Source organism: Ictalurus furcatus, chromosome 23 (assembly GCF_023375685.1).
Source record: "Ictalurus furcatus strain D&B chromosome 23, Billie_1.0, whole genome shotgun sequence".
NCBI classification, from domain to species: Eukaryota; Metazoa; Chordata; class Actinopteri; order Siluriformes; family Ictaluridae; genus Ictalurus; species Ictalurus furcatus.
Genome location: NC_071277.1, coordinates 16,742,324 through 17,262,323, shown reverse-complemented (window position 1 = coordinate 17,262,323; position 520,000 = coordinate 16,742,324). Strand labels below are relative to the sequence as shown.

Below are 520,000 nucleotides of genomic sequence, written 5' to 3'. Positions count from 1 at the left end.
TCCTCTACAAACGTAGGGGGCTCGTTATCGTTGCCGTAGCTCTCATATGATTGCTTACGTGAACTTTATTTGCTGTTCCATATACGATTTGCTGGAGTCGAACATCTTTTAAGTTTTTAACGATTATTATAAAAAAAAAAATTTAAAAAAAATCCACGTCAGAAAGATATCGGTCCTGCCTGTTGTTGATTAATGCCAGTGGTGATGTTTTACAACGCAACTACGTAGTCATGTCGCCAGAAATCGATTCATCAGCGTCCCAACGTGTAGCGAGCGAGGGTCTTTACCAATGTCCGAACTTGTACACTATATACTAATTCACGCCCTAGGGAGCGGATTGAGACGCACCCGAAGAATAAATTTTAATAAGTACTTTTTAAATACAATTTCCTGACGCATTTTAAACAGAAAATTTGGTTAATTCTTCAGAATATTGTCCCGACACACTCAAGTTTTAAAACACACTTGCTTCGACTTTGTTATGACAACCTTAATGATGATATTATTTTAAAATCCCAATGAAATAAATAAGAAGTTTTGGGGGGGTTTTTTAATCTGGTTTTGTTTTGACATACAGACCTATGTAATATAACTAATTAGCATATTCATATTCATTGAGAGCTGCAGTCAAATCACTTTCTCTAAATTGAGTCATTTCAACCTCATGCCCTAAACAAGTCCAACGTCCCCAAGCTACTACTCAAGTCTTGAATTGGGGTGGGGGACAAACAAGGATGATCTACATGGGGTTTTCCATCTAGTCCTTTTACACTAATTCTGAAAAAGCTCACTAAAATAAGGCACACCTTCTGACCAATCAGATTCCAGCATTCCACCACGCTGTGGTACAAGACAACATTATTATACCCCGAATTTATTTATATAAAATAATCATTGTGGTATAGGTGAATATAGATACAGTCGTGTGAAAAAATAAGTACACCCTACAGAAATGGTTGGGTTGTTTTTTTTGGATAAAGCAAACATGTGATTCTATTTGAAACAGTGCCTATTAATAATGGTGATACACAATCAAATGGAACAACTGACATAATACATGTACTTATTTTTTCACATGACTGTATATACGTGAGGCTTTACATGGAATAATAATGGCCACGTTAATCGACTTGCAGGATCGCACTACTTTTAAGAAGGTATGTAGGCGACGTAAACCGTACCAACATAAATCGGAACATATTTCCAAAGCACACGTCGCTCCATGGTTACTAGAAGTGTCGAGTTAAAAATGGCTCGCTGATCACACGAGGGGTTTTGTGCTTTTACCCGTCATTATTCCTGATCTCAGCTTAATTCCAAATCCAGAGCTGGAGCGGGTCGTCTCCTGCAGACACGGGTCACGCTGCAGATCCCGTCTGTCTTACCACAGAAAGAGTCTGAGTTTCCAGACCAATTGTGATGGAAATGATCAGAATGCTTCAAGCAGGCCACACACACACACACACACACACACACACACACACACACACACACACACTATTCAGAGGCAGACACAGAATGGAATGCTCACTAACGAAAGATTTGCTGAGATAACCTTTTTCCAATATTGTAATAGTTGTCTAACTATTTCGCGAAACAAGAGTTGGTGTAATAGATTGATATATCCATAGATCAACTGATTATCAAAACGATCGTTATTTCAGCAGGCGTGCGCGAAGACGTAAAACCGAGCAAAATAAAGTGCAGCGAAAGCCTTCGTGTAACACCACTGCTTACTAAAACAAGTCGAGAAGATATAAAGATTCGAGCCAGACTTGAAGACTACCTTTGTTGCGAGGACAGAACAGATCCAAAACATTGGCCAATGACTTGATTTTTTTGTTGCTGTTGTTGTTGAAAGCCCAAACACGATGTCTACACTAGAAACTTTGTTAGAAGAGGGTGACAATCATAAATCCAAATTAGATAAAGAATAGCACGCTCCAGACAGTGCGGTTATATGAGAATAACCCACTCCAATCACAAGCCAGTGCATTAATTTCATATAACTGCATGGTCTGGAGTGCGTCATTCCTCTTATACCACAGCTCTCTCTCACTCTCTCTCTCTCTCACTCAATCTCTTTCTCGCTCATTTTACTGAGAAATCGTAAAGCTAGGGCTGCGTAATTAATTGAATATTGATCTCGATTATGATTTTGACTGCCCACGATTACATGAACACAAATCAACTGCGATACTGGCGTTTAAAGTTCGTCCTTCCCTCATAGGAAACTCCGCTGCATATTAAATCAAGCGCTTCCTAAACTTACAGCCGATCACCAGAGCGGCATGGGGATGACGTCATTTTGTACACCAAAACCCGGAAACGAGTTAGGATTTTCTCCCTTCAGTTCCATCGTCCCAAATCAATGGGTTTTTTATTTATTTATTTATTTTTTTATTCGGATTTTGGTTAAAAGCCTGAAATAACGTCTGTGGTGAACACAAGCTCAAAATATTTTTCACGCTTTATTCTACTACATAAAAGACAGCAGTAAAACCCCACTCAATTTTTAAAAAAAAGAAGCAGCAGCTTTTACATGTATTGAAAAAGGCGGTTGCTAACTGGCGCGTAATGAGGGTTTAGGACGGATGCAGGTGCAGATAAGAGCTTTATTGAAGAGAGGCAGACAAATCCAAAACGTGAGACAATAGCGTGGTCAAAAACAGGCCAAAGGTCAGGCGATCGGCAAACGGGCATAAACAAGACTAAACAAGGATCAAACGACGAGGCCGAGAATAAGATCAAAACTATGAGACGTGAAACTATGAACAAATGCTTGGGACACGGAATACTTACGCAATACTTCACGTCGGAACGATGAGACACGAGTGGTTTAAGTGACAAACGTAATTAAGGGTGGTGACAAAACAGCTGAGACTAATGATGACACATAAGGGAACAACCAATGACGATACGGGGGCAGAGACCGGTCAGAAATCATAACAAATGCACATGTAGAAAGTCCCTAAAAAAACTCGGAAGTGCGTTGCGAAATCAGACTACAGATGTTGTCGTGGACATTAAACGTCCTCACTCCGAACATGATAAGTCTTTTCAGATAAACTGGTTCAGGTGTTCTGTGCACAAGTCCCCAAAAAAAAATAAACGTAAGAGTAAATCTGTATAATGGAAAACGTTTTAAATCAAGTTTGGGAAAGTTATCAGAAGCTCCATGATGGTGACGCTGCAGTCGAGCGACCGTGGTGTATTTCGTTTATAACATATTGTTAGCGGTTTGTTTCTGAGGATTGTATTTAGGCTTCAAACTTCATAAAAGTTCATTTGTGAAAGTTATCTTGATGGACAAAACGTGTTAGTGTTGTAAACTTTTGTTGATCACGGAGCTTATTTTTTTTGCAATAATCCAAAAGCCTATGTGAAAATCCTGTTGGGTTTTTGTTGAGGGAACCGGCGTGATGCTAACTTCCGGGTTCTGGTATGACATCATCCCTGTGTCACCGCTCTATTGGGTGATTTGTCTGCGTCTCTCCTCCTGTAAACACGGTTATTGCCTTTTCTGCATATGCATGAATTGTTTTCATTTGGTGAATGGAATTTTTTATTTTTAGTTATCCTATATTTTGGGTACAATTTTATTTATATTTTGCTTCTACGAGATGACGCGCTTTAAGGACTTTTAAGGAGATTATATATATTTAAAAAAAAAAAAAAAACCAAAAAAAAAAAATCAACGATTTTTACCACATTGAAGATGACGGTTTACTTTGCTAAACAAAATGTGTTTCTAAAAAAAAAAAAAAAAAAATTTTAGCTCATGCGGCACGTCCACTCTGAAAGTCCCTGTGTATGAGCGGTTACTATAGAAACAATAACCTATTAGAACGAGTGCACGAATACGAACCTATCGTTCATGTCATCATGAAGTCATGCTGTTGTATGAGAATTCATATCTTCTGACCATTCGAGAATTCAGCCTCACCCCTGGTATAACCTGTATTAAAATGCACTTTATTAACAGACTCTCGTTAATGTATTATTCGATTAAACAGAACCGGGGAGCACTTTAGAGCTTCCACTCGCAGGGTAATACTGGCTAGTTAATGAATTCATGATCTGTCCTGATCATAACGGAGGATAAAATACTATATTAGTAATACATTGCTCCTCGGACATCTCTGTCCGCTCTAGTCTGTAAACAAAAGTGACTTTTTTTTTTCCCCACTCATATATTAAATATAAACAGCGTGATGTTTCGACACCGTGACGCGAAACGAACGAGGGGGAAAGGTGGCGGAGGTTGCCATGGTCCTTTTTATCTTCCATTCGCCCGACCACGTAAACTCAGTGCTCCGCTCATGAGTCATCAGATAAACTCTCAGAAACACACTCACTCACACACACACACACACACACACACACACACACACACACACACACACACACTGGTATACACACCACTCCACTGCCTTTAATCCTGAGGTGAAGCTTGTTCTCCCACGCTCACCTACTCACTACCACCTCATTCTCATTTTCATTCACGCACGCGCACACACACAAAAGAGTTGCCGGAGAATGGCGTCATCAGATCTTCCACGAAAAAGCAGCCTCGAGAATCAGGGCCACAAAAGAGGAGGAGAAAAAGATCTCTAGAAAAAAATACAAGAGCGCGTCAATCACCGTGCCTCTGTGGAGCTCAGAGTCCCACGCGTTTCTACAAAAAAAAAAAAAAAAATGCCTAATTTCAACTTCCTGTTGCCCACAACACCCACAAAACAATGTTTTACAAACACAACGCTGAATCTTTAACGACTTTCAGAGAACGAAACGAAGCCGAGACTTCTCTTTTCTTCTCCTCCACACTAGAGGCCCATATGAGCTCCACAATATAACACACAATGCAACAGACCGAACAACATGATTAGAGTCGTAACACAATAATCCAGCTTTCATTCACACTCTCAGAGACGAGCGGCCGATGCTCCAGGTCCGTTCTGGAAAAGCAGACGTTACCACTGTTGTATACATGATGGATGGATATAATATATATTACATCAAATCAATGGCATCCATTCGATAAAACTTAACTTGTAATTTATGATTAAAAACACTTCAAAAATACATCATCATAACCATGATATCTCAGAAAAGTATCGCATGATCGTTTATCGCAATACCGATATTATAATCGATATATCGGCCAACTCTTGTGGTTAATTAGCGTCATCTTAATCGCACTATTAAAGAGTATGAGAGTTCATAGTGAAAATAAATGTGTTTTTTTTTGTTTTCCTCCAGAAAGAAGAGCGCTCTTCGTGTTTTCTAATCGCGTCATGCATTCAGAGTTCGCAGGGTTCGAATTTTTGCAAAATAAATTTTTTTTTGATTATTTGCATTCAGTCTGACTGGCACGATGAACGTGAGGTGAGGGTTCGGCGCAACGACGTTTGGCACGTCAGACGGCGCTGAGAAAAAGTGGTGCGTGTCCCTGCGCTTGACCATATGAATGAGCTCCATTCTGGGCCAGGGACGGTGAATGAGCCTCTCTGTTATAGACATATCACGATACTACAGCTGAGAGAGAGAGAGAGAGAGAAAGAGAGAGAGAGAGAGAAAATATATAAAATGTGCACTACTACTGGTCATGGAAGGGAATCAGAAAGGCATGAAGATGAAATGAGGAGTAAGAAGGGAGGGGGAAAAAAAAAAACAAAAACCTTGATCACCTAAAATCAACAAACTTGTGCTAATGTCAGCCTTCAGGCTCTTTTCCTCTTAGTGTCGGTCTCCTGAGCACAAAGCGCCTCTCTAAACTGTCCATTGACTCCATGTTGCCTCTGTAGAGAGGCCCCTCTCTCACTCTCTCCAGACACACACACACACACACACACACACACACACACACACACACGGTAAGATCTGTTTGCCACTGAGCCTGAAACATTTCCCAGGCCAACAGTCGACTCCAGAGGGTCCTGAGCTCCGAGACTGAGCGAGATCACCACGTCCAGTGTTATACTGAGGACGGACATGAAGTTCAACATGGAGATGACGCCGTCAAAGAAAGCGCAACTGCGTACACACTCCCTAGAAACCATCAGCTCTATACTGCCTGCTTATGGAATGCAAGGGGGGGTGAGAGAGAGGGGGAGCATGAGAGAGAGAGAGAGAGAGATAGAATGAGACGTGAAATCCACTTAAAATTTTTCTTCACACCACTTCAACATAAACATCAAATGTCTCTCTCTCTCTCTCTCTCACACACACACACACACACACACGAGAAGTGGGCAGGCAGGAAGAGACAAAAAGAGCTGCACAGGACTGAGTGTGTGTGAGCGTGGAGATGCAGGAGATCCGTTGCACACACACACACACACACACTACACCAGTTAAACTGTCCTTATGAAGTAACACAGCTGGAACGTCCCTCTCTCTCCTGCACTACACACTCAGTGACGGGAAACACCTGGCACCTTACGCACCGTTAACCACCACTCCCAACGTACACTGAGCAACCGGATTCACTAACCATACTCTGTGTGCGTGTGTGTGTGTGTGTGTGTGTGTGTGTGTGTGTGTGTGTGTAGTCTTTCAGTCAGCTATGATATCAGCATTGTGACAATGTACATCATCATGCGTATTTGCAGGTCCACAGTTCCACGTCCTTCTTCTACAGGTGAAAGATTTTATCCGATGTTTTCCCCCCAAGCCTACTTCACGGATATTAAAAGCACCTAACGTTCAGCTGCGCACCAGCACTAAACAATGATGCACCGCGCGCTCGAAACGAATAACTGCAATTATTCACAGCCTTTAAGATTCATTCAGTATTTAAGTTGACTCCGCCCCCCTTTAATATCGAAATCAGATCGCACCATTTTAAAATGTTTCCTACGTTACCCACAATGCTGTTGGACTAGCAGCTGACCGTGGTGCAGCGGGATTTAGCCCTCGCTTCGTCTCTACGTAACGAGAGCGACGCAGTGGCGCTTCAGTCCGTCAGTCCGTCCAGCTCTCTCTTCTATCTCTCGGCTCCTCGTCTCTACACTCCGCTCAAAAAGATCACCTTCCAGAGCTTCAACTTTCGTTTTAAAGTTCTCGCCACCTTATAGATCGCTATCTAGCCGAGTCATCGGCGTGAAATCGGTAAGCGCTCTGCACAGCCGGATAAATCTCCAGCGAGCAAAAAAAAAAACCAAAAAAACCCCATCCTGCTCATGGAAAAGTGGAAAAATAAATAAATAAATAAATAAATAAAATCCTATCCTAATCTTGATCACTTTTGCCCAATGCACCTTTAATTTTTTTTCTCTCCAATTAAATCTCACTGTAACCGAGACAAGCAACGTGACCTCGCTGAGGAATAACGCAAATCCAGCCACATGTCGTAAATCGACACGTCAGCCCCATGATCAATAAACACATCGGAAACATTTCAACATAAACACGTTTAGGTTTCAGGGTGGACTTCGTTGTTAATAGAACATTCAGACGTCTTTAATATATTAGTCTGTGAATAATAAAAAAACAAAATGACTTCAAAGCGTGCAAAAGCTGTTTCCTTTATAAATCATCACGTAGCCCACAGACAGCCTGCTAATCGTACTGAGGAATCAGCGATGCGTGGGCCGGTCGCACTTTTCTTTAATCCGTGGGCGCGACGCGACGGTGATGTCAAACTTAATAGGTTAGGGGTTGGATGCGGGATCGCTCACTGAAGGTTAACGAAGATAAGAGAAGAGTCAGCGTTGACTAAGGTGAAATTCGGCCCTGGTTCTGCTACGACTGAGCAACAGAGGTGTTTCATCTACACAGCGAGGACGGCGTTGGTTAAGGCGATTCGACAGGAATCCCCCTGCTTTCATTTCTGATGAATATTAGTCATGTTCGCTCTCCAGTGGGGTTTCCCAACAACTGCCAGGGCAGACCCACCTGTCCACCGTGAGCATTACAAGACAGGGTATATGATCTCCACGGTCACGCTGATCATCCTCAGAGCAACCGCATCCTTAAAAAAAAACAAAAAACCTTAATCTTCCTATTAACAAACTCATCATGATGCTCGAGAGCACGGCGTTATAGAAAAATAATCGATTACAGAGGAGTGTAGCGTGATCCGACACGAAGCAGAGTTACCATCACCGCTACAAAAATTATTAATTTCAATTTGACCATGAGTAAAAAAAAAAACGTTTATCAACTAAAGAACAACATGTAATACTTTTGAACCATCAGGGTTTATTCCCACCTCGCACCCATAAGCAAGATGAAGCAATTACAGAAGAGGAATCAATGACCTTCATAACTCATCATGATGCTGATGGGAGCAGGAAAACGTAATTAGATGAAAATGTGCTCCATAGCAGAACATTTTAATCCGGTTCTGAGATCCATAACGATCCTTAACGACACGGACTAGCAAGGGATCAACGAGGACCGGAGAACCGGTACATTAACCCGCTTCCTTGGACTTACACACTGTTTAAAGCTCAGGAAGGACTTGCTACGGAGCTGATGAGAAGACGACTACAAGAAAAGAAAAGAAAAAAAAAAAACCACACTCTCCTTTACCTGTCGCTCGAGTGGTTCAATCTTCACTCCCTTTAGTATTTAGTCTAGTAAAGCTACATCGGTATGCTGACGAACTTCCTTTTAAAATAGGAAGTCGGTGACGGTGTGGTTAAGTGGTTCACAGGTTTGCTAAAACAGCTAACATACACTACACCTCCCTTTCGTGAAGTCTAAACTTGACTATAGTTAAGTGATCTAGCTTAAACGTGGAGAGAACAGAGAAGAGATTAACGAGAGCGTTGTGCTGTCTCCGACGGCAGAAGATTTCACACCACCACCTTCGCGACATCGTAAACGGCGAGATGAGACGCCGTGGCGTCTTTTCGGAGTTTACACCGACTGTGAACCAAGACGAATCTTGGTATAAAATAATACTCTCTCTTACAGATGGAGAAGCCCTGACAAGTGTATAGACAAAAATCCAGCAGCTTGAAGTTGGGAAAACACCACTGACAGAAAAAAAAAAAAGTCATACAACCCCCAACTTGCAAATTCTTTCAAATGAATCAATTGAACGAGCGACCGTTAGAAAAGGGAATAGCTGGAAAAGCACCAGGTAGTACGTCCGTGGGCGGGGCTTATACTGAGAACACTTTTAATTGGACAAACACAAAACTAGTACAGGATGAGTAATCAGAAAATGTGTATCATTTTCACAGTACTGATATATCATTTATTTAGAACTATAAAAACTATAAGCATAAGAAGAAAATGAAAATATGTCCAAATGTAATTTTTTTAAAATAGATATACTATGGTATCACTGTCCATAATACTCTGAAAGGTTTTTATTTTATTTTATCTCATGTTAGGAGTCATTTTAAAGTCCAACTATGCACCTTAAAATATTTTTAAAAGGTATACTAGTTATGGTAGCATGGTTGCGAGAAGAAAAAGACTTTATTTCAGAGTGTATAAGTTAAAGACAGCCTCAGATATTTATATTTACCTGAAGTTCCGATTTCCATTCATGAGGCTCTCTGTCCGGTTCCTTCCCCGGCTCACAGAAGAAGAAAACTCCGGTTTCCCGAGAGAAAAATCCAAGGAAAATCCCAGGTACAACCCAAATGTGCTATCTGTAAAGGTTCTCGTCCAGAAATGCGGTTAGAAATGGCGTTACTCGCGGGGCGAGAGGGGCCGCCCCGGGCGTCAGGGGCTCTTCCGTCTCCCCGCGACTCGACCACGGACGCTCGGTCACTCTTCACCGCTTGCCCTGACAGAACGACGGAGCTAGCTAACTGTACACGGTAGCTTGTCGGAGGATAGTCTAACGTCCAGAAAATTTGGCTCAACTACCCAGAACAACAAAGAGAGGGAAACATTTTTTATTTATTCCAAAAAAAAAATAAAATAAATTTGTTCGTGACAAGAATGACTCGCGTCTGCGCTCGCGAAGTAGCTAAAAGTTTAGCTAGCTTGGTGCCATGCTAACTTAGCTAGCCAGCGAGCCAGCTCGCTTAGCCGAAATTCCCATCCGAAACACGGCTGTTCTCAACAAACCAAATAGCTGTTAAAATGTCTCAGGTTGTTGTTTTTTCCCGACACTTTATCTCGTCGTTAAGCGGTGTCAAGATGTCAAGTCCAGAAACCGTTTTTGTTGCTTTTCCAGGCCGGTTTTCAAGCACCGACTCGCTCGCCTCCTCGGGGGCTCTGACTGGCTAAATATGGTGAGAGCGTTAATCTATGACGACCGACGCAGCAACGTTTGACAGCTGGACGCTGATTGGTCGACAGTCTAACGTCCACGCGCGAGAGCCTCTAAAACCCGCGAGCTTATTGGTCAGTAATCTAGTGACGACATAGGAACCCCTGAGAGGTGAGCGTTCATTGGTCGACAGCAGACGAGCGGTTATGGGGGGGAGAGGGGGAGGGTGTAGCAAAATGAAGAGAAACATACGTCAGAGGAAATAAACTTTTTTCCCCTCTTCAGTTGTTCAGGGTTTTTTTCCCCCCCAAGTAATTTAAGTAAATGTACGTCTTTTTGTCATAGACAGTTATATTATGAGAAATATTATCATTTATAGTGTGTTTATTAGTGCTTCAAGAAAGACCTGACTACAATCTTGCTCACTACAATCTTCCAGAATGGTGAAATCATATCCATCAAACCATTGGCATGATCAGCAAACCAAAACACTACCATCCATCCATCCATCCGTCTACTGCTTACCCATTACTATGCAGGATCTCAGGGACCTTGGAGCCTATCCCAGGGGATTCCTGTGAGATTTCCAAGCCAATTGTTATATATAATCTCCCCAACCGGTCCTGGGTCTTCCCTGGGGTCTCTGAGGACTCTGAGGCCCAGACAGTCTAGCTGAGGTGGTCAGCCAAGGCTTCCATGTCCCCTGCCACAGATTTCAGCTACTAGAGTGGAATCGCCAGACGATCCCAAACCGACTGAGTACACTATAAGGCCAAAAGTATGTGGACACCTGACCCATATGTGCTTTTGGAACATCCCCATTCCAGATTTAATGCCCTCTTTGCTGTTATAGTAATATACAATATAGTGTATAACCTTTCCAGCAGGGTCTTCCCCGGGATCTCCCTCCAGTGGGCATCCTCGTAACTATTTACATTTAGCTCATTTGGCTTTACAATTGAGACGCCACGATTCACATCCTTCTGACCAGTAGCCCGATGCCTTTATCACTGAGCTACCCCTGCCCTGAACCACCTCACCTGTCTCCTTTCCCTTCAGAAGACCAGCAGCCCTACTCCAAGTTTTTCCCAGATTGTTAAATTGAGAAAAACAGCCCAGCTACAGATTTCAGCTCCTCCTGAGGGATCCCCAGATGTTCCCATGCCAACTGTTGAAATATAATCTCTCCAGCAGGTCCTGGGTCCTTGCTGATACAGTTCTACTGGGAGTTGAATAGAGGACACACAGATTGGTCTTATATTTCGCATAAATTACCAACAGAAGCTTGATGAGATCCTGCTTCATTACTGACATCCTTTGTGATGTCAAACACACCTCTGGAGACAATTCTAAACTCAGTTATTGGCTGATATTTACAAGACACATTGTAATTTCATAAAAAACAACTTTTATTTCCTTTTAAAAAATAACCCTCCCCAACACTATTACATACAGAGCCAAAATAACTTTGTTCACGTGTACTTCCAAATCAGCCTATTGGGAAGTGCTCAGATAAGGGCTGTTTCTTTTGCAGTGGCTTTGTATTGCTTTTACAGTGAGGCTGAGTCAAGTTAGATCTCCAGTTCCTTCTCTTTGGGTCTAAGGGGCTTTTCCCCCTACTTGAGGCTCCTTTGACTTGTGAGTTAAGTACTGCATCATGATATAAAACTGCTGGATCGGATCGGATCGGATCAGAGCTCTCACAATTCCATAGGCCCAACCATCAGAGGCCATTTCAAGTTATAAATACATTTCGAGTTGATGTTGGCTGAAACATAATACTCATTTAAAAAAGTAAACCTATTCAACCGTTACATACCAAGATCCCTTTGAAATTTCAATGGACCATGTGTGTGTGATGTTACATTTTGTTTTGAGGTGCTTTTGAGGCTAAAACAAGTGAAAGTGAATTCACCCCCCACTCCCCCCCCCCCCTTACAGTGACCCCTTGGTGGCAACCAAGGGGCAACAAGTGCAGTTACAATTAATAAGAACAATTTACGGCATAGAAATGAAGGGAGCATGGTTACTGAGGATTCGGTCACAATTTAAACATGCAATACATAAAACCACAATGACATGGATGGGTAAAAAAAAAAACAAAAAAAAAACCTTCCGTAACATCAATTCCTGTGTACATGGTACACATCAGGTAGAAATCCAGGCAGATATGTAAGTATATGTGTGTGTGTGTGTGTGTGTGTGTGTCATGGCTGCTACGTGGGAGGATGCGACTTGGGCTTTGTAATCATAAGGCTGTGTGTGTGTGTGTGTGTGTGTGTGTGGGATGTCGGAGAAGACGGGTGGGTTGTGCATGACCTGACCTGATGGCAGAGCTTTCGCATTTCTACGTAGGAGAAGGTGGTGGGTAGCTACATGGTTGATACAAAAAAAAACATGTTCCTGTGTCCTTTGAGTTAGTGTGAGAACGAGAGAAGGCGGGAGGGGAAGTGTGTCACGTCCTTCTCGCAGTGTGGAATGTGCAGCGTGAGCAGAGAGCGCTCACCACGGCTGTGTGTATTGCTTTGTGTACAGACCAGTTTAGAGATGCTGGAAGGCTCTTGTGGAATAGGAAGGAAAGATTTGTGTGTGATCTTGCGTCTCTGTTATTTATCTGCAGTGTCGGAATGCTGCACGGTCGGTTTCCTCACATACAGACGCAGTCTGTCTGAAACAGATGCACGTTTCCAAAAGATAAGTGCCCCTTTGAATGGATGGCATCACATTTGGCTGGTTCAGAATGCTGGTTTCTGTGTTGCGCACATAGAAGTAACTTATCTTAAATGTATGGAAGTCCATAGAGGCCATGTGGGTTTTTTTTTTTTTCTCTGATTTGTAATACCAAGATGTCGAACGGGATGCTACACCGGTCTATCACAGACCAAGGGGCAATTAAAAGTATCCAAATCAACTGGAGAACCAGAAGGAAATCCACATGGACACGGGGAAAACATTTGAACGTGTAACCCAGCACGTCCAAAAATAAAAACGTACCCAATTTCCCCTTTAGCCCAAATATATTCAAATCGGCCAAGACACGTTTAGAAGCTTGCTTCTTCAGTTTTGTGCTGGACCTATAAGGGTATCAATTCTACCCCCACCTTTAAACTTTAAACCACGCCTCCTTATTGTTTTGTTTCGAATCTGTGATGTCCTTTTGTCCATTTGGGATCTAGACATTCAGTTTACACAATGCTAAACCGGAGGCTATTAGCTTTCCTTATTTGTTTTAGCTACATTAGCCTCAGAGCATCAGTGCGAAACTAAAAAAAGCAAGCGAACCTCAGACATCAAATATGTTTCGGCCAATCGACTACATTTGGGCTCTGGAGGAAATTGCGAACTACTCCTTTAACTCTATATCTACCACTTTAGCCTTATACCTAGCCTTATCTATGCGGCATACAGTGGAGCTTAAGCTGCCTAGATGATCGAGTGAAAAAAAACATCTAAGGAAGAACAAGAGACAGAGGAAAAAAACAAAATAAAACAAACCAAAAAAAAAAAAAACAATGTATGACCCCTTTGGACTTCCATATAAACGCACTCTAACTATTGTTACGCTAGTGCTGCCCCTGACTACGGAGGCATGTCTAAATAAGATCGGCTACACTCGAGAGCGCTGGGCACAACGATGCGTCTCCAGCATCCACGGCGTGCTACGGTCCGGAGTACAGAGACAAAGACGTAACCGCCTAGCTCACGGTGTCTAAAAGCTAACTCTAAGTGCTAAAATCTTTCATTCAAGGCTGTTCGAAAATAAAAACACAATAATAAAAAATAAAAAAAAAGTGTCTGTAGAACAAGAATTAAAACCACACGAAAAGGTGTCGACGCTTGTTTTCCCCGCTGAACACTGATGCGAGACGAAGCGTCCTAATGGAAGTCAGATCTTCGGATGGGTTGTGCCATTGCTTCTCCTCCATATTGCATACGAACATACATACATACATACATACATACATACATACACGGTGTGAAGGTAGTAAACAACAATACACTTTAAAAAAAACAAAAAAACAACAACAAATAAACAAGGTAAACGAGGCTCAGGCCTGCCAGATGAGGCCACGATGCTGTGTTAGTTCTGTTGAGGTGCGTGGGATCTGTAGTGTGTACTGGCTCGAGCGCAGGGAGGTGACGAGGCTCTTCATCATCACGCCTGAGGCTCTCAGGCGAAGTACATGGTCCTCAGGGTGTCGTGGTGAATCTGCACGGCTTTAGCCAGAGCCTGGGGGTCCCGGCCGTTACTCTGACCCGAGACGTGGCTTCCCTCGCCGCTACAGACAAAGAGACGGAAGAAACGCCATTGTGAGAGGGTGCACTATAGCATCCAACCTGTACCAAAAAGTAACACTCCAAATAACAAATAACAATAGAGACGTCCAAAATGAATCAAAAACACTTCGAATAACACGACAAAATTTGCCAGCGATCGTTTTTATTTCTCCTCTAGAGGCCGCTCTCGCACCGTATACCGACAGCGGACGCAACTGGTGCGGATGTTTGCCGATAAACCGACAGTTCCAGCAATCAGTGCCGATTAATCGGTCGACGTCGAAAATTGAAAGGATGTGCATTATGACATTCTGATAAAAGTGCTGTATATAAGAGTCCTGGGATGAGCAAAAGACATTCTTCATGATTACAGCAGGAGGTCCAATTGCATCATCATCCGATCGCTGACGAACAATAAACGTCTCTGTAGGTTGCACCAGAGGCTTGAGGACTCACCTGTCGTGCTCTTTGTCCACCAGGTGGTAGCGTGCGCGGAAGGCCACGAGCCGGGCGTAGTAGGCAGGTGCGGGGATGGAGACGGAGCGCGTGCAGCGCACGTACGTATGGCACAGCTGGTAGGTGAGAATCTGGAGCTCGTCAGCAGTGAAGCGATTGTCGTCCCACAGCACGTAGTAATGTGACGGCCGGCTGGTGCCCTGAAGCACAGACAACAAATTGTTTAGAAAACTTAGAACGTTGTTTTTTTTTTTTAAACGTTTCTACTGAAATGCTTTCCCGTTTTTGGTGCCATGCGTGGTTTTATTCACCTGAATTCCTGCATGACTGCACAGGTAGAAATCAAACTCGAAGGGGTGTGTGATGCTGGTGTCGACTGTGGTTCCTGCTGGAATGTTGCCACTTTTCCCAATCTGGCAGGAAAAAAAAAAAAAGAACAACATATTTTTCAAATCATTTTAAGGTTTAAGCTGAAAACTGTGTTCTCTGCTGTTGACTCGGCTGTTTCCCAAAACCAAACGAAGCATGTACGTGTTTTTTTTTCTTCTTCTCCCCACCGAGTGTGACTTTGTTTTTGTTTGAGGTCTCGGCCCATTGCTCTCGGCGCCGATTCGATTCGGGAACTCACCCTCTCGGACTTGTCGGCGCAGAACAGCCGGGTGTGGTGGCGCTTCTGCACCACGATGTAGGTGATGCCGGGCTGGTAATCCTTCTCCAGCTTGATGCAGGCGTCCCGGATGGCCAGTAGCTCGTAGTGCAGAATCTGTAGGACATAGAACGGCCGTGACTCATGCTGCCTCATCATCTCCATGATCTCACTCGCTCGTCATTCCTAAAACACTGTTCCCGAAACGACCGGCTCTGCTCATCTCCAATCCCGTCAAAGCAAAACATTACTCAAACACACCCCCCACCCCCGACCCCACCCCAATCCAGTTTTTATCTTCTTACACAATAAAGCAATGAATATGGTGTAAGTTAATACGTCCATTTTTTAGTGTTGTTACGGTAGACATTTGCTAATCCATTATTTACAGGAAGAGGGCTTTGGCCGAACCCGTGTCGTGATGACGTCACATGACGCGTCTTGGCCCAAATCTGTGGAAAACCTGCAGTAATTTTGGAAAAATTGCAATCTCCTCCGAATATTTCTACGATCGTGATATCACGAAATCCTGGAGGGACTGATACAGAAAATGAAAACTTTTAGTATGTTAAAACAACAAAGCGATCAGACGGAGAGAAAGCTGTTGGGTGCATCTCGTCTACAAACGCTGTGATTGCATTATAATAATTCTGTTACGACTGTAATTGCACTGAACTTCAACAAGAGCCTGTTGACACTCAGCAGAAAGCGGATAAAAGTCAGATGGATGTACACAAGCGCACCTCGAATGTCTTACACACCTAAGCATTGTGAGAATCCGTAGTGCTGTAAGTGAACCGGACAATGCAGTGTAACCTAATGCGGTGTAACCTAATGTGGTGTGACGTAATACGGTGTGACGTAATGCAGTGTGACGTAATGCGGTGTGACCTAATGCGGTGTGACCTAATACGGTGTGACGTAATGCGGTGTAACCTAATATGGTGTAACCTAATGTGGTGTGACGTAATACGGTGTGACGTAATGCGGTGTAACCTAATATGGTGTAACCTAATACGGTGTGACGTAATGCGGTGTAACCTAATATGGTGTAACCTAATGCGGTGTGACGTAATACGGTGTGACCTAATACGGTGTGACCTAATGCGGTGTAACCTAATACGGTGTGACGTAATGCGGTGTAACCTAATATGGTGTAACCTAATGCGGTGTGACCTAATACGGTGTGACCTAATACGGTGTGACCTAATACGGTGTGACGTAATGCGGTGTAACCTAATGTGGTGTGACCTAATGCGGTGTGACCTAATGCGGTGTGACGTAATACGGTGTGATGTAATACGGTGTGACCTAATGCGGTGTGACCTAATGCGGTGTGACCTAATGCGTGAGTATTCTTGGAGAATACTTGGAATACTCTTAATACAGTTAATACTGGTAGTGGAAATGTGTTAGATAATACCAGACCTGGAATGCTGTCAAACCCTAAATCAGATATACAGTCATTTTCAGAACAAGCGGTTTGAGGGAATAGACGTTTCTGCGTATCGTCACAAGATTGTAAAATCACTGAACCAGAATGGCGGCCTGCGACAACAGCTGGGTGCTGCTGGTGCTATTTTTACCCAGACCCTTGCTGTAATAATATACAATCATCAAGTGTAGTGTAAATAAAACTGCAATCCTTTTGGAAACACTTTATACTAGGTCGCCCTTTAGATCATATCATTTACCGCATTCGCTCACGGTTTCGCACGGATTAATATGCCAGAATTGATGTATTTCTACTGAATGCCTACATTAATCAATATTTAATCATAACAACCAATATGAGCTAATGTCTTCATTAATATTTGTGGTGGTTAATAGAGTTTAAATGCTGGGTGCCGATATTTATTAATGGAGCATTTTATCTCGTCATGGATGGAGAACGTTTTCACAAATGCAAGTGTATTTATTGAAGAAAAAAAAAAAAAACAACACAACAACAACCAATTACTACATGTTTACTCACTACGTTATTATTATTTTATGACTTATTAGTGCAATAAATAATATTAGTTAAGGGAAACTTACTGTAAAGCATTGCCTTCTCTTCTCTTATTTTTTTTTTTGCTTCTTCTATCTGTTCTTTCTACTACAGACAACAAAGCCTGATGAACTGTGAAGGACGCACGATATGTCCGTGTTGATCTCAGAGCTGACCTGTGGTAGCTGCCCTTCAGGAACGCCGTCCCTGTAGAAGATGATCCGGGTGGGCTTGAAGCGGGTGGACTTGTAGAACTGGATGAGGAGCTCGCGCACCATGTAGGAGAGATCTTCGATGATCTCCTGCCGTGGCCTCTGCACCCGAACCGTGGCACAGTATCGACTGGGATGTGCGTCCATACTGCCCACTACCTACACAGAGAGAGAGAGAGAGAGAGAGAGAGAGAGAGAGAGAAAGACATATGAGGAGGAGTTCTCAAGGGAGGTTGGCAAAAGCGAGACTGAAAGACTGTCTCACAACAGCTAGGCTCTTGAGCAAAACCTACAACTGCTTGAGGCTGAAGACTCAGTCCTTGGCTGGACTACTTTCGAGTTTGACTGATTGATTGATTTACACCTGTACACTGTAACACCACTATAGCATCCGCTGTCCCACAGAAGGTTCCCTTTTAAGCATGGTTCCTCTCAAGGTCACCTCAGGAAGGCTTTTCTTGCCAGTGTCAACTAAGGCATGCTTGTTAGGGATTTCTGTAAAGCTGCTTAGTGATTGTTAATTTCCTGTTGTGTTAAAAGCGCTATACAAACACAATTGACTATTATAGGATTACCAGGAGGACCGAAATCCCATCTTGTATCAACAAGTAAGAACCGTAAAGGGTGGGAATACAAATGCATCCTGAGGGAGTGTGTAAGCTGTCGGAGTTGCTCTTTGAAGACAACTAACCTCTTCTGTAACGTATATTTATATAGGTAAGGTACATATGTAATGTGTAGATACGGATAGAGAACGGTTTTTCTTTATACATTGCTGTACAAATGCTGCCATCTGCTGGTTAAAGGAAAATAGCGAGTCCTTATTTCACCTCGCTGCTTGGGGAAATGCGGTCAGTGCTGCTCACCACCACACCCTCCACACACACACACACACACACACACACACACACACACCTCTCCTCTTTCACTCTTGCTCTTCCTGTGACTCAGGCATTTGTCACCATCGCATTTCATCGAATGAAAGCGCTCCAGAGCTGACAGGGTGTGTGGTGACGTAGCCGCCTGATCCTGTGTGATTCATCGACCAGCCGTACGCTCTCCCTCTCTCTGCTAACCGCTCCTAATTCCTTCCTCCTCCACCTCTGTTCCGTCCCTCGCCCACTGAAGTGCTCTTTAAAAAGGCACGAGGGCTGAACAGCAGAGCGGCGCTCGGAAACAAAGCCAGAACACCGATGTACCGCCGCTGCTCTCAGCCTCTGACGACACAACGTTTTACTATTCCCTACGGACATGTAGAGAAGAAAGGAGTCTGCTTGGGTGATGAGTGTAGTTCTATCTGCTTCAAAACAAGGAAACGGACACACGCTGGATTACGCGTTTCGACCAAAAGCATGGGAGCAAAACAGGACGTCCAGCACATGGACTGAAAAATAAGGGCATAAAGAAAAGATTAAAAAAACGATAAGCGGATGTGATCAAGGATTAAAAGAATATAAGAAAAAACAAGTAAAGATAGATAGATAGATAGGATATATTCATAGATAGATAGATAGATAGATAGATAGATAGATAGGATATATTCATAGATAGATAGATAGATAGATAGATAGATAGATAGATAGGATATATTCATAGATAGATAGATAGATAGATAGATAGATAGGATATATTCATAGATAGATAGATAGATAGATAGATAGATAGATAGGATATATTCATAGATAGATAGATAGATAGATAGATAGATAGGATATATTCATAGATAGATAGATAGATAGATAGGATATATTCATAGATAGATAGATAGATAGATAGGATATATTCATAGATAGATAGATAGATAGATAGGATATATTCATAGATAGATAGATAGATAGATAGGATATATTCATAGATAGATAGATAGATAGATAGGATATATTCATAGATAGATAGATAGATAGATAGGATATATTCATAGATAGATAGATAGATAGATAGGATATATTCATAGATAGATAGATAGATAGATAGATAGATAGGATATATTCATAGATAGATAGATAGATAGATAGATAGATAGATAAATAGATAGGATATATTCATAGATAGATAGATAGATAGATAGATGGGATATATTCATAGATAGATTGATAGATAGATAGATAGATAGATAGATAAATAGATAGGATATATTCATAGATAGATAGATAGATAAATAGATAGGATATATTCATAGATAGATAGATAGATAGATAGATAGATAGGATATATTCATAGATAGATAGATAGATAGATAGGATATATTCATAGATAGATAGATAGATAGATAGGATATATTCATAGATAGATAGATAGATAGATAGGATATATTCATAGATAGATAGATAGATAGATAGGATATATTCATAGATAGATAGATAGATAGGATATATTCATAGATAGATAGATAGATAGATAGGATATATTCATAGATAGATAGATAGATAGATAGGATATATTCATAGATAGATAGATAGATAGATAGATAGGATATATTCATAGATAGATAGATAGATAGATAGATAGATAGGATATATTCATAGATAGATAGATAGATAGATAGATAGATAGATAAATAGATAGGATATATTCATAGATAGATAGATAGATAGATAGATGGGATATATTCATAGATAGATTGATAGATAGATAGATAGATAGATAGATAAATAGATAGGATATATTCATAGATAGATAGATAGATAAATAGATAGGATATATTCATAGATAGATAGATAGATAGATAGGATATATTCATAGACAGATAGATAGATAGATAGATAAAGCAAAGCAATCAAAAGAAAAAAGCCAACAAAGAAAAAAATAGATTAAAAAGAAGAGAGAACAATTTCAAAAGGGACAAAAAGGAAAGAGGAAAGGAAAAAACACAATATAACATTAAATATATGGACAAAAAAATAAACGGAAAATTGTAAAGAGAAAAAAAGTATAGGAAGAAAAGGAAAGAAAGGAAACAAAGAAACAATGATATGAAAAAATTAAAATATATATGTTATAAGAATAAATAAAAGGGTAAAATTAAAAAAAGGGAACAAAGATACTAAAAGACAAAAAGACATTCAATGTATCAAGTGAAAAAGAAGAAAAGCAATGAAAGGGATCAATTATTTAAAAAAAGATAAACAGGAAAGAAAAGGAAACAAAGAATCAGAAAGCAATAACAATTATACAAATAATGAAAAGATAAAGAAAAGAAACAAGAAAAGGGTAATGAAAAGGTTCGAGATTAAAAAGAAAAAGAAAAAAAGAAAGGAAGGGAAAGAAAAGGGAAGAAACCAAACAATGTGATAAAAAAATACAAGAAAAGAAAAGTAGAAAAAAGAAAAAAGAAAGAAAGACAAGCTTGTGAGTTACATCGTGGAGTATTTTGAAACTGATAAGAATTGTTTATCATCAGTCTTCAGGCTGGAAACGGAGAATATACAGAGTTTCGAACCTTCTCCTTAATCTTTCTGCGGTCTGAGCCAAAAGAGCCATTAAAAGTGACGTTCGCAGGAAATGAAAGTTGGGAACGTAGAGAAACAGGGACATCATGTGACTGTCTTCAGTAAAATCCTCACATCAGTCATTTAGATTGATCGATTTACAGCGTTAGAACTCGTTCACACAGAAAAGCTCGGGTTGATTTTTCTCCAGTCACTGTGCAGTCACTTCTGTTACTAGTGTGATGTAGGGTTATAGTTTTCTTCAAGAGAAACCTTTCCACAGTGTGTGAGAGGCAACTAATGAGCACCATCGTCACCACCATCATCATCTTCACCACCATCATCATCATCACCACCATCACCGTCACCACCACCAGCATCATCGTTATCATCACAGTCACCATCGTCATCATCACAGTCACCATCGTCACCACCATCATCATCACCGTCACCACCATCGTCATCATCATCACCATCATCACCGTCACCACCACCAGCATCATCGTTATCATCACAGTCACCACCGTCATCATCACAGTCACCATCGTCACCACCATCATCATCATCATCACCGTCACCACCATCGTCATCATCATCACCATCATCACCGTCACCACCACCAGCATCATCGTTATCATCACAGTCACCATCGTCATCATCACAGTCACCATCGTCACCACCATCATCATCATCATCATCATCATCACCGTCACCACCATCGTCATCATCATCATCACCATCATCACCGTCACCACCACCAGCATCATCATTATCATCACAGTCACCATCGTCATCATCACAGTCACCATCGTCACCACCATCATCATCATCATCACCGTCACCATCATCGTCATCATCATCACCATCATCACCGTCACCACCACCAGCATCATCGTTATCATCACAGTCACCATCGTCATCATCACAGTCACCATCGTCACCACCATCATCATCATCACCGTCACCACCATCGTCATCATCATCATCACCATCATCATCGTTATCATCACAGTCACCATCGTCACCACCATCATCATCACTGTCACCACCATCGTCATCATCATCATCCCCACCATCATCATCATAATTGCCACCATCGTCACCGTAATCACCATCAACACTATCACCATCGTCATCATCACCGCCACCATCATCATCACCACCATCACCATCGTCATCAGCACCACCACTACCACCACCACCACCATCACCATCATCGTCATCATCATCACCATCATCGTCATCATCATCACCATCATCATCAGCACCACCACCACCACCATCACCATCGTCGTCATCACCATCGTCATTTTTAATTGAGTGTGTGTGTGTGTGTGTGTGTGTGTGTATGTTGCACATGTAAGAAGCGCAGTGTACTGAGACGTGCTTACTGCAGTAATGGAGGGCTTTTTCCCATCTCCGGCTGGCGGGTGTGTGACGTCTGCACCCAGGAAGATGACGGGCTGCTGGAACACTGCGGACCTGCCAACGTATCACACACAACCTGCTCATACCTGATAACATGTGTACATACACCTTTTAACACACACACACACACACACACACACACACACACACACACACTCTGCCTCTCTTCCTCTCTCTGTGTCCATCACTCTGTCTCTTACCCTGTCTGTCTGTCTCTCTCTATACGTCTCGCTCTCTCCCTCATTTACAGTGGTGCTTGAAAGTTTGTGAACCCTTTAGAATTTTCTATATTTCTGCATAAATATGACGTAAAACATCATCAGATTTTCACACGAGTCCTGAAAGTAGATAAAGTGAACCCAATTAAACAAAAAAAGATACAAAACATTATACTTGGTCATTTATTTACTGAGGAAAATGAACCAATGTTACATATTTGTGAGCGGCAAAAGTACGCGAATCTTTGTTTTCAGTATCTGGTGTGACTCCTTGAGCAGCAATAACTGCAACTAAACGTTTGGGGTAACTGTTGATCGGTCCTGCACATCGGTTTGGAGGAGTTTTAGCCCGTTCCTCAGTACAGAACAGCTTCAACTCTGAGATGATGGTGGGTTTCCTCACATGAACTGCTTGCTTCAGGTCCTTCCACAACATTTCTACTGGATTAAGATCAGAATTTTGACGTGGCCATTCCAGAACATTCACTTCATTCTTCTTTAAGCATTCTTAGGTAGAACGACTTGTGAGCTTAGGGGCGTTGTCTTGCTGCATGACCCACTTTCTCTTCATAAACAGATGTCCTGACATTGTCTTTTAGAATTCGCTGGTATAATTCAGAATTCATTGTTCCATCAATGATGGAAAGTCATCCTGGCCCAGATGCAACAAAACAGGCCCAAACCATGTCACTACAACCACCATGTTTCACGGATGAGATTAGGTTCTTACGCTGGAATGCAGTATTTTCCTTTCTCCAAACATAACACTTTTCATTTAAACCAAAAAGTTCTAATTTGGTCTCATCCATCCACAAAACATTTTTCCAATAATCTTCTGGCTGGTCCACGTGATCTTTAGCGAACTGCAGACGGGCAGCAATGTTCTTTTTGGAGAGCAGTGGGTTTTCTCCGTGCAACCCTGCCACGCACACTACTGTAGTTCAGTGTTCTCCTGATGGTGGACTCGTGAACATTAACATTATCCAATGTGAGAGAGGCCTTTAGTTGCTTAGAAGTTACACAGGGTTCCTGGGTCTGTGACCTCATGGACTATTACACGTCTTGCTCTTGGAGTGATCTCTGTTGGTCGAGCAATCATGGGGAGGGTAACAATGGTCTTGATTTTCCTCCATTTGTACACAATCTGTCTGACTGTGTATTGGTGGAGTCCAAATTCTTTACAGACGGTTTTGTAACCTTTTCCAGCCTGATGAACATCAACAACTCTTTTTCTGAGGTCCTCAAAAATCTCCTTTCTTCGTGCCATGATACACTTCCACAAACACGTGTCGTGAAGATCAGACTCTGATAGATCCCTGTTCTTTAAATAAAACAGTACACTCATTCACACCTGATCGTCACCCCATTGATTGAAAACACCGGACTCTAATTTCACCTTCAAATTCACTGCTAATCCTAGAGGTTCACATACTTTTGCCACTCACAGTTGCGTAATATTGGATCATTTTCCTGAATAAATAAATGAACAAGTATAATATTATCCACTTGTTTGTTTAATTGGGTTCTCTTTATCTACTTTTAGGACTCGTGTGAAAATGTGGTGATGTTTTAGGTCATATTTACGCTATGCAAACCTTCAAGCACCACTGCATGTCTTTCTCTGTATCACTCCATCATGTAGCTCTCGCTCCTTCTGTCTCTCTTTCTTTCCATGTGTCTCTTCCTCTGTCTCTCCATGTCTCTTTGTTGTCTCCTCTTTCTGCTCATCTCCCCCTCTCTCTACCTGTCTTAGTCTCCATAACTCTTCCTCTCTCTCTCTCTGCCTCCATATCTCTCCCTCTCTCTATGCCTCCAGGTCTTTCTCTCTCTCTCTCCCTGCCTCCATATCTCTCCCTCTATGTCTCTCAGCTTTCTCTACGTCTCTCTCTCCTTGTCTGTTCTCTAATATCTCTCCTTCTGTCTCTCCATGTCTTTCTCTACATCACTCTCTTTCTGTACATGTTTCTCGCCCTCTCTCTCTCTCTCTCTCTCACGTTCGCTCTGTCTCTCTCTCACCGTTGATGTGGTACCAGGATGTTGTTGATGCCGCCGAGTTTGACGTTGATCTTGAGGCAGAGGTTGGAGAGCGTCTGCGGTGACGTCTTCACCACGTTCTTCACCTGCACGCACTGAGTGGCCATTCCTAGGAGAGTGTCTCCTACACGCTTCACCTCCGCTACACACACACGTCACTTTAGAATGACTTTCATTTGTTTTAACAGAAATAAAAATACATTCCTATCAAAGGAACCAGAGACAATTTTAATTTTAGAAAGGTTTTTCTAGTTTCTGATATAAAGAAGAGCTACAGCTGGCCGTACTGAACGCCGCTGACTGTCTGACGTAAACTTCAGAGAACAACCGACAATCTCACTCTCTCACTAGCAAGAGAATCCTAAAGCTGGGTTTATAAAAGGCACGTTTCCACCAGAGGAACATTTGCAGTAATCTATGGACTTCAGGGATGTTTCCACCAACCAGGGATGAGTTCAGTGCCGGGGCTGTGGGTTGTGAGTTTGTGTTTCACTTCCTGTTATAGAGTCTGTACTACTGGGGTAAAGTGTGTTCTGCTTACCATTCTTGATCAAAGCAGTTCAAACGTATAGGAGGTTTTTCAAAATATTATAAACTGCCATTTAAAGATACGGCATGACACCACGCCTACTTATTCAAACCGCTGTTGGACAGACAGTTATCAGAAAGTCATCACAGATGTGCGTTGCGCTGCTGCGTACCATAGACAGGTGTTTTCCCGGGCAGGATCACGATGATGAGCTGCAGGCCGGAGTAGGTGTTCTTAAGGTGTCTGAACATGGGCTCCACGCTGTCGGCTCCCTGCGCGTACTTACAGAAACACGGTTGGCCCTGGATGGGCATCCCGGCGTCCTTCGAGATCTTGCGCAGCTGATCTGTGAAGTTCCTGCAGAGGAGAGAGAGAGAGAGAGAGAGTGAGTGAGAGAGGGGGGACGAGAAGAACGTCAGACTTTCTGTTAAACTGAAAGACGGAACACGCCTTTCACTAGCAGAGAAATAAGAGTGGATGATTTGTGACTACGCTTACTTGAGCACCTCCTCACGACACTGTTTCTGTGGGGCGAAGCAAGCGATGGCCCACACTTTGATCTCGATGCCGTTGTAGAACTGTTTCCCCCGCATGTCCCACACTCCCTGGTTGGGGGTAGCGATAGCTCGGTTCTGCACACAGAAAGAGTGATAAGACTTTACACTACACCGTGTAAACATTTTTTATTTTATTTTTTTTACAAATGTTTTTGGGTGATGCAGAACCACAGAGAGTGTCCGTTATTTCTTGCTACATTACGTTTGTAATAAAATAAAAATTGTGTATCCGTATAGAATAATAATTTAATATGGTTGCTAATGAACAAGAAACTACTAAACACTACTAAACACAATTCCCCTCATGAAATACCGGGATCTATACACATGTATAAGGAATATGAAATCTTGGAAACACCCAACTCCTACATCTCTTACAAGTTGATGCTAACAGGATTTCATATCTGTCTCATTTTATATTTTCATATATTCAGTCACGTATTTCACAGTGATCAAAATGTAAAAAAAAAAGATTTTTTTTTTCTTTTTTAAAAAACGAAACTGAGTAATATCTCATCCTTGAATCAGTTTTTGAACATAATTACAGAGAAAGCAGGATTTGATAAGTATGACCAATAGAAAAATGTGACTTTTGCTTAAATATGACATATTTATGTCAATAAAAACGGAATGCAAAGGTTTACAAATCATTTCATTTCAAAAAATAATACAAATAACAACATATCAAATGCTGAAACTGAGACGTTTATGCGCTCATTTTGAATTCGACTCCAGCAACACGCAGCAAAAAAGTTGGGACGAGGGGCAACGAAAGAGTGGGAAAAGTTGTGTAATGATTTATTATAAAAAAATAAATAATAATAATAATAATAATAAAACCCACCCACCAGGTGGAAGTTTTCACAGCTAATTAGGTTAATAGGTCAGTAACATGACTGGGTATAAAAAGAACTTCCCAGAGATGCTCTTAAAATTTCTCAGTTTCAACATTTGATATGTTGTCTTTGTATTATTTTCAATGAAGTATGGGGTTTAAATGATTTGCAAATCATTGCATTATGTATTCATTTACATTTTACACAATGTCCCAACTTTTTTTGGAAATGGGGTTGTGTAACCAGAGTTTATCATTTACTGTAAATTTACTGTAAAACAACAACAAAAAAAAACATATGTGAGTAGCTCATAGGTGAGAATGTGATTGCTCTCTCTCTCTCTCTCTCCGTGTGTGTGTGTGTGTCTTACCCTGCCTCCGTACTGCAGGATGGGAGCTGGGAGGACCCGGCCCGTCACCTCCGCCATGTCGTCCCGCACCTGGATCCCAAACTCTTGGATGTAGGGGTCCAGATTAAAATTAGCGTTCTTCATCTGCACAGAGACGCACAAGAACGAGAAATTATGAGGGGGGGGGGGAAATGTTTGAAATTCTATCAGTTAATAAACAATAAGCAATTCCACCTGTTACCACCTTGAAGTGGATTATTTTCCAATCCCTGCATGTCCTGAAGTATTTTATTCCTCTTATACCACAGCAATCTGCCATCAATTACATTTCTTACTAATTACAGAACAAAACTTTTTATCCATTCATAGCTACACTGAATGTTGTGGAATATCTGTGGAACATCCAAAGATGTCAAAACCTCACATGATGTGTATGGTTGCAGAAAAACGTCTGCCTGACGTAAAGATAAAATAAACCTGTGTGTTATATTTCTACCCCTGAACACTAGAGGGCGGTGCTCACCAGTCTGCTGATCTCCTCCTGTCGGTCCGGTGCCGAGCGCGCTGTGGCTTTGATCATAGTGGACGTCTGATTATCGGTCAGTTTCTTGATGCATCGCTGACCTGCTACGATGTTACACACCTGAGAAGACAAAAAAAAAAAAAAAACACACATCAGAAAACTGTTTCTTGCGATTGAGAACGTGTTCTGCTGGGAGTAAGAGAAGCATTCCGTCAACATCTCACCTCCAGGGGCAGGTAGGTGTGTTTCTGCTCCTGGCCCACCTGCAGACACGGCAAGTGAGGGTACTTCAGCTGCAGGTTATACTTCTGCTTAAAATACTGCGCCACTGTACACTCCACCGTCTGCCCGCTCTCCAGCTGCAGCGGGAACCTGTGGAAACATCCACAGAGTCGCTGCCTTCATTCCTCAATAATGAACATCTATGATATCATCAGTCTCACTGCTCACTATTTACATATAAATGTGGTTTAAAACGTTACGCCATCCTTCGCCGAGCCAGAAAATAACCCAAATACAGAATTCCCACTTTTTCTTGTTAGGAATATTTAAAAATACTAAAAAATTCTCACCCCACAACAGGACAAATTTTCAGCTGCTATTAATCAAGCGGTATTTTTAAAAAGGTACAGCCTGATTTTAATGAAAGAAAAACAGCCCTATAAAATGTTTCCTGTTAATCCACGCCCCCCAGAAAAACCTAGGCTTTCCTAGGCTTGGATACGTGAATTTTTGTTGAAGTTGGGAGCTTTCTGAATCGACAGACCTCAGAATCACTGACTATCCCTTTAACGGTTGGACTCGTACGGGATAATCCACGGCTAGGTTTGCGGTACGTGATTTGAATGCACGACGCGGAGGAAAAGAACTCCGGTTGCCTCAGCGGAGTGCATTCAAATGGTGTAACGCACACCTAGGTGTGGATTATCCTGCTTATTCCATGGTCACTTGCCAGCGTTGACAAGTTAAAGCTGTCAGTGATGTTTGCGGTGGAAAATTTGACTGAAAGGATAAAAATAACGATTAACTTTCAATAGTTATTCAATACACATTGTGTATATATATTTATATATATATAGGGGTTTTATACGTTAGCTCTACAATTCCACCCGCTCATACAGAGCGTGGAACCCCGGAACAGGAACAAAGCATACAAATACAGTATATGCACGTGGTAATATAACCGTAATATATATATTACGGTTATATATATTACGGCTCTTTTGCACGGCGTTATAACTCGTCTCAGGAAAGACTAATCCCAGAGACAGATTTTAAAACGTTGCGCCGTGAAAGTGCTACAGATTCACACTTGGGATCCACACACTCACGTCTGGTGACTGGCGGGACGGCGCGTCACGTTACAGACTCGATACTTTCTCTTCATCTGACCGCAGTGCGTCACCTCCACCTTCAGGCCTGACAAACCCACACACACACACACACACACACACACACATTTAAAATGACTTACATTTGTTTTAACAGAAATAAAAATGCATTCCTAAGGAACCAGAGACAATTTTAATTTTAGAAACTTTTTTCTAGGTCAGAAATAACCATTGTTTTATCCCATAGAGTAAAATATAGCGTGGTAAAGCTATATTTCTCTCCACTGGGAGTGCAACTGGTGTCGTAAATCCGTTTAACCATGCCCATCAATAATCCACAAAATTTAAACAATAGCATGAAAATAAGGATGAGAACCTTTCTCGAGGGTAACGGGGAAAAAAAAAAAAAAAAAAACATTCTGTCTAGAACATTTCAATTTGATTTCATATATACCTACTCGCTTTAGGGCGTTACATTTAATTGAACGTTTTATTGATTTGTGATGCTTGGGATTCACTCGGTTCAGAATCAAATCGATTCTCAACCATATACCATGGAGTTGAAAGGGTCAGAACGACTGATCCGGTACTAACTCTCAACGCCCGTCTGGTCAAGGTGAAGCGAGTGAATCGTTACTCGTTGCGCGGTACGTGCGTGGGCTGTAACTCACCTTTGATTTCCTTGGTGAAGCGAACCCTTTGGGAATCGGTTAAGGTCTTGGGCTGCTCGTCAATGTTGCGGATGTCTAAGACCTCACACATGAACTCGATGACGGGCTGGGCTTTGTAGAAAGCGGTGGCTGACACTGGAGATGAACAGATTTCAAAAGACGTTATTTAAAAGAAAGAATAAAGATAAACGGATGTCCGTATCACGACTGAGTAATATTATATTCTTGTTTCTGATTATATCAACGACAAACATTTCCGTCATGGAAAAATAACAACCAGTCATTGATTATCTGCCAATAAGCGCTTCTTTTTTTTTTTCCATTTACGCTGATATAATTATATTATTATATAGTTCTCTCACCAGCTTCACTTTTTTTCCCCCTCACAAAGTTTGTCCTGAAGACGTTCTCATAATGGAAAACGTACTAGGTGTCACGTATCAAGAAACTCTGGACTCCATTTCCCCATCAGCCACTGCACTGCACTAGCTGTCACATGACCACCTACACCTGATTCACGTTTTGGTTAACGAGCACTCCTGTGTATATATAGTCCGTGTCTGCACGGTTTGTTTGTCTTTCGTTGTCTTAGACCCCTGTGTTCCATGTTTCCTGATCTTGTTAGTCTATGTTTAGTTTTGCCACAGTATTCTACCAAGTAGTGTTTAAGACTCATGTTGTTTATGTCTTGGTGTTTGTTTCTTGCCACAGTGTGTTCAGTCAAGTTGTCTTAGTGTCTTTGTTTCTCGGTACGTTGCTTCAAATAAATGTCATTATCTGCACCTGCTTCTGGCTCAACCTCGAATTGTGACACTAGGCTTTGTGTAGAATACTGTAGTGCAAAGCATCGAGGGAATTCCTTCGTGCCTGTTCGTGCGTCCGAGTGGGTTCTTATTTTAAAATCCACTCCTTGTTGTCCCGTCCTCTCGTTCGTGATGGCTTGTGTTTACGTAGATGATACGCACTTTCCAGAACAAGTCGACAACAGTGCTGAAATATACCGATATAAACTTTGACTTTTTGGGGAAAGTGTGTGAAAAGGACCGGAAACATCGCCAAGACCAGAAACTGTACTCAAGAATAGCCCCGCCCACTTTCACTGAAGTAAGTCCACGCAGCTGTTGGATAAGTGACCAATTTAGACTTCCTATTCTGTCTACATGACCAACATTAACCAGAGAAGAATAAGGTTCCCAGAGCTTTTAGAGGAGGAGTTCGCATGTCACATGATGCGTTCTAAGTAAGCCTGGAGCGATATGACAAAAATATCATACATCACGATGCTTGAGGACATTTCTATGATACACGATATATAATTTAGTTAACAAAACAGTAGTTTGACGGTACTTTTCTTTAATGCCTACAAAGACAAAGAAGATAAGGGTGTATCGCATAATCATTTATCACGGTATCGATATTATATCGATATATAGTCCTGCCCTAGCTCTAAGACCAACGTTCACGACTCACGGCCATTCACAATATGCTTTTGTGTCCTGAAACGGTAAAATCCAGCCAAAAATAGCACAGTGGTTTAAGTCTTGGAATTTAAAAAGCAAACACCAGAAATGATGTCAAGCCTATTACCGTCAATGTTGAGCATCATTTTCCACATAGCCGGCCGTACGGACTGATGGAAGCCAAACCAGACCTCTCGTCCTCCTCCCAGTGGATGGTAGTACCCTTCAGGGGGAGAGAAGAAGGAGCGGCCCACCGGAGTGTACCTGTGGTGGGGTCACAGAGAATATAATTGAGTAGTGCATTCATTAGTGTTGCATTTAAAAAGAAATTTAATGTCTATAATAACAACAACAACAACAACAACTTTTAACGTCATTAAAAGATATCACGATATCTGAGAAAAGTGTATCGTGTGCATCATTTATCAAGGTATCAATATGATACCGTCATATCGTCCAGCCCTTGTGAAACCCAAACACAAGCACGTGCATCGTTCTTCTCTCATGTACCTCATGGATGCCAGGTGTCTCATGGCCACATCCAGAGCCTGCACCGAATCCAGCGGGACTTGGAGCCGCCCGCTCACTAGTGTCTCCTGGAGCAGCCGCCATGACACCTTCGCCAGCCAGCGGATGGACACCTTAAAAATCCGGTCCTTCCCCTCACCTGGTATGGTCACCTCAAAGTCCACCTGAGATACAACGGATAACAGGGTCAGAATATATTTGAGGCACAACGGTGTAGGCGGGAAGACCTCGCCGACCGTGACTGACCTTCTCGCTGCCTATAGGAAGAGCCAGGACTGTGTAGATGTTCTTCTTGCCGTCGTATACGGGCTTGCGGTCTCCGAAGAGCTGTGGTTTGAAATGCTGTACCATGTACTCCACGACTTCCCTGTGCAGGGGTTAAACACAAGCAGAAGGGAGATGTATTAGTGTGTAACACTGTCAGCTATCACCCTCTGAGGGTTAATATGGTACAGTCACTCGCTGATAGGATTCGAATAAAGAACGCCGCATTTAACGGCGCTGCTGAGGGATTGGGGGTGGTACCTGTTGACTCGACGAGGACACTTATCGGGTTTGATGTCCACCTCATAGTGGTAGACATCCATTTTGGGGATCTCCACTTCAAAGTAGTTGGCCAACAGCTTGATGGGCTTCCCAACGGTGCCCATCCCCGGCCTCCGGGGAGCCTGGAAGACCTGCTGCAGGGGCGGGGGGTACGGCCCCATGGGCACTAAACGACAAAGAGTTGTAAAAAGAGTGAAAGTTTATTACATCAATCTCAACTAGTAGGCGTGAGACAGAATTTCGTTTTCTCCGAAGCAACCATCTCGTTTTATCTGGGTTTGGGACCAGCACTGGGAGTGCAACTGGTCTGTGCAACCCCCAGTGGCTGAGTTGGCTCCACCGTTGGACCACCATGGGACTGCGTTTCTCTGAGATGTATTTACGTTTAATATTCATTATGCGCACCAGAGGAAGTAGCACTCAGAGTATGAAGTCTGCCAGCGCGAATCTAACTGCCTCGAAGCATGCGTACTCCAAAAGGTTAAGCTAATCAGAAGGAAGCGTTATGGCATGCATGTCAAGCACAAAGCCTGCACGAGGCTTGCTTCGTTTGGCCCGCGTGACACTATAGGACAATATAATACCGACACTTAAATAGATTTAAATATCATGTTAATAATAATGATCTGCTTTTCTTACAGTGCAATGTATTGATGTTGCAGTGGTTCGATTTGTTATCATTACAAAAGAAATGTATTAACATTGAATATTTATTTGTGTTAATGTCGTCTTGTGAATCCTGTAGTGAGATACGTCTCATATCATGGCTTTCGTGGAAAGTCTCGTGCCTAATCACAACACATCAGAAGATGTCATCATCACTGAGAGACTGATCAGGAGCGAGAGAAGTCAGTTGAGAAGTCAGAATGAGATCACACACATTACTGCACAACAGGGGGAGAGAGAGAGAGAGAGAGAGAGAATGATGGACATTTGGTGTTAGAGTATCGGTAAGGATGAGATCATCATTACAGCACACAGAAGAGAGTAACGAGAACGAGAGGCAGATTAAGAGCAAGGAGAGAGAGAGAGAGAGAGAGAGAGAGAGGGGACGATGAGGAGTAAGAAGAGATCAGGAGAGACCGGATTAAACGTGCAACATAGACGAAGAGTGTGTGGACGTGGGGACAAAAGACGGAACGGGGAACAAAGACACGAGGGACAGATGGGGGGTAGGAAAGGGTCAGAGAAGCAAGACCAAGAGTTTAGAGAGGAAGGAATAGCAAAAGTTGATTACATTTGAAATGATCCAGCTTTGGAAATCCCTGAGGAGAAAAAGAAAAAAGTTTCGGCGTTTCGATTTTTTGAGACCTGGCCACCGAGTCAAGCCGATCAGTTGTGGATGAACGAACGGACAAGATGGTCCGATCACCATTACGCAATGACCTCACGTCCAAAAGCATGCGCAAACTTAACCCCTGTGTGTCCGAAAGCGTTAGAAAGTTAAGATCATCTTTAACTGGGTGAGAGAGTGTTTAGAGTGATGCTCGCGCAACCGTTTCTAAATGTTCAGTCCAACAGCCAGTGCTGAATTCAGTGTTGGGCTGCGGTGTTTGGCTTTAACGTTACCAACTTCTGCTCCCAGTTTCCTCTTGCTTGCACATATGTTGATCTGACAAGTTTAAGAACCTCCCAAAAATTGCTGCAGTGATTAGACAATACGCATCGTGTGTTGCTGGGTTCGGTGTTGGGCTGCGTTCGGTGTGTTGGGCTGCACCGGTTGTTGGACTGAGCGATATCGAGCGGCATTCGGTTCTTGCTACGTTGGGCTTCGGCGTTTGGATTTTTACTTTAACGTCTGCTCCCAGTTCTGGCACGTCTACGAACCTCCCACAAACACAGCTCATCTAGAATACACATTACATGTTGGGCTGCATCGTGTGTTTGGTTTTAATCCAGTGTTTGGCTGAGTTCGGTGTTTGGTATCATGCAGTGTTGGGCTTTAACTTTACCAATTTCTGCTCCCAGTTTCCTCTTACTTGGACACATGTTCTGACAAGTTTAAGAATTTATTTGTAACTTTAAGAAGTTTATTATGTGTGGGGTTGCCTTCGGTGTTGGGCTGCGTTCGGTGTTTGTTATATTCCGTGTAGGGCTGTATTCTGTATTCGGCATTTGGCTTCAACCTTCACTTTTTCTGCTCGCAGTTACCTCTTGCTTGCACGGAGAAGTTTAAGAACGTCCTAAAATTGCCGCAGTTCATTTACAATACACATTACTTTCAAATAAGCACCACTTTCCATCTGCTGACATAAAAAATGTACTTTTTGAGATCATGAGGTAAAAAATAAAAAAATAAATAAATCTAATTACATTTTAATGAAAACACATGGCCCATCTGGACCATGTTGGGTTTTTTTTTTTTTCTGTTTTATTTAAAAGAAATTCTGCTTTTTCTCTAGCTGAACCTGTCAGATATCTGTTTGTGCGGTCTGTGAAGGGGTGTGAAACACAAGACTAGCACTGATTTCTGCTTTATTGAGCATGTTTTGGGGGTAGGGAGAACGCGAGGGAGTCAGGGAGAGAGAGAAAAGGAGTTGGAGAAAGTACGAGAGCGAGACTGACGCCCCCACGCCACCGACACGCAACGTCCCCCCTACACGCACACCACATTCCCAGCCTCACCATGGCGACACCACAGCAACACACATTGTCATGGAGATGAGGCGACCCGCGGGTGTGTGGGGGGTTTGGAGCGCTCGTTTCTGCGCGATCATATTGGGACGAGGCCATCGATCTTTCCCCCGCACGCCCACTCTATGGGACGGGAGTGAAATCCGATTTCAAGGAATCCGATACGACCGCTGCTCCGCCACGCCAACTGCAAACAGGTAGCTTAAGGCTGTGCGAGATGAAAATGTGTGTTTACACACGTACAAACGCTGTGGCCGAAAGCAGATGGTTGGAGCGAGAGCCAGAACCACAAGAGTGAGGACAATAGTCCGTCTCTCGTACCCCACCCCACCCCTCCTTAAAGAGCTGAAACGGGGTAGAAGTGGAGGGCAGCGGCAGAAACCCAAGCTCTCATTGGTCCGGGGTTTTGAGTCCAGATGTCTTGCTGATGGGCGATGCCCCTCGACTCGCATTCAAACTTCACTTTAGACAGCAAAGAACAAACGCGGCGAGGTCAGACAGGTGGTCCGTGCACGCACAGCACACATTTCAGCAGGTTACACGCTCACACTCCGACAGCAAGACGTCACCAATACGCCAGCTGTCTTCGGGAAATACGTTAATACGAACGAAACATTACTTCGACGTGTTTAAACCCGTGTTTATCGGACTTCTATAAACTTCTCAGAGTATACTTAACATTTTGGCAGAAGCTCTTACCCAAAGTAACTTTCCCATGAGGACACTCCAGTCCAAGCGCCGAGCTGAGCGGCGGACGTTTAACGGCTTCATTGCTGCTGCTTATGATAGCGATGATAACGTTTATAATCACATTATTTCGCTAGGGTTTGCTCACTTTTTGCACATCATGGCTGCTAGCTCATCGTAACGTCACTGCTGTTGTCCTGGGTTGTCCATTTATGCTGCGCGGTTTGGGATTTGAGCTACCTACATGTCTGTAAGTGTATACGTGATACATAATTCTTATTATGCCATCGATGACACCTCGTGATATAACGCGGTGCTCAACACTGATATTTTCATCGTTGAGCGTTATTGACAGAGATTAGCTTCACGACCAGCCGTGTCAACGGTGTTCACGTCATTCCTCGTACTCAAAAGCATGTACCCCTGACATGACTATAAAAATTGATCGACCACAATAATCAGTTCTGAACTGAAGTTTGTCATGTGACGCTTGCCAGCGGTTATTTACACGCTCTGCTCTTTCTCTACAGCACGCTTTATGAAAAGTTTTACATGTCAAGTTTGGAATGTTTGTAGCTGCGACTCTAGAACACTTTTTTTGTTTTGGCCCCGCCCCATCAGCTCTCCGGAGGCACGTGCTTGGCCCCGCACTTCAAAACACCGCAATAGTGCGATGTTCCCGTTGAAAAGTCGTAATCGTGTGCTTTTGGAGCGCATGAACACTGATGAGTAAATGCAGCAGAAAAGCTCTGTAATTTATATTCAAGAAATATAAATAAATCAAACTACGGATGGCGTTCCTCGGATTTGAGCGCGACCGGAGAATCCGTACTGCTGATCTGGAAACAGTTTACGCTTTTAATACAGCTATGTAACCTGATCTCAGATTAGCGTTCTTACTCAGAGGTGTTCATTGGCTTTAGTGTCAAAAACTGGGAGGCGGGGGAAGGGGGGGGGGTGTTGGATGTGGGGGAGCATGGTTTAAAACGATCCCAAATATAGTCACCTATACAATTCCATTGTGTTTAATATTAGCATTCTGAACCAGGAATTTTAAAAGAACAGTCTGGGACATTGTTAATTTTACACCATTTCCCCCCCCCCCCCCAAACCTCGCCAATTATCCAAACCCTTTGAAGACATGTTTGCTGTTTCAAAAAAAAAACAACAAACAAACGTTTGAAGCCAGGTTTGCTGCTTTTTTCACTGAGACTACTAAGGTAATCTTCTGAACAGATAAGAGACGCTTCAAAATTTAGGCCACGCCTCCCAATGAAAGTCTGATGCAAGATTCAAAATGGCCGCTATGACCGCTTTAGACTCTGTGATGTTGTTTAGTCTGTTCATATAGCTAACATGTTGTTGTACCATGAGGTCTCTTAAAAAGAGGCATAAAAAGAGGGATGTGGGGCAACACACACGTATTGAACACTCACACCCACTTAAAAACAGATCGGCAGCTGCATTCTTGATTCCTAAGTGTTTCAACTCCGGAAAGTTCTACTGCCTTCGTGGCATGTTCCCTCCGAATACCAAAGATGGTAAACGGAAAAGTTCTACGTCCTTTTAATGAGTAATTTGTACTTTTACTTTCTTGTCCGAAGGCATTTTAGGGAGACAGAGTAAATAATAACCCGCCTCGTTCATGTTACATCCGCGACTGTATTTCACAATCGTTGCTCATGTCATGTTATTGATTGGCGAGGGCGTGTCTCTCTGCGTAATCACCTGAAACGACTGTCACTAGCTATGCTTCCATCCAAGTTGCGAATTCAACTTATGCGGAAAAACTGGAATATGGCATAAAACGTTCGTGAATAAAGCACCGTTTCCATCTCATGCGTTCAAGAGAACAAAATCGGGGGGAACTTCCGGGGGGAAACTGGCGCAAAGTATTGATACAGATAGACGTTTTTGCAACCGGGGAAGCCACTGTAGGGTCCCCCCCCCAATACTCTCTTCAGAGAGCGCAGACGAAACGGTATACCAAACCGCGTGTTATCTTGTGATTGGAGGCGGATTCCTGATATTTGGGAACGGAATGGTGAGACAGTTTTGGGAGGTAACTATACCAAATCGTTTCGATGACAGACTTTGGCTCAGGCATTTCAGGACGACAAAAACATTTGCAACGAGACTGGTCTGCCGGTTAGTCCGACCCACGGCACCCCAGTTCTGACAGAATAATGCATTTCTGCACAAACTATCCAACGCACAATTTGTTGAGGCAAAGTCACATGACTTGCGCATCGAGAAATTTTTCCAATAAATGTTTTTCCATCGTAGTTTATGCACATGTTTTCTAATGGAGATTTTTTCCGCATCCGAAAATTCGCATACAAATATGTGGATAGAAACATAGCTACTGATAGGCTGCATGAAAATACAGTCTGGGCTAGAAAGAAATCAGCCCAAGGCTCACTTCTCACGTCGTCATATCGTTTTGTGCGTTTTCCCCTACAACTGCTGCTGGTGGTGTTGTTGTTGTGCTCGGTCCTGAACGCACCGACGTGTTTAACGTCTTTCAGACTCGGATTATTTTCAGCGGTGGTCATAAGCAGCGTTTGAAGGTGATTGACCTTATATTGATGTGAGCAGGCTTACAAATCACATCGGCACCCATTTCACCAGGATCAATTATCTCCCGTGCTGGGAGGTGCAAGATGAGGGTGTGTGCGCACAAGAGGCGTGGTTTAACAGAAAGAAAGGGGGTGGCGGGGTGAGGGGCTGGGGCTCTCAGAGCTTCACCTCGCCCAGGATTCCCACGACCCCCATCGCCAACACCACCTCGTAACGCTTTCTTTTTCGCAAGTTCTGATTTCCCTGATGGAGGTCACTGGATGTCGCTTTTATGCTTTGGGGCAAAGCAGCATGACTTCCAGTTGCTGTGATGTGATTGGCTGCATCTCAGCCAAACAAACAAACAAAAACAAAGTCTTTAATGCCATTCTGCACTGTGCAATGCACATGTTTAGTGGATGCATGCCTGCTATTATTCATGTGAAATTTAGAAATATTCCAGACAACACCCTTTGAGGTGTGTGTGTGTGTGTGTGTGTTACATGCATGCACTTGGACTATACTACTTTGTTCATGTAGTATGTACTGTATATATATATATATATATATATATATATATATATATATATATATATATATAAAATGTGTGTGTGTGTTAGTTATGCATGCATGTTGCAAATCCTAGGAACATGTTCTTTTGGGAAAATAACGCCTGTGTGTGTGTGTGTGTGTGTGTGTGTTGACCTACCAGCTCCAGATGGTCCCGGCTCCATCCCATTCACTCAGGCTCCCCCGCGGCTTTAACGTTATTCTTCTGAATAGTTAAATCGCCACGGCGGCGAGCCTGGAAGAGTATCCGACTCTCAGGCTGCTTCCTTCGGCGTCCTAGTGGCTCCTTCTCCCGCCCCCCTCCCGGGTGAACCCCCCAGTCGGAGCCCTCCACGGACCCCGAACACAATAGCTCCTCTTCGGTTGCTTTCTCCTTCTCCAGACTGCGGACGAACCTCGGTCTTATTTCCGTTGTCTGGGGGATTTTTTTTTTCCGTCCGTTTTCTTCCTGGCGGTGTGTTTATGTTCCTGCTCACCGTTCAAACACGACTCTCCAGAGGAACAACAAAAAAAAAAAACAACGGTCGAACAGTCAGTCAGTCAGTCAGTCAGTTTCCCCCGAAACCTCCTCCTCCTCCTCCTCCTCCAACTGCCTCTTCTCCTCCTCATTCTCCTCCTTCGAGCGCTCAAATGTGTTCTCCATCATCAGGCTCATTCTTGGTGCTGCCCTCTAGTGGTCGGAAGTGACAGCTTTACGTTTAAGTGGCTGGAATCATTCATTAATTCAGTCTTTCATTCATTTGTTTATCTTCTGCATCCATCCAGAGCCACCAAAGATAATGCTAAATTAGCTTCCCTGTTGAAAAAACAAACAAACAATAGAAACCTTCACAGAAATTCTAACGTTTTCCACTATACATACCATTAAAAACCATTAGCTGACAATTATAACCATTACCTTTACCCTTATTGGTCCTTAATGGTATCCACTAGACAGAACACGCTACCAATAGAAGGCAACAAATTGCCAGTAGAGACCCTTGGGGGCCATTACAATTTCCATTAAAACCAGTACAGTTCTTAATATAACCATTAAAACCATTACCATTACCGTTATTGGTCCTTAATGGTGTCCACTAGACATAGCATGCTACCAATAGAAGGCAACAAATTACCAGTAGAGACCCACAGTGACCATGACAATTTCCATTAAAACCAGTACAGTTCTTATTGTAACCATTAAAGCCATTACCGTTATTGGTCCTTAATGGTCTCCACTAGACATAGTATGCTACCAATAGAAGGCAACAAAATGCCAGTAGAGACCCTTGGGAGCCATTACAATTTCCATTAAAACCAGTACAGTTCTTATTATAACTATTAAAACCATTACCCTTATTGGTCCTTAATGGTATCCACTAGACATAGTATGCTACCAATAGAAGGCAAAAAATTACCAGAAGAGACCCAGGGTGACCATTACAATTTCCATTAAAACCAATACAATTCCCATTATAAGCATTAAAACCTTTACCATTACCATTATTAGTCTTTAATGGTATCCGCTAGACAGAACATGCTACCAATAGAAGGCAACAAATTGCCAGTAGAGACCCATGGGGACCATTACAATTTCCATTAAAACCAATACAATTCTCATTATAACCATTAAAAGCATTACAAATTCTATGAGGGTTTCTATTGTTCTTTTCAGCAGGGTTGTTAATTACTAAATCATTACTTTGTCATTGTCTTGTTTTTCTTTTGTTTGTTTTTTTAACATACTATACTAACCTCCCCAACAGAGTTTTAAAACTGATAGTACTCTTATGCTGGGTCTCAATTTGCCTACTTATCCTATGTACTAAAAGTATATACTCTTTTTGTGAAGAAAAGGTACATACTTTTGAGTGTGTAAGTACAGGGACATACTGACACGTCATGTAACGGAAGAGAAAGTTGTTGCCGAGTTATACACACAATCAGTGTAAACAAACTCTTCATTGCATTTCAGTTTTCCTTTGATTTATTTTTCCACATTTCATTTACACCCCTCTAAAATGCGTCGAAAAGCAAACTGTCACAAAACTCCTCCTTCCTCACGCAGGAGTTCTGGGGTAACATCAGCCGAAAAAGTGTCCACGGATCCACACTTTGAAAATCTACCAGAAATAGTAGACCATCCGGGTACCTCTGGGATACTCGTTTCAACATGCTACGATTTGGGACACACTAATTCTAACCTCGGATACTAGGCAAATTAAGACGCAGTATTAGTACCTGTCCTACTGGACTTAGAAGGATGTATTTAAGCAATATTTGAGCGCACGTCCATGTTAGAGGGGCACGGGGATTAGTGGTTTGCATGTATTCCTCGCACCTCCGGGGTTGGGAGTTCAAATCCCGTCTCCGCCTTCTGTGCGCCAAGCTTGCATGTTCTCCCCGTGCATCTGGGGTTTCCTCCGGGTAGTCCGGTTTCCTCCCCCAGTCCAAAGACAAGCGTTGTAGGCTGATTGGCATCTCTAAACTGTCTGTACTGTGTGTAATGTGTAATTCTTGTACTCCGTTAACTGTTAAAAACTGTTCAACTGTTTCTGTGACTCTGTTACTTGTGTACACCACTTACTTAACGTCTAGCACGTGTTATATGTTTACACCTGAGGCTTGCTAAATTACATTTTGCTATATTGTACACTGCTGTGTATGTATTAAGACAATAAATTGAATTGAATTGAAGTTGTTGATAGAGACTTCAAAGCACTTCTGCAAATCGCTCTGGATGATGTAATGTACATGTAGTAGATACATGTAAATGTACGATGTACCAGACCATCATGGGGCTCTTTTCCCCACCTGAGGCTTTGCTCAATATGGGGCTTCACCTGTCCATGCACACACATCCACACATTCACCCAAGTGTGAGGAAGCTCACGTATACATGAGGAGAACACGTGAAACTCCACACAGACAGCAACCTGAGCTCAGGATCGGACCTGGAGCTCTGAAGCTGTAAGGTGTCGGTGCTACCAACTGACTACATTCATTCATCATAAAAAAATTAAATTAAATTTAAAAAAAACAAAACAGCAACATGGAAAAAAGGCCCCGCAGCCAAAACCTTTAGTTATGTCTCTGCAAGTGAAACTTCATATTGGGTAAGGAGCCCCAGGATGGGCAGAAGTGTTTGAAATATAATTTATATGATTTATTCCATCCCTATTATCGAATAACAAAAGGAACAATTAAAATGGCAAGGAATACTATCAAAACCATATCTACAAACAAAAATTCAGGTTAGAAAGATTTACATTGAACATTATTATTATTATTATTATTATTATTATTATTATTATTATTAAGTCAAGTAAAAAAAAAATTATAAAGCACATTTACAGACAACAGCAGTTGATCCAAAGTGCTGTACAAACATTCAAATTCATCAAATTAAATAACATTATAACACAAAGAATAAAAATAAGTTTTAAGAGAAGTTTTAAAACTAGCTAAAGATGAAGAAAAGGGAGACTGTTCCAAAGTTTGGGACCAACCACAGAAAAGGCTCGACCACCCCGTGTCTTAGTAAGACAACCAGATAGAAGAACTTGATTACATGATCTCAATGCTCTAGTAGGAGAGTAAAGGTGAAGAAGGTCAATGTAAAATCAATTGTAAACTTGACAGGAGTATTATTAATAATAACAACAACAACAACAACAACAACAATAATAATAATAGTAATAATAAAAAATTATAATAATAAGTGGGATGGATTAATTCATTATTATTGAATAAATAAATTATCAATCGTTCCTTATTTTATTTATTTATTTATTTATTTATTTTAGCATTTATAACCGTTCTATTGAGCATATCTTTCGTCACAGGAAAAAAACCCTACATAAAACTACTATATATAAAAAAAAATCAATATATTTATTTCTACCTCTGCGTCAACATAAAGCAAATAAAACCAAATGTGAATATTGTAGGATATTTATTAAATTTCCTGAAATATGATATTAATTCATATTAATGAAATTTTAAGAAATCATAAATAATCACGGGGGGGGGGGCGGCGACAAAAAAATAAAATAAGTACAAACAAATCAATACATTTATTTCTACTTCCTCGTGAACATAAAGCAAATTAAAACCAAAACGTGCGTATTTCAGAATATTTAATCTTAAATATTTATTCACATTTATTATAGTTATTACGATATATTATATTTTACTTCTGTTTTTGATGTCGTTCCGATTTGAAAGCACTCGTGTTTCCGGGAACGTCACTTCCGTTCAGCGCAGAAACTGACGTCACCCAACAGACAGGTTAGTGTGTGAGTGTGTGTGAGTTGGAGCTTTTGATATTTGGTTTAAAATGGCTGGGAAATGTGAAGAGTGAGTCGTGAAGCGATTCGAGTTTGTTTGAATGAAAGTCTGTGTTTTTATTTCGCCACCTTGTTGTTTGTTATGAAAATGTTTCCTGGTGTCCGGTGTCACACAAACCTTTCTGGCCTCTTCAGACATTCAGCTACACTGGAACATGTCTGCTAATGAGCCACTGATCAGCACTTAAATTATGCTTTAGTCTACTAAAGCCTGACTTGTCAGGTTTTTAAGGTATTATTGATAAGGCTGTGTCTCAATTGTGAGTGAGTGAGAGAGCGTGTGTATGTATGTATGTAAGTAAGTAAGTAAGTAAGTAAGTAAGTAAGTATGCATTCCAGTACTGAGTGTGTGTATGTATGTATGTGTGTATGTATGTATGTATGTATGTATGTGTAAGTATGCATTCCAGTGCAGTGTGTGTGTGTAAGTAAGTAAGTAAGTAAGTAAGTATGCATTCCAGTGCAGTGTGTGTGTAAGTAAGTAAGTAAGTATGCATTCCAGTGCAGTATGTGCTGGTTAGTACTATAGGATGTGATACAGGAAGTAGCCTATTCACAAGTGTCTGACACAACTGATCAGCTGTCCCTGACAACCATTACTGGTTACCAGAATGCATTGGGAATGTTTTGTTTCTGCTTCCCGAAATGTTCCGAGAGCAGGCCTTTTTTTTAGTTCCTGTTTGCTTTTCCAGGAACATTTTCTTCATGGAAATATAGTGTAAATATATGTTATGGTAAATGTTCCCATAAGATTTAAATAACTGATCCTGGATGGTTTGGAGAGTGTTCTTCTAATGTTCTGGTAAAATTAGTTAACCATCTTGCTGGGAACCTTGAATTAACCAGAGATGGTCCTGAGAACGTTCCCCTAAAATTCTGGCAACCTTTAACTGATTATAACCTGTCAGGAACATTGAACAAACCAGAGATGGTCCGGAGAACGTTCCCTTAACATTCTGGCAACCTTTAACTGATTATAACCTGTCAGGAACATTGAATAAACCAGAGATGGTCCGGAGAACGTTCCCTTAACATTCTGGCAACCTTTAACTGATTCTAATCTCTAGGGAACCTTGAACAAACCAGAGATGGTTTGGAGAACATTACCATAATGTTCTGGCACCCTTTAAATAGCATGAATCTTTTAGGAACATTAGGGGAACATCCCCTAGACCAGCATGTATGTGATACAGAATATTTATTGGTCTGGATTCGCTTTTCATTGTCTATATACAAGTTATTTTAACGTTCCTTGAATAATGCTGTCTTTATGAAATGGTCCCTAAAAAAATAACCAAGGGGAAACCACACGCTAATGTTTGGGGAAATCTTGTGTGTTTGTTGGGGTTGTATCAATCATGTTAAAATGCTTTTTGTTCCATATTAATGCTCTTATTTAAACCGCTTTCTCGCACTCAGATGTCGTGGATCCGTGAAGGAGAACTAAGTTTTCTTGAAAGGCTTTCTGCCAATATCCTAAAGGTGACTCTTTTTTTTTTCTTTTTCTTTTCTTGTATTATCCTTCAGCTTCTGGTCGTGTAATGGGAATTATCCCTCTTATTAGTCAGTCAGTGCACTCAACTCACCTCGCCTGTAAGAGTCTACTCTTCTGGCTCTTAAACGATGCCTTGACATGGTTTGGTTTGTTTAGTTTAAATATACTGCTTCAATTTAGCTGTTAGTGTTTTATTGCAACATTCCAAAAAAAAAAAAAAGCATACAAACATTATAATTCAAACATTCAGCCCTTAAATGTGGGAGCAACATGTCACATTATCTGTCTAATTCTCTTCTTCTTTTTTTAATTTTTTTTTAAACATCCATTCATAACATTTCATTTCTTCTCGTGTGTTTGCATTGCCCGTGTTGAGCATTTATTTGTCCGCAGGCAGGACCGATGCCCAGACATGTGGCCTTCATCATGGACGGGAACCGACGTTATGCACGTAAGAGACACGTGGAAAGAAAGGAGGGCCATACTCAGGGCTTCGACAAGCTGGCTGAAGTGAGTTCATTTCCAACGATTCGTGCCGTAGATGAAGGTTTTATAGGAATCTCTACTAGATGTAACTATAAACAGATTAAAAAGTACAGGTCGTCATCGATTTAATAAATAAAACCACGTTAACGTTGACAAATTGCTGCCGTATACGATGAATAAAACACTTCAGGATGTGCTAGCATTGGAAAATAATCCCCTTTAGGGTAGGGTTGTCACGATACCATTAGCATATCTTACGATACTATACCAACTGAAGTATCACGATACCACTCAATATTGTGTTCATTCATAATTCAAAACCTACTAAATGAACCAAATTTACAGAAATGCATAGATTTCATAGAAAAGTTTAGACACACTCATTCTTTCTTTATTCATTTTATAATACTAAAGTCATCAAAACTCTGGAGTAACACAAATGGAACTATGGGAATCATGTTGTGAGGATAAATCCAAAATAACTCAAAATAATTTAGTATTTTAGCATCTTCAAAGTAGACACTGTTTTTGCAAAGAATTTCCAGAAATGTATTCTTGGCGTTTTCTGAACCGATTTCTTGAGGAATTTCCCTGAGATGATTTTTAAAACAGTATTAAAGGAGTTCCCACCTACGCCGGACACTTATCGGCTGCTTTTCGGAATGTTTCGCTCCGAGTCGTTCGTGTAATCAAATGTTGTTTTTTTGTAAATAAAATGTTAGTTTTCTTATAAAAGAAATTAATACGTTGGCACAATTATATTTTTGTCTACGACACCGATTTCAAACATTTAATCACACACCTTCAGATCAAAAGGTTTTTTTTACGATCATGAGAAACATTTCAGTGTTGTGTCCACAAACTTTTGACCGGCAGTGTAAATGAAAAACAGACCAACCGGATTTTCCTCTGAATGAGAATGAATAACCGCCTATTAGAAAAACTCAAGAACAATCATACAGTTGGCAGGCAAGTCATTCGATGTGCCACGTTAGATGAACAATCGATGAAATCTCTATTGTTCCCTCAAGCAATGAAATCATACAAATGGAAATTGTCCTCAGAGTACTGAGAATGAACGCAACATTTGGAATAAAGAACTTTTGGAGTTCACTTCTAAAATGATAAAATCGGGAACGTTAGCTCGCTTACTAGCAAACACGGCTAATTTCAGGGTTCGTTCAGATGCTTCGTAACGAAATTCCAGGACTTTGAAGGAATTTTAAAGCATTCTCGTTTGTTCGTTTTGTGTTCAAGCACTGTTTTCAAGTCTTATTTTATGTGATTTTTAAAGATTTTTAAAGATTGTTAAAGATTGTTAAAGATTTTAAAGAAGTTATTTAGCGATTTCATATTTGTTGACGTTTCTTTTTTTTTTTTTTTTGTAATTCTAGCACTTTTTAAGCACCACTCGATAGAAAGTGGCTATTTTCAGGGTTTTCCAGTACCTACATTTCAAAAAAGCCAAATTCAAGCACCTTGTACGAACCCTGATTTTAGTGTTCACACACAACGCTTAGAAAACGTTAGCTCTCTCGGTAGCAAACAGGAAATCTTTAAAGATTAAGGTAAAGCGTTTAGGTTAAATGAAGGGTCACTGACCGTTGCGTATTTTGCAAAAGCAGTGAGACGGGTCGTTTTAGCGAGGACAGTATTAACTGCCGCACATACATTACTTACGGTACTACCGTACTGCAGATATTACCGTAGTACCGAAAGGTAACCCGGCTTTAGGGTAACATTAACTCTGCTTCACATTGGGCAGTATCATACCACCCCATTGGCGATTAGTTTCTTATAACAGCACACCCCATGTGCGTTATTCCTTGTGGTATAACTTTAAGATGGAGTGGTTTGGGCGCTAGTATCTGTTACCAAACATGATGTCAGTTTCCTTGGTTACGGTTACGGATTCATGTCAATAATCGGTAGAGTGCGTTTGCATTGTTGTTGTGCCTGGTTGTTTTAAAAAAAAAAAAAAAAAAAAAAGACTAACCCTCTTCTCTGGGTAGTTTTCACAAAATAAAAGAACGTGGGTGTGGCCACATTTTTGAGACGTTTGTCACCCTTCAGCTTGGGTGTGAGAATTTTGAAAAGCAGTGTTTCCCGCCAAAATACCAGTTTGAGCAGTAGACAAGCGCAGATGTACGGCTGCAGAATGTTGGTTAAAATCATAATCACAATTATTTTTGCTCCATGTTGAAATCGCAGTTCTTGCAGCGCTATGAAGAATCGTTTTTTTTTTTAAATGCACTCTCTCTCTCTCTCTCTCTCTCTCTCTATATATATATATATATATTTTTTTTTTCCATCGTTTTAAATCAAGTAAAAATGAAAGATTTAACTTGAATTTGTACAAATATAATCAAACTGCTCCTCTGATCACCTTGAGTGCAAATCTTTTACCGATTCTTGTAAATACATTTATACTTAAAGTAAATACCCTGATCAGACATAACATTAAAATGTCTGCCTAATATCGTGTAGGTCCTCCTTGTGCCACCAAAACAGCTCTGACCCATTGAGGCATGGACTCCATACCTAACCCTAACCCAAGATCTCTGAAGGTGTACCGTGGTATCTGGCACTTTCCTTTAAGTCCTGTAAGTTGTGAGGTGGGGCCTCCATGGATCAGACTTGTTTGTCCAGCACGTCCCACAGACGCTCGATCGGATTGAGATCTGGGGAATTTGGAGGCCGAGTCAACACCTCGAACTCTTTGTCACATTCCTCAAACCGTTCCTGAACTATTTGTGCAGAGTTGCAGGGCGCATTATCCTGCTGAAAGAGGACACTGACATTAGGGGGAATACAGTTGCCATGAAGATGTGTACTTGATCTGCAACAATGTTTAGGTAGGTAGTAAGTGTCAAAGTAACATCCACATGAACACCCCACAAGACCTGCCGTGTTGGAGATGCTCAGACCCAGTCGTCTAGCCATCACAATTTGACCCTTGTCAAAGTCGCTTCCGATTCTTACTCTTGCTCATTTTTCCTGCGTCCAACACATCAACTTCGAGAACTGACTGTTCACTTGCTGCCTCATATATCCCACCCCTTCACATGTGCCACTGTAACGAGATAATCGATGTTAGTCCCGTCACCTGTCCGTGGTTTTAATGTTATGGCTGATCGAGAAGTAAACTTTCCGATTGATTATGTTCAGTATAGGGCAAATAATATTTATAGTTGCTACTACATACAGTATATAATGCTGTTTGTATATTCTTTGTTCCTTTTCCTCAGACGCTTCGCTGGTGTCTAAACCTGGGCATCCACGAGGTAACGGTGTATGCCTTCAGCATAGAGAACTTCAAACGCTCTAAAGAGGAAGTGGACGGCCTGATGGAGCTGGCTAAAGAGAAGTTCCTCCGGCTGTTAGAAGAGCAGTGAGTCTGGCGAAATGGACATAGTGTGTAGTAAATACTGGTCATAATACATGTGAACATATCAAGACTCCATGTGTGTGTTTTTTTTTTTAAACTTCTAGAGAGAAACTTGAGAAGCACGGCGTGTGTATTCGGGTGTTGGGAGACCTCACGTTACTGCCTGAAGATCTCCAGCGCCTCATTGCCAAATCCGTGGTTTCGACTAGAACACACAACAAGTAAGAATATAGGTGTGAATAAGAGACAGCGAGCTGAGATCATCATCAGTGCGTGCTGTTTTTATCCAGTGATAGTTGAGTAAAAAGAATGCGTTTTGGGACAATGCGAAGAAGAGCTGCTTATTATTAATAAGATCTTTTGCCTCCATGTTTTCTTACCATTGCTCGGCACATCTGAAAAACAGAAGAAGAAAACAATTAACCATCTCGTCGACCAATTATATGCTTGTATTTTATTTATTTTTTTTCTGCTTATGTATGCCTGCTAGGATTTTCTTGTTAGCAGTGGTATTGAGGCAGCCATTTTGGACAACTCACATATACATACCTGGACAAAAAGGTCACTGTTTGATTGATTGGATTTATTATTGCAGTAATTATTATGTTTCAGCCTGCAACAATTATTTTAACCCTATGTGATGCAGTGTGTAGCTTCCCGTTTCTTAAACTACCATGTAGGAAAACGTATCCCGTGGCCATGGAAAAGATGTTCTTGTGTTTCAGTTGGGGAAAATTATTGGCCTGCATCGAGCAAAGAAAACGACTAAGGAGATTGCTGAAGTCACTGGAATCGGGTTAAGAACTGTCCAGCGCGTTATTAAAACCTGGAAGGAGAGCGGTGGACCGTCAACTTCGTGGAAGAAATGTGGTCGGGGAAAATAAATCTTGAACGATTGTGATCAGAGATCTTTCAAACACTTGGTTAAGTCCCGTCGTAAAAAAAAAAAAAAAAAAAAACGACGGTAGAGCGATGTTTAATAGTGAAAGTAAGAGCATTTCTATATGCACAATGCGACGAGAACGTACAAGAAATCGACTTGTTAGTGAGGCTAATCAGATAAAAATGACTTCAATTTGCTAGGGAGCATAAAGATTAGACTGTGGAGCAATGGAAAAAGGTCACGTGGTCTAGATGAGTCCCGAGCGACCCTATTCCAAAGAGATGGGCGTGTCAGGGTAAGAAGGGAAGCACCTGTCATCCTACTGTACAAGCCTGTGGAGGTAGTGTTATGATCTGGGGTTGCTTCAATTGGTCAGGTCATGACTCAGCAACATTATGCAGCAATAAAATGAAGTCAGCTGAGTACCTGAATGTACTGAATGACCAGGTTATCCCATCAATGGATTTTTTTTCTTCTCCGACGGCACAGGCGTATTCCAGAACGACAATGCCAAGATTCATTGAGCTCAAATTGTGAAAGACTGGGTCAGAGCCAACACAGAGTCCTGACCTTGACCCCACTGAAAGTCTTTGGGACGTGCTGGAGAAGACTTTACGAAGTGGTTTGACTCTCCCTTCCTCAATACAAGATCTCGGCCAAATATTAATGCAACTCTGGAGGGAAAGAAATGTCATTACGTTGCATAAGGTTGTCGAAACAACGCCACAAAGAACGCGTGCTGCAATCAAAGCTAAAGGCGGCGCGACGAAATATTAGTGTGTGACCTTTATTTATTTATTTATTTATTTATTTATTTATTTAAAAAAATTGGCCTCCCAAAATATTGCAACGTAGACAAAAAGTTAGCCATATTTTTAAAACATTCTTAAAACTCAAATTTAACACGTAATTTCTTAAAACTCCTAGCTGATATATTTACGTAAAAGAGATTGGTTGAGATAGATAGATGGTCTATTCATCATGCCTTCATTATGCGGGAGGCATGTGTAATGGAAGACGATGCAAATTACATTCTCGTCATAACCATCCCTTTTTTTTTTCTTCTTCTTCTTTTTTTTTTTTTTAAATCTTGAAGTGAAATTCTGAAGTGTTTCAATTCACACCTTAATTGTGCTTCATTTTTTTTTATCCATCTCTCCTGATAGGTGTTTTTTGAATGTTTGCTTTGCGTATACCTCAAGATATGAAATCACAAACGCAGTCAGAGAGATGGCTTGGGGAGCCGAGCAGGGCTTCATAAAGTCCAGGTAATCTCTTCAAACCCCCTCCCCGCCCTCCCCCAAAGATCCTTACTGCGGTCCTGTATGAATAAAGATGTACTGAATTCTACAGTATATCACAGATGTTTTAATATATCATCACTTTCCCTGTGTCAGATAAACATCCCATCTCTTTCGGATGGAAGCTTAAGGACAACAGTCTTCCTTATTTCCGATAAATCCCATGTGCGTTTTGAATAACAGTAATCCCAGTGTCATTTTATACTACAGATTACTGTGGCACATGAGTATGAGAAGGTGATGTCACTGCACAGTAAGAGGCTATGCTTCCTGGTTTATGAACCGTTATAAGGCATCAACACAAGATAGCTAGCCATAGTTATCTGAATTACTTGCTCCTAGCAATCCAACCGCTTAAACTTTTTTCAAAGTCAGGGATCAAAACTAGACGGTGGAGTATAATTTTAGTTTTAGAAGTGACCGACACCAAAAGTCTTGAGTTTCAGCAGTAACACATTTCTCGCTCTCTCTCTCTCGCTCACACACATACACACTCACACATTCTCTCCCTTCTCTTGCGCTCTCTCTCTCTCTTCCTCTCCTCTCTTTCCCTGGAGGTCTCTGCCCCCCAACCCCCCCCCCCTGAACACACACACACACACACTCTTTTTCTCTCTGTCTCTCTTCTCACTGTCTCTCTTGATTTCATTCTCTCACTCTCTGTCTTGCATCCTTCTCTTTCTCTTGCTCTCTTACTGTCTCTGTTTCACTGTAGCATTCTGCCTGTCTCTCTGTCTTGCACTCTCTCCTTCCTGGTAGCTCTCTGCCTCTCATTCTCTCTTCTGTAGTTATTTATATTTCCATAGACATGCTGAAAACTTTAACAGAGAAGCTACAGTTACTGCATTAATCATATTTCTGCCTGAGGAAACCTGTAATAGCTCTCAAGCTAATTCTACTAATTACTTTTGCACTATAGGTCCAGAATCCATCTTTATTTTTAGTTATTGTTGTATACAACTCAAAAGAATAAGCACTCAAGCCAGGTATAAAATATAAGACTGGAAAAACAATACGGGAAAAGCAGGTAACATAATAAGGCGCTTATAATTAGATGAGACGGCATGTTTAAGGACACTGATTATTTTTGATTTTTTTTTGAGTTATGAGTTCCCTCTGAGCGTCGAAGGAACTTTTAAACACAATTTGAAATATCCGTTTATGTAAAGAAGTTTTTACAACGGAAATGGAGAATCGAGCGACGCCAAAATCCCTATATTGTGCTAAAATAGGTATCAAGATGTAAATGTAATATCTGTGTATGCATACTCTAAAATTGCTTTCAGTTCATTTTGCGGTCGTGTGTGTGTGTGTGTGTGTGTGTGGTTTATTTATTTATTTATTTATTTATTTATTTATTTATTTTTGTGCCAGTGATGTATCAGAAGCGCTGTTGAGTCAGTGCCTGTACACCAGCAGCTCTCCCAACCCTGATCTCCTGATTCGCACTTCTGGAGAGGTGCGCCTCAGTGACTTCCTGCTCTGGCAGGTACGGAAGCCCACAGCACCCAAACTGATTTTCCCAGATCATCTTTAAAGCTTTTCAGGAAATTCTAACAATCCTACATGGAATGCTGCAGGATGTAACTTACACTCGCTTTACCCAAGATTAGCCCCACCCACTTCACATCCAATTTCTGTACTTCTGGAGAGGCTCCTGAGGTTCGCTTCAGGCTCTGCATTGGTTGTTTTGCCTATAAGACCAACGAGAACCTAATTGAGCGCAATCGCAGATTTTACATCCCGTGCGGCTCACCGATTAAGCACTCGAATCCAAATTTTCGATTTGTAGGTGAAGGTAATTCACACAGGTAATAACATGACCCTACGAAGCAGCCAATAGTTCTTCTTGTCAGTGAGAGCTGCTGACATAGAGCAACCGTTGGTGAAGTGAACTGGGTGGCCGAGGAGACACACTAAAGTTGTACTGAATTAAATTTTATGCAAATGAGAAGCAAAGCGATGTGGTGAATGCCGATGTGCGTTAGGATGGTAGGACTTCATTTCCGTCTTCATTGTCTTCTTTCAGACATCCAGCTGTCATGTGGTCCAGTGATTGTTAGATGCTCAGTAAGGAATAAAACACTTGGGGGCGTTTTTTAATAGGAAAATAATGAACGACCGGTTGGTGTGACGCAAGCTGACGTGAAACGGGGTTTCTGTCATCACCCCGAAGTTGATTCTTTTCCAGTAACCAATTGCACATACCCAAGTGTTTTTATTCCTCTTATATCACAGCAGTTTAATAATGTTAAGAATTATTTGTTAAAAAAACAAAAAAAACAAAACAACGGCACGTACGTTTGGTCGAAAGTTTGCGGACACCTGACCATCACAATCCGATCCTATTCCAGACTTAACCCCCTATTGCTGTTGTTATAACCTCTACTCTTCAGGGAAGGCTTTCCACGAGATTGTGGAGCGTAGCTGTGGGGATTTACACTCATTCAGCTACAAGAGCATTAGTGAGGTCAGGCACAGGTGCTGTCGGTGTTCCAGTTCATCCCAAACGTGTTCAGTGGGGTTCAGTGCAGACCACTCGAGTTCTTCCACTCCAGCTTTGGCAAGCCATGTCTTCATGCTTTGCTCACTTTTTGCACAGGGGTACGGTCACGTACCTGTCTCTTGGTTCCAGTTAAGGGAAATCTTAATGCTAGAGTACACAGACTTCCTATATAATTGTATGTTTATAACTATGTGGGAACAGTTTGAGGAAGGACCACATATGGAAGTGATAAATAGGTGTCCACATACTTTTGGCCATGTCGTGTATGAACGGTCGTTCCTTGTTGATCAGTTCTGAGACACTTCAATCATGCTGATGTAGTTGACATGCATCTGTGTATCTACTATATATTGTTAAAATGGCTGACACTAATCGTGTCGAGGGATGACGTTACACACTCGTGTCCCCTTTTTTCTTCCCACACAGACGTCCCACTCTTGCATAGTGTTCCAGTCTGTTCTCTGGCCAGAATACTCTTTTTGGAATCTCTGTGAGGCGGTTTTACAGTACCAACTGAATTATCGCTCTATCCAGGTAAGACGTCTGCCTGTAACGTTCGGCAAGAAACTCGGGAGTGGTTGAAAAATGCAGCGTATTATTGTAAACGCACCCAGAAGGCAAGCGTTTGTTTACTTCTGAGAAACGTAAAAGACTGATGGCAGAATATGAGACAGAAATAATTTTTAAAAAAAATTTTATTACAAAGAATAATCATATTTAAATAGGGACCGATCTATTGGTTGGCCAGTGTTACTAAAGAAGGGCCAACATCTACAGTTTAGCTGTAGTAATTACGATTCTTGACCCCTTGCTTTGGCGATACAGGGAACACCTGAAAAATACAGCAGAAGCAGCGGTGAGATAAAGCACTACAGCAAAGCCAATTCTTTACAACTGAAAGGGCACGGGAAGTGAAAGGCCAGAAATGAATATTTCTCGTAGTAGTTACTTTCACACAAGCAGCTATTTATGGTTTATGCTGTTCACACGGAGGCATCTCACCCAACAACGTTCTTTTAGCGGTGAAATTCTGTTTGTTTGTTTGTTTGTTTGTCTTTCTTTACTTGCTAGGGTTTTCGTGTTAGCAATGTCGGCACATCTGTTAATGTTTCACTTGATGTCATGGGCATTGACCGATAAATAAAATAGGTCATCTTGTTTATAGATTACATCTTGACTTTCTGTAATTTTTCAAAGATAAACCAAATCTCATAGTGTATATGAACTCTAACATTATAAGGGCAGCCATATTGGACCACAATGGACCATTGTGCTTTCTTTGATATTTTGGCACAATTTGGTATCATTTCATCTCCTAGGCTCCTCCTCCTCCTCCCAAAATGTGAGGGCGGAGCTTTACCTAACAGTTGGAAATTATGCAGATGATAATGTGGTTCCATTTGGAAGTTACAGTGACGCTTGAAAGTTTAGCGTTTTCTATATTCCCGCATAAATATGACTTAAAACATCATCAGACGTTCACATAAGGACTTGAATTTCCTCCATTTGTACTCAATCTGTCTGACTGTGGATTGGTGGAGTGAGTCCAAACTCCTTTAGAGATGGTTTTTCCAGCCTGATGAGTATCAACAACTCTCTTTCTGAGGTCCTCAGAACTCTCCTTTTGTTCGTGCCATGATACACTTCCACAAACACATGTTGTGAAGATCAGACCCTGATGGATCCCTGTTCTTTAAATAAAACAGGGCGCTCACTCAAACCTGATTGTCATCCCATTGATTGAAAACACCCGAGAGGTTCACATACTTTTGCCGCTCACAGATAAATGATCCAATATTACATGTCTCAATAAGTAAATGACCTTATTGAGTATAATAAGTATAATATTTTTTTTTGTTTAATTGGGTTCTCTTTGTCTACTCTTAGTATTTGTGTGAAAATCTGATAATGTTTTAGGTCATATTTTTACAGAAATATAGAAACTTCACAGGGGTTCACAAACTTTCAAGCACCACGGTAGGTTTCTAAATATGGACTGTCTTAGCTGTTTGGAAATGACATTTTTTTGGCGAAGGATGTCGTGAAGTGAATATATAAAAAAAATAAAAATAAAAAATTGAGTGAGCTCTTTCACTCAAGACATCGTGGCCACTAAATGTACGTATGGTATTATGTTATGTTATAGAAAGCGCGGGAGCTACACAGAGAGGCTGAAGCGGCGCAGCAGCTGGAGTGTGATCGCTCGTGTGTAGCCGAACTTCTTCAGCAGGGTGGAAATGGCAAACCCGTGGACGCCCGCTCCCGTCATGCAGCACTTCTGAGCTACACGGCCAGCCGAGAGGAGAGAGTGCGCCGCTTCCTCGGCGCCCTTCAGCAGAAAAGAGACACTTTCTTTGAGCATTTGAGCAGCCCGACTGCTGTCGCTTAAGCGTCGGTTGTTAGAAATGATCCAGTCTTAGAGCGCTTTAACTGCTTCCAACACGTTTGATTCGGTTTGCCGGCTAATTCCGAACCCCTTGAGTTTAATCGGTTGTCAGATCAAGGAAGCACTGTGTAGGGCTGTGGTGCTGGATACAACATGGCTGCCTGAGGATGTGGTCCTAAAGCCATGAGAATGAAAAGATTTTTATATTTACTAATTTGTATATAGCTTCAATGATAATGATGGTGTACCCCGTTTTATGGGGAAGTGAGCTATTTATAGTTGTCTCAAAAATGATTGTAGCCACGTGAAACTATTTCAACGTCTGTTTCCACGTCTTTGAGGTGTGCGAGTTACCAAATGTGTAGCTCTAAAAGGTCATGCGTGAGCTGTGTCTCAAATCACATACTAGAGCATACGAATATGAACAAAATGTAATACGGGTTTTTTTAAAAATGGATAACGTTGTGTATTTGTAGTGCGCAACAGTTTTCTTTTGCACTAAGCTATCCCATTGTGTACCACAGAAGCACAAGGACTTGTAGCAGACAACAACATGGCCACCAATCACGGCTGTTTGTCTATGGTCCAGCTTTTGCCTCTATCTCAAAACTGCTAGAGGGACATTCTGTCATTTCTGGGGGGGGGAACCCTTCACAAGCCTTTTCTTTGCCCCTCCTCCCAACTCACTTCATCCTCGTGCTGAGATTACATATAACTCTTGTTGAGTTGCTTTCCAATAAACAGGGGCATAGTCGGGAGTCCAAAAGAGCTTAATTGGCCATGGCATACTATCTCTCAGCTGTCAATCAGCAACGCTAGCAAATCGTGGGCGTCTGTGCGCTCGTGTATACGGAAAAGGGCAGATAACGCTTTCCTCCGAGTGTGTTCCCCTGCCCTGTGATGCAGCAGGAGCAGCAGTTTGAAAAGATGCAGCAGTTTCACTTACGTCAGAAGAAGTATGTATTATCTTTTGTCGTCTCTGGTTGATAGATGCCATGTGACTGAGGAGAGCTAGCTAGTTGGTGGGAACTGGCCGAATGAACGAAATGGGAAAAGATGGCGTAAACCAAAGAAAAAGAAAAATGGACAAAAGTTTGGAGGGGGGGTGCAGATTTTCCAGGACAAAACATTCAAGCACAAGCCTTAAAGAAATAAGCTAGTCCGATCCACTGCATGTCAATGTTGCAAATCACAGTTTGTCTAGTATAGTACAGTTGAGCTGACACGATTAAGACAGATCTAGAAACACTTTTAAATATTAAAATGAAAAACAATGTTGGTTAAGTTACCTAGTTAACTTGAATCTTTGACCTTTAAATTAATACACCGTTCATGAGCCCACTTAAAAAGTATGATCTACAAGCTAATCTTTTAGATTACTACAAAGTATATACTGTATACTATTTGTGATTTGAGACACAACTATTGACCAAGTTCACTGGACACCACGGTTACACCATTAGTGGAACTTTTGCTTAGTGATTTACTAAGCAAACCAGTGCTGCCACGTCCTCAAAGGGCTGAAGACTCTGAACTGCTCGAGAGTACTGTGACCACATGTGTATTTAAAGCGGATGTCTTACTAAATAAAAGATTTTAAAAGATGAATTTTTGACGACTTTGCAATTTACTTCACTAGGTTCTTAAAAATCTGGAAAAGTATAGAATTTAAAAAGGCACTGAAAGAATTATAGATATTCAAAGAAATTCTGTCTAACATGCTTACAAGAAAACTAGCAATAAAATTTAGAACGTTTATGAAAACAATTGGAGAAACCTTTACATAGTCTGAGTTTTTCCACAAGGAATGTAAATTGAGCCGTGACAGGAAAGGAAGGTTTTGTAGTCCTAGTGAACACAGATGTCTTCACATTTGCATCGGGGTTGCGCTCAATTCAGGATTGGACTACTTGGACTTACACTTTCACATACACAGATAAGTGACAAAGGTTTAAGGCAATCACGAGCCTCCACAACAGCTAGCGATGTGTACTGGCAACGATTGTCTGGAACTGTACTGGAGAGATGAAAACCGTTCTATCAAAATACATTTTCCCCAGTTGGTGTTTTGATGATGGTGATATAGAACGCTGTCTAATACATCGCTCTAAAATCTCCCATAGGTGTTCCATTGGTTTGAGATTTGGTGACCGTGAAGGTCATAGCATATGATTTGTGTCATTTTCATCCTTATCAAACCATCCTCATGTCCTGGAGATTGGGGTGGAGTCATCTTGGAAGAAAACACTCCCATCAGGATAAAAATGTTTCATCATAAGATAAAGGTGATATTTGACCTCGACTTTGGATCAAGATGGCAACAGGAAAATATCTAAGTGATTTACTGGGGTTGGACAGAAGGAGCTTCAGTCATGAAGACTGCTCAACTGGCTCATGTTTCAAAAAGAATAGTGACTAAAGTAAGCCTATTTAGAGCGTACAAGGAATAAAACACTTTGGAGCATGCTGATAGGAAAATACCAGAGGTATTTTAAATTATACAAGTGAACGGTGTACGGTGGCTTAGTGGTTAGTACGTTCGCCTCACGCCTCCAGGGTCGGGGGTTCGATTCACCGTGTATAGGATGCGAGGGGGTTTCCTCCAGGTACTCCGGTTTCCTCCCCAAGTCCAAAGACATGCCTGATAGGCTAATTGGCATGTCCAAAGTGTCTGTAGTGTGTGAATGTGTATGTGATGGAATGGTACCCCATCCAGGGTGTACCCCACCTTGTGCCCTATGTTCCCTGTGATAGGCTCCAGGTTCCCCCTGACGCTGTAGGATAAACGGTATAGAAAATGGATGGATGGAACTAACAAGCATAGTTCAGCATGATGATGCCCTTGTAAGTCATGGTGTTCCAAGGTCAGAGTGGAAGAACTCTGAACATCTTTGAGATGAACCTGGAACATAAGACCACCCAACATCAGTACCTGATCTCACTAATGCCCTTGTAGGCCCTTGTAGCTCCTAAATCTAGTAGAAAGCTTATTATAACAGCAAAGAGGGGTTAAATCTGGATTAGGATGTTCCACAAAAAAAAAGCACTTATGGGCGTAATGGTAAGGTGTCCACAAACTTTTGGCCATACAAAGCGCCCCTCCCTTTTAAACCATCCTTCCTGCTTTATTTTTCTTCGCGCATGTCTCTTTAAAACCTAAGTACTACCCAGAGCACGTGACCACGGCGGCAGCCAATGGCTGGGCTCGAAATGTAAAATCTGGTTTAAACCGGTTTCCTATCTTAATATTTCAATATAAAAAAACTAAATAAACATACACAGCCGTTATTGTATTTAGCGCATTGGAAGGAGAGCACGACGGTGTCCCGCGTCTGAACCCCCACCTCCACAAAAAACCCCTGATTTTTTCCTGATTTTTTCCGTGCCGTTTTAAAAGCCAGGATGCCTAAAAGAAAGGTAAGACCTCATCCACGACATTCTCAGCCTATTTACATGAAAATAACGTATAATATTTTAAGGTTTGTTCGCTCTGAGGTCCATTTAGCTGTTAGCTCTGTAACAATCCTTTACAGACAAAGCTGTCAGCGCTGGGCGCCTTACACGCTTCAAGCTTGTGTATGTGTATGTGTGTGTGTGAGGAGGGAAAAAACGAAAACAGCTTTATTTGGTCGTTTTTTGTGTGCTAAGAATCATTTTAAAACGTGCCCTAGCACCAGAAATGATTATAAACGAAACTATTGTGTTGTGGTGGGAATAAAGAATGTTTAAAAGTGTGAATAATATTTGTTATGGCGCTTGAAGAAATGCTTTGTGGTATTTAGCTTCTCTGCAAGAAAGGAGGCAACGACAACTGTCAGTTTATTTAGCCGACACTGAATGTATTAGATAAGTAAAGTGAAATAAAAAATAACTAGTATACAGTTAAGAGAATAATTAGTAATAAATAAAGAAGTGAATAACCGTGGTTAGATTAATCTGTGCTTAGCATTTAAAGTTATAAGGTGCTGGACTTGTTTGGTTTCCTAGTTGGATTTAAAAAAAAAGAAAAAAAAAGCTAACTAATGTTAAGAGTGATTAATACGAGGTGCTTTGTGTAACTTTGTTTATTTTTTTTATTTAAAAAATCGTTAAATAATTAATAATTGTCGTTGAAATGTGAAAGATGCCATACTGAACACCTTGTCAGGAGGGAAAAAACAAACAAGCTAATCCCTGATTTGTTTATTTTATTTTTTTTTATGCTAAAATTAATAAGACATAGTAAGCTGATATACGAAACTAACTTTCTGCATACTGAGGAAAATATTCCCGCCAAATTACGACCGTTATAAATGTATAGATTTAAATTTTAAACGTCACGCGGAAGACTTTTTTTGTGTGTGTGCTAAGTTTTATTAGGCGCGCGCACTCGGGGCTCGTTTGAAAGGAAGCGTCGCGCGCCCTCCCTCAGATTTGAATTTGAATAAGCGCGGGAAAGCAGAGTTCTCAAACATGAAAAGGGGGGAAAGAAACAAAATGGAGGAATAGCTCAGACAAAAAAAAATGAAGAAGAAGAAGCCGTTTCGGTTTGTGTATCGTGTTGTATAAAATTGAAAATAATTTTAAAGGTCTAAAAAGTTTTTGTTTGTTTGTTTGTTTGTGTTTTTGTGTGTGTTTATGGTTTGAAGTGTGTACAGGCGAGCTCTAATTGTTCTTTTCTTCTGGTTGATTTTGTAGGCTGACGGAGACAAGGCTGCCAAAGCCAAGGAAGAGGTCTGTGATTTGTAAAATGTTTCATACATTTTATCGAAAAATCAGGATTTGTTTCATTTTAAACCATTTTCTGTGTTTATTTTAATCGCTGTTTTGTCACGTTCTTGTACATTTCTGAATCCTAAGATGCGTGTTGTAACCAATAACTACGTGCAGAATTTTTGGGGGGAAAATTGGAAAAGTATGGATATTCTGTTTAAAAAAGGGGGGGGGGGGGTAATTCTGCCTTTTTATGCATTTTTTTAAAAACATTTTTATCTCAAGAAAACAGAATACATCTCTGGAAAGTTTTAAAAAGCAATTATTACTAAGTAATTAACGACCGAAATATATCTTATTTTTCTTTCTTTCTTCTTTTTCAGCCAACCCGGCGCTCTGCAAGACTCTCTGCTGTATGTGTTTGATTTTTTTATAGAAAAGTTTTTTTGGCCAAATATAATTATTTAGATTTTTTTTTTTGCTCTGTCTGCTATTTGTGTTTGTTCATTTGTTGCTCCTCGTTATTTGTAGAAACCGGCTCCTCCCAAACCAGCCCCCAAGCCTAAGAAAGCTGCCCCCAAGGTATGATCTTGTAATAACGAACCTCGTTTGTGTAGCGCTTTTACAAAGAAGAGCTGAAGGACAATTATTGTTATTTTTTTAAAATTGGCAACAAACAATACTAATAATAGATAATAATAATAATAATAATATGTGTGAACTGATATAGCAGAAAGCAGCCAAAGGAAAGAAGGGTGCAAATCCTGCTGAGAACGGAGACGCCAAGGCAGAGCAGGTGAGTTAAACACACTTTACCTAATTAACATGGCTTTATTGTGCAAATTATGTTTATGTTCTACAGACAAAGGGTGCCTTTATTTTAAATCGCCCCTCCGGGATGCCAAAAATGGTAAGGTCGCTAGTAATCATTTGACATGCAAATGAAGCTTTACTAACTGAGCAGGGTGACACGTAAACAATGTCCAGCTGGATACTGAAGAGTTCTCTGTGCACTTAAGCCTGTGTGAACATTCGCAGTTGTACCTGTGTTGATTGCTTTCCCTTTCTCTTTCTTGCAGGCGCAAAAGGCCGATGCCGCAGCAGACGCCAAATGAAAAGCCAAGCAATTGTTTAATGCTTCTGTGTACTTGGTGACTGTACAGTTTGAAATAACTATTTTTTACCAAGTTTTATATTAAGAATATCGTTTATAGTTTGTTGTTTGCCTTCATGTCCATTTTTAATGAAGCCGCCCACGCCCTTGCTAAAATATTTTGCCCTCGCTTAATTGGTTATAATCTCCCGGACAGTTTTCTGGGTCTTTTGATTATATTTTAGACACCAAACATTCTCATAAGGCAGCTATAGTGTGTTTTCAACTGTTTTCGTGTGCTTACAGAAATACTGTGTTTTAATTCTTGCATTATTTTCTTATTAACGCATTTAAGGCAAAGCGATCACTAAATTTTGAACAGAAAGTCAACCATGGATAAATTCATAGTATGAAGTCTCCAAGCTGTTAAAAAAAATGTTGTTTTTATTCTAAGTTATATGCACCAATATTGGAAAGATGATTTGTGACTCCTAAAAATCACTTGTTCTTAATGGTTTTGAATAAAATAAAGATTTCAGAAAAATGTGCACACGTTGCATTTTCTTCTCACATGATATCAATATTGTTATACGCATTATAGTTTTTATAATGTCATAATTTCACAACCTTTTCTTAATGTACTATATTTCAATACACTGATTTTTGAGGTTATTAGGACCACTTGCAGTATAGAGGACTGTGCGCTCATGGTTAGTGAGTATAGCCCACCTGTTAACACTATTAGTGGAAAAGGACCGCTACTGCTGAACCATTCACAACCGAGCAGTGATATGGTTATGCGTGTGTGACTATGGTGGTCCTAAATATGTTGAAGACATTGTGTAGAGCACCAGATGGTGTTAAATCACAGTAAACCTGTTAAACTTGCAAGTCAGTTTATTACAATGACATAATAAAAAAATATATTACAGTATGTTATAACTACCTGGAATCCCAGGTCACGTTTTTCACAATAGTATAAAACTCATTTTGGAGAACAGAATTCTTAGAACTTCTCTAAAAAGGATGTGAAATTCTGCCTTCAAATCACAACAATGGTGCCTAAGACTACAACTATTTAGCAGTCTAGAAGATGAAAAGCACCATGGTTGATGGTGGAATTAACATGAACTTCGAAGCTTTGGAAGCGGATCTGTTTGAGCAGAGTGTAAAGATGAGGAGGTAAGAGAGCTGGATAGATTAAAGGACTAAAGCGCTGCTGCATCGGTCTCACTGGCACCACTATTAATATTATACTACAGTATTACTAATAGTAAATCTTCTCTTTAGGCAGCGTTGTGGGTAATGTAGGAAGCCATTAACCAAAAGCGAAAAATGTCTAGTTCGTCAGTTCAGAGTTAGATCCTACAATAACGCTTTTCCACAATTGAAGATCACATATTGTTTTTAAATATTGATATACAAGTCTTTCATGATGCAAGTTTTTTTCCCCTTTGTATCAATGCACTCATGTCTGGAAAGCAGAACAGGAAGTCTATTTTAACCATTGCTGCTTCCATTATTAATATAATGCACATGATGTGTTTCATCAGCTCATTCTTAAAGCTTTTACAAGTTCAGTCTGATGTGTTACAGAAAGGAAAAGACAAGCAAAAAAAAAAAAAAGGCCTACAGGTCCTAAGGTCCCTCAATGCATTCTGAAATTGCACCACTAGAGGACAGGATAACATTAAATATTATACAATTTGCAAAAAAAAAAAAAAAGAAAAAGAAAGAAAAAGTCCTCAATAGAAGCAAAGCATCCAAGAATGTGTTATAGAAGGCTCAGTTCATGGGGTTTAGGAAAGCAAGTGCCAGCAAGACAATCCAGGCTAAACTCTTTGCATGCCTTCATGTATTGTATATATGTATGCAATCACTTATTTGCAGTAATTAACTTGCCTAAAATTGAAGTACAATCCAAGCCAGTTGAGGGTGAAGGAGTCTAGCTCAGTGGTTCAAAAGTGGCTCTATGGCCAGTCCCAACTCACAATCATGACTCTAGCACCGAAGCTAAACCTATGAGCTACAACCTAGCCCAAATTTTAATCCTACAAGAGGTTTAGTTTTTGGACAAATCATTAAAATACACACTTATGGGAAGGCATCTACAGGTGCATCTAAAAAAAAATGTAATATCATGGAAAAATTCATCAAAAATCCAGTATCTTAAAATATTAGTATAAAGAATTTATAATAGAAAAATGTCGAGATTCTGAAAAGTATGTTGATTTATGCACTCAATACTCGGTCGGGGCTTTAATCCTTTTGAACGAATCACTGCATCAATGTGGTGTTGCATGGAGGAAACCAGACTGTGGCACTGCTGAGGTGTTCTGGAAGCCCAGGTTGTTTTGATAGCGACCTTCGGCTCGTCTGTATCGTTGGGTCTGGTGTCTCTCATAGATTCTCTATGGGGTTCGGGTCAGACGAGTCGGCTGGACAATCAAGCACAGTAATACCATGGTCAGTAAACCAGTTACTAGTAGTTTTGGCACTGTGGGCCGGTTCAAGTCCTGCAGGAAAAGGAAATCAGCATCTCCATAAAGCTCGTCAGCAGATGGGAGCATGAAGTGCTCTAAAATCTCCTGGTGGATGCTGCATTGATTCTCGACTCGAGAAAACACAGTGGACCAACACCAGCAGATGACATGGCTCCCCAAATCATCACTGACTGTGGAAACTTCGCACTGGACTCCAATGTTGTTTAACTTGCAATTAGATCCAGTATGAGAATTCATTTTCTAAATCCTAACCAATTACAAGTACCAAAGCTAAATGAAAATTATAAGGCTTTAAAACAAATAATTGACTTTTAGCTAGTCAAAAGTAAAAAAATAAAATATTTACATTTTTATTAAAATCCAGCAAAGACCTTCCTTTTGTATTGAAGGGCTCAATTTTTGTATTGTCCGCTTTCAGATCCTAATCAGATTCTATGGGATGATTTTTTAATCTGTAAACCTGTTAATCCTTTAGATAAGAGACTCCTAGATGGCACTATACTCAATTACATAACTGTTTGGCTCTTGGCACGATGACACCACACACCCCAATATCAAAGGGAACACCAGACACTAGATATGAGAGGGGTATAAATAAGACAGTTTCCACCTGCACTCCCTAAACAGGGTCTAATCACTGACACTCAATCTTGAACACCTGATTCTAATTTTATGGATTTGAAGGTGATAAATGTAAGGGTGTACTTACTTTTTCCACGCAACTGATCTGTTTTTTGTTCAATTAAATTGTGAAAATTACTACAAAATGTCAATTTGCTGTCATTTGAAAGATTGTTCCAACTTTATTAATAGGCACTGTTTCAAAGAGGATCAAATGTTTGCTTGTCCAAATATGTAAAAAAAAAAAAAAAGCCAACAATTTCCATGGGGTGTATTTATTTTTTTCACATAAGTGTATATATTCAAGCTCAAGACCTGGGCCTCTTCACTTTCAATAAAAAAAAAATTATTTCACAAACATTTTCACAAACTGAAAATTTGTTAGGCTCTTGAACCGACCGCTCGACTGCTTGAATTGGATTCTTTCTCATAAAGAATGTCATACACTTGGATCAAGGTGAAATATACTGTATCATTGGATATCTCTGACTGAGAATCAGTGTTTAGGAAACACCAGTGCTGGACTTTAACATGGCCGCTGCTCTGTTTACACTCAGTAGGTCTCTGCATGCGGCACAGGGTGGAGTGTATATTAGGACTCTCTGAGAACTTGTAAAGAATCTGTCACGGTAGTTAAAAAAAAATAGCAACAGTCTCTATTAAATGCTCTGCCTGTGCTGGTTGTGTATGTATTTATAAAATGAAAAGCCATTAGAGAATGGTGGGTGGAGGGTGTATGCATGTGTGTGTGTGTGTGTGTGTGTGTGTGTGTCCGTGCGCATGTGTGTGTGCGGGTTTCACTCTTCAAGACGAAGAGTGAAAAATGAATTAAACTCAGGTACAGATCACATGATGTGAATAGCTTGAGAAGGGGACACTGTTTCAATGTCCATTTTCTCTTCACTCATTTAGTAGCTGCTCCTATTCAAAAATGATGAGCTGTTACGAGCCAACAAAGAACAAGGAAGGAGCTAACCTCAACAAAAAAAAGAAACGTCCTCTCACATTCAATGTGCTTTTATTTCCAAATTTCCATCCATCCATCCATTTTCTATACCGATTATCCTATAGGGTCGTGGGGAACCTGGAGTCTATCCCAGGGAGCATGGGGTACAAGGCGGGGTACACCCTGGACGGGGTGCCATCACAGGGCGCAATCACGTACACATTCACACACCCATTCATACACTACGGACACTTTGGACGTGCCAGTGCTTAATTGTTTGTTTGTTTGTTTTCTTTCTTCCTTTCTAATATGCAAAACATTACAGTAAAGGATAGTATTTTTGTTTGTTTGTTTGTTTGTTTCTTGCTTGCTTTCTTTCTTTCTTGGCAGTATGCAAAATATTACAATAAAGCATAGTATTTCTGTTTGTTTGTTTCTTTGTTTGTTTGTTTCTTTCTTTCTTTCCAGTATGCAAAACACTACAGTAAAGGATAGTGTTTTTGTGTGTTTGTTTCTTTCTTTCTTTCTTTCCAGTATGCAAAACAACACAGTAAAGGATAGTATTTTTTCTTTGTTTGTTTGATTACTTTTTGTTTGTTTGTTTGTTTTCTTTCTTTCTTTCTCTCCAATATGCAAAACATTACAGTAAAGGATAGTATTTTTGTTTGTTTCTTTCTTTCTTGCTTGCTTGCTTTCTTTCTTTCTTGGCAGTATGCAAAATATTACAATAAAGCATAGTATTTTTGTTTGTTTGTTTCTTTCTTTCTTTCTTTCTTTCTTTCCAGAATGCAAAACAACACAGTAAAGGATAGTATTTTTTCTTTGTTTGTTTGATTACTTTTTGTTTGTTTGTTTGTTTTCTTTCTTTCCTTCCAATATGCAAAACATTACAGTAAAGGATAGTATTTTTTGTTTGCTTGTTTTCTTTCTTTCTTTCTTTTTTTCTTTCTTTCTTTCTTTCCAGTATACAAAACAACACAGTAAAAGATAGTATTTTTCTTTGTTTGTTTGCTTGCATACTTGCTTGTTTGTTTTTCTTTCTTTCTTCCTATAAGGATACAAAGGCCAAACTTTGTTTACAAAGTAAACAAAAGAAAACCAAATATTTCGTGAGAACACTTTTTATTTCTCCTTTTCCTTATCCCATAAACATATTATTATTATTATTATTATGAAGGTCATTAGAAGGATTACTAAGTTGAAGATGAAACAGATGATTGGGCAGATGTTGGGCTTCTGGTAACCTTCTCTCTGTTTTCATCCTGCTCATTAAGTATGCGCGTGCTCCGTAGCCCCGCCCCCTTATTTATAGTCTGTAATGGTGCTTTCCTATATAACCAGCCAGCTGAAGCCCGTCTCCTTTCAGAGTTTACACGTACACGCACGTGCACGTCTACACTCTCCTGCCGCGTACACTCTGTGAGGTAAGACACAAACTCTCCTTTTTTTTTTTTTTGTTTTTGCAGGCGCTGGGGTCTGACCAAAGGTAATAAATATAAAAAACACGCAGCTTTACTTTTTCATTCGTTCCTTCATGCATGCGTTACTTTGACGAACCAAAAAAAAAAATAAATAAACTTCTCAAGGGTCGCGATTTATTTATTTATTTTTATCTCTAGTCCACTAAATCACTAGAACCTTTGACGCATGCAAGTAATGTTTATAGAAAGCTCCAAAAATGTAACTGGACTGTGTGCACTTCTTGGCAAAACATCATAAAAAGTTCAACTGAACAATTTCCCAGAGAACGCACGCTATTTCTGTTGAAGAACATGGCAAAAAGAAAAGAGATCAGTGTGTGGATTCTTGTTTAATTGATTCATTTGGGACTTCAGGGGGAGGGGCTCAGAAAGTACTCGGTGTTCCTGTTCTTGCGCGTGCGCGCGCGCGTGCACACAATTGTTCAGTATTGTACTTTTTTTTTTTTTTTTTTTTTTTTTTTTTTTTTAATAAAGTTCACTTGTACAAGAAAATGAAGCACTTAACACACCAGTACTTAAATGTAGATTCAACAGCTCGAAGCTCACATCATTTTGGATACGGAATGAATTTTATATCCATTGTACTGCGTTTAATAGGCTACACTAAACTTTATTTGAGAATATATGCCTTATAAACACAACCCATTTCAGATGAACAGATTTAAAATGAGAAATGTATTCAACAACAACAAAAATGGCATGTGCAATATGACTTTGTACAATTTTTTTTTTTTTTTGGTGTGTTGTAATTTATTAAAACATTGGTGAAGACTGTTTAGTGTAAATTTCTCTTCAACAATTCAATTTGATTACAGTTCTATGAAATCTAAAATCGTACTGAGGTTTGGTTTGATTCAGTTTTTCTGGTGTGATTTCAGGATCATGTTTAAAAAATGAATGGAATGAATGAATGAATGAATGAATAAATAAATAAATAAATAAAAAAAAATCCAGAAACTGTTTACCCTGTGGATTCCCCCTCCATCCCTCCCCAGATCTACATTATATGATTCACCATCTCAGATTGCTGCATGGGATTTTGTGAAAACGATGTGCTTTTATTTATTTCAGTGAGTCACTTCAGCCGTTGTATGGCACCACCTAGGCGTCTGGACGGCCAGAATATATTGTCGTAAAGCGATTTCTCCTGGACCAGAATGGCTTTAATCTGATTAATCTAATCAGATTTGCTTTCAATGACTATGTTTACATGGACAGCGGTAATCTAATTATTGACTTTATTCTGAATAAGTCAGTGTTGTGATTAAGGTGTTTACATGAGTTGCTTTTAGAAGATTCCTTTCATGTTCCTGTTTTACATGTTATAGAACATAGATGGATTAACAGTACACGTCATTACGTCACCGCGCCACGCCGTCCGACGTCCCTCCAGAATTTCACGTTTTAACATACAGTTCGTCTTCGTTATGGGACCGTATACAGTTTTGGGTGTTTTGATTTTTGATTTTTACGAACGCTTCAATTGCGGTTAATTATTTGTCATGCTGTACGTGCTAATAGGCGACTGCTTGAAGCCGTGGGCTGTGTCTGAAACCGCGTATTTACCTACCACGCAGTTTTGGACGCAGCCGCGCTCTCTTGTTTGCTGTCAAACGGTTGAGCACTGCCGTGTGTGATCGTGTCCCGTCACAAAATGCGGTGAAAACTCCTACACGACGTTAATAGTGTGATTAAGGTGTGTACATGTCTGTAATATACGTTGATAATGCGACTAAAACAGGAATACTCCACACATCTTCATTCCATTTGTGTTTACTTTGAGTATGACTTTAATCAGATTAAGGTAATTAAAACATGGCTGTTTTACATGCTAGTTTCTTAATCAGACTATTGTCTTAATCAGGTTAATATTGGATTATTGTTGTCCATGTAAATGTACTAAACATACTGACTGTGTTTAACAAACTTCTATGTTGAACTATCATTAGGATGCAGTGTTCAAGATAATTTTAGCATTTTAATACCAAGTGATGGTGTATGATCTCGTTATGGGCACTTTATCACCTTTTAGCTTGTTTGACCGGAGTTATATTGATTTTAGTTGGTTTCCTAACATTTCCACGGTGCAAATTTGATCACTTCCTGTATTTGGGCCAAAAAAACAGCATTCACTGGGACAACATTACCACCTTTCTTTCTCAAGGGGGTTAAGACATGATGCCTTAATTCAAGCTTGTGGTCCAGATGAACTAGCTTTCTGTTGCATGTTGAAATGCATCTTGGTCAGTTATTTTTAAAGATGGCTTATAAATAATTGATATCTTGGTTCTCTATAGATGCCTTTTGAACGTCCAGCAATCCTTGTGGTGGTTACCCTCAATGCTGGTCACATTCTGGAGCTTTCAAAGTGTTTGGCTATGGGGAGTATGCTGAGTCTCGGACACGTATGGCAGCCATGTTGAGTGAAGACTGTACATTGTTTAAACACAGTGAAACATGGCAACTTCAGCATGCATGCCTCCGACACTTGAGGTTGGGATGTGAGGCGGGAGTGAGGGCGGTACAAACCGGTAGGAGGAAGAAGAATGGGAGGTTCTTGGTATTCAGTGTATTCTGTGGAGACCGGAAGCGGGCTTGCCTTGGTATTCCACGGAGATATTACATTTAGAAAATACGTCCTGGTTAGCATTTTGATGAAGAACTTCACTGTAAGAGGAGTAAGCCTCAAATGCCAGACAAAAACCACTTCTGCTGTAGCCAGAGCCGAAAAGACACCGTTCAGTCAGAGATGAGAGAAACTGAGAGCCCATAGATCAGATCAGGCCTGGGGGATGCCGTTTTAGCGACTACTGACTGGACAGTATCACTATTTATAGTTCTGTAAATAGCCCTCATGTGATTGGTCTGGAAAGAGCACAGGCAAATGGACAAAAAGACAAAGAACCGGTTACTATTATTATTATTATTATTATTATTATTATTATTATTATTATTATTATTAGGTGCTTTCTTTGAAAGTGGAGCTTCAGCGTGTTGACTGCTAGAGATGTGAGCCCTCATGCATGAAAGAAAATGATTTTTAAAAAAAACAAAAAAACAACCAGGACACTTCACTAATTCTCTTTGCTTCCTAACCTGAAGCTCTTGTCACCACTTGGAGGGTTTTATAAAACAAAACATTCAACTGAAGGTTATGGAATGAACACTGAAGATGGGGAAAAGTTAAAAATAAAATAAAATAAAATGAATAAAAAAAAGTCTGTAAAAATAGTTAAGTTTACAATTTTTAAACCAGTACAAAATTCAAACCAGCATCAAATCCAGAATTTGTTATTATTTAATTACATTTTTTAAAGGCTATAAAAAAGATGTATTGTGACCTATATAATTAATCGCAGTGTCAGCCGGCCCTAATTATAAATTGAGTAACAAATGAGGGGAAATAACATGAGTTTTTTTTTTTTTTTTTTTTTTTTTTTTTTTTTTTTTTTTTAAGTTGCTCTTTTAAAAGAGCATCATGCTGATCATAAGTAGAATCATTTACTTTCCTTATAAATCACTCATTTTTTAAAATAAAATTCTTTCTAAACTTCTACATAGTATAAAAATAAAAATACAGGCATGTTGGTACGTGTGTGGCTATGTCCTAAATATTGTGTTAATGGAAAAACTGCATAAGCACCTGTTGGCATAAATGGCTAAACTATGTTTTAACATGTAATTTTATACCTTATGTTTTGCCAGTAATTTGGGGAGTGTAAAATGAAATAAGGCAATCATAGCCTGTATACAATTTAAATGCTCAATGTGGATGATGTGCTTGGCTGTGATTTGGTAAGCGTTAGCATAGCATTCATAACAGACAATCTGTTAAAGGAATGGGTTGACACAAATTTTATTTACAGTTTACACAGTTGATTGGTTAACAGCTTTGCAGTGGTGCCATGTAGTTAATGGAGCTGACAAGGAAATAATTCTGTCTTACCCAAAAAATATTTTTACCATAAATATGTGCCCCAAAAAACATTTTGACTTTGTAATCAAATTGTCATTAAGTCAAATGGCAAGGAGATTGTATTTACAAGTGGATTTATTGGCTTCATTATTTAACTTCCACAATTCTTGTACCTTGAAACTTGAGATTTTTGGAAAACGGGCTTTAGAGGCATGTTCTACAGTGTTTCTAACTGTAACACGACTGCTAAATAGGCTCTTGAATGGGGGGGAGCGAGTTAATTGTGCTAAGAAAAAAAGCTAATCTAGTTGTCCAAGATGGCCGCTTCATAGCATGCGTTCTTCAGCTCCACAGTAAAGTTTTGTTTATAGTTTACCGTAAAGTCATATTGTAACATTACTGAAGCACTAGATATGGTTTGAGGCACCAACTTGTGTCGAAAGCTGCTTTGAATGACAGACTTGCTTAATTAGTTAGCAACATTAGCGTTGTTCGAGTAGCTACATTTGGGCTACAGGGAATCTAGTGTAAATTTGAGATTTTTACCCCAAAATCATTCTTTTTGATTCCTTTATCCCATTTCAGACATTGCACTGCCACTTCTCAATAAATCACAACTTGCAGATAGTTATTTTTCTGTGTAATCTTAGAATTTACAGAAGTAATATAAAATAGACTCCTCTCCATCGCACTTTTTGCTAAATCATCAATTAATTTTATTAGACAATCAGGTCATTGAAAGTATTGTCGTGGAAATTAGACAACACTCACAGACTCGTTCTCTGAAGGTAAAAAAGGTTTACTACAGAAAGATGGTTAATACAGGATAGAATAAAGCAGGATAGAATAATGAGAGCGCTCTGAAGTGCTTGTGCTGAACCACTACTCTATATGAAACGCAGTGCATGACACACTTCTGCGTACTGATAAGAAGCAGGTTGAGGAAGTTCAAACAGGCTTTGTTTCAGTGTTTTGGAAGATGTGCAGACTAGGGATGTCAGGAGAACCGATACGTCAGTACCAGCATTCAAACGTGATGGTACTTGTTTTTCTGCATTAGTGTTAGTACTGTTTGTAACGAAAGTACCGAGGTTGCGATTCTTCCAGACCTGATGGGGGCAGCAAATACGCGCAAGTGTTTGTCGGTCCACAAGTGGTGAAGAAGAGGAACGCCTACAAGCACATGACAAAAACTACAGAAGCTTAGCTTAACAAGTTTAGCTCCGCCCTGACTCGTTGAGGGGAAATCTCTCTCTCATTCATATATATAAATTTTATATTATCTATATATCCATATATACCTGTCGGTATATGTCTTAGTTTTGAAGCTGTGATCTAAAACACCAATATCTCTGCCATTGCAGAGGCAAAGTTCCTGGAACTTCTTATAAGAAATTGCTCCATGTGATACTTCTCTCAATGTAATATGCACATTTCTTATCATTGACTCCCTTCCATACAGACAGCAATACACAATGACTTCATAAAATTCTAATTCTAAATCATTGACTCCCTTCCATACAGACAGCAATACACAATGACTTCATAAAATTCTAATTCTAAATCATTGACTCCCTTCCATACAGACAGCAATACACAATGACTTCATAAAATTCTAATTCTAAATCATTGACTCCCTTCCATACAGACAGGCAATACACAGTGACTTCATAAAATTCTAATTCTAAATCATTGACTCCCTTCCATACAGACACCAATACACAATGACTTCATAAAATTCTAATTCTAAATCATTGACTCCCTTCCATACAGACAGCAATACACAGTGACTTCATAAAATTCTAATTCTAAAATCTTGAAGATTCCTACCGGTCAGTGGAAAGGCTGCATCAGCCTTTCACTGTGCACAACAAAGGGAAAACCGCCTGCATGGCAACACTGACTTTCAGTTCAAATTGTTGCGGAAATTAGACAACACTCGCTGACTCGTCCTCTGAAGGTAAAAAGGTTTATTACAGAAAGATGGTTAATACAGGATAGAATAAAGCAGGATAGAATGAGTGCTCTGAAGTGCTTGTGTTGAACCACTACTATATATATGAAACACAGAGCATGACATAATTCTGTGTACCGATAAGAAGCAGTTTGAGGCAGTTCAAACAGGCTTTGTTTCAGGGTCTTGGAAGATGTGCAGATGAACCTTGAACAGATGAACATGTTTGTGTCTCTGTAAGCAGATAAACTTTCTGTACTGATCTCAGTGACATGACATGGGCTTCTTAGGCGTTCTCCTCAGATGAACAGAAAAAGAACAAAACTATTACAAAATAAAAATAAGTAATTTCCCTCACAGTATGCAGCATTTCTCCCCTTAATCTGAAGTACTTCATGAGTTCTGCCATTTTGTTTGCTCCAATTCTCCAATTCTGTCTTGCTAACCTCCCTTTATTGAAATGGTCCTAATGGATTGGATTATATTCCAGGAACCAGTTATTACTTTTGCAGGCTATAAGCTCCTTCCTCTTAATGATCACTTTCTAAATAACATGATGGAATTTGAATATCTAGGCAGTGCTACTTTTAACAGCAACTGTTGCCATGTTATGTGGCTTACTAGCCGAGTTGTTAGCTGTAACAGTCACAAAGTGGAGTGGAGGAGGGTTATGTAATAGTAAATCGGATCAAAATGGCCATCTGGTTCACCATGGTGGACGGCGTATGTGATTTAGATTCCAGCATGCTATTTGTTAGCATCGGCTAGCTGTTTATTGAACCAGAAACCCATTAGTGTTTTTGAGCATATGAACAAACCATATGTGAGGAACTTTAGAGGGTTTCCCTTTCCTTGTGTAGTGTTGTGGTGGCTGCCATAGAAAGCCTGATGCGTTCTGACAGCTGGCAGTGTATTCAACTGTGTGTGTGTGTGTGTGTGTGTGTGTGAGAAGGTGTGTCTGATGGAGTGAAAGAGCGACAGTCCGCTTTGTGATTGGCTGTGCTGGGTTTTATAAAGGGTTGGAGCTTTAGAGTTTCCACAGTTCCTCGTGCTGTAGTTTTGAGTCGAGTGTATTACTAGCTGTTTTAACCACAAAGGTTTTTTTTTTTCTGGTGGTTTTCAGTTACATCCGTTAGTGTTTTTGGATGTTTTTTTTTCTAACCCTGGAGGAACTTTTCAAACTACATATCCTTTCATTCTTTACATCCTGTTTTGGCGAGAGTGGTAGTTGAAATCAGGTTGGTCAGATCCTGGATATGTAGATGAGTACCCCCCCCCCTTCACCTCCTGTACACTCTTTTCCTATATCCAGAGATTTTAAAAGGATTTGAGACTCCGTAACACCTTTTGCAGATTGAAGCAGGACTTATTCTTTTCTTTTTCTTTTCCTCTTGTCCACCAACTCCCCAAAACCTCTAAACCTGCAAACTTTCTTGGATCCTTGAACTTCTGGCTCGCTTTCCTGTTAAATCCGTGGAACACTGTAAAATGGTGCATGTAGTTAAGATGTAGCCATGCCTCGGTATGTGTGTTTCTCTGCAGTGCTTCAAGCACTGCTCAGATCATGTGCAAATATGCTTATGTAAGAAGCATTGCACCCCTTATATTTAGTGCTGTGGATGTGGGCCAGTTAGTTTGTGCCCAAACTAAGACCACATGGAAGTCAGACATGCAGGCACGTGGATCTGCTTCTCTGCAGGAGTCCAGGATCAGCTTTAGTCTAATTTGACAATTTTGCTCAAGGCTAGAGGTGTCCGTTTTCTCGATCCGTGACTTGTATAACCCGACCAGTGCCGAGAGTTTGAGAGTTCAGATCTTTTAGAGACACACTCCGTGGCTGGTAAACTGCTGTTCTTGTTTGTGCTCATGGCTAAAATGATCTCACTCTCTCTTGAATGAAATGATTATTTGCTGGTTGGTTTCAAAGCTTTATGGACATCTTCTGTTTTTCTTTTCTTTTCTTTCTTTCTGCAGTTCCAGCTCCATTCTGTCCAAAACCAACAGACATGATTATCAGACTGGGACGCCTGACTCCTGGATACTTCCGTCTCCTGCAGGTATGTATCTTGAGTGTGTTTTACAATCTTCAAATTTGTACTAATTATCTGGCAGTCGAATGGTGTTATTTCTAAAGTGACCAGTGTTGAACGACTCACAACCCGCTTCAGCAATTTGATTCTTTCAAATCAGTCACCTTGTACTACATGCTGACCGAGGACGCCTCCTGCCAAAATATTAGATATTTCCAAAGTGAACATATTAATAACATTGTGCATGTAGAATAACATGGTATAATTTGATTTCTAGCACATGCCTATATATGGCATCTCTGAGCCAGGAATCTTATTTTACATAGTGGTGGTGTTTTTGTCTTAATGGTCGTCATGTTCAGTAACATTGAGTAACTGGTATTGCAGTTCCTGTGTGAATGCATGTTGGGTTCCAGTTCACTTTGAAAGGTGACATGTTAATCCTACACTGGCTTACCACTGGGTTCAGGACAATGGAGCTGCGATGTCAAACTAGGGCTGTGTTAACTTTGGAAATATCAGCTAGAGTGCATCTGGCCTGATACTCCTTTTTTTTTTTTTATTCTCATGGTTTGGAATGTATGATGGTGTGAAGACGGCACAGCTTTGTGTGCCTTGTCTTGCATTTTAATCTTAATCTTGTATTTAACGTTTTACAATGAAACTTCTCAATTCAGTGCTGTCGGATGTCTGGGGTAAAGAAGAGTGCTGAGTTGATCGTAATCTGTTTAGCTGCCTCCCTTGTCGTGGTCCTGTCTTAATCTGTTCGTTTCAATCTGCTTGATTTAATGGTTCGTGCTCAGAGTCTCATTAGTGAAGCTAACTTGTCGTAAACTATTAAGCTCGGATGTCTGCTTAATTTGATGCCTTTACCTTTTGTGAAAGTGCATTTGAGTGGCATGCTCTGGACCTGTGATTTTTCTAAAGGGTTCAAGGAGTTGCTTATGGTTATGTATAATATGCATGACAAATACTGGATATAGTATTTCTCAATTTGTGAGCCTTTTCAGGTTTTTACCAATGCTGCCTTTCCAGGGCAGTGGATGATTTATTTATAAATTTTAAAAAAAACATTATTGAATGACTTGGTTCATTTTTTTTTCTTTCCTTTTGAATAAATCAACTTGTACCACGTGTATTTTTTATTTTTGTTTGAATCCTCAATCATAGCAGCACCCAGAAATAATTTGCATGCTAATAATGGTCAACTATATAGCTTGAGGAGATTTTTCATGTTTAGTTATATATTATATAAAATGGGGGGGCATGGTGGCTTAGCGGTTAGCATGTTTGCCTCGCACCTCTGGGCTTAGGGGTTTGATTCCCACCACTGCCCTTTGTGTGTGGAGTTTGCATGTTCTGCCCAGGCTTCGGGGGTTTCCTTCAGGTACTCCAGTTTCCTCCCCCAGTCCAAGATATGCGTTGTAGGTTGATTGGCATCTCTAAATTGTCCGTAGTGTGTGCGATTGTGTCCTGCAGTGGTTTGGCACCCTGTCTAAGGTGTGCCATAATCCCCTGTGATAGGCTCCAGGCTCCTCGCAACCCTGTGTAGGATAAGCGGTATAGAAAATGGATGGATTATATAAAAATTTGTTGTTTGCATTTGTAACAAGCTGATTCACTTAAATGAGTCATCACAACTGGTGGATTTTAAAAAAAAAAAAAAAAAAAAAAAAAAAATTTGTACATAAAACCCCTTCCTGCCTTTTTCAAAAGCACCCCAAGCTATTATTTCGAGTTTAAGTTTTTTGTAAAAGTTTCTAAATTCTTTATGAAATAAAAAAACAAAACTAATTCTCAAGTATTAAAAAAAAAAACTAACTGTGAAACCCATTTGTTCTATTCCTACTTTCTTCATGTGTGTTCTCAGAGGCAGGTAGCTGGTGAGGTTCAGACCCAGCCTCAGGATGGCTCCCTTAACCAAATTGCCATGATGCTTGCCATTATGGGTCTTGGCCTGTCCTACTACAGCGCCAAACAGATGACCGAGAAGGTGCAACATAGCCCGGTGCCCTGAACACAACCATGACCTCTGATCCATTTGACTCCCTGCGGTGGAACAAAAGCCAAATCGGAGATGGAGGTTTGGAAGAAGACCTTATCCAGGACTTCATGTACACTACTTCACCAGAAGCCTGGATGTTCTGAGTTTAGTCGGCATGAGACGAGTACAGGGTTTTTAGCAAGCACTGTCAACAAAAAAATAGCGTTCAGATGTGACCTGTGTCTTGATAGTTGCACTGGTACATTCATCAGGGTCCTTTAATACCTCTGAGGCCAAAATTTTGGCTTATCTTCAGTGATTCCTATTTAAAGGGAATGAGCCAGTCACTGGTACTTTGGTGTAGAATATATGCCCTTTTAAAGGGAAACCCTCTGCCTTCTGTATCAAGCAACTGTTAAATGCAGGTCACTAAAAAAACTAGGGATTATTTTATTTTTTATTTTTTTGGGGTGAAAAGCTGCTTAAATGGAGACTAGGCATCGCAGGAATCCTGCAAACTCGCACTGGAAGAGCAGTACCAAACTACACTATGATATGAAATTAAAGGCCCATTCGGTGTTACACACAGATTTATTGTACTGTTCTAAGTAGCCATGTTTTTGTGACGTTTTTGAGCAAAGACCTTAAATGTTAAAGGGATATTAACAAGTGCACGTGTGTCGAGATTTTAAAGAATCCAATATGTGATCTTGTCAAATGATTTTTATATGAATGTATGTTGATTATTTAAAATTTGATTAAATAAAGCTGTGAACATTTTTGAACAAGTCGTGGACTGTGACGTATTGACTGAAAAGTTAGAATTTCTAGTATGATATTTTCTCCCTCATGTCCATTCCAATCTTCCCTATTGCGTGATCTTGACCGCATATCTGCAAATCCAAGCACGTGATGGGAGATTCCTGGGATATATACTAACCTATGTTACATAAATATATTAAATCTGTTGCTACACTTGAAAATCCCCAGACTGGCCCGTTTGACAGGAAGTGGATTAAAAGGCTTTGTGGATAGAATTTTGTTTCTGCTGGTCAGATGCAAGTTTATTAAATTCAGTTTCTGTGCTTTAGGTAAAATGAGTCAGCTGATAGTTCTGTTTCTCATAAGATCTGGCTCAGCAAAATCATTTCCTGTATCCCCACTGAAGCATGCCATCTGCTAAACAGGAAGTGGTCATGCGTGCAGATGGGAACTTCCTCTGTATGCTGGCCTAGTAGTAATATAGCAACTGCATGGTGTGCAGGATCTGTGATCGGAAACTCTGGCCCAAGTTGATTGATTAAATCAGGTATGTTGGCCTAGGAGGAAAAAGTGCAGTGTTGTGGTCTGCTGTATGTGTTTGTGCCTTGGACGTGCCCTGATTTCACACTCGCAAATGCCACGGTGCTGAAGTTGTGCCAAGTTTGTCTTATGCAACCTTTGCATTTTGCTTATGGGACCAGTTTGGCTAGTTTTTTTTGTTGTTTTTAAGTTCTGACGATCAGTAATCGCCAAAATGCAGATTATACTATTTGTATTTTCCATAAATCATATTTCTTTTAGTCAGAAAATGGTGATTCTGCAGTTTGTTTCTATTCCTTTTTTTAATGCAGCAAACACTGCTGTATGGAAACTTAAGGGAGGTCTGAGTTGGAAATCCTGCACCAGAGGATTGGTACAAACTTTGCTGGGGTGTTCAATCTTATTCAGAAAGGGCTGGTGTGGGTACAGGTTTTCGATCCGAGCCACACCGGAGTCTACGGAAAGCCAAGCTCGACTGGTGGAATCAGGTGTGCGCTTGATTGGAATATGAACCTGTACGCACAACGGCCCTTTGTGGATATGATTGGACACCCTGGTCCAAGGACTTAACTACCACTTTACCAAAAATTGACCGATAATATCCACCAAAGGCCAACAATGTGCCTACAGGTTTTCATTCTAACACCAGATAGTTGAATGAAGACTAGGCTCACCTGATTACACAGGTGGAATCAGGAGTGGTTTGTCCTGTTTGTTTTGAATGAAAACCTGCAGTCACGCTGGCATTTTGCAGAACCTGGGCTTTGTGTCAAGCACTTAAATAAGAACTGAGTGGTTCCTTATTTCCTGGTGTGAGCTCGGCGTTACGTTTGATTAGTTCGCAGAGCAACCCTTGCTGGAAAAGTATCTGTAGTGCGTAAAGACTTGTGTCCCCAGTATATTATGTATAATAATAGAAAGATTGTCTAAGGTTTATTTTGAAATCTGAAGTGATTTGGTTGGTCAGTGAGCTCCTTTAGCTTGAAAAAGACAGACTTTCACAGAGCTATGGGAGTGTGAGGATCCTTGCAGATCTGCTAGCCTAAAAATACTGAAAGGAAACAATGGTTGGTTGGCGTTAAAGAGGCATCATACACAAAACCCTTTAAAGCCTTTTTAATTTCCTCTCAGTCTGTATGGCTGGATCATACTAGTGCATTTAGATTATTCATGCATAGTGAAGATGTCGTGCATGATGCTCCCTCCACACATGGCGGATGCTGCTGGGTATTTTGCTCCCTCCCAAGCTGTGCTGATTCACTTGTGGAAGATGTGATGCGCCCTGACAGGGCAGAACAATGTCTGCTTAAATGTGAACCTCTCCCACCAGTATGCATCACTGGGCAATTCGACCAAAAAAAGATTCAGGCTGCAAAGGCAAGTTCAGGACACGAGAGCCGTGCTCTCATTGGCTGGTGTGATCACGTGTCAGGAAGTCATCACAATTCTGAGCCATAGAGACAAAGCGAAGGGATCACGCCAGAGATATGGAAGGGATAGAGACAGTACAACATGTCTGTTTTTAACACAAAAGCATGGATGGATGAAAAAGGATCTAGGCTTACTATGTACTCAGCCATTTATCTTCTCAGTTTAGATAACTGGATCAGTAATGTGCTTGAAGTATCTGTTTTTTTTTGGGTTTTTTAAACTGTGCAAGTTGCGTATCACAATATACACACAATCTAATCCTTTAACATTCAACAGTGGTAATGTCCCGATGTTTCAACACCGTGTGTCAGAGCACTGTTTCGAGTTACGGAATGTATTCATTAATCGATTTCCTTTCTTAGATTTTATATGAAGAAGGTTTATATTCATTTTAATATTAATTTAGAAGCTTTCTATTCATTTTGTGAAAGACATTATTGAAAACAATTTCCTCTTTCATTAGTTTGTTGTTACATTGAGATGCCTAAACAGAGTGCAATTACAATATCCATGTACCTTTTTATAATCTTTCATATTGCTGCTACAACTGTGAGATAAAATGTTAGTGAATAGAGGTGGCTTAGCGGTTAGCACGTTCGCCTCACATCTCCAGGGTTGGGGGTTTGATTCCTGCCGCTGCCCTGTATGTGCGGAGTTTGCATGTTCTCCCTGTGGTGCACGGGTTTCCTCCCCCAGTCCAAAGACATGCATGGTAGGCTGATTGGCATGTCCAAGGTGTCCAAAGTGTATGAATGGGTGTGTGATTGTGCCCTGTGATAGATTGGCACCCCACCTTGTGCCCGATGATCCCTAGTATAGGTTCCAGGTTCCCCATGACCCTGTAGGATAAGCGGTATTGAAAATGGATGGAGTGACAGATGAATAGAGATGTGACTTTTGTCATATTTTGTAAATACTCAATCACAGTACATACATGATGTATCTCTCTTTTTATCTTTATGTATCAGCTTACTGTCACACACTCCTCTCACTGATTACTCTAACACACCTAAGTCCAACTACACCACCCATCTCCACTGAACTTTAATGCAGTATCGCAAAGCTGTTGAATTCTCAATTCTGATTGGTCAAAAGGTGTTAACACAGCCATGCAAATTAAAGTTTTATATTAATGCATTCATTCTAATATGTTTTTCTTTCTATAGTAACAACTCATTCACATGGACTTGTATAGCTGACATGCCAGATAATCTAAGACTAATCGTAAATAGATTAAAAATGCTTTGTTATTTAATAAATTAAAATGTATAATCGGGGATATGAAGGAGTTTTCAGTGTTAACGCTTTGAAAAAAATCTGAGGTAAAGTTCTGATTATCATTAACATTCTACATTTTTCGGTGTTATTCACTTTAAGAGAATGTGAACCTATTGTTCCACACTATTAAAAGCAACGGATTAAAAAAAAAAAGTCTGATGTGGTGTTCTTTAATAAATAAAACAATGTGATCTTTTTACTGTATAGAACAATGGAGGAATATATAGGAATACAACACATTGTGGTTTGCTGATGTTGGAAAATAATCAACTTCAGAATGTTAATGTTGATTATTTTTCTATAACAGCAATCCCTGTCAGGTTTTCTTCTTTACATAAAGTCTGGACCATCTTAAACACCACTATATATCTCCTATCATGATTGTTAATCATATATTATAATAATTCCACCTCCATTCTTTCCTCCAATGGGACAGTAGACTATAATCATCAACTGTTCTGACTGTTAAAGGCCATATCAGAAAGTCAAGCATGTCAGTGGGGTCATAGTGATTGGAACTATAGCTGCCAGTGGAGGTCAAATATTGACCAGCTCGGGATCTTTCTCATTTTCCTCTGCAGTGGTGTTGTAAAATGTATGTGTAGCATGAGATAATCTTTGATGGACTTGCATCCCATCCAGGGTGTATTCCTCGCTCATGCCTAGTGTTCCCAGGATAGGGTTAGGACCCTGCATGACCCTGACCAAGATAAAGCACTTATTGAAGATGAATGAATGAATGAATGAATGAAGGAAGGGAATCATATTTGTTCTGCATCGCTCCAAGACTTCTGCTGGCTTGTGCAGTACGTGGTCATATTGCCATGTTCTTGAGACAACATTTGGGGCATTGCAGAGGGGACATTTCTCTTTTCTATCACTGGCAGTAATCAATGGATACATGCACCAGCCATCTTGCATATGCTTACACATAGCTAGAAGCAAGTATAATCTAGGCTTTACTACTATGCTGTTTTTCGCCCAGTGAACATAAAGTTCCCTCAGGACTCTGCAGAGAGTATGACCTAGAAATTAAAGAAATGTTCAGGGTTAAGTCTATTAACAAAACACCAAGACAGCACTTTAGTATGTGATAGCTTCTATTCATTTCTTAGCATTTTGTGTATACTCAAAATTTTTATTTACCATCATTACTAAGATAGTACATTGTGTCACACTGTTTCTATATTTCATTCATTGTTGGTATGCATGTCCAGAAAACAGTGAAGTCCAATCAAACTGACAAGACAGATTTTTCATCTAATCTGAAATGGTACCACAGGGAACAGTTCTTAAAGAATGCGGTTTACCAGAGCTTATTATATCGTGGTCTAAAATAGCACACCACAAAGAGAAAACCATGGCTTTGCCCTATGATTATGGCTTAGTGGTATTTGCATCACATTGTATTTGCCTGTTTAATTCAATTGCAGTGCCTTACATTCACAACTCCCCTGCAAAGAAATGATGATCTGGTACATTAAAACTCAGATGTGGAAATATGGCTTAGGTAACCCTGTTTAATTTCCTTTCTACCACCCCCTCTTCTTTCCTTTTCCATTTGTTCAATTGTTGGTACATGAAAAGGCTTATTTTTGTCTCTGAAGCCGTTTGTAGACTTCAGAGAGCTACTGTCTGTCTATAAAACGTCGGAGTGCACAAAGCTTGACTATGAAAGACCCTGTTCTTCTCAGAGCCAAGAATACTAGTTGTTTTCCCCTGAGTTGTACTTCATAACACCCTGGAGCGTAGTATTACGGGAGGGGTAAAAACTGGTTCTGCCCAGGTTTTCACATGTCTTCAGTTCACCTCTCCATTATCTTTCAAAATAAATTAATGTCATGGTGTTCAACGACATGGAAACAAACACTTTTATAGTTTTCCCTTGCAATAGTCTTAAAGGCCTTTTCAATGAAACTGGGCAGAAGATTGGAAGATTGGAAGAAAAACTACTGGTATTTTTTGCCAACCTGATGTGGTCTTCTGCTGTTGTAGCTCATCCACATAAAGGTTCAACAAGTTGTTTGTTTTGAGATGTTTTTCTGCTCATCATGGGTGTAACAAGTGGTTACTTGAGTTACTAGAGACACTTTTGTGTGAAAATCACAGGAGGTTAGCAGTTTCTGAAATACTCAAACCAGCCTGTCTGACACCAAGAACCATGCTACCAAGGTCACTGAGATCACATTTTCTTTTTCCAATTCTGATGTTTGATGTGAACATTAACTGAAGCTCTTGACCTGTATCTACATGGTGTTATGTATTGCACTGCTGCAACATGATTGGCTCATTGGATAATTGCATGAATGTGCAGGTGTAAAGGTGTTTCTAATCAAGTGGCTGGTGAGTATATGGTTCAAATATGGTTGCGATTAGACACATAAGGGAATGCAATGGCAAGTCTGTTTCGGCCAAGTTGTAAGTAGTCACGTTTAAGTTTTTAAGGTGCCAAAAATGATCCAAAAGCAATAAATGATTGTGTGGCATTTCAGTTTTTGTCCCAGCTGTAAGCAAAGGGTCTCATCAAATTAGATTTGTGGTTGGGTTTGGGCAGATGTGGCTAATTGAATTGCTGTAGTGGCTAGATGATGTAAAAGGTGTTGTTGGCTAACACCTGGTCATTCAGGGTCAGAGAGACCTACAGAGAGAGACAAATTTGGCTAGAAATGAGTGAAAGATCATGGAAACAGTTAGTATGATGTGGTGTTGCATAAGTGTACTATTATTTGCAACATTAACATTTGTAGTAACATTGTTTAGAATACGTAACCGTAGTGAGATTTCTCTGGCAAATTTTTAAACTTCATTTAAGATTTGAAAATGAAATAAAAAATCAGTTGTCGAAAGCAACAGCTGATATCAGACCCTTCAATCACGGGTCCCAAATCACAGGCCTGTTAGTTGGGCGACGTGAAACGACATTACCTTTTCCCCTCTGTGCCCTAGTGATTGATGTGTGACCACTGAATAATTTAAAACATCACATATAGACTAAACAGCTGCTGTGCCTTGGGTCCAAACATATACCGGTAGTTATTTGGACAAAGAGCCAGCGTGTGTAAGAGTAGATAGAGACAAATGCGAAAACTGACACCCAACTATTGAGAGTTCTACAGGGTACAGGCCAAATGATTTACAACAAGACTCTAGGATGTAATCGGATCACTACAGGACCTTTTTTCCGTGTGCATCCTCAGAAGCGTGACGTATCGGCATTACATGTAAGTTCATGCATGTAAACACCTATTTACCTCAGCATTTTGAAATGGTTAGGAAATGACTTGCAAAAACTGCTATAATGTAAGTGATAAGGTATTTCCTCGATGTTACGCAACATTACATCTAACAATAAATGGATAAAAGTATGATGTGTAATTCTTTCATGAATAAAAAAAGGTTCTAACATTCCATTAATATTTCATTTATAATTAAATAATCCAATAACTGATGAAATCAGATCATTTCATTCGTGTGCAATCAGCAAAGCTATACAGACATTATATTTAACTGTTCGTTTTTGAAGAACCGTAGCAGTCCATTATATAGATTTTCAGATTGTGGAGTGGCAATAGTTTTAGCCATCTATTTTAAGAGTTCTAGTAGTCATACATGGACTACATTCTATACTGTATTTGACTACAAGGACACCTGTTTCAGAATGAACTACATTATATAAGTCTACCACATACTGTATGCTGATACTCTATATCTAGGATCGTGCTTTAGTATGACACACATTGTACTAAACTGGTGTGTGTTAAGGAGTGATTGAACATGTGTGGATGTGTGTAAAGAGAATGGAATGCAGGGACTCCAGGCATACTTGTCTAAACCAAGTGACAAGGCTAATGGAACAAAAATAAATAAGGTTTTAGACCCTGGTAAAGACAAAGATACAGCAATGTTTATTTTGGTCTATTTATCAATCAGTTCAATCTTCTCTGGGGTTTTTAGAGCACATATGTCAGGTGAAAGAAAGGAAGCATAGAAATGTGATACTGTAGGAGTGGTAGGGGGGCTCGCTTGCTGCATACCACACCACATGGCCATGACAGCACACTGGGATTGTGACCTCCCACATTGAGAGTCACATATCCACACCTCCTATTGAGGTAAAAGTCAACTGTTTACAGACTTTATTTGCTGTTTGCTCAGAAGATTCAAATAATTGCCTGATGAATTTACTCTCTGAAGAAGATTAGTTGGTTGAAATCTGCGAATTAGATTAGATAGATAAAAACAGTCTCCTCCCAAACTATTGAAATGGCAAGGCTAATTCATTTGTTTTTCATGTGTTCCGAAATATAGAGGCCATACCAGAAGATGCAAACAACTTATCAGCAGTAAGAACTGGAAAGTCAGATTGGAATTCACAAAGAAACACAGAGACGAGCCACAAAAGTTCTGGAACCAAGATTAACTTCTACACATTAAGTGATGGAAAGGTGTGGAGAAAGAAAGGATCTACTCATGATCCAAAACATACAAGCTCATCTGTGAAACATGGGGGAGGTAGTGTCATGGCTTGGGCTTGTAGGGCTGCTTCTGGAGCAGGCTCACTAATCGTAATTGTTTGATGTAACTGTCCGTCATGTAACTCATGACGGTAGGAGCAGAATGAATTCAGAAGTTAACAGGAACATTTTGTCTACAGGTAAATGCATCAAAATTAATTGGATTAATAGGACCTTTTTAATGCAGCAAGACAATGATCCAAAACACACTGCCAGCTCAACAAAAAGGGGGAAAAGTGGAAGATTTTAGACTGGCCAAGTCAATCACCAGACCTTAACCCAACTGAGCAGCATTTCACTTCCTGAAACAAGAACCCCCCCCCCCCCAAAACAAACAACAACTAAAAGAGGCTCCTGTAGAAGGCTGGAAAAGCACCACAAAAGAAGACACCAATAATTTGGTGGTGTTAGTGAGTCGCAGACTTGATGCAGTTATTGCAAGCAAGGGATAATCAAACAAATATTAACTTCTATTTACTTTAATTTACTTCAAGACTTGTCTGTTTCTATACTTTTACTTGCCTAACAATTGGGTGGTCTGATAAAAAAGGTTCTGTTTTGTGTTGTTCAACACATCCCAATTCCAAAAAGGTGGAGATTTCACAGAGATTTCTCCAGATTCTCTGAATCTTTTGACGATATTACGTACTGTTGATGATGAGATATTCGTAGTCTTCGCAATTTTACATTGAGGAACATTATTCTGAAATTGTTCCACAAATTGTAGATGCAGTTTTTCGCAGATTGGTGAACCTCTGCCCATCTTTACTTCTGAAAGACTCCGCCTCTAGAAGATACTCTTTTTATACCCAGTCATGTTACTGACCTGTTCCCAATTAACCTCCAGCTGTTTCTTTTTTTTACTAACACTTACTTTTCCAGCCTTTTGTTGCCCCCGTCCCAACTTTTTTGAGAGATGTATACGGCCATCAAATTCAAACTACCTTATTTATTTCTTAAAATGGTACATTTACTCAGTTTAAACATTTGATATGTTTTCATATGTTCTATTGTAAATAACATATGGGTTTATGAGATTTGCAAATCTTTGCATTCTGTTTTTATTTACATTTATGTCCATTTTACACAGTGTCCCAACTTTTTTGGAACTGGGGTTGTAAATACCAGGAAATAAAAGCTGAAATTCTAAACTCTCTTCTCATATTCATCTTTTGATCTCAAGGCCAGATGTGTTCAGTCTACAAAAACAAAAACAAATGAACTGGCCTTGCCGTTCCAGCAGTTTGACAGAAGACTGTATGCTAATTTTTAGAGTCACTATGAATCATTTAATGGATTTCAAAAGATCTCTGGTCTATTACACAAGTTAAATTTTTATTGTTGTCAGGTCATCATGACTTCAGATCATGTGACTGCTTCATGGTTCATTTTTAAGCTTCATGGTTTGTTGGAGCTTGTGTTGTTGTGCAAGCTAGGTGCAATGATAGCCATGCAGTGAGGTTAACAAACCTGGCTGTATTCCTTTAGATCAAAAGTTAGCACCACTAACTCTATTCAGCATTGTGATTTATGATGTATTACTGCAGTAAACAATATTTGAATGATGTGGATTTACTGAGCACAAATATTATTGTTGGTCAGTTATGTCTATATCTCATATGCATTATCTGTCCAACAAATACCAAACAGTTGGTAGAAGATTAAAGAACAACTGTTTGTGAGCATGTGTACACAGTTTTAATGAAGTGATATTGTATTACTAGGTCACATTGTCAGGCCTGTGGAAGGGCCTCAGATGCTCATGATGTTTGATGTTTGCTAAGGCAAACGTGGCAAAAGGAAACATTTTCTTGAAAACAGAGTGTGGAAATTGTGTGTCGAGTTGTAGTGGAATTTTATATTCACATGAACACGCATTTATAGTACACAGTAATGGCACACTTTTGTGCATATATGTTCCTATGTGAGCTTGAGGAAGCAAAGTGAAGAGAAAATATGAACTCCCCCCATCCCTGGCCAACTACCTGTTAGCTTGGTGTTGGTGTTTAGCCATTAATTTCTTGATAATAACAACATATTGACTGTTTGTTTTATGAGTCATCAAGAATGATTTGTAAATTAAGTAATTTCACATCTTGTGGTTTTCAGAAGTTTAAAATGCCAGTGTATTAAGCTAGAGGTGTATTTTTGCTACGAAATCTCACTAAGAAATTCATGTTTATATGTTAGCTTGTTTAGTATAATGCTAGCCCATGGTTTAGCCAGTTTACTAAAATGCTAGTTCATGATTTAATGGTTTGTTGTAATGTTAGGTCATTGATTACTCGTTCATATTTGAACTGTTTACTAAATGCTAGTCCATAGATTTTGCCTGTTTATTGTAATGCTAGGTTATGGTTTAGCCTGTTTGCTATAATAGTAGTTCATGGTTTAGTTTGTTATTTGTAATGCTAATTCATGGTTAAGTTTGTTATTTGTAATGCTAATTCATGGTTTAGTTTGTTTACTGTAATGCTAGTTCATATTTTAACCTGTTTTCTGTAATGCTAGTTCATATTTTAACCTGTTTTCTGTAATGCTAGTTCATATTTTAACCTGTTTTCTGTAATCCTAGTTCATATTTTAACCTGTTTTCTTTAATGCTAGTTCATATTTTAACCTGTTTTCTGTAATGCTAGTTCATGGTTTAGCCTGTTTTCTGTAATGCTAGTTCATATTTTAACCTGTTTTCTGTAATGCTAGTTCATATTTTAACCTGTTTTCTGTAATGCTAGTTAATGGTTTAGCCTGTTTTCTGTAAAGCTAGTTCATATTTTAACATAGATTCAACATATGCCATTTAATGTTAATGTTATAAAAGCTCGTTTGTCAGATACATTCTAACAACATTCTTTGTAGCTAATATCATAAATTCTAAAGTTGCATAACCTGTGTATAAAGATCTCATGTGAAAATTAGCTTTCAACTTGATGCAAAATGGTCCTTTGTTGTTTTGCATCTGTTGGTTTGGGTGTGATCCTTGTGTTGCATGAGCAGGCAGTTCAAATATAAGGGCTGTATTTGCTTACAGGTTTAAAATCAAATACAGGTGTATAATACTGAACTATTATCAGAATGAAGTTTAGAGAATTTCACTGATAAAAAAAACAAAAACAAAAAAAAAAACACAATCAAAAAGTTTGAACTATACCACCGTAATGAAAATCTCTTTAGAAGGGTTGCATAGAAGAACCCCTTAATAAGAGCAACACCACAATTTTGGCATGTTTTGCATCAAGTGGTCCAGGGGTTATTAAGAAGATTTATGGCATCACTTTGGGCATTATTTAGCCCAGCATTTTTGTTTCAATATGTTAATGGACCCAAACCTACATACAAAGGTTGTCTTAACACTAAATCAGTGTTTGGAGGTGCTAGTAATGTTGGTGTTAACTGTGGTGCAAATAATGTTTCCAGTTTCTAACTGCATTAGAAGTAAACTGGGATGACCTGAATTTGGAAAACGTTAACTGGTCCGATTTTGAATTCTGCAGGGGTCAGTGTGTTTGATGTGGAAGCCATTTTTGGACGGAACATTCTGTGCTGTCATTGAACTGCCATGAATGTACTGTATATTTATATGTATGTATATAGAAGTATGCATATCAGGCTGGCTGTAAGCACATAAACAGCTGCAGAGCCTTGTGTGACACACAGCCCTTCACACAGAATGACAAGCGATATTAGTGTCAGTCAGGCAGGACTGAGTTATGTAAGGAAAGACTGTCGAAAAACAGATGGAGAGAGAGGGATGGTGATATAACCAAACAAATAGGAATAACTCATAAATAAGTGCAATATGGAGTCTTTAGCCCAGCTGTGCAAGGTAGCTACAGTGCCCTCCACTAATATTGGACACCTTGGTAAATATGAGCGAAGAAGGCTGTGAAAAATTGTCTTTTGTTGTTTAACCTTTTGATCTTTTGTTCAAATCTTTTGTTCTGGCAGAAAAACAGCCCCAAAGCATTAAAGAGCCACCACCATATTTAACCGTGGGCATGAGGTACTTTTCCTATGGCTACCTCTCTGTGTGCGCCAAAACCACCTCTGGTGTTTATTACCAAAAAGCTCTATTTTGGTTTCATCTGACCATAGAACCTGATCCCATTTGAAGTTCCAGTAGTGTCTGGCGAACTGAAGACGCTCGAGTTTGTTTTTGGATGAGAGTAGAGGCTTTTTTTCTTGAAACCCTTCCAAACAACCGCGCATCACAGCTACATTCCTTGGTCTAACACATTGTTATTAATGACTAAGGGAATTTGGCCTATGTGTTACCTCATATTTATACCCCTGTGAAACAGGAATTAATGGTTGAACAATTTCCTCTTCCTAATCGCCCAGGTGTATTAAATTTTTTTAAAAAATCAATAGGAATATACTTCAAATATATATTTCTCATATGAATTCATAGGGGTGCCAATAATTATGGAACACATATATTTAAAAAAGATTTGTTTTTTGTGATAAACCTGTGTTCTGTTTGCAGTTGTGTGATATCCACGAGAGCAGAGTAAATTTTTTTAACAAAATATCAAAAGGTTAAACAATAAAGACAATTTTTCACAGCCTTCTTTGTACATATTTACCGAGTGGAAGGCACGGTAAGTCAGGTTTGCTTTTACAGTTATTTACTCTAGGGTTATTTAAGCAAACATAATTTTAAGATAAAGAACCTGGCGTGTATTGGGATCTAACTGGCTGGAGGGTCCCATTTTGAAAATTTCGTCAATGGCCCACAAACTCAAGAACCAGAGCAGAATTCGCACTAATCAGTTTCAAGTATTAAAGTTTAAACCTCAACTTTGCTGAGACCTCAAGAATGATCCTTAACCCTCACCTGCTCTGCTGGGTTTGACGTGTGCTCCATTGTAGGTATGAGTTCCTAACACAAACTGCTACTGGTCATAAAAACAAATGTCCAAACCCAAGTGAAAGAGGACATCTTTAAGACTGGAATAAAAGAGAATATGTTGTAAGGTTTTGAAGCAACACATTAGTAAATGGTTTCTGGATTTGAATGCACATAAAGATGTCTGTAAACATCCCAGAAGGTGGATTGGTGATGTAAATGCCCTTACGTGAGAATGCGTTTGCACGGTGCAATGCAATGGACTGGTGTCCCATCCAGAGTGTATTCCCTCACAGAGCCCAGTGTTCCCAGGATAGGCTCCATAACCCACCACACTCCTTACCAGTATATAGAGTTTACCGAAGATGAACATAGGTATCATAGCTGTTTGGTTTTTCTTTTGAAAGATAATCCACAGACCTGGGCTGATAATAAATGGACTACTGTAATAAATTACAATTTAGATTTTAATGATAGTTCTAATATTGGTCTTTAATCTCGCATGATTATTCTCATTAATTTATTATGAAATTGCTAATATGTCGTAAATTATTTTCCTTCGAATGAGCAATAATGAGTTTATTTACATTGGTCTGTGTGTGCATCTGGTGTCTGGATGCTGCCCAACTGCACCACCTCAATTCCAAGGAGAGTCAACACAATGAAGGACGCTGACACTCCCACGTGTATGTACAGATGTATGTGCACATGGCCTACACGTGAGCTTTCTCCAGTGGGAGGGGGATTGGGAGGAGAGGCAGAAGAACACAGAACAGGAACATCATGTTCCATTTTGTTCTATGTTTCATGTATGATTATTCATGGACCTGATTTCTACCGCCATCTAGAGGTGACATCCCCACTTACCTATAAAAATAAATCAAAGGAAAGGAAAAATACATGAAAAAGTAGAGGAAATGTTTTAATTAAAAAAGACAGAAAAAGGTGAGAAAAGGAAATATTTACATATGCATGTGCTCCTCAACAAGTTAAATACAATTTGAAAGCAAAATCAGAAAGAATACATGGCAGAAAAAGAAATGTACAGTATATTAAAATTAGTGTATCTGTTACTTGCTTGGTTTGTGTAATAAAATCATAAACAGTGTGTATGCAACATTTTTGACTATTTCTCAGATTACTTGGGTGCCATTTGTGTCCCACTAATATTACATTTGTGTGTGCACTATAATGGTGTGTGACAATTTACAGGTGCATCTCAAAACATGTGAATATCGTGGAAAAGTTCATTTATTTCCCGCAATTTAATTCAAAAAGTGGAACTTTCATATATTTTAGATTCATTACACATAAAATGAAATATTTCAAGCTTTTTTTTTGTTTGTTTGTTTGTTTTAATCTTGATGATTAGCGCATGGAAATCAAAAAGCCAGTATCTAGCGCCACCTAGTGGTGGTTTATTGGTGGTTTCTCCTCCAGCATATATCCCCCATTTATGGATATTTCCTGCTTAGCAAAGTTTTGACTTATTGATCCAGGCCAAGTGTAACTCTTATAAATAAAAACAAGAAGAAGAAGAAGAAGAAGAAGCAAAGTCAGTAGGTGCTGTGTTTGAAAAGACGATCTAATTTAATCCACATTAACCTAATGAACAGAAGTTACATTACAAGTTGATTTTTTTTACGTTGCCCACATAAACATTACCTCAATATTGTCAATCCACTGATATACACTAATTAACATATTTTCCATTATATATATCCCACATTTTCACATGAATGATGTCTTTCATGTAGTGGATTATAGTAGTTAATTAAGTAATAATGTTCTAGGAAAGTATACATCTTTGGGGTAGTAACAGTTCACTTTTGCAGCCACCCTGAAGTTAATGATTATGTTTTTTTAATTTTTTTTTTTATTTTTTATACATAACAGCACATCCTGAAGTGTTTTATTCATATTCATATGCCACAGCAATTTAAAGAACGTCATACTTTTTATCGGTTTATAGCTACATTTGAAACAAGTTGTTACTTACATTCTAGTAGCTATAAGCAGTTGTTCCCTCACAATTTCTCGGTCCTAAAGACTTCCTTATTGGGGAAAACATACTGACTGTTACAACACTCAGACACTGTGTTATCACTAACACAGCCTTATCGAAATGTAACCATATCGATGATTAGATGTTTTTCTTTGTTAAATAACAACATTTTTAATCAGTTCACATTAAGCTTTGATGATGTGGAGCATCCATCATACAAGTCCCTGTGCAAGTTGTCACTAAAGGACCGATAACATATTAGAAAGTGCATGTTAATACAAACGTGCCAGAACTACTGTCTGAGCTGCTGTTATAGAAAATGAACACCTTCTGACCAATCAAATTCGAGCATTCGACAGTGCATTGATTTGCGTTTAGATATTCTGCATTCTGTACCCGAATAAATTACAAAACTGTAGTGCAGAATGTTTTCGGAAATTCTCCATTATGCATTTGGACATCACTCCAAAATGGCCGAGTTTCAAAACAGTGCGCTATATCATGAATCAGGTGTAAATTGTGGTGTAAATTGTGGTGGGTTTTCTGTTTTGCAGATTTCACGCCAAGCCATAAATGACACATGTTTGTTGCATAGTATAGCAATATCATGGGTTCTGATTGGTGGATATTCTCAGTATGGATTTCTGCAATTACTATAAAGTCTAGGATTGCCAGTTTTGATTGGTGTATCTCACATGTAACAGTAATGGGGTCACATTTCCAGAATTGAATAGGTCCTCTGAATAATGCAGCCAGCACAGTGAAACTTAACCCTCCACATCACGCACATTATTGGAGGGAGAGAGAGAGACAGATATGCATGACTGCACACAGACACACACCCCATCCTTCCGAATTTGGTGACACTAACATCTGTATACCATGTTCACAAACCTGCAAGGTTAAAAAGGGTCTCTTTTAAGTAATGTTCTTGAAGAAATGAAACTAAATCAGATAAATGTTCATCAATGCTATATTTGCGGTAGCAGGTTATAATCTGTTGGTACATACACAGTACTGTACAACATAGTGTTTATATGTATATAGAACCTGATTAAAAGAATAACTAGCAGAGGTAAACAAAACCTTCAGGGTTCTGCATTTTTTATGAAGCCTGTTCCCATCTACGGTGATCTTTCATTCCAGATCAAGTGGCTCAGAAAGAAACGCCAGGAAGACGATGAGATGGGTGATATTTCACAAGCATCGCTGCCTAACTGGGGACAGGTTTTGATTGACCGAATACACGGCCTACAATGGTGACCATGATGGATGGCTAACATGTTTAGATCACCCAAGCTGATGTGAAGTTCATCTGCGTATGTACAATTACCACGCTATCGCTCTTAAATGAATACCTTAGAGGTATTCCATTTTTTTAAGGTGAGAGGTTTGATCAGAGGTTTTATTTTAAACCAGCTTTCATGGATCTCATATTTGGTTTTAAACAGAATAATGGGAAAACCATCACCAAGAAGGATACCTGTTCCAATTCCAGGCCTTGGAAGTTGGTCAAATAAGGCATCTTAAAAGAATATAGTGTCTTACGACTAAGATAGGTGTTATCTCTGGGCATTTCCTGAAACCCTTGTAGATACTATTTTACTGGAATTTGTCATAATGAACCTTTCTGATTGGTCAAATGCAATCTTCACATTATAACAAACCATCTTACCCATGATTTTTATTCAAGCTTGCCATGCAACATTAATGACAAAACAGACCTTCCACAGTTTTTACACATGTGGTATGTCAAAAACTTTGTGCGGTATGTCAAAAACTTTCTTTTCCTTGTGCGGACAGGACAATGATTCACAATAGTTGAATCATTTCTGTTTCTTTATATAGATCCTTTAGCTCCTCAAAATATTTTGGAGCATCAATTCTTTAGGTCATTCGTCAAAATTTATAGGTCACTAGGCCTCTTGGTTGACTAATGCCCTCCTCACTGACGTTTGGTGGACGGCCTCCTCCGGGCAGAGTCACAGTTATGTCATATACTTTCCATTAAAAAAAACAAAACAAAACTATGGGTTGGTCCAGGAACGTGTGTATTTATATTGAGATCGTGTGACACTTAATTGTGTGACATCTGATGACAGATGGTTGTACTAAAACTAATATAGGTGTCACAGCAATAGTGGGTAAACACTTATTCAAAATAGTTACTCTTTTTCTGTGTAAAAAAAATATTTGTAAACTATATGGATTTCCCCCAAGATAGGATAAAATTAGTGTCAATTCAAGGCATATAATCTCAGTTAAGTCCATTTCAGTTCCATGTTGTAACATGCATAGCATTCTACTTATGCACAGCTTCACTCTAGTGTTGGGTTTCAGTAATCATATTGTTGGGGTAATGCTTTTTTATGCTATTACTGTTCAATTGAACCACTGAGGACTGTTAATACTTATGCTTTTTCTCTGTAATTAAATGTTTTTCTGAACACAATTTGCTGTTTATTTGACTTGTCTTACTGTAATGTTTGTAATGTTTTATTGTCAATTCTGTATTACAGTGCCCTCCACTAACATTGGCACCCTTGGTAAATATAGGCAAAGAAAACTGTGAAAAATTGTCTTCATTGATTAACCTTTTGATCTTTTGTTAAAAATAATTTACAAAAATACTCTGCTGTCATGGATATCGAACAATTGCAAACACAACGCAGGTGTATACAACAAAATCTTTGTTAAATATAGGTGTTCAATAATTATTGGCACCCCTATGAATTCATATGAGAAAAATATATTTGAAGTATATTCCCATTGATATTTTACTTTTTTATTTAGTCCACCTGGGTGACTAGGAACAGGAAATTGTTCAACCGTGACTGGGGTATAAATATGAGGTAACACATAGGCCAAATTCCCCTAGTCATTCATAACAATGTGTTAGACCAAGGAATGTAGCTGTGATGCGCGGCAAAAGGTTGTTGAGCTTCACAAAATGGGAAGTGGCTATAAGAAAATAGCACATGCATTGAAAATGCCCATTTCCACCATCAGGGCAATAATTAAGAAGTTCCAGTCAACTGAAAATGTTATGAATCAACCTGGACATGTGTCTATATCGTCTCAACGCACTGTAAAGAGGAAGGTTCGAGTGGCAAAAAAATCTCCAAGGATCACAGCTGGAGAATTGCAGATGTTATTTGTGTCTTGGGGTCAGAAAGTCTCCAAAACTACAATCCGAAGTCACCGACATCACCAGAAGTTGTTTGGAAGGGTTTCAAGAAAAAAAGCCTCTACTCTCATCCAAAAACAAACTCAAGCATTTTCAGTTTGCCAGACACTACTGGAACTTCAAATGGGATCGGGTTCAACGGTCAGATGAAACCAAAATAGAGCTTTTTGGGAATAAACACCAGAGGTGGTTTTGGCGCACACAGAGAGGTAGCCATATGGAAAAGTACCTCATGCCCACAGTTAAATATGGTGGTGGCTCTTTAATGCTTTGGGGCTGTTTTTCTGCCAGAGGACCTGGACATTTTGTTAGGATACATGGCATCATGGATTCTATCAAATATCAACAGATATTAAATGAAATCCTGACTGCCTCTGCCAGAAAGATTAAAATGGGCCGTGGTTGGATCTTCCAGCAGGACAATGATCCAAAACATTCATCAAAATCAACACAAAAATGGTTTACTGTCCACAAAATCAAGGTCCTGCCATGGCTGTCCAAGTCTTGATTTGAAACCCATAGAAAACCTGTGGGGTGAACTGAAGAGGAGAGTCCACTAGTGTGGACCTCGGAATGTGAAGGATCTGGAGAGATTCTGTATGGAGGAACGGTCTCAGATCCCTCACCATGTATTCTCCAACTTCATCAGGCATTATAGGAAAAGACTCAGAGCTGTTATCTTGGCAAAGGGAGGTAGCACAAAATATTGACTAAAAGGGTGCCAATAATTGTTGCACACATATATTTAACAAAGTTATTTTTTTTCATAAACCTTTGTTATGTTTGCAAAACAAAAGATCAAAAGGTTAAATAATAAAGACAATTTTTCGCAGCCTTCTTTGCTCATATTTACTAAGGGTGCCAATATTAGTGGAGGGAACTGTACATATTGGAACCAGTTGCACAAGACAAATCTTTGCAACTCACTGACAATAAACTATTTTTCTAATCACATGAAACATTTTGTTAACACAGAAGGTCAGATCCGAATCTACAAATGTTCGTTCCAGCTGTACAGTATTTATGTATAATCTTCCTAAAACCTAGAGAGCGAGGGGTTTGAGTTGCACAATCCACATCCAGCCAACAATGGCAGCTCCTCTCTCAAAAGGAGCAGCTTAAATATTCATAAGGTAACCCACACCTGTTTCCAGGTAACCGATGCTGGACTCCTGAACCGTGGCAGTGTGTCTATGTGAGGGAGTGATCAGTGCTGCAACTGTTTCTCTCATTCTCCACTTCAATCAGTAACCAGGGCTTCTGCAAGCAAACCTGAAAGAATACAAGATCATGAAGGATCTCTGACCTGGATTTTGGACTCATACTACCACTACCACCACCACAACCATCTCTGTCCGTCTCTAGGCCTATTGTTTGAAAGGTTTTTTTTTTTTTTGTGCAGATGGACCATAGACAGCGTTGAGAGCGTCTAAATTCAGCAGAAAGTCTGGAATTCAGTCGATGGTGGTTTGACTGGACATTTGAGGGACTTCTCGTTCTCAGTTTTCACTTCACCAGGGGTTTTGGAAGAAATGAGCATGAATCCACTGTGGAAAGTGTACAAGAGCAAGGTGATGAAGACCCTCAACCCTGACACTGAGGAAGAGCCTGCTGAAGAGGTAATGTTAGAGCTGATAGTTAACTCTAAATGGAAAAATATATTGATATAAATGTTATACAGTAAACCAAAAATCATCAAGACAAGCATCAGAGTGAGGAATCACACCACTAGACCTCTACTCTGGGTTCAGTTTGTTTATGGAAATATCTAGCTAGGTAGTTTTGTTAAGCTACACTGCTTCTTATTGGGGAAAAAAGTAGGTAATTAGTGGAAAAAGGACATTATTTTGAAAATAGCCACTCGTGCGGTTTCTACACCTAAACAATGCTAAATATATACGTGATAAAGAACAGGACATATTACACATCGTGGGCTGTTGATAAGGTGGTCCAGCATGAATACAACACTCTCCTGTCCAAATAGGAGCAGATAAACATTGCCTTATGCTACAGCTGTACCTCAGAGAAAAGGGCTTTATTATGCACAGTCATTCTCTTAAGCATGGTCAGATGGAGACAAACGAAGTGGAACAAGTCCTCTGGGAAGTGGACGTCGGTGAATTTACACAGAACTGATTCTCTGAATCTTAATAAAGTGCAAGGAGAGCCTCCTACTCCTTAATTTAGTATCTAAATCTGTCTACGTTGGAAAGAGATTGAGAGAAGGAATGCAACAGGTGGGTCAGATGGCTGCAGGTGAAATGGAGCAGACGGTGGGATGTGACCCAGTTCTTTAAGGCCTGCCGTAATTCGATCTTTAACAAGAGCATGGCTTCAGATACCAGTTTACTGATTTAGCAGGGATGAGGTTTGAGCAGGCGCTCCAACTCAAGACCTCTGAACTTGAGAGAGCTGAAAGATATAGAGAGCACCTGATGTAGTTTTGATGCCGGGTTAGAAACTAGAGTATATGCATTCGGGCTATCAAAACTCCCTTAAATTGTATTTATTTCCACTGTTTAGAGTTTGAAGGTGTTACAATATGAATGAGCCCATCATTTTATTCAGTCGCTATATAAAATTAGCAGTCGGTGTCCTTCTCAAGCAAAGAAAATCATAGGAAATATCATAATTTCATCCAAAACATCAGTTTATTGTTCATTTATAACTATTTACCCAGAGTCATTTATATTTTACTCAATTTACCATGTAGAAATCCATGTAGGAAACTAACAATGCACGGTGTAATAATTCAAATAAAGCAGCAGCAACAACAAATAAGGTACAGTGATACATTTTCAGGTTGTTAAACAGCTTTAAGATGTTTTGTTTTGCTAATATTAAAACCCATCATTTAAGGCGATTTAGCAGCAGCCATACTAGGAATCTGGGGGAAAAAATTGCGATTAGCCCTGATCCCAATTTTCCGAAACCCCTTTTCCTACGTCAAATAAAAACGTCTTTCAGTTGACTTACACTAAATGCAGAACTTGTGATCTTATATGGATGGATGTGCATGGATTTTTTTGTTGTTGTTGCCCTTTTTAATATGTAGAGTACTGAAAACAGTTCCAATTATTGTGATAGCATTAGATAGGATCGTTATGAGAAAATATTCTTTGCAGATCCATCAGTTCTTAATACATGCCCAGATATAATGCATTCTTACTGTGCTCTCAGAGTTTTCGTAGAGTTCTGAAGGAGGATAAGCCAAATTCACGATTTCTGACTGAAATCTATGTGATGTCAAACGCCCCGTTATTACAGAGTTGGTAGAAAAATACTGCATATATTACTCACATAAATCTGTGATGGCCCTCTCATGAATATCTCCTTAGGCAGAGTTAGGAATAACTATGAGTATATTTCTATAGTGTAATTGCATATTATTATGTGTCTTATTCACAGTGTTTTTTTTTTTATTTGTTATGGTATAGACTGCAGTGATCACAACCCACCCCCCCTCCCCCCAAACTGTGAATCCGTCCTTTCTGCCCAGTGTTTTGTCTGGTTAAGTTTCTTATTTTGTCTCTAGTTCAGTGCCACAAGATCAGATCAGTTCAAGTGTACTGTGGATAAAAACTCAAATGAAAAAAAGAGATAATTGATCTAATATTACAATGAAATGGGTTTACATTATGTTGCTTAATTCTGCTCCTTATGTGGCAAACTGTATAAGTGAGGAATAAAACCCTTGGGATATGCTTTTATAGAAAAATAATCAAGAACAGGGTGATGTGATGTGATGCAGTCTGACATGAAGCGGAGTTACTGTTACTACCTGAGAGTTGATTCATTTTATACCATAGGATTTTGCTAACAATTACAATTTCTAATTAATTAAAAACATCTGTTCCTTTAAAAAAATTCAATTTACAGTTACATTTAAGGTTGTGGAACGTCTATGAAACAAATTAGCTCCTGTTATCACTTATATTATAGCAGCTATAAAACATCGTTCCCTCACCAGTTCGCCTCTCCATTGTTCGCCCCTCTTTTTTCTGTCTCTTTGGAAGTTAATGAGAATAAAGGAAATGCATTTTGTCACATTACCAGGAAACCACAAAGTACTAACTCTTCTGTAACGAAGACTTTCCGAAAGCTTAACGTTACTGCTTTTCCTCTGACTGTTACAAAGCGCTCACACTGGAACTTCTTTCCAAGCTGTTATTATAGAAAATCCATCAACACTTTCTGACCAATCAGATTTGAGAATTGACAACACGGTTCATAAGAAGGTTCATGTTCACCAGGAACATCCAAAAAGATCTGATTTAGCACCTTGTATGGATAATAGGGAAATAATCATAATAATAATAATATAATATAAATAATATAATAATAGTATGTCAGACATTTATCAGGCATTTTTTGTGGGATTATTAACTTATTTGAAAATTTGGGGAACACTGTTTTTTAAATTTTTTTATTATTTTTTTATTTTTAATGGGAAAACACTGCTCTAGATTAGTTTGTGTATTGCAGGACCATATGGAACCACTAGATGGAGATATTTCTATTCGAACCAATCTTCATTCTACTAGAACTCATTTCTAGCTCACACCCAAATCCAAAAGATCTAATCCAAATAACACTAACAGGAGATATTGGCACTAAAATGCAGATCTCCACTAGGACAGTTTGTGGTGTTTTGTGGCACTTTGATTAAAATCTTGATCAAGATAACTTTATTAGTCATGTGGAATTCATAACTTTCCAGTCGAGACATAACAGGTCTGCCAGATGTAGCCTACACTTGCATCACTGAGGCATAGTAGGAAGATATGACAGTGTGATTTTGATATTGCAATACATTATGTTATAATACAATTTTCGGAGCGTATTAGAGGTATCGTCTGTACTTTTAGAACATGAGCATAGCATACTGAGAGTAGAGTTTTTTTTTTATTTTTTTTTTTATCTAATGTTAAACATAGAAAAACAATCTTCAAACATTTTTGTAATAGTTTGTAGCTTGACTGTTGAGGATGCTTTACAATATAATAGCTTTGCTCTTAAACACAGTAAGTTGCGATGGCAAATTTCACACATCTAGCCTACCCAGTTGTGAACCATTGTGAGCACAAACTGCTTTCCAGTCCATATGGTGTGACAAGTGGATTAATGTTGCATTACCATTGCAGAGCTGTAACTGGAGTTGAGTCATGTTGGAAATCTCATGTGTGCTGCATTGAACTTGGCAGCACCCTACTGACAACTCCCTACCCTCTTTCTAGCTCTGCCAGTGATGTTGTGTCTTACCTTATCTCACTGATTTACCTTTGCATGTAGGTGTGTGAGACAGCAGAAGAAATGACTCCAGTCCAGCACGATGAAGGACCAAGCGCTGTGTCTCAGCTGGCGAAAAGAGTAAGGCCACATTCACAGCCTACAAGCAATTCAATATTAAACAGATCTACAGTCTAATCACTTAAGTGTCAGTCTAGTGCAGTGAAAATGAATGTGCTAGGGCTGGAATGACATCATAAACGCACAATCCTATATCACAGTTTTCGCTGGTGGTGCATGCTTAACTTCTCATTTTCAAAGCGAACAGTATTAAATGTCATACAGTACTGTATGGGCTCAATTAGGAACATTTCTAGAACAAACTTGTAGACTTAAGTAAATGTCTGATTTCCTATCTTTAAAGGAGCAATTTGTCATTTTTGGCACCCTCTGCTGCCTACAAGGTGAATTGCAATTGCAACGAAAACATTAACGAGCCTTCCCCTTTGACCCAACTGAACACTTACTCATTTTTTCAATTACACTGGCTTGTTGAATTGTTCCAGAGTGGAGTATCTTTGTCTAGCCTAGGGGGCGGAGCTTATTTCTGGGCCTTTAAAAAAGAAGAAGAAGCAAACAATAGCCATAAATGAAGAAAATAGCCTTATCTATTGCATGTTAATATTGTAAATCACATAAAAATATATATCCTATAAAAATGACATGATTATTTAAAGTCTATTTTAGATTTATACTTATCAGTGTATACAGTTATACTGATTTAGCATTAATAGGCTACAAAAGCATAGTGTTGTGATGAGCTTGTATATTTTCAACGTTTGTGTAATTTGAAGGAAAAGAATACCTGTAGCCACACTATTGTACACTACAGGTGTTAACTCACTGTGTGACATCACTATGTGTTTTTTTTTGCCAGTCTAAGTGATATACCCCTGCACGTTTTCCCTCAGGTACAGGGCGTGGGGACGAAGGGCTGGAAAAGTATGACTGCTCTATTTAATAAAGACGATGAGCATCAGCTCCTGGAGTCTGAGACTGAGAGTCAGCCGGTACCGGACCAGTGAGTGACTTCCCAGTCTTCACGTCCATGATGTGTTTGTAGCCAGTTCAACATCTGCTGTTGTAAAACGCACAGTTTAGGATTTCTCCAGACTCAGCTAAAGATTTAATCAGTCAGTGAGCAGGAGAATCACTAACCTGGGTTGAGTCAGCTATGCTGAACGGTTTTTATCTGGTCAATTATCAAACAGTCTAAAACGTGTTACTCAAGAATTTATGATTTAAAATCAAGGCAAATTTAAAAAAAAAAAAAACATAAAAAAATAACTCTCTGGATCTAGCCATCATACTGGCTACTACATCTATTAGTGAACAAACGTCTTCGAGAAACTGTTCACTATACTATAACAGCCCCCCCCCCCAAACCTCTAAAACTTAAAGCATATGGGAAGTAGGATGCCTTGACACAGGGTATGATTTGACAAAATTGTGTTCTTTTTCATGACTGATTAAATCAAAATAGCTCATTGTAGTGTAAGATAAGATAAGATAAGTGATAAGATGAGCCATTTTTTCATTCTGGTGGGAAATTTCTTGATAACAGGTGCTCTATAGTTTCAGAAAGAGAAGAAAATAGAAAGTTGCTAAAAACAGAAACAACTCTGAAAAAGAAAACGAGGGGAAAAAACAGTAAAGTAAAATAAAAAATCAAAAAACAAAAAAGAATAAAACACTATATATGAAATATAGTGTTATTATTATTATATCCTAGTTCCAGATTTATAAAGCTATGAGACCAGAGTGAAGTGTCTGAGCCCAAAAGTGATGAGTGAACCTCATTTCTAGTATACCTGTTGCAGCTTTAGTTTTTGTAGTGACTATGCTGAAAAGTGCAAGGCAGTGCAAAAATTCTGAAGTGTCTGTAGTACAGCCAAAACACGCCATTGCAAAGACTCAATACTCCATCTCACTTCCTCAGCTCACTTATTTTCAGTAGAGCCCTACTGTAATGTTTCTTTTGACTTGACTCCTCATCTCTTTTCAGCCCACTGGCGGTGAAACCAGAAGAGCCGACGCGACCCAACAAACGCAACACAGGATTCTGGGACACCTTTGCCACCAAGTGGAACCAGGCAGAGGCTATGAAACAGGCTGAAGCAGCGGAGGTGGCCGGTGAGGGCGGATCCGATGGGAGGAGTCAAGAGGAAGCGGATCAGGCAGGAGTGGAGAACACAGCAGGAGAAGATGGAGGTGGCCAGGGCAACAGCTTCTCCAAATATGCCTCTCTGGGCGGGGCCAATGATGATACACCTGCCTTTAAATGGAACTTTGTGACCAGCAAGCTGGCCGAGCTGAAGAGCAAAAGCACAAACAAGAGCAACTAGCCAACAACATAAGAGGACGCCAGAGACAGAAAAAGAAAAAAAACGGATGGAATTTAGTCTGTATCTGCTCTCTCTGAATCTATATGGCTTCCGCCTTTACTTGATGTACTGCTGCATGACACACACTCTTCAGGGAATTATGCACAACAGGCACTATTCAAGCTACAATCACATAAATAACATGGTGTGCAATCACAATATGTTCCTGAAGGCAGTTTTGCTCTTTAGTATACGGTCATTCTATCTCAAGTGGTCCAATGCAGGTTGCTCGACTGTTTTTAATTAATTTTTTTTTTTTTTTGAGTGATTACCTCTATGTATTGCCATTGCAAAACCACCATTTTTTTTTGTTTGTTTGTTTTCATTTTACTTGGTTTAACTACGATGGTCATCTTTGTGTCCTGGCACACAAATTTTGGTTTACGGAAAGCTCAATATCACGGCTCAGGATGGGCTAGCTCCTCGGAACAAAAACTGATCTCTAGAGCACAGTACATGTACATATATAAACATTTTGCACACTCATGTTCCTTTGACTTAGAACTTAAGTCCAAATTTAGCGCTCAAGATTGCTCACAGTTCCACATTTACGGTAAATTTTTAACGGCAAGGGTTCGAGTCTCCATCTTAATTTTTTTTTAGGGGATACTTAGGTAGGTATAGCGTGCATGCATCAGGTTTGAGACTTCTCTTATTTATGGGGGTGTGAATTTGCAGGTTTTTTTTTTTTTTTTAAAATTCCCACCACTTTCCGGTTGAATATCTCTGGTGGGGGACCAGATACGAACGTGAAATTTTCACAAAAACAAGTCCTCTATAATACCATTCTGCTGTAAGAATTGTGAGTTTGAGGTTGGAGGTAAACTTTGCAGGACAGTAGACCTCGTGGGCCAGATTTGAAGAACCAGCCTGATCTGTCATGTTGGTACAGGTGTACAGTTGTTATGTGTGAGTAGATTGTAACCAAATATGGAATCACAGTGATCAGTTGGGCGTTTTACAAATGAACAGTGTCATAAACTGAGCTGTGGTGTTGTTTCTCCCGTGATAAAAGCAGTAAGTGACTGTAGTAAAAGTGTCTGTAGTAAAAATGAAAAAACAGTCAAGCAACCAACTTTGCAATTATTGGACCACTTGAGATGGAATAACCCTATAAGAAACATCCCTGTTATTTTGCACTATAAGTATAGTCTAGTTTAGTTTTAATCCTGCTAGTATTTCTGTGGATTCTTTTCCTTCGAACCATCTCCCAGACCTGAATAACATAATTGTAACCCCATCATCTTGAACAAGTCATCATATAAGTAGTCATAACATGCTTTATACCTTTGTTAATCCATTGAATAAGTAGCTACAGCCTTAACACTGCTGTTACAATAATGCTAATTTCTGCTAGTGCAGCTATAGGATTTACAATATCATGTGTTGCTGCATTTGTATGATTATTGTACTCAAACATAAGAAAAACATGATCACTGACTTAGAAATAAACAATTGAATGGCTCCTCGTGGACGTTCTGATGACATAAGCACACTTGAATTCACAGACAAAATGGCGACATACACAGTGAACGCTAAGCCTTAGCCTTTTAGGAAACATGTTTCTGGTTTTCAACATAATACAGGTGATTTGTATTTAACAACACTACACGAAATTTAGTATGTTGTGCTAGCAATGAGGTTTTTTTTTTTTTTTCTAGTATCACATGATACCCTAGATGGACACCTAAATGGTTTAAAGTAGAAAATGTAAAATATTGTAGTAATTAATGTAGTCCTGGTCAAATTTCACAGGTTTCCATGAATTATCTATGTTTTGGCATGCATGTATGAGCACAACAGAACGTAGCATTATCATCAAGCTAATATGTAGTGGTCTTTATTTACCACATCAACAAGCTAACTGGAGTCATTTCTGAATTAGCATGCCTATAGTAAACACATTGACAAATAGACAGTATTAAAATCGACAAAAGCAAACACTGTATAAGTCAAAATGGCTGCTAGATGGCGAAAAATACATGGTAATGTAACAATATAAATGAGGTTACGAATGGTAGCGTGGGCACAAAGAATGCACTTTTGTCCAGGAGGAAAATGGGATCATGTGAGTTCTGCTTATTTTCTGCTTGTCTTATTTCCTGTCCTGGCTTCTCCTAAATTCAGTTTGGTCTAATATATGAAACCAGAGTCAGAGTTTCTGTGTGTGTGAGAGAAAGAGAGCGCGAGAGAGAGAGACATTTGTTATGTGCGAACATTTGCGGAACGTTGTCATAATGGTGCCTGCTGTAAGCTGTTTGCTCTCTTCTCTTCTGCTTCATTCTTTCACCTTACAAAAAAATTACTGCAAATAAAGACCATCGGATGAAATCCTTGTTTGTTTTTATCATTTCAGACTCATTTCACGTGTCATTGTTGTTAAGTTGTTATTGCAATTTTGGCTCCAGATGAACAGATAAATCATAGCTTCCACATGAACAACGATAGAAATCATTTTAGAGTCTAACATTTAGACTAAATAACACGTCTTTAAATATAAACATAAAGCCAGAGCGAGCACGTTTTTTCTTTCTTTCCATTACATTCGGATTCACTGCAGGCTGCTCTTACAGCTAGTCTGGGTCCCAGTTTAAATGCTGTATTTAATATTTCAAAAATATTTATATTTAATATTCAAATATCAAAGTATAATAACTTTTTTTTTATTTTTATTTCACTGCAAAAACTATTTACACCTTAGCAAGAGATAATATCTTCAATATAGACATATAAAATAGTATTTCCTATTATAATAGTACAATAAACCAAATATATGATTATTAAACCTATGTCTAAACGTTTTTGACTAATGTCTAGCTTGAAATACTCTTGTTGATAATTTTCAACATGATAATAGAAATAATTTAAAGCATTTATTTCTAGAAAGAAGCGAAATGATCTGAAAATCCTGTCGAACAAGAAACTTTAAAGTTTGAAGTGAAATGTAAAAGCATCTAAAAACAGGCTGAATAATCTTATTTAGGTTTATAATAAACTTATTATCAGAACTATTAGATACATTTTCCCATATTCAAGATATTTTGACTTGACGTCATTTGCAGTTTTGTTTATGAATTAATTCATTAATTTATTTATTGGTGATGGTTTTTTATATATATCATAAGGTAGGTATCTTTTTTTAAAAAAAAACAAATTTATTTATAGCATTTCAATGGGCTGATTTTTTTTTTTTTTTTTTTACATTCCTGATTTTTGATTAATCATATTGTTTATTAAAGAAATAATAAAAATGGCTTAGGAATAAGTAATTAAAAATAATAAAATGAATTTCTTCTTGATCCATAAATACGTTTAGCGAATCTGTTTCCACTGCACATATTAAAGGTGAATAATCCACCAGGAGAAACATGAATGACATCACACCTATGTCAAAAACCCTCAAGTCAATAAACACTGAAATGGTTCGGACCAGGACGTCCTGCAATCTAACATTTTTACGGTATTCCTTCAGTACAATGTATAAGTAGACACGGTTTCATCCAGAGGGTGCAGGGAAGTGTGTGTACAGCAGCAGGTTCATTAAACACACAGCTGGAGCCTTTATCGCATATGGTGTATAGAACTACTAGGCTCTGATTCAGCCCATTTAACATGGATAAAATGGTGTACTTGATGTTCATGTAATATAGAATGTTTAGCTAACTTGAGATCGAATTTACGACAGAGATGAGGAATTCTTGTTTCTGACTATCAGGGCAGTGGATAACTGGATGAACTGAAATGAGTTTGATACGAGTCAGTGTTGTGTAAAGTGTCTTACTAACAATGCTGCTGGGATTTCTTCTGATCTTTCCATTCAGTAGCACAGAACTTTAATGACTGAGTCATTCTGATAATGGATTCCCAGAGCAACGGAATATTTAGGTCATCAGTCTCGCTTCTGATTGACCAGAAGGTGTTGAGTCATTTTCTCTAACAGCAGCTCTGACAGTAGTTCCAGCTGTAATTGTTTCTATAGGTGCATCTCAAAAAATTAGAACATTGTGGAAAAGTTGATCCCCCCCCCCCCCCCCCCGGTGATTCAATTCAAAAAGTGGAACTTTCATATATTCTCGATTCATTACACATAAAGTGAAATATTTCAAGTCTTTTTTGTTTTAATCTTGATGATTACGACTTACAGCTCACGGAAATCAAAAATCCAGTATCTCAAAATATTAGAATAAAGAATTAATAATACAGAAATGTCGACCTGGGAAGAGGTCTAATCAATTGATTAACTCAAAACACCTGCAAAGGTTTCCTGAGTCTTTAATCTCTCAGTCTGGATCAGTACACACAATCACAATCATGGGGAAGATGAAAATACATTTTGCATTTCATTTGGAAATCAAGGTCCCAGAGTCTGGAGGAAGAGTGGAGAGGAACGGAATCCAACTTGCTTGAAGTGTCCACAGTCAGTGATGATTTGGGGCACCATGTCATCTGCCGGTGTTGACAACATTAAATGTAGCTATAAATATATCAAAAGTACAATCGACCAAAATGCAGAGGTATAAGAGGAATAAAACTTCAGCATGTACTGTAATTGGAAAATAATAAACATTGTGACGGGAACAGTAACTTTTCATGTTAGGCCGCATTGTTGATTATTTTCCTATGATGCCCCCTAGTGTTTTTTCCTAGGGTTAGGGTTAATATACAGTTTGCTGTGTGCTACAACTAATTTGAGTGATCTAGAGCTGTCTTTTTCTCCTGTAAAATAAAAACTCACAAACATTTCTCGGTTCATCAACTGATTTTTACTTAAGAATCTATCTCTTATTTAAATTTTCTAATTTTAAGCTATATAACTTATACACGTTCGCCTCACACCTCCAGGGTCGGGGGTTCAATTCCCACCATTGCCCTGTGTGTGCGGAGTTTGCATGTTCTCCCCGTGCTGCGGGGGTTTACTCCAGGTTTCCTCCCCCAGTCCAAAGACATGCATGGTAGGCTGATTGGCATGTCCAAAGTGTCCATAGTGTATGAATGGGTGTGTGAATGTGTATGTGATTGTGCCCTGCGATGGATTGGCACCCTGTCCAGGTGTACCCCGCCTTGTGCCCGATGCTCCCTGGGATAGGCTCCAGGTTCCCCCGTGACCCTGAAGAGGATAAGCGGTATAGAAGATGGATGGATGGAACCTATATACATTTCTTGTATTTTAACCAATTATTTTTAAGCGAGTGTCCAAAAAATTCTGACTGGCAGTGACGGACCATTAATGATGTACATAAAGTATATGGTCCTATGCTGGTCTTACATACTGTAAATATTTCTATAATAGTAGGAAAAGGTTCTTTGATGTTCAATTGGTAAGGTATTTACTAAACACTATAAAATAGCATCCTTATATTTCTTAATTCTTAGTTGGACTTGTGGTTTTGTCTCATTTCTTAAACTTAGCATGGATTAAAAAAAAAAAAAAACCCAGTCTACAATCTATTAGCTACAACTGCCCATTATACTAAAGCTGCACTTTTTTTTTTTTTACATTGTAATGTAGTATAGAAGTGTGTATAGTTTATGAACGATATTTTAATTGGATTATACCATGAAATGGTGAGCGAGAATCCAGGAGTTTAACCTCAAGATGTATGTCTTGTGGAAAACGCACGTCCCATCCATCTGTCTCGTTCTTTCTTCTCGCATGATCATATTTCATCCCTCTCTTGTTCTTTTCTCTGGCGTGTTTATGTCTTGTCTGTTCTGTCACTCCGTCTCGTCTCATAAAGAAATCACCCACTGCACCGCTTCACATTTACCTGCAACTATGAGTCAACCATAATAAAAACAAAGTCAGCCCTGGTTATAGACACACACACACACACACACACACACACGCACCCGCACACACAGACGTGCCCCGCAGCACCTGTGTGTGACAGAGCGGCGTTTGAGAAGGGCCTCTGAGTCATCCATGAGAGCAGCAGGTCCATCTGGAGTAAAGCTGTGGGACTACACACACACACACACACACACACACACACACACACACCACTTACATTTTCTTCTAAGAACAACAGACCAAGTGTTGCCCCCACAATGCCACACACACACACACACACACACACACACACACACACACACATGGTGACCCTTGACCTCACCTTGTTGTGAGTCCTCTTTGACATCATGTTCCTGAAAAACAAATAGTAGAACACCTGAATTAAATAAAAACAACAACAACAACAACAACAACATGGAAAGGCAGCTACTGTATATTTGGGACTGTACAGTACCTCACTCTAAATTCCATCTGCTTACAGGAGAAATAAATATCTACATCAAGTTACATCTAGGAAAAAGGATCTTATAGTAAGGGATCTCTGTAGCTGGTGATCAGCTTTGTCATTTTATTTAAATACATTGTTTATAAATAATCGTAGTTATCATTGATTCATATTTTATTAATTAGAGTTTGTTTCATTACTAATGAAATGTGTTATATACATAGGAATATAAATGTGTATTCTTCTTCTTCTTCTCTTTGTTCTTCTCTCTCTCTCTTTCTTCTCCTTCTTTTTCCCATCCTTCCTCTTAATGCTTCTTTGTTTCCTTCACTTTCTTCTCCACCTCATTCTCCTTCTTCTGCTTCTCCTCCTCCTCCTCCTCCTGTTATTCCTCTGTACAGTCGAGTTCGGCTGTCAAGACATGTCCATCTTCAGTACTCCTGCAGGTTTCATGTTATAAGTGGTGTTTGCTGTCTTTTGTGTGTGTGTGTGTGTGTGTGTGTGTGTGTGTGTGTGTGTGTGTAAGTTAGCTATACAATTGTGAGTGTATATTGAGTTGAAGGTGTGTTAGTGATGACAGAACTCTCAAGCCCCCCCATCCCACACACACACACACACACACACACACACACACACACCAGTATCAGATTACTGTTTCTACAGCTGTTCGGGATGTTGACCTTTTCTCATCTCCTCTACTTATCTCTAATAATAATAATAATAATAATAATAATAATAATAATAATAATAATATGGTGAAGTTTTCTGTGCAGAGATGTTTATTTAGCATTTTTGGAAGGAGCCTCCAGTGTCAGCACTTGTCTTTAAGTAAAACGTTAAGTTTTCCTTCATGGGAAAGTCATCAGAATGGTAACATGGTAATGGTTTTTATCAACGTTCAGAAAAAGGAAAAAGAAGGGCTGGTGGAGGAACAACCATATATCACTGATAACAGCAACAAACCTTTCTGCAGATGTCACGTGCATAAAACTGGCAGTAACATATTGAAATGCGTGAAACAGTATAGTGTTGCACTAGGCACTGCTGGGATTCGAACCCAGGATCTCCTGTTTACTAGACAGGCGCTTTAACCAACTAAGCCACAGCGCCACAAAGATTGGTGAGATTAAATGCAACTATAAATGGATAGAAACTACAGCATGTAGCTCTTTAATAGCGCAGCAAACTCCTGTGGTTTAAGTGTGGTATAAGCTTCAATTTTTCATAATTCTTTTTATGATAGTTTCATTCAATTATCTAGATCTTATTTAATTTCCCAGTGTGAACATCCATGCATCCATCTATCCATCCATCTGTATTATTTATCTTACAGGGTCGTGGAGAGACTGGAGCCTGGAGCCTATCCCAGGTGGGGGACACCGTGGACGTGGTGCCGACCCATCGCAGGACAAAATCACACACACTCACGCTCTACAGACAATTTAGAGATGCCAATCAGCCTACAGCGCATGTCTTTGGACTGGAGAGGAAACCTGGAGGAAACCCCTAAAGCACGGGTAGGACATGCAAACTGCACACACACAAGGTGGAGGTGGGAATCAAACCCCTTACCATGGAGAAGAAAAAGGACTTTACTTGGCACACCTTATGATAGTTAAACATTGTTGTCGGATTCTGTGTTGAATCTTTAAGGGCTCCCCAGAGGGACGAGTGAAGAAGCCATAAGAGTTCTGCATTTACAGTTACAGGATACAAGGAACATTTAGGGATTTTATTTAAGCTGAAAGGGAAGGCTCGTAATTTGTGCTGTGTATTTAATAACGTTTACTAATGCTAGCGTTTTCCAACTTTACTCTGCTTTAAACATTTTTGTAAAAAAGTGTTAATGTGACTTTTGTTTTCACGCGTCCTGCCTGACTCATGGTCCTCATACGTCCTGTCAGCACAATTCCATTAAAATCCGGCCCTCGGATTCTCCGAGCGGTTTCAGAGCTCCTACATGAAATTCCTTTTGCTGAAGGCTCAGATGGCTGTATTTCAGGCTGGACATAGTGGAGTGTGTATCAGAGCTACACTGTAGGTCTCTCTGAAATAGAGAAATCAGTGGCTGATAATCGTATTATCTTAGTTTCTATGGGTCTGTGTTTATGTTTTGTTTAACACATGAATTAGTTAAGCAATAGGCATACTGTATATAAACTAGCATTCGGGGGTTTTCTGTTAAGAACAATGGCAATGTTTTATACGAAGTTTTCCTTAAGAACAATTACAAACTCTATGTGAAACAATGTATACTCAGCTGAGAGTTTTCATGAGAGCTTTCTGGTCCATTACTGGGTCTGTCGGACGTCTTTATTATTGTTGTCTGTCATTCCTACCAAACATGGGTTAGACTGCTTTCTTTAGATCTTATCCATGAGACCCTCCATCAGAGTGTAATCAGGAAATAGGAAATTAGCTGTGCCACTAATGAAAGTGTACGGCGAGCCGTGAGGGCGGTGTAATGACAGGGATGGATTGCGGTGATATGTGGGGATGGATTTCTTTTTTCCATTAGGACACAGCTGGGATCCACCTTACAGGAGACCACCATCTGTTCTGAGCTCTGTCTTTGCTCTATAACGACCCGTAAAATGGCATTTATGGAATAAAACATGACAGAGTTATTGTTACCACCCTTATGACGACACATCCTGAAGTGCTTTATTCCTTTTATACCGCAGCGGTTTCCCGCTGCTGACATTGTTTCATTAATTAAAGATTGACGGATCATACTTTCTATCCATTTAATGTTGTGGAACATCTGTAAAACTATGGAATTCAATTTGTGCCAAAAGGATCGAACGTAACTTGTCAAGAAACGAACAAAAATCTACAATGAGAAAGAAGACAAACACTCTGAAACTGAAAACAGTGAGCTCGGGGGCAAAAATTTCACACGGTCTACAAATAAGCAAGGTTCTTTGTTAACAGTTTTCTAAGCTCCCTTTTCATGGTTTATGAACGGTTGCCAATAGTTTACTTAGTGATAGCTAGTTTGCTAGAAAACTTGGCTATATGTCATGTCAGATAGACACTGCTGCAGAGGTAACATTATTGTTAGCAAGCTAATATTGCTAAAATGTTTTCTTAGCGGTCAGCTAATGTTGCAAATGTTATCAAAACCTATATTTTATGCTACACCGAGCCAGAAAGGTGACTGCTAGCACTGATTTACTATCTGAGCCTTTGACTCCACATGTGACCATGAGCCCAGACTTCCCATGACACTTTAAAAACATTTTTAAAAAATCTTTAACTGTTATTGTGTATTTTTTTAGGACAGGCACCATGTTAGGGGGCTAAAAAAGGAAGTACAAACCCCACAACAACAGGTCCCTACACCCTACAGTCAGATTTGATGCACTCTAGAGTCAAGTGGATAGACATTTTAGGCAAGGACACACACACACACACTCAAGAACAACAGAAGGTCCATTCCCATGGTTAGCAGATGGAGTTGAACATGTCTATAGCCTCGAGCTGAATCCTGAGCCTCACCTGATTGTGAAGAAAATGCCGAATTGTCCCAAACCCCTCCGGCCTGAGCGTTCTGAACTGTGGGAACCTCACCGTAGACGCAGAGATGAACAGTCACCAATTACAGAGACAGAGAAACTGCGGTAAATTAGCTGGAAATCCATCTGTCTGTCCCCACAGTGTGCTTTGTAATTAATGTAGTTAATAGCAGTTAACTTTGCCTTATTAGGTACCTTTTTGGTTCAATGGCTAAAGACTGAAATGTGATACGGTGCTCCTGTTTTTAAGCATAAAACATTAGCGCCCAACCATATGTATCTGTCATTTAACAAATGACAATCTTCATAAAGTCCTCAATCATAACTCAATACTTATTGAATTTAAAAAAATGCTATGTGACAGATAAAAGTTAATGTTCTATCTGATTACTTGCCTTTCTAGGTAAACATGCTCACTGTCCCATTTAACTCTGTAGTGTTATTATTGCACCAAAAATGGGAACTGCAGCAACATCTAATATAGGCCCATTGGGGCAGGACTCACGCTGCCCCGTGCTCAATCTATGAAGATTTTCATTCGAGGAGGAGCAGCAGACAGGATAGTTAATGACAGGGTTGCCAGAGCCGTTTTCAAAAATCCTCCCTGGCCCCCTAGATCTTGTTTTATAGCAAATAATTTGAATGAAATGTAATAAATTTTCACAAACAAAAGGCAAAGGTAAAAGCTAAGTGCAGTCAGTATGTCTATGATATACAGAACCATTTCTATTGTAAGATTTATAGCAGAGATTGGGACAGGTAAAGGGACTTTATGGAGTGAATAATGTCCGCACAATAGAAATGACTGTACACCCCGGTGACCTTGTTTTCCAAGGCTGAAAATATGAAGAACAATGAGTCTCCCTTTTTTAATGCCTGAATAAGGGTTTGCGTGGATTTTGAGATTTTGATAAAAACGGACGACCCTGGTTTATAATAATAGCTGTTCTGTGTGTGCATCGCGGGTGACAGGAAACACCTGCTGTATCAAACACAGTTAAAAAACACAAGAAACTATTGCTAAAAACACTCAAAATGAGCTGCCGGACAATATGCTGGATGGCGGCATGGTGTCGACTCTCAACTGGGTTAAAAATTCACTAGATAGTAGCCTATACTATAAGTCAATTGTGATAATTTCTCGACTAAAGTTTGTTTACAGCTATATCATTATTAATGTCGTCCCGCCCCACCAAAATCTATGGTCATGAGCCGTTGCTGGATTCACCTCCACCACACCGACGACCTACCTTCTTCTCCGTGGAACATTTTATTTCCAAAGCACCTGCACAACCCTACTATTTATAACCGGCTCATTTCCATCATGCTCAGCTCATGTGGTGACTGTGTGTCTGGATGAACACGGACTAAACATGCCACAGCTGTCGGTCTGATCCAGTTTAACATACAGTATGTAATCAGATCACCTCTGGTCATTTGACCCTTGGACCCTACATAAAGCAACAATATACAGGTATGATGTTCTTTCACAGAAAACTGATGCGCTTTAATGTCCCTATTGTCATTTTTTTATTAGAACCACCAAAATCCACCCATTGAATTTTGCACCATATATATATAAAATCCCAGATGAAGAAATATCAGTGTCATTTGTGACTCAGATCTCTAATTCGATTAAGCTAAGTAAATCAATTCTGCCGTCAATCCAGTTGATAAAATTCCCTAAGACAAATACATATTGATATTTATTCAGTAAATCCAAATTGTACATGGCTTATTCACGATGCAATAATTAAGACTTATCTTAGGGCATAATTAGATATCTGAAAATGACAAATAATTGAATTATTAGTTGTGATAACGTGCAACAATATGCCCACTTAATTAACAAATTATTGCTCAAATAATCATCTAATCATCATGACCTGCGGACCCTGGATCCCTTAGCCACGTCCATACCGTGCTGTCTATTAAGTTCAATCTTAAAATAATACAAAGAAAATGTACATTAACAGAATTCTATGTCTATGTTTGCTTCAACTTTGAGAGGAGGGGCTCAGGGGACATATGAGGGGCCTCAAGGTGTCACAGTGAGTTTTTATTCATGAATTATAATTATGTCAACTATATCAGCAAAAGGCCACTGATAAACTGGATGTAATTTGAGGCAGAATTTTAAGGAAAAGATGTTGGGAGGGGCAAACTTCCATTATTTGTTAGCTACATTAACCTTGTAGATCCTCAAACTAAAGTAAACATTGGACACCAAACATGTCTGATGTTTGTAATTTGTCCTTAATGACACATCATTGTCTTTATTGGTTTCATCCTTCTACACTGACAGCTTAGCAAACATTCAGATCAGCTCGACACTGCTGAACGTCCAGGTATCACGTTGCGCTTTAAGTTACATCCCCCCGACTTCAAAACAGCGGGAGTGTCTTTAAGTCCTGATCTCGGACCCAAAACAGACTAAACGGTGGGATTTACCAACATGCTTTGCACCCTTTGCCTCGTCTCAATTGTTCAGCATCTGTTAATGACATTAACGCATTGAACCGGTGTTGTGAGTGCCTAAAGGCCATTAAGAGGCTGTTAATCCCTGGTCTTTGGGTTTGTCTTAACATGTTGAGGAATTAACATATCACTGGATACAGTTTAGTCACTGAATAGTACAAATATTAGAATTTAATCAGTTTTGGTTTCCCAGTTTAGGGTTAACTAACCTTTGACACACACCCGCATGGTGTGGCTTTCATGTGTCTTTGAACACACCCTGACCTTTTCTCTCTACCCGAAGTCAAAGTATCGTAGAGAAGTTCTCAGAGCTCAGTCCCTCCCTTCCCCCGCCAACGACCTTTGACCAGGAGCTCATGCATGAGAGAGTGAGAGGACAGAAAAGGACCACACTCAGATTTATGGCCTTTTGGTGCCATCTGATCCCCGAGAGAGAGCGAGCTGAGGTGATTAGATCCTTTTGCGTTCTCAGGTAGAGTTGTGACGCTCTGAAGCAGACCTTTCATTCATCCCCATTTCCAAAGTTAGTTGGTGAGCTACTAGGCTTTGATTAATTAGATTCACCACTCTGAGCCTGATCTAGAAATACCAATCCATGTTCATGATGTCAAACAATTATTCTTCCTTTGACAACATTTTATGGTTAATTAAAACCTAGCGCTTTAAACCCGTGTCAAAAAAAATTAAAGCTTTACCTCAGACTACTACAAAAAGCTGACACTGGAGACTCCTTCCATAAATATTAAACAAACATCGCACCGAAATCGAGACTTGAGAATTCAGCATGGCTCTGGTACAAATTTGTCTTGGTAACTTCAAGAAACGAAAGGGGACAACTTTTTATAGCTGCTATAATATACACGGTAACAGTAATGAACTTTATTTATCAGACATTCCACGACATTAAACGTAACTATAAATTGATTAAAAAAAAGTACAACGTGCTGCTCTTTACTGTATAAAAAATGCCAGACATTGGGAAATTGATGTGATTTAAGAGGAATAAAAGAGTTTTGAGACACGCTGTTATAAGAAAAGAATCAATTTCGCGGTGGTAACAGTAACTCCGCTTCGAGTCTGGCCGCATCATACCACCTCGTCTTTGAATATTTTTTTCTATAACATCACAGCTTCCAATGTTTGTATTCCGTACACGGAACAAATGGATAATTGTGCAAATTTGGTGTGCAGATTATGTTTGTAATGTTTGTATCCATGCCGTGTATACATAAGAATGCATATGAAATAAAAGTTAAATGTGAGTTCCTCGGGCTGTTTCTGCTCACATGAATGAAGCTATTCTCAGACCATCTCAAAACAAAGATCTCTCACAGGTGTGCATCTGTGCTGGACGGTGTTGCTTCCTGCTTCTAATTCTACGCTTGTGTGGCATCACCCTCCACCCCTGACACAAACACACAATCCCAGTACTGTCCTCTACTCCACCGCAGACTAAATTAAGACATGTCTCAGACAGGCATTCTGAGTCTAGCCCACAGCACATTCTCTTTGTCTTTCTCTTTCTGAAGAAGGTTGTCTCTCTCGCTCTCTCTGAGCATATTTCTCTCTCCCTGTCTTTGTCTGAGTGATGCACATCTCTCTGTCAGGCCTGGATGACGTTGGCATGTTAGATCTGCTGACACAGAAGAATTAGGCCAGATTTGCCACACTCCACAAACCCGGGCTGTGCCCGCGGTGCCCTCTCTCTGCCCACAGTCTCTCCGAGTCGCCAGGCCGCAGTTTAGTCTACTCTGTCCCATTGGCATATAATGCGGCTGAAAATAGCAGTGTCTTGTTCGAACCCGGGGCGTTTTCCGAAGTCGCTGAAAATCTGAGCTTGCATTATTCCCTTTGATTAACACGCTGTTTCTCTTACTGTGCCAGAAATAGATGCCCGTTGCTGCTGGCTGCCTTTGGAAACTAAAGATAGTAACAGGATTCAGTGGTAGTGAGTTTTCATACAATTAGCTTTTAATGTGGCCTGAGTATTGGACTGAATGCTAAGAATATTAAAAGGCATCCTTTTCATGCTCCTTTCAGGGGAACTAATATGCGGGTGCAAAGTAGCACTGCACTGTAGCAGTTTTACAACAGCTGTTCTCTATAACAGCAGGTCTGACAGTAGTGCTGGCTGTTACGTTATTGTTTCTATAGTAACCGCTCGTTCACAGGGAAATGTATGGTGGACGCTCCACATCATCTATGGCTAATAATAAAACCATATTTAGCAAAGAGAAACATACAGTCATCGAAATGGTGACGTTTTCTCTGAGGAGATGTTTATTTAACATTTATGGATGGAGACTATCAGTATCAGTGCCTTGAAGTGATACTTCCACAACAGGAAAGTCTTCAGGATGGAGGACATTGCACTTTGAGTTATTTCAGTAGTAGTATTAAGTTCAAGAGAAACTGAGGGAACATCTGTTTATAGCTGATATAGCGTAAATGTTAACGGGAATTAATTAGTGTAAAGGACGTTCCACAATATTAAGGATAACTATAAAGTCCTTCTTTAATAAATAAATCCATTGCAATCGTTGTGGTTCAAGAGGAACAGAACAACTTCGGGGTGGTAACAGGAACTCCTATAACATTCCTATGACAATCCTGTTCCAATATACAAATGGAGATGATGCATCATCACCAATCTATCAGAGACAGGTAGGAAGTGAGGTGAGAACATTTTTCTGGCTTTCAAAGCATTTGGATTTTGGATGACTGAAAAGACATGGTGGGTCAAGAGGGAAACGCTATGATGCTGCTTAAAATGCCTTGTAGTTGTATGGAGGAACCATTTTTCACTGCGTATTCATTTATAAATAAGAGAATGAAAATCTCAATTCCTTTTTTTCCTGCCTACAAAAATCGTCTTGTTGAAAACGGTCATTTCTGATGGTTTGGTATTACATTTGAAAGTTTCATGCCCGAGACTTGCTTTGGAATTTGGGCGTGACGATATATAGATATGATTGGTATAAAGCTTACATGGTTATAGCATTAACTGCTGAAGCCTAAGAGCTGTTCAGCCGAAAATGAACTCATTCATTTACCCCAAATGTCGTCGATGAGCCAAGACATGTTGTCCGAAGTTTGCTTCTTTGTTTTTGTAATGGAGCTATGAGGTAAGTGTAGCTAATTAGTAATCTTACTTATGTGGTTTCGGACATTGTATGATGTTGTTATTTATTAAAATGGAGGAGTTGTGACAGCCATCTTGAAGCCAAAAAAGGTTTCTGGCTGGATACCACATTTTATGGCCATATATTTCCTCTAACCAACAGGGGCTTGATCTGCCCAAGCACTGGCTTCAAACACCAAGCTTCAAGGCTTCGCAAGACTTATCAAGTCTGGTTTCTGTTGACGCGTTGCACAAGGCATTCTCAATAAACCAGGTTCATAAGGAAGCCACCTGGGTTACTAATTCACCAGTCTTGAATAAGTCTCGACATTTACGAAGCACTTGTTTGCTGTTTCTAAGTTCTATATGAAAAACTCCTTGTTTAGGAAATAAATTCGTGCGTAGCCATAAACATTTCGAAAAGTCTTTCAGGTGTGTGTTAACTTTTGCCTGGTACTCTATGTATGAGGCAGTGCATTATTCAATCCACACCTGGATGTGCGCACTGTCTTGTCTTGATGGATCACCAGAATAACACTAACTGTCAAAAGGCACTGTGCCTTCACGGAATCATTGGCTGATGCAAGAAAGAAAGAAAGAAAGAAAAAAAACCAAGGAAAAAGAAACTTGTGGGAAAAAATCACCCAAAACAGGATGCTGCACAGCAGTGTTTGATAGGAGGGCTGTTATATCCACACACAGCAGATGGAAGGATGGAAATAAAATAGAAAGGAAAGAAAGAGGGGTGTAACTTGACCACCAAGACAAAACAGAGACCTTTTGGCTCCTCTTTGGTGCTTTTAAATGGACCCTGGTGTGTCTGACTCAAGTGCACTACATGCTATGATTTCCTAAACAATAACAGGCACTTGAGACTCGGGGAAAAACGAGAAGCATGTTGGGAAGAGACAAGGCACACTTTAATCCAACCGTGACTCTTCTTTCAACAATAAAAAGCCAGCCAGCGGACATAAGTTACTTTTTTTTTTTTTTGCAGATTTAGGATTCTGCATAGTTGCCGGATTTACAGTTGAAATGTAATGGATCGGAACTTCTTGGTGCAATGTCTGCCTTGTATTACTGATGTCGTTTGGAAATAAAGACGCTAAAGACAAATAAAAATAAAATAAAAAATACAACTTTATTTTCATTGCCTGCATGAATTATAAACCTTTGTAAATATAGTCTAAATCTCTTCTGGATAGGAAAAAAAAAATCAACTTGGTCTGTAAACATGCAAGAGAGAGAGAGATCAGGAAACAGCTTGTGCACTTGGATTTATTTGGGCGTCATGCTGCAGGTGAAATGTCTGAATTAGTGTAGCTCCGCCTAGCCACCACTCTTTAAATGAACCCTGTAACCCTGAAATTCCACAGAAGACCTCAGATTCATTTTTCACCAACATTTCTAAAAATGACCCCAGTCCTCTGGCTGACAGGCCGAACAGCTTCATTGTGATGAATCTGCCTCATTGGCCATGAGAAATCTGGTTCAGTATTGGGCGTGTGGTCATAAGGTCAGTTCTGTTACTGATGCTAATTTGTCAATTTCGCTAAAGCAAGTGTCTGTGTACTACTTGTGGTTGGAAATAACAGCTTCATTTGCTTTTAGTAATACAACAAATGGGATTGTCATGGCAATTTCGAAATAACTGGGATTAAAATGGACTCATAAGTGTGTGCCAAATATGACTTTTTTTGTGAAACAAAACTACTTAATCGATGCTTAGTTTATATTTGGGGACCAAAGTTGTTTGCACAAGCTAAAATAAGTTTTACCCCACCTACACCCAATTCAGTGCATTAGTGCATTAACACGGGTCTGTTGTGTGTTTGTTCCAACGCCTGTGTTTAATGGGGAAAAAAAAGCAAAACAAACTAGAGGTATGCACGGTTCACTTCACACTCACACATTAGATCCCCAGTACAGGGAGAGCTTAGTGGTTTTCCATTTTTAATTATTCATCTATTGAGATGTACTTGAGCACACAGTGCTGTTGTTCTCCAACAACAAAATGAACAGGACATACAAGTATTACTTATTTACAGAGAGACTGGGACCACTGTGAGGATGGGGAAACTCACCAAATCACCAAATTACAGACAGGAAATTGAAAAACAGTCTTATTGTTCCAGCTTCTTCTCGAACAAATGTAAGAAAATGATGTGCCTTGTATCATGCTGTTCTCTCATACGCATATATTCCCATTGAAATAAATATAGTAGCTCTTCAAATGTGTAACAGCCAACGTGGTACTTAGTCCAAGAGTCTTGAGGTTTGTCTTGATTTGTGGCTATACAGTTGACTCTTTGGGACCTTTGGGTTCTTCAGTTGCTGCATTCTTACAGCCATAAAGCCACTTTATAACTCGGGCATTCCTCTCGATGATGGACACGGCAGAAGGTACCTGCTCAGCCACTTCCTCCTGGAAGAGGCCCTCTCCTGAGTGGCGAGAAAACTCGCTGGGCTCAGAGCCACCTTCCAGTCCCCCGACACTCCTCAGAACCAGTGAGAGAGTGTCAATCGAGCTGGCACCTGATGGGAAGTTCTCAGGCCCAAGCCGATCCACCAAGTCCCAGTCAAGACCACAGAAGTCAAAGAACCGCTCCTGTTCAGACAACGCTAGTGATGAACAAAGTCGAAGGTCTGATTTAGATCGCTGGAGTGGCCTCACTGGTTTCCAAGGGTCCATATAATTCTCATTCCCTTTACCCATGCTATTTCTCAGGGAACTTGTCATTCCAAAGGAAATACAAGGCTCCTGGAAGCTGCTATTGCCATTGTTTGATTCAGTCCTACTGGATCGGCTTGTCCCATTCCCACCATCTACAGTGTCCCGGTCAATAGACCACGACATACGTGAGTCTCCATCCCGTGATGAACACTTCTCTTCACTGATTGTCAACTTATCTTCATTCCTGCTATTCTTCTCTCGCATAGAACCTTGGAAGAGCCGGCGTACAAAGCTATAGCCCTTCATCTCGGTGCTTGTGTTTCCGTCGCCATTTCCTATCGGACTCTTACACTCTTTCTTCTGCCTATAGATGACCAAGGAATCAGGCCGGAGCATGCGCTTCCCAATGCTACGTCTCATCATGGGGGCACTGTGCGGCGCCACCAACGGGGTGCCATTTGGGCTCCTTGGAAATGGCAGAGGTGACCTACTGGAGTTATTTTGGTTTTGCTTCTCTACATCAAGATACAGAGCTCTGAGGTTCTCCTTCCTGGAATCATCCTCATTGTTGTTGTGGGGTGAGAGAGGGCATGGACTGAGTGGTGGGCGTCGAGGCAGAACAGGTGTCGAGGGTGTTGGTGCGGTGAAGTTACGGCGTAACGGGGGTGGAGGTGTCGCACAAGGAACTAGCACAGGTTCTTGCTTGGTATTGATGACCTGCTGACTCTTGACATATTTGGCCTTGTCTGCCTCTAACCGCTCCACAGCACTAACAGAGTTGCCCCTATTTCCACTGTCTATCTGCCTACGTAGGTAATCCGGGCCCTTGTTAAGAAGGCGCAGGGGCGAGGGTGAGCCAACTGGTGTTAAGGGCTTCATCATTTACCTCCCTACTGGGGAAAAAACATCCGAACAGAAGCCTCCAGTGCCAGTGTCCCCTATGAGATGGTCACTTTTTTCACAGCAGGATAGTCCTGAGCAAGAATTTCTGTCCAGGTTCCAACTTGCCACCAGAATGTCTAAGTGTAAATATCAAGAATATCCATGTGACACAGGTTTCAGCAGCTTTTGCTATACTTAGTCTCTAGATTGAACTCTTTTGGAACAAGAACAAATTGATCTATATGCAGTATTTATACAGCCACTCAATGGGAAGGCCAAGAGCAAATCTCTTTTCCTCTTTCCAACTGCAATCCCAAATGAGACGTTCCCCTTACCACAGAGAAGCAGAAATAGAAGTCCCAATATGCCTTTAACTCCAAATATGCCTTTGCTTTCTTCTCCCCTCCACCAGCCCTCTCTTTCAGAGTCCTCCAACCTTCAGAGAGTTTACTTTTGAGAAGGTCATCAAGAGGAAGAAACACAATGCACGTGGTTGTTTGCTTTTTGATAGCTGTCTTGGCGTCCTTGGGTTGAGACTTTTGTCCTCCAGAGTCAGTGCTGTGACTGGCACTGCGACACTTGGATGGATGGATGGATGGATGGATGGACGTGTTGCCTCTTTTCCTTTTAAACTAAGCAGGAACCCTGTGAAAACAAAAGGTAGAGAATGAGAGACTGGTCAGAAGGTGAAACGTCTTTCGAGCAAGTCTGGCATGAAATGCGCATCGGCAGACAGAGAGACATATCCGGACCATGCATTGAACGCAGAGCTTCACATCTTCTCTGAATAAACCACGCTCACAATTTAAACAACTCTTGAGTGCTTTACTCGTATATTATGCATGAATCGGTGAGGATTTCACAGAGACTACAACTCATAAATCTAATACACAACCACTGTGAGTGTAATGATTGTTGAGTTTAACATAATTACATATTTCTCTGCAAGCATTCATCCTGAACACCAGGCACAGAATTTATACAATGTACATCTTGTTACATTTAGATCCCAGACACAACAGGATAAATCTCAGCTCTATTAAAGTAAAAAACAAACAAACCAAAAAAAGAAAATACAGGTGACTGGCACGTGTCTAGTCTCTTATCTACTCTCATATCTCAACCTTTCTCGAGTGGAATTACTCCAGACCCGTCGGCTGTTTGAGGACGTGCCAACGTCAAACAGCATCATTCAAAACATGACACATCAAAGTGCTATTTTAGTGTATCCTCTTCTGTCATATGGTGAGCTGTTGCAACAACAACAAAAAACAATATATAGCCTGCAGGCCCGGAAAGAGCTGACTGACCCAGTTAAAAGTAACAAGTGCGGAAATGATCTGACTTCCCAGCTCTGTTGTTTGAAGCGCTCGCACTAAAACAATATGTATACTGCACAGTCAGCTTTGTACTGACACTAAAATTCAGACCTGCCTTTGTTGGAAAATCCACTTATTAAGTATGGCAGGAGAATCTCCAGTCTGTCATTAAAAACTGCGCCCTCATGCATTTGAATCATGACCCGCCTATTTTTCATATTGTACACCTTGCTCCAAAGAGTAAGTACACCAGGCCCTCATTCCCAAAGCCTCCTCCACAGCCTCCTGCCATAAATCAGCCCAAAGCGAGGACTGTGTCATTCCCAGATGTCAGGGAGGTTGGGAAAGCAGCTATTGTTTGGGAAAGAATTCAGAACAGGTGTGGAACAAAAACAGGAGCCTGGATCAAGACAGGCGGAGATACTGAGAAGTATCCATGATAGTTGAGCAGGATTCCAATTTATCACACACTCCTCCGTTAATTTTTTTCCATTTTTTAACCGTATGAAAGAGTTTACAAGTCTTTTTAATTCTGTTCCATGTTTACTATCTCACCGCAACTACTTCTCAAACACATTTAACTTTTAAAGCTAGCAGGGAAAAGCGTTCATTAAAGAAAACATCTTTAATGCTAATATATTCATTACCCTGATGTCACTGATTTTTCCAAATTTGCATAGCTATTATTTAGGCACTAGGACACATAAACTCTTAATAGTGAAGCAATGAGTCGAATTAAAACACAACTTCTGCGTTTACTAGATCTGCAAGATAACTGCTTGAAGATGTGACACTACTGGGTTTAAAACTTGTGTTACTACTACTATTCAGGAAGCAAATCATGCCACATAAAAGGAGGTAGGCCAGTTTGTAAATAATAGGCACTGCTAGTTTAGCCATACAAGATCTTTTCAAACTGAAACAAATGGACAAATCAGTTGCTAAAATATGGTTCTGGGGTAAAATGGCTAAGAAATTCAGGCTAGTAGAAACGAGCTAGTATGATCACATTTCTAGCGAGCGCCTGCTAACCTTTAATCATTATTAACACTTGAACTCCCTAAGGATAAGTATTCTTTAAACACTAATGAAGCAAATTATGGCCGTTCCCCTTTCCTTGTGATCTTGCCTTTGAGACAAAGACCGTCTGGGAAATACCAGCAGGCCCTTTCCTTTACTCAGCCAGGTACTGGTTCTCTCTCAGGAGCTTGTAATTAACCCCCACTGTTCCAGTTCCTTCTCATCTCTCCTGGCTTTCATGCCTGTGTTTCCATCCTTCCAACCGGAACCCGAGTAGAAGCCTGGACATCTGCAGGGAAGTCTGGACAAGGCACTACACATGCTTAAAAGAAAACCAGATGTGCAGTGTCATGCTGTACCAGGCTTGCAGACCAATCTGGGGACCATCTTGCACATGGGAAACAAAATATTGACCAAGAAATGAGAGGTACAACAAGGTCCTTTACAAATCCTGAGCAGTTTAACAAATTACCAAACAAGCTACCTGACCACTAACTGTAAAAAAAAAAAAAAAAAAGGAAAAGAAATGAAAAATCAAACCAAGTGCTGCTAATCAATGCAACCTAAATCTGAAGCAAGGCAAGAGTATGGTATATACCTTCTTGATCAGGTTTATCTGACCAAATGAAGTCGTAGAACTGGTGTACGATGGTGTCTTCTCTGCTCTCTCGGAAACATCTGCCTCGTCCCACCCTTCGGCTCGGATTTTTATTCAGACACTCCATGACATTGACCCATTACCATGATTAGATTAGTGACTAATCAACTTCCCCATGGTTTCAATTCCATACTAGCGATATAGTAATGATCAGGTGATGCAATCAATTAAATCCTCTATGAATATTCTAAAATGAATGTTTGCTTTGTTTAGGCGTTAATGGGCCATGCGAGCCCTGCCAGTCCTGAACTGGAACAGGATCCAGAGCAAAGCAAAGAAAACAACCCTTGAAACCCAGACAGTCCTGCATTATTGATAGGTCTATACAATAGACTCCTCTGGCCCTCAAGATAAGGGAGAAACCAGGGTGCAGTGCCTCATTAGGACAAAGTAAAAGAGCCAAACATGATAATAAATGTCAGGCCAGGGAAACGTTCCTCTCAAGACAAAACCACTGGTGGCGTACATCCTCCACACCATTGTGTACCATTAAGCCATTGATATATTGAAGTTTGGATCACGGGAAGGTCACAAGGAGCGCTTTAAATCCCTCTCAACCCCCCACCGCTCAAACGGAGTCCACTTAACTGACTGAATGCACCTTTGCTTTTGTTATTCAGCAATGACTAATGCTCAGCAGAGCTATAGGAGGGCGGCTAAAGCAGACACGAGGCAGATGGGGCAGTTCGGGGTCCAGAACCGGGCATTGAGCAGCTTTTTAACCTGCATTGTTCCAAGTGTGGAGTGCCCTAACCTATTTCTCGGACAAAAGGCCACCTCTGAGTCATCGGCTCGCTCGTGCAATTTTGCGTGGCCGATGAACGCCAAACACAACCTCTTATGAATGAATAAATCATGTGACTAGGACCTATAATCTTATCAAACTCTTGCACCCAAGATAAAAAACGACTGCGATAAGGAATCATCTCAGATAAGTGTATTGCAACTACCAGATACAGTCCACTTTATCTACAAAATGACGTTTTGTTTTGACACTGCCTGAGTGCTTTGGCCCATTACTTCACACTTATTGCTAACGCACAATGTGTCACGTAGATGCAGTACTTCATAAGTACTCACAGAGGCTCAGCAGGAAACTCAGCCAAAGCATAATCTAACAGTGCTTTTAAGAAACGCTAATGTTCTCTTCTCTCTTCATTCTATTAACCACACCATAATCCACGCTGAGCTTCAGACTTGCCTGAAGAAGGTTCTAGCATTTTTACCAGTACATAAATCTCAGAGGTGCCCTTAATCCAGATCCATGGGAATTAAGCTACACCTGTGAGTTTATACTGGAATGTTAAGCCCTCGACCTACTGCCTTATGAGTGATGAATGAAATACCAAGGGCTCGGGGAAAAAAAATATGCAGGAAAAGGTATGACACTGGAATCTTTCGCGTGAACAGAGAAGGTCTGGTCTACAGGTTCTTGTTCTAATGGGCAATGTGTGAACATTGTTCATTGAGCTCACGATGGACTTGTTAATTAGCTGTTGATGGTAAAATCAAATGTGTTAGCACAAGGAAAACACTTAAGAGTAGTTTATAACACCCTCTGACTCAATCATGGAAATTTGTTGTTGCTAATTTGGTCAGAACTCTCCTTCAAAAAATAACGATGTGAAGAACCTGCATTTGAAAAATGGGTCAAAAAGTCCAGTAACTATGTTTTGTCTACCTCTTCCAACTTTCTAATATTAAAACAACTGCACTTCAAATTCGGAAGTATTAAAAAAAATTGCTTAAAAAAAAAGAAAAGAAAAAAAGATGGACACATCCCTTTTGGTGTATGTCACTTTAATGGGCGATGGGTTTCAAATGGTCTCAGGTCAGGATTAAGTAGCCAGATTACAGGATCAGTGCTAGAGCTCCAACTATCTAAGGTCAAGTGTCAATTATTAAGATGAGGTACTAATGTGTTCCAGCCAAGTGAGGACTGGATTTGTTAGAAATCTTGTTTAAGTAATGTTAAGCAAATACAGCTCCATTATCTGCCAAAATCTGATTAATGTGTAATTGAGATGCATGTGAATTTATAGGGGTGTCAATAATTGTTGCACACCTATATTTAACAAAGATATATATATATTTTTGATAAACTTGTGTTGTGTTTGCAATTGTTTTTGAGAGCCATGAGAGCAGAGTATTTTTGTGAATTTTTTTTTTTCAACAAAAGATTAAACAATAAAGACATTTTTTCTCTTTGCTCATATTTACCAAGGGTGCCAATATTAGTGGAGGGCACTGTATAGTGTTTTAAAAGATTTAAAAGTTAACTGTTTTATAGCTCCTACAATGACATGCTGGTGATTGAGAACACACTGACTTGAAGTCATGGTTTGATTTCATGGACGTTTTCATGAAGAAGTTATCTGATCTACATCAACCTGAAAGTCCTCCGTATTATGTCGGCATAGTGGGCTAAAATGGCATCAGCATTTACAGCATTTGGTGTGTCCATTGGTGGAAATCCACAAAAACAAACAGCAGTTGCTTTCCGCATATCTCTTGGAGATAGGCGTGTTCCTTAAACACTCCAAGGCAAACCACATCTCACTTTCCCCGCCTCTCTTTTTCTCCACTGATAGCACATCACATACGTTTCTCAGAAGGCAGCCAGAAGCCATGAGGAGCTTTCACTGCATTCACTAACTGTTAATATGTTGTGTCAACTATGCGTTAAGGTCACAGCAGTGCAACCCAAGTGTTATATTAACAGCAAGGGAGCAAACAAGTGCTACAGGGATGGCTGTATTAGTTGTAACCTTTATTCCATTTGAAAGCAAACACCAACACACAAAGTCACGAAATTGTTCCTTGCCGATCACTTATCCTTTTACTTCCTACTTTGTGCTGCTCAGCCTGTTTTCCAGAGAAGCAGTTTTGCAACAACAACCATTATTAGCCACATTAGCTATCTCATCTGCATGCACTGGAAACTGGAGCATGTTTTAACGTGTTTGTTTCCAGCCCCTCTGCCCTACTTAGTGATTTTCTCTTTAAGGCAAATGCAATATGGTGCAATCTGTCTATACGCATTACATTCGGGCTGTCGACTGCAGATATTTCAGGGTAGCAGATTCGGGTGTGCCGCATGCCGTAGCTTAGCTACTCAGTGTAGACGTTGTGGCAACATAGCAGCCTCAATTACTCAGCTCTCAAAAGACTCAAAGGACCTTTTCACACCTGGTAATAAATAAGAGCTAGCACCCACCGATTAGCATGGTTCCATTACTATAATGCAAATTTCGCAGCTTTTGCGTTACATTAGGCTGTGTTTGCATTTCTGGTTGGACTCTTTTTTGGGTTACGGGTTTTATCTACTCTGAGGTTATAGTTGACACAAAGCTGTGAATTTGGACCCCCAGCTGACGGTGGCTGCCATTATGCCCTTGAGCAATGCACTTATGCCCAACTTGCTTTAGGCTGTCTCTGTGGACTGGTTAATGTATGTTACTTTGGGGCCATGCACATGCGATTACGATGAGCTTAATTCCCACTAGAAACGTCCGGCCATATTAAAGAGCCACTCTTATGCATGCTTGCCCAAGATCTGTCTCTCCTTCGTCTTGTGTTTTTGCTGCAGATCCTCAGATGAACCTGCTGCCTGTCCGATTTCATCAGCCGCTAGGCAAGACATGAGTCATAAACATAAACCTCAAGTGCTACTGAAGTAGGGCTCATCTTCCCTTTCTACCCCCTCCCATCCAAGATAAGGAAACGACTGTCAATTTCCAGGTCTGACAGAGACAAAGATTTGTCACGCGGGACATTCAGATCGTCTTGACTCTGATCGGAACTGGCAGGTCTGTGGCATTAAGTGGTGCACACGGGGACAATTAGGAGAAAGGGACAATACGCACGAGCCGCCTTCAGAGCTGCGACTAAACCACTAGGGATTGTAGTGGATTGATTATTTATAATAAGGATAGTTAATAAATTATGAGCTTTGTATTGTAAGGATGTTGGGATGGAGAAGATATTCAATTATATATATATATATATATATATATACACACACACACACCATAACCTCCTCCCCCACTGAGGACAATGACCCTTTGCCTTCTTTTCCAAATTTCTACTTTCGCTCTTTGTTTCATGTATAATGGATCAGGTATACCCACCTTGCAAACCCCCACCCCAGCACTACCACCACCACTACCACAACAAAACACCCCTACCCCCCGCCACCACCAATCCTGAAAAAGGGACCCACACACACGTTGTTCTCTTCCCAACTCAGCTATAGCTACCCAACAAACAACAAACATGAAGACAGACAAATAAACATACACAGCCAGACAAAGCAACCAGCAAACATAAATAGACGTCTATCTATATATAAAATAAGATGGATTACACCACAGTGAGGTTGAATACTTAATTCTGAAGATGTCAGAAGATGTTGATTAATTTTCTACCGCAGCAGCTACAAATCACAGGTTTATATTACTGCGTTCGTTTTAATGTGTTATCGTTTCCATAGTAACAGCTTACACACTGACTTGTATGGTGGATGCTCCATAGAACCAGATTTAAAAATTGTTGAGATATATATATATGTATATATATATATGTATAATATATATGTATATATATATATATATATATATATATATATATATATATATATATATATATATATATATAAAATTATTGGACTTATGAAGTATTCTGTGAGGAGATATTCACAATATGTTACAATATGTTTATGGAAGGAGTCTCCATTGTCAGTGCTTTGTAACAGGCAGAGGTAAAACTGATGCTCATCACAGGACTCTTATTCACAATATACTCATACTGATTTCAACACGTTTAGTACCGTTTTGACGTTGCTCTTCTATACCTGTATACTGTAATGATTTATAATCCTCACAACTTGGGTCGAATCGAGGTATTTTCACATCATCCTCCTTTACAGTTGTGTGCAAACAGCTGTCTAGTGTGCGACGACCTACACCACGACTCTCACAGACCCCTGTAACTTTTACCTACAGAACTGATGTCATTAGGAAAAGCCCGGACCCCTTACCCTCTAATTAGAAACAGGTGTAAGTGGGGGGCTTTATGACGGGCCCATGGTTACAGACGTTGCGCGTACAAATACAGAGCAGACCTGTTGCGGGAAATGACTGTTTACAAGATCGAGCTTGTCGAGAAAAAGGAAGGCAACGCGTCCGTTTATAAAGTTCATGAGAAAAAAAAGAAAGATAAACAAGAACAGCTGGTGCTTTGTGTGCCATAAAAAATGTCTGTGGGCTCTGAGTTTTCCTTGTAGTCCAGAATGATGTGGTCAGTGGTCAGGTCTAGCGGGAGAGATACGGCGAGAGTAAAAGACAGGTGGCGAGTGCTTTGCAAGAGCTACGGGGACGAGGGGAATGAGCGGACACGTGGCTTAGCATTCGAATGTTAGGTCACCTCAGGCCTTGTGACAGTCTATAGGGAGTCAAGCAGTCATGCAGGCTGTGCTAGAAGTGATCGAACTTCCTGAGAAAAATGCTAATGTGGCTCATGAAGAATGCGAAAGTATTGTATTACAGAAGGTCAGCTCAGGCCTCGTGACAGTTTGGGAGCATGTAGCGACTTATATTCCCACAATTCTTCTCCACCAGGCATACTGCCATCACCCAAAAAAAAAATAAAATAAAAAATGCTAATATTCTTACAAGCACCAAAAAAAAAAAGCTAAAGTTCAAGTGATATAGTGATAAGAAAGGAGAGGAAACTACAGAAGCCCTAGCCACCGCTAATCACATCTGTATTTGGGTTAACAAGACAAGCCCGAGACAGCCCGCCTGTGTTGCAGCTCTTGCTGTCTCGATGATGTCACGCTTGCTGTCAACACTTCAGATGGAGGAAGTGACTTGGCAGGACTCCGCTCGAGCCGCTGGGCTTCTCCTCCTCTTACTACAGAGTTAAAAAAAGGTGTTCACATCTGCTTAATTGGGCTCGTCTGAAGAGGTTTACGCGCATCGTAAAGAGCGTGCTTAACTCGTTTGAGGTTATAATTTGGATGAAACGCACGTCACTAGGCAAAAACACGTTTACTGCTCAGCCTTTAAACACTGACTTTGAGTTATTGTTCAGATCAGTAGTGTACTCTCCACCTGGGAAATCTGGCTTGCAGAACGGTTTATATACAGAGACTTCAAACAACAGACGCTGGGATGAATAAAATAAAATATCAAATCTAAAAAATATAGTAGAATATTATGCAAACATACAGAAGATACGCTTTAAATTAAAATTTCGTTAGCAGACATTATTCAACACATTAGATAGCGTTACGGTACCACGACAACACCATAAGTAACTGTAACAAACTAACACTTTTATTCATTTGAATTTGCGTCGTGATGACGTCACGTGACACGGCCGGCCCAAATCTGCGGGAAATCTGCGGTAATTAAAAAAAAAAAAAAATCGCAAGATCTTTTGAATATTGTGGAGTTTGCTTGATTTTTCGTTCATTTCTACGACCGCAAAATCCTGGAACGACTGGTTTATTATGTGGCTTGTTTATTTGTTTTCAAAGAAATGCATTATTTGTTTTCATTTGGTGTTAATTTTTGATCTGTATTCGCATATTGCGTATTTGTGTCGTTAATGTGTGCTTATCCATTTATTTATTTATCGATCTATCTATTTATTTAGAAAGAAGTCAAATCATAGACACCAGCATGAACCCATACTCGTACCATCAAATGGCCTTAATGAGAGTTTTAATATTGAGCAAGTTTTAATATTTACACAAAGAGACACACGCTCAAGAATTTATCAACATTTACTTACGTAACGTTGTAATGACATTTTTGCTCATTTATTTCACGGTTTGAATAAACAGTAGTCATTGCAGGTCTATTTAATTAAATATCTAAGCAAACGTCAAAGAAGACATGTTAACTTACTTTGTTACTCTGATTACATTACAAACGTGTATCGCGTGCTAATGTTAAATAACACAGTAAGTAACCTTAAGGTAAAGCGTTCCCATTAAAATGACCCAGTCTGCAAATGGTCCACAGCTCTGTAAACGAGTGTTTGATAAAAGATTTACAGCATGTCAGTTCTGCAGTTTAAGATGATCTGGATGAAAATAACACACAGATAACACAGGGTTAACGTTTATCCTGGTTGAGTGAGAGAGGATAATACACCCGCACGGGCAGGAACTCTTCAGTGGTTTGAGGACAGGTAAAATTCTTCAGTTTGGTCTAAGTATCAGATTGTTTAGACTGCACGTGACTAAAATACTCCTTCGACCCTGTGAGAGTCGAGAGTCTTACTCGGTTTAACGTTTGTATAAGGATGTGCTGTTATCGGAAAATAATCAACGACAGGGTCGTGTGATACCGCCCGACACGACGCGGAGTTACTTGCACCACCCTGATGTTGTTGTTTTTCTAAACATAGAATGTTCTGAAGTGTTTTATCACTTATACCGCAACAATTTACAAATGTAAATGTATTAATGAATGACAAGTCATACTTTTAATCCCTTCATAATTAAATTCAATGTTGCGTCCACAAAACAAAATAGTTCCTATTGACACTTATGTTATAGTATTTCCATCTATCCATCCATCCATCCATTTTTCTATACCACTTATCCTATAGGGTTACGGGGAACCTGGAGCCTATCCCAGGGAGCATGGGACACAAGGTGGGGTACACCCTGGACAGGGTGCCAATCCAATCCATCGCAGGGCACACAATCTCATACACATTCACACACCCATTCATACACTACGGACACTTTGGACACGCCAATCAGCCTACCGTGCATGTCTTTGGACTGGGGGAGGAAACCGGAGTACCCGGAAGAAACCCCCAGAGCATGGGGAGTACATGCAAACTCCGCACACACGGGGACGTGGTGGGAATCGAACCCCCGACCCTGAACGTGTGAGGCAAACGTACTAACCAATAGCAGTTATAAACTGTTTTTTTTTTTTTTTCTCTCATGAAGTTAATAAGAGAAAAGTCTTGAAGATTTTCCTGTAGTGGAAAACGTACTGATCATTAGTGCTGACACTGGAGACAGTAAATAAACATCCTTCTTATTTTGGACAAATTTTGAAGGAACACTGAATGTGTCCTTTTCGGAGACTTCCATTACATAATACTGCTCAGCAGAGATCCCTCAGACGGTAGCAGAAGTTATATCACTAATATCCCTTCTGAACTCTGGAACAATATTCCATAGAGTATTATAAACACAAACACTATAGTTTAACACGGCCTATTTTTGAGTCATATATCTTGTTAAAAATACTTGTAATAATTCTCATAAATGTGATGAATTGCTGATTATTTCATCCATGTGCTGTATCACAGACATTTTTTCAATCCAGGAATTTGGGTTTACAAAAGCCCATGCAAATTATTGTCATATGAAAAATGTAATATCCGCGTATGATGCTTTGAAGAAGAGCTATTTCCTTCTGTCCAGGATATGATCTGCTGGCTGGCTGCTAAAGAAAAGATGTTTCAGTCTGCTGGCATTCGTTCCATTATCAACTCTAGAGCACTTGAGGTTAATGGACCCTGAAGTCCGGCTATCTCCATAAATCAACTCGGTGTTTAAACACAGAGGCTTGATTATTAAAAACTAAACTGTAAATTTTGTGCGGAGATGTAATCCGTGGCATCTGCAGTCATATTTTATAGTGTCTTAAATTGTTTATGTATAAAAACCAGCAAAGAAATGAAGTGGTGGGATGCCGGATAGTACTTTAGTAGGAGTGGAATGTTCATGGTGAAAAATTCAGGAAGATACAGTGCATTATGGGTAGCCAGATGATGTGTTAGAACGACGGGAAAATGAAGTGTGTAAGTAAAACGTTGGATACTGGTTGGATGAAGTGGAATGGGCGGAGCCATTCGAAATTTCGTTGAGGTTTGAATTTTGCTAAATGATTGACGCTCCATTAGATATTAGAAGCAAACCCTGGATATTTTGTATACATTATAAAATGTTCTATTACACTGATGTGAGATCTTCAGTTCAATTCAGTTTTATTTCTATAGTGCGTTTACCAATAGCCAGCCTGTACAGGATTTTGATGCGGCTTTGTTCAAAATAAGAGATTTTTTTGTGCTTTTTTTTTTTTGAACGGAAAACTACTTCTTGAATCGGCGAAATTGCAATCGCACAAAATTGGTCACAGAGCAGCGTTTACAGAAATCTGTATGTAGATTTAGATCCCTAACGAGCAATCCAAAGGCGACAGTCGTGCTGGATTTCAAATCTATCCTCTTGAACTGTAAACTATAAAGTCAAAATTTACGAAGAGTATTGAAAAAAGTGTTCGGTATGAGCGGTCTTGATGGTTACAGCAGCAGTTTTGATGAGGAGTGTAAATCTTAAGAGTAAATACACGCGAGTCTCTGCAGAATGAATCTATGTCAGCGTAACACATCACTCAATTCGCTCCATCATTCAATCAGGAACTAAGTTTAATTGATCACTTAATCAACATCTTCAAATTAGGGAAGAATGGTGTCAACATTGATGACCGTCAAAGACAATATTCCATGGCATGCATGTCAAACTGAAGATCACATCCAGCTCTAGACAAATCCTTAACAAACAGCACTGTTGTGAGGGTTTCAATATCATCATCTCCAAATCTAGAAACCAGAATGTTCAAAACGTTCACTTAAAAATTCCTCTCTTCTTCAATAATCTCGCTCCTTCTTATCTCTCTGATCTTCCGTACCAGTTTGAACAAACCCTCAGATCCTCCACTTGTTTACTATTCATCCTAAACTCTCTAGCTTTAGGCATTAGGCTTTCTCTAGAGAGGATCCTTGAAGTTGGAACACTTTTCTCCATAGAGTTAGGCAACTTCTAACATGCTCCATCCTTAAAAATAATTCCGCAAGAAGATTTCCCTTCAGGCCTCATCAACCTACCACTCATCTTATTGTATTTATTTTTCATGTTGTTTCTGTTTAGTCCTATATAATTAACCTATAAAACTACCGAGGTATTTGCTAATTGAATGCTTTCGTGTTAACACTATGCTCTGTCAGCTACAGTTCAACCAGTCAATCAGTCTCAGATGACCAATAAGTGGACAGGTGTATACGCTATAAACAACCCAAATGAAATATTCCACAGCAAACTGTAATCATCGAGGTCTGCCACTCTTATCGTGATCGTCTATTCTTAGTACACAGCAAACATTTCCTTTTTATAAAATGGAAATCTCATCCGGTGAATAGAATGATGAGTTCTCGACACTTCATGTCCAAAAATAAGAAGACATTTATTGTTGTGCTTCCTTCTGAAAGGGATAGACTTCATCCCGAGTGCACAGACAATGAAGTTTCTCTGTGCTGGCGTTATTATGCACTATATATACACACACACACACACACACACACACAGAGGGTGTCCCAAAGGTTTCCATACGTAGGAGAAAGTAATAAATTTTAGCAAAATGTCTTCCAAAATTTTTCATACTAAATTTATATATATATATATATATATATATATATATATATATATATATATATATATATATATATACACACACACACACACACACACACACATTTCTGCACACATTTATGCACTGGATGCAAGATTTATAAATATAAAATAGGACAATGAACCAAACATGCATCAGTGAACATATATACACACCCTAAATAATAAAATAATGATTATTCATTTATTAATAAAAAATTTTAAAAAAAACCTTTATATGACAAATAAATAAGCAGTAAATAAATACAATTCTAATTAATATACGCTAGTTACAAATAAATAATATTTTTTTCACTGACAAATTGTACACACACACACACACACACACACACACACACACCCCTCAACCTACAAGTTTCCACAAAGCCACATGTCCCATCCACATCCTTTACAACCTGAAATATTTTTTATGCTTCACAAACATGAAGGATTTTATTTATTTATTTATTTAATTACTTGCAATTTCATAAAGGACTGAAATCTAATCTAGTGAAGAGAGCAATTTTAACTGATTATGTTTGTTGTAAATAACTCAGTCATTTAATGGACTGAATGAGAGCAGTTTATTACCATTTATCTCTCATAAATGTTATCCGTATTAAAGCATGACAGTCAGATCAGAAATCAAACCCTCACCTTATTTCCTTTCCGTACTCCTTTATATATGTTGTCCGTTTTCCAAAACAAAAACAAAAACAAAAACAAAACCCCAGCATAAACAGCAGTGATCTTTCAGTCCCTCCGCAGCGCGAGCTGACAAACTTCACACTGTGCTGCGGCTCTGTGCGCGCGCCCGACTGTAGCTGTCGGCGCGCATGCGCAGTAGAGCGCTTATCGCTGCGGGGCCGGACCGTCCCACCGCCGCGAGGAGGAGGAGGAGGAGGAGGCAGGTAGAAAGTGAGCAGGATTACATTGAGCGGGCTTTATTTAAAATCACAATTCACTCAAGCTACACTTGGGCTAAAGATGTTATCGTATTTGTGAGATTAAAAAAAAAAAAAAAAAAGTTACCACACACTGAGGCTTATGTGAGTACATGATCTATATTCAAAACATTGGCTTTGTACAAAACAATAAATAAATAAATAAATCGAAGAGGGCTTTGGCTGGATGATGATGTCACATGACACGTCTTGGCCCAAATCTGTGGAAAGTTGCGAGCTCCTCCGAATATTGCGGAGTTTGCTTGATATTGCGTTCATTTCTGCGATCGCAAAATCGCAAAGTCCTGGAACGGACTGATTATAGGCTATAGAGTTCTGAAAACTATATACTATATCCATTGTCTGTTCCTCTTTTGCGTTTATTTCAACATGAAGTAAAGTTCTAGCTTTTTAAAGTCTCCAAAATTGAGTCTCTGATTCATCACCTGAGGAAAAAAGGTCATTCATGGTGTTGAAACAAGTTCCTCGTCATCTTCTCTTCACTTCACGCATTTTTGGCCGCGACAATAATAATAAAAAAAAAACCCACGAAATCCTGTACGCACAGGCTAGCGAGGTTTATACAGCTTGTTGTTGTTTTTTGCTAGTGATAAAACGTTAGGACCCTATTTGAATCCAGATCATAAATGAAATCTTGGATTGTTCCTCTCAATCAGAGAGGTCTGATTGATTTCAATCTAAACACGTAGCAGTGCCATGGCGGTCAAATTGGGCCGAGAATCATGGCAGACAGCGAGAAAGAGAGGGAACGCACCTCCTTCCTCCCCCTCTTTACTCCCACTGTAAAGATAGATCAGCATGTCAACCTGCAAATGGAGAGGGGGTCAGTTTGTTTCCCCCACCTGTTTCTCATTCTCTGTCTTGTCATTTTGACAGGCGTGCACACACACCGAGTTTATGGCGTTATTACATGTAACGATAGCTAAATACACCTCATTTCTTCCAGAGTCTTAGATGCTATGAACACCACAAACCATAACAGTTCTTTTTCCAAACCTGCTTTACATATGAAATCAATAATGTACATGTCGATTTGTCTCGTCTATTTTTTTGCATTCTAGTAGCACTGATCTCTACGACACATCTGTAAGCAGAAACCTGGTATCCTTTGACCCTGATCCTACTGACCCTTACACAGAACCCTGGGGACTCAAAAGCCCAGACTTCCTGTAGGCCACCGTGTAAACTGTAACGAGGAGGCTGTGAGCTTGACGCCACGTACGTCTGGGATTCCCCTGGGAGACCTGACATCCTGTAAACCGTCGGTTCTACCTCCAGAACCCCTCGAGCAGCAGGTGAGGAAATCCACACATGGTGCCAGGGAGCCATGGTGCTACGATCACAATCGCGAGGAAAACGGCAACAGAAGTGCCAGACAGCTTTACGAAATAAAGCAGACCACCTGGTTAGATGAAAAATGCAAGGCTGCAGTGAGATCGAGCAACAAACAGTGTTGATAAGACTTCCTGTGAATGATTAATGGACTGTAATAAATCAAATACATTTCAAAGTGTAACTATACTATCATCCACTTATACCATAGTGCTTTTGAATTCTTTGAATCTGATTGCTCAAAAGGAGTTGAACATCAGCGCCAGAGATTTACGTTAATGCGATCGTTCTGATACATTATCGCTTCTGTAGTAGCAAATAATTCACAGAGACTTGTATGATGCTGTACATAACCTACACAGAAAGTTCAATCAATTAAAAAATGTTATTTAACAAAGAAGAATGTATAATCGTCGATATGGTGACGTTTTCTCTGTAGCAATCTCTAGTGTCAGTGCTTCGTAAGACTGTCTAGTTTCAGTTTCTTATTAACTTCGCAAGACAGAAAAAAGAGACACGATTGTCTCTAACATAAGTCTTAACAGTATCTAACTTCTGTAACGAACATTATACAACAGTTAGTTCTGGTCCACTAATTTGATTGGTTGATCAGCATTCCAAGAGTACTTATATATAGATAAAATTCCACTTCCTAGTTCGAAACAGTTACTACAGTAGTTTGAGTGACATCATTTGCGGCCATGGTAAATGATACATCAATACAAATCGATACAAATCAATGTGAGCTAGCTAGCCAGCTATCCGACATGCTATAAAGTGAGTGTAGCTTCTTCTCCGCTAGCAGAGCGAAAATAAACAAAACATTTGGCCGGGTCGTGTCCGAAATTAAGTTCCTCAAGATTAATGACTTGTTAAAAAAGCAATTATACCATGCGGTTAAACTGAATATCGGCACTCAGCCTGTGGCCTACGGTGAATCACAGCCATGACGATATCCAGTATAACTGCACTCCTGCTCGTGTGACATTGCTTAATTCTGCAACATGAAATGTAACTATAAATGGATAAAACCTACGATGAATCATTCATTAATGTGACATTACTGAAGAATTGGATATGAATATATTCCCAGTACATCTGAGGAAGTAAAACTGCCTATTTATTGAACATTAATATTTCCTTCTCTTCGGCTGTACTATGGTGTAGTTCGATATTCAGCCACGTTCCAAAGCCATTCAGACCTCAGCAGTGATTTGCTGAGATCCCACACTAACACATGGACACATTTACTCCCTCTCTGATACACACACACACACACACACACACACACAGAGAGTCTAATTGAAGATTGACGACACCTTCAGGGTAGGAAGTAGCCAGAATTTCCTGGCCTGAAAGCAAGCACCATTTGGTTCTGACCCTCGTTCTTTGAGGAGCCTCTTGTAAACCTTACGGCAGCTTTTAATAGACCTTCATCAAGCAGCTCATTGATGTCCAGACAACGTTTGCTCCTTTGGTATGGACTCTTAACCAGAGGGCAATGCCATAGTTCATGAGCGTCTGTATCCGGGGTCATGGGGTCATGGGGTCATGGTGTTTTACTTCTCCATTAAAACCATTATAAGTATTGAGCATCTATCTGTTTTTATGGATTTATCCATTCCGCTGTAACCGTATGGCTTAAGGAATGGAATACATTTACAAATAAGTAAGTAATACAGGTTATAGCTAGCCAGTCCTTCGAAAGGTAATGCTAGCTGTTTAATCTGAAACATAATTAAACTATATTAAGTATAAATGGTCACATTGAGCTAGTACTGACCCAATATTTATTGAAAAGAAGTACAGTAGTTCACAAAAATAGACAAACGTGTGAACAGACGATAGAGAAAAGTGGAGTTTTGCATGCATGTTGGTTATCTCCGGCTTCATCGGTTTCTTCCAGGTTCTTTGGTTTCCTCCAACTTCCCAAAAACATGCTGGTGGGTAGATTGGCTATGTTAAAATTGTGTGAATGATGCGCTGTGGTGAAATGGTACGTATTTGTGTATTTCTGCCTTGTGTTCCCAGGATAGGTTGAGATCCACCGTGACCCTTTGACCTGGATAAAGCGGTTACCGAAGATGAATGAATGAATTCAAATAAGCACATATGCTTGGAATATGGTCATTGCTATGAAATATAATGGATATGACATATATGTGGCTTTTTTTTCTTGTGTCTTTTCATGCATCTGGCTCTTGTATACAACCAGTTGTGCTACTGCATGTTTGGACCTGTTCCCATTTTAAGGGTGAACTGTTCCTAACACACTTAGGTCAGCAGGTCTTTCTGTGGTAGGTCTTCTGCTGGATGTTCTCAGCTCTCTTCACGTTTTTTTTTTTTTTTTTTACCTCACCCTGACCTTCGGCCTCGCCCCTCCTCTTCTCACCCTCTTTTGTTTGCAGTGTGCATCTGGTGTAGAGTTTTTGTTTACCACTCATAATCTCACTGGTGAGGGTGAAGAAGTAAACGTGGCCCCGTCCGCTCCGGTTTGTTGACTTCGGCGGTTCGGGTTGTTTTGTCTCAAATGGTCTGTGTCGTATGTGAGCCGTTATGTTGTTTAGACTCCGGTGTGGAGGAGCGTTCTAAACATGCAGTCAAGAAGAAAACATATTCTCTTCAATGTGTCCGATACCGCCAATCTTTTTCAATAACAATTTTGCTGGTCTGATGGAAAACCAAATTATAGGATGGGGGAAAATATATGTACAACATGTAATCATAATCCTAGTCATAAACTCATGAAGGTCTACGTAATCTTTAAAAAAAAATTCTTTTAAGGTTTATTATAAATAATTATGCAATATTTTAAATGAGTAGTCCCTCCAAAATAGCTCACTTCAGTTAGTATTTTTTGTATGATAAACGCTCTGGAGATTTGCTCAAGGGCCCAAGTTTATGTCTCCATCTAACAGAGAACATTATTAGAACATTCAATATTCAATAGGTTCAAAATAACATTCCTGCAATGTTCTAACAACGTTGTTCTCAAAAGCACAATACAAATACACAATTTTTCAAAAAGGTTCCCGCAAGGGACGCTCTAATGATTTCCTCAGAGGAACAAAGTAGAGAACTAGACTTATGGCACTAAATTGAACTGTTGTTTAAAATAAAATATATGTATGCATTGATGAAGTTTTGGGACAGGTTCCTCGAATACTTTGGATGGTTCTAGTTTTTTAAATGGGTTCTACTTGGAAACTTTTGTGTAAATCTGTTGCTATGTGGAATTTCAGTGCTAAGAAATTCCAGATATTTATATGTACATACTGTATATTTTTCATCCAAATGCTACAATGTATTTCTAGCTTCTTGCTAGAAAATTAGCCATTTAAAGAAAAATCTGAAATGCTAGAATGGAAGATTAATAAATCTAATGTGACAGTCATGATTTTCAAGTCTTCATATAGTGTAGTCTTGTACTATAGTGTAGTATCGGCCAGTGAAGGACTGTGTGTATTAGCCACATGTTTTCACGGTAAGAAATGGTAGATATTTGGTTTGAACTCTAACACTCCAAAAATACATTCCTGCAATTTTCTAAAAAAAAAACATCTGCTGTAATAATAGTTTAATATATTAATATGGGGAGCACAGTGGCTTAGAGGTTAGCACATTTTGCCTCACACCTCCAAGGTTGGGGGTTCGATTCCTGCCACTGCCCCGTGTGTGCGGAGTTTGCATGTTCTCCCCATGCTTCGGGGGTTTCCTCCGGGTACTCCGGTTTCCTCCTCCAGTCCATAGACATGTGTTGTAGGCTGACTGACATTTCCAAATTGTCCATAGTGTGTGAATGGGTGTATGATTGTGTCCTGCAATGGGTTGGCACCCCATCCAGGGTGTTCCCCGCCTTGTGTTCTGGGTCCCCTGGGACGGGCTCCAGGCTCCCCGCGACCCTGTGTAGGATGAGCGGTACAGAAAATGGATGGATGGAATATATTGATATGAAGGTTTCTCGAATGTTCTGCTAACTTAAAATTGTTAGCTAGGAAGTATTTAAAAAATGTTGACTGCTTTGTCCAATGATCAGCCATTATTCCCTTCATTTTTTGGGGGGGTGGGGGTGGGGGTGGTAAAAAGAAGTTGCTTCATCATTGTTATCTTTTTTAGATTATTCTCTTTATTTGTAGTTTAGTGTAGTTTCAACACGGCAGCTTTATGTCTGGTTGTCAGTTTCCTATGTTCACAATACGATTATCTAGTACTAGATTGAGAAAACTGTTTTCGCCCGATGGAGAAAACAGTAAACAGCTTTCACTTTGTAACTGATATTGCATGTCAAGGTTTATAGAGGTGGGTTTATCTAGTGGGAACAACCAAACAGATAACAGGGAGAACAAAACAAAATGACAATAATAACCAAGCAAATACATAAGCTAAAACGGTAAAGCATTCAACAAAAGCAGTCACCATTTTTTGGCACTAAAGGAACCTTCTGACAATATTGGAATATGCATTCTCAACCGTTATCCATAAGCCAGAAACCGTACCAAATCTTGAACTGACATCATAAGGCAAAGTGTGAAACCGACCCCAGGTCAATGTAAAAGTCCGCCATCACCCTGAGACGAGAGCGTGTGACGCTAGCGCCGACAGCAACTAAACTAGCAGGCTCGGAAACACAAACCAGCTCTGGGAAAGCAGGCAGAAGGCTCTACTAAGATTAGAGAACACATATAGGTTAGTATGAGCAAACTGATAGCAGCAAATCTGGTTTTTGTCCAAGATTTTGTCCAAGAACTAGCCTGAAATAAAGCATTAATCTGGCAAACTGTCTACTTAAGAGGGTCTGATAACAGAACGTGAAATAAAACAGAATCTAGGACATACGAAAAAGTCGGAATCTTGAAAACATGATTCATGGAATATGCAAGAATTTTTAACATAGGTTAAAAGTGAATGCTACATATCTATATGTGTTATTCTGGTGCACTGCTTTGGGACTGTTCTCTCTTCAAGCAGCACTGCAGAAATGCCTGTCTGCTCCTGATATGCCAGACCAGGTGATATATATTAAGCTGTGCAGATGTGGGAGGCATTCCAGGTCCCAAAAGTGTCCGGTTTTGATCAAAATGGGATTCTGGGATTCTTTAGACTTTCTAAGGCTGAGCTATGCCCAGATAAGCAGAGAGCCTTGCTTATCTAAGCATGCCGGTGAGGCTGCTTCTGTATCTGAGTATACTAACTTTACGCAGTCTGTCACACTGAAGTGTTAGGAACAGACAGGTTTTGTGATCCCAGGCACGTACTGCTAATCTGTGAGTGGATAACTGGATAATGATCATTTATCAAGTGCAAGAAACTTATAAGGGGGCATTAAATCCTCATTAGTGTCGATTAGGACCACAGTGGCCTCAGATGGTGTGTTTCTTGTCTGCAGTTAAATACAGCACTGCGCTTAAGAGCTGAGCACGACTCTGTAGTGTTATATAAGAAGATGCCAGGCAGAGACACTACTAGATTCTGTATGTAAATATGATATGGAAACGAAAAATCATGTTGGATGTCCGGAGGCATCAGATCCAGAAGCTGTTGTGCATATGTTACTATGCTGAGTCAAAAGAATTATCATTCATTCTCGTCCTCAGAAACCACTTTATTCTGGTCAGGATTAGGGTGGATCTGGATGTTTATTCCAAGAACACTGCACCACCGTACCTTCCTAAAATAACCATCACAGACACAAATATATTTACATATCCCAGACTTTCCTCATTTACTGAACCCATAACTTGACTCTCCTTTATATTCCTTTGTTCTTCTTGTCAAATACCTGAATATACCAAAAAAAAGTTATCCTTTTCTCATTTAAATTAATGTTCCTAATGTTTTCCAAAGGGGTTGTATCTATGGGATCTTTTCTACAAGCGGAAATCCTCTATTATAGGTATGTACATAGAAGTGCAAGATTTTTCCCAAAGGAACGAATCGGAGAATCCCTTATGGTGCAGTATAACATGGCACATAATGTTTTTCCATCCATCCATCCATCCAACCATTTTCCATACTGCTTATCCTACACAGGGAGGATAGCCCGGAGCCTATCCCAGGGAACTCGGGGCACAAGGTGGAGGACACCCTGGACGGGGTGTCGACCCATTGCAGGGCACAATCGCACACACATTCACACACCACGGACAATTTTATATGCAAATTCGCCAACATCGCACGTTTACCCGGAGGAAACCCCCAAAGCACAGGGAGAATATGGCAGACGTGGGATTCGAACCCCCAAATGTAAAATGTAAATGTAAAATTAAATAAAGCAGAGAGATACTGTATAGGTAGCTTGAGACTGATAGCTAGACAGATATTTAGAATTTATGGCACCTTATCGTTTTAACTGAGTGTGTGTGGAGTTTGATCTCACTAGCCGCTAATTAGCTAGCAGGCTGTTTGCTAGCTTCTAGATGCAACAGCACTCTTTTTGTCACACAGTATACCGTATATGTACACTTTACCAAACCACATGTATCTTTAAAGTTTTTACATGGATCATTATTTAGTATATTGTTTTATTATTATTTGTTTAGAAGACTAGCGTAGACTTAGCAAAGGGTGTTAGCATATACTTTTATCATGCTCATGCGGTCTCTCTGCTCCTCCAGTCTACTCAGATGGCCTGTACAGACAGCAAGCCCTCTTCTGTGTCCTGAAGGGATGTTAGTATTTAAAAATGTCCCTCTCTAAATTGTCCTATTGTCACAGCCTTTGGGTTCCCTTTCCGTTTCCTTTCTACCTGCTCCAGCAAGCCAGGCGGTCGATTCAGATATCGGATTGCACGGATGCGGCCGCACAGGAAGGCTGTTGACACCTGTCCTGTCCCTAAACACAGCTCTAAGTGGACTTGGCTTGTAAAGACAAGATGAGAGTGTGTTTCTGTGTTTCTGTGTTTTCAGATCCTGTTTGCCAGCCCCCCCCCCCCGCCCCAGTCTCTGTTGCGTGACAAGCATTTGGAATCAGTCAGCAATTTAAACAGTCCTTCAGTTCCTTCCGATTTACTCAGAATTTTCAAAACATACAGAACTACTTTGATTTAAGGCTTTAATGGACCTGATAGGATCTTATTTGGTACAAAAGCCTTTGAAGGAATGATTAGTGAAAAATCTCATTTAGACACTTACCTCGTGCTGCTGCTGCAAAAAAAGAAAGAAATCTTATCAAGTGAAAAAAAATCTTGAATATAAGCAAAATGTACCTTAATATTTCTTACTAGGAGATCAAGTTAAAATTAATATCACATTATTAAGCCAATTTGTAGACATTTTACTAATTGATTGATTACCTCTATGTATTGGTATTGCAAAACCACCATGTTTTTTTTATTTATTATTATTATTATTTACCTCGGTTTAACTACGACAGCCATCTTTAAACATGGATATGTATATAATATTTTGCACATTCTTGTTTCTTAGACTTAAAACTTAAATTCATATGTAATGCTCAGGACTGCTCACAGTTCCACTTTTAGAGTCAATGGAAATTATAATGGAAATGTTTGAGTCTTCATTTTTTTAGGGGGTACCTAGGCAAGTGTAGTGTGCGTGCAGAACATTTCAGGTTTGAGATCTCTCTCTCTCTCTCTCTCTCTCTCTCTCTTTATGGGGGTGACTGTAATTTACACACATATGAATAAAACTTCACTGTGTCACTGCATATTATGACAGCGGCCATCTTGGAAAACCTATTTTGCCTTCCATACAGTGGAATAGAAAGCTGGAAGTTAAGATAATATTACAGTTACAAATTGTCTCAAATTGAGTGTAAAAAAAAAGTTATCAAGTTTAACAGTTTCATTTGAATCATGTGTATGAAAATATCAATATTTTAGAGTGAGATAGCCATCCAATGTTTGTTATTCATATTAGCCTTGTAGCTCCAACACAAAACTAAATAATCAAACACCGAATATCAAATATCGCTGCTGAAAAAAACCCCAATAGAAACCTTCATAAAATGTGTAATGGTTTTAATGGTTATAATGAAGGAATTTTAATGGAAACTGTAATAGTCCCTGTGGGTCCTACTGGTAATTTGTTGCCTTCTATTGGTGGTGTTATATCTAGTGGATACCATTAAGGACCAATAATGGAAATGGTAATGGTTTTATTGGATAGCTGATGGTTTGTAATTGTATTTGTACTGGAAACCATTAGAATTTCTGTGATGGTTTCTATTGGTTTGTTGCTGTTTTTTCAGCAGGGATGTCATGGCGTATTGACTACACTTTTGTAGCGAAGGGAAAATTGTATACACTGATTTGTTTTGCCAAACTATTTGTCAAACTATACATCACTATCTGAAGCAAAACATGCTTGAGGAAAATCAGCTGCTGTGTTGTGGTGATAATTGCTCCCCATATGTGGAAAGTGTGTGTCAGCCAAGATGGAAACCATGAGTGCCATCGGGTCGTGCTAAGGCAGCTTCCCAAAACACTGCAGTCTGTGAAGAGGACGAGACAGCACAGGAACATGGCAAGTATTTTTTACATGACTCGTAAAAGCAAAAGAGTGGGCGACCTGTGAGTTGTTTATAATTCTTCGTGAGCTTCAACCATCCAAAAACATGTGGCAGTTCGTTCTTCAGAGCAGAAAATATTGTGTTATAAATCGAATTGCAGGAGTATCGCTAATGAGTTTTAGGCCGAGGGAAAAGCAATTTGCAGACGCTTGTAAGAGCTGTTCCCACCCTGCCAAATGTTTCCTGTGTGCTTATTCAGCCTGAGAGAGACCACAGGAAAGCGAGCGAGAGAGAGAGAGAGAGAGAACAACAATAAAGATAGAAAGGGCAGATTCGTAGGCTATAAAGCTTTCCGTGTTCTGTTACTTCAGCAAATGGTACTTGATGATGTATCTGAAGAGACGCGTATGTTCATGATGCCATGTAAACCCCATCTGTTCAGACTTGTATGTGTATGATTTGACCTTAATTAGTGTGTGTAAATAATTTGTATAAACTCTTTGGACCGGACTCATCCAGGAGAACCAATGGGAAATGAGGAACCAAAATATTGAAGGAGAACTCAAATGTTGCCAGTACATTAACTCGTTTTGTTTACGCTCTCAAAGTTTACGTTCGCCATTCTGGCGCAACTCTCACATGTGGGCGGGGCTTAATAGCGATTCACTCTCTTTGCTTAGTGAGATTTGGATCGACAGCTCGAGTGTCCAGCTGAGGATGATGACGATGACGACAGTGACGATGACGACAGTGACGACAACAACGACGCCCAGTGCCGGTCCCGAGAGCTCATCTCGAAAAAATAGTCGTATGAGACTCCCCAAACCTCAAATATTAATTACGAACTAATATACTGTCTAAGTAAGTAAGTCATTTCCACTACATCGTACAAACGCTATAACTTTCCAGAGAACCACATCCAGAAAACTCTGCAAAATTCGTGCCACGGAAGTCTGTACTTACAGGCCAAGGAGCTGTCGATCCAAATCTTACTAGCAAATGAGAGTAAATCACCATTAAGCCCCGCCCACACGTGAGATTTTTGCCAGAATGCGAACGTAAGCTTGCGTCCACGTAAACTTTGACGGCGCATTCATAAACCATGATTAGCGAAAACTGTTAGCAAAGGATGCTGTTTATTTTTTTCACTTTTTTTTTTCTTCTTTCCCCTTGTATATTTTTGTTCATTTCTTGAAAAGTAACGTTCAATACTTTTTGGCACAAATTGAATTCCATGTTAAACGGGAGGCGGGACCTCATTGCACAAAGAAAGAAAGTGATTCTAGTTGTCCAAAATGCCTGCCAGTGAAACATGGTGAGGTTTTGTTCATGTTTTTCCGGTCTCACTACGCCTTAAAACACATTGTTAAGTGTTTTAAGAAATGGATGCGGTTTGAGGCAGATATTTCTGGACTTGTATCTTCAGCGCAAAAATGTGAATGCAAATTTAACAGACTCGTCTTGTCTCAGCTGATAACTATATTTCAGATCAATGGAAAACTTTGATTCGCCACTATGGACTATTCCTTATTGATGTCATTAGCTTCATATGACCTGCTGGTTTATTAGTCTGCCCTGGGTTAGACTTCAGAAGGAATCATGGTGCGTTAAGGATTTAATGAGGACGATCACTTGTGTCTTTAAGTTCACGCAAAACTGTCCTCTGTTCTTGATTATGATGGAAGATCCTGCTGTGTTTAATCCTCTTAATTACCTGGGGACGCAGTGAGATCTGGAGGGCATGTGTATGTGTGTGTGTATGTGTGTGTCTGAAGTGTGTATGCACAGCCACTCTGGCACCAGTCTTACATAACCTGAGGGCTCTTGTCCTACGCCTGTTTTCCATGGACTTTATGGTTACTCTGAGCAGGAGAGGTCACGTTTGACACTGCCAGACTTCATGCAGCCGTCGCAGTGCCTGTTGGTTGCTGTCTGTGCTGGAACGCTGACACAATAAGGCCTTTTTATGACCCTCAAGGGTGTGTATTATCCTCACACGTCTCTGGGATTGACCACAGCCTGGGGTTAAAGAGCATGTCATCATCGCAGCCAGAGATGAACTTTTCTCAGCCTAGAGAAGGAGTGAATTGCATTTAAAAATATACATATATTTAGAAAGGCAGGTCTCATTAAAAAGTCACCAGACACAGACAAAGTGTACAAATTGCTCCTTCTGTGTGAAATTTGATGGGATTTTTTAGTAGTGGTTTTTAGGTTAAACTTCCGTGGAATTTCGGCCAAAAGTTGGAGAACTTTTTATCCAGAGACAGCTTTGGTCTAGAGAATTTTCTTTTCTTGTGGGAAAGGTATGCAACAGAGGAAATGAGGTATGATAGGATTAACCAAAATCCTTAACATAACCTACACGGTGCATATAAATGGGTGGGATTTCCTCTGTCTGCCTGTGATGCATGGGATCCAAATAATAAGAGGAAAAATGAGTTTCACTGAGAATTTTAACATCACAGAGATGGCCATAAAAAAAAAAGGGCACTGGTCTGTTATTTCCAGTGATGGTTGGATGTGACAGTACTTCACTGATCCCATCACTTCATATGTATCTACATTTATATAATTAAAACTTATGCAGTAGATATGTTCGGCATATTTTTTGCAGCGAAATCCCTGATAAAAAAAGTGGACCTGTTTAAACAGATTTAACAGTACAATAGAAATTGTATTTCTATAATAGGATAGTTTTTTTTTTTTTTGGTTACCTCCAGATCTGTAGCCCCTTTCACACCTGATATGGCTAACACTAGCTTTAACATGAGCTAACACAGAATAATGTCTCGCATCTTAACCTGAAATGACACTTCCTGGGAGTGTTCACCTGGGGTTCTCTTTATAATGGTGATCCACTTACCATAACCATAAAATAAAATGTTAATCCTTCTCGATCTTTACGGTTATTGCAACTAATAGCACAGCAAATCGAAGGCATCTTGTTAGCACAGTCATTTCCCTTTCCAGTCCACAAAATGGCAGCCATTATACAATGTGGCTTCACATGAAATGCTAGGATTAAATAGTATGTTAAAGTAATATTGATACTGATGCACCATTGGCTTGGTATACACTATTTAGTACAGTACTACGCTGTTTGATACTAGTATTAACCTTATTCTTTTACAAATACAAATGACTGCCCCCTGCTGGTATGGAGAGTCGTTTCTACGTATGGATATCCCTGTTTGCTTGTTTTGCGCTCTGAATTAGTTGCTGTTAGCTTTGAGATCAACTTTGTGTATCACACTGGAGTCACCAGCTCTCTGTTAAGCATTGATAAAGCTGTAGTCTTTTTTACAACCCTGAGACAATGATTCAGACAAGCCCCGACCTCCGACCTTTCAGCACATGAGTTCTGTTAAGACAATGTTTATGGTGACCCTCGTGCCATGGGCGCCCTGTGTAGATAGCACATCGCTGTTTCCTGTTTACACTCCAGAGACTCCAAATGTGTTTTGATGCCAACAAAGCAAATCTTTATCCACTGACGAAGCCACTAACATGTTCTGCTTCTGTTATCCTTGAATTTGGTTTACACCATAACGGGAGCGTCCTCCCAGGCTTAACATAACCATTTTAACTTATCAGCGATTTACCCTGACCCTCAAACAGGACAAACACTGAATCAATCTGCACTCAGGTCCAGAGTAAAGTCGACTCATGAGCATTTTAAAGGACTCTTGGTAAAGACTGGAGCTCAAAAATGAACCTTTTTTTTCTTTTTTAAACTAGAGATACGATAAGAAATACACACGCTGTCGTTTTCAGGGACGTCCAGGCAAGTGGGGGGTCGACCTGCGTGCTGTCTTGGCGTTTAAGCGTCTTCGCATATCCATCCACACTTCCTTGCTAGGGGTCTTTCCCGAGAAAGCGTTAAAAGCCCGCACTCTTCAGAGACAGGAAGTAAGGAGATTGTCATGACAGGATGTCAAAGGCGCATCTGAAATTTGTAGTAATCATAATTAGTATGTGCGGGAACATATTGCATGTAGAGAATACATTTTATTACGGATAATTGTCTGTATTTCTTGACTCAATGCGTTAAATGTAACTATAAACTGATAAAAAAAAAAGTATGACGTGTCATTTTTTAAATTAAAAAGAATATACTTTTACAAAATACCGTGGTATAAGAGGAAGAAAAGACGTCAGGATGTGCCGTTATTGGAAAATAATCAACTGGTCGCACGACAACATCTCATTGTTGATTATTTTCCTATAACAGCACATCCTGAAGTCTTTTATTCCTTAATGTCTACATTACATTTCTTGTCATTCAAAGCACGGACAGCGATGCCCCATGTGCTTTACTCCTCTTATACCAAACTAGCGCTTATACCACAATGCTAACAAATTTTACTTATTAAAGAACATAACATCATACTTTTTTATCCATTTATAGTTACATTTAACATTGTGGAACATCCGCATTCCTGTTATCACGTATGTCTTTCACTCACTTTTTTCTCTCTCTCTCTTGATTGAAGTTAATAAGACAAAAACCAAAAATAAAAAATAAAAAAAATAGAGCTTGTCATGTTTGTCTTGTACCCATAATACTGGACAAACAGAGCACATCCGGTGCCAGAACATGAAAATAATGGCACTCTTCCTGTCTTTTCTATCTGACGTCCTGTTTGGTGTTTCAGCAGAACAGCAGTTACCATGAACACTTTTTAATTTCCTTTGTTCTCGTATGGAGTGATGATAGTGATTCATTGGGATATTGTTAGCATGTTGGAGTCCATTTGGAATCTTGGCTTCCTAGAGGAAACATGATGAAACGAGTACTTTCGGTAATATGGGCATTAAGTTAGTCACTGATTCCGAAAACAAATAACACCACAGAGGTGGACCGTTAGCATCCGGCTTCACTCACACAGACACACACACACACACACACACACACACACACACCAGCATGATGTTACAGATGGAGATTGTTAGTGTCGTCTTTGACTTAAGGCTGTGTTAAGCATAGTGTGAATAATGAGGAGGATAAAAAGGATAGCACTGTGAGAGATTGATAAGAGGCAGAGGAGGAAGACTTGGAGAGAGTGATGAGAGGAAGAGAAGGAGGGAGAGAGGAAATGCAAGGATCTGGGACAGAACATGTTTGTGTAGCTCGGGCTCTTCCTGCAGGAGCTACTCCCTCGGGTCTTTTCTAAAGTGAGCATGCGGTGTAAGTGTGTGTGTGTGTGTGTGTGTGTGTGTGTGTGTGTGTGTGTCTGCGTGTGTGAGTGATGTCGCCAGGAAGAACCTCTTCGGTTCTGAGAGGATGCTGAGAAATGGCTCTTGTTTTGTGTTTCAATAGTCTCATGAGCTCACAGGCAGTTTAAAGCAACAGTCATTTTCACTTTGGTGCACTTTGGTGCACTGAAGCTTCAAAGCTGATGAAGCTAACATTTTACATTTACATCGTATGGCATTTGGCAGACGTTCTTATCCAGAGCGACTTACATTTAGCTCACGTATATAACTGAGCGATTGCAGGTTAAAGGCCTTGCTCAAGGGCCCAACAGTGGTAGCTTGGCAGTGCTGGGGCTTGAACGCCTGATCACTAACCCAGAGCCTTTAACCACAGAACCACCACTGCCCAGTAATGGGAATGAATGGAAATGAATAGCCTCCAGTTTAGCATCAAATGTGCCTGAAGTCCTTTTGTTCGGAATCTCAGCATCGAATACGTGATTTCACAGGGCTCTGAAAACCATTAAAAGTCATTTAGCAAAAATTAAGGCCTTAAATGGTATTAAAAAGCAATACATTTTATTCCTGCACGATTTTTTTTTCGATAGTTTTGAAGAAAAAAACAATATTACCAATTTATTTTGAATGTAAATTATAATTAATAACTTTGATTTGTTGTCGCAAAATATGTACATAACGTGTGATAACACGCGGAACCAGTTTGGTAATTGCCTCTCGACGTGCAAAATCGCCATAACGCCAGATGTTTGGACAGCGGCGGGCCCTGGCGGGACCTGGAGGAGTAAAACTGGAGAAGGATTTTGCAGTGTTTGTAAAGACGTATTTAAGCAAGGTACAATGGGCATCGATCTCCAAAATAGCCTCCAAAAGTCTGATATATCCATCCATCCATTCATGTTCTATACCGCTTATCCTTCTCAGGGTCACAGGAAACCTGGAGCCTATCCCAGGGAGCATCGGGGACACCCTGGACAGGGTGCCAATCCATCACAGGGCACAATCACATACACACTCACACACCCATTCATACACTACGGACACTTTGGAAACGCCAATCCACCTACCATGCATGTCTTTGGACTGGGGGAGGAAACCGGAGTACCCGGAGGAAACCCCCACAGCACGGGGAGAACATGCAAACTCCGCACACACAGGACCACAGTGGGAATCGAACCCCCGACCCTGGAGGCGTGAGGCGAACATGCTAACCATAACTCATACTCTTAACTTCCTAGGTCTAGCTTGCTAGTTCCTTCTTTATTTTTCAGTTATTTCTTTAAAGTCCTGGTCTTTTGTTGCCTCACTGATTTGTATTAGGCGTACCGATTTGCAAAGATGACCATCTCTGCATAAGAATCACCAACATAACCCCAATAAACAGACTCCGTGATTCATCTACTCGCTTCTAGCACCCACGTGTTATACAGATAAAGTCTGTGGCTTACATTTATTCATTATAGCAATTCCATTTCAACCATAGATACTAATATGTCCTTTTTTGTGTTTATTAACCATGATGATGTCTACAGAGTCTACCGAGTTCGCTTCAGGCAGGCATTAATACCGAATCCTCCACAGTGACTCCTAATGAACCATGACCCAGAAAAAGATGCTAGAGAAGACAGAACATAAAGCGTTTGAATGCAAATTCATATCCGATCACAGGCACAGGGCGCTTTCATAACACGCTTCCGTAATCATGTGTCCCAGATCTAAGCTTCTGACTTTCATTAGTCAAGTAAAACAAAAATCTTTCTCAATATTGCAAAGCAACACAATGCAAAGCACAGGTTTATGTTACTGTGCTCGTTCTATGTTAATATGTTAGCGTTTCTATAGTAACGACTCATACACAGGTATTTGTATATATGTATTGATGTTTTACATAATCTAACGTTTAATGAAAAAAACGTACAGTTTTCGACATGGTGACGTCTCTGTAAGAATAATGTTTTTGGAAGGAGTCTCCAGTGTCAGCACTTTGTAACAGCCAGTAGTTTTCCACCATGGGAGGAGTTTGATCTGCCTCTGCTTTTTCTTTTTTTTTTTGGTCTTATTAATTTCAAGAGAGAGAGAGAAATAATTACAGCTTCTGGACCGTAATTGGTAACAGGAACGAACCTGTTTCACTGACACTGAGCAGCATGAAATGTAACCACAAATGGTTAAAAAGTAAACACATTATTGAATTCATTTTTAAAAAAATGATAATAGAAGCAACTTTTTCTGTGGTAAGAGTAACTTTGCTTTTTCCTTTAACAGCACGCCTGCAGGTGTTTTCTTCCTTTCTATTCTAATGTGCGTTTACACTTCAACCACATTCAACGTGTTTAATTGTATTAAACTGATGAGCACACAGATACACAATATCACACGGAGCTTTGTCTTACGGCGCTCTTCTTCGCCCTTGCGACATCTGACGTCAATTAACTCCACGATGTGCCACGTTCTCTTCCCTTTTCACGACAGCAGCTGCGCAAAACAAAAGTGGATCTGTCCCTGCTCCTTCCCTGCTGCTGGTGAGCAACAGCCAAGCCCAAGCATAATGAATACAGAGGAGTGTGTGTGTGTGTGTGTGTGTGAAGAGAAGAGCGACCTGGAGCCGTCACTGCAGTGTCACTGCAACACCACTGCCGCTGTAACGCTGTCCCACAGAGGAGCTTAACGGGAACTCCTGTTGAAGTAACTCTCAGGTTCCAGAAAGCATAACCCAGATGCACTGTTATCATTTGGATGATCACAAAACTCAGCGATCTACATGTGACGCAACGGCGGCTTTTCGTTTCAACAACCGTCTGTTACGTTCTTTGGAGGGCTGAACGGTTAGCATATAGCATTTATGTTATAATTCATGGAGGCTTAGTAGTTAGCACGTTTGCCTCGCACCTCCGGGGTTGGGGGTTCAAATCCCGCCTCTGCCCGCTGTGCACGGAATTCGCATGTTCTCCCCGTGCTTTGGGGGTTTCTTCCGGGTACTCCGGTTTCCTCCCCCAGTCCAAAGACATGCGTTGTAGGCTGATTGACATGTCCAAAAGTGTCCGTAGTGTGTGAGGGTGTGTGCGATTGTGCGCTGTGATGGGTTGGCACCCCATCCAGGGTGGACCCTGCCTTGTGCTACGAGTTCCCTGAGGTAGACTCCAGGCTCCTTGCGACCCCGTGTAGGATAAGCGGTGCAGAAAATGGATGGATGGATGTTATAACTCATACTAAATGAAACCTCTATACGTTTCCTGTTAAGAGTTTTTTTTAAAAAAAAAAAAGACAGGAACAGGTTCACACTGTGATTCTAGAAAGACTGAGGGTGCTAATGTGTGGAAATGAATAAATACATTTAGAGAGAGAGAGCGAGAGAGAGAGAGAGAGAGAGAGAGAGAGAGAGAGAGAGAGAAATGACAATAAATAAGTAATAGAATATAAAGTACAACAAACAAACAAACAAACAAAGCTCCAGTGGATGAACAGATTGTAAATATTGGATGATTGTACTGCAATCATTAATGGAAAACATTTGAATTATTAATAATAATAAAAAAGTTTGTGGAAAAAAAAAGTGTTTCACAAGGAAACAAGGACAACTGTGGTGCTTGTAACTCGTACGCTTGCAAAGCAGTGGATTATAATGTACAGAAGCAATAATAATAATGATAATAATAATAATAATAATAATAATAATAATAATAATAATAATAATAATAATAATAACACAATTTATATAGCACCTTTAGTACAGTGTAAATAGCAAAATAGAAATGGAAAATAGAAAAAAAGTGTTGTCAGAAATAAAACTGTAAAATAGGCGAATAAGAATAAGCATAAAATAAATAATACTTAAAAATGTAACAGAAATATAAAATACAATGTTGGGAGTGAATGTTGAGTTGCCAGTGGCACATGTCTACTCTTGGATTTATTACTGATTGCTTCACACACACACACTTATACAGAGTGAGAGTGAGGTAGACCCATACTCGTCACCAAACAAGCTACTGTGTGTGTGTGTGTGTGTGTGTGTGTGTTTGACAAAGCCTGCATGCTTGTGGTTGTGAAAGCTGATTATACTCCACTGCTTCATGACTCAGGCCAATCTGTGTGTTCTGTTAAAAAAAGCAGTTCAGTGACATTGGCAGCACACACATACACACACACACACACACACGCACGCACGCACACACACACACACACACACACTCGCTGTCTGCCACTCATGGGATTCAAACCCACAACCTACATGGGATTGTGTTCCACTTCACCCGTGCTCCTGTATTACAGCGAAGCTTTTAGGTTTAACTTTAAATCTCTCTCTCTCTCTCTCTGTGTGTGTGTGTGTGTGTGTGTGTGTGTGTGTGTGTGTGTGTGTGTGTGTGTGTGTGTGTGTGTTTTCTTGCCCGCGTCCTGTGGCCAGTCCTCCTCCACCCCTGGCACAGTCGGCGGTTAACCACAAAGCGACCCATTAACACAACACTGTTTAAAGGAACAGCTCAGCCAAATTGGCTAAAATGGCTTTTAGCTAACATCCCAATAACTGGTCTTTACTAGCTCGTTAGCATTTCTAGAACTAGAAGATCTTCTCATAACGCTCCAGAATTTAACAATGTACCATTGTATACAAAATGTTCCACTGTATCATTTAGCCATTGTTTTAAAGGAACCGTCTACTCAAATCAGGCTAGCAACATTAGCATAACTTTCCTCATTAGCATTGACTAGAAAAGACATCATGCTAACTAGCAGTGATCGGCATTTTTAGTGGACTACTTGAAGATATAGAATACATTTGAAAATCATAATTATAAAGTTTATTTATTTACGTTACAAGTCTTTACCAAGGGGTCAGGATTCCAGAATGACAGCAATATTTTGCGATACAGTGACTGCAAAAGATAGTTACTGGTCCCAGTATCTATAGCAACATGAATTCCTCCTGTTAAACAAAATAGCAACATACTGTATCCCCTATGCATATTTCAGCTCTGCCGGTGGTCTCGAAATCTCAACGCCATGGAGAAACCCCATATTTGTACGTTTAAGGTAAATAAACCCCAACAGTAACATTTATACATCTATAAATGTTGCCTTGACCCTGTAACATACATTTTGCGCCTCTACAAATAGCCGTCTCTATTTTTATCTTTAGCTCCTGGCCGTGTTTAGGCTGCGGTCGTTGCAGGGTGAAGGGAGCTCCGTTTATAGGCCGTAAGCCCACAGCGCCACTCTCATGTGGTACGACGTGGGGTGACACATTGCATTCTGGGAGATCTGACGCTACATTATCATACGCAGTACCTTACCTTTTAATGAAAGAGGCTCGTCAAATATAGCCGTTGTGAACACACCGCCGTACTTTGTGACCTTTTGCGCTAATTTGCTTGCGTTTTTGTGGAATCCGTAGCGTAGTCGTGTTCCCTGCACGTAGAAATCGACATACACAGTGTATTCTTTTCTTATCTGTGTGGCAGCTTTCACTCCCTTTTAGCTCTGTTGACCTAAATGACAGGTTATTGTGCTTAATAATATATGACTGAGGCATTTTTACTGTGGTGAGTCACTTCACTGACATGTAAGAGCATACGCTGGAACATCTACTCATCCAGCACAAGCCTGAGAGAGGGATATCGGCTCGGGGCTGTGAGCTTAAGTGACTCAGACGCACAAGAAGCTTGTATAAATAGGAAGTTGAACACAATCGCTACGTAGACGTATACATATAGATTCAAATGATACTAAAGCTCACAGATCCTGCAAACCAGCGATTTGTTTACATATTAATCTTTACAAATAACATGTGATCTTCAATAGTGTCTTTTATATCTTTATTAATTAATAACTATTAATAATAACTAACCGCACTACCATTAACAGTGACACCCCCCCCCCCACCCCCCACCCCCCCAGTGCCGTCGGTTTGACACACGACCTCTAACTTCTCACGGGAACAATGCTAAACCCACTAAACCCATCTCAAATATTTCAATATAAACATACTTAATGTGTTTCAATGTGAACCTTCTATTTAAGTTGGGGTAGGATTATTTCCATCCATGAACCTAGATGGATTAATTCTCAAACAGAACATGTTGAGAATATCATAATCATAATTAATATTTGTTAACATGAAAAGCGATACACACTTCAGCACATGCAGTAGCATATTCAAAGGAGCATTCATTATTCATTCATAGTTAATAAATAATTCATAAATGGTTTAATAAATGAAAAAGTAGATATTACGAATTATGACTATATGTATTCATAATTATTATATTAATATATGTTTATCTTAATAAATATATTCTAATTGCTGTGGTATAAATAGAAATAATTAAATAAATAAAAAACAGTAATTCTGTAAAGGTGTAGAGGTGTGTAGATGTACTATAAATCTGTTTACTAGTTTAGATTATTTGAATAGTGCAACCGTCGCATTAATCAAGTTAAGGCTGTTTTTACAACGCCAAGTCCAAAAAAGTTGGGACAAAAGTTGTGTAACATGTCAATAAAAACAGAATGCACTGATTTGCAAATCTCATAAACCCGTATGTTATTCACAAAAGAACATAGAAAACATATCAGATGTTTAAACTGAGGAAATGTACCGTTTTAAGAAGAAAAAAAAACAAGGTGATTTTGAATTTGATGGCCGTAACACGTCTCAAAAAAGTTGGGACGGGGGCAACAAAAGGCTGGAAAAGTAAGTGTTAGTAAAAAGAAACAGCTGGAGGAAGATTTTGCAATTAATTAGGTTAACTGGCAACAGGTCAGTAATATGATTGCGTATTTAAAAAAAAAAAAAAAAAAGAGTATCTTGGAGAGTCTATCAGAAGTAAAGATGGGATGGAATCTGGATGGAAGCATATGTTGCTCTAAAGCCTGTGTATACTGTACCTTTCAGCATTGATGGTGCCTTTCCAGATGTGCAAGCTGCCCATTCCATTGGCACTAATGCCATTAGAGATGCAGGCTTTTGTACTGATTACTGAGTACTTTAAGTGTTTGAAGGAGGTCTGTAATGTTATCATTGTCTCTGTTTACCTGCTCAGTGACTGCAGATGGACATGAGGTAGGAGCTAACTCTGGTTCAAAACGCTCTCTTAAGACAAATAAACTTAATTAGCATGCGGTGAAACAAAAATATCAGCACTTTCATGCTGTGGCAATGCATAAGAAAAGCTGGAGAAGTCCAGATTGAAAAGGGAGCTCTGTGTGGATATTTATATCTACACATAAGGCCAAGGTCCTGCTTCTGTGTTTGGCCTTGAGCGTAAGGTCTGCTAGAAGTAGACGCTCCTGGAAAGAATGCACACGAGCCATCTAGTGGATGTTTGTGAAATTCTGATTAACAGTGAGTGACCATCCGAGGAGACAGTATCTTGTAGATCATCCATGTCCAGAAGGAGGACATATACAGATATTTACCTCTTTAGTGGAGGTGTATCATGAGGAATGGGCTGCAATAGCTCACGGTTATTTCTTAACCTCCCTGTTTGAACTTCAAAGAAGTTCTTCCCCCTCTCCACTCCTCTCTTCTCCACTCCTCTCCTCCAGCACCAGATGTGTTCCGGGCTACAATGCTGAGAAAGCACACCTTTCATCATTACAAGGCAAGAGTTATGGCTCACCCTGGAGGTCTGCCTACAACACACACACACACACACACACACATACACACACACACGCACACACACACACACACACTTACTTGACAGAAAACAACCACAGCCTTATTATTACTCCAGAAGCTGACTATAGACTACATTGTGATACATTGTGTGTGTGTGTGTGTGTGTGTGTGTTAGTATTTGTGTCTTGTGAGGAGACTATTTAACAGCGGGTAATGGACTAAAGTTCATGAGTTGCTTTTTTTTTAAAGATATACTGTCTGGCTAATAAAATGGTTAAAAAAAAAACACAGGCAAAATAATAATAATAAAAGCATAGGGCTTTCTATCTTTCTGAGTAATGGAAACCTGGTACACAGCGCCACCTCCTGGTGAAAACAGAAATATATGCAAAATGTGCATTTTCTTGTAAAATAAATGCAAACATTTTTAATGCATTCTTATTACATGTATATAAAAGGAATAAGATGAAATATAAAAGAAATAACATACAAAATAATATAATATACAATTTCAAGTGATAGTGACGTACAGTTTCATTGGAGCCTAAAAAGTCAACTTTGTGTCAAATCTAAAGAACAGACAAAGTCCGACATTCGCTAAAAACTTACGTTTTTAGGTTCATTTTCTTTCTGAGAGGCAGAATATTTTTCTATAGAGCCACAGATATAACACATCTATCAGTATTCTGTCACGGCCATTATTTCATAATAATTCCATTTTAGTCCTAATAGCGTGCAAGGTTTCGTATCATTAATATAATTAGATGCCTCCAGTATGCGATATCAAAAGCCTTCTAACATGGACGTTAAAGAAACATTTCAGCCTGAAGTGAAAAGTACGCAATTTTCCTATCCGCCCATATGACATGTTTGATATCTGAAGTTTGACATTCTGTAATCCGGCCAACATCTAAAAATTTTTTTACGTCGAGTCATCACTTTAAAGTAATACCATTCACATGTGAGTTGAACTGGAAATGCGCAAGATATAACATGTATATCATCTATATGAGCAATACTTAAACATGCACAAGCTCTGAAATCGTAGCAAGTCAAATACAATTATGTAAAGTGGTGCTTAAATAGAACCTCCAATTTCTATTCTCCATCCCTGAACTTCTGTATATAATAAACACTACCTGTGGTTTAACTGGCGATTAAAAAGGAGTCTGCTTTGGGAGGCCTGTAATGCATCCATCCTGTCGTCCATCATCGGTGGAGTCCAAAAATAACTTGGATGAGTCCATGTTGAAGACAGATCTCTTTCTTTGAAGTCCGAATTAGGGTGTATGGGGTGTATGGGGGATTAAAGGAACGGTTTGGTGAAAAGGTCAAACCCACACATCCACAAGTTTGTTGTCCAGTGCTTTTTTTGGAAACACATGCCCAAATGTTTATGTACTTTATTCAGGTGATATCACTAAACTGCATAATTTCCTTTTTGTTTGAAATAAAACAGCAGAAGAGTCTGAATTTACACATTTAAATTCAAAGTGGAACTATATTTCCGTATCATCTTCCAATAGCAGTGGCGCACGATCGTAATAAAAGATTTTGGTTGGGCAGGATGACGTTAATAACGGTATAGCTTCAAACAAATTTAGGTCACACTTATGAGATCACACGTATGCTATAGATCACTTATAGGAGGTCATTAGTATTTCAGCAGAACTTAAAATGATTGGAGTTGTGAGTGGGGACTTTATTGAGGATGATAATTTGCTGCACATACAGCAAATTATCTGTAATTGGGGTTCCGCCTAAGATGCCGTTAAAGACAAACTGTCCTCCGTATAACGAATAAAATGAGGACGGGTTCCCTTCTGAGTCTGCTTCCTCTCAAGGTTTCTTCCTCATATCATCTTAGGAAGTTTTTTCCTCGCCACCGTCGCCACCGCCTCGCTCAATAGGGATAAATTCACACACTTAAAATCTCTATCCTGTGTTTATATGTTTCTGTAGAGCTGCTTTGAGACAATGTCCATTGTTAAAAGCGCTATACAGATAAAATTGAATTGAATTGAATTAAAATGATTCTGCTTGTCCAACATGGCTGCCCATATAACATTGTAGCATTGAGCTACACAATGAAGTTTTGTTTATGTTTATAGGTTAAAGTAAGTCACACTGTGTCCCAAGTCACTTCTAGATGTAGTTTGTGGAAGATTTGTGGAAGATTTTGGGCAAGATAGACATTCATTACTTAATAGCTCCATTCACTTTGTTAGACACTAAACACGTCATGGCGAATCAACTGGGTTTTACATTTGCACTGAAAAAAAAAAAAAAAAGAAAAGACCTCAATTGAAAATGTCTTAAATGAAGTCAAATGTATTTAAAATGTCTTGTTCTAATGCCAGGTAATTTTGCTTATTTCTAGAAACAAATATTTCACAAATACAAAATCTAATCTTAGAGTGAGAAATATGACATATATTTGCTCTGAGGCATATACTTACAGAAAACATTTAAAGGTACACTATGTAGGTTTTTTTTTGTTCAAAATAAAGTGAATTTAAATAATGAGTAAATACACCATAAATCCATCTTTCAAACCGTGTTTTTGTCTTACTCTGATTCACGAAGGTAAGCCAATTATAAGTATTTATATTTTAGACCTGTCGGGACGAAATTCGAGGGAAATTACACACGTACGTCATTCGCCCGTGCGTGTCTCGTCGTATACATAAACAAAGAAAAGTCGCGTGTAAGGTGTGGGAGTAGCGTAGGTTAGTTGATACAATGAGCGAGACCATGGAACATGCAAAACGCTGAACGGAGCAGAGTCTACAGAATTCGTAATAAAACCAGAATCGACACTGGCTTGGCTTTTCAAAGATGGCGACACCGGTGCCACAAACCATAGCTCCAGTGAACTGCTAAAGTCAGAAACTTCAGACCCAAATCACGACTACACTGTGAGAAAATTAAACAATATTTTTGGATTTTTTTTACTCGAATCATTCTTTTAAGTGAATCTTCTATGGAAATATAAACAAGATCCTTCTGGAAGCAATGCACCAAATTGTAGCATAGTGATTTTTGCTTTATATACCATTGGTGACATAGAGTGGTAAATTGGGATATTTGATTTGATTGGGACATTTGATTTTAAAATGATTATATGGTACTGTTCATGAGTTTACAAGTTTTTAATAGCATTGGGACGTTTGCTACTGTAGCTAGTGGTTAAGACCAAGACATACTAATCGCTAAGCATTATCTGACTGAAAATACATCATGTCTGCGTGGTTTTGATTAACTGCTTGTGTCTGCTGAAAGGGCGTACCGCATTCTTGTTTGAAGGTTTAATTTAGTCTTCTCAAATGGGAAACATCATTGTAAAGATAAACCCAAACGTGGTAGTCATGGGTACTGAACATGGCATGAGACTAATAATTAGAATGAGCTTAGAATCCATACATATCCAACCCGCCATCATGTTGTGCTTACATCATGTCTTCAAAATACAATGGGTGTAATTCCAGCCTTCGAAATGTTGAGACACTTGCTCACTGGTGATAATACAACACAATATCAGTGGTTAGACATTGAGGTTCCTGGTAACTGGAAGACTGTGAGTTCAAATCCCAGAATACTGTTGGGTTGGGGTATTGAGCAGGACCTCCAACCCTAAACCGCTCCAGGGCTGTAGATCCATAACTGAACCTATGGTCAATAATGGAAGTTTGTCCATCCATTCATTTTCCATACCAGTTATCCTACACAGGGTCAAGGGGGAGCCTGGAGCCTATCCCAGGGAACTCGGGGCACAAGACAGGGGACACCCTGGACAGGGTGCCAACCCATCGCATGGCACAATCGCACACACTACAGACAATTTGGAAATGGCAATCATTGTAAACTCTATAGACTATTGCACGTGAAAATCCCAGGTGATCAGCTTTCTAAAATGCCATGGTCAAAGTCACTGAGCTCACATTTTCCCCCAATTCTGATGTTTGATGTGAACAGCAGTTGAAGCTCTTGGTGTGTATCTGCAAGAATTTTTGCATAGCGCTCCTGCCACATGATTGGCTGATTGGATAATTGCATCAATAAGCAAGTGTTACAGGTGTTCTTATTAAAGTGGCCTGTGAGTGTATATCCAGTGACAGTAACAATAATTTGGCAATTCTCTATCTTGGTATGGTTTATTACTATACATAGCAATCTAAGCTAATTAGTTAGCTGATACCAGCTAAGACCTGAGCTCATAACGTGAGCTGCTTTTTAAAAATTATATATATCCCTTGTTTTATATATACATTTCCCTTGTTCTGCCTAGTATGAAAGCAGCTATATAAATCACATTAAACTGATATCATATCAAATGTCATAGCCAATCAGTTACATGGAGAAAGCCTTGACCTAGTTCTGTATTTTCCAATGTCTATATATAGTTAACAAATAACAGTCCTTAACATAGCAGTGTAGGACAGACAAATGACAGATTTGTTTGTCTCTTGCTTGGAACCGTCTGTGGTCCGAGGTTACATCATTAATATAATTCCTTGTTGAGGTCACAGCTGTGTGTGCTGTTATACCAAGACATGTATAATCAACTAAAACAGCTACATAAACTTTGGCAGAAGAACTCCATATCTTAGTTTGACACCAAAACAGTGGGTTTGTGCTTGTCTGGAAGAGTATATCTGTCTAACGCAACTGTTTTGTTCGACGAATAAAGAGAGAAACCAATCATTTCCAAGACAGCAAGGCAAAAATAAGAGCCATTTGAACTCCACGTGTTTGAAATGGAGTGTGTGGAATATTTGAATGGCCATGTGAGGCCAATAAATAACCAAGCATCTATGTAATACAAAGACAAAACCATTTTTTCCTTTTGAATCAATATATTTTTTCATATCTATGTAGCACCTCACCACACACATCTCTCAACGGATGATTCTTTCTGAAGTCACACTCATATAACTCATCTCAATGCTTGTGTGAAAGAGATGTTTCAAAATGTATTGGTTTCAGGATACCCAGTTGCTTAAAATAGCAGTTAAGCTTATTATAAAGTAAAACAAAAAAAATGCTGAGTCATGGCTGAGGTCCAAGCTGCATTGCAGGTTTCGAGGTCTCTTTAGTGGCCTTGGGGAAGGGGTGAAGGATTAAAATGGGAACGCAGTTATTCTGTCACTGACAAAGTTTATGGGGAGAGTGGAGAAAGATAACAGGATGTATTATCCAGTCATTCATCCTACCTCTATAGTTCCCCTGAATTTTTACATTTATTTCTGCCAGCCTGATTCAGCTCCTCAGCCCTTCAATAGTTTAAAGGAATAGTTCAAAATAACATCAAACTTATACAATTTTCCACTTACACCAAATGTATTTGATTTTTGCTTCTCCAGTGTGCAAGATGGCTTCATACATAACATCACACATTGTCCAGGACATACCCACATTTTGCAGGTGGTGAGCCCTCAAGATGGCTCCATGTTGCCATTTTAGAGTGAGCTTGACTGGGTTACATGGATGACCCGTTTACCAGACATTCAACTATCGACGCTACCCCCAGGCTTGGCTAGAGGGGTGGGTGCTAGTAACCCCTAATCCAGGCAGGATACGAGGATGCCCCCTGGTCAGCTCCCAGTAGAGCTGTATCATGGACATCCCACTGGATGGTGACCCTGGGGCAGACCCAGGACCTTAGAGAGATCCTATCTCACTGTTGGCTTGGGAATGTCTGGGGATCCCCAGGAGGAACAGGAATCTGTGGCTGGGAATAGAGAAGTCTGGGATAAATTTCTCAACTCAACAATCTGGGAAAGCCTTGGAGTTTCTGCTCCTACGAATTAAGAGGTGGCAGGTGAGGTAGTTCAGGCAGTGGTAACTCTGTAGTTAAGAGATTGGTTGACTGGCCAGAAGGTTGTGAGTTCAAATCCCAACACCCCCAAGCTGTGTCAGTTGTAAGTCACTTTGGATAAAAGTGTTAGCCAAATTAGATAAATGTAAACAGTTTGGGCACCTTACACTGATGCCCCCTGGTCGGCTCCTGGTAGACTTGTTTTAGCCACGTCCCACTAGATGGGGACCCTGGAGAAGACCCAGGACCCACTGGACAGATGATATCTCAGAGTTGGCTTAGGAATGTCTGGGGATCTCCTACGAGAATCTGGAATCTGTGGCTTGGGATAGAAAAATATAGAGAAACCTTCTCAGACTGCTTCCACTGTGAAAAATGGAAGGAAAATGAATGAACAAACCATATCAGTACATCTACATGGCATCACTTAAGAGCTGTGAACTTAAGAGCTGTGATTCACTACCAGAAATGATTCTGGGTAACAACTACATTAGCTTTGTTTTAGAGCAAAACAAAAGAAGCAAACGCCAAACGTGAGGTCAAGTGAAAATGGTATGATATAGATTCCTGCTGATATTTTTCTTCTTTTCAATGGGGGACTAAATGACATCACTGACAATTGCTCTCGATTAGTGAGGTGATGTTTGTTAATGGCTTTTTGAGTCAGCTCTTTTAGCTGAGTCCCATAAATAAGCCTTTTTTTTTCTTTTTCTTCACAAAATGGGAAGTGGCTATAACACAAGCAGTGAAAATGCCCATTTCCATCATCAGGGCAATAATTAAGAAGTTCCAGTCAACTGGAAATGTTATGAATCAACCTGGAATTGGACGTGTGTCTATATCGTCTCAATGCACTGTAAAGAGGACGGTTCGAGAGTCCAAAAAATCTCCAAGGATCACAGCTGGAGAATTGCAGAAGTTAGTTGCGTCTTGGGGTCAGAAAGTCTCCAAAACTACAATCTGAAGTCACCTACATCACCACAAGGTGTTTGGAAGTGTTTCAAGAAAAGCCTCTACTCTCATCCAAAAACCTACTCAAGCGTCTTCAGTTTGCCAGACACTACTGGAACTTCAAATGGGATCGGGTTCTATGGGCAGATGAAACCAAAATAGAGCTTTTTGGGAATAAACACCAGAGGTGGTTTTGGTACACAGAGAGGTAGCCATATGGAAAAGTACCTCATGCTCACGGTTAAATATGGTGGTGGCTCTTTAATGCTTTGGGGCTGTTTTTCTGCCAGAGGACCTGGACATTTTGTTTGCATCATCGACTCAAATATCAACAGATATTAATTGAAAACCGGACTGCCTCTGCCAGAAAGCTTAAAATGGACCGTGGTTGGATCTTCCAGCAGCACAATGATCCAAAACATACATCAAAATCAACACAAAAATGGTTTACTGACCACAAAATCAAGGTCCTGCCATGTCCATCCCAGTCCCCTGACTTGTAACCCATAGAAAACCTGTGGGGTGAACTGAAGTGGCGAGTCCACCAGCGTGGACCTCGAACAATGAAAGATCTGGAGAGATTCTGTACGGCGGAACGGTCTCAGATCCCTTGCCATGTATTCTCCAACTTCATCAGGCATTATAGGAGAAGACTCAGAGCTGTTATCTTGGCAAGGAGAGGTAGCACAAAGTATTAACTATAAAGGTGCCAGTAATTGTTGCACACATATATTTAAACAAAGATATATATATATTTTGGTTAAACCTGCGTTGCGTTTGCAATTGTTTGATATCCATGACAGCAGAGTTATTTTGTGAATATTTTTTAAACAAAAGGTTAAACAATAAAGACAATTTTTCACAGCCTCCTTTGCTCATATTTACCAAGGGTGCCAATATTAGTGGAGGGCACTGTACATAATTTCAAACATCATTATTTCATTTCTCTATAATCATATGGGGCGAAGTTGAAGCTTTGTAAGCTGATCTGTTTGAGTGGAGTGCACAGATGAAGAGGTGAGACAGGTGAACAGACTTAAGGACTCACTCGGGTCAAATACGATCGTCACTGATGAATTTTCATGTCTGGGCTAGAAAGAAATCCGCCCCAGCCTCACTTCGTCATACCTTTCTGTTGGGTTTTTGTGTGTGTGTGTGTGTGTGTGTGTGTGTGTGTGTGTGTGTGTGTTTTTAACGACTTAACGACCATTGGTGGTACTATTGATTACATCCAAGCCGATCCACTTTAAGATATTTGTTAACAGTAACAGTAAATTGGTAACATCTGATATTGATGCCAAGAATGAAAGCCAGTGAGACTTGTTAGCATAAAGCTTTGTACCAGACATCCCTGTGCAGAAATCTTGATTTAGACATATAGCATGTAGCTTTCTTGCATCCAAATTCTGCATGACTAAGCAGAATTTTTGACCTTGCACACACACACACACACACACACACACACACACACACACACACACTCTCTCTCTCTCTCTCTCTCTCTCTCTCTCTCTCTCTCTCTCTCTGTTAAGATGGTGGTATAACGCATTAAAGACAGTTCATGAGGCTATGGGACTATTTAGTGCACTGCTATGCGGTTTGGTTTGGGACACAGCCATCAATTTATTAGTACCGCATCACGGCAAGGTCACCGCCTCGACTCCCTCCGCGTCACTAGATGTCGCTGTGGTCCCAAAATTACAGCGTCACTCCATTTCCATACACGCAAAAGTATCACCAATGGGCGTGTTTTTTTTTTTTGGGAGAGGCGGAGCTGCTATTTAATCCGCAGGATCAATTCCTAACTCTGTAAGCGCGATGCGTTTGTTAACATTCACGCACCGGCACGTGAGACGGGAAAGCGGAACAGGTTTATCCCTCGTCTTCCACCACCAGGACCATTTCATTCCTTAAGGAAGAGAGAGTGCGTGAAGAACAGAGTGGAAGTCGTAGAAAAGTCTTCAGTTCGTTTGTTGTTTAGCCTTTTTTTTAAAAGAAAGAAAGAAAAAAAATAGAGTGATTAGTTCGCGCGCACGGCTGTCTCGCGGAGAAGAGTCACGCGCTAAATTCAAACCCGGCTCACGCGCTGCGAGCGTCGGATGCTGACATTGTGAGCGTCCTTTCTTTCTTCCTTTTTCGTGAGAGAGAGAGAGATGGAGAGAGAATAACCTCGTACCCGTCTCTCCAGGTACCCAGCTGTCATTTTGAGTCTCCCGTTAACGAATGAGAGGTTAGCGTCAGCAACCCTCCCCCTCCACTCAACCCCTTTCAGAATGTTAGCCGCTGCTAAGTGACAAAGCTAAACTTCAATCACTTGTCGGTTTACATACCTGAAAAGGGCGTCTTAACATAGCTTAGCATAGCATTATAGCTAGCTGGCTGTCGTGTTCAGTGTTAGGAAACTAGGAAGTAGCCTTGATTAGCCAGCCGGAGGTTACGGGTTCTAGAGATGTTGCTGAGTATATTTTCCTGAAGCAGTTGTCCGGTTGTAAACACACTCCGCCATGGCGTCAGCAATGGACCGGACTTTAAGGATGAACGTGGTGGTGGTGGTGGTGGTGGTGATGATGATGATTATCTCAGTGCTCGGCAGTTCCCCGCAGAAATCCCACGAGAAACCGAGCAGCAATGAGAAGACGCCAGGACACGGAAGAGATCAGGGAAATTTCACCCAGAAGGCTTTCCCTGTGTTGGATTTCGATTATGAACACGTCCACTATCCTTTCGTGGTGTTCCTCTGGATCCTGCTGGCTTCCCTGATGAAACTAGGTAAGTATTATTATTTATTTTAATGAGTGTAGATTGACAGTTGTTAGTCTGATGTTGAGAATTCAAACACAATTCCAGATGTTAGGTAGGAATAATGACCTAGCTCATAAGTGAGACATTATGGCATTGAAGCAGGAATACACCCTCCATCATGTTCTCACACACACCCACACACACATACATGCGCGCGCGTTCATACTAGGGATGGGTGATATCTTATCGTTTGCGATATACCGGTAGAAATTCTCCCCACAATAAGAATGAGTCTTCCCGCGATAATAACGATAAAGCCTCGTCGATGATGTGTTTGTGTGTGCGACACTACACACTTCTAAGTCTGGGGCGCTGTAGAGTTTTGAAAGTGGGAGGAAACCGGAGAGCAGGTGAAACTCTACATGAACGTTAACCCGAGCTCGGGTTCGAATCACGGGACGCTGTATGACGGGAACACTAAGGCCGTATTTACACTACACGGTCTACAAGTGACCCCTGTAATTACAATTGTAATGTATGAAACATGGCACATTTGAAAGATTTATAGTTATAGGTTTAATGTTGTGGAATATCCGAGAGACAAGTTAGTTCCTATTCTTGCTTACGTTAAAGCCACGATAAACAATCGTTCTTTCACCAGCCTTCTCTCTCTCTCTCTCCCTCTCTCTCTCCCTCTCTCCCTCCCTCTCCCTCTCTCAAAACGTAGCTTGTCATTTTACCAGAAAACAGCCTCTCTTTTGAAGACTTTCCTCTGCTAATAAACTTCGCAAAAGCACCATGACTGTTACAAAGTGCTTACAATTGACACTCCTTCCATAAATGTTAAATTACCGTCTTCTAAACAATGCCACCAAATCAACAATGATAGGTTTTACTTTGTTAAACGACTCGCTTATTATTATTATTATTATTATTCTTGGATTATGTGGTGCATCTGTTTTACAAATCCGTGTGTACGAGCTGTTAGGATGTTTTATCATTCAAAATGATCTTCCTTTTATCTTTCACACTTCACATACGTTTTACAACGCGGGCGGTTATTCTTCACGACCCCTTTTACGCTTTCGGACGTGACTTTGTCTGCTGATACGTCTTCTCCGCTGATGGAAACGCTTTGTTGAATTCTCTATTCTGATCGGTCAGAAGTTGTGGATTAATTTTCGGTAACATCAGCTCTGACGGTCGTTTCAGCTGCAAGGCAAAAAAAAAAAAAAAAAATCCAGGTTTATATTAACGCGCTTGTTTGAATACGTTATTTCTATAGGAATGACTCGTTTACAGGGACTCGTATGGCGGGCGAGTCACGAATAACAAAAAGCATGTATTTGACGACATGAAACATGGTGAAGTTTTCTATAAGTAGATGTTTGTTTATTTTTGTGGAAGGAGTTTCCAGTGTCAGCACTCTTTAACGTTTTGACGATGACTCTCTCTGCAGTGACGGACAAATCCTGAATATATCACGCAACCTAATATATGTATATTACGCATGTGTTGGTACACATCCTTGTGCCCGATTCATCTGAACAGAAATATTTAGCTGGAACGTGTGGTCTTGTATCGTGCCAGCTCTCGTTAGTATGAACGAGTGTGTAATCAGGATCGGGTTAGAAAATGACCTTTTCAGTTCAAAGGAAGTAACTGAAACGGACACGTTTCATTCAGACTTCCTAAGATCACTACAAAGCAAATTAGGACGTCTGCGGTTTGGGCAAACGCATGACTTGTTGCTTTCGGGTAACTAAAATGAGGATCTTTCCACTAACTCCACAGGCTGTTTTGTTTGTTGTCAGGATGTTGTGCGTTGGCGTGTGGTATGTAGCAGACTGTCCAGCTGTTAAAAATATTTGTATCCGGCTGTATTTTAGCAAGAGTTAGTGAATAAACAAATCCAACATTGTAGCTGACCAGTTACGTATATCTGACCACTACTGTTTTTTTTTTTTTTTCTTTTTCCTTCCACCCCTCAGAGCCACCGCTGATGGTGTGCAATACGTCATCGTCTCCCTATCCATCTCTCAAGCATACCCGGCACCTGTTAAAGCCTGGAACAGCTCGAACCTAGAAATCAGTCTGAAGTAGAAAACCTTTCCTTTCCTCCCCATCGCAGTCCTCTCTCACCTTCCAGTGCACTTTGGCGGTTTGTCTCTCATCCACTGCGTTCTCGAGCACTTCGGCTGTCTCCTGCCCCAAAAGCTGTATATCCGTTTCAGTTCTGTAAAACTGGAGGCACAGAAATCATGTGGCATGCAGCAGAAATTAACGTTTAGTAGTAATAAATGTAGTCATTATGTGCAAAGGTGAAACAAATGAAATGGGAATGTGTCAGACGTTTGGTGAGGTAAGAAAGATGGATGGGCTGGTGGCAATCCAAGAAACTGGTGATTAAATACGTGTAAAACTCCCAATTTCAGTGAACAGATATGGTATTGTCGTGTCTTAGAAGTAGTCAGTTTTCATTTATGTAACAGGTACTCCTTGCTTCAGAACCACAAGTCCAGGGGGTGGAGTCAGAGCTGATCCAGTTCTTCTTAGCAGGGTGGAATGAGACCAAAAGTCCAGGGGATGGAGACAACTCTGTATTTCAGGCTCTGGATAAGTGTGTTATGGGTTTGGGTTATGGGACGAGTCCAATCAGGTCCGGCTCCACCCCCTGGAATCTTTGGTTCTGTAGCAAAGTCTAACTCTTTCGTAGTAGTATCTGAAAACATAGTGGAGATTTTCTAGAGCGCGATAAACCCCACGATGCACTTTGTTCGGTTCGTGTGTACCTTCAGGGAAGACCACGATGAGCAAACGATGCGTTCGACTAAAGGTCGCAACTCGTAATTTCTGACCACTGACTGAAAGACCAGAGAAATTGCAGTTCCCTTCAACTCGAAATTCCTACTTGTGAACTCGAGACATTGTCCTCAAGTGACATCAAATCAACATGTTCACAGCATCAACAATAAACCAAGCAGCGTTTCTTATCTTTAAATATCTTGTCTTATCTTTTTATACTGTCCATGCTGCAAGTATTCGCTTTACGTTAATCAACGTACCGATGCATTCGCTTTTGAAGTCCATGATACTGACCGTACAGTTCGCAGTTTCAAGGAGGGAAATATACATCCCGCGAACGACTCGACTCCGAGCTCCGACTTCCTGTTTCCGAGGGAAGTCAAACGCAGCAAAATGTCCATATAAATTTCTCAGATACGAGTGGAGCAGGTATCTCTGAATTGTTTGGCTTGCTGTCAGCTAGGTAGTATAGTTAACGAGTAATTTTGTACACGTTTGCGATACCTGTGTAACGTAGCGTAAAAGATCATCTATTTGAAAGTGTTTCATGTAGTTCTCCTGACTTTCTTAAATGGGGAATAGAGAGAAGGCTGCTATTGTAAACACGGCAATCGAACGGATTCGGGATGATGTCAGGATTATTGTTATTTTTTGCCGCCCTCTTCTCTTCTCTTGCCATCTCTGGGCCAAATGCCAGAAATAGTTACTACCCCGGCTAAAGCTTTGAAACTGGCGTTTTATTTTTTTTCACCTTCTGGCCTTACACGAAAACAGACAAACCGCAACCAACCTCCAGAGCAAATTACATTTGTAATAAAAGCTCGTGTTAGGGCTGGCGAATAACCCGATATTTCCCCCGACGCTGATCATTTCTGATAACGTTTCCCGGCTAAGATTTGCTAATCAGAGCAAGTGTTTTTACGAAGCGTACTTTATCTAGTCAGTTTGATTGCGTGTAGATAGCATGCAGGGTGCGACGAGAACAGTGCACCTCGAATCAAACCTACACGCCAGGAACATTCAACACCCTGATGGCGCGGTAGCAGGCCGGTCATTTACAGCCAGACTTTTGCAAATGACCAAATAAATTCAGATTACGATCTTAATGGCACTTTCTGGCCGGCTCTCTAAAGAGAGGGAAGCTTGTAAATGACACGAGCGCTAATGAGCGCTTCTGTGGAAATCGGGTGTGTTTATGGAAGCTTCGCTTTGTTCGATCTTCTACAGTTCTGCCGTTAGTTCTTCAACACGAGAAACCTTGAATGAATATGCAGTCATACAGTCCCATGTCTCTTTTGTGCACTGCTCTTGGTGTAATTTATTGCTTGGCTGTTTTGCGTACACACACACACACACACACACACACACACACACACACACACACACACAGCTTTACTGAAACCAGATTCCACCCGCGTGGGTGCACGGCAATAAAGAATCGGGAATGTTATTTACAGTGCTGTGTTTACTGCGGGGCAGAGGTAGCTCAGGGGTTAACTTTTCATGCTGGTAAGTACAGGGCTGTCTGAGAGCCACGGTTTGACACTTCGGCCCTATTCGGATGTGATTAAGTGTACACGGGGTCCTAGGAGAATCCTGTTTTACAGGTGCACCTCTGTGAATTTCTTATTTCCGTCCAGACTGGCCTGCTTTAAAAGGAAGTCTCGCTGTCCTTCAATCGGTCCCTCAAATCGGTCGATTTTTATTGGGTTATTTATGTATTTATGTATTTGTGCTTTGTTTTTGCGGAAAACTCCTTGACTTGGCGAAATCGCAGTTCCATGAAACAGTTTTGCACGGTCTTTCAGAGCGATGTTTGTTGGTAAATGTGACATCTTAGCTGTACTCCCTGGGCTTTGGCTGAATACACGTCGACTCTAACGTCACACGGCGTGTCTTGGACCATACCAGCGGAAATTTTAGAAAAATTGCAAGCTCCTACGAATATTGCAGGATTTGCTTGATTTTTGCGTTATTTTCTGCAATCGAAACCTCACGGAATCCTGGAGGGATTGATTTGGGTATGGGAAGCTTGTGAAGTGTCGTTTGGGACAGCCCTAGTACTGTACACGCTGAACTCAAACTATGATGTACGATGTATTATTTTATTTTTTTTTTTAAACATTTTTTAAACATAACAATATTGAGTACATTTTTAAAGCTGTGAAATCGTTGAAATCTACCTTATGAATCGAGTAAATGTAGGTAAAAACATTTTCTGTAACAGAAAATGACTGTTATTTAACAAAAACAAATGTGCTACATGTACTAAATGTTTTTAAATCATACTGGACTTTTAATGATCAAAATCAATGTTGCATTTACTACTATTTTTTTTTTTAATCTATATTTACCCTTTACTCCAGGAGGACTTTACTTGAGGTCATAAAGCAACTGTATAAACAGTAACATTTTACTGAAACATTTACATGTTCAAATATGACCAGTATAACATGAGATCAAGTCTAAATTCAACCTGGCTTACCTTTGTAACGATGTCCATGCGCTAAAAACAGTGAGCTGAACGGAACGAACCCGTATGACTGGTTCCAAACCTGTACGACGTTTATCTTCAGTGGGACACGAGAGGAGACGTAAGGTAAAACGACACGTGAGACCGATACCCTCAGTCACCATTCACCATCACCTTATCTTTACTGAATACACGGTCTCCTTTTGTCTTCCATAAAAGAAAGACATACAGGTGTCTTAAAACTATACCTCACTCAGTAGGCACTTCATGAAGGCAGTTCATTAATACATGCGTCCATAAGTGCACAGGCAACATATTTTGTCTCATATTTGTCACACTTGTTTTGAGGGTGTTATTCTGCACCATGTAAGTTTCATCCATGCGTTTACAAATCCCGTCTGGATAGATATGAAAGCTTAGAGAGGTGGAATATTTTAATCAGTGTTCCACATGTTAAAGCCTTTAATGTGCTGTGATGTGGCGTTCTTTCGTACAAGTAAAAACATCCATCACGCAGTGAAGGTGTATTTCAGAAGACTAACAATAATGAGGTTTGAGATGAAAAACAGACTAAAAGTTACGACAATGTAAAATATGGTCATCTACGCTCTCTGCACACTTCATGAGGAACACCTGTGCACCTGCACGCTCGTGCGGTTATCGAATCGGCCAGTCGTGAGGCAGCAGCGTAATGCAGAACAGTAATAATGCAGGACAATCATGCTAGGGTTCTGGTTAATGTTCACATCAGATTGAGGAAATGGTCTGAGAGCGGTGACTTTAACCGTGACATGGATGTTTGTACCAGAATGGTGTGGAAAACAAAAACGACAAAAAAAAAAAAAGAAGAAAAACATCCTGTGAGTGGAGGGTCTGCAGGCTGAAACACCTTGTTGATGAGAGATTAGAGGAGAATGACCAGACTGGTCTGAGCTGACAGGAAGTCTATACTAACTCAAATAACTACAACAGCAGAAGGTCACATCAGCTTCCTCTCCTGTCAACCAAGAACAAGACTCTGAGGCGATCATGGAATCTTCAGCTGTCCAGGTTCGATGAGTCTCTGCCTATGATCGCCTGTTCTTGGCTGACAGGACTGGAACCCAGTGTGAACGTCTATTGTTGTAACCCGTCCCCCTCAAGGTTCGATGTTTTGTGCATGCTGAGATGCTTTCCTGCTCACCGTGGTTGTAAAGAGTGATTATATGACTTACTATATCCTTCCTCCCAGCTCAAACCGATCCGGCCATTTTCTTCTGACCTCCACCAACAAGGCGTTTCCACCCTCAGAACTTTCACAAACCCAGTGTTATTGGTTTTTTACACAATTCTGTGTAAGCCCTAGAGACTGTTATGTGTGAAAAATCCAGGACATCAGCGGTTTCTGAAATTCGCAGCATTTTTACAGATCCAGAGGCACCAATTCGATAACAAGAACCATTTTTATTTATTTATTTTTTCCCCATGTAACTGATTTTGTATTGTGCACCAGTTTGTTCTGCGAACGCTCCTCATCTTTAGCTGACCTGAAAAGTATACGAGTCCCTTAGTCATTGTTTGCCACGTTCGCACATCGCACAATAGGTTTCCAGGCAGCTTGATAACAAGCCTCTGGTGTTTATCACGCTCTTTATATTTGCATCGCATATAGCGCCGTTCTGTACACCTGAGCTGGCTGTGAACGGTTCCCCAAGCCTTTAAAATGCATTTTAAATAAAAGCACACCTAGTTTGACGGGCTCATTAATATCCCAGAGCGGTGGGGTTGGATCTGTCGTGACTCAGCAGCTCCTTGTTTGTCGTCGTGAATAACCTGCATTGTGAGCGACCTGAAGTCAAGTCCACTCCTTGACGCTGCCCTGCTGATAAGACTGATTAATTACGCAGTGGTTTATGACTCCGTGTAGTCACCTTTTCCACTGTGCTCTAGTGTATACTCGTGAGAAACCCGCCGATTGCTCTCCAGGATGCACCCTCAAGCACTTTTCACAAACAAAATATATATCACTCTGTTTTATTACTGTAGGCAGAAATAAGGTGCGGCGATCGTTTTTCCTCCAGGTGTGTCTTCAGGTTTTTTCTTATCCCTACTTCCTGTCTCAAAATTAAATCAAGCCATGGTAAGAGTTGCATAAATAATTCAGTGTTTGTTCATTATTAATAAGTGCTTGTTATCTGGAGCACCCAGCTTGCGTCGTCTTCTTAAAGGAACCTTTTGAGCTTCAACCCATTGTTGAGTTTTCAGCAATGAACTTGAAGGACTTGAAGCTCGAAGACCGATTGATCGGTTTTGGCAATTAATCGGCACTGATTGCTGGAACTGTCGGTAAATCGACAAAGATCCACACCGATAGTTTTGCCCGATTTCGTCCGCCGCGGATGCGGCTGAGAAGCGTCCGCGGTAATGATACTGTATGAGAGCGGCCACTAGTGGAGAAATAAAAATGATCACTGACACATTTTGTTGTGTTATTTGAAGTGTTTTTGATTCATTTTGGACGTTATGTTATTTGGAATGGTACTTTTTGCTTCAGGTTGGCTGTATATCTTTTGTTTACTTTAATGTTTATTAATAGTTAATATATATATTAATATTTATATGTTTATTTCATTTAAAAAGTATGGTACTTTTTTTTTCATGGTGCAATCAGAGTACTGTTTATTTTTGTAATAAACTTCAGCAATATTTTACTTTGAGTGTTATTGAAATGTTTTCAATTTCGTAATGGCACGAATTTCTTTTTCGTTTTTTTTTTTTTTTTTTTCCACAATGTCACAGATAGAATTTTTCCCATATTAAATCGAGAATTTTCACCTTTTCACTTTAAGGAAGCAGTTTGAGTTCCCTTCGGCATGTCCGATTTGCCAGCATCACCACTCTTGTGCTATGGGGCTATTATTGAGCAAAATAAGGAGTACTTGACCACAAGTACTGCGATGCCGTGAGAGTTGATCTGATGACCAAGACGGCTACTGAGTGATTAACGGACCGGAGTGGACGAGATTTCGTCACAATACTCAGAACAGGGTACAATTTAAATTTATGAATGTTTACTGTATTTGTCATTTTCTATGACCTTTATTTTTTTAAACGCAATTAAATTTAATTAAAAAATTTTTTTTTTGACCGTGGTCAATCGCAGTTAAGTGACACCGAGGTAACAAACAGTGGATACGGGGGTTTTACTGTGTGTCTTTCTCTCCTCAGCCTCTCCTCTCCTCGGTTTGTATTGCATTCGTTTCATATACTGATTTAACACTCAGGGCCTGGGGACATGTCATTCTTCCTGGCTCGATTGCTAATTTATTGAGCGTATTTGAGAATTGTGTTGCTTCTGGGACTTGAGTGAGAATCAAACACCAAACCTGTGACAGGATGCGATTACAAATACGGACGATAATGCCTTTGAGAACTATTCCAAATGTGCTTGAATGAGATTTTTTTTGGAAAAAATGAAAAGTTAGCATGAGCTATGGCTGATGATTTATAGTTGAGCAATTATTGCAGATATTATAGTAAGTAATCCACTGCCTTCAGCCATCTTCGTGACATCCAAAGACAATGTTCGTGTCACAGCTATAAGTAAAGTCGATGGCTCTCCAATGATGCAGATCGGAGTGTTCTTTAGACACGTGCGTAAACACTTTAAAAAGCAATGTTTTATCATTTTGGTCACATTTTAAAGGGAACATGTCGTCATTTCACTCCCATTATTCTAGTGTTCCAAGATCATTTTTTAATACTGAGATATTGTAATAAAGGTATGTACTTGGTTCTGTCTTATGCTGAATGTCACGAGTGTGAGGAGGTTCTTGTGCACTCCTTGAAATAATACAAACGTATGGTGGAAAGGAAGTGGAGTATTGCACATACAAGCAGAGGATATTGCACACGTTTACACCACAGAGCTGATGAATGTTCTATTCTGATTTGTCAGATGAGGTTGGTTGTTTTTTTTTGTTTTTGTTTTTTAAACAGCAGCTGTGACGCAGCAAGACAAATCAGAGATTTATGTTAATGCTCTCGTTACGCTAATACATTGTCGTGTTTTTTTTTTTTTTAACGAGTGTGTAATCATTGATGTGGTGAAGTTATATGCGAGTTGGTCTGGAGCGGGTGGACGTCTGCGCAGGTGGGTGTCTGCGCAGGTGTTCTGGAGCGGGTGTTTTGTCGAGGTTCGGTACTAAATGTGAGCCACGCGTTGAGGGAGTAGGGAGTTCTCCTTAACCAGTGGTTCTGTATTATACCTGAATAAACTTGTCATTTAATGCATACTTTGGGAATGGTAATGTTCTATTAATTGGAAGTTATGTATCATTTGTCGTTACAGATAAAACTTCCAAACGGCCGTTTATCGACGTCACTCCTGTCGCGGCTGACTCTAACTTGGTCATGTCGAGCACTGCGTAGGTTCTGGACTGCTGTTATTTTACATCTTTAATAGGGACCATGAACGGGAAAGGCGTTTGGAATACGGCGTGACCGTGTATTTCTACAGGGCTTCGATAATACAGCGTCATTCCAGCGTGAAGCCGAGTGAAAGATGGCACCCGCGTTGAAGCGGCACTGAAGTGCGGTGGAAAAGCAAGCTCAGAAAATAAAAGCGAGTCGAGTCGTACCGTGCGGTGGAAAAGTGGCTTTCAAACATTCCGCCAGTCCACTGCTGACAGGATTGCACTCGTAAATGTATGTTTCAGGAGATCTTGATTCTCATTCGCATACTGTTTCCTGTGCAGAGTTTTAAAATCCTGTTCCACTGCAGGAGCACTACCGAGTTTACTCTCCTCCATCAGAGCTGTTTACCAGAGGCCTGCGGGTCACTAATGGTACTGATAAGGAGGCGCTGCTGTACCGGAGAGCTGGTTCTACTCGCTCTGCAAACATTATTAAGAGCTGTGCCCTCCCCAGGTTGTTTTGTACTTTCTGGCTTTTAAAAGTGGTAAGTTTTCTGAGCAACATGGGTTTGCACCTCATCCTTCCTCAGGAAAACGAATAGCCCGTTGCAAATCCGGTGTAAGCCTTTTACGTAACAATTGGCTCACTCTGAGATCTCCTTTTGATTTCAAATGATTCACGTAGCAATGCATGAGGAAGTGGTGCATGAGCAATGCACCGTCTCGTCATTCTGGCCTACAAAGAGTTTTTTAAAAAAAGTTAACAGACTGCTGAGTCACTCCGACCGAGCAATATGTGTTTTTGTTAAGCTTAAATACAATGTCCTGAACCGTGAAAAGGTTAGATCGGTTACCCCGATACGAAAACGTAATACTTATACGTGGCTGTAAGGTCACTTTTCCAAGCACAACACCTCTTGGACCGCGTTACACGATGAAGGAGATCTGCTGATTGAAAAGAGCTTAGTAGCTTATCTCTGTGTGGGGGGGGAAACTGCTGCCTTTTGTGCTAGTCATGTATTATTGAATAGGTGAATTTGTCTTTAAACATGGTGCTTTGTCTAACGGGACGCAACGGTAATCAAGGTAGTGCTGTGCTGAGCAGCTAGATGTAATTATATATATATATTAAAAAAATAACATCCACTGAAATGTATTTTCATCTTTCATTCACTAGTTGAGAGTGAAGCGTGAAATGAAGACAAGCATCAAGGACAAAGGTCTTCAACAAGAGTACGAGGTTGTAACAGTGTACAATATCACTGACCGTATTTACATGGACAGCGATAATCTAATTATTGACCTTATTCTGATTAAGGTGTTTACATGAGTCGCTTTTAGAATACTCCTTTCATGTTCCCGTTTTACACGTTATAGAACATGGATCGATTAACGACACACGTCATTACGTCCCCGCGCCACGCCGTCCGACGTTCCCTCCAGAATTTCACGTATCGACATACAGTTGGTCTTCATTATGGGACCGTATACAGTTTTGGGTGTTGTTATTTTAAATTTTCCGAACACTTCAAGTGCAGTTAATTATTTGTCATGCTGTACGTGCAAATAGACGAATGCTTGAAGTCGTGGGCTGTGTCCCAAACCGCATACTTGCCTACTATATAGTATATAGAGATACATGTGTTTCACCTACTATATAGCAGGTAAGTACGCGGTTTGGGACGCAGCCGTGCTCTCTTGTTTGCCATCAAACGGTTGAGCACTGCCGTGTGTGATCGTGTCCTGTCGCACAATGCAGTGAAAACTCCCACACGACGTTATAGTGTGATTAAGGTGTGTAGATGTCTGTAACGCACGTCGATAATGTGACTAAAACAGGAATACTCCACACGTCTTCATTCCATTAGTGTTTACTTCGAGTACGACTTTAGTCGGATTAAGGTCATCAATAATCGTTGTTTACATGCTAGTTTCAGAGTATCAGAGTATCGTCTTAATCGGGTTCATATCGGATTATTTTTGTCCATGTAAACGTACTGACTATTACCTATGTTTATTTCCTGGTTTAAGCGTAAATCATCATGGGCATCATTTTGTTCAGGTTTTTTGGCTTTGTCCTCAAGCGTTGCCTGTAAAGTGAGGGGAAATAAGTATACGGACATGTTTTTTGGTTTCATTATTTACTATGCTTCCAGTGCATGTATCCACTTAAAATTTGCACGCATAATGTCTTTTGACTTGGTATTTAAATATGAAAGAATGGAAGTATTACCCTTAAAATGCCAACCCCACATTATCCTTTAAAAAAAACAACCCCCCCCCAAAAAAAAAACAACAAACCACCTACTCTGTGCACTTTGCTTTTCTACAACTGTTACCAATCTAGTATAGTAGCACTACTTGCATTGTTCTCTGCTTGACATCTCGCTTTGCTTGTATTTCCTCATTTGTAAGTCGCTTTGGATAAAAGCGTCCGCTAAACGAATAAACATAAATGTATTCGTAAGCACAAAACAACATAACGTACATTAGTTCTTTGTTTCAAAGCTGTTTGCAGTTACATCCTTGAGAGGTCTACGTTCAGTTTTAGCACGTTCCTCTCGGCAAATTCTCTTCAGTTCCCCAAGGGTCCATCTGATGGACTTACAGTTTCCAAATCCTCCATAAATGTTCTGTGGAGATCGAAGCCTTCTCAGATTCTTCTGGCTGTATGTTTGGTGTCAAGGTCTTGTTGAAATCTTCTCCCCAAATTCAGTTTCTTTGCAGACGAGATTAAATTCTCCTCCGATTATGTCCCAGTACATCACACTATTCATAGTTCCTTCGATGTACCGTTTGCAGAGAGGCAGCCAAATATCATGATGCTCCCACCACCGTGCTTCACTGTGGGTATGATGTTCTTGGGATCATACACACTACTCTCCTTTCTCCAGTCATGACGAGCTGAATTAAGAGTTTAAGAGTTGTATTTTTTCAAAATGAGTTGTAGAGACCCGCCTGGGATGTAGGAACGGAGACGATTGCATTGCAGGTCAATGAAACCCAAAACCAAGGACTGTTCTGTAAATGCGCTTCTATGACTGCAGAATTGCGCCTATACAGAGTGTAGACGGGGCCAGGGGACAGAGCCGAGTAATGACTCGCCTGTGAAGCTTCTCGGGCTGCGAGATTAGCTGCCGTTCTTTTGTCCAAGCTCGGTTCAAATGCTGTCCCAGTTCACGTTAATCCACTGAATATAACTTTGACAACTTGAATGTACCAGCCCAAGGCTACTGCTTTTCATCTGCGGATTCTTCAAAATAACCCGACCGTGTGGGATCCCGTGTAATATAACGAACGAATATGTTGTTTTTTTTGTCTGACAGGAAATGGAGCCATATTTAATAAATACTTGTATTGCATATATGAGGTGCCTTTTTGTTTTATTTGTTACTCCTTCTGAAAGATAAATTTTACTAAGTTTATCTAGGCTCAGTGTTGATGTTAACCCTCAGTGTATTACTATTATTAGAATATATATAATAACGAGGTTTCAAAAAAACCCTGGTGCATGCACAGTGTTGTCCGTCATCTGCCAAGCGTGTAGCCTGTAACCGTGTGCCATTTCCAGCTGTAATACATTTTTAATCGGTTGTTTAGCTGGACATCAGGGACGGCCTAAGATTTCTAAGGCTGCATGAAGGAACAGGTAATTGCGTGTGGGAGAAACGCCAGAGCCCGAGTGGAGATGGAAAACAGACAGCTTTGATTTTCCCCAGCGCAGGCTCGTCTCTAATATTACTCCCAGAAATCTGCCACTTAATTTAATATAGACCTCGCTTTTGTTTATCTTCTCTCTCTCTTTCTCTCTCTCTCTCTCTCTCTCTCTCTCTCTCTCTCTCTCTCTCTTTCTCTCTGCGCTATAGTCTGATTCACTGCCAGCTCTGCAGTTATACCTGAATCTGTCTATTTTTTATTTTTATTTTTTTTGTCTCACACTCTGTTTCTCTTTTATCTCACCCTCGCTCTCTCTGTCTCTGTGTCTGTCTGTCTCTGTATCTGTCTCTTTTTTCTGTCTCTCTACCTCTCACTCTGTCTCTGTCTCTCACTGTCTCTCTCTCATTCTCTGCCTCTGTCTTACCTCTCTCTCTCACACTCTCTGTCTCAGGTCCTCTCAGTATCTCTCTGTCTAGCTCTCTATCTCTGTATTTGTCTCACTCTCTGCCTCTCTCTCTCTTTCTCTCCCCCCCAGGCTTCTCTTCTCTCATGGTTCATAGTCCCTCACTGAGCTGAGGATGACAAATGACTGAATCCATCAGGCTGTGCTCAGTTTTAGCCCTGCGTTCAGCTGCTGTCAGCTTTATTTACAGCTCGGCTTTCAGGCCACAGTGTCATATGTTCATATTAAGCCTCCACCCAACTTTTGGTGAAGAAGGAGCAAATACGTTTCCAACCCATCTGTTAATTTTCACCTTAAGAGTGATTGATCGCCGTGAATCACTCCACCATATGGGATGGGTGCACACTGAGCAGTTCCTTTCATACTGGTTCCTCCTGATTGTAGCAGACCCTTTCCTAACCCAGACACCACTGTGCACCCCATTGTGGGTGGAATCGAGGCTGCCTCGGTCGGCTCTTCCTGTGCGAATTCTCTGATTTCTTTGAATGCTTTGGGAAGTATTTTGAGGTTTCTGCTCTCGAGAAATCTACATTATCCAGCCACACCTGTGCGCACACAGTCCCCTTTGTATTGGCTTGCATTTAGCCCAAGGCAAGAGTACATAGAGAATAGCCAGGTAGTGTTTTGACTGAGAGGTTGAGTAGGTGAATGGAGTCCTCCAGAGACTCTTTTTTTCTTTTTTTTTTTTTTTCCCCCCCGCTGAGCTTTAGCCAGGCTCTCTTTGTGTTTGCTGGGGTTCTGTAGCCTACTCCGTCAATGCAAGTACTGTGAGCACCTTATCAAGGCCTCAACACAGACCAGTAGAGGTGATGAGCCTGCCTGTTTTTCCCCCAAGCACTGCTGAATAGTGTTCTCGATGAGTCACTACTTCCTATTTATTTATTTATTTATTTGTTTGTTTGTTTTTTTACCTTTTTTCCTTTTGTCGCCCAATTGAGCACTTCTTTCTCAGGCAGAAGTCATGATTAGGGCACAGTCATGCATTGCATTGTGCTGTCTCTCCAATTTTCTTCCCAGCAGCCGCATCCATAAATTACAGCAGCATTTTTATATTTATAAACGTTTTTTTTTTTCCGGAGGCAAATTGCGTATTTACACTTTGCAGAAATTGCAGAATTGATACTTATTTTGCAAACGCTCACAGCGCTCATTGAAGTGTGAAAGGCTCGTACGAGGGCGCGATAGCAGATGAAGACTCATGAAAACAGCTAACCATGGGAGGGAGCCCAGTCAAAACCTTCTCCATTCTCTCTTCTGTCCTTACTTTAACCTGCTGAGTTTTACACATTTGGTTTACACTCTATTACGATGAGCGTGAAGGGAACCAGGCCAGCTGCTTGTTTGTTTTTTGTTTTTTGAGCTGAACTGCAGCATACTCGTGGTAATGTTTTACGTACATAAGCGAGGCTGTTGAAATGTGCACGAATCTGTGCAGAAATCTTAAACCATTCATTGAGGTCAATATGACGATAGGAATACCCATGGACCTGCTCATAGATGCAATTGTCCAATCAACCAATCCTGTGGCCGCATCTCGGTGCATGAAGTCCTGCAGATGCAGGTGAAGAGCTTCAGGTAATGTTCACACCAGCATCAGAATGGGGGGAGGGGGTGAATGTGATTTCACTGACCTTGACCGTTGCATGGTTATTGGTGCAGCACGGTCTAGTTTGAGTATTTCAGAAACTGCTGATCTCCTGGGATTTTCCACACATAAGTCTCTGGAGTTTATGCAGAATTGTGTGAAAAACAGAAAAACCTCCAGTGAGATGTGGTTCTGTGGGTGGAAACACCTTGTTACATCTGTGGCATTTGACACGTTCGCTTATCCAGAGCGAATGACATTTTGTCTCTTTTTATACACCTGAGGAGTTGCTCAAGGTCTTCGCAGTAGTCCAACATGTTAACCACTGAGCTACCATTGTTGATGAGAGAGGTCAGTGGAGAATGCCCAGACTGCGTCAAGCTGACAGGAAGCCTACGGTAACTTAAATAAGCACTGTTTGCAACAACAGCAAGCAGAAAAGCATTTCCGAACGCACAATGTTTCAGTGAGCTTTCGGGATGAACTCTCCAGAAATCAGTGCCTGACCTCACTCGTGTTCTAGTGGCTGAATGGGTACAAATCCCCCAATAGCCACAGCTGTGGAAAGTGGAAAGTGTTCCCAGAAGAGTGAAGGCTATTATAACGGCAAAGAGGGACTAAATCTGGAATGGGATGTTCAACAAGCACACATGGGTCACAAACTTTTAGCCATATACTGGATGTGTAGTTGTGAAGATGCCAAGCTATTATGGGCTGCTGTATTTCTAACTAGTGGGCCACTGCCAAATGTATTGCAGCAGAAATTTCTAAAGAACCGTTAACTCATAATAGCGTTGTTAAAATATCACGGGTTATGAAGTACGTTTTAATGTAAAAAAAAATTAAAAATTTTCTTGGTTGGTTATGAAGTAAATGTAAAAAGTTTGAGTCCACCACAGCTGGAACCCCTGTCTAGCTCTCTGTTGTCATGAAGGACTTCTTTTCCGTCGTCCGGCTGAAACTCTGAAAAGCCGGCGTGACTGACCCAGGTTTTGGCGTTTAAAAACCTTTTACTTCACTTCAGAGGGTGTGTCCATGCTGTGCGTTTTCATTGTCTTGGGCTTTGCCTCAGACTTCCTTTCAATTGGTGCGTTGCAAAAGTTCCACAGTGTCCGTGTAATGTTGATGGAAAAGACTCTTGAGCTTCAAGTGATCACGACTGAATGACCGAGGTTTTTGGTCACCAGACACCTCTAATAGACCTTCACTGCTATCCAGTTTTCATATCATGGTAACTGCCTGTGTTTACACACTGTAAAATAACGATTTCATAATCGAGAACGATTGCAAAACTGACGGACAGAAATGACCTAAAAATCATCAAGGAACCTTTTGTTCGGTTTGTCTATAGGCTACAGAGCGTTTTTGTTCTATTCTCCGTGTTCTTCGACTGAATGGACAGGATTTCGGGTTTGGTGAGCCTACAGGGAGGCGTGAGAACATTATCCACTGGTCTGAAAAGTCTCTCACACATTTGCGCAGTTGTTCTTGCGGTCTGCAGTGTTGGAAAACTTTTGTAACTGAGTGTTACAAAAGCACTACCAAGAGAAAGTCTTCAGGGTGTAAAACTTTAAGCTTTCTGGTTTCACCGTAGCATGACAAGCTGCAATCTCTTTTGTCTTGCTTAAGGCCAACCCCCGCATCTTTTTGAACTTCTCTATCACGGGGCAAGACACTTTGAGGAAAGTGGTATCTGCGTATTTATTTATATAATTATTTAAATGAGGGAATCCCTCATAAAATCTCCCAAGTAGTTAATCGAGACAGTCTTGAGCCAGCAGCTGCGATTGTTCTGTTTATAGTCTCCGAACGCTCTGTGTACACACATCAGCGCCCTTGGAGACAAGCCAAGAACACACTTGGTGCAGAAGTGACCGTAGCCAAGACCTGTGGGGAATATTATTAATGTCCAATAGTGTCGTGCCCTTTCTCATGCACTTTCCACCAAGCGCTGAATCTCACACATGCTTCGCTTTTGGTGAAGATTTGGCTCTTCAGCCCACTGCACCGAGGTTCTGTCCTGCGGGGCCTGATTTATCTGTTCCATTAACTACACTTGGAACAGACTCAAGAGAGAGCTTCGTGATGAGCGAGTAGGGCAAAACACTCATCTTGATCTACATTGGAGTGTTGGGACTATCTCTTGCGCTCTCTCTCTCTCTCTCTCCATCCATCCATCCATCCATCCATAAATAATATGGCTAACGGTTTGTGGACAACTGAACATCCCATTCCAGATTTAGTCCCCTCTTTGCTGTTATAAAATATCTTCCATTCTTCTGGGAAGGCCTTCCTCTTGATCTGCTCATTCAACTGTAAGAGCATTAGTGAGGTCGAGCACTGATGTCGGGCGAGGAGGTCTGGGGTGCAGTCAGTGTTGCAGTTCATCCCAAAGGGGTTCATCCCAGTGGTGTTGAGGTCAGGGTTCTGTGCTGGCCACTTTTCTTCCACTCCAACCTTTTTGTACCCCATGTCTTCTTTGTGCGCGGTGGTATTGTCCTGCTGGAATAGGTTTGGGCCTCTTAGTTCCAGTGAAGGGAAATCTTAATGCTTACAGCATACAAAGACCAATTTATTTGGCCACAGTTTGGGGAAAGAACCAAATATGGGTGTGATGATCAGGTGTCTACATACTTTTGGGTATATAGTGTAACTTTGACCTAACAGAGGAGCGTTTTCACAGAAAAGTGCCAAGTCTGTTAATTTAAGGCTGGGGGGAGGAAAAAAAAGTGCCTTGGAAAAGATTCTTGCCAGTAATAATAGTCCTCAGTGAGGAAAAAATTATAGATGTGAACATTTACATTGAACGTGGTCTTGCCCTGGGTGCACTCGAATTCTCTTTTCCCGTTTCATCATTTCAGCTTTGCTATGTAAGATAAGCTGCTACCCGGGAGAGGTTTAATTTATCTGGGATGGCGCTTCAGACCTGATTCACTGCTCGGTTAAGATGACCATTAGTCCTGCATATGAAAGTGCTGTGTAGTTTATTACTGGCAGTTATAAGTGTTGCAGCACACTGCTGTCGAATTCTCGATTCTGATCGGTCAGAAGGTGTTTCAGTTTTCTCGAACAGTGCAATCAGTCGTTCCGGCTATAACGCGAACACGTTATTGTGTCTGTGGTAATAACTTGCACAGGGACAGTGTATGGTGGACCCTCGACACACACAGGTTTCAAAAATGTGTGTAATAGTCTGAAGGGAAAGAAAACTGCCTGGGAAACTCGCTTAAAATGGAGGAGTTCAGGGTTCCTTGCTAACATGACAAGTTGCATTGTTTTGTTTTTCTTTTTTTTAACTTGAAGAAAGAGGAAAAAAAAGTGGTTGTACAGGAATACAGGAAGTGATAACAAGAACTAGCTTGTTTTGTGGATGTTCCACAACATTAAATGGTCTTATAAATGGATATAAAGCCAGTTATTGTTTATATTAGCTGCGTAATACACCATTTGTATGCTGTGAAAAGATGCGATGGCGATCAACTTGTAACTACATTTCTCTTCACTTTACCTCCAGTTCTCTTTGCAGAACAGACAATCCTTGCTGCCAGCATCTCCCGAACCATTGTTTCCTCCACAGTTTCGTTCATTTTTCTTTGTAACGGTTTCCATGGAAACTAGTGACGATGATCACATGATGGCCGACTCTCATGTTTATTATTTGGTTGTTTTTTCCCCTATAACAATATGCGGGATAGTTTTATTCCTTGAATACCTGATTGGTGGGCTTGTGCGAACACTAACACACGTTGTGCTTCTTAGTCCTGATTAAAAACTTGGCTGAATCTCTAGACTTAATTTTCCTGAAAGTATTACAGAAATGGTCTTGTGATGCATCACCTACTCCTAGTTTTTAAGGATGGGCTTTATCAGATCCCCTAAGTTCCATTAGTCTAATGCGCGCACGTTGCATCGAGTCGAAGAAGCTGGTGTGAAACGTAAACGAGCTCTCAGTACGACAGCCAAGAAACCCTTCATTAGAAACGTAGCTTTTTTTTTTTTTTTTTTCCCCCTACTTCTTTTTTTTTTTTTTTTCTTTTCTCCTCTCCACTGGCATTTACGACCTGCTAATGACCTGGTGTTAATCAAGCATACTCGGTGTGTGTTAGTGTTGCCAAGGGGATAACACGTTGGACGAGTCTCTTCTCCTCGTCTCCGGAATGTCCGTGCCCTGTGCATCGCCCCAAAACACAGCTTATTGAGTCACTATTTACGTCGTCACTATTTTCTTCATACAAAAGCTGTCTTTTTGCACAGTAGTTCAGACTGTCTTCACCACCAGGGGGCCTGAGTGATCAGGCTGCGTAAAGAGCGTGCGTGCGATTTTATTCTCCACATAATCGAAGCTTATTAACAGATCATTGATTTGCCGAGATGTTTAACGTTTATGGAAGCAGTCTCCAGTGTCTGAGATTTGCGACAGTCAGATGTAAAGTTTTCTTTTCTAAATTGACTTTTTTTTTTTCCCAGGGCGAGTCAATGCATGACACGTTCATTAAGAGCCAAAGATCACTACAAAGCAAACGAAGATGTCGCTGGTTGCTAGCGTGCATCTTCTTTCTCAGGAGTTAAAATGGCTGCTGTTGTACATTTCTGTTCTCAGGGCATGGTGGCGTATTTGTGAGTGTTTTGCGTGCGTGTCGAGCTTTGTGCTTCGCCGCATAGGCCCATGAATTGTACCAGTGACGCTCAGAAATCTGTGTCAAGGCCCACGTTCAGGCTGATGGCGCAGGTTTCCTCTCACATGGCAGTAATTAGGATTCGACAGATGTGTAATTACTGCCCACGCGCTTCCATTAGCTCATTTCTCTGTTAGAGAAGGGGAAAAAAGGCGCAAAAGAACCAAGAAAGTTTTTCGAGGAACATGAACGCAGCCCAGAGATCCTGCCTGCGTTCTTAATTTTTTTTTTTCTTCAACTTGTATTCTTTTTCAGGGTTTCACTTGATCCCGCAGTTGTCTTCGATTGTTCCAGAGAGCTGTCTGCTGATCGCGGTGGGCCTTCTAGTGGGCGGCCTCATCAAGCTTGTGGGCGAACACCCCCCTTCACTCAATTCCGAGCTCTTCTTCCTGTGTCTTCTCCCGCCAATCATCTTGGATGCCGGCTACTTCTTACCCATGAGGCCCTTCACGGAGAACCTGGGCACCATCCTTATGTTCGCTGTGGTGGGCACTCTGTGGAACTCCTTCTTCATAGGCAGCCTGCTGTATGGCGTGTGTCAGATTGAGGGCACTAACCTGGGCACAGTGACTCTGCTGCCCTGCTTGCTGTTCGGCACCATCATCTCGGCCGTGGATCCCGTGGCCGTCCTGGCCGTGTTTGAGGAGATTCACATCAACGAGCTTCTGCACATCCTCGTGTTCGGCGAGTCGCTGCTTAACGATGCAGTCACAGTGGTGAGTACCTCAAGGTTCACCTGTGGGACCCCTGCTGTTTCATGCAATCTGTCTGTTCCAGTTTCAAACCATGATATGCACTTTTTTAATTTTTTTTTTTTCTTCAGTATGCTTTTGGAAAGAAGCCTGAGCTTTAGGAAGTTTCTTTTTAAGATAAACAAATTAATAAATAAACATTCATTATTATTTAGAGATAACGCATGAGCTCTGAAGAAAATTCACAAAATGTAGCGTCAAGTGAAATAAAATATTTTCAGTGTCCACATACAGTAACTTAGCCTTCAAAAATAACTAAATCAATTAACATTCTTTTCAATATATCGTTTTTTAATAATTCTGTTTGTTTTTATAAACAGAACAATATTGTTATAATTATTTTAAGATCTCGCCAAGCTCTGCAATTGCAAGGCTGCTTAAAGCCGAGTACCGCTGACCCGCTCAACTCTACACGACTTTCAGTTGCTTTCGGTTTTGAGGTTGTAGCGGTGTGCAAACTATACAATAGTGCACAGGCAAGGCGCAAAAACATTATACCTTATCTTTCACCCGAATAGAGATCCCTGCTGAAGTGTTCCTGGTCTCCGACTCCAGCTTTCTCATGAAAATAAACATGAGAGCTTTCAATCATGTGACAGTTTAATCATTTTCTACAGAAACTATTCAAAAGTGACCTAAAATAAATATTGGTTGGGTAGAGGTGGGCATCGAGGCTCGTCTGTTCTGAAAAGAGAACTGGAGGTATAGTTTGCTGCCAGGAATCATATGGGGTGTTTTTATCTATCTATCTGTCTATCTATCTATCTATCTATCTATTTATTTATTTATTTATTTATTCATTCATTCATTCATTCATTCATTTTTTTTGTTGTTCCTAATAAACCTTGGGTATGACCTAACAGATAATGTTATACAAGGATTTGTTACTGTGCTTACATTTTGCCCTACATTTTGGTTGTTTATGATCGCTGTACTTGGAACTAGTTCCAGAGGAGTTTCGTATTATCCGATTCATCACCACGAAACGCCACCATGCTGGGTAATATCGTCTAATGTCTGGGCTACAATCATGTAGCGTATACGAGACTTAAGCAACACCAGATTTGTTCATTTGATTGAAGCTGTTGAACTAAATCAGGGGACGTTCTGATTCTCTAAACTGATCGAAAGTAAATGGTCAAGAGTGTACCATAAAGTAAATTCTACAATTATTAATCTACAATTAGAGCTCAGTCTGTAAACATTTCAACACGGACGTGATGGAGTTTTGTGACCAAGCATCAAGCTTGCTTGTATTTGAATAGACGGCCTGCGCTGTCTGTTTCCTGAGCTAAAGACACACGTTTGGATTATGAGCTATAATTTATTTAAAGTGTTTTACGTCGTGGAATGCTTGGTTTGCTATTTTGAAGTGACACTCGTAGGGCAGGCGCGTGTTTCCCGTTCCTCAATTTAGATGATGCGAGATTTATTTATTTTTTTAAATCTTGGTTCCACGTTTCAAACAGATTTACGTTTACATTTAAGGCATTTGGCAGACGCCCTTATCCAGAGCAACTGTACATACTGCTCATACAACTGAGCGGTTGAGGGTTAAGGGCCTTGCTCAAGGGCCCAACGCTGGCAACTTGTCAGTGCTGTGATTTGAACTCCTTCAATCCTAAAGTCAAAAAGTAAACAATAGCTACATTGTTTAGTGAGCTCGGTTTTTTTTTTTTTTTTTTTGCTGCTGTTTTGTCCACGTTGTTCCCTGAAACGTGCACGAATACAGCAGTGAATCCAGTTTGCTGTCAGTTCAGTAAGCAGATTTATTTTGTGTTTGATTTTCAGGTCTTTTTGAGGTGGTGGAGAGGCGCAGACTCGTTAACGTTATTCAGAATCGCCAAATGCATGTGTGGCGGCTCCTTGCATATTTATTGCGTCACCTTATTCCTCAAATGAAGAAAAGTTTCTTTTTCTAAAAACCAATGTGCTTTGGTTTTACGGCCGCCCCACATGTATGAAAACGATTGCGATACCGATATTTGCACACTTGCCTACCTGCATATAAGAACCCTGACATCCTTGCCTGCTTGTGTGCTTGCGCAATAGTATTGCCTTTTTGCATCCTTGCATATTACCATGATTGCATGTTTGTGTTCTAGTCTACTTGCATTAATATGCCCACTTGGATACTAGTCTAGCACACTTGCCCTTGCCTACTAGCATCCTTGCCTGCTTGCATACATTCCTACTGTCCTAATAGTCTACTTTTAATTTTACATTAATGCCCATTTGCCTACTTGTTTACTGGCATACTCTGCATCCTTGTGGAGCAAGTATGCAAGGTATTATGAAATCACTTCAAGATGTTTTGTCTCGAACAGTAACTAAGAGCATTATTTATTTTTTAGTTTGAGAATTTCTACTCTGCTCTTTAAAAAAAAAAACAACAAAAAAAAAAACCCACATTTTTTAACAGACTTCCAGCTGTTTGCAGTGAACAAATCAAACGAAAGCGATTGGAATAGTTCAACACGACGAATGCTTCAAGTGGTTTCCCCAAATTCAACTGAAAATGCAATTTCTAATGACTTCTCCAGTTTCGAAATGATTCAACCCCCTGAATAGAATCCCTCACAACAGCACAAATATGCAAAACAGTAGTTGTCTCAAGCACACCTGATGCAACTAATCACGGGCTTCATTAGTTACACCAGGTGTGCTTGAGCTGGAACAGTTTAAAAAAAAAAAAAAATTATCCAGTGAGAAGCAGTTCTGTGGACGGAAACGCTTGAGGAATTCGAGGAATCTGAGGATAAATAGCTACTCTTTACATCTGTGGTGAGCAGAAAAGCATCTCCGAACAACGCACTGTGCGCACTGTAGTTTCAGATTCCTGCTGTAGGCTGAATGGAGTGGAACCGTTCGTAGCTCATCCACGGTACGGCTCCGTGTGCCGTGCATCCGGAGAGGTTTTTCTGATCATCACGGTATGATCAAGGCATTTCTGATCTGATCTGATCTATTCAGACTAAGGACTGATGCATTTCAGAGGTTTCTTAATCCGAAGCCAAATTTAATACATCTTATAATTTAATCATTTTATATCTGATTCTGTTCTACTGCCTGAATACTGGAGGGAACAACCCAAACCCCCTCCCCCCTTCAGTCTACTAGCTAATGTACTGTGATTATATTGGGAGTGTGTGTGTTCTGACTGAGTCTCCTGTATGTCCCCTCTAATGTTCTCCAGGTTCTGTATCACCTGTTCGAGGAGTACTCGAGAGTGGACACTGTGACTATAGGAGACATCTTCTTGGGTGTCTTGGCTTTTATGGTGGTGGCTCTAGGTGGCATACTGGTAGGCGCCATCTACGGCATCCTGTCAGCCTTTACCTCACGCTTCACGTCACACACGCGCGTTATCGAGCCACTTTTCGTCTTCGTCTACAGCTACCTGGCATACCTGTCGGCTGAGGTGTTCCACCTGTCTGGCATCATGGCGTGAGTACCTCAACACACCCTGATGCTGGGAAGGATGATCCTTTTTTATTGTTTAAAAAAAAAAAAAAAAAACAAACAAGATGGTCTGGGGAAAGTGCGCATGGAGGGTGATCATAACGGATAATGAGAATAAGTACATGTAGCTAAACATTACCTCCATACAGTACGTAGCTAGCTAGACATAACTTGGTTGTGGTCATTAAGAGGGTAGTGTCACAGCTTACTGAACATACATACAAGTAAAAACGTAGGCATTTATTTGTTTTTAAATATAACGTCACGAACTAGGTCCAGGAGATGATGACGTTTGTTATTCGTAGTTTATTTGATGTTGACTGATTAAATCTGGCATGATTGACAGTCGTGTAGTTGTGTGTTCAGCTCCCGGATATTAAATGACCCCCTGAAAGCCCCGCCCCCCACATCCTACATTATTAATCTCTCGTCTCGATTTTCCCACTCGACATATACAACGATGCATCGCTCTTGCTTTCTGTAAAGGTAAATGGAGAATGTTTTGAGTTTATCTAATCAGAAAATAAAATCCATCAACGTATGCTTGACATTTATAGTTAATATCAGCTAGCCATACTGTTAGAGTAAAGCATGGTGTTATAGTGAGTTGATTTTTTTTTTTTGGCGTGCAGAAACTTGACCTCGGTTCCTGTTTGTCGTGTTTTACTGTGGGAATACTTCAGCATAGCAAACGGCTCCGTCTCTTTCGGAGTATAGAAGGCAGGATGGCAGACAAACCTCAGGTCGCTGGTTCGGTTATGAAATCGATAAACCCTCTCAGGAAGAGCAGAGTAGAAATATGGAGGCGAGAATCAGTTATCTAGCAGCACATGCTGACAGCTCGTTCACTCGACTACATGATGTGTCTCATGGAAGTGCCTGTGGATTTCTTGGCCCTCTGCACCATCATCCAATATGCTGTCGGATTAGGAGAGGACAGCCTGTATGCTTTTGTCTCGGAGGAAGCAGTTTATTTCGCCTCATGTCTCAGATCTTTATACGCCGGCCGTTAGTGGGCATAGTGTTGGTTGCTGTGTTCCTGGTAGTGTGTAGACGGTGCAAAGTCCATCTAGTAATATTTAGGTCAAAGCATATTTGCAGGTAAATGAAAAAGCACTGTAACTACTCAAACAACATGCGCACTGGCGTGACTAGGTTGCTCTTCTGTACAATCTGTCACAGGTAGGCCCATCAATAATGATAACGTTATCGACTTATCGTACGATACAAGGACATGATTTTGTTTCTGCATCTTCTTGTCAACTAAAATGCCGCTGACTACAGTGAAGAAATGACATGGTTGTCCCTTATTGTAACTCAGCCCACTGTTCTCACTCCCTTTAGTCACGTTGTTTCGCTTCTCATTTGCATAAAGCGAGAACCTGCCCAGCTTTAACACAATGCCAGCCTGGTAGTGTTTTTGCATCTTAATTTATTTTAGTACCTGCATTAAAGCCACATGAAGTATGGGTGTGAAATATCACCCACGGTTCATAGCAGGACATTTTTGGACGTTTTGGACGCTAACTGTGTGCGTGTGCGGTGTTCTGGGGGAAACCAGCCAGATACCTCTGAAGCTAAATTTCGGAAAACGTCCCAAACTGATCAGGTTTTGACTATAACTGAGGTTTTAAAAATAAATAAATTTATTATTATTATTATTATTTTATTATTTTTTTACTAGACTTTGTGAACGGTTTTCCCGAGGCCGTGACTCACACACATCACATATTACCAGACTTTCGTATCGCTAAACGGGGGGGGGGGGGTCACGTGATGTGCTAGCGTTCTCAACATCTTGAATAACAGTACACCTTTTGTTTGACGGTGAAATACGAGCGCGTTCGCCAGTTTTCAATGAATCTCTTCAGTTAGGGTATTTAGTTCCATTTCTCAGTATAGACAGTGTCTGTTCAACTAATTGTTATTTCTTCTAAAACCTTTTTCAAACGGACAGATTAATCAGGGTAATTATACGATGTTTATTCTTTAGTCTGCGTTTTCTGTAACTCCAAATGGATGGATTAACCTCAACACACCTGTGCTCAGACGCTTTCTCGGCAGAACACCACCTTTTAAGCAGATAATAACGAACATGTTATATCTAACCTATAGCTAAGCAGGGTTTCCCAGAGCAGTTCGATCGTCGTGACCAATCCACATTTGACCCTGCTCTTTGTCCAGACTGATCGCGTGTGGCGCCGTCATGCGGCCCTACGTGGAGGCCAACATATCCCACAAGTCCCACACTACCATCAAGTACTTCCTAAAGATGTGGAGCAGCGTGAGCGAGACGCTCATCTTCATCTTTCTCGGGGTGTCCACCGTGGCCGGGAATCACAGGTGGAACTGGACGTTCGTCACGGTGACCTTAATCCTGTGCATGGTGGCTCGTGTTCTCGGTGAGTAATAAAACCACACAGAAGCCAGTGCCGTCTAGACCAGCTGGTTCAGTCTGAAGTATGCGTTTAATAGGGGAAATGATCCAGTGGCTATTCTTCTGCCGTGGTATTTGTAGCCATGACTCATCCCGATGACGGCGTGTCTTCTAGTCGATATCTAGACGGACATGACCGTATACCTCCGAAGTGCATACGCACGTGGTAGTCGTGTAGTACATAGTCGATGTACCTAATAAATTGGCAACTTTTTTCATGTTCATCAAACAGAAGCAGAAGTTCTTACCAGCTCTGTCGTCATTCTTTTTCTCAGGGGTGATCGGTTTGACCTTCGTGATCAACAAATTCCGCATAGTAAAGCTCACTACCAAGGACCAGTTCATCATCGCGTATGGTGGCCTGCGTGGAGCAATCGCTTTCTCACTGGTCTATCTGCTCGATGAAAACCAATTCCCTATGAAGAACATGTTTCTCACCGCGATCATCACAGTCATCTTCTTCACGGTCTTCGTGCAGGTGAGCGTCTATAATAACATTTCATGGCCTTAAAGATGCAGCTCGACAGTAGAGCCAATGGTACCAGACTATTGCGGTGGTGATGACCACGGAGGTGTGGACATTAGATTTCTAAAAGGATCATATCTAAGCTGGTTTTTCTGTTATGTTTCTTTACGGGTTACCACACGTTACTGTCAAATCACCGGGAAAAAGATTTGAGGTTGCGGTTTTGCCACTGCCAGCAAGCATTTCCTGACCGCTTCCCGTTACACTCTCCTTACAACGGAAATGGTGGAAATGCTTGTTTTCCTGTCTTTTTAGACGTGTGTGTGTGTGTACTATGTGCTTGCTTGCTTGCTTGCTTGCTTGCTTGCTTGTTTGTTTGTTTGTTTGTTTATTTATTTATTTATTTATTGATTGATTGATTGAATGGTTAATTGGGAAGAAATCAATATCGCATAAGCTTAATGTGTAGATGTAAAACCCGTAGTGGCAGTTCAGAAGTTACCCAGTTCTGTGGGGAAAACCACAACACATCCTTTAGTGCTTTTTAATGTCTAGAAGCTTTCTAGGTTTTTACCATACTTTCTGTACTCGGAGTACCCAGACCCACACACACTGAGTACAGCAAGTATGCATGACTGTTTGGTTTTTGGGGGGGTTTTTCCCCCTCAGTCTTTTTCTTGTGCCAGCAAAAGGTACACAGCTAAAAAAAAGCATAGAAATGAAAAGCACTTCAAGATGCTGTCTTCTTACAGGTGCAGTAAAAAGGTTTCGTAGTTTGTAGCGTTCATGTATTCGATATGAGGTTCTGGCGTGCTATTGCAACACTGAACAGAAAGGTCTTGGTTAATGCTATCTCGTAGTAATTGTTTGTCAAACAGATTTTTTTTTTTTTAGCACTTTGTGGCGACATGTTGATGTTGTAATTCGTAGTTCCCCTTGCAGGCAGCAAGCTGTACTTCAGGATTTCAGCTCAGCTGGTAACATTCACAAGGGGGGAAATATGACCAGGATTAGCTCGATGACCGAGGATCACTGTACGTCCAATTAGTACCATGCCACCCATCCATCATTTTGTTCAGTATTCACGTTTTACATAAATATATACATTTGCATGTGTTTGTCTGGCAAATACTTTGGTCCAAACCCACTTTGAGGTGAGGTGAGGCGAGGCGAGGCAGAGTCTAATCCAGGATTAAGATTGGTCTATGTGACGCGCTTACAGGTGGGACAAGGAGAAGGAAGACCGAGGCAGGCTTGACACTACTGTGCTTTTATTATTTTTTTTTTTTCCTTTCAGTCTCAAGTTTATTCTGTTTGTTGTACACACACACACACACACACACACACACACACACACACACACGTGTGCTCAGCTCATGTTTGGCATTGTTCTCTCTCTCTCCCTCTCTATCGGCACGTGTCTCTCTCTCTCTCTCCCTCCCTCTCTCGGCGTGTCTCTCTCTCTCTCTGTCGGCGCGTCTCTCTCTCTCTTATCTGTGCCTCATCTCACTGAAACAGAGAACATTCATTAGCCAAAATTCCCCACAGGTGTGCCCTCCTTACCACTCACCTTCTCCGGCTCCGCCCTCCATTCACAAACCGTCGCTCGTCCACGCCCCCGCCTCCACAGTCTTGTTTAAAGAGCCTAATTATCAAATTCACATTCGGAGGTATTGAATATGCCTCCTGCCGTTTAATATACGAAGCGCTTTCATATAGTATTCACAGCACAGCGCATGCCCATTGAAATACCCCTGTGGTTTTTTTTTTTTTTTTTTTTTTTTTAAATGAGTCATGCAGGCCTTTTAGAGGCTCCAGCTGCATCAGTACTGCTGATGTACAGTAGAGTCAGGTTTCATGAGTCTGAAAGGAATATCCAGTGAAGAGTTTTTTTTCAGTGAGGGTGTAGCTTTGTCCGAGGCCGGTGTTATTACTTATCCATCTCCAAGGCTAAGGAGAAGACCCTGCTCATTATATATTTCTGTTATCCTGTGGTTAAGATGTTGTGCTACTGATTGGAAGGTTGCGAGTTCAAACCCCAGCACCGCCCGAGCGCTGCCACTGTTGGGCCCTTGAGCAAGGCCCTTAACCCTCAACTGCTCAGATGTATAAATGAAATAAATGTAAGTCGTTCTGGATAAGAGTGTCTGCTAGTTCTAAAGAAGACATTTCATATTTATGGTATTTGGCAATGTCCTGTCATTCTTAGTGAATATTGCTAAACTCTTGAGCTTTTATGGAATACGAAGCCAGGACACCAAAATGCACTCCAATGAAGGTTCATGAAACCAAGCACAAGTAGGGAATAATTTGGATCGAGTACTTTTTTCTCACCATTTTGATTGGTCACTTCACCACATCACGGCTAAGACAGATTGAGATGGTCAAAACTGTAAGGCTTGTAATAGAACGAAGGATCTAGGAGTACCGCTTTGAGCACCGACGTATTCGGTTGTGACGTCCAATCTGATAACATTGTAGACTGTTTTGATGTTTGATACGGCAACTTTGCCGAAGTTGTTACAGTGCGTGTTGATGATGTACACTTAAGGGTGTTTGTAGTAAGTGCAGGCATGACCGAGCGGATAAGGATCAGCGCGCGCAATCATCCATTAAGTTTATTAGCACTAACCGGGCGTGTAGGTGCGAGTTAATGAGCGTGACGGGGGGGGAATAAATCAGGAAAAGCAGTGTTGCTCATATTGCTTTCGCATGTTGATATGATTTATTTATTTTATTTTTAAACAATTTATTAGTTTAGCTGTTAAGACAAAAGAGGGAAACGACAACACTTGGTTTGGAAGTGCAATTGTGGTACAGTGCAGAAAATACATGCACAAGGAAGAGCTGTGAAAGTCAAAAGGAAACCTGAAGATAACCGCATACCGACTAGCTTCGTCTTTTCTTTTCTTTTTTTTTTCTTTTTCTTTTATCTTTCTTTCCTTTTTTTTTTTTTTTTTCTTCCCCAAGTCATAGTTGTTTTCAATTCCATGGGTTTTGTTCCAACGTGCACCTCTGTAATGTTCAGACTCGATCAGACTTTGAACTTTGATTAAACTCCGACCCACTTTAAGGCAGATCTGCAGGAGCTGGCTTGTGGAACAACACTGTAACTGGTTAAAGCAATAGAGACAAAAATAAGATCGTGCCTTGAGTAAGTGTTCACCCAAACCCCTTTCCTGGACCTGCAGCTAATCACGTAACACCAAAAATAATGTAAGAGTTTCACAAGGAGCGGGGGTGAATACTTATGCATGTAAAAGAAATTTTACTTGTGTTCTTGTTTGTTTGCTTGCCCCCAACCCCCCCACGTACTTCAATGTTAGGGGCTATTTTGTGTACGTCCATGGTGTATATTAATCCACTTTAAGCTCATTTCATCTCCAGGTTAGAAGACTCCAAAATGTAGGAAGGTTCAAGGGGGCGAATACTTAAAATATATATTGTAGCACGTTTATAAAGAATTGAGCAGGTAAACTGTTCTGTAAGCTCAGGGTTGTTTTTGGGGTTAGATTTAGTCTCAAGCTGATGATGTGGTGTGTTGCAAACGAGCACACAATTGTGGCAATACACATGTGCGTGAAAGAGGAAGTGTGTGTACGTTGCAGAGATGCAGAGTTTGATGAAAGCGGTTGTATGTTGGTTGAACTGGATTAGTTTACTGGAAGCGTAGATGCTGCTCGCACGGGGAGGAAGTGATGGGTGATGTGAGTTTGAACCGTTGAAGTAAGTGTGTGTGTGTGTGTGTGAGTGTACACAATGTGCACTCAGGCATTAGTCTGCAGTGCAGTTAAATGTGCTCTTCTAATGACCTTCAGAGTGTACACTGCCATCTGCTACAAAACAGAAAGCCACTCTTGTCTGGCCACAAAGGATGGTCCACACAGACATTCCTGTATGGCATATATATATATATATATATATATATATATATATATATATATATATATATATATATATATATATATATACACACACACACAGTCTCCTAAAGTCGTGCATGAAGTAATTCTTCTCGATCAAGTTCAAAATAAAAGAAATGTCCTCTGGAGGACGGGCTCATTCTGTGTCAGTGGTGTTAAAAGCAAGTAGCGGCTACAGCGCTGTAATAACAGAGAAAAAATAGCAATAGTCTGCTGTTTGTTCACTCGCCCACCAGCCTGGTAAGTATTTATTTATTTATTTATTTATTTATTTATTTATTTTAAAGCCACACTTTAGGGAAATGTTGAAACTGCATGCATGATGCGCAGAGAGGAACAAACGCCCATGATGGTGCTCTCCGCATCAAAATATTCCCAGACAAGACTTCTATTGTGTTTAGTTTAAATTTTTTAAAAATATATTTATATTTAATCGTTTCTTTCTGAATTCCTGTAGGCGTGGGGCACGATGAACACTTGATTTCAGTATTCAGACCCTGGCACTTCAAATGGTTAATGGCGTGTTTGGATGGATGTTATAATAAAACATGGAAGGAAAAACATCCAACGTACAATTCGGGGCGCATCCGAAAAGCGACGTTAGGAGATCGAGAGGTTGAATCCCAGCGATGCAGCAGCCATCTTTAGATGGAAGTTGAGAGCAAAATCGGCCGTACTGTCCGGGTGGGAGGGACGGCATACTCGCCGAGAAACTAGTCAGTCACGGGCGTCTGTGAGCTCGGGTATGCGGAATGTGGTATGTGCTTTCTGTAGAGTGTGGTACGCACGAGCGGCAGTTTGAAGAGATGTGTTTGGCTGGCTTCATGCATCTCGCACAGTAAAATCCCTAGTGTTGAATTAACACCCAGAGTGTTTATTTGACTCCGATGGACTTATATAAACACTGTAGGGTGTAAATTCAACACTGTGGGTGTCAAATCAGCACTGGCGATTTTGCTGTGCAGAGGAAGTACGGGTTATCGGTATTATCATTCGAATCACTTCTAGACATACAATTCCACCTTGGTACCAAACCTTCTACAGGGGTCCAGAAGATTTCACGGAGTGAAACCAAGCTTTGAATAGAAACATTGTTTCAAGGTGTCGGGAAAACTCATAAGCAGATCTGGTTTGAGATACCGACCGCCTTCTTGAGCTGCCAGGATGCAACATGCAAGGATACAAACCCAGGCAGCCTTCACTCCAAACGCAACACGGCTGTAGTGAAGTGTCTGTAATGACAGTATGGAGTATAATATATTGTATACTGTAACCTTGTGACCCCCGCCTCCATGACTCGTCTCGTCTGATTAGTCAGCAAGGTCTGAAGAGAAGATGCTTCTGGCAGTTGAGGATGTGCCGTGATTTATAATCAAGCTTTCAAGGACAGGATGGGAGGGGGCAGGGGGACGGCGCTGATGTACATCACAGCCACAGGATTCCTCTCTGGTGTTACCCATAATTCCCACAGCATTGGTGAGAATGAACGTGCCAAGCTTCAGTCAGATTGTATTACATACACACACGTAGAGCTGTTACTTCTCAGCTCCTTAAATCACAAATCTCAATTGTGAGTAAAAAATATCATTGAGAAAGTGACTTCCATATCATCTATAACTAAAAAAAAAAAAACAAGATAAAGGTGAGAAATCAGCTGAAGATTGGGATTGGCTTCTTTTTTTTTTTTAGTCTGTTTACTATCTGTTGTGGGATTATAAAATGAAACCATTCAACAAGCAACAAGCTGAAAAATCAGATAAATAAATAAATTTACATCATGATGAGCCGTCCAATTAACTCCTGGCAGTTTTACTTCTGCCCTAATGCCACTGGTTATTAACAGGATTGCTGTAGATGGTCTAAATCTTGATTGTTTTATCTTTATCTTAATCCTGAAGAGAGTAATATAACTCTGTTGGCCACATTTGCTGGCGTTCACACAAACACACACACGGGACAGTGTTGTGCTCTGGATTTGTCAAATGGAGTGTGTTATCTGTCCAAGACAAGTCCACAGTCGAGTCTCCGTTACAGCTCGTTAACTGGTTCATGAGTGGAATTAAGTAAGTTATAGGACTATACACGCCAGAGTTCGAACAAAATGTTCACCAGTACTAACATTTCGTTTGTTTGATTGGGATTAGATCTGAAAAGTTGATATCGTCGAGTTTTATTACAGCTGCCTTGACTTAAACTGCACACTCTCTGCACTATATTCTAAACACCTGTATATTTAACAACCTGCTTTAATTAGGCGAATGATTTTTAATTCGTGGAAAACCGAAATCGTAGGCACATATTCGGTACAGTGTCGGATCAGATTTGAAATCTGCCTGTCTTGGCTGTCTGATAGCTGTGGTTTGTGGGGTAGTAATGGTCCCTTTGAAACACGGGTGTTTTTTACTAAGTGAAAGTGACTGATCGCAGTGTGGTGAGTAACGTCATTGACCCAAGCCAGAACTGTTTCCACAGGACCAACCGCTGATTTTAAATTCAAAATTTTGACCCCCTAATTTGTATTTCTTGTAGCAGTGTTCTTGCTCCGTGCGTCATCTCCTTTGGGGAAAATTCAAACAGCAACAGTCTTTAGTCAACAGTCTTTAGTCAAAAGCAGCAGTCTTCTCCGAGTCTTCTACTCTGCAAAGCAGGCTTCAGAAATGCAAAATAACGTAATTTGAGACGGAGTGTACGCCTTTTTTTTTATTTTTTGGAGCGTCGAGTGCAATTAGACTTGATTTTGATTGGATGTTTGACTTAAGCAAATCCCCCATCCCCCCCTCTAATATCAAGAGTTGATGGAGCTGCTCTTTGATGCTTCTATGCATCTTATGAAATCTTCTGTGTGTGTGTGTGCGCATGAATGCAGCAACAGTTGAGTAACGGTGTTTTCTTTATCTGTAATCAAGTCTTTGTTGTCGTTGTTTCTCCTCGTCTGTGTTGCGTGGCGGTGTAGGGGATGACCATCCGTCCTCTGGTGGACCTGCTGGCCGTTAAGAAGAAGCAGGAAACCAAGCGATCCATCAACGAGGAGATCCACACCCAGGTAATGGCGCATCACGTGCGCATCCTCTTCATCTGTAAACATCTGTCAGCTGCTCTGTGACCTGAGGAACAAACACTATCACATGCATGTGTATAAGAGGTACGGGTAAGGCTATTTAGGATTACCATGTAACTATCACGTCATGGATTAATGAAACGATGTGCATGCGATTCGAGAGACTAAATCCTCGAAACAATCGTACCCGTGTTCGCGTATTAGACTTGCACCTGACCCGCCCATGAAAAGATTCTTTTGTGTTGGATCAGGGTTAAAGAGGACAGTGCCTCTGGCTAATCTGTAGTATTATGTAGTATTGACGTAAGGATCATTTTCCAGTCATATATGCTCTCCTTTTCTTATTGTGTGGTGTTGAGCACCATCTGCTGGCTACCTCTAAATCAGATCAAGCGTTTTACATAATAATGGGTTATACGGAATTTCCGTCCTGTATTTGTCCTTCACCACAAGTCCATAATGGCAGACATTTAGTTAGATTGTAGTAGATATTATTAAGATTACATCTAATGTTATTGTTTATGTATGTGACAGTATTTTATTTAGTTGTAGAAGTCACATCTACAAAATGCCAGGATTTTTATATATATATAATATAATATAATATAATATAATATAATATATATAAAATATATATATATATATATATATATATATATATAATGAGAGAGAGATGGATAGGCACACCAAAAGGCTATACTGATGCTACTAATATAATATATAATTTTAATAGTATATGTATTCAGTTTTTCAGCTCCATATGGCTACAAATTGTATTTAATGTCATACAGTGTTACAACCGTAATGACAAAATGCCTCACGGACAACAGACAAGTCACAGCTCATGCTCAATGGCAAATATAGCACATGAGATCATAGGAGCTTTGTAGTCACAGTCTCTGCCGACCTGTCATGACCATGCCTCCTCTGGGCTAACGACTTTTTACAAATCATCATTTGCAAGTTAAATCGCAAACCTGCTTCCCCAGACACACCCATGTCATCCTCCATGTCCTCACCCCGCTGGCTTCCCACACTCCATTTCATCATCTCCAGGCTCCCTAGGGAAATCTAGACGCCAGGGGATCGGCTAATTACACAAACACACTCAAAAACAGCAGTAAGCAGCTATATGGAGCTTATGAGTCACCGAGGCTTTCAGCATGGGAGAGATGTTCTTGCCGATATCTTCCCCCGGGTTAAACGAGCGACCGAGCAAAACATGCCGACATGATCACAACCGTTTTTTTTGTTTTGTTTTGTTTTTTAAAGGCTTTGCGTATAACGTGCCATAGGTTTAGCCTGCATAATGTCAGCTTAAGACAGCTGTTGCCACAGACATGTCTGACTTCTGGAAGTGCAGATCATCTAAACATGGACCGGTTCCATCGAGTTCTCAGAATTAACTTGTCCAGACAACATGCAAAATATTTATTGTCGAAACATTTCCTTGAAATCTGCTCATCTTTTATTAAGCTGTAGTGTTGCTATGTTTACTCCTTGTTTACTAAGCTTTTAAGTGTACGCCTGGCGCGAGACTTTCCGTCACAGACCGCTTTTAAAAACCGATTGCTTCTTTGTCTCCTTAGTTTTTGGACCACCTGCTGACCGGTATCGAGGACGTCTGTGGACACTACGGACATCATCACTGGAAGGACAAGTGTGTAGAAAATGTTCATATATACATACAAATATTTTTCAGATGGTCCTGCTGCATAAAATTCTTTCTCACATAGGTCTGGATAAGCGACTAACATGACTGAATGTTTTCACCAATCAGTACGTTTACACGGACAACAATAATCCAATATTAAGGCGATACTCTGATTAAGAAACTAGCATGTAAACAGCGATTATTGATGAACTTAATCCGATTAAAGTCGTACTCGAAGTAAACACAAATGGAATGAAGACGTGTGGAGTATTCCTGTTTTAGTCGCCTTATCGACGTATATTACAGACATGTACACACCTTAATCACACTATTAACGTCGTGTGGGAGTTTTCACCGCATTTTACGACAGGACACGATCACACACGGCAGCGCTCAACCGTTTTACGGCAAACAAGAGAGCACGGCTGCGTCCCAAACCGCGTACTTACCTGCTGTATAGTAGGAAGTGAAATACATGTATTTCCATAAACTCTATAGTAGGTAAGTACACGGTTTGGGACGCAGCCCACGGCTTCAAGCAGTCGTCTATTTGCACGTACAGCACGACAAGTAATTAACTGCACTTGAAGCGTTCGTAAAATTAAAACTGAAACACTCAAAACTGTATACGATACCATAACGAAGACCAACTGTATGTCGATACGTGAAATTCTGGAGGGGACGGCGTGGCGTGGGGACGTAATGACGTGCACTGTTAATCCATCTATGTTGTATAACATAAAACGGGAACATGAAAGGAATATTCTAAAAGCGACTCATGTAAACACCTTAATCCGAATACTGTTTTATTCAGAATAAGGTCAATTAGATTACTGCTGTCCATGTAAACGCAGTCATTGACTTTTTAGCCATTAATGATTAGTTTATGGCTATAAATAAGACTTTTCGTAATGGTGCTGCACGTTACCACTTTTGAATAGCGCATACGGATTCTGGACAGATGTGACGCACGGAGAATAAAACGCATGCTGCTTTGTCCATTCGTCTTTAAACATTTTCATCTTCAGTTTTTTTTTTTTTTTTTTTTAAACTTCAAAGTGAAAACTAGCATATGGCTACTAATATATATATTTTTTAATATGTTGATGATACTCTGGTCCTCTGTCAGCAAAAATACTTTATTGTTAGTGCTATGATATTGTTATAACTTGTACAGTTTATAAAAAAAAAAAAAAAAAAGAAATATTTGCACAGTTTTAAGCTGAGAATGCTCGTTACTTTTAGTAGAAGGTTGTGACGAGGTTTAATTCACAGGCCCCGTTTCCTCCTTGCGTTCAAATTCATGAAACCAGGTGTAAATGCGCACAGAACACGTTTTTGAGAGTAATTTCGATCTGCCAAAGCTCTTCTGGAAGTCTGTTAGGCAAGCGCAAAACTAGTTCCTATTTGTTAAAGGGAAGAAAGCAACGTACCTTGGCCAACATCCCATTTCTCCCAAAAAAAAAAAAAAAAAAAGGTTTTGAGATCTGAACAAAGTTTACAACATTTATATGACCGGAATGCATAGATGTATGAAGTCTAAATGCAAAGCAAAGATCAGACCATCCATGTTGCAAATATTGATCTCTAGCTACAGAGCACATGCTAATGCAAATGGAGACTTTGATTAATTAAATAACTGTTGATCGGATTTTTCTACAATTTCTTCCTCAAAGTACTTGAAGTTCCTTTTTGAGTCAGCCAGTTAAGTAGCAGAATTCATTTGAGGCCTGACCCCCCAACCCCAATCTTCCTGAAAGATGATGCTTAATTGCGGCGCCTGAATGACTTCAAAGAGCCATTCAGCTGTTGAACGAAAAACGCTAAAATAGCCCTCTTCACAGCAGAAAGAGATTGCGTGCGTCAAAAGATCAGGCCGTCTCATTTTCTCTCGCGTGTTTACTTTCCCTTCCTGTCTCCCGTTAACAGGCTGAACCGCTTCAACAAGAAGTACGTGAAGAAATGCCTGATCGCAGGCGAGCGCTCTAAAGAGCCGCAGCTCATCGCCTTCTACCACAAGATGGAAATGAAGCAGGCCATCGAGCTGGTGGAGAGTGGAGGAGGAGTTAAACTGCCATCTGCTATGCCATCCACTGTGTCCATGCAGTAAGAACTTTCTCCACACATCCTTCACTTCACCTCACCTCACTCTTTAGCTGTAGTCCATCATAATCCACCGTTCATCCTGTAGGTAGTCTTTTAAAAATAAAATGTATGGATATGGCAGACGGTCAGGTGGTTCTTTTTAATGTGTGTAGAATCTTCCTGATCTGGTATGTAAGTAAACTAATCAACAGTAGAACGGTGTGATGCAGCCCGAGTACCATGTAGTGTTACTGTTACCACACTGACGTTTCCAATAATAGCATAATATAAAAGAATTAAATCAACATCATACTTCCTATCTGTTTATAGTTACATTTACATGTCCCCACAAAACACATTAGACTGACCTCGAAGTTCCTATACTAGACTGAGCGAGTAGTTTCTACATACCTAACCTAATAAACAGATAGAAAGTATGATATTGATGTCCTTCTTTAAAATGCAAAACATTATAACTGTTGGAAAATTCTTTATTTGGCTAATAATGAATAATGAAAAGATTCATTTTAGGTCGCTCTCTAATCCATATCTAGGTAATCTAGCCTAAAATAGTGACCTAGAGCTATGTAATCAAAATTGATTTGCAAAAAAAATAACGTGCAACAAGCTAGTTAGCTACGATTGTTTCTCTTTTTCCTTAGAAATATCCAGCCCAAGAAACCTCCAGAGAGAATGATGCCTCAGCTATCGAAGGTCCAGGAAGAAGAGATCCAGAAGATTCTACGCCAGAACCTGCAGAAGACACGGCAGAGAGTGAGTCCATATTGGGAAGTCGTGCTCTCTCTCTCTCTCTCACTCACACACACTCTCTCTCTCTCTCGCTGTCTTATACGCCCTTGAAGAAATTAGCTACATCCCCAAATCAGTATAACATTCATGTGAATTATGCTGAATTAGGCTGGAGTTATCAGCAGTAACCTCATCACAAAGCAATCCTGGCTTATTAGATTTGTGATAAAGATATCAGTATTGGGATCATTTATGACTTGAGGATCATCTGTATCATTTCATCAGTATTAGCAACTCCAGTGATGATCACAGTAATTAACCAGTGCTAAAATGTATGTGTGTATTTATTTATTTATTTATTTATTTTGAGCAGTTGCTGTCCTATAACCGACACACGCTGGTGGCTGACCCGTTCGAGGACGGCTTTAAGGAGCTTATGCTGAAGAAGCAGAGGATGAAGGATTTGGAGAAGAAGGTGAGGCTGCAGGAGCGGTGCAAGGAATCTCAACCCTGATGTTTTATTGTGCTTTTCAGCCTGTATGTTCATCCTGAAATGTGTTTACTGAATACTTGCCTCTTGTGTTCTTTATGATGTGCGCTGTACTAGTGAACCTTTTGCCAGGTTAGCTTCCAGCTGTCATTTTCTTTCAAATATCAGCGTAGTTATGTGTCTGTACTTGCAGATTTCAAAGATGAATAATTACCTCACCGTTCCGGCTGCACCTCCCGATTCTCCCACCATGGCCAGAGCAAGACTGGCTTCTGGTGAGTCAAACCTTTCTCTACTCCGCCACCTACTGTTATACTGTTATACCAGCATTCACCTACACTCTGGTGTTTACCATAAAGGCCTACAGCTATTTGCTTTTTTTTTTTTTTTTTTTTTTTTTTTTTTTAAATACCTGGATGTAACAGTCTCTGTTTAATAGGAATAATTTCAAGTAGATATGTGGGTTTATATCTGTCAGGCGACTGTATAAAAATCCAAGACATTTGCAATTTTATTAATCAAGATACACCTAGACACACCAAAATGGGCTCTATGGCAGTGATCTTTTCAACATACAGCAAGAAATTAGATGTACTTAGTACTGTATTAGATTAACGCTCCCTACATTTTGATTGGGATTGGTGCTTCATTTCAGAACAGAATGACTCCAGATGTTTCAGGGAAGTCTGATTACTACACGCTTAGCTCGTTGTATCGCAAATGATTTAGAAACGATATCAAATGAGTCTCCTTCAGCATCGCACGTTACTCGCCTCCACTCTCTGTACCTGTTAGTTGCACCAAAATAAACCGGGTAAGAATCTGTCTGGTTTATGACCGGCTTTGTACGCTCAAGCAAACCAAGCACAAATGAATTCTTGTTCCAAACTTCTGCCTCTGTCATTGATAGACCCTCAAGCCTGGAGCAAGCCTACTGTGGCAGGTAAAGACATCCCAGCTATTAAAGTGGACCTGGCTTCACCTCAAAGCCCAGACTCAATCACCACGTTGGACGAGTTTGGCAAGCCAACGAAGCAAGACCCAGACGAGGAAGAGGAGGGGCTTGTGATGCGGCGAAAGGGAGAGGACAGGACTGGAGAGCAAGGTGAGCAAGATGACTCAAAAGATCAACGACTCCTGCGCTGCCTGAGTGACCCTGGCCCTGCTGTCAACGAGGACGAAGAGGACGATCCCTTCCTCCGCTGATGGAAAGAGATGTGTGTGACATGACTGGCTATCTGCCTGTTTTCTCAAGGGTGGCTGAGGGGGTTGGGAATTTATTTTAACACGGCACTGTCTTACGAACAGAATCTTGTCTTTTTTTTTGTTGTTGTTGTTGGATGGGTTGGTGGATTACTGAACTTTAAGCCAAAATCATAGCTCATTCAAAAAAATAATAATAATAAAAAAAGTCAATGAACCAAAAAAGAAACCACCCAAAAAAAACCCCACAATGAAAGGGAGGGGTAAAAAAAAAAAAAGAAAAATAGCCATTATTTTCTAGCTTTGTCTTTCTTGTCAAAGGAGAGTGCGGGGTTTGTGGAGTGGCCGAGGGGCAGTTGAACTATGCATTACCAAAGGTTCACACTGTTCTTCTTTTTTTTCTTTTCTTTTCTTTGCCTTATTATTATTCGTATGATGATGATGATGATGATGATGATTATTTTTTATCATTGATGAATTTATTGCTTTTGTGACATGAGATGGTCTATAGTCTAGTGTGTTGAATCATCATAAACTGAGTCCCTTTGTTTTTCAGGAGCAATATCAAACTAAGGGCACATGATGGCCTTTCTCATCTAAATCAGTCACCTGGTCCAATCCCAGCTCTGATTGTAGAGAGTGTATTTTCTCATTCATCACTTCGTAACTGTTTAATCCTGCAGCAGGTAGTATTTGGTGCTGCATCAGATAATTGAACGCTCGGATAATAACCCGCTGCATGACACCGAGCGAAAGGTAAATGGAAAAAAAATCAGTAAAAATACAGGTTGTTTTTAAAGGAAATGCACTGTAACCACAGAGATTGCAATCTTCACATTCATCATTTATTGCAGCCAGGTTCTTCACGTCATTCCAGGGTGTATGACTTGTACAGTTATGTGGTTTATGTATCTTTTAACATTGTGCTATTACTTTACGGTTTTCTTGACTGTTTTTTTTTTTTTTTTTGTTCGTTTGTTTATTTTCTCACAAACCCCATACCCTTTAAATGCACTTTCAGCGCTTTTAATGAACATGTCAATATACATGAAATTTGTCCACTTAGTAGATAAGTTTTGTTGCACGATTCAATGTTTCTCATATTTTCAGTCCCAAATTGCTGCTAGTCTGAAAAGACAGTGGTGGACTGTGTTTTGAGAATCATGCATTTACCTCCCTTATACATCCCTGAATGCTCTACAAGGTTGGGATTTCTTTTAAACTATGCAGAAGGGCAGTACGTGCAGATGGATGTTACTCGTGTCCGTTCAGGTGTTCCCTTTAAAAACGTCAGTACCACTGTGTATCACAACGAGTCCTTGACCTGAACAAGACAGTTTGAGGCACCAATTACGTCTGATTGATGGATGTGTGACATTTTCAAACAAGACTAAAGATCTCAAGAGCTATTCTGCATGCAGGGTAGACTCGATTTATTTTAACATGAGCTGTATAAATAAATAATAAAAATTATATTTTACATAAAACATCTAAATATATGCTAATCTATATGCCTGCTGTGTATCACGAAGGTATAACTTGTAGTTCGGACACATTATGTCAGTTTGGTCATTTGTCTTTGTACTTGCTGGACTGGATTGGGGGATTTTTGTTTGTTTTTGTTTTTTTGTTTATTTACTTTGGTTTTAAAAGTCCATGCTGGTTCAAGTACCAAAAAGTCCCCTCTTTAGAGCTATGTGAATTTGGTTGTACATGTTCTAGATTTGCGCACCGGTTGAATTAGTGCAGTGACCCAGATCACTGTTGGTCACGCCTGGTAAAAGGAGTTGTCACTTAGTTTAGTGTATATAAAGATAGATGTAGTAAAAAAAAAAAAAAGGACGTGTCACGTGTTTTAGTTTTGGCTACCGTGTTCTAAGACTGGAGTCCAAGAAAGATCATGTCCAAAAAAGCTGCTTGAGGTTCTCGGTTGTCCCCTCGTGTATATAGATATGTGGAATCCACCTACCCGATTTGGCTCTTATTAGATGTTTAGGACTTATGTTTACTCACCACTCAAATCATACACAGGGAGAACCTTACTGCCGTCACAGTAGTTTCACAGTAGTGTGATTTTCGTTATTGCTAACACGGGGTCCTTTTGGTACAAATGCACAGTAGTATTCACAAATTTTGTCCTGTGTTTATTCTAATTCTTTACCAGTGAGCTGATCCTGTAGTATCCTCGCCCACCAAGGTGAGGAAGTATTGGCGTCTGTCAAAAATGCAGCTCTTGCTGTTGTTTTCGATGCGAATGATGTACTGGGGATGTGATTACACTCCACTGTGCATTTAAAAGGATGAGCGGTGAACTTGTAACAGAACGTACTTGTTCAAACAGAGGCAATCCCCGATTGGCTGACTCTAACAGTGACGTGGGGAGGAAAAAATGTAGAACTCATCCTCCACGTAAACCCACAACAATATCAGCAATGCATATGAATGGGTCCTTATGAACACGACTTTTTTTTGTTTTTCTTTTTTTTCTCCATGATTTGTATTTTCTAAAAAAAAAAAAAAACCACGAGGCCTTCGGTTTTGTTTTTTTTTGTTTTTTGGTTTTTTTTTTGGTAATAATTCTATTTTTGAGTTGTCATTTACGCTGTTGCTGGAGTTTGCCAGTCATATCTCGCTTACGCAAATTCAAATCAATTTAACTATGTACATCAGTTATGCATCGCGTACAGTATATTTGAACCGCTGTGTCTGATAATTCTTCCTCTTGATCAGAAATGGTCTAGATGCAAGGTGAAGGACCATAAGAGAACATGGCAGCTCACTGCATGCGTGTACCTGTCGCTTAGATGGATAATCTGGCGTGGTCATTGTGGCGTTCTGCCCTGCTGATCGAATCCTTCTTGGACTTGAGGTTACGTAGGTAATATTTCGCTACTGCACGAACGTCAGCTTTTATTTAACAATTTATCTTTACCAAACTAGCAATTTACACTTACTCATCCTTGTTTATAACACTGGAGGAACGCAAGACAACTAGTTATACATAGAAGCCATATTACACTGGTGTCCAATCTTATCCGGAAAATGCCGGTGTGGGTGCAGGTTTTCATTCCAACCACACGGAAGCCACACTTCTTGGACACCCCTGCCATAGTAAGTGGCTAGATGGCATTTTCCAGTGATAACGCTAGCTATTTAATCACAAACTATCTTGAACATCTTCCTCCATTTCTGTTTAAGATTAAACAATCTCAAATTTGCTTTTATTTGGAATCAGGTGCATAAGAGTGTTTGAGCTTTGTTCAAGCCATACGGACGGTTTGAGCGAACAGATCTCTGATCTCATGGCAGGAAGGCACAGCTAACAGCTACAGTCTCCACACCATAAGCGACATTGATATTTTGTTGAATTCTTGCCTTCCTTTGATTTGCTATTAGCCAAAAATCATCTCGTTTTGTCGTCTTTCTCACGAACAGGAACTGATTCAGGGATTTAGAGAAGGACTGAACTGTACTGTAGCTACTGAAACATTGATCCTGTATCAGTTTTTATTGCGCTCTGTTGCGTATAGGAAGCCGATTTTGTGAACTCCGGCTGGTGCAAATCACGTGCATTAGTTTAGACTGAAATTGCAGATTCAGGTGTGCTTGACATTTTTCTCAGTCTCTTCACCGGAAACTCAAACATGTATCAAGACCATACCTTTAAGAACATTCTTGTTCAGCACTGCAATAACTGGGGTGGGTTGAAGGGTTTTGCTTGCGAGTCATTGTTTTGTTTTTCTTTTTTTTAAAAAAAAAATCTAAAAAATCAAAACAGGATGTGATTTTTCGGTCATTTTCATCAGGACAGAAAAATGATTTCTCTTTGCTTCTTGCTGTGTAATTTTTTTTTAAATAGGAATGCGTTGATGAATTTCTTATCACTGTAAAATGATTTCATCAGTCTACAAAACTATCATGACGTATTATCTGGCAGCCATTTTGTTTTTCAGATCAATGTACTAAATTCCAGGATGTCTGTGACACTGCCTTTAAATGAAGGACGTTTAGAAGACCGCTATCTTGAAGCTGCCTTCTGAACGGGACGGACTTTATGCTCGGAGCACTCGGGCCTAAAAACATTTCAAAACGAATGCATGAACATCGTGGTGTAATGTACAATTAATTATCAGCACATATCTAGTTCAAATCTCACCGCAGTGTTTTTTTTAAACATTTTTTTATTCTTAACATTTTGCATGTCTTTGTGTCTTCAGTGTGCAGAACTAATAATAAGGGAAACGTGGTTGGAAAGGAGCGTGTTGGTTATATTTTTGGTGACCTTTACGGGCGTCTGGGGTTTGAAATGGGGATGTTCATTCGAGATGTCTTTGTTTGTTTGTTTGTTCGTTCATCATTTGGTGTTGAGCACGCTCGCACATTCCTGTCATCTGTTTTATGGTGTATTTTATTGTCACAGATCATTGCCTTTGTTTCTTTAATTTCATAACTAATGTTATTTTATGATGACTACGACGATGGTCGATGCAATAAAAATTTTTATATACGAGTTAACATGTACATATAATGACGATATTATTAAAATGCTATATCCGAGTTTATTTAAAACAAAAACACTATAAACACATGTCCTGTGTATTGCGGAGTAACATCGCTTTCAGCCTCCTTTTACCTTTCTGAATGAGTGTCGGAACAGCTGTGATCCAATGCAAACGATGAAACAATAAAGTTTTCATGGAATAAATAGCAATTGCATTCAGGTTTGTAAGTTTTACGAATGTTTGTGTGTATTACCAAGAAGTTTGAGTGTACTGCAATATCGAGTGTGAACAGCAGGGGGTGTAGTGATACCAGCATAAAACCATTGTAAAAGGACACTAGTGAGGACATGATCGTGTCCAGTACTCCAGTGATGTTCACGTGCATGATCAGTTGATTTTTCAGAATGTTATACATCTTCATTGCTGTTTTCTTCACTGCAAAATCTATCCCTGGAAACTTCTAGAGCATTTCTGATAGGCCTTAAGTTCTGTATGTTCCTTTTATTTTTTCAGGTTATCGTAGTTATCGCTGATGTTGTGATCTTCAGATTCATGGATTTTCCCCATGTACATCCAAGTTGTGATTTTTAGTAAAGCTTTTGTGGATGCAGATACAGGTCAAGAGCTTCAGGTAGTGTTCACATCAAACGTCAGAACAGGAGAAAAAAAATCTCTGTGACTTGGGCCATGATGTGGTTTTTGGTGCCAAGACCGGCTTGTTTGAGTATTTCAGAAAGCTGCTGATCTCCTGGGGGTTTTTACACGACAGTCTCTAGAGCAGGGGTATCCAATGTTATCCGGAAAGGTCCAGTGTGGGTGCAGGTTTTCATTCCTACTAAGCAGGAGCCAAACCTGAGTCTATTGAAAGCCACGCTTAACTGATTATACACATGGAGTCAGGTGTGGCTCCTGCTTGATTTGGATTGAAAACCTGCACCCACACCGGCCCTTTCCGGGTCACCTTGGACACCCTTGGTCTAGAGTTTGCACAGAATGGTGCGGAGGGATCGGGGCAGGGGGGGTTCAATGTGAAGCAGTTCTGCAGATGGAAATGATTTGTTGATGAGAAAGGCCAGTCTGGTTTGAGCTGGCAGGCTGACTGTAACTCAACCACTCTTTACAACAATGATGAGCAGGAAAGCATCGCGGAGGCAATGCAACCTTGAGGCAGATGGATTACAATAGCAGAAGACCACATCGGGTTCTACTCCTGTCAGCGAATTCTGCGGCTACAGATGTCAGCGAAACTGGACAGATGAATATATGTTGCTTGGTCTGATAAACCGCATATGCGGTTCATCGGTATGCAGATGTGTAAGGTCAGAATTTGGCATCAACAGCATGAATCCTTTAACCCAACCTGCCTTCTGTCAACAGTTCAGACTGGTGGTGGTGGTATGTTGTTGTGGGGAATGTTTTCCTGGCACACACTGGCCCCTTGATGATGATAAAAACAGTGCTCCATTTTATTATTATTATTATTATTATTATTATTATTATTATTATTATTAAAGTAGCCAGTGAGTGGAGTGGTGTGGTGTGGGGATGCAATATATGATGGCTTGTTTTTTACAGATTTTTTGTTCAGAGCCATAATGGCTAGAATAGAATGGAATGTATATATATATTTTTTTTTATAGTTAACAGAGATCAGTGCCTCACCCTAGATATAGACTAGCATCAAGCAAATATTGCTATGAGTTAAATGGCTTTAGTTTAGTGTTTTCTTCTTTGTAATTAGGTTGCCCATACATCTCATTTATTTATTTATTTTTTAAAGTACTTATACTTGTGGTCTGACTCGTACAACTTGCAGAGCTAATATTCAACGTGGTGAGTCCTCCTCCACCGTGGCACCATTTTGAAGCCATTAGCGAGAAATCGTGTGCGGAGTATAAATAAGATAACCGGTTTTGCTGTTCCTGTTGTGTCTAAAGAGAAAACGAATGCAGAATGGAGGTCAGGTCGTATCGGAACATCAGACGCATTATTATTCATACTTAATGTGTTTATAATTGCGCTTTGTGGGTGAGGCCTGGTTTCAGGTACACGCTTCTTGTTTCTGATCAATTGTTCGCATAAAGGCTTCTGCTCAACGAGGAAACTTGCACAACTTTCCAAATGGACTATTAGCATAAACTCTGCAAGGTTAGCTATCTGCCTTCTGTGTGTTTGCCATTAGCACTGCATTGGAATAGCGTTCAGGGTGTCCGTTGGGGAATTTCTTTCTTAATGACCACTGTCTTGGAGTGGCTCTAGTGATTGGATAAGGGGAAGGGGAATTGGGTAAAGGTGCATTTTCTGCTTCCGTGCTGCATTATACAGGTCTTCCTGCTGACCTTCAGCTAACTTTCTTTGTGCTGTGTTTGGCTCTCGGGCTAATGACCGCTGCCAGCTAAACCCAAACCATTAATCTCATTTTGTCCGTGGCCGATGTGGCATTGCATCCCGCACTCGGTTCATGGGCGCTGGGATTGAAATTCAATAGGAGTGAACTGATTGCTACATCAGCACCGTGTGTGCGAGACGGTTTTGGAAAACAGTTTTGTATGTTTTCTTTTGAGAGTATAGTGGGATAAATATGCTTTTATGTTGTGTTTTTTTTATTTTCTTTTTCCTCTCTCTTTTTCTAGGATCATTTTGCACCCAAACTAACGACATACATGCAGTCTAGGGTTGCGAATATCATTCGTTATTCATCACATTATTAGACCCGGGAATAGTGTCCTAATTTTGGCAGCTGACAAATCGTTCACTGGGTAAGCCGGACCTCTGCTGAAAAGCCAACCATAAACTTCATCAGACGATGTTTTCACAATATATTGCACAACCTATCAGTCAGTAGTAACCCTAGCTACTGATTTTTAATTACAAATAAATTTGTACGGGGGCGCACGGTGGCCTCACGCTTCCAGGGTCGGGGGTTCGATTCCCACCGTGGCCCTGTGTGTGCGGAGTTTGCATGTTCTCCCCGTGCTGCGGGGGTTTCCTCCAGGTACTCCGGTTTCCTCCTCCAGTCCAAAGACATGCATGGTAGGCTGATTGGCATGTCCAAAGTGTCCGTAGTGTATGAATGGGTGTGTGAGTGTGTATGTGATTGTGCCCTGTGATGGATTGGCACCCTGTCCAGGGTGTACCCCGCCTCGTGCCCGATGCTGCCTGGGATAGGCTCCAGCGACCCTGAAAAGGATAAGCGGTATAGAGGATGGGTGGATGGATAAAATTATACAGCTGGGGAGCATGGTGGCTTACTGGTTAGCACGATTGCCTCGCACCTCCAAGGTTGGGGGTTCGAATCCCATCTCTACTCTGTTTCTCCCCATGCTTCTGGGGTTTCCCCTGCGTACTCCGGTTTCCTTCCCCAGTCCAAAGACATGCATTGTAAGCTGACTGTGAATGCGTGTGCGGTCCTGCCCTGCGCTGAGCTGACACTCGGTCCAGGGTGTCCCCTGCCTTGTACCCGGAGTTCCCTGGGAAAGGCTCCAGGCTTCCTGCGACTCTGTATCGGATAACGGTATGGAAAATGGATTGTACAGCTAAAATAAGATTAAACTTGCTAGTGAACTTATCTAGCCAATATAGTGCTGGAGACGTAACGTTAAATAACATTAAGACTTAAGTGCTAGTTTAGTTAATATTTCTAAACATTATACTGTGTAATGAAATCCAGTATGGTCAGCTTAAGGAATGAGTCAAATTGGACAGTTTTCTGTTTGGACCCCTTTTAGACTGCTTTAGCACTTCCTGTTGAGCATTAGAAAGTTGTTAGGCAAATCTCCGAGTTTTGCATGCGTCATTTCTTCCTAAATACCCTGTCTTCACTCTCCTTCCCTCATCACCATAGAAGCCACCTGGTATCTTCCTGTAAATCTTTTACTTGGTCACAATTCAGCTAGAGTCCATGGTCGACGTGGGGTATTTCACCGTTTGCTATTCGAAAGAATCCCATGATTTCCTACGGTCTTGAGGTCAGGTGACTTTGCAGGCTATCGCCGTGGTCCATCGTGCTCGTTTAACAAGTCACACACCGTTTGAAAACCCTATGCACCTTACAGTCATCATCCTGGAATGTTGCTATTCCCAGTTTGTCAGTCTCCTTCCATGGAAAAGCACCACCAGGAGCACTTCTGGGGAGATGTTACTTGGGTGATGGATCATGTTCAGTGCAGTAGTGACACTGATCTGAGCGTGCTACGGTAGTTGTTGCTGCGCTTGTATGAGTGTATCAGGTGCAGCAGCACAATTCGTCATTCTGCTTCATTAATAGACTCCGTTTTGCCGTTCTGTTCATCACCTAAATGCTTTCTAAACCATGATTTAGTGGCTCGTTAATGTGCCGATTTCATGTCTTCGGTTATGGTACGAAAACAAAATAATGCCATATCATCAAACAGGCTTTGATGATGCTTGAAAGTCTCCATAAAGCTAATGATCGTGATAAATATGACATTATAAAGTGATAACTGCCAGAGTTAGTTCGTTAGATCCTCGTTACACTAGTGGAACTGGGATGTTTTATTACCTGGAGCTATCCGACGTTCGCCTGCGCGTTTAGTCGTATATGTGAGCAGTTTCGACTTTCTATCTGCAGTCACGTGATTCTCTTTGGAGCGCTGAACATAACCTCGTATTGTCAGAAGGTTTAGTTTTGTACTTATTATCGACGCATTATCGTTTTATACCTAAACAGCGCCCTGTGACTCTGCACAAATTGTTCAGGAACGGTTTGAGGAACATGATAAAGAGTTCAAGGTGTTGAGTCGGCCTCCGAGTTCCCCAGATCTCAGTCTGATCGAGCGTCTGTGCAGCTAGTGCGGTCGTACTTGAAGGTAGTGTGCAGTTTGCAATATTTGGATTTGGTTAAACGTCATGTACTACATTGTATGAATGTTTTCACTGATGCTCTGGTGCAAAGGTGTTTTTGTACGTTTATTAACATTACTTGAACACACAGGGTCAAAGACGGTCACTGTTCCTAGGAGAAAAGGCTTTGAATAAAACAGTTAAAGCGGATATCAAATGTACCCAATGTTCAACCTGAGCAATGTAGTTATGCCTGTTGTATTCATAGCAGAGTTCACACTTTCACACTCACACACTCACACACACACACACTATGATACTATTTCTAAACATGAACCAGCACGGTCTCGGATGCAGATCCTCTGCTGTGGCAGATCATTTGTGTAAACTATTTCCCTGAAGGCAGCTCACTGGACCATAGATTAGATACAGGATTTGAGACATCAGGTCACAAAGGGAACATTTTTTTTTCGTAGACTTTTATAGATTTGATTTTACGTACCCTTTATAATCTGGTTCTGTGATTTAAAAACATCTGTCCTTCGGTGTTAATTTTTATGTAACTAGAACAAATTCCAGTGTACTGGCATTTCCTTGCACATACAGTATGGGAACCCTATAGGGCACTAGATCACATTTTCACCTCTGGAAAGCCACCCTGGAGGGCATTTTGTCATATATGTCTTGCATGTATTTTCACCCAAGTGGTCATTTCATCACGTTTTATGCATTCGAGCGGCAGCCGTTAGGACACTTTAAGATCGTGTATCCTTACAGATAGGGGAACCCTACAGGGCACTCGATCATGTTTTCACCACTGTAAGGGCACCCATTAGGGAACTTCATGTTTCTTTGCACATAGGGAAACCCTATGCTACTGGAAGGGCACTCTAGAGGGCATGTTTTCTTACAAATATTGGCACGCCAGAGGGCATTTCATTATGTTTTATCCATCTGAGGGGCAGCTGTTAGGACTCTTCATCTTGCTTTGTTCACTGAGGGCACTTTATCACGTTTTATTCACTTTTCATGGAGTGTTTTTTTTTTTTTTAAGACCTTAGGGCATAGGGGTACGGGGGCAGGGGGTGGGGTTGAAGTGGTGTGTTTTGGGGAATGGTAACTTAAACACGGGTTTGACTTCTAACACTATTTTTACAACCAGATTTTCGTTCTCTGTATGCGCCGGCTATAATTCCCAGAGTCGCCACACGATGGACGCATTGGCACGCGCTTCCTCTCCGCCGTAACGTGACGCCGCTGCTCTTTCGTTTCACCGCTCCAGTCCGCCTTCAGCACCGGCGGCGGCGGATCAAACGCGCTTCGCGGCGGACCGGGCGGTCGCAGCCTCGCGCCTTCCATCCCTCTGGATATATTTACTGGATTTCCACTGTCCGTTTACGCGTCGTTTCCGGGTCAGGCTTTACATCAGGATGCACATTGCTCTCCGTTATCCCATTTTTCCATCCGGACCGGAAGAAAGAAAGACGCGGCATCATCGGATTACATTACCGTAACCGCACAACGATCCGACTCTCTGTTCTCTGAGCGAAACATTCCGGGTCACCTCTGTGCACACATCGCAGTCTGTCTGTCTTTTCCTTTTTTCTTTGGAGGGGGTGGGGGACGAGAGGGCTTCCGAACATTTACGCCCACGTTTAGTTTATAAACAAAGCACGAGGAAAGCTGATAGACCACTCGGAGTAGGAATAGATCCACTTTGTGCATCACGCCATGCGTTTAAAATCCGATCCTGAACCAGATCCTGACCCGGTTTTCACTCATTAATGCACGGATTAATACCGTGGATAAAAGCGGAAAACGTCACGAAACGTCACATTGCCATTTTATTTATTTATTTATTTATTTATTTAAATCCAACTCTCACTATATTTGATGATCGGATGCTCGCGCTGCTGGAGACGGACTTAATGGTCTTGCTGTGATCACACGCGTTTAGCGGATTGAAAGCGCCGCGCACGAGCGCGCTTCGACTACTCGAACCGTTGTTTACTCGTGTCAGGCGGTGTGTTCGCGCGCTGAACGATACTCAGCTGTAGTTATTCCTATCTGCGCTCGTCTGTTCTTGGAGAAAGTTAGCGGAACCGAAATCCATCCGGAGCGCGATGACGCGCGTGCAGAGACACAGAGAGGGAGGGAGAGCGCGCGATGAGGCTCGCGCACTCTGATAAAGCCACTACCCAAACTTTGTCATTCATTTACGCAGCCGTTTGGCAGAGAGCACACTCACTGGGTCAGCGGTCTAAATGGCGTTCCGGAAGTTGCCCGGTGTGCCCGTGTCAGCCATGGGCCTCCGCTTGTCACAGAAATTCGCCTTTCTGCTTTTTCTCTCCGGTTTGGTCACGTTGTGCCTCGGTGCTCTGTTTTTCCTTCCCGACTCCGTTCGCCTCAAGCGATTCTTCCTTCCCAAGACCACCGACAGCGCGAGCACGAACACGAACACGAACGAGGCGGCGACCCAGAGCGGCGCGATCGTCGAGCTCGCGGAAAAGGCGCGCGCGGACCGGGAGCGCCAGGAGCGCGAGCGGAGCGCCCCGTTTAAACCCGAGCCGAACGTCAAGCTCAAAGTCAGCCGGAAGCCATCCGTGACGCGCGGCGACGCCACCAGCGGTACCGCGGAGAGAGCCACGGGAGCGCGCGAGGAGCGCAGGGCGAGAACGCCGCGCGGGGACGCGACCGAAGGAAGCACAGTGGCGCGCGCGAAAGGCTACACTTATGACACTTTCCGAAAGTGTTTGCTCAAACCAGCGCTCGGGAATAACCGGGGGAAACCGTCAGATCCTCAAACTGTAGAGAGGAGGGATAAAGTCAGAGAGGTAAGTAAGAGGTGCATGGATTGCTCCAAACCAGCTGTTGCGCTTCTTCAGGAAGCTTCTTGTGACGTCTCTGGTCATCATGGTTGTTAAAAAACAAACAAACAAACAAACAAACAAACACCACGGATTCCCAAAACCCTGGTCCTGGAGAACCTGCTGTCCTGGGAAATCCTGTTGAAATCTTTCGAGGATATTGGGGTTCTCCAGGAGCAGGGTTGGAAAGCTGTGCCATTACACTCTGATTGCACATTCACACTAGATGCAGAATTTGTCTGATTTGATTTGCACTGCTCCGTTCAGTGAAGTAACTCATCCCACGGCTTTAGGGCAGTGGCGTCTGAACATCACTCTCAGATCCTCCTGATACCTGGATTCTGATGTTTCTGCAGTGCAACTCCCACCTGATAGCTGGGACTCCATGAGTGGTCTTTAAACAGGAAATAGCTTGGGATAAAGCATCCTCATACTGTGAGATATACACAAACTACCTATAAAGGAGATGTTTGGAAATTCTGAAAGCTCTTTTAGAATGAGGAAGAATTGGGAATCAAAATCGGACGCCTTTAAACTCTGCCTAAAATTTCACGCTTCATTTTTAAAAAATGATAAAGCTAACAGCATTTAATATTACTAATACAATTTAACAGGTAAAATAAATAAATAAATAAATAAATAAATAAATAAAAAGCTCTGGTGAAAGGTCTGGTTTTTTCTTAAGAATAGATCGCAGGGTCTCGCGAGGTTTCACACGTTTTCACACGTTTCTATGTGTGTTACTCTAAAGTCGCTGGTGCCAAGAACCAGGGATGTTGTTACCCACAGCTTTCCTGTTTATCTCTGTCGTTGCTGATGACTGGGACTTTGATCTGCTGTCTAAGAGCATTGTCTCACGTTAGTGTCTGAATCGGAAAGATACACTTTCGGGGGTTGAACATTTTTTGAGATTCTCACAAAAAAAAGGAGCTGAAATGTTCGGGGGGGTTTGTTTGGACGTGATCTTACACCATCTCTCTCATTATACATCATTTTATTACAGGTTTCATACAGATCGTGTTAAAATGCTGGATTTCCTTGTGTCTCCTGTGCGCACTGAGAATGCAGCGCTGAGTAAATTCCCTCTACCGAGTTCGATACTTGCAGGATTGGATATAAAGCATATTGGCAGGTGGCAGGTGTTTTCTATGAGTTGTAAATGATTACCTGTTTGCTGGAATTATTGCATTAGGCTGTGTCTGGCAGGCATTCAGTTCGTCAGCTAGGGGGAAAAAAAAAAGGCAGCGCGAAGGCGGAACACAGATAATATACTGCAAAAGTCTGTAAGAAACGTTTGAAACGTGGCCGCAGTAAAAGTCTGTGTGAGAACAAATTAATCATTTGGATTGAACATTATTATTATTAATATTATTATTATTATTATTGCTTCCTGAACAAGTCCGAGTACAAATCCGAACTGTGTGTGGAGTATTTTCTGCGTGAGGATCCTGCAAGATGAAACAGCGTAAAGTCATGTGAGCACCACGTTTTTACTTCAGTAAGAGTGAACAACCCACTGAAGCTTGAGGGCAGGTTTCTGCAAAATTCCTACCTCAACTGCAGCACGGAATCCGTATAAAAAGATACGAAGCTAGCCCAAAATGTTCAGCACTGTCTGATGTCTGGTTATCTTGAATGTCAGTTTAGAAAAGCTGAATGCTGCCAATCACAGCAGTGGGACGATTGTAAGATGTGATATACGTATTAATGGCGGTTGTCTTAAGGCTCACGGTGGTTTAGCGGTTAGCACGTTCGCCTCATATCCAGGGTTGGAGGTTCGATTCACGCCACAGCCCTGTGTGTGTTCTCCCCATGCTGCGGGGGTTTCCTCCGGGTACTCCAGTTTCCTCTGCCAGTCCAAAGACATGCACGGTAGGTCGATTGGCATGTCTAAAGTGTCCGTCGTGTATGAATGTATATGTGATCGGCACCCCGTCCTGGATGTACCCCGCCTTGTACCCGATGCTCACAGGTTCCCTGTGACCCTGCAGGATAAGCGGTATAGAAGATGGATGGATGGATTAGGCGATTGTCTTGTTATAAAACATATCGGCACATGCTTTTAACATGTGTACGTCTTTTCTGCTGCAGTCATGTGCAGATTGAGAGTGGAGAGCTCATGCAGTAACAGAGCAATGTGATGAGCAGGGTGACGGACACTCTCACACTCCAGCCAATATATTAGGGCGCACTCACACTTGGCCCAGTTAAACCGTGTCCGAGCACGTTTGACCCTAAAGTCCGGTTTGTTTGACGAGCGTGATCGCTCCGTAACGTGACCAGGTACGGTACGCTAAACCGTGCCCCAGCCCGCTTGAAAGAGGTGGCCCGGGGCACGGTTCGGTTGGACTGAGTCAGTATTATTGGCCAAGAAATCTACTTTTCTTTGGTAGTTGTCAGACGCTGTTATTCAGAATGACTTAAAGAAGTGCTTCGGAGTCTACTCGGGAAAACGTCCCTATGGTAGTTCTGAACGTTCATTCACTCAGTGACGGCTGCATAAACAAAAACATATTCCTTTAGTACATTTTCTGCTAGTGTGTATGGAAATATTGTAGAAATCTAGGTTTATTTTGGAGTAGAGTTTAGGTTGGGGACCAAAAAAAAAAAACCTCACAATAAATAATGTGGTTCCTATACTGTAGCTTTCCTTCTCTTAAAAACAATATATATACATAATATACATTTTATATATATATATATAATATACATGATGAGGTGTATTCCAGCCTCGCATCCCAGAATTCCTGGGACAAGCTCCTGATTCACCACAACCCTGAGTAGGGAAAAAAACGCTTACTGAAGATGAATGAACGAATATAAAGGTTTTGTAGTAGGGCCCGTGTGAGTGCTTATTAAAGACATGGCGCTTCAGTGAGGACAGCGAGGGACTCCCGGTACTCAGAGGAGTCGTGATGCTTGCCTTCCTTGTGTTTTGAAGCGGGGTGGTTATGCTGTGGTGTGGGATTTGACCGTTGCCGTAAGGGACTTTGTAGGCAAGCTCCAGGGTTTTTTAAATCCAATGTTGTCAACTACGAGGAGTTAAAAATACAAAGCTAAATAAAGGAATAGTACATCTGCTAGAATGTTTCTAAAATGTACTGTATATAGTAAAGTCTGTATTACACAGATACAGTGTACAGATCTTAACATATACAGTATAAAGAGTAAGGGTATTTGCTGTAGAGGGTCGGAAATAATAGATACCGTTTGTGTATTGTGTATTTCGGTTGTGGCACTAGAGCTGATTAGGATGATAAGAAAGTATATTGGTATAGATATTCATATTGATTTACGAAATAATTACATCATGATAAACATAAACATAAACAAAAGCATCCCAATTCGCCTACTGTGTGTCCTAAATAGTATAGATTAGAAGTAGTGTGTCCCAAACCATAGTATGTTGAAATGAGTATCCCGAAGATACCCGGATGGTGTGTTATTTCCTGTAGATTTTCGGAGTGTGGATCCGTTTACGGAGTTTGTTTACGTTGACGGTGTAACTGCGTAACTCAGCAACAACGTTCTCTTCCGTTACATGACGGGTCAGTATGTCCATGTACTTGCATGCTCTTTTGGTACACACTCAAAAGTATGTTCTTCTTTATCTTAACAAAAAGTGTACATAGTGCATAGTATAAGTAGACGAATTGAGACACAGCAACAGTTATTAGCTCTGGCGAATGCATCTTTGTCCCTTTGTCCCCAGAAATCTCTACTCTCAATATTTTAGTCCCCCCCCCCCTTCAAAAACTTAAAAAAAACTTCAAAAAGCCGAACAAGTCGACGATAGCTGTTGCCAACACGCCCGAAATGCTAGCGTGAAGACAGGGGTTATGCTATTTTCCTTCAACACGTTGTAGATAAATGTGTTTCTGAGGGCTATCTATAGCCTGACGTTTCCTCTTTTGTATTTCCTTATTGTTATGCGAGAATCCACTTTGTCAGGCTTTCTGGACGCCGTTCAAACCTTATCGTCTATTTTTGGAGTTTAACAGAACTCGGCTCGTTGACTGAGGAGAGCACAGGCTGGCCTTGGGCTGGAGGTTGTGCTGAGATAAAAAGAAAAACAAAACAACGCGCACACACACACACACACACGCACACACACATGCATGGACTTCCATCACATTTGATACTAATGGATATAATGCTGCATATGTTCCTATTTCCTGTCTATCTGTGCAAGCATTTAGTATTGAATAAATATAAATGCATTAGATATGTGCTCGTTTGCGTCGCACCTCCGTGGGTTGGGGCTTCGATTCCCGTCCGCCTCTGCCCTGTGTGCGTGGAGTTTCCCCCTGCTTCAGGGGTCTCCTCCGGGTACTCCGGTTTCCTCCCCCAGTCCAAAGACATGCGTTGTAGGCAGATTGGCATCTCTAAATTGTATGTAGTGTACGAATGTGCGTGCGATTGTGCCCTGAGATGGGTTGACACTCCATCCAGGGTGTCCCTCACCTTGTGCCCTGAGTCCCCTGGACAGACTCCAGGCTCCCCACAACCGCATGTAGGATAAGCGTTACAGATAGGTTGGATAGACATGTGCTGATATTTGGCTGTACGATACACTGCAATATTTGACATGCACAATATTATTAAAGTGGACAAAATATCCTTACTAAATGAGCGTCGTGTTCCATTCAAGAAGAGGACCTCTAGCTAGGCAGGAAGGAATCTTGAGCTCAAGAGAAGTTGGTGTGAGGTCACCAAGGTTGTGAGTTCAAATCCCACACCTGAGTGAGAGATGTTTTACCCTCAAGCAATCTGCTGTGCATTTCAGGCTCAGAAGGACTGAGAGGAAGTGTCACATTGCCTCAGGCTTTACCGGTGCCTCTTCATGCCAGGTTGACTCGAGAGAGAGAGTGAGGTTTAGATTTTATCTGCCTAATCACATTGTTGCGAGCCAAAGGTGCGAAGACACCAGAGAGATCTCTGAAGATGATCAGAATACTAAAGACTATGATCCAGACAAGGTAATATTGGACAGCAGTGCTGTGTGGTGTGACGATGACATTCTCCACCTTCTTATAGGGACGAACCGAACACGTGCGGCAACGTCGTTCATCCTGCTTGGTTCCAAACCCATAAACCTCATTGTTAGGTATTTTTACTGTATATCTGAGCATTGAGCAGAGCTTAATGTAATTTTTTTTGTTGTTCCCTCCTTTTATAAGGTTTTTTAGAGAGAATCCCACAACCACCAGAGCACCTCTGGAGCGAAGTCCTAAATCATGATGCGTCATCAGCTGTCACTGTTAAAAGTGGGTTAAAGTCCCTTCAGCATCCGATAGCATGAAGAATCAAACAGCCACTGAGTCAATATTATTGTGCAAACAGAAGCACACAAAAAATAACGGGTCCCTCTTGACAACACCAAAACCTTGGAAGCAAGGCAGTTCAGATCCATAAAACCTCGCTGCTACCGTCTAGACCTGATTCTTCCCATCCTGCTCTTTTTGAGGGAATATGTAGCATAAATGATCATATCACCATACCTGAAGACATTCACAAAACCCGTCGGATGTCGCTGTGGCTGAAACAGTTGAACGATTGAGGTTTTTCTGCCATTTCTTCGCATATCCCAGCATGCCAGGAAGTTGGGGTTAGCGCGCAGGGTCAGCCATGATACAATAACAAAACCATAATGCACTTTCCTTTACTTTCACACTATCCGTTGTTACCCAGATGAGGACGGGTTCCCTTCTGAGTCTGGTTCTTCTCAAAGTTTCTTCCTCTTAACATCTTATGGAGATTTTCCTCGCCACCGTCTCCACCGGCTCGCTCAATAGGGCTAAATTCACACACTTAAAATCTCTATCCTGTGTTTATATGTTTATGTAAAGCTGCTTTAAGACAATGACCATTGTAGAACGCGCTATACAAATAAAATTGAATTGAATGATACAGCTCATCTGGAGTAGAGAGGCTCGAACCGACCTTCAGATCAGTGACCCAGAGCCTTAACCGCTAAGCCACCACTTCTTAAGTGCGCGAAAATATTCCATGACCATGACCAGTGTGATGTGTAAGCGTGAGTTCTGTTTCAGACAAGAAACATATTTATTTTTGTCTAGATGCAATGTGAATGTTGTTTCATTTGTACTATCAGTCCCATCTTTTCCATAAACCTTTAAGGCTGAAGGTCAGGCATAGCTCGAAGGAGGAGATCTGTGAAGCTTACTTTAGAGATCACCAGCGATCGGTATCAGCGGTCGCTGCAGGATTTTGTTCAGACTTTGTTGAAAGTAACATCACAAGTCTTCTGCTTCTCAAGAGCGCTTGGGTATCGCGCATCTTTTTTTTTCTTTTTCATAAAGTCGGCAGTAGCAAAGATTTGCTCACCGTGGGTGTGTTGAGCAACTTCGAGTGTTTTTTTTTTATTTTCTGCGCACTGCAGCTGTGTTGTGGTTAAGGGTATGTTGTATTTACCAATAATGCACTCGTCTGTGGTGGATAAGAAGAGATGACACCCGTGTAGCAGGGGAAGAGTTCATTTCCTGCGATCGCAAAAATCCCCCCTGGAGGGACTGGAAAGAGAATCTAAACACATGTCGCTGGCTCTCGTGTCTTTACTTACTTAAAGAGGAAGTGTTGCCGTGTGTACTGTGATGTGGTTAAGACGGTTAAAACTGTGGTTATGACGACGTCAGTAGCTCAGAAGGTTGCGAATTCAAATCCAAGCACTGGAGCATAAACCATATGACCCTGATACTCTACAGCACCTGAAGTGCCATTGTGTAGTATCGATTTCATTTATGTCTGTCTGACAATGAAAGCTTTAGCAATGAGTGTTCATTTATTTAATTTTTTTAAAATTGAATTAGAGAAATTGGTTTCTCCTGAGCACACCGTTTTGAGAGCGTCAGCGGGTTGTGTAATCATGCTCTTCTGCAAGAGTTCAAGGCTGCTAACATTTGTGTTTTGCTCCCCGTTGAGTTGAAAGTGCAAATATCAGGCGCCCGTGTAGTTTATTTTTTTGTTGTTTTTTTTTTCCCCTCCGTCTGCGTTTCCGTCGTGTTTGTGTAACTCGGGTTTATATGCCGCGGAAATGAAGGTCGATGTCAAATTCAGTCCCTCCGCGCTAAATAAAAAGCAATAATATGGCACTCATCTTTGTTTTGACTCTCCATCATCATCCGTCTGTTTGAAGGAAAAGGGCAATGCATGCGCACGGCATTTTGGGTTGCCCGCTTTGAGAGAGAGAGAGAGAGAGAGAGACGTGATATTTCTGATGCAGCACCCGTAACGGACAGGAGAAGAAAAATAAATGAAAACAGGAGAGAAGGATAAAGCGAGGACGAGAAGAGCTCACAGGATCTTTTGTAGTGTATCAGAGTCGTGTTTTCATGCGGCGGAGCTTTTCTTCTGTAGCTTCTCAGCATTCTTTAGAAGTGCACTTGCTCTAGGGCATAACAGTGTCGCAACATGCTGAGAAAACCCTTTTTTGTGTTGTTTCTCGACGAGATGAGTTATGTGAAGCAGATTTCAGTTCACACTCGGCAAGACTTTCGAGTACAAAGCTCCTCTGGTACAAAGATGAGACGACAACACAGACAACAGCACTTTCTTCTTCTTTCTCCTGCAATTTGCAGCCATTTTAACCATGTTATGCTAGCTCCACGTTTAGCTTCCGACACTGATTGAAGGAGGAAGAATGTTCTCAGCCATCAAAACAACTTCTTTCTAACAGATTCCCTTCACTCATTCAGTCTCATCCATTCCGGCCACCGGAGCGCAAGCACAAAAGTGTAATTAGCCACCGAGAGGAGCTAGCAAAGAGGACAGTGACTAGCGCTGGGTGAATCAGGGACACGATTAGCGCAGCTGGTCCTCGGATTCAGGCTGTCATTAAGGGCTCAGTCCAAAAAACAAGAGGCGCAAAAGGGGGTTGTGAATCCGGTTTGGACTGAAAGGAGCCTGACATTAGTGCAGTATGCTAATGCGAAGCTGTCAGCTGATGTCATGGAGTTTTTGGTACTCTTTTTTCTTTCAGTTTCTCAAAAAAAGAAAAACAGACTGTCACTCCTGTAAAGTCAGAAAGCATCTTCTGTAGTGTGAAGGAAGTTTGAAATCGTACAGTATCTTTCCTAACTAGCCGATAGTGATTGAGTAACAAGCTTAGCCGTTAGCATTACAACACATCCACACAGCTGTAACATTTTAATTACTTGCTTAGCCATCTAGTCAGGAAAATGCTTTGATAATCTTTATTTACGAAACGAGCATAGTGTGACCTCAGCATTATAAGTTTCTATCTAGTGGTTTGATTAAAAAAAAAAAAAAAAAAATTGTTATCCACATAAACATCATCACTGGGGGATACTTGTGGTGTTCTTTTTTTAAATTTTATTTTCATTGTTGCAATGTTTTGGTGTCAGATTTGCAAAAAATGTAAAGTTCTACCTCCAATTTTATAAGATTCTATCTGTGCGTTCAAGTCCTCCTGGGAAGTTCATATTTACGAGTCGGGAAGTCGTAATTACGACTTTCAAGTCAGTCAATTAACTACAAAAAAAAAAAGAAAATTTTTTTTTAAAGATTTTTTAACTCTATTTCTAGAAAATAAAGAACAAAGAACGTGCATTAGGTGTGTTTTTCTTATTTCTTTTTAAAAAAAATAAAAAGTTTTGAATTAATTTATGAATCCAGTGTAAAGTTTATTGTTACATATTATATCGTAATCATACAATGCGATCATATTTTGTCCAGGCATTTACCTTGTTTTATTGTAAATAAAAAGCCTGATATTAACTTGCTGCATAAACCAGACTCTTAATAATTGAAATCAGCTTCTGAGGCGAGTATATGTTCGATTTCAACTACAGACGCCGCATGTATCGCTTCCATCATGTTTTCTTACCGACACGCCCAGTGTACAGACTAACAGACCTGTAAGGAGTTTTTCTGTGGTTGTACAAGCACAAGTATTGTTTACTCTAATGTATTTTCATATTATCTTGCTCAGAGAACACATTTTAACTGGAGCGGTGCATTTCCTGAAGAACACACCGAGCAGCGTCGGTGTTTCCTGGCGTTAGTGGCTAGTTCTTGTGTAGAAAGCTAAAGCGACCATAGAAGAACAGACTGTTCATGATGACAGCTCATTGCAAACTGATTGGCTGATTGGCTGATCCACTTACAGTTCCTGAGGAACTTGTTTTAACATAATCCCGCCCTCTGTGAATGAGTTTAGCAAATAATCTCAGAATCTAGTCCTGAACAAGGCTGCCATTTTTTTTGTTGTTGTTTTGTGCTCCACTGTACAAATTTGCATATTATTCTAATGATCGTAAATGTGAGTGGGCGGGGCTAGATACTAAGTGAAATATCTTGTATGTTGGATCTTAGAGAATACATTAAGAAACAAAATCCTATTGAGAAGCTGTTTGATGGTATATGATCATAATGTGGGGGGCATGCTGGCTTAGTGGTTAGCACGTTTGCCTCGGACCTCCTCCTCAACCCTGTGTATGTGAAGTTTGCATGTTCTTCCCGTTCTTCGAGGAGTTTCGTCCAGGTATTCTGGTTTCCTTCCCCAGTCCAAAGAAATGCATCGTAGGTTGATTTGCATTTCCAAATTGTCCATAGTGTGTGATTGTGCTCTGTGATGGGTTGGTACCCCGTCAAGGGTATCCCCCGCCTCTGCCCCGGGTTCCCCCCATGTCCATATCCTGCAGCCTTGATTTGCTAGATTAGCCAGAAGCTTGAAAGGCCAAGTGTGTCTGGCGCTCATGACACACAGCAGCCAGGTCCAGTAAGTAGGCAGAAGCGGCCGTGACCCACACGAGAGTGCAGTTTGCACACCAGCAGGGGCTCTGGAAATTTCCATACCACACGGATGTTGTTTTAGTGTCGAACTCCCTGCTTTTGCAGCACCAGCGTACCGTTGTACAGTATCACTTTCATTCCTGGCATTTGAAAATCTCTATTTTTTTTTTTTCATCCGCTGGCATTGTAATTACTGTGCACGTTCATAATATAAAATCAGAGGTTTGTGCAGGAGACAACGAGAGAGCAGCTTGTAATTTTCGTGCGAGTTAAATCGGCTGCTGTATATTCATAGGATAATAGAACGTCGGTCCGCTTTTACTCATACAGTACTGTGCAAATGTCTTAGGCACATGCAGAGAAATGCTGTACAGCAAAGATTCCATCATAAATATAGAAATGAAATGTTGCTGCAAAAATAATAATAAAAACAAATAAATAAATAAACACTAGCCACAGTTGAACTCGTGAGCGTCAAAGTGAATCTGAAGCCCGGATCACCGCGCGCGCACATGCACGTGCACGAACCAGAGGGAGCACATGCTCATGGGTTACGTACGAACTATGGAGATTTGTTTACAATGTCAATTCCTTGTTTAGTCATTGGGTTTCGAGGGTGTGTATTAATTGTGCTAAGTGGTAGGTGTTTCCCTGCCCTGTTCTAGTTTCATGTAAAAAGCCTCAGTATTAGTTAAGTGTGTAAAGGTGTAATTGTGCCACGCCGTAGTATTTCCATGCCCTGTTCTAGTTCCGTGTTTCACGCCTCAGTTTTAGTTAAATGATAATGATTAAGTGTGTGAAGGTGAAATTGTGCCACGCCTTATTATTTCCATGCCCTGTTCTAGTTCCATGTTTCATGCCTCAGTGCTAGTTAAATGATAGATGATTAAATATTTAAATGTGTAATTGTGCCACGCCTTAGTGTTTGCATGCCCTGTTCTAGTTTAATGTTTAGACCTCGTTTCCTGTTTCTTGTACATAGACTTTTGTTGTAAATATATACTTGAACCTGCACTTGCCTCCTGTTCGAGTCCGTAACGTAACAACCGGTGAGAGTGATGTCGTCATTGTCACTCTTACAGCACATGTTTTGCTCTCTTGGACACGCTGTCATGGCAACTCGTAAGAAAGAAACAAATCAAAATAAATTAAACAAAGGAAAGTTCACAATGTCCAACGCCGAAACAAATAAAGCCACACCACCAATGCAGAGGATGCCCATAATAATAATAATAATAATAATAATAATAATAATAATATCATTGTGCATGTTAAATGTTGCAGTATATCATAACCGTCGTATAACTGATCGTCAGAGCATGTCTGTTAGAAATGGGAACGATGAGCACGTTTCCATCGTTCTCTCGCTTGAACAAACTCAACTCCAGGAATGGAGAACGAGAGAGGCGATGAAAGAAAGAGACAAAGATAGAGCCTGTAATGGTCCATTAATCGAATTGCAAGCTGGAGATGGGGAACGGGTGTTTGTATAAGTGGATAGGAGTGCTCTGTGTTTGTGTGTGTGTGTGTGGGCACACATGTGTGTGTGTGTACACGTATTTAGCCTTTTGCGAGGACCAAAATGGACCAGGAAGTCCTCACAATGATTAGACAGTGTCAAGTCCTCATCTGGTCCTCAGAAAAATATGTTGTTGTTTCTTTTTGTTTTTTTTCTTTTTTTTTACAGATTTTATTTGGGGTTAAAAATGATAAAACAATAAAAGGCAAAATATTTATTTCTGGTTAGGTTTAGATGCATTGTAGGTATGACAATAATTAGCTACTGGAATAATTATGTCAATGAAAGGCACTCAAAAAACGAGTATGTGTGTGTGAGAGAGAGAGAGAGAACGAGAGACAGACAGCATTCAGCATGACAGAGACAGAAAAAGAAGACGGGAAAAGGCTTGGCCTTCAGCGCCCCAGGCCTACACAAATATCGTTGAGGTTTTTCCGTTAGTGTCGAAGAGAGAGAACGAGACAGACAGATAGAAATGACCTAGTTAGAACCCGTGGCCACGTCCTCGCTCTTTTATTCCAGCCTAAGTGGTCAGAAACAACATGCATAATGGTGAGAAAGGGATTCTCAGATACAATGGGGGGTCTCTGTTTTTTTTTTTGTTTTTTTTTTTACATACATACATACACTCTCTCCTCTCCTCCTGTCCCACTATTGCCGTCTCTCTTCTTTCTCCAACGTTGAGGTCAGACCTCGGAGTTGATTTCCAAAGCTTGCGATTTCTTTCTTTCCTCACCCTTTCTTATATCAGACAGAAAAATAGGAGCCGCTCAGGCCTGTGTAGTGATTATTTCACTGGGTCAGCATCAGAGGATAATAACCGCTAATTAAGCCAATTATTAAACTGCTGGTGTGCTCGGCGGAGATCGTTTTATATTAATTAGGACCACAGAAGACGGAATAATAACACCGTAGCTCTGGAATTCAGAGCTCGCCAAAGTCCGACAGCGCATTTCAATGTATTCAGTCCGCTCAAATGGACTTTTATGTGAAGCAGAACTCGATCCGACGATCAATCGGAGCAGTTGGAAGTTAAAACCAAAGTTCATCAAATTAAGACGTGTTTCATGCTTGCATTTGGTTTTATAGATTTGCGCTTGAGCTTCAAGGGGAATACTACAGTAGCCCATAAGAGCAGTACACATTAACAGACCAAAAACACATTAACAGACCGTTTTATCTTAACGCTGTTGTCTTTTTGGTTTTGCTCTCGTTTCCTAGTTTGCCGTTGGATTTTTGGTGCCACTCTTGCGTTTTACGATTTCCTGTTGCAATTTTTTTTGGGTTTTGTCCTTTAATACAGCTACAGTACATTAGCTTGTAGCCACCACTTTAGCATTGCCTCATCATTACACATACCAGATCTGCTTATGCGGTATCTGAGTCACTGTTGTGTTTTTTCCCCCCCTTTTTTTCTCTTCAGCACATAGTTTAGTAACACTTCATGATAGGAGGCTACATACTTAAAAAAAAAAAAAGGAAGAAGGTCAAAATAAGGTTCGTTAGGGCTCCTGAGTGGCTCAACATTAACCCGACCACCTTATAGTAAGAAGGGAAACCAAGAGAGAATAACTGGTCCTGTTCTGTGCGTGGGAAGGATGGCACTTCACTTCATTTTCAAGCAAGTGATGTTAACTGCCCTGTGACTTTTGCAGTGGCTTCATCATAGTATTATAGTGGAACCAAGTATTAGCTTTCGTGCAGTAGAGTTGAACTAGCTAACGGGCGGGAACTAGCAATAGCAGTCAAGTTACAATGACTACATTTACATGCACTTCAATGTGGTAATATTAATCAGAATTTGGCAATATTCGAATTAGTACTGAGTCATGTGATTCAGATTCAGATTAAGACAATATTCTGATTCGCATCCCTGGAATATGCCTATTTTAATCAGAAATGTGTTGCATGTAAACACCTTATTGAGAAAATCCACTGAAAGGGGATATATACACGTGCGCTCAGTCTGCAAGGAATTGTGACCGCATCTTGAATCTCCCGGGAAATATCAGTGGGAAAGGAAAAGCGCACGCGTAGATCGGCATACTTACTACGACCATGTATACAGGCCCATTCCGATGCTTGTACGCATATAAACATCATATTCATAATATGGCTGAAACCCGAAATACAGACCTTACACGGAATTTGATGTGCATGTCTGTTGTAGTCCTGTCTCTGCCCTTGTCCTGCCATCGGTTGATTACCCTAATGTGTTCACCTGTTCTGTGTTTCGTCTTGATTAGTTAGTTTGATTAGTTTGTTCATGTTTCCCATGAGCCTTATATCCTGCATTTGTATTTCCAGGTTTGGACCCATGTTAGTGTTTCAGTTTTCTGAATATGAATGATCTCTGTTTAATGTTTCCTACGATGATTGTTGATTCGCCCTTAATACAGCACATGCCGAGTTTTCCCGCTTGTGTCCTGCCTTCAATCAAACAAGAGAAAAAAAAAAAGCTTTCTACAAAAGAGTGTCTTATTTGCTTTCCGAATGAGACAGATCATTTGGTAAAGTTCTCTCATTTTGGCAGCTTAGGTAAAATATTTATATTTACAGATTTGGCAGGCGCCTTTTTTTTTGGCAGAGCTGAGCAGATGAACGATCAGAGCCTTGTTCAAGGGCACAAGAGTGCCAGGATTTAAATTTGAATCCTTCTGATTAGCATTAACTACTCTGCCTGCACTTTGTCCAATTTCTATGGACCATAAATTTCAAACAATCAATCAGTAATGTTTACCTGCATGTCAGTTATGTTTGGGAGTCTGTTTAGATGTTCGAGCCTAAGCAGCTCGACAGCTAGACACCCCATGTTCTCCCCCCTCCCCCCACACACACACTAATCGGCAGTTTCGGTTTCACAAATCTCACAACTGAAACACACTTTTTATGCCTCCACCCTTCCGTTTTCACACTCTGCTTCCCCTGAGCTTTCAACACTAAACTGACATTCTTAAAACGCAGAAATTTCTACCAGAATTGACACATTCTACACATTTCTACCATTAAAATCACCCCAGGCTTAATTATAGTTTACATTATTTCTAACGTAGGTTCCTGAGAGTGTGCTGACCTACAACTTAACATCTGTAAACAAAAAAAAAAATACTCTGGCAAGAGTTTACTAATCCAGCCAGCACAATCACTGGAAGGAGTTGTACATCTTAAGCTGCGTCGAAAAAAAATCAGAGTGTATTCTAAAAGATATTCGTCATCCCATGTTTGACCAGTTTGTTCTACTGCCTTCCGGAAGATGCTATATAATGCGTAGGGCAAAAAAAGATTATTTACAAAAGATTGTTTTTACCTGCTGTGATTGGAATCATAATTATAATAATAAGGTTAAACTATTACGTTTCTAAGCGAAAGGAGAACACTTGTTGTTTTAATCCTGGAATTAATTTCCTTAGCATCTCTGTTTTTTCATGTTATGTTGATTTTAACATTAGTTCTGTATGTATGTGTTTTTTATGTGGCTGGAGAGAAATTTCAACCTCAGTTGACAATAAAGTTGTATTGTATTAGATGAAGCTGTGAGTTTAACTGCTGTATGCAACTGTAGGTTATTATAGTTACAGCTGTTTATCGGCAGCGCATTCATTTAGAACTGTGATTGAATTGACCGGAGCTACATTATTACACGGTTTGAACGCACACCATCCAGCCAATCAGAATACAGTATTCAGACAGATATGTCATGGTATAAATAAATGTATACATATGATGACCAGCATTTATTTTAGCCTTGCGATGACCTGGCGTAACATCCAGGGTCTGTTCTCGCCTCCCATCCAGCGTTCCTGGGATGGACTCTGGATTCACCGTGACCCTGACTGGGATAAAGCGCTTACTGATTGATTAATAAATGAACGAGCATTCTCACGAGCGTACGTGTTTCGTTTTTTTCTCAGAGCAGCTGCTTCTTCACTTGGTCTCTTGGTTTGGAGGACCTGTATGTGTAGCTGACAAATGTTACGGCCCAGTCTAGGTTAGGCCGCACAGAGTAACCAGCTCGAGATTCAGTGGAATTTGACCTTTAAATAAGAGAAGCCAGGAATAACAACACAAACAGGGTTGTTCAAAGAAGTTGTGGTATATTGTAACACACAATTATGTACGTAGAACTATACATAGAATCAAACACTAGACGTAACTTCAGGGTGGACCAAGGCCAAAATAATAATGAACGTTAGCACGTTCGCTTCACGTCGTCAGGGTTGGGGGTTCAGTTCTTCCCGTGCTACGAGGGTTTCCTTCGAGTACTCCGGTTTCCTCCCCCAGTCCAAAGACATGCATGGTAGACATGCAAAGACATGATCGACACGTCCAAGGCATCCGTAGTGTGTGAACGTGTATGTGATTGTACCCTGCGATGTATTGGCACCCTGTCCAGGGTGTACCCCGCCTTGTGCCCGATGCCCTGGGATAGGTTCCCCGCAACCCTGAATGATAAGCGGTATAGAAAATGGATGGATGGATTATATATTCCCGCTTCATGGGTTTACACAGTAAGAGATGATTTCTTTTACAAGAAAGAGATGTGGGCGTTGTTTGAAAATATTTGACAATAAAATATTATTGTACTATTATTTAATGAAGTGCAATATGCTTATTTGACGTATTTATAGGCCTTATTACTTGTCATTTATTGTTGCACGACAGTCATGCAGTTGTACTGGACGTTATTTTTATGTTACACGTGAAATCTTTCTGTGTGTTTAAATGCATAAAGAGCGGCTGATTTCCCATACGTCACACAGTAAACGTCCTTGACGTGACTGAAGACTGTCGTAGGTCATCATCGGGTCAGTAAACAGAATGAACAGCTAATAACAGAGATTAACATGTGTTACTCAGTATACGAGACTGAAGTTTTGTAGCGAGACGCACATCTTGATCAGATCGAAATTCCCATTCACTGAAACAGCATGCTGGGTAATTTCCCCTGGACTGTTTGAGTGTGTAAGAGTTCCCTTTTGTCTTGCCACAGGAAGTGTAGCTCATTAATGAGAAATGCATGGCTGGTCTCCCACTCGTTTCTGTCTGTGGTTTCGGTTCAGATTAAAGCAGCCGTGTGAAACCATACATCTCCCCTGACTGCACTTGTCTATTGGGAATATTGTTTGGGGTTGGAAGGGTAGGGTTTGTGTGAATGTATTGGACCCTATGTTTCAATATATGCCCAATCGTAAATCCACTCACCTTTGGCAGCAGCATATTGTAGTTTTCTGTACAGTTTGTTTACCCTGTATCGGTTCAGCAGTCATCTGGATTGCTAGCTAGCCAGTGTGCTAAGTAAGTGTTTTGATAACTAGTCAGGGGAATTTGTACCAAAATTGTACCAAACTATAGTGTCTTGCTAGCTAGCCAATTTGCTAAATATCTCACAGAATTAAGTAACGAATCTATGCCGGCTATGTGCAGATGAAGGGACTAGCTACATAAACACAACTCATTTTTATAATTTTATATTACACTCGAGGTCATAAGTTAACATACAGCTTATAGAATCTGCAAAATGTTAACAATAAAAAAATAATGAAGAGGGATCATAAAAATTGCATTTTTGTTTTTTTTATTTAGTCCTGCCTTGAATAAGCTATTTCACATAACAGATGTTTACATATAGTCCACATGTCACAATAATAACCAAATTTACACAAATTAACCAGTTTGTATTACACACGCTTGATTATTAATACCGTGTGTCGTTACCTGGATGATCAATGACTGTTTTGATGTTTTGTGAGAGTTCTTCATGAGCCCCTTGTTTGTCCTGAGCAGTTAAATCTGACCCCTTTCCAACAGGCTGTATGATGTTGAGATCCCTCTTTTCACACTGAGGACAACTGAGGGACTCATACATAACTATAAAAGGTGCAAATATTCACTGATGCTCAAGAAGGTAAAACGATAGATAAAGAGCCGGGGGGTGTAAACTTTTTAACAAGATGATCGGTAAAAATTTTTATTATTTTGTCTTAATAACAATTCACACCCATTACAAATTACACTGGTAAATTTCCCCTTGGGAAACAATAAAGTATATACAGATATCCATCCATCCATCCATCCATCTGGAACATCCATCCATCCATCCTTCATCCATCCATCATCCATCCATCCATGCATTCATCCATATATCCATCCATCCATCATCCATCCATCCATGCATTCATTCATTCATCCATCCATGCATTCATTCATCCATCCATCCATCATCCATCCATTCATCCATCATTCATCCATCCATCATCCATGCATTCATCCATCCATCCATCCATCCATCATCCATCCATCCATGCATCCATTCATCCATCCATCCATCATCCATCCATCCATCATCCATCCATCCATGCATTCATTCATTCATCCATCCATGCATTCATTCATTCATCCATCCATCATCCATCCATTCATCCATGCATCCATCCATCCATCCTCCATCCATCCATCCATCATCCATCCATCCATCCATCCATGCATTCATCCATCCATCCATCCATCCATCCATCCTTAATCCATCCATCATCCATCCATCCATGCATCCATTCATCCATCCATCATCCATCCATACATGCATTCATCCATCCTTCATCCATCCATCATCCATCCATCCATGCATTCATCCATATATCCATCCATCCATCATCCATCCATCCATGCATTCATTCATTCATCCATCCATGCATTCATTCATTCATCCATCCATCATCCATCCATTCATCCATCATTCATCCATCCATCATCCATGCATCCATCCATCCATCCTCCATCCATCCATCCATCATCCATCCAACCATCCATCCATGCATTCATCCATCCATCCATCCATCCATCCTTAATCCATCCATCATCCATCCATCCATGCATCCATTCATCCATCCATCATCCATCCATACATGCATCCATCCATCCATCCATCCATCATCCATCCATACATGCATTCATCCACCCATTCATCCACCCATCCATTCATCCATCCATTCATCCATCCATCCATGCATTCATCCATCCATTCATCCATCCATCCATCCATGCATCCATCCATCCATGCATTCATCCATCCATTTATCCATCCATCATCCATCCATCCATCCCTCCATCTGGAACATCCCTGAAAATAGTGATTCCGGCAGTGTAGATATGGAAGATGGCAAGTCTGCTTTAAGAACAGTATTGGAACAGGACCAAAGACTCAGTGGTCCCTAATCATTTATATTCCATTCATCCAAAGCTTTCAAGTCTAATTTTCCACCTAACAATAACATTTCAGCGAGCACCACACAAGTACCACATGCAGGTTCTTTTTTTTTCTGTAGTTTTGACTGTATTTAACCTGCGAATTTCACTGAGCCTGTAATTGAAACACATTCTCTCAACAGAATTTGAGAGAATGGGCAAAAAAAAAAAGAGGACACGTCCGTGTTATACACACTTCTTATCTGCTTAGCCATCGGTTTTATTTTCGCGCACACAGTGCCAGCTGACAGCCAAGACAAAGTACCTTTTCATATAAAGGCACACTCTTTTAAATGGAAAAATAAATAAATAAATAAATAAATAAGGCTTCCATCTTCAGGACCTCCTCACTGTGCCGTAATACAACCATATTAGAATTTTCTTTGCAGGTGTCAACGGTTTTAGCAATCGCATTCTACACCCTGTTTACTGGCCACATCGGGACGTTTCTAGCTGAACGTTATACACACTCGCTCGACTAGGAGCAGCCTCTTCTGATCTTGTCCATAATCCATCAAGACTAATGTGCAAGGTTTCCCCAGGCATACATACTGTTCCTGTACAGCCTGCTCGCTTTAAGGGCAAAATGCTAATATGGTAAATGGTCGTGTAGCCTGAAGGTCGAGGGGTCAAGCATCATCTCGTGCATTAAGTGAAACACAAGTCAATGTTTATTGTTATCCAATACAGACTTAATATGAAGTATTGAACATCCAGAATCAGAGTGCATTGTAAGACTACACACAAATAGAGATGATTTCCACATTTAATGAGGATATAATGATGAAATAGCGTGGGACGGAGTTTTCCGGAAGCGGAGTCGCGTCTTAGTTATGCACGGTTGTACTTTGTCGGTCCGCGTTTTCTATCCCCTGATTAGTTTTTGGGCTTAACGACAGTGCTTGTGTTTAAAGACTGTGGTCTAGGCACAACTGAAAATCTCCTCTCCTAGTGTATTTCTTTGCGAATTCCAGTCTGGCTTTGCGATTCTTACTGCCGATGAGTGGTTTGCATCTTGTGGTATGGCCAGCTCTTCTTCGAACGCCGGATTGTGATACCTTCTCCCTGCCCTGTGGACGTTGTTGGTGAGGTCACTAACTGTTATTTTGCGGTTTTTCTTTATAGCTTTCACAATGATTCCCTTCCTGACAAACTGTTTATTTCCACCGGGCAGGGTGGAGACATAACTGGATGAATTTTAGTTGAAAATCAGGCCTTTAGGTCGGCCAAAATATCCCTTAGTCTGGAACAGCTGGAGTGGAAAGAAGATCATAAATCTTCACGATCTTTTAAAAGGTTGCACCCACATTTCAGAAGCATGCTTCAGCAAGTTTTTCACCCCATGTGAAAGCATGTCCTCTGCTTTAACACCCATATTCGATTTTGGCACAGTTTCTTTTCAAAAGCGGTGTTAATGCTCAACGAGACTTAACTTACAGCGACACATCCGACAGCCAAACCCCATGTAGCTATGACCCACTTAGTGTATGATGTGGTAATGCTATGAGGTCAGTTCTCTTTCACTTCTTCCTAAGACTTCCGTCACACTGATGTAGTCAAAAACTCACCATTGGTTCCATAATCAGAATAAATCATTACGTTTCAGATATCAGTTTCTCTTCAACACAGACCAGGGTTCTGCAGAATGCTGTAGAACAGCACACTTTCTACTAATTTCTCCTGAACTGTTTTATTGTGTAAGACTTCCCTTTTTCCTTGATGCTGGAAATTCTGCTTGTTAGTCAGAAACTTTCCTTCCACTTCATGGTCCTGTACATGGCTCTTGTCTCGTTCTGCTGTTTCTGATTTGGCTTAAAGCAGTCATGTGAAACCAGGCAGTACTCCCTGGATTGGAAACATATGCAGAGATCCGACTTGGCTGTTAGGAAAGTGTCTGTGGATGATAAAATATATTGTGAATCTCAGAATACATGTTGCAGTAGTGTTGCTATAGGGATGTACCCATCCAGTACTAGTGTTGGTCTTAGATCACATCCACGCATATTTTTCAAAATGTCCATGTAAAAAAAATAAATAAAAATAATCCTGTCCATATGAATAGCGTTTTTTTTTTCTTCATAAATATTCAAAAATGCCAAGCCAGCCCAGGATATGTCATAAACTGTTATGTCAAACGCCTGAAGAATAATCGTAAGAGCACGCATATTAGTATAGAAAAACAAACAACCGACATGGCCGAAAGTTCTAAAATGAATAACGAAGCACAATTGATGTGTGTGGATTGAAGATAAGGTGGAGATAAAGTTCTTGTCTTTAAGTTTGCACTTGAATACAAAGAGTTCACATTGGTCTTTCCAAAATCTCTGTTCGAGGTGTGGTTTGAACAACCGGAGCAGAATTGTGTGCTTCATGTTCCAGCCAAACGTATGTGAAAGTCCATGAAGACATGGTTTCCATAGAAGGAGTGGAAGAACTTGAGTGGCCATCAAAGAGCCCTGACCTCAAGGGTACAAAACACCTTTGGGATGAATTTGAATGATGGCTGCACACCAGGCTTCAGACTGGCATGAGTGCCCAACCCTTTTTTTTTTTTGGACACAAATCCTTGCACACAAAGCCATGCTCCAAAATCTAGTGGACAGTCTTCCCGGAAGAGTGGAGGATGTTATAAAATTAAAGGGGGAACAGATTCATATTAATGCCCATGGTTTTGTAATGGGATGTTCAGTACTTACGATTCCACATACTTTTGGCCGTATAGTGTAAAGCAAAGTGAAATCACAAACATGATACAGGAAATGACGAACGACAAAGTAACCAGCCATGATAAGTTGGGGCAGTGGTGGCTCAGTGGTCAAATGCTCTGGGTTACTCATCAGAAGGTCAGAAGTTCAAGCCCCAGCACTACCAGGCTGCCACTGTTGGGGCCTTGAGAAAAGCTCTTAACCCTCAGTTGCTCAGTTGTATAAATGAGATAAACGTAAGTCGCTCTGGATAAGGGTGTCTCCCAAATCTAAATATAAATTTCAAATGTAAATAAACTGAGTCCTAGTGCAAGCAACCCAACCCAGAATAAACAGGCCTAGTTTCAAACCGTAACAGTAAGGACGTCGGTATCGGTTATGCACCATTTGTATTGAAAATTGGCAAAAAAAAAGTGAATCAGTACATAAAGATATATCAAATCTGAGGAGTTGTTCTGGAACAGAATGCTACGCAGTGAAAAGAACAGTAAAGGGACGCTCCAGTCATAATAAAAACCGTAACTATCAAAACATCTTTTGTAAACATGTCTACTTACCTTTTATATCCGTGATGTAGAGTCTCTAAAGCAAGATTTCTCAGTTCAAATACTGGGAACCCCACTCCTGATGATGCATCTTGCTATCACTAGCTATTGTGATTGAGCTAATCCTAGGAAGCCAGTTAGCCAATGCTAGGAAAAGCAATATTTGAACTGAAACCGTCTCCAAATCCTTATAATGCAGCTACGTAAACAGTGAGGTTGTAAAAAGGAAGTAAAAATGTGGTTCATGATCGCCCTTGCGAGATGGTATTGAATTCCTGAAGTACTACACTTAAAACAAGACTCACAAATCAGAAACGTCTCTAAAAATGGAATATTTTTAAGGGCCTCAGACGTATCGTGCAGCCTTCTAACTCAGTAGCTAGCGAATTCAAAAAGTCAGGCTACTGTGAAAATCAACAAATCTAGAACAATAAAATATAATTATACATAGTACAGGCACAATAGTAGAATATATACAGTCTTTACGAAACCTTAAAATAAAGAAAGGGTGATGATTGAGAGAGAAACGTCCGGAAAATTCCCCTAAGAAGTGAAGTTTTTTTTTCTTTCTTTGTTTTTTTGCTGTTACCTAGCAACAAATAGGCGTACATGTTTACTGCTACATTTGACATGATTCCCATGATTCCCAGTGGTGGCACGGTTGTATTTGTGTGATGCATGCTGGGTTAATTTAATGCCAGGGTGAACGTTGAGCCTGAGACACAGAACATTGCATTAGGTAATATCATCAGTGATATCATGGAAGAGGAACGTTTAGTGCTTTGAATCAGCACATTTTCCACCAATAATCACTTTTATTTTTCTCCTGCAGTTGACGTGTTAATTAGGAATAACACTCTTATCTATCACAGGACATTTCGTTTTATGATTGAAAAGCATTTTTGTGTCGAGGCCGTAATAAAAAGAAACATCAGCTACAGAATCAGCGGTTTGACTTTACCGAAGTGTGCTGCGCAAACAGATCTGGGCGAGTGTGTGTGTGTGTGTGTGTTTACAGATCCACGGGGACTGGGTTTTTGCAACGCTGTCCTGCTGTTAAGTAACTGAGTTTTTGAGAAACATAATAAAAGTTCACACTTAAGGCAGGAGTTCATAGGCTTCCCAGATGACATTGATGTTCCTCTTTATGTGGAGGATGGAGCTGTCATCCTGATGTATTGCCATCTTTTCAAAGAAATTTAATATATACTATATCTCAAGCTGAGATGTCAGAGATGGGTTGGAACCAGAAATATTTGTCGGCATCTTCCTGCGTCTGGAAAAATCACACAACCTATAAAAACAAACCAAAAAACACATCTAACCCCAATTCAAATTGACATATTGGTAAAGATTCCCTTATTAAGATATCCTGTGTAAAAAAGATCCTTCTGTCACGCCTTTTCTTCAGCATAGAGAAACTCCAGGATGTCCTCGTTTCTCTCATCCACCACTGAAACCAAAGTGAAACCAAGCAGTTTAAAAGCTTGTACAGCAACAAGACCTGCAATAAGAGCTTGTAATAATGGTCAAAGCAGTCAGTTTTTATTAAAGATTTACACCGATCAGCCATAACATTAAAACCACCTGCCTAATATCGTGTACGTCCATCTTGTGCAGCTCTGACCCTTCGAGACATGGACTCCACAAGACCTCTGAAGGTGTGCTGTGGTATCTGGCACCAAGACATTAGTAGGAGATCCTTTAAGTCCTGTAAGTTGTGAGGTCCGACCTCCATGGATCGGACTTGTTTGTCCAGAACATCCCACAGACGCTCGATCAGATTGAGATCTGGGGAATTTGGAGGTCGAGTCAACACCTTGAACTCTTTGTCATGTTCCTCAAACCGTTCCTGAACTATTTGTGCAGATTCGCAGGGTGCATTATCCTACTGAAAGAGGCCACTGCTATTAGGGAATACCGTTGCCATGAAGATGTGTACTTGGCCTGCGGCAACGATTAGGTAGGTGGTACATGTCAAAGTAACATCTACATGGATGCCAGGACTCAAGATTTCACAGCAGAACATCGCCCAGAGCATACACTGCCTTCGCCGGCTTGCCTTCTTCCCACAATGCATCCTGGTGCCATCTCTTCAACAGGGAAGCGACGCACACACACCTGGCCGCCCACATGATGTAAAATAAAACGTGATTCATCAAATCAGGTCACGTTCTTCCATTGCTCCATGGTGCAGTTCTGATGCTCACGTGCCCATTGTAGGTGGTGCACAGGAGTTAGCATGGGCACTCTGACTTCACCTGTGAGTGATTTTAACGTGATGGCTGATCGGTGTATGTAGGAACCTTTGATGTGACGAGCATGTGTACATCGTGACATCAAGACTCAAAGGGAAAATTCATGACAAATCTAGTGTCAACTCAGATACTCACGGATCATGCAGCCTGCTTTTGGAAATGTAAGTACTGGAAATTATAGAAATGGTTCTTTTCACTGAAGTGCTTCAAAAGTGCTTGTACTTATTAACCACTTTTACCCACACAGATTAATAAGTACAATAAGCTTGTACTTATTAACCACTTTTACTCCACACGACACCCACTGTTCGCCAAAATAACATCTCTTATGTAACTTTACAAGTCCCGCAATTTCATGATGAAGAGCTTCTGTTTGAATTTCCATGTTAGAAACTAACTAATGGAGGTAACATAAACAGACGTATCCCTGTGGCACCATAGTGTAGCTTGCTATCTCTATCTCAGTAGCTAGTGAATTTGTTAGAAAACTTGTCAGGCTAGTGTGAAAATCAACAAACATTAGAATAAAATATTATTAACTAGATTCGAATTCGGTGTTCGATGGAGTAAGACGCGAAGTTGGAGGCTCCTGCTGATTTCGATTAAAATTGTAATTAATTAGCGCTTTTTGGTCATATAATATATTTTGACCTATTCTACTTCGTTTCCTTATTTGCACTTTTAACTTTGTGGCACGTTAAGATGTCTGGAAAGAACATGAAAACCCGTGGTAGCATTCAGACACGACTGAGACCTAGTGTGCGCGCCGTGAGCGAGTACCCTTCTCCCCCTGAATCCGCGTCCCCGAGCAGTGACCCTGACTTCGCCGCACTCAAGCTTGAGTTGCTGGCTTCACTGAGGAAGGACATTGCCGATATTTTTAAAAAGGAGTTTCAGGCGATGTTCAGGGATGCGCTGTGTACTATCCAGCTTGACCTGCAGGCCGTGAAGACACAGCAGGCTGGTGATAAAGTCGCTACCGATGCTAACATATCAACACTGAAAGGTACTGTTGGGGAAATGGGGCACGCTCTCTCCGTTTGCACCGATGACATAGCTCATATGAAGACTACTATCGAGTCTCTCACTGCGACCGTGACTCAATTAGAGAATAAATGTGAGGATTTGGAGTCGAGGTCACGGCGCAATAGCGTTAGGATAGTGGGAGTTCCAGAGGGCGCTGACACCTGTACAACTGCTGCTGTAGTGGCCTTGTTAAAAGAGATGTTTGGTCTGGAGAAGGAGCCGGTTCTGGACCGGTCCCACCGGACCCTTCAGCCCAAGCCCAAGCCTGGTGAACGACCACGAGCTATTGTGTGCAGATTCCACTATCACAGTGACTGTGTTGATATTTTACGCCGTGCGAGAGAGCTCCAGCGGATTAAAGTGAGGGATTTGACCATCTCCGTTTTCCCTGACTACACAGCCAAAACCACCCGGGCCCGGGCTGCGTTTAACGAGGTTCGGAGTCAACTTCGTGGTATTGAGGGAGCTCGCTATAGAATACTTCACCCAGCTCGGCTTCGCATTACATATAACGGTGCTCAGAAGGACTTTATTTCAGCGGAGGAAGCAGGAGACTACGTTAAACTCTTGATATCGGGGTGAACTGCATCACCTATATAGTGGAGTTTTTTTTCACTTTTATTCTTTTTTTGCACTCGGCCTTCCAGCTCTACAGAATTCGGATTCTTATTGAAGATATTGTCGGTGCATTACTTCGTCTAGATTTTGTGGACTCACTCCTCTTAAATTTACTCCTGTATTAATGTGCTTCTCTGTTTTGATGCTCTGACTGGGTTAGAGTTTATTTCAATTTATTAATGTTGTTTCCTCATCTTTACGTGCTACACTGTGTTATATTATTTGTTACAAGTTTTTAAAAGGTAAGGACATTATATTTGTTAAAGTGCGCAGACTATTTATCAGATTTGAAGTCAGTAGGGGACTTTTCTCTTAGCGGAATTTTTTTTTGTTTAGGTAATTTAGTTGGTTAGTTCGGCTTGCTCTTTGAGTTGTTTTCACATTGTGGACAACTCTTGGTGGGAAACACTGCTGTCTCCCTTTGTTTTATGGAGACTTTGGGTGTGTTGGGGGGGGTCCCACTCCGGCTGGGACAGGCACGCCTTTAAGATTTATTTGTTGGAACGTCAGAGGTAATCCTGTCAAGTGATGTAAGGTTTTTACATATTTGAAACGTTTGTTTTGTTTGTTTTTTTTTGTTTTTTTTTTCTTCTTCTCAATGAAATATTTGGGAAAGGGAAGGGAGGAGAGACGAGAAAAGGTAAATGAATCACATGAAAATGAATCACATGTAAATGAATCACATGTAAATGAATCATATGAAAATGAATAAATAAATTAAAACAGAATAAAATATTATTCCGTATAAGTACAGACGCAATATTACAATATATGCAGTATATAAAACCTTAAAATGAAGTAAGGGGAATGATTGAGAGAGAAACTTCCGGAAACTGAAAAACTGTTGCCTACCAACAAATATCCGTACATGTTTACTGATACATTTTAGCAATAATGTGAACATAGTCATAAAAAATAATTAACGTGTTATTGTAGATTCAATTCATTGCTGTGGCGAGACATTTGTGTTTGTTGTCAGTCCCGTCTCTATTGAGGGGGCCCTCTATGGGGGCCCGAATGCTTCCAGACCTTTTGTCAGTTGGGTTCCAGGAGGGTGAAGAGTTTGTGTGATGGGTGTGTGGGGTCTAGTGTAAATATCTAGCGTAAATATCTACGATGGAAGGAAGAGAGACCCCGATGATCTTCTCAACTGTCCTCACTATCCTCTGCAGGGTCTTGTGATCTGAGACGGTGGAATTTCCAAACGAGGCAGTGATGCAGCTTTTCGGGATGCTCTTGATAGTCCTTCTGTAGAATATGGTGAGGATGGAGGGTGGGAGATGGGCTTTTCTCAGCCTTCTCAGAGAATAGAGGCGCTGCAGGGCTTCCTCGGTTATGGAGCACCATTCTGGATACAGACTGGATCAGTTTAACAATGAAGTGGTCAGCATGTTTGTCTCGCACCTTCGGCGTTGGGGGTTTGAATCCTGACTTCGTCCTGTGTGCACAGAGTTTATATGTTCTCCCTGTGCTTTGGGGGTTTCCTCCCCAGTCCAAAGACATGCGTTGTAGGCTGATTGCCTGTGATGGGTTGGCACCCTGTCCAGGGTGTCCCCTGGCTTGTATCCCGAATTCCCTGGGACAGGCTCCAGGCTTCCCCATGACCCTGTGTAGGATAAGCGGTAGGGAAAATGGCTGGATGGATGGATGGATGGATGGATAACAAACCAGGATTAAAGGGTTTAAAGAAAAACATAGGCAAAAAAATAAAATGAGTTCAATCCAGTTCCAGTGAGCATGTGCTCATATATATATATATATATATATATATATATATATATATATATATATATATATATATATATATATATATAAGGTCATTACTCATAGTTTTCATTTTGGTTTTAGCTTTGACCATATGACTTCATACTATCCAAAACAACGACTGAGTGATTGATTGTTTTCCTCTCATCTTCCCTCATTCCGTCAAATCTTCCACATGAGTTCTGGTTCTGTGCTTGTCGCGCCATGAAGGTTATCGATGTAAGAACTCAGTAAGGTGGAGTGAGTCAGCTGCACGCTGGACTCATCTCCTCAGCCACATCAATAATTCAGAGAGCTCTCAATCTGCTTACTCTCTCTCTCTCTCTCTCTCACCCCCCTGCTTCTTTTCTGTCTCTGACTCCCCCTGAGCAACACTGTTGTCTCTTTCTCCCATCATTGACAATATTTTAACCCTTTAAGGATGCTTCCAGACGTTTCTTTCCAGAAAAGGCGCTAGCTGGGAGCGCTTTTTGTGCTGATATGAAAAAAGCATCTCACGCAACGTGCACACTGTAACCATAACAACGCTCTGAGCCATCCTAGCTTGTATGAGCTAGCTTGCTATCGCGAATAGATTTACATATTAATGAAAAAGTTTGGTGTAACTGTTGTTTGCATTTGTTGTTGGTTTGGAAGCAGAAAATCAAGAGGATTTGAGCTTCTTGGGCGACCTCGGTTAAAGTGAGACGTCACATCACGTCCTAGCGAATGTCGCAAAAATTGTTTTTTTTTGTTATTTCACAATGCTGTATTGGCAGTGAAACATTTTGATTCAACAAGTTTCTATATATTTATAGTCCAAAGGGGTGTTGATGCAAGTGAAGGAGGCCATCATTAGGCTAAAACCAAACACACCAATCAGAGAGATAGCAGAAACTTTAGGAGTGGCCAAATCAACAATTTGATGCATTCTTAAAAAGAAGGAATACAATGGCGAGCTCAGGAACACCAAAAGGCCTGGAAGACCCAAAGGAAGACTAAACTAAAGTGGATGAATGCAGAATTCTTTCACAGAAAGTATTAAAAATAATCCTAATATTTATGATTATGTTCCTTTGTCCAATTACTTTTGAGCCTGTGGCTGTAATTCCTGAACAGTTCACGCATTATTTTTGTTAAACCCTTTGAAGTCTGTGCTTCAGTCGCATCTCGAGTGCTTCATTTCAAATCCGTTGTGGTGGTGTACAGAGGCAAAGTTACCAAAATTGTCTTGCTGTCCAAATACTTATGGACCTGACTGTAAATCTTAGAAAAGCAGGTAATTTTTAGTGATTGTTCCCGTTCTCTCCATCACATGCGCTTTCCTGATTTTCATTGTTAAGTGAGCTGTACCAAATTAAGCCATCAGTTGGATTAAGCTTCTTGCTTTGCCCTTCTTTCTCAGACTAACCCAGGGTGAGCAAAGGGGTGTCTTTAGGTCTTTTTTAAGCTCTTTAGTTGGGACTGTGGCCAGAGTTGCCTGTATGATTTGTTTCACGCTGCATCGGCTTTCAGATCTGAGAACAGCCGTAACCTTTTAAATAAAAAACCTTTGAATTGGGGTCTCATTTCCATAAGCTATAGAGGCATCACAGTGGATCACAGTTGGCCTGAGGCCTGAGTGAGTGAGTGTGTGAGTGAGTGTGTGAGTGAGTGTGTGAGTCAGTGAGTGAGTGAGTGAGTGAGTGTGTGAGTGAGTGTGTGAGTCAGTGTGTGAGTGAGTGTGTGAGTGTGTGTGTGAGTGTGTGAGTGTGTGTGTGTGTGTGTCCGTCCCCACATATTTGACCATAACAGGAACTGGTAGGTGCTGTCTCAGCAGCGTGAATGTGTGTGTGTATCCAGCTGCAGTCATCAAAAAGCTTATCAGCATGAGAGGTCACTCCACACACACGCTCTGGGGAAGTGGAAACACTCTGTCTGTCACTTCCTGTCCTAACCTGCTGCTGAGTGCCCAAACAGAGGACAAGCAATGTTTTACAGCCACTAAGAACATTCTGACACAAATCCATACTACAGCTCCAAAATCGAATTCTTATCAACTGGAAAGATTTAACATGGAAATGCGTATTAGAGCCGTAGTGCGACACGTCAAATCAACTCTAAGGTTTCTGATTCTATTTATATTTATTTATTTATTTATTTACCAGCAGGAGTTTCCTGTGCTTGCTCTCTCTCATACTCTCCCTGCCACTCTCTCATACACACACAGAGAGGTGATTTGGGAAAGAAACCTGAAACAGAACACACTTTGTTTAGTTTTTTATTTATTTTTTTTAATCAGATTTTTCACTTTTCATTTCACTGCAAGTTATATACTGTATATAATAATGTATGTGTAAATCTTATAAAATAATGAATCTTGAGATTTAAACACAAAACAGTAAAAACTCCTATGGTGGTCTGTTATCTAGTGTCTGAATCCTTCCTCAGTATAATATGACATTTAATGCCATCCTTGTAATGAAAACAAACTGTGATACTGTTTGGATTGGACGTTTATCACACTGTTTCACTCGCACAGGAAAATGTTCAGCATTTTGCTGAACACTGCTTCTGGGGACTGGTCTGGGTGACTGTAGACTGCGTTGTTTGTTTACTCAGGCGCTGATGCTCTTTCAGCAGGAGGCCTTGTCTTTGGCTCATAGACATCTGCATTTGTGTGTGTGTGTGACTGTATCGTCATTGGTTGTTTCCTGTATGTGTCATCAGTTTCAGCTGTTTTGTGTTTCACCCCGATTATGTTTAGTACTGAAACCCCTCGTGTCTCTTTGTTCGTCGCGAAGTATTACGTGAGTTTTCCCGAATACCAAACCTTTGTTCCTCGTTTAATGTGTCATAGCTTTGATCTTGTTCTCACCCTCGTTCTTCGATTCTGTTTTGCCTCGTTTATGCCCGTTTGCCAATTGCCTGACCTTTGCCTGTTTTCGACCACACTATTGTCTCACGTATTGGATTTGTCTGCCGGTCTCTACTCTAATAAAGCTCTTATCTGCATTTGCATCTGTCCTAACCTCCATTACATGAATTACGTGACACGTAGGACGTTTAATTCCTGACCTCTCCCTGGTAGAACACATTAGGTCACAGTATGAGCTGACTTTGGTGCTTGGACCCCTAAATATAATAATGTGGGAGGTGATTTCCACTACTGAAACACAATAATAAAAATCTTAATCGTAAGGAATGCTTCACGGACCCCCGGGCCACACAAATGAAACACTCTGTGAATAATTTATGACTAAATTTGTTTGTATCCAGTTTGAGACCCAAAGTTGGCATCAGGTCTTACAGATCAAGTGTTCAGGAACTAGTCTAATTCTTGCAGTGTGTTTCAGAAGTATTATTATAGTGTCTATTCCAAGTATTTTTTAGTATTGCCCAACACTTCCACTCCTCATGCTTAGAACTTAGTATCAGTTCAATCTTTTTTCATGTAGTTACTTGAGAGAAATGCCTCAAATTTGGAAATGCAAAGTAACATAAGAGGGTAATTTATTCTGCAATTTGTTTTGTTTTTACTTGTTCTGATTGTGTTTGTTTTGTCTGGTCTTTTTGTTTTGTCTGTTCGCTTTAACAGAAAATGAACAGACCACCTATGAACAGATTGTATTTCACATCCCCTGGGTACGAATCCTGAACCCCACTTTGAGAACCATAGATTTAGACTTTGACCGCCCCAAGAAGTGTGTTCTTCGGTGTTCTTTATTTCTAGCACTCTTAGCACAGCTCCAGCTTCAGAGGAATGTTTGGAGTCCTTGCCATATTGTGAGTCATGCAGCGAAATGCTAAGGAAGCTAGTCGGGTTTCTCTTAGAGGCGCTGTGGGCTCGTCCTGGCCTTGAGCCCAGGAATGCAGCCCACTACTCGGCACTAATGCCTCTTTTCGGTTCCAGAGCTCCTTGGCATTGAAGTTTGGATTTGTAATGGAGTCAGTCGGGAGCCAAAAGTCTGCCTGACCTCGATGGCACATGGAACGGTTAAAAAAAAAAAAAAGCCACCTTCTTTCATCGCCTATCAAATCTCCGGTTGCTGTTTTATTCCTGTGTTTTTCATTCCACTCCAGGCCTGCTTCACCTCCTGCCTCGACCCTGGAGCTTTCTGGGGAAAAATTGGCTACGTAGCCGAATCACAGCGCGATCGATACTGCAATTTTCTGCCGGGTCAGTAGCTGACACGGAGAGAGAGAGAGAGGGGGAGAGAGAGAGACAGAGTGAGTTAGAGAGAGAGAGAGAGAGAGAGAGAGAGAGGTTATTACAGCCCCAAACCAATGTTGGAGTCAGTCCAAAAGCTCAAAGAAAATACAGATCCCAGATCAGCAGCTCTGCCCAGAATAATCACCAAGGCATTTTTATTTAATCTAAAAGTAATAATAAATTGTATTCAGTTGCTGATTATTATTCAAAAGTAGATATCAAAAAATTTATATAATTTTTTTTTTTTTTTTTTTTAGCTGTTTGAGAATCCTTCTATGAAACTGAAAGCTTAATACTTAATACTTTTTGTTTGGTCCATATACTATTTGTCTAAGTTTGGTTTTCCAGAAAAGCAAAAAACCTTGGCTGAAAGGAATGTAGGGCCGAAACTCGGAGAAATAAGAAAAAAAACCTCATGGATAACGGAGTTGACTACATAAATGATTGGATAATGATGATTGGTCTCCATACATATTCTCCATACCTTTTTTTTTTTATAGCAAAATGTCTTCCAAAATATTTCATACTTAGTTTATATTCTATATATTTTTTTTCAGATTACCTTTAAGAACGCCTTTGACAAAAGACCAATGTATCAGAAGTAGGACCGCCTACTGGCGACTTCATAGTACAGCGACTGGTGACTTGCAGCAATAAAATCACTGTATGTGTTAACGTACCTGAACTGCAGTGACGGCTGGTGGTGATATTAGATAGTCTATCAGTAGCTCAACAATGAACTATTAGTAGTGAATCTACAGTGAAAAGCTCATTGAATGATCTTAATTCAAGTGAGTACATCGGTTCAACGTGATTCAATTGAGTTGCATTGACACAGTTTGAGTTCGTACATCCGACTTGATTTGATTATGTATTTTCAAAGCCCGGAATAAAATCAGGCTTCACGCTACCACCTGAAGTGAGGATCGAACCCAGGTCACTGACTTTCTGTAAGAGCCACTTTATCACTATGCTATTCAATCACAACATCCTCATGAGAGTTCATAATGTAATTGGTTGACGTTAACACTATGTAAATTGCTCATACTCATGCGACATAATTCAAGCTCGTAATTGGTTTAAATTAACTTTAATATAAGCAACAAAATCAATATAGAAATCAATATCAGTAATATGTTCTCTTGAATCTTTTTTTCACTGATTTCTAGAACGAAATCAGCCCCAGACTTACCATTCTGTGCCAAGTCAAAAAATCCAAAAGAATCCTCCTTAATACATTTGTTAAACTCATATTCACGTCTTTTTATTTTTGAAAGACAGTGTGCTAGACCTGCTAGTATATTTATACCAACCGCTGTCACATATTTATATTTATTACATCTGATACAGTAGAGATGTTTCATTAATTATTATCATATTTACATTCACTGCCTTGAGAAAAATGCAGATTTTTGTCCCCGATTCTTGCATTCTATACTCACATATGGTGTGTACGTTTGCCAAGCGTGATTGACACCCGAGGGCTTCTCGTCAAAATCGCATCATGAAGTTGGCTCCGTTTGTGTCCTACCTGCGTTCTGCCAATTCTGCTTCATTATTCTAAATGCGCTGCAATTACAGCCTTCCATTCCAGGGAGGTTTTTCTCTTTTTTTTTTCTTTCCAAAGAGACCCACTTCTTCTCTGTGACTCGGTGCGGTGGCCTCACTGTGAACTGATATTGCTTTAATCTGATGAATGCTGTTTAGGAGGCAGAGGGAATGGCTCGGCTGTTGAGTGGGAGACGGCAGTGGTGTAATTCATTAGGAAACACCGGGTGGAGATTGGAAACGCTGCAGCCAGCCTTGGTGTGTCAGATGGTTGTATCTGTCTCTTGGACCTCCTTTCGTGGTCACACTGTGCGTAAAATCTCCATAAACGGCTTCGCTAGTTTGTCCAAAAGAGAGAGAGAGGAAAAAAAACGCATTAAAGAGAAGCGCTCCAGAAAGAAAGCGTGAAACATGAGCTGAGTGCCAAATCAGATGGCTCAGTGCAGTAGTTTTCAGACAATGAGAGTTTTTCACACTTGAATCTGCACCTCGGATCGTTTCTGAGCCTGGATTTGGAGGAGCGTGGCATCATCGCAGGCTTGTCTCTCTTCCAAACTGAGAATCGGAAGCACAATTTTATCGAGTGTGTAAAATGGGATAGCTTTTATTCTTACTCTTATTAATTACCATGGTTATTGCTCATACAGGAACACTTACAATGACGAGCCTAGTGCAATCGAGAAGATTTTTGACCCATGAAGGTAGGCTTATTGCAGTAACCACGCCTGTTCAAACAGGCTAGTCGATAATTGCGCCAGATAAACATTAGTGAAGAAGATACTTGCGCATCGTGCCTCGCAGCGATGAATGAAATCAGTCAAGCATTCGAACATTTCGAAGTGCAGACTTGTTAATGTGTGTGTTGCATAACTCACATGCAGGATTGTGTCGCATTAATTCTCATTGTGATTAACACCTACGCTGTACGATTGAACTGATTTAACTAGGGCTGGGCGATAAAACGGTATCGGTATTTATCGACCGTTTCTAAAGATAGAAAAAAATGTCCCGTATAGCGCTCGAAAAATGTAAACAGACATGAAGTTCGCTTGCATGAACAACCCTCAAGCGTGCGCCGACCCTGGATCATAAACACTCTTGCTTCAAGCTCTCCCATGACCCTGTTTAGGATAAGCAGTATGAGAAATGGATGGATGGATGGATGGAATCCCAGTATCTGTCATCACCCTAAAGAGGATGAGTTCCCTTTTAAATGTGGCTCCGTTCACAGTTTCTTGAGATTCTAATGTTTTTGCCAATGGCTTGTTTATTAGTTTCTACGAAGCAGCTTCGTGACAATGTCTATTGTTAAAAGTGCTATTCAAGGAAAATGAAATTGAATAGAATTTGATTAGTTGCATGTAGATAAACATCACTTGCAGGTTTTAATCTTCAGGAGGGTGCTGAGATATATATATATATATATATATATATATATATATATATATATATATATATATATAAATCCCTTTCCCCCCGTCCCCCATCCTTGCCCCTGTTTCCAACACAGCCGTCTTTCTTCTGTCCGATTCGTTTCTTTGCGTTCGTCTGCCTTCGTCCTGTTTTCTCGCTCTCTATTATGACAGGGCTCCACTGCAGGTCGGCTGCGCTGCTCTCAGATGCGTGAACGGTGGGTTTTACTTGTATGACGGCTGCGTGGGCAGAGCTTCAGGGGTCTGAAAGCTTGTAAGCGTGGCACGACCGAGTCGCTCATGCAGGCTACGCTTGGAAGAGTGTCTGAGTTTTCTCAGGCATAGTTTTACAAGTGACGGAATAAAAGAATCAAATGTGCAATATATAAAAAGAATAAAACACTCTGGGGCGTGCTGTTATAGGAAAATAATCACAGATGGCCCAATGTGAAGTGGAGTCCCGATTATCGCCCAGACGTTCAGTAGTTTCTTATAACAACATGCCCCAAAATCGATTCTTCTTATAGCAAAGCAATTTGGCAATAATTGCACTTTAATGATTAAAGAAGAAAACTGTTTGTCACATTTAATTGGTACATTGTTAGATTAAACATCTGCGGCTGGTTGTACCAGTAGAACGTAAACTCTATCGTAGCCTAGTTTGAATGTAAAAACGTTTGCACAAATGGGTTTTCCCAGCCACATAATATACTTGTGCTGATGCCGTTTATACTGGCAAGAAAATAAAAAAAATCGACAGTTGCACCTTTTAGTATCTGTGATGCAAATGAAACTCTAGACCATGTTAGTTTTAAACCAGCTCTTCTCAAAGTATGGCTTAGGATCAATTTGTAATTTAGTCTTGTGACTTGTAATGACCATGTAATTTAGTCTAACAATAAGATTAATGTATGCCTTACACGGCAAGCCTCGAGGATCAGAGTCAGGCAGCAACACGTAAGACAGCAAATAATGTCAGGACACAGTGAAACCACAGGACATTTATATATCACAGAACAACAGGAGTAGGATCCTGGAGGCGAGATGCCATAACGCTGGAAGAGTTGTGTGCATTCTGGGTGTGATAAAGGCGAGTCCAGGAGTCCTCCTTGAAGTGGCGGTAGCTGGGGGCTGAAATAATATTTTTACGACAGAAGGGTGTGATCCATGTTGGAAGGAACACTGGGAGCCATTTTTCTCCCTCACACACTATAGTGTTTGTTGGGTTTCTCCTATAAAATCAGCATTGGGTGGCTGCGATGAATAACAGCTTGTCCTTTGTCTAGTGTGTTTTGTGAAGTGGAAGCGAAACTCAGTGCCTCCTCCTCCATAAAGATCTCCCAGGCAGACAGAAAGGCATTGTGGTCTAGGGATGCACTGACCGAACCAAATGAGAGAGCCATGGGGGTGAACAGCACTCTGGATAATAGGGTATATAGGAGATGGGGGTCACAGACGTGTACAAGTTCCAGAGTATAACAGTGCCTCTTTCTTTCTCGCCTTGGATGATGGAGACATTTGGACGAGATGAGTACTATTTCTCTGGAGAAGTTGCACCATTTGTACGGTCTAAGTAGTGGCGTGTACCGAATTCCAGTCCCTCCAGTCCCAGTATTGTCTTGTGTTTTATACCCAAGCTACCCATGTGGGATGAATTTTACTAAAACATGGAGAAAGTAAAGAAACATGGAGAAGTGGAGAAAGTCCCACCATGGTTGCACACCATGTTCATATATCTCCAGTTGAGCTCATATCACAAGCCAAAGACACGTGCCATGTGACCCTGCATCGTTAATCTCTGTCTAGACAACACATTTAGAGTTCTTAATAGCAGCCCACATAAATTAAAATTACACACACTAGCAATGACATTTAGCATTAGTGCAAGTGTGGCCATGTTGCCTCCACAAGCTAATCTAAAAGACACATCACAAAGGCATGGGCATTTACTTTGTTATCGACACTGTTGTGTTGTTATCCTAACTGCTGGCCCTGAAATCTGTTTCGAAAAGTCGTTAATGTTCCGTTAATCTACAGTATTGGTCTCGAAAAACAAACAAAAAACAAAAAGCTATGTCGTTAGCTAACTATTTTATTAGCACTGTTACTGTTGTTCATGTTAGCACTGAAATTAATTTAAAAAAAACCTTGCTATGGTAATATTCTGGGTGAAAAAGAAATCATCATAATGTGTTATGTTTGCTTCACTTGTAGAAATGAAATCTATTTACTTGCTAATTTCGTCATATCTAAAAACAACAACAAAGCTAAGTTGCTAGCTAAAAGTTTGCAGATAAAGTTGTTGTTATTTTTATTAGCACTGTCATTATTATTCATGTTTTTAGCCTAAATGCTAACACTAACATCAATTTAAAGAGGTTGTTAGCTTTGTCTTAAGCTATAGTAAGTCTAGATGAACAGGAAACAATCGTCATTAGCATTAGCCTCTAACCGAAGAAATAAGCAATGTAAATTTGTTAGGCTGGTTAGGATGCTAAAATATATAGCTAAATGTGTTATTCGATACTATTTTTAGGATCATAATAGTTAATGTTATGTTAGCCTTATTGCTGGCTGTGGAAAAAAACGAGGAAAATGTTAGATGAGTGGGTAACATCCATTTCAAAAATGTTGTGTAGTGATAAACAATCCCCAAAGTGGATAGCTAGCTGAAATTTGTAGACTACACTCTCATTATTTGTGTTATTTTAACCAGCTTTGACTGAAATCCATTTCAAAATCTTGTTAACTGTGCTAAAAGCTACAGTAATAGTCTCTAAGAAGAAGACTCGTGCTTGGTAGTTAGCAAAAATGTATAGCTAAATTTGTTAGTGGACACTATTAGCACTATTGTCACAGTTTATGTTAGCCTAGCGGAAATTCAGCTTCAAAAACCTGCTTATTATTATTATGATAAGAGACAGATTCTTTTTAGGCTCTGATGTAGATACTAGTTTAGTTCCATTTTTGGAGGAAGTGTTAATACAAATGTAGTTATTATACTATTACTAAAGTAAAATATGAATGGATCGCTTGTGGTGCAGCAGCTTTCCAGCTGAGCTCCACAGGAAAGGACCATAGAGCTGTAGCTTTAAGCTGACCGAGACACCCATTTCATCCCGCTTTTGTTCCTCATCTCCTGTTGAAAATCAATCAGACATCCCCTCCCCTTTGCGAGCATGTGAATAGGGATGAACTTGCCCTCCTGGACCACCCCAAGCACCATCACAAACAGCTTTCACCCTGACCCCATGGGTGCACAATAGATCAATGCATGCTTCAATTATGTGACAGTGGTGTCTTAATTGACTGCTTCCAAGCCCCGTTCATGCTTTGTTACTGCTGCGTCAAGGGCGGGTTTCTGAAAAAATTGCAGGCTGGAGTCATGGAGCTAAGCAAACCTTTTGGGAATCAGACAAACTCAAGGCCTTCAGTACATATTAGTATAAAGTATTGTTAAATTACTTTAAGAAATTGATATAAAGAGGACAAATTAGCTCTAGAGGTCGAGCGATAATATTGATTTTTTTTTCCGATAACGATATTTTCATGTTTTTCATGCCGAACTGATATTTATTTATTGTTTTACTTCTGTTTTTGACCCAATGAGAACTACACCGTTGAACTGAACAAACCGCTTTATTTATAACAATTTTGTCAATTTCACTTCCTCCTTGCATACCAAACAAAACTCTTATTTATACACCAATAAACAGAGGGGACTGAAAGACTGCAAAATAAATAAATAAATAAAGTGCACAGTTACTCAAGTTTATCTCTATTTCATAGCACCAAACTGCTTCAACTACATATAAATTATGTAGCACACCTAATTTGTACATTAAGTACATTGTACACTGTTATAGTGGTTCTGTGATTCTCAAAACGCCCACAAGATGGCACCGTTTATCGGTGGATCCGATGTTAAAAACACGATAACCGAAAATGCTTAAATATCGGGGAAAATATCGGTAAAACCAATTATCGGTCGATCTTTAATTAGCTCACTTTCATTACCATGCTACACACATGTTTAACATGGTAAACGCTGTACTAACAATCTGCACCAGATCAGCTTCATGTTCATTTTTAAGTTAGCAAAGACTAGTTAGCTAGTTAACCTCTCATGTGGTAGTTGTGTTTAGGATGTTAAGGCTGCAGTATTTTTGTTCTTTTTTGTTTGCTATTTTATTTTTTCAGTAATGTTGGGGGGCACGGTGGCTTAGTGGTTAGCACATTTGCCTCGCACCTCCGGAGTTTGCGATTCGAATCCTGCCTCCCTGCTGCACGTGGAGCTTGCATGTTCTCCCGGTGCTACAAGGGTTTCCTAAGGGTACTCCGGTTTCCTCCCCCAGTCAAAAAGACATGCGTAGTAGGCTGATTGGCATTTCCAAATTGTCCGTAGTGTGTGAATGTGTGCGCGATAGTGCCCTGGCCTGGGTTGGTACCCTGTCCAGGGTGTCCCCTACTTCGTGCCCCGAGTTCCCTGGGATAGACTTCAGGGTCCCCTGTGAGCCTGTGTAGGATAAGCGGTATGGACAATGGATGGATGGATGGATTGCTAATGTTACCAGCTGAAAAGCAGCAAAAATGAGTTGACCATTTATGGGGTCATAGATACATGTTTAGCTGATGGTAAGGTCTAAAACTGCTAGATGTAAAACTGGTGAATCTGAACTCGAAAATGACTGTAACAGAACTGTTCGACTGTAGTTCTGCGACATGAACCATCATGGCTTCTGTAACAGATCCTCTTGCAGCTCGTGCTGTGCATTTACATAAATTATTTAGCTGAAGGCAGCTCATCAATAAAGGAGAGTTTTCCCAATTTCTATAGATTGTTTATTTCATTTCTGTGACAAGATGGTTTGTCACAGAAATGGAAAAAAAAAAAAGGTAATGATGAAAAAACGAATGTTTTGGACAGAAAAGTCGTGTTTTTATTTTCTGCCTCAAAACAGACGTCTCATCTTTCTAGAGTCCATGGTAATTTGACGCACCACCGTGAAACATAATCATTTCAAATGGATGTCTTATTTATAGCTTTAAATTCAGCATTAATGGTTTAAGCATTAAAAAGTATCACCATTCAGTCATGTTAGTTGTTTATCCGGGCCTTAGTAGATTGACCTTCTCAAATTTTAGTTGAATACGCCTGGTCTAAAACACAGATCATTCGAAAGCTGGCATTTTTTTCGTCTCTGTTTATAGCTTTGGAAAATACCCCCCTCTACTCTGCCAGTGGCTCAGGTGTCTCTCGACCATCAATCAACCATCATTTACTGGATTTACTTGCTCTATGATTGAATGAAGTAGCAGCTGCTTAGTGCTCTGTAATTGGATGAAGCCATCCACACTCATTAATTATTCATGAATTTCCTCATCTTATTCTAAAGAATATCACTAATGGGAAACTGTGGTGTGTCTGCCAGAGCGCTGAAAACTTAACTGAGCTAATGATGGATGGCAAATTTTGCTAAGTAGTGTTTGTAGGGGTAGGGAAATAGGATGAGGCTTGCGAGCGGTCAGTTGTGAAGCCTCCACCACCTCTATCTAAAGCATTTATTCATTTTCCTTCTGCTCTTCCTGGGGGTTGTGATGGCAACAGGCTGAGGTCAGCCCAGACTTCCCAGCCCACAGATTCTAGTTCCAACTGGTGGATCCCCAAATGTTCCCAAGTAGGTCCTGGCTCTACTTCAGACATGTCTGATACAGATCTATTGGGGGGTCGGATGAGGGGGCATCTTTGCAAGGTGCCCAAACCATCTCCACTGGCCCCTCTTAATTTGGAGGAGATCTGCTCCATGGTTTGTCAAGCTCCTCACCTTATTATGGAGAGAACCTCATTTCCACCACCTGTACTCAACAACTTATTGTTGCAGTCACTACCTCTAGCACATGACCAACCCAGGTGTGACCTGTACTACATGTACATATGTATGCCAGATGTATAATAGAGCTCATATACTTTATGTAGTTTGGACTGTTGTTAGTCTTTTTTTTATTTTTATTTTATATCTCAATTATCCCCCTGGTGGTTTTTTTGGAACACCTTATAGACATCACGTGTTTAACACGTTTTGAACTCAAAGCATTCTGCCCTGAAGCAGTTTTATCCATTTTTAATGAATTCCTATCCATGCATTTTTTAAAAGACTGTCTGGACATCATTATACCAAACTGCTGGCATCATGAACGAGTCCTCCATGGATGATTCAGTGTGTTTTAAAGGCCAGACTTCAGACTTTTTTCTTTTTTTTTTGCTAACCATATCTCTAACTTTCACCACCACACAGACAGACGATCAGATCAGATCAATCCACTGGGAACCTTGACCAGTTTACTCCTATTTTTATATAGAAAGAAAAGCTCTATTATCTGTGTTTTGCCTAGGTTTACTCATGGGGTTTCTCCAACACGACAAAATATGCTTTGTGTTGTTGTGTTTTTTTCCTGGAAACAAAATCCTAGCTCTAATTTCCATTCCTCATGTCGTGTCACTGTGTCATGAGATCAACTAGAGCAGGAAGAGTCTTTTCCTATGTTCTCACTGATCGAGGCATGGTGGTGGTGCGTAAGTGACACCGTATTTGAGGAACACAATTTCAGCTGCCAGTCCTCTGTGACTGAGCAGCTCAAACCACTGAATGAGATAAAGAATCTTAATTATAATGATTAATAATGTATCTTATCCTATACATCTCCAAAGCTCTTGGTCTTGATTTATTTCACCGGGCCCTTACATCTGGAGACAGGAAAAGACTATGTTATGATTTTATGGTCAAATTCCTTATCATTTGTTAATGATAATGAGACTTCATTTATCACATATACGCATGCACAGTGAAATTCTTTTCTTCGCATACCCCAGCATGTCAGGAAGCTGGGGTCAGAGCTCGAGGTCAGAGCTCAGGGTCAGCCATGATACAGCACCCCTGGACCAGAGAGGTTTAAGGGCCTTGCTCAAGGGCCCAACAGTTGCAACTTGGCAGTGCTGGGACTTGAACCCCTGACCTTCCGATGAGTAACCTAGAGCTTTAACCACCAAGTCACCACTGCCCATTTGTTAGAGTATTTACGGTAGGTGGGCTATACCAGTAGTTACGGTAGTACCCATATGGACACAAGACGACAAAAACTAAACTAGATTACACTATTAGGAGGCTCAGATGTGCCTTATTAGTGCCATTTAGGCAACAAGACACATTTTGTCTTATCAGGAGTGACAAATTATTCAGAAATGATGGTATATTGATTGCGACGTCCGGGCTGATGAGTTGTGCAGCTGATTTTCCTCACTGTGGTATGAATTCTCGCATATTCGGCTCAAAATTCCAGATGCAGTTTTTCCTAAAAAACTCAATGCTGATGATCAATAGCTTGATGCTGCATAAAAAGAAAGAAGGAAAAGCACAGAGGACCTTGACTGTGTCCTTATCCTGAAGATTGGATAAACAGAACCTGGTCTTTTTCCAATCTTCAACTGTCCAGTTTCTTCTCCTGATGTAGCCCAACTGCTTCAAGATTCGATGTGTTGTACATTCTGAGATGTTTTTCTGCTCACCATGGTTGCAATGAGTGGTTATTTGAGTTACCATAATGTTCCTGTCAGCTCAAACCTGTCTGGCTATCATCCTTTGAGCTCTCTTGCGCAGAACTTTTTTCTCACTGGATGTTTTTTAAATTTTATTTTATTTTTTTTTTAATCTAGAGACTATTGTGCCTGGCCTGTCACGGTCACTGAGATGTTTGATATGAACATCTCACAACTGAAGCTTTTGACCTGTATCTGCATGACTGTAAGAATTGTTTTGCTAGCTACCACATGATTGGCTGATTGCAGGTGTACAGCTGTTCCTAATAAAGTGTATAATTTGAACGTTATATTTAACGGGGGCATTAATACATATTCAGTATTCACAGGTAGGTAGTTATACGAATGAATAACTATATGACAATTAATATTTTACAACTATAATCAATAGAAAATCAACAAAAATCATAGTTAAATATACAAAACAATGTATATATTTTCATTGTGTTTATTATATTAAATATAGATGTTCAACGTCAACAAAGCGTGACACATTCCAGTGGAGCTAGACCTTTTTTTGGGGTGAGCTGTACCTATGAAGTGATGTTTTTCACTGTCGTCTTCATGTTTTTTTCTTCCCCCTGCTGAAGCCTGATGCAACACTGATTCAAACGCACCATTCCTAGACACTTAAACTTGTCTATCTCATCCTCTGAGTGTAAGCTTTTCATCAGCTAGCAGATGTTCTGATGTGTGTGTGTAGTAGCGAAGTAATATTTTTCTCTCATTGCATGTGCTATGAAATGTAACGCCAGCTGTGTGTTACTGTCGGTCTCTACAGTATATACGTTTAATATTGGGCCGTATATGACTGGACAACTTGAAACCATGGTTATTAGTATTTCGTCCATTTTTTCGCGCAAACCGTAAATGAGACCTAATTCCGGGTCAGAACTAAAGAAATCATTAGAGCCAAATGTTTGGATTTGTCGCTTGACCTAATTTGCGTAGAATTGAGATTGTGTCGCTTGTTGCGCTGTCGCTTTGTCGCTGTTGCTGAAATCGAAGCTCGATATTGTGCGTATACGTTGAAAATGAACGTCCATCGTGCGACTCAAATGACACGAATCACTGAAGAGACTCAAGTCTAACAGTGATGTTGCTTACAATGAATATTCCATCTGTAATATATAATATAATCCATAATATAATCCATGGCTGTAATGGGTTTATGATGGCTTTGTGACGATAATGAGTGATGTGAAAATGTGTGTGTGTGTGTGTGTGTGTGTGTGTGTGTGTGGCTACAGTGGCAGAACTAACCACGGTATGAATCAGCAGAACACAGCATCACTCATTATCATCACAAAGCCGTTATAATCTCATAAATACTAATGAGACGTCTGTGTGAATGCCACATTAACGATCGTCACATTGCTGAAATTTCTGTTGAAAAATGTCACATTGGCTGACTGTTCCACTTCTGATGTTCAATATTCAGCGTTCCGTTTATGATGTCACATTCCTGAACATATCATTCATTACGTTCCTTAACATAATGTCACATCACCATAACATTGTCGAGTTTTATTTATGATGTCATATTACCGAGCATTGTTTGTGATGCCACGTGATAGACTAGCTTATTCATGATGACCGAGCATTCCATTCAGTTCATGTTTACACTGCGACGTTCCTGACATTTTCACTGTGATGTCACATTTCTTAATATTCCATATTAATATTGTCACATTCGTAGCATACAGCACATTAGCATCTATTTGTGCTGTCACATTCCGTTAAGGATGCCACATGAGCTAATGTTTCATTAATGTCACAGTCCTAAAATTCCATTTAACCTGTTACTACTGCAGAACCTTTGTTTATGATGTAACGTTACTAACATTCTAGTTATCCTGGCCTATTCCTGAACATTCTGTTTGTGATGTCACATTCCCAAACACTGCATTTTTGACGTCACAAGTCAACATTCCACTTAGCATGTTACATAACCAAGCGTTCTCGTTATGATGGCAGATTACTGCGCTGTATGGTCATGACGTCAGGTTGTCAAACCTTCTAATTATGATGTCACACTCCTGAACATTCTAATTATGATGTCATGCTCCTGAACATTCTAATTATGATGTCACTCTCCTGAACATCCCAATTGTGATATCACAAGTCAACATTCCACTTAGTATGTTACATAACCAAGCGTTCTCGTTATGATGGCAGATTACTGCGCTGTATAGTCATGACGTCAGGTTGTCAAACCTTCTAATTATGATGTCACACTCCTGAACATTCTAATCATGATGTCACACTCCTTCCTGAACATTCTAATTATGATGCCACACTCCTGAACATTCTAATCATGATGTCACACTCCTTCCTGAACATTCTAATTATGATGCCACACTCCTGAACATTCTAATTATGATGGCACACTCCTTCCTGAACATTCTAATTACGATGTCACGTTCCTGACCATCCCAATTATGATATGACATTCCAGAACATTCCAGCTATGATATCACATTGCAAAGCCTTTTATTTATTATGTCACATTCCTGAACGTACCAGTTGTGGCATTCCATTTAAAATGTTGCATGAGCAAGCATTCTGTTTTACTATCATTTTATGATGCCTGATTTCCGACAGCTCTGTATTGGGATGTCACATTATCATTATGTTTCAGAGCTCTATGAGAACAGGTCTACTAATGATACCTAGAGTTTTGATGAAACATGGAGAAGATTACATTTAGCAGTTATTCTACCCATAGCAGGAACCAACTCCCAGAAGATCCATCTTCCAGTTATCTGAAGTTGTTACTAGCATCATGTGATTGTAGCACTCATCTAGTGCAGTGACTTGCTGTATATCGTCCCAATCGAATCCCTTAGCACTTCCCCTGTGTGGTTTGACCTCATGACCTCAGTCTATAAGCATGGCATAAAGGTTTCATAAGTGCACCACGTTTCTTTTCAAATAAATGTGAACCACTGGTTTACAAATATGAGTTCACCTTTAAAACAAATACCACTGAACTCCTTAAAACTGCACATTGGTGTTAATACAGAACTATGTTTGTTACCAAGACACACTTTACTGAGACTTTACCAACTGGAAGAAATATAAGGGAGTGAATTCAGCTCATGCACATGACTAGTGAGAACGTATGAGTGTGTTTTTACTGGGGGGTTGGGGTATAAAGGCGCTGCACGCTGGAGTGTGGCCTAGTCACAATGATTACTTACATATGCTGCAGGGGTTGCGAAATCTGACCCAGATGTGTTTGTGTGTGTGTGTGTGTGTGTGTGTGTGTGTAAGCTCTTACTTTTGACGCACTTCTTTCCTACATTTATCAGGCTATTTTTTTTCCCCTCCTGAAGTAAAAATAATTCCTAGAACACTCATAATCCGAAAACAGTGCTAATGTTGCTAACTCAACTGAGAGGGAACCAGTTAGCATGGTTTCATGCTAACCCATTTCCATGTAGCTTAAGAATACAATTGGAAGTTATTAGTCCAATTAGTCCTCGGACAGAAGAAAGCACTAACCATACATAAAAATTCAACAAAAAACAATACATCTGAATCATTTTTTTCCCCAGTCAAACTAAGTTTTATTCAGCATTAGAGGTGTCTTCACCAGAATGCTAACATTGCTATCCATGTATGACAGTCGGTACAGGCTAGTGTACCGTAGCACTTTCTTCCCAAAGATTCTTCTTCATTTCTATCACTGATAACTTTAATTTAGATGTACAGCTTTCCAAAAGTGGCGCATTAGTAGCAATGAAGCAAAGGAGTGCTACAAATGCTAGCAAAATATACCAGTCAGCAGACGCCAGCTAGCATCATCCTCAAGCATTTTTCTTCATTTCTTTTACCATTAGCTTTTGAGATGTTAATGTTCAGTTGTGTCCTTGACTGTCTTTTCCCCTATAAACGCTGACAGTGGCTTATCGTACTTCTTCCACGCGTCACATCGCCTAAAATAAAGATACATGTGCTTGTCAAAAGAGTCATCTTCACTTTTTAGGAAAAAGAAGGGCGAGGCTTAGAAGACAGTCTCAGTAACACACTGTTTTAGAGTTTCTTCTGCTGTCCTGTTTGATATCTCTGGATTATAAATAGCTGTTTATTTGTCATTCATCCGAGCGGGACTGATGGAAACTGGCCACGTGTAAATACCAATACCCAGTCAGACACACTCAGGACTAAGACGTTGATGCTTTATTCTCAGTTACACCACATTCTCAGACTGAAAAGTTCAATGTTTGAAATATTTACAGGGATTTTGTGAGTTTCTTAGTGTTTGGTACGCCCCCTTTCTGCTTCCATGAGAGTTTGCACTCGAGCTGGCACGGACTCCACAAGTTTCCATTGGAGTGTCGTCTAAACACATGCTTCAACAGAAGAGATTAGACAGGAGGAAAATCTGACCTTTTGTACAAAGTATTTAACATGGTCAATATCACACATCTGCTTACACTTAATTAGGAACCTGCAGAATGTTGAGTATTAAATAATTAAGATATTGAACACGGGGGTATGGTGGCTTAGTGGTTAGCATGTTTCCCTGAGGGGGGTTAATATAATATAAAGATGGTTAATATAGTCGCTGAATATTTTACTCAGAACGAGGAGTTGTTTTTAATGACGTCAGCTAGCTAGCTAGCTAGCAGTAACCTCCCGTGGTTGCTCTAGCTAACCGAGTGAGCAATTTGCTCAGATAGCAACTACACAGGACCTTTCAAACTCAAGTGTTCTTCGATCCCGTGTCTTTGCGAGTCCGTATGTACGAGGTAACCTGACAGGAACGTTCTTTCCAGGACAGCGAGGTCATTCTGCACGTTATTGGCACTCAGAAACGGACTCTCTGGAGGTCGTTGTGGCACTGAAGCAGGACATCTTTTGGCTCTGTGTGAACAAGAGGCAGTGTGTGATTGATTAAGATTGACTGCTGCCAACCCACATCATGCAGCTAGATACGCCTGCGAGGCTACTGTCTTTACATATATGTCTTAAAATCCAGGCTTTGGTCTGAAAACAAGGCACACGAGGACAGTTGGTCTAAAATCTTTCAATAACTCGCATACTAACTCTTTGTTTCTATGTTAAAGATGCCATTTATGCATAGTCTCATGTAGTATGATGGGTTCAGCAGTAGACTCACCAAAAAGGTGTCGTGTGAGGTCGTAACAGCTCAAGTTCATACACAGTAATGATGTACAGATTTTTACATATGGCTAATGTAAAATGTTTTTAATGAAGCAAATTACACAATGTTCTTCATGTTGTGTTTTTGTATGCCATGAATTGAAGCTTCGACAGATAGGGTTTTCAACATGCTGAGAAAATTTGTGTAAAATCCACATGAATACCACCATATTTTCCACAAAAAGATGGAGAAACACTTGAGCAGTCATAACAGGTCATGTTTGTTGAAAAACAAACACGGGGATTGTTTATAATATTTGCCTACAGATAGATGATGATTTACCCCAGCTACTGTTAACCCTTTTTCGCATTACACTGGCATGCCACAACATTAAATGTAATTATAAATGGATAAAAAAGTATGACATGTTCATTAATTGACCCTTACTCATAATACACTGGTGTCGATTTATTTGACATTTATAATCAGTATCAACAAATGAATTAGTTTATTGCAGCAAGTCTGTTATAAGATGAGTCAGGACACTGTTGGGTTTCTGTGTGTAGAGTATCGTGACTCTGTGTTTAGCTGCTGGTGAGCAGGACGATGGGAAAGGCGAAGGGTGTGAGCCCCGTCCTGGGCAAACAATTATACGCCTCTCCGTTATAGCATTGGTACAGAGATAAAATGGACAGCAGAACTAAAACTTTTTTGAAAGTAAAACACCAGTGGAGGCTTGATGGTTCAGGTTCTGGGTTACTGATCGGAAGGTCGGGGGTTCAAGCTGCCACTGTTGGGCGCTTGAGCAAGGCCCTTAACCCTCTCTGCTCCAGGGGCGCTGTATCATGGCTGACACTGTGCTCTGACCCCAGCTTCCTGACATGCTGGGGTATGCAAAGAAAAGACTTTCACTGTACTGTAATATATACCTGACCAATAAAGACTCATTATCATTATCATTATATACAACTGCCACAATAAAATTATAACATTTGAACCTAGCCATTATCTAGCCAAAACTGAACCATTAACCGGTACTGTTATGTGTGACATCACAATAAATTCACTGCTGAACACGGGCACCCCCAAAACAGACAAGGTCAGGTCAGAAAGGTCAAGGTCAGGTCCTTTTTTCTTTTTTTTAAACGAGTAAAATATTGTAGCTAACTATGTCTAAAAGCGCACTAAGCAGCTCCTCGTCTTCCTTTACAAACCTCTTTAATAATGTTTAAAGATGGAACTATATCATGCGTCAAAAGACTCATTACGTCACTGTGTTCAAAACTAACCTGTGTGTAGCGAGCCAATCAGATTACAACCTTCAAGATCCTGTTGTGGCCAGAAAAGTGTGCAAAAGCTATCAGATGCTCCCAATTATGTGGCCAGAGCATCTGAGGCTGCAATCGAGCAAGTGCTAAAGAACTATGATGTTTCACTTGCTATATGTACGGATCGTTGGATTTTTTTATCGTAGCTTCTAAAACCTGATTTGTCCAGAGCGTTCGATTATTTTGACAAGGATGCGATCCAAAGAGGAAATTTTAAGAAGTTTATTATTACTTCATGCTTATTCATAAGTAAATAAGTAAATAGATTGGGCTGTTATATATCCGGTTATATCAGGTTCGTGGAAGGAAACACAGTGGATTGTACTCTATGGAATTTGAAAAAAGCCATAGCAGTGGTGCTTTCACACACACACACACACACACACACACACACATTTCCGGCTTAGTGGGTGGCACATTTGCAGCCCTGGCTCTCTCACTCTCGGCTCTCTCAGTGCCCATCTGCTTTATGCCTTTGTGTGTGTACCAGATTCAGCAGGCTGAGACTGACACTCGTCCGTGCTGCCCTTACACTCTCGCCTCCCCCCATACACAGAGAGATCATCGATTTTCCTTTCCTTTCCAAGATGATCCTTTGACTCCTTCAGACTGACGTCAGTCACGGTCAGAGCTTCTTCTTTTTTTTTGGCTCCAGGATTATTTCCAACCTCTGGAAGGCTTCTGAAGTGTCTTTGGATGGCAAAATAAAACTAAAGCAAATACTCTGGAGATTCTTGATTCCTAGCAGGCCTGGAGTTCTAATGAATTATACATCTGTCCCTTTGGGTGGTTGATTAATATTCCAGTGAAAAACCCGAGCTTAACTAATCACATCGCAAGGGCAGATCAGTAAAAGTGCTGCTTTCATGCTTGGAGGTTTTTGTGTGTGTGTGTGTGTGTGTGTGTGTGTGTGTGTGTCTCAAACATCAGCACAGATTTTATATTTAATCCTATTTCCCATAGGAAAGGCAGGCATTTTTAAAAAGCAGCTGCTACAGATGTTTTTTGGTCACCACGGAGCGCTTCCAAAGTTGAGAAATAAGTTTGGGGGAAAAGTGACGAGTAACGTCAAGCAATTTCTTTAAGCCTGGACGAATCAGATCGCAAGTTGAGAGGCAGGTGAAAAGCAACAACAACAACAACAAGGAATAGGAAATAGAGTGCCATCTTTGTTATTGAACCAATTTAAAGACTATGTAATATGCGTTGAATTGAAAACATTTATTCATTCATTGCCAATATTCTAAAATAAATAAAAATAACAACTTTTTGGGACATTCACCAATATACGATGTGACGTCCCACTTTAACTGTCTCTCCACATGGTTCATAAGTTCAGCTTCTCTCAGATTCTCTTTATTTTCTGCATCTAAAGCTACAGAGAAGCCAAACATCCTCCTCCGAACCAGAGTTAAACCAATCTTTATTTAATGTTAAAAATCTAGACTGGTTAGTTAGCTCATACTACTAGCTAATACAGAGAAGAGAATTGTTATGGTTTTATTTGTTTGTAGAAGGTCAGAAGTTAATGTTTTATGCTACTGACCCGGAGGTGTTGAGAACAAATCCCGACCGCGGTTGATCTTATCCACCTAGTGCATCAGAAAACGGCTAAGCATCCGGGTAATACGATCTTGAAGAGTGAAGCCACCTTGATTTAATGTAGTCATATCCTCATACACGCTGCTCCAGAATGTGTAGAGGCATTAACATACTGTAACATAACCTGCTGGGTTATTCACCTTCTGAGATTGATATACACGCTGACCTCTGACCCCTTCCTCCTGCCTGTGCGGTTTAACAGCGCTCACACTTCCTCTCCCGTTAGTCCCATTCGAGTCGAGCGTGTTAGCGAGGAAGGTGAAACGAGCGGCTCGCTGACAGTTACATATGAGTCACTGGAATTCAGGATCAAACCCTTCAGGCGGGCAACGAGCAGCGTGCTGAGCCGAGTGTGTATTAACTTGTGCGTATGTGTATGCATGTGATGCTGTTTCTAGGAGAGAACCTGGGACGTACTGTAAATTTGATTCAGCCTCAGGGTTTAATTACCTAATTGGCATCACTGTCTAGTGCGCATGATTTCTCCAGAAAGCATACAAAGTGCAAGAGCAAACTCAAATGCCAGATACATAACCTAACGATGCGTTCGTGGTGAATTGTACTCTAAGTAGTCGTTTTCAAGTTGTAATAACGTCATTTCTCACCTCGGGATGCCTTAACGAAAGTATGTCTTTTGTTTGGTCTGTCACACAAGGAGCACACAAAGCTAAAAAAAAGAAAAGAAGCTACTTTAAATGCACTTGTTTAAGTTGCAGGCCTGTTTATTGGTGCTGTTCTACTGTAGTGAACTTCAAACATTCATGCACCATTTTGGACTGAAATCGCAGAACAGCAACAACAGCGGACAATAGCGGGTAGCTTAGCAACGAGCCAGCCGAGGGAAAAAGCGAGTAATCTTAGCAACAAGTTAGCCGGTTGACGTTAGCGATAACTCGAATGTTAATGATTGCCTACACCAAACGGTGATTAATACGGTCACATGATCTAAAGCCGATACTGCTATAAACTCATTTAAAAGTAGAGAAGGTGGACCTTACACTGTTTACATTGTGAGCGGCCATGTTGATCCGATGTCACGCTGTAAACAGGGAAAGATATGGCTGAGAGGATGACCCCAAGTCAACAAGTTGAGGAAGCATTCTCTGACTCTAAGGTGTATGTGTATTAGGGGTGTAACACAAAGCGGCCGTCTGTATCCGTTTAGCGCTCTATACCTGTATCTGTTTATGTATCTGTATTTGGATTAAAATCTGAAGTGGGCGTGGCCTAAACAGGCAGGTTTATTTTTTTTAATGAGTCCTGGAAACTTAAACAAGTTAGAAATGCCAAATTCTGGTTCTGACAGTTCCTCATCCTCAGCTGCGTCAATCATGTTCATAATTGGTCTCAACTACAGATGCGCACTCGGGCAATTACTATTTGTGTTTGTATCCCTGACCAGGCAGTTACTAAGAACCGTGGCCCTTGCATGTGGGGCAAGCTTCACACTCGCACTCTATTTAAAATAAAAGCGAAAACCCCTCGCTCGTGTGACTTTTTGTTGTGTCCCGTGGTATTCCGTTTATTTCTGACAGGATCTAATCTCAAAGAGATGCCCTTTCTGGCAAAAGATCTGTTTTATATCATATCTGTATTTATGTTCATTTACAACACATAATCTGCTCAGTCTGAATAATGTATTTATATTTGGTTACATCCCTGATGTGTATGTGTGTACCTTATCAAAGACTGCAAGCAGACAAGAGGGCAGCAGTGTATCGTGTGGACGCAGGTCAGCTAAGCGTGCGTGATAACACACTTTCCAGTGTGTGAACACAGGCTTGTAAAAAGGACACATCATGCCCTGCAGTCACATTTGTTCCAAAATGACACGATGAACTATTGATAGCTTTACATCACTGTCTAAGCCAGGAGTCAGGAGTTCAACCCTCCAACACATTCAAAAACACACACACACACACACACACTTTCATTACCCATGCCATCTCTTTTCACTTTATCTCAATACGACCGTAACATTTCATTTCAATTATCCTTAAAATATCTAATCTTCGCCTCGGTTATTAGAAATATGGAGGAAGTTGGGGAGAAAATGGACTTTTTGATTCAAATCCAGTCATTTTTCTTCCGTGGATGGATGGAGCTACAGTATGTGGAGATTTGACATTCGTGTGTATGACCGAAGCGCTTCTGATGACGTCTTTGCAAATCGGCGGCCATCTTGGCAGCACTCCCAGGTGGTTGTTTTCAGTCATACAAGACCAGGCTTCTATCTGCTTGAATGGAGAGAGACTCATATACCAGAAACAGATTGACAAGACGTCAGTCTGTCAAAAAAAAAAAAAAAAAAAAAAAAAAATTGGTGAAAATAACGTGTGGCCTTTGGCTCAAGTAACACAAAAACATACTGCTGCTGCGCAGGTGCATTCCTCCATCACTAACAAAGTGGAGCACTCTACAGTATATCTGACTGTATATGAAATATGAGTATTGTAATAAACTATTTCCCAATACACTTGTCAGTTATGTAATCCAGCTGCCATGTTCTGGATTACCGGTAGCTTGGCGGGTACCATGTTTGCCTCACACCTCCGGGGTTGGGGGTTTGAATCCCGCCTCCGCTCTGTGATTAATCCTTGGCTGGCTCTGTGAGTTTGTATGGTCTCCCTGTGCTTCGGGGGTTTCCTCCACGTACTCCAGTTTCCTCCCCCAGTCCAAAGACTGTTGTAGGCTGATTGGCATTTCTAAATTGCCTATAATTTGTGAGTGTGTGTGTGTGTGATTGTGCTCTGTGATGGATTGGCACCCCATCCAGGGTGCCCCGAGTTTCCTGTGATAGGCTCCAGGTTCCCTGCGACCCTGTGTAGGATAAGCGGTATGGAACATGCTGGATTGACGGATGGATATTCTGTATGACTTGCAGCCACATTCATATTTTAAGCAGTGGGCTATATCTGCTCATAGCACCATTCAGTAATAATTGAATTACCGCTAATTATTTGCCGTTTAAAGGCTGAGTAGTCAATTGACGGTTTAAATGTCTTACCAACAGTGGCATTCTGACAGTCCTGGAATTGGAAATCACAACCTTTTTGGTCATTGAATCTGAGCTCCTGGTGTGCCTGATCATGAAACAACAGAGTGTGGAGAGATACGTAGGCGCATTTATTCTCCCGCTACACACACGCCTACATTCCTGCCAGCGGACTGACAGATAAACGAGAGCAATATCGTCTCGCTGTGAAGGTTCGCTCTGTGCCAGTTGTAATAGTGGCTCACTCTCACTCAGCATTAACCACAAACCGTTTAATACCTATTTAAGATCATTTCTAAAAAAACAAAAAAAACAAGCCTCTTTTGTTTCATTGAGCTTGCTTTGATTATATTATTACAATTACTGAAAGGTTCTTGGTTCACGTCCAACGACTTCCAGAGAGCCACTGTAGGATCTTAACCCTCAGCTGCTCAGCCCTGTGCTTGGATCCTGTCCTGACTCACTTGTAAAAGCGTGAGCCAAATGAATAAATTTAAATATAAGAAGATCTTGCTTCAGGCGGTATGCATCATATAAAATATCACAGATCATAAAAAGGATGGTATAGTGAGTTTGAGAACTGCCTTATTGAAAATGAATAAACAGATTCAATTGCATCGAGAATATTAACTAATAAATAAATACAGAGACATGGTGAAGAAAAAAACAATACTCAAGTCTAGTGAAACCTGGGTTGGCGGTAATATTAAGCAAATCTGTCTTATGGTTCATGCTGAGTCTGTCAGTATCTCTCTGGTTTCTGGTTTTTAATGAGCGAGGTGCAGAGAGTGCAGCCTTATAGAAGATAACCATGTGTTAGATAATGTTTAAACCTTACTGATTATGTGGAAATTATCTTGCTGTGTGTGTGTGTGTGTGTGTGTGTGTGTGTGTGTGTGTGTTATAGGAAGTCTGAGGTGGATCAACATACGCTACAGACTTATGTAACGTGAGCATTGGTAGCTCAACGGTTAAGCCGTTGGACTTCTGTTGGGAAGGTTATGAGAAGGTTCAAATCTCAGCACTGCTAAGTTGCAAATGCTGGCGCCTTGAGCAAGGTCCTTAACCCTCAACTGCTCAGTTGTATAAATGTAAGATGCGCTGGATAAATGTAAACATGTTCATTACGTTTCCTCCAACTGACCTGAAACTAGATTTTAAGGTAAATATATGGAGTCATTCATTCATTGATGCATGCACACACGGTCTGATCAAAGTGTCATGGGGAACACTTGAGTAAATGTACTTTGTTAGTATAATATAAGTAACTATTATTTTAGGATTTTTTTTTTTACTTTACTTGAATATTATTGAAATTGCAGACGTGTACTCCTTCGAAATCCTTTGAAGTACTCGTTAAAAATCCCGAAGGTCTTTTCTTCTCTTAATCAGCCTATGACTGTACGTTCACATCAGTCGAATGGGTTCAGTTTATCATCCAATCATTTAAGTTTAAAGCACCCAATCAGGGTCATCAATGTAAATAAAAAACTATTCACTTCAGTGGATTCCCCATGTGGAGGGTATACTTGCAAGTCCATAATAGATTATGTGTTTAGCCTTATCAAAAAAAAGAAAAGAAAAAAAAAAAAACACACACACACACACAAGGATAATTTGAAGCTGGTTCCTTAACCAATCATCTGTTTAGTTGCTGCATAAACACTCAAGAATGCTTCTGTTAGCCTAGGCCTAGGCACTTTAAAGGTTCAGCTTAGAAAGGATTTTAGACTTCGCTTCTATTAATATAGTTATCGTTACTATAATTGGGAGGAAGATCAAATATATTTGTGACTTGGAAGTAAATGTTTCAGCTGCATTGCTGTAGAAGTCTAAAAAGATGCCGTAGTCATTCAGACATCCATAACTAAGTGGTAAACAACACAGAAGATTATTTTCTAAGCACACACAGTATTGTTATTGTTGGCAGTCTCCTTGCATTCTGTTCAAAAAGACATGATTTCTATTCCAAAGTTAAAGTCTGTTCCATTTAGAAGGCAGTATAATGATTTACTACAAGGAAGAATTTAAGGCAGCATTCTTTCTCACTTTCTCAATAAAGGAATTCAGATAATTCTGTTCAACAGATAAAAGTCCCATGAAAGTGGTGTCTCCACGACAGAACTGTGATAGTGAACTGTGATTAAAGCTTGTTTAATTATGAAATGTGACCCGTTATAATCAGTGTTTTGATCCTAATCAGTGTTGTGCAGAAATGGGTGTCCGTATAACTGCTTTCCCTGGTTGATTTATTTATTTATTTATTTTTTAGGCTTGGGGCTTGGGTTTGGGGAGTTTTGCATACATTACCAAACATAATCTCTGGCAAGTCAGATAGTTTAGCTGCAGTTTTACAAATACAAACAAATCACTGACTGCATGTATATGCATTGTTGTCATCCTTCAAAGCTATTGTATTCTCGAATCTGATTGGTCAGTAAGAGTTAATGGTCAATAAGTTATCCGCCATAGGAAAGTCTTCAGGACAAAGGATTTCAAGCTTTCCGGATTCTCTGTAATATGACAAGCTGTTTTTCCCCCCCATCTCTTAATGGTGAGGGAACTATTGTTAATTACTGTTGCTTTAATGTAAATAATAACAAGGCATAACTTGTCGTGTGGAATTTCCACAACAATAAATGTAAGTATAAGTGGATAAAAAGTATGACATGTTGGTCATTAATTAACCCTTTCTCACAGTACCCTGGAGTTCCATGGAAATTGGATGGAAATCGACTTATCAGACATTTTCGATCAGTATAAACAAATGAAATAGGTCATCGCCGCAAGTCTGTTATAAGATCGGTCAGGACACTGTTGGGTTTCTGTGTGTAGAGTATCGTGACTCTTATGTTTAGCTGCTGGTGAGCAGGACGATGGGAATGTTGAGGGGTGTGAGCCCCCGGTTGAGCAAACAAAACTTTTGATAGTAAAACACTGTACACAATAAAAGTACAATATTTAAACCTAGCAGGCTAGTTAAAAAAAAAAAGAGAGAGAAATGCTTATGAAAAGCTGCAAATTCTTAAAGCCCTGAGTGTCTACTTTCATATGAGCCATTAATTATTACTGTGGAGTGTGACATTACAAATAAATTCAATGCTGAACACGAGCACAACCAAAACAGCTGGAAATTCAATTTCTGGCCTTTGGTTAAAAAAAAAAAAAGTTAATAAGAACATGTAATTGTTGGCAAATTTCTGTGGCATAAGACGAATAAAACCACTTGTGGGGTGTGGTTATAGGACAATAATCAACTTTAGGTTGTGGCTGCACCTCACTACACCGCCATTGATTTTCCTATAACAGAAAGACTTGTCATGTTTTATTCCTTGTATAAATAATATCTTGGACCTTTGTGAAAGAACTACTTAGAGAAACTGTGTGTTTAATACAGCTTAATTAAAAATGTATGACGTTACCTTTATATATTACAGTTTAATTGGCATAATGGGCGTATATTTTTTTTGGAAAGGGCATATTTTGGAGTTTTGGAATTTGGCAGGTTTCCTTGGCCATTGGCCTGTTTTATCACACATACCTGGCAATTCTGCTAATGCTTCAATAAGCGGTCTGTAAAAGAGCAATGTATTCGTCCTCATGTTTATGGGCGCTCTTCCAGCCGGCTGTGTGTACAAGGTTGTGATAAACATCACTCGTTCCAGTTAGCTTTTTTTTTTTTCTTCTTTTTCCATTTTTGTTTGCAACAGAATGTCTCAAGGCTTCAGCACAGCGCTTACAGGAGCCAGCTGTTTCCTCCACAGTGCTGGATGATATTTCAGCATTTTTCTTTTAAGCGCTTTGGGCCACAGTTAAAAACATATTCGAAATGACATTTTCCAGAGTGTCAAGCATTTTTGAAATTGCCAACGGACCATACAGACTCTCAGAGACATATACACACCTGGCATGTTAACGAGGAGTTCGCTTTTAACCCTCCACACCAAAGCGTTCACTGTGTGTTTATGAACGTTTATACCTGTATAAGACTTTAGATGGTATTGACATTATGTTACTCTCGCTTTGCTCAGCATACTGCTTTTCAGGATTAGCAGTAAATCCAGCGCTAGCTATTCTCACTCAAGTAACAGTGGTAAATACTTGGTAATTGTGGGTTGCTTTGTGATTTGGTGTGTTTTTATTGCTTTCCAAGAGCATGAAATGGGATTAAGCGAATCAAGTATGTGGGTGTGTGTGTAGACGTGTATTTATACCTGTGACAGAAGCTCTTGCTGATGGACATTCTCCAGGCTTCAGTTGACAGTGCCATTATGTGGCTCTTGCCTCTTGTCAACCAAAAGAACCACAAAGCTCCACAAACTGAAGTGTGTGTGCGCCAAGAGAGCACGTTTCTGACAAGTGCAGATTGTCTTGTCCTTCTGATGTCACTCTGCACAATTGTTTGTGTCTCTCTTTCACCCCGTCCCTCCATCAGACACACAGGCATCTTGCAAATAGCCGAGCAGTGTGTGACCCATTAAAAAAAAAAATCCCTTAAAATCCTGTCAGGTTGGCTCTTTTAGCTTGCTAGCGTTACCAGTGAAAATGTTAATGAAATTATTTTTAAAATCCTCTCAGAAATCCTGTCAGGTTAGCACATGTTATCTGGCTTCATAGTGGTAGCAATGAAAATTAATAACGTTAATTAATATGACTGAAATATCCCCTCAGAAATCCTGTTATATTGAGTTATTTGAGCTATTTTGCTAATGTTAGCAGTGAAGATGATCAACATTCAGGAATATAGCTTAAAATCCTCTCAGAAATTCTGTCAGGTTAGTTTATATTAGTTGGTTAGCTTCTATTAGCTGGACTGCTAATGTTAGCAGCAACAACTTGGTATGAATATGACTCAAATCCTAACAGAAATTCTTGTCAGGTTAGTTCATATTCGCTAGCTTACTAGTGTGCTAGTATTAGCTGTAAATATTATTAAGCATTAGCATCATTAGCAGTTGAGATTATGAAGCATTATTAAGCATTAGCAGTTGAGATTCTTAACAATTAGGGAAATGGCTTAAAATTCTCTCAGAAATCTTGTCTAGTTCTGCTAATACTAGTTGACTAGCATTAGTAGTTAAGATTATGAACTTGTATTGTGGCTGCTGAGCATAATCTAATGTGGATTTGAAAACCTTTGATATCGTGACACTTTGTGTGAGGATGTGCTAATGTAACATTTATGGAAGGAGTCCATTTATGGAGGACTTTGTGATTTCTGGGTTCTGTCAAGTTGCATGTATGTAGAATTTCATGTATGTAGTTGGTTTAAGCTGGTCTCCCAGCTGGTGTTCAGATGGTTTTAGATGGTGGGTCAACTGGTCTCTCAGCCCAGCCAAGCTGGTGTTCATCTTACCTTTTTACTAATTAATCAGATAGTTCCATCTACTGACAGGGGTAATTACAATGGTAGTCAGGCAGGCTGGGTAGCATAGTGTATTTCTAAATCTATTAAACAGGATGCACAAATAAATTAGCTCAGTGGTTATGACATTGGAACTAGTGATTGGAAGGTTGTCCGTTTAAATCCCAGCACTGCCATGCTGCCACTGCACGGCCCTTGAGCACGGCCTTTAATCCTCACCTGTTGTCGGTCTGGATAAGGGCTTCCACCAAGTTGTCTGACCAAATATAGTCAGCTTTTTTATTTTAAAATTTCAGCCTAACCACTGACCAGCTAAGACCAACCTAACCAGCTAAGACCAGTTTGACCAACACTGACCACGTAAGACCAGCCTGACCAGCTAAAAAAAAGTGGTCATCCACCTCTAAAACCAGCCTGCTCAACCAGCTATTCCCTCAGAGGTTGATGAGGGAATGACTGTGTCTTGTTGATGTTCCATAGCATTAAATATAATTATAAATAGCTAAAAAGCATGACGTGTCATTTATTAATAAATTCAAAATTGTAATCATTGGCTAACAGGGTATCACACCAACCTGGCATGGATCATTTTCCTATAACCGCACAGCCTGAAGTGTTTAATTTCTTACATAATGATTCCTTCAATATGAATGAAGACTTGAATTGCAATCAAAAATATGCCTTGTGGTTTGTCTGCTGGCAGACCTTATTGGAAAGAAATGCGAACAATAAACACTGTCCATTTTCAATTGTTGTCCTTGGAGGTTCTTGAGTTTAATCAGGATTAGCGGCCACAAGCGACAGTAAGTAGTCTGCTCTTAATCATGCTGGCTTTGTGCTTTGGTGTGGTTTTATCATTTGGAAAGGGAGTTAGAATGGGATTAAGGCAGTCATTGGAGCTATAGCCTCTCTCTCTCTCACTCTCTCTCTCTCGCTCTCTCTCTCACTGTGTGTGTGTGTGTGTGTATGGCCGCTACTTTCTTTGCATCGCAGCTCCTCCACTGAATAGCAAATGTGCCATTCACATTTAAATAAGTGCCCTGTTGCAAAAATAATTGAATTGCAAAATCACTGTTTCTGTGTTGCCCTTAAGGGCATTTTTGCTATACTGGGTGCTAGCATGTGAGCTCCTTTGTTAACTAAGATTGAAGCAAAGCTCAGAGAGCTGTGTTATGATGTCGTTGTGCAACTTGGCTTTATGCTGGCTGCCAAACCTTGGCACAATCATAACGCGTGTGTGGATTTGTTCGTTCTGAGGGCAAAGAGATCCAAAATCGCACTTGAAATCACCTGAAACCCTTCCCCCCCCCCCAATCGTGGCGTCATACTCCGTCTGTTAGGGAGTTCTGGAGTGGAAATTAAAAACTCCCTATTGAGTTACCAGGGGGTTTGACATTTTCACACACATGCCGGGTTCGGATAGAGCACCAACACGCATCAGCGGTTAGGAAGCGTGTGAAAAAATGTGTGAGAAAGAATAGTGTAATAGCGTATATATGAGAAAGACAGATAAGGTTATCAGTGGGATGTGTCTGGATCAATATTCCTTTTAACCAGCTTGAAAGTTCCCTCAAGATGCAACAGAGGGTTTTCAGACGGGAAAGCCGTTGTGTAGCTCTGTATTTTAGTTCCTAAAAAAAATCTAAATGTTTTTATTTCATGAAATCTTTTGAAATACTATAGCTCATATTAGCCAGCTTGCTAGTGTTAGCAGGGAAGATTGTGAATATTTTCAATTTTACCGCTCAGAAATCCAGTCAAGTTAGCTTGCTAATGGTAGCAGTGTATACCAAAGATATTTATTAATATATCTTTTAAAAAATCCCTCAGAAATTTGTTAAAGTTAGCTTATTTTAGCTACCTTGTTAGTATTAGCAGTGAAGGTTATTAACATTCATGAATATGATTTAAATCCTCTCAGAAATTCTGTTAGGTTAGCTTCTATTAGCTAGATGGCTATGGGCATTCAGAAATCATGTCAGGTTTTGACATATTAATTAGCTGGCTAGCATTATATGCATGTATGAATGAAAAATTTAAGAAATTGTTGAAATCAAGATTATTTTTATGACTTGATATCTGGAATTACATACTGTATATTTTTACTTCCTGGTATGCTTGTGAAGAATTAAATGAATGTTTTCCAGCCTAATCTCTGTTTATTGCATGTGATAGTGCAGGTGTGATTACAATAGTCAAGTCTTTTGACATATATTCCTGTACTATGAAAAGAAAACTTGTTTTCTCCAGGCTGTTCTGTCATGTTGTAGAGTTTAAAAAGCTGTAGTTTTGGAATTTGTTCTGTAGTCACATGTAGACTTCCATTATAAGTGAGTAAATGGGGTTTCTGTTCTTTTCTGAGCACAGAAAAAGGTGTGAAAATTCTTGTCCATGGTAATCACACATAGGCTGCAGACATCTGCAGCATCACCCATTGATCCTCTGGAGCTCGAGCAGTATTTCGGTGTTGTTGTTGTTGTTGTTGTTTTTAATCCTATATTTAGGCCAATTTAATGCCACACTTTAGTAAGGATGATACCATTCAGTACATTCTGACACTAGCGGACAGTGATGCATCTCACACAAGCATTTCCTGCTATAGTTTTTGTTTTTGTTCTGAGAACTCATCAGATTTGTGGTAGAAAGAGGCAAGACATCTAATGTTTAGTGAAAAGACATCCGACTTTGCACATGTATTGTAGTTTAGGAAATTGTATGATGTCACCTGTTATGAGTAACATTAGTTATGTAAAAAATGTATGTATATGTATCTCTTGTACATGACTACAACAGTCAGCCTATATATATATATATATATATATATATATATATATATATATATATATACAGTATCTCACAAAAGTGAGTACACCCCTCACATTTTTGTAAATATTTGATTACAACTTTTCATGTGAAACCACTGAAGAAATGACACTTTGCTACAATGTAAAGTAGTGAGTGTACAGTTTGTGTAACAGTGTACATTTGCTGTCCCCTCAAAATAACTCAACACACAGCCATTAATCTCTAAACCGCTGGCAACAAAAGTGAGTACACCCCTAAGTGAAAATGTCCAAATTGGGCCCAAAGTGTCAATATTTTGTGTGGCCACCATTATTTTCCAGCACTGCCTTAACCCTCTTGGGCATGGAGTTCACCAGAGCTTCACAGGTTGCCACTGGAGTCCTCTTCCACTCCTCCATGACGACATCACGGAGTCGGTGGATGTTAGAGACCTTGTGCTCCTCCACCTTCCATTTGAGAATGCCCCACAAATGCTCAATAGGCTTTAGTCCATCACCTTCACCCTCAGCTTCTTTAGCAAGGCAGTGGTCGTCTTGGAGGTGTGTTTGGGGTTGTTATCTAATAATGGTGGCCACACGAAATAGTGACAGTTTGGGCCCAATTTGGACATTTTTACTTAGGGGTGTACTCACTTTTGTTGCCAGTGGTTTAGACATTAATGGCTGTGTGTTGAGTTATTTTGAGGGGACAGTAAATTTACACTGTTACACAAGCTGTACACTCACTACTTTACATTGTAGCAAAGTGTCATTTCTTCAGTGTTGTCACATGAAAAGATATAATCAAATATTTACAAAAATGTGAGGGGTGTACTCACTTTTGTGAGATACTGTATATATATATATATAGGCACCCTTGGTAAATATGAGTCTTTATTGTTTGACCTTTGGACCTTTTGAAACAGAAACAGTTGCAAACAAAACACAGGTTTATGTATAAAAAAAACCCCACACAATCTTTATTAAATATAGGTGTGCAGCATTTAGTCAATACTTTGTGCTAACTCCCTTTGCCAAGATAATGAGATATGCAAATATATGTAAAGTAGTAAGAGTGTTCTTTGGGCTTAAATAGTGAACTGAAGATAAATATGGTCAATATATTAATATTTTTAGCTTATATAGCTATTTAGCTTCATTTTATGAACTGAAACGCAGAGTTGCACGAAAGCGTTCCTGTCTGGAAGCCGACCGGAGGCGCACACTGATGACATCAATTGCCAGTGCTTGGTTAAAGGAAATCTTTTAGGAACAGCAGAGGGATGTTGTGTAAGAAATGTCCTACTGGAAGAAATCACATTCGCCAGGGTCTCATGTGTATGCATCACTTACGTGAGTGTGTTTGTGTTTTTCGCCACCCACTCCATTTTCCAGGGAGAACACACACGTCCAGTGAACAGCCAAAAAAAATGTGTGCTGGAGAGAGAAAGAGAGTTTAATTTGGATTGATTGGCTTAATCAAGTTTGTTCTACCCGATTTATCCGTGTCAATACAATTTCACAGCGCAGACCGTGTCAAACAGTAAGCGTTCGGCTTCGCGCTGAGTGTGATCGATGTATCCCGTACCCCCTCGCCCCATCCCACACACACACACACACACACACACACACACACACACATAGACACACTCAGGCATGTGCAAACATCTGTTTATCAATGTGTTTTACACCACAGTGAAAGCCTAACTCTAAAAAACAAGGTTGCTTGTTGTACTTAAATGTCAGTGTTAATCAGGGACATGATGGATGAACTTGCTAACCTGCTTTTCTCTCTCTCTCTCTCTCTCTCTCTCTCTCTCTCTCTCTCTCTATGTGCTGTGTTCCTGTGTGATCCGGCCGGCGCTTTCCTCCTCTAATAGGTAATGTGTTTTATTTTTACTTCCCTGCCTCAATCTGGATCTCCCATTTAGACATCACTAGGGAAAAAAAAAAGACTGTGTAATAAGCTTAACTATGCGATGAATTAATGATGGTCGATGTTTCAGATCTGCTATTGGCTGAGTTTGGATTGTGTGACCTCACTTAGCTGTAGAGAGAAAGAGCAGGATGAGGAGAAAGCTTTAGTTAGCTCTGCCACATCTTGATCAGCAGCATTAACATTAATGTTAAAGTGGCTCTGTGCGCTGGTGTTTTGACTGTGTTTCCACTGACTAAAATGCATATCCAAGTTGTATACACAAAGATCATGTGGTATCAAACAGCTACAGAGGCGCTCATCTATCATACCATCCTTAAAAAAACTGAACACTATGCCTAAGCTTGCTTATACAGAAGCTAGTACCTTAGTACATGCTTTAGTCTCTTTGTTTTGGTACAAAATGGAGGAGATTCTTGTTATAAAATAGCAGTTTACCAGACCTTTTTTATATCAGTCTTGTCCACTGGCATACGTTAGGGTTTTTGTGGTGTAAACATATTTCTCTCTCTCTCTCTCTCTCTCTCTCTCTCTCTCTCTCTCTCTCTCTCTCTGCCTGCTTGGATTTACTTGTTAGCAATGTTAGCACCTCTGCAGCTTGTTGAAAAATAAACACTTGTCACCTCTGCAGCTCTCATACGTTGTTGAAATATCAACACTAAAGCTAGCTAGTGTGTGTTAGCTTGCTAATACAGAAGCTAGTTCCCTAGTCCATGCTTTAGTCTCACTGGTTTGGTACAAAATGGTGGAGATACTTGTTATTAAATAGCAGTTTCACCAGACGTTTCCTCACTGTTTTATTTTAATGTTACTTGGTTTAAAAAATATATCAGTTTTTTCCACCAACATATGTTAGGGTTTTTTTGTGGTAATAAATAAATAAATAAAGAATAGTTTTAGTGTTTTTTTCTCTCTCTCTCTCTGCTTGCTAGGATTTCCTTTTTTAGCAATGTTAACACCTCCGTAGCTAGTATACTTGCTATCTGAAAAATCAGCACTAAAGCTAGCAGGCACGTGTTCGCTTGCTAATACACATGTTAGTACCTTAGTACATAGTTTTGCGTGGTATTAAAGAGCTGTCGTTTAAAAAAGAATATACCGATGGTAGAGTAAACAGTATCTTCTTTATTTCTCAGTTTACCATTTGAGGTCTTTTTCACTTTTTGAACTCCTCACCTCTTTACCATCTTCCTTATTCATTTACTCCCTTTGTTTTTCTGGCTCCAAAATACTCACTTCTCTTCAGTTCTCTTCTCCGACTTCTTTCATTTTCTCTTCCTTTATCCCCTCCTGTCTGTCACTTCCTACCCAGTCCTGTCATCTCCAATCATTTTCTCTCCTCCTGTATGCTACCATGCTTTATTTATCATCCTTCATCCATCATTTCTTTCGCTGCTTCCCTTTGCCTTTTCATTCCTCCCCTTCTCTTCTCCTTTACAAAACATATACCTCTTAATATCTCTCTCCTCCTTGACGTTCTCCACTTATTTGCCACATGTTACACTTCATAATACTTAAACTCATCCCATAAGAGTCTTCTACTTCTTTGTCGTCCTGGCAGCTCTGCTGTTTTCATCAAACACTGATAATCCCAGGGCTCCTGACCTTCTTCAGCCCGCCGGCTAACTGGGTCACCCTTCACTCATCTCACGCGTGTCGCTTTAGTGCGACGTCTCTCCCTCTCTCTTTAATGATGCTTCTCTTCTGTTTGTTGAGGCGTTTTTTTTCCCCCCAGGATGTTAAAATTTCACTCACTGGTGCTTGTCAGAAGTTGTTAGACTGACAAGAGGGATGCGTTTCATTCTGAGTGCCAAGACTCTACACTGCAGTTTGCCATCTTCTGGCTCTATGTGCCAGCATAATGTGTGTGTGTGTCTGTGTGTCTGTGTGTGTGTGGTGTCAATGCTGTCACACTGGCACTGTGATAAGGATGTCACGGTTCAGCCGCAGATGCCTCCACCAGTTGTTTATGTCTCGCTATAAATGTCTTCCTTGATCTCCGCTTTATTTCCTCATGACTGATTGGCGTATCCACCCCCACCTCATATCCCCCACCCCCCTACAAGGGTGTCGAGTGTCAGTGCTTCTTGTTGTCATTGTTGTTGTTGTTTATTCCATCGCGCCACCCAATAACAGGTCACTAACTCTTAATCTGTCAGTCACAAAGAACCTTTAACGGTAACATTTGATACTGTCAAAAGACTAGTACACAGGAAGGTGGGGGGGGGGGGGTGTGGACGTGACAAATTCTAAGCAAACACTATGACAGTTTGTTCTGCACCAGTTTGTTTTGTGCATAATCAGACTAAGTTTGCTTTAAGCTTATTTTCGATTGTAGTAACCCAAAAGCATCCTAAAGTTAACCATTTTGCGTCCTCTTGATTGTCCTGGCCCATTTAGAGATCTAAATAATAATTAATCTCGGAGCATTTTGTGTAAAATCTTGTCACTTTGACTGTGTAGTTTTCTCTGTCAAGCAGTACATCCAAAATGTTTTAAGCTGGCTTGATGGCAATTTTGATGTCGCAGACAAAAATCGCAAATTATCATACAACAATTCTTTTGTCGGGATTTGAGATTGAGATCTTAAGGTCGATTTATACTTCGGCGTGTACGTCAGGACGTCACGGGCGGACGCTCGCACGTGGTTAATTATTCGCACTTGCACATACTGTGTAGTGTTTTAACTCGTCTGTATTCAGTATGAGCGGTTCTTGTATCAAAGCACCTCAATTTAGCTAGTGTTTATTTAGTGTTGTTTTTCTTTTTACTGAGTTGCTGTGGTTTACATCACCTTTAGGCTACATCGGCTACACTTTTTGTTTAAGTCTGTTAGAAGAAAGAGAAAGTGAGGTGTGCAATCCTGCAGGATTAGACTAGGCGTTATAATGAACTACAGGCGTTATAAAACCTCGCAGTTTATACAATCCGTTTATATTAACACAATTGTATGATTGTAGTTTTCCCGTTTAAAGCTGTTTTAAAGGTTTTTAACGGACCACACTTTCAGAAAGCAGATTCAGAGCCTGAGCTCGTCTATAGAAGATGGAAAGTTCTGGATGCGACGATGGAAATTTTATCGTTTACACTTTATGGTTTGAAGTTCAGATGTACTTCGAACACTCTGAATGAAACAATGTTAATCCGAAATTGATTAAACCCGTGGAAAAAAGTCTCATCAAACTGTTTCCGTGTACGCAGCATAGCAATGAAGAGACACACCATGTGTAGTTTGCTTGTGGGACGACCGCACCTTTTCTACGTCTGCGCCTACGTGTTTGCCCCTGATCCCCCTCAGTGCAGCTTCTTTAAAAACTGTGAATCGCTAAAACTAGCTAGACTTGAGTATAAGTTACATGGCAAAAGTAGCTTAATCTAATCTTCAGTCAGTGGGACTTTTTTCTGAACAAGAGCTACATAACATTTTATATATATATATATATATATATTACTGGTTTGTTATTAAGTAATTAGTAAGTAACTACTAACCAACTAGTTAACTAATTATTAGGTGAACTTAATGTAAAAATTAGTGGTGCAATACTAATCATTTTAACTTAGGAATGTGAAAATTAAGTATGATATTCATTCACTGATTCACTGAGTCTCACTGATCTTAAATTTTCAAATGTAATTTTTTTTGCCTTTGAATATGTGACTATAAAGTAGCAAAAATAACATTTGGATAGTATTTATTTATTTATTTATTTATTTATTTATTTTCAAAGTACACAATTTTTAGACTTGGACTCCCTCTCAAATGCCCCCACAAGAATAGGAATATCTGACAGTTTTGACCTTGTGTGTAATGGGGTTGAAGACGGATGCAATTTCAGGTAAAGCTGGCAGACAAATCCAAACAAATCGTAGGGCAAAATCACGGTCACTAAACAGACGAGGGGTCAGGCGATCGGCAAACAATATAAACTAGGCTTAGACGAGAATCGAGAAACGCGAGGACAAAACAGGGTCAAAACTATGAAACGCGGAACAAAGATCAAAAGGCTCGCTACGGGTCTGGAAAACACGCAATACTTCGCACGGAACAAAGACACGCAGGGGTTTAAATATTAAAGTTATCAGAGAGGGATAACACAGAACAGCTGAGACATCAGGAACAACCAATAACATAACAGGGGCGGAGACAGGACAGAAACCAAAACAAACACGCGTGTCAAAAGTAAACACGGTAATGACAAACAACATTGTGAAATTTCCCCACAAATAAAATGTTCAAACTCAAACTAAAAATCCATCTAGTTACTTAGGTCTAGTTGGTTTTTTTTTTTGGTTTTTACAAAAAATGCAGCTTTTTTTTTTTAATAAAACAACCCCAAAACCCTCAAACATCAAACTCTCTTGCCATCCATATGAATGAACTTCCCTTCAAGCGATGTTAACATGGCTAATGGTCTAATCACTGCAGGGTCTCATAAAAATTGCTTGCTGTTCTTTATTCATTCCTTCACTATTAGCAGTGTTAGCATTCTATGGTAAAGTAATATCTGAAGAATGGATAAAAGAGTGCCTGAGGTTTATCACGCACGCATATCGTGAGAAACGATAACGCTGTCAAACGTTTTCGCAAGCTTCGTGTGGCGCTGAACGTTGACACAAGGTTGACACTGGTTAACAGCGCTTTGTTACTGTGTTTATCCTAGCTACATATGAACAGAGCAGGGCAGTAGCATTGCAAGATATTAGCGAGTTTATCTAACTGTGTTTTTCATTAGCGACTTGGTGCCAGGAACACATTTTAAGTCCTAAAGTTAAGTAGCTAATAGCTAATAGGAATTGGCTTTCGTTACACTGGTGCTATGATTCTATCTAATACGTAACGTGGTGTGACCATAACAACGATCGTGGCGGCTTCACAAGCACGTGTTACTTAGTGTGTTAACTTTTGTGTGCAATAGAACACCTCTGACTACTAGAAATGCTGCTCTATTTACACACTGCTTACAATATGTGTATAAGAGACCAGTGTGTGTGTGTGTGTGTGTGTTCATACGCACGCAGGTGGGTGGATGCAGAGGAAGGCCAGTCGGTGCTTAATTTGCTGGCATCTAAAGCCTAATGCATATTCATGGTGTGTGTTTGTTTGTGTGTGTGTGTGTGTGTGTGTGTGTGTTTGATAATTGAGTGTGACAGTGTGACTTTGTGTGTGTGTGTGTGTGTGTGAGAGAGAGACTATGTGGGTGGTGTGTGTACACTTGTTTGTTTGCAAAGCTTGAACAAGTCAAGTATGAGTGGGCTAAGTGTGTGTGTGTGTGTGTGTGTGTGTGTGTGTGAGAGAGAGAGAGAGAGAGAGAGGGAGAGTGTGTGTTTATACATTATCTGTGTGTGTGTGTGTGAGAGAGAGAGAGAGAGCGAGAGAAACAGAGATGGAGAGTGTGTGTGTGTGTGTGTGTGCGTGCGTGTGTGTGGTGCTGGATATACTCATGCTATATGTTGGTAAGTCATAAATCATAAAATCATGATGTTACTGGTTTTATTTACCGTGGAATGGTTCTGAGCAGCAGTTCTGCAAATGGTCTGCACTTATATAGCTCTTTTTATCCAAAGTGCTTTACACTGATTCTCATTCACACACACACACATACCAATGGTAGCAGAGCTGCCATGCAAGGCGCTAACTTGCCATCGGGAGCAACTTGGGGTTCAGTGTCTTGCCGAAGGACACTTCGGTATGTGGAGTCATGTGGGCCGGGAATCGAACCTCCAACCCTATGATTAGTGGACCCGCTCTACCACCTGAGCCAAAGCCGCCCCAGATGGAAACGTCTTATCGATGAGACAGGTCAGAGGAAAAGGGCCGGACTGGTGTGAGCAGATGGAAGTATATAATATCCACGTTTTACAACTGTGGTGAGCAGAAAAGCATCATCTCAAAGCAGATAGGCTTCAGCAACAGAAGACGACATCAGACTTCACTCCTGCCAGCCAAGAACGAGAATCTGAGACTAGAGCGTGTACAGGCGCGACGAAACCTGACTGTTGAAGATTGCAAAAAGCCCAGTTTACACCGATCATCCTGTTCAAAAGTTTACACCCCCCTGCTTCTAATGTATCATGTCGCCTTTTTGAGCATCAGTGAACGTTTGGACCTTTTGTAATAGTCGTGCACGAGTCTCTCAGTCGTCCTCGATGTGCAAAGATGGATCTCGAACATCACATAGCCGCTGTTAGAAAGGGGTCGAATATGGAGAAGATGCCGGAAAAGCAAAGAATGTGCAGGACCTGGAGGATTTCTCTGAAGAACAGCGGGTAATTTAACTGCTCAGGACAAACAAGGGACTCGTGAAGAACTCTCACAAAACATCAAAACAGTCGTTGATCATCTAGGTAACGACACACGGTGTTAAGAATCGAGCGTGTGTAAACTTTTGAACGGGTTCGTTTGTGTAAATTCAGTTATTATTGTGTCTTGTGGACTATATGTAAACATCTGTTATGTGAAATAGCTTATTCAGGGCGGGACTAAATAAATAAAATGCATATGTAAACTTATGACTGTATCTTATGACTATATGGGAAGGAAGGTTCAGTGTGCATGTGTGTTGGGGTCATGAGACAATTGGGGTCACCGATGCTGTGCGAGTGGATAAGACCAACACCATCACACACTCTCAGCCACTTCCTTTTCTCTAAACCCGAACACAGCGTTCAGATTGAGACATGACTGTTTAAAAATGACTACACATCTCCATTCACAGCGATTTAACCTTCCGTGTGGTTATAATTCAGCTAGCATGCATTTGTTTTGTTTCGTTTTGTTTGCCGTTGTTTCTTTTGGTCTACAACAGACCCTAGGTATTAGAAATTCCTGTATTGTTGTTTCAATGTTTGGGTTCATTCATTGTTATGCCTGAGCAATTCTTCTGTATGTACTGTTTTAATTTGCTTCTTTGTTAAGCAGCCTTGGGTGTGAAAAAGGTGCCAGAGAACTACACAAAGACACACACACACACACACACACACACACACATACACGCAGTGATGTGAGAGCACTCTGAGGCCTCGGTGCAGTCTGTGCTTCCAAATAACAGCAGCCGCACTTTTATTCATTCATTCATGTTCAGGTTTACCTCAAGGGAGAATAACCTGTGTGACTCCGAAGCGGAACAGCAGCTGAATTATTCATCGTTCATTTTTCTTTTCTTTTTGTTTTTTTTCTCTCTTGCCCCTACAGTGACATGCCTCTTCAGGAGGAATTAAGGTCTAACGACGGTTAATACGTCAGCAATAGCAGCGGTGTATGTGTGTGTGTGTGTGTGTGTGTGTCTTTCACTCTGGACCACACACTCCATGCCTGCCTACGTATCCAAGGGTGCACAGGTCCACTGCTTGATGCAGGGCACCGTATCTATGGCAACAGAGAGGAATCACATGGCGGCGAGTGGGTCAGAGCATGTGTGCTGAGTGATGAGTGTGTGTGCAGTGATGATAGCTGTGCGTTCTAACAATCATGCTTAATTAATTAGGACTACACACACACACATACACATGCATGCATGTCATAGCCGTGTGATTTTTGCCTAACCCTGCACGTTCACCTCCTCTCATGCTTTTATCCACGTGGCGGGAACTCTGTGCTAAATCCCACGCGTCACCCTCTGGGCTGTGTTTCAATCCACCGGAAAATTTACTACCCTGCTTTGTCGGTTATTGATTTTTCACCCATTAGTGCTCCCACTCATATAAGCACACACCCTTTACCCAGTCTCCTTGAGTGCGGCCCACTCAGGGACTTCCTGTCGCTTCCAGTCTCACTTCAACGCAGCTAGCAGTTTCACGTTTCGTTTTTTTTTCTGAATGTTACGATTCTAGCAAAAAAACAATAGATTTTTTTAATATATATTTTTTTAATCGTTTGTGGGTGTTACTTTGATTTTAAATGTTGTTTATAAACGTTCGTTTATAATGTTCTAACATTCTAACATTTCAACAGCGGTAATTCTGGGACCATTGTGAAGCACACCACTGTTACGGATGTTTTTAGAATGTTGCAGGAACGTTATTTCTGGAACGTTTCGGTTAAACCTGCTTATTTACGATTGGGATATTCATTTAGAAGGCGTCATAGGGGTTGCAAACCCCAGCACTGCCAAGCTGCCACTGTTGGGCCCATGAGCAAGGCCCTTAACCTTCTCTGCTCCAGGTGCGCTGTATCATGGCTGACCCTGCACTCTGACCCCAACTTCCTGACATGCTGGGGGATTGCGAAAAAAAAGAATTTCACTGTGCTGTAATGTATACGTGACTAATAAAAACTCATTATCATTATCATTATAGCGAGGGTCCCTGGCTCGATCCCGAGCTTAGGTAATTGTGTGTAGTTTCGCATGTTCTCCCGCGGTCTGTGTAGGTTTCCTCTGGGTACTCCGGTTTCCTCCGTAAATTGACCGTAGGTTTGAACGAATGTGAGTGAGCATGGTGCCAGTTATGCAATGCAGGGTGTACTCCCTCCTTGCTCCCAGTGTTTTTGGGATAGAGTCCAGATCCACCATGACCCTGAGCAGGTTACTGGAAATAAATATTAATTTAGATACAATACTTTTAACCCCAGCTGGTTCCAGACTAAGTATTGTTTTAATGCTTTGCTTAAATTGGATGATGGGTGTAAATTGTTATGCCCTTCAGATGCTACAGAAGATATTTACATGTTTCCCAGAAGACAAAATAATACAAATTTACACCGATCATCCTGTTCAAAAGTTTACACCCCCACGGCTGTTAATGTATCGTGTTGCCTTCTGGAGCATCAGTGAATGTTTGCATCTTTTGTAATAGCTGTGTCCGAGTCCCTCAGTCATCCTCAGTGTGAAAAGATGTATCTCAAACATCGTATAGTCACTGTTGGAAAGGAGTTAAATATGCAGAGGATGCCGGAAAAGCAAAGAATGTGCAGGACCTGGAGGAATTTTCTGAAGAACACTGCTCAGGACAAACTCATGAAGAATTATCACAAAACATGCAGGTAACGACACACAGTATTAAGAATCGAGGGTATGTAAACTTTTGAACCAGCTCATTTGTGTAAATTCAGTTATTATTGTGACATGTGGACTAGATGTAAACATCTGTTATGTGAAACAGCTTGTTCAGGGCAGGAATTGTTATGTAAACCTCATCTGTATAACCTACAATGACATCATCAACGATGGTCCCTGACAAAACCACTTGAGTATTATCACATGCACAGTAGCAAGTGATAAAGCGACAGTTGTTCGTTCATTTCCTCTGGAACAGCAAACACAATTCGAATCGAGATGTTCTGAAATTGAAGTGAATTTAGTTGTGACGTGGTAAAGTGACAAATCAGAATGGTTTGAGGAAAACCTTCAGGCCTATCCTATAGCTCAGGTTGTCCCATGGATACATATATTTACTTCCTGTCTGTGTTTAGTTTTGATTATGTGTGCGTACAAATAAAAAAGCAAAACACCCATAGAATTTTGCTTTCATCATCGTGAATTTTATTACAGTATTAAAATATGTATACAAATACAAATGTACAGGAGATGCTACAGTTTTTACTGAATGGAAAAGATGGACAGATCACAGCCAAAGACAAACATCAGTGATGTGTAACTTGCAAATTTGAAAGCCAGGCTATGCCAGACTGAGACAGCTTTCTCTTTCTTTCTCTCTCTCTCTCTGTGTGTGTGTGTGTGTGTGTGTGTGGCCTATTTTCTTTTTTTGGCCGCGGTAGTGAAGGAGGTTAGGGTATGAAGAAGTACACTGTTGCTTTCTGCCTTGTCTTCTGTGTGTGTGGGTGTGTGTGTGTGTGCGTGTGTGTGTGTGTGTGTGTGTGTGTGTGTGGGTGGGTGGGTGGGTGGTATTGGTCGGAGGTGTGGGTGTGTGTGTGTGTGGGTCTGTGTGTGGGTGTGTGTATGGGTGGGTGGGTGTCTGGGTGTGTGTGTGGGTATGTGTGTGGGTGGGTGGGTGGTATCGGTTGGAGGTGTGTGTGTGTGTGGGTGGTATTGGTTGGAGGTGTGTGTGTGTGTGTGTGGGTGTGGGTGGTATTGGTTGGAGGTGTGTGTGTGTGTGTGTGTGGGTGTGGGTGGTATTGGTTGGAGGTGTGGGTGTGTGTGGGTGGGTGGTATTGGTTGGAGGTGTGGGTGTGTGTGTGTGTGGGTTTGTGTGTGTGTGTGTATGTGTGTGTGGGTTTGTGTGTGTGTGTGTGCGGGTTTGTGTGTATGTGTGTGTGTGGGTTTGTGTGTGTGTGTGTGGGGGGGTGGGTAGGTATGTGTGTGTGTGTGTGTTTGGTTGGGTGGGTGGGTGGTATTGGTTGGAGGTGTGTGTGTGTGTGTGTGTGTGTGTGTGTGTGTGTGTGTGTGTGGGTTGCTCTGGGAATAAACACACTGTTGCTGATAGTCTGGTGTTCTGGCTGTGTGTCATTAACACTGCTAGTACTGCTCTGGCCTCAGGCTACATCACACACTCTCTCTCTCTCTCTCTCTCTCTCTCTCTCTCTCTGTCTCCCTCTCTCTCTCTCTGTATTTCTCACTGTCTCTTCTTTCCACGCTCTCATTCTGTCTCTCTGCTTCTCCGTCTCCTTTCTCTTTTGTCTTCCTCACTATCCTACACCTCTCTGTGTAATATTTTCGGTAATATTTTTTTTCCCCTGCTCTCTGAGATCTTCATCTTGTTTTAATCTCAATCGAGCGCTTGTTCTCCTCAACACTTCCACCTTTGTTTCGCTCCTGGGTTTTAGTGCACTCACATAAATATGGATTCTTGCTTAGTATGGGCTAAGGATGAGGGCCAGATATGAAGCACAGGTCCATTGTGGTTTTTCATTTTGCTTTCTTTGGCTTTTCTGATATTCCTCCTCTCGTTATACCTTCCAGCCACTCCAGACATATTGATAAAACTTGGTAAAAAAAAAAAAATACAGGTTATTATACCTGTTAAAAAATATCAAGAATTACGAGATCTTGATTTTGATATATCCAAGACAACTCGGTATGTAAATCTCAGCTATGGATGGGATTGAAATATAGATAACAGTAATAGCATGTGCCTTGTGACCTGGTTCCATTTTTTATATATTTTCTTCCATACTGTACTTTCCAAGATGTAAGAAAAATTTTTTCCCAGTTACAAGCACTTTGCATTACGTACTTGCGTTATTGTAGTGGTAATGATCAGACAAGCAAGAGGTTGGTGCATGCTCTTACAGGAAATTAATCAACGACAGGGTCGTGTAAGACGACCCGATCCAAAACCGAATGATAAGCTATGTTTCCATCCACATATTTTTTTGCGAATTTTGGGATATCGCTGGATGGAAACATTTAATGTTATGGAACATCCCGGAAACAAGGTAGTTCCTGTTATTACTTACAGTTATAGCAGCAATAAAAAGTCCAATAGCTTTTCATGAAGTTAACAAGATTTCGGAAACAGCTTAGGCTACGTCCAAAATGAATTCGGATAAAGTTCCGTCCACACCGAGATGGCGTTTTTGTCCTTGAGCGTTTCGAAAACGTTCTCCCGAGTGGATAAAGTTTGGAGTTTTAGTCACATGACCCATTCGACTCAAAACCAAACAAGATGGTTGAAGATGTTGTTCTGGAGTCGTTGTGCCTTTACATAGCAAAATCACCTGTCGTGCTTATATATGTTGAAATGGACACAAATGAACGCTGAAAGAGTTAAATCAACACTCTAGATGTTAAGTCAACACTGGGGATTGTCCTGTGTAATGTCACTTTGTCCAACCTTCAGACTGCATTTTTTCAAAGGTCACGGGATGTTCATTCGTGATTGCAGTACGGCGTTAGAACACGAGGACAAGTGTGTTTCAGCCTGGAAATGTCGCCGGCCAAAGCTTCTTGCCTTTTTTTTCCTTTTTTTTCATGCATGCGCAGTGTAGGGCTGTAAGCGTGTTCAGATGTTTCAGTGTTCGGTTTTTGGAAAATGATTGAAACTATCAGTGTAGACGGAAAGCATGTTAAAATAAAACGAAAATGCTGAAAATGTTTTCAGATCTTTATCTGGATGAATGTGGATCTATCCTGGTTACCCTCTGTGTCTGACTCTGATTACAAAGTGCTGCCATTACAGAAAAAAAATACTGACCAATCAGAATCAAGCATTAAACTGGTATAAATATTACTCTATAATGCCTTTTTTTTTTTTTTTTTTTTTAATATTACGTATTATCTAGAAAAAATTTTTTTAGCCCAGCATGCATCAGAGAGCTTGAGCAGAGCAACACATCTTAGATGGTTAACACTAATGTGGCTTACACACTTTTATAAGATTTCCATTGGGCTTTTGGGAGAGCAGCACACTCTACCCCTTTGACCTTGACTCCAATGCGCCTGGACAGATGAATTATGCAGTGCCGCTGATCCGTTTTGGAGCGACTCAGTGGCTCATGCCCGGACGAGGAGCCGCTGGCAGCTGTGATCCGTTTTGATCATAATTCAGCTCTCGGCTCTCGAAAGTGTGGTGTGAAATTTTGATGCGGATCGAACGACGTGCCAGTTGGAATGCGGGCGCTAGGGTTAATTACAACGCAAGGCTCGAGGTGTCAGTGGCCTTGTCCCTTCAACATGCTCCAGTTTAATAAATCTGGTGTCTATGTCTAGGATTGATGTGAGCAGTGATGTGACCTGCTTTAGTGGAGATAGTTACAGCATTAAAGTGATGAAGTGAACCTGATGATGGTGCAAGATCCTGCTCTGTGGTTTTAAATCCTGCTCCTCCTTACACCAAAAAGAAATATATTCTCCATACACACTGTTAGAGCACATGTCATTATATATACAGTATCTCACAAAAGTGAGTACACCCCTCAGATTTTTATAAATATTTGATTATATCTTTTCATGTGACAACACTGAAGAAATGACACTTTGCTACAATGTAAAGTAGTGAGTGTACAGCTTGTGTAACAGTGTAAATTTGCTGTCCCCTCAAAATAACTCAACACACAGCCATTAATCCCTAAACCGCTGGCAACAAAAGTGAGTACACCCCTAAGTGAAAATGAAATTGGGCCCAATTAGCCATTTTCCCTCCCCGGTGTCATGTGACTTGTTAGTGCTACAAGGTCTCAGGTGTGAATGGGGAGCAGGTGTGTTAAATTTGGTGTCATCACTCTCACACTCCCTCATACTGGTCACTGGAAGTTCAACATGGCACCTCATGGCAAAGAACTCTCTGAGGATCTGAAAAAAAGAATTGTTGCTCTACATAAAAATAGCCTCGGCTATAAGTTTACACTGTTTACACAAATTTACACTGTTACACAAGCTGTACACTCACTACTTTACATTGTAGCAAAGAGTCATTTCTTCACTGTTGTCACATTAAAAGATATAATCAAATATTTACAAAAATGTGAGGGGTGTACTCACTTTTGTGAGATACTGTATATATATATATATATATATATATATATATATATATATATATATATATATATATATATATATATATATATATATATAATGTTTTGTGTGTTTATGTGACAGTTTTATCTGCATATGATAAATCCCACAGTCCACCAGAACAAAATTCTGCCCTGGATATTGCTTTCCACCATTAGTGCACTTATAATAATAGGAAGACATTAAATATATAATAGTCTTAGTTTTGGCATTAACTATTGGAGGGGTATAGCATACATAAACATCCTGAGATCTGAGACCAAACTTTTATCAACAAGCAACTGGATTCCAGACAAATAAAGTGGTAATTATGTGTCATTACAACATTTATAGTAATAAACCTGAATGCATGTGCGCTGTGTCCAGTCCAGTGAGTACGCTGTGTGTACCTGTGCTGCCACTGCTCAAACGACATTTCTATGTTTGTTTGTTTGTTTTTTCCTGTCTTTTGCATTTCAATTTGCAAGTTAAAATTGTAACCTCAAGTATACCTAGAAGTTTGTCTACTCAGTGGTCGAGTCTGATTTTCACTTCAAACTCGTGCTCAAATTCAGTCCATTTTGCTAGTGTTGGTATTCAGATATGTCAGTGCAATCCAGGAGTCAGTTGGACGTAGCACTGGGTGGCTACATACACTCTCCATCCATCCATCCATCCATCCAATTTCCGCTTTCACTGGAGGAGGAAACCGGTGTACCTGGAGTGCTGTTGTACCCAGCACGGGGACAACAGGCGGGATTCGAACCCCCAACCCCGGAGATAAACCACTAAGCAACTGTGCCCCTCTTACATACCCATTCCACTTAGGTCATTCAAGTTCTTCTAAACTGAGATAACTCAGTGATGCTCAAAAAGAACAGATAAAGAGCAGACTATACCTACAGCACTGCTTAGAGAGGGACATATTTCTTGACAAACATTTTATGTGCTCTTGAGCTCATTTTTGATCATGATCTCATTGCTGCCTAGAGGACTAGTGACTCAGTAAGCTCCCCCTTTTTTTTCTTCTATCAACCACAGGGGGAAAAAAAACCTCACACACTTCAATTGATTTATACATTACTCCCTTACATTGTTTGTGGCATGACACACCTGTGTTGATGTGTTAGCTCCAGCTTGCCACTTAAATCCTGAATGCTTACGAAAGCTGCACTCCAGACCTCAGCCATGGTTTCACGCCAGCTGCCTGACCTCCGCTGTCTGGGTTTCTTGGTGTTTCTTTTTAACTTATCAGCAAATGGAAGAAGGTGACAGAGATAGAAGGAAAGCTGTTTAGATCTTAAGCTCCAGTTTTTCCTCAGGGGAGCTTGAAGGACTGATCTGTCTACTCGGATTCTTCCTTGAAGACCAGATTGTTTGATCCGGCGTTGTGTGTGCCCACTCCATTATTGGTGGGCCAAGCGGGGGCATAATCGATCACCATGGGCTGTACGGGAGGTCAGGAGGGTCCAATTGATGGCTGGGTATAAATTGTGGAATAGTCAGCTTTCTCTGTGCTGCTCAAATGCTGTCTCAAATATCTGTTTTTACTCTGGTAGTTATGTAATGTGACAAAATTACTGGAAATTTTTTTTACATTTTTAAAAAAAAAAAAAGTAAGATAATAGGACTAAATAAAGTTATCATGTCTACTTTATAAAAACTAAGATGCATGCTGATGCTGAGTCACCTATTAATTACGATAAAAGTCTTTTTATTTGCTTACGAATATTAAACGTATTGACTAGACGGAAATGAAAACTCTTTATAGGGTGTTGCTAAATGGACACATGGCATTTATCCACACAGAAAGTAGGCCTATACAAAGGTGCTACCATGGCAACCAACAATGAACTCAAGTCAGGAATGTCGACTATTAACCAACTTTGGGGATGAGTTTAATTTTTTTAAAAATGTCAAATGAATGCTGGACACAGCTTTAAAAACTCCTGGCAAGACAAGTTGTGATACTGACAATAAATCACTAATTAAGCATTTATGAATAGTAGCTTTAAGAAATATATAGTTCCATAACTACCATATAATTCTAACTAAAAGATACAAAAACTACTCTGTTGTGTCTGATCAGAACTATGTGGGCTTAAAGTTAAACAACTTGTGAAGTTCTAGTTAGTGCTATATATATATAGATCAGTGTTAGTACCTCCACTACAGAAGATATTGTGAAGAGCATGAAGCTAATTATTTACAGTTATGGCATTTAACAGACGCCCTTATCCAGAGTGACTTCCATTTGTATCTCATTTTTATACAACCGAGCAGTTAAGGGCCTTGCTCAAGGGCCCAGCTGTGGCAAGGTGATAGTGCTGAGATTTTGAACTCACAACCTTCCAAACAATAGTCCACTGTCTTAACCACTGAGCTACCACTGCCCTAATGAGCAAAATGAGTCGATAGTTGACGAGAGCCTTTCCCCCTCTCTCATCCTCTTCTTTTTTTTCTCCATAAAACAGGACTATGTTTAGTAAGAGCAAGTAGAAGTAAAAAGTTCTGAACAAACAACATTTACACATCTCTGGCACTTTCACCTCACGGACTGTTTATAGTCTTGGCCTGTCTGTGCAAACGGTTGATAATAGCTCGGTTTCGTCCTCTGAGAGGTCCTGCGAATGAAATCGTTGCTGACTGAGAAACAGTGTCAGCCATCACTCCCCTTGGAGTGCAGCTCAAAGCTCGGAAGCCGGTCGTTTAGGGACACGGATTCAATAAAACTGGCAATGTTCCTCGGAGGTGCCCAGAGAGCGTCTGCAGAAGAATTAGACAACTGAAATGAAGGGACGTAGTGAATGTGACCTTCAGTTCCTGTTATCCTACCCTGAGGGCATCTTCTCACTGACAAGCTCATTTTCTACTGTATGTGCCATGTTCCTGTCTGGGGGTTTGTGTGTGTACGTGAGTCATGCTCATGCAGTAAATATCTTTAAGCCTTATGTATCACATATTGTCATTGTGTGTTTGTGAATTTGTTTTTACTTGTGTGTTTACAAATTATGACCCTGAAGCACATGCTAAATGTGTTATGTAGAGCTGTGTGTCTTTGAGCCCTTTGCATAAGAAGAAGAAAGACATTGGAATTCATATATCAAAGATATTCACAAATTTTATTAGCATACTTAAGCTTACTTGTCAGGATTTCTGAGAGAATTTTAAAAAATATTCATAATATCCATAATCTTCACTGCTAACGTTAGTTAGCAGGCTAGGATTCACTAACCTGACAGGATTTCTGAGAGAATTTTCATAATCACCATAAAATTCAAAATCTTCAGTGCTAATATTTGCTAACGCGGCTATATAATGCGCTAACCTGACAGGATTTCTGAGAGAATTTTCATAATCTCCATAAAATTCAAAATCTTCAGTGCTAATATTTGCTTACACGGCTATATAATGCGCTAACCTGACAGGATTTCTGAGAGAATTTTCATAATCACCATAAAATTCAAAATCTTCAGTGCTAATATTTGCTAACATGGCTATATAATGCGCTAACCGGACAGGATTTCTGAGAGAATTTTCATAATCTCCGTAAAATTCAAAATCTTCAGTGCTAATATTTGCTAACACGGCTATATAATGCGCTAACCTGACAGGATTTCTGAGAGAATTTTCATAATCACCATAAAATTCAAAACCTTTACTGTTAATATTCACTAATAAAGCTAAGATGTGCTAGCCTGATAGGATTGTTTGTATTTTTAAGATACACCTATTCATAGATGTTCAGAATCTTCATTGCTAATGCTAGGTAGTTGGCTAACAAGCTGAGCTATATATTACAGCTGTGCGCACGGTGGCTTAGTGATTAGCACGTTCGCCTCACACCGCCAGGGTTGGGTGTTCGATACGCACCGCTACCCTGTGTGTGCAGAGCTTGCGTGTTCTCCGTGTGCTGTGGGGATTTCCTCCAGGTACTCCGATTTCTTCCCCCAGTCTAAAGACTGATTGGTAGGCTGATTGGCATGTCCAAAGTGTCCGTAGTGTATGAATGTGTATGTGATTGTGCGCTGTGATGGATTGGCACCCCATCCAGGTTCCAGGTTCCCCAAAACCCTGAAGGATAAAAAATGGATAGATGGATTATGTTATAGTTTATATTCTTTGCTGCTAGGCAAACATCGTATTATTTGCTAGGATATCTAAAATAATTGATCTTTTTGAGGGCCAACTACTCAAAAATGTTGGAATGCACGGCTACTTATCAGATCTGTAGATGTCCTCCTTCTGTCTCCTGTCCTTTGAACACAAAGGCCTTTTGAACACAGATTACCTGTATCCAGCCTTCATCTCAGTGACCTTTAAATTCAATGAGTGATATAGTTCTTGATGGAGCCACAATTGACACCTTGCTCCATGTTTATGAGGCAAAGAAAACAGCTCAGTTGCAGGTCAGCATGCTCAGTGACTGAGGAAGTGTCCGATGACACTTACATCATACCATAGTGCTGCTGAATGCTCGATTTTGATTGGTGTTGAATTTTCTCTAACAGCAGCTCTGACAGTAGTTCTGGCAGCAATATTAACGTGCTCCTTCTAATACGTTATTGTTTCTATAGTAACAACTAATGTACAAGGAATTTGTCTTGGTACAAGGTGCAAACACTTAAAAACAAAATACAGCATTCAACACTATATATACAAGGGCACCACACACACACACACACCCAGATACACAAGAGCATGATAACATCAAAAGTGTAACTGCAACAGAATGTGCAAGAGTGTTTGGATTATTATTATTAGATACTGAGAATGGAAGTTACAGTTATAGAGAGAATGGAAGCTAACGTTTTAATATTGTTTATAGCGCTGCAACTAACGATTATTTTGATAATAGATTAATCTGTCGATTATTTCTTCGATTAATCGTTTGGTTGGATTAAAAGGCAAATTTTTATTTTCTGTATATTTTCGAAAAAACATTTTTTCACATTCTGCCCGATGTTGTCCTTCAAACATTGTGCAATCTGAAGGCTATGAAAAAGGTATTAAAATGTATATACGTGGGCTATGCTAGACATTGTGCAAAGGATTTAAAAATATATATATTAATATTATGTCTGAATAGAAAAAAAAACAACTGATTGTCCACAAGCTTTAAAACAGAAGTTAGGTCAGTATATTAAAAATGCTTCAAAAAAAAAAAAAAAAAAAAAGCACAGAATAAGTGTTAACTGGTAAGAGGTTGAATGTTTTGCAGTAACACACACATTCACTCATTTAAACACAGTCACATGTTACTTTATTCTGTAAATGTATGACACTTCTTACATTTCTATACAGTTACATGTTAAAACCCCATTACAGTTACTGCCCTCATAAAAACACAATTACTTTTGTTTCTACATATAGCTAAATATAGCATCGAACAACATATTAGATCAAAATGAATATTTTAGTCAGTTATTGCGTTTCCTTTCTATCGCGCCCTGTTTGATTGGCGCGAATGCTTGGACTCGCGCTCGTTCAGTGAAGTTTAACGGAGACTCGCTCGCTGTCAGGACGAGCCTTTATGTCAAATTGAAATACTGGCGTGAATTTCTAACATTTACAGATAAGGATATAAAGGTAAAAATGTCATTTCAGTGCTGAAGAAAACATGTCTGGAACACATTAAACAGCACACGCATCTGTCGCAGCATCTGACACGACAGGCCACGTTAATACACTCACGAGTTTACTTGAAGCACTTAATATAAAACGTTCTCATGTTTTGGACGACCTGGATCGTGTACTTTTCCCACAGCGGCTCACTCTGTGATCTCCGCTGTTTTTCACATCTGTTTTATTCATAGAAATGCGTTTTTCACCGTTGTGAAGCGACATCACTTACGGGGGTTATCCACAGTGACGTCAGAGACCCGACTAATCCATAATAAAATTCGTTGTTGATTATTTTAATTATCGATTTTATCGATTAGTTGTTGCAGCCCTAGTTGTTTGCAGACAATCCGCAACATTAAAGGTAACTATAAATGGATAAAAAGTACAATGTATCTTTATCTAGTTAATACAATTTGTAATCATTGGCAAATTGCTGTATTTGAAGAAGACTAAAACACTGCAGGACCTGTTGTCGTTAGAAAATAATCAGCTTCGAGGTCGTAACAGTAACCCTGCCTGATGTAGGGCCGCATCTCACCACCTTTTGTTGATTATTTTCCTGGAACATCACACAAGTATTTTATTCATTATATAACTACCAGTCACTAACTTTACCCTTTTATGAGCTAAGGTATATGTTTTGTGATTGTTACTATGGGTCTATAGAACGATGCCTGCAGGTGTTCTCGAATAGGTCCACAATCCCAACAACTGATATCAAAGACATGATGTTCCAATATTTTGCCACAATGCCATTAAATTCTAAAGTAGGACAAACATGTTCTAGTATATTAAGCACAATATCCTGAAATGTTTCCATAGTGGTCTAACAAGATACCTTAGTGTTCTAGAATACTGCCACACTGTCCAAATATGTCCCAATATTACATGATAATAATACCACAGTGTTCCAGAATAATGTAATAATAGTGTTCTAGAGTGTTTGTGTGTGTGTAATGGTACAGTTCTATAATGATGGCACAACGTTAGAAATATGAACAATAAACAATGATGTAAAACAATGCCAAGTATTCTAGAATGTTCTAGAATGATATCAGATGGTTGTGTACTGTAGGAGGAGTAATGCCATACTTATTATGATACCACCATGACCTTCAGCAGTATTATTGTGTTTTATTATCTTGGAACAGTGTTCAAATGTGTTTCTTATGTTTTAGATTGGAGTGACATAATGCTGTAAGATGACCATGCGGTTCTAGAATTACCTGTCGGTGTTTTGGAATAATGCCAGGGAAGGGCTGCAATTGGACCACAGTGTAGTAGAATGATGCCATTGTGTTCTCAAATAAAGCCACAACGCTACGCCATTCTGGAAAATGTCACAGCCGTGTAGAGACAGATTCAGATTCTGAATGAATGAATTTCTTCCCTGAGACGGCATCAAACTTTTCTCCATTGTTTTTTTTTTAAAAAAAAACATCAATGGTTTATACTGTGAAATAGAGCTTAAATACATCTTAAGCTTAAAGCTTAATCCTTGTACATACTGTTTTATGTCATTTTAAGATGCTTTGTGATTTTACTGGACTGTTTCGTTTGTTCTAGGCATGATATTGCTCTGAATTTCTCATGGTGGATTGGAAACAGGAGTCTAACTAACCTTCCCAATATAAGCAGTTTTATTCATGGTCATTATAATTTTAGTAGTATAGTTGGTGCTTCAAATGATTTTATGTTAGCCTGTTTTATTAATAGTGCATATCGACTGAGCAGGCTGGCATTAATCAGCTCTCCCTAAGTTATAAAACATTCTGACTTTAAGCAAGAATAAAATTTAAAGTAATAGGGGAAAATTGTTTAATGATATTAGTAGAATAAGGTCAACTCTGTGAAAGCTAATTATTATCCTGTATCAATCAGGGACTCTTTTCACTGTTTTTTATGAAGCCAGTGAGACATAATGAGGCTCCATAGCAACCTTTTGGTCCAAGTGATGGGGAAGTGATCCCTGTGCCTGTTAATTCCAGTGAAATGGGCGTGGCATCCCACTTTTTCAAAGCTCTCAATCCCAAATAATAGTAAATCACGTTGTTTTGCATCGTATAAAAATTTAGCTTTCATATATTTCATTGTTGATTTAGTTTTGAACATCATCTTGTCTCAGAAATTGTTGCTGCTCATTTGTGCCTCAGAGTTAATTTTGGAACTCTGACTTACTAATAACTAATATTGAGCATCATTTATGCCAACGGTTTTTGCTGCAGATATCTGGGTTAGAGTTTTCTTAGAGGTTATTTCGGCCAAACTGGGCCTTAGCATCTCATTAGGAACTTACAGTAATGCAGTAATTTCATTTCAATCATGAATGGAGATGACAAAAAAAAAAAAAAAAAGAGCTCACACTGTAAAACCGGATAGTTCATTTAACTCAAAAATTTGAGGAAACTAATTACCTCAATTTTTAAGTTGATCAATCGATTTCTTTAAGCCAAATACACTTAAATATAACAAAAATACATTATAAATTACAAAGTTTGAGTTAAATTTTTGTTATACTTAATATGTTATGTTATCCAGTTTTACAGTGCAAATATCAGTGTTTTTGAATATGATTTAATGGAAATGATGGAAATAAAAATAACATTTTTATAGCACTTTTAACACATGCAGATAGGATTGCTTCACAATAATTGCAGAAGTTATAACAATCAGGGAAAACAATGGAAATAATCTTCAAAAATAACAAATAAAATGAATCCTTTACTAACTCTGAAAATAAGATAAACTCTGCAAATGTGGAATTTATTATTATTATTTTTTGGACATTATACAAGTTAAACTTAGTATGCAAGGATGTGCCAGCGTATAAAAATGTAAAGGTTTTGAGTTGTTCATAGACACACTTTCTTCCACTTTCCTTGTGTTTCACCCTTAAGGGATTCAGTCAAGCAGCACTTGATGAGCTTAAAGCTGAATTTGAATCCAGCCTGTCAGATAGATAAAGATGTACACAGGTACTAAAACAATTAAGAGATTTAAAAAGCCAATAAAAGTCAAGTTAAATCAATTCTAAATGAAAGAGGAAGTGTAATGACACTAGTACATGTAATACGTTTCTTGTTTCTGGCTGCAGTGTTTAGAGCAAGCTATAGTCTGTGTATTACATTTAGATACTGCAGTAAAAAAAAAAAAAAAAAAAAAGCTTAAGAGAAATATGATTAAATATGAGGCCACTGTTTAGAATCTTGTACTGTGAGGCATGGCCGAACTCACGCTGCGGTCTTTAAAGGTAAACACGTGGCTTTTTAAACTGTAAAGTGCTATGTCATTTCAAAGCTATTTCAGAGGGAAAAGAGTGGGTAGTGTGAGAAAAATATGTATTAGAGATACAGTTATTTAAAACATTCATGATTCATGCATAGGTCAATATAGTCATTCAGTTAACTACCTTGAATGAGAGTAAGAATGGAGTCGGCATCATTTAGCTGTATATCTAAAAAGGAATTTTTTTTTTCTCAATATGAATCCAGCGATGTCCTTCCTCAGTTGAATCACTATATAATTAATTCTCAACCTATGTATCATCTGCCTTGATCTGTCTATTATCTTTGATAGAAGATCCTCTTAATACTGATTGTACTGACATGGCTGTCAGTGAACCTACCACGGAAAGGTTCTGATTCATTTCCTCACAGCAGTACTATGCGAATTCCTCAGGAGTCAGTTCTTGGTCCACTCTAGTTCTTGCTTTATAGTAAATCACTGGCCTTAGTGATCAGGTCTCATGGCTTCTGGTACACTGATGACACACTACCTCAATTTCCATCATCCTCCTTCCACACTGCTCAGAAGATAGTTGACTGCCTTTCTGACATCACTTCCTGGATGACAAACTAAACTGATATAACTAGCAGTGAAGATCCCCCTGCTGCAGGACCTGTCAGTAACCATTAACATTGCCACAAAATCTTTGGTTTGATTTTAAATGAATGACTTTACATCTCTGATCACATTGCAATAACCACTAGATTTCTTGTCCAAAACATGATAAGAACACAACCGCTTCTAACCACCGAATCGGCTCAACTGCTTATATAAGCCCTAGTCATTTCTACTCTTGACTACTGCAACTCGCTTTTTTGCTTGTCTTCATATAACCTCTCAAAGTTCTTTCCTGTGTTCCCTCTACTGAGTTTACTCCATCGGTTTCCTGTTGCAGCGAGGATTAATTCCAAAAGTGTTGTCTTTGCATTTCAGGCATAAAGGTCTCTGCACCACATTATCTATGCACCCTAGTTCAGAACTACACCTGCATGCCAAGTCATGTTGTGAACTTCTGGGGGCTTGGCATGTATTTTTTGAGGTCTATACTATAGGAGTTACTCAGGAGCCAGTACTTGGTCCAGTCCTGTTCTCCCTTTATACTAAATCACTGGTCCAAAGGGGTCTGGTCTCAGGGCTTCTCTTATCAACAAAAGAAAGATCTTCAGTTATCATGTGGATCTCATCGCTTCCGTGTTCTGGCCCCTCAGTGGTGAAATAAGCCTCTGCCTTCACTCAGGCATGAAGCTCTATTCCACAACGGTCTAAAGACTTTCCTCTTCAGACAGTATCTAGGATAAAACCTTACTTTCTCTGTACTTACCTTGCATTAATTGTCCTTTGTTTTGGTTTTGGCTTGGAATTCACTGAAGCTGCCTTCCCTTGTGTTTTTGGTGCTACCTAGATCACTGTAGTATAAATCAACTGTTATATAATGTAATGGAGTAAATGCGGCACATCACCACCCACCCACTACCCACCGACCATTAACATCATTGTGTCTATTCATTTGAGAGTGCACTCAACTGCGAAGAATAAACAGGTGGCATAGCTTTTTAAACTGGCAGGTGCTGCTAAAAATGGCAGTCTTAACATTTGTACATTTCAGCCAACCTCAGATTTGGGTTTCCTTTGGTGGCAGTAATCTTCTGGTTGGTTGGTTTGGTACCTGTAAATTCACACCAGAAACCTTTTATATAATATTCTGGCTTTACATGTTTTTACATGTACAGGCAGTGTTATTTATGTTCTGTTTGTTTTTTTTTGGTGTTGTTGTGATTTTTGGGTTATTGATAGCAGCTACCCACTTTTTAACACCAAGTCTTTCACCAGTATGCTAGGTGGATTAGTTTGGCTTCTTGTACAACCTTCAAAAGTCTAAGCTGCCATATTGACTGGTTTAGAACAAACATGTTTATTAATTACAGTGAAAATGAATTCTTTGCTGAAGATGCAACACTACAGTAGAGATTCCTCCATTCTGTTTGATTTAAAGTGGGGATGTAGTAAAATTCTTAAACTTCAGACAAAGCCGAACCTCCCAAACATCGTAAGTCCTCAAAATGTAGTTTTTTTTTTTTTTTTTAATTTTTTCTTAATGGACTGTACAATTGTGTTCAATTTTTGATTTTGTGACTAAACAAAAATTCAAGAATTATGAACATTAGGCAGAAATAGAAGGACTAAGAAACGTAACCATCAGACAATAACAAAAGACAAGAACGCATAACATGACACAGAAAGACAAACAAAACAAGACCCTGAGTGCTGTACAAACTGTGACTTAAATACCTGTTTTAATTACCCATAATCGTGAATCAGGTGAAACCAGTCATGTGACCTAGCAATGGCTGCTGGGAATTGTAGTCCAGTGTTTGTTCCGGCATATTCATGACACTGATTCACTTGCTGATGGAAACACACATCCTTTCACAATTTCTTTTGCTAAATTATAGCACTTTTGCTCATAAATAGTGAAATAAATTGGAAGAAAAAAAAAATAGTGTGCTGTAAATCTCAGATGTACATACTGAGACACGCAACATTGAATGAGGTTTTGATGAATGTAAGCGTTTGCAATGGTGAGAGTTTAAGCGTTAGCGTGATTCATTGGTAGGATTTTGCGGCTAGATGGAGGGAGAAACAGAGGTGAGAAGATGTAAATGGGCACTGGGGAGACAGGATGGATGCTCTGGAGACTTTGAGCTTTATTGCATGTGAGATTCAATCCCATATATGAGATTTTATTAAATTTAAAAAATTGCTCTGCCAGGCGGCCACAGTTGGGGATGGGGGGGGGAGAGAAAAGAAATAAAAGATGACTGATGTTTCTTAAAGCGAGGCTGAAACAAATGGGCCATGTACAGTATATGCTACGTGCCTGTAAATGATTGTTATATATAGTATTGTGATATTCAACATGCATAATATTGTTATCCTGGACATTCATGTTCCTGAGGTAAAATATATCACATATGGAAAACAGTTTTCTTATACTGCATCTTGTAAGGGTTCTCCATAATAAAGTCAACTTGGATCCATTTTTAATGCAATATTGGACAAACTGTAATAAGAAGCTCATCAATTGAATCTAATATCTGTATGTATCTTCCTAATTTATGTAAAAGCACCATTGTGGCTTGTATATTAATAGTGCTTTGTGGGATTTGCGTATTATATTCAAGAATTTGTATGCTAAGATGTAGCTCTTATTTATTATTTCGACATTCAATAATATGCAACATGAAAAAGGCCTGAGCTTAGTGCGCATCTATTCTCCTGGAGTCGTCCATTCGTTCCTTTAAAATTCAGCATGTAAGCAGGGTCTTAATTAGGTAAATGTTTAAATCGTGTTTTAATGAGCAGGTTTATGGCAAAGCTATAGATAAGGACATGGCTATAAAGTCCTATTCGAGGACATTAAAAAGAAGTACAGCAAGAGATAACTGTATTTTTTTTCTTTCTTTGGTGTGAAAACCTCATTCCTGAGATGGATATGCTGTGAAACGGACTTTACTTTACTGTTCATTCTGGTGAATGGAGACTGAGGGTCAAGCAAGGCATCTATCAAGACTAAATTGTCCAGGCGCAAAAAGGCTGACGTCTTCCAAACCTCATCCAGAACCTCGAAAAAAAAAAAAAAGTGACAGAATCACACGTCCTTCTCATCTTGATAGTAATTTGTGTCAGCGACAAATTGACTCATTCTCAGCGTAATGGGGTTCCCGTGAGATGATGTGTCCCATGAAGCTTTCACTCAACGTCCTTTCAAGTTGTCATCTCAGGAAAATCGACTGCGATGTTTCCATCCCGGTTGGAGATACTCCATTTCTCCATTGTGCTGCAGAGCTTCTGATCTTTTGGATAATGAATTTAAACTGTGGGAGATTTTCAGACATTCAGGCAGGATTCAATGGCTAATGGCTTTTTTCACAGTGAGTCCCTGGAGGAAGGGGAAGATTCAGACTGAAATGGTGGTGAGTTATTTTGTGTCCCTCCCGGTTCTCAGCATCACTTCACTGCACTCTTCATCTTCCGTCTTAAATTAAACCTGCTCTCTGCGTTACAAATAAAACAAGCCACGTTCTCTCTAGGTGTCTTTTTTAAGGTTTTGCTCTGATGGTCTAATGGCATTCATGTTCGTCATTACAGGGAGCAAAACGCAGAAAATAAAACAGGAAAGCTATCCCAGGGTACTAGGCTCAAATTGGCAATTTCTCGCTCACAAATTACTTCCACCTCCTCCATGCTTGCTCATTCACTTGCTCATTTCTGAGCACCCATCACTGCTCTCATCTTCCACATCTCTCTATCTGACAGGCTTTTATTCCCAGAAGGATGCTGGATTTCGGGCTTGCTGTGCTTCATGACAAATCCCCATTTGCCAGGTTGAGCTTCGGATTGGCCGGAAGGCAGAAACCTAAAACGAGACAGCAAGACGCCAGTGTTCTGTATGGATTTAATATTATTTTTTTAAATTCCGAATTTCTATTCTCCAAGAAAAACAACATTCAGTTTTCTGGCTAGGAGGGACGTGTTCTTGAATTCTTGAAAAAAGGCCTTACCTGAGATTTCCTGGAATGAAAGCAATTTCAGTTGGTTCAGAAACAAATATGATCAAGAGGTGACAGTACTATATGCTTTCTTTGGGGTCTTTCCTTGGTATGCAAAAGTTATCTCTCAGGAGGATATGTTTTTTTTTTTAATCTACTGTAAACTGTGAGACTGTAACCTCGAATCTGCCTGTCTCTCAAAAGGTCAAATGATGTATCTGAAAAGTCTCCCAAACCTCCAAAAGGTCAAAGGAAGCATTTTGAAGCCCTCTGCCTATAGCATTTAATGAGAGTCCTTCTAGTAATTTCTGTTCACATGGTGACCATCCTGGCAACACTCCCAGGAAGTTATTTTCATTTGAACAAGACTAGGCTATCTACTTGAATAGGGACTGACCCATAAACCAGAAACAGATAGACATGATGACCTTTCAAACACGGATTTGAAATGGCTCTTAAAGTTTCACAAAAAATGCTGTAAATGATGTGTGGTCTTTATCTCAAATAAAGCTTTTTTTTTTTTTTTTTTTTTTTTTTTTTAAATGTACCGTATTTGTTCTGGCTTTTGTTCATACAAGCATCCCTAACTCAGCAAAGCACTTTATGTCTTAGAATTAATAGGCCAGGTCTTTTCTGGTCATGTCTTAACCAACAAGGAGATTTTACTAAAGGGTGGGATTTATGTAATAGCGCTGCAATATTAAGCATTGCATTATTAATATTTACACACTTTTCTGTCTCTTCTTGCCATCTCCCTGGTTTAATCCAGACTGAATCTAAAAGCTCAAACTCTGGTCCTCCAAGCTGTATGCAAAACAGATTAACTTTGACAAGGCAGCAGAATCGCATGGCGTTTCTAACTTATTGGCAATTTGTGTTCATGGAAATGGACTCATTCTTGGCTGATGTAATGGCTGTTTGAGTGAAGAAACCTAGTTGAAAAAGCACTTTGAAACCATCTGAATGAGTAATACATTTAGCTTTTTCACTTTTTGTTCAAAGAATCAAGTGAGTTGTATAGTGTATCGTGTGTTTTTTTTGTAGACTCCAAGAACAGCACTATATACATCCATGAAAGAGGTTAAATCCTTCTGGCCTTGGTCCTGGTCCTGCATTGTGTCTGTGGTGTGGTGTGGCTGTTTTTTGGGGGGGGTTTTTTTGGAGATGTTCCCATTTACTTGCTGACCCGTTGGCCAAGACAAACACTGGGTAATCAGTCAGTTACCCAGAGAAGATTCAGTACATCCCTGTTTATGAATCATTCCCAGACTTGCTCACAAACACCAACAAACCAAATCACTGGAATGGAGTGTTGTACCTACGTGCGATGGTTTTGAAGTCTCTAGAATGGCTCTCTCCTTTCATACTGGTCTTCTCACTCATTTTTCTGAAGCCTGGAAACCACAGGACAGTATTACATGATGGTATTTGAAGGATGTTGGTGTTTGATAAAGAGAATATTGGTGTTTGCTGGTTAATGTTGGGAAATTCTGGAGTATGCTGATGGTCATGGAGTACATTGTGTGTGGAAAGATGGCGTACGTTTGCAAAAGTTGGAAAAAGTTGAATGCTGATGTTTAATAGCATTTGATGGAGTGTTTTGGTGCTTCTAAATGAAATCTTGCTGTTTATTGGGCAACATTGGAGTATGTTTGGAGAATGGTGGTGTGTTTTGAAGATAATGGATGTTTGATGGTGAATGTCGGGGTTTGATGGTCAATTTTGTTGTCTCGTGGTATATGAAGGAGGATGTCTGTGTTTGTTAGTTTATTGTTGGACGAAGGTTGATAGATAATGTCAGGTCAGTATCGGCTTAATTGAAATTGAGTTCGGCCATTAGTGCCTTATAAAAACCCGAGGCAACAATTCACACAAGCCCTGCATCAATCTCCTGCTTGGCGTCCTCACATAATAAGTGAATCTCTCACGTTCCGCAATTTGTCGGATTGTATCTCAGACACTATCATGGTTCTTAATAGCTTATCTGCCTGTGAAGGGATAATAAATGAAAATTGTGACCGTCTTTCAATCCCCTGTTAAGAGCACAGCCTAATGTCCTGCCTTATTCACCCAATGAGATTCCATGCTGCTGTTTGGATAGTAAAAAAAACACCCCAAAATGTTGCTCTCACCCCGGCGCTAGCCATTTTAACAGCCTCTGGGGTTTCCTTCAGCCATATGAATTTTTCATGCGCTTTTTAAAGCAGAGCTGTGTGTCCGACACTCATGGGGACTCTCAGTGTGAGGGATGTGGAGCTACTAATGATCAGCTTGAGAGTCTCCTAGACTAAGATCAGCCTAGTGGAGGTGGAGAAGACATGCATTCTCTTGCTCTCTTTTTGTCTCTCACGTACTACCTCTTTTTCTACCACTCAATCTGTCTTCCAGTTTCTCACCCAGTATGTATTTCCTTTTCCTGTATCTCTGCCATACACCTGTCTTTCTCTTACTTGTTTTCACATTTTAAGGCTAAGCAGGCATTATTATTCAAATAGAGCAACAACCATTGTTTTGGTTTATTAGCAGCCCCGTAGATAAGAGGCACAAGAAGGGGTTTCATTTGCTTTTGCTAGAAACACCACCTGATTGATGGTGGAGGTGGGGTTTTTCATCAGCGGTTTCAGTGGTTTAATGGAACTCCAAACTCTGGGTAACTTTGTAGCTGCTTGGGGCAAAGGCAGATCAGAAGTTAATGTTCTTTACTACAGCTCAGCATGATCCATAGTTTGGATTCTGCCTGAATACTGTCTTGCATGGCTGCTTTGATAAAAATCCTCCTCCAAACTGGCAAATGTAATGGCACTAATAGGGTTTTTATGTTTAATCGAGTTATTGAACATCAGAAATACACTGAAGTCGAGGAAAAAAAGAACAAACAATGGGATGTGTATTACATAAGATGGGTGAGTAAGGTTTGTGCATGGTTTATCCACTTTCTTAGCAAAGCTCACCAAGAGAAATGTGTATTTGCTTAAGCGAAATGAGGCCTTAAGTCCAACCCCTGTTCAATCTGCTTACCAAAGCTTACCATCTACCTAACATTATGGCACAAGCGAGGCCACTACCTTCTGTAGAGGATCTGGTTCATTTCACTAAAAAAAATAAATAAAGAACCACTTACTTTCACAGAAAGAACCTGTTTGACCAATCCCAGACATTTTCCCATAACCTGTCAGATCCAGTGATCTTTTTTTAAGCTCTGAAACACTCATTGAAGAAAATGTTGTACAGACATGTTGAGATCCAATCAGATTCTGAAGGTTGTGGCCAGACAAGTGTACAAAAGATATTTAATGCTCTGTATCCTGTGGGTAGAATGTCTGAGACTAAGAATACAGTGCAACTTCAGTCAAGTCAAGTCAAGTAGGTTTTTATTGTCATTCCTCTATATAGCTTCTATACATTGGAATGAAATGACGTTCCTTCAGGACCATGGTGCAACACGGAACAGTACACGAGACTATAAAGTGCAATACACAACCGTGTGAGATGAGTACAAAACAATAAATACACAGAACAAAACACTAAATACACAGGACAATAGATACACAGAACATGGACTAGTGCATGTGCAGTGGGATGAGTCTTACTGGGATAGGTGTTCGGCTAGCCCAGATGAGCGTTGGGAGGCAGCAGGGTGTTGAGTAATCCGACTGCCTCAGGGAAGAAACTGTTACGGAGTCTGCTGGTCGTGGCACGGATGCTATGGTACCTTCTGCCAGATGGCAGGAGGGTGAAGAGTCTATGAGAGGGTTTGAGGGATTTGTCCGCAATACTGGTGGCTTTGAGGATGCAGCAGTTGTTGGAAGAGATGTCGATGGTGGGTAGAGAGACCTTGCTGAGCTTTTCCTCTGTCGAAGGCTGTGTAGTTCCCGTACTACACGGTGAAACAGCTGGTCAGGACACGCTCTATCATCCCTCGGTGAGGATGGGAGGGGGGAGTTTGACTCTCTTCAGCCTCCGCAGGAAGTGAAGGTGCTGCTCGGTCTTCTTGACTAGGTAGGTGGTGTTGAGAGTCCAGGAGATGTCTTCAGTCATGTGCACACCAAGAAACGTGGAGATTTTGGCTGTCTCCACAGTTGTTCCATTGATATGCAGTGATGTACCTGTACCGATGTGAGATTTGAAATGATAACTCAATTCCTTAGAAAAAACTGCATTTGGGCTAAGAAATCTTGGAACAGCCAATCTGATGGTTCTGGGGTTTCCCATGGCGCTGGACAGATGGACAGTACTAAAAAATACCTGTTTAACAAATGATCATTATGTTAGCCAGTGTTGTGTTGGCATTAGAATGGATTCGGATGATAATATATTTCCCAATTTGATTTATGCAATTATTTAGTTATTTCATGAAACTGTTTCAATACAATTGTATTACTGAACCAAACAATGGGCCTTATTACCCAAACGTTGAGTAAAGATATGTGTAAATGTTTGTTTAAGCCAAGCCGAACAAAAAATTTACGCCACATTCTAAGATTTCTGAAGACTTATTTTCTTCGTAATCGTATGTGTATGTTAAAATGAAAATTACATCATCCTTAAATTACCGGCCGTGTGCACGCCACAGCTGATTTGTGTTTGGTGAAGCCCACAAAACTTTGTAGAGTGGAAAGCGCAAACTGGCTACTAAATAGAAAAATAATAATAAAAAAATAAATAAAAAAGGAAGAAGAATTTCTCTGAGGCAGAATTGAAGTACTTTTGACTCACATCTATGAGAATAAAAAAATATTATTTAGCAGCATATCCAGCAGAGTCTCAGGACCTATAAAGGCCAAAATATGGAGTGCAGTTGCCGAGGTGAATTCACTGTCATCCATCCAGCGCAATATAAGTGAGGTCAAAAGAAAGTGCTTTGACACAAAAACTGTGTTCGTTTTAGAATTGACCAGATACCGTAGCGAACAGAACCGACTTACAAGCCAGCTTTCATCCTCTGAAATAAAAAATCACACCAATCTCTAAATATCTGTTGCCTCCTAAGGGCATCATGCGCAAACTCTTTCAGTAATATCACTTCTGCCATTTGCACCATCTCATCCTGTGGCTTCCGTCTGCACAGATCCATCCATCCTCCTTTTAGACATCGGCATTTCCATCCATCCATCCATTTTCTATACCACTTATCCTACGGGTTGTGGGGAACCTGGGGGCCTATCCCAGGGTGCATATGGCACAAGGCGGGGTACACCCTGGACGGGGTGCCAATTCATTACAGGGCAGAATCGCGTACACATTCACACACTACAGACACTTTGGACATGCCAATCAGCCTACCATGCGTGTCTTTGGACTGGGGGAGGAAACCGGAGGAAACTCCCGCAGCACAGAGAGAACACGCGAACACACACAGGGAAGCGGCGGAAATCGAACCCCTACCCTGGAGGTGTGAGGCGAACGTGCTGACCACTAAGCCACCGTGCGCCTGTATTGGCATTTCATCTTAATTAATCAACTAGGTTTAGTTGTCCTAAAATGGATTTGACGTGATGATGGGTCTAAAAAAGATTCACCTTGTGTGTGTATTTGAAACAAATTGAAGTGCTTTGAACTTGACAGCGTAACCCGTATATAAAAAAATCCAGTAACTCATCGCAAATGAGAAGATTCAAAGCCGATCAGTCGAGGTTTAGCACCAGTTAGTCAATTTACACACAGGAATAAGATACGAACATTTTTCCCGGATTTACAGGATTTTTCACGAATACCTTTTTTCCGTGTAAACGCTCCTACAAATGATTTATGCATGAATCTGTTCGTCTCCAGCTTGATAAATGAGCTCCATCGTCTTCTGTGTCATGCGAATGTGTCATGATTTTATCATGCAGTTGAGGACTATAAGCTTTCTAAATTTGTTAACATAATCATTGTATTGTATCTTCAGTGTCCAAAGTGTCCGTAGTGTATGAATGGGTGTGTGAATGTGTGTGTGATTGTGCCCTGCGATGGATTGGCACCCTGTCCAGGGTGTACCCCGCCTCGTGCCTGATGCCCCCTGGGATAAGCTCTAGGTTTCCCCGTGACCCTGAAAAGCATAAGCGGTATAGAAGATGAATGGATGGATGGATGGATGTATCTTCAGTGCCAAAATTTCAGTACGATTCCTACCTTTTCACGAGTAAACCTAGTCATCTCTGTTTAAAGGTACTAAAGACACAAGAGTTAGAGTTCATTTACACAAGAAGAGTTCTAGGAATATAATCGCCAATGTAAAATACATTGAAATCAAAGACGCATGCCTTCTGCCAGAGATTCACTGGTATGTTCTTTCATTCTATTTTAATACGTATGTGTATTGAAACGCCTTTGTGTGGGTTTACTATTCTCTGTTCTGTGTAGTCAAGAAACATTCCTCAGACGCAAATAACACACTACTCTACAACCTAAATACAACACACACATGAGCCCAGTAGCAAACGAAAGACAAGGTCAGTCTGATTTCTGCTCAAGCCTCAGTCCTGCATGCTGTGTAAAGCCACAAGCTCATGATTAAGGCACATGCCAAAACATAATTACTGAGTCATCGGGAAAGGATGCTGGCATACGGAGAGAGAGACCGAGATTAAAATACAGTATGGATGTGTGTGAGGGTATGAACAGACCTTGAACTGGTATTTGATTTAGACGTTTGTTTTTATAGTATGTATCCATAGCGACTTACAGAAGTGCTTTATAGTGTCTAAGAAAACGTATCTCTTGGGGATACGAATCGATAACTAACGTTTAACTAACATTATTTACTTTCATAGTTACAGTAGCAAAGTGACTAATGATATGATATGATATGATATAAACATTGGTTATGGAGGTTTTTATGATTCAATAAGCATCCAAAAATTTATTCATTTAGTAAAACTGGTAGGGTTTTTGTTATACCTCAGTGATGTGCAGTTATTGAAGCTGATTGGTCCAAAGGTGTTGATTCATTTTCTATAACAGTAGCTTTGACGGTAGTGCAGCTACAAGACAAATCACAAGTGTATACTGATCAGCCATAACACTCAAACCACTGACAGGTGAAGTGAATAACAAGGAATCTGTCAAGGCGTGGGGTATATTTATTAGGTCGCAAGTGAGCAGTCAGTTGTCAAAGTTGATGTGTTGGAAGCAGGAAAAATGGGCAAGCATAAGGATATGAGCAGCTTTGACAAGGGCCAAATTGTGATGGCTGGATGACTGGGTATGGGGATCTCCAACATGGCAGGTGTTGTGGGGTGTTCCCGAAATGCAGTGGTTAGTACCTACCAAAAGTGGTCCAAGGAAGGACAACCGGTGAACCGGAGACAGGATCATGGCCGTCCAAGGCTCATTGATGCTCATGGGGAGCAAAGGCTAGTCCGATCCCAGAGAAGAGCTACTGTAGCACACATTACTGAAAATGTTAATGCTGGCTATGATAGCAAGGTGACAGAACACACAGTTGCCGTGTATGGGCTTGCGTGCTGTTGCATGCTGACCCCAGTCCACCTCTGAAAGTGCCTAGAATTTTTCCATTGATTCATCAGACCAGGTCACCTTCTGCCATTACTCCATGGACCAGTTCTGATGAATCACTGCAAAAAATAGTTTGGGAACATGACAGAGTTCAAGGTGTTGCCTTGACCTCGAAATTCCCCAAATCTCAATCCAATTAAGCATCTGTGTGATGTGCTGGACAAACAACTCTGATCCAAGTCTAATCCATAGAGGCCCCACCTCGCAACTTAAAGGACTTAAAGGATCTGCTGCAAACATCTTGATGCCATATACCGCGCCACACCTTCAGAGGTCTTCTGGAGTCTGTGCCTCGACAGGTCAGAGCTGTTTTGGCGACACAAGGCAGACCTACACAATATTAGGCGGGTGGTTTTAATGTTATGGCTAATCTGTGTATTTTGACACACTCGTTCTAATATGTCTTCTTTTCTATAGTGACAGCTCATTTATGGGGACTTGCGTGCCAGACGCTCTACATAATCTAAGCCTAATAATAAACTGCTATAGGGAAGTTTTCTTTAAGGAGACATTTATGGAAGGAGTCTCCAGTGTCAGTAGGTTTTTTGACATCGTGTCTTTAGGACAGAGGAGTTTGCAGGTTTCTTGGTAACATGACAACATGTCTTATTAACTTATCAAATCATTTGTCCTTCACACATACCGCAGTAATACGTGTAACTATAAAGGGTTCAAAAAAAGTATGACGTTCATTAACGTTCAGGATGTGCTGTTATTGTAAGATAATCAACTTTACTTCACGTCTGGCTGCATCACACCATCCAGTCAGGGATTATTTCCTTATAACAGCACACCCCCAAGCGTTTTAGTCCTTACTTAATCCTGAATTTTGTGGTTTCTAAATGTTAACTAATACAGCAAATAATGTTAATTAATGTCACCTTAATTTCCCTTAAACTAACCACGGAAAGTGTGTTAATTAAGACTATATACACTGTCTTAATTGTATTTCATTTACTGTGTTCATTATTTGTAAAAAAACAAAAACAAAAAAACAAACAAACCAAAAAACTATTTCACATTTAAACTAACGAGAACATACAAAAGTGCTTCAAAAGCGTTGTTACCAATTTACAAAGAACTCTTAGAATTCTAAGCGCAGTAAGAACGCCGCTGTTGTGTTCGCTTCGTGTGCATGAAGTCACTTCAGTCCTCTGAGGATGCGGAGGATCGTAGGTAATAAATCACGTCTCCCCCGTGTGGTGCATGGCCACGTTAATGAGCTGCTGTATCATCACATGCACACGTAGGCACCTCTGGCACAAGACATTAGCATCAGATCACACACACACACACACACACACACACACACACACACACACACACACACACACACACACACATCATGCATGTATACACAAACTTTAGCAAGCGCAAATACATCCACGGAAACAAAAACACGACAGCAGCTACATATCTACACCACAATACATTATAAAAAGTACTTTTTTACAGTACTGTACTGTATTTACATTGATACCGTAGCGCTGTTGAACTCTCAATTCTGATTGGTCGTAAGGTGTAGGGATGGGGTGATATCTTATCGTTCGCAATATACCGGTAGAAATTCTTCCCGCGATACTAACGATAAAGCCTCGTTATTATAGGTCACGTGCAGAGCGAGAACGAGTACGGCGGAACGTGGACGTGAAGCCGAGTAGGAGTTTATCGCCAAACGAGGAGCTACCCTATTTTTTTTATAATTTTGCATGTCTTAAGCAAAAACTCAATTTAGATTTATTTATATTTAGAAAACAAGATATAATATCTTGCGTCATTTTACTTACCTAGTAAATGACAACAACAGTGGTAAATGGTATAGTATTAATAGCGTCACTGATATCGTTATCGTGATAAATACCGGAAAATATCACGATATAGTTTGAAGTCCATATCGCTCATCCCTAGTAAGGTGTTGGTTGATCGTTTATAACAGTACACAGTAGAACGGTCACAGGTTTATATTCATGCGCTTATTCTTCACTCCATCGTTGATTATTTTCCTATAACAGCGCTCCACCCAGTGGAGTTTTATTTCTCACTTGAGACCCTGAGCGTCACGCCGAGTGCATGGGAGAGTGCAGACAAAGTATTTAGTCAGTCACTCCATGCCATCTCAGTGTCACGCTCAAAAGAACTGAAAGAGGGTTTGTTTTCTGTGTGCGACTCGTGGGCTGGGTTTTGCAGTGTAGAGTCCACAAAGACAGTACATAACAGAAAAGTCTTGTTTGGACAGCTTCCTGAAAAACTCTAATTGGTTGTATCTAGAGCTGAAAACAGTCCAGCGTTAGCTATGAAAACAATTCAGGAATTCCATGTCTAAAAATGAGCTGTTTCGTGGACGTTCCACAACATTAAATGTAAATATGAACGGGTAAAAGTGCCAGCATTCAGTCTGAGCGCTTGGGAATTCCAGTACATGCGACATGGCCAAAAAAAGGTTTTAGAAAAGCTACAAAACTATTGATTGACACATGGTGATACAAGTTTCTTCGTTCTGTATTGTCTAGTCCTGATCCATCTTTCTACCCTGACGAGATCTGCAGTTCTTGTGGGAATTACACCTGCATTTATCACTTATTTCACGCCCCGTCTGCCTAGATAAGGGCCCGTCTTTGAGTTATCTCTACGCTTTCTTCCATTTTGTTTTTCCTAAATGGGTTTTGGGGGCACTCGGCCAATGGTAAAGTGGGAAATAACGGCCACCAAAGATTCCTGATATCAGAAAATAACAGACAGATCGGAGCGAGAAAAAAAAAAAAAAAACAGGATGCAGGAGTTATCTTGTTTCTGCCAAGTCAATTTGCAAGGATGGAAAAAAAAAAAAAAATAGCCTTTGTGCTCATTCACAGCTGAGTGATGATGAAAATAGCATATCAATAGGCTAAATGATTGTTGTTATGGTTACTTCCCAGTGGTTGTTATCTCGCCGTGTTCTTGCTGCGTTTAATTAAAACATGTCCACACACGGTAGCCTTTAAACCGCGAATCCGCATCATTCAATTTGAAAGATTAGCAGTGTACGGTGAAGCGTCATTTTTAATCGTTGTCAAGGTTACGTCCTTAGATTGGATCTATTGATTTAAAAGTGTGATTAGATTTTTGACCGAGAACAATGGAAATCAAAGCAATGAGGGGTTTTTTTTTCTGGAACTGGAAAAATTGGATGTAATTTACTCAATAAATGAAGCTTATATTCAATTATACTCTTGTATTATTTTTGGCAAGTACAATATACCGTAACATGCTACTATTACCCTGAGGTATTCACTTTTTTTGCTCTCCGAAAAGCATTTTCTTTCCCGTAGGTGTGTACGCTGTTAATTTGTTGCCAGACAATGTTTGCACAAATGTCATTTTCCGAACAGCGTGTCACGGGTTGCGAGACATTCCTGCAGGCTGGTTCATTTCCAGCCGAGGAACTGAAGATTGATTTGTGTAAATGTACACGGATGGCGAGTGGCATCTCGTTTCGGAAAAACTCGAAAAGACTCCTCGTTTCATATAATTGGCTTTTCCTGAGTACTCTATCTCAACTAGATAGAGTATTAATGAGAAAAACAGCTTTTAAAGATGGGCCAGTCTCCTGAGAGTGATGATGACAGCGACACAGCTGCAGGAGTCTCCTTCATTCCTCTCACACACACACACACACACACACACACACACACACACACGTACCCTTCAGCGCAATACCCGCTTATTAGCAGCCCCATCATTTTGCTCTTTTTATCGCTTCCTCCTTCCTGATCTTCTTCTATCCCTCTTCTATCTTTTGCCCCTTTCCCAGCACAGCTGCTTGCAATCAGAGCTGGCTCAGACCACGATCCCAGTTCCCAGTCAGTGTTCAGACTGAACAAGCTGTTCTGTGTTATGTGTTATGTGTCCATTATGGTCCAAGACGTCAAGAATGTTTCTGAGATGTTACATATTTTAACGGCAGACCACAGGGGACTGAAGATCTTCTCACCGTGATCACATGACCATTGCTAGGGTAAAGCAATGGGTTATCACGCACTCCCAAAATCATCCCTACCAACTCAAAACATCCAACAGGAAATGGAAGAAATCCCTCAACTATCCAGCCATCCATCCATTTTCTGTACCGCTTATCCTACACAGGGTCAGCCTGGAGCCTATCCCAGAGAACTCTAGGCACAAGATGGGGGACACCCTGGACGGGGTGCCAACCCATCGCAGGGCACAATCACACACATTCACACACTCTGGACAATTTGGAAAGTGCCAGTTCACCTACAACGCATGTCTTTGGACTGGGGAGGAATCTGGAGTACCCGGAGGAAACCCCTGAAGCACGGGGAGAACATGCAAACTCCACACACGCAAGCAGAGACGGGATTCGAACCCCAAACCCCGGAGCTGCGACGCAAACGTGCTGACCACTAAACCATCATGCCCCCCATCCTTCAGCTAATAAAATAAACAATAAAACAGCTAACAGTAAATTAGCAAAGAAATTAAATATGTAACTGCACCTTCAATATTAAGAATTTTTTTTTTCTGGTTGCTTAGTTGGGAATTTTCTTAAAGACAGTAAGGCATAAAAATGCCAAATTTGGTAGAAAGGTCCAGTGCTATGCCCTCCCACCAACCCCCCACCCAACTACCTAGCAAATCAAAAATCCATATGGGTCCATCCATGTAGAGGTGTGAAGTGGAAAATGCCACATCTTATGCTCCTCCTCCCCCCCGCCCCCCTCCCTCGGAGTAGACCTCCTGCTGGGATAAAAATCCTGAGCTCAGAAAGGCTGTGCTGTATCACAAATCCCCTCTCTCAGTGTGTGGTACAGTTCTGAGCGTTACGAGAGCTCCTTATGTCATTTTGTTTCGCGTTCATGTCATCTGCTTTTGTTGACTTTGCCAAGGGCTTTTGTTTCTGTTCTAGTCCTGTGCTGTTGCTGGTGCTTTTCACAATTGTATTCATCTGTTCTCTGTCAAGTTCTTGATTTGTTTGTTATTTATTCCCTCCTGAGTCTCATTGTGAAGTCTTATCATGCGTTTATGTATCATAATGTTCCGAGCCTTGAATCTTTTTTGATTTATTTTATTTTTATATTTCCAAGCTTACACCTGTCATTGTGTTGTCATTTGTGATGATGGTTTATCCCCCGTTCGATGCTGTCTGCCTGTGTTTTGAACCATGCTGTTGATTTGGACAATGATTCTCAGATTGGCCCAAATGAATACTACTCCGAGTTCACGCTCTTGCATCCTGCCTCCAATCGCACCTTACACGTGGAGGCTATTCAAGCTCTTCTAAGGAGCAGGAATAGGAAAATTTAATACACGTCTATTTATTTATTTGTTTGTTTGCATGTACTGTATGTATATATGCATGTATGTAAAAAAAATAGTTCTTTTTCCAATGTCCAGGTAGCATCTTGGGTAAAGACATGGCTGTGAGAAGGTTTTCAGTGGCTGATTCCTAAAAAAAACATAAAGTCCGTAAGAAATGATTCATCAGTGCGTCAGACTCAAGAGTGTTCTCTTATTAAGAGTAAAAAGAAACACTAGCACGCCCACAGTGGTTCAGTAATGGCCTTCATTTGCTTGTCATTTTGCTGTGAAACCATTTACACCCCTATGTTTTGTTTTTTTTTTCAATAGAGTTGTACTGTGTGTGTTTGTGCGTGTGTATATGCACTTTGAAACGTTTACCTTATCGAGGGCAGTTCTGGTCCTGGTTGTGTACTATACAATAAATCCCCCATTTGTTTGATTTTTGACCAGGACAGACGGATGCTGTTCTTCCAGTGCTGAACTTCCTGTTCAGTTTAGATGCTTTAAAATGTTTGTAAGCTGAAGGATAATGCATGGTGGTATGGTGGTTAGGCTGGACTCGACTAGGAATGTTGGACTGGAGTAGCATGGACTTATCTTTGCTTCCTTGACAGCAGATACTTTTTAAGTAACTGTATGTAGTTCATGTCTATACGTAAGACGTCAGTTTGAACTGGTTATGTTTTGTCTCATTTTGACACTTTAGCACTTCTTGACTAACACTATGTAGAGATCCATTTTGAATTCAGTGTGTCGAAAGTAAAGTCATTTCATTGTTTATTCATCTTTAAACATTAATACTTTCAGTTGTTGGGAGTTATTGGACCCTTCATTTTCTGACCTGCATATTGTCTTGAGTCACACAACAAAAACCTTGTATTTATACTAACCTGCATTACTACATACTACTGCATACTACTAGCTAGCTAGCTAGATAGATAGATATGTAGGAAGGTAGATAGATAGCTAGATAGATAGATAGATAGATATGTAGGTAGGTAGGTAGATAGATAGGTAGGTAGGTAGGTAGGTAGGTAGATGGATGGATGGATGGATAGATAGATAGATATGTAGGTAGATAGATAGATAGATAGATAGATAGATATGTAGGTAGGTAGGTAGATAGATAGATAGATAAGTAGGTAGGTAGGTAGATAGATAGGTAGGTAGATAGATAGATAGGTACGTAGATGGATGGATGGATGATAGATAGATAGATAGATAGATAGATATGTAGGTAGGTAGATAGATAGATAGATATGTAGGTAGGTAGATAGATAGATAGATAGGTAGGTAGGTAGGTAGATAGATAGGTAGGTAGATAGATAGATAGGTAGGTAGGTAGATGGATGGGTGGATGGATGGATAGATAGATAGATAGATAGATAGATAGATATGTAGGTAGGTAGGTAGATAGATAGATAGATAGATAGATAGATAGATAGATAGATAGATAGACTCTATCTATGTACAATTTCAAACAAAACTGTTCCATTTTTAAAGACATCATGCTGTGAGTGCGGATAGCCAATCAAGTTGCAGCCTTTAAGATTCTGAAGCTTATGTCCAGTTAAGTGTACAAAAAGGTTTAAAAGTTGAACAGTAGTTTCTGCAGTTCCTGTAGTGCCATATAGTTCTGTATAGCTCCATATTGTCCTACATTGTCCTTATGCTCTGTCATACCACAGTGATGCTGAATTCTCAAAAGTGATTGGTCAGAAGGTGTTGATTCATTTTCTATAAGAGCAGGTTTACATTAATGCACTTGTTCTAATATATGGAAGGCAATGCATACTGTTTATATAACATCTATGTAAGGAGTCTCCAGTGTCAGTGCTTTGTAACAGTCAGTTATTTTTCCACTCTAAAGTCTTGAAAGTCTTGAAAACAGAGGACTTTGTGCGCTGTGGTTACGGCGACAGTGCAAGGTGTGTTTTTGTTGTTGTTGTTGTTGTTTGTTTTTTGTTTGTTTGTTAACTTAAAGAGAGAGGGGGAAAAAAGAAAGACTGGTGTTGTGCATTAAATGTAGCTGAAAAGAGATGAAAAGTATGACATAACGTTCTTGAATAAATTGAAAACTTTAATTGTTGACAAATTGCTTTGGGGAATAACATGCTATTGTTATTGGAGAATATTCAACGCATCCCACCACCCTGTCGTTGATTCTTTTTCCTATAACAGAACATCCCATTGTGCTTTATTCCCTACATATAGGAGATCATTATTGTATGGTGCTATTTATTATAGGCGAGTATGTCGTAAAGTATTAATATCGTTAACATGTGGGATATAAAATTACTGAAACAGACAAACAATACTGTACACTATTCGGTTGCTATATGAGGGTAAATATATTGCTGGCATCATCTGTGCTCATCTTATCAATTAAGAATTAAGACCATATTTATGGCTTTTGTATCTCTTCCAGATGCCTGCAGCATCTTCACGGTTATCAGATGGAGTTCTGCTCGGCAGAGATAAAGAGGACATGAATATCAAACAGAAACACCATTTTAGGCGTATTTTTTCTCTTTAAATCCGTTTTATGTTTCTCCACACACCTGAGGGAAGAACCTTGGCTGACTTTCTAGAAAGGCATGTTTCGGAGTGAATTCAAACAAAACCTGAAACCTCTGTAATGCAACGCGCTATCTTCTTTTTTCCACGCTGAGATTAAGCCTATCACCTCTTTACCATGACAAAGAAGTCAGCCAGCGCCAAGGTTTTCAGTCTCCCATGCTGATCGTTCTTGCTTAACTCGAGTTAACTAGAGTTACTAATCTTAAATAGAGTTACTACACTCTAGCGTCTAACCCTTTCTTTTTACTGCCACGGTTGGCAATGATCGAATATGAGTAACATGAACAAGTGTTCAACCGTGTGACCCGTCATCCCACCTCGCTCTCTGAAGGCTTGTTTTAGAACAATAAGCCTCAAGCATCCAGTTCATGTACAGGAGAGGAACTGTGGGAGGATTAAGTTGTAGAAAGATGAATCATGAAGGAAAGGAAAGGACTGGACATAGTTTCCTTTGAATTGAAGTCATTTCCAGGAATCTTTAATCTCCAGGCCACAGAAGAGCACAAGACTTTCTCCGACGCATGCTACTTTCCATCGAGCCATGCTGTAAATCACGCTTTTGGTCTGAAGCCAGATCAGCACTCAACCAGTTTGCTCATCATTGGCTGACAAAATGAACATTTATAAACCGGTGCTTTCTTTATGTAATGTCACCGATGCTGTAAATCACACTTTTGGGCCGTGCAGTTCATTGGATAAGAATGGTCAGTGCTATCTCAGAAATGAAAGAGTTTTTACATTGTAGAGCTTTTAATACGATCATTAACAACATACAGAAGTGCAACCTGGTTACAAAAAAGCCTTTACGTCCAAATTTAATACAGAACAATGGGATAACACTGACAGAAACATTTGCCTTGATGCCGTGTATATGGATAATTTTACTTTTATTTAGAAAAAAAAAAGTTTGTAATGTTTTTAAAGCCAGTTTTTAAAGTTTGACAAGAACTGCAGAAACCGATTGCTTGATTTAGGATTGGTAGCGAAGCTAAAATGAAAGAAAGGCATTGTTTATAAGATCCTCCATTCAGTGTGATGCTTGAAAGATGCTTGAAAATGGGATCCATGTAAGGAAATGTAGTAAAAAAAAAAGTTTCTGACAATCTTTTGACATTTTAACAATAAAACGCCCCATAGACATATATATTTAAGACATTTACTCCTGCTTTCTTTCTACAACCATTTTGACATCAGCATGACAGAGTTGTAAATACTTTTATCAGTTTATTTTTTTTTTAATTTACTTGTTCTGACCCACTGTGAAGCAAAAATTCCGATTTTATATATAACACACCATACTTGCACTTATTGTCTTTTCTATTAGTTCTTATTCTCCTGAAGTTATTTTTTATCTTTATTCATGGACTTGTGTTTGAACTCCTTGTCGTCAAGACATTAAGGTTCGGAGTCTATTGAATCTCTTATACAAATCTTCCATTCATGCGTTCCCTTTTCCTGAAAGGTAATTTCGCTTTACAATAACAAGAAAGAGCTCCTGAACGGCACAACATTCAGGAGAACGTGAGTATGAATCCCGATGAAGACACGGCCTTCTAAAACTGGCAATTGGTAATTTTACTTCCTTATTGCTAAGTGAAAAGAGAAGGAACAGTGAAGTATAAGAAAGTATAGATTGCTGTGTACTGTAGACTATCTGTAGATAGTGCCATGGCGAGTGGATCATCGAGTGGGTTTTAGGGATTACGTTAGACAAAAGACGGCCAAATCCTAATAAATCCAGCATGCCTACTGTATGTCTCAGAGAGAACTCTGTTGTTCAGGGTGGTAGTCGGGTTATTAAGTCTTAATTTCATAAGACGGACCTCCTCTTCCTTTGTGGGTGAATTTTAGGATTATAGCATTAGAGTATAATAAATTGAGATGAATCGACAAATGGCTGCATGGTTCTGAAATATTTTTTGTAGGAAATTATTTGCGTGTGTGCATGTGTGTGTGTGCCATCACTGTGTTCGTGAGTAGCTGTATTTGCTTGATTAATCATAAGCAGTGTAGCTGCTGTTGCAGAATTATGTATAATGATATCAGTGTTTGGCTGCTAGCATTGCCAGAACATTCTGGGAAAATGATTAAATCCTTTCATTTTGTGAATAAGTCTCTCCATCTATTCAGTGCTAATTTGTCTGGTATGATCTTTTGTTATGTGCTTGTGGGATCACTACCAAGCTCTTTTATAGTTTTATAAGACCAATTTTTAAAATGAGAACACTACGAATCCAGATGTTGGCGTGTCATACCTTTGTTTGCGCGTGGTGAAGTTTCTAGACTGTTCACCTCAATACACGCTTGTTTCTTCTGGCTTGGTAGTTAATATTACTATTGGGGACACATCGTGATATTGCCACTGGACTGATGAGATTAACCTAACATTGCCGTTTGGTGGATGATGTTGGTGTTTGTTGGAGAATCTTTTTGTTTTAGAACATTAATGTGTTTTTTTTTTTTTTTTTTACCGAATGCTGTGGTTTTGGACGGTGAACGTTGGTAGCTAATTGGTTTAGTGTTGATGTTTTGGAGAATTATGAGAGTTTCTTTGGAAAATGTTAGAATTGGTTGAAGAATATTGGTGTTTGATGGATGGTTTTTGGCGGTTGGAGAATCTTCGTGCTTGTGAACATTGGAGAAATTTGCTATGTGTTGGGTTGTGTTAGCATTTGGAGGAGAAAGCTAGACAATTTGTGATTAATATCTCATCTTTTAATGACGTTTCATGTTTTCTAAGGAGTCAGTTGGTCTTTGTTAGTGTTTTATAGTGAGTAATGGTGTTTAGTAGAGAATCTTGTGATTTTCCTCAGAAAATATTGGTGTGTTGGTGTTGTGTTTGTGTTGTGAATGTCGGTGTTTGATGGCGAATGTTAGAAGTTAATTGGGTTATTGTTAATGGTTTGGAAAATGTTGATGAATGTTGCCATCTGATGGTGAATTTTGGTGTTTGATGGTGAATGGTAGTAGATAATTGGGTTATTGTTAATGGTTTGGAGAATTCTGAGACTTTTTTAAAATATTGATGAATGTTGCCATCTGATGGTGAATATTGGTGTTTGATGGACAGTTCTGGTGTTTGTTGGAGAATCTTTGTGAACGTTGTAGAAATCTGTTGTGTTGGATTATGTTAGTGTTTACCGGAGAATGTTGGTGGTATTGAATTTGCATTTGATGGATAATGAGGTTGTTGTTTTTCTGACTCAAGCATCTGTTTGAGTCTTTGGTCTTTTTAGGGTGTTATAGGGAATAATGATGTTTAGTAGAGAATGTTGGTGTTTTTATCAGAAAATATTGGTATTTACTGGAGAATGCTGGCGTTTCATCGTGAATGTTGGTAGTTAACTGGGTTAGTGTTGATGTTTTACAGAATTATAATACTTTGAATTTGTTGAATTCCATTGCCATCTGTTGGTGAATATTGGTGTTTGATGGAATATGTTGGTGCTTGTTGGAGTATCTTTGTGTTTGAGAATGTTGAAGAAAATTGTATGTTGAATTATGTTTGTGTTTGATGGCCATTGTATTTTTCTTACTGACGGTTGATGTTTTCTGAGTCTGTTGGTCTTCCTTTAGGGTTTTGGAATGAATGAGGGTATTTAGTAGAGAATGTTGATATTTTTAAGGTGAATGTTGGTGGTTAATTGGGATAATGGTGTGTAGGAATTTTTCTTTGGAATATGTTACAATTTGATGAATGTTGCCATCATGGAGAATGTTGAGGTTTGGTGGGAGAGTTGGTGTTTGATGGGGGTAAGTTGGTGTTTGATGCAGTTTTGTTAGTTGTTGGAGAATGGTATTCTTTGACCATGTTGGAGAAAGTTGCTCTGCTATGGTGAGTATTAATGCTTGATGAAGTATGCTGGAAGACAATGTTAGTTTGTGTTCAATGACTAATATTGGAATATTATGTGATTTTTTTCTAGAAGTGTTGTTCTTTTCTTAATGTTTTATAGTGAAGGATGGTACAGAATTAAGTATAAAGTACAGATTAAGTAGATTAAGTAAAGAATGTTTTAAATTCTTTTTTTTTTAAGGGGAATGTTGTTAATTGATGGTGAATGGTAGTAGTTTATATGAAGACCACTTTCCTCAAGAATTTGGGTGTCATGTGTTAGTCTATGATGGTCAGTGGTTATGGTTATGGTTGTGTTTAATGAACTTTTGCTTTGCTAGCTGTTCCACTGCACGATTATTATGCAAGTGTTTTGTCATACAGTAAAAGCTGCACACCTTTAATTGCTTAACATGTTCTTGTATGAACCTATTAAAGAGTTCTTGACTAGCTTTAGTTACACTTGTTATGTTCATGGATTCTAACTTCAGAGTGGATTCTAACTCCATGGATTTTAACCATCGTTGCTTTGTTTTTCTTGTAGATGATGAAATTTGCCTGGGACAACTACAGACGTTACGCATGGGGTCAAAATGAGCTCAGGCCACTCACCAAAAACGGCCACATCGGCAACATGTTCGGTGAGTAACACTTAGCAGAATGCTTTATTTTTTCAACCATTTTCTCAAAATTGAGTTATTTGCCATTTTCCACCACTAACTAGCTCTACCAGCTGCTGAGGGTGAAGTCTGGCATGTGTTTCCTCCTAAACATGTGAAGCAGCCCGTCACATCTTCTCAAACTGCTTTTCCTACTTGTACTTTCCTATAAACTTGCATTCTATGGCAAACGCCTTACCATTTTTTTGGGGTGAATTTTGGTTATTCACAGACTAAATTAGATAGCTTTTTCCAAGTCATTCACACAAGAGCTGTGAGTCACAAACGGAGAGCATCGAAGGCAGCTACTTCACTTTTCTACGGATTAGCGTCACTCTTTCAAGAAAAATGGTTTGTTCCATCTGACAGTTTTCCTCACTGCTATTTACTGAACTCACTTACCCGAATGACACAGAGTGACATTTAACCGATACTGGAACATACTAATATGTTCCTTCTCCATTTGTGACAGTCCTGCTTATTTGGGATTACTTGATAGCTGAGCATCCAATTTATACCCTGTAGAGATTCCACTATGGAGGCTTGCCATGCCGTGATCTGGGTCATTGTGAAATCACTAGTAGCAGTGGGTCAAGGAAACTAGACTTTGGTTGGATTGTGAAGAGGCGTTTCTATTCATTCGAGGCGTTTCATTAGCTCTACTGAGTGATGGGCATGGGAACTGTAACAAACAAGTCTGAAGCAGGAAAAGTAGGAGCACAGGGAAACAAGGTGGACAAGGAAACTAGAATTTGCAAGGAATGCATACCAATTAAGTGTTATATACAGCATATAGGAGCTAAGGAAAACAGGATGTATGGAAAACCAGGAAGTAAAAAACAGAAGGCAAGCAGAAAAAAAAGGGGCATTTGTCTAAAATTGCTAAACACTTAACATTTCTCTAAGATTTAGATTACAGATTTTATACTTATCATATAGCATCATGTATATGTTCTGTTTCAAAGGGAACTCAATGTTGCGTGAGCTTCACACTGTGGGAAGCACCCTTGGGCATGACTGATATCTGAAGGCTGTGTATAATCACAACTATTTATAGGCCTGCCGTGGTCAGGTGACGTGTCTTCCCAAAGCGGGAAGTTCCCGCAACGTCTCGTTCCCTTCTCAGGGAATTCAGGAAAACCACATGTCTTAAACCACAACACATTCATTATTCCATGTGATATGCCTTAGAGTGTAGCTTGGAAACTATTAAACAATTACAAAAGATCATTGGATGTCCATTTAAAGTAATTCATGTATTGTAATTGATTGATGACGCAGAGCTCATAAAGACGTTATTCTTTTATTTTTGTTATATCATAATAACTATGGTGAAACCAAAGTAGCCATAATAACCAATTACCAGGGTGAAAAAATATGGTTCAAACCATAGTTTAACCATGGTTACTATGGTTTAACCATAATTCCATGAAAAAAAAGGATAACATCATCTATAAGAGCTCTGTATTGATTGTAATTCATCCTGAGTGTGGAAATTAGTGTATACAGTCTGAGACGGTCAAGCAGGATGCTGTACAATTATAGTAGCTACAACTGTACCGCAGGTCACATACATGCTTTCTCACAATCATAACAGAATTAGCCTTATTCTCAGAAAGCTATGCTAACCTTTAGAGTTAATATTCAGTTGTTGAACATAATAGAACTTAATAGAAAAAAAATTAGAAAAGCACTTGATTTTTTTTTTGTTTTTGGGGGGTTTTTTTCCCCTAGTATAAACGACCCTACCCAAAATGATTTTTCATGCATGTAGTGATTGCATTTAAGACTTTTGAGACATTTCCTTATGGGACCCAAATTGAATTGTATGGTCAACTGAATCCTTTAATATTTTTTCAAAACTCAAAAAAAGGAAAAAAAATACAACGTGTGACACAATTACCCATGGGAAACGATCCATATCTCCATCCAAAGCTTTGCTCGGGATGCATTGGCTCCCGCTTTTAGTTCCTGGACTGGTGAATCCGCTGACTAAATGAATTTATGGTTGTGCTCTAGCTGCCTATGTCTATATACCTCCCTTTTGGTCTCAGAGTACCGAAAAACATCTGGCCAGAGGAGCTAAAGTGTGTGTGTGTGTGTGTGTGTGTGTGTGTGTGTGTGTGTGTGTGTTTGTTGGCAGAATCATGAAGGGCTCTGGAGGAAGCCAGGTATGAAATTGGACACCGAGTTCTTTAATTTAATCCCGTGAGTAAACATAGATGTTGGGAGATCAGAGGCGGCTAAGCCTGCTCGTTAAAAGCATGTCATTACGGTCAAAGTCAGTAGAAGAGTCAGAAAGAGAGAGAGACACACACAAATGTAGCATCCATCCCTCTTGCTTTTCCTCACTGTAGCATTTTTGGCATGAGTATGTTAAGACGCAATACTCCCAAAGCATTTACATCAGCTGGCATCATATTTCAGTGCATTAATCAAATGAAAGAATGTTTTTTTTTTATAATAATATACAAAAAAAAAACAGATGACGCATTAAAGGAAAAACAGTGATAAGATACGTTAGTGGAGCCTAACACGTAATCGTAAAACATAAAACGTGTTTTAGGCCACGACGAGCTGTGAGAACAGTCGTGAATTGAGATCGGTGGTTTTAGAATAAATAATACATGTATACAATTTAATCCCAATGCGACCAACGACAGCCAATGACAACGTTGTTTATTACAATGTCCGTGTGAGCTACGACGCTTATCTATAAGCCACCAAACTCACAGGACGGCTACAGATACGGTAATGGCCATGACGTTGACTAACGTTTCTGTTTACGTTTCACCATCACCACCACCGTAATTTGTAGCTTTCCCATGAGTTTTGCTTAATCCTATGCCAGCTTCCTCTTTAGATGATCATCGTACAGTAGGTCGGCAACTTAAATGCCTCTTACCACTGCGGGGACCGCCACCACTGGGGCACGCACAAATTTAGACACGAATCTTGTTCGCAAAATCACCAGCAGGTGGCGCAAAGGGATGCACCGCTTGTAAAGATTTTTATTAAACCACAATTAGAACTGGACGTCAGTACGACGTGTATCAGCGTGAGGGCGCATTTGTTTGGATTTGTGTTCTGGGATTTTACCAGCTCGGAGAGCGGAAGAGCAAAACATTCAAAACGCTTAGAATGTCATAAATGATGTTAAAATTCTGATTAAAAAAAAGAGAGCTGAATAATCAGGTTTTAAATTCATGTGGCGTTTATGTAAACAATTGATATTTCCTGTATTAAAGAATCCCGTTACTGCTTCCGTCACACAGGAGAATAAAATCGTTTTTTAAAAAAAATGCTAGCATTTTGATGAAAATTTCAGAGTGTGATTGTTGCTATGACGCTTGACTAAAAGCAATTGGAGGACAGCATAGGATGATGCGAAATTGACCGGACAGCTACAAATACGATAGTGGCAATGATGAAAACATAAACAAAACATGCTGATGGATTGATAAACATCCTTATTACTTATTTAGCTCAGCCCATTTTCTGCATGAACGCGTATTACACTGATTGATGACGTAAACATAATCTGACATGGAGAGAACATATAGGAATAATGCAGTAATCATCTTGAAAGACTGCTGAAAACGAAATGAACAAAGAAATGGATAATGTATGTTTATGGTGAAGGCGGTAGCAATATAAACCCATCTGTATTTCACATGTACATGAACTGCAAAGCAAGAATCCACCTGCTTTTAGATCCCACGTTTCCATTTTACACTGGACTGATGATTGACTCCACTAGCTGTGTGATTAAATCCATCACAGAGTGAGCAAATGAAAGCGCGGAGTTTGATGTGTGAAGGATCTGAAGTTCTGTTAGCGTCTGCACAGAGGAATGAGAGAGGAGCGTTTCTCCTCTGCTGACTGCGAGCGCCTTTCTGTCATGAGCCGATTGATTGCGAGAGAGTAAAGCAAATGCTTCTTTTGTTGTCAAGGAGAGTGAAAAGCCATGATATGCCATTCTGAACGTGTGTTGAAGGGGTGGGGATTTGAGGGCGGGGGTGTGGGGGGTGCAATCTGGACGTCTGGAATGTAATCCAGTAACAGGAGTGTGTGTGTGTGTATGTGTGTGTGTGTGGATGTGTTTGTGAATACAATTAGAAGCAAAGTCAACATTGGTCATGATTTCTGATTAACCAGGATGATTTGAATTTTTGTGCGTCTCACGGGACATTCACCTAAATATGTTCTTCATGGAGCGGAGATAAAATGGTCCTGGTGTAATGGGTTGGAAGGTAGCGGTGTCATCATCTACAGTTTTACCATAACGCTTACAATTTACAAAATGTTGCTTGTCGTTGGACTCTTGTGTGCATCTGTAACTGCTGTCGCTTGTGGGCGTGACTGATGAGCAACCGTAGTAGCCAAAATGTATAGCCTATACAATTTATCCCATCCATCCATTTTGCGTACTCATATTTGTGAGTGGGGAACTGAAGAAATGTCAGTCCACAAGCCAAACATTTGGATACAATCGATCACATCTATTCAAATGCTATTGTCATGCTTTTTTTTTTTTTTTTTTTTGGTCGACTTTATCAAGGTGAACTTTGATTTGTGAATTCAGAAGCCTTGGTCTTATCAGCCAATAGAAAACAAGCAGGCGGGACTGTGGTCTCTGTCATGGGCTTATTATTAAGTAGCATGCACACTGAGCTATTTCCTCATGCTGTTCTTAAAAAAAATGAAATAAGCCACTTTGTTCACTGACATACTTTTTTTTCTGTCTCCCTGCTAGGATTTTCTTGTTAGCATTGCTGCCACCTCTGAGTAAACAGTTAGCATTAGTTGGCTAGATAGGGTCATTTCGAGAGGACTTCGGCAGAGCCGGTATACATTAGAGCATTCGAATATGTGATGTAGTGGTATATACTGTAGGCTTGGTTGTAGTAGGTATAAGTACTCCTACAACTGTCATACAACAGATCCTGACACACTCTCCCTTCTTTCTCTCTCTCCATCCTCGCTACAACCACACAGATGCTACCTCGACTCAGGCATCAGTGTGTCAGCCAAGCCTGTGGTCCATTACAGCTCACTGTAACTAGAGCAGACTGCGAGTGTCGAATACACACACACACACACACACACACACACACACATTGACAGCTGTAGAGATATACAGAGAATCCGGAACATATCCAGCTCTAAGCTACGAGCCGGTAGACTGAGAGACATAGATAACATTGTGTTTTATCTCCACTTTATAATAAAACCACTTTAACACATAAAGGAAAGAAAAAGAAAATCACTCCATCCTCATTGTAGGATCGACGACTGTCCGTGCTACTCGGTGAGCGCTGGTTTCATGATAGGTTTCAGGTTATAATAACACTGACCCTGGTGTTCACTGTGCTTCTGTAGAATCCTGAATGTATTATATCGACCCGGTTATTTCAGAGAAATCCTTCAGTAAGGACGGTGTCTGATGAAAGAAGAAAAAGCTCTTTGATAGAGGATAAGAAAAAAAATGAAATCTAAGAACTATCTCCGCTAAATCCACCAAATCCAAACATACACACTGTTACCATGTGAAAAAAATCAGCGACCCTGGGATTACACATAGTACTGTAATAAAACGATTATACACACACACACACACACACACACACACACACACACACACACATATATATATATATATATATATATATATATATATATATATATATATATATACTATTTATATAGCACACACATCCATACATTAAAAATGAATTATGAATTTAAAATTGATAAAGAAAGAAACAAAATTCAAACAAACAAACAAACAAAACTGGGCAAATAATAATAATAATAATTAAATCTATAATAGCAGTGGCAGAAAGAAAAAAAAATTATTACATTATACAAAATAAAATATATATATATAATCAAAACAGTGTGTACGAATAAATTACAATTACAATCCTTAAAACAACGTAAAAGTATCAATGAGAAAATATATAAAATCCTATAAAACAAATGTTAAAGTAAATTCCCAATAAAACTAAAGCAAATAATTAAAACCTATTTAGATGACCATTAAAAAAAAAAATGTTTTTAGTGATAAATTACATTATTTTCAATTATATAAATATATATATGTCAATTTTGTTTTATTTTTCGTCCACTTTGTTAATTCTGCATTCATTATTAGCGTGTTACTCTGCCGGGTCACGACCTTGAAAGAAAATGGAAAGAAAATGACAGAGCACCGAGAACGCTATCTGTTACAGAGGGTCCTCGTGGCTGTACTTAGCAAGAACACTTGCTTGAAAATGATATCGCTGGTAAGAAATATCCTCTAGTGTGATCCTCATTTTTAGTGGTGTAGTGGATGACTATCGTATTAACAGATTAATATTTCGGTTAATTTTGGGTATGTTTCCTTTTAAAACGTATGCATGAATTATACAAAGCTTATTCAGATTGAGCTGATTCATAATTGTGTAATGACTCCTAACAGCACCACTTGTTGGCTTTTAGTTTGTTTTTTTCATGGGACATTTTTAGCTGTTCTGGTCAATTGAAATAATGAATCTTGCTTTTTAAAGGCAAGAAAAATCAATGTCGAATAACAACAGCCATGTAGCGAGCGGCGGCTCTGTGGGTGGAATCGTGCCTTGTTTATGAAACCGGTCAGAGGAGAATGTACTGCTCTGAGCTGACAGGAACTCCAAGAAGCATTCGTTACCTCCGTGTTGAGCATGGAAGTGACAGCAGAAGATCACATCGTGTTCCAGTCCTGACTCCTGAAGTTTGAAAAACTTCTTCGAGTGTCCAGGTCCGGCTCCATACAAAATGGAAATTCATCTTTTGTTTACCTGCGTTTGTATTCGTGTGATTTCGACGCCAAATCTTCACACCGCTGTCGCAGATACGAGTCAGAACTCAAGCCAGAATATGTTAATGTAATTCACAAAGTGTACTGTGTGCTCAAATAAATAAATAAATAAATAAAGTAAATAATAGAGGTTTGCTGAATAAGATACGGCTTGCTTATTCAGCTGGCCAGCCTTCTTTCACCTTGGAAATTGGAAAGGTAAAATTACAGGTTATAGCTGATTCTGGAGAGACTGTAATTTCTGTAGTCGTGCTTTAGCTCTGAAAGAAGTTGTTCTTCATCTTTTTTTCTTTTTTTTTTTTCCCTCTCCCCTTGCTTATTCGCATTTATATGTAATTTTTCATTTGCTGGATGGTTTTCTTATTCAAAGAGTCTTCAAGGTGAAGCAAAATAAGCTTTTAGTGCAGAGCTCAGCGGTTTTAAGAGCCGAGCCGTGCCGTGACGGGGATTTGAACTCGCACCCTTACAGACTTGCAGAATCTGTTAATTAGACGCTCATGTGAAGACGCCGCATTCGTCGTTATTGTCTTTCAGATAATGATGTGCTTGAGATGAAAATAATGATCCTAGCTCAGCTACAGTCATTATGAACACATCATACCTGGGAATAATTAGCAAAGTAGCTTAGATTATAGATACTTCAGAAATGCAAGCATTATAGAAAATATAATGGTGGCAAAAGTTATCATTTGTTGTTTTGTTGTTGTTGTTTTTTTGTTTTGTTTTCCTAACCTAACGAGATTTTTTCATTTGAAAAACAATGAAAATGTCTTCGGTTCTCTTCGTATTAAAAATAGCTCTCAGTTATCTTCTTATCTAGCAACCCTGAATGTCCTTCACTCTCAGAAATAAAGGCACTTGTTCTTCTTCTATTATTAGTATATACTGTATAAATCTGGTGCACCTTTAGTGCACGTTTAGAGTAAAGCTTTTAAGCTAGATCTAGATTGGACATCCAATCCAATGATCTTAAATAATGTTTAAACTTTTTCAGGTAAAAGAGTGTAGCTAACAAGCTAAACAACGTATGTTACACCGGAAAACTATGCTGAATCCCTATACGCCTACTATCCGTCCTAAATAGTATCTGAGATTAGGAAGAAGTGTGTCCTAAATCGTAGTATGTTGAACCGAGTATCCCAAATGTACCCGGATGATCTACGATTTCTTTTTCAGCTAATATTACCCCAGAAATCCTTGCGTGACAGAGGAGTTCTTATAGTATAGAACTATAGTATTCTATAGTATAAATGATATAAGGAATAACGAATGAAGAAAACGGTGACGGTGTAACTGCGTAACTAGGCAACGACGTTCTCTTCCGTTACATGACGTGTCAGTGTGTCCCAGTACTTGTGTACTCTTTTGCTACACACTCAAAAGTATGTTCTTTATCTTCACAAAAAGAGTACATACTTTTAGCGCATAGTATAACTAGGCGTATTGGGACGCAGCATTACGGTCATAACAAGACTGTAAACATGTTACGCCTGAAATCTTCATCATGTTTCTTTTATACTGAGATTCACTGCTTGGGTTCACTGGAAATGAAAAATCTGGAATGATTTGCAAAAAAAAAAAACCATGAGATTTTAATGGGAGATTTCCATGTTTTAGCTTCCAGACTTTCGTTCCATTCTGGCTTCTGTTTGTGAACGAAATGTAAAAATAGGACCTGTTTTCCAGCTCATAAATGTCAGAAAAAAATAAAAAAAAACAAACAAACCCAGATGATATGAGTCGACATTGTTCATAGGTATAGTAACTTTGACAGTGGTGGGTCGTGTTTTCCAGCACGGTAACAAAATTAGACAATCTCAGACCCCCTTGCTTTTGCTCACAGAGACTCCAAATCCCTTTAGGTAGCTTAGAACGTAGAGCTCTATCTAAAGAACCTACGAGGAGCTTTTTTTCGTTTTGTTTTTGCTTTCTCCTGGACTCTGAGGATATGCTTTTTGTGTCACTGGAGTGCTGAGAATACATCCAATAAAATGCAAGCTGACCTTCAGAGCTCTGCATCCTGCTGCCACATATAGCTCGGTCCATATACTGGGAATAAGTGAGTATGTCTGCGAGGCGCATATTGCTCCATACTGTATAAATCACCAAGGCTGAGAGCAATATTGTAATTTCAAAACCTCTCAACCAACCTGAAAGCATCTCCCACACACCTGCAAGTTTAAAGAGTACCCTTTCATGTCCGTAAATACAAAAGCAAAGTACAAAGGTTTAAGGGGGCCGGCATATATATTTTTTTTCAGCAGTGCCTTTTTTCTACTAATGGACAATCTCCATTTGGAAGCATTAAACACATATATTAGAGCCAACACACACACACACACACACACACACACACACACACACACACACACAGAGAGATACACACTTCATGCAGCCCACATCAGGTTTTAGTAGATAACAATACAGCACAGTGCAACCTCCATGGCTCTGTCCCAATACCAGGAGGAAGGGAGTTGGAGTATAGCAGAGTTGAGTAAGTGAGCGAGTGAGGATGTTAATATTTAGGTATTAATGGAGGAGGGAGCATGGGAATTACAGCAAAGGAAAGGAAAATGGGAGTGACAGTTAAAGAGTCAGTAAGTGTGTGAGTAAGTGAGGGAAAGAGTAAAAGAGTTTGTGAGAGAAGGAGGGAGGAAGTGAGTGTGCAGGAGGAAATGACAGAGGGGGTACTCAGTGACTTAACGAGGAAGAGAGCGAGATAACTGTGGACTGAGTAAGATAACAGGAAGTGTGTGAATTTATGAGGGAGGGAGTGTTTGATAATCAGGGAGCAAGTGAGTAATACAGAAGTAAAGGAGATCATGAGAAAGTGAGATAATGAGAACGTGAGATAATGAGAACGTGAGATAATGAGGAAGTAAAGGAGATCATGAGGAAGTAAAGGAGATCTTGAGAAAGTGAGATAATGAGGAGGTAAAGGAAATAATGAGAAAGTGAGATAAGGAGGAAATAAAGGAGATATTGAGAAAGTAAGTGAGATAATGAGGAAGTAAAGGAGATCGTGAGAAAGTGAGATAATGAGGAAGTAAAGGAGATATTGAGAAAGTGAGTGAGATAAGGAGGAATTAAAGGAGATCATGAGAACGTGAGATAATGAGGAAGTAAAGGAGATATTGAGAAAGTAAGTAAGATAATGAGGAGTTAAAGGGGATCATGAGAAAGTGAAATAATGAGGAAGTAAAGGAAATAATGAGAAAGTGAGATAATGAAGTAAAGGAAATAATGAGAAAGTGAGATAATGAGGAAGTAAAGGAAATAATGAGGAAGTGAGATAATGAGGACGTAAAGGAGATATTGAGAAAGTAAGTAAGATAATGAGGAATTAAAGGGGATCATGAGAAAGTGAAATAATGAGGAAGTAAAGGAAATAATGAGGAAGTAAAGGAGATATTGAGAATGTGAGTGAGATAATGAGGAAGTAAAGGAGATATTGAGCAAGTGCGTGAGATAATGAGGAAGTAAAGGAAATAATGAGAAAGTGAGTGAGATAATAAGGAAGTGAGTGAAATAGTAATCACCAGATGAGCGAGATGAGGTATGTATTGACATAATGAAGTAGTGAGCGAGATCCTGAAGGAGCGATGATAGCAGAGTGAGTGCGAGGATGAGGTGGTGAGCAAGATAATGAAAGAGAATAGCAGAGTGAATGAGATGATAAAGAAGTGAGCCAGGTAAATGAGTGGGAAAGATGATGGAATGAGCAAGATAATGAAAGAGTGAGTAAAAAGTTATTTTAATGAATGGCATATGTTTTTGTTTTTGTTTTTTTTCCAAAATCAAGCAGAGGAAAAAATGATGGAATCACTCAATGTTGACGAAGTAAAAAAGCCGGGTGAGCATCCTCGAAGTGTGGCGATTCCGTAATTTTTACCAGGGGTAGTAGTGATTAGAGAGTGATTTGATAAGCGTGTGTAAAATAATGAAGGAGTGAAAAAATAATGTGGCAGAGAGTGAGATATTGAAGGAGAGAGTGAGAAGATGATGGAACAAGTGAGATAATGAGTGAACAAGAGGATAAAGTGAAAGAATGAGGGAATTACTAAGGGAGTGAGCGAGGAGAGAGCGGGATAATGAGGGAGTGAGTAAGATAATAAGGTAGTGATAGGGAAAACGAGAGAGTTACTACGGAAGTGAGTGAATTAATAAAGGAGGGAGGGAGATAATGAAAGAGCAAATGTGTTAGTGAGTGAGTGAGTGCGTGAAACACTAAATCCTCGTCCTCATTCTGTCATTTTCTGCAGTCTTTATCTTATCACCCATTGCCCTTTTGGTGTGTCTTCTCTCTCAGGAACCTCCCGTCTTCCTCTCGTCCTCTTTCCCTTATCGCCCAGGAGACTCAATTAGAGAGCAGGAGGTGTCTGCATTCGGAGTGAGAGTTCTCCCCGAATGCTCCAATAAAAGCAGCTGCCATGACCTTTAGCCCTGTTTTCACTCACTCTGTATCTACACACATGCAGGGAGAAAAAAGCAGTGAGGGAGTGAGTGAATAAGATATTCATTAAGGCAATTAAGCCTGTTAATGTTGGAAAAAGTGCACATTTTGTCCATTTCGGCTCTTTGACTTGAAGAGGCAATGGCATTACATATCCGGTTTTGTTGTAAATGATATTATACACCTCTGCATGGCAGTTGAGTTTGATTGGAAGTGAAATATCAAAACAGAAATATATTCAGTATGCTAGTGGGTGAACTCCAAGTGTCCAAGTGGGGGGTCGGAGCACAGGCGACAGGCAGACAGCAACAAACAAGTACGATTATGGTAACAGGCAATACTGCGCGGAGAGCGGAGGTGGGATGCGAGCCCCCAATACTTAATAAAAGGATCAAATTTTATATTGATTATCAGAGTAAAATTACATCAACTTCACCTGGGCCTACTTAAAGTAGATAAGTTCTTGGTCAGCTTGTCTGTTAAACATTGGGCATGGTTTATTTCCCTTTGTACCAGGTGAACCTTTTAAAAATTTCAGTGGTTCTCAAGTTGGGACCCAATTTACATAAATATATAAAATCTGCTTTGGCTTGCTATTTGGCTTAGATGTAATGTCATCAGTACAGCACCACGCCTCTTGGGCGCCATAAAGCGGGCGTCTTATTAAAAAAGTTTAGGAACTGCTGTTGTGTATATATTTAGTCCACCGTGACCTCTGCTCGAGGTTGTTACCTCATCCGTCATTTCGCCGGAGACAGGCATCATCCTCCTCTCCTATATTCGTCTCCTTTACTGCTCTACTGGGAGGATTTCAGAGAATGAACAGTTACAGTGAATGCAACCTTTAATAACAGCAGAGACTGGAAGATGGGTGGGAAAAAAAGAGAAAATGTTGCTTAGTCTGCAATTTAACCCAGTCAGAGATCACTCTACATCATTTTGATCTTCCCCATCATGCCTACAAAGGATTATGGGTCATGATCGCCAGTAAGGACATTCTGCAATAAGAAAAGGCCTGCTGGGATAAGATTAGTTTTATATGGCGAGCTAGGGTAATTCCATCCTTTATAGGTGCTGCTCTGTGGTTTTATTTCCTTCTGGATCAGCAATGTCAGAGTTTCACTCACTCACTCACTCACTCACTCACTCACACAACCTCTGAGAAACTTCAAGCCCAAAGTGCAGTCTGTTATTCGATGAATTGTTGGATGCTTTGCAAGAGTTTCTAAAATATTTAATCAGTATGGGTTGCAGCACTTCTTCTTCGTGTTGTCTTGACTAGGAGCCTCTTAGAAAGAAAGAAAATACGGTCGACTTGAGTTCAGGTTCTGTGAACTCGTGCCCACTGTAGCCTCAGAGTCCTGTTTTTGTCAGACCGGAGTGGAAACTGCTGTTGTAGCCCATCTGCTTCAAGGTTTGACGTGTTGTGCATTCAGAGATGTTTTTCTACTCTCCACAGTTGTAAAGAGTAGAAATTTGAGTTAACGTACACTTCCTGTCTGCTCAACCATGTTGCATGTTCTCCCTGTGCTTCGGGCGTTTCCCCCGGGTACGCCGGTTTCTTCCCCCAGCCCAAAGACATGCCTAGTACAACCCCAGAAAAGTTGGGATGCTGTGTAAAATGTAAATAAAACCAGAATGCAATGATTTTCAAATCTCATAAACCCATATGTTATTCACAATAGAACATAGAAAACATATCAAATGTTTAAACTGAGGAAACGTACAATTTTAAAGGGAAGATTATGTCATTTTGAATTTGATAGCCGCAACACGTCTCAAAAAAGTTGGGACGTGGGCAACAAAAGGCTGGAAGAGGAAACAGCTGGAGGTTAATTGGGAACAGGTCAGTAATATGACTGGGTATAAAAAGGGTATCTTCTAGAGGCGGAGTCTTTCAGAAGTAAAGATGGGCAGAGGTTCACCAATCTGCGAAAAACTGCATCTACAATTTGTGGAACAATTTCAGAATACTGTTCCTCAATGTAAAATTGCAAAGACTACGAATATCTCATCATCTACTGTACATAATATCGTCAAAAGATTCTGGAGAAATCTCTGTGCGCAAGGGACAAGGGTGAAAATCAATATTGCATGCTCTTGGTGAAATGGTAAATGGTCAGCACTTATATAGCGCTTTTTTAAGATTAGCGGTTCCAAAGTGCTTTACACTGTGTCTCATTCATTTACATTTACATTTATTTACATTTATTCATTTAGTGGACGCTTTTATCCAAAGCGACTTACAAATGAGAAAATACAAGCAAAAGCGATATATCAAGCAGAGAACTATACAAGTAGTGCTACTGTACAAGATCCATTAACTGAGTTCCAGAAGAAGCAAAGTGTGCAGAGTAGAGGTGTAAGTGCAATATTTTTTTATTTTTATTTATTTTTTTTTTATGGGTTGGTTAGGTGTTCATCGAAGAGGTGGGTCTTTAGCTGTTTTTTGAAGATGGTGAGTGATTCTGCGGTCCGGATTGAGGTTGGAAGTTCATTCCACCACTGAGGAACAGTTAGTTTGAGCCACACTGAGTAGGAACTACTAAGCGTCGGTCGTTAACCGATCGCAGATTGCGTGAGGGAATGTAAGCCTTCAGGAGAGAGTTGAGGTAGGAGGGTGCTGTTCCAGACAAGGTGTTGTAGGTGAGCATCAAGGCCTTGAATTTGATGCGGGAGACTACAGGAAGCCAGTGGAGGGAGATGAAGAGGGGTGTGACATGGGTTCTCTTGGGCTGGTTGAAGACGAGGCGTGCTGCAGCATTCTGAATCATCTGAAGGGGTTTGATGGAGCTGGCTGGAGCTCATTCACCCATTCAGTCACACACCAGTGGTAGCAGAGCTGCCATGCAAGGCGCTAACTTGCCATCGGGAGCGACTTGGGGTTCAGTGTCTTGCCCAAGGACACTTGGGCATGTGGAGTGATGTGGGCCGGGAATCGAACCGCCAACCCTACGATTAGTGGACAACCCGCTCTACCACCTGAGCCACAGTGTCCCACCACATACCACCAACCTAAACATTGTTGCAGACCAAGTACACATCTTCATGGGAACAGTATTCCCTAATTGCACTGGTCTCTCAGCAGGATCATGCACCCTGCTACAATGCAAATATTGTTCAGGAACGGTTTAAGGAACATGACAAAGAGTTCAAGGTGTTGACTCGGCCTCCAAATTCCCCAGACCTCAATCCGATCGAGCGTCTGGACAAACAAGTCCGATCCATGGAGGCCCCACGTCTCAACTTACAGGACTTGAAAGATCTTCTGCTAACGTCTCAGTGCCAGATACCGCAGCACACCTTCAGAGGTCTTGTGGAGGCCATTCTTCAACGGGTCAGAAGTGTTTTAGCGGCATGAGTGGGACATACACAATATTAGGCAGGTGGATTGAATCTTATGGCTGATCGGTGTACAGTATACTCAGCTGAGAATCCTACGGAAAAACCAGTGATGTGTTTTATAATCTGACGGAGAACTCAATTGTCACGATTCTCTGTAATGTTTGCCGGTGGGTGGTGAGGGAACTGTGCTGATGTAAGTTTATTCGGTGACGTTTCTGTGTGAGCTCATTCAGCTTGAGAGCGATTTCTGCTCTACCACCGGCTTGCTTGAGATCCATAATGTTTCTTGTTTACTGTCCAAATGGCAAATGGGGGCAGCGGAGCTTGGTTTCTCACTGTTGGGTGCTCGGAGGCCTCGGGCTTTATTGCAACTCTTTGCGGGCGACGGCATCTGTTATTGTAGGTGAAATGCACAGGCAGCGAGCGCTGAATTTAAAGTGCGCACTTAGGCAGTGAGGGAGCATAGCGCCTGTCAGCATCACTTTCTGTAAGGCTTCGATGACGCACTACATTTGTTGCTCTCGCAGAGCAGCCTCGAGCACAGGCACCTCGTTACCTACTCACAGCTCACAAATACACAGAAGTGTTTTTTCGGGGCTTTTTTTTTTGCAGCTGACCTTAAAGATTAAAACCAGCAGATGGAAATAAATCTGTAAACGTAAGGACGTCAGTCAGACGGAACAGTAAAATGTGGGTCGTAAAAGTGACAAGGGCCAGAGGATTATAAGGGATTTGGTTGCTTTTTATGGTAACAGTTAACATGCAAATAGGCAGATGTGTGTCTGATTTGTGTGCGAATGGAGAAATGAAAAATTCTAGGGTGTCCTATATTCTGAAATGACTGAAATGAGTCCTGTAATTACGGGGATGCAGGATGCAAAACCCTCAAAAATCTTACCTAAGTACATTTTGAGATAAATGAAGGCTAAAGTACAGTATCTGAAATCAAAACACCAATCATTTCATAGTTTGGCAGTGAATCGTTTCATTTTTCACTCTGGACATCATACGCTGTATTATTAGTAAGTGCTGGCGATTTACATTTACATTTATTCATTTAGCAGACGCTTTTATCCAAAGTGACTTACAAATGCGGAAATCCAAGCAAAGCGATATATCAAGCGGAGAACAATACAAGATCTTTTAATTGAGTTCTAGAAAAGCAAAGTGTGCAGTGTAGAGGTGTAAGACCCAGAGTAGGTGTTTTTTTGTTGTTTTTTTTTTTGTATTTTTTGTTTTTTTAGGATAATGTTGGGTTGGCGTTTTAGGGGTTACTTAGGTGTTCATGGAAGAGGCGGGTCTTTAGCTGTTTTTTGAAGATAGTGACAGATTCTGCGGTCCGGATTGAGGTTGGAAGTTCATTCCACCACTGAGGGACAGTTAGTGCGAAGGTTTACAGCAACAGGAAGCAAAGTGACTGTTGATGATACACAAGGTGGGATTAGCAAAGTGTAAAAAGTTGAGCAGCAAAAGAGAAGTGCAGCAATGAAGCAACTAAAAGTGAAAATGAGGGATTACGGTAAGTTTTTTCCCGCTGAATATTGTGAAACTTCCATTTTATTAGCTCCAGATATTTGCCTAGACTTCTGAACCAGTTTGTGAGTTGCTGTACTGCAATGAGCTTAAAGTAGTCGCTTTACCCGAATCAAATGATGTTGGTCTTTTTAACTTAAAATCAACACTAGGGCTCACAAAGATCACGCTCATTCCAACTCATTCTAGTAAACACAGCACACAAACAATCTATACACCAAGAATACATCTGTGGCCGGATTCACAAAACATTCTTAGGAATCAAATTCTTATTAACTGCCATTTTCTTCTTATTTTCTAACTTAAGAAAAAATTTACGGATATTTTGTATTCCCAGAAATTCTTCTTAAGAATGTTCTTCTTTTTTCTTCTTCTTCTTCTTTTTAAGACTGTTTATAAGACAAAACTTCTTATAAGACGAAAAAATCAAATTCCTGAAATGAGTGTTCTTAAAAATCATCCTAAGTAACTTCTTAAAGTTAGGATAACTGCCAACTTGTCGTAGATTACCAAAAGGTAAGAATTTTAATGAATTTATCGGGTTATTTCAAATATTAAACATTACAAAATTGTCAAACTTGTAACATATCATAAATAATGTCTAACTACTGCAATATTTTAGTTCTTGCCTACTGACGTTTTTGTTTCTTTTCTGCTCCTCTACGTCAAATTAGCCGAATTGTTTTCACTTTCCAGCAAGTAAATTCTCCTACGATGGTTAATGTCGGTTAATGTCGTTAAATGAACACATCTCACACCCTTTACATTTGGATAAATGATTGCTACTTTAAAAAATTAAAAATAAAAGATTAATAAATTGATACATTTAAAATTTGGAAGTAGTCAATTTCCTGTAGCTATTACACGACTGTCATTTAATTCCTAAGAAAAAAAATTCAGATGTTCTTCAGAAAATATTTGAGAGCTTGAGCATTGCACTTCTCATGAATGACCTAGAATTTATCTTAAGAACTTTCTTAACTTCTTTCATAAGAAGATTTTCTTTGTGAATCCGGCCCCTGATTATTGGTCAGAAGTTTTTCAACACGACCTTACCGTACTTGATTAACTGAACTTTGTCAGATGAATATGAAAAACTTGCAAGCAACAAAGTTCATTAAAGAAGGGTAAAGGGCTAGCTAATTACACTAACTTAGCTGTTGAATCTTCAGGTAATGTAGACACAAACAAAATGGGGCATGCTTTGTCATTCATTATTATTATTTTCTAAAACACCATGTCTTGAAGTGTTTAGTTCCACTTATACCCCAGCAATTTGCCAGCAATTACAACATTTTATTAATTACAGAACAACACATCGCACATTTTATGTTGTTTAACAACCATGTTACAAGCCAGTTCCTCTTATGACTTATGTTAGAACAGTCGTCTCCTCAGTAGCCTCTTTTTTCCCCTCTCTTTTGAATTAATAACACAAAAAACACACCTTGTTGTCCTGAACTCTTCTCTGTCCTGACTGACTTTTACACTGTTACGAAGCACTGACATTGGAGACTCCTTCCATTAATGTTATATAAACATCACCTTACAGAAAACTTATACCTTCTTAACAATGACATGTTTTTCATTGTTAATGAACGTGTTTTTAGATCTATTTTTGTCTTAGTCGCTGCTTGTGTAGAAGCTGTTACTATGGAAACTACTGTATTAGATCTTGTCTTATGTATCGTGATCTTTTTACAGCATTTGTGGAGTAAGCGTTGCTAGCTATGGTTACATTTCAGAGGTCAGTAATCGCTCCAACAAACCCTTAATCCCTTCAGCTTTTAGTTCAATCACTTTCTCTACTATTTATATCTCTTCATAATCCTGTGTCATTGTAGACGCATCATTGCTTGACGCACAAGACTCTCTGTTTTAAGGTCAGATCGTGGAGATAAGCGTCGAAGCAATCAGTTGTCGCCATTGACTATGCGGTAATCCCCTGACGACAGCATTCGCATTTCCATGTGGAACATCCCCGCCTTTGACTTCAGGCCGAAGCCAATTGCATCTAAGCCAATCAGGATGCACGGGCAGTCGAGCCGGAGCATGCATAAACACCAGGAAGCACCAGGGTCAGCTTCTGGTGGCTGATTGTTTACAAACATCAGTCAGTCTCGTAGCGTGGAAAGAAAGTGCATAGGACATGTGTAAGAGGTGTGAAATGAACTTGCTGGAAAGGTCGTAACCGGTTTCACACACTCACTCGAGCCTGGCTCACACTTTTCAGGGAAAGGCGTCGATGCTAGCGGCTTTTGGAGTGAAGAAAGAGAAAGCGAGAGGCGAGGTAATGAAAAAATCATTGCCGTTAACTCCGTTCTCCCAAACTCTAAATCCACTCTTGCCTGTTTTATTAGGCCGATATAATTTGGTGTGAAATTAAAGGTGACTCTTCATGGTGCTCTTACATCAAAGGCTAATTAAGTGGAGGGGCCTGCTAATCATGGCTGCGATAAGGATGCCCTTTGTGTGGATTTCCATTTTAATATGCTTCCATGGAAATGGTAGACTTCCGTCATGTCTCCGGGCCGATATAATCGGCTAATATCAATTACCTGGCTGGACCGGGTATTTGGGAGGCCCTTGGGGCTTTTTAGAAATTCTGTTATTCAAGTCTGTGCATTAGTAACCATGGAAACGTGCAATTTTCCAGATGTAGACCTTTGAAAGGGCTTTTGTTTGTGTAGCAGGTCAATGTGTATAGAGCAGTTAATAAGAGAGTGTTGCATGGCCTTTATGACCCCCAGGGTTAAAATAGTCTAGGTTGCGAGACCATTTCTGTAATTAGGTTGGATGTGTTTGATTTAATTGGCTCGAAACATATGGTTGTTATGGGAAGGGTGTGAACAAGTATCTTTCACACGTTATTCCTTTACCTTATCTCCAATACCTCAACATAATGGATTGTTAATAATTGGTTATGTGATGTATCGCTGCGTATACATATTCATATAATGGTGGTGTTGAATTCTCATGAACAATTACAGCATTTCACAGAGACACTTATGCAGAGCGACTTACATTTTTCTCATTTATACACCTGAGCAGTTGAGGGTTAAGGGCCTTGCTCAAGGGTCGAGGAGCTTGGCGGTGCTGGGGTTTGAACTCATGACTTCCAATCAGTAATCCAACACCTTAGCCACTGTGTTCATCTGATTGGCAGAAGGTGTTGATTAATTTTCTATAACTGTAGCTCCTCGAGTAGTGGCAGCAGTAATACAAATCACATCAAATTTATATCAGTGCACTCGTTCTTACATTATTGTTTCGAGAGTCACGCAGCGACTTGTAGAAATGCATAATTGTTGATATTTGTTGTTCTGTAAGTAGACGTTTATTTAACATTTTGAATGGAGTCTGCAGCGTCAGCATTTCGCAACAGTCAGAGGCAAATCTGTACGTTTTTCCGCCACAGGGAAGTCTTCAGGACGAAGGTTTCTGGGTAACACGACAAGCTAGATATCTTTGTCAAAAAAAAGAGATGCTGGTGAGGGAACGACTGTTTATGGCCGTTACAATGTAAGTGATCAATAAAGTTAGGAAATAACTTAATAATATTGATGACATTCGACAACATGCAATTTTTTTAAAAGGTGCAATACTTGATTTGTTCTTTAAAAAAAAACAAAAACCTTTTTATAGATTTTTTTTTAATTCCTTACTTGCACAAATAACCTGTGAGATATGTATAGCATGATAAAAAATAATGGTTTAATCCATGGCCTCAGTAAAAGTGTGAGCATAAGGGGCTGAGAAAGCCATTTGAACAACTGACTTTTGGTCCAGACTGCTTGTTTGTGTTTGGATGGGCCGTTCATCAGTCATTTTATAGACACTCTACAGGCTACACTCTACACCATAGATCCTGGGGGAAGAAGCCTGTGTCAGTATTGTAAAACAACTTTTTCAATCAAAGGAACAACAATATGGAAAGCCAAAAAAAGGTAATTGCGACTTTATATATCAGAAGTACGTCTTTATTTCATACAATTGAGACTTTATGTATCGCAATTCTGCCTTTTTTTAACTTCTTATAATTCTGCCTTTTTTTAACTTCTTATAATTCTGCCTTTTTTTAACTTCTTATAATTCTGCCTTTTTTTAACTTCTTATAATTCTGCCTTTTTTTGAGTTAACTTCTTATAATTCTGCCTTTTTTGAGTTAACTTCTTATAATTCTGCCTTTTTTGAGTTAACTTCTTACAACTCTGCCTTTTTTTGAGTTAACTTCTTACAATTCTGCCTTTTTTTGAGTTAACTTCTTACAATTCTGCCTTTTTTTTTTAGTTAACTTCTTATAATTCTGCCTTTTTTTAAGTTAACGTCTTACAATTCTGCCTTTTTTTGAGTTAACTTCTTACAACTCTGCCTTTTTTTGAGTTAACTTCTTACAACTCTGCCTTTTTTTGAGTTAACTTCTTACAATTCTGCCTTTTTTTGAGTTAACTTCTTACAATTCTGCCTTTTTTTGAGTTAACTTCTTACAATTCTGCCTTTTTTGAGTTAACTTCTTACAACTCTGCCTTTTTTTGAGTTAACTTCTTACAATTCTGCCTTTTTTTGAGTTAACTTCTTACAATTCTGCCTTTTTTTTTAGTTAACTTCTTATAATTCTGCCTTTTTTTAAGTTAACGTCTTACAATTCTGCCTTTTTTTGAGTTAACTTCTTACAATTCTGCCTTTTTTCTCACAATTGTGAGTTCATTTCGCACAATTCGGACATTTTTTAAGTCTAATGACGAGCACACGCTAACATCTGGATTTCCTTGTCCTGACTAGCTGATGAGTGCTGTTCTTACTGTACAATATATAGCCTATTTATAGAGAATGACTGATGCTTTGTCAGTTCATTCTTTGTAACTTACTAAATGTCAAGTAGATGTCTAAATTGCGAGACAAAATTGTCAGAATTGTGCGAAATGACGTCAGTTGTGAGGGAAAAAAATGCCAGAATGGTGAGATGTAACTCCTGGGGTGTTAAGGGATTTTAAAAATGAGATTTAAACTCGCAATTGTGGGAAATAAAGTCGCAATTCTGAGATATAAAGACGCAATTGGCTTTTTAAAAAAAAAAAAATTCTCTGTGGCAGAAACAGACTTCTATAGAAGAGTGGTATTTCAGATACAAAAGACGTGCCCTTGAACGTAATTAAAGTGGATGGAGACGTTCCAGACTTTCTTTTCGTACGTGTCAGGCTGTTCTTTCTCCCTCCTGTGGATAATCTTTTGCGATTCGATAACACGGCCAGGAATGCCTAATAATATTGGTACATAATCAATGTTGTCATGACCGAAGCAGCTGTGGTGTTGGAAGAGGGCATCTTGGTAATAAGTTTGTTTCAGGGCGGCTCGGCCAACCGAGGCTTGTCGAGTCTGACTGATTACAGGCTTTCAGTTCAGACACAGTTTTATCGCCAGCAGCCCAGGTGTGTGAGAGAGTATATGTGTACGTGTGTGTGTGTGACTGTAGTCTCTTTTCCTCTATTAACACACCAAAAGCCATATGATCATTAAGAAAAAAATCCGTAAGTGTTGATTGTCATGTGTGTGTGTGTTTATGGCTGTCACTGGGCTTGACATTAACGTGGATTAGAGTCGGAACAGTATGAGGGTGCTTAAAGATGGAGAGGAAGGGAGCAATTAAAAGCAATATGCACTAGAGTAAAACGCACTGCATCAAAACACTAATTACGCTGAGTGGTTGCCAGAGACAGCTTTGTACCCCCATTTAAGCATGCGTGTGCAATAGAAAGAGAGAGACAGAGAGAGAGTATGTGTGTGTGTGATTGTGTTTTAGTGGCGCAAATGCAAATTTTGCAAATTTTGACTTAATGAAGATGTCCCTACTGTGGTAGTGAATGCAACGCGACATCTTCATTACAACAGGCCGAATTTTTAGATCTCTCATTCTCGCTCTAGTTCTCGCTCTCGGCCTGTCTTGCACCTGGCACATAAGCCATTAACATTAGCGGCGCTTTCATAAGCTCACTGCTTTCCTGACTAGCGTGTGTCATTATGGTAACACCGGAGAGAAGCTCAGTAATCAGTGGCTCCCTGCTGTCTCTCACCACGACTCTCTTCCTCTTTGATTGGGCTCAGATCAGGCCGGGAGTGCAAAAATGAAGAAAAAAAAAAAGAATACAAAGAAAGACACAGAACTCCATTTGCTTTGTCTGGTTAGTTCACTTCTTGTGCCTTAATGATGAACCCACACGCATTTCTGCCACCGAATGCTGCAATTTGGCGGTGGGAGGATGGGGTTGGGAAGTGTGGGGGGGGGGGGGGTGTTGGTTTTGCATGGAGTTACACTTTATTTCAGCTACATGTACAGTGCTGTGAAAAAATATTTGCCCCCATACTGATTTCTTCTGTGAATATCTTTTGCAGCTTCTGAAGGGCGGTACTAAATGAAAAAAAATGAGATCTTTCCAAAAAAAATAAGAAGAATTGACACCGATCATCCTGTTTAAAAGTTTACACCCTGCTGGCTCTTAATGTATCGTGTCGCTTTCTTGCGCATCAGTGAATGTTTGCACCTTTCGTAATAGTCGTGTACGAGTCTCTCAGTCATCCTCAGTGTGAAAAGATGGATCTCAATGTGACTCTCTTAATTAACATTTAGATAAAGTGGTTCATCTTGCCTGTGTAGTCATTATATTTTATTATAGCTCATACCATCACTTGTGAAACTAGGACTCAATTAAAAAAGTATTAAAAGTAAAAAAACAAAAAAAAACACACAAAGGAATCCTAAAATTCTTACAGAAATTTGATTTATAACCAACTAAAACATCCCAGAATGTAACTGATCATACGTTCATAATACAGGGTGCTGCTCTAAAAACTCGCAACTGTTTACAATGTGGATCGACCATCATGTGACACAACATCAGGAACAGACTAAACAAACCACAACAACAACCAAAACAATGGCAGATGTTTTGAAGAGAAGCTAACGTGGCTTGTCCGCCATTACCGAATGTACAGGTACGTATCCTCATGGCATGTCACAGCAGTTGGACTTTCCAAAATAGTTTTTATTTCTTACTAGTATGAATACATTCTACATAAGACTTATGTAGAAATTTTTTTTTTTTTTTTTTAAACCCCAATAACTTAAGCCATTGCCTCAGAACAAGTGTTTTACAAAGATTAAATTAAAAAAAAAAAACAGTTTGGAAAAATGGCTTCCAGTCAGGAATGTTTGTTTTGTCAGTAATTTTTTTTAGACACGCCCCCAAAACACCTTCACATCATTCATAAATCATTATGAGAAGAAGTTGCGTGTTTATAAAATTGTAACATAGCTTTCAAGCAGCTGAAAGTCCAAACGTGCTTCAAAATGATGTCATGAACATCCTTGCTAATGGTAACTCTAGTTATCATGCTAACTCTAGTTGAACTCATGCCGGTGGAGCAAAACTTTGTGTACATGTATAGAAATGAGGGTGGGTTCAATGAGTATAAAAATAAATATATATATCATCAAAAGCTTATTCAACTCCACCCATTTAACCATTGGAGACCTATTTTTCACAAATATTACCTGATCTTTAAGTCTTAATAGTTTATAAATTCTTGTGCCCAGTCCTGCCCCCTAGTGGACATAGCTTTGAATTCTCCACATACAATACACAGGCAAATATGCGAATGCTTGAACTGTCTCCGGAGGTTTCCTCCATTTTTTTTCCCTTTCATGAAGAGTTAAAAGGAAAAATACATACAGAATAGATTTTCTCCTCAGCCCAACTGTTGTGAACCAGCAAAAATGGATTAAATTAATTTCCTGTTTCACCAATATTCCTAAAAACCGTGTTATGTTTAATATATTCAGAAAAAAAATAAGCAAGAATATGCGACAACAGCGATACAACAGCGGTGTCGAATTCTTGAATCTGATTAGTCAGAAGGTGTTGATTAATTTTCTCTAACAGCAGCTCTGATAGTAGTTCTGAATGTAATTCAATTCAATCAGGTTTATTTTAATGCACACGTTCTAATAAGGTATCATTTATTATGGCAGAGCTAAGACTAATAATACACAGATTATACAAAGATGTATAATCGTTTATTTAACATTTATGGAAGGAGTTTTGGCTGTTTTCCGTCTCAGGAAAGTCTTTGTTGTCATTTTCTGGTTTTCTGGTTTCTCCGTAATATGACAGACATGTAGGTACGGTCTCTTTTGTCTTTTTATCTTCAGTAGAGAAAAAAGATAGAATAGACTGGTTAAGGAATGAAGGTATAACAAGTGGAATATGTTTCACGGATGTTCCACAAGATCACATGTAACTATAAATATTCAAAATAATGATAAGGTGTTCTTGAATTAAAAAAAAAAAAAAGAACTGTTGAGAATTTGTTGTGCTATAAGAGGAATAAAACACTTTGGGACATGCTGTAATCAAGCAGGAAATAGGAAAATAATCAACTTCAAGGTGGGAACAGTAACTCCGCTTCACACCGGGCTGCGTAACACCATTTTGTCATTCAGTACATTTACATGGACAACAATAATCCGATATGATCCCGATTAAGACGATACTCTGATTAAGAAACTAGCATGTGAACAGCTATTTTTGATGACCTTAATCCGACTAAATCGTACTCTAAGTAAACACAAATGGAATGAAGACGTGTGGAGTATTCCTGTTTTAGTCGCATTATCAACGTGTATTACAGACATGTACACACCTTAATCACACTATTAACGTCGTGTGGGAGTTTTCACCGCATTTTGCGACAGGACACGTACACACACGGCAGCGCTCAACCGTTTTACGGCAAACAAGAGAGCACGGCTGCGTCCCAAACCGCGTACTTACCTGCTGTATAGTAGGAGGTGAAATACATGTATTTCTATATGCTATACAGTAGGTAAGTATGCGGTTTGGGACGCAGCCCACGGCTTCAAGCAGTCGTCTATTTGCACGTATAGCATGACAAATAATTAACTGCACTTGAAACTTTCGTAAAAATTAAACATGAAACACCCAAAACTGTATACGGTCCCATAACGAAGATGAACTGTATGTTAATACGTGAAATTCTGGAGGGAACGTCGGACGGCGTGGCGTGGGGACGTAATGACGTATGCCGTTAATCCATCTATGTTCTATAACGTGTAACACAGGAACATGAAAGGAATATTCTAAAAGCGACTCATGTAAACACCTTAATCAGAATATTGTCTTATTCAGAATAAGGTCAATAGTTAGATTACTGCTGTCCATGTAAACGTAGTCATTGATTATTTTCCTACAACAACATACCGCCAAGTGTTTTATTCCCTAGTTAATGCAACATGCCATAATCCATACTGCGACCTTTACACATTTTGTCATATTTAGTCATTTTTTGGCAACCCACTTGAGAATACTGCCAATCCTCTTTCTGATCTTGTCTCTCTGAGAGCTCATTTTACACCTTCTCAAAACCCCGAAATAAACACTCTGCTATTCAGGGCTCTCACGAACGCCTTGTCTTTTCTCTCGAGTTCTGTTTGCTCCTTTCATTGTTATTTTTATCCTCTGTTGCTGGAGTAATGCTTTGTCAGTGGTTGGTTGGATGCTGTCACTTTAATCTAAGAGAACAGGGGCCGCTCGGGTCACCAGTCTCGTCTGCGTTCTTCAATTAAAACCCCATGTGAGAAAGTGTCACAGTAATTAAGGCCATAGAATCGGCGTCAAGCCTGATTAGAGGCATTTTTTATGTTCCGCAGGTCAATTTGTCAAGCCAGTTCATAGCATTGGGCTTTTGACAGTGTTAGTGGCTGGGATCTGATCTGTAGTTTTAATCCTGCTAGCTCTGTCACGTTGCGGTCCGCATGCACATACACAGACACCAGGGGGGTAATGATACACAGAATAAAAATTTGACATAACACCATATGTCTTGATATGACGCATTTTCGATAAATCAGAAATAAACATCGCCTGAATATGTGTCATTTTCAACCGATTTAAACATTCGACGGTTACCAAATATTACAGTTACCATGACAACCACAAATACACTAATATTGCAAATCTTAAGTAAAGGTCAGGCTGTTGTTGTGATACGAATTTATATTTAATAGCAACACGGAACTGAGCAAATACCCGTGACAAACATCATGTTTTTCCTCTGCATCGACTCAGCCAAGGTGTTACCCTTGAATTAATGGTCATGGATGACTGCGTGTGTACGTGAGTAAGTGTGAGGGAGGGTGTGATGGAAGGACATAAGACCAATAATCTACTTTCATGCCTCCTAATGAAAAGAGTCTGAGCCACAGAGCTATGCTGGCAGCCCTGATTTATGAACTCCTGGTTCTGTATGCCATTATCAGCTGCACACACACACACACACACACACACCTTCAAGCACGTGTCACTCCTAATCCTGGATATAGGGTGCGTTACTGTGGCAACGTAAGCATAGCACTTTGTCTTGCATTATGCTACGCACAATAAAAGAAATCTCCACTTCCCGTGGGTGAAATTAAGCTCCTGATGATTTATAAGCTGTACATTATTCTATTTGAATCCTATAGATAATATAGGTTCTAATTTGGCAAATGTACTCATTAACCAATTATGTGGAACGCTTCACTAAAATCTACTGATTGAAAATGTTTATCAAGTGGATAATTGGAACATACCTGGCATTTGATATAGCACTACACTCAGCTCTCAAATGAGACTCGTAATGTCAGCTCTCGTCCCTTAGTAATGTTCTCTCCAGTTTGATTTGGCCTCATTGAAGCCTTATTTCCTTTTTGATGATTGCGGACCACCAGTATGTTGATTATTTACTCAGTCCCAGCTGATGCCATAGAGCCAGCTGTTTAACTTCAGGTTCTCCTGAGTGAGAGTTTCGCAGTTGGCTATTGCTAATCGAGTTGGCACACCACAACACATGCTAGCTCCATTAACAAGCATTTAATATTCTCACTACCCCCCCCCCCATCCCCACCCCTCTCCAGCATTATTACGCTCACATATTTGCAGTTTAAAATTGCAAGTGGGCTATTGGTTTTAATCCACCTGTAGACTGTGAATATTTGCATCAATGGCAAGGTTCCCAGTGTGTGTTTCCGTCTGTATTAGAATCCCAAGTGTGTGTTTGGGCCTGTGATAGCGCCTGAGTGTTTGCTTTGGTCTGTGATACGGACTTAAGATAGTGTTTGGGTATGATTGGGCCTGTATTAGAGCCCTGTGCCTCTATTTGGGCCTTGTGTGTATGTTTGGTCCCCTATTTGGGGCCCGAATTCATGTTTGGGCCTCTATTAAGGGTCTTAATGTGTGTTTAGGCATGTATTAGGGCCCCAAGTATGTGTTTGGACCTGTGATAGGGACCTGAGTGTGTATTTGGGCCTGTGTTATTGATCTGCGTGTGTGTTTGTGTCTGTATTAGGGGCTTGACTATGTGTTTGTGTCTGTATTAGGGGCCTGAGTGTTTGACTGGGTTTGCATTAGAGGTATTATTGTGGATTTGGGCATGTGTTAGTGACCTGTACCTGTGACTAGCCCTGTGTTATGGATCTGTGTTAGTCTGGGCCTATTTATTGAACCAAGAATCGAGACTTTCATGTGTTTTTGGGCCTGTCTACATTTGCACCAGTAGTACCACCAGTATAGGATATCGAATCGGCATTTTCTGCCTGAGTTAGGGGCCTGAAAGAGTGTTCAGGCCTGGGTTAGGGGCCTGAACTGGTGTTTGGGCCAGTGTTAGAGGTCTGAGATAGTGCTGAATCATGTGTTAGGGGTCCTGTGCTGGTGAGCAATGGTTGTAAGGAATACGAATGATCCAAAAACCTGGAAATGACAGCTGATGGATTGGTCTGCTCCTTCCTTTCTCCCAGTCAATCCATCCAATCCACGCTCCAGAGCGCAACATACCCGCAGCAGAAACCGGCTACATTAACTGCCATTTTGTTTTCACTCCTTCTCCTCCATCCCCATCATTTTAATTGAAAATCACCTATCTTTGCTCACAAAGCATAAAAAATGCAAATGCTAATCTGTCTTTTTTAGTCCCCAATGTGGGTAATGTCAAAGAAGGCTATCTGTATGTAAAACGAAGGGTTTGGGTGTCTCTGCAAGTGTGAGTTTTACCATTTCTAATTTAAAGAGCTGTGAGAAGAGGGTCTGGGATGGGTTAGGACAGTAACTCCTGACCTACTCTCTCACCTGCCTCTGCACACCTGGTTTGGATTTATCAGTTCTGGGGCAAATCGGGTCAGCAGTTGAGGTCCTATACTCACTAACTAAGACCCGTAATCAGTGAGCTACCACTGCCTTTGCTCAAGCACCCAGTTGTGTCACAACCTACTAAAACCATACCACCTACCTACCACAGTGCATTAGGTTTGACAACATCGCTTAACGTAGACCATGCTGGAGATCTTCATGACAAATGATGAGTGTTATTGGCTTGTATTACAAGCGTTTGTTGTAAGACCAAGATGCCTGCATGAATGCAAATCTCATTATCCAGCATTTATTACTATGAAATAAATTCATGAAAGTTTATGTTCTCTGAACAAGGCCTTCATTTCATGTTCAAGCAAAAGCGAATCGTTACCATATTAGAGAAGGAATGAAAGTGGGAGACCTTCTTAACCTGTGTCAGTAGTTTGTGAGAGAGTAAGGAAGACAGGATCAAAAACAGAGAAAGAAATAGGTTACTGGAAAGAGACACGTCAAAAAAACCAAGAGACAACAGATTTTCATCTACAGAACAAGACGATCATGTCATGACAGTTTTATATTTTACCACACTAATCCAGAAATACACCACAATCCCTGTACAGAACCCACTGCTGCTTCATGGTCAATTTCAAGGTCAGAATGTTATTAGTACTGACTTTCTTACCGGCTTTCGTTTTGCCATAATCATCCAGGTGCACTGCTGTGTTCTGACCTCTGTAACCGCAGTTTGCTCAAAGGCAACCTGGAATAAAGCACATTGCTACACAATTGCATCACAAGACCAGCATGTGTAGATGTTGGGTTATGTTAAATGGTGCAGTGTTTCATTCTTGCTGTAGTTGAGCTCCTATGGTTATTGTCTAGTACCTGGAAGATTGCAACTTCAAATCTCAGCAAGCTCCTGTTAGACTCCTGAGAAATGCCTGTAGTTATACACTGGGAGTGTATCCTACCTCAATTGTAAGTCTCTTTCAACTGTGTGCTGTATAGGGAGCATGTTGACTTAGTGGTTAGCTTAGATAGTGGTTGCCTCGCACCTCTGGGTTTGGGGGTTTGAGTCCCGCCTCCACCCTGTGTGCACGTGTTCTCCCCATGAGAACTGGGGACTTTCTCCCCCAGTCCATGTGTCTCTGGTCATGGGACTTGTGTCTCTGGACTGTGGGTTGTAGTACGTAGTGTGTGCGATGGTTTGGCACCCCGTCTAGTGTTTCCCGCCTTGAATTCCCTGGGCTAGACTCCAGGCTCCAACTTGACCCTGTGTACAGAATATGGATGGAAAAGAAATGGTATGGTGGATGAAAAATCTGTCTACTCAGGTCATAATACAGAATTATTTTATTACCAAAATGAGACACATTGAAATAAAACAAACAATACGAAACATAAATACAAAACACTGATCTACATACATAAAAATACCTCATAACTAGTGCAGTGACTTTGCACTGTTAAAACAACACCAATACATTCCAATATATCCCTCTACACAGTATTTCGTATTGTCTCCAATATATTCCAATGTACCAACATGCACAGTCTCCAATATTTTCCAAAAAGCCAATATACTGTCTGCAATATAATCCAATATACTATAGCAATACGCACAGACTTCAATATTAGCTTCTATATATACACCAATATGTCAATATGCATATGTGATGAGGATTAGACAGAAACTTGGATAGATGCTAGTGGGAGAGGGTTTACTTCCAACTCCAAAGGAAGTAAATAAGGGTACCATGGAGACGATGGACATTGGTAATGCAGAAGTAAAATGAAACTAGGCTGAACATAAACATCTTATTAGATGTTTGTTGAGACTAGAGGTAAACATCATGACTGGGATCATGTGGGATGCAACAAAAAGGTCACATGAGTGAGGACTTTTTACTTTTATGCAGGGGTGAGAAAGCGTTCAGAAATGAAGCTTCCAGGCCTTCTTATGTATCTGATATCAGTACATAAGGTCACTAATGTTTGTGGCTAAATGGGATCTTCACATCAACAGTCCAAAATCTAGTGGAAAGCCTTCCCAGATTAGTGGAAGCTGTTACTGCAGAAAAGGGGGAACCAACTCCCCCTTAATGTTAAAGGAGTCGTATCATGATTTTTAAACGTTTTTAAACGTTAATTATGTTGTTTATTTGTTGTAAGAGAATAGGTTAACATGCTTTAATGCTTTACTGTATTTGTCAAATAATGTACATTATTCAATTACCTCTATTCCCAGGCTGCCTGAAATGCTCTGATTTAACAAAGCCCCCCCTTCTAAAAAGCCCAGAGTGCTCTGACGGCCCAGCTGACCCGTTCAGTTGTGATTGGCCGAAAAGTCTTGCGTGGGCCGGAAAAATAACGCCCCTTAGCTTTAGCATTAGCGTTACCTGTAGCCTCCAAAGCAAGCTCCTAAGCAGCATGTCATCGGTTTTACCGTATCAGTTCGAGTCCGATCAAACGGAATCAAGTTTGCAAATACGACTTGAGCAGAACGTTTCACAGTGATAAGTTTTTACTTTGTAACTCTCTCACCTTTCAGATACGATGTAAATTCCGACCCCGCCGGCGGGCCGTCTATGCTGTACACAGATTCTGTATGTAGGTACTCATGCAGTATATCTTTGGAAAGCTAGGATTCTTGTGATTCGATTGATATAAACCGTTTCAAGATACAATCACAACAGCAGCTACAATCAACGTCTCTGTCAGACCACCAACATACAAACGAACACTTATAAACTGATGCTAACTTAACAAACTTTAGCTAGCATGTTAGCAGAGGTCTAGAACTGAGCCCCAACACAAAACTCTACATCTGAACAGTCAGTAGCAGATACTTCATAAAATAATCAAACACACTTACAGGTTTTGATTCGGAAGTGCAAGATCGATGGGAATCGCCCCATTTTTCAGGAGTAGCCTTTGTGTATAGCCTGCGTCGTACTCGGCCAGGTTCAGGAAGCCGTCCTTTGTAAATGTGCTGTGCACAAGCAAACGTTCGGGTTGTACTGCTCAGGAACAGCGTCATAAATAAACAATAACCACTGATTTCTTCCGTTTTCGGAAGACTAAACAAAGAGGTTTTGCTTTCACACTTAAAACACACAGCGTCTCCGCAACATGGTGACTAAATTTGCTGAAGCCTCGCTTTCTTTATTCGTGGCTGCCTTTGGGTGAGATTATCACACTGTGACGTAGACGGTTGAGGAAGTAAATTTGGGAACTTCGAACGAGGCATTTTGGGCAGGTCTGGAGGAGTGTTCTCTGTTAGACAGAATAAATCCCTTTAGGGGAAAATATGTTTTTTGGGACTTTGCAGAGTTTATACATGCACGAACAGATACATTACACTCCCAAACAGAAGAAAAACATAAAAAGTCATGTTATGACACCTTTAATGTTAATGGCCATGGTTTTGGAATGGGATGTTCAGAAAGCACATGTGGATGTGATGATCTGATGTCCACATACCTTTGACCATGTAATGTTGTTGTAGGGGTCATACTGTATTTTCCAGTTTAAATCCGAATGCATATACAGATATGGATATTTGGAGCACTAAACTGCATTACACCCCTAATTACCCCCACATAAAGGTAACTAGAGAAAGATACTGAGCTCATAGAACAAAACAAAACAAGGAGAAACTATCGTCATAATGACAAACAAAGAGTAACACTGGTTTCAGGAGATTTGATGTAAACAAGTTCAATGCCTCGCAGTGATTGGTGTTGACAGTGAAAAGGAGGTGAAGGCAGATAATCGGACGCTGCCAGGGACCTGCTCTGATTCTCCAATATATTCCAATATACCAATATGAAGTGTCCAATGCTGTGTTCAGTATTTTTCCAACATAACAATACACAACGTTTCAAATATTGTCTCCAATATATTGCAATATAGCAATAATCCAGTTTAGGCTCCACTATAGTCCAATATCCAAACCTACAAAGTGTTCAATATTTTCTCCAATATATTCCAATAAAGCAGTATATTCCATCTGCAGTATCTTCAAACCAAAACCTTCTTTTCAGTTGTTTTCCATATTAAATATTCTCCTACTCTTTCAGCATCGTCTGTTTTATAACGCAACTTTGGATTGAGACCAACTGGCTAAATATTATTATTTCTGTAAACAGCTTGCACCTTTCATTCATTAGTTCATTCATTCATTGAAGCTCTACAGGGAATAGTGTCTCATTTTCTGAGGGATCCTGCATATTAAAAACAAACTAATCGAAAAAATTGACCTCATCACAGAACATTAGACAAGGGAATGTTCAGGAACAATCTAATTTTGCAAGATAAAAGAAATAAAAATTTGTACATAAATTAACATTCCAAATAAAAGGAAAATACAATAATAATAGAATTAAAATTTAAGTAAGGAATAAATCACCACTGGCTTTCTGTTATCGGAAATGAGTCAGCAATAATAATGAGTCTTTATTGGTCATGTATACATTAAAGCACAGTGAAATTATTTTCTTCACATACCCCAGCATACCAGGAAGCTGGGGTCAGAGCACAGGGTCAGCCATGATACAGCACCCCTGGAGCAGAGAGGGCCTTGCTCAAGGGCCCGACAGTGGCAGCGCTGGGGCTTGAACCCCGACCTTCCGATCAGTAACCCAGAGCCCCTTAACTGTTAAGCCCTATAGGTGCCCAATGAGGTGGTGTGATGCGTCCTGTAGTGCTATTATATCACAGCAGTTTGTCTTTTTTTTGTTATTAAGTAAGGAATGACACAAGATACATTTTTGTCCATTTATAGTTACATTTAATGATGAGGAATGTACACGAAACAAACAAGCAAACCGACTGATTGCAACCTTCTCCCAGTTTGTCCCATTTATTGCATTCGTGCTCAACGTTATTCAACGCTTTTGCGAGGTCTTCCATCTCACTTGATGATATACTTTTCATTAGCTCTTACCACCGCGTGCAATTTATTCTCCCTAATGCAATAACGGCACTGTTGGTGTTGTGCGTGCAGAGGAAGACAAGACGGTGCTTCATATTTTCACCCAATAAAGCAGGACTACCCCCCCCCCTCAAATGATATACTCATTTGAGGTTTCGGCATATTAAATAAAGAAGTCTCTGTACATTTCTCATTAAAGTTGGAAAGAGGATTTAATAACGGTAAATGAAGTACATCTAAAAGGCATGCGCTGGAGAGAGGGGACCGGCTCACGCGCTCATTTCAGCACGCCGCTTTTATTTTCGTTCCTTATTGGCAGTTAAGTGCGGATTAAGATCCCTGTGATGGTGCTTAAGCTGTGAGATTTACAGTACGTTAATTAGAGAAGTGAGTTTCATTTGAGATTTGAGTTCAGACGACTTTGTCGAAATCTTTTTTGCTCAACTTTTTTCCACGATGCCGTCGGGACACCAGTAGTATGAGGGTATTACTGTTTAGAAATGCCTTTAAATGTGTTTAATGCTGACACGGTGCCTGTGTCAGGGAAGGAGGCGAGATCACAGAGGCATTACCGCTGTAATATATCTGCTGAAAATCCTGCTGCAAGTTAAATGAATTTAATTGTGTATATGTGTGTGTTGGCAGGGGGTCTGCGGGGGGCTACTATTGTGGATTCTCTGGATACACTGTACATCATGGGTCTAACAGAGGATTATAAAGAGGCTAAAGAGTGGATACACACCAGCTTGGACCTGGACTTGGTAAGAACATGCTTACACATAGACAACTATCCAATACACACTTCCTAACTGGGAAACTATAAGTATACTGGTTTTACTGTAGTAACTACAGGTACTATGTTAACCGTATAACCGTGCAAACCATGTTTTTGTCTACTGCCATGGTTATTACGGTTCATTTTTGGCAGGTAGTCGAAAGGCATTTGGGTAATGAAGGAAACTGACCAAAATGAAAATAAACCAACAAGAATTTCAACTCGGAGTTTGATTCTAAAATAAATCTTGGAAGCAAGTGAAGATCATATGTTAATTATAAAGTTTAAAAGTCATTCAGGGTGGGTTTGTTTTTAATTGCAAGTATATACTTTATCCACTTAATCCACTGACTACACTAACACCGATTTTAAGTGTGTTTCAGTCTTGAATCACAGTACAAAGTTTATTCTAGGTTGCTGTACATATACTCAGCGTGGGCTTTATTTGGGAAAATCCAAAAGTTGTAGTCAGTAACCTTAGCTGGGGTAATGTCAAATGAGGACAGTCCATATTCAGTGATAATATCACATAAATAAAACATAAAATCGGGATAAACTCGGAACAGAAAATATGGCTCAAAACTGCATGATACAATTGACAAGACATCGCAAAGATACTGACACAACAGGGTATACATACACAAAATAATCAAGGGTGAAACACAAAACAGGGGAACACAGTTGGGTAACACACCAATGCCAGGACAGGGGGAGAGACAGGCCTAGAACAGAAACAAAAGCACATGGCAGTGTAAACAAAGCGCAGAAGTGTTGAACACAACAACAACAACAACATCAAAAGAATGACGCAACAACAACATGATGCAGACTTTAGATTTAATAACTGTTTTCTTTTTCTCAGCCTTCACAAAATGGTATATCCACATAATTCGTTCTGTTTTCATACATGAGAATGTCCTCCCTCCCCCCAATATTTAATGAACTGTTATGAGACTCATTTGCTGGAAAATGATTTTTGTGATTTGTAAATGAGCGCATATTTAATGAACTACTACCTCATTTGCATATTTTTACTACCTCATCTTGCATAAACAAACAAAAAAGCCTTTTAGAGTATAGTGTCTGGGTTCACCACATCAGAGCACTCCCATTAAACTAACGAATACACCACAGAGCACAGAAGCACACATTTCAGAACCCAGCACGGCCAGTACGAGCTTTTTTCCCTTTATCCTATTTTGTTAAGTGAAGTGAATAGTGTTGTTTTCTATGGGCTCTGGTTAAGTGAGCTCTCATTAGTGTCGGCTCTAATAGGTATCCAAATAAACAGATAAAGAAATAAAGGCCGGTGTTGAGCTAAACCGAACTGAGGCTCCGGAAGGCTTATCAGCTCGTCGCTCTCCAGCGCTAATCCGGCCAGCCCTCTCTGAGTGTTTCCTCAGAGCACGGCCATCGATTCAAACTCTGCTCAGATCGACTGTTTCCTTCAGCGAGTGTTTGATCAGCAGGATTCGTTCCAAATCAAACACTCACCAAAAGGCCGTCTGGTACAGCTACTAACAGCCTTGCTTTTGTCTCTGGGCTTTTCAGGAAAGAGAGAGAGAGAGGCTTGAAAAGGACATAGCGATTGCACAGACTAATCCTATAATAATGGATGACTTCAGAAGACAGGAGACATCAGGTGGAATGAGAAAGAGATAGCAGAGGCAGAGATAGAGAGACAGGAAGATGGAGGGAGAACTGAACCAGGCTTTATTTGGCTATCTGTCCTCATCTTTGCTACGTAACATGAGAGACCGATAGCATAAAGTGGCTGTTAATGATGCCTTAATGGCCTGGATGCACTGGAACTGAATTGTCCATGAGTCCTTGTAAATTAGTTCAATCTGGAAGAATAGAATCAAAAATTGTGGTTTGCAAATAAGCAGTTTCTTAGCCTTTTCGTTAGATTGTGTGAGGATGAAGAATCACCAGTGAAGAAACTGTTAGCGCTGCCTCTACATATAACTACATTTAACATCCAAACTTTCATGAGCTACACCATTTTGAGACAGTTGTGAAACTCAGAGTTTCAACAAGTGGGGAAAACCACTAAAATGGACTGATTATTTGGTATTGTCTCACAAATATATTAGACATAACACCATTTAAATGTATTACAAGATGCCTAGCCTCTTTATATAGGGAAGTAAAATGTAATATATGTGGACTATGTAAAGAAAAAATGAGTCTGAATTCTCAAACGTGACACGTTTCATTTGAATCATATGAACACCAACAGCAAATTTGCATCCAGCTAGAAATAATTTAGTATATTAAATTTTATTAGGTCGTTATGCAAACAATTATACACCCATGGTCGTTGTCAAAGTCGCTCAGATTCTTACACTTGCTCATTTTTCCTGCTTCAAACACATCAATTTCGAGAACTGACTGTTCACTTGCTGCCTAATAAATATATCCCACCCCTTGACAGGTGCCATTGTAATGAGATAATCACTGTTATTCACATCACCTATCAGTGGTTTTAATGTTATGGCTGATCGGTGTATGTAGTGGCAGGAACAAACAGCAGTGATCTAATAAGCAGTAAAACAAGATGGGATGTGCTGTTATATTAGGAAAATAATCAATGAAATTCTGCTGGGTTATATTGAATATCCAAATTGATTATATCATCATTAGTAAATCCATAATGCATGCCTTCTCCAATACACTGTATCTTTTCAACTCAAGATCTTTACAGCGTCACATTATAAAGCAAAAGTCTGAAATTAACCAGCTAGCTCCACACATCTGAAACCAGAAAGCTGTATTTTTTTTTAATCAATATATTATGAAAATGACAGAGAAAAAATAACCGCAACAGCTTATCAATCCTAAGAGTTCAGCCCAAGCACACACTGATCCCTGCAGTAAGTAGGATGTTTAGTAAAATCTGCATCATTGAGTATTGTAACAAATGGGGCTCTGGATCACACTGGTGTACATAAGAGGAAAGAAGCACCCTAGCTCTTACAAAAACCCACAAAATGCATTCCGAAAAGGCAATTTTAAACTTGCTGGCTCACGTCTTGCTAATCCACCCTTACTGCAGGAAGTATTACATGTGAAACCCTGTAATAATTTATAATCCTCACCCAGAAGCGGATTGGTTCCCATTTCCCTTCTTCCTCAAGTCTTCTCAAGGAGGTTATTCTCACCTCTGCCTTGCTTATTAAGGATCTCAATCTACATCGGGATTTTTTATAAAGCTGCTTTTTGACCAAGTTCTATACAAATAAAATGTGAATGAATCCAGCTGAAACGGAATAGGAGGCGCTATTCGTATTCTATTCTATAGAAAGCTTGCCAGAATGGTTCACGGGACATCTGGTTAGGACTAGAGTGTATCAGAACTGGGATCCCATCCAAAAAGTTGCATGAGCAGGAGGTTTTTACTTTTGTGTTGGTGTGAGTGAGTGGTTAGATATAAAGCTCGCAGAACAAAGAACAACCACATTCATTAACATGCATTTATGGCATCCTTAGTAACTGCCTGGTCAAAATGGTTTAATGGTTACAGCGGTTTAACATTAGGCTATTAGTTTGTTTATATTTTGGGAAATAGAACCAAGTGAAATATCCTGAGAAGGCACGAACAAAAAAACTTTCAGGTGTAGGCCACGCCAATTTCAGGTTTAAATCCAAATTCAGGAGCACTAAACAGACACAGATATAGATCGTGGCATTGTGTTACATACAAAAACAACCAATCAGAAAACAGACTAAGTTTCTCAGCTTGTTTCTGTCTCTCTGGACCTGCCTCACTTCCTCTATCCACCTCTCTCTCTCTCTCTCTCTCTCTCTCTCGCTCTCTCTCAAACACACACACTGAGCAGAGTAATTAGATTAATGTGGCAGGGCTGTGATGGAGGTCCTGCAGCATCAGCACCCTCCATCTTTCTCTCTCTGTCTAGTATTGATTTGAAAAGCTGCGGATTTTGAAAAGGTGGCACCGGGAGATGAGAAAACGGAGGAGAGGGAGGAGGAGGTCAGAAGGGATGTGAGGAGAGAGGTGGAGAAAGGAGACATAAAGCATAGCTCTCATGACTGCCTGTCATACACACAAAATGGGATTTATTCAACTTTGGGTAAAAGAGATGCCAATCATCCATCTCTTCCTCACGTCCTCCCTCATTCTATCACAATTCAATTCAATTTGGTGCCAGGTTTGCTTTATTAGTTCCATTTGTAAAGTATTGACAAAGCAATTATAAGGCACAGAACTCAGTCCAGATTCATATACAGTTGCAGTCAAAATTATTCAAACTCCCCCCCCCCCCCCCCCATTGCAAATCAGGTTTAATGTCAAAATTTACAGACTTTCAGCTGTTTGCAATGAACAAATCTAACAAAAGCAATTGAAATAGTTCCACATGACGAATGCTTCAAGTGGTTTCCCCAAATTCAACTGAAAACGCAACTTATAATGATTTCTCCAGTCTCAAAATTATTAACCCCTGAATAGAATCCCTCACAACAGCACATATATGCAAAACAGGTGTTGTCTCAAGCACACCTGACACAACTAATCAAGGTCTTCATTAGTTGTACCAGGTGTGCTTGAGCTGGAACACATGAAATACCTGAACTGAGCTGGCTAGGGGTAGAAAATGTATGAAATACCTGGACGGGGTAGAAAAAGGAAGCTATCACTGGCAGCAACCAGATTTTTGAGAAGGCAGGTTGTGAAGAACCCTCGAGTGACTGCAAAAGACCTGCAGCAAGACTTGGTGGCAACAGGCCACAGTAAGGCGCGTACTAAACGCAGAAGTTTTCCATGTCAGAACTCCAAGATGTACACCTCTACTGACCCAAAAACACAAGAAAAGTCAGCTCAAAATCATATAAATAAGCCACAGAAGTTTTGGAATTCTGTTGTGTGGAATGACGAAACAAAACTGGAACTTTTCGGCACGATGGATCAGAGGAAGAAGAATGAAGAAAGATCACTCTGTCCACAGTCAAGAATGGTGGTGGCTCGGTGATGCACTGGGGCTGCTTTGCATCCTCTGGCACTGGAAACCTGCAGCGTATGGAAGGCGAGATGGATTCATTGAAGTATCAGGAAATCCTAGGAGAAAACATCATGCCGTCTGTGAGGAAGCTGAAGCTTGGGCGTCATTGGACCTTCCAACAGGACAATGATCTCAAGCATCTGCGATCTCTTACCCAGAATAAAACCTGCTACATTTCCATTTAAAACAAGCCCTTTTTAGTACTTCTGCTCAATTTGTGAGGTCACAAAATGGGCTAGAGAGCTTGATGGTATCATGGTTCAATGTGGAAATTATTAGAGGATGAAATGGACGCTGGACACTGGATCCAGAACCTGTGTAACATACCAGACTCAATAGTAGAGTTTATTTATAACACAATCCATCATACAAGTCATTGAAGGGGCCATGGTCAAACACAGGGATCGCAATAATCGTCAAACAATAGGGCAGTCCAAAAAGGATACATTAACAAGATGGTAAAAACATAGGAAAAATATGGGAGATTGTCATGACATGCAATGAGTAACAAAAAACCATGTGCTGATATATTGCTTATATACTCATACTTCAATTAGAAAACCAATAGCGCATGTCCGTTCCAAAACATTTCTGGTTGCACCATTTTTAAATGTAAAGCTGTCAAAACAAAATGATTAGCTCATAATTTATGAATCTCTATGAATATTAGTTTGAAATGGTCTATAGAGCAAACCTGTAACTGATCAGACTTCTGGGGATATTGACCTCTGCTGGCAGGGAGGGGTATTACGTGCTGTGTGATGGATAACTTTAGCTAAAGTTAGTGATTTAAGAAGAAAGTCATTATTGTTATGGTATATTTGACCGGTTTTGCTACTGATATTTTTGCTACATCTATGAGAGCATGGAAGTCCAAAAGAGACTGAGATGATGATTTGGATAGCCATGTACTAATGTTCAGTATAATACAGGCTAACGCTTATTATAACATGCGTCACTTTGCCTTATAAGTCATTATAGGTTGCATTATAATCTCATGATAAAAGGCAAAAATGGGTTAAACAATAGTATGCTATATACAATAGTAACATTTAAACAATAGTATACAATAAGATTGATTCTAATAGGAATTTGTTATGTTATTGTAATATTCAGGACTCTTTCCTCTTTCACCATCATTTCTTTTTTCTCCTTCATGCCCTCTCACTCTGCACTCATCTCCGACCTTAAGTTGTTTGTGTGTGTATGTGTGCTGATGGACAGCCTTTTGCTACAGTGCCTAACACACACTGAGTAAAGAGTTACTAAGTGGACTCTTGAGACAAAGCTACAAAAAATCCAGTTCTGGAGAGTGGGCTTGTGTGCGTGGTTTATTGTTTCCTTTGTATAGCTTTAGCTGCCTCAGCTAATTCTCGACATCTGGAGTTTGCAGTGTAGAATACGGGTAAGAAATAGATCAAACTTTTCAATGGAATATGTGCTGAAGGTATTGCGAAAACAAGTGGAAAAAATACATGGCAGACGTTCATCAGCATTATAATTAACAGCACTGTGTTACTGGAACACCAATTCTAATCAAGTGCTTAATTAGCTCATTAGGATTTTCTTGCGTGCTTTAGCTGATGAATATGTGTGTGTGGCTCTGCAGGTGAGGCGCATCAGATGTGGAGTTTTGAGATTATTTGCAAGTGTGAATGCTGTATTAGTATAGAACAGTATGATTGCTATGAGTCCAGTCCTGGAACTTCAGCACAGTTTAGTGATTTTCCTTCTATAACACACCTGTTATTAACTGGTGAGCTGAATTAGCTAGGACTCTAGCTGACCATGACTGGAGTTCTGCTCCTCTGATTTTGCTACCTGTAGCAGTGTTATTGCTATAAGAGTATGTTTTTTTTATGATTACTGTAGCAATGTGGTTTATTATGATTGCCATAACAATAGGCATTAGTATGATTATTACAACAGCATGGATTATATAATTGTAGGGAATAGTATGATTGCTAAAATAGTGTGTATTAGTTTGAGTACTATAACCGTAAGGATCATTATGATTACTATAACAAAATGGATTAGTGTGATTACTATAACATTATGGATTAGGATGATTACTATAACAATATGGATTAGTGTGATTACTATAACAATATGGAATAGTGTGATTACTATAACAATATGGGTTAGTGTGATTACTGTGATTACTATAACATTATGGATTAGTGTGATTACTATAACAATATGGATTAGTGTGATTACTATAACAATATGGAATAGTGTGATTACTATAACAATATGGGTTAGTGTGATTACTGTGATTACTATAACATTATGGATTAGTGTGATTACTATAACATTATGGAATAGTGTGATTACTATAACAATATGGAATGGTGTGATTACTGATATAGAATGGATTAGTGTGATTACTATAACAGAATGGATTAGTGTGATTACTGTAACAGTATGGATTAGTGTGATTATTATAACAGTATGGATTAGTGTGATTACTATAACAGTATGGATTAGTGTGATTACTATAACAGTATGGATTAGTGTGATTACTATTACAGTATGGATTAGTGTGATTACTATTACAGTATGGATTAGTGAGATTACTATAACATCATGGATTAGTGTGATTAACAGCATGGATTTGTATGATTACTATTACAGTATGGACAAGTGTGATTATTTTTTACTGTATGGATTAGTTTCATTATCAATGTCACAATAGGATTTAGTATGATTACTATCAAAATACAGATTAGAATGATTGTTATAACAGTACGATTTGGTATGATTACTATTGCACTATGGATTAGTATAATTGCTATAATAATATGGCTCAGTATGATTACTATGCTAGCATTGAGTACTATGGGCAGGTATGACCGTGCATGGTTAATATAATAGTTTGGACCAGTGTGATTGGTATAAGTGTGATTAATCATATGATTATTACTACAGCATGATTGCTTTATCAGTATGAATTAGAGTGATTGCTATAACTGTATAAATATTTGACAGTTGCCTATAATAGTTTGGGTCAGTATGACAGTTATAGAAGTGTAATTGCTTTAACAACATGCTTGTATAACAATATGGTAGTTATTACAGTAGGAATTCTGTAATCGTATAATCCAGTATAATAATTCAGTACACCAGTACCACTGGTTTAAGACTTTATTTGCTATACCAATATAATTGTTATAAATGTGTGATTGCTTTAACAGTAGAATTGGTATAGTAGCATGAATATTATTCAATTATATTATCATTATGGCATTATAAATGCTTTTGGGCAGGGGCAGCAGAGCCCATGTAGTTTAGTATTCATCTCTGATGTGCACTCCGGGGTGAAATGAGGTTTCCTAAGTCGCACGTATTGCGTCAGAACTTGTTTCTTACACAGCTCGGCTTTGTGAGAGAAGTATCTTTATTCTGCTGCTGCGCCATTCGGTCTGCAGTGAGCCAAGCTGCTCTGCAGCTCAGGGGCCAAGTGTGGCTAGCCCCATGTCAAGAGCGTGTATTCGGAGAGTGTATTTATGGAGAAGTCTGGCTCTCCTGGCTCTGTTTTTGAAAAGCAAGCAGAGTCCCAGTAGCTCAGCACAGCAAAATCTTTTTAAAAATGAGATTAGCTTTATTCAGCTATTCAAAGCAGTCGTGAAGCAGTCCTTCACATTCCCACACAGTTACACACGCCTAGATGTCCCTAGTATGTGTGTGTGTGTGATGTATTTGAATTGCACAATTTTAGATTTAGCATTCTGGTGCATCTGAATATCAATAAGTACATTCAGAAATAATGAGAGTGCGTTTTTATTGCATAAACAAAGGAAACTTATGAATGTGCTGCTTTGTTAAGTAAAAAAAATTAAATCACAAAGAGGCAATATCACAATTTTGTCATAAATATCTTTTATTTATTTAGAGATCAGATTTTTGCTGATATTTTGTTTTGAGTTTTATATTCACGGGCAATATCGGACACATAAAAGTTTCCTTCACGCAGGAATTATTTTCCACCACACACTTGTTAGAGTGCCATTTGAGATTTAGGGAGATTTAGCAATAACTGTGTGGTGAAAACTGTTACAAGTCAAATTTACTCTTTAGGACCCATGCTTTGTTTGCATTTTTAGATTTATTTAGATATGTGAAAATAAAATATACTACACGTGGATTTTCTGGTTGCTTCACATCTGTAAAGATCAAATATAGACTAGGATTAAAACAGTTTCATTTGTTCTGTGATGTGTGTGTATATGGACAGCTGCTATAGTGGGTGATGACAAGCTTGATAAATGTGTTTGGCCCACTCCTTTTATCCTCTCTCTCTATCTATCATTCTCTCTTTCTTTGCTGTACGTTCCTCTATGACCTTAGGCTGGCTGTGTGTCTGCAGTGTAAAATGCCACAGCTGAGAACACACACTGAGTCACGAGCGTGAAGTCTCCGGGGCTTGTGTGTGTGTGTGTGTGTGTGTGTGTGTGTGTGTGTGTGTGTTGGCAGTGTTCGTGGCAAACGACCACAGTGTTGATTAGTATTTTCGAGCCATGGTGTCAGACTGTGTTTCCCTCCTGTGCCTCACGTCTACTGTGTTACTGTGATCGCTTTAGTTAAGGCGTGTTAGAGTACAGTTGATGGAGTTCACGCACAACAAAGCCCCATGTGTTCAACATAGCTACTCGAGAGGCAGAAAAAAGAAACAGGTTTTACTGATGAGCTCTATTCCAGAAATTTAATTGGAATTCAGATTCATGCTATACCGCTTAGCATAAAATGCTAGTTACTGTGTATTGTGTATCAAACCCGTTGTGCATGAAGGTGGGTAGGAAGGAAGATTTCGAGCTTCAGACTCGCTTTATTATGTGTATTAAATGTATTTTATTCGCGTATATGGAGGTCATTCCTATGTTCCCCAGATTTATTTGGCACATAATGAACACATGACAAAGAAGTCATACCATAGAAATGTCCACCAGCTCCATACCATAGAAACGTCTGTCAGCTCCAGACCACAAAAATGTCCATCAGCTCCAAATCATAGAAATGCTCATCACTGCCATACCTTAGTAATGCCCATCAACTCCATATCACAAACTGTCCACCAGCTCCATATTAATGAAATGCTCATCTGCTACATACCATAGAAATGCCCACCAGCTCCATACCATAGGAATGCCATAGAAGTGTCCATCAATTCCATACACCATGGAATTGATGGACACTTCTATGGCATTCCTATTCTCTCTCTCTCTCTCTCTCTCTCTCTCTTTCTTTCCCATAGCAGCTGGCAGTTGCTATGGTTGCTACTGGAGCTCTGTCTGTTTTTTTTAATTTTTCTTTTGGTTACTAAGCTCTTTTTCTTTCATTTGGACAGTGAAAACAAAAAAGACATTCCAGACACTCGATGTTAACACTACTGTGAAAAATGGAGGAGAGATACCCAGCCATCCATCAGCTCAGTAGCTTAGGAGAAAAAAACAAAAACAAACAACCAAAAAAAACCCCAAAGCATCAGTTCCAGTGTAGAGATGCCCATCAGCTCCATAGCACAGAACTGTCCACCACCATACCACAGAAATGTCCACCAGCTCCATACCATAGAAATGTCCAACAGGTCCATACCACAGAACTGTCCACCACCATACCACAGAAATGTCCACCAGCTCCATACCATAGAAATGTCCACCAGGTCCATACCACAGAACTGTCCACCACCATACCACAGAAATGTCCACCAGCTCCATACCATAGAAATGTCCAACAGGTCCATAACACAGAACTGTCCACCACCATACCACAGAAATGTCCACCAGCTCCATACCATAGAAATGTCCAACAGGTCCATAACACAGAACTGTCCACCACCATACCATAGAAACGTCCATCAGCGTCATACCATAGAAATATCCGTCAGCTCCATACCACAGAAATGTCCACCACCATACCATAGAAATGTCCACCAGCTCCATACCATAGAAATGTCCACCAGGTCCATACCACAGAACTGTCCACCACCATACCATAGAAACGTCCATCAGCGTCATACCATAGAAATATCCGTCAGCTCCATACCACAGAAATGTCCACCAGGTCCATATCACAGAACTGTCCACCAGTTCCCTACCATAGAAATGTCCACCAGCTCCATACCATAGAAACGTCTGTCAGCTCCAGACCACAAAAATGTCCATCAGCTCCAAATCATAGGACTGCTCATCACTGCCATACCTTAGTAATGCCCATCAACTCCATATCACAAACTGTCCACCAGCTCCATATTAATGAAATGCTCATCTGCTGCATACCATAGAAATGCCCACCAGCTCCATGCCATAGAAGTGTCCATCAATTCCATGGTGTATATTTGCCTCTCTGCCTTCTATTGAGTAAATTTCCATCATCTCTACAGTATGCACTAAATATCCAAAAATTCCAGAATATTGAAATGACCATCATCTCCATAGTGTTGAGCTGTTCCTCAGCTTCTTAGTGTGAAGATGCCCATCAGCCCAATAATGTTCACCTTTACACTTACACTTTACATCCTTTACAAAGATAAATACAAGACAGATAATATTTCTCGTATGTGGCAAAAGGATGAAAAGCAGAGAGGACACACATTTGATTGTCCATCCATCAGCATGTATTGGAGATGCAGATGTTCTAAAAATCCTTTCACTGAGGCTCTGTTAATAAGAACATTTAAGAGCGCTTTATGTAACTGAACGGACATCATTGACAACGTCTCTTTCCTTAGTCTTCTTACAGTCAAAGATATTTCTGTTGCCTGATACGCATTAACCAGATTTATTGCTTTTGGTGGTCAGGGAATGAATTATTCATGCCCTTGCCAGATAGGTTGAGCATCTGGCCTGGAGTAATTTCTTTTAATAGTTGGAATAAATGATTGATGAAGTAGAGCTGAAATGAAATGATATTATAAAAGCGCAAAAATGAGCACATATAAGCAAATCTTCCTTCAGCCATTCTGTCTCTGTATTAATGAGATAAAAATGGCTTGAGCACGGCTGTCCTTCGTTTAAAAGTATGGCTAGAAAATATGACCTAGTATGCATAATTTAATAATAAGGATATTATGGATTAGTATACTTGGTTCAACAGAGCAGAACAAGTATGTTTGATTTAGCAGTATGGTGTAGTATACTAAATATAACTGTATCCGCTCGTGTGCTTGACTTAGCAGTATGTATTAGTATTCTTCATTTATTTATATGTATTTATATGAATAAGAACTAGTATTCATAATGTAATGCGTGCAAGTTTTGGAGTTATAGTCTAGTATGCTTTGAATACTGTACTTGTTTTTATTAGTATGGACTAGTATTCTTGATTGAACCCTTTGTATTTGTATGTTTAACCTGAGAATATGGAGTAAAAACAATAGATCAGTAATTTTCTTTTCCTTATATGGAGATTACTAGTACTATAACATGTTGCAACACTATCCATGATCTGAGGGATCCCCAAACATTCCTAAGACTTCCAACTAGGAGATAATCTCTCCAGTGGGTCCTGGTTCAACCCCGAGGTCTCTGTCCAGTGGGATGTGCCTGATACAGCTCTAGTTGCATATGGACTAGTATGCTTAAATGAAAAATATACCCTAGTACTGTTAACCACATAGTATGGGGTAGTATGCTTGATTTAACAGTATGAACTAATCTACTTCATTTAATACTTAGACAGTCTGACTACTGAGAATCAAATCTAAACATTGAAGAGAAACTTTTACACCCTTGGGTTCCTGGCTTGTTTTTTGTTTTTTTTTTTGTGCATCTTAGCAAATCCAATTAGTTCAGAAAGAGGCATTAGCATTGCTATCTCTGAGTAATGAGTCGATGATGCAGCTGCTGTGTTGTGTGTGTTGGCAGTCCGACAGGGTGCAATGAGAGAGATAGAAAGATGGAGAGAAGGACAGTTGGTTGTAATTGAAAGTAATCGCTCCGGTGGACACGTCTTTAATTATGCATCTTGTCTCTTAAATCGCTGATAAGTGTTTAAGTGGCTAAACTTGTGATTAAAAAAAAAATGAAGGGGAGTGGGGAGGATTACGTTCACCGTGTGTGTGTATTTTGTTAGCCAGTTATATAGTCTAAATGAAGAGTCTATTGTTTGGTTGTTGGTTTGTATTAAATACTATAATAAAACAGTTTTGACTAGTGTGTTTTATTGAACAGTACTGATTAAAATCCATGCATGATCTTTATGTATGAGCTTGACTAGTATACATGATTTAGCAGTGTTGATATAGCATTCCTGATATAAATTAGGGATAGGGATAAATTCACACACTTAAAATCTCTATCCTGTGTTTAAATATTTCTGTAAAGCTGCTTTGAGACCATGACTGTTGTAAAAAAAAAAAAAGCACTATACAAATAAAATTGAATTGAATGGAATTGAATAATATCCACTAATTATTTAATGAACATCTATTTCTGATTAAGTAGTATGGACTACTTGTATGCTGTAGTAGTATGCTTAATTCTTAAAAATGATTGTTAAATTATTTTAAAATTATTTTTAATACTTAATTCTTAAAAATACAACTCTAATAATAATAATAATAATAATAATAATAATAATAATAATAATAATTATTATTATTATTATTATTATTATTATTATCGTAATAATTAATAATTATAATTATACTACTACTACTACTACTACTAATAATAATAATAATAATAATTAATTATTATTATTATTATTATTATTGTTATTTAATAATGAATAATAGTTTAATTTGAAATAATAATAATAAAAAAAGTCATTATTTAAAATAATAAGAAGCAGTATACTGAGTTTAAAAGTATGGACTGTACTGTGTTTTTTTTCTTTTGTTGTTTGTTTGTTTGTTTTGTTTTTAAGAACAGAGACCCTATAGAAACTCCTCATTCCAAACCCATAATGCGTCCTGACCCATAATTTTCTTCTATATCTTCTAGCAATTGCAATATCCTCACTTCTACTTTTGCACATTTCTACACCACTGTGGCTCATTAGAGAATGATTTGCACAGATTATTAGTCTATGAGTATATATGTGTTTATGGACACAAATATAGGATAAGAGTCCATCAAAGGGCAACATGCAAACACACTCACACACTCATTGACACCTAGGAGCAATTTAGCCAATAGCATAGCCAATCTCCTGGAGAACCTGGAGGAAACCCACACAATACTCCACACAGACGGCTCAGGATCAAACCGGAACCCTGGAGCTGTGAGACGGCTGTGCTACCTGTGCTACCTGTACTACCTGCTTTCTACAAATATTAAGTAAAAATACTTTCATCCAGTAGTGAAGTTACTTAGAGCTGCGAGTCAGAAGATAACATAACATCCTGTCCGAGAGCACCCACTGAGCCCCAAACTATCTATATATCCCTGTATGTCTGGGATGTGATCCCACCTCACTTGGGAAGTTGTTTTGGAAGCCAGTTGGGTAAATCTACAGTAAATGTCAGCATTTGCTCCAAATGATATACAAAAGTGCTTTTCTCTATACTTTAGTATGAATCAACTTCCATTATGTGATGAAATATGCCATCTGGATGCTCTATGCAGAAGTGCTATACTTGATTATGATAGCCATGAATGCCCTTCACCAGTTTATATTCAACATCATTAGTTGTCTGTAGACAAATTGCCCAATTGCTCTTGTCAGCGGCTTGATTACTCACCCAATCTTTGAATGAAAGCTAGCCAACCTTTCGTCTTTCATCAACCTCCATGTTTACACTGAGTGCTACAGCGTACATATGACCAAACCTGAGGCCCGGGAACATGTCGATGGCTCTCAAAGTGACTCCTTTACTATTAATCCAGGTATTTTTTTTCCACTGGCAGCAAATACTGTAGCAAATGGAATGGAAACCACTTCGCCGCTGCTGAGGATGGCCGCATATGGACCACACATTAGCTTTAGACTGCAATTGATATGAACAGTTTTGCTACGATGGCTTAGGACTACAATTGCCATGGTAGCTTTAGGACTGCAATTGCCATGAACCGTTTTGCACTCAAGTCTCCATCAGTGAACAGTTGAAACAGTACCTTCAACAAAATTGGCTTCATGTTAAAACTATATAGCACACGTAAATACTATATAATGCACAGTTATAGAAGGGAATGATTTATAATCTGTTATAAACCCAGATGAGGATAGGTTCCCCTTTTGAGTCTGGTTCCTCTCAATGTTTCGTCCTCATGTCATCTCAGGGAGTATTTCCTTGCCACCCTCACCTCTGGCTTGCTCATTAGGGATACATTTATAAATGTAAATGTTATGTCTGGAATTTAAATATTTCTGTAAAGCTTTGTGACAATGTCCATAGAATGCCATTGCGCTAATTAAAATCCTGATGTTGGAGAGTTGTTCGCGGAGTTTTGTCTCTAAACAGATGGTCTATTGTATCACTGTAGTAACGACCAAAAAAAAAACCCCAGCCTCGTTAATGTGCTGGATGTGTTGTCGAAGAATGGCTGTGAAAATGCAGGCTTGTATAAGGTGTAGGGCTGATATCGTGATAAACATTCAGTGCGTTTACATGGACAACAATAATCCACTATTAACCCGATTAAGACAATAGTCTGATTAAGAAACTAGCATGTAAACAGCAATTTTTAATTACCTTAATCCGATTAAAGTCATACTCGAAGTAAACACTAATGGAATTAAGACATGTTGAGTACTCCTGTTTTAGTTGCATTATCGACGTGTATTACAGACATGTAAACACCTTAATCACACTAGTAATGTTGTGTGAGAGTTTTCACCGCATTTTGCGACAGGACACGATCACACACGGCAGCGCTCAACCGTTTTACGGCAAACAAGAGAGCACGGCTGCATCCCAAACCGCGTACCGGCAACTACTATAGGCCTGTAGTAGGAGAAATACATGTATCTCGGCTACTATATAGACGGTAAGTACGCGGTTTGGGACGCAGCCCACGGCTTCAAGCAGTCGTCTGTTTGCACGTACAGCATGACAAATAATTAACCGCACTTGAAGCGTTGGTAAAAAAAAATTAATAACACCCAAAATTGTATACGGTACCATAACGAAGACCAACTGTATGTTGATACGTGAAATTCTGGAGGGACGTCGGACGGCGTGGCGCGGTGACGTAATGACGTGTGCTGTTAATCGAACTATGTTCTATAACATGTAAAACGGGTACATGAAAGGAGTATTCTAAAAGTGACTCATGTAAACACCTTAATCACAATATTATACGTCTATATTCAGAATAAGGTCAATAATTAGATTACCGCTGTCCATGTAAACGTAGTCATTTTCGGATTTTGCTAGAATAACGTTTTACAATCTTAATTAAGATCTGTACTGTTTTGAAATGAAAATTTGATTCTTTACAATTTGTAAACGTGTTCACAGACTTATTAAAATCAGTAAACAAACAAATGTATTATTGATTTCTTTACATTTAAATTAAATAGATAGATAGATAGATAGATAGATAGATAAAGTAGCATTTAACTCACGTTTTCTTAATGTAACACTACTGTTTTGCTGGCAGTTTGTACCTATACAGTATATAATGATGCATATCCTGTATCACATTATCATTTAGACATCTACTCCTAATTGTATTTGGAGAGGAGTACAAACCCTGCACTACGCAAGTGAACACAGCCTAGCATCAGCATAGCATGTGCATTTGCTGTGTTTTTTTGTTGTTGTTGTTGTTTTGTTTTTTTTTTGCAAAAGTGTTGCTCTGAACAGTTTTCCCCACTACGCTCGTTAGTAATCTTGTTAACTCAAGAGTACACAGCACACACGCCAACATCGTGCCTGTCTTCCAAACCAATCTGGGCATCGTATTAGTGGCATCTGTGCCTTGTTCTACCAACATGCAAACAAGCCATGAAAGACTTTAGTGACTACAAGCTAACAGCATGGAATTTTAGCCATGATGGTTTTATTTACGATGTTGTCCCGTCGCCTTTTTATGCCCTTGCTAACTGTGCTTTGTGCTCACAATACTCCAGTGAATGTGGTTATAAGAATGAAACGTAGCATAATTAAAGTGCTCATTTGCAAGCCTTAGCATTGAGACCACACATGGTAGCTGTTGTCACACTTGTGTGCAGGGCTACAAAATTAGGGATATTTAAGCTGAACCCACATCTTCACAACACACTGTTAAAAACCAACAGATTAACAGTCTAATTCATTAGCGTTTCTATAGTAACGACTCATTCACTTGAATGCCATTTGACACATTCGACACATAATCTAAGACTAATAATAAACACATTATTTGTGTGGTGTTATTTAACAAAGGAATACATCTTATCATTGATATGGTGTCATTTTGTTAACATTTATGTAAGGAGTCTCCAGTGTCAGCGCTTTGGAGCAATCAGTAAATTTCCCACTGTGTGATAGTCAGCAGGACTGAGAGCTTTGTGTTCTTTGGGTTTTCTCTAACAGTACACCCTGTTGTGTTTTAGTCCTTACTTAATACAGTGCTTTATACTGCCTAGAAAAAGAACTTGCCGAAAACAGATGTCCTTCATCAACTGTGCAAGAATAGGGCTTCTGAAGCTGTGGGAGGTGAATATTTGCAGTTTCACCTCCTACAGCTTCAGATGCACTTGGCTTGCCCTGTTCAGTGTTTAAGCGACAGTGAAACTTGGTATGGCAGATTTTCCAGCTTCCTGGCCTTTGCACACACTATAAATAACTGTTTTGTATTTTTCCACAATTAAATCTTCATGGCCTTTCCATTGCCTAATCTCAGCAAGGAGGTTTTTATTCTTCATTTTTGTCAGAATTAGGCTTGCATAATGCATTTAGAAACCGAAACAACAGGGGTCCTAAAACTGAACCATGAGGATCTTTGCATATCTTGATTGTCAGATTTTCAGATTTGCTGCTTCTTTAAATACACTCTGTTAACAGTCATTTTCCAGAACAAAATATTATTGTGAAATGGGTTTGGTTTCCAAACCTGTCCTCAGAATAGCCCAGTAATACGTTACACATATTTTGTTAAGTTACAATAGCACCCTAAGTGAGCCACTGATTAGCTGAATCACACTATTAGCGGAATTTAACCGATACCCAGGTGTATTGGATGTAATTACATATACCGGACTGCCTTGAGGAGAAATTTGAAATCACAAAAAAAAAGTCATAGTTTTAAATGAAACAAAAAGATTGTATCAAAGAGCAGTATCCTACCAAACTGGATTTTTCATAATTCCCCTCTGACTTCCTTCTCCGAAAGGCTGCGAGTCAATAAGCACGATTTCATCTCAGCCCTTGGCAAGCTCCAGCAATTGTAATTACGGTGACATATTGAGGCAATTAACTCATCTCGCCTTAAATCTGCTCTGTATCGTATATCACACAACTTACTTGGGCGTAGCTTTGAGAAATTGAAAACATGGACCGAGGAAAGGATTTGACTGCATCAAAGAAGTGGAGATTTTTAAAAATGGATAGACAAGTCCATTATTTTTTTTGTCATTTCTTCTACAAATGGCTGACAATTTAAAAAGGAAACCAGTGGCCCAGCCCAATCCAACACGTTTGGGTGAATTTGGAGTGACAAGTTAGACAGCACTCTCTATCACCGTCATGAAAACACCATTTGAGAGAATATCCTTTGGAAGAACGGGGGTCTATTCTTCCAGTACATGTTCTGGTGACTCATGGTGGCCCATGAGATGGCCCAACATTCCCCACTTGGTAGCTGTCATATGATAGGGGAGAGCTGGCTAATTGGTAGTGCTGTAAGTTTAAATCCCAGGACTTCCAGAGATCCAATTGGTCTCTTGAGCAATGCCCTTAATCCTTAAATGTACAGCTTTGTGCTTGGATGGGCTTTTGACTCAGTAGTAAGTATGCTGAATGTAAAAACATTATGCAATAAGGTGCAAGTGTTGGTGGTGTTTTGGGGGTACTTTATGAATTTTATGTTCATATCAGGTAGGTGTTTGAGGGCAACAGGGTTTTGAAGCTGACTGCCTTAGAAAAGTGTGGCAGTAGCAACAGTTAGATATCTGATAACATTCTTGGTGGTTTGGTAAGGGGATAACAAGAGGCCATAACGAAATAATATGTGTGGAAAGTCTCCAACAAAAAAATTGGAAACTGACACCAGCATTTTCTCTTCCCGCCCTCACCTTTGGAATAATAAATCATTATGAAAGCTGTATTATTCTTCCGGCTTATTATTAGCTGCCTGGACAGATCGATAGTATCCTTTAACTTGCGGGACAGTTTAGTGAGATATTATCTCACTATTGAGCCCACTAATGTGCTTTAATGTTCCAAACAGAACTGAGTTATGGCACAAGTTTTGAGCCTGAAAAACTTTGCTGTCCATATAGCAGCTTTTGATTTACAGAACTTTTGATTTGATGGCTATGGAAGGTCCACATTACAGGACTGCCAGAGAGCCACTGTAGGGCCTATTTGGTCCTAATTTAATGTTGGACAGTGAAAATAGTGGTGTGTTGGGAATGTAGTGTTGGGTATGGGGAAGTGTGGTGTGTTTGGAATATAGTGTTTGTGAGAAGTGTGGTGTGTTGTGAATGAAGTGTTGGGTATTGAGAAGTTTGGTGTGTTGGGAATGTTGTGTTGTTGATAATGGTGGTGTTGGGAATGTAGTGTTGGTGTAAATGGTGGTGTGTTGGGAATGTAGTGTTGGGTACTGAGAAGTTTGGTGTGTTGGGAATGTTGAGTTGTTGATAATGGTGGTGTGTTGGGAATGTTGAGTTGTTGATAATGGTGGTGTGTTGGGAATGTTGTGTTGTTGATAATGGTGGTGCGTTGGGAATGTTGTGTTGCTGTAAATGGTGGTGTGTTGGGAATGTAGTGTTGGGTATTGAAAAGTTTGGTGTGTTGGGAATGTTGTGTTGGTGTAAATGGTGGTGTGTTGGGAAAGTTGTGTTGTTGATAATGGTGGTGTGTTGGGAATGTTGAGTTGTTGATAATGGTGGTGCGTTGGGAATGTTGTGTTGGTGTAAATGGTGGTGTGTTAGGAATGTAGTGTTGGGTACTGAGAAGTTTGGTGTGTTGGGAATGTTGTGTTGGTGTAAATGGTGGTGTGTTGGGAAAGTTGTGTTGTTGATAATGGTGGTGTGTTGGGAATGTTGAGTTGTTGATAATGGTGGTGCGTTGGGAATGTTGTGTTGGTGTAAATGGTGGTGTGTTAGGAATGTAGTGTTGGGTACTGAGAAGTTTGGTGTGTTCGGAATGTTGTGTTGGTGTAAATGGTGGTGTGTTGGGAAAGTTGTGTTGTTGATAATGGTGGTGTGTTGGGAATGTTGAGTTGTTGATAATGGTGGTGTGTTGGGAATGTTGTGTTGTTGATAATGGTGGTGTGTTGGGAATGTTGAGTTGGTGTAAATGGTGGTGTGTTGGGAATGTAGTGCTGAGTATTGAAAAGTTTGGTGTGTTGGGAATGTTGTGTTGGTGTAAATGGTGGTGTATTTGGACTGTATCTTGATTGTTTTTGTTTGTTTGTTTCTGTTTTGCAGAGTGGAGAGGCTTCTGTCTTTGAGGTGAATATCCGGTATGTTGGAGGCCTGCTATCTGCGTACTACCTTACTGGAGATGAGGTAAGCTCAAAACATGCCTATGTTATACGTCACGTTATTCTGCGTCACATGTAGAGTCATATCCAAAATTCAAACATTTTATTTGGCTGTGTTCTTGTTATTGTTTATTTATCATTGCACACAGATCCTTTTTGTTCTATAATCAGAATATATCCATATACTATTTGTTTCAATTTTTCCACATACAGTAGCCGTGACTTCATAGGTGTATTTAAAAGTAATGCAAATGAATGAAATCAATGAATAAGTGCAGATCTTTTATATTTCTTGACATCAGGCACACACACAAACACTTACATGAACTAAGCCTCCAACTTTTCCCACAGGAGCAGGAGAGCTACGCTAGAATAACATGCCTAGACTTATTGCTCCATTAAAGAGGATAAAATCATACTGGTCCGAAACTAATGGCCGAGGAATCTGTCGATACAAAGCCTCTCGAGTCAGCTTAACGTGTATTGATTGAAAATCTGAAAAAGTGGGAGAAAATAGATGCGTGGAATTTTCCTGCCATTTCAGCTTTTTGCTTTAGAGTGGATACTGTTGGTATTTAGTGTGTGTGGGGGGGAGGGGGTGTGGGGCGTGACTTTTACACTGACGTCCACTCGGGAAGAGTAGCTGTCCTTTCAGAACAACAGTGTAAAAGCTCCGAAGAGAACAAATGGAGCAGATTTAAGGTTTTTGTACATAGACTGCACAATTTACTGATGCTTAATTAATATGATGAAAATTCACAACAAAGATGGCTGCTACACGCCAGTTGATTAATTTTGAAGTCTTTTGATGCTGTTTACAACAGCACATTATCTAACCTAATGTAACACTAATATGATTTTTAAAAAGCCTTCATTTTTATTCCTGATCGCTTGATTTGTTTAGTATTTCATTTATTCATTCCATTTATTCATTGTTAATTAGTATGGGGTTTTTTTTTTCTTCATTTGGTGTGTTAATTTATTTATTCCTTCGTTTATCAATTTATTTGTTAATTATTTTTTTCCCGCTTCCTTCCTTCCTTCCTTCCTTCCTTCCTGGTCGCAAATCCAGATTTAGCACCTCACAAACACTCTCTGCTTCTTTTTTTTGGCTTTTAGCTGAGGACATCCACCACCTTTTGCCTTCAGCCTTTGTCGCTCATTTTTGTTTATATTTCCTCCTTGAAGAGGAAATGAAGAAAATGTACAACACATCGTCAAGTAAAACATAACTCCCTCATTCTCCCGCTCTCTTTTTTCATGTGATTCATTTTCATGTGATTCATATTCATGTGATTCATTTACATGTGATTCATTTACCTTTTCTCTTCTCTCCTCCCTTCCCTTTCCCAAATATTTCATTGAGAAGAAAAAAAACAAAAAAAAACCAAGGAAAACAAAATTAAAAGTACCAAAACTGTAGAGCTGGAAGGCCGAGTGCAAAAGAAGAATAAAAGTGGAAAAAAAAACACTATATAGGTGATGCAGTTCACCCCGATATCAAGAGTTTAACGTAGTCTCCTGCTTCCTCCGCTGAAATAAAGTCCTTCTGAGCACCGTTATATGTAATGCGAAGCCGAGCTGGCTGAAGTATTCCATAGCGAGCCCCCTCAATACCATAAAGTTGACGCCGAACCTCGTTAAACGCAGCCCGGGCCCAGGTGGTTTTGGCTGTGTAGTCAGGGAAAACGGAGATGGTCAAATCCCTCACTTTAATCCGCTGGAGCTCTCTCGCACGGCGTAAAATATCAACACAGTCACTGTGATAGTGGAATCTGCACACAATAGCTCGTGGTCGTTCACCAGGCTTGGGCTTGGGCTGAAGGGTCCGGTGGGACCGGTCCAGAACCGGCTCCTTCTCCAGACCAAACACCTCTTTTAACAAGGCCGCTACAGCAGCAGTTGTACAGGTGTCAGCGCCCTCTGGAACTCCCACTATCCTAACGCTATTGCGCCGTGACCTCGACTCCAAATCCTCACATTTATTCTCTAATTGAGTCACGGTCGCAGTGAGAGACTCGATAGTAGTCTTCATATGAGCTATGTCATCGGTGCAAACGGAGAGAGCGTGCCCCATTTCCCCAACAGTACCTTTCAGTGTTGATATGTTAGCATCGGTAGCGACTTTATCACCAGCCTGCTGTGTCTTCACGGCCTGCAGGTCAAGCTGGATAGTAGACAGCGCATCCCTGAACATCGCCTGAAACTCCTTTTTAAAAATATCTGCAATGTCCTTCCTCAGTGAAGCCAGCAACTCAAGGCTGAGTGCGGCGAAGTCAGGGTCACTGCTCGGGGACGCGGATTCAGGGGGAGAAGGGGACTCGCTCACGTCGCACACACTAGGTCTCAGTCGTGTCTGAATGCTACCACGGGTTTTCATGTTCTTTCCAGACATCTTAACGTGCCACAAAGTTAAAAGTGCAAATAAGGAAACGAAGTAGAATAAGTCAAAATATATTATATGACCAAAAAGCGCTAATTAATTACAATTTTAATCGAAATCAGCAGGAGCCTCCAACTTCGCGTCTTACTCCATCAAACACCGAATTCGATTTTTTCGTTCTCCCGCTCTCTATTTTTCTCTCGTCACTCTTTTCTCTGCCTGTCTGTCCCTGTCCGTCTCTCTGCCTGACTGTCTCTCTGCCTGTCTCTCTCTCTGTCCGTCTCTCTGCCTGTCTCTCTCTCTGTCTGTCTCTCTGCCTGTCTCTGTGTCTCTGTACGTCTCTCTGCCTGACTGTGTCTCTCTGCCTGTCTCTCTCGCTGTCCGTCTCTCTGCCTGACTGTGTTTCTCTGCCTGTCTCTCTCTCTGTCCATCTCTCTGCCTGTCTCTCTCTGTCCATCTCTCTGTCTGTGTGTGTCTCCCTGCCTGTCTCTGTGTCTCTGTACGTCTCTTTCTGCCTGTCTGTGTCTCTCTGCCTGTCTCTCTGCCTGTCTGTGTCGCTCTCCCTGTCTCTGTCTCTCTGCCTGTCTCTCTGCCTGACTGTGTCTCTCTGCCTGTCTCTCTCTGTCCATCTCTCTGTCTGTCTCTCTCTTTGTCCGTCTCTCTCTGCCTGTCTCTCTGCCTGACTGTGTCTCTCTGCCTGTCTCTCTCTGTCCATCTCTCTGTCTGTCTCTCTCTTTGTCCGTCTCTCTCTGCCTGTCTCTGTGTCTCTGTATGTCTCTCTGCCTGTCTGTGTCTCTCTGCCTGTCTCTATGTCTCTGTACGTCTCTCTCTGCCTGTCTGTGTCTCTCTGCCTGTCTCTCTGCCTGTCTATGTCGCTCTGCCTGTCTCTGTGTCTCTGTATGTCTCTCTGCCTGTCTGTGTCTCTCTGCCTGTCTTGCTCTCTGTCCGTCTCTCTGCATGTCTCTCTGCCTGTCTCTCTGCCTGTCTCTGTGTCTCTGTATGTCTCTCTGCCTGTCTGTGTCTCTCTGCCTGTCTTTGTCTCTCTGCCTGTCTCTGTGTCTCTGTATGTCTCTCTGCCTGTCTTTGTCTCTCTGCCTGTCTCTGTGTCTCTGTATGTCTCTCTGCCTGTCTTTGTCTCTCTGCCTGTCTCTCTGCCTGTCTTTCTCTCTGTCCTTCTCTCAGCCTGGTTCTCTGTCTGCCTGTCTTTGTCTCTGTCCGTCTCTCTGCCTTTCTCTCTGCCTTTTTCTGTGTCTCTCTGCCTGTCTCTCTGCCTGTTTCTGTGTCTCTCTGCCTGTTTCTGTGTCTCTCTGCCTGTCTCTCTGCCTGTTTCTGTGTCTCTCTGCCTGTTGCTTTGCATGTTGCTCTTCTCTTCCTCTACTTTTATTATCTATTTAGGCCCTGTACTTTCCCTTTCTTTTTTTTCCTTTTCACTCACTTCATTTTGCTTTTGCTTTTCTTTTTTACTTTCTTTCTTTCATTTAAAGCCCACTAAGTTCCCCATTCTTTTGGCTGCATAAAGATTTTGACACCATTATCTATATTTAAAGTTAAGTATCATTTCTCAGTACTCCCCCCCCCCTTTCTTGGTGCTAGCAATGGAGACTCCTTCCATAAATGTTAAATAAATGTCCAGACACACAAATCTTCACCGCATCATCGATTATATGTTTTTACTTAAATAACACCACATTTAAAGTTAAATTATTTTAAACTATGTGGTGCGCCAGCCACATACTGTAAGTCCCTGTGAATGAGCTGTTATTATAGATCACGTATTATCTAAATAAAAATATGTTGTCCCTAAAATCAATGAATAATCGTGATCTCAGTATTGTTAAAAATAATCGTGATTTTCATTTGGGCCGTCATCGTGCAGCCCTACTGGATACCGAAGCAGGTGGTAGAGTAGATTTTTCACTTAATTCACTACTCTTTACTGGTTAGGTGAAAGCTGTAGAATAATTTTGTGTGTGTGTGTGGGGGGGGGGGTGATTAGAGGTACACACACACACACACACATACACTTACACTGACTGTTGAGTTTGTGAGGAGTGTGAAACTTCACACTTGTCAAATCACCTGCTATGGCCTAATAATGAAACATGTACACATTTGTATTAATCTAGAAAATTACAGGCTGTTAATGTCTATCAGTAACTTTATTATACTCAATAATTGTCTAGATCTGTACGTGACTATATCATTTGAGACACGGCATTTGTCTCTGCAGGCGATGGATTTGTTTTTTTCTTGCATGCCACCAGATAGAGTGTGTTGTCTGCATTTTCTGATGGAAGTGTCAATATAGCTTAGCCTCCCACTGTGAGCCTGTCCCGTGTGGGTGTGTGTGAGTGTGGGTGGGTGTTTGGATGTGTATGCCAGCTGTCTGAGCTCTGCATGTGTTTTTGACGGCTTTGATAAGATCAAAATTGAGATTTCCGAACCAGCAGTAGTTATGGTAGAAGAGGAAATAAACTACTACTACTACTACTAATAATAATAATAATAATACATGTTACCCTGCCTTGTGCCCCATGCTCCCTGGGATAGGCTCCAGGTTCCCTGCGACCCAGTAGGATAAGCGGAATAGAACATTAATGGATGGATAATACATGTTGCCTCAAGCAGCTATATGTGGGGTCCAAGCACCTATTACAAATATGTCCCCCAGTGGCCAATTACTTGCCAAGTTTCACAGAACATTAGATAGACCACGTACTGTTCAAAGTTTCTTGACTATAGCTGAGTTCTAACCCTGTCAAATGGCTCCTGAACGCTGATTGGCTAATGGCAGCCATGTTGTTTAACTAATAAATAAATGACTCATTAGAAATTCAGTTCCATATTAAACACAGATTCAGAATACCGAATTTCACATCGATCAGACTTACAGTTTCTGAGTAACAGCTATTCGAACGTAACTCCGCACCCTACGGATGACCACACCCAAACTTTAAAGACGTCCTCTGCATCTTATCTTAAAGATACTTTCTCCTACTGTGAGTCTCACACGGATGGCACACGTCGTCAGTCTCACGTGGAGACAGCACGTACAAGCACGTGCATGTCTCTCGACTCGCTGTAGAAAAGAGAGAAAAGAGATTCAGCATGTTCATCCCTTCATCTGTTTTCTCCTCACATGCTGCGGTCCCTGACCAGATTTCCCAGAGATAGTAACTCTCACACACAGATTAGATTAACACCCGTCTGCTGGCAGTCGAGGTGTATGGGGTGCAGGAATTAGTGTTATTGGAAGCGAAGTCGTCCCTCGTCTCTATAATTTTGTCCTGCTCGATTGTTTCCATCCTCTGAGTTTTCCCTTTCATGGTGTTTTATGGTAACAGTCATTAAAAAGACACCCAGTGGTCGCTGCTCTGTTTTAATTTGCGCAGCAATCTCTCGGTCACATCTCGCGCTGAGAGGCAGAATCGATTTATCTAAAGCCCTGCGCTCTATACTTCGGTGATTTCAGAGATGTTAAGACCAATGAAACACTTGCGCATGTGTTTGTGAGAAATTCTTTTTGTTTCTGTCCCACTTGCATGAACTCAAGTTCTAAATCCTGACTATACCAAAGCAAGGAGTCTGAAAGAGCATAGGTGTTCCGCTGTCATGGTTTCCCCCCTCATGTTACCATCTCCATGTCATCTGCTGGTGTTGGTCAACTGTGTTTTCTCAAGTCGAGAGTCGATGCAGCGTCTACCAGGAGATTTTAAAGCACTTCATGCGTCCGTCTGCTGACGAACTTTATGGAGATGCTGATTTCCTTTTCCAGCAGGACTCGACACCTGCCCACAGTGCCAAAACTACTAGTAACTGGTTTGCTGAGCATGGTGTTACTGTGCTCGATTGTCCAGCCGACTCGCCTGACCCGAACCCCTTAGAGAATCTATGAGAGACACCAGACCCAACGATACAGACGAGCCGAAGGCCGCTATCAAAGCAACCTGGGCTTCCAGAACACCTCAGCAGTGCCACAGTCTGGTTTCCTCCATGCAGCACCACATTGATGCAGTGATTCGTTCAAAAGGATTAAAGCCCCGACCGAGTATCAGCGCATAAATCAACATACTTTTCACAAGGTCGATATTTCTGTATTATAAATTCTTTATTCTAATATTTTGAGATACTGGATGTTTGATTTCCGTGAGCTGTAATCCGTAATCATCAAGATTAAAACAAAAAAACGCGTGAAATATTTCACTTAATGTGTAATGAATCTAGAATATATGAAAGTTCCACTTTTGGAATTAAATTACGGGGAAAAAAATGAACTTTTCCACAATATTCAAATTTTTTGAGATGCACCCGTACCACTAATATATTAGTCTAAGTATAATAAGTCAATTATGGCAGTTGTGCTACACCACCATTTATGGTAGCTTGTTGTTTATGGAGATTTTACTCGCCAACAGTTGTTGTAAACTATTGTAGAAAGTCGAGCAAGCAGAGCTTAACAAGCAAAGCTTTTCAGTAAAAAAAAAAAAAGAAGATATTTTGCACCAGTTGCAAAACCAAAAAAAGTAGACTTTTTTTTTTATTGCCAGATCATTCTTTTCTACTCTTTAACAGCATTCATCCTACCTCATGCCTGTGCCTGAGTCTAACGTAGGTTTATTGTGTACAGCTTTTATCACATACACAGCGGGATTGTCAGCTTATTGTTCAGTGGTGGGAAAAATGTTGTGTGGAAACGATCACACAAGTAAGAAGCCTTTCATTTCATGCGATGGATGCACAGCATTGTGTTTTGTGGTGTGTACGCTTTCAACGATCCCACAGTGCTGTCTTTCAGCGGCTGGCTCCTGACTTTATTTTTTTATTGCGAGCTGCTTGGTAATTGGATTGCGGGGTTTTTGCTGCACAAGCCCAGGTCAAAACAAAGAATGCAGAGAGAGAGAGAGAGAGAGAGAGAGAGAAAATGCCAGTCTAATCTGAGCTGATCTGATCTGATCTGAGTTTTCTTACTTCATTAACAGTGACTTATTAATCAGCCACACCTAACGTTAACATCAGGTCAGCATCAGTAAAATGTAAAAGTGTAAGACGTACCTAATCTCACCTTCTATTAATCGTTTCATTTGAAACTCCGTCACTTCTAACGTTTTATTGACATGACTGTCATTATACAACGTTTCGTCACTCTTTTTCCTTTGTTGCTTTTAATCCGTTTATGATTAGTCTTAGATTCTGTGGAGCGTCCGCCGTACAATCGTGCCAAGTGTGAATTAGTGGTCACTATAGAAACGACAACGTATTAGAGGGCGCACATTAATATAAACCTGTGATTTGCCTTGCATTATCAAAAAATAACGGGTTGAATAAAAATAAACACGGAACGCCTATGATGATGTTAAACATTACCAGTCGCTTTAGCATAATACCTCTCACTCTCTCTCTCTCTCTCTCTCACTCCCTCTCTTTCTCTCTCTCTCTCTTTCTCTAGCTTTCTTTCTCTCTCTCTCTCTCTCTCGCTCTCTCTCTTTCTTTATCTCTCGCTTCCTTTCTCTCTCGCTCTCTTTCTTTCTCTAGCCTTCTTTCTCTCTCACTCTCTCTTTCTTTCTCTAGCTTTCTTTCAGTCTCTTTCTCTCTCTCTTTCTTTCTCTAGCTTTCTTTCTCTTTCTCTCACTCTCTTTCTTTCTATAGCTTTCTTTCTCTCTCTCTGTCTTTCTTTCTCTAGCATTCTCTCTCTCTCTTTCTCCAGCTTTCATTCCCTCTCTTTCTTTCTCTCTTTCTCTCTCTTTCTCTCTCTCTCTCCCTCTCACTCTCTCTCTTTCTTTCTCTCTCTCTCTTTCTCTCTCTCTCTCTCTCTCTTTCTCTCTCTCAGTCTCTCTCTTCTTTCTCTAGCTTTCTTTCTCTTTCTCTCACTCTCTTTCTTTCTATAGCTTTCTTTCTCTCTCTCTGTCTTTCTTTCTCTAGCATTCTCTCTCTCTCTTTCTCCAGCTTTCTTTCTCTCTCTTTCTTTCTCTCTTTCTCTCTCTTTCTCTCTCTCTCCCTCTCACTCTCTCTCTTTCTTTCTCTCTCTTTCTCTCTCTCTCTCTTTCTCTCTCTCTCTTTCTCTCTCTCTCTCTCTCTTTCTCTAGCTTTCGTTCTCTCTCTCGCTCTCTCTCTTTCTTTCTCTCTCGCTTCCTTTCTCTCTCGCTCTCTTTCTTTCTCTAGCTTTCTTTCTCTCTCGCTCTCTCTTTCTTTCTTTCTCTAGCTTTCTTTCAGTCTCTTTCTCTCACTCTCTTTCTTTAGCATTCTCTCTCTCTCTCTCTCTCTTTCTCCAGCTTTCTTTCTCTCTCTTTCTTTCTCTCTCTCTCCCTCTCACTCTCTGTCTTTCTTTCTCTCTTTCTCTCTCTTTCTCTCTCTCTCTCTCCCCCTCTCTCTCTCTCTCTCTGTAATTAAGTCAGTAGCTCTCCTCCACATCTCTCTCTCTCTCTCTTTCCCTCCCTCTCTCTCTCTCTCTCTGTAATTAAGTCAGTAGCTCTCCTCCACATCTCTCTCTCTCTCTCTTTCCCTCCCTCTCTCTCTCTCTCTCTGTAATTAAGTCAGTAGCTCTCCTCCACATCTCCCGTCTCTTTACGTCTCCACCTGCCCGTGAACATGAGAGGTTGTGTGCTTTTGTTACCGCAGTAGTGTGAACTGTGTGTGCACTCTGATGTAGAACCCTTCAGGGAGGTTGAGCGTGTCCTCAGATGTCCCGCTAGAAGCTTCTTTTTTTTTTTTCTTCAAGTTTCGCTCTCTTTTTTTTGTGCACTAATTGGCCAGTTTGATTCAGCAGACAGCCGATCACACTGTGGCTTTAGCACCTGCTTAAAATCCAATAAAAAAGCATGTTTCATTTTAGGTACTGGGGGGTTTTTAGTTTGTTTTGTTTTTTTAATATGCCTTTTTTATTTCTTGTGTTCCACCATCAGTGTCAAAAACCTGAAGCATAGCAGAGTGAAGTCGGGTAATATTTATCTCTAGTATATCATAAAAGCTTCATGCATACACTTGTCTCAAATAATGATATACACACAGGAACACAATAAGTGTGGACAGAAACTCAGGCAATCGTTTAAACCTACGTCCGTTTATTTATAGACTCTGGAGAGGCGTAATCAAATCTTGTTTTGTTTCTTGGAGCGTCAAGGCTGTGGCTGTACGTCTGATTCGATTTAGCTTTGACAGTATTGCTGATTGTCCTAGAATGAAAAAAAAAAACAACTTTTATAAATCTAAGAATTTAAGAAAATATGATTTTCACTATTCAAACAGGATTGAAAGAAACATGGTGTCTGAAGAGGTTTTTTTTGTTTGTTTTTTTAAGTATAGAATTAGCAAATACACCAAATGTAGTTAACTCACATTCATAATAGTGACAGAAGGACTATTAAGGGCTGTCTAATGATTTGATTCATAATTTACTTTCAGTCTATAATTTGAGTAACAGGACCGCGCTTCACGGTTAGCACGTTCGCCTCACACCTCCAGGGTCGGGGGTTCGATTCCCACCATGGCCCTGTGTGTGTGGAGTTTGCATGTTCTCCCCGTGCTGCGGGGGTTTCCTCCGGGTACTCCGGTTTCCTCCCCCAGTCCAAAGACATGCATGGTAGGCTGATTGGCGTGTCCAAAGTGTCCATAGTGTATGAATGGGTGTGTGAATGTGTATGTGATTGTGCCCTGTGATGGATTGGCACCCTGTCCAGGGTGTACCCCGCCTCGTGCCCCATGCTCAATGGGATAGGCTCCAGGTTCCCCGTGACCCTGAGAAGGATAAGCGGTATGGATGGAGGACTGTGCTTTTCGCATCATTTAATTTACATAGAAATAATTAAAAAAAGAACGAGAAGAAAAGAAAGTTAAGTTTTATTAGAGATGCACAGAATCGGAGCATTTTTAAATCTAACCTAAAAACGACATTTTTTAGGTTAACTTTTTCTTAATGGCTTTAACCATTTTGTATTCAAGTCTGTTTTTTTTGTTTTTGTCTTTGTATGTTTTGTGTTTTTATCTATGATTTTTTTTGTGCCTTGTGAAGCTGCTTTAAAGGTGCTATATAGAAATAAAGTTTATTATTATTATTATTATTATTATTATTATTATTATTATTATTATTATTCCTATGATCTTTAAGCAATTCGGATGATTTTTAGGCAACTTCCTGTTGAACATTTGACTAAAATATTTCATAAGGGGTTCAGGTGAATGTGTTCAGGTAACAGTGAATATTGTGGGACTAAAACGTATATTGATTCACACCTTAAGGCAGAAAATAAATAAAAATAAAATACCACCAGCAACTAAAGGCTTCTTTAGGCTATCAGAGTGTTTTTTTTATTGATTTTTATTTGTGAGTCTTTCTTGGACTTTTACTTTCATACTTGAAGTAAATCTCAGTGTTTATACGTTTCTGATTGAGTATAGAGTGACGAATTTAAATGTAGTTGTTCAACCAGGACGTGTTTAGTGACTGATATTTGCTTCTTTAGCCCTTTATTGCATGGTGTTTTACCAACTACAACCACCAAAACTCACAACCCCCTACACTCAACCCCCCCCCCCCCCCCCAACCCCTCGGCTCTTCTAAACACTGTACTGCAAGTACTTCTTCTTCTGTACTAGAAGTCTGTCTCATGCGATGACATAAAAAGAAAATCTGAATCTTCAAACATTAAGTTATTTAATCAAAATAAATGTCAATAAATTGACACCTATGTCATTAAGCAGCTACTTTAGCCTTGCAGCACCTAGTATTAAACATAGTCATGGACTACATTTGGGGTAATATTATTGGACAGTTATTTTGTTCACCCTAAAAGAAAAAAAAGATGCCAAATAACCCAGAGGATTTTTCTTTATATATATATACAATTGCTATTTAACTGTAAATTTTATAGCAACCGTAGCTTCTAGAAAGACCAGCTCATGACGATTTGAAAGCAGTGAATTATTACCGCTATCTCTCATGATTAGAAACGACAGTCATAACCCGTCTCAATTGACTCTACATGGAGGGGAAAAAAAAGCGATGCTCCGTTTGTGTGAAAGGCCTTCGCTTTAGATGGCAGGAGAGCGATCAGTGTTAGAGGCACGCATCATCGATCACAGCTTGGACAGGGCTGATTTGTGAGTAGAGCGAGATGGATGCAGTGAGAGAGTAACACTGATTTAGGTTCAGGTTCTGCGCTAGTGACTGAGTTCGAATTGGGGAAAACCGTGAACTGCTCAGCTGTAGGCTTGGTGTTAGATTCCCAAGCCTGTTCACGGCACAGCTGATTTACTGTATATGTAGTGTTTTGGATTGCTTTCTTTCAAGGCAGTAATATGATTGAGGTTGCGAATATTTTCACTAAATTCACGTGTGCAGTTGGAATAAATATGCGATTTAAACTTCGACTTAAACCTTTTGCAGTAACCTAATCGCTTTAAAATCGGCAAGTCTTCCTGTACGTAAATTTACACGGCTCCGTTTTTTTCCACATTTTCCCATTTCCGTGAATTTCTTGTGTAAATACTCCTGCGAACGGTTCACGAGCAAATTCGTTCGTGTCCAGCGTGATGAATGAGGTCCTGCAGTGTCAGCTACAGTATTAGCACATTAACACACAAAGTGCACCGGGAATTTGTATATCATGATGGATTTTACTACTTACACCTACGCTACGCATTTTAAATGAACACATTAGATCATCGGGTCTCTGAGAGGTGAAACGGGAACGCAGAGTGATCCGGTTCACCCTCCAGAGACAGTCGAGCAGACCTGAATTGTACGTGTGCTGCATGAATTATGCATTTAAGCCTTGCGTTCATTTGCATTTCCTTTTAGCAAATTGTTTTAGGTACAGATGGATGTATGTATGCATGTATGCATCCTCAGGATGCATGTATACTGTAGATGTAGGCTGTTACTTTATCCAGTATCCGTGTGTGTATGTAAGCACATAAAACCAGTGCACCAAGGGGTGGAGTCCTGAGATATTGAGGTCCATTACGAGCTAAATAATGAATCGGGTAACTATTAATTACTTCCCTGCTTTGTACAGATTGACGCCGGATGACAGGATGATTTATACGACTTGGGTAGGTTGGGTAGGATGAGTTATATGCTATATGATCATTCATTTACACGTTCGTTAAGCAAGGAGTTGACAATGGCCGGGGTTGTACCTTTTCTCCATGTGGTGGGAGGTGGCTAGCTAATGGCTTGTCTGTCTGCTATTTGTTAACAATCATGGTTCATCATATTGTCAGGAGATCGTTAAGATGCCACAGCCATTGAGCCAAGACAGTAAAATTGGCTGTGCTGTCTGGATAGGAGGGATGGCATTACTCCCTCTTCTGTGTCAATCACAGTAACCCTAGCCAATCATAGGTGCCTGTGAGCTCATGTATGCGGAAGAGGGATGTTAGATAACGCTATTCTCTGAGTGTGTTCCCCAGACTGCAATGCAGCATGAGGAGCAGTTCAGAAAGATGTGGTCGAGAGGCTTCGTGTCTCGGCGGAAGAACAGGAGGCGGAGCAACTGTTGTTGAAGTGAAGTGGGCGGGGCTAGGTGATGAGATAAAGTTTAACGATAGGGAAAATCGAGCCAAGTTTATCATTATGCAAATGAGAAGTGCAGCAACATGATGACTCCCAGTAGGACTCGGGATTTTCAGCAAAACATACTGAATGTAGAACCGTAAAGTGTTCTTTTGTTTGGCCCTCTGGGGAAACCCTTAATGGTCCTCTGTAGAACCCTTTCACAGACGGTGTTAGGTAAAACTTTTGTAGACAGGTTAAACCATTAACCAACCCTTGAGGAACCATAATTCTTGAAAAAAATGAAAGGATGGAAATAAAATTGTAGTGATTTACTACTATTTTACTACAAAATATTGTTTGAAGAAATGTTTCTGAAATGAAGTATCTGTAGCAAAAATGATTAGCTTGAACATAATGACATAATGTTCTTTTGCATGTGAATATTGTTACGACCGGGACTAGGTCCGGCCACAACATATGATAAAATAATGGGTTGGCGAGACCAGGATTGCGTATTTACAAAAATGTGAGGGGTGTACTCACTTTTGTGAGATACCGTATCTAAATATATGTACACACATACACGTGTAGTACTCAAATGTAAAGGGGCAGAGCATAAACAAAGTCAGTAACAAAGGTCATACGCTGGTGAAATCAACACAATGATCTGGCACGACATGGAGACTGACGAGGCTTAAGTACATACACCTCCGGAAACGTGCAGCCAACCAATCCTACTACGCGAGGCGGGAACAGGCGTGGACAAGATGTGATCGTCCAGTGGCATAGACATACGAATGGCACATGGAACAAACAGAAATACACTTGAGAATGTAACAATATTAACTCTTTCAACCATATAATGATGAAATTGGTTTATTTCGTGCTGCTAAACATATTATCCGGAACGAAATAACAATCATGCATGTTAAGACAACCATAGAACTAGCCGGGAGATACCGGGGAAAGCATAGCAACTGACAATTCACTGGAATCAGGAAAGAATAGATTTAGGTGACGTGAGGTGGGGAAAAAAATGGCTGCCAATGTAAATGCACAGGGAGCACGGCCATTTTAGCTCCACCAAATGACTGACGATTATGTTAGGTGTCACTCACGCCACTCCAGTCCCTCATGAAAATCCATTGGTGCCGATTCTGATTAACGGTGAGAGGATGCTGTATGATTAGTGGACCATCTGGTCTGGCATGGTCCTATGGTGGTCCCTTTCCAATGATGGATGGTATAGAGGGGGTTGAAAAACAGATGGGCTTCAGTAATTGTAGAACTACAAATTGACAAAGTGGTACGTTTATATATTTATAACAAACTGGCATCATGTTGAATGTCTCATAGGGCGTTATTTAGGATGTGGTCTTTTATTAATTTCCTCCAAATGTAGTCATCGTTTTACTGTCAGTTCGGCTTCAGTGGCCTGTGAATAACATCACAGCCAACGTGTGAGATGGCGTCCGCTGCACAAAGTCTCTGATGTTGGTGTGTCTTGTGGTGTAAAGCTATGCCACCATCTGTTTCTGTTCCTGATGAGTGCTCAAAATATTCCTGTTTATATTGAGATTTAAACCTGAAGTGGGCGTGGCCTAAACCAGAATAATTGAATCCAGTGGTAAAAATGGCAGCACTGTTGGGTAAGCTTGGTCTGTGAATTCTGTTCTCATTTTTGTTTATATCTGTTCGTGATATTTTCCAATCAGTTTACCTGGTTCTATTTTGCCAAAATATACACAATCTACTAGTTTATTTTAAACCAACACAACCCTAACCAGGAAGTTACTAAGGATAAATGAACAGAACGCTGTAAACACATCGCACAGTACCCCACATTAATGTTAATGAATTTGTTTCTTCGTATCTGACCTCTCGCTTGCACTAACAAGCTTCATATCTAACTGCACACCTGCACGAAAGTAAAAATCTCCTACTGAGGCAACTTTTTTTGTTGATCTCATTCCTTCTAGACTAGAAGTTGAGACGTCTAGCCTCAACCAGATGCTTTGCGACCCTTTCTGGGAAGCATTCCAAAAAATATATCCAGTAATGCATCTTCTTATTACATTATCTGTTCATTTCAGAATGACGTATTCGTAATTGGTCACATTCATGGTGTGTACAGTACAGCTTTGGGAGCTGTCCGTGGTTCTGAGGAGTAAAAAGCAGTGTTAGGATTACATTAAGGGTTCACACTTAGCAAGTGACAAGTTGCTTGTGTTGCTCGTAGTTTGTCTTATGAGGGTGTGTACCACGCAGCATTTTATTCCAGTGTGAAACAATAGTAACGATCCTAGTAAATCCATCTTAAGCTAACTCGTTAAGTTAAATAATGCACGGATTGGTGTGAAATCATTGGTGTTTCATGCTAGACTACGACTGTATAATAAATCAAATAAAAGAGACAAGAAAAATGAGTTCAAATTCCAAACCGTAAGCCTTCAACAAAAGAGGATACATCTTACTTATAAATCACTTTAAATAAAAGGGAAAAAAAACTACTAAAAGAAAATGAAACATTCCTTGACCTCGTCTCTGTCTCATTGTGGTGTTCAGGTGCCTGCTAATGAATACATCAGTCCAAATCCAGCTTCACTGTCAGAGTCCTTTTTTTTTTTTTCCTTTTTTTTTCGGTACAGAGCAGCAGCTTCACTCATTATATTATGAAAGTGAACTTTTGGCTTTTTGAACACTTACAGATACTCAGAATCAGCACGCTAAGAGCAGGTTCACTAAAGCCAAGACCTTCAGAGGCGTTCGGCAAGATGATCTTATGACCCTTTTACTAAGTGCAAAAATAAATTCGTCTGACTAGAAATACTAGAAATACTGTAATATTAATATTGCATGGGATTGATATAAAAAGAATTCCATGTAGGAGGGCTTGGAGACTCGGAGCTGACTTTCAAACATCACGGTTTATTATCTTAACTGTCAGAGAGAGAGAGAAAGAGAGTGAGAGAGGGGGGGGGGTGAGAGAGAGAGAGAGGGAGAGAGAGGGATAGGGAAAGAGAGAGAGAGAGAGAGAGAAAAAAGAGAGGGAGAGAGAGGGATATACCATCAGATTGGTATAAAGGGGCTGTATTCAGAGTCAGCGAATTGAATCTAAATGTTATGTGAATCTTTATGAAGGGAAAGTTACTCATATTCAGAGTTGAGTTCCGCATGTTCTTAAGTCTATTTTCTGGGCTTCCTATACATTATTATTAAAATGACCTGTGGGTAGTTTAAGGTTTACGATTACCAGATATTTCTTGAGTAGAGATGTCTGAGATACTTGTATTCAAGCCCGAAAAACCACTTCAATGAAATTGCATTACACAACACACCCCATAGGGCACAGCAGTGTCTCTCTGGCCGTCCTAGGACTTAAACTCCCAATTCCCTTCTTGTCACTTTAAACAAAATCGTACACTACCCACATTCACTTTTGATTGTTTGGCAGACACTTTTATTCAAAGCTCAGACGTGACGCCCAGAACAATATAAACACGGAGCTTTTAAATTAACGGCGCCAACAGAGATGTAAGCGCGACCCTGTGACGAGAAACAAGTGCACAGTCGTGATCGCAAGCCCAAGACAATAGAAAAGACAGTGCCAACTTCAATTACGAGAGTCGGTGCTACAAAACACTCAGACATGCTCATATATACACACGCACCTACTCAAACACGTCCTGAAAATGACTTTTTTAATCTCGGCTGGCTTACAGCCCATGTTCGCGTTGGAATATTTAATATTTCAGACATTGACACTCCGGTGAGTAAACAAGAATAACAACAACAAAGAGAGGTTATAAGCCTAGAGGAACAATTAATGTGTAATTTCATAGAGCTGCCCTTTTAAAAGCCAAAGCCCCAGTGGAGAAACAATGAAAGCAGGCTAATTATATTACATGACTGCTGTTCAGTTGTAATCGCCTCCTAACTCAGAGTAACAAAGTTGGCAATAGTTAAAAGAGTCTTTGTAGCCCTAGGATCAAACCCAAACTCTGGGCTGATACGATGATCAGTTACCTTCCCAAACATGGCACCCATCCTTTTTTAGTTTATACAACATTGCTGATAAATTCTCTATTCTGATTGGTCAGAATCGATCAGTGTTGATTTTTTTTCTTGAACAGCAGCTCTGATGAGAGTTCCAGCAAATCTCAGGTTTGCTCATGTTAATGTACTTCTTCTAATGTTAGCGTTTCTATGGTAACACTCTGTAGAACCCCTGGTAGGTGTGTCAAGAAATGAGGACACTGGAGTCACGCTTTGGAGAGCATGACTTGGCTGTAATATTTTAGGTTCACTCCCTTTTTACCATTTGTTAAATAGGTTAGAATATATATCAGCCAGTCAATAAATGTTAATCTTCATGAAGTTCTGATTGAGGGGGAAAAGTGACTTACTGGTTAAAACTTTTGTCTCGCACCTCTGGGGTTGGGGGTTCGAATCCTGCCTCCACCCTGTGTGTGCGGAGTTGGCATGTTCTAACTTGCTTTGGGGGTTTCCTTTGGGTACTGAAGTTTCCTCCCCCGGTCCAAAGACATTCGCTGTAAGCTGACTGGCATTTCTAAATTGTCCGTAGTGTGTGAGCGATTGTGCCCTGTGATGGGTTAGCACCTCGTCCAGGGTGTCTTATACTCTGAGTTCCCTGGGTTAGTCTCCAGGCTCCCCTGTGACCCTGTGTTCATTGATTTGCTCACCTTTCTAGATGTTTCACAGCCGTGGTCTGGCTGCCTTATATAGATCCAGCCAGTTATTGTTGCCCCCAGTGGTCAAAAATGGGAACTATAACAAGCGCAAATAGATCCATTGAGCAACGAATCATGCTGACCCATGCTCTCTGTGCACATTTATAGTGAAGCAGGAGCAGCGGACATTAGGGTTAATGACAGGGTTGCCAGGTCTGTGGTTTATACAGTAGTTGGTTTAAGAATAATCTGTGGCCACCATGATCTTTTTATTATTGCATCCATCCATTTTCCATACCACTTATCCTAGACAGGCTCATGTGGGAGCCTAAAGCCTATCCCAGGGAGCTCAATTCACAAGGAAGGGGACACCCTGGACGGTGGGCCAACCCATCGCAGGGCGCAATAGCACACACATTCACACACCATGGACAATTTGGAAACGGGATCTTTGGATTAAGGGAGGAAACCGGAGTAGCCGGAGGAAACCAACTATCCTTTCTACCTCACTTTCTATTTTTCCATTGCTTGTATACTCCATACTCCTCCCTTTATGTTAGTGAATGTTATCTTTCTTACATTCACTCACATTCTTCTCTGTCCATCTTCTCTCTGCTTCTGTCTCCTTAGAGTTCTTTCTTTTTCTGTCTTTCTCTCCATCTTTTTTCGCTTTATTTCTCTTCATACATCTTTCAGGTTCTCTTTACTGCAATACTTGCTTTTGTTCTCTCCGTGTTCATCTTCCTTGCATTCTTAGTCACTTTCTTTCTCTCGCTCTCTTTTTCTACATCCCGCCGTTTCAATCGTACTCTCTCTCTCTCTCTCTCTCTCTCTCTCTGCTTCTTTCTCTCCTTTCAAATTTTCCACTCGTTGCTCTACGCGTCTGCTTCTCTCTCTCGTCATATGTTTTCCTTTCTTCTCTAGGTACATCTCGCCTTTCTCCTTATCATGAATCTGTCTCTCTCTCTCTCTCTCTCTCTCTCTCTCTCTCTCTCTCACACACACACTCTCTGTCTCAGTAAGGTGACACACTCTTTCATCCTTCTCCACTTCATCTCTCTTCGTCCGTCCCCTCAGTGGAGCTTTATTATATCCAGTGTTCTGCATAACCGGTGAATAATGAGACTCACACTACTCCGTGGTAATCCTTTGAGCTCGTACCTACACATAAATCTGGAGGATGATTACACATCAGAGCGACGGGTACACTAAGGTGCTATTTCTATCTGGAACACCTACCATACAGGTGTACATTTACTGACAACGGCCCATCTGTGCACATTGTGTCCAACCCCTTAACATGATATATTAATAGAATGGGACCGCCACAGGTCTTTTTAATCACAGCATGGTGCCCGGAAATGGGCTGGTATTACATCCAGGGTGTATTCGCAGCTTGTTCCCAGATCCTACTGCGACCCTGACCAGGATAAAGTGCTTACTGCAGATGAATGAATGATTCTCTACGCAATAGTCCAACTGACATGGTAGTTTTTAGTTGTAGGAACATTAATACCTATGGTTTCCATAAAGGTTTTGCCAAACTTGAAGCACTCTGGAAGAAATCTTGTGAAAACATTTTGAAGCAAACCATTATTAAAGACTTTTTATTTTTATTTATTTTAAATAAACAATATTTTTGGAAAATTACAGCCTGTTGAATATTTACTTAATGTTCTAATAAGTGCACGGATATGACAAACTGGACAATAAGTGTAGGAACAAACTAAGTGGACAATATATTATTCTAAAAGCGCAAAGGACAAATACAGTCGGGTCCATAAGTATTTGGACAGTGACCTAATTTTGCCTGTTTTGCGTCTGTACACCACCACAACGGATTGGACATGAAGCAATCGAGATGTGATTGATGTGTAGACTTTCAGCTTTGCTTCAAGGGGTTTAACAAAAATATTGCACTGACCGTTTAGGACAGTCATTTTTTTTTTTTTTTACAGTGTCCCTCAATTTTCACGGGCTCAAAAGTAATTGGACAAACCAACATAATTACAGATATAAGGTGTTTTTAATACTTGGATGCAAAGCTGTGATCATCCACTTCAGTTGTCTTCTTCTGCAGAAAGTCTACTAACTAGCTTGTTTTAAGGACATTCAACAACAATTAACGGATATAAAGAACGGTGTGTCGTTCTTTAATTATAACGAAGATAAAAAGAATAAAATACTTCACAGCATGCTGTTAGTGGAAAATAATCAACTTCAGGGTAGTAACAATAACTGCGCTTCACACCAATCCGTTGCCGATTAATTTACTATAACAACACGCCCACAAGTGCGTTATTCCTCACTTATTTTCTTACTATTGTTCTCCAAGTAGTAGTGTGTGACTGGGATTTTGTTTTTAAACTCATAAAAGTCTTTGGGAAAGAAAACGTGCGCGAGGCTGACTAGCAAACAGATTCCGATCACGTACCACGAAAACTTTCAACTCGATTAAACAGCCTTAGCTGCGTCTTTATTACAGCAAATATTATTTATTCATCTTCGGAATGTTAGTTATTACTTATTTATCTCTCTAATCACATAATGGCTGAGTGTGGGCTTTTAACACTCACAGAGCATCGCAGTGCTGTTTACGTTTTTAAGCAGCTCAATAAAGACATTCAGTTTGAGTGGTTCAGCTTCAGTGATCTCATTTAAAAGTTTTAGATGCAATAAATCAGAAGTACACTTCGGGTTTTAGTTTTTCAAGAGGTTAGTTCAGAACATTTACGCTTTAGAGCAGAAAAATTGTAAGTGTGCAAATTCATCCCTTAAACGAGTACACTTAAACTACATTAGAATGCTTAGAGATGACTATATTGGTGTGTGTGTGTGTGTGTGTGTGTGTGTGTGTATACAATGAACTATTACAGTATTTCCCACACTGGCCTACTTCCCAGAGCCATTATTAAATCCCCTGGAAGTGAAAATTATTATTTTTTTTAAATGAGTTTTTTTTTTCTGTGTAATTAAAATGATATTAAATTACATTACGGGCCACTTAAATCGAACTCGAGGGCTGAATTTGTCCGAAGGGCTTCAAGCTTAACGTTGCTGCCTAGGAAACCAAATTAGGGCCACCACTGTGTGTATAATGCTAATTAACAACTATAATTTTTTAATTTATTGCTAGCCGTACGTACAATTCTGGGCAATTTAATAGACTAAATGAAAGCTAGTGGTCACCAATCATCATGCCGTAATTTGCATAATGCTAATTAACGTTTTCTTTATTCATTCATCTTGAGTAATTGGTGAGGTGAGGTTGTGGTGCATAACCCGGGACCACTGGATGTGAGGTTGGAATAGACCTTGGAGAGGATGCCAGTCCTTTCCATCACAGGGAACTTGCATACATAAATAACAAGGGCCAATTTGGTGTTGGTAATGGGAAGAAACCAGATAACTCAGAGGAAAAGCAGCGTAACATTTAGTGGCAAGGCAGGACACAAGTATGTAAATTTAATAAGGCTTTTCAGAATCAAAAGAATTTTTGAACTCCCAAAACACTCCCAAAGATAAATAGATCAGAATTTCAGCTTTCATTTCCTCTTGGAGCATGGCACCTTTTGTTTGAACCCACCACATTTTTTCGAGTGATCAAAAATATTGGAACATGTTTCTTGCTGACCAGGTATGCCTTGTTAAATTGATTGTCTAAAGAATTAATAGCTCAGAATGTCTACTCTTGGTTTGAGCCCTAGGTTTCACCTGTGAAGACTGTGTTTGTTGTTTAAAAAGGATAAACTAACATGACCAGAGAGCTGACATTGGAGGAAAAAACAAGCCATTTTGAAGCTGAGTAAAGAGAGAAAATCTATCAGAGCCATTGCACAAGCAATGCGCATAGCCAATACATCAATTTGGAATGTCCTGAAAAAGAAAGAGACCGCTGGTGTATTACCAAGCAGACATGGAACAGGTCAGCCAAGGAAAACAGCAGCAGTTGATGACAGAAACATTTCAGCTCCTGAAGAGGAGACTGACGGGTGAAACTCCCCCAAAAATAACAACATCTGAAAGAAGCTACAGTACAAGCCTGGAAAAGCAACACAAAAGAAAAATGCAACAGTTTGGTGAGGTCAGTGAGTCCTGTCTTTATGCAAGAAAGGGATAAGAAACCAAATATTAAGTGTTATTTACTTTCATTTATTTTAAGACGATCTGTTCCTATACTTTTGCTGACCAAAAAATGGGGTGGTCTGCCTCCAAAGGTGCCATATTTAAGTTGTTTAACACATCTAGATGTACAGTGCCCTCCATTAATATTAGCACCCTTGGTCTATATGAGCAAAGAACGCTGTGAAATTTTGTCTTTATTGTTTAACCTTTTGATCTTTTTTTTCTGAGTTTTTTTTAAACAAAAGTTTGAAAGGTTAAACAATAAAGACAAATTTTCCCAGACTTCTTTGCTCATATTTACCAAGGGTGCCAATATTAGTGGAGGGCGCTGTAAATCAGATGAAATGAAAGTTGAAATTCTGCTCTATTGTCTCATATTCATCTTTTGATCTCAAACCCAAATGTCTTCTATGTGTCGCAAAAACAATACAGTTGACCTCGCTGTTCCAATACTTTCAGTGGGAACTGTAGATATACAGATAAATAAGGCTGGCACTTATCAACAATAATGCTTGATAAAGCTTCACAATGTACAACAGCACAAACCGGAACTAACACAGAACAGGTGAACACAATCAGGTAACAAACTAGTGACAGGATCGGGTGGAGACAGGATTAGAACAGAAACAACGGTACGTAGCATAATAAAGAAACGCACATGATGAATAATTAATACACGGCGCAAAAATACTGCCTGACACACTGAAGGGGAATTCACAACACATGTGGACATGTGCAGAACAGGAAATTCAACACAAACAGTTAAGCTCAGGATTGAACCAGGGACCCTGGAGCTATGAGGCACCCTCTTTCCTTTATTCATCTAATCGTTATTAGAATTTCTTCTATAAGGTTATCTGTTTCAGCTGTCACACACTGACATGCACTCGTAAGGGGTGTGTGATTAATTTGATGTGTAGATGTGTAAATAATTGGATTACGCACTGTGTACCCTGCTCCCGCTATGTTCTTAATCCATGAAAAATCACCTACGCTGTCTTGAGGCCATAACTACAACACTGGCTTAATGCTAGGCCGTGATCGATGTGACTGTCTTGATCTCCCCAATCTAATTCCCCCTTCTTAACAAAGGCAATCAAGGCTTTCCTGCACCAGCCCGTACCCCCCCCCCCCCGCCCTAACCCCCACTTTTATTTTTTTGGTGCTGTTCTGAAGGGATGCACAATTATCTGCACTCTCCATGGACCAATTACTGATGTGCAGACAGCTGAAATAACTAGAAGAAGCAATACTGTCTTGTGAGTCCCGTCAACGCTTCTATAAAGGCCGTTCATCGGTCAACAGCAGGAGAGGAATGATTCGCGGATGTTTTTAGAACAAAGTTTTGCTTGCTATCTAAATAATTGATTTATCGGAGGTTTTCTCATGTCCACCACTTCTCTTCTCTCAAGTGAATAATATAATATTTTGGGAGCAGCCATCTTGGCTATGCACAATTAAGTTTTTCTTAATGGCGTTTGAAGCAGAACGACGGTAATGAAAATTCAGCACCAGCCAACAAATCAGCAGCAGTAGCGCTAAGCATATCACATATTTCATATAAACATTGTGGCAGAGGGGGCGTGGTCGAACGTCGACTGAGGCAGCTGGAATGCTGAACCAGCAGTTAATGCATGGTTGTTCTCATCGGTTTGTTATTACTGGTAGCTTAGTGTATTTATGTGTTTTTTTTCCTCCCAGTATGAACCATGAGCCAGAGAAACAGATCTGGCAGAGTCTGCTCACAGCACATATGAAACATGAACTCGGATGTGTTGAAGCTGCGAACAGTTTGGCCTGTGATTGGTTTCTTTCTCTTTATTTTCGCGGTGTCTAGGTCATCTGTCTGGGTTTCGGCACCACTCTAGAACAATGCATGTGCGTTTTATAAAGAAGGACTCAGGAGGCACGCATACATTTGCAGAGCTTTCTGTTTTGTCTTTTATTTTCACCATGCTTTTCAGTGCATGTTCTCATCAAATTAAATACAAAAAAAAAGAAACCAGTCACGTTCCAAACTATTTGTTGCTTCATATACATAAGTATGCACACAGTACCTACTGGTTCGACCACAGCTGATGCTCAACCACAAGCATCCATACCACTTATCCTATGCAGGGTCACAGGGAAGCCTGGAGCCTATCACAGGAAACTCAGTATAAGGGTGGGGGACGACCTGGACGGGGTGCCAAACCATCGTAGGGCACAATCGTGCATGCATTCACACACTACGGACAATTTGGAAATGCCAATCAGCCTACAGCCTACTGGGGGAGAAAACCAGAGGAAACCCCCAAAGCACAGGGAGAACATGCAATTTCCACGCACCCAGGGCAGAGGCGGGATTCAAACTCCCAACTCTAGAGGTGCCATGGTCTTAAAGCACACCTATTATGGTATTGAAATGTTCCTAATTTTGTTTGAGGGGTCTCGTACAATAAATTTACACGCATCCGAGGTCAAAAAACACTTTAACGTGCCCATAATTTAAACTGCAGCATTACCTTTTCTCCCCCAGCGTCACAAACGAGTCGTTAAATGATCCGTTCTGAATGATTCATTCTAAACTCCGCCTTTCAGAAATCATACTCTGCTCTGATTGGTCAGATGTCCCAGTCTGTTGTGATTGGTCTACCGCTGTCAGCGTGTTTCAAAAAGGATGCGCCCACTACGTAACGACGTTCAGCTCCGTCTGTCAGCGAACAGCCGATGAAGACCAGAGGCGGGGCTTTTTGTTACAAACCTACGTAGGTCTGGAATGACTAACGACTCGATTCAGCTGTTCAGAATCGATTCTTTCTTTTGGGAGTCAATAACTCCGTTTGTCGTGCGCTTGGATTTTTGAAACTTTGCAGACTTTTTACATTCACAAACAGCTCTATAAAACACTACATGAAAGGCAATATCTGAAAAACCGTAATAGGTGCACTTTAAGAAGAACCAGCCATAGTCCTGTCAGAGTTTCTACATACAACAAAATGTCAGAGTAAAGAGGTCTCATTTCTCATAAAACCTATGGAGAATAAATAGAGAATAGCATGTATGTTTATGGTTCTTAATGAAACCTGATAGCAATAAATGCTTGGTAAATGTATTAGTAGAAAGCTTAGCGCAATGAAAACATTTGTTTCCGTGTTTGTTTGTGGTGGCTTGTGATGGTGGCATCAGAGCGGTGGTGTTCTTTGTGCAGGCAAAAAATGTTGTCAGTGGAGATTACAGTAATCCCATGTTTAATCAAATATTTAAGCAGATTTGGTGTACTTCCTGACTTTGCAGCTACTACGTTAAGAATTTCTTTGCACCGGGATCTATTTTTTTTAAATGAATTATGCCAGATTTTAGACCTCGCTCTCCATGCATCAAGAAGCCAGTCAGAGTCAGAAGTCATTTGACATTTGGATTGCGCTTTCTATGAAGCCAAGATCCATACATCATTATAACTGTGATTATAATGCTTTGTAAATTGGTAAAGACTCTTGGTAAGCATTTTCATAATCTCTAGTAATTGTACATACAGGTGTAATAATGTCCTCTAACAATTCCTTGATAAAGAACAATCACTTTGTAGTGCCACTATTTATTATAATGCTATGTACTCTATTGCGCAGCCTTTATAATTAATAATAACCTGTGAATAATTATAAAGCAATTGTAATAATAAGTTACAAAGGAATGACCTATAGAATAGCATTATGTCTTTATGAGGCATTATTAGAATTTATTTAAAAATGTTTGCAAGGAATTATTACCAACTTACAAAGAATTATAGGTTATAATGAATTAGGAACATGGGCATCATAGAATGATTTTATTTTGGTTAGTTTTTTCTTTTTTTTTAATGTTAAGCACAGAATATTTGAGAATGTTCTACTCGGCAGTAGAATGAACTATGAATCCTATGTATATCCTATGAATTTCACGTTAACAGGGTTCGATTTGGTCTGCAGATATAGTAAGGGGCTTCTTTTGAAGCAGGAAAAGTACATAAATAACTAAGTTTGATACATGCTACTAGATCATTCAAATGGATCAGTATTTACAGTATTATGTACAAATTCTACAGTAGAAAATGTGAACTTCTTGGCTACTACCATGTCTTATTCGATCCTCAGTAAACTGGACAATGTAGCTGGACAAAAGTGGTTCATTGTCCCCGGCTGTGCAGCTTCACAATGATAGACACACAACCATTATTTATTGCAGTATGGTGCTCACTTGCCCCACTAAGTGCACACTGTTGTTCACGCTTCTTCTGCTTGACCTTTAACCTCGGCCTACGCGTCCACTTATTAGTACACAGCCAGTGACCGAGGCTGCAAAGGTTTTCCTGTTGCTTCATCGATTTCCTGGATATAATGAAGCTCAAACCATTGCAGAGTGGCTCTGTGGAGAAGAAGCAAAACACTGTGTAGCTGTCAGGAGTGAACTTCTTAAATGCTTTACCAAACAAAGCTTATCATAAGAGATTTCACCCTCACAAACATTAATAATATCTAATAGTATCTTGTAATACAAACATAACTAATATCGGCACCCTTGGTATCCATCCATCCATCCATCTTTTATACCGCTTTATCCTTTTCAGGGTCACGGGAAACCTGGAGCCTATCCCAGGAAGCATCGGGCACAAGGCAGGGTACACCCTGGACAGAGTGCCAATCCATCGCAGGGCACAATCACACACACATTCACACACCCCTTCATACACTACAGACACTTTGGACATGCCAATCAGCCTACCATGCATGTCTTTGGACTGGGGGACGAAACCCCCGCAGCGCAGGGAGAACATGCAAACTCTGCACACACAGGGCCATGGTGGGAATCGAACCCCCGACCCTGGAGGTGTGAGACTAACGACTAAGCCACCGTGCGCCCTGCACCCTTGGTATCATGCAAGAAAAATGGGCTTAAGTTCAAGTTTAGAATCATTGCGTAACACGCTCACATACAAATTATCACACTGCATACACAAATTAGCACGTTTTTTTGCGATCCTAGTAAATCCGGGCCTGTGAGTCCATATTACCTGCGAATGTCTGTATCAATCCACTAGATAGTTCTAAACTGACGGTTAGAACGTTCACAAAGTTTTTTTATAGCCAGTGGGAGTTCATCATGTGCTGCTGCATTCCTGCTACAGGCTGAAATAAAGCTCGCAAGCTGTTGAGATTATGGGCTTTTTACTCTAATAAATTTGTAAAGACAAAAATGTTTTTCCAGTAATATTTTTTTGCAGCCGAATCCCAGGTGGTGTTTTATGGCGCATATACTGCATTAATCCTTGGTATAAAAGCAAAGAAGGCTGTGAAAAATTGTCTTTATTGTTTAACCTTTTGGTCTTTTGTTAAAAAGATTCTCAAAATTATTCTGCTCTCATGGATAGCAAACAACTGCAAATACTTCTTTGTTCATATTTACCAAGGGTGCCAATATTAGTGGAGGGCATTGTATATCAACATCAAAATGGCGACTTTCACAGCAACCTCTTCCTTACATAGACATGCTGCAACAAAATGCCCCAAACCCCTGTGTATATTTGATAGAATAATTGCTTTAATTATCTTTAAACTTTCACATCTGTTATTGAGTAATTATTGAGTTGTTTGGACAAGTTCTTCTGCAGGTATTTCTTTTGTTGTTTGTCTGGAGCTCTTGTATCAAGGATACTGGATCCTCCTTAACTTATCCAATGTCCTCCTATAACCTATTTCGGATAAAGAAATGGAAATGGTCTGTTTCTTCAGAAGTTGAGATGGGATTAAAAATACAGTAGTATGGAATCGCCAAATGCCAGAGTCATTGGAGGTATGAATGCTTCAATACCAATGAATCAAAAGCTCGTCAAATATTGAAAAGGTCTGAGGGTTAGATAGATGAGAAAATGTGGCTAGATATCTGTCTAATGTAGTAATGTAATCTGCCTCATCTTTTCAACAGAAAGGCCTGGGCATTCACTGGCTCAGTATTCTGAATATAAGCAAATTTGCAGTAAGTGAATATGGAAGCTGAATGAAACCAGGCTACCCAAGAAAAAAAAAAAAACGTCCATAGAAGTTGTTGCTTATAGCAAATGAACAGATATTTGACGGGTATATTTCTGAGTTTGCACGTTATTCTTTTTTTTTTTAAGTCAGTTTTTAAGGCATGTTGTTGCAAGAATTCCAGACATTCGAGTTGTTATCATTGGCTAGTCACCAACCGAATCTCTCCTTGATATTTGTTTACGATCAAGAGCACATCTGGATTTTTATACCTGAACTGTTCTTGGTGCTTGTGTTCTTTAGCATTGATATTAAACTTGAACAGTAACAGAATGTCAAGAGAGAACATAAAAACAAACAGGAATACAAATCAAAAACGCAAAATCTTATTTTCATCCTCGCCTTTCATGCTGTTACATAACTAACACCTCATCGTTCCTGTCCTTGCTGAGAATGCTGGGCTTTCACTGAAACAATAAAACTGGAAATGAATTAAAACAGTAATATAATGTAACACGGCTGAGCCTTGCATAGGGAAATCTTTGGTTTCGAGCTCCATTTTGAGGCTGCTGTAATGTATTGTATACTGTATATATTCAGGGAAAATCTGCCGCTTCTTAATAACAGAAAAGCCTGGACCTTCAACGACTCGGTGCTCTGAATATAAGCGAATTTACCGTAAGTGAATATAAAAGCTGAATGAGAACAGGCTACCAGCTGAGCTCCAGAGAATTACAGAAAGCAATCCAAGGTCAAATTTGGGCTTCTTACTCATAAATGCCACTTCACACTGGAATTATCACGTCTGCCATAATGACTGCAGACATTTAAGGCTTCTTGTTCACGACTTATCACTGTTCTGGATGCCATCTTTAGATTATACAACAATATAAATGTCATAAATGTTATTTTAACATCTCTAATATAACTAATCTTTTTTGTATTGATATAGCTGTACTGTAAACAGTAAGAGCCCCAAATCCCTGATGGCTGCTTTGTGTACACTAGTAGTGTTAATAAGAGGTAGACAGGCAGTACAAATCACATTTCTGTTAGATTTAACCAAGCATTTAAGGATCATGGTAAAATCATGGTAAAATCTTCCAGAGAGAGGCCTTTCCGGTTTCTCTGTAACGCGTATTATTCACTTCAAGAACGAGATAAAAGAATTTATAACTTCTCTAACATAAGTGTTAGCAGGAACTAACCTGGTCCGCAGACGTTCGACAACCTTGCATGTAACTATAAACTAATTAGACGTACATTCTTGTGTCAAACTGGCAAATCGCAGTTGTTTAAAAGGAATAAAACTCTCAGGACACGGTTTTATTAGAAAATAATAAACTTTTGAGTAACTTCAGAACATTCTTAAGGACAAATCGTGTGATTTATGATGTCAAAAAGTCATCATTATGTTATAATAGTGCAATTTATTCCCTTGTATGTGTGGTTGTCTCTTCTGTATACTTATAATACGAATGGTATAATTTAGTTTATAATTATAATTAAACCGTTACTTTCTTCTCATTCAGTTCAGAGTGAAAATTCAAGGACGTTAGAAGCTTATCTCAGACATCAGTTCAGCTGTCTGTCCCTTTATTCCTCAAAAAAAAGAAAGAAAAGAATTTAGGCACTTTCTTTGTGTTTGGGTTAATTACTGTTCTTAACCCTAGCCTGGTTTTGGCGTTTTTATATAGGAATTAAATGATGATCAGATGGTTTTCTGAACCCTATTTTCCAGAGTTTAGCGAGGTCCTCAGTTTGCAGGAGCAGATTTTTCAGGCTCTAATCATTTTTTGATCCAAAGAAAATTATACTAACAATGAGAAACCAGAGGCAATTGGATATACATACATACATAGAGTTGTTTCTTTATGAGGGAATATTAAATATTGTTGGTTATATAAGGAATAAAACACTCTTGTTATTGGGAAATAATTCATGATTATTGGATGTACAGATTATTTTCCTATATACGGAACATAATGAACTGTTTTATTCCTCTTATACTGCAGCGATTTGCCTAGAAATGTTTTTTTTTTTTTACTGTATTAATAAAGGACTAGTCACACTTTGAACTATTTAGAAATACATTTAATGCTGTGGAACATCTGTGAGACTAGTTACTGTTATTACTTATGTAATAGTAGCTACATATAAAGTCATACCCTCTCCAGGCTTTTTTAAAAAATAAGTCCTGAAGACGTTCCCATGGTGGAAAACCTACTGATTGTTACAAATCTCTGACACTGTAGGCTCCTTGCATAAATGTTAATTAAACGTCTCCTTACAGAAAACTTCACTAATAATTATTAACAATTATACTGTATGATTTTCCTCACATTTTTAAAAATCTGTTTATTATTAGGCTTATATTATGTAATTTGGCATACAAGTTCCTGTGAATGAGTTGTTCCTATAGAAATACACATAACATGCTACACGTGTATATATTATTTGGAATCAGCAGTGTGAACATCAGCAGTTCTGCAAGAACTGCAAGTACTCTCTCCAGTGACCGTGTTAACAGTGTTAAAGTCAAATCTGATGGAGCTTCAATAAAGTGCTGCAGTGTGCCAAATTGAGCAACCTGAAGCACCCAGGAATTTCATTAAAGCTGCTCTTATTCATTCCTATGAAGTGTTCCTCAGAGCCGCATCCCGAGACGTTCTCCCTCTCATTCATTCTGCTTATGATTCGACATGTATTGTGTCTCTGTCTTTTTAGCATAGGTTTGTTGCACAATTCCATGCTTTTTCCATATTTCCCTGGTTTATTTTTGATCACCTGTACCCCTGGGTATTCTCAGACTTAGTGTGCAAAGCCATCTCTGTGAGTCGGGGTCCCTACTTATCAATATTTTATTCCTTTGGGCTGTAAGTATTTTGTCAGACCTAATGGGCTAGATTTTCTAGCCAGCCAAACATCAAGTTGGAGATTTTTCATGATAGATTGTCAAGAGCTGGACAAAAGTGTGTGCTTTTTAAAAAAAATTTTTATCAAGGTCTGGACTGAATCACATATAAACTCACAAACTACTAAAAGTATGTCAAATTGTAGAACTGCCAAAAAGACACTGTAGGGCCCGTGAGTAAAGGCATTAATCTCTGAACTGCTTAGTTCTATTCTTTGTCTGGCTTTTCCAGTTAATATTTTGTGTTTTGGGAATGCAGTGTTGGAAAGAACGATGATATGTTGGTAATGTAATGTAATGTGTTGTTGAGAATAGTGGTGTGTTGGGAATGTAGTGTTGGTGAGAATGGATGTGTGCTAGAAATGTAGTGTTCAGAAGTGAGAAGTTGGTGTGTTGGGAATGTGGTGTTGGTGAATATGGTTGTGTGTTGGGAATGTAGTGTTGGTGAGAACGGTGGTGTGTTGGGAATGTAGTGTTCAGTAGTGAGAAGCTGGTGTGTTGGGAATGTGGTGTTGGTGAGAATGGTTGTGTGTTGGGAATGTAGTGTTGGGTGGTGAGAATGGCTGTGTGCTAAGAATGTAGTGTTGGGTGGTGAGAATTGCGTCTTTGTAATGCAGTGTTGGTGGGAATGGTTGTGTGTTTGGATTACAGTGTTGGTGAGATTGGTGTTTTTTGGGATTATAGTGTTGGTGAGAATGGTTATGTGTTTGGAATGCAGTGTTGGTGAGAATGGTGGTTTGTTGGGATTATAGTATTGCTGAGAATGGTTGTGTGTTTGGAATGCAGTGATGGTGAATATGGTTGTGTGTTTGGAATGCAGTGTTGGTGAGAATGGTTGTGTGTTTGGAATGCAGTGTTGGTGAATATGGTTGTGTGTTTGGAATGCAGTTGGTGAGAATGGTTGTGTGTTTGGAATGCATTGTTGGGGAGAATGGTTGTGTGTTTGGAATGCAGTGTTGGTGAGAATGGTGGTTTGTTGGGATTATAGTATTGCTGAGAATGGTTGTGTGTTTGGAATGCAGTGATGGTGAATATGGTTGTGTGTTTGGAATGCAGTGTTGGTGAGAATGGTGGTTTGTTGGGATTATAGTATTGCTGAGAATGGTTGTGTGTTTGGAATGCAGTGATGGTGAATATGGTTGTGTGTTTGGAATGCAGTGATGGTGAATATGGTTGTGTGTTTGGAATGCAGTGATGGTGAATATGGTTGTGTGTTTGGAATGCAGTGTTGGTGAGAATGGTTGTGTGTTTGGAATGCAGTGTTGGTGAATATGGTTGTGTGTTTGGAATGCAGTTGGTGAGAATGGTTGTGTGTTTGGAATGCATTGTTGGGGAGAATGGTTGTGTGTTTGGAATGCAGTGTTGGTGAGAATGGTGGTTTGTTTGGATTATAGTGTTGGTGAGAATGGTTGTGTGTTTGGATTACAATGTTGGTGAGAATGGTGGTTTGTTGGGATTATAGTGTTGGTCAGAATGATTGTGTGTTTGGAATGCAGTATTGGTGAGAATAATGGTGTGTTGGGAGTGTAGTGTTGAGTGGTGAGAATTGTTGCATGTTTGGAATGCATTGCAGGCATTGAGAATGGCGGTTTGTTGTGACTGTACTGTAGTGTTGGGTTTTGGGAATGGTTGTGTGTTAGGCAGTGCAGGCTGGAGAGAATAGTGGTGTGTTGGGAGTGCACTGTTGATGAGTGGTTGTATTTTGGAGAATTTAGTGTTGGGTCGTGGGAATTGTTTTGTGTTGGGAGTCTTGTGTCTTGTGTTGTTTTGTGTTGTCCCCCAACCCCACCCCCTCTTTTCTTCTCCTACATTGAAGTCTTTCTCTTACTTTCTTAGTGATGTGAGCAGGATTGGCTCGGAGTAGTGATTTCATATGCAGTAGTGATTGATACAGCGTTATATCCAACACTCTTGTTAAAGATACCTGACTATGCACTTTTGTGACAAACAGGAAGTCAATGATTTTATTTGCATACTGAATTCATGCCTGTGCATGTTTCTGCAGGACTACAAGCTCCCCTGTTATATTTGCAGCCTGTTGTTACTGCCCTATATTAATATTAATGTTAATTATTGTTGTTTTGCCGGGTAATGACTAATTTTCAAAAGCTTGTGTGAAAAGGTGGATACTGTACATTAATCAGCGCCCATCCCTAATGAGGCCACTAATAGAAATGTCCTGCTCTCTGTAAGACCCCAGATCATAGTTACTGTTTTCCCGACTCTTGTCTTACAGTACGTAAGCCAATGTTTCACACCATTCAAAAGGCTTCAAGTTGAAGCCAGAGAAGTTATTAAAGCTTAATTTTAAACTTGTAAGATTTTATATATTTTTTATATATAGTTTTAATAAGATTTAAGCCGGTCTTTTGTGCATAAATGGTCACTGCTTGGCCTCTGATGAAACCATCAGTATGAAAATCACCTTGCTGCTACAGGAGCCATGCATGCTGATTGCAACATGGTCCATGTTTCATAATTGGCTTTGTCAGACTCTTTCTGGCCTCAGGGAACTTGATCTTCCATGCTTTGTTGGTTGTCTAATAAACTGGAAGCTAGACTTTCTTGCTTAAATGCCTGATTTTTATACGTCAAATAAACCATTCGTGCATCTCTTTGGCTATTTTTCCAGAATACTATAGACGGAGACATTGCGTGCTTTTGAGTGGCTGGTGATCGAGTACCAATGGAGTACATTTTACTAGCTCTTAATGAGCATAGCTGTGGGATTTTTTCGATTAGCTTTTGATAATGACTTAGCCAGGGGAAGTTTTTAATTGGCTGGTAATGATAGCATAGCTGTGGAATGATAATCATGGTGTCAATAGAGAGACAAGGTCTTGTACAGACAAGGTCTTGTACAGGAAGTCAGTGGAGTGAGATGGAGAGGGGTGTGACATGTGTCCTTTTGGGGTTCTTTGAAAACAAGGCATGCTGCTGCATTCTGAATCCTCTGAAGGGGTTTAATGTATTATATTACTGGTATGATGTTCCTGAAGTGCCAGCTCGGTACATAGTAAAGCTCCACCTACTTCCAGAAAAAAAAAAACAACAACCTCTCATCCCATGTCCCAGGAAAAAAAAAAAAAAAAAATCATACTGCCATCAGAAAGAGTTGGTCATTTTACTGCACATGCATTGTCTTGCCTCTGTGATAATTAGCAAAGATAAGACAAAGTAACAAAGTAAGACAGAAAGAGTCTGTGTAATTGCATCATGGTGAGGGAAAAAAATCTGAGATTGGTGCATCATGTTTCCCCTACAAAGCACAAAACTGTCTTTTTCACACACAGCAGCAGGAGAGCTGCAGCACGACACAACGGGAAACGCATCAGTGTTAAAGATTAACACATCTCAACCCAAGTGCTATCACACTTTTTTATATAGAAGTGTTTCCATCCAAAAAAGACAGTGATGTCTTGTTTACTTGCTGCTCGTCTTTACAGCTTTGAGTCAAAGGCGAAGCTAATGCCAGATTCCAAACACGCACAAGTATCATTAAGCTGCGATACTCCAGTGAAATCAGGTCTGGGAAACTGAAAGCTGTTCCTACTCTGGTGTGTAACTATATCATCGGGATTTCATTATGAAATTTGACATTTTAGTATGGAATAAAACAGGTTTGCTGTCTTGTTCTGATGATGGAGACCCGGGGCCGGAAACATTCACGAAACAGTCTTAAGAATAACATTTTTCTTAACTGCCATGTTGTTCTTATTTTCTAACTTAAGATTACGAATATTTTTTATTTCCAAAAATTCAACTTAAGAATGTTCTTTTTTTTTTTTCTTCTTAAAATTGTTCCTAAGGCAAAACATAAGAAAATTTCAATTTCTTAAAAAGATTGTTCTTAAAAAATCATCCTAAATAACTTCTGAAAGTTAGGATAACTGCCAACTTGTCATAGATTTCCAAAGAGTAAGATTTTTTTTTAATGAATTTATTGGGTTTTTGAAATATTAAACATGACGAAATTCTAGAACTTATAACGTATAATAATAAATAAATAACTACTACAAAATTTTACTTATAATTCTTGGCTTATTGGTTTCCAAATTCCAGCAAGTAAAAATTCTCCTATGACGGGTAATGTTGTTAAATGAACACATTTTTTACATTTGAATAAATGATCGAGTACTTTAAAAAAAAACAAACAAACAAACAAAAAAAAAACAAAAAAAGGATAATAAAAATTTGACAGTATTGAATTTGCTGTAGCTATTACACTACTGCCATGTTCTTTTTTTATTTAAGAACTTCTCAAGAATTTTTCAAGAACTGCCCTTAGGAACATTCTTACGAACTTCTTAGTTTGCAAGAACTTTCTTAACTTCTTTATTAAGAAGATTCTTGTGAATCCGTCCCCTGGAGTTCTTTTGATTGGCTTGTTATGACGATTTTAATCTTCGTCCAGTTATCATTACCATTAACATTGTGTAAAGTGTTTCAAAAGATTTGATACTTCATTGTACACCTCAGTTTTGTTTTTGTTTTTTCAGTCAAAATCTTTGTGGCCAAAATTCTGGTCGAATGCGAAGTCTAATTAGCTAAGTCCAACATACATGAATACATTTTATTTAACACACTTAAAATATTCTTCATTTAACTCGAGTGAATTTGTTCATTTCTTTTCAGCTGATTGTTGATTCACAGTATTTCACGTCCCACCTGAAAAAAAAATGTTCCTTAGCTTTCAGGCTACTAGGAAGCTACAATTATAATGCTGTCTTTCTTAGCTACTAATATCTATAGACCTGTACCTTTATAATCCCAAACCACTATCGTTTTCCACAAGCTTTCTGATGACTGCTATTTTTTGTTTTCTGTTTTTTAACTTTTTTTTTTTTTTTTTACAGTGAATGCTACCTCAGTGATTTACGCCTCTGTCTGGTACTTAATGCATACTGTATGCACTTTGCTCTTTTACAGTAATTGCCGCCTGCGAGTGAAAACCGGCATCCACTCACAAAGAGGCCAGGCGCATATGCTTTTAATAGCAGGTGCAAATGCAAGGATGTGAACATTGTATGTGCGTAATGCTGAGCTTCATGTGTAAAAGGGGCCTTAGAGATATTGCAGTGTGTAATTTAACCTCTTTGTGTTGCTGTTTAAAAAGCAATATATACAGCAGCACTACTACAAGGGCTAAGCGATGTGAAGTCGATTGTAAACGGATCAGCTGCTAATAAAGACTGAGGCTTTGAACAGAAACAACACAGAGGCGAAGAAAATTAGGCTTCATGTAATTATGGCTTCTCTCGCTTTTTTTAAGCCGCGCTTTTGTGGCGTTCACTGTAACTGGCAATTTTTCTCTTGCTTTTTCAGCACGGATTTTTCCCTCCTCTCCCTCGCTTACATGTAGTTGATCAGCTGAGATTTGTTTGGTTGTCTTGTTCATTTTTTAGCACTAAGGCATTGAGGCTGATGTAGCTATCAAGGGAAGGGAAATTACAGCTTCTAATTCTTGGACATGTTCTAAATAAGGGGAAAAAAACATGGTAAGGTAAATTACAAGATAAATAAATAAATAAATAAATATAAACGCTTATGATAGGTAAAGTCAGTGCTTTTACAAATTGCTTTTCTAATGTCTTAAATAAAGCTGTGAAATATTTCCACACAGCCGATATGTGCTGCGGCTGTTTGTATGCATCTTTGCCGACAGGACAGGAGAGCAAACACGGTTTGTAATCACTTTCTAAATCTCATCACATGTCTTTGGACTGGCGGAGGAAACTAGAGTACATGGAGGAAACTGGAAGACAGTGTTAACTTGTACCATAGAAGTCCACTCTTATAATACGGTGCTCCGAAGCAAAAAAAAAAAAAAAAAAAAAAAAAAAAAAATTTGGCAGGTTTTTTTTAAAAAAAAAAGTAAAAGTGTTGCCAGATATCAACATTTTTGAGAATGAATTCAACATAAAATTCTTCCCAAATCTCTTCTTTCTCATTCACTGGTTGTTGTACATACAGTAACACCACCACTCACGTACATGTGTGAGCTGTTTATTTATCCTCAACCTTAAACCAAATCTTTACCAATAAACGTTACACTGTTCAGACTCCCAGCTGTGTCACACTAAGATGACTCAGCACTCATGATCTGACATAGTTTGAAGTAAGGGTCACCATGACAAGATCATTCCTCCCTAGATGTATAAAAACACCAAGGTTGAATTGTTGAAGCTGACAGCTCACTGGAGCCTTTTTTTTCCCCCCCGGGCCATGTAAGACTAGCTGCCACCTCGTGTTAAAGCACCGAGATCCAGATAAGGACCAGGTGAGTTCCTTTCAACTGGTGGACCTGTCAGGAAGAGAAAGATGGAATTTCGATAGAAATTATTAATGTTTAGGCCCTTTGGAGAACGTGTCAAGACTTTCTTGTGGCATCATAACATCAAAAAAATGTGTCATCCATGTCAAAAACTAGAAGTAGAGAGTCACTGACCTTATGGGAACGTGATACTAAAAACTTTTGTATGATTCAAAACTTGAATGATTATATTCAACAAGTGAGGAATAAAATTAAACACGGTTATATGAAAGTAATCAACAATGGGATGGGGTGATGTGGCCCAAGTTACTGTGAATATCAGTTGATTATTGTCCTATAACTATACATCCTGAAGTGTTTTAAGGTGCAAATGTACTTCACTTTCCCCATGCATGCACGCTGATGCTACACTATGTAACTCTGGAGATTTAAAAGCAGTGTCCACTAGATAGCACGTAAGAACCAAAACATCTCAGTCCATCCTGAAACTGACGAGCTCTGTTTCTCTTTAAAATGTTTTGCTGTTGTTGTGATTGCTGTCATGGTCTGCATCTTAAATCTAAAGCCAACACTGTACATCAATTTTTTTTTTTTTACTAGCCTAGAAAAATCCACAAGACTGGTAATCAAAACAGACCTTTTGCTACGTTTAAGAGGAAATTCAAACACTAACAGTAGTAGGAAAACCGTTTATTGATAGTACTCAATTAGGATCTAGGGTAGTACATAAATATGCGATTTGAGACATGTCGATACTTTGTTTAGTCAGTTGCATACACAGAATCCCATGGTGCTATACTGCTTCCATTATTTATGTTGGCATTGCACCACAAAGATGTTTCACATTAATGTCTGAGAACGTGCACAAGCGATGTGCCAAAAGCTTGCCGGATGCATGTGGCAGCCATCTTGAATATGCGCAGTTTAATTTAAAAAAAAAAAATTAAAGAACATCATATATCATACTTTTTATCAGTTTGTAGTTATGTTTAATATTGTGGAACATCCGCAAAACAAGTTATCACTTATATTATCGCAGCTATAAACACTTGGTCTCCCACCAGCCGTTCTTTTATCTCTATCTTGACGTCAGGCTAGACGAAAAGTCATGTTACCAAGAAAACACGAAAGCTCGAAGTCCTCCCATGTTGGAAAACTTAAATTTACAGTTTTATCTCTGACTGTTACACTGGAGACTCCTTCCAAAATTCAAAATAAACATCTCTCTTAGTTTCATAATAATTAGGCGTAAGGCTTATTCACTACCAAAAATAAAAAATATGTTCCTCCATTTTAGTTACATTTATTGCCACTTCATTGTAAGTATGATTTTAGTTTCCTCCAATCACCCAGATTGGGTGTCTCTATCGCTGTATTGTACATAGATCTCTCTGTTGTTCAGTATTCCAAAGACTTTGGAACGAAAATATTCAAATTACAAATATGTCATTCAAGCTGTCTACACTGTAGGTGTTCATTTAAGCTTTATTACTTTTTTGTGAGTCACTCTACTTCTTGTAGAGTGCAGAAAACGAAAATCTGCTGGGCGGGGTGGGGGGGGGGGCGAGGGGGGGGGTTCCGAGGTTGTGCGTCATCGGAAGAATCCAAATTGAAAGTGAATTGTGAGAGCTGCATTGTGTCACGGCGGATCAATCCACTGTGAGTGCTCTCAACGTGGCCTCCCGTTGTAGCATGTGCACTAACTTCTGACACGCTCGCTGTTTAGCGTGCTACATCACAGTGAAACATCTAAGTGGAGAAGGTTTATCAGCCTCTACGTTGAAGTCTTGCTTCATTTCATATAAATCATTACACCTACTTTCTAATTTCTGAATGATAAAAAGATAAAAGAACTAAACACATCTAGGTTTCATACTAATCAGGCCAAACTGATGATAATTAGGTCAAATGTTATATTTATGTAAAGGATTTTGGGTAGAAAAATAAAAGAAACCGAAAGCTACCTTTGGCAGTTTAATGTTCGGCTTTGTTTTTTTTTTTTTTAATAAGTTGGATGCAAAAAACTATATGCATACTGTATATAAACACATCAAGCTCACATGCTAATTAGGTCAAAGCAGTGCACAGAATTTTGTTGAAAACCTTCTGACGCAAATTTCCAGCATCAGAAGAAGACATGTTTATATTTTTTTTTTCAGAAATTATCGTTCTTGGGTTCCTGTGTGATAAATACAACTGTAAACACATCAGGATTTCATGCTAATTAGAGCAAAAATGATGACCGACACATTACTGGTGGTGGTATTCTTTTTTTTTTTTTTTTTAAATGTTTTTTGTTGCACAGAATTCTAGGTCAATGCAGCAGAAGTCATTGTTAGTCACATTAGAATCTTATAAACAAATATGCTAATAAGTGTTAAAACATGAAAGAGGCAAACTGCTAGAATGATATCAAGCCACAGCTCACAACCAAAATCAGGTCAAGGCTGCCACTCAAGCACAGGATTCTGGCTATAAAAACATGAATAATTGACTTTATGCTGAATCACTCTCAGCTATCATGCTAAGATGCTAATAGGTTCTACTGAGTTCACTGTTAGCATCTTAAAAGATTGACAGATACACAACTATTGGGACATGATACTGTAGATACAATATACAGCATCATATAAAAAGATTTCTTTACGTCGAAGCAGTCACTCAAGCACAGCTAAAGACAGAGACGTGTGACTTCTCAGGAAGTCAAGAAACACTCAAACGTTTTGTATTCTTCTCCACCGTGACGGAGATGCGTCAGCTGTCCGCATCTGACAATTTTTTTTTTCTTTTTAATTTTCTGGATGCTACATCATAGCAGGTTTCCTGCTAATTAGATCAAAATAATTACCAACACTAGCTGCCACTCTTAATTCTAGGTAAAGACAGGCAACATATGTTGGCTGTAAGCTAAAACAAACTAAGTATTGATTCCAAGATGCTAACTGGCTCTACTTACTTCACTGGAAACATCTTACATCGAGAAAAACATACACAAAGATGTATGTTAGATCAAAGACATGCTGGCATCACAAAAAGACCTAAATTTGTCAAAGCAATTCAAAATGATAATTACATGTTTATCATTTTCTTGCTGTTTCTCATCATTTCTAGGTGCTAAAACACTTCAAGCGTTCATGCTATTTAGGGGGGAAAAAAAACAATTCGAGATGCCACATCTGGATTCTGGATAAAGACAGGGAACATATTTTGTTTTAAAGTGTCAATGACAATCTGAATTCCGTTTGTCAAACATATTAATGATAATAATAATAATGAGTCTTTACTGGTCATGTATACATTACGGCACAGTTAAATTCTTTTCTTCGGTTACCCCAGCATTCCAGGAAGTTGGGGTCAGAGCGGAGGGTCAGGCATGATACAGCACCCCTGGAGTAACTGGCTCTACTTTTATTAGCATCTTCACCCCCCCCCCCATCCCCCCCCGCCCCTTCCCCAACATTTCCACATTTTATATTCTTACAAACTGGAACTGAACTGGAACGGAACTGAAATTAATTGCTATTATATATCCTGAATATACACAAAATAGGCTACAATATTACATTGTTGGTGGGATGGATCTGTGTCGTTTAAAAAATTATTTGCAAATAGAAAAATGTCAAAAGTAAACCACATGAAATCCCATTTGAAAAAATGTTCCCTAATCCGATGAAACCAAACATACATTTTGGACAAAGCACTCCACTTCTGCAGGAAAAGCAACACCGTCCATTACCCTGACAAAACCATTCCCACAGTGAAGCATGGTGGCGGTAGTATCATGTTGACAGCTACACTTGGTCACTTGGTCATCTCTTGAATATCGATTGGGGGCTAAAGTACTGTAAGCACATCAGGCTTACAAGCTAATCAGGCAAACTCAACTGATAAACGTTGCTTGGTCTTTTTCCAATCTTCAACTGTCCAGTTTCGGTAAACCTGTTCCCAATCTTACTTCAGATTCCTTTTCTTTTCTGACTGGAGTGGAACGTGAGGTGGACATCTGCTGTTGTAGTCGATCCGCCTCATGGTTGAAAAGCATTCTGAGATGCTTTTTCTGCTCACCACGCTTGTAAAGAGTGGTTATTTGAGTCAGTGTAGCCTTCCTGTCAGTTCAAACCAGGCTGGTCATTCTCCTTTGAGCTCTCTTATAAAGAAGTGGATGTTTTTTTTTGTTTTTCGAGTCGTTCTGTGTAAACTCTAGAGACTCAAAGGAGGTCAAATACTCAAACCAGCCCATCTGGCACCAGAAACCATACCACGGTCAATGGTATTCTGGATAAAGTCAGCAACCGTAGTTGAACTCTAATGCCAGTATGATAAATGGCTCTAGTGATTCTTATTCACTGTAATATTCTTTAAAGCAAGAGTTCCTCTGTACCATATATCACTGCTCAGCTTGCTGTATTTGTGTGAAGTGGTCTGTGAAGGACGTGGATGTGTAGTTCAACCTTTTGTTTTGACTGCTTCATTGTGTTTAGGATATAAAACATGTGTAGTAGGGGGGTAGTCCACTGAGTGTAGTTAACTGAAACTAGCCTCCGAATAACGTGGCAGAAATGAAGCTTGCTAATCTTTACCTATAATCGGCAGAGCTTTATTAGTAATCTGACTTTGCCGAGGACTTCGTCATGGTTCAGTGGCTTAATGAGCACAGGGATGCTAGACAACACCTGTTTGTGTGTTAGTAAGTACCTGTGGGTTTATTTGATGGATATTATAGACACTTTTTTTGTATTCCAGGCTAGTAAATCTCAAACTGCTGCTTTTACAAAACCACTGGCAACATCTAACACCCTCTGGAAGGTTTTCTACAAAATGTAATCATGTGATCACTGTGAAACTTTCAAAAGTGAGCCTAAAGCTTTTTTTCTTTGGCCACAAATAGCAGTAGTATTTATTTCATGATTTATTTCATAGCGTAACATGCGATTTTTCCAATCTTACAGACTCATTACCTCGTGTTTCTCTCTCTCTCTACCTCATTCTGGCAGTCATTTTCACGGATAAACACCGTTTTAAATATGAAAAATCATCTAATCGACTCGTTATTTAAATATGGAGTGTATAGATGTAAAACCATGAGTTATACGGTTATCATACTGTGAGTTTGTCATGCTATTACAAGTCTAATTCAAGGCCTCGCTGTTTTTTTGTGATCTGTTATCTGATTAGACTGTGGATGTTAGTGAGGGTTTAATCAAACAACTGCATGTGACATCATCGCCACAGCTCTTAATCTCATCCGAGCGTTAATGTCGCAATACCAGCTCAGGGTTTATGACCCACATAATTAGCTTTATTTGCATAGAGTAACAGGCAGTCATTAAGTGCAAAGGCCTGGAAGTGCAGCTTTGTCCGCATTGCTAATGCTGTGCAATTGTATGAGCAGAAAGGAATGAACCCTTGTGCTTTTTTTTTTCTTTTAATAATAGGGTTTTCAATATTTCAACATTGCCTCTGTCTCTTATTTACAGTTCTGAATCAAAGGACTTTAGAAATCGAATTAAAGGTGCTAAAATGACAAACGGTATTTTAAAGCGGTGGTTTGTAAACTTTACAGCCGTCTCCTGCCTATGAGGCAAATTACAGTTGGAATGAAAACGTGACATGCTTTCCTATTCCACCAAACAATTCCACCCCCATGTATGCCTCGTGAATTGGGTTTTAAGGAAAAGTGTCTGAGGCGGAGTTTATTTCTGGGCCATAAAACAAAAACTGCCTAGATCCATCTATCAACTATTCAGAATGACAGTTTATTAAAGATATCTATGAAATTATATGATTATTGAAGGTTACTATGTATGCCTTGTGAGTTACCTTTTAAGGAAAAGGCGCAAAACTGAGCTTGCCTGGCTGGGGCGGAGCTTATTTCTGGGTCAGAAAAGTGTTAACAGAAACCTAAAATCAAGAAACTGGTCAGATCCATTACATGACAGTATTTCATCTAGTTTATAAAATTATATGATTCTTAGAGGTCGCCTTTAAACTTTACACACCGCACCTTTAAATAGTTGTATTGGTATGAATTGTTCAAATATGACCTGGGGCAGTGAAACATCCAGTGGTAAGTAGTGTGCAATACATGGAGGTGAGTGTATATAACAGCTTGTCTCTGTCTCTTGTGTCTCTCAGGTGTTTAAGCAGAAGGTGTTGGAGCTCGGTGAGAAGCTGCTGCCGGCATTCAGCACTCCGACTGGCATCCCACGAGGAGTCATTAACCTGGGAAGGTACGTGTCACGTTGAACAGAATGGCGGCTTTTTCTTTCAGGTTGTGTCGGGATACTCATCGTTCTATGAATTTATAGTCATTAAGAGTGTATATCTGTCCTTCAGAGACAACATGATGCATATCTCATTATCCGATTAACAATCCACTGATTAGAAGATATGGTAAAAGCAGCCAATGGATTAATATGATAAATAATTTGCTTATACGTTTTGCCTTTTTTACACTTCACTTCGCTTACTCAGATGTCTTTTTAAATTAAGTGTCTACCTCATTTCATTGTGCAAAACGCATAATGATAACAAAGCTGACTTTGCCTTGATGATAGGTTTCAGATGTTTTGATGCATTATGATGCAGTTTGCATGATGCTAAATTGGAGGTTAAAAACGAAAGAAGCAGAATTCAGTTCACGTTTTATTTTAGAACTCTCACTTAAATCAATTCTTGCCATTGGAGGTCCACCAACCAATTAATCTGCATCGATAACCGATTGCTGGAACTATCGGTTATTGGCAAAAATCCACACCGATAGTTTTCCCCGGTTGCGTCCGTTGTGGGAGCGGCTGAGAAGGGTCATTACACAGTACAAGAGTGTGAAATAGGTGTGAAAGCACATTAAAGTGTTACTTGGTCTATAATAATTGTATAAATTCAAAGATAACTTAATAACACATTAATAAAATATAGTGATCTACAATGTGGATGTGTTCAGTTTTTGTCAATTCCATGCTTTCATTTACGTTTATCTCTATTGCCAGCCGGTTCCAACGATCATGGAACTCATTAAAAGTCATTAAAAATGACATTTTTTCCAAACTACACTTTTGGAAAATAATTTAAAATAATATCCAGTAGGTTGTATTTTTTTTTTCCCATTCCAACATTATCATCACACTTACATTAAAAGTGTTTGTTTCCTCAGCATTTATTGTCTAGTCTCAGTCTATTCTCGGTCTCAGAATAAAGTGATTGAGGGATAGAGAGTGATCTATGAGAAACCAACAGCTGGATGAATGCCAGCTTGTTCCATGTAGAGAGAGGACGTCACTGGATGCCCCTGCCCCTCTTCACTCTATTAGGCATTGATTTTTCCAGACCTGGAGATGCTAGGGTCGTTCTGACCCGCATGGGTAATGATGTAGAGAGCATTTATAATGGAGGCCCAGTTTAGCATCTATCTCATCTCCTTTTCTCCTCTGATTGCCCTATGACAAAGCAACAGAAGAGCAATCATTTCCTGGGGAAGTGTGTGACTCAGATCTGAGATTATGGCAGCAAGAGAGATTTTTGACATTGGTAGTAGCAGAAATGTTTATGAACACAACAGTATTCAATGCTTATTTACTTCTGCTGCAAGCCACAGGCCATGCATCCACAGTTGAATATAAAACAATATCGGATGTTATATATTCACGTAGTGTAATATAAGATGATTATGGAGCTGACAGTGATGCAACCAGTCATTCATTTATTTTGTTGAAAATGATATGTTGCTTGATATTGTAGCATATGTCAATATGAAATGGTTTTATACCTGTAGCTGTCATTATCATAATAGTCCTTGGTCAGGCTACAAGATCACATTCTTCTACTTTTGCCATTTGAGAAGTGTTTAATAAAAGATACATTCATTAGACAACTAAATATGGTGTGTAGAATTGGTCAAAAAACTAAAATTCCCAATGAAAGAAGCAGTGTCTGCCTGTGAAATGACCACAATGTCTATCCAGCTGGGACTAAAATGATCAGACGTCCGTTTGACCAGATGATTTGTTAAAAAAAAAAAAAAAACAGTAGGTAATTTGAACTATAATTTTTTTTTTTGTCTCATGTCCCTATGGATGATGTGAGCAACTTGCTTTTTTCCCTCTCTGTGAAATGAAAGCCAGTCAGTCTGACCTCACGTAGTTAGAAAATTCACACAGCTTTGATTTCTGTTTAAGTCATTCAGTCCTTCATAAATAATTCCCTCTTTTTATGTTTTGAAAGTCGTTTCAAATGACATGTCACTTGTGTAGTATGCCAAGTAGATAAAAACCAATAGATAAAAACCTAGTCTTTTTTTTATTCAGGACAGCAACAGTAGTTATTAAGGTACCTGACGGGATTTCTTCCCACAATGTTTTTTTTTCCTTTCCCGCTGATATCTTGGATCGATTCTCTGAGACAAAAGTTTTCTCCCAGCCCTCTCCTCCTCCCCAGACATTGCTGCTATTGATTTTCCTTTCAAAAGGAAAGTGAGAACTAGACGCAGCAATTGCGTGAATTACACGCTCTCTCAGTGTGATTCCTGCAGGCGCAAACAACGGCGCAGAATGAGGCCTTGTCGGAGAAATAAAGCCAGGAGTGCACTCAAAAGACACCTTATTGTGCACGCCTTATTAGACTGTCTAGGCCAGTGGGACGAATGCGGCCCGCGAACAGATGTTTACTGGACTTTGGAAAACCTTTCATGAATTCTTCGAAAGTTATTCCTTAACTAAATTGGATTTGCAACCATGTATTATTTCATTTCAACTTCAATATACTCTGGGAGACATATTTTCGAATGTATACAGTATGATGAGGTCTAATCTGGCCCCCTGTGAGAAAGGTTTGGTCGCTTCTGGTCTGGGTGTTTGAAATCTGATAGCCAAAAGCAAAGCTAAATGACTCCTGGCTTATGAAAAAATTTAAATAAGAATATGCTACTAAACATACACATGCACACAGACCAGTGACAGTCTTGACAGTGATTGCTGTTCCAACATACTTAATTTGCAACTATTTGGCATCCCAAATAATCTCTGTGCTATTAACACCCAAGCAAGTCAGAGCAGTTTATTAATTCTATGCCAGAATTAATTTGGTCTATTCGCCGAGCTCTGACACATTCCCTTTGTCTCTGTTTTGCCATTTTACCACGGTGAGTGTTTTCTTTGTATCTTGTTGCCATGACTCCATCCATCCATGCGGCTCCGTACCTGCTCGCATGGTGGGCTGGTTGCCATGGTTTCTGGTTGCTGTGGCACATGGCGTGGGCGATAGTACTCACACTGCTGCTTTGCCCTCTGTTACAGTGGCACCAGTTGGAACTGGGGATGGGCGTCGGCCGGGAGCAGCATCCTGGCTGAGTTTGGGACATTGCACCTGGAGTTCGTTCACCTGACGGAGCTTTCCGGAAACCCCGTTTTCACAGAGAAGGTTTGGTGCAGTACCAAATAGTAGACAGATAACAAACAGCTGACAAATGAAAGGGAAAAACAAGTAGGGTGCATTTATTTATTGTACTAGCATGGTTTAGGTTTGCTCATACACTTAGTGTCCAAAAGTTCTTCTCACTGATCAGTTTTAACCTACAGTTAAACATTTCTTTCTGAATGGGCGTGGTTTCTTCCAGGATGACTCCGCCTCTATCCACAGGGCACAAGGAGTCACTAAATGGTTTCATGGGGATGAAAATGATATAATCATATGCTATGGTCTTCACGCTGACCAGATCTCAACTCAATGAAGCACCGATCGCTTCGTAGTTTGTGGGCCTTACTTAAGTTTTTCCTTTAATTTGTCCCCCGTCTGTATATGTTGCATACACTTGTATGGCTTATGCAAAGAACAGTGGAGTATCTTCTCAATCTGCTCTCACAGATTGCTGGTATTGGGAAGGCTTGGTGTCTAATACAGTTCCACACACTGACACCAAGATTGACGTTATTCGTTATTTCAGGTGATGAACATCCGAAAGCTGCTGGACAGGATCGAGAAGCCGCAGGGCCTGTACCCCAATTTCCTGAGCCCTGTCAGTGGGAACTGGGTCCAACGTGAGTGAGAGCTGAGATCATGATAACAAAATGTTCAAAAAACAAGATAGATAGATAGATATGCATGAATTAATATGCAATATGACTATTATTTCTTTAATGTTCTTTTTAAAATGTACGTTTGTTTGTTTACTTGTTTGTTTATTTCCTCTCAGCCATATGTAATTGTTAACACACTTGGAGCACGTAGACATTCTTTGTGAGCGCTCCCCGTTTCTCTATCAGACTGAAGCGGTGGACGGCGGCTTTATGTACGCAAGCATTATTAAAATGACAATATATTCCATTAGCCGTGGAAATTGAATCTTTCGGATTCGGATGCCTTCTGAGGAATAATTGTGACTGTAGATGAATGGTTAATGGCGACCTGAGAGATAAGGAGAGGTGAAAAATGTGTGCGAAAAGCAAGCTCACGTTTCTGCACTCTTCAAATGGTCTGCACTTATATAGCGCTTTTTTGTTTTTTTTAAACCTTAGCGGTTCTACAAAGCACATTACACCGGTTCTCATTCACCCATTCACTCCACACCAACAGTAGCAGAGCCACCATGCAAGGCGCTAGCTTGCCACTGGGAGCAACTTGGGGTTCAGTGTCTTGCCCAAGGACGCTTCGGCATGTGGAGTCATGTGGGCCGGGAATCGTACCACCAACCCTACGATTAGTGGACAACCCACCCTACCACCTGATCCACAGCCGCCCAACAGTCCGACAGTGTGTGTGTGTGTGTGTGAGAGATAATATACAGTATGTCCCTAATTGTCCTTTAAAACTTTACAGTAGGGAAATGTGAACAGGGAACCAGTGAACATGATCTTTATGCCTTAGTCCTGGTGAAGAAGGCGTGGCCTCACTGCCTCAGTTCCAGGGGAAGGAGGAGTGGCCTCTTTGCCTCAGTCCCAGTGAAGGAGGTGTGGCCGCTGGGCTTGTCATTGCAATGAGAGAGGTGTGGCCTCTGGGCTTGTCATTGCAATGAGAGAGGTGTGGCCTCTGGGCTTGTCATTGCAATGAGAGAGGTGTGGCTTCTGGGCTTGTCATTGCCAGTGAGAGAGGCGTGGCTTCCCACAAAGCTAACACTATACACACAGTATATACATGTACAGTGCCAGTCAAAAGTTTTTTGTGTTTCTTAGATTTCATTACAATTTAACCTCTATTATTGCCACAGACCAAACTAAATGAACAGCAATTCAGTTAAAAGAAAACAAAAGCTAATTCTTGAAAAGTGGAACTTTTCCTCAGATCCTAATTGTACTCTAAAATGATGCTTTTATTGCTTTTCGTAAAGGCACTTGGAGTGTAAGGCTGTTAAATAAAAGACTCATACACTGTGCTGGTATTATCCTTTTATCCATAAAACATAACAAACATGGTGTACTACAAGCACCTAATTAGATCAAGATTGTGATTCGATTTTTTTCCAGTAAAATAAAATTATTTCTAACATCAAGCAGAGAGTAATCGGTTCTGGCATGGAAACGGTGTTTGATTTTGTCTGGTCTCTTCTCTCAGATCATGTTTCTCTTGGAGGCCTGGGAGACAGCTTCTACGAGTACTTGATCAAGTCATACCTGATGTCAGACAAGACGGATGAGAAGGCTAAGCATATGTACTACAGCGCTCTGGAGGTATGGAAGAGTGCATCTCGGGAGTATGTGTGAAATATATACACTCACACTTATATACAATTGCTAGTCATGACCGGAAACGTACACAGTCCCTCAGCCAGCCAGGATAATGCTGTGAGAGCGCATGAAAATAACATTGTGTAAAGACACATAAGCGGACATGACGTCTAGCGTTTGGGGAACAAAAACACGTCCTGTTTGTCCTCTTTGATTAAGCCGATTCTTACTAAAGACACACGGTAACCGGGAGTCAGTGCTGATCCAGATTAACACTCTCTGTGCGAGGAAAAAGAGCGTACAAGGAGAAGCAAGACAGATGATAAAAAGAGAAGAAAATGGACTAAAGATAATGATGATCGTTTACTATTGATCTTTTGTTTTCACCTCATGAAAAGCTGAATAGAGATACGACACTCACAGGGAGACTTCAGAGATTGATCGCTACGAGAAAATAACTTGAAAATGGAACTCTGTTTCCTTTCTGTCGTATTGTTATCAACAGATTCATAAGTTTCCCACTATGGTAGCGCGATGGAATCTCAATGAGGCTTGACTTCAATCCGGCAGGGAACAGACCCTTCCGTTATACCATGCATAAATCATAGACGCCCAGAGCAACATGGGCACACTGTTCCTATTTAGCATGTGCAGAGAGATACAAGAGAACTGTATTATATTTTGCTCGGGTTTGTCACTGTTTGTACAACCCTCTGTATTCCTGCTTCTGGAAATTTTCTCTAGCATCCGTTCAAGTGAATTAATATGCTGTTGTAAATGGGATAATAGGTGCCTGCTAGAGGATATTAACAGCTGACAGAACCTGCCATAACATGCCTATATGCTGATCGTCCTGAAACTATTCCCACAAAGTAGGTATTACTACAACCTTTGTATGTTGTAGCATTACATTACAATTTTCTTTCACTAGAACTAAGAAGCCCAAACTTGTTCCAGCATGACAATGCCCCTGTGCACAAAGTGCGATCTATGAAGACATGGTTTGCCAAGGATGGAATGGAAGAACTTGAGTGTCCTGCACAGAGTCCTGACCTCAACCCCACTCAACACCTTTGGGATGAACTGGAACGCTGACTGTACCCCAGGCCTCCTCGCCCAACATCTGTGTCTGATCTCACGAATGCTCTTGTGGCTGAATAAACACAGATCCCCACAGCTACACTCCAAAATCTAGTGGAAAGCCTTCCCTGAAGAACGGAGGTTATTATAACCTCCGTTATAATATTATAATGGGTGTGATGGTCAGGTGTGGTCCTGGAAAACAAGATTTTTTTTTACAAAGGAATCAGAGAAAACCGTTTCTACATTGGTTTAATAGACTGCTGAAGGTTAAAAGCTTCATCCTCGTTGTTTTTAAAAAAAATAAATATCAACACTTTTATTCGATTAAATGTTGCATGATAGAGTTGTCATACTGTGAATGTACTGTATCATGACTTTCACCTCCTAATCTTTATCATATCTTCTGTTCTGGACCAGGCAATAGAGGCTAACTTGGTGCAGAAATCTTCCGGTGGTCTTACGTATGTGGCTGAATGGAGAGGCGGCATTCTCGACCATAAGATGGGGCATTTGGCTTGTTTCGCCGGGGGGATGGTGGGCATCGGGGCAGACGATGGCACTCCAGAAAAGAGGCAGCACTACCTAGACCTGGCGGCCGAGATCACAAACACATGCCATGAGTCTTATAGTCGCTCAGGTGAGTACGGAAGAACGGGGAACGACACGTTTCCAGGGTGACATGGTCACCCTTCATTTTTTCCTGACCAAATAACCTAACCTATAACTAGACACCTTTACAGCGTAAGATGTATTCATCTAGATCATTTTTGGACAGACCTTATTTTCTTATCTGTCTAGTAGTGATTTGTGTATTTACATAAAGTTGTACATAGCTATTAAATGAGGTATGGCCTAGAATTAAAAATGGAAAGTTAGCCCTTATAACCCCCCCAAAAAAACAACAACATCCACAAAATGGTATTTAAGCTAGTACTAGAATTGATTGCAAAAGTTCCCTGCTGAAAAAAATGGTTATAATGGGAATTGTATTGGTTTTAATGGAAACTGTAATGGTCCCTCAGGGTCTCTACTGGTAACTAGCTGCCTTCTATTAGTGGCATGTTATGTCTAGTGGATACCATTAAGGACCAATAATGGTAATTGTATTAATGGTTAGCTGATGATCTGTAATGGTATTTGTAGTGGAAACCATTAGAATTTCTGTGATGTTTCTATTGGGGGGGGGTTTTCAGCAGGGTTTGCAGCCTTCGTATTTTTTTTTGTGTGTTTTTTTTTATAGAAGAGAAAATTTATCCTGATTTTACAGTTTATCTACCAACATATAACATTCCAAGATGTTAAAAAATTAAAGGTTGGTGTAGCTGTCAATCCAAAACAGGAAGAATCAATGGGAGAATATTTCGAAAATAAAATTTCCATAACCCAGGACCCTGTCAGTCTTCAGACCTGACAGCATGAAGCAATTAGCAGTCTTATAACAGACATGCAAACTTTTAAACTGATATTTTGTTTTATAGTGGAATATCATTCCACTATATTCCACCCACACTGTTTGGATATTTTATTATTTATATTTATATTCAACTGTCAATCCTAACTCACTAAGTGTTTGGTTATAAATGAAACTTCTTTGCCTTATGGGTGTGTAAACTTTTGAACTTGACTGTATATAAGTCTACAGTCATAAAATACAAAATTGTTTTGTTTTTTTTCTCCAGTGTAGCATCCAGTGTACTAGTTACATCACAGTTAGATGATTAGATAACAATGGTCAACATTGCTAGCTAGCAAGAATTAGTCAGCATTTTTAGCAAACTAGCTTCAGAATAAAATCTTGAGGAAATCCTGAGGGAAAAGTAGCATACACGAAAAGCTTACAGGGCTTCTGTGTAACTGGTTCATCATTCATACATGATTTCATGCAAATTTGTAGATATTTCAAAGAGTGAGGATGAGAAAAGATGAAAAAGAAAAAACGCTACTTATCAGCCAGTTGCTAACAGTGCTAACTTTAACCTTAACCATTTGTAACTTACGTGTGTAAAATCTTACAAACCTTCTAGATTGTGTTGGTCATTTAAACGAAACTGATTAGAGCACTTGGTTTTAATTTATTATACATTAGCCAAAAGATTGTCCTTATTTCTTATCCATTATAAATCAAGCCTTTATTAGCCAACATGGCTAATAACAAATGACAGCCAGTTAATAAGACTCATATTGCTAAACTACTGTAAAATATGAATAATTTCAAGTTAAATATTTCCTACAACCAAACTCCACTGAAGTAACACAACGACAACAAAAAACCTTATTGCTTTATACTTCCACTGAATGCTAAAACAGGAAGCATAACGTCTGCAGTGCGCTCTAGCTAGTTTGCCAAATCTTCCTGTGATTTGAAATTAACAGTGCATAGCAGAAACTCATAACTCGCTGCTGAAAAGCAGTTCTTCTAACATATTATTTTTCCATCGTTGCAAAAAAAAACAGCCCCCCACCCCCACCCCCCCACCCCAATTAGAAGAGACTGTTGTCTACTTTGTCAGATGCTCTTTTAAAACTTTTAAACAAGCTGTGTTGATTTTATAGAGATGAAGCTCAGGCTGAATCAAAACTTTTTCCTACCCGAGCCAGAGGGAATCAATCGAAAAGGAAAGATATTGACATTTTTAAGTGAAGCGCAAACCAAGATCCACCAATTTTCCCTAAAAATCCTTGTTTGATCTCTGCTTTACCACCCGTTTCAGTCCCCTGATTGCTTAGCGAAAAATATCTTTGAAGATTTATATATATATATATATATATATATATATATATATATATATATATATATATATATGCCCTGCGTTGGATTGGCACCCTGTCCAGGGTGTACCCCACCTTGTGCCCGATGCTTGTATATATATATATATATATATATATATATATATATATATATATATATATATATATATATATATATATATATACATAGGCCTTTTCATGAAATACCTTTGATCTTGCACTTAAAAACATGATTGATTTTCTTTTCTTACAGTCTCTGTCCTTGTTACATTCGGTTAAGGATCGTAGCACAGCTGAAGAACAAGAGTTTGAGGGAGAGAAAAAATATGATTTGCTCGGCACGGAAGACTGTGACATATTTAGTGCTCTTTAATGCTGACAGTAACAGTCGTCCTCTGGGAGAGCTTCTGGCACTCCGTTAGCTTAACATGCTGGCTAGCTTCATCTCGGAAAGACCCCAAAATATAACGACGCAACAAAAATCAAAACTGCATCATGAAAAAAAACAACAGATTTTTACAGTCTCTGTAAAAAAGAGGTGCACAACAATATCACCGTGGCAGTTTTAGCATTTTTATAGGATTTCCTTTTTAAAAATCATTTTTAAGCTTAAGATTATGGACTTAAAGGGACATCCACGTAATATGATGTCTATTGTGATGATGTAATATGACCTATTGAATGCTCAATTCTGAGTGGTCAGAAGGTCCTGATTCATTTTAATTAGTTCTAGTTGGAAGGTTTATATTAACTCTAATACATTTTTGTTTCAAAAGTTCAACACCTCAATCACAGACTTTGATGGAGGATGACGCACGTAACATTTTTTTTTTTTTAACAAAAAAAAAAACAAAAATGTGTAATCGTTGATATTCTTGAAGTTTTCTGTGAGGAGATGTTTATTTAATATTTTTGGAAGGAGTCTCCAGTGTCAGAGCTAAAGCTCTAACTTTACGTCTTCAGGACGCAGTTTCTTGGTAACAATTTTTGTTTTATTCACTTCAAGAGAGACAAACTTTATAGCAGTTGAACAACTGTTTATAGCTGCTATAGTGTAAGTGATAAGGGGAGCTAAATTGTTTCCCAGATATTCCACAACATACATTAACTTTAAATTGATTTTCCATCCATCCATCTTCTATACTGCTTATCCTCTTCAGGGTCTCAGGGAACCTGGAGCCTATCCCAGGGAGCATGGGGCACAAGGCGGGGTACACCCTGGACAGGGTCCCAATCCATCACAGGGCACAAGAATAACTTACACACTCACACACCCATTCATACACTACGGACACTTTTGGACATGCCAATCAGCCTACCATGCATGTCTTTGGACTGGGGGAGGAAACCAGAGTACCCGGAGTAAAATCCTGCAGCACGGGGAGAACATGCAAACTCCGCACACACAGGGCCATGGTGGGACTCGAACCCCCAACCCTGGAGGTGTGAGGCAAACGTGCTAACCACTAAGCCACATTTTTTAAAGTATGATTTTGATTAATCATTGTGATTAAACATTGTGATGAATAAATTCAACAATAACAGTCGCTGCACTTCTTGTCAGGCCGCATTGCACCAAGCTGTTGTTGATTATTTTCGTAGAACAACACTCCCATAAGTGTTATATTCCTTACTTAAACATTCACATTTTTTTCATTTCGGGGATGCTTTTATAAGAAAAATATACAGTACATGAGGCAAATCCGATCCAAACATACAGCTGTAACAAAAGCCAACTTTGATGCTATATAAGTGCTATATTTCAGTGAAAGCTTTACAACCCCCTAGGACAGTCATCAACAACCCTGTTCCTGGAGATCTGCCTTCCTGTAGACTTTACCTCCAACCATACTCGTGCCCACCGGACCATCTAATTATTGTCTTAAGGAGTTCTTGATCAACTAAAACAAGTGTGTTAGATTTGGGTTGGAGATGAAACCTGCAGAAAGGTATTCACAAACAGCACTAAGTGTGTTGGGTTTCATACAGATGTTAAGATGTTAAAATAATAATAATAATAATATGAACTAATCAAATGATCTGTTAAGTTTGTATCTTCCTTTCTAACTATGACAGTAATATTATTTGATAACTTGGATGAAATCCAACTTCCTCTAAGATCCTCTTAGTATTATATTTACCCAACTGTTTTACCCAACATCTGTGTTCTAACTCTGCCAGATGTCATACCCTGCCTTCTTCATATTAAAAGAGAAAGTGGGTCATCTGCAAATTCTTGCTTTCAGTTCCTTTTTATAATATTGTTCAAATTTTTATTTATTTATTTATTTATTTATTTTTATTATTTTTTGGGGGGTGGGGGGGTTGAGGTAAAATTTCCATTTTTTTTGTCATTGGAAATATTTGGGATTACAGTGAAATGTGTTCATTTCAGGACCGGTAAAAGATACCAAACCAATACTGTAACTACAGATAGCAAAATTATACAACCAGTTGGCAGAGGAATTGAATGACTAAAGGGGTTTATCTTATTTTCCGAATTGACTAATAATCGGTGGTTATGATTCTTGCACTAGTGAGTGATGGAAGAACCTGAGTTTTTAAGCTCTAGGACTGCAAAAGAGCAACTGTAGAGCCCTTAATCAAGGTTCTTAGATCTCGGTTGCTGATATCTGTGCTTGGACTGGAATCTACTTGAATTCATTTGGGACATCAGCATCTGCCAAATGAACAGCAACCATCTGGACTACAAGAAAACATATTTAAGTGTCTCTCTGATCTCTCCGATTCTGACTTATCTAGCATTCGAAGTATTTTCAAAAATACCAGATTTTATGCAAAGTCTGTACTCAACAGTCATGAGGAATGAATCAGTCATGTAGTTTTCTTTTCTGTGTTTTTCCTCCATGTTAACAGCCACTAAGCTCGGCCCTGAGGCGTTCCGCTTCGACGGAGGTGAAGAGGCGACAGCCACCAGACTGAGCGATCGCTACTACATCCTGAGGCCAGAGGTCATCGAGAGCTACATGTACATGTGGCGTCTGACTCACGATCCCAAGTACAGGGAGTGGGGCTGGCAGGCAGTGGAGGTGAGAAGAAAGAAACGTTCTTTAGTTACTTCTTTATGGATCGATTGGTCTGGAAGTGTCATTCTCAGAGCTCCATAAAGGTTTAAGGAATTTTTGGACCTAAAGGAATGCCATTTAGTGTTTAAGTCAGTTATTTAGGTATAATAACGTGATCCTTGGAAAAAAGCTTCTTAATTATTATTATAATGTGATATGTAATAAGTAAGTGCTGTTAGAGGAAAATAATCAACGACAGGGTGAAATACAGCTACTTACTCTTACCACCCCGAGGATTATTTTCCAATAACAGCAAGTGGTTTATTTTTCTTGCCAGTTACAATTTCCTATTAATAAAAGAACGTGTCATACTTTTTTTTTATCCATTTATACTTACAGTGCATTCAATGCGCCTCAGTCGCCAAGCTGGATATAGACAGGTTTCTTTGTAAATCATTCTTAGAAGCATTTACACAAGAAATTTAGTATTCATTAAAGAAAAAAAAAACATTCTTAGCCTACTCATGCTCCTGATAAGTGTGTGTCAATTTACGAGAAGAAGATAAACTCATTTAAACCTCGACTTGATCAACTTCCAATAATTTCATTTGCAGGGATTCAGTGGGTTGTGAAACACGGTTGTTTATATTATTTCCATTATTTAAAAAATATGAGAAATAAAGAAAGCGAAGAAATAATACAAGTGAAAGAAATGAATACACTAAAGACATTTCACGTGGTTAAACATAGAAACAAACGTTCACCTGCTGACTTAAAAATATGACTAGAGCCTTTGTTTCAACTCAAAAATGACCTTTTTTTCCCCCCAAGACAACAGATTACGTTAAGTTTAATTTTTGAAAACTTATAAACCCGAGTTCAATATCCAAACCTTGTCTAGACAATTGGAGTTAAAGAGAAGAAATAAGTTCACATTACTTAACGAGACTATAATGTTTTACAGTGTACAAATAACACGAGGCATTCAGTTATAACATAAGAAATGCCACTGTATAAATGGAGGACAGGCCGGTCTGTCTGCGCTTTCATAGCTGAAAGCCGTAAACAGAGGCCTCAGCTGACGGAAGATTAAGGGAAAGAATTCTTAAACTTGCGCTTGAACTTTTATAGAGTTTTGTCGGTGTCAATAAATGCAGATGAGCCGTGTCGGGATTGTGCTTTGCACTTTGCGCGTGATCAACATACATATGCATACAAGTGGGAAGAAAATCAAAAATAAGTTCGGTTTGGCTTACGCAAACATCTAACACAACTTTTCTAATAGATTGCTACTTAAGGCCCACTGTTGTGAAACGTCAACAAAACAAGTTCCGTAATCACTTACGTTATAACCGGTATAAACAGCCGTTCCTTCACCAGCCTCTCTGAAATATGCACCGTTTCATGTTACTGAGAAACCAGGCTGCACAAAATCCTGAAGACTTTCTGTGTCAGGAAACTTACGAACTCTTACAAAGCGCGAAATCTTCCAAAAACACAAAAGAAATGCTTCCTCAAGGAAAATTCCAACATAACCATCACTATAGAAAATGCATCAACACCTTCTGACCAATCAGATTTGAGTATTCAACAGCACTGTGTGTTAAAATGTCTTATATACTGTATAGGGAGGCAGGGTGGCTTAGCACATTTGCCTCGCACTTTTGGAGCTGGGGGTTCAATTCCCGCCTCCACACTGTGTGCTTGGAGTTTGAAATTTCTTCTTTGGGGGTTTCCTCCGGGTACTCCGGTTTCCTCCCGCAGTCCAGAGACATACGTTGTAGGCTGATTGGCATCTCTAAGTTGTCCGTAGTGTGTGAATGGATGTGCGATTGTGCCCTGAGAGGGGTTGGCACCCTGTCCAGGGTGTCCCCTACCTCGCCTGGGATAGGCTCCAGGCTCCCCTATGATCCTGTGTAGGAGAAGTGGTACAGAAACTGGATGGATGGATATACTGTATGTCACTGACACACATCAAGTTGAAAACCAGCGCAGAAAACAGCGCTGACTTTAAATCAGCTGATCTTACCATTAACTTTACAAGCAGGTGGCAAGTGGGCCAAGCGAAATTAAAAAGATCACGACAGAGCAGCTAACGTGCCATTTATTCCTATTAGCTTTTGCAAATGAATGCTTGGCTAAAGTCAGTGTATTAATACAGCTCGACCGTCTCGCTTTCTCTCTCTCTGACAGGATGACATGTTAATTATAAGGCGGAAGTGCACTGAAATAGATATGTCACGTTCATTTCCCAGAGAAACACAAGGCCAGTCGTAATCACAGTGTAGATGTCTGCCTTTGTTATGACTTAATAGCACCTTCATTCGCCACGTCAGCTCTTTTTTCATCGCCTGTCAAATACATTCCACATCTGACCAAAATGTATAGGACAGCATTCTCATGTAGTTGCTTGTTTTTTTTTTTTTAATTTTATTTCATTTTTTTCTTTTTAATGTAGTCAGCCCGGGAATTTATTCGTTTATTAATCGTTAGCCATGTCAGTAATGTTAATGTTTTTCTCAGGCACTGGAGCAATACTGCCGCATTGACGGAGGTTTTTCGGGGATCAGGGACGTCTACGCTACCGTGGTCAGCCATGATAACATGCAGCAGAGCTTCTTCCTGTCTGAAACTCTGAAGTGAGTGCTTGGGGCAATTTTAGTGACGTGAACACATCTAGATTGTAATGTACCCAAATTGTGCTAAAAGTGACTGAAGGGTTGCTAGTTTAGAATGTTAGCATGGCTAGCATTTAGCTTTAGCTTAATGTTTATTGCTTAAGCAGTACAGTCTCGAATTAAAAAAATGTGTAGTTAAATTAAACATGCATTAAAAAAATGTCAAAAGAATAGGAATTTTTGGGATACTAGGAATGTAGGAATATATTCTTTGGCTTAATATTTCATGTTAGCAAAACAAGAAAAAAGTACCTGTCAGATTGATTGATTGATTGATTGATTGATCAATTCAGATATCTGTACCTGCTTTTCTCCGACGACGACCTGCTGCCACTGGATGACTGGGTGTTCAACACTGAGGCTCATCCTTTACCTATCGTCCGCAAGAGCTGCTTAGACGAGCACAATGGCACCACACGAGACACTCAACACACACAACCAGTGTAACCTGCAATGACACACCTTGATACACACGCACAGCGAGGCAGGGCCTCGGTTTAACCGGCCCTGCCGCAGCCTCTCGGCTCCTTTTCCTGTAAAGGATCTCGTGCTGCACGCTGTGATTGTAATATCTGAGCCGGGACATTCTCTGTGGACAATCAAAATGAAAATTACTTTTGTGACGAGAGCACCTTTGTTCCCTTCTTTCTTTCCTCCGTGAGGAAAATGGAATATTCTTCAGGCCCAGATTGGCGGGGTGGGCACCGCCTCTCGCGGGCTACTTTGAGAGAAAGAGAAAATTGCTTCACTCTTCTTCAGCACTCTGTTATTTCTGTCCATCTTTTTACTCTTTTTTATAAGCTAGTGACAGGCAGTTTGTGGACGATTTGTTTTTATTAATGACTCAAGCGATTTGCAAGCTCAAAAAGAATAGAAAGCAACAAAACTCAACAGTAAACATTCAAATTACTTTTTTTTTTCAAGAATCAGTACATAACCCCGCTGCCATTACCCATTTTGTCTTCCCATTTTCTTATCTGATTTTTGTCCCCTTATCATTATCCTATCTGCATCCTTATCTACATTCCCAGTACTGTTACCTGATTTGCACCACCTATGTTGTTAGTTGATCTCCCTTCCCAATGTTCTCTGCTGATCTGCAGTTATAACATAATTGGTCCCCTTCAATCTCTGTCTCTCTGTCATAAAATGATCTACGTTTTGCTCCCCTGTGTTTTAACGCAATGTGCATTGCTTGTGACCCAATCAACTCTTCCCTGTGTTGTTACCCAATCTGTGTCCCCCGTGCCATAACTCATTCTGCATCAGTTGTGTCGCAACGAAATATATCTTCTACTGTTGGTACATTGCTTGTATCATTACTCAATATATGTCCCCTCTGTCATTAACCAGTTTGTATCTATGGAGGCTTTGCCATTTCTGCCCCCTCACATTGTAACCCAATCTGCATCCTGTTTTGCTACCTTGTCTGTGCCCTATTGCAACCCAATCTGTTCACCTGTGTTGCTACCCAATCTGTTCACCTGTGTTGCTACCCAACCGACAAAAGCATTCAGTCTGTTTCCCAGTGTTGTAACTTGAACAGCATTACTTGTGTCTTTAAGCAGTCTACGTCCCCTTTATCACTAGCCAGTCACTGTCCATGGTGATGTTACCATATCTGTTTCCCTGTGTTGTAACCTGATCTGCCTCACTCATGCCATTATCTAATTAACATTCCCCTGTGTCCAAATCTGCATCCCCCATGTCACAACCCAATCTGCATCCCCCGTGTCATTACCCGATCTGTGCCTTTTGTGTCAGTACTCAATGTGCAAATCTTGAATAGCAAAGATTTTCACTAGTTTTCACAGATTTCGTCCATCAAAGTAAGAAACAAAAAATCCAACAAATTAAAAATTCACTTAAATGGTTCATTCACAAGAATTAAATCACAAAAGCGTGACCAAATGTCCATCATTATAACGTACAAAATCTTTGGCCAAAACTTTTCAGTCATTATTATTCGGATTTTTCTTAGCTTTTTTCTTGTTTTCTTTGTGTTTTGTTTGCTTTTCCGCCAAGCCTAGATGTCTGAAACCTGCGGGGGGGGGGGGGGGGGGGGGGGGGTATTGTTTTGTACGGTATTTCCTTTGAACAGAATCAGAGTGTATGTGAGAGTAGAGAACTAAGAGAGCATGCTTCAAAGACCAGCAAGTTCAAAAGGTTACATAGGGGAATACACACACACACAATATATATATATATATATATATATATATATATATATATATATATATATATATATATATATATATATATATATATTATAGAGCGCGCACACGAAGAGCAAAAAGAGACATAACACACAAACCGAGTTCATGATTCTCCACTTGCTCCCTTCATCTCTGAGTGTGTTAAGTTTTTTATCCACCACCGTCCACCGCACTGCAGGAATGTGCTGTACATAACCAAATGAGTGTGACTGTGAGTGACCTGTATTGTTAATCTGTTAATCTGCCCTGGTTTATTGCCCTCGCTCTATTTTTTTCTCTCTATCTTCTCATACTTCTCATTTCCTGGTTTTTTTTTTCCCCCATTCCTTTAGATGATTCTTATGTACAATTGTATTCTTTCCTTTCATTTGCTTCCCTCAGGTGTTTCTGGAAAAGGAGAAATTTTGATGATTATTGTTACTTATTAATTATGGTATGAATTATTCTTGTTGATTTGACTTCTCTTTCAATGGTGTTGTATATTTTCAGATACTGGTTAAAAAAAATATATCTGTGCAACTTTATACATTTAAAATAACTGCACAAACCTTACGAGTCTGCGTCTTCTTATTTGTATTTGCCATTTTTTTTAGCTTCATGTGAGTTTATTGATTGCACTATGTGCAAATGCAAAATGCAAGTTCATACTGGGTGTTTATACTGGGTGTTTATACTGGGTGTTCATACTGGGTGTTGACATTATTCGGGAAATTCTACTTATATCTGTAATGAGCAGATGGGTGTCATTGATACTGGTATCGAGTATCAGTCCAATATCGTGCTCCTTTATTCATACTCTCAGAAATGCTCCCGTACCAACATCCGATGCCATTACCATGTGACTTAAGTCTGGTGTACGTTTTTGCGCTAATGAAAAGATGGCACTAAATGACAGAGATCTGAATGCATCTCAGACTGCAAAATGTCCTCTGTGAAGGTATCAAGAGGAGGAACCCCAGAATCTTCCTACAATACTGGTAACCTGATAAAATCTTAAACCTAAAAAAGCACAAGGATTTCATTGCAGCAATCATCGGCTAGACGTGTTACTACCCAATCTGCACACCCCATGTCGCTACCCAATCTGCACCCCCCCTCCCATGTCGCTACCCAATTTGCGTCTCTCATGTCAATACACAATGTGCGTTTGTGTTACTACCAAATCTGGGTCCCCCATTTTATTACCTTATCTGTATTCTGTGTTGCTACCCAGTCTGTGTCCCCTCCTGTTTCACTACATTCATGTGTCATTACCTAATCTGTGCCTCCTATGTTGTTACCCAATTATTACAGTACTCTGTTATTGAGGTAGCAAGAGAGGAACAAGTGTTTCGCATAGTGCAGCGACATGACTTTTGTAAAAGACCACTGTGTCTCGACTTTGGTTCTGCTGCTTTCAGAATAGTGTTGACCTCAGAGGTAGAATCCTGACTGGTGACGGAGATCGTTGAAGTGCCTAGCCTTTCATTTTCCGTGTTCTTTAAAAGAGTCAATCCATCCATTTTCTGTACCGCTTATCCTATATAGGGTCACGGGGAGTGTATTCTAGGGGATTTGGGGCACAAGGCAAATTTAGGCCCACTCTGGACAGGGTGCGAACCCATTGCAGGGCTCAAGCACACACACACACACACACACACACAAACTACGGATAATCTAGAGATGCCAGTCAACCTACAGTGCATGTCTTTGGACTAGGAGGGAAACCAGAGTCTCGGACGAAACCCCAAAGCAAACATGGCAGAGAACATGCAAACTCCATGCAAACGGGAATTGAACCCCCAACCCCAGAGGCGCAAGGAAAACGTGCTAACCACTAACAAAGCTATACCATGGCTTAATGTTTATCACAGAGGTAGAGAGGCAGAGCAGACGGAAACAAAAATTACATCCCTCAGAATGGGTCCACAGTTATTAACATAACAAGACAGGCAAGAAAACACATAACAGTTTAGCATATAGTACCAACATGACATTTTTTAATTAAAAGTGCCTCCCAAAATGGTAATTCCTTGGTAATTCTTTGCGGACAAGAAAGTGTATTTGTGGAAGAGAGGAGAGAGTAATGCAGGCAGTAAAACCGCAGAATATTTATGAGTTGTTAGCTCGTGGGAAATGTACACAACAGTTACACGTGCAAATGTAGATCCGTGTAGGTGAAGGTTTTCTTCTCGCTCATAAAGCTGTAAATGGACTAGACTGGCTTTTAAATAAAAATGTACAAAATTCACTTTCAGACAGCCTTCAACTGCAACTTGCTCTATCGTCTTTCACGTAGGCCGATCTTTAGAGAAATAAAGCCATAACAATAACGAAGCGAGCGCAGGCACAACAGCTGAACAATTTCTTTTCATGAATTCATTCATGAACCATCCTCCTCAGCTTTACAGTGATTACGTTTCAGCTATGGCACGTTCATCTCATCACCTTCATTATCTCACCCTAATGCTAATCAAAGAAGGAAAGGGTAAATCTATAACAGTGACACGTATCAATCCTCAAGAATCCACCCTGTAGCATCGATCCTGACATTTTCTTCCCGAGTCGATGCTCACGCCAGTGAAAACACACACACAATATTTCTTTTAATATTCCTAGTGCAAGCAAATGTGTATCTAATGCATTAAAAGCAAAAAAAAATGAATTGGAACTGTTGTAGTAAATGACTTGCCGAGGGATACCCACACACACACAACAGGAATAGAGGAGTATTCTTAGCTGTTATTTTTATTGCATTAAGTAATTTACTTGGGGTCCTGGTGTTATAGGAAAATAATCAATAACAGGTTCCTATAACTGTTCTATTCCTCTTATACCACAGCAACTTGCCGACAATTACGATTCTCTTTTAAAAGAACAAGTAACCGATTCAAATTCAATTGAATGTCGTGGAAAATCCATTAAACAAGTTACTGTCTGTTATCGGTTACATTATAACAGTTATAAACAGGCGTCACAAGCAATTTTTGTCGTATTAACGTCGAGAGAGAGAAAAAAGCGGACGGGTGAGGAAACGACTGCTTATAGCTGCTATAACGTAAGTGCTAACAGGAACTAACTTCTTTCACAGACATTCCACAACAAAAAATGTGTCTAATTTAAGGTGGAATTCTTTAATAAATCAAAAAGGTGTTAGTGTTGACAAGCTGCTGTGGGACAAGAGGAATTAAACATTAAAGGAAAAGAATAAACTTCAAGGTAGTGATAGAAACTCTGCACATACAGTATGTCGTGTTTTATTCCATACAGAACAATTATTAGAAGGTTCATTAGGGGTACCAGGATACTAGTCTTTGTATTACTTGGCACTGAATCGATAAGATAATGAGTGGGATCACCAAATCCTAAAGCAAATTCTACATTTCATCGCATTTTAACAGAGTTAAATGAATTCTAGAAAATCGACGTACACGCGTATATAGGTTCTGCGTTACTAAGAAGAGACGTTAGAATAGAAAAACATCGCAAGTTTAGCTCGTTCAGTAGCTAGATCAACGTCTGCTAGCTAATAAGTTAACTAATCATCAACGTATAGTACAAGACTAGAAAGAGTACAACCCTAAACAAATATAATCTCAATGCAGCTAACTTCAAACCAGGAGACTTATTAGAAACAGTTCTGCTGTATACGTTCTAGGCTATAACACGTTTCTTAAAAAGCCTCAAATTAGACACGAGACAGACAGAACCTTCTAATCATGCTGTATAAAGGGGTACTGTGACCTGTTTTTTTGTTTATGAAAACATTGTGTAAATGTCACTTGCTTGATAGGCGAGTAAATACATGAATAATTAATAAGACGGCAATGAAATCTGTGCACTTGTTTAGATGCGGGAAGTTTATTGCAGATTTAATTGATGAGCAACTACTTTGATGATAGCTTCGCGTCCAGTAATTAGGGTAGGAAAAATTAATGGCCCGATGTAGTCATGTGACCTCTTCTTAAGGTACTCCAGATTTATCATACCCATTCGCAAGCCTGAGGCGTTAGATCACTCGCATTAATTGCGCTTTTATGAATATCAGGGTGTAATTCCGCTCAGTGCCAATTCATGAGGTCGTATGTCTCTCGTTTGTTTTCTGAGTCATTATGTTATTTTGTCAGGGAATATTCATGAAATATGTCTAATGACTTTAGCATTAGTGCCTAAAGCAAATCATCCTGAGGCAACACTTAAGTCCATTAGAATATTTCCTGGGAAAAGGAGAGAGTATTTAGATGATTTAATATTCAAATCACACAAGTGGCTAAGCTTGGGTTAGGCCTAAATCATTTTCGAACATGTCCAGGTTTGACAAATCATACACACAGAGTGAGCAACAGCCTTAGACGGAAAGACGTCCAGTTTTTAACTTGAGAGTGAGATTTCTCATAACATGTAAATAATCATCTCCTAGTAAAGTTCGATTAATGGAACACAACATTTTTTTAACTTGCTTATCATCTCACTAGTTAATGCTGATTACTAGGTTTAGTGTTGGGATGGAATATTGATGGTAACATTAGCTAGCTAGCTAAACCTACCACAAGGCCAGGGATAGGGTAGCTAGATCGTGTGAGCTTGTTCTTGGGTCGCTAATAAACTTCACAGTGTGTTAGCAAGTTTGTTAGCAGTTTCAAGTGCTCAAGTGTTAATGAGTTCCTGCACAGAAACTGCTTTACAGTACATTGTGATCAATGAATTGTTTCGAAAAGTTGTACATTTGTGTATATGGTCAGAGATCATTTTAGAAACTGTTAGGGTGAAATAATAATAATAATAAAAAACCCTGCAATGGTTCCTTCTCTTTATCTCTGTGTGTGTGTGTGTGTGTGTGTCTGTCTTCCACTGTCAGATCTTATCATATCCATGTTCTTAGCTCCCCCTACAGGTTGGGTGCAACTACGTGCCATTTCTCCCACCAGGCTTTATATACGTTTGTCTTGATAGATAAGTTCCCTTTATGTGTGTGTGTGTGTGTGAGAGAGAGAGAGAGAGAGAGAGAGAGAGAGAGTGAAAGGTCCACTTTCGGTTCAACTTCAACTTCCAGACAGATGGCCTCACATTATCTTCAAGCACTCTTTGATATGATGCAGAATTCATAGTTGAATCAATGAATGCAAGCTGTCCAGTCCCTGAGACGGAGAACCCCAAATCATAACATTTCCACCATGCTGCTTCACAGGTGGTATGAGGTGCTTCTCCTGAAAAGCTGTCTTTGGTCTGCGCCAAACATGTCTGCTGTTACTGTGGCCAAAGAACTCAATCATTGATTCATCTGTCTAGAGCACATTATTACAAAAGGCCTGGTCTTTGCCTATATGCTCATTGGCAAACTGTAGACTTGTAAAGGCTTTTTCCTGCCACGCCTCCCATGCAGGTCAAATTTGTGCAGTAGCTTTCTGATTGTAGAAGCATGCACTTTAACACCAACAGTTGCAAGACTTACTTACTGGCAGATCCTGTGATGAAATTTTGGGGTTCCTGGAGACTTCTTTTTGCATCAGATGGTCTGCTCTTGGGATGAGAGACTGGCTGGGAGACCAGTCCTGGATAAATTGACAGTCGTTTGAAATCTGCGCTATTTGTAGATTTTCCTTTCAGGGGAATGATGTATTTCAAACAATTTGGAGATCCTTCTAAATCCCTTTCTAGACTCATATTCATCCACAACCTTTTTCCTGAAGACCTTACAGAACTCTTTTGGCACGATGACACCACACACGTCAGTAACAAAGGGAACACCATACACTAGATATGAGAAGGTAATAAATAAGACAGGTTCCACCTGCATTCCCTAAACAGGTTCTAGTCACTGGCACCCAATCATGATTCTAATTTTATGGATTTAAATGTGTGACAAATGTAGGGGTGTACTTACTTACATCCATGTGACTGATTTGTTTTTTGTTCATTTAAATTGTGAAAATTACTACAAAATGTCAACTTTATGTGTCATGTGATAGCGTGTATCACCTTTATTAATAGGCACTGTTTCAAAGACGATCAAATGTTTGCTCGTCCGAATATGTTTTAAAAAAAAGTCAACAATTTCCATGGGGTGCACATATTTTTTTCGCACGACTGTATACATTGCTGCAATTTGACTACTTTTCCCCCCAAATGACGCCAATAGAAAACTTTTCAAATCAACCACAGGAAAAATATCTGGAAGCACTGACCCTTAGAGAACCCCATGAAGCACATTTTGGTTTGCTAGAGGATTACGTTGCTATTGCAGGCATTTGCGATATCAGTATTACAAATCCTAATGTTCCAAAGACAATGAACAATATATTCTGCTGCCCTAATAGGTACGTATCATGTCTGAGAGTAGAAGCGTTTTCTTCACACACACTGTGTACACGTCCTACTCTCTCACTCAATAACCAGGGAAACAGAGACAGAATGTATAATGTAGAACTCTTCCTCTCTCGTCCTCTCTCTCTGGGCTGAAGTGTAGACTGTGCATCGTGCTCAGCCCTCCTGTCTCAATTCCATCTCTCTGCTTTGTTGAACATAGTTATTTTCCCTCAGGGTTCTTATGTGTATGAGAGGAAAGAGAAAGGAAGACCAATTTCAGACGACACCAATCCACATTTAGTCCTTGTACAGAGAACTGGTGCTAATCTCAGTGAAAGACAAAATGCCAAAGCAGTCTCTTAGTTGATGATATTTCAGTGTATGCTTTTTAAGAGTCTGTAAAAAAAATTTCTCACTATGTAATGTATACATATACGATACAGGTAAAGCAACCAGGCCTTTAAATTGATATGACTTAAATTTGGTATCGTTTTAGATCATATCAGATTGGTATAGTTCTACTTTGAAGCATGGTACAATATGGTCATACTGGCCGTCCAAAAAAAAAACCTTTACATGATGCAATCAAAGTAAGAATTTAATAAACCAAACAACAAAGAAAGTTGCGTATTCTCTCCATGAGCAGCAAAGCTGAACAGAAGATAACTGAGGAGATAAATAAATAAATTTAAAGCAAAGGCCAAAGGGGAAATATAGTCTAGAGGTAATCCTCAAACCAAAACAGGGTCTTTCAGAAAGTCATAGTAACAGAGATCACTAAAGCACTAGCAGTGTTTTGACCTGGTTTATAAAGCCTGTCTAATATGGTACAAGTGACGGAAATCATTCACTTGGTAACTTGGGGAAAGGTGAGCCACTGCAAAGTTCCTGGGTCCTGCCTGGTGATGCTGCGATGAAGCTTCACAAAGCGTTGAAGGTTGAAAAATTATTCTTTTTTCCCCCAAGGCTTCTAGTGCTCACTAGAAGCCTCTAGTGGTCAATATATATAGATGACAGCACTGCATGTGAATAACTGGAAATAAACAGCTGATGTAAGGCATGTCAAATAAAGGAATGCTTGAAGGGTGTATTATGTTTTGAGCATAGCCTAGACCAGGGGTGTCCAATCTTATCCGGAAAGGGCCACTGTGGGTGCAGGTTTTCATTCCAACCAAGCAGAAGCCACACCTGAGTTTATTGAATGCCATGATCAACTGATTAAACAGGTGGAATCAGGTGTGCCTCCTGCTTGGTTGGAATGAAAACCTGCACCCACACCGGCCCTTTTGCAGATAAGATTGGACACCCCTGGTCTAGACGTATCTTTCTGTATGTTCATAGAGCTTATATGCTTATTGGTTGTGAACTGGAGCAGATATCATATATCTAGGAATGCAGGTTTTCATTCCAACCATTTACACCAATCAGAAGCCACACCTGATTTCACTTGTTTCACTGGTTAATCTGTTGGCCTTCTATCGTCTATCCGGTGTGGCTTTTGCTTGGTTGGAGCAGAAACCTGCAGCCAACCTGACTTTTTTTTGTGGATAAGATTGGATAACCTTGGATTATACAAAAAAAAAAGTAGAAAAAAACAACAAACGTGGGTCTGGCTAGATAACTTGCCCATGGTTTGACTCTATGGGTCATCTAAACTACAAAGGCAAACGTTGCTGAACCAATTCCATTCTTAAGGTAAAATTTTAGTTTATTCACTAATCTGGTAGATCCGGTGGATTCCTATCCCAGGAACACTGGGTATCACTAGGGGAAATTTAACGTAGCCAATCCACATAATGTCATGATTTTGAGATGTGGGAGGAAACCAGAGAACCCAGAGAACACAGAAACCACACAGTAATCCAAGTCGAGGACCCTGGAGCTGTGAGGTGGCATCATGCCTCCTATCCCTCTGACTTGAAATTGTGGTGTTATAAATGTGAAATGTTGCAGCTGTGGTTGCACGATAGTAGTCACAGGAAATGTGATTCTAATGTTTCGTTTCCAAATCAAAAATCCAAAGGTTATGTTCCAACAAAACAACTACCGATACCAAACCTCGCTTCCTGAATTCTCCGCTTCATGTAATGATGATTGCTCTTAGTAGATTTTGCAAGTGTCCATAGCCATATTCTATTCTGAAAATGTTCATCTTTAGTTAAAATACAGCTCACTTTTACCCTCCACTACTCTTTAGACAGAAAGAATGTTGTATTTGAATTTCAGCACCAGTATGACGTTCATGGACAGATGCCCAGCCCGGCCACCTGATTTGGGCTTCGTGCCTGAGATTAGCAATACACTAATGAGAGGAACGAGAGAACTAGAGTGAGCTGGCAGCGGCTGTCTAGCAGAAGGATGGAGAATCCGTCTGTTGGGAACGAATCCCGCATTCTTAAATCCTCTCTCCGTCTGCTGCCACGTCGTCGTGCTGCCTTTTGCCCTGTTAGGGCTTTTCCAGAGATTTGGCTCACATTGCACTACACTTAGCACCAAAGCTTACGGTGCGTGGTATGCACCTCTTTATTCTTTCTTTTTCCTGAAGATTTTTTTTGTATTAGTTTGGACTTGTTTTAGTTGAAACATTTTCCACCAGCAGAGTGGCTTAATATTTAACTTAGTTTTTGGGGGGGAAATGGATCCATTCCTTATAAATCAGATCAGTCTAAAACTTTTGTCTCATAATATCTGTTAAAGAAAAACATGGCTAGTGTGTCTGTGTATAAGTAAACAATAAGTCTGCCAATTAAAAGCTGGAATTATCACTAGCTCCATATTTGTGGGAAATGGCTAGTGCACTAGCTTCAAAATGGTTAGATCTCCCTCCAAGATTCTGAAAAATGGATCCGCACTAGCTCCATGTTTCTGTAAAAGGAATCAGTACTACTGCTATGTTTCTAGAAAGTTATTATGTAAAATAAAATGGGTCAAGACTAGCTTTATTTTCCTAGAAAATCATTATGTGGACTAGTTCCATGTTTCTAAAAATTGAACCAGTGCTAGGTCCAAATTTCTGGAAAATGATTCAGGACTAGCTCTGTGATTCTGGAAAATGATTCAGGACTAGCTCTGTGTTTCTGGAAAATGATTATGTGGACTAGCTCCAGGTGTGTGGAAAATAAATCAAGACTAGCTTCAAATTTCTGTAAAATGGATCAAGGCTAGTCAATGTTTCTGGAAAATGATTACATGGACTAGCTCCATGTTTCTGGAAAATATATCAAGGCTAGTCTATATTCTTATGAAATGACTCCCTACATGCCCAGATGCCTATTTACCCAGACTGTACAGCCCCTGGCCCCTCAGCCATACCAAGCACCAGTCAGTCGTCTACCTGTGACAGAATGATTAAGTCTAGACTGTGCAACACTTCAGGTCTAAGTCTGTTTTTCAGCACTGAAGCCTGAAACCAATAACCAGTCTTTCTTGCGATATATTACAATGGCAAAGTTGTGACTAGAGTCTGCTCTTGCCTGACAGTTCAAGCCTATTGGAGAAACAAATTTATATCAACTCGCTCACTACCAGGTAATTGCAGTGAGCAAATAATGATCTCAAAAGCATCGTTTTAAATCAAGATTTCCGTATTATTATTTAGGTTGTTAAAAAGGCTCTTGGCATTGTATCTGAAATCTGCCGAGACCCATGACTGAAAAATATCGAAATTGCTGTCAGCAAATAATAGGTTTTTAGATGGAAAAATACTCTTCTGAACATCTGAGACATCAAAATCACTCAATTTTCATCACTTTTTATTCTATTTCCGCATTCTCGTATTCTTTACATCGTATACTCTTACAATTCTGAATTATATTGGTGTGAAGAAATATGATTAGGCACTGAGGAGGTTACACGCTGGTGCAGAATTTAACAATCAAATCTTGCTAGTCAAACAGTTACTAGCAGTGCTTCGATTAGCGGCAGTAGAGAAGATGAGAACACATCAACAAATGATGTGTTCTTGAATGCACTCTTGAGCCATGAAAAGACAGAATTAATCTGGACTCCTGACATCAGAATCATGGTAGCCACCCTACGTTGTGAACAGAAATGCTAACACTCAGTATGTTTACATGGACAACAGTAATCCAGTATTAATCCAATTAAGACGATACTCTGATTTAGAAACTAGCATGTAAACCACAATATTTTATTATCTTAATCCGATTAAAGTCATACTCGAAGTAAACACAAATGGAATTAAGACATGTGGAGTATTCCTGTTTTAGTCGCATTATCAGCGTGTATTACAGACATGTACACACCTTGATCACACTATTAACGTCGTGTGGGAGTTTTCACCGCATTTTGCGACAGGACACGTACACACGGCAGCGCTCAACCGTTTTACGGCAAACAAGAGAGCACGGCTGGGTCCGAAACAACGTACTTACCTACTATATACTAGGTGAAATACATGTATCTCAGCTACTATATAGTAGGTAAGTACGCGGTTTGGGACGCAGCCCACGGCTTCAAGCAGTCGTCTATTTGCACGTATAGCACGACAAATAATTAACTGCACTTGAAGCGTTCGTAAAAATTAAAAATTAAAAACACCCAAAACTGTATACGGTACCATAACGAAGACCAACTGTATGTTAATACGTGAAATTCTGGAGGGACGTCGGACGGTGTGGCGCGGTGACGTAACGATGTGTGCCGTTAATCGATCCATGTTCTATAACATGTAACACAGGAACATGAAAGGAATCTTCTAAAAGCAGCTCATGTAAACACCTTAATCAGAATATTGTCTTACTCAGAATAAGGTCAATAATTAGATTACTGCTGTCCATGTAAATGTAGTCATTGAGAAAACACTAGCAAAGGTTACACACAGTTGAAGTCCTGCTAATGAATGTAAGCTAGGTCTCTTTTTCTGCTAGCAATGTTGTTATTTTTGTCATTCGTTCATCCTGATTAATAATAAATGAATGAAAAAAGAAAAAAAAACTTGATATTGGGATTTTTGTTAAAAAGGGGGAAAAAAGGTTTTTCTATCCAATGTATCCGCCTCAGTGTCTAGTAACATTTCTTCACATGGATATAATTCAGAGCTGTGAAAAGATACTATGTAAATAATAAAAATACACTGTACATTGATGAAAATGGAGAGTGAAAACAAAGTGCGAAGCGGGTGTGGGATTAACCTTTAATTCTATCAAGGTAATTATTTAAGCACAGCACTTTCCCTCAGGCCTGAACATAAACTTTCATTATTCCCCAATAGGGGCTCGTGAGTTATAGGTTTCATTACCAGTTAATGTCGTGAGTGTTTAAGAGGAGATGAGAATAAAACAATGGCTTTGTAGGCAAGATTTATTTAAATTTCTTATAGTTCGTTACACATTGGAGAATAATTCCTCATGATCAGGTTTGAAAGCCTCCTGATAGTTTCCCCCCCCCCCTGCATGTAGTGAGTGTTAATGAAGAACTGCGGCTCTATTTTTAACATGGTGGACTGAGGGGTCATTTTGTGGTCACTCAAGTACAAATTTTCTGGGGTGGACGTGAGGTGTTTCTGTTTCAATAGACAAAAATTCTACTTGACAGCTTTAACGCATTGTGTTGCATGCCCTTATTCTATCAATAACACTCCTGTATGAATACAATCTGTTCTTTACAGCTTGACTAAAACCAACGATCCCTCTGTGGCCCCCGAGGCAGCCATACTGTGAAGCTCTAACAGCACTGCTTAATCAGTGACAGCCATTACAAATGGCGATGCACAGCACTAATTAATTGGGTTGAATATTATGCAGCTTCAAAAATGCACTGCTGGGATGGCAGGACATCATGCGATCGTGATGGAGAGTCAATGAATAATTAAATGGAAACTACTGTCAATACTAACGCAGGTAAGGAGGACACCCGGAATTTGCAGGCAACTGTGGTCCTTCACAAAGGCCACACTGAGACTGACTGACAAAGAGACCACACCCTCTTCATTGTGACTGACAGAAACAGAGGCAACACCTCATTTAAGGAGTCCATGCCTCTTTAACTAGGACGTGATAAGCACATAAGCCATTCCTCCTTCAGGAGAACTGATGGACAGAGAGGCCACACGTCCATCACAAAAGCCAAACCTTGGGTGCTTCTCGATATTCAAATTGATGCTTCCTCGTTTCCTGGCTCCTCCATCCTCCAGCCCGTCACTCGGAAATCGATCGATGTCAACCATCTTGAAGGACATATCAATTCTCTAATTGCACCATGAGGAGGTGAGGAACGAGGAGTGAGGAAGCTTCCAGAGGAGCTAGGAGCGAGGACACACTGTACCCTATGCGGAAGTGTTTCTTGTAAAAAAAAAAAAAACCTATCACACGTATAAATTCCCCTCCTCCCTTACATCTCAAACAAAAAGTCCTTTAATGATGTGATGGAATTTTGTGTGAAATATAATTCAGTAATAATATGCTTACAATGCGTATTGTAATTAATTAATCCTTGCATGTTTGGATATGCAAAGCTGCACAAGAGAAGCGATAAATTATGTATTGTTCATTAAATAACCCAGACGTTCCACATACTATCATTGCATTTTGTTTGATTAAGAATGCTGTTATTACCCATGCTCCAACAACATAACAGCAGATCCCATTTATTTCATTTATACAACTGAGCAGTTGAGGGTTAAAGGCCTTGATCAAGGGCCTAGCAGTGGCAGCGTGGTGGTGCTGGCATTTGAACTCACAACCTTCTGATCAGTCCAATGTCTTAACCACTGGGTTACCACCACTCGAAATATAGACCACACTTCATTCTGGCGGTCTGACAGGCTCAAAGGCCAAGCCTCCTTTAGTGAGACTGACAGAAACAGAGGCCACACCTCCTTCAGGAGGTCTGACAGGCTCAAAGACTATAGCTTCATGAGAAGTACAGAGGCCACACCTCCTTCACTGGGACTGAAGGACTGAAGAAACTGAAGGCCACACCTCTTTCACTGGGACTGAAGGACTGAAGAAACTGAAGGCCACACCTCCTTCACTGGGACTGAAGAAACTGAAGACCACACCTCCTTCACTGGGACTGAAGGACTGAAGAAACTGAAGGCCACACCTCCTTCAGGAGGTCTGACAGGCTCAAAGACTATAGCTTCATGAGAAGTACAGAGGCCACACCTCCTTCACTGGGACTGAAGGACTGAAGAAACTGAAGGCCACACCTCTTTCACTGGGACTGAAGGACTGAAGAAACTGAAGGCCACACCTCCTTCACTGGGACTGAAGAAACTGAAGACCACACCTCCTTCACTGGGACTGAAGGACTGAAGAAACTGAAGGCCACACCTCCTTCAGGAGGTCTGACAGGCTCAAAGACTATAGCTTCATGAGAAGTACAGAGGCCACACCTCCTTCACTGGGACTGAAGGACTGAAGAAACTGAAGGCCACACCTCCACTGGGACTGAAAGACTGAAGAAACTGAAGGCCACACCTCCTTCACTGGGACTGAAGGACTGAAGGCCACACCTCCTTAATATGCATAAGCCATGCCACCTTCTGTAGGCTACACAATAAATGTTGAAATCAAAACTGATAAAAAAATAATAATAATAATAATAATTTGAACTTCAAACATTTGCATCTTCAGTTCCGACAGTAAAAGGTCAGCCGACACCTCGGGTCCAATTCAGGAAAAGTGCCTGGTAAAATGCCAGCTGCATTCATCACGATGGCATTGTAAATTTGTCCAGAGCACTGGTGTAACACTTTTGTACAGTAAGCAATACGTAGTGACTTTAACAACATATCCGTATGACTAATTTGCATTTAAATAGAGGCCTTTATGGGGTGTGCACCGGGGCGCACTGGAACAATGTGATAACACGCTGTTCCACTTCATGAGTTCCTCGCACTCTCTGATGAACGCATATAAAGCATATTCTGGCAGCTTGAGAAGTCTGATGTAAGAACAGGTGCTTGTACAGTGTGCAAACAGACATGTTCTGCATTGCAATACTATTTGCATTAACTTATCCTTATAAATGTCCTCCTAGGAAAATCCATCTTAAGAGCTGTTCTGATATTTGATTTCCTTAAGTGAAGTGAGTTAGACCCTCTGATGGATCAAGCATCACCATTAGGACAAAGGAAAATCAGAAAAGATGGACTTAATATCTTTGAAAATCTTTCACACGGTGCTGAGATGGAAAGAACAGAAATGTCTGCTTAAACGTCCTTCCTCTCAGACCCTCATGTCTCGCTTGAATTGCAGCAAAGATCTCAAGATATATACACAGTGTTATGATTAACTAACGTCTCAAAAATCAGCAAGAACATGATTATTTCCCATCCAAGACTATGAACCTTCAACGTTTTTGTGCTGTAAATGATTAGGGCCCAAGCACGAAACACGTCGTCGTCGTCTTCTTTTTCTTCTTCTTCTTTCTGCTTCAAATGAAGCAAAGGTCATAAGGCATAGGAACACCTAAAAGTTGGCTAAAAGTTGAAGAAAGGAGCAGTATATCTGTTACTATTTAATCCAATGACGAGATCCATATCAACCTGAATGTGGCCGGGAAAAAAACATGGCCGAAACAGGAACTCAGTTTGTTATGGCTTGATAAATGCACATAACATGATACTAACATTTCATTTTTATACAAGCATCTCTCACACAACTACAAGTAGATTTTAAATAAGGCTTTCTTAAAAAGATAAGCGTCATGTGGGGAAAATTGTGATTACTTTTCATAACTGATAGTTGGCCAGTAGACTGCTACACTGTGGATCTGTTCATTGTAACAGAGATGGCAGATCATCCATAAAATCATGCTGACCTTTCAGCAAATCAACAACATAATGAGAGAAATTACACGAGCAGGACTGTTTGGCTTGGCATTTGAGCTCAAATGGATAATTATTATGAGCTAAATGTATGCCGTAATGTAGCGCTGCAAGCCAGACATCTAGCATTTGTTAAAGCAACAGTTCTCAAACTTTATGAAGGCCCTATTTGTGGATAGTATGTGTCACTGTGGCTACAACGCTGCACTGTAGCCAACCTACCTATTTTCACTTTTTCCTCAGAGCCTGTCAGTAAAAACATGACAGTATTTGTATTAAATACCGTTAAACATAAACGTGTTTCCATGGGAAACCAGCACACAGAAGTACATACACATGGAAGAGCAGAGAGCCAATCAGATCGCAGCCTTCAACATGCGGACACTCGTGGCCAGAAAGGTGTACAAAAAGATACATGATGTGAAAGATCGATGTATGGCTAGTCTCACGGCGAGTGCCACAGAGTGTCTCAAGCTAAAAATTCTGCGTTCATGTCATTCGGCAGGACAGGAACATATCCGAAAACATATTGAAAACGTTCGTGTATGGTCATTTTGTTTACTAGATAGAAATAGCGGTTGTAGTTTTAGAATTAACATACAGCTGTGTGGATGTGAAACATTCTTAAGCCATACATACAATACAGCTGATGAGGGTGTGTATTTATCATTTGTAATTCAGTATATACTGAAATTCCAATTTTAAGACTTTATTCACCATGTTTATATAACCAAACTGCCTCAGTTCTGGGGTTGGTCACAGTAAGCAGGGCTTCCAGAAAGCGCCCCAAATTCCGACGTGGATGGAAATGGAAAATTCAGAAAAGGGAATTTTGTTTATTCACATATGACGTGAAGGCTTCATAATGCCACAACACTGGCTCCGCCCTCATTATGCGTACAGTGTTATCTCTTATTAGCATGTCAGTATAGTCTCATTGTGTCTTGTTTGTATGATCCATCTTTTGGTTTGTGCGCAGCGGCATTGTCATACTGGAACATGATTCCAGTGAATGGAAATTGTAATGCTACTGCATACAAAGACATCCTTCCTATACAATTGTGTGGCAAAACTTTGGGGAAGACCCAAATACAGCATGGGTGTGATGGTCAGGTGTCTATATAGTGTACTTATTATATATACTCCAAAATGAAAATAGCATCATTTGTAACATATCATGCAGTATGTACTGTTTTTGTACAGAAAGCATGTTTTCCCCACTATTTTCTAATTTCTCTATTACTCTCTTCCTTGTGTGTTTCCCTGCTAGGCATGTGAAAGATTTAGAAGAAGGACACAGTCATTTATATGCAGTCAACATCACAGTTTCTGTAATTAGCACTACATCTTGGACACCAGATGGATTCTTTACTCATCTCCTTGACAGTGTGCGTTTCACAGTTTAATCGATCGCACAGCCTGTTGCTGAACGTTTGTTTACTTTCTATAAGAACAGAACTTTGAGACTTGGGATAAAACCACACTTGGCAGACTACGCTCAGGAGGATTTATCAAGCTTTAGGGTTTTTCCCACTAGTTTTTATGTAGACAAAAAGGCAGCTCTGTGTATTCTTTTATTATTATTATTATTATTGAGTCTTTCCAAATCTTGAGCTTGCTTCACTTACACCGTGTACGTACATGCTCTACCGCAGTAAGAGTAGGAGCACCCCGTCTTATCGTAGTTTAATTTGTTGTGTAGTTATTTGACTGTCAATAAACCGTATAATGCATTCACTAGCTAGATCATGATTGGAAACCACTACTAAAACCACTACAGTGAGGGAAAAAAGTATTTGATTCCCTGCTGATTTTGTACGTTTGCCCACTGACAAAGAAATGATCCGTCTATAATTTTAATGGTAGATTTATTTGAACAGTGAGAGACAGAATAACAACAACAAAATCCAGAAAAACGCATGTCAAAAATGTTATAAATTGATTTGCATTTTAATGAGGGAAATATGTATTTGACCCCTCTGCAAAACATGACTTAGTACTTGGTGGTAAAACCCTTGTTGGCAATCACAGAGGTCAGATGTTTCTTGTAGTTGGCCACCAGGTTTGCACACATCTCAGGAGGGATTTTGTCCCACTCCTCTTTGCAGATCTTCTCCAAGTCATTAAGGTTTCGAGGCTGACGTTTGGCAACTTGAACCTTCAGCTCCCTCCACAGATTTTCTATGAGATTAAGGTCTGGAGACTGGCTAGGCCACTCCAGGACCTTAATGTGCTTCTTCTTGAGCCACTCCTTTGTTGCCTTGGCCGTGTGTTTTGGGTCATTGTCATGCTGGAATACCCACTGTTACTCATTGTTCTCATGATCATTGCAACTCCACGAGGTGAGATCTTGCATGGAGCCCCAGGCCGAGGGAGATTGACAGTTCTTTCGTGTTTCTTCCATTTGCGAATAATCGCACCAACTGTTGTCACCTTCTCACCAAGCTGCTTGGCAATGGTCTTGTAGCCTATTCCAGACTTGTGTAGGTCTACAGTCTTGTCCCTGACATCCTTGGAGAGCTCTTTGGTCTTGGCCATGGTGGAGAGTTGGAATCTGATTGATTGATTGCTTCTGTGGACAGGTGTCTTTTATACAGGTAACAAGCTGAGATTAGGAGCACTCCCTTTAAGAGTGTGCTCCTAATCTCAGCTCGTTACCTGTATAAAAGACACCTGGGAGCCAGAAATCTTTCTGATTGAGAGGGGGTCAAATACTTATTTCCCTCATTAAAATGCAAATCAATTTATAACATTTTTGACATGCGTTTTTCTGGATTTTCTTGTTGTTATTCTGTCTCTCACTGTTCAAATAAATCTACCATTAAAATTATAGACTGATCATTTCTTTGTCAGTGGGCAAACGTACAAAATCAGCAGGGGATCAAATACTTCTTTCCCTCACTGTACTAAACATTCAGCTAACTTGCTAACACAACATGAGCTAGCTGAGGCATGCTAGCTATCTGTGCGGTTTAATTCTGTTTAGCTAACTCGCTATCATAACTACCTTTGCTGGGTAAGTAGCATATTAGCATATAGCATATAATAACATTTGCTTCCGCTCTTCAACCCAGTATTAAACTCAGTAGCTAGCTGTAGGATTTAGTGCTTTAAAACATTTTTATGAAACTCAGTACAATGATACTGTTAGACATTAACAAACTGGGGGATTATATGAAAGATAAACATGTAGCATGTCGTTTTCTCCCCGCACTCTTAACTTGTTTCATTTCATTGCATCTAAATTGTGTTTCACTTTCCGTGTAATTTATTTTACCATTATTTATTATTGGTTTGATTTCTGTTCCTATACACAGTAGCAGTTTTTTTTTTCTTTTGGAAAAAAGCTTTTACCTCTGACACTGGAGACTCCTTCGATAAATGCTAAGTAACTCCTTGATGAAAACTTCACCATATCATTTATTTATTTATTTATTTTAAACACGCAGATCTTTAAAATGTGTCTATGTAGAGCATCTGCCATACAGGTCCCTATGTGAACTGTTACTTATGATAGAAACAATAACGTATTCGACCGAGTGCATTAATATACGTAAACCTGTGATTTGCCTGGCAGAACTGCTGTTGTAGAAAATGAATCAACACCTTCTGACCAATCATATTCAAGAATTCAACAGCACTGTGGTGTAATATATTGGAATTAATTACCCAGCTCACACCTGAACTGTAAATATGATAAATGATTAATCCTATATGATGGTTTAAAATCTTTAATGTTTTTTTTTAATGAGCATTACAAAATTAAACAGATTTATTCAAGCTGTAAAATTGGATTCTCCAAAATGTATTGCGATATATTGCGTATAAGTGATCATTGGTACATGCCTAAACCTGACAGTCGAGAAGAAAGGTGAGAATATAAGTGCTACCCCGATAGCTCTTTTTCTCTCTCATTGCCCATTCAGCCAGCTGTCACTACTACAGATGAGGTGTGTGCGTGTGTGTGTTTGTGTTTGCTCCACCAAAGCACTGCAGCAGGTGCTAGGGTAATGACAATCAGCCACAAAATTACCCACTGATGAGATCTTTGAGTTCAGACTGGCTGAACAGGTAGTTAGTGTTCTCACCTCATGCACACTGATGGAAATGGAAACACCGCAAACCTCTTTCAGAGTGATTTTTGATCTTCAGGAGTGTACATACTTTATACGTTGAAAGGATGTACATCATTGTTGTATTTATTAAACAACGAGTTGCCTGTTTATTAGGTACCCCTTCCACTCCTGTCCTAACTTGATTGACATTCCAGCAGCAGTCTATATCGCATGATTGCAGTGAGTGATATACACGTTATAGCCAAAAGTATGTGGACACCTGACCCTCACACACATACTGTATATGGTTCTTACCCAAACCGTTGCTACAAAGTTGGAAGCGCACAATTGTATAGAATGTCTTTGTATGCTGTAGCATTACAATTTCCCTCCACTGGAATAAAGGGGAAAAATGTGTTCCAACATGACAATGAACCTGTGCTCAAGCGAGCTCCATGAAGACATGTTTTGCCAAGGTTGGAGTGGAGGAACTTCAGTGGCCTGCACAGAGCCGTGACCTCAACCCCACTGAACACCTTTGGAATGAACTGGAACGCCGACTGCATCCCAGGCCTCCTCACCTAACATCAGTGCCTGACCTCATTAACGCTCTTGTGGCTGAATGAGCATAAATCCCCACAGCTACGCATCCAAAATCTAGTGGAAAGCCTTCCCAGAAGAGTGGACAGCAACGCCTGGACTAAATCTGGAATGGGATGTTTAAAAGCACATACAGGTGTGATAGTCAGGTGTCCACAAACTTTTGGCCATATAGTGTCGCTAGAGAAATCTTCAACAAATCAATTCCTTTCAATGACTGTACACATGTTTTAAACCACAGCGTGTGTGTATGTGACATCCATAAAGAAGTGGATATGGTTTGAGACTGATATTTACAGAAATGTTCTTTGGTGAAATAGACTTCTGGTAGTTGTTAGTGGACACCAAACATACAGTATCTCGGCTAACCAATTAAATTTCACCAAACTACAGTAATTCTATAAGGAACACGTCAACGGCCTCAGTCTCCACCTACTGCAAAAATTGGGCTTTTCTGGCTATGACATACTTTGAGGGAGGCACGGTGGCTTAGCGGTTAGCATGCATACCTCGTACCTCTGGAGTCGGAGGCTTGTTTCACGCCTCCACCCTGTGCGCATGGACCTTGTATGTTCTCACCATGCTTCAGGGGTTTCCTCCCTTAGTCCAGAGACATGCCTGTGACCCTGTGTAGGATAAGCAGTACAGAAAATGGATGAATGAACATGCTTTGACAACTCAACTTTAAGAATCGATAAATACACTTCACAAAAAAACATTCCCATATCGTTTTGATGTACTTTTTTTTTTGTTGTTGTTTTTAACACATGTAATTTTGTCTATACTATCTTCCTGCAAAGACGTTCTGCAAGGAGCTAGTTTAAAAATTCTTGGACAGCTATGTGGCTTATCGAAACAGGCATTAATCTAATCAGTTCAGTTTGTAATCAGATACCGGCGATCAAATTGTCTGTGGTACACAAATATTAAAATGCAAGAACTTTTACATGCAAAAAAGAAAGACATTTCAGTTCAGGAAAGCCTACAGTTTTAGGAGCTACTTAAAATGTCAAAATTGCATTGTTGTTGTTATTATTTTATTATTATTATTATTATTATTATTAGTGCATACTATCAGATCAGGTGTTAACATATTCTCAGAAGCTGACCACGATGCATCACAGAACATGAGAGTTTAGGGGAAATTTTTTTTTTCCTCATCCTGCGACAGAAAGTGACTCATTCATTGTGTTCAATCTCGCCGAGGCAAACTTCAAAGGCGACACACAAGCTAGCACCATGACGAATTCCTGCCCGGAGCGGTAGTCCAAAAAAAAAAAAAAAAAAAAAGAGAGATGCTCTCTCGCAAAAAGTGTGATAGCACTGGTGCTGTGTGATGAAACACTTCACACTCTTTTCACTCCAGAGTTGCATCAAATGCATGGTGTATTTTTTTTTAGACATACATTTGTAAATCACAGAACTTTTTTTTTGCACCTTGTTGCATCAACACTAATAATGTGAGCATGTTTACTGGATTATACTTATACAGTAGTACCCACTAGTACCCCAGTAGCTCACTGTGACACAGCAAAAATCAATCCTTTATCAGTGAGCAATAACATCTACAGCTGTTCATTTTGGCGACTTAAATTGGCCCATAAAAAGAAGTTGTTATTGGTTGCTCTTTTATGTGGGTCCTGGTCTTCCTTCATCTGGCACTTAAAATATGTCCTTTTAGGTACATATTACATTTAATGACCACAACAAAGTCATCCTACAGGTTCACTTTGGCTCAATAAGTGCCATATTGGTGTCTAGTATGGACGGCTTTTTCTTTGATTTTTGAAGCTGTGTGACCTTACAGAATCTGTTCTTACAGCATGAACTCATTAAAGCACTACTAGTCTATAGATTGTATAGAAAATGTCTAAAAGTTGATCAGAGAGGACAAGTTCTACACTAATGACCATATGAAAAGCAAATCCAAAGACTGGCAGAGAGACACTGATTGGCTTTTGAGCACTGTCCCTTACCCCTTATTTGCTCAACCCTGAGCTTAATTTGGATTCTTACCTCAGCTGTTAGTCACTTGATGAAAGTACCAGCAGTGAGCTGTGAATACCTAGAGTGGGTTGATGATAGTCAGGTGATCATGGCATCATAGAGCATCCCGTTGGTCTTGTTTTATAATGTGGCCCAAGTGATGGTTTAGCAAAGGATGGGTTTGAGTTTGTTCCCCATTCATGGACTTGCTTGAACTTGGACATGAATATTGTCAATTCAAGTATGAGGACTGGGCAAGAGTTAGTGCTAGGGCTACACAATGTAGGTGTCCCATAAGTCCAGCCCTTGCCATGTATTCTCCAACCTCATCAGGCATTATAGGAGAAGACTCAGAGCTGTTATCTTGGCAAAGGGACGTAGCACAAAGTATTGACTAAAAGGGTGCCAATAATCGTTGCACACCTATATTTAACAGGACACAAGATTTAACAAGATTTTTCTTTTTTTTTGTAAACCTGTGTTTTGTTTGCAATTGTTTGATATCCATGAGTGCTTTTTGTGAATTTTTTAAACAAAAAATCAAAAGGTTAAACAATAACGACAATTTTTCACAGCCTTCTTTGCCCATATTTACCAAGGGTGCCAATATAAGTGAAGGGCACCGTATTTTACAGGAAGAACAAATCAAAAAATTCTACTCATGGGAAATCAAAGTCCAAGAGAGCTGAGCAAGTTCTGTAAATAATACATTTTGTTTTGTTACTGAACTAAATACTAACAATTTTTCTATCGTATTATCTTCAACAGAAAGTCAGGGAATGACTGCTTATACCTTTTATAATATAAGTGACGGCAGGAAGTTGTTTCTCAGACATTCCCCAACATTAAACGTAACTGTAAACGGATAAGCAGTATGAATGTATTAATATGTGTATTAATAAGCTGTGGTACGGTACACGAGGAATAAATCACTTTGGAACATGCTGGTATTAAAAATAATCGACTTTGGTGTGGACACCACCTCATCATTGGTTATTTCCCTATAACGGCACTCCCTCAAGTGTTTTATTCCTTACATTATTGAAATGAAGATAAGATATATTCGGGATATTAAAAGAAACGTTTCTGTAGTATTGCTATAAATCCTTAAGACAAACGATGGACGATGTCCTGGGCTAACGGAATGGAACATTGCAGAGTACAAAACCAAAAGACAAACGATAAAGAGACCATCTCGTCAAACTGCCATGAAAGAGTAAAACAAACTTTAATGTAGTTCACTTTTTTGAGCTGAAGCTGTATATCATGTGCATAAAAAGTAAGTTGGGCATAATGCCAGGCTGCGTCCCATCGCCTTTTTATGCACTGCCAATCACTCTGGCTGACAGACTTTTCCGTCCTGCAGCCGAGACGGCTGTCCTTTCGAAGAATATAGAGTCCCCTTCAAAGCTATGTAATAAATTTAGGTGAGTGACAGCGGACCAATCATTCTCACTAAGCCTGACGAATGCAGTCTAATCTAGCTCCCGACGGGAGGCCAGCATGTCTGTTCTCCACTTTCTATCACCCATAAACCTCTCAATCTGCTCACGTGGCCTGGAGGTGCAAGGAAAGACAGAGCCAAATATCATCACTTCCTGAGGTTTATGAGCTCAATACCCGAGCTAAACCTGTTAGTCGACTCAAGCATGTCGCACTCTTTCCTCCTGCCTCGACAAAAATAAAGTAAATCTATCTGCTCTCAAGGACGCAGAGACAGCCGGCGGTAATGAAGCAAGCCAGGTACTACGTCTTCTCAGATGTATTTTTCTCGCTCCCTACTTGAACCCGTCAATTTATTTCTTTTTCTGTCTATCAGTTGAAATCGAACGGTGAAGACGGAGTACTTCATCTTCATTATTTGTCGGTGCCTCTGACTTCTAAGCCTTTCATATCTCTAAACCATTCATTTCATGATGAGAATAAACTCCGGTTTAAATTTGTGCATGGGACTGTTTTGTTGTTTTTTTTTTGACACGATCCTGAACAAATTCTGATCAATCCCATCTGCTCCCACAGAAAGTTGACCAATCATGCCTGCTTCCATATGTTTGTACCTGCTAACGAACCAATGATCAATCTTTGCTAGTTGCTAATATATTTTTTTTTTTCCAAAAATGGTACATTTATTTGTGCAAATGAGACTTTGTTTAATTATATATCTGTATATTTGCATATTTGATTAAAAAAAAAAATCTTGGTTTTCCAAAAGTCTTTGGATGATGCTAGAATGAACATTTCACAGTTTATTTCACAGTGATGATGCTCTCAAGAGAAAGGCTTTTTACGGAATAGTTTGTTGGAATGGAATATCATTTCTTTATTCATTCATCTAAGTAAGTAAAACACCATGCGCTGTTACTATCTGCCCTCTTCCTCATACATAACCTCACAGATGCTCACGATTGGCTAGTGTCGCTGTGATTGACAGCGACAGATTGTCCCTCCCCATCCAAAGAGCATGGGAAAGTTTGCTCCCTTGGCTCCCAGCCACAGATGGATTTGAACTCATGATCTCCCAATGAGATGGTGAACACTTTTCTGTTACACCACTTAGGCATCCCCAAAATTATTAACATATTTAGATCATTTTCTCTGTAACACCCTTTTAATTGTTATTTATTTATTTATTTATTTATTTATTACTAAAGTGTAAGAAACTACATTTTTATAGCTGCAATCTATTTAAAAACAATCAGAAAAATGATTGACCTGACTAAAATTTCTACTGCGCTTTAAACCACCACAACCCTGACCAGGATAAAGCAGTTATTGAAGATGAATGAATGATGGTAAATGTGTCACGCAGCACCGCATAAACACCCACGTTATCTGACCAAACAATACAAAAACATACAAATGCACACCTCTACTCCAGTTTCATGAAAAATCCAAACCGGCAGCAAGAGTCTATTGAAAAGGTACGTAACTGCCACGGTTCATGGAATCCGAGGTCATTCTTTTAATAATCATTTTCCTTTTTTTTTCACCAACTTTCTTCATTTATTTTTAGGATTTCCCAGCTGCTTTGAAAACACCATCAGCTTGTAGCTCTGTGTTTGACATGTGGGTTCCTATGCTCCCTGCCAGCATGCACCCACAGACCTGCTGTTCCTCTGTGCATGATCAGGATCACACGGTGCATACAAACGAAGCTTTCTTTTTTATCAATTTTACAAATGCGGTCAGCACTGAGTAAGTTTTTGATCTTTTATCAGGCTGATGTCTGACGCAGCTTGGTGTTGAGTACCAGTTTACACCAGTGGCCTTGGCGTATACCTGTATTTCACTTTGTTGGATTTTCCCCCTACTCTAAAAGCTGATTTGTGCTTTCTATTTTAAGTGTTACTGACAGAAGGGTTATGCGGTCCTTGCTTTTTAGACTTTTGTTATACTTATCACTAGAACTTTCGCCTCCTTAATTGGTGCAGCAAAACATGGCACGGTGCACAAAAAAAACGATCTGTAATGCAAGTTAGCAGCAAATTAAGATATGTGGATACTCCAGAATGCAGATTCAGTATTTCTGCATTATTTGGATGGATAGATAGATTTACTCAAACCAAATGCTTCATTATTTCCAGTGTTTTCCATCAGTGTTTGCCAAGCGACTGTCTGTATATTTTTCTACATTTGTCTTCTATATTCATGGGGTGTGACTGCAAATGTCATATTATTTAGGCCTTGTGGACTCTTGTTTGTTTTAAGTAGAACCCCAAGCTCCAGGACCAGAATGAAGAAATGCAGCTGGTTAATGCATGCACAATTCTTGTTCTTCTTTAAAAGCTAAGATCTGACGTTCATGACTGAACGATCTAACAGCAAAAGCAAAATCCCATAATACCAAGTGTTTAAATGCCATGTGGTCTGAACTATCTGCTCTGGCTGAGGTATGTGCCATGATGCTACTGCCATCTGGACGTTTAATGAGGCTGGAACAGTGGTTTTCCAATAGAATTTTGAAACCTTTGCTGTTAAATCTTTTTTTTTTTTTTAATCTCACTGTAAACACGTGCACCTGGGTTTCACACTCCTTTAGGACATTTGGAAGACACCCTTATCCAGAGCGACATACATTCATCTCATGTGTACATTTGAGCAGGAAAGGGTTAAGGTCCTTGCTCAAGGGCCCAGCAGTGGCAGCTTGGCAGTGCTGGGATTTGAACTCACAACATTCTGGTCAAAAGTCCAACATTTTAACCACTGAGCTACCACTGCCCTACCAACCATAGACTCCCACGTCGCCTATGTGGACTTGTCAGCCATATTGGACAAACACAAATTCAAACATAAGTACACAGGAAGTAATTGCTGTTTAAAGAGTTGATTATTAGATAATAAAATACTTAATACGATCCCATGCTTGTACATTAATATGAATGATCTGTGTTGATTTGAAAAGTTCTGAATTATTTGTGATCCGAGGTGGTGTTCGCTTTCTAGACTTTTATGCTTTACCTCTATGTGCATAGAGATCAATGTTGAGGCATACAAGTTATAATGATGACACAAATAAGGACAAAAAGACGCCTTACTGTTGTTCTGGAAAGAACCACATTACTTCTGTTGACCTCGATGTCACCGGAAATGTGTTTGAGGTTGAGAAGTCAGGAGTGATGTAGTAGTGGCAACTTTTTTCCCGTTAGTTCTGCCTAATTTGGTCTTGACCAATCGCCACCCACCAGCCAGCTCTCCCCTATTACAGACAACTACCACGTAGAGAGGGTAAAGGCAAGCACATGCTCCTTCCAAACCATGTGAAGCCAGCCATCTTTTTCACAAGGCAGCATAACACACTCAGAGGAATGTGCTATCCACCCTCTTCCGCATACATTAGCTCATAGATGCCCATGATTGGTTACTGTCAAAGTGATTTACAGGGATGAGAGACTAAACTATCCCTCCCACCCAGAGGGCATGGTCAGTTTTGCTCTTTGGATTCAAACTCGCAATCTCCACAGGATTTTGTGTGACCGTTTGAATATACAACCCATCACAATACACAATTATATATATCACCAGGCCATCCCTCTGCTTACTCGTGTTGAAATATCTATCGCACTCTGGCACATTTATTTGTCACATAACAGTGATGATCATTTTAACAGGAAAATCGGATGTGAGCATTTAGAAGTGAGTTAGATGGCCAGACATCAGAATTACCACCTCATTTCAAATGTGAAAAAATCTGATCCACACTGTTTACATGTATGCAACAATACCCAATCTGTGTCAGAAGTCAGAATTGGTTGGTAAGTGCAGCCAAACACATATCACACCCATACTATACTGTATGTGCTTGTTGAACATCCCATTCCAGATTTAGTCTCTCCTTTTGCTGTTATAAAACCCTCCACTCCTCTGGGAAGGCTTTCCACTAAATTTTAGAACATAGCTTTGGGGATCTGTCCATTCAGCCACGAGAGCATTAGTGATGTTTGGTGAGGAGGTCTTGGGTGCAGTCAATGTTCCTGTTCATCCCAAAGGTGTTCAGTGGGGTTGAGGTCAGGACTCTCATTCAAGTGCAGCCCACTCAAGATCTTGCACTCCATCCTTGGCAGACCATGTCTTCATGGACCTCGCTTTATGCACAGGGGCATTGTCATGCTGGAACATGTTTGGGCCTCTTAGTAATTCTACAACATACATAGACATTGTATACAATTATGTGCTTCCAACTTTGTGACAACTTTTTGAAGAAGAACCACATGGGTGTGATAGTCAGGTGTCCACATACTTTTGGCCATATAAAGTTGCGCATCATAAATGCTTACATTACGAAGCATTGTCATGATTCTAACTCTTGGCTTTCATGCCCCTTTTATAAATCAGGATCAAATCTCACACAGAATGGGGCCTCTCCGAGCCTTTAATCAGATTACGGCCATCTGCTGCATGCTGATTAATTTAAATGTAATTTGCACCACAAGTGTACACTGTTTTTCCAATATTTGGATTTCATCAGATTTTAGGTAGTGGGTTTAGAAGTAGCTTGTAGAGGATTCCGATGTTAATTGTTTGTAGGAAGTGGAATACTTCAGGAAGAATTCAAGCCAAAAAAAAACAACAACAAAAAAAACCCTTGTGTAAAGTCACCTAGTCCTTTCAGAGGAAAAAGCAATTAACATGTCTGGCTGCAAATATTAAAATTAACAAGCAATTAAGTCTTTAATTCTCTGCGGAAAACTGGGGGCTGAAATGACACCTGGCTATACTTATTTATAGCTGTTCAATTCAGAGAGGATTTTTCTTATTGCTTTAAAGGTGCTTTCCTACTTGGGTATTTTCAGGAAAATTCAGACAGATGTGAACAGGTTTTGGGGGTTCAGCAGCTCAGCAGTGATACCAATGAGGACAGGTAAGAGTTTTGCTCTTTAGTCGCTCATTTCCTTCAGGGTGAGTCCCACTGCTACATTCCTGATTAATTAAACATTTCTGCATGTGTTCCTGATGACTAATAATGATTCTGTAACTTATTCATGACCCGTGGTAGTTTTATATGTCCAAACCTTTTCTCGGGGTAAAAAGGATTATGCTTTGGTTAGACATTCATTTAAATGAAGAGGCTTGGGAAAAACCTGGAGTTTTTTTTTTTTTGTTTCTTAATTAAACAGAAATATGAAGACAAGTCACACTGCTAACTGATAGTAGTTCTCCAAAAGCTGTATATATATATATATATATATATATATATATATATATATATATATATAATTATTATTATTATTATTATTTATTATAATAATAATAAATTGTCTAGTAAGGCATCACATTAGCAAAATAGTATTAGGCTACAAGTCAAAATACTTCTCCAAAAGCTTAAAACATAGTGCTTGTGTGTGTTGTGATTAAAGCACATTTTGCGGAATACTGACTTGTTCATTACAGAAAGGCAGCAAATTAGCAACATGATTAATGTCTGTGGTGTGGTACTGTGTTAGCATAACATAGCGTAGCAGATAGTATTCTCAACTAGTTAGCTGGTCTAACGTCTGTCTAATAATAAAAAAGTGTTTCAGTATACACATCTGACAGAAATATAGACGTTTTCAGTAAGAATCCAGCTAGCTAGCTGAGTATACTGTCTGCTAGCTAGTTAACATTATGCTAACACAGCAGCAGACCATAAGCATTAGTCATGTTGCTTATGGCAAAAAAAACAACAACAACAACTTACTGTTTCAAAGCACTGACCCTGGAGACTCCTTCCATAACTGTTAAATAAACTTGAATCTACTTGTAGAGAGCTTCACATTATCAACAAACATATGGTTTTCTTTCTAGATTAGATTATGTAGATCCATCCATTATGCAAGTGATGATTTGATTGAGTCGTTGCTATAGAAACGACTCAATCAAATTTGATTGATTGAGTCGTTGCTATAGAAACGATAACTTAAAATGAGTGCATTAATGTAAACCTATCATTGGAATTACAACCAGCACTATTGACTACATTTACATGTATATCGTTATTCAGATTAATCTGAATTTGGCAATATTCTAATTCTAGTCGTGTGTAAACGCCACAATCTCATTGCCCGATTCAGATTAAGACAATATTCTGATCCCCCAAATTCTGATTCCCACCGTTGGAATATGTCTGTTTTAATAGGAAATTTGTTGTATGTAAACTCCTTATTCAGAAAATCCACTGAAAGTTGATCTGTGCATGCTCAGCCTGCAAGAAATTGTAGGTGTTAAGAGATGGTTAGCTGTAGGCTAGGTATTTAGGAATGGCAACTCAGGAATCCTTATAACAACCTTGTATACAGGAATATTCCGATGCCTGTACGCATATAAACATCGTATTCAGAATATGGTTGCAAACCGAAATAAACCTTAAACAGAACTTGATGTGCATGTAAATGTAGTCAGTGTTAGAGCAACTGTTCTAGAAAATGAATCAAGTGTTGAGAATTCAGCAGTGGTGTATGAATGAGTCTAAATCGCCACACTGCAGTTGATCTATCATTGTTCTAAATAAGTGTTACAAAGACAGTAAACTTGCAAGCAACCCTTAAATCTGCAAATTTTTAAAGAGATGTTTAACCAATAGAGCAATTTGTTAAAAAGAGACACCGTAATAAACCTATATATATATATATATATATATATATATATATATATATATATATATATATATATATATAAAATATTCCGTAGTGCGCCATTAATGCTGAAGTTTTTTCACTTTCATTTGACAAGCAGACCCCCCCGGTATTGAGGTCTATGTCCCAGTCCAGTCCTTCTGTGTAAATAAACCGTTGATTTTCTTTTCCACTATTGATTAACAGTGCACAACGGTGTAATGCATTACTAATGATCTGTTGAAGATTTGGTTAAGATGCTTGACTGAGGCAGATGCCTGGCTGCTAAATCCTATTTAATGAAGGATCTCATTTGCCTAGATCTTTCCTCAAGAGCTTCCTCATGGGGCCCAGACAGATTGAGTCAATCTTCCCTGAGCACTTCAGCGCCTCATAAGGCAACACCATGGGAGCACTTACTCTGGAACAGCGCACATTTAGAAATAAATTATATGCCTTGTTACATAAATGTGAAGCTATATTTTGGCCAATAAATCACATTTACCTAAATCTCCACTTACCCCAACTGCTTGTAAATTTGTAAAGTGGCAGGGATAGACTGTATCTACAAATGCAAGCTGTAAAAGAAACTATATTATCATCCACATCACTGATAGATTTGGTGTGGAATGATATCAAAATGCTATTAATATTAAGCTATTCTATAGAAATGAGTGTATTACATTTCATAAATGGCTTCCATGCGTGGATGAATGTCTGAATTTTGTATTTGTGCATTAGAGGTCACATAGACTAGTCGACCAATACATTTGCTAGTCACTACTGTGACTGTGGGGACGTCAACTAGTCGGGCAGATGGTAAAGAAAGCAAGATAACGGTACTCTGTTATTCTTTTTTCTTTAATGGACAATTAACATTTTTTAAAACATTTTACTTAAAGTGTAATGGTCTCTGCTGGAAATTGCAAGTCACTATCCAGTGAGAGTCAGATCAGTGGAGTACGCCAGCTGACAGATGCAAATCCAGATTCATTTTCTTACGCTACTGAGGCCGGTGTTGAACTTGGTGGAAGAACCTCCCAGACACTACTGTAGACATTTCAGCCACCATTCAAGCAAGGCCAGTCACTGAGGACTCTGTTGATGGACATGAGCTTCCATGCCGCATGCTCTCAGTAATTTATTGCAGCCACCACGACATCCACACGAGTGCATTCCGATTAGTATGTCCTTATATAGTGTAATATTATACACAAACGTCTGTCCATCCATCCATCCATCTTCTATACCGCTTATCCTTCTTCAGGGTCACGGGGAACCTGGAGCCTATCCCAGGAAGCATCGGGTACAAGGCGGGGTACACCCTGGACAGGGTGCCAACCCATCGCAGGGCACAATCACACACCCAGCCATATACTATGGACAATTTGGAAATGCCAATCAGCCTACAGAGCATTTCTTTGGACTAGGGGAGGAAACCTGAGTACACAGAGGAAGTCCCCGAAGCACAGGGAGAACAAGCCCCCAACCCCAGAGGTGCGAGACAAACATTCCAACCACTAAACCACCGTGCCTCACTATACCCAAATGTATTATACTGTAATTATTTGTACTTATTGATCTGATTTATAAATTTTTGTCACGAACATTGTAGCCTAAAGAATCACTGAAGCTGGAAGTGTAATTTTATAATCTGTGTTTGGCTGTTATTTAAAGTGCACTTTGATGCATTATTTGCTGCTGTTTATCAGCATTTAACTGCACTAATAAAATAATCTAAAACAGTGATGGCTGCTCTGCGATGGACTGGCACCCTGTCCAGGGTTTACCCCGCCTTGTGCCCGATGCTCCCTGGGATAGACTCCAGGTTTCCCCGTGACCCTGAAAAGGATTAAGCGGTATAGAAGTTGGATGGATGGATGGATAGTGATGGATTGTATGAGTTATAAGTTTAACTATGTAAAAGAGGACTAGTCAACTAGTTGACAAGTAAAATTGAATAGCAAGCCCTATTGTGTATATACATATGCCGGTTATTCAACGCACAAATGGTATCTATTATACATTTTAATAATTGTTATTTTGATTCCAAAGTGAGCTAAAGAAAACCTCATGATCTCACTTCACTGGCAGTTGTTTTGTATTGAGCGCAAGACCTTGCTAACCTTTAGAGTGACCAATTGAACTTCCTGAAATAAATGCAGTCATCCTTCAAGAGCTCTTTTTTTAATCCCCATCACTACACATGGAAACACTATGCGAACGCATACTCCTTTTTTTTTTTTTTACTTCTAGAGTAGTTGTAGTTTTTGTAGTTGTCATTGTTCTATGATCTATAGATTTCTTTCAGAACCTTGCCTGATGATTCAGAGCTTCGAAGACCGTTTGAAAGTCGATGCCGAAACCGTCTTGTTCTAATAAAGGATAAAACGTCTTTGTTACTAGCACTTCATTTACATTCATGTACGATGTCTTTGATTTGAAAACAAAGAAAACGAATCCAGTCTTGACAGAGAATACGGCATGTATTCCTGGGTGGAAATGAAGTGAATATGAAGCTGTGAATATATTTAGTACAAATATCAAAGCATTGTAATTCTGTATTATGAAACGACGCTGAAGATTTTAATAGTCTCCCTTTTTTAATTATGTAGCCAAGGTTCATGTTTTAAAAAACGACACACAAACATTTCTCAATGCAAAAAAACCCCAAAAAACATCTACGATCTTTTTTGAAGATGGTTGACTGCCTGCTTCATGATTAGTGTTTCTACCAGTCCTGAGTACTAACACATCTTCCATGCCTCGTGTATAGTTATGGTTCTGTAGCTCTCTGTTCTTTCTTCAACTCTACACTTGAGTTGGAGCACTGGTATTACCGTCGGCTGCAGTATTTTAACAGCTCTGTGCTTGGATTGGATTGTGCCTTACTGGGAAGTCACGTTGAATAAATGCATTTGCCAAGTGAATAAATTCACCGTCCCCTTCATTTTCCTTGTGGGGAATAACTCCTGTTACAAGGAAATGGGGAATATCATTTATTCCTTTAAAGGAGAACTCCCTGAGAGCTGCTAGCTTTTTTTTTTTTTAATCAGTATATTGATTATGGCCAACTTACTGTGTATCACAGCGCTGTTGAATTCTCAAATCTGATTGTTCAGTACAGCTCTAATTCAAATGATAGGTTTCTATTAATATATTCGTGTTTCTATAGTAACAATTCATTCACAGGGACTTGTTAAATGACATTTTGTAACATATTCTCAGTTCCAATTCCTTCAGAGCTAAAATGATAGAATTATCTCCTGTATAATTTTATTGCTCCACGAATAGAGCTTAAATCAACTGGCTTAGCTATTAGGAAAAGGCAGTTTTATGCAGGGCCGGATGATCAAGTTGATTAGCATGATTAAGCTATAGTTTACGTTTTTTTGTGTGTGTGTTGAAGTGCCTTTGATGCTAAAGACTTCATTAGTCATTAACACAGCCTTATGTTCTGAGATGGAGCGGTGATGATTATAATCAGGGAAAAATCCCACAGGAAGTCTTCTGTGTGGGTTATACCATTTTAACCTGAGAGATGGGTGAAGATAGAACTTGCCCTCAAGGCCATCCCATTTCTCTTGTTTTCTCTCTCTCTCTCTCTCTCTCTCTCTCTCTCATGCCTCTAGGCATGCAATGTAAAATATAGCCTTCAAAGCCCTGCTGCTCGACATGGAAGTGTTCGGATCATGTTGAAAGGAGTTGTTAGTTGTTGTGGTGGGGAGTTGCTTTGGCACTAATTGGATAAAGGAAGTATTAGCACCTTATTGATAGGGCCTGAGGGATGAGCATGGCACCTTTTAGACTTCTTCTCCTACATATCACACTATTTTGCGCTGAGGGATCTGAGGAAGGCACCGTTTTCTCACTCGCCCACACATGATGAACAAAGTTTTTATAGCTGTGAAAAGCAAACACACAACAGGGAATACTTCAGGAAAAATTGCTAAAGCAGCTAACAATCAAAGGAATTTCTACTAGAGGTAAATGTAGTCCATCAACGATGTTTGGTGGCAAGCGGTGTTCTCACCTCTAAAAGGAACTTGTATCTGGAAGTAATAGTGCATTTGACACAACTTGCAAGTAGGAACTTGTCATTTTTGACCTCTGTGTGCTTGAGATACAAAGTGGGGAAAAAAAACATGGACACCTCCATGTTCTTCTTTTGTTACAATTACAGTACAGTGATGTACTGTATATTTACCTCCTCAAAACAGCGAGCTGTATAGTCAATGTTATAGATTTAACCAGCGAATATGACTGTATGTTGATTAATCTAAATACTTCTATATACAACGGAACTCATTTAAAGGTTTTTTGATGTCACTTGCTGAACTCAAGGTTGAGGAGACTGTACTGAGTTGCAGGTTGAGGAGGTGATGTTTTTTATTTGTTTTTCCTAGTCGAAGGTCGAAAATTATGAGTGTCAGCTTTGAGTCGAATGCAGGAAACTGCCCAGAAAGGGTGGGTTATGGGTTACAAACAGCCTGGTTTGCTAAAGATAGTCAACTAAAGTTAGCTTGTCTTAGCTGGTCAGGCTGGTCAGGTTTGATGGATTTATGGGGGTTTGGTCACTTTCAGGCTGGTTCTAGCTGGTCAGGCTGGTTCTAGTGGGGTGACTATAGAAAGTTACAGACCATTTACAACCATACCATTTATAGTGAGAACATTCCAGATTGTCCAGGTTGAGTTGAACTGATTTCAGAGCATCCAGTAAGATTTTTGTGAACATAGCAGCACACTGTGCAGCATTTGGATGTAAGATTCATTGGCACTTCAAAGCAAGATAAATTACTTTGAAGAATTTCAAAACGCAGCATTACTTTTTACACAAGAAAGCCTAGAGTCTATGCATGTTTTCATTTTATGAGGGACTATATGAACTTCTCTTGAAATTAAAGTTCTTAAGTTCTTAGCTAATGTGCTTAACATTTGGTAGTGCATGTAAGGATCAGTAAGATTAGTATGGCAAGTGGATCCGCGATTAAATGCTATTGACTGGTTCAATAGCTTGAGGTGTCTGTGATATGAGCTTCTTCTTACATTTTGTTATCTTGCATCATGCAGTGATATCTACACCTATGGATTCATAGCCTGAATAGCTAGATACTAATGCTGGATTGTACAAATGCTAGAATGGTCCCAAAAAATAGCACTTATCCTAAGATTTACAATTGGGGAAGGATATAAGTGAGCAGTCAAAGGTTAAGTGTCCATGCTCAAGCATTTGAAGGTTAAGGTCTTTGCTAAAGGACCCAATCTTGGCAGCTTGGTGGCCCTGGATTTGAAATCATGACCTTCTTATCCCCTCAGCCCCCACTTATTTTAGGGGACCAAAGTAAGAGCACACAAAAGAGGTTCTGAAAGCAAATGTAATGGCAAACAGTCAGATACTTCTGGTCTTGTGAAGAAGAAATCAGGACCTGATGGTTGGTGGAATGTGATAGAATAGGTTGAGCTCAACATCTGCTATAGAAACAATCCTTTATGGTGTCAGTGTTTATTGAGAGTTCCGAGAGTATGGAGAGTTTCTTAGCGAGTAGGTAGATCAAGTATCTTTTGTAGAATTTCAGTTTCAGATGATACCCTAGGTCTTCAGATATTAGGATATCAGAAAAGGCAGCCCAATGTCTTATACAAGACTTGGGAGATGTTGTGTGTCTTTAACATAGCACTGGTAAAAGAAGCTCTGCAAACCGAGCCCAGTGATTTACTGTATAAAGAGAACAAGATCAGACCAAGAAGAGACCCCTGAGGAACTCCCAAAGTGTAGCGATGAAACTGAAAGTTTTCATGCTACAGTATGTTGTAGGATTTATCCTGTAGGTCACAGCACAAGTAAAACACATAGAGACATGGCTATCAGTAGGAATCATAGAATCAAAGGCATCTGAACAGTAGAGAATGACAAAAACTGGCTTAGTGTAGATTTATAGTCACAGCAAGAAGGTCAGAACCAGTCTAGAACATTGTTGTTTGTCTGTGGAAATACAAATAAGGCTGCAGTATTGGTGGAAAGGGTCTGCAGCACTAGCATTCTTTTATGTAAGAGGGGAAAAAAAGAATGTTCAACAAAGGGAATGAATAAAAATGGCGTGTTTTGCAGGCAGGACATGTTTTAGAGTGTAAAGCAACATCAGCGAAATCTTTGGAAGAGCTTTAACAAGGAGAAAGTCAGGGGGTGACAGCGAGCAGACTAAAAGATGGCTCTGGGGAGTGCAAAGATCTAACAGTACAGTACTTGGCTTACAGAGAAAGTGTCATATAAAAGCAGGGTATTCAACAAAGCAGTTGGAACAGAGAATTTTATTTTGTTTCAGTAACAAAATATCAATAACTGTTTATCCAAAGATTGCATTCTCTTTCTGTTTGGCCATCTGGAACCTTGTGGTTTGGTAAGTGTCTGGTTTTAAAGGCATGCTTAAAACCTGTATATTCACATTTAAATGATGTTATATGCTTACAACCTTCTTTTTAAAGGCACCTGAACCCAAAGTGCCAGCATAGCTATGAGTGAACAAAACCAGTTAGCAGTATCCCAATTAGGTCAACACTTCTAGCCTTCTATGTGGTCCATATGTAGCCTCATGTTGCCTCAAGCTAATTCCTCAACAAGAAAAAAAAAACCTCTGGAATTATGCCTTTGAATGAAGCAACCAAGGGTAATGCTCAGAATGATGCTACCACAGCCATGCTTCACTGTTGGGATGGTATAGGGTTTCCTCCGATATACCATATTGTGCCAAGGCCAAAAAATTAAATTTTGCTCTCATTCAGACCAAAGAATGTTTTTACATTTGTTCACTGTCTCTCCAACAAATTTCAAATGAGATTTTATTCTTCCATTCTTCCATAAAGCCCAGCTGTATGGAATGTCCAGGCTATGGCTATCCTGTCAACAGCTTCTCCCATTTGAGTTGTGGAACTCTTCAGCCCCTTCAGTTACCCTTGGCCTCTTGGTTGCTTCTCTGACTAATCCCGTCCATACCTGGTCACTGACATGTCTAGACGTGTTTGTTTAGGTATGTTTCCTAACAAACTCTGTGGACCTCCAGGAACAGGTGTATTTATCATGCGACGCCTTAATTGCACACAGGTCAACTTGTATAAATTCATGACATACTGTACAATGCCAGTTAAGTCCATTTCAGTTGCAGGTTGTAACATTAAAAAATGTGGAAAAGTTTAAGGAGGGTGAATATTTGCAAGGCACTGTAATAATATGTGAAACTGTGTTTAGGAATGTACTGTTGCTTAAATACATTTCCTTAATTGGGTTTAAATGAGTTGTAAATCAGTTATGACTAAAGTAAAACCATGGCTTCAAAATTAGTTGGATATTGTGTTAAGGTGTTTGACCTTTGGTCACCCCATGTCTTAGGAAGACTTGCGTATCATCATAGAGCTGAGCACACATAGGGCACTAGGAACATGGACATGGACCCAGGACCCGGAGATCAGGTTGATTAGCATGATTAAGCTTTAAACTCATTATATTCTGAGAAGAAATGGTCATGCTTTTAATCTGTGAAAAATCCCACAGGATTATGTTAACTATGTTAGCGCTCCACTACTTGGAGGACTCTTCTGTGTGGGGCATACTACCTTTCCCCTAGGGACAGGGGAACAAGTTAGGATCGCATTCCACTCACTCTCATTTTCTCTCTAATAATCTTCAAAACCCTGCTGTTCGACATGGCATTTCGATCATGCTGAGAGGAGTTGTTAGGGGTCAGTGGGGGAATTGTTTTGACAACAATTGTATAAAGGAAGTACAAGCCCCCCCATTGAGAAGGCCTGAGGGGTGAACATGGCACTCTTTAGACTTGCAGATCTTACACAGCTTACTGTTACATGCTGAGGGATCTGAGGAAGCCACCGTGTTGTCACTCGCCCACACATGATGAACACAAAGATTTTATAGCTGAGAAAAAAAAATTCAAGATGAAATACTTCAACAAAACTGCTAAGGTTGTTTGGTATAAAAAAAAAAAAAACACTGGAAAACTTCCAGTCCAAATGTAGTCAATCAGGCGATACATGTTTGAGGTCTTACAGTGCGTGTTTAATTTAGCACTGGAACCATGGCAGTAATGTAGCTTACACACAATGGATATTGATCTCATGCGAAATCATTATTGTGCATCAAACCCCATCTTCAGTAATGTCGGAAAAGCTGATAACATACTGTAGTTCTTAAAACTTAAAACCTGCATTCTATCAAAAAAAACTATCCTACTATCACGCTAAATCACGCATATTTAGTATTTCCATTACTTTTTAATCACATAAGCAAATTTTTTTTTTAATAAATCAATAAAAATTTAAAAAAAGCAAATGTTGAACAATAAATAGTTCCTGGTTGAGTGAGTACAAAAGCGAAAACTGTGTATATCAGGGTTTTTTTTTGTGCCAAACTATATATTTAATTAAAGTTAAAGCATTTAGCACAAATGCAAATGATGCAAAGCTAGCTGGTTTTCCAGTAGATATCATTCCTCATTAGCCGTGCTAGCGTTTTTGTTCCGTTATTGCACTGAATTGCGAGTTAATTGTTTTGGGGTTGTTTTTTTTTTTTTTTGCTTAGTCCTTTTTTTTTTAAGTTCTATTCCACTTTGCTGAAAGTTTTAAAAATATATATATAAATAATAAAAAAAAAAGAGAACGAAAAGAAAAATGCTGTAACTGCAGTTTGAGGTGAGAACAATCTAAGTCAGGTTGCAGCAAGAAGAATGTTAAAATTCAGGGCATGCATGCAGCTATGAACGAAAGGAGACAGCGGTGGAATGAGTACAGGTCTCCCTAGCACTCTAGCTAATCAGATAACAAGAAAAAGTGGGCGGCAGGCTGTGTAGAACATTTGAGGGCAGGCCGACGTCCCTGAAACTCTGCCCGAGGAACGACGAGACGAAGAGAGACAGAAAGAGAAAAGGAATTCAATTGAGAAGCAAAGATCTTGATCAGGTTTACAGTATTTTCCTGCATGTCCTTGTGGGTTTTCTGCTTTAATTGCTTGCGTTATTGATGTCAGTAAAGCAAAGTGCACCTCCCTGCTACCTGAATAATTCATGCCGGTGTATTATTAGTAAGCAGAGCTGGAACTGCGGCACTCAAAGTGAGGCGTAGTGTGTGATTGCTCCGAAACGCATTCCTGCACACGAATGACACTTAATGAGAAATGATTCGGAGCGTATGGGACAAACGTGGTGTTCTTGAGCTGCTGCTTTAATGCGTCCTGTTAGATCAGCTCGGTCATGCTAATCCTCATGATGAAATTAATCACAGAGGAACACAGAACAATGAAGCTAGGTCAGGGTGCACGTAATGAACGGAATTTTAAGATTTCTGATTGTTCAGATGGTGTTGGTTTTCTGTAACGGCGGTTTTGACGGTAGTGGCGATTATAACTCAAATCACATGTGTATATTAATGTGCTCATTTCAATTAATTACTGTACCACCAATTACACAGGGACTTGTACGGCGAACGCTTCACATAATCAAAGCGTAAGAATCCAACGGATTATGAAGCATTTTTAATTAACAAAGCGAAAACATCGAATCATTGATTAGGTAAAGCATTCTCTGAGGAGATGGTTATTTGACGATTATGGAAGGAGTCGGCGCTTTCTAACAGTACGTTTTCCGCCAAGGGAAAGTCTTCACTTTTGTTTATACACAGATCAGCCATAACATTAAAACCACCTACCTTATATTGTGGAGGTCCCAGTTCTGCCACCGAAACAGCTCGGACCCATTGAGCCTTGGACTCCAAAAGACCTCTGAAGGTGTGCTGTGGTATCTGGCACAAAGACGTTAGCAGCAGATCTTTTAAGTCCCGTAAGCTGTGAGGTGGGGTCTCCGTGGATCGGACTTGTTCTTCCAGCACATCTCACAGAAGCTCGATCGGATCGAGATGTGAGGAATTTGGAGTCAACACCTTGAACTCTTTATCATGTTTCTCAAACCGTTCCTGAACAAAGCTGTGATGCTCTGTGTGTTCTGACATCTTTCTATTATAGTCAGCATGAAGTTTTTCAGCAATCTCTGCTACAGTAGCTCTTCTGTGGGATCGGACCAGACAGGCTCGTCTTCGGTCCACATGTGCATCAATGAGACTTGAGCACCCACGACCCTGTTCCCGGTTCACCGGTTGTCCTTCCTTGGACCACATTTGGTAGGTACTAACCACTGCATACCAGGAACACCCCACAAGGCCTGCTATTTTGGAGATGCTTTGACCCAGTCATCTAGCCATCACACTTTGGCTCTTGTCATAGTTGCTCAGATCTGCCCATTTTTCCTGTTTCTAATACATCAACTTTGAGAACTGACTGTTCACATGCCACCTAATATATCCCACCTCTTGACAGGTGCCACTGTAATGAGATAATCAATGTTATTCACTTCAGCTGTCGGTGGTTTTAATCTTATGGCTGATTGGTGGATATACCCAGGGATGGCTGATATAAAATATCACATTAAAAAATTCCGATCATTATGGACTCATGTTGACATTCATAAGAAGAATAATCACAGAATGGTGTGTGTGTGTGTGTGTGTGTGAGAGAGAGAGAGATAGTTTGCCTCATATCATTCTTATTATACCATCACTGAGACCTCACAATATAATGCATCACTCAACCTTAATAGTTTTATGCTCAAAGCTGTTGATTGATATTAGATTTTAGCCATCACTGTATGTACCTGACCTCTCTCTATGACTCATTGCAAGACTTTGCCATTTCAGTGTGCATTTCAAAGCATTGTTTTCTTCACGGTTTCTATTGATTGCTCTGTTTGCCTGCCGATCGACCTCTGCCTCTGCCGCCTTGCTTACCATTTATTTGCCTCATGATTTGAATTGTTAATAAACAGCGCACTCTTACAGCCATCTGCCTCCACCTCGTCAGACATATAAAACCCTCTGATGCCGTTATAGAGCATTCCTTACACCCTCAGCGTAGTAAAAGGCATCAACGATGACTTTTTTTTTTTCCTTCGCGCTGCACTCCCCACTAAAGGTACATCTGTCTAAAGTAATAGAGAAACTAGAGGAGTGCAGTGTGTCCTGTGGTTTGGTGTGGAACACATTGGTGGGGAAAGGCTGATGGGCTGCACCGATCCCATCATTCAGACCCTTATGATGGGAAGAGAGAGATTCTTTAGAGGTCAGAGGTCAGGAGATGGAAAATTGAATTTATCCCCTCTCCTGGATAAGGCAGCTTAAACCCCTCTCCTGTGGGTTTATGAGCCAGACTGGAACCGTTTGACTGCAGTTGACGAACCGAGAAGTAAAAGATGTTTTTCCGCAACCTGATTCTTCTTGCAAACCAATCATCAACATTTGAATGTGGCAAGTTTCTGAATAAACACTCAGCAGGGTGCTGAATGATACACTGAGGGGAAAAAATTGGAGATTTGATTGGCATCCACCTGTGGTTCAGTTTTCAGTTGCTGTATTTCACCTTATTTCTCCCCCAATTCCCAGCTTTATATATTTCCATTTTATCTTCTTTTTTTTTTTTTTTCCCATGTCCGCCCTTGACTGGGGCCTTGCGTCAACTTCAGGATATTATGAAACTGTAAACTCGCACTACTGATGTGCTGGTATAAATGTTTTGAACCCACATGCTGTGACAAAATCAAAACGGCTCAAGCAGCTACACGAAATCTCATTGAAACATGAACATTGTGTGCCGTTCTTCATAGATTAATCTACAAAAATACCTGAATTTATCCTGTTTTTTTTGAGTTCAAACAGCTGAACAAGACCACTGCCTAGGTGTCCACGGTCCCCATTTCACCATCTCAGGACAAAGTTCCCAGTAAGTTCCAAAGCTACTGTATCTTTGTGGTGTAATGTCATCTTTTTTCAAAGCGCATATATGTAGTCATCTGTAGATGGATGCAACAAATTTTATTTTGTGATCAGTTCTGTGTACTTTAATATATGAATTTAATTCAATTCTATTTTATTTGTATAGCGCTTTTAACAATGGACAGTGTCTCAAAGCAACTTTACAGAAACATAGGCTCAAGACAGGATATTTATTACTACTGTGTACAATATTTATTAAATATATTTAGAAAATATGCAAAAATTATGCAGCTATTCTGACGTAATTCTGAGGCAACTGCATCCATAAATGAATCTGACAAAAATCAGTGATTTCCCCCTTGTGCAACAAACACCATGTGCTAGAGATTTGTTTTCGGTTCTAGTCCTCTCTCCATTCCCTGTCCTGTCATTGCTATGTTGCCTTATTGTGTTCACCTGTTCCGTGTTAGTCCCTGTTTAGTTTGCCTATGTGTACCCATCCATCCATCCATCCATCCGTCCTCTATATCCGCTTACTCCTTCTTCAGGGTCACGGGCAACCTGGAGCCTATCCCAGGGTACACCCTGGACAGGGTGCCAATCCATCGCAGGGCACAATCACATACACACTCACACACCCATTCATACACTACGGACACTTTAGACATGCCAATCAGCCTACCATGCATGTCTTTGGACTGGGGGAGGAAATCGGAGTACCCGGAAGAAACCCCCGCAGCACGGGGAGAACATGCAAACCCTATGTGTACCCTGTTCTTTTAATGTGTAATCACGAAGTCTTACCATGCATTACACCCAGTATTTCAACTTTTATATCTCTTTTATACTGTAAGTGATGAGAACTAAATTGTCTTGCATTCTACAGCATTAAAATGTTGTTGCTGTTGTTGTTTTTTAAATCTATTTGCTAATGAATGCTTCTGGTACAATGGATGCTATTTCTACTACTTCCCAAAAGGGAATCTCTCTCTTTCTGTTTCATAAGACACTATCTCTCCATCACATTTCCTCACAGCTGTGATAAAAGCCAGCAGCCCAAATAGAATTGTGCTTATGTAAATTTCAAAAAGGTAAAAAATAGAAAATCTAACTCCGTCTATGAGGCTGTCTTCATATACATTGTCAGGCTGAACATCAGCCCAGAGCGTGCACTTCTCAGCTCCCAGCCATGTGCCTGAGTGAACAGCAGCCAGAGCAGGTGTGTGATCATTGAGCAGACTAAAAGCTAGCCTCTCCCCACCATCTTGTTTGCTCTTGGGCGGATGTAATGACCTCAGGGTCCTTTTCTGTGTGGACACACTAATCTCGGTAATCATTTTGCGTTGAGTAAATATCACACGGCTTAATGACTTTAAGATGCTGCCATTTTAACGGGCTAATATGAAATATGTTGTGTGAATGATCAAGAACTATGCTGCTGTGATAGAGTTCACGGGTTCAAAAGAGAACGCTGTGCCTCGTAGCAGCCCGTTACAGAGAAACATCTGGTTTTAAAGTGCAACATCTGGTTTTAAAGTGCTAGCAGTACTCGTTTTATTTTTTTACCAATAAGGGAAAAATTATGGTCTACCACATTTACTAAACTTCACATTTTGCCCTCATCACATGCTACACAGCAAGCAGTCTAGGTGCTAGAACTGTAATATCCTCATTTGTTAGTTATGCTAGCAGTTCTACTCCAGCAGTTACTAGTTATTGCACACTTCAGTACTGCTGAATCATGCTAGCGGAAAAAAATACAGGTACTTTATCAAGAACAAATCACAAAAATACAGCCAAAACCAACAGCTGAGTCAGTATATATACTAGCACTGATATACTACCATAGCTAAGCATTGTACCTGAAATCCTTACAAAAAGAATCATTATAATAAAGATTTTATATATATATATATATATAGAGAGAGAGAGAGAGAGAGAGAGAGAGAGAGAGAGAGAGAGAGCGAGTCCATAAAAACTATTTCTGGGTGGTGCATCTGGCAATGTATTATATAAATTGATATGAATATTATTCACACATGGTTAGCACCTTTGCCTCACACCTCCAAGGTTATGGGTTCTAATCCCGCCTCCACCTTGAGTGTGTGGAGCTTGCACGTTCTCCCCCAGTCCAAAGACATGTGTTGTAGGCTGATTGCCATTTCCAAATTGTCTGTAGTGTGTAAATGTATGTACAATTGTGCCCTGTGATGGGTTGGCCTTGTGCCCAGAGTTCTCTGGGATAGGTTCCAGGCTCCCCCACGCACTTGTGTAGGATAAGCAGTACCGAAAATTGATGGATGGGTGGATGGATTATTGACACATAAGAACACAGGTTCTTAGAGATGAAAAGCCAGTTTGGTTGAATCCATAGTGTGGTCATACCACTTACCACAACTCGTTTGAATTCTTGATTCTGATTGGTCAGGAAATGTTAATTAATATAATAGTCATATAATAGTCAGAGGTAAGGCTGTATTTATTTATTTGTTTGTCTTATTATTTGGGGAGAGCAGTAAGCAATAACAGGAACTAACTTGTTTCTTGTTACAACTGTAAACGTAACTAATTGGATAAAAAAAAAGTATGACGTCATTTTTTTTAACAAATAAAATTTTCTTAGTGATGACAAATTGCTGAGGTATAAAACACATTGTTGATTATTTTTCCTATAACGCATCCCAAAGTGTTTCATTCCTTACTTATTGCCATACAGTGACCTAAGCTGCCCTTAATAATCAATAAATCCTGTTTTTTTCTTCTTCGTCAAGGCCTGCTAAATGGTCCACCTGACACGTTGATGCCATTGTGGTGTTAGCCGCAGGACATTTACAGAGAACCTCATTTTTCATGTGGAATTGTGCTGTTTGGCTTTGCCCTTGCTTCTAGAGAGATGTAATTAAAAAAAAAAAAAGTGAATTGCCCTTGTTCTAAAATGCAGTGGGTTGGAGACTCTGTGAGTCATCATCAATTCAAAAGTTTTGTGGTCAAAAGATCTCAGCATGTACAGTACATCAGAAGCCAAACTTTGCCTAATCACTGTTTTTGATCTCGGTGCAACAATGAAATGTTTTTTTTTTTTTTCATAGTAGTGGGGAAAAAAGGGTTCTCTTACTCTGATTGATGCTCTGGAGGACTCTTACAGTGTGAGGTTAAAGCGTGTATGATTTATATTTAACACTTTGAGCCATTTTGTTAGGAAGATGGTGGGAATTGTTTCAGGTGGAGTTTGTCTTGTAAAATGCAGATTCCTCAAGCCCTCTTTGGACAGGAAACAGTTCTAGCATCATAAGGGGGTTCTACTGAACTTCATTCTGTGATGAAACCCTCGGTTATACTTTCCTTCACAGAACCCTATTATGCTGTCATATTAATATTTATAGCACAGCACTGTTGAATTCTCAATTATAATTGGTCAGAAGGTATTGATTAACGTTCTAGAACAGCAGCTCTGACCGTAGTTCCAGCTCTTATTCAAATCGCAGGTTAATATTAATGTTCTCGTTCTAATACATTATCGTTTCTATAGTAACAGCTCATTCACAGGGACTTGTATGGTAGGTGATCTACTTAGTCTAACGCTAATAATAAACAGAAAAAAGTCTCGCTTGATTGTCGATCTGAAGCTTTCTGTAAGGTGTCAGTAATGCATCATTTACAGAAGGAGTCTCCAGTGTACTGATTGAACTTTAAAGCTTTTATCTAAATGATAATTAAAGGTATACCACATTCCCAGGTAAAAGATCCATAATAAAGGCACTGGATGTTTCCAGAGACTAGGAAAAGTACTTTAAAAGTGCTTTATTCCTGAGAATGTATGGAATTTCATGTGGCTATTTTGAAGAGGTTCTAAACAAGACCACATTTTAACAGTAAAGTGATACGTCTAGAAACATTCTTTATGACTTCCAGGTGAAATCCATCATCGGTTTTGTTATGGGAACCATCAAGACAATTATTAAATTGAGATGATGAGTTCTGCCCTCTGTTAGTGTGTCAAGGATGTTTACTTTCTCCCTCGTCATCCATTCTCACCTGCTATTAGATACCGACAGTGTATTTATTAGGAGTTGAAATACAGGTAAGGAGATATGAAATAGCTGGATGGTAGAGGCTGTGCGAACGTTCAAAGCTCTAGAAGCCAATATGGGTTCTAATCATAGACTAGAGATATTCAATTAGCAGCCTGTGGGTCAGATCTGGCCCTTGAGTACAGTTTACAGGCAGTTTAATGGCTTTTAGCAGCTAATGAAATGAGAAAGGATGCATTAAGGACTTTCCACAAACGAAGGCAACAATTGCTCATGTCCAATATGATTTTCAGCAAGAGGCAGGAAAGTCAAGTGATGTCAGTGGAGCACCAGGTGGTGCAGCAAGCAAGCAAGCTTGACCCTGAGAAACTTTCCCTCGCATGCCTGAGAGAATTTCGCAAACACCCACCTCTGAGTTTAAAAATGAGTTCAAAATCAACTTGGTAATCAGTTTTGGGGAACTTTGTTTGGAAACTTATTTGACACAGAAGCAGAAAAGTAGCATGTGTGGTGGTCTGGGAAAACCTCCTAAGATATAGCTGAGAGAAAAATTCAATGTTTTGGCCATTATTAAGTTTTATTTGAAAAAGGGCTTAGTAGTTAGCACATTTGCCTCGTACCTCCAGGGTTGGGATTGGAATCCTGCCTCTGCCCTGTATGTGCAGAGTTTGCTTGCTCTTCTTGTGCTTCAGGGGTTTCCTCAGGGTACTCCGGTTTCCTCCTCCACTCCAAAGACATGCGTTGTCGGCTAATTGGCATTTCGAAATTGTCCGTAGTGTGAGAATGTGTGTGCGATTGTGCACTGTGATGGGTTGGCACCCCTCCAGTGTGTCCCCTGCCGTGTGCCTAGAATAGGCCCCAGGCTCCCCGTGACCATGTGTAGGATCAGCGGTATGGAAAACGGATGGATAGATTTGGAAAGGTACTTTACTTATTTTTTTAAATCTTGCCTAGGCTAATACTCTGCATACGTGAGGTTATGTAAGGAGACAGTTTATCAGTCAGTTCATCTAAAGATGACTAAAACCTTGCTAGCTAAGTGTGATTTCCACACACAGTGAATGCCATGTTTTGACAACATCGCTGTATTGCTATATGATATAGTGAAATGGACGTGAGACTCATCAATTCAGTTTGCAATCAGATACCAAATGCCTGTCAAAATGCCTGCGATGTTCCTTTTTCACTTTTGGTAGTGACTTTAAAACACCAGAACTTTACTTGTGATTGAGATACATGTCAGTTTATTATAATTTAATTCGAAATTACTCATAAAACCACAGTGACTAAACATTTTAAGGCAGCCAGGATTTTTTTTGCAGTAATTTGTTCAGTCATTTATTGACAGTAACACACCCACCCACTATCTGGGATAACGAACAGTTTTAGCCTACTCTATACAGTAAAATGAGGGGGAAAATACAAGACAACATTACACTGCCATCAAATAATTACAGATGAACGCTTCCTGCACACCACTTCAGTAAATGAACATCAGTACCTTTATTGTTTTTTCCTAGCTCGGTATGGACAGGATTTCCCCCTCCTATTGAACCAATATAGACTATAGATATAGTCAAATCATTGTACTGCAGTGCAATACCTTAAATATGCAATACATACAAAAATCAACTGTTACACAAACTATTAAGCAGAAAGAATGGCTAATTTCTTCATAAAGTCGTATGCATATTTGTCAATAAATATATGAGTATTTATGTTTTGAAAACTAAAATGAAGTATTATATTAAAGCAGTAATGTAAACATCAGCCCTCGATGTAACGTCATTGTACGTGCGAGATGAAAGTGTCTGACAGTCTCGATGCGTCGACGGCGCTCGTGCTTTATTGAACTGAGAATAAACTGGCAAATGATCTTTCCCGAAATGTCTCTGATCGACAGAACAAGGCCCAGTTTATTTTTTTAGAATACATTACGATCACTCCAAATGTGTTCGTTTCTGTGCCATCATAAGTCACTGGCTAAAAGTCAGTCAGCTGCAGAAAAGTTGCATTTTGTTCATCGGACGCTATTTCTTCATACATTCAGAGGGTGGGACCCACTTTGAAATGGTGACGTTAATTGGTGTCACTACAGGTGACAGCTGGTGGACTAGCGTATAGTGATTATGCAAGCCCCGCTTCCAAGCCCGAGGCCCTAGGTAATTGCCTACTCTGCCTATAGGTAGCACCGGCCCTGGTCCTTCTTTGGACCATTTTTGGTAGGTACTAACCACTGCATACTGGGAACACCCCACAAGACCTGCCATGTTGGAGATGCTCTGACCCAGTCATCTAGCCATCACAATTTGGTCCTTGTCAAAGTCACTCAGATCCTTATGCTTGGCCATTTTTCCCTGCCTCCAACACATGAACTTCAAGAATTGACCATTCACTTGCTGCCCAATATTGATATCCCACTCCTTGACAGGTGCCATTGTAATGAGATAATCATTGATAATCAGTGGTTGTAAATTTATGGCTGATCGGTGTATCTTACAAGAGAAATGGTTCTGTATATTGTAGATATACTGTCTGCCGTTACACTTGCATTAAACTAAGCCACTGATTATTTTTAAGCTATTGTAGCTCAAAAATATTCCACCCATAACCCGTAACCTTGTTCTGAAACTAGCCCGAATGTGGCATAAAATTAAGAACCAACACAAAAGTACAGACAATTGGGCAACAAACCAATGACATGACAGGGACTAAAACAAAAACCAGTAGCTCTCCAGAAACACATTGATGAGTACAGTTCTAAACTATGGTAGCATACTTAGTTTGCTTTGACTTCTGCTTGTCTGTTGTCTCATTTTGCTAATGTTATAAGCCTTGATCCCTGATTATGGAGGATGTCTGAATATCAAACGCCTCTGCATTTCCGTCTGACTGCCTCAAGTACTCCAACGGTGCACATAAACAGTCTGCGAGCTTTCCAATCGCAAATGTGTTCAAAGATCTCTGAGTGTGACTTTAGACCCATTTTATTATGGTGAACTTTAAGCACAGTTGCCTTCACAAGCCCCTTTCTAGCGTGTTAATAAACTCATATGATTGAAGGTGGCATTGAATAAAAGAGCCAGCTGTTTATCAGGGGACGGCCACTGACAGGGTGGAAGCTAGTAAGGTGCAAAATGAAATTAGGTAAGAAATTTAGGTAAAGGTCCTTGGTGGTGGAGCGACTTACAGCAGCATTATACCTGTCCACAGAGGAATAAACGATAATGGAACTGTGAAATGACTTCTACAGGCTTCTTTATAAAGGGTCCTTTCACACTGAACGCAAAATGATCGGTCGCCTTCAGCTAATTCACGCCGGCACAATAGGTGGCACTGACCGAGAATGCATTTTTACATCTGCACACTAGGTGGCGCAACCCACAATATCGTCTTTGAGCACTGAGAAGAAGAATCACGTAAATGTTGGCGCATAGCACCACAAGACAAACTGTTAAGAAGCACAGAAACTTTCTTTTCTTATTTTATACGGATTCTACCCAGAAAGGGAGGCAGAAAGTTTTTTTGTTTGTTGAACAGCACCATCAAACTGTTTCAGTATGAATGAAATAATGTGAAATATAATGCAGTAACACGGCAGTGTGACAAAACATCTTTCTGTGCTATAGCGCCACCTATCACGCCCTTTTGTGCAACAGCAGCATCTCCGGGAATGCGATCTAAACCTCCAATCTAATCGAACGGCCCATTTCGTCGCCGAGTGACAGGGGGAAAAAAATCAACACACTGGATGAAAAAGAAAAAAGTGTCGCTTTGTGGCGCCGCGAATCATCCGCATCAGGTGTGAAAGGACCTTAAGCATCACAGAATACTGGAGATTTTGAATGTCTTTTAATGTTTGTTTGTTTCTTATTTTAGATTGTATGCATATTTTAGATGTATGTAACAGTATCAGTTGTTATTGATGGCATACATTAAAAGAAAAATATGTACTCTACCAGCCATACAGGTGCTATTATAAAATACTATACTACATTTGAAATGATTTTATTTTATTATTATATATAATCCTGAAGGAAGGTGATGCATTGCAAGCTGAATGTTCACTTCCCAAGTCCCTTTATTTTAATACAAAAAAAAAAAAATATATATATATATATATATATATATATATATATATATATATATATATATATATATATATATATATATATATATAAATAAATGAAATTCAATAGGTAGTATTCCCTCCAACTATTCAGGCAAGCAAGAGGAACCAGTATGGCCTGGTGGTGGCACTATGGTGCAGTGTTTTCCGTTTGTGTCCTATTTTGGGGGAGTGAGATGTGGAGATTAAATCATTTTTTGTTCCACCCCATTCCTTGGCTCAAACCAAACAGCAAAGCCTCAAAAACCATTAAGCTCCACCCACTTTGTGGTAATTAACATAATATGCTCAACTTTTTTTCCAGTCACCCAAGAGACTGAATCAAAATGAGACCACCATAGCTGGAACGGCAACTTTTTGTTTGACATGTTCTTTTGCTCCTCTTGCTCATGGTTCTTGTTGTGACTATCTGTTCTTCATCCTGTGCCGGACTACTGACCCTGAAATTCAATTAACCTCTTGTGTGGTGTTGCTCTGTTTCAGTAGACAGAAAATATTGTTTTGGGGGCTTGTTGTCTGCAATTAAAAATATCACCAGGAGCAGGGATTGGCCATTTCTGTTTTGTGAAGAAGAAGTAGAAATAGATAAAAGACAAGACAATGAGAGAAAAAGTTTAATGCTAGACAGTTCTTCGGGTCTGTTAAAGGATTAGAGGGGGAAAAAAAATCCCTTTCGCTCTCATATCTCTGTCTCCCAGACACCTTGCAGCGTGTTAAAAATGACCTTCAAAGCCCATAAGTCCAAAGCTCGCCTCCTTCTGTGTGCCCCTGTTCTTCAAAATTAGAATTATTTTAGACACACACATATGCATATACACACACATACACACACACTATATATATATATATATATATATATATATATATATATATATATATATATATATATATATATATATATACACACACACACACAAATACATATATATGCACATATACATACAGTACAAATTCTATTCAGGTATTGATCACTCAGAAATAATTACTTAATCATATACATATGAACCATTACACATTTCATACATAATATTCTGAATTTCAACTCTTAATTTCGGGTTGTTCCCATCTACCCCAGCATGTAATTCATTTATTCCAAAGGCTGTTTTATAAGTCAGTGCCAGTCTGATTTAATCTTGCTACCAGTAGATAGGGCTTTTAAATATTTACAAACACAGGAGTAATTTAATCAGAGATTTACACCATCATTTATCGGTGTCTGTTTTTATATCAGCCATGTCGTTTTTTTTTAATGCCACAAACAAACTGTCCTGTAAAGGGGCAATAAAGATTTATTGAAATGATTGCAAGGCTGGACTATTATACGGCATTAGCCGCAGCCTTCCAGTAGTCTGTCATTCATTCGGCCACCGAGCTGAAAGCTTGTCAAAATAATGCAGATTTATTGAGGCAACATTTGTATCGGATGCTGCCAGACACTCACTGACTCAGATACAATGCATAATTCAATAGGCGGCTGCCAAAACATTTGGCACTACCCTCAAGCGAGCAGGAGAGGTCAAATAAACACTGGGTTTAAATGCTTGGAAAAATGATAATGGATTTGAAAGCCAGAGTTGTTGATTGTGAGATTTTGGGTTAGACACAGACTTTCTATCCAGATTTTGTAATCGTGATATTGAGTTGGGAGTCCACTAGCTCACGCTGATTAACTTTTGTGAACCGTCTGGAACGCAGTTGTGGGTGCTCAGTGAGGGCAATCCTAGAAACACTGTCAAACATCTATAGTATGGGTCAACACACAGGCAGATAGGTTGATCATAGGAATATTTTAAATGATAAACATTGACAGGGTCTAAACCCAGAAAACTCGGGGTGGGGGTCGGGGATCTTTGGGGCTTGGACTTTATGACAAAACACAACAGGGTATACTCAGACCAATTAATCAAGAACTAAAACAAAACAAGTGGACACCACCAGGTAACAAAGCAATAACAGTATGAAGGGCGGAGACGGGGCCGAAATCTAAACCAAAACAAAAGCACATGATGCAAATCACCATGCATAGAGGGAATCTGACATAAGCACAATCTACAATTGTTATGATTTCCACATGTATGCAGGGCTGGCCCTAACAATTGCCAAAATGTAGGCACTTCCTATGGCTTCGGTATATGTAATCATTAAAAATATGCGCTTATTTTCTTTCTTATGTCCCTAACTGGGTTCTATGCTAGTATGGGCCTACTGGACTACAGAAAGTACTTTTACTGGTGATGCTTGGTGATCAAGGACAACATTCGTGGCTTCTTTAATGAAGAGTCTCCAATCCCTGCGGTTGTTTTCAATTTGCTTGGTCCAGGTCTTCTACGGTGCTATGGGGAACACTGCCTCCAGAGTAGTCTGTATGGTAGCTGGCTGGCATTCATCTTGCACGTGAGCAAACCAGTATAGACTTTGCTTCTGCATTTCCTCCACAATTGTTGGTTGCTCTTCACACATAGTCTGATGGTCTTGTTTTGAAGGTGAACTTGGAAGGATTTCTCTCAACCATTTCATTCGGAACACTCAAACTTGTTCGTACCTGGTTTGAGCAGCATCCAACTGATAAATGCATGTTCTCCCTTCATGTTCTCCCTGTATCTGCATGTGTTTCCTCCAGGTTCTCTAGTTTCCTCCCATCTCCCAAAAAATGCCAGTAGGCAGATTGGCTACTCTAGGTGTGCAGGAGTGTGTGAATGTGTGTGTGCACCGTGCTCTGCAATGTCCCACCCAGGCTGTATTCCTACCTCACACCCAGTGTTCCCAGTGTAGGCTCTGGACGCACTGCAACCATGTTCAGGATGAAGCAGTTACAGAAGATGGATGAATGAATGATGGTTGTGGGTGCCTTAAATAATGAAATCGCAATTTGAATACTACTACCATGTTGTTGTTTTTTAAATGCATGAGCATCTGTCACTCTGTCTTTCTGAGTTTTTTCTCTCTCTCTCATTGAAATCCTATCTATCTCTTTCTTTTTCTAGCCTCTCTGTTTGTCTTATTGTTTCTGTACTTCTTTGATCAAACGAACAAAAGCATCTCATCCTTGTTTGCGTATGACCATGAGAGCAAACAGGTGCATTTCCTGGTGCATTATATTCTCAGCTAAACTTACTGGAAGAAATGCTGTACTATTTCTTTGTGAGTCGCATCTCCTATCGGCAGAGGTGGTTGGTAACGTGCTACATTTACTTCGTTACATTTACTGGAGTAACTTTTTGAAGAAAAGAAAAAGTACTTTTAAAAGTAGGATAAACTGGCCATACTTATACTCTTACTCAGGTTAATTTTTAATCACTGAAACGTACTTTTACTTCGCTACGTTCGGTGGCGTTCCTCTGTTACTGTTAAATATTAATGTATATATGCAGTTTTAATAATTAGTTTATAGCACGTGAGCTATGATACAGCGCCCCTAGAAGAGAGCGGGTTAAGGGCCTTGAACCCCCGACCTTCCGATCAGTAACCCAGAGCCTTAACTGCCAAGCCACCAGTGCCCCCAAGCATGCAATTTTGTAAGTGTTCAGGCGTCCAGGGTCTATTAGTATGCATCTGTGATTTGCTCTTTGAGTGCTGAAAGGATGGGTTTTTTTAATCTGCAGTTCTCATAAGCACCAGGTTCTCCTTTTCTAATGCCAGGCCACAGAGTTAAATAGAGGTTCTCACCTATAATTACAATAATTTTTTTGGCTACAAACCCAGACTAATTTCATTGCCCCCTGCTTGAATGGAATTTAAATTTCAAGAAATTTGATCAAGCAGCAAAACAATGATCCAAAACACACTCCCAACTCAACAAATGAGTTTATCAGGGGGGAAAAAGTGGAAGGTTTTAGACTGGCCAAGTCAATCACCAGACCTTAACCGAAATGAGCAGCATTTCACATCCTGAAGAGGAGACTGAAAGGAGAAACCTGCGGTAAAAGCCTGGAAAAGCGTCACAAATAAAGAAAGTGGATTGCAGGCTTGACGCAGTTATTCCAAGCAATGGATACGCAAGCAAATATTAAGTGTTATTTATTTCAAGATGGAGCTGTTCCTATACTTTTACACCCCTAAAATTTGTGTGTTCTGACACAAAAGGTTCTGTTTGATGTTGTGTAACACATCTAGATGTAAATACCAGAAAATAAAGCTGCAATCCTAAACGCTCGTCTCATATCCATCTTTTGATCTCAAACCCAAATGTCTCTGGTGTATAGCACAAACAAAACGAACTGGCCTTGAAGTTCCACTAGTTTCGGATGGGATTGTAGATGTATAATTTATGTCCAAACTCTCTTTCTTTAAATGAAATACTTCTGCCTAGTCTGGAAGCAGCTCTTGACTCCTCAGCGAGAACAAAATGTAATAAGCTTTCAGTTTATGACACACATGTTTTCTCCCAGGCAGTACGAGCGAGCCGCTTAAACTAGATTCTAGCATCTGCTAAAAGACGTCCATTTGTGCTTTTATTTCTGTAAGGACACGAGCAGATGTTCTTCACGGAGAAATTCTTTACTCGAGTAGAAGTGCAACTACTCCTCTAATTAAACTTCTGCTAAAGTACAAGTAAAACCCTATAAACTTTAAAGTATAAAGGAAATGTCACAGAAAAATTCGAAGAAAAAAAAAAGATGGCGAATTTTAGCTCCTGATGTTATATTAGTAACAGTAGGATGGATGGATGGATGGATGTTATATTAGTGCTCTTTCACCAAGGAACTGAAGAACATTGGAAGATATTGGCTAATGCCAGCTTTATTCCTAATCTCGCAAATGTTTTAGTAGCATGAAAATACAAACTAGCTGTCACAATACAAACAAGGCAGATTACAGTGATGGCTATTACTCTAGGTTGCAATCCCGTTGTCGTATCTGTTCACGTTGTCAGGAATCGAGGCAGAATTCTTCACGCGGTCTGATGCGAAAAAGTCACCTTTTTGAACAGTGAGTGAACTTGTTTTTTTATCGGTAATGTCAGCAAGGTGCTTGCTCGGTGTTTCCAAGCTTTATTGCTTTATCTTTATGATCTGTTAAATCACCAGCCGGCTCTGGACAGGTAGCAGGTGTTGCATGTCCAATAATAAGTCTGGGGATGTAATGTAAACTGTCAACCCAGAGACAATCTTATTAATATATGTACAAGCAAGGCAGTAAAGCCTGTAATTATTCTTTTAGGCCTCAGCAGTGCTCATAGCATTATCCATGCATATGTGAAGGGTCATTAAAAGTGTTTGCAGAAGACTGTTATTTTAGGAAATGGCTGCAAAGACAATTTGGGGTCAACTCAATTGGTGCAATATTAACTGGTGAAGTTAAGTCAATGTTTGCCATCAGTAAACCCTTTAAGACCTAAGCCTAAAGGTGGTCTTATACTATAGTATACTTGCAATGCAGACAGAGTAACATACTTGCATGGAGAAAATGAGTCTCCAGTCATTATGGAAACTAACTGCCATACTAACATAACTAATATTTATGCATCTGTTGCCTACTTGAGGATTAGCATACTGCCAATCCTGCATTCACACACGATATTTGTACATTTGCCTTGTACCTCTGGGGTTGTGGGTTCGAATCCCACCTCTTCCCTGTGTGCACGTATTCTCCCCGTGCTTTGGCTGTTTCCCCCGTGTACACCGGTTTCCTCCCCAAGTACAAAAACTTGCATTGTAGGCTGATTGGCATTTCCAGATTATCCACAGTGTGTGAATGTGTATCTGATTGTACCCTGCAACGGGTTGGCACCCCATCCCCCCATCCTTTTTCCCTGGTATAATCCAGGCTCCCCACAACCCTGTGTAGGATAAGCAGTATGGAAAATGGATGGAGGAATGGATGGATGGATGGATGGATAAAACCAGTCCTTCTGCGGCCTGACTACATGTATAGATCTTTCATGGAGTAAGTATTCTAGTAGGAAAACCTGCAAGTGTGTAGGAATCCTACAATGAAATATATTAAGCATTAAACAAATCCTGAAATGCATAATATATCATGATTATATTAATACACTAGGTGTACTGATTTAGACGATTTGTTTTAGAACGGGTTCAACAACAGCATTGATCATGGCAGTGACATTTATGAAGAATTCATCATTCATCTGTGATTTAGTCCCATCAAAACATATTGCAATATGATTAACCTGGTCCTCAGTCCCTTAATGCCATGCTGTATATTACAGCCTGTCTGCATGCATGTGTTAATGGCTGTTTCGAAATGCCAGATGTGTACGAGATGGATGGCTAAGTGACGTGTGTGTGTGTGTGTGTGTTTTACATCCGAGCACATTAGTGTCGCCCGTGTCACCTCCTTTACATTAACAGAGACATGAATCACAGTAAAAGCCTGATGGAGAGGACGCTTCGCTTTAACGCAGCTAATGCCTTCTTCTTCATAGCATGTAATTTACGGATTGTCCCCGGTTGCTGATTCACGAGTGCTGGCGGCGGGATTAAAGGCACAGGACGGAAGATAGTTTCACTGATGTAACAAGACATCATATAAAATACAAGGCTTTGGTTCTGTAATTTCAATTGAACATGCATGTGTTTGTGGATTCTCTGGAGATTTGCCCTGTAAATGAAAAATCTTGAAGATTTAAGATCACAGCGCGTGTACTGTATTCGGGGTATCCCAGAAGCCAGAGATTCAGATTTATTATACAGTTAAAAGTCTAAATATTAACTTCTCACACACTTCTTTTTTGTTCAGCTTAAATGTTCCTATGCAAGGAATTAAAGTAGACATATTACATGTTAAATGTCCGTATAAATGGTTTAAAAAGTATGACATTTCATTCTTTAATAAATAAAGGGAAAAAATCCAACTGCTGTGGTGTAGGAGGAATAAAACACTTCAATACAAGCAGGAAAATAATCAACGACAGGATGGTGTGATGCGTCCTGATGCAAAGCCGTTACCATCACCACCCCGAGGTTGATTATTTTCCAATAACCACATGTCCTGAAATGTGCACAGCAATTTTCAGATGCAAATTACTTTATTATTATTATTATTATTATTATTATTATTATTATTAAAGAATGACATCATACTTTTTTTTCCTGTTTATAGGATATACATTTAATGTTGTGGAACATCCATGAGCCAAGTTAGTTCCTGTTATTACTTACAGTTGATTATAACGCTTATAAATAAGTATAAGCGTTTCTTAGTATTTGATCTGTCCCCTTTTTTGCTTTAATGACAGTGTGCACTCGCGCTGCACGGACACTACAAGTTTGTGCAAAACCTTATGGTCCATTTTAGATCAAACCCATCAGTGTCGTCTGAACAGATTAGACATTAGGAAAATCTGACCATTTGTACAATGCAGTTAACGTGGTCATTACCTTTCTTTTTATTTCCAATTTTAAATGAAAATACCAGATTTTCACTATATACTGTATACATATATACAGCTGTGTATATATATATATATATATATATATATATATATATATATATATATATATATATATATGTATGTATGTATGTATGTGTGTGTGTGTATATATATATACACGTGTATATATATATACATATATTATACACATACATGCACACACACACGTGTATACATATATATATATATAGAGAGAGAGAGAGAGAGAGAGAGAGAGAGAGAGAGAGATTGTCAGTGTACTCTCACACTTTTGGACTCCACTCTGCTTTTAGATTAAAACAGAGAGCCATTGCTTTAATGTACTATTTTTCAGACGTTCAGTTAATGGTGTTTGCTCATGCATCTGGATTCACACGGGCACCACACACACACACACACACACACACACACACACACACACACACACACTCTGCAGGTGCAGGGTCATTTCCTGTCTGAGCTTAACATGAAAAGGGTCAATTTCAAACAAATATTTCAGGCTTCGTATTGTTTTTATGTTTGTGCCGTGTTTGCTGTTTACTTTTTGAGGAAGGATTTCACTTCAGTAATCCTCAGCTTCTCTATAGCATAAGTGAACCATAGTTTTGTTCAGTGTAAATATGGATTATGATATCTTCTGCTTATTTTACCACATATCACATGGGTTATGGAGAAATAAGCACATCACCATTTAAGGGAAGATTGAGTGAAACGCTTCAAACAGGTATCTTGTATTTGTAGTTTTCACTAATCGAATGAAAGCAGTAAGAGTAATACACATACGGTACAACCTCAAATGTTACGATGGTTAATTTGTGTGCACAAATGTTTTGCATGCAAATGCAATACATGATGTCACAACAATTTGAATATGATGTCACCAGAATTTTAATCAAAGAAAACAGGATATTCAGAGAACTCATTACACAGCCGAAAATAGAGTTACCTCAGTTCTAAATAATGCACGATTGAATAATAAGTAGGGCCCATCAACTGAATCTCAGACTTGTGGGCGGATTTTTTTCTATGAATGATGCAATAAAACCAGTTCTCGGTAGTGCACTGAGATCCTACTCTATATTTGACAGTGATCCAGATTGTATGTGAAACCCTGCATTGCGCTAACACTGAGTTTGTTGCCGAAGTGGGTTTCATCCGACGTGAAATTCCTCTCTGTGTTTGAATGCAGATTTGATCAAAGACCTACTGTACACTGATGACTGCTTACTAATGAGGTTAATATTGTGCAATATGTTGTATAAAGTATGAACAATTGGTTTCTTTTTTTTTTAATGTACTGTGCCAGAATTTCTCCCTGTTTGATATAAAGTGGGAGGGGCTATATTTAAGTCATGTTTGCCTAAGCTTCTTGCTCACCAATCGCAAGGCTTTTATGCTTAGCCTATGCATTTCCACACGCACAGTATAGCCTCTTCAGGTCTTAGCGTGTTAAAAGATCACCTAATATTCTTAGCCAAGGGTTCATTGCTACACGTTTAAAACAAAAGGGTTCTTTAAAAGGTTTGTCTCTTCCTAAATGGATTCTGTTTTAAGGTGGTATGGAAACACTTTTTTTTAAAACAGTGAACATTTAAGGGTTTCCACAGAAGGACAGCCAAAGTATACAAACTGTATAGGGTTAAATAGTCTCCGTTCTATCATTTTTACCCTGTTGTGTTCAGCTCAGCATGCTCAAAGTCTCAGATAGAGGGCATGTTAATCAAGAACACTCATTAGAAAATTAGGCCACGCCCAATTCCCATATCTAGGTACGATTAGTTCATCTGGTGTCCAAGAACTATTTTACCCAGTTTAAAATTTTGCTCAGTACTCACTAACACTTTCTACCACTGCGCTGTTGAATTTTTGGACTCTGATTGGTCAGAATTTTCTATAAACAGGTACAGTAGTAACCGCTCCTTTGCAAAGACTTGTACGGTGGACACTCCACATACCCTATATGGCCAAAAGGATGTGGACACCTGACCATCACACCCATATGTGCTTGCTGAACATCCCATTTTAGATTTATTCCCTCTTTACATCTATAATAACCTGCACTCTTCCAAGAAGGACTTTCACTACATCTTGGAGCATAGCTGTGGGAATTTGTGATCATTCAGGTACAAGAGCATTAGTGAGGTCAGGCACTGATGTTGGGTGAGGAGGACTCAGGTGCAGTCGGCATTCCAGTTCTTCCCAAAAGGTGTTGAGGTCAGGGCTCAGGCCACACATGTTCTTCCACCCCAACTTTGCTAAACTATGTGTTCATGGATCTTGCTTTGTGCACAGGGGCATTGTCATGCTGGAACATGTTTGGGCCTCTTAGATCCAGTGAAGGGAAATGGTAATGCTACAGCATAGAAAGACATTCTATGTAGTTATGTGCTTTCAACTTTGAAAGGAAGAACATGGGTGTGATGGTCAGGTGTCCATATACTTGAGATTTAGGTCATTAAATCTCAAGTGGTCCAATTATTGCAAAGTTGGTCGCATGACCTTTTTACAATTTTCAAAAAATAAAAAAAATATAATAATAATAATTATTAGAATTTTGGTTATACAGCTGTTTACAGAAACATCAATATCTCAGCTGACGATGGGCCTAGTGTCACAATGGAGAGGCAGAGACTGATGCAAATGCAGGTGAAAAAGTTTTAATATCCAGGCAGACAAATCTAAAATGTGGGCAAAAGCCAGAATTGTTAAACAGGCAAAAGGTCAGGCAATCAACAAACAGGATATCAAAGACAAGACAATCACAAAAACACTCGGCAAAAAGAGGTCAAGAACATCCCCACAGGCCAAGCAATAAACAGACTTGCTGTCACCACAAACATGATGAATTACATACACTTCACTGCAGTGAAAGTCCTTTTAAACTGTGGTTGTGATTGTGCTGTGAATTGCATGCAGGTGTGCGTGATTAGAATTACGGTGAGCGTGAACGTATCAATGCGTGAGTGTTCTGGGAATTGCAGTCCATGGCAGCCATGTTTGTAGGCCGCAGTGCAGGATGGGAAACATAGTTCGTGGCATGAGTAGACCTAACACCTAGCTCCTTGGAACAAAAACTGATCTCTAGTGCATATTACAAAGTATATGTAAATACAATATATAAACATTTTGCACATTGCACACATGTTCTGCGTGCACACTATACTTGCCTAGGTACTCCCTAAAAAATTAAGACTGACACTCGAACCCTTCCCATTATAAATTGACCCTAAAAGTGTAACTGTGAGCAACCTTGAGCATTACATTTGGACTTATGTTCTAAGTCTAAGGAACATGAATGTGCAAAATGTTTATATATGTACATGTTCCTTGTAATATGCTCTACAGAGCAGTTTTTGTTCCATGGAGCTAGGCCCATCCTGAGCCTAGATATTGATATCGTTTAGGTAAAACAGCTGTATAACCAAAATTTGTTGTGTGCAGGACCATCGTAGGTAAACTAAGTAAAATACAATGTTTAAAAAAATTAAAAACTGGTGATTTTGCCATGGCAACACATAGAGGTATTCACTAAAAAGCAAAATTAGGAACATTCAAAACAGCCTGCGTTGGACCACTTGAGATGGAATGACCAGGCTAGGTAAGGAGTCTCCAGTGTCAGCGATTTGTAATGGTCAGTAAGTTTTCACAGACGTTCTGCGACAGTAAACTGAACTATAATAATTGTTTAAAAGTTATATATATATATATATATATATATATATATATATATATATATATATATATAACCTATCCAATCATAAAAAGCTGCATTGTGATCAACTTGTAAAAATGTACTGATGTGGAAATTTATCTAATCTCTAAGATAATGTTCTGATGTGATTCACAGAGGCCTGAAACATGGTACAAAAGAGTTCTACATTTCTCCAGGCCTGCTGGACCACAAGGGGAATGGGAAGTGTAGCAATATCAGTGACCATTTAGGTTTCAAAGGTGACCAGATTATGCATTTCCAGCATGTGTTTGTGTAAAGCTGCAGGAAATCAGTTTTTCTTTATCCCATGAGTGACCAAGATCTTCATTGAACCTTTACTGCTGAATATATACTGCACATTTGCCTTCCTATGAGCAGCTTTTGGCCTACAGTGTTCTTTGTTTGGTTCATGTTTGTGGCCAAACAGCACCAGAATGGAGAACTACTAATACCCTTTTTCCCTTTCTTTCCATGCTTCAGGCCTCATCACAATATCAGAGAGAGGACAAATTCCATTCCAACTGTATTTGACCTTCTAGCATTCATGCAAAACTTGCTATGAAGTTTGAGTGTCAAAAGCAAGAAACTAGTAAAAGGTCAAAACAAAACAAGCCTTGCTAATCTGCACTAGGACATTGGCAGTGTACCACAATGAATAATAGACTCGGGTGGGTATAAATACACTTCCATGGATAAGCGGAACCTAGATTGAGTTGAGAACAATAATGGATTTAGCAAGTTCATGAAGAAAGTGGAGACTAAAACAGGAACTGATGATCCAAACAAAACAACAGTATATTTTTGTATTGTCGAACTCATAGTGTTCAATAACTATTAGCTAAAAGTAGCACCGTTTAAGGTTCTTCATTGGTTCTTCTTATGGACGGTTGTAAGAAGCAATTTAAAGACCTTATGCATAAAAACCCAAATTGGATTTTGCCAGATGTTAGTTTGTATTTGTGTGTTGCTGTTTGTTTGGGGTTTTTTTTAATAAAAACATTCCTCTAAATTAAAAAAAAAATGCTGAGAGCTTTCATATTATCATGACGTATACAATTACTGTACATGGATTCATTTTGCACAGACACTTTTTCAGACACTCCACAGCAAGCTATAATTCAAACAGTCTAAGCAGCTGAGGTTTCAGTGGCACTCTGGCAATTCTGATATCCAAACTAATTTTCTGATCCCTAGTTCAGAGGCGCTGATCCCTCAGGGTCCCCACTTTGAGAACCATGGATGTAGTAAATGTTCCGTTTTTATCACCTCTTCCAAAAGGAAACTGCCGGTTTCCTATCTCTGATGAACATTGAGGTCCGGCATCTGTGCAGAGAGATTCATGGATTACCTGTGGATTTATGCCCTTTTAAAATCTCCTACACCATTTCTTACAAAGATATGGATTTCTTCTCAATAAAGCACAAGATTATGTCACTTCAATCCTTGCTATTCTCAGGAACTTTATAGCCTGCTTGACCGTCCTTGTAATTAAACCCTTAATGATTCGATCAAGAGTGGTGATAGAACTCACAATCGGATTTACTTCGTCATTACAGCTAATGAAGTCTGGACATTCTGCGGCATTATCATTTAGTTAATTCTCCATTATTAACCAGTCCACTCTTTTCCCTCAATCATGTGATCATTTGTCCAGAACAGGAGAGAAAACCAGGAAGAGGATGTTGAGAAAAGCAGGAAGGGGTATGTTTGAAGATCTGAAAATTGATCTGAATATCCATTGCATATGTGTTATGTAATGATATATACAATGAGTTGTCAGTTTATTAGTCTGTGAATTTGTCACTGGGATGACTGACAATTTGTGTTACAGAATTTTGTTGAGCTTACGTATTAAGTTACCAACTGGATTGTAGTGGAATAAGAACTGTATTGCATCTATGTTGCCCATTATTTTACTTGGGAATACTACATAGGCATTATTCTCTTCACGGATCCTGACTGTTTCCTTCATGCTACAGGAAGTACGGGGTCATAAAGCCAGAGAGCAGGATCAGTCTCGTGGACACCCTTGGAGAAAATAGGGAACAGAGGTTACGTGGGGCTTAAGGGACTGAGCATGGTAAGACAGGTCTGTGACAATAGTATTTCTAATGTCTTCTCTGAAGATTTGCACTGGAAGACATGTTCAGAGTCGATATAAAAGGAAATAACTCCATGCCAGCAGGGTATACAAAAACAGGTATAAGAATATAGCCTTTATTGTCACATATACAAATCCATTCAATCATTCATATTCATTACACAATTTATCCTGGTCAACCTATTCAAGGGGCACTAGGTGTTGGGTGAGAACACACCCTGGACGGGATGCCAGCACGGAAACATTCACACCTAGGGCAAATTTAGAGTAACCAATCCACTTATCTGCATGTTTTTGGTAGGTGGGAGGAAACCGAAGAACCCAGAAGAGCCCTGTGCAAACATGGGGAGAACATGCATGGACAGTAACTTATCTGTAAACTTTATCTGTATCATTATCAGCAGTGACACTTGTGTTTGAATGCCTTATTTGTTCTATTATTGTCACGGTTACGCCTTACCATTGATATTTTTTTTTTTCAAAATAATGTTTTTTGTTTTTCCAGATCAAGGTATCTTGATGTTTACACCAGTGGGTCTCATCCCTTTTGCGTACCTTTTGCAAATCTTTCGCAATCCTCTGGACTCATCCTAAATAGTACTACAGCAACCTCTGCACACTGAAAATCCACTACTGTTGTCAACACCGTACATTTCAACCTCTTTTGCCGCCTGTGTGTGTTTTAAACGGTCTAATTAATACTGTAAAACCACGATCTTTTAAGACTAGGTTATCATACCATGGAAATTATAAACTGTACCACCCGTACTTTGCGCCATATTTCTAACACAGGAACATTTTCAGTGAAATATCACTACATTGGTATGCCAGGTCTATAAGACTCAAACAGCTGTCGCTGTCCCTGCTGCTTTAAATATCTCCCTATCCAAACACAGTATTATAAAATACTAATGATGTGTGAATTGCATGAGTCTGGTTTTAACTGAGGATCCAATAGCTCTTTCCCTTATGGTGTCTGAAGGAATATTACTAGGCCTCCGGTCCCTCTCCGTAGTCGGAGAGTTTAGATAGGTGGAAGGTGTGAATTCGGCTCTCGTCATAGACGCCTCTAGGGCCTAGAGGATGACTAAGAGATTGTTTAAGAGCTGTGCGACCTTTAGGCTTCGACGCTGAGCTTACTGTCTGCAGGGAGACATAAAAAGTTTGAAAATCATTCAAACAGAGTGGGGTAACATCTGGTGTGATCTGTAAAGCTTCAACAAAAATCATCTGTTCCACTGGCGCCGTCTGCTCATATGTTATACCTGGGTTTTTGTTTTTTGTTTTTTTAATGCAAAATCTATCTCTGAGCTCAAAACTGATTCCTGTTAATGGTTAGAAATGAGATATTATAAACCTGTCATGTACGATTATTTCTTTTTTGAGATGAAGGTCGTTCACTAGTCCTTTTATGATGAATGGTTTCTTCTTTTATATGATTTTCCACTTCACCTATAAATTCAATTTGTCATGTACGGCAAAAAAAAATCAATCAAAACGTAATCACATCATTCTTCCAGGCGAATCTGAGACTGATGCTCCCATGCAATGAGCAAACCTAAAACCCCGTCTCTGTCACTGACTCGGAAATTGAGATGTCTCAGTAGCTCAGGGGTCTTATTGATTAAATGTTACAGAACAGGGTTTTTTCCCCCCATCATCTGCTTATAACTTAAGCCGATCATTGGATCCTTGATTAGCTGTCTTATTGAATGTGGATTCACCTGTCTCAGGGATTTGCTTTAGTTCAATTGTGTAATTATAAAAAAAGGAGCATTAAAAAGACGCACTCAATATCGTCCAACGCTCAGTTAGGAAGAACGATATACTGTATGTGCTACTCCTCTTCTAGCATATTCTCCTGAGAAGGTCAAAGAGAGATTTCTGAGAATACGATTCTCCAAGAAATATGACTCATTGATTGCGAATTTTAGTCGTAATTAGCAATTAACGCCTTTTTCTGGGGAGAAAAAAGAACCTCTGACTCATAGCACTGACTTCAGGCCTATTTCTGAAATCAATCGGCTTCATCTAGAAGGATCCATTACGGCTATGCTTGTTAAATGGGCTTTAATGCCTTAATGGTGCTAAATAGCCTGTATTTAACAGTGTTTAATTTAGTTTAGTTTAGCACCCTGTCTACATCACACCAGTATTTATGCATTTGCACGTTAATGGAAATTGATTGCTTTAATAATTACTGGTATATTGATGTTAAACCTTCCGGATGGTGTCAATTCAAAGACATAAATGCGACAGTGCTTAATTAGGGGGAGAGAAAACTGTTTTAATGTTGGTCTGAAGACTTCTTTGTGAAGGTTTGATTCACCACCCATAGCTTAATTTTCTCCTCTTATGGGAGATTTACACCACAACCTTTCCTCAGGGCAGACATATGATTAGTCATGTAAGGAATAAAACACAGTAGGGCATGCTGTTATAAGAAAATAATAAACAACGGAGTGGTGTGATTTGGCCTGATGCAAAGCAGAGTTACTCTCACCACCCCAAAATTGATTGTTTATCTATTAACAGCAAGTCCTAAAGTGTTTATTTCTCTATGTAATACTTTTACTTTAGGTCTGTTAGTAGCATTCTAGAAATGCTACTACAAATTAAAACCTCTGACAGGTGAAGTGAATAGCACTGATTATCTTGTTACAGTGGCACCTGTCAAGGAGTGGGATATATTAGGCAGCAAGTGAACATGTTATGTCGAAATGTCTAGGTTTTATTTAGTTCTGTGTTGTCTCATGCGGTTAGTGTGTTGTTTTATGTAGCACCAATGTCCTGGAGGAACGTTGTTTCGTTTCACTGTGTACTGAACCAGCTGTATTTGGTTGAAATGACAATAAAGCCACTTGACTTGACTTGTACACTCTCGAAGTTGATGTGTCGGAAGCAGGAAAAACGGGCAAGCGTAAGGATCTGAGTGACTTTAACAAAGGCCAAAATTGTGATGACTAGAAGACTGGGTCGGAGCATCCTCCAAAACGGCAGGTGTTGTGGGGTGTTCCAGGTATGCAGTGGTTAGTACCTACCAAAAGTGGTCCAAGGAAGGAGAACCGGTGAACTCGATGACATGGACATGGACGCCCAAGGCTCACTGATGCGGTTGGGGAGTGAAGACTAGCCTGTCTGGTTTGATCCCACAGAAGAGCTACTGTAACAAATTGATGAAAAAGTTAATGCTGGCTATGATAGAAAGGTGTCAGAACACACAGTGCATTACAGCTTGATACGTATGGAGTTGCGTAGGTGCAGAAAGCTGAAAGCTTTGAAAGCTCCTACATTGGGCACGTGAGCATCAGAACTGGAGCATGGAGCAATGGAAGAAGGCGGTCTGGTCTGATGAATCACGTTTTCTTTTACATCTGGTGGACGGCCGGGTGTGTGTGCATTACTTACCTGGGGAAGAGAGGGCACCCGGATGGGAAGAAGGCAAGCCGGCCGAGGCAGATGAGCTGCTGTGAAACAAATCATTTTCAGTGTCATTCATGTGGATTTTACTTTGAAACCTAACACCTACCTAAATTCTTTCAGCAGGATAGTGCGCCCTGCCACAATGCAAAAATTGTTCAGGAATGGTTTAAAGAACATGACAAAGAGTTCAAGGTGTTGACTCGGCCTCCAAATTCCCCAGCTCTCAATCCGATCAAGCATCTCTGGGATGTGCTGGACAAACAAGTCCGATCCATGGAGGCCCCACTTCAATACATACAGGACTTAAAGGATCTGCTACTAACATCTTGGTGCCAAATATCACAGCACACCTTCAGAGGTCTTGTGGAGGCTGATGTATTGATATACAGTAAAGCGTACATATGCTGGAGCCCGATGTATTGATATACAGTAAAGCGTACAGTCATTGCCTAGATGACAGAAGAAGAGACTTCAAGGTTTGTAACAAATACATTGAAGGTCTAAATAAAAATCTAAGGAGTAAAAAGTAGAGTTTGGGGTTTGTTTTTTTTGCTGAGTTTGTAAGAGCACAAGCATTCAATTTCAATAATACTCAAGTACTGAACAAAATAATGAAGTACTGTACAACTCAAACTCAAGTATTTTCCACCCAGGCACAAGTGTATGATTTTGGAGTCAGTATTTAAAGAGCAAATCATTTTCAGTTCATATCTGAGAACAGAGCTGGAAGCATTCACTTCTGTTTTGAGTTCTGTTTTGCGAATTATCCTTTCTGCCTTTAGAAAAGGTTTGAGTATGTACACTTAATTCTTCTAGACCTGAAAGGATTTAATATAGTAAAGTAGAAGAACATGCAGAGAACAATGTGGAAATCATGAACACAAGGGCAGGATTGACCTATTTTTCTTTTACAGAAGCAACCTGATAGTACGCTATTTATCCCCAACACACTATCTTTTCTATAATATACTATCAATCTTTTCACGTCTTAATAAGACAAGAAAAAGTCATCTTAACTATTAAAACTTTATGTCGAGCCACACAACACCTGCTATTATATACCAGTACACCCATAAGTACACCCATAAGTGTTTATTCCTGACGTAAACATGCCCGTAAGGAAATTAAGTGCATTTTTTAAACTGAGGTCTAGTCAGACTGGCCTAGAATTTTCTCATGATTTCTGTCACGTCCTATTTGTAATCACTCCTAACATGAAGCGTGTTATTTGAGTTTACCATCATCACATTGGAAATGGTGTTCTTCCTCTGATTAGTAATCAACTTCCTCTAAAATGTTCTTCCGTCCAAAGACAGTTCGCTTGCTGATAATGTTCAGGGGGCGGGAAGACCAACATACACGAAGACGTTTGCTTTATTTTGTGCTGTGTAATTTTCCCTAATCATCTTTGGCTACTCTCGGTCGCGTTCGAATGGGTAGAGCGGGTGGGAGGGAAAGGAGTTAATTGTGCAGAGAGTAATTGATTTGCCACATAATTAGCTGAAGGCAATGTGAGAACAGCCAGCGGAGTTGATGTAATGATGGCTGACAGTAAGAACGCTCATCGCAGATGATTTTCTCATGTCATTAAAATGTACTTAATCTGGGCAGGAAATTGATCCTCAGTCAGTCTTTTGGTCTACACCAGGAGTTCTTAACCACATGTTTTAAGTCAGCGATGTCAAATTCTTGCAATGTCCTCAGAACCCACCCCCACCCACTCTTAATATAAGTCCTAGTGGGAATTAGTAGAAATTATATGCTTAATACTTTCAATATTTAAAAAAAATGAGTGAATGACTGAAAATTCATAGAACTACATTATATAATAATAAAAAACAGTTGGTGAAAATCTCCTGCGACCCCACATGGGGTCGTGACTGTGACCCGATGGTTGAGAACGAATGGTCTACACTGTCATTGCGATTTCCTTGTAGTCCATGCTAGCTTTGAGGGGGTCATGCCCTATTGTACCTTATGTCCAACTGTGAAGGTGACTTGCAGGTTATTTAATTAAGCGATCCAAAGAAAGCACGATATCAAAATACACACGGTGGCCATTCATGCTTTAAAGCATCTTTATGATTTACACATGATCTCCATAACCTTCTCTCTTATTACATTCTTTATTAATGCTAATAAAGTGCTGCTGTTACTGTAATCATATAATGCAGGCCTTGATAATCCTAACAATCGCAATTTAATCAATAAATCACACCGGGTTGTGATCTTAAAATATTCATTAAAACGCATTTGGAGATTATGAACAGTCCAAATCTGTCAGGTCTTTATAATATGATTTCTCTGTCAGAATTTCCATTAGGAATCTGGAGAATTAAAAAAAAAAAAAAAAAAAAAGATAGTGTGTTTCTCTCACTATCTCCATTATGTACAAGATAGCAAAGATTTCCACATTCATTGGTCCAACTATGACCTCCTGACATCTTGAGCACTAGCTACTCAACTCCTCAAACGTATCCTTAGATTGGAAATGAATCTCACTTCTAAATCTTTTATAATAAATCTTTTAGTTTTGAATCAAGGTGTCTGCAAAATGAATTAAACAGAGTAAAACTGATTTGTGTCACCTGTTGGGAAATATCCACTGGGGCCGTAGGCTATAAGCAGGGAGAATTCAGAAACAAGGACTTACATACAGGACAAAATGTTAACTATTTGGTTTGAAAAAACCTCTCAATTAAAATCTTAAAACCACACTGTAAAACCGGATAAGTTCATTTAACTCAAAAAATTTAAGGAAACTAATTACCTCAAAATGTTTAAGTTGATAAATCAATTTCTTTAAGCCAAATACACTTAAATATAACAAAAATTTAACTCAAACTTGTTATATTGTTATAGGCGGGGTGTACCCGGGTGTACTTGTGCCCGATGCTCCCTGGAATAGGCTCCAGGTGTCCCCGTGACCCTGAAAAGGATAAAGCGGTATAGAAGATGGATGGATGGAGAACTGATTATTAGCTAAGTGCCAATCTGTTTTATTGCTTATTAATGTTTAAATATGTTATTACATGTTCGTTTATCTCTGAAACAGATACTGCTTTATGCATTACCCAGTAGCTCATCATGTGTGAGCCAGTTTTCATATTATATTTCCTCCTATATCCTGTTTGGTTCTCTCAGTGCATCTCTACTCAAAACTGCAAACGGTGATCAAATGGGCCAGAAGCCTGTTCCGGGTGTAAAAAAAGAACAATCACAATCACAAAAACAAGGCCGTGTACACCTGAGCACTGTGCGGTTTCCCCAAACTCTAATGTTCATCTGATGAAAATTCCACAATGCAATGAGATATAAAGACATTGTAGTGAGTAAATAATGATCCAGCTAGACATGTCATTTATAAACATTTAGAACACAGCTGCACGAGTTCGAGTGTGGATATATTGTGTTTAGGGAAGTTTCCTGCTGCAGGAGGATTAGGAAAAAGGGAAGTTTTAAAAAAGAGAGAATTCATTCTTTAATTAAACAAGGAACACGACATCTCTCCTCACACACTATAACATAAAACACAAGTGATACTTATACAAAACCATCTGCATGTCTCAAAATGGATCCCAAATCACTGAGACATGTTTTCTGTTGGAAGTTGACCTCTTTCGTTGTGTTAACAACGCTAATGCCGCTAACTAGTCATGGAAGCTTCTACGTAGCCACTAGCTTACATTATTAATGTACTTAAGTCTTGTTTTTAATGATCTATACTGAGTTTTTATTCAACCTAATGCTTGACTTTTAAAGAAACTTTCTACTCGCTACATTTTCAAACATCATATTTCTCTCTAATCACATGTTTGTAGTCATAAAGTGACTCTGCAACATCAGACAGCGTCAGCTTCATCACAAATCTAACCTTTAACAGATCTGACAACGAGAATGAGACCTAATACCTATAAATGTAGTCTAATGTTATGTACATTTTGTGTTTATCAAGCCAGCTGTTAGCATTCAGCTAGTTTGTATTATCAGCATTATCATGCTAGCTAACATTTGAAAGATTAGGAATAAAGCTGCTAATCTCATGGTCCTTACACTCTTATATGTACATGCTGTATGGTGTACATACGAAAGTAAAAGTAACTAAACTCAGTGTGGCAAAGGTCCTTTTCTTTCATTTTTACTTTCACACTTACATTAAAGTGGAGTTGTATACATTATACTGGATGAAGAAGTGTATTTCATATTTCACCACAGTACTGATTGTTCTTTTTTTTTTTTAACCTGAGTAAAGATTTGCAGAACTTTCACCACAGAATCTGAATATAGTTCATGTTTAAATTGCATAATGCTTTCTTTTGAGGTTAGCACGTGATGCATGTTTAGATACATGCTGTTTGCACGACACTAAACTAGTAGCGATAACATTTCATTGTTAGCAACATTAAGCCCATGTAAAACTAAGGGGAAAAACATTAGTGTTAACGGATCGATTGCATTTGGGATTATTTTGGGCTTAAACGTTCCTTTAAATTGAGATAGCTGTTAATATTTGTACTTTTGCACTGTGTCTTAAGTGATTGCATGAACTAGACCACCCGTGTCTGTTGAAAGCCATGATCAACTGATTAAACGTTGGAATCAGGTGTGGCTCCTGCTTGACTGGAATGAAAACCTGCACCCACGCTGGTCCTTTGTGGATAAGATTGGGCACCAATGCACTAGACCAGTGGTTCACAATCACATTGTGTCGTGTTTTAAATGTAAGCAGTGAACGGTTGCACTTTAATATGCAAATCCCACTCAGCTAGTTTAGAGAGGCGCATAGCAGCTGACAGAGACTGATCCAGACACATTTTCATGTGCTACTGAGGCTGGAGTTGAACATACTGGAAAAATCTCCCAGATGCTGCTGTAGACATCACATTTTCCATCTAAGGAAAGCTGGTTCTTGAGCTATAAAGAGGGCTGTTGATGGACATGAGCTTCCATGCTGCGCACCCTCAGTTTCAGAATAAGTGACTTCATGAGTGCATTTTAAGAACTGGTGTGTCCTTAAAATGTCTAATAAGTCTAATAAGATACTATTTTGCACATCCTTACGCGTTCACTCAGATTAGTTGATGGTGTAGTTTCTGGCCTCTTTATGTCTCAGGGTGCCCTCATGTCCGTGTTCTTTCTAGCTCTCCCTTTTAGTTATGCTGTCATAGCTGGTCTTGCCGGAGGCCCTGCTTTCACTCTGCATGCAAAGTACATTATCCTTAACCATTATGGGACATAGGCATACCAAAAATCTCTCTCTCTCTCGCTCTCTCTCTCTCTCTCTACTCCTGAGATACCAGTGAACCTGACCCATTCTCCGGACCTGCCTAATCCATCCTGATGCCCAACTTCTGGTTGGAGTTCTCATCAGTTGGAAATCATATGCTAAGGATGGCCCCACATGAACAGCCTAAAGATCATTGAGATTACTGAGCATGGTACCACTTAAAAACCATAAAGACAGCTTTGGACCTCAATTCATATGAACAGTTACACTATGATAGCTTAGGACTACATTTGCTATGATAGCTTTAGGACTGCAATTGCCACGAACAGTTTTGCACTCAAGTCTCCATCAGTGAACAGTGGAGAAGTTCAACAAAACGGACTTCATGTGAAAATTGTAATGAATTTCCTGGTTACACACCTGCACTATTAACCATCTAGTGTTACGGAAGGGATTTATTTATAATTGCTCTATTTGTTGTCACCCAGATGAGGATGTGTTCCCTTTTGAGTCCCTTTTGTTCCTCTCAAAGTTTCTTCCACATAGCTGGGAATGGAATTTGTAGCTTGTGTGTGGCTGTTTAATCGAAGTGTGGTTTGACATGTTGTTTATCAGCGTTTAAGTGCACTAAAAAAAATAGTAAGACTAAAAATAATACTGTCCCAAATCAGTTTTCTGTTCAAAAGGCGACTAGTCAACTACTTTCTAAAATTACTGTAACTAGTAAACTAGTAAAAATAAAATGACTAGCCGCTCAACCCCCACTGTGTATTGTAATCCATTATACTTCATATACTGTATGTCTGGACATTTTGTTCGCTGCACAGAGAGCTGCACTTCCTTGTAAATGCTGTCTAAAATGTTTGGGTTATAAGTAGGTGTTAAACAAAGGTGTTCACATGAACAGTCCCCGCCTCTCTCTTCCTTCAAGAGCTCTTTTACTTTCTTTTCCTCCTTTCCAGAAGCAGACACATTCCAGGTGTGTTTATTACCCGATATTGCTAATAAAACCTGAAAGACAAGAACAAGACTCAGTGGGAGGAGAAAGACAGCAGAAAAACGGAAGGTAGCTCCAAAGTTCACCTGCACATGAACACACGTACTGTACACACACACACACACACACACACACACACCTGCTTAAGGACACCTCTTTATCCTGGAACAGAGAAAGAAGACGGCTCACGGCTCATGTCTCTACCCGACACAGGGGGAAAGAGAAGAGTAAAAGATGTGTTTTTGTCCAAATTCTGATGAAAGAATTCTCTGAATATCTGCGGAGGCCCGTGAGGGAAATCAAAACCACTCATCTTTTTTTTTCTTGAATTCTGCTATGGATCTGGATATGTGGCTTCTAAGAGCACTTATCCTGCTTGTCTGGTGTTCAGGTGAGTTTCTGTCCTGGAGATCTTGCTCTTTGAGAAGATCTTTCATGTTTAAACTGTTGGATTGTTGTGATCACTTAAAAAGGAATTGTCAAAGTAAAAAATTTGAAAGATAATTTTATACATCATACAAAATAGGTCAAATACATTTCAGCAAAAATAAATAACATAAATTATCACAACATGTTTTGAAATTGTATTTTAAAAGCATTTTGCATCTTTAAAAAAAAAATTCTTTTTAATGTTTAAAAAGTTTTTAGAAAAGGGGGGGCATGTGATCAGTAGTGCTACTTCAGTTCATAAAGGTTAAACAATCCTAGCTTTCTGGCTAACTCTAAATAAAATTGCTAAATTAACGATTTGCTAAATCTTTGGTGCTACAGTGATTTTTCTATTTTAGATGTACAGCAGTTTTGCTCCAAAATTCGCCGTGGTGAAACAGGCGCCAGTTTATGTGATGTATTTTGTCCCCTTCCTGCTGCGTCATTACTTTTGAGAATTTTTCTCACCCAATTAAATGGGGGGATTGGAGGGTTGGGGTTTAGTGCTTAGCATGTTTGCATCACATCTCCAGGGTTGGGGGTTCAAATCCCGCCTCCACACTGTGTGCCCAGAGTTTGCATGTTCTCCCCGTGCTTCAGGGGTTTCCTCCAGGTACTCTGGTTTCCTCCCCAGTCCAAAGACATGTCTTGTAGGCTGATTTCCAAATTGTCCCCTGCCTTGTGCCCCGAGCTCCCTGTGATAGACTCCAGGCTCCCCTGTGACCCTGTGTAGGATAAGCAGTACATTAAATGGATGGATGGATTTCAATTAAGCAATATATGATTGTGATGCGTAGTTTAAATTCAATCAACATGTACCTATTTGCTGTCTTTCTGTTAGCTCGCCATTTCGCATAGTGAGATTCCTCATTAGCGTCTTTTACACTTTTCTTGCTCACCAGTGTGAACGGATATAAGTAAGGTCGCCGAGAGGTTACGCTACAACATAACCAAAGTGCAAAACAAAATATGACAGCACCGTGAAATTCAGGGACATAGCAAAACTTACAATGGCGACTGATGCAACTGTCTTAAAAACATGTCATGTTGCTGAACTGCAGCACATCCAGCTGTGCACTTGAGGAGGGTTTTATATTCACA

The 520,000-nt window shown here is 39.9% G+C and overlaps 9 protein-coding genes, 3 long non-coding RNA genes and 1 other non-coding gene across 19 annotated transcripts in view; 8 read left to right on the top strand and 5 right to left on the bottom strand.

Moving 5' to 3' along the window:
• LOC128599835 (protein argonaute-3) overlaps nucleotides 1-10,205 on the bottom strand; it is a 42,557-nt gene extending 32,352 nt beyond the window's left edge. Inside the window, exon 1 of one of the 2 annotated variants that reach the window (XM_053611826.1) lies at nucleotides 9,488-10,205. In XM_053611826.1, the coding sequence (XP_053467801.1) occupies nucleotides 9,488-9,506 (19 nt within the window). In that variant the 5' untranslated portion in view covers nucleotides 9,507-10,205. The remainder of the gene's footprint in view (nucleotides 1-9,487) is intronic. The other variant, XM_053611827.1, reaches the window with a different exon arrangement.
• ago1 (argonaute RISC component 1) lies at nucleotides 9,850-39,776 on the bottom strand. The gene is made up of 19 exons (XM_053611828.1): nucleotides 38,793-39,776; nucleotides 32,183-32,369; nucleotides 31,904-32,024; nucleotides 31,640-31,821; nucleotides 31,257-31,393; nucleotides 29,670-29,804; nucleotides 28,999-29,086; nucleotides 27,892-28,039; nucleotides 27,668-27,787; nucleotides 27,166-27,288; nucleotides 25,901-26,034; nucleotides 25,575-25,759; nucleotides 24,856-25,015; nucleotides 22,585-22,675; nucleotides 17,730-17,924; nucleotides 15,546-15,680; nucleotides 15,229-15,330; nucleotides 14,918-15,117; nucleotides 9,850-14,463 (listed from the first exon to the last, which is right to left on the bottom strand). The coding sequence occupies exons 1-19, from the start codon at nucleotides 38,815-38,817 to the stop codon at nucleotides 14,355-14,357; spliced, it is 2,577 nt and encodes an 858-aa protein (XP_053467803.1). The 5' UTR covers nucleotides 38,818-39,776; the 3' UTR covers nucleotides 9,850-14,354.
• Nucleotides 39,777-42,897: 3,121 nt separating this feature from the next.
• On the top strand, nucleotides 42,898-57,034 carry dhdds (dehydrodolichyl diphosphate synthase). Of its 3 annotated transcripts, none has more exons than XM_053611815.1 (9): nucleotides 42,898-42,922; nucleotides 44,401-44,463; nucleotides 44,870-44,986; nucleotides 48,211-48,353; nucleotides 48,455-48,571; nucleotides 50,400-50,501; nucleotides 51,909-52,023; nucleotides 53,467-53,574; nucleotides 55,187-57,034. In XM_053611815.1, exons 2-9 carry the CDS (start codon nucleotides 44,401-44,403, stop codon nucleotides 55,427-55,429), a joined length of 1,008 nt encoding a protein of 335 aa, XP_053467790.1. In that variant the 5' UTR covers nucleotides 42,898-42,922; the 3' UTR covers nucleotides 55,430-57,034. The 3 variants fall into 3 exon arrangements, with proteins under 3 accessions (XP_053467790.1, XP_053467791.1, XP_053467789.1); XM_053611816.1 differs by lacking the exon at nucleotides 42,898-42,922 and adding an exon at nucleotides 42,930-43,213; XM_053611814.1 differs by lacking the exon at nucleotides 42,898-42,922 and having other exon boundaries at nucleotides 43,297-44,463.
• Nucleotides 57,035-58,635: 1,601 nt separating this feature from the next.
• Nucleotides 58,636-61,759, top strand: hmgn2 (high mobility group nucleosomal binding domain 2). Of its 2 annotated transcripts, none has more exons than XM_053612118.1 (6): nucleotides 58,636-58,843; nucleotides 60,104-60,139; nucleotides 60,502-60,531; nucleotides 60,650-60,700; nucleotides 60,852-60,914; nucleotides 61,198-61,759. In XM_053612118.1, the coding sequence occupies exons 1-6, from the start codon at nucleotides 58,829-58,831 to the stop codon at nucleotides 61,231-61,233; spliced, it is 231 nt and encodes a 76-aa protein (XP_053468093.1). In that variant the 5' UTR covers nucleotides 58,636-58,828; the 3' UTR covers nucleotides 61,234-61,759. The 2 variants fall into 2 exon arrangements, with proteins under 2 accessions (XP_053468093.1, XP_053468092.1); XM_053612117.1 differs by having other exon boundaries at nucleotides 58,645-58,843; nucleotides 60,849-60,914.
• A 10,744-nt stretch (nucleotides 61,760-72,503) lies between these two features.
• LOC128599889 (uncharacterized) lies at nucleotides 72,504-77,435 on the top strand. Its single transcript, XR_008384480.1, has 3 exons — nucleotides 72,504-72,639; nucleotides 74,608-74,690; nucleotides 76,534-77,435. It is a non-coding gene; the product is annotated as an uncharacterized LOC128599889 (long non-coding RNA).
• A 6,381-nt stretch (nucleotides 77,436-83,816) lies between these two features.
• LOC128600009 (uncharacterized) lies at nucleotides 83,817-85,494 on the top strand. The gene is made up of 2 exons (XR_008384503.1): nucleotides 83,817-83,879; nucleotides 84,967-85,494. It is a non-coding gene; the product is annotated as an uncharacterized LOC128600009 (long non-coding RNA).
• A 9,255-nt stretch (nucleotides 85,495-94,749) lies between these two features.
• Nucleotides 94,750-105,466, top strand: LOC128599977 (uncharacterized protein C1orf232). Its single transcript, XM_053612059.1, has 4 exons — nucleotides 94,750-96,832; nucleotides 100,506-100,583; nucleotides 101,414-101,523; nucleotides 102,508-105,466. The coding sequence occupies exons 1-4, from the start codon at nucleotides 96,746-96,748 to the stop codon at nucleotides 102,845-102,847; spliced, it is 615 nt and encodes a 204-aa protein (XP_053468034.1). The 5' UTR covers nucleotides 94,750-96,745; the 3' UTR covers nucleotides 102,848-105,466.
• A 4,692-nt stretch (nucleotides 105,467-110,158) lies between these two features.
• On the bottom strand, nucleotides 110,159-110,232 carry trnat-agu (transfer RNA threonine (anticodon AGU)). The gene has a single exon. It is a non-coding gene; the product is annotated as a tRNA-Thr (tRNA).
• A 9,129-nt stretch (nucleotides 110,233-119,361) lies between these two features.
• fam110d (family with sequence similarity 110 member D) lies at nucleotides 119,362-137,599 on the bottom strand. The gene is made up of 2 exons (XM_053611762.1): nucleotides 135,933-137,599; nucleotides 119,362-122,440 (listed from the first exon to the last, which is right to left on the bottom strand). Exon 2 carries the CDS (start codon nucleotides 121,793-121,795, stop codon nucleotides 120,533-120,535), a length of 1,263 nt encoding a protein of 420 aa, XP_053467737.1. The 5' UTR covers nucleotides 121,796-122,440; nucleotides 135,933-137,599; the 3' UTR covers nucleotides 119,362-120,532.
• Nucleotides 137,600-167,410: 29,811 nt separating this feature from the next.
• slc9a1a (solute carrier family 9 member A1a) lies at nucleotides 167,411-212,813 on the top strand. Its single transcript, XM_053611331.1, has 12 exons — nucleotides 167,411-168,417; nucleotides 188,699-189,159; nucleotides 192,392-192,642; nucleotides 194,842-195,059; nucleotides 195,370-195,572; nucleotides 202,437-202,526; nucleotides 204,131-204,201; nucleotides 206,125-206,301; nucleotides 206,943-207,054; nucleotides 207,404-207,505; nucleotides 207,714-207,795; nucleotides 208,431-212,813. The coding sequence occupies exons 1-12, from the start codon at nucleotides 168,153-168,155 to the stop codon at nucleotides 208,724-208,726; spliced, it is 2,328 nt and encodes a 775-aa protein (XP_053467306.1). The 5' UTR covers nucleotides 167,411-168,152; the 3' UTR covers nucleotides 208,727-212,813.
• A 5,965-nt stretch (nucleotides 212,814-218,778) lies between these two features.
• Nucleotides 218,779-445,668, top strand: LOC128599559 (mannosyl-oligosaccharide 1,2-alpha-mannosidase IA). Its single transcript, XM_053611274.1, has 12 exons — nucleotides 218,779-220,862; nucleotides 330,802-330,898; nucleotides 364,852-364,967; nucleotides 385,522-385,602; nucleotides 428,576-428,670; nucleotides 431,731-431,854; nucleotides 432,378-432,471; nucleotides 433,982-434,097; nucleotides 435,595-435,814; nucleotides 440,803-440,975; nucleotides 443,475-443,590; nucleotides 443,923-445,668. Exons 1-12 carry the CDS (start codon nucleotides 220,293-220,295, stop codon nucleotides 444,074-444,076), a joined length of 1,956 nt encoding a protein of 651 aa, XP_053467249.1. The 5' UTR covers nucleotides 218,779-220,292; the 3' UTR covers nucleotides 444,077-445,668.
• A 19,045-nt stretch (nucleotides 445,669-464,713) lies between these two features.
• LOC128599560 (uncharacterized) lies at nucleotides 464,714-474,980 on the bottom strand. Its single transcript, XR_008384435.1, has 3 exons — nucleotides 474,743-474,980; nucleotides 472,101-473,201; nucleotides 464,714-466,205 (listed from the first exon to the last, which is right to left on the bottom strand). It is a non-coding gene; the product is annotated as an uncharacterized LOC128599560 (long non-coding RNA).
• A 43,181-nt stretch (nucleotides 474,981-518,161) lies between these two features.
• ifnlr1 (interferon lambda receptor 1) overlaps nucleotides 518,162-520,000 on the top strand; it is a 16,660-nt gene continuing 14,821 nt past the window's right edge. For 2 of the 3 annotated variants that reach the window (XM_053611929.1, XM_053611927.1), the window contains exon 1: nucleotides 518,546-518,861. In XM_053611929.1, coding sequence (XP_053467904.1) covers nucleotides 518,807-518,861 — 55 coding nt within the window. In that variant the 5' untranslated portion in view covers nucleotides 518,546-518,806. The other variant, XM_053611928.1, reaches the window with a different exon arrangement.

What these genes read in the sequence shown, in the direction of transcription:
- dhdds (XM_053611814.1), top strand. Translation starts at nt 44,368, where the DNA reads ATGCTCTTATTTAAACCGCTTTCTCGCACTCAGATGTCGTGGATCCGT. An exon ending in GCTTCGACAAGCTGGCTGAA is followed by an intron (nt 44,987 to 48,210) that starts GTGAGTTCATTT and finishes CCTTTTCCTCAG; the next exon opens with ACGCTTCGCTGGTGTCTAAA. An exon ending in TGAATTATCGCTCTATCCAG is followed by an intron (nt 53,575 to 55,186) that starts GTAAGACGTCTG and finishes GTTATGTTATAG; the next exon opens with AAAGCGCGGGAGCTACACAG.
- LOC128599559 (XM_053611274.1), top strand. Translation starts at nt 220,293, where the DNA reads ATGGCGTTCCGGAAGTTGCCCGGTGTGCCCGTGTCAGCCATGGGCCTC. An exon ending in TGAGTCTTATAGTCGCTCAG is followed by an intron (nt 435,815 to 440,802) that starts GTGAGTACGGAA and finishes CCATGTTAACAG; the next exon opens with CCACTAAGCTCGGCCCTGAG. An exon ending in TTCCTGTCTGAAACTCTGAA is followed by an intron (nt 443,591 to 443,922) that starts GTGAGTGCTTGG and finishes TGATCAATTCAG; the next exon opens with ATATCTGTACCTGCTTTTCT.
- ago1 (XM_053611828.1), bottom strand. Translation starts at nt 38,817, where the DNA reads ATGGAGCCGGGACCATCTGGAGCTG. An exon ending in AGGAGGAGATCAGCAGACTG is followed by an intron (nt 27,289 to 27,667) that starts GTGAGCACCGCC and finishes GTCTCTGTGCAG; the next exon opens with ATGAAGAACGCTAATTTTAA. An exon ending in TCCTGCAGTACGGAGGCAGG is followed by an intron (nt 26,035 to 27,165) that starts GTAAGACACACA and finishes TTCTGTGTGCAG; the next exon opens with AACCGAGCTATCGCTACCCC.
- hmgn2 (XM_053612117.1), top strand. An exon ending in CTGCCAAAGCCAAGGAAGAG is followed by an intron (nt 60,140 to 60,501) that starts GTCTGTGATTTG and finishes CTTCTTTTTCAG; the next exon opens with CCAACCCGGCGCTCTGCAAG. An exon ending in CTAAGAAAGCTGCCCCCAAG is followed by an intron (nt 60,701 to 60,848) that starts GTATGATCTTGT and finishes GAACTGATATAG; the next exon opens with CAGAAAGCAGCCAAAGGAAA.
- slc9a1a (XM_053611331.1), top strand. Translation starts at nt 168,153, where the DNA reads ATGGCGTCAGCAATGGACCGGACTTTAAGGATGAACGTGGTGGTGGTG. An exon ending in CCATCCACTGTGTCCATGCA is followed by an intron (nt 206,302 to 206,942) that starts GTAAGAACTTTC and finishes CTTTTTCCTTAG; the next exon opens with AAATATCCAGCCCAAGAAAC. An exon ending in TGAAGGATTTGGAGAAGAAG is followed by an intron (nt 207,506 to 207,713) that starts GTGAGGCTGCAG and finishes CTGTACTTGCAG; the next exon opens with ATTTCAAAGATGAATAATTA.
- LOC128599977 (XM_053612059.1), top strand. Translation starts at nt 96,746, where the DNA reads ATGAGCATGAATCCACTGTGGAAAGTGTACAAGAGCAAGGTGATGAAG. An exon ending in AGGAAGAGCCTGCTGAAGAG is followed by an intron (nt 96,833 to 100,505) that starts GTAATGTTAGAG and finishes CTTTGCATGTAG; the next exon opens with GTGTGTGAGACAGCAGAAGA. An exon ending in AGTCAGCCGGTACCGGACCA is followed by an intron (nt 101,524 to 102,507) that starts GTGAGTGACTTC and finishes ATCTCTTTTCAG; the next exon opens with CCCACTGGCGGTGAAACCAG.
- fam110d (XM_053611762.1), bottom strand. Translation starts at nt 121,795, where the DNA reads ATGATGAAGCCCTTAACACCAGTTGGCTCACCCTCGCCCCTGCGCCTT.